The 508,459-nt window shown below is 42.8% G+C and overlaps 7 protein-coding genes across 57 annotated transcripts; 3 read left to right on the top strand and 4 right to left on the bottom strand.

Annotated features, from left to right (window-relative positions):
- Nucleotides 1–21,394: 21,394 nt before the first annotated feature.
- Nucleotides 21,395–55,098, bottom strand: FHIP2A (FHF complex subunit HOOK interacting protein 2A). 3 transcript variants are annotated; one of them, XM_082052494.1, is made up of 18 exons: nucleotides 54,384–55,098; nucleotides 47,641–47,719; nucleotides 45,555–45,724; nucleotides 43,335–43,439; nucleotides 42,868–42,990; nucleotides 40,353–40,391; nucleotides 38,301–38,594; nucleotides 37,282–37,478; nucleotides 36,001–36,115; nucleotides 35,819–35,895; nucleotides 35,520–35,712; nucleotides 34,125–34,294; nucleotides 33,102–33,245; nucleotides 31,300–31,390; nucleotides 29,524–29,667; nucleotides 26,717–26,857; nucleotides 25,545–25,648; nucleotides 21,395–25,448 (listed from the first exon to the last, which is right to left on the bottom strand). In XM_082052494.1, exons 1-18 carry the CDS (start codon nucleotides 54,426–54,428, stop codon nucleotides 25,343–25,345), a joined length of 2,337 nt encoding a protein of 778 aa, XP_081908620.1. In that variant the 5' UTR covers nucleotides 54,429–55,098; the 3' UTR covers nucleotides 21,395–25,342. The 3 variants fall into 3 exon arrangements, with proteins under 3 accessions (XP_081908620.1, XP_081908621.1, XP_081908622.1); XM_082052495.1 differs by lacking the exon at nucleotides 40,353–40,391 and having other exon boundaries at nucleotides 54,384–55,097; XM_082052496.1 differs by lacking the exons at nucleotides 47,641–47,719; nucleotides 54,384–55,098 and having other exon boundaries at nucleotides 43,335–43,429; nucleotides 45,555–45,608.
- A 9-nt stretch (nucleotides 55,099–55,107) lies between these two features.
- ABLIM1 (actin binding LIM protein 1) lies at nucleotides 55,108–265,504 on the top strand (the record flags this gene model as incomplete). Of its 27 annotated transcripts, none has more annotated exons than XM_082052514.1 (24): nucleotides 55,108–55,424; nucleotides 55,840–55,978; nucleotides 56,581–56,647; nucleotides 158,365–158,499; nucleotides 174,058–174,241; nucleotides 176,541–176,650; nucleotides 190,774–190,900; nucleotides 192,067–192,160; nucleotides 215,082–215,169; nucleotides 219,638–219,696; nucleotides 222,136–222,198; nucleotides 224,593–224,640; nucleotides 228,826–228,903; nucleotides 231,585–231,740; nucleotides 236,403–236,438; nucleotides 237,682–237,811; nucleotides 247,359–247,463; nucleotides 249,943–249,990; nucleotides 252,317–252,463; nucleotides 254,450–254,541; nucleotides 254,663–254,759; nucleotides 255,335–255,396; nucleotides 255,710–255,770; nucleotides 256,717–260,880. In XM_082052514.1, 20 exons carry the CDS (start codon nucleotides 174,135–174,137, stop codon nucleotides 256,752–256,754), a joined length of 1,746 nt encoding a protein of 581 aa, XP_081908640.1. In that variant the 3' UTR covers nucleotides 256,755–260,880. The 27 variants fall into 27 exon arrangements, with proteins under 27 accessions (XP_081908640.1, XP_081908639.1, XP_081908637.1 ...); XM_082052516.1 differs by lacking the exons at nucleotides 55,108–55,424; nucleotides 55,840–55,978; nucleotides 56,581–56,647 and adding exons at nucleotides 126,811–126,896; nucleotides 260,931–261,011; nucleotides 262,262–265,504 and having other exon boundaries at nucleotides 255,710–255,793; nucleotides 257,984–258,058; XM_082052513.1 differs by lacking the exons at nucleotides 55,108–55,424; nucleotides 55,840–55,978; nucleotides 56,581–56,647 and adding exons at nucleotides 58,497–58,622; nucleotides 166,323–166,354.
- Nucleotides 265,505–265,917: 413 nt separating this feature from the next.
- AFAP1L2 (actin filament associated protein 1 like 2) lies at nucleotides 265,918–354,014 on the top strand. Of its 21 annotated transcripts, none has more exons than XM_082052481.1 (28): nucleotides 265,951–266,031; nucleotides 266,640–266,711; nucleotides 269,372–270,421; nucleotides 271,065–271,119; nucleotides 275,167–275,346; nucleotides 276,657–276,695; nucleotides 278,149–278,231; nucleotides 278,764–278,831; nucleotides 280,815–280,879; nucleotides 326,620–326,748; nucleotides 327,272–327,349; nucleotides 331,745–331,836; nucleotides 336,156–336,246; nucleotides 339,339–339,422; nucleotides 341,843–342,048; nucleotides 342,626–342,805; nucleotides 343,376–343,465; nucleotides 344,215–344,299; nucleotides 345,481–345,585; nucleotides 346,253–346,464; nucleotides 348,163–348,308; nucleotides 348,671–348,782; nucleotides 349,723–349,962; nucleotides 350,046–350,223; nucleotides 350,481–350,648; nucleotides 350,918–351,099; nucleotides 351,693–351,815; nucleotides 352,186–354,014. In XM_082052481.1, exons 3-28 carry the CDS (start codon nucleotides 270,326–270,328, stop codon nucleotides 352,210–352,212), a joined length of 3,114 nt encoding a protein of 1,037 aa, XP_081908607.1. In that variant the 5' UTR covers nucleotides 265,951–266,031; nucleotides 266,640–266,711; nucleotides 269,372–270,325; the 3' UTR covers nucleotides 352,213–354,014. The 21 variants fall into 21 exon arrangements, with proteins under 21 accessions (XP_081908610.1, XP_081908607.1, XP_081908615.1 ...); XM_082052489.1 differs by lacking the exon at nucleotides 265,951–266,031 and adding an exon at nucleotides 272,334–272,396 and having other exon boundaries at nucleotides 266,621–266,711; nucleotides 269,372–269,482; XM_082052488.1 differs by lacking the exon at nucleotides 265,951–266,031 and adding an exon at nucleotides 272,334–272,396 and having other exon boundaries at nucleotides 269,372–269,530.
- Nucleotides 354,015–358,677: 4,663 nt separating this feature from the next.
- On the bottom strand, nucleotides 358,678–383,711 carry VWA2 (von Willebrand factor A domain containing 2). The gene is made up of 14 exons (XM_082052844.1): nucleotides 383,672–383,711; nucleotides 377,661–377,719; nucleotides 376,969–377,043; nucleotides 374,860–374,993; nucleotides 372,839–372,948; nucleotides 367,951–368,145; nucleotides 367,457–367,587; nucleotides 366,635–366,767; nucleotides 364,812–364,867; nucleotides 364,311–364,418; nucleotides 362,728–363,309; nucleotides 361,844–362,395; nucleotides 359,784–359,906; nucleotides 358,678–359,077 (listed from the first exon to the last, which is right to left on the bottom strand). Exons 2-14 carry the CDS (start codon nucleotides 377,707–377,709, stop codon nucleotides 358,944–358,946), a joined length of 2,382 nt encoding a protein of 793 aa, XP_081908970.1. The 5' UTR covers nucleotides 377,710–377,719; nucleotides 383,672–383,711; the 3' UTR covers nucleotides 358,678–358,943.
- Nucleotides 383,712–386,313: 2,602 nt separating this feature from the next.
- Nucleotides 386,314–409,431, bottom strand: TDRD1 (tudor domain containing 1; the record flags this gene model as incomplete). Its single annotated transcript, XM_082054202.1, has 25 exons — nucleotides 386,314–387,190; nucleotides 388,652–388,698; nucleotides 388,877–389,098; nucleotides 389,541–389,708; nucleotides 390,863–390,973; nucleotides 391,187–391,303; nucleotides 391,744–391,848; nucleotides 393,128–393,298; nucleotides 393,487–393,597; nucleotides 394,598–394,720; nucleotides 396,023–396,271; nucleotides 396,909–397,079; nucleotides 397,883–397,990; nucleotides 399,165–399,341; nucleotides 399,754–399,837; nucleotides 401,465–401,633; nucleotides 402,032–402,178; nucleotides 402,824–403,006; nucleotides 403,362–403,466; nucleotides 404,700–404,760; nucleotides 405,939–406,044; nucleotides 406,459–406,606; nucleotides 406,818–406,888; nucleotides 408,274–408,374; nucleotides 409,181–409,431. The coding sequence occupies 25 exons, from the start codon at nucleotides 409,429–409,431 to the stop codon at nucleotides 387,098–387,100; spliced, it is 3,399 nt and encodes a 1,132-aa protein (XP_081910328.1). The 3' UTR covers nucleotides 386,314–387,097.
- A 6,630-nt stretch (nucleotides 409,432–416,061) lies between these two features.
- On the top strand, nucleotides 416,062–452,452 carry CCDC186 (coiled-coil domain containing 186). Of its 2 annotated transcripts, XM_082053964.1 has the most exons (16): nucleotides 416,062–416,158; nucleotides 430,147–430,822; nucleotides 433,254–433,380; nucleotides 435,764–435,892; nucleotides 436,794–437,006; nucleotides 437,745–437,864; nucleotides 438,489–438,593; nucleotides 438,934–439,032; nucleotides 439,765–439,851; nucleotides 440,661–440,803; nucleotides 443,393–443,648; nucleotides 444,263–444,452; nucleotides 445,457–445,537; nucleotides 446,579–446,789; nucleotides 447,828–448,047; nucleotides 448,461–452,452. In XM_082053964.1, exons 2-16 carry the CDS (start codon nucleotides 430,161–430,163, stop codon nucleotides 448,542–448,544), a joined length of 2,727 nt encoding a protein of 908 aa, XP_081910090.1. In that variant the 5' UTR covers nucleotides 416,062–416,158; nucleotides 430,147–430,160; the 3' UTR covers nucleotides 448,545–452,452. The 2 variants fall into 2 exon arrangements, with proteins under 2 accessions (XP_081910090.1, XP_081910091.1); XM_082053965.1 differs by lacking the exon at nucleotides 448,461–452,452 and having other exon boundaries at nucleotides 446,579–446,800; nucleotides 447,838–448,036.
- Nucleotides 452,453–468,807: 16,355 nt separating this feature from the next.
- Nucleotides 468,808–481,452, bottom strand: ADRB1 (adrenoceptor beta 1). Of its 2 annotated transcripts, XM_082053640.1 has the most exons (3): nucleotides 480,093–481,452; nucleotides 470,256–470,310; nucleotides 468,808–468,880 (listed from the first exon to the last, which is right to left on the bottom strand). In XM_082053640.1, exons 1-3 carry the CDS (start codon nucleotides 481,449–481,451, stop codon nucleotides 468,843–468,845), a joined length of 1,452 nt encoding a protein of 483 aa, XP_081909766.1. In that variant the 5' UTR covers nucleotide 481,452; the 3' UTR covers nucleotides 468,808–468,842. The 2 variants fall into 2 exon arrangements, with proteins under 2 accessions (XP_081909766.1, XP_081909767.1); XM_082053641.1 differs by lacking the exons at nucleotides 468,808–468,880; nucleotides 470,256–470,310 and adding an exon at nucleotides 476,047–477,280.
- Between the last annotated feature and the right edge of the window lie 27,007 nt (nucleotides 481,453–508,459).

Below are 508,459 nucleotides of genomic sequence, written 5' to 3'. Positions count from 1 at the left end.
AGTTAAAAGAAGCACAGAGGCAAATGTTCACTGGACCTTAGTGTCTTGGAGTTACAGTCCAAAATGTAACAATTTCTTAAAAGCTCTGGTCTACCATATGTTCATAAGAAGAAAGAAATAATATCTCTCCTCGTACTGAAGAAGGGCTGTCCAGAACTGCTACGAAGGGCAATGGCTGAGCTCAGGTTCTTCCTGCCAAGAAGAGCGGGAACATCAGTGGATGACCACCCACCAGACATGACCTCAATAGCAAATCTCTCATCTAACTGGAGACATCCCCACAAGAGTCAGACCACACACAGGCACAGACTGGTTTTTCTCAACCTAACACTAACCTGACAGTTTTCTCCAAGCCACCTTTTTTATTTTATTCCCTGGAAACATTCAGTTCTTTTGGCTTTAACTCTCAAAGACACAATCCCCATATTGATCTTCCTACTGATTGCTCACCCCTTGCAGCTGCTCCTGAATACCTATGTAGCTTAACACCACTTTTGCTATGAGAGGCTTGTAAACATCACCAGCCCAAGCAAATACCTGTGCTAAGAAGCTGAAAGCTGTGGGTTTGCCCTCCTTTGCCCTAGGAATGAAGCTGGAGGTGGAGAGGTGTTTGCTGTGTGCCCTGGCCAGAGGTGTCAGTGACCATTCCGTGTGTTTTGCCTGGAAGATAACCTGCTGGCACGAGAACAACCATAGCACGCCCCCTCCACCCTCTTTTATGGGCAGAATCTCACCCTAAATAAGCACAAGTAGCCACAGATTTGTTCCAATTAATTCAGAAGTGCAGGCAAAAAGCAGCCATGGCCCACGGGCCGGGGCTGCCGATTGCATTGCTAACGAGAACTCCCGAATCAATAATCACCCAGCTCCAGGCAGTGAAGTACATTTCTAATGCACATTGTAATACTGTTGACAGAAATTGTTCCATTTGCTGTAAAGTATTCAACTTTTAATTGTTTAGGCTTTGGAATCTGTAAAGATGCTAACTGCCAACTGTAAGATTAAGCTTACAGTGTCTTAGTTTTATAAAGTTGCACTTGAAATTGCAGAGAGAAGAAAGACTTTGATTTTACAGATACCTTGTTAAAAATAAAGAGAGCAAAAAGAAATGATGAGTGTTCTGCTTTTTTATTTTGGGCTGCGATCAATAAAATGGCATTCCATATTTACCTTGTCTGCCTGAATTCAGTAGTAAATATTTTGACCAGCACACAGACCTGGGTCAATATTCCACCCCATCTGGGTTATCCCATCCCATATCTTGATCATGGATAATGAATGACCCTCAGAGGAGGCTATATTTTTGCACATCACATCTGAAGTCCTGTACTTTTCTTCGAAGCAAGAAAGTAAAGTGGAGTTGAGCATTTGTCAGTTTTCTGACGTTTCTTGCAGGTTTTCATGTGTTTGTATCATTCTTTCATTGGCTGTTCATCTTCTGGGATTTGTAAAGATAGATAGATAGATGTAAAAGGAGAAAGTTTGATTTTTATAGTAATCACTATGGAGAAAAGATATTGAGAAGTTTATTCAGAAATATTTTTGCTTAGTAAGGAGACTATTTGCTAGAACTACAAATCTGATGTCACCTAGGAAGTCAGTCTGGATTTTTCCACTTTTAACTGATTTAATTTAAGTTGAACTTCTGTTTAAACTGCTTGATGAGGAAAGGAATTACTATTTGTGCTATCCTGGTTCGCATGCCACTTCCAAAAGGAACATCGGTACATCCAATCTCAAATGTCAAAGATAAAATAAACTAAAATAAAGAATTTTGCCCTGTGTTAGACATTGAAAACCCCTTCCTGGAAAGCTGAAAAAAAAGGCCAAAGTATTTTTTCTTTTAGCTTAGAAGTTCACTTTGAAGCAGTATTTGCTTATACAGCTGAATAGCCTGATCCCAGGGGTGCTATCTGCTGAAGTCAGTGAGAGGTAAAGGATGCTCAGCATCATGCCCTGATTGCTAACTTGGCTTGTAGGTTTGCTCTGTGTGCTGCTAAGAAGCCAGTTTACAGCAATCGTCCTGTGCTGTAATAAAATCATGGGAGGCTGTGGTGGCTGAGGCTACCAGTGTATAAATGTAGCTTTGAAAAGGGCACTAAATGGATGTACCACGGCAATGATATTTTGGCAAATGATAATCAAGAGGTGACCAGGGATGTGCGAAAGTTGATCTGCTTGAGTTACTGCTTCAATAAAGATACTCCGCTTGAGTATTCTCTTGGTTCAAGCCCTTTTGTTCATAGGAGGTCATTAAGTTACTTTGTTTCTGGAGTATATTTATTACTTGTAAATCCAGTGCAGTCTATTTAGTCTTTCTTGATGCTTCTTTGTGAAACATTAATGAGAAGCTCACGCACACAGTCATAGAATTTGCCTGATTACTCCATTCATATTTAATGAGCTTGCTGCTTACACTTCAGAGTAACAACAGAAATTAGATAACGCAATACTTTAGTCCTGGAGTGCCCCTATATTTGACTCTAAATTATTCATTTTACTGGCTGAGGGCAAGAGAGCTGTTGTAACCCTAAATTTATCTAAATCCTACATTGTCTAGTTTGTGCCTCTGTTGTTATTCCCACTTTAAAAAAATAACTCATTTTTACTGAAACTCGGAACATCCAGTTTTTATCTGTGGCAGATTTATCATCATTGTCTGCAGAAGTACCGTGGTCAGCTAAAAACAAAGGTAATTTAGTTGGACTTCAGCCGTATATACAAAATGTGAGCCCTGCAATCGAGTAAGACTGGGAAGATCTGTTTTGTTAGAGTAGTGATTGTATTTTCAAGCTAAGACAGTGTTTTTTTAAAATCTGTCAATTAGACAGGAACACAGATATTAACCAGCTGCACTCCCACATTTTTAGATTTTTATGGTTTCATTCTGTAAACTAAGTGTCTCCTTCATATGGCTTCTATCTGGAAACACACTATCAATATAATATTTTTGGGGCCTTTAAAGTAAATGAAACTTGTAAGGTAAAAGGTCTACTCTAAGCCTAGGTGGCCCTTCAAGCAGAGTTTAAAGTTATATCTTAAATGTTGGTGGACTCATAATCTATTTACCGAAACAGACAGAATCTTTCATACCTTCAGATTCATTGCTGGGAACGTCCCTTTCTTAAAGGTTATATCTGGAAACAGGACCACGACATACAGCTCAGTTCAGGTGTATTTCAGGTTTCATAGAGCAGCTCACTGAAGACTTGCATCCTCCTATCTGATCTTCTAGTAGAGATCCCCTGTTCATAAACCACTTCTGCGTTCAAATCTTTCATGGATTACGTGCACATGCCCAGCATCAAACTGGATCAGGCACCCAGGGCAATGGCTCTAATGGTTATAATGGGCTAACCAGCTGTCTGACAACATGGGGCAAAGCCAGGCTCACTGGGAGGTGTCAGTGAAATAACCACCGCCTTCCAAAGCATCTCAGGGGAAAATACAGATGAAAGAGAAAGAGGGGTGTAACTATATTGCACATAAGCAAGAGGAACCCAGAAGCAGTGCAGCTGCCTCCCATTTTTCCTCGTTGTCTGTGCTGTGGAATGAAATGACCCCACTGTGGAAAGCCCTGATCCAGATGAGTGGCAGCACAAAAACTTGTCACTCATCTGCACACCTCAACTTGACCAAACAACCTAGTCTAAACCACCAAAATGAGAAAATAGCATAGAAAATGCTGTTACACTGTTCCTAAAATACAGTAAGTTCCCATTAAAAGTTTGGAACCTCTTTGTACTCGTTGCATTTCAGGTGACGTGCATGGTAATGCATTATTATCATCACCTGTTATTAAGAAATAAAGTAACACATGTAGGAGTCGAAGGCATTTTACCGCATCTCGAGCGGTGTCTCAGTGGAACGCTCACAGAGACAGATTGCATATCCTGACAGCACTCCAAAAGGGAAAAAAACAACTTTGGGAAGGCAACACAATCTACATTTTGTAGAGTTGAGCCAACAGACAGATGGCAGGAACTAAACGTCCTTAAAAAAAATCCCATGGCCGGGGCCGTCCTGGCATCAGTCTGATACTCTGCCAAACTGAGAGCCCTGATGAATGAACTACAAGGAGCTTATGGTTGTTTCAGTCCAAAAGAGCTTAAGGGGGAAAGAGTTGGAATGGATGAACTGCTGCAAATGATGGCAACTCAGAAAGTTAGTATGGGAATCTGCCCATTCAATACTGGCCGTGGGAGAGAGGCACTTTAAAAGAAATCTGTGATTTTGTAGTCAAATTAAGAAGTTATTTTTCAGCAATAGCAGAACAGTTATTGTAACTGCTCCACAGCCAGCAGATCCAGCTGCTGGAAACTTACTTCTTGTGTGGAAAACAAGGGCAAGGCTTTCCCCCACTTAAATCCTCAAAAATAAAGCTTAAATTAGATTTGTCTGGGCCACGGCAGAGGCAGATCGATGGAACAGCAGCCTCTCTGCTCTTCCCTCACCGGGGCTGTGTGCACAGCACACACTGCTGGGCAGGTACCAGCCGTGCAGCTCCCTCAGCCACCCACATTCCTTGTGCCATAGCAGAGTAAAATGATTCCTCTTTCAGATAAATCCCATTCAATAACATCTTAGCTTTCCCCTGTGTTTTGGAGAGCAGGAAATACCAGCTGGGGGACGAATGAAACCTAGAATAGCAGCTTGTATTAGACAAGACTTGCAAGACTTTTCCCTCATTCTTTTAAGTACAGCGTAATGGTTCAGTCAACTTAAAGAGGAACTGCTTTCTTCTTCAGAAGCATTCATCCAGATTTAGCTTCAAAGTCCAATTGTTGTAACACTGAAAACTGTGGTTTTCATGACATTCAGCACCACAGTACACTTGCTTTTCCCCAGAAAGCTTTGCATTGTCTGACCAGCATAAAACGACAGCGGAGCCTGACCAGATGCTCTCAGAAAGATGTTTGCGTGTCAGAGAGTCACCATCATGTCTCCAAAATCAGCTTTGCTTTGTGCCTGGGGTCGGCAGCTGAAGCAACAGCCTTGTATGATGCTGGTAGGCCCAGCTTCAGTTCATAGGCTCGTAAATGCTTCTGAAAAATCTTCTGAGCTCGTTTCAGAGGTTCCATGGGGCAAGGAACAGACAGAAAGGCTGACCTTCCCTCAGAAGCCCTTCCCTCAAAGGCTGGAGTTGGCAACGTCTCCCTCTCCTAATTAATATTTCCATCTGTCGTCCCATTGAATGATGAGGGTGAAAACATGCCTGGGGGAAGGCTGGCCATGCAGCTATTCTTGGTTTTCCCTCTATCATTGCTGTCCAAAGAGAAGGAGACATCCCGGCTGGTTACAGGCAGGCAGGAGGGGCTGCAAACGCTTATAAACCCCTGAGCTGATTAAACTTGCTTTGATCATCACAGTAATTCTGCATCAAAGGTGCTGTGTGGCAAATCACTGCATTGCACAGATCGCTGCACTGGAACCATTCCTGGGTGAATGTTTTTCTCCCCAAAATCTGCAAAGGGGTTCTTTGTTGCACGGTAAATAGTGAGAGATCGAAGCAAACTATTTGAGGAGGGAACAGGCCGCAGGGTCTTCTCCTTTCTGCCGGGTCCAGCCTTATACAGCCCGTCCTGCCTCAGGGAGCAAAGAGGACACTCACACAGCCATTTTTCTACTTTCTGGTTTTGATTGCTTCTTGCCTGCGGACCCAGGCCTTTGCCGTTCTATTTACCCTTCCCAGAAGTGCACTTAGCGATAAATGGAAGATACAAATTCAAGCATTCACTCTGGGGAAAAAGTAGGTTACAATAAATAATGGTCACAGGTTAAGTCATCCAGGTATTGTATGTGCTCTTAATGGATATCAGAGAAAAAATATGCCATAATGCTTGCAAATAACTTCATTTTTTTCCCAACAACGTCCATTTTAAATTATATCTCATGAGAGACTTCAGCTATTTTCTTCACTTTCAAAGGCAGCTTCCCTCTCTTTTTCTGGCTCTGAAGTAGAGAGCTGAATTCAAACTGCAGAGAAATTTGTTAGAAGATGCCTGGAGGTATATGTGGCACAAAGACAGAAATTTCATCTTATTTTCTGGCTGTTCTGAACTGATTGTGGGGATTAATGATTTATCACTTTTTAAAGAACTCCTTGGAGCTACATGGTCTCAAATCAGATAAAGTATATACCATTCCCTGACCAGGCACCTGTCAATTTAGGTTTAGCCTTTAATGAGGCCACTTCTAGTTTTACAAAGATTTGACTTCAAGGAAAGTTTCTTGAGAGTTATCAGTGTTCATCAGTTTTCCAAAACCTGACTGATATTTCTTCTGAGAGGCCTGATAGCCTGGATTTTTATTCAAGAAGAAAGGAGAAATAGCAGAAATTTACCTTTCTGCTGAGAACAATCCGATACCACCCTCTGTCCCGGGTGAATCCCTTGAACAGCATGTAGGGCTCGAGGTGGCTTCTGGCACAAGGGCAAAGTTTGCCTTGGGGAGCGTCACAGTCATATTTCATCCTGCCCTCAGGATCCGTGTAGGTCACCAGCAGGCACAGAGAAAGCAGCAGCCCCCTCATCGAACTAACATCTGTTCAAGTTCACTGCAAGCTTACTTATCTCTGCAAAAAGGGAGTGAAGGATTGCTCAGAAGCAGAAATACACACCACTGGTCCATAGACAAGTCTTTAAGAGGTCAATACGGATGTTTCTGAAAACGCACCAGACACGATGTGGCTCAGTGACATGAAATCTGATTATTGACCCACTTGTAACAAAGTCAATGGGAGTCATCTTGTTGAAAGCATGTTTGGACTAGATACTTGTCTGATTCATGTCCTTATTTATCTGAATCCAAAGTGGGTTTTGTTGTTTGAGGTAAAAAAAAGAAACCAAGCAATTCATTCACATATACAATAAAAAGGAATCCACACACGGTCAGAATTCTGCCAAATGCAAGGCAGGTCCAGAGAAAAATGACATTGTAAACCACTTTGTAGCTTAAAAGAAAATAAGCTGGGCGTACAACAAGGTAGGAACCATCTGCTTGGCTTCAGTGGGAATTTCCCCAGAGTAATCATTGCAGGGGTGGATAGATCATGAAACAGAGGAATTTTTTCTCCTCTCATAATTAAATTTACTGGGTTTCTGCAGAACAGTTCCTGGCATGGAGTATGACATGTATATGTAATTCCTTATCATTGTGAGGCTACATAATTACAGTGATAAACAAGCCCATTTAGTTTAGCAGAGTCTGACATTTCGTCTGATTGACAGAACTTCATTTGCTACACATCGTCAGTCCATTTTTTGTCGCCATGTCAGATTTCCCGTTCAGCCACTGCCTTTCCCTTCCCACAGCATCCAAAATAAATATCTGTTTGATGTAGTACCGGATTTCTCTGGAAGCTGAAATTTGAAGGGGAGACCATATTCGCTTCATTCTTCTTCATAACATTCAGACTAAGCTGTTGCCCTTTACGTGGGTCTCCTGTAAAGCTGGGAGCAGAGAACATGAATCAAGGAGGCAGAGGTCTAAATGACCTTGTAATAAATTAATATTGTCCTCTGACTCCATGCTTTTGGACCTGCACCATAAATTCTTGATCAGGATGTAAATTCAGAGCTACTCTTAGTTTGCTTCTGCTGCGCTATCTGGAATTAATATTGAAGGTAGTGATTCACTTCTAATGCAATTGGAGTTAAATATTGCTGTCAATCTAAGTACATTTAATTAAGTAATATTTACAGAGCAATCGGATGTTCTGAGAATTACAATATAGTGACCTGGAATTCTTCAAGTCTTCTTTTTCTTCATTTCCTATGTCAATACTTTATTTCGTGTTTCAGCTTCTTTCGCACTGGTAATTTCACAGTGTGTCACAACCTCACAGTTGACCTTTAGAGGACAAGAAAGTGGGACCACTGTGTTGGTTCTGTTATGTTTCCCTTGCAGTTTCAAACAATACATATTAGATTTACATTTTCTATGTGAAATGAAGTCAGTCTCAAGAGTTACATAATGTCAGAAGAAACAATTTGTTGAATCTTTTTGAATACGCTAAGCTTTATTTTTCCAGTTCCCACGCTAAGTGGAAAAGGCCAAAAGATGAAAAAATAATTGTCCAGCATCGTCTGTACTATTAATTAAAACTTAATAAATTACATGTAAAACCAAAGATGAATAGTTTATCTCCAAGCAGTGTGCTAGACAAAGAAAAGCCATATTCTGGCCATATTTTCTCAAGATAGATCAAGTAAAGAAACTAACTCCCACAAAGAAGTTTGAAATTATGTTGATTCTATATGATAAATATAGGTGTGAGTTTCCAGAGAGAGGCAGACAGAGAAAAAAATATGAATAAGGAAATATTGTTATAACAGGCTTTCATTGTATCTTTTGCAATGTTTGACTGACTTTCTAATGTCCTGTTTAGCAGTATCGTTCTTCATAATCAGAAACAGAAGGAACAAACTATCAATGAGCAAAGCAATCGAATCAGCATTTTCTTTCATACAGGGGTGAGCAGTGTTCAATATCAGACCCAGATGGAGACACTGGTCAATCAATGAAACCAGGCTCTTCAAGGGAAGGGCAGGAGCTTGTTCCGTTGATTGTGTCTGGACTCAAATTTTGGTCATTCTGTCTGCTGAACAGCTGGATGTTTCCTGATCTCTAATGTCTTACACTAAATGTACTAGCGAGCTTTTCTAAAATGCTCCACGCTCCAGCAGCAACGTGTCTCATGTCCAGATTCTGACAGCGTTTTTCCTTCCAGGAACCCCAGGAGGGATTTTGTCTCCTGGCTGCAGGGCTGAGCTGCACTGGGACTGGCTGAGCTCTCAAGGGCACGAGAGGAACCCAGGAGCCCTCAGACGAACCCAGAACTTGAGATTTTACTCTATTTCCCTTTCTCCAGGAAACCTGCTTGTCGCACATTTAGAAAACATAAATGTTAGATGAAGTTATGCTGGACTGTGAATAACCTTCTTATTTACAAGGCAGTCCTACAGTTTGAATCCATCCACCCATGGAAAGAATTCCCATGTTGGCAGGTACCGTAACTCACACAGCTTGAGTGGTTTAAAGGTACTTTTGTGTCCATAATATTTGGGCCCAATGTGACTTTTAGGGAGTGCATAGCTGCATGGTTTAGCCCACAGTCTTCAGTAGTTTCACAAGTTCTTTATCAATCTTTATAAACATGATATTTAGCACTACAGGCTACTTCAGAGGACGGGCATTCCAGCTTCCATTAAAATTAAGCAGAACAAAGATGTTCTCATCTTCTCAGCACAGCTGAAAGCTCAGGCTGACCATCCTGTTGTGCTACAGTTCTGCAGGATGTGGCAGATGATGCCTGGGAACCAGGGCTGGTGAGGAGCAGATGCATCATCCCCTTCTGCTTCCTCTGCTCTGGGGACAGATAAGCTGGGGGGACATGGAGGGACAGCAGCCTCTTGAACCAGCGCAGCAGAAATCCCCAGGGCACTCTGAATCTGTGTTTTGGATCATTAGGGTAGAGTGTTACAGTTTTTCTATAATGTGTATTTTGAGACAGATACCAGTTCCAGTGAAGCGTTGTCTATGAAATAGTCTGCTAGAAAAGGGTCAAACTACTGATGTGCCAATTACCATTATAAACCACTGCTGGCGAGTGTCCACGCAGCCAGGCGGAACGTGGCTCACACAAACCCGTGCAATTACCATAAAACAGTCACATATACATCGGGCTGGACTTAATGGCTGCAGAAGTGCCTGGCAATGAACAGGGTTTGCAGCCTTTGACTGATGATGAACTGGATGTGTAAGTTTTAATTAGCCAGTGACAAGACAGAATGATAAGAACTGTTTTACTGGTGCAAAGTAAATACTTGCTCTCCTGCTTCCTCTATCCCTGAAATTTATGGATGTGTCCACATTGGAGAGCCAAGGAGGCAGACACTGGGGGAGTGAGGAAGAGGCTTTTGCAACCTGACCCCTCAGGAGGAATAGCTGCAGCAAAGCCTTTTATGCCGGCACATTTTTCTGAAATATTTATGCCCCATCATCCGCTGTTGTTTACCTCATGGTCTCCTCTCCCTGCTCACCCCGAGCTGCCTTAGCAGACAGCCTCCACTATTTAGAAAGCACATAGAAAACAACAACAACAACAAAATTAGGAGTCTGAAATCAGAGAAAAAACATTTTTGGCACACACTGAAGCATTCACTAAGAGAGCTGTGGAGAATTAAGCTGGCAGGCAGATAGGGCTGGAGAGGAGACCCGCGGGCGGCCCAGCAGCATCACGCAGGCCTGTGAAGGGCAGTTCCCCTCGCTCCGGGCAGCCTGACTGCTGGGGATTTTAGGTGAGAACTGCTTTTCAGAACCAGTCATTAACCAGCCAGAGGTTGGTTGGTTGTTTCACCCAGTCTGTGCTGGATGTTTTCCCCTCGCCTGCTTGCAGAACAGGCAACTGCAGCCTCGGCAGCAGCTGCAGCAGCCGCCTGCAGCGCGGACAAAGGGAAAAGCCTCAGAGCAAGCGGCAGAAAGGGGGTTAGTGCTGAAAGGTGCGAGGGGAAGCAGCGCTTTTATAGACAGCTTTCTTATAGACTCCCGTATATTTACTTTGTAACAGCTCAGAAGCAGATGACGCCGCTTTGCATCATTTTCAGTGAAGAGGGAGATAAATTCCCTCTCTTCATGCTCGCTCCTCTGACCTCTGTAATCACTGTAGCAGGGGAGCCCAAAGAAAGTCAATATGGAGAAAAACCTCTTGGATCCTGATATCAGTCCAGCTGCCTTCCTGAGGTCATAGATTTAGCTGAGAACAGCAGATTTGCCCTTTTCAACAGTTTTGCAAGATGAGGGGCTTTTGCTGTGGGATTTTTGCCTTCCTTTGGTCAGTTGTTGTGCCTTTTTTACTGTGTCTAGATCCAGGCTACCTGAAGGTAACGATGGTTGTGCCAGTGATTTTAGTGTAATAAGTATTTGATCTTGAAATACACTGAGTTCACAGGCCAATAATATTTTGTACATCTGCTCTGAATCCAGACAGCCAGAGGACCGAAGGGACATTTCCCCGCTGCAAACAGATCTGCTGAAAAGCGAGAAATAGATCTTGATTTAAAGAGATCCACCATTGCTGATTGTGTGACACAGAAAGGGAATGGAAGGAGAATCATGATCAAACACACTTTATTGACTTTATTCCTTCCTTAACTAACAGGTGAAGTTCTGAAAATGTGCACAGTAGACATTTTATGGAATATGAAAGCAAGCGCTGAATTGCAATCCTCAAATCACCAACTCAGAGCCCTCAGAATTTATTTTTTTATCCATTTCTTCCACTATAATTTCCAGGCTGGAGCTCTAGCCATTAATAGCAGCTACATCATTACACTGCAGTGACACTTCAGCAGCACCCTCATCCATTTCAGTCATTGATCCACTAATGTGCGCCGGATGAAAAAGGAAAAGGTCCAGCTCATCCATCCTCCCCCTCCTTTCTCCTCCTCTCACCAGGTGGCAACCACTCACCCTTTGCTTTCAATCCCTATCAGATTTCAGATGCTCAGTGTTAATTGTCTCAGTACAAGGACTGACCCCGGACAGTGAAACTAAAATTAAAGTAGCAGGGCCACAAAAGTGGGTGTAAAAGCTGCCGAAGTGAAGGGATCTGCAGCTGCTTCCCTTGGCCCCAGTGTGCTGCCAGCGCTGGATGGGGTAAGTTAGAGCTGGAGCCATAAAGCACACTTGGCAGGGTTGGATACTTTCTGGAATATGAAGCCAAACCAGGGAAAGAGTGGGAGAAAGGTTAAAGAAATTAGACAATAAGATCAAACATACAGCAACGTGCTGCTGCAGGAATGGTACCTGAAGTATTATAGCATGAGTATTATAGCCTCAACTGCATAAGTAATTCTGTGATTCCAGTTGCATATGAAGCAAAAAAATATCCTTCCTATGGACATCTGTGATTAATCCATATTGCAACTCTGTGTTTAGGTGGTTTTCTGAGTTGCAAAGATACTGAACTGAATGATACCTGGTAGCTTGTTGGGGTTTTCCAATCTAACATATAGGCACATTCTTGCTTTCCCTTTTCACTCTTCACTTGGTACATCTGTTCTTTTGTTCTGCTTTTCCTTATCTTTATATTGCTCATTTTGGGGATCAAAGGATAAAGGAAATAAAAATCCTGTCAGTTTTCAAAGGTCCACACAGCAGCAGATAATTGGTTTCAAATCAAGCCCAGAGTGTCTTTGATCTCCAAAGCCCTTGCAAAGAACATTTTACTAAGACACAAGTATATGTGGTCGGTAGCTCTACCAGGAGATCTAATTTTGAAAGTCTGCAATTACCTGTGCAGTGGCACTTATAAAGATGAGAGGGACTGATAACAATGCTGGGGTTTTACACCGTCTTCCATCAAACTTGCATTAATGAGCTGTAACTACACCCTTCTGAAGAGACACGTTCAGTAATATTTCTCTAACGCTGCAGTACCAGAGTTGATGGGTCAAGGGACAGAAAACAGCTTCTTCCAGCCCCCCAGCCCACGGCTCAGCCATGTCACCAGCCCCCCGTGCCGCCCCTTCCTGTTCTTCCTGGTGAAGCCAAATTTAGGTCAAGAAAGGTTCTCCTTCCCCTCTACTCTGCCCTGGTGAGACCACACCTGGAATATTGTGTCCAGTTCTGGGCCCCTCAGTTCCAGAAGGACAGGGAGCTGCTGGAGAGAGTCCAGCACAGGGCAACAAAGATGCTGAAGGGAGTGGAGCATCTCCCGTGTGAGGAAAGGCTGAGGGAGCTGGGGCTCTGGAGCTTGGAGGAGACTGGGGGCTGACCTCATGAATGTTTACAGATATATAAAGGGTGAGTGTCACAAGGATGGAGCCAGGCTCTTCTCGGTGACAACCAGTGATAGGACAAGGGGTAATGGGTACAAACTGGAACACAAAAGGTTCCACTTAAATTTGAGAAGAAATTTCTTCTCAGTGAGGGTGCCAGAGCCTGGAACAGGCTGCCCAGGGGGGTTGTGGAGTCTCCTACTCTGCAGACATTCAAACCCACCCGGACACCTTCCTGTGTAACCTCATCTGGGTGTTCCTGCTCTGGGAGGGGGATTGGACTGGATGAGCTTTCGAGGTCCCTTCCAATCCCTGACATTCTGGGATTCTGTGAAATTTGCTGCCTGAACCCACCCTCGTTCGTGTTTCCATCTCCATGCAGCAGTTTATAACCTTTGGCTGTGCTAGTTGAACTCTTTGGGCTGTGTTGCCATGAAATGAAATGTTATTGTTTATATATAACTTTCAGCAAGAACAAAACATGATGCCTGGCAGCTAAGGATAGAAAATTTTTTAAACCAGCTTTACCACTAGAGGAACTGTAATGTGAAACTCTACCCTTGTTCATCTTTGTAAGCAGTTAATCTTTTCTGTCACTTGGAACCTTAATGCCCTTCACTTTACCTTCCTTCCCTTGTTCACTAAATGTCCTTCTTTTCTCTTTCCGCCCATGCTTAATCCCACCAAAACATATGAAAAATCAAAGTGTGGTTATGCTAGAAAAACATGATACACTCAGGGTGAAATGACTGATCTTGAGTTTATAGGAATCTCTTTCTCCTTCTCCTCCTTCTCCTCCTCCTTCCCCTTCTTTTTCCTCTTCTTCCTCTTCTTCTTCTTCAGAATTGTTTTGTGCAATCTGGAGAGGCACAAGTGCACAAGACACACAGGTATATACTTATGTATGCATACCAAAATCTTTAACTGACTCTGCTACTTTAAATAAACAGTATACATTAATTTAGCTTAAAATAGGACTACTGTCAAGCTCCTACCCTAGAGCAACTACCAATTGCACTGTCAAAATCACTCTCTGTGGTTCTGAATAGGTTTCTTAATGAAAGAGCAACATTAGCTCTTTAGAACATTTTGTCCCTGAAGGATGCAGCAGCAGCCACTGAATGATTTCTGGCTCAGACGTGCTTATAAATGGTAGGAAACATAATGGTGTAAAACGTATCAGCTCCCTGGAAATGCTTCCTAACAGTGATTTGGGGAACCAAGAGACAAATGGATACTGAGAATGGCACCCACTGATGAGCACTTTGCTTCCCACATGCACACTGACCCCCTTAAGAATAAATATGGTGTGGGTATGTTGTCACTGAAACAATTCAATAAACAGAGGATGAAATTATTTGGGACCCAATCCAAAGGAAAATATGTTCTGGTAAAATTAAATTTTAATGTTCGCTGTTTGCTGTATTAAGTAATGATGAGCATCCGAATGAAGTTCTGTGCTTCTATTTTTGCAGTCTGGTCATACTGACTGTTACAGTGGTAATTTTTTATTCTGGTTAAACCTGAAGGCAGTAGCAGAGTAGAATTTGACTTGAGTAGAGATGTCTACATTCAAACCAAAGACAAAGAGCTCTTGTTATAAAATGTTTTGGTTGGAGGCAGGGCTCAGGTGTTCTCTTGTGTCTTTAATACGCATGTTATGGTTGCACTCAGCTAAAAGCTCCAAACTGGGGCTGCAGCACCATTTAAATGTTGAAGAATTATATTAACCACCAGCCTTGTGCACATCCCCAGTCCTGGTTCCAGACAGATTTCAGGTCAAATGTCGCTGTTCTCATGCAGGAAAAACCCACAAGCAGCTTTTCCACAGAATGGAGGGTTTCAGGATCAAGAACAACAGTAAAATAGATGTTATTTTTCATCAGAAGACAGAAGTATCTGTCCCTGCTTTGTCAGAATCTTCTCCTTGGCAGCAAGAGAATGAATTTTTCCTGGTGTGATTGATCCTGTCATTTGCTCTCTTTCTTTTTGTAGTTCTAAAATGTATTTGTCACTGTTTTGCCCCACAATTTGTTAAAAGGCAGAGAGGAAACACACCTTATATATGAATCCAATAATTTATTACAAGTATAGTTGAAACCCTTGCAGTCTGTTCCAAGAGCCACTATCAGCCCAGATCTAATTATTACAGAAAGAAGCTGCTTTGATTGAGCATGAAAAATTTAAATGCCAATAGCAAACCAGTTAAAATGGCTTTTCCTATGTCCTGCCCCATTTCCTGGCATCACGGCCCCTTCCCCTGCTCCCTGGGGCTCTGTGGTTGGTGCTGGGGTTGCTGCAGCCCCAGGAGGACTGTGATGCTCACACTGATGGTTTTGTCATCCTGACCCTAAGATCCACTTGGGTTTATTTTAATATGTTTCCTAACCTGTTTTACACCTTTCCTCTTCACACATTGTTCTGCAGCTCTGTGTCACATCTGAATTTGCTATGTACAGCCCCTTTTAAGTATGCTAGATACTATTTCTTTGTTATCCCTAGAAGCGGTTTTGTCCAGGACTGTGTGTTTTTACTGGGCTGTGTGTGAGTCCATCGCCGTGGGGTGTCCAGTGCCAAGCCCGTGCCCCACCACTCCTCACCCCATATCAGTATTTCTCTGCTCTGATGCTCCCAAGGCCTCGGCCATCGTACCAGCCCCATATTTATTTCTCTGTACTGCATCATGACATTAGTGTAAAACCACAGCAGTACCATTGCAATGATAACCAAGGTAAAACAAACCAGGCACAGCCACCTGATCAGAGGAAAAATAGCTGATACAGCCAAATCAAATTAAAACAAAGCTGCAGGCAGGTCAATAGAAGTTCAGACAAAGGAAGCCTGTCGCCTCAGGCCTGAGGCCTTGCAAACTCAGCACAAAACCTGTGGCCTGTTACAAGCAATGGCAATATGATATAACAGGGCTACACGGCTGCATTATTATGTTATTCTATCTATTATTATGCTATTTTATCATTTGGTTCCCATCCAACTCAGATACTGCTAATGCCCAGCTTCGTCGCCCAAAGTAGGGAGCTGCAGGTACAGGGATCAGCCCAACATCAAGAGTTTGCTGTTCACCTGCCTTAATGAAAAACAACTCATTAAATACTACATGCAGGATTGATGCCTCCTTGCCTATGTTCATAAAATTTCAGGGAGCCACTGGATAAATGGTACTGAATTAATATAAACCTATAAATAGGTCAATCAGGTGGAATCTTCAGCTGCTGGTATAGTTGAGTTACACAATTATACTGACCTTGCTCATGACGATGCAAGTTTCCTTTACTGAATTTCGGTTTCAACCCAGAGATCTTTACCTGGCATCTGGGTCAGCTGGCTCTTGTTTTCTACTGAAGTAACAAACCACGAGGCCAATGTTGAAGCGATATCAGCAATATCTTCAGGGTTTCTGATAGTTGTTCATAGAGCTGCTGAGCATGAAAAGTTTCCACAGAAAACTGAGTCAAAACTAAGAAGCCAAACCCCTTCTGCCGAACATTTTAATACCTGAAAAGATGAAAAGATGAATTGCATCTATATGGCCTGTACTTAAAAAAGTTAAATGAAGCCTGTATATGTAATTCCTCTGTGATAGCTTTATCTATTAATAAAGTAACTCATTCAGCTGTCACATGGAATAAAAATGTATTTGTCACTCAAACCCACCAACCCAACAAAATTGCTCAGATGACTCAGCACCACCTTGGTGTGTGGATAGGAAGCAAGCTGCTTAAAAATAACTAAACAATTAGCAGGACAAGACACAGTGATCAAGGGTAAAAGGTAATATGTTCCTTGAAATGGCACCACTGGCCATTTCAGCACATGCTGGCTGGAATTATTTGCATCACATTATTTACAGTTCCCACACCTTTGCTTCTTTCTGAAATACAATGAAACAAACAAATAAACAAAGGATAAGTATTTATACCATAATCCCAAACTATCCATCATAATGTACTGCCCCTTTCTAGCTCAGAACCTGTGGTACTGTCCCACTGGTTGAACAGATCACTTTTCATCAGATCAAGGCATTTATTTATTCATTGTTCAGTTTGGTTGATATTTAGAAACAAAAAAGAAACCCTATTTTAGAAAACTGGCAATTAGAATTATGTTAGTAGATCAAATTGACATTTGGAATTAATTATAAAAGGGGAAAAAAGGGTTTGTGCTCACTTTTGATCTTTTAGAATGTAAAAATCAGGCCTGATATATCCAGTTTCCTGCATATTTGCCATATTGGAAACATCAAGCTTTATTGTGATTTGTTGGTCAATATTAAACCAACTCCTTATTTAATGGTCCACGCTGAGATCACGGCTCCAGGGAAGCAGACATTTACTATATAGAGCATGAATCTGCTCACACAATTTTGATGCGTGATTTACCCAGTATTACTTTTCCTAAATTTCAGCAAAAAGTCAGGGAACAGCAGAATTCTAAGCTGTTCATGCGAGGTCTTATTTACCAACAGCAAAGCTGTCTTCTGGCATACAGCTGTGAGAGGGGAACACTTCAGATAGCACTGGCCTAAATGTCTATCTTATATGATCCTGACAAGTTTTTGCCTGTGTAAGCAAGGCCGAGAGATTTTGGTGACTGAATTTTGATTTCAAATTCTTCAAGCTTCCATTCTGTAGGAATTTATGTTAGGTTATTTGAACAAAGAACCATCAGAACAATACAATTCTGAGCAATCAGAAACATGAAATATAGGAGGTATATATTTCCTATATATAGGAAATAATTTTCCTGTCCTTGGCTTACGCTTTACTTCTGTGGCCACACTGTAAGTTCCTCTCTGCGGGTTACAAACTATTGCGCTTCCCTTGGTCCAAGACACCAGTTGTCCCCCACCTGCCTGAGTGTCTGTCTTTTAAACACGACCAAGCTATGCAGTTTTATTCAGGCATCGTAAGAAACTCATGAAACCAGTTTTTTTCTTCTCTGATAGTTTTCATTCCTGTTTTCCTTCTGAAAGACATAAAACTTCATCAGAAATGCCAAATTGAATTTGTGAAGCAGTGTGGGGGACTATGGTGGGTCCGTGGATTCCCTGACGGAGGGCATGGGGACAGAAATTAGCCTTGAAGATATGAAGGCCTACCCGTGAGAAAGATGGGAGTAAAGGAGTATCCGGAGATGTTAAGGATGTAGCCGTGAGAGAGAAGGGGGTAAAAGAGTAACATCAATGATAGCAAAATAGCCAATGAGATGTTACTGCTGTAACTTGTAACCAATAGTGAAGAGACACATGAACTGGTAAAACTGTATAAAAATGCACTTGTGGCAATAAATGGCATCTACTACTTTCATCCTGGAAGAACTTGGTCTATGTCGTTTGTCTGCCTCAACCACGACAAAGCAGACAGTGCTCGACTTCGTACCATTTCTAATGATGGCAAAATTCCCACTGATTTTGGGGTGCTTGGGTTTTAATTCTAGTTCCACATTTGCTGTGTAGACAGGGTTTCCCACACAGATCGTGCAGCTGGAGCTGGGTGGAGAGAAGCAGCTCAGCTTCTGTCTGTATGGTCCCCAACACTCCCTGCCTGCTGCGCTGCACAAACTGCTGATGGCACAACCCCCAAGGTGAACGACAAGACTAGAAACATTTTCAGGGGTTTGAAAGGATGGAATTAATAAGGCAGGAGAACGTGAGTCTCAAAGGGAGGATAAACAAGACAAAGATTTCTTTCTTTCACAAGAAGCTGAAAGGAAAATTGGCTGGGAATACACAGAGTGTTGATGGACATCCTGCTAACGATTAAAATAGGAGCCTCTAAAAACATTAGGAAATAAAAATTAACGACCCAGATTAAGAAATATGAGTTGACAGGTGCTTCCTGAGGAAGCGGAGATGAGGGAAGCAGAAGTGGGTTTCTCAAGTGAGGGCTAATGACGATGCAGAGAACAGGTGGTTTGCTCCTTGCATCCCAGGCAGCTCAGCATGGAGGATCCTGCCCCGCTCAGCAGCTGCACCGCCCACTGCTGGAATGGGGGTCGCTTCTGCAAACAGGTTGTTATGGAAGCGAGTCGTATTTTGGGAGGCTGAACATTGCTTTTCTCAGATTGCAGTAACTTTCCCCATTTATAGGAGACGCTCAGGTGGATCAGCTATCTCACTGCTTTCTTGCAGAACAAATACAAATTATTCAGGAGCCATTAATTAGCTGGGAGACTGAGGATGTAAATGCATGTTTACTTAATCTCCTCACAGACAGGTTGGTTTCCTCTTGAAACATTCAATGTTTTGTCCAGTTTGGTCTTTAAAGTGTGAGGTTACAGCCTCCTTCCATTCCTCCTGGTCTAGCAGCATTCATGGCCAGAAGTTTTCACTGACATGGAATACCAGCTTTCCTCAAAGACATTACTTCATTCTTAATTGCATTCTGATAGATTAGGCTCCGTAATTTCTTGAGTCTTGATGCTTAAGGCTTTCAAATCTTTTTATTGGGAAGTAATGTTCTTCTAACCCTAAGCCATAATTGCACTATGCTAAACTTAGTTACCTCTGTTGCCCTCCTCGCTTAAAACAGTTTAATATCTTTGGTTTTCTGCAGAACTTCCTGTGGTCACTTCAGAATACGGTGAGGTTCACCTTTTTTGAAAATGAAAGTTGTGAAGAACATGCTTTTCCTCGTGCTCCTACAGCCCAGCGCTGCAATGGGATCCTTCCTTTCACATTCTCCTATTTTTCAGTACGTAAAATGTCTTTCCAGAGGGAGGGGACACACACAAATCTCTACAGAGTTACGATGAGCAGAAAGGTAAAGCCAGATGTATCTACTTCATCAAAGTTAGAAGACATGGACAAAGTTGTCAGTTCCACAGCACTATTCTAGCAGGTTTTATACCACCAGCAGGGATTTGATGAAAAATAGTTCAGAATATATATCCTAGTAAGATCAATTTAAATAGCCTGGTGAGAGACCATGTTCCAAGATGCTTCTTTTTATCCTCATGGATCTGACTCCAAAGACAATGCCAGCAACTGGTCCAAAAATTTAACTGTACACATTTTGTTTCTTTTTTGGCATTCCCAAGAATCTTGTGACACCTGAAAACTTTAATCCACCACATGCTCTTTGCTTGAGTCCCAAATTGCTCTTCAGTTCTCTTTCTTATCCTTCAGAGGGAGCCTCAGCTGATAAAGGATGTCCCGGGAACATGGGGGTTTAGGCTGAAAGGGCTCATGCGAGTTCTGACAGATTCACTTCTCTGAGCGTTATTATTATTGTACTTTAATCCAATTAGATCACATACCAAACTGGCAAAATCCTTAAGGCTTCAACAGCATTGGTTCTGCTAATATCTGAAGGTTAACAAATTCGGTAGGTCCTGCACTACTTGTATCTACATTGAGAGCTTTGACTGAGAATCTGTAAAATGAGTTAACAAATATGAAGTAGAGACCACACACTGATAATACTCTGGTCTTTTTCCGGTAGAACGTAGAGCCCCAAAATCTTGCGTCAGAATGCAATTGCCATAAGATTATCATGCTTCAATAATCCAGCCATTTCGAAGATATAAAAGTAAGAGAAAAGTACAAGAAGATACAAAATGTGCAATTTTGATACATCTTCCTCACTGCTTGAGGAAGCAAGAAGTCCCTAAATCTCAAAATGCCTCAAGCAAGGCACAGCAAATAAATGATCTGGGGTGGGAGATGACAATCTCTGAGACCCAAGAGGAGGAGGGAAAGATGCTGAGAGCTGTTAAAAAAGCTGTCAAGTGTATCATCTTGCTGTAGCTCTCTTGTAAAAGATGCAAGAGCACTTGCAGCTGCTAAATACTGAGAAGGAGAAACAGCTTAACATCCAAGTGGAGCCCTCAGAGGGGATCTTACAGTGCAATGAGATTTTTGAAAAGCTGAGGAAAACTTCAAGGACATCAAAACTAGATGAGATACTAAGAAAAGATACCCAACAAATACAATTTTAAAGTATATAAAAACATATGTATAAAAGCATTCCTCAAAGGGCCTGAAGGAAGAAACGATGCTTACTCACGTACATGACATTTCTATCCAATTCAATAAAGTCATGTTGTGACTGACACACTCAGCGCTCAAATGCAACAGAAAACCAAGGTCTTGACGAGCTGCAGCCTTGACAGATAACAGGGTTTTCGGGAAGATCAGACGTGAATCTGTGTTAGGGTGACTCAAGCCTGGCCATTTCCTTTTGCTCCCACTGTTGACGGGCCAGAAGGAGCTGATTCACTCCCAGCCCCACCGTGTGCTGCAGCACCGTACAGGAATGAGGTTTATCCCAGCAGATGCTGCAGTGACAGACTCACAAGAAATGAAAGGACTTGAGGATCAAAGGCATGATGGAAAATGTTAACACATTTTCTGTCTCAAGGTCATCCATACAAAACCTATTATGGATTCTGTAATAACAGAAGCAGTGGCTTCATTGAAATTAATTTATTTTGAGAATATCCCTTTTAATCCTCCATGCATTTTTTTGCACAAAAAGTTGGAATTTATCACAACCTCCTTCATAAAACTTATTATTGTACGTCTGGTAATGTGGCTGTTTCAACAATTCCTCATTGGAAATCCGAAACCCGCGAAACCTTGGCAACACGCTCAGTAAGTGACCTACACAAAGTTTAATAGAAAAATTTTACTGAATATCCTCTGTTTAATGTAAACAAGGCAGGAGGCAAAACAAGGATATAGATTTTATATAGTTACACTATTTTACAGGGCACAGAAAGTACTGAGGATCATGGTTTGAAAACCTTGCATGATACGCAATAGCAGATATGGATTTTCCATGTAGCCCCAAGTCTATGACATAATCCTTCCATTTTACCCAGCACTTCGGTTTAGTATTTCTTTCAGCAAGACGAATAGCACTAGTAAAACGTCATTTGTGAAATTACCCAGCAGGTTATGGTAGAAATTACCATGCATTTACAAAGCCATTCCATGATTACTTGTGCCCTGTAAAATCAAGTGCAACAATCCTTACACTAATCGTAGTGTAAGTAAGCTCGGGATTCTGGTCCTTATATATATATGTATATATATACATAGGTGATGTACAACCAGACTCAAGCTGTGTATCAAATCACAGCTTTTATATTGCACAGACAAATACATAGTAAGAACATTACACAGACAGGATCTGATTACCAGGAATATTACAATCATATGAGAAACTAAGGACAAACTTGTTCTACCAGAGTTAGCACATGGCTTATTACAAAATTTTCTATATTGGAGTCTAAATCAAATACATACTGTAAATGGAAAAGAAGTAAAAAATGTGTCTATTTACACACATGTGCATCAGGGTTAAAATGTGGTTTGGATCTGCTTTTTGAAATTAAAAAAATACTCTAGTATTACCTCTCAAGTATTTCAATCTAATACTAATGGCCGTATTCTCTAAGGTGATAAGCACTTGCATTTCCCACTGACATCTGCGGGACATGCACATGCTGTGAACTTCAGGCCATGTCTTTTCTTCGGGTCCGTTTCTGGGTAATAAATAACCACATACAAACACGCACACAGAAACAAAATGGGCACCTCAATGACATGCATAGATTGGAAAGGTGAAAACATGGACCTGAACTAACTTCTAACCTTTTTTTTTTTTTTTGAAAAAAAGTGCATGAAAAATATCACCACAAAAAATAATTAAACGAGTTGCATCTCTGAGGGAAGATTAAATCACTTTTACAAAAATAAAGGTCATTGTCATCATGTACGGTAATTAAGGGCTTGTAGGCAGCACTCACAAAAGCCATTTAGGCCAAAACAACTTGGATTGCTTCACTTCCATCAGGATGGGCCCATGTCTTATCAACTAAATAACATTTAGTTTGCAAGAACATCAGCAGTGTTGCTGGAGACTGAACAATAATATGCTGAATTTAAGAGTGTTTATAACTCTATCTACCTATTTTTTCTCATGGACAAGCATGAAGAAATTATGTTTCCAGCTCAGTAGACTGTTTTGCATTAAATGGCATAGAGGTTGCAGCAGTCCTTCCAGCAGCTGATTGATACAACTCCTCAGTGTCATGAGCTCAGGTATCACTGAAAACAACAACAAAAGCCGTGATGTTACTGCTTTCATTTGGGAACAGGCATCTCTTGAACGGCTTTATAAATTGTTATATTACTTGGAGTTCTTTTGCACATTTCGTTTAATATTTCTCTCACTTTTGTTTATAGTAATAGTATCACTTCCAGTTTCCACTGAAATTGAGACATTAGAAGTATTCTGGAACATACACTTTACAAAAATAAATAATAAAGATAGAAAAATTTGAGCAAAAAGTAATGAAACTCAAGCAAAAGCAACAAAGACCCAAATTCAGGAAAGCATCAACATTTGTGCTCAACAGCTTAACTTTGTTCATGTAAGAAATTGTGATTTAGGAATAAAATTATTGAAATGAAGCTTAGGTTTAACTGCTTTGCTGAACTTGGACCTTATTTATAATAAATGTATGTATTCAACATCCTCTGCATAGACATTTACATGTTCTAAACCATGTGTACATTAACAAAGCTTCTAATATGGACTGACTGCAATACATATCACTAAAAATTATTTGCTACTTTCAAGTTACGTTTCTGAAGAACAAAAATGAAGGAAGTGTCACTTTTTAATCTTTATCCTACTATGCTACTTTGACCTGAAAACACTTTGGGGCTAAATTTCGCAAAAAAAGGAGGTGAGGAAGTAAAACACGCTTTTGTTTGCCAGATAAACGCAACGCTTTGTACAAAAGCCTCCCAGTATAGGGAGCCAGTGAATACAAGATTTACCTGCCAGAATATTTCCCTGGTTCCAGAACTGCTCTCTCCAGCTGAACCTGTGCTGGAAGCTTTTACAGCAGGACCCTTTTCACTGCTGTGATAGGAATAAATGTACCCCATTAACTGTGACACTGTTTTAATTAACCTGCTAACTTAAAAGGCTTCTCAACATCCAGGTTCCATAAATATTATAAAAAAAATAGAACCCTCAAAGGCATGGATTCAGAGCAGAAACTGTTTCATGTAAATCCAGAAAAATTCTAGTGACCAAGTCAATTAGTCCCTATTGGTGTATGAGCAATCACATCTGAAATGGGCATTAGCGGTGCAAATGGGATGGTAGGAAAGACAAACGAGTACAATATAAACACAAGGAGCTCAACTCCACCTTGCCTGCCTACGCTATGACATTTATAGGAGGGGAAAGGGGGACCACACACCTGTGTGGAGAGCAGGACAGGCCTCTCATCCAAGTCCCTCAGTGTCACCTGAAGGTTAAAGCCCGGACGCCTGAACGTGCGGTGCAGAGGTGGCACTGGGGAAGCGCAGGCTGCAGCACCCTTCATGCTGGAGAAATAGAAGCAAAGCACTCTGAAGTCCAAACATTTGCAATGCAAACACCTGCCCTGGCTGATAGTATTCATATTGAAAAAGATTCACTGAGAGACATTTCTGCGTCCCAGCACTAGGAAAAGAAGGTGTAAATTTTGGTCCTATATATGGTATCAATGCTTTAACTGAATTGGCATCAGTCAATCTTTTGCTGAGCACTACTGCAATGGTTAGATAAGCAATCAAAACATTTCAAAAAATGACAGAATGTTTATGCTGCCAGTTTTCAAGGCACAAAAGATTCTTAAGCCAATTCAGGCTAAATATAAATTTAAAAGAAATTAAGAATACTGTTTCAACAACAACTACTAATGACCTACAATTAACTTCCCTGTAAAGGTGACATGAGCCAAAGCAACTGGAGTTCACGGGCAGAAACCTAAAGCAAATCTAGTTACGCAGATGACCTGAAGAGCAATCACTTGGAATGACACAGACAAACATACCAGAAACACATACACTTCAGATATATTTGTTATGGTTGTGATGCTGAATCAGGATTAATTCCATTAGTATTGATTTTATACTGATGTATCTCCTGGAGTATTCCATTGGGGAATTAGTCTCAGAGTTGTCCTTAAGATTCACCAAAACAAATATGATCCCTCATTAATATATCCCACTGTTTATGGATTGGTGGATTTTTTTAACCTCTTCATTTTTAATAACATACATTGCAACTATAGTTGTGATTTCCTTTCCTTTATCCAACTGAAAAGAAAAAGAATTAAGACATAAAAATGTTAGAAAATTAATTTGCTTTTTAGAAGTAACATGGTCACAAAAAGCAAATTGGCGTGTGTGAGCCCCAGAACATACAAAAGACTCAACTCTCTAAACATTGTCATTATAACAGAATAACCAAGGTCTGATGTCTGTGGTTCTTCATGCAGCTTTTGCAGCTCTTCACACAGTGGCTAGAAATGCTAAGTATTGGTTTATCCCCAAACGCCTTCCATCATATTCTAGGTCCATCTGAATCCCTCTCTATTGCGATGTCAGCACCTGGTGGGAGTAACTTCTCTTCCAATTCTGCCAAATGTCAACCGACACTTTGCCAGGAGGCATCACCTCCTTTTCTCTGGGTGTTGTCAACAGTCTGAAACAGGCTGGGTGCTTTTACAGCCTGGCTACTCATCAAGGCTGCTCATGGTGTAGACGAGGCATGATACTTCACAAAGGCAATGGCTGCCAGCTCTTTGCAGAATTCTTCCAGCACAATCACGCCCTCTAGTAACGTCATGTGGTCAATGCTGAGAAAGAGAAAAAAAAAAATCAGCAGAGAATCAAGACTGGCACACAGAAAAACCAGCCGTGAGTCTTGGAGAATATGCAGTGTATTTACTCACATGGGCCCTTCTGGCTCCAGGCCCAAAAGGCGTTTTCTGACCAGCAGAAGTTTGGGAGTGAAATCTGGGATGCGCTGGATTCTAACCATGAGGTCCCCAACGACCTGTGAAGCATAACGTCATCAATACACAAAGTTAACACCTTCGAAGTGTGCTCGGTAGCAAGGAGAACTGGCAGCCTCCAGTGCCCAGGATGCAGAGCCACGTCAGCATCCTCACAGGCTCACAAAACAACATGCAGAGTATCTGCTCTGCCCCAAAAAAGGGTAAGTGGGTGCAGAAAGTAAAGAGATCCAAATGGGCAGGAACTCTTGAGCCTTACTAGCTGTTGCCACAAACGGTATGACTTATTTTAATTATGCCAACAATTAATTTCTCTTAGTAAATGTTGATGTAGGCAATTGACCAGTAAATTCCTGGGTTTCGGGAAAGCACAAAGGGAGAAAGTGAAGATTATATTTTGAAATGGGGAGGACTGCTGGGAAAAAGGGAGGTAAGCCCTCCATTAGTACTGGGCAAGGACCATTAATAGGCTTCCGACCAGCTTAATAACAGCTGGTGCGTGGGGCAGGGAAGGGATCTCTGACTGAGAAGCCGCAGTGTGACAGGCACCCAGCCAGCACTTCTAGGATGCAGCTCTGGCAGGAAGAGATGGAATCCGAGAGGGAAAAGAAGGAAAGGGACTTTTGAAAAATCCAGGACTTCAGCATCAAAACCAGAGAGAAAAATAGGATGAACAGAGATACACATCACAGCACAGAATACTCAGGAGAGTCCTTTGCCTGTGCGTGAACCTGGTGCAAACCAGCACTTGGCCTGTTCTTACAGCACTACCTGACATTGCCTGCAAGTGACAATGATGTGACCGAATCCAGTTTAAAGCAACGTCATTGCCAGAGGGGTGATTTTGCATATACACAATGAAACTAAGCAAACGAACAACTTTCAAGACACGCAGAATGAAAATAAACGCTGAGAAATACATTTTCCAATGGTTTTGGTAGAAAATCCATAATTCCGATGTTCAAATTAAGAGCATAAGTATCTATGTTCAGTGATAAGCCATTCGCCAACTTAAACATTCGCCAGCAGCAACCACCACTGACTACAAAGTTAGTAAATACATCACTGCTGTACAGCCATATGTAAATATTAACTGTGTGTTTACTCACCCTGACAATGACAGAGAAGAGAGACCTGCAGCCAGACGCCAGGTTTACATAAGGATCCAAAAGGTATTCATGTATATGAGGATGGGGAAATAAGGACAGTTTGGACAACACTGACGTAACTTGTAAATTTACATCATAGGGCTGCAAAGAAAGGAAACACAGGGCTCAGTTGCTTCATGCTGGCTTCCTTTCATCAAGCCAGTGTTTATTTAACTACCAGAACCTTATGCACATGGATATGAATATATAAAGATAAAAAGTTAGATTAGAAGACAAGCCCCAAACCTCTGCTTTCCACAACAGGACTGATGTGAATATGAAAATTAGTCATTAAATGCTATTATCTCCGTAACTGCTACAACCACTTGAACCTCTTGCACACTTGTTTACTGTAGGATAAGTCCTCTTCCTGTAAGACATATCTTCAGCTCAGTAACTAAACAAATAGCACAAAATCAGCCTAGATTAAACATCTGCTTGCTTCTGCTGTATAACTGTGAAGTGTATGAGCTCAGGAAATTGAGACACACAAATCCATGTTTACAGCTAATGTGGCATTTCTCTCCACCTTTCCTACTTGCTTTTTTCTTGGAGAGAACCATTGCAGAAGGCCTGGTCATCTTGTGGCAGCATCCTATGGGAGATGAGATAGTCCTGAGAAGGCAGCATGAAATTCTGAGCTTCTTCTCTACCTCCTTCCCTAACCAACCACATGGGAGAGGCAACACTCAGATGCTGGAAGACGCTAATCAGTCATAAGGAAAAAAACACTACCTAACTTTCTAGGAAAAAAATAGTGACTAGCTTAAAGGATTTTACTATTCTACTGAGAAACTAATTTCCATAAAAGCAAGTATTTTCACCATAGCTTGTGTTCCGAGTACTTTTTTTTTCCATCTTTGATTTTCTCATCACAGTGAAAACAAGCTGACATTTTAACTCAGCCCCAAGCTTGCAAACTAGTGGAATTTCCTTCTATCTATTCAGTGGTGGAACAGATGACGTTGACAAGAGATGGACAGACATTCCCCTTGTACACACCTATGCGGTTCTGAAGATGTTACCGACACCCAGATGGTTTAACTTAATCTTGTTTGTTTCACCTGAAGTGGATTACAGGGCCTTCACTTGATCCCTCTGACTGCACACCAGCAGTAACATCCTCAGTGGCATAATCACATCTAGAAGAGGATGATTTCTTGGCCTCAAATTATCATCTTAATGCTCAAAAGTTAGCATCCTGATGAAGAATCAGAGAACAGATTCTTCCCTTTTCCAGACTGCAAGATTTGGAAGAATTCAGCTTCAGATTAAGACAGATACATTTAGATCGGTCTACATGTCTTTAAGCTCACATTAGCCTACTCAACAAAGATCTGACACTTCATACACTTGCCTACACGCAACTATCTCATGTTATCTCAGGCTCTCAAGAGCATCTGCTGGTCTCTTGATGGTTCCACAGAGGGTGGATCCTGCAAGGTCTCTGTTGTAACTACAAGCTTGTGGGAATATCTTGAGCACCACAAAAATGGCAACAGATAGCTCAGGCAACTGAGTCAAGCTTTCAGTCAACAGAGTCAAGGAAGCTGAGATGGTGATTCATTTCACAGTAAAACAGATTTGCTTTTCAGTCTAACAGCTCCAGAGATAGCCGGGGCTGTTCTGACAAAATTTCCACTGACTAGAGGTGGGCATCTAACTAATATTTAGGTACCTCACTCCTGAATTCATCACCACACAAAGGGAGTTGTCTTACAGATCTTATGAAGTGAAAGCACATATTTCTCCCAGTCAGTAGCGGTTACTTCTGCACTTGGTATTCCAGCAATAGATTCATTCCAATCTAACCAATGAAGCTCTCAGACCCTGGACCGGAGATGTTAGAGGTAATAGAGATCACTACATTTTGAGTTATTGTGGAAAAGTTACTCTGCAGACAGAGACACAAATTCCTTCCATAAATCCATTCCACTGTCTACCTAGCTGAACTGTAGAAGGTTTTTAAAGTTGTCTGAGTCAGTCAATTCATTAGGAAGCTTTGAAGCCATGAGCATTATTTGGTTTTCACAAGAAGAGAAGGAAAGCAACTAGTAACACGTGCTGCATTGTTCAGACAGATTGCTGTCGTGATTTGAACTAATTGAGAGCATTAAGGAAAGCTGCTTCTTCACATAGAGCTTTTATTTCTGTCCATATGTCAGCAGACCCAGTTAGACAGCCTTATATCAGATAACATCCTAAAAAATTCTCTGTAACTAAAAAGGTTTAAAACCAGCAAAATTTGCAGTTCAGAAAATTCTTACAAAATTCTTATGAAACATTCAGCTCCATAGAAGTGACACTGAAGTTCACTGAAATGTTGCACTAAGGAGCTGTACAATATGTTATTTGCTGAAAAATGTAGATGGTTTCTCAGTGTAAATGCCAGAAAATGAAGCAGAACCAGTGATGCTAGTACTGAAGGATTCCTCAGATACTATCTTATCTTCATCTTTTATCTTAAAGATACTATTTTCTTACTCATCAATTTAAATGATATTTCTGGTCAAGAAAACATGTGGTACACAAAAAGGTGGCTAACAAAGAGAGTTTTTGTTCTCTGCTTTTGTTAAATAATACTGATCACTGTAACATCCTGCAATCTACAGAGACCTGCTACCAAGGACTTGGGACATCACACAATAATATTCATATGATGCTCAATGGACATCTGAGTGATGAGAATACATGGGACCTTATGGAGATTAGTTCTTTAGCAGTGATGAAGGCATCAGAAATGGAATTCATAACCTGCTTTTTCTTACCTGATCAAGAATTCTGCCCATTCTTTCAAACAGGACTTTCAAGAAGTGTCCTTCAAAAAAGGGTGCTTCTAAATTGCACTTTTCCAAAGATGTGGGATATCCAGGCCACTCCCACCGTAAACAGACGACACAATAATCCCGGAACTAAAAAGAGTAGTGAAGAAAAGAGACTCAAACCTCCATGGAAACAATTTAATTTCCTTTTAATAGTCCATACACCTTAAAACCATAATCTGTAGCTAAATAATAAATCTAAGTTCAAAAAGAAATGTCACTCTAATGTAAACACTATCCGTTTCTACGCAGGCACCTCATTTTCTTCTTGACATTCATGCTATTAGGGTAGTTTCAGAAACAATGAATGGAGAACAAGAATTGCATTCGTATACATTCTTTTTCTCAGTCCATCACCCCACTTTCACTGTATTATGTGTAGTTTATCTCACTATCCAATTGATACTGCTCCCTAATTCCCAGGAGACAAAAGGCAGGTGTATCTGCAGGAGATCCAAATGAAAACTATGTCAGGGCTTTCTCTCCCCTCTCTGTTTCCTATCACTCAAACCAGACTTTCTCAGCCTCTGCCTCTGGTTTGCTGTGGGCTGCCTGATGTCTCACTTTCCAGGAATTACACCTTGAAAGGAGCACAGGTTAGAGCAGTGAAAATACAGAACCCAGGAACAAACAGTAGCAAAAGAGAGACAAAACAGACCCAGAAATTCTGCACTGCATGTACATTACCTACTTGTGTAGGCTTCCAGGAATAGAAATATGGAAGCAGAACAGCTATTTGGATGTAATAGTAGCAATAGGCTGCTATTCTTAGGGGGGAAATATTTTAAGAGTAGCCATATCATTGTCAGGAACTGACAGAAACCAATTCTGTTCTCTAATAACTCCCAGAATACTCTTTTTCCCAAGGCACGAAAGAAATACAAAGATGATATGTGTTTTCTGGCATCCAAGAATAGAACACGGGAATTTTACATCAACCTTTGTCTCCCTATTTTCTATTTTCTTTCTCCTAAGACTACAGATAAAATTATATAATGAGTACTGAAATTCAAGCTTCCCACCTTAAACTGCTGATATTGTAAGTCAGAGGTTATGGAATATTTATGGAATATAATAGTGCCTACTAAATATAGCTATCTCAGTTACTCTACTCCTTTGCATTATTTTTATTTTAGAAGATTCACAGGGCTTCAATAAGAAAGCTGCAAATATACGGTTATTGTCCTTTGACCAAGGAAACTTTAGATTGTTTGTAAAAACAAAACCTGCATTTATTTCAAAACTAAAAATCAAACACCTTTCTCTACCTACCAACACTCCCAACTTCAAACGTGAACGCCTTAGGCTGCGCATTCCCTGTGATGAGCCTTTATTTTTTAAGTCCCAGATTGCATAACTACTATGCAGCATTTTATTTTCCCTTTAGTCCTTTCAAACAGCTTGGCAGGCGATTCTCCAAGAGAATGCAGATAAATGCAAAAGCAAATTAAGAATCTATCTGCAGTTCAGACAGAATTCTGAACGTATTTGTTATATGAATATTAATGCATTTAATCTCATCCATCATTCCCACTGGAGTAATACAAGGTGGATTCACCGCCAAAAGATCTCCACAGGTAAATTTTCATTAGAAAATAAAAATTGAATTTTCCTATCTTCCATTACCAAAAGATGCATTTAGTAGGACTATTTATAGAACTGTTTGTATATACTTATAGCATTTCAACTTCTCAAGGACTCAGGAAGACTTCACTGACTTACTTGTCTGTGGGCATCTCTGAGGTAAGTGTCATAACCTGTACCCTCCACGTGGTACGATGACTTAGCTTCATCAGGTACAAGACAGAGGAAACTAAACAGAAAATAAGTACATTAATGAATATCTACAATCCACAGAGCACCAGATCAATACTTGCTCACCATTCGTAACAGTGTACACAATACCGAATTGTCTGGCCAATTAATCCACAGATTCTACCGTAACTTTATGTGAAGAGCAGAGAATACATAATCTATTTAAGTGCATCTGTTCTAACTACTGCTCATAATAACAAGATATATACTTCAGAACTTCCATATCTAGCACTAGAGGTAAAAATCTCAGTGGAAACATTTTCTGAGAATTAGCAGACAGAATGGAGATGAACAGGAATATTTATAACCAGGTCAAGTATTTGCTAAAGGTCACACTCAATCTTACTACAATACATAGAAAATCTACTGGGGAATAAAAGAGAAGGTGAATTGCAGTTAAAATTCCTCTTAACGTACTGCACAGGCAGTTTTATTTACCATAGTTTGTTCTGGTAAAAAAAAAACATCTAGGAACATAAATATTTGCCTATAAATGTCCCAGTTACACATAACTTTGCCTTTACCAGGTATGTAGTGCAAAAACTCTACGTCCTTATTACTTCAATAATATCAGACCTAAAAAGTATCAGGAAATTCTGAATTTTATGAGAGAGGAACTGTCTTCAAACAATAAAGCCCTAAAATTTCTGGACAGCAAAATAAAACTCAGTCTTTGGGCTCTGTTTCTAAATTCCAGCTTTCTCCACACCCCAGGAACTGCTGGAAGCTCCCGAAATATTTATATGCAGAAATATGTAATAGGTGACTTTTTGTATGGAGTTCATCTTATCTGACAAAATACAAATTTGCAAAGCACTGCAAATCCTGAAAACATTTCTGTTCACTGAGGGAGATGACACGGGGTGAATTTAGGAGACTGTTCTTTGCATCTTTGCTCCAAACCATGTCCACCATAACTATATATAGCAGTACCAGGGGAAAAGGGCAAGAAGCGACAATGCCATCTTCTGCTGCCTGCCCTCAGGTTCCTTGCTTCCTTTGCCTAACACCTTCGATTATTTCTGGATAAGTAGATAGGTCAGCACTGAAATACCAGTGCTGCTTTGCTACCGCGTACTAACAGAGCAAACAGTGTTTGTCCTAATATTAGTCACTAAGAGAATTACATCACTAAGTTGCTTAGAGCAGAGCCGCTCCTCTTGGCAATATCCAATTTGCAGGACGTGCAACATGCACAGAGGTGTGTTACAGGTGACAGAGATGCCTCTTGATTTTCAGGGGAACAGAAGGTTATCTCTAGAACGGCAATTATTTACTTTTATATATGGGTTTAAGAAAGATTAGGAAGTTTGAGGGCTTTTTTCCCCTAAAACATTTATGGCAAGACTCCCCATACTTCTCCAGGAAAGTAAAGTCCTGTAACAGCAGATTAAACATAGCATTTTTTTTTTTTGAGAAAAGAAAGTTTTATAATCAATGAGGCTTTCACCATTAATTCTGAGCATTCAACTACACTATTAGCTATAAAGTTCTTCCTTTTTTCTCTTTAATGTTGAATTATTTTTACTCATTGTAAGCTCTTATCTTTCAGGAGTCGCTTGCTGATAAAATGCCACATAATTTCCTTCTGTGGAGTCATTTTACCAGCTGGCACAGAATAACACCAATTACAGAGTACATTTAATTTGCACAGTATGTGCAGACACCCACACATTCAGACATTTCTTTAAGTGTTTGTTTCAACTTACCTATTTACAATTTTATGAACTTCAGTCTTCCCATCATTTCTTGGATGTTCTGGACTGGCAGGTGGAGAAGCACTGAGCCACTCCTGAGTTGACAACGTGTTGTCTGGAGACAGATCAGTAAATAACGGATCTTCCTCTAGGTCTCTGTAAGATTATAGTAGACAAAAACATAATCATTCACAGAATGTTATGGAAGGTATGTAAATCTCTGGGTCAAAAGGCATGCTTTCTATTTTTCTTCTCTGAGCAACTGGGATGTTTTCCAGAACACTATCATATGCACATCTTTTTACCTAAATCATATGCAGAGACACCAACCTTTACAGATACCCAACAAACTTCATTTTGAAGAAAATCCTAACTTCTTGATCTGAACAACATATTGTAGTAGAGATTTTTGACTCCTAGAAGATCACTGCATTATATCACTTAAACTCACATTTTTTACATGACAGAGAGTTACACTCCAGGAAACCTTAACATTATTTTATATAACTCAGAAATATCTAAATGAAGATGCCTAAAATAGCTGGTGTGACTAGTCCTTACCCCTCCATCAGTAAAAAAAAAGGAGTTACAAGAGTCACATAGGGTCTTTAAAAAGATTTTATGTAAAGTGTCCCAGAAAAGTTCTTCCATCAAAAAATTATTCCAGAACATAAATATAAGCAAGAAACCCAAGTGACTGACTTCCAGGAATGATCTTATTGAAAATAATACAAATATGTATAGACTTATGCTAGGTAGAGGCCTAAGTAAATTGATACATGAAGACCTTTGGGTGCCTATTGTTCAGGAAAGAGGCTTTTGATAATTTTAGCTTGCTGTTACAGTTCTATCTATTTCCATAAGTTGCTGATATAATAATTTCTGTATTACTTTATGTATATGGATTAATACATAGAGCAAAGTGCTATCTGTGCTCAACTTTCTTTCAATTACTGAAAAAAGCCAACTGTTTTCTTCTAAAAATAAGGATCCAAGTTAGCTGTTGTGAACACTTCCCTTAAAAAAGAAACTTACACTGCTCCTGCAATCTGTCCATTCTCTACCACGTCTTTATCTTCTTGACAGAGAGGCTTGTATTCCATATAGTTTCTTTCTTCTAAATTTCTCAGAACCAAATTATAAAGAATGTGCTCATTGGGTTTTTGCAAAAGGTGCTCAAACATTCGTAAAGTCATTATGCTGATCTGCAACATAAAAAGTGAAAATTCAGTAAGTGGAGGCACTGCTGCCTTATACTTTTTACCTTATATCTGGTTTGCACATCCTAGAATATCGCAATTACTTATTAACATTATGGAGGGAAGCAAAAATCCTAAGAGAAATGGGGAAATCGTTATGCTGAATGTGGTATAAACATGGATGAAGAGTTCACACACATTTGAAAATCCATATGTGGATGTACTGTTTTCCTGTAAAACAAAAATTGTTCCAAAATCTGCCAAAAGAACAATACAAAGAACATTCAGAGAACTTACAACTTAGCTTTCCATATTACAACGAGATCCATGCTGGAAGATGGTTATTGTTGTGCCAGTGAGACACAGAACATGACTGAATGTTAGTAATAAATACCCAGAATAAAATAAAGTAATACTGGGATACTGTGACTAGAACTACAGGCTAAGATTTTTACATGGAGATATAATGTAGGTTTTTAAAAATCGACTGACTTTAAGTAATACAGAGACGGTTTTTAAAGATGATTTTAGAGTGCTTAGCTTTGCAAAGATCAACTAATTTATAAACAGAATTGATTTTGATGGGGTGAGCAGGTAAGCACACTGAAAAAAATGGATGTGTGAAGGCATAGATCTGTATTTCAGGCAAACTTGATTTGATTTGAAAAAGCAGAGTGTGGAGGTTGTTTCATGGAAAAAATGAAACAACCACCTCCTGAGGAGGGATTTTACTCAAGTCAGTTATTTTAACAATGTCCACTGTGTGTAAAGGGCTTGAAGTTACTATATTCCCTTTCAGTTAGCATTGTGTGTATTCTCTGATCACACTTACTTTATATAATAGAAGTTTTTAACTATACCTTATATGATAACACGACAGAATTGACACAACACGGAAAATAAGTGTGACGGAACATATAACAAAGCGCAAATTAAAACGCACTTACAGAAATTGATTTTCCTCTATCTTATCGATAAGCCAGCCCAACTACATATGCATAGGGGCAAGCAAATTTAGCAAAGAATCTTTATTGGTGGGAACAATGTGCTAGCTGGAAAAAACAGTGTCATTTTCTAAAGGGAATTTGCAGGGCTGGCAGTCAGAACTCTTTTCCTTGGCAAAACAAGTTAGCTGACACAAAGATGAGAAGACCCCACAATGACGTTTTTACAGCCTCTGTGCAAGACAGAACTGACCAGCAGACATTATTATGTTGTAACCACTTCTCACCTCGTCAGAAATATGATCACAGTGCTCAATTAATCTGTGTCGCAATGGATGTCTGTTGATGTCTGTCAAAGTTTCTGGCTCTCTGTGTTCTCCAAGTATAAAATAAACTATTTCCTGCAGCAGTACATCTGAATTCACTTGACGAACAATGCGATGTAATAGTGCAGTCGATGTGAGGATTCCAATCTCTGAACTGCACAAAAAGTTTCATGTCAGATATGCAGTGGATTTCAGCTGAAAAAAAAAAAATCAGCTTGATTCCGATTCTGTTCTGCTGTGTCTTGCAGGATGCTACTCACGTTTGCATCAGCTGGGGTTCCAAAACATCAATGAAAAATCGTTCCCGCATAGCTTTTGCCATAGCAACAGCCGCAGTCTGAAACAAAAGTACAAAATGGTGTGTCTCAAATGAAAAAGCTAAGAAACAACTGGAACTACTTATTTGCTGAATATATTTGTATCGTCGGTAAAAATTTCAAACCTTTTGTGCTTCTTTGATGAGTTGATCACAGTAGTCAAACCATGAAAGAAACGAAATCAACGCTCTTTTCCCTGGAAAAGCAGATGCATCTTCTTTGTGGCTATAGGAATCCAAACTAGACAACACAGGGAAAAAAACTTAGTCTGTAAGTAACAGAAAAATCTTGGACTTTACTTCTATTAAACTTAACAGAAAAAGTAAAGATCTACTTGCAATGAAGTGAACATGAAAAAAGCTTTTCTGACAGTGTCTACTCATCTGGCAGTGCTATCATCACACAGGTTTTCAGTGGAACGCTAAAGGACACACAATATAGACAGCAGAATAATTCTGGTTAAGCATTTCTTGAGTCAGAAGGGAAAACTGATCACCTAATCTGTTCTTCCAGGAAACAAAGACCACAGAAACTGAATCAGTAACTCCTGTAGTCAGAGAACCATAAAATGAAGGCAATTTTTCTTCTCTACTCTGTAAACAACCTCAATCAAGTCCACCACAGCCCCACAGTGTATACCTGAACTAGATTGCACCTTTCAGAAAAACACGTGTATCTCAATTTAAAGGCTATACGGAATAACAAATTCACCATTTTCTTTGCTAAAGCAGTCCAACAGCTATTTATACCACCGTTTAAAGTTGGTTTGTCCCTTCTATCTTCAAACTCCAACCACGGGAAACTTTGGTAGTTGTTTTGCATATACCTACTTTTTGCCTCACTACTGATATATCAGGAACAATTCATAATAATGAAGGCAGAGTAGGAAAGAGAAGTGTTTTGAGAATCTGCCATGCAAGCAGTTAGGCTAGCAGGCATGTATTTTTTACTTCATGCCAGTAAGTTATGCAGTTACTCTTTCCTTCTTCGTTTTTACTGCAAAAATTTTGCAACAACAGCCTGTTATCAAATATACTCTTCCTGTCCCCTGCAGCAGCTTATGGTGCTGTGTACAGTTTATGTTTCCTAAATCCTAAACATCCGAACAAGAAAATATTTTGTACCTGATACTGCAGCTACACCACCACAAATTGTTAATGTAATTCAGTGGAAAAAACTGCCCCTTGAGGAATCTCTGCAAGGGACTGGCAGCCAAACCTGGCCCTGTGTCAGAAATCACACGTACCAAAGTCGTACCTTTACTCTGCAGCTGGGATCCCAGCTCTGCTCTTGAGACTTTAGCATGGGGATGTGAGTATTTTATACATCTTATCTACCTACAGAAAATTAGTTTCAGGGAGAGGTATAGTCACCTTGGGTATTAAATACAAAAATAAAATTCTTACCCCCAGTTAATTGCCTCCACTGTTTCAATGTCTAGGGGATCCAGTGACTGAGGCAGGGCTTTGTAGAGAGTGGCCAGCCTGTCTGTCAACAATTCACATAAACAAGTGCTTTGAGTCAGGCACTTGGCAGCTGCTGGTTCTGGCAAACTCACCAAAAGCATGAGACCCTCACAGGCCTTCACTGCTATCCGGCCATCCTGGCAGAAGGCATGGAAGAATTAATCAGAGGGTGAAAAAAGCTCACTTGAAACCAAGAAGCAAATGTCTCCCAAATAAAACCTCTCCATCCCCCCAAGGAAGTGAATGCATTTATTTTTGTTGCCTTTTCAGTCATTAAAACTTAATTCTACTGAATTAAGTAAAACTGCAACCTTCAGGTTGACAGAACTAGTGCTGTAGGTCAGCTTAAGACCAAAATATTAGACGATGTAAACTATCACTTAACAATAATGAGGTACATCATCAGGTTCAGTTTTCTGCTCTCAACAACGCTGTAGCGATTACAGGCTTACCCAACCCTTCTCTGAGTTTTCTGAAAGAACCCGAGTATGAATTCAAGGGTGGAGCTGGGTAAGACATACAGCAGTTGTTTTTAAAAGAAATCAAACCACCCCAGATAGCCCAGTGCCTTTACAAAAAAAGTGGGTTTGGTTAAATCAGTACAACTGAAAACATTTTTTTAAATATTCCCTTGTGGTATATTTAACCTAATAATTGTCCTATGCAGCCTGTCTGGGAAACATGCAGCATCCTATAAAATTTGCTCAAAAAACACCTATATTATCATCAACAAACTTAATATTAATTTTCTCAAATAGTATTTTTACTATAATCTGAACTGGCAAACAAAATTGCCAATTTACAAAATCTGCCTGCAACACAAACCTCGTTTTGCTTTTGATAGTTGAAGTACAGTGTGTACATACATGTATATTCACTTCTTCTGCCCACTTAACACAGCACCCAAACTATTTCATTTTACTACATTAAACGGAGAAAAAAAACACCCAACAACTCACGGGACTTTTAGTGAGGTTTAGTAGAGAATTCACTAAATTATAGTCTTGATTTGGACAAGCAGTGGAGGACTCGGGTGATGATGTGACATTTAGATCATCCAGACTGAGCGAGAGATCATCTGCCTGTTGCAGGAGGTCGTCGTCCTTCTCCATCTGCTCCGCTCCAGCAGCAGCGGGTATTTCTTCAGGCTGAACAGTCTGTCCTGTGTCTGTTGTGAAAGAGTCTTGGCCTTTGAGCATGTCTTCTGTGATCACACCTGCTGATTCCTTGGAAGCCATTGCTTTTAACTTGCTCTGCAAAGCATTGTTGTTGCAATTACACAGTTGAAATTACTGTTTATTCTGAAACATAAATTTACTAAAGGCAAATTTTTGACACCAGCATTTGGAGCAGGTCTCTACAAGGCTGGATGCCATAACCACGTAGAACGTAATGGGTTGTGGGAGCGTAGGGGTTTTTAAACTTAGAACATTTTTTAATCTGCTTATATTTCTCTTAAGCCTTGTACCATTCTGCTTCAAGCACCATTTACAAAGAGATGACATCTTTTTCTGCCCACCAATGCAGGCACATATTCACTTGCTTTGCCTACTATTTGATAGAGGTTTTTCATTTCCATTTCATTCACCTTTAGACTTCAGCACACACTATAAAACTTTCCTTCCTAGGTCAAGGCCTCAAATTCATCTAACATCTGAAACACTACTTCCAGTTGGCGTCATACAACTAAACGCATTCTAAACTTCTTGAGATTTTATCTTAACAGCAAAGGGAAAAAAGCCCCAACTTTAATGACAGCAGAGTACTCTCAAGTGTGTTTCTCATTAAGAAAAAACTCCATAGATTAAATGGAGAGAAGATACCAGAATTTAGCATTGAGCACTGAATACTACAAGAGACCACAAAGAACCTTCTCAGAAGCTACAAAGCATCTCTACTTAGCCTGAAAGAAAGCAACCACCCTGTCTTCCCATAAATCTGTCTTCACAGAAAAAGACATTTAAATTTGTGCTCTGTGATACCAAGAAGCAGCTCAGAGGAAGGCAAGAATTCAGTGTTCTTCTGGCATAAGCACGAGTGAATAATACTTTATTAGAACCATAAATTAGACTTCAGCACAAGACATTTTTTCAAGTGAGTATAGTAGTGAGATAATAAATCCAAATGGTTTCCCTTCTCTACGACAACACCAAAATTATTACAAATATATCTCAAGCATTAATAATTTAAAAGAGTAACCATTTGGGGTTAATGGCGTTTAGTACATACAAACCAGCAGGGACATCACGATCTCAGGCAGCAAACTAGAGAATTGCTGTGAATTCTTGCTTGACTGACGTGCATTCATTGTGGAGAATTTGTACAGAATGTTGCGATACACTCACAGAACCAATTCCCTGGAGAGGCAAGCCACTGGTAAAAGCAGCACACCACATGCTATAAAATAAGTATGATTTTTGACTATACTAGAAAAAGCACTCCTTCAACATATATATATGTATCTATTTTTACAGCGTGAAATGCATAATGCTGCCAAGCAACCAGAATGTGTCTGTCTGATCCATGCTTGTCTATCCCTAAATCTTTTAAAGTCCTCCAGCATCCTCTCATATATTTTATCAGTACACAGGAATATCTGAATCACAACGATGAGCCTTGACCATAAAGCAGAACTAAAGGCTGGAACCGCATTTCACTCCTGGATTATACACTGTTGCTGGCACTACTCAAGTAGCAGGCAGGGTTGCCAAAGAGAAAAGCTACTTTTTTTCAAAAATTAGAAAATCCTTTGTTTTACACCAGCCTATTACTTCATGTCTGCACTCTTCTGCCATTCGAAAGGCTGTTGTTTGTTTAGCTAAGGTATCACTGAGAAGACTTAACATATAGAAATGTATAAATGCCTTTTAGAAATTTGTCCATAGCTCATTGCTCTTCCACTGGCAGGTGACACAAAGTGGTCTGTACATTGAACAACACACAGGCAGAGTTTTTGCGTGTATTTAAGCTTCTATTGCCTAATCATGCAATTCTGCAGCTTAGCTGCTCACCTGCCTCCTGTAAAGGTGCAAAACAGGATCCTGAATGACCTAACAGAAAAGGTGACATAAAACACATAGTCAATGCTCTCTAGACGAAGTACTTCTCTAATTGAATTCCACACCAACAGAGAGAGGACAGCATTAAGATACATTTTTATATTTTCATGATATGTACCTATCAGAGTTTCAAAATCTGTGGCGGATGATGTTGTGTTTAAGTTCAGGTAGATTTAAAAAGAATTCTGTGAAAAAATGAAGTGCTATCACAGCTAACGAGAATCTCTACTTAATTCATGGTGAGAAATATAAAGCTGGTGATTTGTAGTAATGAAAGTAGAAGCGAACAGTAAAACTACTGTTCAGTTTATGAAATGCAAGTACAACTTTTTAACAGACACTATATTAGAACTTGTTTAATGTCTCAAGAGCAGAAACAGAAACACAGAGAACCAAGTGTCCTTTTGCATGGAACCAGTTGCAAGGAGAATCCTCCTGTAAGATGGGATGAGATGGGGCAAACGAGTAAGGAAAACCACGAGTTAACAAGTTCAGCATAAAATAATGACTGAAATAGAGGTGATAAGTCAAATATTCTTATGTATGTTCTTTCTACGCAAAACCACGGAAAACTCGGTCTAAAGAAAAGAATAAATTAAAGCCAAAATAAAATTAGTATACTGATTTTAAAGATTCCTCCAGTGTTTATTTCCACAACAAAAGTAACTTGCCGAAGAGATACAGTTAGGCCATATAGCCTTATTGGTTATGCAATATAGGTGAAAGAGCTTACTAAAATATAAACAGCACTCTATCAACAAACTATTTGATACAGAAATGATATGAACAAAGGAAATAAAGAGTTTGTACATACTCCGCTTTTTATGTTCATAAAATACTGTAGAAACTGATCAGGAAAAGTCAAAGAAGGAAGCAAAACTGGCAGATACAAACAGACTGCTTTGGAGAGACCTATCTGCATTTCAGTGTATAAAGTGCTGGGAGATTTGAGAGACAAATGCCATTTAATTCTGTAAATTTACCCTTTCGTGCATTTGAAGGTCAAAAACAACAACAGCACCTCGAAGAGGCATACATATGAACAACCAGAATATTCTGGTCTAATATAGGAGAACTCTGCACCCCAAATACCTTATCTGGAAACAACTATCAGATGTTGTGAAGACGTGTGCCTTAGGCTATGACATTTAGAGTAATGTTGTGAAGGAAACAGGAGCTACAAGAAATGTTCTTCAGCTTGCCTGAACTCTATCACCAGCATTTTGTGAAACTAGAGATTTCTTTAAAATTTGGAATCATGTTTTTCCATGTCTGATTTTTAATACTGTAATCTTGCTATTTTGGGGAAGAACACTGATGTCTAACAAAACACTTGAGGTTCTTTTATGATTGAGGTTCTCAGGACGGACTTCAAGGGCATTATTTGAGTATAGGAGTAATTCAGAGGGTTCTTTTCAAGCCATACAACTTACAAAAATGACAGTGAAAGTAATCCTGGTTTGGACTTCTACCATACTCTGAGTGTAAAATACCTAGAAGTTTGCTTCGGAGTGCTTCTCGTGTTCGAACACTAACTTTTCAATCCTTACACCATTTCCACTGCTTGTGCAACTACAGTGGATACAATGGCAATCAGGGTGCTATTTAATTAAGGTAAAAATAAACTCAAGATGGATTCTTTACCTTATAAGTGATATCCATATACTCAGTGGAAAATAATGTATCTTTGTGGTTTAGCAGCCTCTGCTGTTACAGATCTTGTTTGTGGAAAGCTTCTAAAATATTCCTGGAGGACACTGTATCTACTTCTTTTCACCATAGGAAACATCAAAGTGGGAGCAGGAGGCTTTTATAAATTAAACTTTTATATGCTCCTTCTACAAGGGAACAGAAAGTCAGTCTAGAAATTATTTCTCCTCCCACTCTGATTTCATCAATGTCACATATTAAGTTCAAAGAGGGAGTAAAGATTTTTGGCTTTCTTACAGCCAGTAAATAATGTCATGTTGTAGATTGTGAGCTGGCACTGCAGCTACACCATATGCGCCGCTGCCAAATAAGGGCCCAATCCTGCAGAACACTTTGCAACTTGCAGGGTTCCAATGCCTCATGCAATATGTCCCTTAGCCTTTATTGGGCTGAAGACAAAACAACATCAGAAATCCAAAGTCTCCCTCACCCAATGTTCTACACCACGATTCATATCCCTACTCCAAAAGTCCTTTCACTACAAAGGACAAGGACGTCAGGCAGATATATTTGTGAGCTCTGAATGAAATTCTAGTAAAAATAACCAGATGTATCGAGTCTCTGGAAGAAAAACAAACAAACCAAAACACCCCCAACCCAACCAAACACCCCCCACACACCTGTTTTCTATCTTGCAGAAAAAACTCACAGAGTGAATGAAAACTCAGTTACGAAGCACAATGTGATACCTCTGGTTCTCTATTAGATTTTGTCTGTGACACTGTAAATACACCTGGAAGTGACTGATTTGATTTACCTCAAGGAAGAAGTTGACCAGGTATGGATCCTGTTTCAGCTTTGCACATACTATACACAGAAACTGAATTTCTTCATTTTCTGTTGGTGTTGCCAGGACTTCACCACACAGTCTGATTAATTTCTGTCACATAAAGAAAAGTGAACAATCAGAGAGCAAGTTATAGCTTTTTCTGGGAATGACAGACTGAATTATTTTTCTGTGTACATACTACAAAGATTTACGATCATTGACTTGAACATTTGCTCTAGATTTCAATTGCTATGAACAAGATTTCTTTATTACTTATAACTTGCATTGCAGGGGCAGTTCAAGGCTTTAATCGTCAATATGTTAAAACTGATACTGCTCTCGAGCAGTTTCTTTAACTCACTTGACAATGGAAGAATTAAAGATACTATTAGATACAGCAGAATAAGAGAAACCTGTCATGCAAAAACACAGTTTACTTAAAATGTGAACAGTACCTGCACTGGTCTATGCACATTTATGTGGGGAAGAAGAGGTTGCCGTATTCTTCCAAGAAGTTTTGTATAAAAAGCCAAAACTTGCTGTTTCATTCCTGGAGGACACTGAAACAAAACCAGATTAACAATAACAAAAATACAACAAGTGCAGAGAGAAACATAGATGCAAATTTGTCACTCAAAATGGCTAAAGAAACAGCAATAATTTATCTGAAAGTATTTTTTTAAATATCATCATCTGTTAACATATTCCTTTTATCAATATGGACAGAAATCAACAAAAAAAAAGTTGCATCTCATTACTGTTTTCTTTTTCAGATTATTCATACTTTCAGTTAATTGCTCTAGTGCAGACTTCTACTGGTCTTTCCAGGAAATATTCCCTATCAATACAGTGCTAAGGGGAAATCAACTGAATTAATTGGCTACAGATCAGCTGTCTTTTGCAGTACTGTGCCACAATATCCGGCAATTCAGTGAGTCAGCACGCGCAAATATACAATAATAAACTATAAACATCTTAATGTCTACAAAAGCTTTTTAAATTCATGTGCAATTAACCTTAACAGATAAAGTGTTTATAAATGCACAGATGTTCCAGGACAAGAGAAAGCTGTTGTTTTCCCTGAGATTCAGCAGAATATAAATCATAAATAAACCTCATTCTACTGTCCCTCATGCATATCACATGAAAGTACTTCTTTATCTCCAGGAGATCTGATGGCTCATGGTCCTTTATGTACCTTTGTTTCTAGCTAAATCCCTCCTGACTCTAATGTGTTCTGCCATGTTAAAAAATGCTGTTATTCCATAGGTTAATTTTAAACCACATCATTTCCCTCATCTGGTTCACTGCACAGGTGAATGGAGCATTGGTGGCAAGAGCCAGCAATGGCAGCTGCCCGACCTGGTTCTCCTTCCAAGGTAATTATCCTTAGATAGTTCATCCCTAATTGTCACTCAGTTGTCAAGCAATCCATTGAAAAGAACGGCCAACTGTGTACCATCAGGGTGCACCTACAATCATGTAGTAAGTCTAAGTGGTTGCTGTGAAAGGATATTATTCATTTTGCAACAGATCTTTGCAACATCTTGCAAGCACTGAACTGTGTGTTTACTTCAGATGTATCAACTCACAAGCGGTAAAGGATAAAGACAGGCTGTACAAGGATTGGTTGTGCAGGCGTATTTGCATGAGTGCAAAATGACTTCTCTCAACTCTTAGAAACATATTACTAATTACCCACTTCACATATGTCACCATTTCATCTCAGTTCCTTGGCAAAGTTTATAGATTATTGAAGGAGCTGTATTTCTGAGCAAGTATTTTCAATTCATCAGGTATCTCAGCCTGATTGTAGGACAGCTGGTAGAGCAACAGAAATCGTAGAGCTCGCATCCTTCCAGAGCAAGGAACAATCCAGTCTCAGACAGCTAGTACCCTGCATTGTCTACATATGTAAAATCCAGCAGATTAAAAACTCACAACCTGTAAAAGACTGACTGAGAATCAAACAACAGAGAGCTCCATTTATACTTGGAACAGAATATACCATGATTTCTAACTGCATCTGTATCATGATACAAAAAGTTCTAGCACAAGGGCTGCCAAGCTATTTCACCCCATGATCCCACCAGCCCCACACATTTGAGCTCTTAAGTCTGCCAAGACACACACCAACAAGAATGCACCAAGACTACAAAGCTAATTTCCCATGTACCACAAAGCAGACCTGAGAAGAACCAGACAACACTGCCAAGGGCTGCACTCATACCAAAAACTCAGCTGTGAAAGCTGTCTGGGGATCAGCTTAAATTAATGTTTTCTGACATAGAAGTCTTTCTGAGCAGCAACTAATCACATTTAGAAAAATTAAACAAAATTAGTATTTAATACACCACTTTTCATCCAAGAATCTCCCAACACTGAACAAATGACAGGGAGGGACTGTCTTGTAGAAGCCACGAAAATTCTAGACTAAAAAAAATGTTTCATCTCCTTCTGGCTTCACAGTCAATATTAACAGTGGTGAGTAATGAATCTCAGAGCTCTGCCTTAGCATCTCTCTGGTTGTCTCACTCTTGTAATAGTGTCAGTAACATAAGCAAACAGCTCTTTGCTAGAGTTCAGTGTCCCACACTACCACCTACTGTAGAACTTCAGTCCCTATTACAATCGAGAGCTGACACAAAAGATAATCTCTGCTGAGAAGTACGTACATCAGCTTTTCCTAGTGTGTAGAGTGTCTCCAAAATCTTGTGATGTAGCAAATATTCCATACATGGTCCTGTTTCTCCTGATTCCCTCTCATTTTCTTCTTGAACTAGAATATCCAACATTTGTTCCAGGTGAGAAGGAATGTTGGTATCAGTCACAGGAGCTTTGTCATCTAAATAGAAGAGACGAGCAATTAAGAATGATTAAAATACTGTCCTCTCTTTTCTTAAGTTCAGTTCCAAATTTAAGATTCAAAACCACGACCACTCATTTGAAGAATCTTTTATATAGTATGTAAGTTTTTCAACATGTCTTAAATCAAATTTTCAGAACCGTATCTGGAAATGTAAACTGGAATATGCACCGGGTAGATATTTAACCTTGCCATGGGGAAAAGATGAAATGCCAAATTTCAAAACGTGTTAATTACACAGTCAAAAAGGAAAACTTTTGAAACCAGAAACCAAGCTTAGGGAGAGAAATGTTCAACTCCCAATTTTCCAGCTAGTATCCACCCTGTCCTGATAACTTCCTCTTACTCCTCACATGGAAATTCTGACATCTATAAACAGCCTCTAACATCAGCTCAATTTGCAGCTGAGCAGTTCCTTTACAAACTAGATAATAAATAGTTTTTCTAATGTTAACAACAAAGAAAACCCAAACTCTATGCTGCTTATTTTTCAAAAGTTTATATATTTGTCTTTTATACTTTCTGCATTAAGATAGCATTCTGTCAAACTTGATGCAGGAAAGGGTAATACTCTGATTTCTTTACACCAAAGTCATGGAACTGTCATGGATTTATGCCACTGGCAGTGGGAGCTGGCACTAACATGTTGTAGTGCACGTCCTCACATGGAGATTTTCCATCTTATTTTTTTCAGCGACATACTACTTGAAATATAGCCCACTAGGGAAATGGTTACTACTTCTTATGCAATAACCTAAAAATAACTGTCACTTGCATGCAAATGGCAACAAGATCACAAAGGAAAACTGCCATGTCAGAGCGATTTTGATCTCTACCACAACCTTCAGTTAGCCTGGAGTGTTTTGCTTGAGTTTCCTGGGCATAATTCTGCTCCCACTGCAGAGGACAGAAGTACATCCACTGGGTGGAAAAGTATTTTCCACCAGACTTTTGAAAGTCTGGGAGAGAGGTCAGCTTTTATTCCGCACCACATAATCGCAGGTATCGGTTTTCTCCTGCCACGCTGTCATTTCTACCTTGGGAAACATCACATAGCGTTCCGAAAGATGGGTGTTTAGAACCAAGGGTCGAGTTTCAGCTTCTAGGAGTAAATATTGATCTAAACAACATCACCAGGCCCAGACACAAATACAGATTCAATAGCTATGCTAGCAGAAATGCAGAACTTGAGGAAAGCACGGTAACATTCACTTTTAAAACTTAATAGTTTAATAACAAGGACTAAGAATTAAAAATCTAAATGTTGTGTAACTGTTGTAGGAAACCATGGAAAAGTTTAAGAAAAGCAACTAAAGCCATATTTAATCAGAATACCCATTTTTTAGAAGAGCAAAGTAAGGGCTGGATAAGTTTTAACAAAATGTATTCTAAACCTTCTCATCAATTCACTTTTCAGAGCTATGTTATCAAAACATCTTTCATGGCAACAAGACACTAAAGAAAATACACTTAATACTGAGCACACAGAGTTCAGATGGTCTGGTAAAATCTATGACCACAAAATAACTTTTGTTAAAATCTTGGAAAGAAGAAGAAAATCCCTGATGCAAAATAATAAAAAGGTCAACAGCAGAAATTACATTTCTGTAGTTGTCTGTTCAGATTAAATGGAATATGTGAAGACAGAAATTGGGTCAGATGTGAAAAGGTACAATTCTCTACAGGGTCCTCAGAAAAGACCTTCCCTCAATCATTTTTTAACTTACTTTTTAAGGGTACACAATATTTTTAATTACTAATAATTATTGTTGGCATTTTGAGAAGAGACAAGACTCATTTTAGTATTCCTTAATCTTTACTTTTTAACAACACTGAAATTGGGAACTCTAGTTTTCACAATAAAGAGACAAAACCAGAATGTTTTCTTCTTTTACCTGATGTCTCTATGTAGTAATGAGTGATTGCTTTCCAGTGGTAAACAAAATCTTCTTGTAATGGAAGGGAAGGTGCGAGCTATAGGGAAAAAAAATAACAAACGAAAACCAGTTAGGAATGAAATAAACATATTTCCTTAGAGATTAAATTGAATTTTATTTTATACTTGGAAGTAAACCGCTGCAGACTAGTGCTACAATTCTTACTCTATGCTCTTTTACCTTTAACAAGGACAACATACATTATTCATGGCAAAAGCCCCATGTCATATTGCCTAGACTGTGAACATCAGTAATAATCTCTGTGATGTCTCTATGATCAGACAATCTATTTGAAGCAACAAAAGCAATCGCTCATACAGCAAAGCAACAATAGAAACGTAGGTTAGAATTGTTTAGCTCTCAGTTTTGTCCTGTCGAAAAAAACATGTTCTTTTACATTTGCTCTTGGAGCCATCATCCCTTCCTGTACACTCTGTTCTCCTCTCTCCCTCTGCTCCCTCAAAAATACTGAACAGCTGCTTCATATAGTTTTTGCCATGCCTTTTACTCCTGCTAACCACAACTTTTTAAAGAACTTTCTTTCTTTTTTTTCACATCAGGCTGATTGCCACAGCTTGACTGGTTGTTCCTTTTTTAAACAAATACACTTCTTATTTCCCTTCAGAACCTACACATAGCACATTCTGAACTCCTTTAGTGTCTCCTCGTAGGACCTAAAAAGTGTTGAGTTGCCTCAGCTCTTGTACAAACAGAAGCACATAGTTCAGACATCTGTATAATCTTCACTGGGTACTGCTGGTCTCCGAAAAAGCCTTGGAAGTTCTCCACATCAGCCTTTTATTTTACTTGAATTTAATGACAATAAAATTTATCTTGGCAAAGACATAAAGCTGAGTATGAACAGAGTGCCCTGCTGTGACAAGAAAGCGGAATGCTAATTGTTAACAACCCTTTGCATATAGAACTTTGAAATGTAAGACTTTAAAAAGGTAGCGATAAGTATCTACACCTGCATCCTGTGTGGAAATGTGTCCTTACAAACAGCAATGAGGAAATCAAGCTGACATTGCCTATCCATTCCCTGACAGCCTGTGGGCTCATTAAGTCTTCCATATTTCCAGGGCTGGGCAGTGACAGCAGCACTTCAGCTACCACAGAAGAAATATCAGGACACCGCGCACTGGACAAAACTAGTTTATTTTACTAAGTTATTGAAATTCAGAAGAAAACCTGAACAAATTGAAGACTGAGCACATGATATTTTGTATCATGCTCCATATATCACACTTGCTGCTGTAGATGTGTATTTCAAGCAATGTAATGATCATTTTGCATCTTTCTGTAATAAAACTATACCTAAGACTCAATGCGGGCTGATGAATGGCACAGAGATCACTTTTGAGGAATACCAGGTCTTTTAGACCACTCTACTTCCAAAGTAATACATAATAGATAACATTAAAGATGTATCCTTGACTGATGTGATTTTCCTCTCTGCTGCTTCTAGCCTCATCTGCCTCGAGATGAATTTAGTGCCTCTGAGCAGTGCCAGGAAAAGGATTTCACTTCTCAGCACTGTCAATAATTTATCCACCACAGAGAGAACTGTGCATACAGACATTCTCCCTCCCAACAAACGCCTCCAGGGACTCCTCTCAGAGGTGAAAAGGTAACTCAGGGACAGGTCCTGCCATTTTTAATTAAAATATTCAGTGATTTCAGAGTCTTCTCTGTCAAGGACTGCAAGACAGAGTTACCAAACAGAGATACCATTAGTGTACGCGTGCACCTGTGCTTGTGTGTACACGTTCACCTATTGGGAACATTCAGTTGACCCTGACGCCAATTGGACCTGGTGATACAGAGCTGTGGCAGCTTCGCTTACATTGAGCTACCAGACTCAACAACTCCTAAAGATACAGAAAAATTGTATTTCTTTACTTGTTCAGTTAAAGTCTTGCCACCCCCAAATTCCTCTTCCCACTGCAGATGCACCTAGATGGACATCTGCTTTTTACAGCACAGCTGTTCTCAGAATATTTAACAGAGATGTAACTCCAGCAATGATATGTATCATTCTGAGAGAGGAATCCTACTGACACAAAAAACACCCTATCCTCTTAACTGAGTAGTTATTCAGACACAAAATCAAGGTACAAACCAAGACTAAGGTACCAGCTTATACACAAACAAAGCCCAGCACTGGAAAATATTAGAAAAATGTAAGGTCCCGAACACTTGGTTGACATGCTTTAACCCTACTAGGACAGGTAATTCTAGGATGAAGGTGTAGTTTCTATTTTAGGATGAATTATTAACTACCAGCTGAAAAGAAATATGTCACAGTTGCCAACTGAATAATCACTCTTTTTAAAAGTGCACATAACTGTGAAGGCCATTAATTCCTGCTATTTGTCTAATTCGAAAGAATTACCTTGAAAATGCAGTTATTTCTCACAGTTATATTAATTCATTTTGATGTAATTATGCATGTTCTTACTAATTTTGAACTATCAGTTCCTAATCTCAAAGTGAAGTTTTCCTCCTTTGGGGAAAAAAACCAAACATCTTAAAGACTGCAGCGTAGGTGTTGGTATATCAAATAGCCAAAACTCACTGAACACTCCTAAAAACCAGCCCATTTGAGCAGACATTGATTAGCTCTTCCATCTGGTCCCCAGCTCCAGCAGTCCAGCTCCTGGGACTGAGAGAGTGTTCTCATTTACGAGCTAAATTTAACACATGCTGCCTTATCATTCTGGTGACAATACGTTACTAATGATCAAACCCAGAAAAAGTGCTGTTCTCAGGAGAACTATCGATCTTTGACCAGAACTACAGTCTGCTCATTACAAAATCTGTCCAAAATACAATTCCACGTAGTTTTCAGAAGTATATAGAATTTGTGTTTAGGTAGGAGATAATTTCAAGAGCAAAGAAACCTATAAATATTCAGTATTTAACAGCAATTCCTTGTGCATTTAAAAATTATTGTCCTATTTTTCACATATGCTTTTCAGAAGTGCAATTCACTACAAAAAGAACGGAAACAACCAAAGCTGTTGATAGCCTGCAATATCTTTTGGACTAGTCCATAAAGTAAAGAAAACACTGTATAAAAGAATAACAGGTACTGTCTGGTCAGAAAAAGAAAGCAGAAATGAAGAGTCCATACACAGTCCCCTGACTAAAACAAGGAAAACTGCAGCAGTCGCTTGATTTTTTTCTTCAGTCCTACTACTTTACTAGTGTGAAGTTTTGCCCCGAGGGAAATCTGAAAAAAGACTAATGCTTGAACGTTTACTTTATTTCTTCAGCTGGGGAATGAACAGAGTTTATAATGGTCACTGCTTTCAAGTATAAAATTAAGACTGCACATGCTTGCAAGCCATGTATTAAATTTTGCCATCATAATTTGTTAATAGCAGCACAATATCAAAGCAATCGGTAATGGAAGGTCATTACATCTAGTAAAGTGGTTTCAAGAAGAATAAATCTTGTTCTGAGCAGTTATGCAGTTAATGATTTTGGACTAGTACCTGTAGCAAGTGACTCAGTTTCTTTCAAAGCTCAGCTTTGCCTCAAAACATGAACAGAAAAGAAACTACATATGAGCATTTTAAGGTGCCAGTGTAAGAGATACAGTGGACTAACAGGTTGGTAGAGAGGGGTCCCAAAAACGTGCAACAGACACCAAAATCTAAATTCACTCCCAGATACTGAGACAGTGACAGAATAATCTTGTTTGACAGCAAATTGCAAAATTCAAAACAAAAACAATCATATTTTTCCTGCTCAAGGTAGACAGCTCAAAAACATCCTTTTGAGTTCACTGTTAAGATGAAACATCTCGTGACAGCCCAAATCAAACACAAACAGAAGTCCTTTGAAGACTGAGTGACCACTTTACAGACAAGCTATTTTGTCTAGGGAAATATGAGTGAAGAGCACAAGATAAGAGAAAAAAAGAAGTCTAACTTGCTGCTTTGTTATTGTGCACTACATTTTGTACATTCCTGAGAATGTGGCACTCCTGGAATACATCTAGGATAAAAGTATATCAGAAATGCATGGCAAAAAGCAAACATCTTGGAGACAAGTTGTATATAAACTGTCACAGATTCATTAAGATTAACCTCATAAAATACTCCCATGTGTATTAGACCATCAACCTTTGGAACTCCTCGTCATAGTTCAGAGAGGTGGCATATTGAGGGGAAGATAATGATTATCTAGTAACACAGGAACTATTATTATTTAAAAACATCTCTCAGTCTGCAGGCCCAGAGGCAGGACAGGAACATTTTTATAAGTGACATGCAGGAGAAAGGAGAGGGGAGATCCAACCATCCTGATTTAAAGTCATCCTCCCAGTGAAAGCCAAGCCTAGGCACTTGGATTGTATTTAAGTGTCCAGCTCAGCTGAAACCTGTTCAGCTGCAGCTGAATTCCTCTGGGATGTAGAAACCTAAAATCTTTGAGAATTTATATCTTAGTTACCAGTTATGTTGTTAATATTGAGGGTTGAAACAGGGTCCACTTGAGGTTGCATGAGCTATACTTGCTCCACTCCAAAATCTCTAGGGGTTCTGAAAACAGCAGGCAGCATCATGATGGACTTCTCTAATATTTAGAATTTACACCAATTTTCAGATTTACGCCATCATTTTCAGAGTAGAAATGCTCAATAGCCCGCATACTTCAGTTAAAGAGAGAATGAAACTATGATCTGAAGTCACATACAGCCCCCAAACTGGTTAAAAGTTTCTATTTCTCAGTTCTGTACTTGAATTACTAGATCAAACTTCACAGCTGAAGAAACATTCTTAACATGCTCTTGCTTTTGTGATTCCATGCTTCTTTCCTAGCATGTGGTGCTTGGTATTTGTCACAACCCTGCAAATGCAATTTAGTGCAGTATTTTTTATAAGGAGATCCATCACAGTGGTGTTAGCAGGGTAAGGCAATTCTAAAAGGGACACCAGAGTTGAATAAGGATATACAGCATATTGTTTGATAGCTGTCACTTGCAGAGTGATGTTATCAAACTCTATTTCTCTTTGAGTTTTTTTTATCACCATTCTTAATAAAGATCATCTAGTCCCTACTAACTGTACTTTTCCCCTTTTTCATTCAACTAATTCTCATTCATTTTTCCAAGTTTTTTATGGATCTCAAATAAATGAAGGGGGGGTGTGTTTGTTTGTTGGGTTTGTTTTGTACACATCACTAATCCAAATGTTCTTCTAGGAATAACTTTTATTAGCTATCTTGGATCGGTAAGCCTAAAAGAATAACTTCTCCTTCACTCCTGCATTTCTTGGTCATCCACTCTTATTCAAAAATGTGGCACATCTCACTATAGCAAGATTTCTTTAGTTAGGCAACCACTAATTTCTGTTTCTCCTCCAGGGAAAGCACTGTCTATTGAAGGCATTCATATGTGGTCATTACTTAAAAGACTTATTTCCAATTGCCACTTTACCACTAAGAGAGGAAACTAGGAACCTGCAATTAATTAATACATGCTTAACTTTAAACCCTGAACAGTCCCGCTAAAGACTGCAGAACCACAGGCAGAAATAATTCAAGCGTATGCTCAAGTATATGCAGCATCAAAGCACACATTGATGCACAAAGGGTGCCCCTCACATGAGGCAGGATTTGCCATGCAAGCTCTTTTTTCAACCATTTGAACCGTTTCCCTTCAACACTTTCCGCCTTCCCTGCCAGCACTATTCCACCACCAGTTTTTAGCACCTAACCAAAGATACGCCTCTTCTAACTCAGTCTCACAGGCACCCTGGCTTACTGAGAAAGGTGCTGAATGCCCAGACATTACCACCAGGACCCACCTCACCGAAAAGCAAACAAAAATAAATCGTGTAGAGGGTAAACAGGCAATAAATAAGCAGGCAGCTGGACGCGGCCTAGGGAAATGGCAGCAGCGTCAGAACCAAGCCCTGGTGCTTCCCTGTCCCCAGGGCAGCCCTGGGCTCAGAAGCGTGAGGCTCTGTGATGAAACCTGACCGAACACACACAACCCCAGGTCCTCTCGGCTTCCCCTTCCACCCCACCCAAATTAAAAAAAAAAAAAAAAAAAAAGAAACCGGGATGAAAACATGGGTTTGGAAGAGACCAAACCACACAAAAGCACCAGAGACAGCGACAGCCATTGTCTGCTGCCCACGACAAGAAGAAAATGCCCATTAGCCTGCTGAATTCACCCCCTTTCTCAGTAGCCGTGCAGCAGGCGCCCAGCACGGCCGGGCCGGGGCCGCCCTCAGGCCCCGCGCAGCCTCCGGGCCTGCTCGGAAGAGCTCTGCCGGGACAGCCCCGGGCTGCTCCCGCCGGGCCGGCCGCAGAGCCCCGGCTGCAGCCGCTCCCTCCCTCCCGGCAGCCGCGGCCCGCGCTGGGGCAGCTCGCTCCCTTGGCGGGCACCGCTCGGGGCCGCCGCTGGCCGCGGCCTGTGCGGGCAGCTCGGCCTCCGCCGCCCTTCCCCGCGGCACGGGCGAGCCGGGATCGGCGGGGCCGCGGCTGCCGGCGGATACGCCACTCGGCAAGGCCCCTGGCCCCGGCAGCGAGCCCCGGGGGAGGCGGCAGGCCCGCGGCACCGCGCTTAGGGACCGGGCCGGGCCGGGCCGCCCGCTCCGCGCCGCTGCTCCCCGCGGGGCCCGCTCGGCGGCTGGGCCCGAATCGCATCCCCGGCGCGGCGTGGCCGGGCCCGCCGGCCGCCTTACCGCCTCCACGGCGTGCTGCAGGATGGAGGTGAACTTGGAGAACATCCTGTCCCGCGACTGCAGCAGCCGCTGCCGGGAGGACCGCGAGAGCTCCTCGATCCGCCGCCGCCGCTCCAGGGTGAGGGCTGCATGCGGGGGCCTGGCCGCGGGGATCGGGCGGGCGGCCGCCGGCTCTGCCTCTCGCTGGCCGGCGGACACCGTGGCACTGACTCCGCCGGGCTGCGGCGCCGGCTGCCGAGGCTCCGGGTGTCCGCCCCGCCGCGGCCTGCAGGGGCCGCCACCCTCCGTACGCACCCACCGCCCCGCGGGGAGGTGCCGGCCCAGCCCGCCTAATCTGCCCGGCGCCGCCTGGCCCGGGGCCCGGGTCCTGGGAAGCCTGGAACGCTGTCCTCCCGCCCGGGCGGTGACGCCGCTCGCCGTGCCCCCGGCATTGCCGCTCGCACCGGGCCGCTTGTGCCGGGGCTGCCCAGAGCAGGGACCCTGTGCCGGATCCCCAGTGTGGGGCGCAGCCCGGGCTGCCCCAAGCCGCTCCCCGGCTCTGCGGGCAGCTCCCGGGAAGGGGCGCCCGGCGCTGCGGGGTGAGGCTCCGAGCGGGGCTGTGTGTCTGCACAGGCCGCTCTGCTCCGTGCGGGCGGGACAGCTCGGCCTCCCCGCGCTCCTGGCACGGGCAGCTGGGGAGCGGGCCCGGCGGGAGTGCCTGTCTGGCTGCTTGCTGGGACACTTGGGATGTGTCACCGTCTGCAGGGACTGCGCGGTCCTCAGGGACACGTTGACATACCTGGCTTTCCACAGAGCAGCGATAAAGGCGGTGAACTCAGAAAGTCAGTGACATGTTGCTGCTGGCCTGGTCCTGGCTGTGTCCCTGGGGCTCACAGGGAACCACAGCGTGACAGGGCTTGTGGCTGTGCATATGTTACCTGTTTCACTGCTGGTTCTTCCCCCACAACTTTGAAAGGAAACTAAGGGGGATTTACTTCACCTCCAAGCCTAAGAGAAAAAAATCATCCCTGCCAATTTTGCCATGCTGCAGGGAAAGCAGAGGTGAGGTGAGCTGAGCAGAGGTTGAGGATGTGGCTCGTGGGCGCTGTGATGTTTTAAGAACAGCTGCCATTCGTGGGATAGTGTTTGGACGCTGCGCAAATGGATGTTGGGGAACAGGATTGATTCGGCACTGGGGGAGCAGAGTGAAACGTTAAGGATGTGACAGCAGTATGGGAAATGGAAAGAATCTGTTGTACTTAATGGAGAAAAACTTCGTAATTAATTTTTGGAGATGAATGAACATCTGGGAGCAAGGAGAGACACATGAATCAAAAGACAGGACAAAGCTACTATTTAACTGCTGTGTTTTAAATCGCATCATCTAGGAAGTCTGACTATGACTGTTGATCCTATGATGAAGTCTTACTAATGATTCTGCTGTACTGACTGTTGTTACTACCCCTGTGCTTTGCAGGCTTGAAGAGCCACAGTCCAAGTACCGTATGGAAGTAAATGCCAGTTGTATGTCGACACCTTTGCTGAAGTTGCTAAGGAGCAGAGCTAGCTATTTCCTTCTCAAAATCCAGACATATCAAATAACATAAATGTATAAGGTAATTATGGTTTTGTATTTGTTTTGGGGTTTTGTGTTTGTTTTTTATTTTTTAATCTGCTTGTTGTGGGTTCTTGAAGTTATGTTCTATAGATGTTCTTAGGAAATGTAAATTTGCTATGTGGGTGGTCATATGATGAAACATGTACCATCTCTGCATTTATGTAATTATTAACTGGACGGATGCTACATTTGGAAGGTGCCTATCTTCTACGATTTAACTTTAAAAGTTCTGTTAGGCTTTTTAAGTGCTCTAGGAGGCAAACCCTTCTTCAGGTGAATTTAAGTGTTGTCTACTATAGTTTTGCAATGCATCAGGAGTATTATTCATATTTATGTATATTTTTATATGTAAATACTTGTATTTATTTTTATTTACGATAGTATTTTTATACTGTAAGTACAGTTCAGGAGCTACATTCAGCCTGTTTATATGGTTCATATTGAAGGTTTGTATTGATTTCAGTAAAAAACCACAAGCAAGCTGTACGTTTGAATGCAAATATGTTGTCAGCAATGGGCTGAGTAGCGGCACAGCTTTTCTGCTATCAATGTGAGGGTGTTTACCACGTTAATGGGCACCTTCCCATTCTCTCACCATAGATACCATTTTGGAGCCTGCATAATTTCTGAAGAAAATGTGGATTTAAGGCATGTGTGCTTGATTAAGGTATCCAAGAGAACATGGTAATTTAAAATGCTCTTTGCAATCCATTTGTTTTTGCAAAAATGCCTTTTGGGTGTGCCTGGGCCTCTTCATCTCTGTGCAGTGGAATGCATAAAGAAACAGTAAGATATCATGAAGATATAAAAGGAGACAGTTTTATAACAGTGAGAATATTCCTAAGCATACTTCACAATTTATTAAATCATAAGTCGCCTCCTCACAGATGGTGAGGTAAAGCTTTTCTAGTACTTAAGGGCCTCTTATTATTCTAAGAGTGCCTGATGTATATAAAAGCACTTTTTTAATACGGAACATTTCATTGTGATTTGAATTCATCTTTTGGTTGTAAAAGTGACTTCTAATTAAGACTTCTCAATATGAAATGCCTTGCAGTAAAGGAAACAAAGAAAATACCACAATTATATTATTATTCCTAAGCTTATTAAACAAATTGAGTCTCTGCAAATAACCCTACATTTACTTACTAATATACTGATCTTGATTTTGTAGCCGTACTGCAGAATCCAGTTGGTGGTGCTTGTACATGTTGAAAGTTGTAGATTTTCTTTTAATACTCTTTTAAGGTAATCTCAAGTGTATGAACGTATTTCTCACAGCTAGGATTTAATAGATAAATACCAGCAGCCCATTAATGAAGATCTCTGGGAACCAATGGAAAAATTATTTCACCAGTTTCAGTGCAAAAGAACTGAGCTGAGGTTACGTTCTGCGTGGATAATTCCTGTTCTCATTGGAGGTGATGCAGCTGGAGGTGACTCAGTTATGGACAGGCTACCAATGTCATATGCAACAGTACATTTTCACCTGCTCGTGCTTGATGTTGTTTCCACTGAAATAAACACAAACATTACTCCTTATATTAATACTCTTGAGAGCAGAGCTCTGCTGGTTTTGTTTGGGTTTTTTGGTGAGGTATTTCCTTTTTTTGGGGTGGCGCATGCAGTGAATGTTTCACTTCAATGTGAGTTAAGACAGCTTGAAAGTGAGGCTGTTTTAATTGATAGAGCTTTTGGGAACTAACTTTTCTCCTTGCAAATTAATGAAATTGTCTAGATTAAATCAATTTAGATGGAGTGAGACAGTGAGATAATGTGCTAGCCTTTCTATCTGAAAATCTCTCTGCTATGTAGATTGATGGCACCAGGCCAGTCCCTAATGGATGTATTTGTCTGCATTACAGAAAAACTTCTTGCAGTCTGGACTTTTGCTTTAGAAAGGGTGAGAATTTGGAAGATACATTTTTGTACTCTAGAATGAAAACCTGCTAATACAGCTATGCATAACAACTATTTATATTCTGCACAGGAATTTATTGTGTTTATAATGACCAGATTGACATCTATGTTTTCAGTGACTACTTGGATGAAATAAAGAAGGAAGTGTTAGTGGCTCAGCATGATCTCTGCTTTTGAGGAGGGCTAAAGAGACATGTAAAATCATCTTAATACCTTTCTGATTCTGGGCTTTATTAATAGAAAGTGAGCATTCTGTGCATCGGATACCGAAGAGCACACAGTGGGATTGAAGACCAAACAATGCTTCTCCCAAATTTAATCAGTGTCTCATATGTGGTATCGTATGTGCTTCTTTTTACTGCCATTTTCTGTCATGAATTTTCTGGTTGTCTGTGCTCTCAGCTGTGTGCAGCGCCTCCCTCCTTGCTGGTTGTCTAGTAGCACTATGTAATCAGCTTATGCAGTATTTCTTTAAATCCCATTTTCAGGTACTTCCTGGTCTGTGCATCCTGCTCCACATCTGCACATCTGTTCCTTCTGTAGAGACATTCGTCCTCTGATGGGTTACAAACTTCTGAGTCATTAATTTATTGTCTAATTGCTTACCTGTCACATCTGCAAGTGTCTTTTTATGCCATCACTCATTGCTACTGTGGAAGACACAACACTGAACTGGATGGACTAATATGCATTCCCAGCAGGATATTTCATCTGTACTTCAGGTACACTGTCCATACTACCCTGCTTTAGCATATATAATGGGTTGTAAAGGAGAACAGGAGGAGGTCAGAAGTACATATTGTCAGTGAAATGAGCTATTTATTTTCCAAAGACATCATGTTTCCCTCAAATGTTTCTATTCCATTGGAAGTGTTATAATCCAAGCTTTCCTCTATAAGTAAATATATTAATGTTCTTGCATATGGTATCTGCAAGTGTTAGCATATAATAAGTTATTGAAACCAGATAAAATACTCTCAAATATGGTCACTGAGATTTTAGCCAATTTCACTGAAGTCTGCAGGTTAGCAGGACCACAACTTTACTTGTTTCTGTGGTAGCAGAGGCTTGAAGCAAAGAGATTAAGGATAAACATCTGGGTTTATGCTATATTGACACTGCAAGAGTCTCAGTGTGGGATAAATAGACATAAAACTGTATTTTGCCCCAAAATCTTGGAAAAAAAAATTGAGTGGTCCAGCTGCTATACATTGGGTCCCTCAATTATTTGTCTGTGTATCTGCAGAGAGGGAATTCTAGCAACCGGAATCTGAATGTATTTCTGTGGATAATTTTCGTGCTTAGCCTTGACTCTTCTAAGAGATTTCAAAGTCATTTTCAGATCAGCTCTGACTGCATTATTTGTTTTCTAATACATGATAAGATTTCATTGTTACTTACATCTTTGGATTTAGGGGTATAATCTGTTAATGCCTAAAATGTCATCACATAATCTGTTTAATCGTCAGCAAAAGCTGATCCTGGTAGTCAATATGTGTTATGCAAAATAGTTCAGGCACACTACTACTGTGCAAGTATAGAAACTTTCAGATCTCTCTTTTGCAGTTCTCCACAATTAAAATTAGGGTTTTGACAGTTTCCTTTCATATTTCTTTGTCCTGAGACATAACTGAAATCTTTCATGGTGTCTGAGAATAAATTTTGGTATTGTAAAATGTCTTAATTTTGAAGCAAATGTATAAAATATTTATGATGCAAGGTATTCAGTAGGGGCTTCATTATTAATTTTAAATTATTGATAGCACAATTGTCTAGAAAGGCCCAAATACTAATGTTCACTGTCCATACAGTTACATGACAAATGTCCAGTGATGTTCTTCAGTATTTTGTTACACCAGGAAGGTGACCATTAACTCCTGTGAATTCCATTCATGGCTTCTTGGTAGGAAGCTGCTCTCACTTGCAGATGACACAGATGACCTCATTTCATCTGTAAGCCACAAAGCAGCAAGAGAGAATCCCCCATAGCTATTTTTGGGAAAAAATAACCGTATGTATCCTATGTAGAATGAATCAGTATACCAACTAGTCATGGTACCTCTGGGGTTAACTGCTGTGTGTTACTTGGCTTGTAAAAGCTTTGGTTGCTACACATGACAGCCCATCATCTTAGCAGTTCACTTGTCCCACTTGGTTCTCAAATGATGTTATTTGAAGCTACAGGACTGGTTTGATTTCACTAAGACATTGACTTACCCCTGTGGCTATCATATCCCACATGACATTTGCGTCTTTGCAACAGCTAAACCCCAGTGAATTTAGGAAAGGTCTTGTATTCAAAGACTGGCCCTTCTTGACAACTGACTGAATTTTTGTGTAGTTCCCAAAGAGGTGAGAGTGACCATGTACATCACCATTGCATTATTTTACCTGTGGATGAGGGTAGAGGGAGCCATCTGAACACTTCCAATTAGAATTTCATGCTTGGAAGCTGTACTCTGAGCCAAACTGCATTTCCAGAAAATGTACAACTAGATCCTTTGTAATTCTTTCTGAGTCATCAGCCCTGCAGAAACGAGCGTCTGCACTTGGATGAAGCCCCTAAGGAACTGAGCTGGAGGCACTACTGGCAAGCAAAGAAAATGAAGTCTGTAGCAGATCTGGGATCATCCAGAAATGTTTTTGTTGCTTGTCCCTTTTTTTTTTTTGCCTCAGGCTGCTTTGGACTAGGTTGACATTCAGTCCTCACGTTGTGAAATGCTGAAGTAAGCAGCCCTGTGTTTGTAATACGCCTAATTTAATGGAACCTGTTCCTGATTAGATCTTGGAGTGGTGCTGTAAGGCACGGTCCTTGATTCCTGCCTGGCAGATCACCTGCTAGGAGAAGTATTTCCATCCATTTATTTTCTCTGCTTTTGTGTTCAGAAGCTGTTCTCCCCACTCTGTAGGTCTCTGGGAATTCCCAGGTGGTGTCATATCCAGCTGTTATTTGTACCTGGGGTGTATGACTGCTGCACCAGACACGTGCAGTCTGCATTTCCTTCGCCCTTTCTGGCAGTGATAACCAGGCAGCCGTAAGCCAATTGTTATATTTGGCGTTACGGGTACAGCATACGTCAAAATTCTGTGTTCAGGCATAGAAATCTTGTACCAGCACTATGCAGTTTCCATGAGCTGTTGCAAAACAATTCATCCCGGCGGTAGATCATAGCCCGCAGAGGGCAGCCTGCCCTCGTGTTTTACGCCAGCGATGTGCTCAGCTGGAGAACTCAGTCATCTGCTGGCATCTCTGTCTATCAGCGTGACTTGCTGTGAAGTAAACAACTGAATGTTGCAGAGAATGAACATCAGCCCTAAAATCCAACAGATTCAAAAGGGGACCAAAAAGGAAAAAAAATTGCTTGACTAAATTAAACCTCCTGGTATTTTTTTTTTTTAAAACATATAGAAAGAAAAAATTGCATGAGAAAACTCAGCTAGACCTGAGGTTTAAATGTCTCACATGCACAACAGATAAGTTTGTTGGTAAATGTCAACAGTCAAGAGAAGGAAAATATCCACAATATGTGTACCTGACTGTACTGGACAAGACTAACAGGATAAAAGCATTTTTCCTTTTTTCCAAATTTCTTCGGGAATCTTTCAAGATTCCAAGTTACTGTTAGCATGACTGTAAGACACTGACTTTGGCTGCTTGGCCCATGTTCTTTCACAAGTATGTCCTGAGTCCTTGTGAAACAGTCACCAGAATTTCAAGCAGATTTTGTCTAAGAGGTTGTGTCTACACACAGGCACGTGCCTTAGCTGTCAAACTGGTGAGTGACAGGTTTGGGACTAGGGGTTGCTGCCTGGACTGACTATGACAAGAAACAAGGCATTCAGTTCCTGAAGAAGAGCCAGTACTTTGTGTCTCTCAGCTCAAATTGTGTCCACCAGCTAATTAAGTAATGATCTTGATGTGCTCTGAAGGGAGGCCTGTCCACTTCTATCCTTCTCAGCCAGAGGGCCCTGCAATGCAGTGTTCAGAGGAGAAAATAATTGTAAAGAAAATAGCATTTGAGGAACTAAGACAGCATCAGTAGTGTTTGTTTTTCAGAAGTATGGGAAGGAACCTAAGTATCTGTTATGATCAGATGTCAAGTTACTCACTGATGCACTTTCACATCGATTTAGATAATTAAGTTTGTTGGTCCCAAGCTTTCTATCCCATATAAGCATGACTGTTCACAGGAGAACATATACGCTTCTTAGAGTTCATCTTACTGTAATTGCAACTACAGGTGGATTTTCGCTTCTGATTCCTAAAACTTTCTCCATGTGTATGAGTGCAGAGAGATTTTGACTATGATTTATTAATAATCTTTGCTATTTTTGGTATTTTATTCATAAACACCTTTGCTAATGTGAAGTTTGACGAAGGAAGTATCTGTCACGTTTTACGTTGATAGCATGGTGAGTTGTGGTCCAAAAGCTACTGAAAAGCAAAGTGGGAGATTCTCACCCACATTGCTGTGCAGATCATGAGTGGGACAATGTATTGGCTTAAGAGTTCAGTAAAAATGATTAATGTTTTCACATTTCAAACTTACGAATCCAGCCTTCAGTGCCTTATCTGGACATTATAATTCTTCTAAGAGTTTTTTATATATATACATAGTGGCTAAGTGACAGCAAGGTATGCTGCACAGGGAATACAGTCCAATATTTAGGATACTTTCCTTTAAAGATGCAGTTTCTGTTCTTTGCTCTGACATAGATTTCCTCTGTGACGCTGGACAACATACTTCGCTACTCAAGGGCATTTAGACATCTGAAAATACCAACAGGGGATTTGAAAACACCTGCTGTTTGGTAAAATATATTAATCTGTTTGGTGTCTCTAAAAAATCCCAAGGTGCTTGTTTGCATCTCTTAAAGCACAAATACCTTTAAAAGATGGTGTTAGTGGATTTTATTTTCCCACTATCTGAGTTTGAAGCCTAGTCTGTCTGTATAGTCAGTAAGAAAATGTAGGAGGTAGGATCCTGCTTCCCAGTTGACTAATTCAGAAGCCTCAGGTAGGTGCCTGAAATAAACCAGCGTCAATCACTGCTCCTTAATGGACTTTTAAAGTAGTCAGGAAATGGCTCGGTCAATCAAACAGCTCAACAGCTTGCTGCTGCTCAAAAGGATCATCTCTTTTCCTTCTAATGGTTCCTCATCACCCCTTCCTGGCTGTGCAGTTCTGCACTAGCTTTCTGTCAGCACCGCTGTTTATCTGAGCCTCTGGTTTCTTTCTCTGTTCTTCAGTATCCTTATCTGGCAGAAAGCAAACCCAGGGCAAGAAAGTGAGCAGCTTTTTGCTAATGAATGAGCCTTGAGGGTCAGACCAGTGGTGATGGTGCTGCAGTGAGAGGAGCAGGAGCAGGGCTGGAGTAAGAAAAGAGGGAGCACACAGGAGGGTATGTGGCCGTCCCTTGCAGAAGCAGCAGTGAACTCTTGGGTTGGCTTGTCCATCTTACCTGACTCAACATCTTTTGTCTAAGTATCTGAGGTCTTCATCTGTAAAACAGTAATAATGATGTCTCGGTTATTCTCTGTACCTCCCTTTTTTGCCTTCTTCAGCTCCCTTCCACGTTGGCAGCATTTGAGACAGCAACTGCAGGAGCTGATTCAGCTGCACATGTGCAGTTTGCCTGACTGGTACTTGTAGCTAGTAAAGACACATCTTCCAGAAATGGTAACTGTTGAGTTCCCACTGCAGATTTTCTCCTTCATTTAATTTAACTTATTCTAATATTTGTGCTAATTTCCACAGAACTTGTAGGGTTGTAGAACTCTTTCTGAATCATACCTTTTAATCAACTTGAATTGAAATTCTCCATATCCAAATCTGAAAATTCTTGAAGGGAACTTGATGGACAGACAGAAAAATAGAATTCTATCAGCCTCAATTCCAGCAGAAATGCAGCTAAAAGCTCTTTTTAATAAATGAGTGCAGTATCTGATCCATTTTAGCATTCTCTAACATGTCTGTTGAACTTCTCTGCCTTAGAAACTTTACACAATAAATGGAATAAAGTCTTTGTGTTCTATAGAAACCCAAGTTACAAATGTCTTTCCCTTCCTACTTCCTAGCAGTATAAAGAAAGGAAGTTCTTAATTAAAAAGCTAATTTCTGCGTGTTCCTGAGCCTTTCTTTTTTAAAGCCACCTCTTAAGTGCCACATGGGAGAACCCTTGATAGTGCTACTTAGAAACTCACTGAAGGAAGTGCATAGGAAATGACTCAATTAAAAATACAAAATGCTGTCATACTGCGTTGACTGAGGAAAACCTTCACTTTTTTCACAAGAAGGAAAACTTGAGTTGTTTGCGAGTGGAAAATTCTACTCATTTCAGAAAAGAAGATGGAAAGGAAATGTTTTTCAAGTGGGTGTCAGATCACCAAGTGAGGATAATGCCATAGGAGTTGGGAAGGAGAGGAAGAACTTAAGATTTATTTCATTCCTGTTGCAGGATTCAGAAACATTTGCAATGGGCAAGAAAACAGAACAACATGAGTACGATTGAACCGAAGGGTGGGAGACACTGAGGTAATCCACGGCAAATAGAGCTGGATGCGACTATAAGTCATTGCTGTGTGCGAGCACGGACACAGTAGAGAAACAGACATATCTATTCATTTCTTGTGCATTTATCACCTGAGGAAAAGGCATGTGTGTGCTGTCCGTTCTGCTGCCACTTCCCTGCTTTCTTACACATACACACTCCCTACTCGGGGGTGATGGGGAAGGTGAGCAGCATAAAGCACTGCCAGGGGATCCTCTGATGGAGCAGATTCACTGGCCGGGCTGCACTTCCAATAGCAGTGGGAACACCTGTTACTAGCACCCATCTCGGCTCTGCAGACACGCAGTGATGCGATTTTTGCCACCTCTCTTACATTTGAATATTTTGGTAATTAGTTATTTTGATGGAAAATTTGTGTAGGCTTCATGCTAGTATGAAGATGTATAGTGTATGGTAGAGCAGCGTGGAGGAGTGTGATTCAGTCTCTCCTGTCACTTAGGTTGTGTGCTGGCTCCTCACTGAACATCACAGATTGCGCTTTCTGTTTCTTAGTTCATTGTTGCTCTTTCTGGAATTGATAAGAGTCAGCTCTAATGTTTTAATTTCACTATTCTGATGTGGCCTTCTAACCTGTTGTTCTTGACGAACTGGATCATTGTTTTGCTTAACTCTTGCCAGCATCTAATAAATGGGTGGCATAGGGGTTTTCTTTTTAGTGTGGCTTGGGAGTTATTTGGCTTTATTAGATGGGAGGCTCAGCTACCGTGGGGAGGGGTGTCCGCTAGCTGCTGATGGTCTTCTTTGGTGCTTTGCAGTTGGTTGCTTTTATTAAAGTGCTTGGAGGAAGCTGAGTCCTCTTTTCTGTATGTTAATGCCAAAATTTAAGGCAACATTGCTATAATTTTTATGTTTATATCCTATTCACATACAGAAATGCATGTGTATACTTGCTCTGCTCTGTTGCTGTTCCGTGGGTGAATTTCAAGTTGTGCCACAGACTTCAGTGTCACATCATAAACGAGCTGCATTGCTGTCGAGCAGCACTGGCAGTGATTTCAGAAGAATACCCGCCTACCCGAGCACTTTAAGGAGCACAAGGTCTGGCGGTGCTTTTTCCAGCCGTGCTTTTGCTGCCGGTGCGGCTCTCCCCCCGCGCATCCCCGCCCGGACCGCACCCCCGCCGAGCGACATTTCCCGGTTGCCGAACCAGCAGCGACCATCGCCGTGTTCCGCGCCCCCCCCCGCTCCCGCCGCGCAGTCACGCCTCAGGGGAGCCGCCGCGGCCCCGCACCCACGGACACCGGCACCCACGGACACCGGCGCCCACGCATCCCCGCCCCGCAGGGAGGCCCCCGGCGCCGCCCCGCAGCGCGGCGGGCAGGGAGGGAGCGCGGCGGCGGCGCGGACCCGCCCGGCCCGGCCCAGCCCAGCGCCGCCGCCCCCCGCATCGGCCGCCGCGGAGGGCGCAGGGCGGCGCGGTCCCTGCGCTGTCGCCGCCGCGGCTCCTCGCCCGGCTGAGCCATGTCTGCCAGAGGTGGGTCTGTGCCGCCCCGGGCTCCGCGTCCCTGCGAGCGGCTGGGGCGCGGGCGGAGGAACCGCGCTTGACCTTGGGCGCCTGATCGTGCTGCAATGCCTGGCTCGCTGCGCTTGGGCGGAGGTTGCGCGGGCGATTTCGGAGCAGAGGGAGGCGAGGAGGTTCCCCCCCCACACCGGCCGTGTCCTCCCCGGTGCCATTGTGCAGCTCGGCTGGGGCTGCGGAGCGGGCTGGGCGCCGCAGAGCATCCTCCGGGCAGGGCGCCCCCGCACCTGCCGGGCGAGGCGTGGGGACCCGCTGCGCCTCTTCCCAGCGCCCGGAGCGACGGGGGGCAGCGGTGGTGGTGCGGCGGTTTGGTGCGTTTTAGATGGTGATGGGAGCGTATGTATGCAGAGAAAGGAATATGGTGGTGTGGGGGAGGTTTGGGGTCAGAACTCGGTGGTTATTACTACTTAGGAAATACTAACTGGTTGGTGCTGGTGTGTCTGCTGAGCGCTGCTGAGGCATCTGGTTTGTTCTGTCGTTTGTAAAGCAAGAGATCCCTTCAGGGTGTGGTGCTAAATCCAATCGGCAGATTATACCTCTGGTGGTGGACATTTGCATCCAGCTTGAAATTAATATTTTGAAGTTTTACTCCAAATTTGCATTTGTTTTAATAATGGCCTAAACTTGAATAGCTTTTGTCCTGTGCATGAATTGGTGCGTAGGCTCTGACGGTGCATTTGGGAAATTTTGGGCTGGAGATGAACAGATTGACTGCAGATCCTGCCTCTTCCCAAACTTCTGCTTCCGATTTGAGAAACTGATGCAGGTGTGGCCCTAGACTGGTGCTTTCATTTTGTGATGTTTTTAATTTTCTTTTTATTATAGTTAGTAGCAATTAAAGAGCTGGAGGCATAAAGTTAAGCATTTTCTGAACGTTGTCATAACAAAGCAGAAATACTTGTAAGCATCTCTTTTTTTTTCCCCCGAAGGAAGAGAGAAAATTACCTGCACAATAATGACAAGTCAAAACACCCCTGAGTTATCTCCAAATTGAAAAAATACTTTGTCAAAATTATGTATTACAAATTAACAAACTCCTGAATATAGGGATACATTTTTTTAATCCCTTTATTTTTCTGCATCTATTAAATAGTGCTCAGCATGTACCAGCTCTTTCATTTGCTTGGATTCCTGCTGCCATCCAGATGAGCTTCACGCACATGGAAGGCATCGGGCGACTGCTGAAAGGTTGTCAGCATTTTGTGGTTAGGACCATATTCCTAAAGCATCACACCCATTTCAGATATAAATAATAAATGGTGTTAGAGCAGCATCCTTCTTCATGGCACAGTGTTATCCTTGCTTTAGGAAAGAAATGGACCATATCGGTCTCCAAAGAATCAATTGCTGGAAGAACAATATTAGCCTCGGTGCTGTGCTAAGGCTGCATTAGTACTTGTGGGGAAAACCCAGCAAAGCTTTATAACATGTTGTCTTCAAAGGGGTACCTGGATTTGAGGAAGCGACAGAGAAACTTTGCCATTTCAGCTCTGCAGATGACTCCCCACAACAGTACTGTACAGAATGGGAAGCCAGGGAACGTTTCCACTGGCCATATTCCCTTTTCCTCCCCCCCACCATCCCTCGTTCCTATTCATCTGCACAACACATGATGTTTGATGCCTGCTAAATTCTGCTGGAGAGCTGCCTGGAGAAGAAGGGTGAATTCTTTCTCAGCCTCTCCCCTGCCATCTATTTTTTTCAGAGTAATTAATTGTTGAGAGAGAGAGAATGAGAGAGAGTCTGTAGGACTTCAGGGAAGTGGTGAATAAGATTCATAAAATAGATTAAGATATTAATTTCTATCAATATATGCTTTAACAAATGTACCTACTTGGAAAATAAGCATGTCTGTGCAAGTAAGTAGTGTTATTCAGTACTGACCAAAGGCTATTTGTGTATAAAGCAGTATATACCATTGTTACTAATAACCATTTTAAACATTATTGCTGTTAAAAATCTTACATATGAACTTACTTTTACACACTTACGTGGTATGATGGGTCTTAATGAGGTTACTCACAAGAACATAACTCAAATAAGAAATGAGTCAGTATGGGCTTAGGGCTTTGTTCAAATGTCAGATAGGAGCCCTTTGCTTCATGAAGGCAGATTACCTCATGCATATGCAGTCTTATTAAAACCACTGTATCATTGGGGTTTGCATGCTCAGCGAATATTGATTGTTAATATTTTATGTTGTGTTAGCTGTCCGAAAGGTGGTCGTTATTATTCTGAATGCATCAGGCACTTGGAGCTGTCTGCTTGTTGATTACATACCAAACATAACAAGAATAGCAAATGAGTTAAACATTCACCTGTGCCGTTTTTATTATTAAACTGCAGAAGATATTCAAGGGGTAGTAGAAAACCCACAATATTCTCAGTGTTCAATCTGTGCAGCTCTCTATTCATCTCTTTTGCTCCAGGAGGCAGCATGGTCTAGTGAACTGACTGCGAGAGATGACAGAAGAAACTCCTGAAATCCAGCAGTACCTCTGTACTTTTGGAACGTTCCTTTTAACTCTTCTGCTCTAGTTCCCTGTTGTTATTCAACCAAAACTACCCATATAGTCAATGACACTATGACAGATTGTAAGTCAATACATAAAGTATAACTGATAACACAAATTCATATAATTTTGCTTCAAGTGGAACTCTGAATGAGGAGTTTTACGCTTCTCTATTTGTAAAATACAAAAAAATGGTAGCTAATTTTTTCATAGGGGCTGCTGTGAGGACCAATGGCTCACCTGTGCTTTAAGATGAATTTTCTGAAATTATTCTTCGTTTTCTTCCACCCTTCACAGAGGAGGTAGTTGCAGTCCCTCAAGCCTGCCACTCACCCCTTGCTGTTACAGAAGTGTAAGGTCTCTAACGTTCTTCCACCGCTTCCCTCCTAGTACAGCTCTAGCAGATGTTTTGACCACATGCCAGATGCAAGAGCGTCGACGAGTATTCCCAGAAGCTTGAAGAAATAATCATTTTGGAAATCTTGTGACTTGATTGAACTGGGAGCCGAAACGAACTTTGAAAATCCCTTTTCACTTCCCTGTCGAGCTGGAGCCTTTCCCAGGGCTCTCAGGCCGGGCTCCGCAGCCTGTTGGGATCCGTGCAGAGCTGCTCTTGACGTCAGTCGGGCTTTTCAGTTTTGCAGATTGCAAAAAGCTTCATATTCTGCTTTCAGCTGCTGTTAAGTAGTTGCTGTTAGGACTCAAACATGACTGAATTTGGGTGTTGGAGGAAGCCTTATAAGATTGTTGCTTACCTAAGGGCTTGTTTGCAAAGAGCTGTAAATCCCCTGGATGAAAGACATTTTTCTAAAGCCAAGTATAACTGTGACCTACTTGTGCATGTTATCTCAAACTGCTTAAAAACTGTCAAAACTACTTGTTATCATGAAGGTCTACGTTAATGGAAAAATGGCTATTTTTAACTATTACAATCTTCAGTTATGCTAGAGCAAACAGGCCCAAATGGTAGTGTTTGCTATGGCCCAGTAGGAAGATCTTTGCTAAATTTCTAAATGTTGAAAGAATTAGCGTGAGCTGTATTTAGTCTAGTAGGCAACTTATTCAGGAAAAAGAAGGCATGTGAAATAGGACGTTTATCAATAGTGATGTCTTTTTAGGCTTTTTTTGTGCCATAACAAAAATCACTGCATTTTGACAGAAGCCAGTGTTAAGGAAATATTATTGCTGTCTAATATTAGCAAGTTGTACTGTGTCACTCTGTTGCTGCAAGTGTGGGTGTTATAGAGAAGGTAATTACATTTTTAAGCCTACTCAATAGTGAAAGTAGTAGAATTGTTTAGCTTAAGAATTTATTTTATAATACAATCTTTGTCTTTTCCTATTTGGTTTTCTAACAAATGTAGATCAAACCCTTCTCATTCCAGACAAATAAATCACCTTAGCACTGGTGTGAGGGAGGTTTTCTCCTCATTTTACAGGTGAGACAAGAAGTGAAATGATTATTCCAAATATGTGTAAAGACTTATGTTTTTTTTTTCTCTAGTTACTTCTTATAGGGCTTGAACCTCAATTTAGTGGCTTAAGTAGCTCAGAGCACCTGGATTGTCACTGCAAGTTGTACTTGTCTGTACATGAGAATCAGTAGCTGCAGCCAAATCTTTAGGCCTGGTAGAGCTTTTGTTTTGATGAGGAAGAAGAAAATGTTACTGAAATGCACAATTTAATCAGTAGTATCTCTTTTAAGCTGCTCCTTTTTAAGTTTTGTCTCTCGTCCCATCTTTTTTCCCCCTCAACAAAGCTTCGTCTGTGCTGTTTAACTTTTGTGATTAATGAAAATTAGTCCTGAATGCATGGAAAAAGTTGCATAGACTAATGGCAACAACAAGAGGAAACTGGGACAATGAGGTAGAATCTATTTTAGATGCATGGCTTTGAAAGGAATTGCACAGAAGGAAAATAAGCATCAGCTTATGGATGGAAAAGCCAGCAAAATTGCTTTTAGTGAAGAACACCAGAACCTCATGTGTTTTGCAGTCTCTGAAAACAATCTTTTGGGGATTTTTTTTTCTTTAATAGATTCAGATTGAATATTTTGAATTATTTTTAATCTAATCTGTTAGTAAAATGAAAACCACACATGGTTAGTTCATGTGACTGGTGTAGTATTTCTTAGGTTTGCAGTGTAAAGGCAGAAGCACACAGTGGAAAGCAGACTTTGGTTGATAAGTTCCATGACCAGCAAGTAGCCCCTTATTTTTTTATCATATGCCGTTTAGGTACAATGGTTTTATAATTAGGTGTTGTTCTTCATTAAAACCCAAAGAAAACTCTTAGACCTTACACAGAAATAGGAGAAAAAACCTCTGTGAGATGCACATTTTTTAAATGCTCAGCCCTTATTGTGGCATGTTTTCAGAACTTAATTTTTAGAAGCTCATACTCAAATTAGAGTCTCAATACTGTAAACATTATTGAGCATTACATTCTGTATGTTTACCAGTACCATATGGTATGTAGGGAAATCTTTAATTTGTAAACAAGGCTTCAGCGAGGTACACCTGTGATGGAGGAGACTTACGTTCTCCTTTTCCCATTTGTAAGTCAGAATTAGCGCTTGGGTGAGTCAGTTTGTTCCATGTAAACCATGAAACACAGGCACATCCACAACACCATGCCTGCTGTTCATGTGCATGCATTGAGTTAAAGTCAGGGTGGTGCTGATGGTGCGGAGCATTAGCGAGGGCTGAATGGGAGCTCCCTGACTACCTGCCTAGTTTCTTGTGTGGATTTTGCAGCATATGGTGACTTCAGTGCTGTGGCGAATGGTTTGCTGTGGCCCATCTCAGCAAACTCAGCTGTGGTGGTGACTGTGGTGAGATGACATAGCCTTGGAGTTACTTGGCCATGGCCAGAAAAGATTGCATGCACTTCACACTTGGTGAAAATGATTAATTTGTTCATCTAAGATCTATGTTTTTGAAGTGGAAGGAGGACTTGTTGTCATCATTTTAAAAAAGACTGATTGTAAAAAGGTATGATGAGCCAGAGTGTTTTGTGACACCAGGATGTTCTCTGCCTTCAGAGAAGGGGTGCTGGGATCCCTGCTGTGCTGGGGGGTGCCTGAGAGACATGGGAGAGATGCTGTGACCAAGGGGCGCTCTGGGAACGCATGAAATAGGAAACATCCAAAGAGAATGTTCTCTAAAGTGAGGCTATTTTGTTCTCTAAAGTAAGGTTATTTTCTTCCCCTGTGGGATATTTGCAGTTTCAACTTACAGGGGGGTGAGAGAAGAAACGTGCAAGTCAGTCAGCAGATTGTGAGGTTCTGACTCCGTGAAGCCCTTAGACCTGTGCTTAGCTCTTTTTGGAGCGTGCTGAGAAGTGTGGTACATGTTGCTGTTGACTGATGAAGCCAACAGGGTCTTTTTGTGTTTCACGGGCATAGACATTTTCTTGGTGACTTACCGGCATGGTGCTTAGTAGTGATCCTTCTGGAGACAGTTAGAGAAGTGAGCCGTCTTATCACAGGGGACTTTCCGAGCACATCACGATAAGAAGTTTTGGTTCACTCCTTCCTTACTAATAAAGATGGTTTATTTTGTTTCTGGAACTGCACAAACAATTCGTGTATTGTCATAGAGATGGGCACGTTTTAATCCAAAGTGCAAAGCTGAAACAGTTTTTGTAACATTTTTTTAGTACATGCCATTCCCTTTGCTATCCATGAAACCTCAACTTAGTTGTTTCTAATGTGCCCTCATTTTAACTACTCTTTCCTCCAATGTAAGTCCTGTATGAGTAAGGACTGTGGGATTTCACTCAGTAAAAGCATTCTGCTTTAATTACTGTTATTATAAACTTGATTTTGTTTCTATCACATCAGGCTCGCATGAGGCATCTTTGATCAAAAGAGAAGTCGGGAAAACTGCTGTTCAAATTATGGTTTCTTTTCAACCAGTGATGAAAGCTTTCAGTTTATTTTTGGCATCAGAAAGTCTGCCTTTCTCTGGTCTCCCACTTCTGTTAACCTGTGTTTGTGGAAGATTTGGCTTCAATAAAGACTGTGAAAGGTGAATGAGTTTCATAGAATTAGAATGCAAAAGAAGAGATGGATTTAGGACTTGCTGTTTCACTGAGGATAATAGTAAGTACCTTGTTCAGTGGAACAGGGATATAGTTGAGCCTATGGTCAATAGACAGTGTGTAAATCAATGGTTTTCTTGGAGTGAGAACCAAAAGAAAACCCGTTTTTTTTCTTGAACGGAAGAACACCTGAGTGAAGCACAAATCTAAGCACCTTTAAAATTAGGTTTAGTTGCACAAGGAATTATGCAGAGTATTACCCATCATGAAGCGATCTTTTATGCCTATTAATGAAAGCTGACATTATGTAAGTATACTAATTTTCTCTGCCGAGGACTTTCTTTATCCCAGTCAGAAGGATGTGTACACGCATGAACAGGCTGTACTAAGGTGTGTGTGAATGTCCCTGTTCCGTAAAAAGAAACCTGTAGATGTCTTCAGTGGTTTCTGATGAGCAGAGCTGTAAGACCTATTACCTTTCGCTGGAGTTGTGCCCAGTTTGATTGGTTTTAATCTTAGTTTCACCTCTTCTCATGAATATCCTCATGCATATGAATGTAGGTGCATGAGACAGGATTTGAATGCATCTATGGCTTTCTGCTGTGTACTTTTCTCTTGTATTGTCCTAGGAAGCCAATAAAACAATTAAATGATAATCAAACAATCAATTAAAAACCTGTGGCATATGTAAATAAGAACAAAGCTTATTGCAAGAAGACAATATTATTATATAATATGTGGTTATCCAAAACTATTTATTCTACCTTATGAGCTGGAGATAATCCCAAAATTATCCAGTCCAGACTTTGATCTAATAAAACTTTGATCACTGCTGAACTGACAGCTGCTGTAAAAAGCCTATGTCATATTTCTCTCTTAGTAACACTGGCTAAATCCAAAATAACTGAAAAAAGAATGTGACGATTGCAGCTTAGGGATGCTTGCTGACTTGACCTGAAGTAATCTCTGTCCAAAAATGTCTGTAAATATTTTTTCTGGTTTCCGTTGCCAGATGTTTTGATATTTGAGATGAATAACAAAAACGTTTTGTGTACTTGGATGTGTAATCCACATTTGGAGGCCAGTGTTTCAGAGAAAGAGGCTCTGATTAACTGATTATGTTCATATATAATACGATCAATTTACAATAAAATTATGATGCCATTATCTTGCTTTCTATCTTTCTGAAAATGTCATTTACAATTTAAAAAATGTAAGTGGCTAATGTCTGTGACTGTATTCTAGTTACCACAGTGATACCATGTTTCTTTCCATACTTGCAACATAGTAAATGTTTTCCTATACATGTTTGTGTAGGAAACACAGCTTGTGATGCTCTTCCCTGTGGCTGGACAGTGGCAATTTTTTCTAGGTTTAATATTTTAAAACTTAAAGAAGAATTAAACAACAAAAAAAAGAGCCACTTAACCTTTTATTCCTCATAATTTGAGGTTTTTTAAAATAGCAGAATTGTAAGGGTTAACAGAGCTGACTTGTAAAGTTTCTTTGGAACTGTTGGATTTCTACCCATAATGCATTCAGTAAGGAGAAGCTGAAAACTTAGACTCAAATGGTGGTTGATTTTATGATCTTTAATGTACTTTGTATATCTAGATGTACCATGACCTCAGTCCCTACATAACGTGGGGGTTTTTCAAATCTGTGCGGCAGGGATGTTGAGAGGTTCGTGTCAGGTTTGGTACCGTGTTTCAAGAGTGAGGTGCCATGGAAGGGCCACATCTTGTTCTTCCTTCCACCAGGCTCTGTGGCTTTTTCTGCCCGGTTTGTGGTGGGGCAGAAGTTAAGCAGGGCAAGATTCGACCTCTCCCCTCTTTCGCTGTGTGTTCTCCTGCTGTCTGGCTCCCTGCTTAATGTAGATTATCTGCAGATGGAAAGTTTTCTTTAATAACACTGGTCTTGTCTTTTGGGCAGTAAATCCTATTATGCTAAACATGTTCAAAATTTAGGTTTGGGAGATTTTCCGGACTTTTTGCGATAGCGGTTTCCCTCTCTGTCCTGCTTTTGTGGATACCGGGAGTTCTCATTTTTCCTTTCTGCCAGGCACACAGGCCAAGCAGACCGGTGCTAGAAGATGCACTTTATTCTCTGTCCATTGTTGCCACTGCGTATTTATCAAAAGCAAAAAGCCTGCGTGCCTGAAGGGGGATTAAGAATCCTACCATCTTGCTATTTATGATGCTCAGGAGGTATTTTTAGCAAAGGTTGTTGGCGCTGCTGCCCGAGGGGCAGGTCAGGAGGCAGCCAGCCGAAACTAATGGGTGCTGTGGCTGGGCCTGCAGGGAAGGGCTGATCCCCGCAAAGATCCCTTTGGTGGTTTTGTGCGTGCGTATGAATGTGTATGTGTACACAGAAACAGATTTGGAGTCTGTGTATAGAAAGCAACTAAAGAAACTATAATCACCTGTGCTCACTGCAGCCATTTGAAAGAGGGGAGGAGATTAATTCATTCTCTGTTCCACACTATTTGCCTTTCTGAAAGATCATTAGAGTTACGTGAAATGTTTTTTATATGATACTCAGTTTCCATAGCTGAACCCTCCCTCCAAATATACAGGTCCAGCAAGAACTGTGTGTTACTAATACAGATTATGACTCAGTTTTCTGAGGAAGCAAGGTCAAGATTAAGCCTTGTTCTGCCCTTGTTAAATTTGCTTCCTACACTTTCCTCTGGAGACAAGTCACGAGAGCAGTGGGTGAAGGAGATGGTGAGTAAGAGCTGGAGAGAGTGGAATAGAATAGAAGGGCACCTGAGAACAGTGAGCAAAAGAGACAGATTTGAAGAAAAGTGAGGGCAGAGAGTGTCCCTGGAAATCCTTCTTCCAGCTCTTACAGAGACGGAACTGACACAGACCAGAACTGGCCCTGAAACTGAATAGATCAGAAGAGATGGGAGTAGAGAACGTTTGGAGAGTTACAATAAGTGTCCCGATGTCAAAAAGCTTTTTGTTTTGATTTCTTTGTTTTTGGGACGCTCCGAGTGGCCCAGCAGTCAGTCCAGGAGAGCACTGGAACAACTGTCCTTACACTTGCTGCAAATATTTTTGTGATTTTCTGAAGGGAGTGGAGGAAAGTGTTGGTTTGAAATTGCCGTAGGTAAAACTGAGCTGCCTAAAACCTCTGAACGCTTCACAGACTCATGTGGGAGCTGGTGCTCTGCCAGCTCTGATTTTTAAGCAATTAGGTTTCTCTCCCAGCCTGATGAAGTTCTGCTTCTTTATCTATATCACACAGCATAGAGCCTGGGAAGGGAGGGGGGAACACACGTGCAAGCATATGACTTTTCAGGGGAAAAATATAAAATGAAGTTTGGTGCCATGTTTCCGTGTTTATGTAGCAAAGGACTGATCTTCATGGAGATGAACATCTCCAGCCCGGCTGTGTTTCCATCCTGCCGAGTTACAGTCTGTGTTGCTACTTGAGAGTACAATCTGCTGTTTTCCTTGAATACACTGTTAATTCTTTTCTGCTAATGCTTTCTTTGCACTGCAAGTTGAAGTTTCACACAGAAGTATTAAGAGATTTCCTAGGACAATTAGGAAACCCCATCAGCTGGGGAATGTAAAGGAACTAGAAAGCATAATACTGACAGAAGTCTTATGTTAACTCTTTGGGAATGGATTAATTATGAGATCAGCTATGATATCCTCTTGATTTCTGACTTATCTAAAGAACACCACAGATGCAGCCAGAACTGATCAAAAGTGTTTTCATGAATACAACAACTAGTTTTTCTATTTACAAAATTCACTTAATGTAAGTGAAATTGGAGAGACAGAAGGAATAACAGGATGAGAAAATAAATTCCACAGGAATCATCATTGCTGCCTAAACACTAGTAATGCTATTAAGTTCCAAACTTAACAGTTTTAGTCAGAATATATCTTCCTTCATGCTGGCGGGAAAGCTCAGTTTACTTAGTGTGTTCTCATTTTCTTATTCCAGCAATAAATGCTATGTCAAAAATGCAGCCAATGGATCATAGAAGAGTTAGAGTCTCTGAGATTTTTCCAAGTTCTAGGGTAAAAAAATGATGTCTTGACACCAATATGGGGAGGGTTGGTCAGTTTAAAATGCATGTTAGTGTTGCCTGCTCAGAATTTCTTTCAAGTGCATAGTTCTTAGTAAAGAATTAATTGATGTTTCTTCCCCAGTCTGTATTGCAGGAAAAATACTCATCATGGATTGATGAGTTCTTTAATCCTATTAAGTTTCTTTTTCTACCCTACCCTCCTTAATTTCTATATGCAAAATAACCCACTAGGAAATCTTTAATTTGGCTTTTCATTCTGTCAAACATTATTTACTGCTAATATTTATGGGTTCTGTAAGCACGCTACTCTTAATGCTTCATCTTGGGAGTGCAAATGTTTAGCATCAAGTTCATTTTTCACTGGGAACTAGAAGTTAAAAGCCTTTCAAAAATGGCTATTTTCCTGTTTTGTATGTCTTGAAAATGTCAGGCAGTACTGTTGGTTACACTTGAGCACAATATTCTGCAGAATCAGAGGGTGAGAGCGACACAGCGATTTGATCTTTCCTAAGTGCTTCAAAAAATAATCAGCATGCCTTTTATTTCTGATCTACTTCTTGGCTGAATGGCTTTGCTCATTTTATGGACAAAGAATACATTGACAAAAAGGCTTTTTTAGTAGCGGAGCTCTTTGAAGACAAGTTGTCCCTCTGCTGTTGTGTGAATCTGGAATAACTGTGGAGGCCAGCAGAGTAATTCCAGATTTGTGCTGATCAGAGAGATGAATTGGTCAGATTTTTGGTGAGGATATGAAGTAAAGGAAGACATTGAATAGAGGATGGGTGATAGAGACAGTTCATCCTACCTTGGAAAAGCGACAGAGCTCGTTCGAGTCCCTTCACCATTAGTATTTTGTAACACAGGGTTCTGTGTTATGGGACATATGGGTTTATTCAGCTGCGTTCTGCCTGAAACCCTATTTTGGAGACTTGCTTTAATTTTTTTTTCATGTTCGTTTGTATATGACAGCACTACAGAGAACCTCAACAATACATTGGTATTTAGAAATGTAGTTGATAATGAAGATAGTCATACTTTAGCATGTGTAAAAGAGAGTTAATTGTATATGCAGTGATTCTTAAGCGGAGGTGAATAAGTATTCCCCCTCATTTGAAAGCACAAAAGTAGGCATTGTGGTCTTTGGGAGATTGTTCATCCTGGCAGTTACAAGAGTCTGGGTAAAATCTGTATTTCATCCACAATCTGCTTTACCTGATCTAGATAACATGCTATCCTAGAAGGAAGGTGTGAAAATTACTTTTAGCTGTTTCTAGAGTGTTGTGACTGAAGTCAGATGTAGGTTAGTGCAGAGAAGTTATATAAAACTCTTAATGAGTTCTGTATATTAATCAAAATATTGGTGTCCCTTCCTCTTTCTCTCCCTTCCTCCCTCCAGGGCTAAACCCTGCTCTGAACTGAGCACCTCTGTTGAATTCTCTTGCCATCCTGGCAGCCACATTGGAAAACTGCTGGAAACATGAGGAACTTCACAAATTGTATATGCATGTATATAGATGTTTTTATTCAGTTATTCATGATCAGCTGCTGCTGATCATGATTTCTGGTGAGCCGAACCACACACAAGTATCCTTTTTTTTGCCTAGTGCACAGTTTGCTTTCTAGTCATTCCTTATCTTCTCCAAAGAAAGTGCAGTACCTGGATATAGTTGTTATTTAGTTTTAATACCTCTTTGTTATAACTAGTGTGCCAGTAGGAGCATGGAGGTCTGACCCCTGATGTAGAGCATGGTGGCTTTCTGTTCTGGAGGACATAAACACTGTCAGCACCATGAAGAGAGCTGAGACATTGTTCAGTAGCCAGGGGCAGAGATTTATTGCATGTTTTAGTTACCTTTGCATCTTTTCATTACCTTTTACAAGGTAAACACCCTGTAAAAGAGAGCTGCAGAAGGGAAGGCAGCATGTTGCGTTATGTTTCATTATGTTTTCTGATGCTGAATTCATATTAATTTCTTCTGCATGTTTGTTGGTTTGTTTGTTTGTTTGTTTTTAAGCAGAGATTTGGCAATGGGTGTTTTTCGATGTATTTGATGTTTGGCCATCTGGAGCTGAACAGAGCTTTAGTCACACACGTTAGCTGTGTTAAGTGGAGCAGTGTAGGATACAGGGCCCAGATTCAATTCTGAAGTAAGCACAGTGGAATTAGCAAACTTACACCAGGACTGGAGCGGGTCTTACAGGTGGCCATTTGCTATGCGGTTTACCGAGAAATTTCATCTTGTTTTCTCATCTCTGGGGGAACTTGATGTGAAAATGCTCGGGATGCTCGGGGTAAATTGCTGGATAAGTAAATGGAAACCCGTCAAATAATTTCCACCACTTTGTTTCTATCCAAGTTAAATAATAAGTACTTCTCTCCTGGTAAAGCTTTGTAGGGAATTTGGGACCTGCTAATGGCCCAGAGCTCATGCTTACAGAACCTATACTTTTGGGCTGCATTTAGGGTGCATCGTATTCCTGAGGTATCTCCCCAGGCCCTGCATTGCTGGAGCTTTCTGCCCCAACTTTTCCAGAAGGGATGGCTCCAAAAGCAGAAGAAAGTGAATACAGCGTTATTAGGTGGTTGAATGATTTACTGTTGGTTTGTGTGTTGACTTTGTGTACAGTGTACAGGGGATGGTATTAGATTCAGTGGACAAGTTTCCTCATGTAACAGGATCTCTATTTCCTTGAAAATGAGGCTGTCAACACCCTTCTGGGTAACCAAATGTATATTCTGCAAACATTATTGCTGGTGATGTTTCTGCAGTCCGTGATTGTGATGTCCATCTTCCTTCTGGATCACATGAACAGCTCATAACTGTTTCTCCTACCCCCGTAACAAGGCACCAATGGGCCTGTGTCTCCAATCGGCTGACTTTAAAAGACGCTTGTATTCTGTGTTTCAGGTTTATCTCTGTGAGGAAGAATATTACTTTCATGTCACTTTCCCTCTACTTGTAAGTTGGCCTTGTAAATGTTTTGTTAGTACCAAAAGGAGATCATCGTGGTTTCTTGAAGGGAGGTATCAAGGCCGAGCCTAGTTAGGCTGGAGGTGGTGCCATATACAGGAGCATGAACTATATTTCTGTCGCTGAAATCCAGGTATGCAGGAAACAAAGCCTTATGTTGCTCCTGTCTACAGATCAGAGATGTGATTGTAACTTGCCATAGGACATGACATAACAGCTTTAATTGAGATAGTTTGGGTAACAGTACAAGGGAAGTCACAGCGGCCCAAGGTTTAGGAAAGAACCTGTATGTTTTGATGAATAGGCTGAGTTGAAATTCATATCACTGTGATTAATTGTTAGTTGGGTATGGCGACTGCTGCTGTGGTTAGGCTTTTCATGTGGTTTTAGGCAAGTCCCTGAGATTCATTTCAGAATGTCTCTACCTGTTTTGGTTGCATTCTTGCAAACTTCTATCTAGTGTGCTGCCCAGCCTGTCACTAAGTTTTTTTTCTGTGTGTGGCACAGCTGGACAGAATGAAAACCAGCAGGATAATAAATGTATGTAGCTTCAGGTGTTTATTTTGTAAACAGGTAGTCTAGCTAACAGCTAAGGACTTCTATTGCTCTTGGACTTTGGTTTCTCGGCTGCAGACAGCTGCTCACAAACAGCTGTGTTGCTCCATTTTTACAAAGCTTTGAGGATTAATGATTTTAATGGACAATACAGTAGAGGAACTTCGCTAAATCAGTTCTCCCTCATTTTGGTGCTCATGCTCTTTAATAATTAAAATTATTGCCCATAGTGGTTTTCTGCCTTTCCTGATGTCCAGAAGAGCAGTTCTAGACCTGACACAAGTGCTTGTATTCTTGTGCAGATGAGCCAAGGGCTGAGCCTAAACCGCTGCCATACAGAGGGTCAGGAGCTGCAGAACAACTTCCCTTCAACAGTCTTTAGGAAGATTGTAGGAGGTGATCTGTGAAACCACCTCACCTGGATTTTCAGGTTTGGTATAGAAGAAATGGTTAAGTGGTGCAAATTGTGGGAAATGGAGTATCATACAGCCCAGATACGGAATCACTCGGTGAGAAAACGCACTAGTGCTACTGTTAGTGAAGTTCATTGTAAAGTATCTGGTTAGCGGACATTTCCTGAGATTTAAATGCACCACCATGAATTTTATTTCTGAAGGTCAGACTGGCTGATGGTAGATAGATGCCTTAAAATCAGTGGATGGTGGAATGAGAATACTTTGAGGCAGCAGTCATGGGACCCGCTTTGAGCAGGACCTCTCACCATCACAGCCATCAGCCGTCACCTGTAAGGTGGTCTTTTCCTTCAAGTGCAAACTGTCATGCCAATCTGGTGAACAGAACTGCCTGTTGAGGACATGGGGCCAATGAGGTGGCTCAAGGCCTTGCCTGGCAACATTTACTCTCATGGTCCAAACTCAGACTGCAGTTTGTAGTGTGAAGTCACCTGCATCACTAGATTTTTGGGATTTTGTTTTGGAAGCATTGGTTACTTAGGTCTGTCCACTTCCTGAATTTGTGGTTTGCTAAGCAAGGATGTAACTTAAAAGAGTTGAGTCTTTATAGCAAGTTGCTGTTGTTAGTATGTTTAAGAAGGTTCAGAGCATGGCAATCAGGAAGTTTTGTGTCTGTGTTACCACTGATGTCATTCAGAGCTGGCCCTAATTCTGTGATGCTCCACTGCTAAGTACAGGCCAACTCGGGCTTTCCTCAGTGCTGCAGCTTCTCTCCTACTCTGTGATTCAACACACCGGGTGTCTGTGGTTGGTGTGATCTATGATGGCAGGTGCAGGTCGAGATATAGGAGAGGATATATAAGATGAGGCTGTTACAGTGAAGGAGGTTAGAAAGCACAGATGATGGCATAACCTAGTAATGCTGTGTTGGTCCTTCCCTGTCATCTCCAGCACACTAAGCGTGTCTCCCGTTACCTAATCCACAGCGGTGCTGTCTCATTTGTGCAAGAAGAACGTTAATGATATTTCAAATAGGCTTAAGTAGGATTTAAGTGTCATGCAGATGTGGGCTAATCTTTTGCATGGGGTTGTAGTCAGCTTTTTATGCAAATGCATAGTTGGCCTTTTTGCACAGATGTAGATAGGTACGAAAATGAACAGGTTTGAATTACAAATACGAGTTCTTTGAAGTCCACTTGGTAACCCAGAGAGTGTCTCAGTATCTCTAACGCACTGTCCTGAAAAGATAGAAGAGACATTTACTACAGCATTTCATAATGCAAATCTATTTCTAGTTATGTGTCTTGTGATGATCAGGGAAAAAGAAAAGTGTTGTTTTTTTTAATTTGAACAGGGTAAGTTAAAAGACAAAATCGACTTTCTCCAGCTTAACTGCATTAAAAGAAAATACAATTGGAAAAAATATCTGTAACTGTATATTTTATGTTACCTGCCCAGTCATAAATTGATATACCAGATGATCAACTTGAAGAGGAAGAAGTCCAGAATAACTTACAACCAGAGGCTTGTATCAAAGCCACACTAGGGAACAGAATAGAGCAGGTTTAAAGCTGTATTTGGATGACCTTCAAATCCCATCTGCAGATTTTGTTTTAGCTTCAAGTTTCAAATGTCAGCTGCAAGTAGATCATTGCATCAGAAACAGTTCGGCAATAAAAGATCAAGGATATCCTCTCTTTGCATTTGTTTTAGAGGAGACAGAACTGTGTTGCCTCCTCGGGAACTGCTGTCTGTGGGTAGACTGATGTCTCTGGACAGAATTGGGAGATGTTGCACACTGGCACTGGGTTGATGTATTAATCAGGGGTGAAAACTGGAATACCTCCACTAGGTAAAACAAAAGCACTAAAAATCCTCTATGTTAACATATTATAACGTACTGCTTTCGTCTGGTATTCAGGTTTTATGTCATGAGGCGTGAATATCCGTGGCTAAGAGCTGTAAAGATTTAGAGAGTGTGGATGTTGGGGAAAGACAGCCAAAACAATACCAGGGTATACTCAAGTATATTTAGCCAGTATTATAATCTCTTACCTCCTTGAGCTACAAAATTTACCAACAAATCCAAAAGGCAGGCTGAAGGGAGAAATCTCCATCCCCTGTTTTAGTTGTGGGCTTCCCTCTTGTGCTTCCGTTGCTTATATGAAAGAAATCGGGATACAGGGGAAGTACATGCAAGACATTGTTATTTTAGAAGCAAAACATTAGGTCAGAGGTTTCTGTCAGCCAGGATGGCCCTTGAGTCCAGTAAAAGCATTTGAGCCTTAGCTGCCTCCAAGAGGCATTTGGCAGAACTGGAGGGTTGCTCAGAGAATGAAGAAGCTGCTCTGAAGTGCTGTGAAAGCTTCAGGAGCTTTAATTGTTGCCACTGATGTCATTGAAGCCTGATTCCCACTGGAACTTCCTTTGTGTTAATTATGGTCCTGAGCATGATAACTTGGCAAACGCAGCTGCAGCGTTGCTGTTGCATCAGTTAATTAATCAGCAGGCTGGGCTGGAGGGAAGTTGTGTTTCTTTGCTTGTTATAAACAGCTGTAGAGAAGTGGAAAGGTTTTGACGCCTGGAAGTCCCTTTTCAGCCGTGTTACAGTGTGAGGGCTGCAGGGTCCTAACACTAGTGTGCAGATCTCATATGGCCATGTTTTCAAAAGCATTGGTGGTGCTTTTTATCAAAAAGGAAATATAAAACACATTGAATCTACAAAAGCAGCTCATCTTTGACTCCTTAATACAGCTATAAGAACAGGCTTTATGAATAAAATTAATCCAGCTTTAATAACTTTTTAAAATAACTTTCACACGTAAAGAAGATCATATTAGGAATGAATTGAAGATATGCAGAGTGGTTTTCCTAGGCAAATGTAGAGGGATTATTTCTGGGATGGCTTTGGGAATAGCTTGCTTGCTGTGGTGATGCTGATTTCCCTGTAGGGTTGTTAGTGTTCCCTTAGTGCCTCTTGCTGACCTGCTGCTTGAAGCAATGCAAACATCTGAAGAACACCGCTCGTAGGATTCCCAAGCAAAGCCTCAGCTGTAAGAACATGGCCTTTGAAGTGACCTCTGTCAGTCCGTCCCTGCAATGCTCTGACCCTCTCTTTATCTGGTCCTGTTAATCATAAGGAATATTTATGGAATTTGATGTGTGAAGTGCAAGCTGTAGCAGCTGAATGTTGTTTCAGCTAAACTTTGAAGCTGATGAGATGGCATGTATTTACATTGCTGAACTGGGTCACTCCTTTTCTTTGTGAAATTTGATTCTGAACATGCTTGGGAGCCGAAATAACACTTTTCTAACACCGTTATTTGGTTCTTTAGGCAGATAAAAGCCTCAAGCTGCTTTGTGTAACATGCCTCACAGATCCTCTTGTTGGCTTTTTCTAAGGCAAAAATAACTTCCAGAAATGTCAATAGAGGTGAGAAATGATTATTTTGGAGCTCGTAAATTAAGCTAACTGCACTGAAGATATGTTCTTTTTATGTGGTGATGTGAAACAGTGATAAATATGACATATTCATAGTGATATTCTACAATCTGTAATTATGTTCTTCCTCATTCGTTAATTAACTGATTTCCATGGCATTCTTGCTGGGAGGGGAGGGCTGTGTTTTATTAGCAAGGCAGAATTTGGTTTTGTGTCCAGTGGGCTGCATTGCTTGCCCTGGGGAGCACCTGAGTCTGGAATGACCTTTAAGGTCATTTAAATCTGTTAAAGCCATTTTTTCCCTCCATTTTTAAAACTGTAGAGATTCCCTTTAACACTAATTGTTTTGAGTTGACTTATCCAACGCAAATATTTAGTTTGGGAAAGACTTTTTTTCCTTTGAGGAAACTGGCACTAGTACATTGACACATGACTAAGGTGACATGGACTGTGTCTGGCCTGCATCGTTACTGAGGCATAAAAAGTCATCCCAAAAGAAAGATGACAAGGCTGATAAATTAATATTCATAAGTACTTGTTAATTGGAGAGGAAGCTTTGATGATTTAGCGTGGAAGAGATGCTTATCTTTTGGGTGACTACTGATAGATAGATGAATCTTGCTCTAAAAAAAATGCTTTATACTATTAGATTTGCAGTGGAAAGCCCAGCAAGGCTGGGTGAGTGATGGGCATTGTACGAAGTACCATTTACACACTGTGAAAGATCAGTGCCCGGGGACTTGTTAATCTAAACAGACAGCAGAAACAGCGAAACTGTTTGTAGCCTTTATTTATCTACTTATTTATTAATAAAACTAGCTATGCAAAGCTTTTATTTTAATAATTTGGACTCTGGTAAGTTGTTGTAAAGGAGCTGGACTGACAGGCAAATTGACGAGAGTTCATCAGAGAAGCACAAATAGACAGAGCTCATCAAATGGATTAACCATGACATGTATTATAGGTACATGTAAGATGTTGAAAAATGAGTGACAGATCCTGAATCAAGTTAATAAAATTCACTTTGCATGGCAGAGTAGTGGATTCTTCATTGCAGATCAAGGGAGACGTGCCATTGTGTTGGGAGCGCTTTAGAGCAGAGGTGTGTGCTGGTGTTGTGCTGCGTTGGGAAGGTGTGACAGAGACTTTAATATCTCTGGCACATTTTTAACTTTAGCTATTACAGCCTGGTACACAGATCATCTATGTAAAAATGGCCTTTTAAATCTATTTCTTTACTTTATTCAGCCCAGAACGTTGAAATAAAGCTTTACCTTACATGATTTTAGCTCTAATGTACCTACTGATCTTTAGCAGAGCACTAAGAATCACCAGATTTAGAACATCGGTTTTAAATATATTTTCCACAAAAACTGAAAGGTAAAACTGATGCATGGAGGACATTTGCCACCCTCAGGTGGTGGCCACTAATTTAGGTCACTTCTGAGTGTAAGTGCTGGGGTTGTCAAGTTTAAATATGACTTATCCCCCAGCAGATCGGGCAGAGGAAGGTGCTTCAGACCTGAGTGCTTTTGGATATCAGTTGAGGAGATTACTGGGGTACAGCAACATAAGAATAATGAGGATCCACAGTGTGCACACACACACACTCACAAGAAACAAAACCAGAGGCCTCTCACTCCAGGGCACCCACAAGAAAATAATCACTCGCCTGGGTGAGGTGAGGGCTCACACTTGTCCGGGTTTGACAAGGACTCATTCAAGGATATATCCAGTAAATAACCACTCAAACAAGGAGGTGAGATGTTCTCAGTCCCAGGAAGTCTCCTTAGACACGTCCCAGTCTAAGGGGAGGGCTCCAGTTCACAGATCTGCTGCTCCGAGAAGACCACTCAAAAGGGGACCCCATTTCATAGCCTGGTCAGATCTGGCTGTGGGCATTACAACATGGTCCAGAAGCTTCTCAGCTTCTCTGGGCACCTCCTTTGTTGAGGGTCCTGTCAGCTGACTGAGGGTCCCACCCCTCCTGCTGCCCCAGCTGGGGGAGGTGAAGTCCCCCTGTCCTGGGGCAGGGGAGGATGTGACTGTCAGCACCTTGGTCCCACCCTGGGTGTGTATGTGGGGACAGGCACAGTGAGGCACAAAAGGTGCTAAAGAGCCATCAACTGCCCCATTGACGGCTCCCTGCAACTGCCACACCTGGGGATAAAATGGGTTTGAAAGAGAGAAAGGTGGAATGACATATAGTGACTGTCAGACATTCGTATGTCCAAAGGAACTTGCTGCCTGTAATTCAGTTTCTGAACTCTTCTGGAGCTGTGTCTGCAGCTCTTTTGGAGGCGGCCTAGACCTGGAGCAGGTCAGCTTTGGTCCACACATCGTAGCATTGTGATTGCCCCGTGTAGCCCCCCGGCACACCTCCATTGCTGTGGAATTACAGGCTTCACCTGTAAAAGAAACAGGCAAGTCAGTTCTTCTAGCAAGAAGCTGATTTTATTTCACATTGTAGTAGGTATAAGGAGCAAATTTAGGCTCTACAGATCTTTGCACAGTGTTTCACAAGTTCAGTTCAGTCTTGGGGTCTGGAATCTATATCCCAGCTATTTTTTTTCAGTTGTGCTCCCACTCTGACTCTCCCAGTTCCTTTAATCACTTGTCATGTCCCCTGGCAAAGGGGATCGGTGTCCCAAAGTTGGAGTATTTTTCTAGAGCATCTGTGTTTCTTCCCAGTTGCCCCCGAAGAGTCAGGGCTGAGCAGTCTGCCTGTCCGGGCTGGTACCCTCACCCGTTCCCTCAGTTGTGACATTGCACATGTGGCCAGAGAAGAGCATAAGGTGAACCTAAAATGAAAAACTAACACTTTGCTGGACTTCCCTGCCCTTTACCGACTGAGTTGGGCTTTCTTGTGCTGAAATAGATCTGATATACCAGGTAGTGTCATACTGAAGCAATAGGGTGGGGAGGGTATCAAGGTATTTGCATCTCTGTTGCTTTAGTGGTATTTCTTTTCCTTGTTATATTTCCTTTTTCCTGTTACTGTACTTCAGTGTAATAAAAGCAGCTGGTCTTCAAACAGAAGAGAATTTTTTTCAACGTTTCAGTAAATAGTTTAAAATAATTACAGGTTTTATTTGGGTGTATGTGCATCCTGTTTCCACCGCTTGTGGCAGGGAACAGTGTGAGAGGGGTTGTTGAAATCACTTATTGCTTTCTCTGTTGTCAGTGTGAGCTGGTGGCCTGCTGGGATCCTTTCTCCTGTGCCCCTGGTTCGGTGGTATGAGAGGGAAGCAAGCAGTATTTTTTTGGATCTCTCAGTTTGTTAAACCCCCTGGCAGGGATGGTTTGTATCCCTTTTCTCTGACTTGCAGCCATTTGACGGTAACTTGTTCTTTCATTCCTCTCAGCGGTGCAGTCTGGAAATCTCCAACTGATTTGTTCTGTTTTCCTGCCAATGTGCAATTTCAGTGGCAGTAAGGGAGCAGGTCCCTCCTTGTTTTGGGTAGGGAAACTTAAGCTGCAAGACAGTTTCACAGCAATACGTTACATAATACTGCGCAAAGCAAAAAGTAATTAATGTGGAGGTGGAAAAGATATCCCTGCTACTCAGTGCAAAGTCGGCTTGCCTTTCCGACAAAGATAGTTACCTCCTACCTCTTCATTTCCATGAGACACTCCCTCAGAATCCCAAAGATAAAGGAAAAAAAATTGGAAAATTGTCTTTAATCTTTAGCAGAATCTGGCAATACACACAGAAGGTTGAGGCAAGGTGATTCTGTCGCCTCAGCTGCTTACTATTTGGAAACAGCAAGGAAATAAGTGAAAAAAGACCCAGTGCCCCCTCCTCAAGGCTGCAGAATTCCAGAGTTTTCAGCAGACCAGCCATATTCTCATCTCATGCTGCACTGGAGAAAATCTGAATAACACAGGGAAACTAATTAATTTTCCCAGTATGGCTTAAATCACAGTGTGGTGGTGTATGGAATTTAGGAAAACTTCAGTCTAACTGCAGTAACTATCGAGTAACTTATTGCAGAGTCTGAAGAGGTGAAGCTCTCCTGAAGATGTTCCCTGCCCCAGAAATGACAGGACTGCTCAGTTTTATCTGTTATACCCTTCATAAAGATTTGTTTTGCAGCAGTCTCAAGTTATATGAGGGTATGATAACAAGAACAGAATCTGGCTAAACCTCCTAACTGGTGCTCATCTGATTTAGACAATGTATAATCATAGATTAAAAATACCCTGAGCTTGGTTACATACTAAAAATACTGTTCAAAGTTCTTAGCAGCTGTTAATAGAAATAGTTTACTATTGGCTAGGAGGTACAGTAAAAGCTGAAAATATAAAGAATGGGTTTCTTTTTTTCTCTTAAATATTCATTATGACTTGAATACTCTGTGTTCAGATCAGTATCTGTCAAGCACTTGCTCAGGCTGTTTATAAGGACTGAAGTCACAAGTCAAAGCGGATAGGGAATGTGGCATATAAAAAGTACTGTTCATTTCTGTTGATCGGTGATGCAGGTTTTCCTGCAGTATTTTGCAGTTGTGATTACTTCATTTTAAGCTGGAGAGAGTTCAGAAAAAGGAGATTAACATGATCTAAGCTGGAAACACATGATGAAAGACTAAACCCCCCTGGGATTATCTTTTTAGGCTCCATTCTTTATCCCTTTTCCGTGTCATATCAGTAGCTAAAATTACAAATGGTACAGAAGAGAGAGATAAGGACCATCCATTTTCTTTCTTCTTAACAAAAATATCGGGGTACTCAGTTAAATACAAATCATGGCAAACCTGTAGAGGGAAAAAATGAGAGAGCTTGGTTAGACTTTGAAACTCATTGCAACAGGCTTGTGTTAAAATCAATAAATTAATGAAATGTACAAATAAATGGAGTCAGTGAGACTAATTTATCCAAATTCCTAGTTGTACTGAAACTAGAAGATTATTGATTCTGAAGTCCTGGGTGTAAGGTGAGGGGGTTATACTTCACAGTATCATAAGAGCATTGTGAGACTGAAGAAAGTAAGGGAAAGTGCTATATGTCAATATTGTATTTTTTTTAGAGTTAAGAACATGTGCCAACAAGCAGTTTTTAGATGCCTGTACCAGGCCTGGGCATGGCAGCTCTGCTTCTACCGCTGGCCAGATCTGAGCCGCGTTTCTTTCCTGAAATAAAGCCCCAGAGATGTGGTTGATCAGGCCAGTACGTTTCATGCGATTGCCAGTCCATATTCTCCCCTTGAGTCTTCATATCAGCTTCCTCTGTGGAAACCTGAGAACTATGTAATTGTCTGCATTGCAAGAAATTCAGTCCGAGGAGTGTGTTTATCTGCAGAAATACTTTGTGTCCTTTTAAAAATCCAAGGAATTGTCAGTAGAGTGTTAACATCACAGTGCTTCTTCTTGTCTGAAGAATTCTGCATATCCATTGTTCTTCTTTTTAAAGTTTGAGGCTTTGCTTTTCATTGTAAGAACTTACTTTAAAATCACAGAATCACAGAGTCACAGAATCCCAGAATGTCAGGGATTGGAAGGGACCTCGAAAGCTCATCCAGTCCAATCCCCCTCCCAGAGCAGGAACACCCAGATGAGGTTACACAGGAAGGTGTCCAGGCGGGTTTTGAATGTCTGCAGAGAAGGAGACTCCACAACCCCCCTGGGCAGCCTGGGCCAGTGTCTGTCACCCTCACTGAGAAGAAGTTTCTTCTCAAATTTAAGTGGAACCTTTTGTGTTCCAATTTGTACCCATCACCCCTTGTCCTATCATTGGTTGTCACCGAGAAGAGCCTGGCTCCATCCTCCTGACACTCACCCTTTATATATCTGTAAACATTAATAAGGTCAGCCCTCAGTCTCCTCCAAGCTAAAGAGCCCCAGCTCCCTCAGCCTTTCCTCATAAGGGAGATGCTCCGCTCCCTTAATCATCTTTGTTGCCAGAAAAGCTATATATTATGTATTTATATAGTATTTACTTTTATTTTGAACAGGTTTTTTTCTTCTGTGATTGTTCCCCCAAGACCAAATTAGTGTGTGTATTCTGTAAATATTGCTTTTACAAAATTTTGGCCTTATGACACATCTTCTAGAATGTGTTATGCTCTTCACAGGTATGCATGTTCTGAGTGTAAATCCTATTCACTGGTAGGCATCCTAAAATCTCCTCAGTTGCCAACCCTCCACATTCACTAAAATAAACTGTATTTTGTGGAAGTCTTGGCAAAAAGTGCGTTTTGTATACAGTAAAAACAGATGATGGCAAGCATAGCAATCACCATATTGCTCAGTCAGTGGTTTTGAGGTATTCTGACAGAGCAGCGGCATTAATCATGTTACCACCTTCAAATTACATTCACCTTCTGCCTGTGGAAAAGATGCTTCTGTTTGCAGAGCATAGATGTGCAGTGAGTATGTGTGGATGTAAATGTGGCACTTTGCATCGATATCTGAACATGCTGTTAGGTGCTGTACAGCTCTGGAGGCTGCTGCATTTGCCCAGTGGTTTTGTTGTCCCAAAACCAGGGTTCTGTGCAAAAATAAAGAGTATAGCACACAGAGATGAGATATTATTACAGAGTTGCACAAGCCAGGATGGTGGAATAAAGCTAGCATGCCAGCAAGGAAAGTAACGGCCATTGTATACAAGATCTTATCACTACTTTTACACCCCAAAGAGTCATTTACATATTGTTTACGTATTCATTTTAGCGTATAATGAGCAACGGTCATCTAGAGGACACTTTATCCAACAGTCTCGAGATATGTGTTAAAGCAAGACTCAACTAACTGTGTGGGCTTCAAAATGTCTAAAGCTGCAAGGCCAGTAGTCTTGGTAGTTTATGATTAAGTGTTTTGCAAGTCACTCATTGTCAGACTGACCTGAAACTGAGAGGATTTACATATCTTTAGAGTAGCAATTGCACACGGGGTTTGTGAATTCTTCAGTCCCCCTTCAGAGCAATGGGGAGGGTGCGCTCCCAGAGCCCTGCAACCTGTGTCTCCAAGGATTAGGACGCTGGGCAAGCCCACCTTGGGTAGTTGCTGGTACTTTGAGGGAGAACGCTGCTTCATTCTGTTAGTACCGTTTAAGAATTTTCTAAAACTTAGTTTTAGAAACTTAGTTTTAGCTACAGATTTTTACCTGTGATAATTTTTGCATCCTGTGTCAAACAATGGATGTTGTTAATGCCGGAGGTGGAATGAACAGGCTTGGAAATGGTGACTTACCTTTGATTTTGGAAGTAACTTTTAGGAATCTAAGGGGCCTAGAATTACAGAAACATAAAGCAGACATACATTTTCCATTATCTCTTGGCCTTTGTGTAACAGAAGGGAGAATGGAATAATGTTTTTTTCAGGACTATTTCTGATGCAGAATTATTTATATATTCTTTTCATTCTTCTTCTCTAAACACTGTCTAGTGTTCTGCAGGGTTTTTTTTTGTTTGTTGTTGTTTTATTATATAGAAATTATAAGTATGGTTAGATTGCCATACTGTTTTATTTACATATTTATTTCTATTTTTTAATGTATTTATTTACAGTTAGATTGCCATATTGTTTAGCACAGGGAAAGCTGCCTTTAGTGGCAGATAACACCAAAAAATGACTTCCCTGCTAGCAAAACGTTGTTAAGATTTGGGGGACTTTTCAAATAATTAGTTAGGTTTGTAGTTCTCTCTGGAATTCATTTGAGTGAAAGAGTATTGATGTTACTTCTGCCATTTGTATCTATTTCTTCTGATGGCAGTTTGAGTGGAAGTTTCATGGTAGATACACCTCGTTACAAGTAGCTGCCATTACCTGAGTGTTCTGCATAAGTGTTATCTAAAGTGTATTACATTAGGTGATCAATAATATCTGTTCCTATTTTAAAAAATATTGAGATTCTGTTTTTTAAACCATTGTGTTTTATTTCACGTTCAAATGAGAGTAGGAAGATTACCTTCTTTAATTTTGCAGCTGCATGCAAATGAATAGTATTTCCTTCACCAGTTTTAAAAGGGATTTGGCAGAATGCAGACTGGACAGTAGCTGCATGAGCAGGTGACAGATGAGACTGACATTAGGAAGATATTTTAGGTTTTTAGGTATTTTTTAATAGGTATAAGTGCCTCGTGGCACTTATGTTCTCTTTATTTTTGGCATCTGAGTAATCATCAAAGTCATAAATGAAATAGATCTAATTTTTTCTGGAGTCTTTACAACATGAACTCCATAGCTGTACAAAATTTATGAGAAAAAAACAAACAAACAACATTTTCTGTTTTAAAGAGGGTAACATTCCCCCAGTGTTTTTTTAACTGTAGCTGTGGTATTATTTTTCCATTTTGAAAGTTCAAAAGCCTGGAAGTTGGGAAAATTGTGTGTCGAACAATTTTCTTTTTGTTTTGGAAGCTATACTGTGTTACTGAGTTTATAAACCAACCAACAAACAAACAAGCACAAAACCAAACAACCCCTCAACAAACAAACACCAAAACCAAACAACCCCTCAACAAACAAACACCAAAACCAAACAGAAAGAGACAACACTTTACTATACAGTTAAGTTTTTAAAAGTCACAGAGGCAGCCAAGGTAAAACCTTACAATTCATATCGGAGAAACAGTGCATAGATAGGCAAATAGATGGGGTCAGCTAAGGAATGGAAAACAGAAAGATTTAGGAATATTCCCCTGCCTCTTGGCTGTCTGGTTAAATTAGGCAGATATTGCTTATGTGTCTGTAGTGCCTCATGTTATTTTATCTTGTCTAGAAAATTCACCTGATGAGTGAAGATGTACAGGTTTAATGGCAGATTTATAAGACTTTTCTTTCTACCATTAATAGTCCCTTGCTCTTGCCCCATAGAGTCCCCAGAATGCCTGTGACAGGGAGGAGGCTTAGACATTTGTCGGAGTCACTTCATTTCAGAACAGCTGGCTTGCCATTGCTGATGACTCTGACTTCTCTCTCTCATTTTCAAAATCTAAATAATCGGTGTCTTTTAATTAAAAGAAATGCAACTCACTTTAATGCTAGCGAAGCATACAGCTGCTGTAAAGTGTCTGCCACTAATATATTTAAAGTAGTATAGCATGGGGTTGAAAGCCTGTGTGTATTTCTCCAAAGATTTTGGGGTATTTTGCAGGATTTAGATATTAATATTGAAAGCTGCTTTGGACAAATTTGGGTACTCCGGTATTTGGATACCACAGTGCTGGTGCTACATGACAATGTAAGAAAGTAGAAAATAGAGCAGCACTTTACAAATAAAAGAGCTGGAGTACCAAAGAGTTTAAGTGAATACTTGCAAATCATATTTATGTGCATCTTTTTTCCTTGAATTTTGATTTAATGGAAATGGAATGGTGGGAGTGGATCTTTTCTGTCCCTTAAATAAACTTTGAAAAACACTTGGCTAATTTTTTTAGGATACCTACTAAATCTGGGTACCATAGTTTCTGGGTGCCTATTTCAGATAGTTAGAATTTGATTTTTGAGAAGTGATGCACAGACCGCCTTAATCAGGCAAAGGAAGAGATTCAATAGTTTTCCTGGAAATTCTGTTTTCCATTCCTGTTGGCATCCCTGTCTTGTTCCTTTATCACACCGCATTGCCTGTTTTAAGCAGTATCAGGGACGGCCTCAAAAATATGAATATGATATTATATTTGATGTGCTCTCCAGGCAGGCTTCTCATCCAGTCCTATATAAACATTCATTTACAGAAAGAAAATAATTTAAACCAAATGCTTTAAAGAAGAGTGGACTATTTATCTGGATCTGTCAACCTTAGTTTCTAAATAAATAATTCCTATTCAACTGAAACTGTCTCTCAGAAATAGCCTGAGATGAATCTGTACCCATGAATAGCGTTACTTATAAGCTCTACCTGAACAATTGCTGAATACTGATAATGTGAAAGGAGGGGCAACACCACATATTTTCCTTATGCAGATACACCTGGCAGTCTCCTTTTTGCCCATGAAGGTGCTAAGTACAAATGAGTTTGAATTTGAAACTGATAATAGCAGCAGTGCTAAGGAGAGCTTTTAGAATTTGAGACTTGCTAGCAAATTACTGATGCAACAAAGTGGAGGAAAAAAAGCTTACCATTTTCTCTTGAGGCCTCATCATGGCAAGTAGCATTTTAGTTTCCCCGGGTTTGCGTCTTTCCTTCCTTGTTTAGTCTTTTCAAGAGGCGAAAGTTACGATGAAGTACTGGAGCACCAAGAGCAGTCAGTCTGGAAGCAGTACTGCTAACCGGGCTTGCCAGGATTTTCATTTTTAGCTCTCACCATGAAATTTCCATGAGTAAGGAATATGACTGATGCTTGGCCTATCTATTATACTGGTGTTGGATTTTTGACAATTATACTTTCAAAGTTTTAAAGATGTTTGTCTTCTGTTCTCGGTGGATCTTTCAAATCATGCTGCTCATCACCACATTGCTTCTCATGCCATTTTTGTCATGTGAGGCAGTGTCAGATGTGACTCATCCTTGAAGGAGTTTGGTTGAAGGCGAAAGGGTCGGTGGCTGCACCTCTGCGAGGTTCTGTGTGTCAGGGCTGGGAGGGCACGGCCGCGTGTCTGAGTGTTCATGGGGAAGGTGCTGCTGGATTCCTCGTCAAATCAAGATTACGACACTCAAGTTCCTGAAACCACCTCAGCAATCCCAGATCAAATTTTAATGACATCGTTATTTTTTGTTTTCCTAATCCACACATAACTGCTTGCTGCATTTTTACATTTCACTGAATAGTTTACTTTATGGATATGAAAGGCTCTGGTTACTTGATTATGGTACTTTCCACTTCTTGTCTCAGTGTTGCATGAAATGGTTGTATTCCCCCTAAGAGACAGCTTCTAGCCTTAAGCATTACAGTTTGCTGATTCAGTTATCGCATGTGCTAGTTTGTTCCCTGTACAAGTCATCCCATGCAAGACTGTCTCATAGAACTTGTCTTCATTAGGCTATAGGTTTAAATGCATGCAGGTAGGACACTTAGCAAAGTCACCTTTGTTCTTAGCTTGTGTCACCTCTGCTTTTTCTCTCTCATCTATCTTAAGAGGGTTTTTTTTTTTTGTCTTGGAGAGGATAGGGATAGCTGCATGTTTCTGACAACCAGTATTTGAGCTATTTAATTCTAGGACAAAATGTAGACAGAGAGTAAAGCAATGAGAAAAAGTTGTTCATGGTTAAAAGAAACTCTTTCAATCATACCGTGAAGTTCATTGGCTTCAAACAGTCTGCTCTGCTCTCAGGGCATGGATTTTACCCTCAAGCAGTTCTGTCCTGCTGCTGTATTTGTAAATCCTATCCCACAGGTTCTCTGGCTGTGAAACCCCCTCCTGCTCACTGACCTGGGAGTTTGGTGTATCAGCCTACTTCATATTCCACTAAAGGTTGTACAGTTCTTTGAATTCTCTGGGACAAACAGTGCTACGTGTGTAACTCAGAGGTTACTCAGTGGATGGATGGCATATAGTCTGTAAAAAGCATAAAGTTTGGTATCTTTCTCCTTTGTCTCCTGAGGGTTACATAAGAGCTTTCAGGAAACCTTCAACTGAAGAAGACAAAAGCACTCTTAAGGATTTATAGGTTTTTGCAGTTTCAGTGTTAGACCTAAGGCAAGTAAAACCAGCCATTATTTTCCAGTGCACACAGTTGTGAGAGAAACAAATGATATTGCTCGAGATTCCTCAGAACGTCTGACAGAGATGGGGTTTAAGCTCAGACATCTTGGATGCCATTTCAGGCCTTCAGTTACCACCTTCTTGTTGCTCTTCCCTGCCTCCCTCTCGCTGTCTTTCCGCTCAGACTTGGGTACCGGTAATAGTGGAACTTCCACAACAGTGCAGAGTGAAGTATCGCTAGAGACAAAGAGAGAGAATCATTATCACCCCCTCGTGCTTCACTACACACACTCGGGCATGCATGCATGCTTGCAAACCCGTAGTAATTTAAATAGGTGGCAACATAAGGACAAATTCTCCAGGATTTATGCTATGTCAAGTTTCACGGACAGTACAGCTCAGCTTCTGGCATCCCAAAGTTTTACACTCCTATGAATTTCAAAGTAACTGGTGAAGCCTTCAGTTAACACACTACCACTGGGCTGATTTTCTTCAGAAAGTCAATGTCACACAGATTTGATCAGTAGAATACTGCACAAGTTTTCCAGTGCTCACTGCTTTACAGAATCATCGGGGTTAAATGCAGATTCTTGACACATAGAAGGAAGCTACTCTTCCAATTAGGCAAAAAGGTTGTATGACTAATTTTGTTCTTGTAGTAATGCTATAAGAGAGTAGAAGATGACTTGAAAATCGTGATCCTAGGGAAGATGTGTTATTTGAGAAAGTGGGCAATACTGCTTACAGCTTGTTGCGCAAAATATTAGGAAGATGCTTGGCAAGCAGCATGAGCTTCTTCTCAGCTTGTTTTGCCTCCCATCTGTCTGCTTGACTTTGTTCCACTCTGCAAATGTAACTTCCTTGCATTGTCAATTGGTGAAAGGGTGTTGTTTGAAGGAAATGGTTCATAAAAACTTCATTAAAGGTTTCGGGGGAAATGGCAAGAGTGGTAAATCTGTCAAAACAGGTTATTCCTGTCCCCTAATGAGGCAGCTGGCAACCCTGGTTATAAGGAAAAGTCTCAGTGTTCAGCGACTGCTACCTGATCTTTGAGCCTGTTTCCAGCTCTGAAGACTTCTGTAAAACACAGGCTGTTTTGGTACATTTGCTTTGAGCTCCTTCTGTGGTCCCTATATGGTCTGCGCTCGAGGAGAACCCGAGGGCTGTCAAGCGCAGCTCAAGTCGCAGTTGGCATCATCAGCCCCGATTGCCTTTGGAGTGAGGCCTGACAGATGCGTCATTTGCTTTTGCTGCTTTTTCTGATGTAGCAATGTATCACTTTCAGTTAGTACTGAGATATTTTTGCTCTATCCAGAACAGTGAATTTTATAGCCATGATTATTTTTGTGTTAGAAACAAGATTGTAACAGCCTTGTGTGAGAACATGTTGTGTTATGTGGGGTTTAGAGTGTAATGACCAGGGAGATAACGCAGGGAAGTTTGTTTCTTTCCATTTGTTCGCTTGCCTAATAGTTTTACGTAGTCTGATGGAGAGACATAGGAACAGTTAATTCAAATTAAATAAAGAAGTGAATTCAGAGTTGAAGGGGCTCTGATCTTAATTTATTCTTGTAATGAGCTAACTGAAATTGATAAAGGTCATTCTTATTCAGGAACGAGAGTGCCCGCAAAAGTAGTTTCTGTAATCTATTTCAAAAGTTAATTTGAATGAATTTTCAGAAGTGTCCACAGGCAGAAAACCCGTTACAGTCTGTGTATGATGACTGGAAGCACTCAAAAATAAATCTACCTGGCTCTGTGTCCTCAGTGCCGCCACAGGTAATGATTATAAAGAGGGAGACTGCAGTGACCCCGCGGGCTGCAGGCAGCGCGGTGTTACACCCCAGGGCCGTGTCCCCACGTCCCTCCTCTGTGAAACCGTTGCCTCGAGCTGGCATCAGGGATTAAGGACTCCTTCAAATCTCATAAATTTTACCCAGCTCCTACTCCCAGTGCATTAATTTACATTTGCTTTACCTTGGCTCTGGTATACGCCACCTTCACCCAAAGCTGAGAGAGCAAGTCTTAAACACTTTTTCCAACACTTAAGCCAGAATGACTCTGTGGTTCAGCTGCTGGGTGAGACTAATGCCAGGTTCCCTGAGGAACAAATGCACCACCTGGCCAAGGAGCTCCAGTTGTCTGGCCCTGTGCCTTGCAGGCTTCCTTGTACTGCCAAACATTGCCAGTTAGTCCCAGCGTGTAATTTTTTGTTGTTGCTGCTGTTTTTATTAGTGACTCAGCCAAGATTGTTTTGAAAAAAACCCTTTTAAATTCAGGAAGGCTGTGAAAAAGGAGGAAAGGCTGAATGCATGGGAACTGCTCCGAGCTGTTTGTAATGTTCCCTCTGTAAATTAAAGCTGGAATATCACTCTTGTGCTCTGCCTGTGCCACTCTGCCACATGAAAAAATTGCTTGAGAGTATTCTGAGACTCTTTTCTCTGGTGCTCAGAGTAGGATGTTTGTTTGAACGTCTCTTCAGATTCGGGGCCCTGTCATACGCTATTATGAAATGACTGTGCTGGTCACAGGCACTAGTTCAGTAGCCCAGGATATCCCTTCCACGCTCAGAGCTGCCTAGAAAAGGCCTCTGCTTTTATGGGGGTAATTCTAAGGGATGTGCAGAGATGCTTTTTATCTTCTCTCTTCTCAGATGCCAAGTGCATTGACTTCCTACGAGTCACAGTCCCTGGATACTGAATTGATTGTTTCCACAGTAGTCCTGCTGTGGAATATGACAGTAATGAGATACTCTGCAATGAGAAGGTGTGTTAGGATCACAAAGAGCTCATCTCCTTTGTGATAGCCACTACCAAGCCATAAAATACTCTGATACCTTAAAGCCTTGCTTGTGAAGCTGGAGCTACACTGGGCTAAAAACTGAGCTCATGCATAGGTTTATATATGGAAGCTGTCCTGGAGCTTAAGTCAGCGCAGGCTGTGCTGTTGCTAATGAAGTTGTGTTGGTGGCTGCAGTGCTGGGACGGGCAGATGTCCAGGCTGGGGAACCAACACCTCTCCCTTCCTCACATTGACCAGAGCAGGTGCGGCTCCTGTAGGTCATTCTCAACCTATTCTGAGGGCAGCTAAATCTTCTCCCATGTGGTTCAAAGGTGGAGGCATTCGTCCTCCATTCTGGAATATTAATAGACAGTGTCATCTCAGAACACAGTGCTGGTTTTTGTAGTCCTCTGGTGGGGCAACCAGGGACGCAACCTGGAGGTCACTTGGGCTGGCAACAGTGGAACCTTGTTTGTGCAGCCCTAGTTTGTGAGTCTCTGAGCATTTGTTTGCAGAGACCTCACTGGTGCACTGTGTAATGGGCTTACACAAGGAAAGAAGTTTAGGTGGGAATTCATTTAAGGAAAGATTTGGAGCCATCTTCCCCAAGAGTAGTTTTTTCCTTAAACAGATTTTTTTTCTCCTGAGCTGCAAACAAGAGTTGTCACTACAGGCAGGTCTGGAACATGCATTTCAGCTACTTTTAAATAAGCATCTCTATTATTTAGTTCTAGCACAGAACATTTAATTATCTCTCTAAGGCACTGGAGCCATTTAAAATATTTCCAAGGCACTTCCAGCTCATCTTCCATCAGGTTGCCTTACACTAGTTATATTCATAGTATGCATTTAAATTTATGAGGTGCATTTAGATTTGGTGTGTGTGTTTGTGTCAGAAAGGAGCAGCTGTTCTGGTATGGCAGAGTTGAGTAGGAAGCAGTGCCTTCTAGATATCCAGGATTTTTCATCTGCTTTAACTGCATTATACACTAGAGTTGGGATTTTTAATTATTTTTAAACAATTTCAGCAGGACAGAAACACTTAAGCATTTTTTTTTTTCTGATTTTAGTGTGGTTTTACCCAAAAGTAACACCATTTGCACTGAGGAGCAGTGTTTTTAATTTCTGACAGTGTGAGCGGAATGCATATCAGGACATAGGTACTGCTGATTATTCCCAGGATTAGATTTTTTTAGTTTCTTACGTGATCATAATTAAAGAGCAACAATAATGACTTTCTCTGATGACCCAGCTCATTTGTCTAGTTTGGAAGCTGCTTGTACTCTCAAATTTGCTAAAACTGACTTTCTGGAAAATGAGACTGTCATTCTAGATTTCCAGGAATTACTGCTTTGCAAATTAATTGATGTTAATAATGAAGAATATGCCTCACTAGGAAGTGAGGTGGGGAATTGGTGTGATCAGATCAATTGGAGATTTTAAAATACAATTGGATAAGGTATTCTACTGCCTCTTGAATAGGGTGTAGGTGGCCTGGAGATAAGGAAGATTATATCTGGTATCTTTTGTTACAAAAGGCCTGCTTTTGAATTTTGAGCCTAAAACTCAATACAGCATTTAAGGGTTTCTGTTTGTTTGTTTTGAAATGGATGGATAACACCATAGTTTATTTTAGTATTTTAGATTGATGAAAAGAGAATAGTAATTGTAAATTTAGTCCAGAGATCACCAGGAAAATTTTCTTGGCACGGCAAAAGCATGAGAACTGTCCAAAATGCATCTTTAAGTACACAATAAAATTAAGCCTAGCAATGAGCCAGTATTTAAGATTAAAAATAGCATTCAATCTGAAGCTGAAAATAGTTCTGAGCTGGAAAAATTAGTGACACTATAATAAAGCTATCTGGAAACTGAGCTGCTGAGAATATGTGATCCATGTAAAGGTGTCTATGTAAAAAGGACAAATGCTTGGAGTGGAACAAAGGCTTTGTGTTTCCAGTGTAGGTGTCTGTAAGGTATGTGTTATCCAGCCTTTCAAATCTCTCATCAGAGACATGTAGTCTAGATGGGATTTCTTTTGAACTGCCTTTTTTTGGCAACACAGTTGACCTTGAGTTGGGCTTCTGATTCCCTTTAGTGTACATAAACAACCTGCTAAAAGGCCAAACGATTTGTTGGGTGGTGGTTTTCTTTTCACATTTGATTTGTCATGGAACAAATGTGAAACTCATGATAAAAATCAGTAGAATTAGTGTGTGGGTGTCATCAGCATACATAAATTGCTGACTAGGTGCTCAGTTAAATGCCAGCTAAATCTCATTGGCTTGTGTTAGTTTTTGTTCATAAAATCATTCCATGGGTTCTCAGATGCCAAAGGGTGAATTGTTTTCTGATTTATCTGGGGTGCATGGCTAACAGCTCAGTCTTTAAATAGAAGAAACAGACCACATAACACGAAAATGAGGTGTTAAAAGGCCTGGGTGGTATCCCTTTAGTGAATATAACAGGAAAAATGGACAAATGGAGTAAATTGTTACTAGTAATCCATAGGAAAGGGAGGAATTCCGAGGTGTTTATTGTTTCCATTTAGGATGGATGTGTATGAACATCGTGGGCTTCTGAGATAGTGAAACAGCTTTTCTTAGCACTAACAACTGTGAAATTTCACCTAGTGGCGATCACGCTTTAACCTGTTTTGTCTGGACTTCAGTGTGTAGCAGGAGTGCAGCTTTGAACTCGAGTGCACTCACTGTTCTCCAAGCCAGCACATAAAAATTTGATCTCCCATCATATATTTGTAGTCAAACTGGGGTTATGGACCAAATGGGTGGACTACAGGGTTTGTGAAAACCTGACTAGACCTTCAGGCTCAAAGTGTCGGTGTTTTGAAGTCCAACTGTCTGTGCCAAGCAATGTGCCTCAGGGCCTGCTGCTGGAGTTACTGCTGTTCAACATCTTGATGAGGGCCCCGGGTTGTGGGACAGAATGTCTCCTTAGCATGTTCACAAGTGACACCAGGTCAGTGCACTGGAAGGAGAGCAGGGCTGCCATTCAGAGGGACTTAAGCAGTCTGGAAGAACGGGCCGGCAGGGAGCTTGAGATGTTTGGCAAAGATAAATGTGGCCTCGCATGCTGGATGAAACAGCTGAAGGAGCTGGCTTTGTGTAGGCCTGGGCAAGAGAAGGCCAAAGGCTGATACCATTGCTGGCTTCAACTATTCACAGAATGACAGAATCACAGAATGACAGAATCACAGAATGTCAGGGGTTGGAAGGGACCTCAAAAGATCATCTAGTCCGATCCCCCTGCCGGAGCAGGAACACCCAGATGAGGTTACACAGGAAGGTGTCCAGGTGGGTTTGAATGTCTGCAGAGAAGGAGACTCCACAACCCGCCTGGGCAGCCTGTTCCAGTGTTCTGTTACCTTCACTGAGAAGAAGTTTCCTCTCATATTTAAGTGGAACGTCCTGTGTTCCAGTTTGTACCCGTTGCCCCTTGTCCTATCATTGGTTGTCACCGAGAAAAGCCTGGCTCCATCCTTGTCGTACCTGAATGGGTCCATGTTTTCTCTATAGCCCTCTTCCCCAACTCTCCTTGGTGCACAATGAAAGGGTGCAAGACAGCAGTCATAAATTGCATCAGGAGATATTCCAGCTAAATAGAAAGGGTTTTTTTGGTTGGCTGATTGGCTGGTTGGTTGGTTGGTTGGTTGGTTTGTTTGTTTGTTTTTCCCACAGTGAGTGTGTCTGAGCCCTTGATAATATGGGCTAGAGAGGGTAAGCAAGCTGGAGATTTTCAGAAGTTGATGGAAAAAGGCCCCGAGCAACTTGATTTGGTTTTGAAAGTAGCCCTGCTTTGGGCAGAAGGTTGGACTAGAGATCTCCAGAGGTCCCTTCCAGCCTGATTTATTCTCTTGCTTCTCTTTTAAGACTCAGGGATTCTGATGGCAGCAGAATGTGGGGCTCCTGCCCTTAAGCAATCCAATCTGCCATCTGCAAGGGGTAGGCACAGGCTGTACTTTTCTTAGGCTGAAATCTTTTTATCCTTACTCATATCTTAAGGGACAATAAGGATATCAGCGGAGCAAAAGCCATAAGGAAGAATCTGACACCGGAGGAGTTTCAGCATTCACATAAGAAATGATCTCCTTCTCCACCCCACAAGCATTGCTCTTGTCAGGGCTCTTGCTTTTAAACTCTCTTCTCCTGATGGTGAATGACCTGACAAATGAGTGATGGTCAATGTGAATTTCTGTATCTTCAGTCTCTTCTCCCATGTGTAAGTCCTGGTCAGAATTCCTCTTACTTTAGCAGAAAATTTGGGCAGAATGGAGAAAGAAGTTGCACTTGGATGAGCTTTCTGTACTCCTGTCGAGGGTTTAGATTGTGGGGTGACAAACCCTGGCAGGTGTATTGTTAACCCCCTCTCCCCCCCGCTTTCCCCTTTTTGCCCCTTCCTTCCCCCCCCTTCCCACTCAGGACAGGCGATCGGGAGGGAAAGAAGGACAGAGAGAAGAGAGTTGGAAAAATCAAAAATGTTTTACTAATGCTACTAATAAGAATAGAGAAAATAATACAAAATATACAAAACCAATCTTGAAAGTCTCAGCAACTGCAGAGCCAGCACCCAAAGTCCTGGACTGGACTCTGCAGCCAACCGGAGCTGGATTCAGTCTCTCACTAGGCCTCAGTTCGCAGGGACGACTCGCAAGGTCCTCTCCTAATGTCGGCCATAAGCAAAAGGGACGAAAAGGGATGAGATCCTCGTGATCTCTCACTTTTATATGAAATATTCACGTGAATGGAATGTTACACACAGTTGATCAGTTTCTTGGTCACCTCTTTACCGTTGCCCCTCTTGCGAGATGTCCATCCATGTTTATCAATAAGTTTGCATTCCATTGCTATGTTTACCAAAACATGTATCTGGTTCTCCAGGAAAATGCAGCTAATATGAAGCTTTAGCTGACAGGCAAATTCACTAAAAGAGAAACTTGTTTTTTAACAAAACCAGGACAACTCCTAGAGTGTGGTTTATAATGTAATGTGGAACTACTGGTTAGATGTAGCAGGTAGCAGCGGATGTGGTTCTCATTTTCTGTCCTTTGAAAACAGAGACTAAGTGAATAAACAGAAACGCTGGTTCTGCGAGGCATCTCTTACGCATTTTAACTAGAAGCAAATGCCATTGCCCTACTTCTAAATAAAACTTGCAGATATAAAATCATGTGAATGTCAGTTTAAAGAAGGATATATCTCCCTTTCACTATCAATTTTAATCCTGCATGTTTCTGACTGTTTAACTTTCTTTACTGCTTATTTGTTAGATAAACAGAGTGCAGATACTCCTGAGGTCTGTTATGCTAGCACTTTTTTTTTTTTCTGCTTACTGTAACAAAATACGAACAACAACAAAACCAAGACCCAAACATTATTTATTCAGGTTCTCTAGTGTTTAACATCCTGATATTCCCAGTGAGGCTATTGACCAGACAGGTTTTGAATTTGAGGTTGTAAAAACCCCATTTTGTTTACGTTTCTATATCACCTTTTTTAATTCTTGTGATAAGAAAGAAATTTTCTCGGTCTAGAGTCACATCTCATATGTAGGAATTTCAGTAGTAATAAAATTTTAATGAAAGCATTTTTTATACAGTCCAAAAGGCTGTGATAAAAATTGCCTTGCAGCAACAAAAAAAGAGCTATAAGGCATCATTTGAATTCTTCCAGTATTCTTGCGTATCAACTGTGCTTTATACTTAAAGCACATGGAGGACTATAAAAGCCTTTAACTCTTTCAGATTTGCCTCTTTTAGCACATTTTTGAGCCTTGGTCTTCAGATATATTGGTGATTTATCTACATAATAGTTATCATATTGAGACAGTTATTTTTTTTAGTTGGACTATATTGTTCATTTGTTCTCATTTTTAATATTCCCATCAGGCACATCCATACTTCAAACAAACAAACAAAACTGAAAAACTGTCTTGTGGGTTCCTGCCTAGACTTCTGAGTCCTCTGTCTGGCTTTCCTACTGATCTGTGGTGTGCAAATTTAGATTAATTAATTCCTTTCTATGTCCTAATTTTGTCTCCTGTCCAGTGGTTCTCTCACCTGTTCAGATTTTAATTGGTACAGGAATGTTACTGTGTTTGTTACAGGTCTCAGCCCAGCACTGTTTTGCCCTCTGTAGAAGCCTGTAGGCTTTATTAAAATAAGAATGAAAATGGCTGCACTTCTTGTTTTCTCCTGAAACAATATTGTGGTTTTTCTGGAAATGGAGACAGAATTTAACCATTGTTTTTTTACTCTGGTTACAGAATGATGCTTCTGACCCAACTTGAGCTACCAGAACAGCTTAACGCAAGAGTGACTGATAAGAGATTTATTTTTCTTTGACATGGTAATACAAAACAGGGCAAATGAAACATGGACAAATTTGTAAGCTTGAATATTTATTCTTGAGAAATTACTAATAAAGGTGGAAGATATTACAGTGCGTACACACGTAATTGTCCACCTTACACGTGTTGTAAGGTGGACAAGAGAAACATAGGGGGCTGCTAATCAAGTATACTGGTGACACACATTTGGGAGGTGTATTCGGTGTCAAATGGGGATTAGTGCATTGTACAGCAGGGTTCAGGGCAAATTGTTGGAGTAGGTTGAAATTCAGTTTTACTAAGTAAGAGACGTTTATGTGCTTGGGGACTAAGAAGGATTTTTGCTGTACAGAAGGAGTTTTTTTTGGGGGGAATGACTGTAGAGAAGAACATTTATGCCTTGTTTGATGGCAAGATGGTGGTGGGTAGGGCTCTAAACAAGGATGTGTTGCTTCAGCCTAATAAAAGAGAAAATATACCTGTCAGGACGTACATCCAAAATTATATGACACTTGTGAAGGGGGAAGAACCATTTTAACTAGTGGATGATGTCACCAGAAAAAGGTTTATGAACATCCCATTAACAAATGTCATATAGGAGCTAGAAGAAAATTAATCTCCACACCGGCCTGCCAGTGGAACTTGTGAGTGTTCCATGTTTTAAGTTGGAAATTGATAAGGTTCTGTAAGGAGCTGGGTGGTGTAATAGCCTGTGACTGCTGACAGTGGAACATGATACACTGAGAAGTTGTATCTATTCCTTCCATCTGGATATGATATTTTTCTACGCAGTGCCACACAGAAATTTCTTATAAAAAAGAACAGTGAAGTCTTCCCTTTAGAGATTGCATTATCATTTTCTTTCAATTCTTGCAAAGGATGGAATATCAGAAAGACACTGGTAAATTAAATCAACTTCCGCTTTAAAGAGCCCCACCAGGTGATGTGTGAATCTGGCTGCTGGGAACGGGCACGGCCTCAGGAGCCCAGAACACAGAGCATCGCTCACGTCCTGCTGTGTCACACCACACACTGTTCCGAGCTGCCAGCCAGGTGTGATGGCTTGGACTGAAAATCCGGACACAGATAATGCCGCTTGTATTAAGGCTGAGGAAGAACATTTGCATTCCTGACTTCTGCCTATCACTGTTTATGCTGTGAGCTAGGAAATCCCACAGTTTTATGCAGGTTTTAATAGAGAAAATTGTTACTACATCCCTGTTTTTCCGTGTCTCTTTGCAGAGCATAAACAGAACATATGAAGAAGTTTCCCCTGACATGAAAGAAAAAAAGTGGCATTGTTTAAAGTGTCTTCTTTTTTAAAAAAATACTGTTGTGTTTGCAATGACATACCCTGAATGTAGTATTTTGCATTTCTGGTTGTTTAAGCTTGCTGTAGCAAACATTCACATGGGCAAGATGCATACGTGAACATCAGTATGTTTTCTTTCATGTACAGCGCTTACAGGCCTAGGCTTTAATTTAGTATAATAGAGACCAACATTTTTATTTCTGACAATCTTTACAACTATTGCTCACGGTGAATGAATCCTTCAGCCAGGACTTTCAGTTAGGACTTAGCTCACTTGTTTGAGGGTTAATAGTCTTCCTTGAAAAAATCAAGGATGTAAATATTATCCTGCTACTGACAGAATCGAAATATTTTTCTTTTCCCTGAGAATCGTTTGGCAAGCGTATCATAGTTGCAACCAACTTGTATCAAAATCAGCACCGTTCAAAAAGATCTGTTGTAAATTTTTTAAAGGCAATGACTGAAACAAGGGATCGGGATTTCAGTATGTAGTACAGCGTTTAGTAACTCGCCAAAGATGAAGGAAAAAAGATGGCAAGAAATTAAGATTCAGATTGTCAGTGGATGTAAACTGATCCCTCCACTAACATCGTCATTCTCAAAGAGAGAGTTGGTATTTTTTGTGAGGTTTTTTTAGTATCAAGGAGCAAAATCAACCATAACTAGCTGAGTATCTGGCCCAAAGTTATTTATTGTAAAGATCTGTTAAATGCCAGCCTTGGATCTCACTAAAATTTACTCCTTAAGCTTAACACACTTTCCTTCTGAAAGGTAAAGCACTTGCTTAACCAACAAGTTGCCAATAAAAAATAGAATTATGGAAAAGTTAATTAATGAGGTGGTTTTAATAGGCTCTGTTTTATTTCTTGGCAACAGAAAGTATATGATAGTCGAGTGTCTGCCAAATGTTTTATCTCCCTGTTATCCATTTGTGATCCATTGCCTGGCGCCTGAATTAAAAGCAATTGGTATCAGCGAGTTCCCAAGCTGCCTTCGAGAGCGGAAAGGCAGAGAGAGGCTGCACGTTATTGTAGCTTCGCAAACACTTCGCTTAGCTTAAGGAAAGACAAGGCTGTTAAGTAAATCTTTAAATGAAGTGTAATGGGACACTGCCTTTTTAGTCTGAGAAACTATTTAAAGCTCAGTGTATCACAACTGGAATATTTGCATTTCTTGCAAGTGTACATTGAAATCCCAGGAGAATTGACTCAGTCTCCTTCCTTCCTGCATAGAGATGTTGGAGAGCGTGGAATTTACTCCTGCTCTTTGCCTTCTGATAATGATTGTAAGGACACGGACGCCTGGGCTTTTTCATCAGGGCTGTCACTAGCTCAGTGTGGGACTTCAGAAAACCATTTGGTGTCTATATGGGAGGAAATTTGAATGCTATCTGCCTGGATTTAGATCTCTAAAAACAAAGAGTTTGTATTCCTGCAGATGTTAAGTCTTCTTTCAGGTTATTTTGTTGGAAAAAATGGGCCTCTGTTTGCTTACCTGTAAAACTGAGTGGTGTCGAGAGACATGATAAAATATTCTAAAATCTTTGTGCAGAGAAAGCACGTAGAGAACGATTATTTTATTTTAAGTGGTTGGTTTGTTTGCTTTTTATTTTTTCTTGAGGACATAGCAATTTTGGTCTCAACCAGATCAAATCAGCAGGTTTAAAAGCAAAAAAAGCTATTGTGGATGTGTTTCTTCATATAGCACTGGAATACAGGATGGAGTTCACTGCTTCAGAGTATAAAGCAATGAAGAGGAGAGAGACATTCTGAAAGGAATATCAGAGACAGGTGTATTGGCAGCTGTTAAACACTGATCTGGAGACAATCATCTCCAGCTAAACCACCATTTTGCTGTAATGTGAGAGAGAATCTAGAAGGACCACTCAATATTTGCCCTGGTTCATCTTTTTTTCCTCCCTTAAGCACTTCCTCTTGACTACTAGCAGAGGCATTGCAGGTTTTAGATCTTTATTTATGCCTTACCTAATTAAAATACTGTACAAGTTAATGAATGTTTTTAAAGCAGTGAGATCATCAAATGAAATGGATATGCAAGAATTTCAAATGATGTCTGAAGGGGAAGGAAAGGTCTTTATCTAACTACAGAGATTCAGTGTTCTGCCATTGGCCAAAGCTTTCTCATAATGAATTTATCCACAGGCTGCTGCCCTGGATTCTAGACGTGTCTGGGTACTGGTAGTTCTGTATTAATACAGTCTCCTTTTAAAACTGTGTGACAGTTTACAAAATGCTCTGGGATATACTAGGATGAAAAGCGCATAAATACATGTAAAATGCTCTAATTAAGATGCAATTAGCAATGCACAAGAAAGAAGTGTTTGCCTGGCTACACTTTATGTCTATAAAGTTTCATTTTCTGGAGCACAGAATACTTGGCATATCACTTGTTCTAAGCAGTTGCACTTGAAAATAATTGCTGTGTAAAAGCTCTGAGGAGGTTATTGTAAATTGGTTTCTGCTGTGAGACAGAGGCATTGGAAGTGATGGAATAATTTCACAGGATGAGGAAATAATTCCGGAGGAGTCACCACTGGAAGCTGTAAATGAGCAGCAGAATCGCTATTCCAGCAGTCAGGAGTCTCAGCCCGGACTGGCAGGTGAGGGGAACTGCTGAAGGAACGAGCAAGAGTCAGGTTGGGCTTTTCCTCCGGTGATCTGTTGGTTCTGCTGCTGTCGCTTTGGAACCAGCTCTGGTGAAAAGGTTCTGGCACCGCGGGAACTGTCTAGGGACATTTTCTCTTATGTGAGACTTGGGGTGAGACGAAATAAGGAGATAAGCTATGAAGGAACAGGGTAAGTTCATTTCCTTTGATAAGAGCTTATTGGTTTCGTTAAAGTCTCTGTCTTTTTTTTTTTTTTTCTATTGTGGTTTTGTTTTGTTTTAAATAAATAACGTTCAACAGAAAGTAGAATTGTTAGGCCATTGGGTTGGGATGCACAAAACCTAGACTCAGTTTCTAAGCTGGGCACAGAGTTTTGTGGTTCTGGACAGATCACTTAGTTTGCCTGGTGTTTTCTTCATGGGAAGAATGTCTCAACAAGGATAAAATCTTCCAGGGTGCAGGCTGAGCTAATACAGTCTAATGTGTCTAGGAAGAACTGCTTTTGAAATCTGAAGGAGAAATTGTGATGCCTTGTGTGTCTCCCACTGGGCACGACAGGAACCTGCTGCCTCCTGAATCCCGAGGCTGTCTGAAGCAGCCAATAACGTTCTTGATCAGTAGGTTTTCAGATAGCAGATAGTTTGTAATTGTGGCTGCTTCTGTTTGGGTTACATGAAGTCTAGAGGAAAAGAAAAGAGGCAATAAAAGAAAATCAAAATCACACAAATGAATTCTTAAATTTAAGAAGTGTCAGATTGTTGGTCTGTGTAGTGGAGTCACAGAAAACAGTGTTGTCTTGCTGTTCTTCTGGCACCAGCGTGGCTCTGCATATCCCTTGCAGCATGGGGATTGATTATTCTCAGTCACTTTGTAGGAATTACAATAGGCCTGAGAACTGTGTAGGATGGAATAAGCTAAATCCGATAAAATTGCTGGAGAACTAATAGCCAGCAAGTCTCTGCTGAGCTTTAATAGCCAACAAAAACATCTCTCTGCTGAGCATAATAGACTGCAATGTTTCAAAGTCTAGTCACTTGGCGAGATTATGTGGTTTTTTTCATGGGAACAACATAAAATGTTTATGGCAGCACACTGGCAGATTTCAAATGCCGCAGAATTTCTGGAGGTTAGACCTTCAGCATTGGGAAACGTGTACAGAAATTACTGAGATGAGACTCAGGACTAGTACAATGTGTGGGAAGTGATCGCTTCTCACGTCGTGTACTAAACTACTAGCTATGGTCAGTTAATTTAACATAAATGAAAATCAACATATAATCAATTGTGTTGCAGAGGTGACGTGTATGTGCCTACAGAGCTATACAAAAGACAAGTTAATACGTGTCTCGAATATAGCATCTAAAGCTATAGCTACTAATAATAGCTAGTGTGAGCGTGATGACTTGTACAGTATGTAGATGTATATTGAATCATTCTCATCTTCCTTCTCTTTCATCTCTTCAGCTAAACAAAAAAGATATAAATGTGGTTACCTGCAGAAGTCACACTGGGGGAAACTCCAGGAATTTGTCTCTCAATGAGGACAGGAAAACTTATTTCTGGACCCACAGAACTTCTCTTCACCATTGTACCTGAGCTGGATACACAATACACAGTCGTATCTAGGAGCAGAGGAACTAAAATAAATAAATGCTGGTGGTCAGCATTTCGTAGGAATGTAGTGCTTTAATTTTTTTGTCTGTAGAATAGGAATAATTGTATCTGCTTACCACATCAGAGTGGCAGTAACGGTAATTAAAGTGTGGAGTGCTGCGATTATTAAAAAGAAGAGCAGGGGTGGAGAGAAAGCAGCATTTCTGATGAGCTAATAGTTTTCAGTCAGGCACGTTAAAAGTCCAAGCGGAGTGAACGCCCTGTCCTGCACTCCACTTAATTTGGCAGCAAATGAAATGTGTAAAGCCAGAGGAGCAGAACGCCAGACTGAGAATAAAGGCAGAGAAACCAGATTCTGTGCCTGTGTTTACATTTGTCTGTGCGTCTGCATGAGTGTGTATTTTTAACAAGCTGGCTGAGAAGATGACAATTCATTGCGGGGAAAATGAAGTCAAGAGTTCAGGAAATTCAGGATTTAGTGTTTGAAGCAGGGGATGAAACGTAGTTGGCCAAAATTTGGTTGGACTTAGCAGTTCCCACCCAGGAAGCCGAAAGTTTTTGTGTGTTTCTGGCATCTTTTCATGCATGTTTAGAGGAGAAAAAGCATTTTTTTGTCTTCTAAAGTGAAATCTTAGGGATAAAATGTGATTTGTGTTACGGCAGCATCTCTCAATCCATAGTAAAGTACAGAGTACAGTAAGTGTGCTCCAGGGAGGGCTTCGGGCTGCAAATTGTCAGTGTCTGCACCTTGTGTTTGGCTGCTGTTCAGTCTCATTTCCTAGGACATGAGGGTTATACAAGTGCTGTATCAGTCTTCCCTCCCTCCTCCTTTCAGGGAAACAGAACTTAAAGATACTAAACAGTCATTGGGGTACAGGAGAAAGATGAGAGTGAAAGGAGTGTGTGGTTTAGGAGGTATGGGTAGAAATTGAAGATGTTGGAGCAGTTATGGAAGACAGCTTAAGGGTCTGTGCATGGATTTAAAGGACATGGAGAGGAACTGGGAAAGCAGACAAATGGCAAGGAACTGAGAGTATTTCTGGGAATGGTATTGCCAAGAGGATGTTACGTGGAGACAGAACAAATCCGATGGGTGTTGAGGATGTTGCACGCAAATCTGACAGAGAAAAACGATTCATTAATTCAGCTGCTCATGGAACAGTTTGTCTCTGGATCTGTACAACTGCGTAGAAGGAAATGCCTGGAAGTCTACACTTAGAGTTGGCCTAATTGCCTCTGTCTGGGTGGGACGTTGTGGGAGCCTAGAGAAGATGCCCAGGGCTTTTACTTTCCCTGCTGTGTGTAAGGAAAGTGATAACAGTGTTTCTTCGATCCCCATCTTCCACAGGCTCTTACCTTTTTGTTTAGGTGCAATATACCTGCAAATGAAAAGCAGTGGAGTAGAGATGAGACAGAGCGAAAGAGAAAGAAAACAGTCTCAGGACAAAATTGAGTCAACCTTTGGGGCTGGTTAGGGTCCCTCCATATGGAAAAGAAAGTTACCAATCATATCAGCTGCTCTGAGATGGTCAACACATGGAAACATGTCACTGAAAGGCAACACACCATGGTCCTGATGACTCATGGACTATCTAGAGGAAAATAGTCACTCTTCCTTTAAACTGTTTGGGAACACGGACACACCTGCTTTGCTCAGGCCACTCCCTTAGTCCTGTTCAACCCAGGAAATACGAGGAGTAAAGCCACAGAATGAGAAGGATCTCTGCTGTTCCTCCAGCTTGTCATCTGTCCTCCGAAAGGCTGTAGCTTTTGAGGTCCAGGAACATTACTGCCTGAGAGCCCAAATGGAAGTAGAAATACATCAGAGCTCCGCAAACGGCAAAGGTTCGTCCTGAGCTACAGCTCTGCTATTGAAATCTCTATTGATAATGTCATAGGTTAAACCATCCATAGGACATTAGTTCTTGGGTTTACAGAAGAAAACCAGGCTGAGCAAGTTCTGCTGAATTCACATTGGGATGTTTGTTGCTAGAGCAATTTATTTTAGTTTGTTTTTCCTTTACTGATTTAATGGTTAAACTTCTCAGTCTGTTGTATTCTGTGAACAGTGAACTTTGTGACAGGGCTGACCAGTGTGTGCATGTAGCCATGTGTCTGTCCCCCGGACTGGATTTTTTAATATAATGAGCAGAGCACAACTCAGTGCAATTAAAACCAGGCTTGTTATCCATGTGTATTTTTGTGAGAGGTACCTCACTGCTCCGTTTTGCAGTTTCTTGGTAAAGATGATGCTATTGCTGTGGGGCAGGTTCTGTACAAAGAGCTTTCAAAGTTTTGTAATGGAAGGTGGCACAAAAGGTCAGAGTATTATTAATTAATGCTTTGAATGAAAAGCTGATAACTGATCTGGTTTAGGGTGCTGTTGAGGGCAGCTTTCTTTGGAACGTAACCTGAGGAAACGTTGTACAAAGTGTGACTTAGTGACCGGGCACACCTACAAGTCCTGGCTGTCCTGCCACCGTGTGTCACCGCTGTTTGCCGGCAGCCACCACTGCCACCGAGCAGCCCTTGTTCCCTGAGCAAACGTGCTGCAGGTGTGACCACACAGCACACAGTCCCAACATGCAGCGACCCGCACGGAGCTACCAGGAGGTGTGAGTCAAAGCGCTTCGCTTCTCAACACCAAAAGCATGCTCAGCACAGTTTTGGTGGTAAGTTACAACAAAGTAGATACTCTTTGAATCCAAGAGGCGTGCACATCTTAGTTTGCTTAGTAAACATTTCTCTCTTTTTATACCACAGTCTTCTGAAAAGGTGGGCGAAGAGGCATAAATATAAAAAGATATATTTAGCTTTCTCTGTCACTCAAGGGTGTGTAGTTGTTTTCTCTGTTATGTCTTGGCAGATTAAAAAACCTTTAGGGTATCCCTTTGACTTCAGGGGTTAGAACTGGAAGAAGTAAAGTCTTATTTTTTCTTTATATTGTCTAATCCAATATTTGTCACTTAAAAATAATGTCTCCCACAGATATCATCTGTCTTTATGGGTCTGGAGCTTAAAAAAAGGTGCAGGTAGACATGTTAAAGAACTCTGTATTTATCTTCATGAAAAGTATCAATTTACCTTAAAAAAAGCCTACAACCCCAACTTTCTACCTACTGTTCATAACAACAACAAAAAAATACTTTTTCCATTGCTAATTAGTCTTTTAGGCCACACAACCCAATGTTGAACTAGATATAACCGTTCTGTTTCTGTTGTTTCTCCCAACGTGTGCTGAATTAAGTGTGCAAATTTCTTCTTTTTCCCTCCTTATTTCTTTACTATTTATTTTTAAAGTACTATTTGGGGTTTATTATGTCCATATAAATTTATCTCCTCAGAAGTACAATACAATAGCATTTGGTTAAATTGTTGCAATGTGGTAAACTACTATATCCTTATGTGAGAGGAGAGGCTGAGGGAGCTGGGGTTGTTTAGTCTGGAGAAGAGGAGGCTTAGAGGTGAGCTCAGCACTCTCTATAACTACCTGAAGGGAAGTTGTAGCCAGGTGGGGATTGGTCTCTTCTCCCAGGCAGTCAGCAATAGGACAAGGGGGCATGGGCTTCAACTCTGCCAGGGGAAATTTAGGCTGGATATTAGAAAGAAATTCTTTACAGAGAGAGTGGTCAGGCATTGGAATGGCTGCCCAGGGAGGTGCTGGACTCACCGTCCCTGGAGGTTTTTAAACTGAGATTGGCCATGGCACTTAGTGCCATGATCTAATAAACGGACTAGAGTTGGACCAGGGGTTGGACTCGATCATCTCTGAGGTCTTTTCCAACCCCGTCGATTCTGTGATTCTGTGAACATACTGACCAAATTAACATTTGTCTAAGTCCTGTGTGGGTTCATTACAGTGAGGTTGTGCTGAATACCTGGTTCTTCACCTCCTGGCCAGATAGACTGAGAACTGGGGAGGTCCTGCTTATATATCTCTGCCTGCTTTGGCCAGTGCAGGTAACCTCGTCTGTGGCTGTGAAAACCTCTTCTCACTGGTGCGTCCTGTGAGATGAACACATGTAATTTCATTAAAGCGGGTAATGGGAACAGATTGTTTTATTTTTCTTTAGTTTTTAAACACTTTCACATGCTGGCTTTCACATTCTAGAAAAATGATCCACTGGTTCTTTCTGCCGGTTGTCTATTTCGGATTGCAAGGCCTGACCTTATTCTGATGATAATCCGGTAAGCAGCTGGAGAACTGAAATCTTGTACTTCTCCAGAATCAATTAATTGATTCTAGGAAAAGTACTGGAAGGGTTTGGATTCCAAATAAATCATGAATGTGGGGAAAAAACTCAATAACAAAACAATCAGAAAACCAGTATAAAATAATGCATTATCTTGTAGTTCATTCATACTTAAAAAGGAAATAACAGGAAGCTGCCAGCTAGTTTCAATCTGAAATATGCACAACATATGTTTATAACATAAGGTTCACTACTGATAAGTCCTGTGATGGTCAGCACCTGTTTTAACTGATTCATCTGAAAATATTGCTTTATGCTGCTAGAAGTAATTCATCAATCAATTTTTATTAGCACAGCCTGACAGGTTGGCTGGCTTGCCTACTTGCTTTAATTCTTGTTGCTGTTTTTGCTGTTGTTTTGCTGTTCTCCATTGCAGAACTATTCTTAAATCGTACCAGGGCAAAACTGCTACCAAAAAACCAAAGATGGGTAGAGAGTGTTAATGCCAGAAGCGATGCTGAAGCTGATCTGCATGGGAAAGGGAGGTTTTTTTTGTCATTGATTTGTGTCAGTGCTAAATCTGTATATTAAACAAGTACCACAGTGGTAATATCAAGACAAATAAAATAAAACTAAACTTTGCTTTAGACTGAGGGAGTGTTTACACTTAAATCCACAAATGAACAAAACTCCTGGTTTGCACTAGTAGTTCTTTGCACTCTGCATAAACTGCAGAATCAGTTCCTGTTGTGGAGAAACTGTCTAGACGCAAAATTTTATGTACCCATCTGGACTTTACATCATGTTTTAGTTACAGTTTGTTTAAAAATAATTTTAAACCTACACTTCCATTTAAAGTTCACCTGCTGGAAAAACTCCTTTTGTTAGCAGCCCATGATGCACACGGCCTTAACTGGCAAAACCAAATAACCTCGGGAGACGGAATTTGGTCAAGCAGTGGCACGATAAGATCAAGAAATTCTTGCTGAAGAAATGCTGCTGTAGATCATTGTTGCAAATATAATATGGTAAATATCAATCAAGCGGTTGGCAAAGTGGTCTTAGATTCCTTGTAGCTATTCCATTTGACTCATTCACCATTCCTATGTTTATGATACCACTGAAACTATTATTCCCAGTATTGTAAGACCTTATTTCCTACCTTCTGTTCCAAAATTGTAGCTTGCTAGGTACTGAATGCCCTCTGCTTCCCCTGCAGGATCAAGACTCTTGATGTAGCACTACCTTTGAATAACTCTCATAGGATTTGATGGGCACAGCTTCACAATGTTGTACATATCAGGGAAATACCACGAGATAAGGCCACTAGTGTGCTGAGTGACGGTGGAAAGGAACAATCCCAGCTGTACCTGTTGTCAGGTCAAGGACGTGTTTGTTGAGGAAAATAACCAAGCAAAATGAGACCCTGAGGTACCCAGAATGGTCAAATTCTCAGATTATCAAATACTAGTAGTTAGATGATGCCATATATGTAATTTCCTGTCATGAATAAATTAAAACAAATTCCAAATCCTTTGTCTGCCCCATCAATTGTATTTTCAGATGTGTCCAGGCCTCATTTTTGCCTGTACACAACACGGTCCCTGTGTGAGAAGTGAGCTGCTCGTGGAGTCATAGTTTTGCTTATCTGATGGTTTGTGGGTCTTTAACGTGGCTGTGGATGGCCGGGGTGAATGCGGCTGAGGCACTGGGAGATAGCGCCGACCGCCAGGGGAAGGCTTCAGCAGCGCCGTAGGATTCATTTAATTACAAAACAAAGAGTAGCCAACACAGCGTATTTAAACCTGCTTTTAGTAGGAATGTTGGCAGCGGATGAACTGGCCTGATGTCATTTCTGGCATCCTGTATCTTGCTGCCATACTTTCCACTATATAGAAAGGTAACCTCCTATTCTTAGTTTTGACAGACGTTGACAAAAAGTTTGTGCCGGCTTCTGGTAGGTGCTTAAATTAGTCCTTGTAGTATGAAAAAGGAATCTCTTTCAGGGCTTTGCTGAAGTTAGGAGAGGGCACTGTGAGTGCAATAGTTGTTCTGTTGGAGTCACACCATGCTCCAGCGGTGGCTGTGATGCTGGAGACCTTGAGAGTGTGATGCAGTAAGAGAAACACTTAATTCTTCTAATGATCACCTGTGCTGGTTCTACAACTACAGGAGAAGATCCACTGTTAGGAGAGAATGGGGAATGTTAAACTAAGATGTTCAAGAAGTCCTGCAGTGGCCTAGGGAAACCTTTATTCTGCTATAATTATTTGTTCAACATTTGAATAAAGTTGCTGTGCATATTTCTGTAATCACGTGACTTGTCAGAAGAGAGAGAATAACAATATCCACTTGATTTTAATACAAAACAAGTGGAGTGGTGCTTTCTTTGGTGTCATGCTTGTAACACATCGCTCTTTATACAGGTACAAGAAATAAATGTGAGGGTTGAGAGAACACTGAGCTTTCAACTTTCATCTCTTTGCTTCCCAACTTATTCCTGTCTCAGTTACTATGAAGTCTACATTGAGAAGGGAATGTTACAAAGTTTCTTCTCTCAGCTGGAAGAAAAACTTTGAAGTTCAAGAAAAGAAAAGAAAAATGTCTGATTAAAGGAATTACATTTATCTTGAAAGTCTTTGCTCACTTGAAGCTACCTTTGTGATTGTCTGAAAGCAAAATTAATATGAAACACAATAGGGAGCTATTTTAATGTACCATCTCCAGCTCTTCAGACCTTTAGCCAATATAATTTAGTTGTGGTTTGTTTGGTTTTTATTTGTTTTGATTGTTGTTCTTTCCAGGCTATTACAGGCTTAACTGTTACACAGTAATGACCACAAGTAAACAGAAGAATATTAAAAATGTTAAATGCTTTTCCACAGTACTTATTTGCTTCTCAAATATCTGAATAAAAGATATACCTAAACATTGCTGAGTAGGAAAAACAAAACAAAACTAAACCAAACCATTTTGTTACTGAATATCTGAAGGGCTGCCGGCTTCTGCCAGGATCCTTTTTGCTAATTATTCCCTAGAGTGACTGAAGAGTCTCTTTAACTTCAAGCACAGTGCACAGCCCCACTGAAGTCGTGGGGTTATTTGTAAACGTTGAGGTAGGCAAGCACTGGGATTGTGCTGTTGAGTCAGTTCAATCATACAGAGTCTTACACTGACCTCTGAGTAGTAAAACCATTGCCATACAGCTCACTTATTTAGCAGGGAGAGCTCAAAGTGGGCTCATCCAGGCTGTTGTTTTTCTAGAAGAAAGTGGTTGACTCGTACTCAAATAGCAGAGAGTAAGAAAAGTGTGTATGAGACTTGTGCGCTCACAAGTTACCAGCATTCGGTTGCCCTTCTGCTTCCCTGTGGGTCTCCTGGAAGGAGTTCTTGGCCTGGTTATGGCTCAGGCCCTTCCCTCCTCTGGAGCCTGGACCAAACTGCTGCGGATTTGGCTGGGGGTGACTGGGGGATCGAGTGCATCTGCCACACGTGGCAGCCCAGAGAGAACTGAGCCAGCCAATGGGACTCCTTTCCGCAACACCCTCATAGACGCCTGGACCAAGGAGCATGGCATTCAGTAGGTCTGTGACATCCCCATCATGCACCAGCTGCTGGGAAAATGGAGCGCTGCAATGGACTGTTAAAGACTATGCTCAGAGCAATGGGTGCTGGAACTTATAGAAACTGGGACTGAAATTTGGAACAGCCAGGTGCCCAGAGCTAGCCTGTGCCTCCCAGAGTCCTGGAGGTGCAGCATTTTTATATTTATATTTCATATAGCTCTCACTATATCCTACCCACAAAATTGCATCAGTTGTCAGCAATTACAGTTGTTTTTTTCCTGCTGTAAGTAAAAAGGCTTGGTTTTGCTGTAGGAATACGTGGTGCAGTGTTCTTGACATTACGGATCAATAGATTTGCCTTGTGCTGCCAGGAAATGAAATGCTGAACCACCTCATCTTGTAATAATGCAATAGATGGATCCATTAATGCACACACTGTATTTTTATGTCTGAAAATAGTTGAGGACAGAGATTTTTTTTTTTTCCTGTGGCTAGTCTGAAATAAACATTAGAATTGATAAAGTAAGGTGAATAGCCTTTGGTTGAGTCATGCCTTTTGTCATAACTGTGTAACTGTGCACTCCTCTAGTCACAGCAACTGGAGTAACAGAGATTTGGCTTGTTTGGGGCAGAATAGATAAAAATGGAGTTTTCAGATGAGAGAAGAGGGTACAGAGTTAGTTATGTTCGCCTTATCTGGTAACATGATTCTCCAGGGGAAACGAGCACTTTTAGTGTTAAATAAGGGCTGCAATCTGTTGGAAAATCATTAAGAAATACAGTAATGAAGTTGGAAGGTAATTAAGATCAAGGAGAAGCACTCAGCTATGCTTTACATGACCTCTTTTTTTATTGCTAACTAGTTACTCCCTAGTGTGGTCTGTAGTACTTCTATAGTTCCCGTTATCACAAAATCTGAAAACTTCAGTCTTTAATGTACCAATTGTTACAATTCCCGTGTGAGGGGGGAAAGTGATACGGGAAATGCACTAAAAGAGATTAAGGGGATGGCTCAGAGATGAACAAGTCTGTGGGAGAGCAGCGGCTGCAGGTTTCTCAAATCCCAGGTTAGCATTCCAGCCCTTCAGTCTTAATTTCTTTCTATTAATCTCAGTATTTATTAATTATTTGAATAGTTGATTATGGAAGCAGATACCTTGGTAGCTGTGATGGCATTAAATACTAAAAATGGATTTCAGCAAATGATTTTGCTGCTTATTTAAATGTGGTGGAATGGGATCTCCGTAGGCTGTTCTGGATATGGCAGTAACTCATCTGGGTGCTGGTGACATTCTTAACAGCACTTGTGTTAGTGCAGCATCATCCCGGAGGCCTTTGGTCATTAACAGGAAAATAAATCAGCATCGCAGGTGCAGTGCCATAGGAACTGCACGTTATTTCTGGGTTCCTTTGGCAGATTGAGGTCCAGTTCTGCATGCATGAATGTTCAGCTGAGTGTCTCCAAAGGCACTGCCTGTTTTCTGTCACAGGTTGGGGATTTAGTTGTCTGTCTCTGCTTTAGCTTTAAACCTGGTAGAAGAAATCATTTTTAAAATGAAACTGGATAACCTTCAAAGATACCAGGTTCCTGCAGAAGGCAAAAAAAAATAATTTGAGAAATCTTTCTTAAAAAGGTTCCAATTGGTGAGTTTGGGAAGTACAAGGAAAGTAAAAGTTATTGTTTGTTGTTTTCCGGTTTCACAGAACAGTGATGTCGACAGAGTTAGTATTTTGTTTTATGTCAGCGAACTCAAAGTTCTACAGACAGTTTTGTTCCTTGCTTTTAGATAAGCTTAATAGATCAACTCTTAAAAACAATTTCTGTTTATTTATTTGCAGTATTCTTGGTGGAAGTGGATTATCCGATATAGAAACAATGTAATTATGAAATGGATTCAAACCATTTCACTCCCAGTGGTTGTACATGTGATCCCTGATAGTAGCCGATACCTGATGCTTGAAAGGAATGTTTTAAGGCTTCCAGAGGTAGTAGACAGTACTTTGCCACCTGACATTGTTCCCCACCCCCCCATCATTTAAATATTTCATTTGGTGATTGATTTTTCTGTGTATTATTTCAGCCCGGCTAATAAAAGCACATGATGGTAAATGGCTGGTGCTGCTCTCTCTTTTGTCCAAGAAGAAGATGATTAGATATAATCTCAAGCTTATTGTTTAGATATTTTTGTTTGTTTAATGTTTATCTTCACTGAAGGGTACACTTGGTGGATACGGGGGCTTAGGGAAGTGAGTCAGGTTCGGTTGCTGAACATACAGCAAAGGGAACAGCATTCCCAAGAGCTCGTGCTGCTGCCTGCCCAGCAAAGCTGCTCTTTTGTTATCAAGGGCTCATGTGCCATGAAGTTATCAGCCATGGTTGATAACAGGAAGCTGAGCACAATGCTTTAATTCAGCTGGAAGATTTTGCAAATGTCATCAGTTGGGAAAGGAAATTGTCACCATGTGGTCTTAGTTAAGCCTGAGATCGAAATGTAGTTGTGTTTTTTGTTGGGTGCAAACTGTAACAGAAGAATAAAGGGCAAAGCAATGTTTCGTGTGTGTTTTGGAATGAACACCAAGGAGAAATCAATGCATAAAATAACATTTGCTTTCTTATTTCTGAATTAGTTTAACCAGATAGTTTGTGTGTGCAAATCTTGGTGTAGCCATATAAAGATGAGATCGAATTTGCAGCACACAACCTCAGGAGATCCCCAGATGGCTTTTCAAAGAGTTAATATTTGATGTAGTGGAAGATGATACAAATGTCCTATTCAGACTTGAGCTTGCTGCTATCCTTTCACAGACCTCATGGACTGGACAGACTTTGAAACAGATCTTTAATGCTGCTTTTTGCATGTGTGTGCTGCAGAAACAGGTGTTTTGGGTGGAGTTGGGCGGATGATTAGTTAACTGTCAGGTCTAATAGCAGTCAAGACAAAATTTTGACTTGACAACTTGATAACAAGCCTATCTGGGAGACTCGTGCTTAATTGGGTTGCTCAGCTGAGTTATAACACAAATCATTTTACCTTTGATATCAATTTCAGTTAGCCCTTTTCAGTAAGCCACTGTTTTTTTCCAGTATAGAGATGCCCTGGGGCTTTGTGGTCTTGATGTTCCTCCTGCCACAGGCAGTAGTATAGCTTACCTTATAGAACCTTGTATGGGCTGAAAGCAGTAAACTAACTTGGTAGAGACCTGTGGACTGTAAAATTCATGTCTATGTGGATCCTTCACAGCCCATAGCACGATAAACAATGTGAATGCCTTATGCTTTTATAGACAATAAACTGTTTAAGTAATATTAAATGTTAATAACTAGGCTTCTCCATCTGTTGTAAAATTTACATCTAGATGTACTAGTACAGATCTCTTTTTAAATTGTCTACCTAGTAGTAACAATGCTCAGTGTGGACATCAGCAGTCATTATATGATCTCTACTAAATATTCTTTCATGAGTGGATGTGATCTTAATGAGGAAGCAGCAAGCGTTAAGTGAATGGAAGAAAAAACAGGTGTGGTGGACCAGGAACATATTTGTTTATGAGGAACACCTGTTCTTCATTGGTAACGCTCACCTGAGTCAGAGAGTACAGCCAAAGCCGTTCTGCAAGTATTGAGCTGAACAGGTGTCACTGATTGTGTGATTTGTAGTGGATTTGTGGTTGTTAATGCTCTTTCTCCCCTGGTCAGTCTGGCAATGCTCTGGTCTCTGGAGAGAGGAACAGATGCAGGTATGTGTGGCTGCTGCAGCTGGCCCAGAGCAGGATTGCTGGGCCGGTTCTTGGGTATTTCTTCTCAGCCAAGATGACCAAGATGAGATGAGCTTCACCTGCAGTGAGGGAGCTGAGAAAATACCCTTTGCCTGGTGCTCCTGGCTGTGGTGCCTTTGTTTGAAATACATCATCCTAGAAAGTGCCAGAAAATATCTTAGTACTTGGGCTCTTTTCTTGTTTGTTTTTAGTCCCCAGAAGATCTATAGCATTGAGAAGTGGTGCATGGCAATATAGGATGAACTAGTGGTGCTGTTACAGTAGTGGATGTGTTTGCTTGCCGGAGTATATCGTAATGCATTTCTCTATATGGTAATTCTGTTTCTGGGTTTGAGCTGGCTAATTTAAATGTCTTAGTGATCTCGGAGCATAATGCCACCAATAGTTCCACTTGTGCAGCAAAAGAATGGATTTTGTTGCCATTTGAAAATATATTCTGTAAACCATTGGAATATAATAAGCTGCGATACTTTTAAAGGACTATACCATGATTACTTCAAAAGCCACAAAGCAGCTTTGCGCTACCGGTTTTTAAAGCTCAGCAAGTTTTATGTAGTACCTGAATTATTAATGGAGATGAATTGGGAGAGGAAGCTCCGTTGGCTTCTCAGTCTCAAGCGAGGAGGAGCTGGGTGACTCTGCAGGGAGAGGCAGCTCCTCCTGGAGCCATGAGCCAGCAGGTCCTGGGTGAGGAACCCCCCAGCAACAGTGGCTTGTGTTACTATGCCCAGAAGATGACGGCCTGTTTTGGACATTTAGGTAAAGAAATTCAAGATGTGCATGTGGATTTTTTTTTTTATCTCTGTTATGTGATGAAGTGTTTCCTCAAGTTCACAGTAAATAGCTGAGCGTTTTGTACATCACCCTGTGGTCTTGAGTAAGTAAATTGCGTGTGTCTAAAGGGAAAAAGCTGCACGTGTGAACTAATTTCACCACAAGGAGAAAGCTTTTTTTTCTTTTTTTGTTTGTGTGTGTGTGAATTTGAATGTTAGAATTATTTTTTTACTCTCTCTTTTGCTCTTTTAATTATTTTATTGGTTGGATAACTATACTTCTTGGTATAAATAGACATAATGCTTGCTCATTTTTCATTTCTGTGAAGAATGTTTTTAATTTTAATATATTTTTATTTTCCTCTCCTTACTCTCAACATCTTTGACAATTCACACATGGGAGAAGAAAATTATCCTGTTGCCTTGGATAGATGCGTGAAACATCAGTTGGGGCCATTTACCTGTGCAGTAAACCTGTTACTGTCTGACATGGCATCAGGGAAAAGGAACATTTGATTTTGTTTTACATTGTTTTCTGTGTCTGTATTTTGATTTTTCCTTGCACCTACATTTTGCTGAAGTAGCAGGACAGAGTTCAAGTTCTTTTTTTTTTTTTTTTTTGGTTGGCATTTTTGTTGCTTTCAATGCAAGAATAAAGTTGCAGTGAAATGTGTTTGCAGGCAGTTTAATTCTGATGGCAGAAGCAATTAAAGGCAGCATTAGTGCACTACACATTTCTGCCTTTTATTTAGCTGAAGGGCCAGTTTAATCCTGAGTGTTGTTCAGGAGGATAGAAAGATGTTTCTTCTTCTATGATTTTAGCCTTTGGTGTCTAATTTTTGCTTTTATTCAACACCTGCTATTCTGTTGTTCAATTTGCTTGTGGATTGCTTTCAAATTTTTTTTTGGTTCTTCTGTTCCAGTAACATTAGTACAGAAGCTTCTATTCCAGGCTGCATATGAAGCGTATATGTATTTTTCTCATCGGGATAGCCAATGAGTTTGGTAAATTCAGAAGGAATTGAGCAGGAAATGATCTTGAGATGGCTGAAAATATTGAGAAATAAAATATTTATAGAGTTGGTAAGGAGATAAAATATTTAAAGTAGCTAGTCTGCCTAATTCCTGTCTCATAGCCAGTCCCTTGTGGGAACGGTCAGTCTGGAAAGCGCCCATACCTCAAACTGTGCTCTCTGAAGCCTCCAGCCCCCAGCACTGAGTGCTTGGACTCGGTACGGCTCTGAGTTGGCACTCATCTGGAAATATTCTGCTACTTGGCAAATGCTGAGGAAATTTCCTCAACGCTGCTTCTGGGTTGGGCGCCTTGGATTCCTGAGAATGTGTTTCAAGAAGCATAAGGACAGGGTTGTGGCCTTGTGTTTTCTGCCTTTTTCTCATCTCTTCAGCAAGAACATTAGAAATCAATCTTTCCCACTTAATCGAGTGCTTGACTTAAGCGGCAGGAGATTGCCACTGTCTTTTTGATTCTGGCTATGGTGAAATGCTGATGCTTGGTAACTGCGTGTTGTACAGGGCTGTTTGTCCTTTACCTTGGACACCAGGATCTGACCCTCGGAGCCAAATGCTCCAAACAACCCTTTGTCTGGCTTGGGAGCTGTTGTGATGCTTTCTGGTCTTGTTTTGCTCACTTCTACTTCTTACCCTCTTTTATATTGCATATTAACACAATAGAGGCTGTCAAAGACATACTCCATACTTAAAAACCACAAAAAAATCATATTGCTTTGTGTTATAAGCTTCAGCTGGTATGTGGCCTTAGAGATTGTAGTTATCAGACAATAGCAGCAACAGTCAGGGTTGGAAAGGGGCATCATTAGAATGGTCTCTCCTATTTTTAATTAAGCAGGATGCTTCTCCAGTGGCATGTTAGGGTCACAAAATGCTTGTCTAAACAGAGCTGTTCCCATGGTCCCCCACTGATCCCACGTCTTGCTGGCGGGAGGAGTCTGGATTACGTTTTGCTGTTTGAAATAACATCAGACCCTTCTCCAGCGGTCACGGACTGGCTGCTGCCATAGTGGAGATGCTGTGGGGAAGGGGCACGGACCTCCGCTGCCCCCCAAGCTCAAGCTGGGATTGCAAATGTTGGAACAGTTAAACAAGTTACTGCACAGCTCACCTTTCTGCTTTCTGAGGATTCTGAGTTAGTGTCAGGGCAATGTGTACTTTTTACCTCGCCTACCTCCAAGGGTAAAGTCCACCTTGATGTGTTGGAGAGATGGGATGGTTGGCACTGCTGTCGTCAGATGTCAACATCCGTCACTGATTATCCAGCAACAAATAGATATTCCTATGCTAAGCTGAGAGATAGCTGTGTTAAGAGTGCAGCAGCCCTCTCCTATGAGTCATCCCTCTGCTTTAGGCACGGAATGGTGATCCACCTTCAGCTGAAGTGGCGGAAGCTTTAGGAGTTTGAGATGATCTGTCTTTTCCACCAACTGGCAGTAGTGTGCAGGTCAGTAGGTTGTGAAATCTGGGAGAGAGTGAAAAATTGCCACAAAGCTTCATTTCCTAGGGGGAACACTTGAAATACAGCCTTTGCTGTATTCCTGATCTGATAGAAGATACGCTAAGGCAGCACTCAAATTGCTGTTTTATTGAGCCACAGCTCTTTCTCAAATATACGTTAGCATCACCCCATTAAATTTAGTATGGTGGTGCTGATTTATTCCAGCCTTGACCCACTATGTCTGTGACTGGTTACAAACCCAGCACAATGGCTGTTGAAGGGGAACTGTGATTTCAGGCTTATTTTCAAGATAACATAGAAGTCTTGCTACTTGACAAATAAAAAGCAAAGGATCTTATAGGAGTCGTGTAGTACTAGATGATCAAAATCTTGATTTGTGAGATGATATTTTCTCTTTAAAATAGTAAATAAAGCAGTCTTCCCTTCCAAGCCTGCCTCCATCTATAGATAGTACTTGAAATCTGGGTTTCAAGGGAACAATTTAATGACAGTTTCTCTCTGTGCTCAGTAAGCCTGTTAGTGTTTTTTGCACCTTCTAATTTAGCAAAGGCGTAACTGGAAGCCGTGCAATTATTACAGCAGGTCATTTTGCAGCTGTAGCAAACTCCTCTGTGTTAAGGGGAACTGAAACCTGGGCCAGACACAGTCTGCACAGTTTGGGAGTTTGGCTGAACCTGAACTTTTCTCTGAGTGGGTCCTGGTCTGAGGTCCACCTGTAACTTTCTCTTGCAGATGATGCATGTGGTTTTCTTTTTTCTTTTTCTTTTTTTTTTCTTTTCTCTCTTTTGCTTTGGAATTTCCTGTGACTTTCCAGTGCCCCGTTGATCATTAACTCTGCCTTTACCCAGGGAGAAATATTCATTAGATGATTAGATTAGCAAGTCACTGGAATTGGATTAATGTAAATACTTCTTGTAAGTGAAGCAGGAAGTATCTGCGGTATCTGCAAAGCTTCTGCTGTCAGCTACACAGGAAAGCGGAGAGGAAGAGCACAAGCAAGCCAACCCTTAATAGTTAGGGGAAAGCTTAAGGGCTTTTGTTTGGAATAGGCAGTGAAAGCTGCAGAAGGAATTCTCCAAAGAAATCTGCTTATGAAGCAGTGCTACCAGCCCTCGTACATTCCTCAAAAAGAAGGACCAACACGTTCTACCTTTCCTGTAAGCTTTTTGCCGTAGCACATGCACGACCTGGCACGGAACAGGGGCACGGTAGATTATGTGCACAGATGTGCATTTGTAGCTTATCATGATGACTCTTCCATAATAAGATTTTTGACACAGCAAGGTTTTTTGATTTTAAACTAATCCTCTTATATACCTCAGTTACGTTCTTTCTCTTGTCCTGAATATTAATCTGATTTTCAGATACTCTTTATGGTTTTGCTTCTGATTTTTGCATTCCCAGGGATGAGTTGCAACTGATTACAATAGTTGTAGATGGCAGTCACCTGACCAAGCATACTGACATAATCTCTTGAAGATAATCACTAAAAATATATCTTCCTTAATCTCCTTTGCTGGATAAGAGAAAAAGAGAAGGATTGGTAAGGGCAGTGTGCCGTGAGTAGTAGACTGACTACAAGCACCACAAGTTGCTTTCTGAATAGAAATGCCGTCTTTCCCCATCTTAAACAGCTTTGGGAAGCTGTGTGGATCAAGTAAAACTGAAGAATTGGTGCTGGAAAAGGTGAAATTCCGAAATTCAGTCAAAAGGATGTCCATAATTGAGGATGGGGATATTGCAGAGGTCTTGTATCTCATTCCGAAGCAGAGCTTGCTGAAGCAACTGCCCTACTTGAATCCTGATGACTACTACTTATGTGAGCGGTTATTCGACACTCCTGAGGATCTGGGTAAGTGAGGACTGGCATCGCATCTTGGATTTTAGTTGGCGAATAGGCTAAATTACTGCACAGCCTGTTTTTTGCGTAGCGGCAATATACTTTATGACAGCAAGTGTATTCAGGTGTGGAGAAATATTTTATCACTGACAGGAGGGAAAGAAGAATAAAAAGCCAAATTGGAATCTCAGTAGTCAAAAGCTGTTTGGATATAGGTGCAGCTTTCTCTGTGTGGCTGTCCTGGGACAGAGGAGGCTTTAATGTGCAGAACTAGCCAAGCTAGAAAAATGCCTTTGAAAGCACAACATCTTGTAGTGGTGTGTTCCAGAGCTTCCTCTGGGTTTTATGGAACTATATTCCCTTTTGTTTGTTTTAAACCTATTGCCAAGTAGCTCCATTTGAAGCTTCCTCATTTTTGAATTGGAATAGGTGACTAAAAGTCTTTCTGTGTTCACCTTCATGTTGTCACTTGTGAGTTTTTTAGAATTCTGTTGTATCTTTTATCGAGGTACCTCGTGTTCCAAGATAAGCAGTCATAATTTATTTAGATGCATTTTGTGCAAGACCCAGTGCCTTTGATTATCCTTTTTACCTTTATTTTGTAAATTCTACTCTAACCCTTGAAAAATCGTGTAATAGAGCTGTATTCAGCATGTAGCATAATGTGGGTGTGTGTACAGAGACATAACAATATTCTCTGTTCCTCCCAGTAGTTCCTAAAATTCAGTTTGTGTTTTTCATCAATATTGAGCACTGGCTTATTCCTTCCTAGAGCTATCAGTGGTGGGAAGACTTAGATCTAGAATTCATCAGCTTAATTTATTTGTTACAATCCATTAAAAAAAAAAGTTTCCTGGAAACTCCGATCTATGAAATTGGCTGTAAATGTTAATATGAAGTTTTCAGATATATTTCAAAGGTATTGTCTTTTAGGTCTTACTATATGGACCTCAGTTTTGATAACCCAAACTAGTTATGTGCTGGAGTTTTGCCTGTACTTGGCAGATAAGAAAACTGCTACATACTTGTCACTCTGCTCTTCAAAATGTTAATACTGAGTGATTGAATACAGTAGACAAGTATTTTTAAAAGATCTGCTTTCAAGTTTGTCATTTTGTCAGTGTCAGATAACATCTTTTCCTCTGTGCAAACAGCTTTTTGCTAGTCAACTCTGTACCAAATGAACTTCACACTGCAAGGGTAATACTGGCCAAACCCCAGCTGCTGGTTTGGATAGTTACTGCTCCTGAGTGATCGGTTATTTTAAAACTACAATTTTAATTAAGGTGTTGCTAAAACATGGGGCAAATATGTAATATGGCTGTGAACCAGAAAATGCAGGTATCATTCTACTTTGCCACCCCCTGCCCGGTGTTTCACGTTGCTAATCTGGAGAAAACTTCTGCCATTTAGGCACTTCGATAAATCACAATTCAAGATAGAAAATTAATTGAATGAACAGTGATTAGCTATATGATCAATCCATGTAGGCCTCCAAAGAAATTCGTTGCCATTGTAGCCAGCTGGGAGCCACCTTTTCACACAGGTACGATTTTCTTTTAATTTGTATGGGACTTCAATGAATCTAGAAACCTGCAATTTTGCATTTCTTCACTCATTTGTAAGCGAACACAAAGCTAGTGGGACAGGCTCTGATTAGCGTTATGCTGCAATAGGTGATGCAAATAACCACTGGGGCTGTTTTTTCCTTTCATCCTACAGTTTGGGTGCTACTGTGCAATAGGATGGCTGTTGTGGTCCTGCTTTCCAGTGCTGTGAATAATGCTATCTGAAAGGCTGCAAGGTGTCTCAGCTTTACTTAAATTAAAACAATTGCAATCAGACTCTCACCTACTTAGAGCAAAAGTAGTGGAATGATACTGAAAATGACCTGGTTGTAAAAGCTGTATGTGACTTTAAGATGCAAAACGCATGAGTCTGTCTCTTAAGCCATGTGCCTGCTTGGGGATTATGGTGCCTCAAGTACTAGGAGATTTAGCAGTTTATATACTCTGCTGAAAGACAGTTTCCTGTCTGTATTTGGCTTTACAAACAGAGATTAGAAATTGTGCTGTTCAAGGCATTTGGAGAATCACTAAATGTTTTCCTTGCTGCTCATAAGTGGAGTCATAACCATCAGGAAGGGTTCATATTTTAGGTTTTTGGAAGGTCTTGAATTATCAACAAGTACAGAGCTATTTAGGATACAGGAAAGTGAGTCTTTTGGGTCTCCTCGATTTAACCTGCAACTTGCTTTTACTTAGCACTTGTGTTATAAAATTCCATCCTCTTCATTAGGAGATTGGTGGAGGTTAAATAGTGGTATGATACTGACAGTCAAAAGTACTCTAAAAATCGAAGAAAACTTTAAAAAGAGTTCAGAAGAGTCTTTGAATCACTGAAAGGACCCTCATTCTGCATTTCCCTGAGTTTGGCCAAGGACTGCTGCAAGGCGGTTTGCTGCAACCAAGTCTGGCTTAGCCTAGAAGGCCTGGGTCAGCACGTGGCTTTGATCCTCTGTAGGCCAGACTCGGATGCTAAGAATTCTGTGGAAAAATGTCTGATATTTAGAACGAGCAAGAGTTCAAAGTTGGTTGCAAAAAAGCAGTGGAAATTTAAAGAGCAGGTTGGCTTGGAACTGTGTGATGTTGCTTCTTGTATGAGATACTGTCATCTGTCACTCGTGCAGATGACACCTGGTACACCCCTCCAAACTGGTGACTCTGGATGTGGCAGCGGGATACACCTGAGGGAAAGGAGCTCTATACCGTATTACCTAACCGACCTCATGTGTGAGTTCAGTAACTATTTATGTAACAGTCTTAATTTAAAGCAGCGCTTGTGAGAATGGCTGCTTGTGTTGGATCAGTCAGATGTAAAGGAAGACAAAAAGAACCTGAGAGGATGAGAAAGGCATGGGGGGACTCCAGAGAGCATGAGAACAGCTCAGTGGTAAAACCAGGGAGCAGGCTGGACTGGTGCAGGAAAATATATGGAGAACTGGGAGCCTGTGAGAAATGGGGGTCTGGGGAAAAAAAGGCCTGATTTCTACATGTGTGTGTTTGGGGGGAAGTGTCCAGGATGTCAACATGGTGATTGGGGGGAAGACACAGAGGTGGGGTGTTCTTGAGAGGAATGGGCTTGACAGGTTTTAAACCAGACATCCAATTCTAAAATACTAGCTGCAGCGTAAGCATTTCTGTCTTTGCCTACCGTTTAACATCTAAGTTCCCACACATCAGCTGGCTGGTATCAGTGGGGTTTTCTTGTTGTGTTATGGCAAGAAAGCTGGAGCTCAGGAGATGAGCAAGTGAAGTTTTGTGCACCATTGTCATTTTATGGTCTTAGTACCCAGCCCAAAACCACCCTGAAGGCTGCAGTTTCTTTACCACCAGTCCGCATCATTACCTGGGCAGAAAGAAGGAAGGCGCAGGGGGGGGAAGAGTATATTGTAATCTTTGGTCTTACCTGCTAATGGTGTTCACAGTAGCTCTCCCCAGAATGTGTACTTAATGTGACCTACAGTCGTAGGATTTTAATGGTGCTGTGTGAACTTGTCAGGTGTCCAAAGCTCAGCAATCCTGAAAGTGGCAGGTGGTGATGTGACAGAGAAAAATCCAGGTTCTGTTGGCATTGTAGCAGGTGGTTCCCTTTAGATGCTGGGAGGTGCTGTACAGACTGCTCATGTACTTCAGATAAGGTAGTTTTTGATAGCTTTTCAAATGGATTCCTTCAAGTGAGCGCTCTCTCCTAGCCTCAGTCCTTATATAATTTTCTTTTTTTATGATGCTGACTTATATGATTATATGATTGAACAGGGAGCATGCTTTTAAAGTTTGTAGTAATCCAGGTTTGGGAGTATTATATGATTCTGAATTCAGACACTGTCCTGCAGAAGAATAGTCCTGACAAGTCAGCTAGATGATTTGAAATTGTGCAGTTGAATTCTGGTGAATAGCAGTGTGAAGTGTTTGACTTGTACAGGTGAGGAATGGAAAATAACTAACATGACTCCAGAAAAATACATGCAGGTTAATTATACTTCTCACACTGTAAATATAGATCGACTATATAACACTGCTGCAAAAAAGCCATTCTTTTTCTGGGTTGTGTCAGCTGGAGATATGAACAGCAAGGGAGAGAATTGTTCTGTTCCTGTTGCTGAAAAGGACTCTGCTTGATACTGTCTTTAGGTTTGGACATTGCATTTTGAGAAAGATACTGATAAACTGGAAGCAATCTAGTTAAAGGCAATGTGAATAGTATTAAGAAAAAAAAAAAAAAAAGACTTGTGAGAAAAGATGAATAGAATTAGGTTTGCTGAATCTAGGAGAGCGGAGATAAGTGAGGGATTTAGTCAGTCTTCAGACAAATGGGGAGTTGTCAAATGGAGATGTGTTCTGTATTGTCCTGAGAAGCATAGAAAGAGATTAGGTGCATTTGCAGCAGGGAAGATCCAGTTTGTATAATGGGAAGTCACTTTCTGGATACGGAGGCAGAGAAGCGGTGGAACAGTTTGCCTGAGGATGTTGTACAATCTTTTTGGAGGGTTTTAAGAATCTCACAAATGATCTAGGTGCTTGAGCCTACCCAGCTCATATGTGATTTTTTGAGTCTTCCAGACTCTTTTTCTGTGGTTACAGATCACTGTCAGCTAAGGACCTGGTTGAGTGCACTGACATTTGCTTATTTTTTTATTTTTGTCTTTAAGAAGTACATGGCCCTAGTGTCTTCAGATTTGGGGAAGCTGGATTTCTCTCTCCTTGAAGTCCCATTTTTTTGGGGACAGCCTTGCAGTGTTAAAGTAGAAGTTTCTAGGCATATTGTGCCTCATGGACCAAGCAAGTCATCGAACCTGGGTATCACCCTGGGAGCAGCCTCCCTCTCCACGGTGCTTTTCAGCACCTCTGGGAATTGCCGGCAAACACTGGGGTCCAGCATAAGGATCACGCATCCCTGACAAAGACCATCAAAGAGTGAGAAACCTCCCTTTTATGCTTGCTGCAATGTCTGGGTATTACACTGTTGTTAATAAGTTTGCAAACTTCCCACAGGTGAAAGTTCTCCCTCTCCCTCCTCCTCTCTCTCTTGCTGATACTGGAGAAATTGCTTTCTTCTCTGCCCTTTGCTGCAGTAACAGTGCTGATGTGGCTTTGATCCTGCAGTGATTGCATCCGTTGAAGTTGTAGTTGCTTATTTCATCAGCTTTACCAGGACAGGATAGTTTTTCTCTGCTCACCTATTGGATCTTAAACACAAGCAGATGTTTTTCCTTGTGTTACTGCAGGGTTCACAGAGTGGCTGCAGTGAACAAAGTTCACCTGGTGCAGTTGCTTCAGCTTCAGCATTCTAGGGACAAATAGACTTGTGAAAAATACTGAGTAGTAGGTTTGTGTTTGAGTAAGAAATACAGCTGAAACAGCTTCTCTGTGTTAGGCCATAAAAATCATTGCTTCTGTAAATATGCACAGTTTTATATATATATATGTATTTAGAAGAAAAAGTGATCAATTAGGACCAGTTCTTCATCCTCTGGCCATTTGCAATATCTCCACTCCAACTTAATCACTGTCACATTTTACGTCAAGTATTTGAACATTCAGTGTCTTAACCCTTGGCTTCCTGTTTTGGGTTTAATTTGCTGTGGGATAAATTGCTGCTGGTGTTCAAGATCAATCCAAGCTAATTTGCTTAGTAGTACATCAGTGGTTTAGCACTAATCTGCATTAACATAGCACGATTTAGAGCAACTGCATTTACCTCTGTAGGTCTCGCTGTTCCCTCTCCACCAAAATTCTTTGTTATCTATTATCCAATAAACAAGAACAAAACTGCAGTTCCTACTGTTATTAGATGCTAGAGCTAAATCAGCTTTAAGTAGAAAGAAATAATGAGAGTTTTGTGGTTTGCTTCCTCTGTGGCTATATACGTAGGCAACAGCAGCAGTGAGAAGATGGTTAAGGGGAGCTGAAGCAAAGATGTCCCTTGGTCTGTGACTCAGTAGCACTGAGGGCAGCTCGGACTGGAAAGACCCGCTGTATTGTGGCTACACATCCCCTGCCGTTGTTTACAGGGAGTCCTGCTTTTGTTCTGTATCTGATTGAAACTTCCTCCCTGTGTCTGTTATTTGCAGTTGTATAACTTTGGTATTTTAATTAAACAACCCGGAGAGAAAAGCGGTCCCCTTCCTGGGCAGGGCTGAAGCAGGACGGTAGATGTGGCTTTACCCTCCTCTGCTTCAGATGGCAAGAGCGGCCTCTCTTCTGCCAGAACACGGACATCCCAGGTGACCACAGCCTCTTGCGGACAGGAAAGATACAGGTGAATCTGGAATGGAAGCTGCTTTCAAGCTGAAGAAGTTCTAGCCTTTCTACTAGTGGTAAAATACTGGTGCCACTGGAATGGGGAAAAGAGAAATGTGTATTGCTATTTCTTCTCCTCTGAAAGCCGTTCTCTGGGCCTGCTCTGCTTATCCTAAAGGTGAAATAGCAGGAACACTTCAGAGCAGAGAGAAGGGCATAGGAAATGGCCACCCTCACTCACTGCAGCTTTGACTTTGGAGCATGGAGGGAGTAGAAGAGAAGGAGCTTGGTATACATCCTCTTCCCTTGCTTCATCCACTCCCATATGTCCCTCATGTAGAATCACAGAATGAATCAGAAGGGTTTGGGTTGGAAGGGACCTTAAAGATCATCTAGTTCCAATCCCCCCGCCATGGGCAGGGACACCTTCCACTAGACCAGGTTGCTCAAAGCCCCGTCCAGCCTGGTCTTGGACACTGCCAGGGATGGGGCATCCGCAGCTTCTCTGGGCAGCCTGTTCCAGGGCCTCACCACCCTAATGGGGAAGAATTTCTTCCTTATATCTCATCTAAATCTACCCTCTTTCAGCTTAAAGCCATTACCCCTTGTCGTATCACTACATGCCCTTGTAAAAAGTCCCTCTCCAGCTTTCTTGTAGGTCCCTTTGGGTACTGGAAGGCTGCTATGTACTGTTTGATGAGAGGATGAATGATGTTATAATTGCTGTTGGCTCCTTTTCTTCCTTCATGCCTGAGAGATGGGGATATCACTAAGTAGACTTTTGTATACAGGGACCTTAGAGGTACCTTTTAGTTTGAGAGACTGGCAGATGTTTGGTAGACCTCTGAGGGCTTTTTGTGAGTAAAATGGAAATAGCTGAGGGGAGCAGAAGGGAAGAAAGGGAAGCAGGAATGCTCTTCACCCAGGTGAAGCTGAGAGAGAAAGACAAAAACATTGGAATGGGAGTTTGTGAGCAGTTTTTGCATAATCTTGCTTTTGATTTTTTCAGTTTTCAGTTATTTTCCTGTAAGGAGCAGGTCTTTATGGTGGGATGCAGAAACATTATGGCACCAGGGAATGTTTATCACTGTTCTGTTACCCTGTGAATTAGACAGTGGAGCTGTCAGTGCAGTTTCCATGTAAATCATAGCATCATTAAACTGTAAAATGCAAAAATACAAACCCAACTAGCTTATCAGTATACGCAGATACTTGGAGGATTAAGTATTGTTTATTTTTTAAGTTTGCAAACTCTCCTTTAAAATATGTGACCCTTTTCTTTGAAGCAGAGGCAATAAGGCATCTGGTTTGGTGTAACTAACTGTGACCAAACCCTCTTATGGAGCAGCAGCAAAATAATTTCTGTAGTTACCTTTCAAAAAATCTGGTTGGTGGAGATGTACGAATCGGTTTACCTACTCTGTTTGGAATATCAATTTGCTGTGTGTCAGCTTAATAATTTTATGATGACCCTACTATTGAAACAGCAACAAGTAATTTAAAAGACAGCTTCAAAGATAGACGTTTCTGCATACTGAAGCAAGTGACCTCCCCAGCCAGCAGGTAAAATCAAAGAGCCACTAGTAGGAAAGCTTCAGAAGCTGATGTGAGGTGATATAAAGTCTATTTGTTGTAAACGCTTGTTGGAATATATTATTACACTACGTAGCCAAGTTGTATCCACTTCGAAAGCATATTTTTATCTTTCAGGTCCTTTTTGGTTCATTTGGTAGGGCAGTGGGCTGGGAAATAGCTGTTGGGAGTGAAATACATTTGCAATACAGTTTTAGGTGCCTTTTAAAAAAACTTTTTTTGGATTTCTATGTGTAGTTTAATATGGAATAAAAAGAGAATATGTCACTTGGCACAGTGAAAATTGGTTAGTCCAGTTTAAATGTGAGGGTGGTATATATCCAGTGCCCACGTGATGGGTTGCCTCATCTTAGGGGACCAGGAATTTTCGTTGTCACCTGCTTTGCTGCGGGTTGTGTTGCCGAGGCACACGCTGAAGGTTAATGCCTAATGAGCTGATCTGTCACGTCTCTCGAGGCTGCGAGACAAAGAACTTGTTTATTTGCTCTGCAAATTAACTGATTGGCAGGAAGCTGCTTCAGTCTGGTATTTCATGGACCTCTCATAGAGAAGCTCTTTAGACTGGGGAGTCTGCTGCATTCCTGCTGGTTTCACTGAGGCAAGAACTCCCAAGACAGGCTGTGCGGGTTATTCTGCAGCGTTAATCCAATTCTGAGGTGGATTATCAATATCAAATCTCCTTAATTTTAGGCATGCACAGTAAAGCGTGACACTTGCACATATGCTTTCCTGTTGGAGATTCCCACCTTCCTGCAAGTTATTTGCAGTTTTTAGCAGTAATTGTGCTTATGGTCAGTAATAGCTGCTGACAGTATTCTCTGCCTAAACCTTGCAAAACCTGCAAGACCTGGGCACAGCAAGTGAGAAACGGAGCAGTTTGCTGCTTTTTTGTTACATGCAGTGGAACAGCCCCTATCCTAAGCCAGAATAAAAGTCCTGTCTGGCCTTGTAGCCTGTGGCCTATGGTAGGTACCTAGGGAAGAATGCAAGTATGTGTCAAGTAAACAGCGATCCCTGTTTTGCAATAAACAGCACATAACCGTATCTTACTTTCTTCATGCTACTCATGGTTTTTGAAATCTTGCACTACGTGTCTCCCTCCAGGTCTAGTCTCAACACAGAAGTATCCTTATCCATTTAGTATCTCCTTCTAGACAAGTAACTTCTGATCATACTTGTCACCTTTCTATAACTTCCATACTTCTGTTACATCCTTGGTACTGTTGTAAACTTTGGCAAGTTGCTTTTATCAGCAATAGTACTAGTTGTAATCATGATTTGGCTAGATGATTTTACTTTATAGCAGGTGAACAGGGATGATTTTATACAGTAGTTTAAAAAAGTACTGAGTTTTAACCCACTGTCACTACAGCATATTGCTGTACTGTATCTTGGTTTGGCATCACCTATGTGTGCATAGTGTAAAAGTTCACACAGGTGTTAAGAAAACTTGATCTCCTTTCTAAGAATTAGCAATAGCATAAGAACTTTGGAAGCCAGTTGTTGTATCAATAGTATCAGTGTGTGTTCAGGGGTAAAGGTACAAACCTACAGTAAGAAGATGACCCGTCACTGAGCTTTGTATATTTTGGGGACCACTGCAAAGGCATATAATGTAACCAACTTTTCTCATCTGTTTCTAAAGATGATCTGGAGGCTTCAGGTGTTTTTTACATAAATGTGTGTTATAGACTTCTTAATGTTTGGAGCAAAGCCACCTATCCTTGTTTCCTTATTTTGTTTTGCAATAAATTACACATTACTCTTACTGGTTTATCTGTATTTTGCAGACCATTACTGTTACACAGAATAGCAGGCTACTAAGAAAATTTTGCTTGTGAGAACCTCAAAAAATGAAATTTTAAGAAATCCAGACCTCTTAATACATCAAAACCCAATAGATGTTTTATTCCTGAGAAGTCTAATTTAAATGGCTCTATTAAAAAAAATACTAATATCAGAATGAATGCATTATGTATTTTGCTGAATCAGCTGATGTATTTGGTAAATTTTAATTTTATTTACTCTTAAAGAACAATGATACAGGACTGTAGACACCATTATTACAGACTGTCTTCAAACCAGCATGACATAGTCTGCAAAGAAAAACCCAGCATAGCAGAAAAGTTGTGGGTAGGATCTAAGCATCAGGCATTATTTGCTTGAGGATCAGTCTTATCTGTAAGGTAATGCGATTATCCCAAGACATAGGGTTTCAGGACCATAGCATGTCTTAAGAAAGAAGGATATTATTGCTCTCTGGTGGGTGTGTGGACCCTCCTCTAGACTGTTTAAGACTTGTGACGGGGCAGCACAGAGGGTCTGAGGTGAGATCGGGCTGCGGGGTCGTCGTTGCTCCTTCATGTTCTGCTGGTTCCACACAGGGCAGTGTGGTGAGGAGATGGGCTTGAGGAGAGGTTGGCAGCCTAAAGTCCATTGCACAAGCTGCAGTATGAAGCCATTACAGAGCAAAAACTGTGTGGAGGGTATGGAAAGGCTATAGGATGAAATAACTGCCATAAAGGAGCTTCCCCTGCCGCTTGCCTGCAGGTTGGGAAGACGAGCAGAGTTACTGCGCGCACTGTAAGAGCCTGGAGAGGCACAGGAGCAGCACATGCAAGAACAGCCTGACTCAACACCTCATGTCTGTCTACAGGAGCAAACACCCAGCTCTTCACACCTCCTGTGGGGGACAGTTTTGTGAAGTACAGGCTGAATTCTGCTCAGCAGTGTGTCTGGGTGAATCTGAATCTCCACCAATGTTACCAGCTTTGCCTGAGTCGGTTCCCTGCCTGCTACAGTCCTTGAGCAGCACCACTGCTTGAGCTGTCCTCCAAAGATGGACAATCTGCCAGTTGTCCTAATGTCTGAGGGAGAGATGTCAGAGGAATAGCTTGCTGGAGCAGGGTATGTTCAAGGGGAACAGAAGCCAGGAAATACTTAATTGTACAGCTTTTGAGGATGCTAAAACTGGAAACTGTTGTGTCTCCATCAGGGCACTGGGACCACCGCTGGGTCACAGGTCTTTTGCAAGAAATCTCATGTTGGCATTATTGGTTTGACTCTGAGCAGGCACAGTTGAGTCAGGGTAACAATTAGAGTGGGTCACCTTGTCTTTAAGGGCATGAGAGAATGGTGTTTCCTTCCTTGAGAAGGGAGTATTTTGCAAAATGCCATAATCAAGACGTTATAGAAGCGATGGCTCTCAGTTGACCTGGGTTGTACGGTGGTTAAGCTGTGGAAGCCTCTAGCAGGATTTCTTGTCAAAACTGTTTGTGCCAGGCTGTTTGCCAGAGGCAAGGACATTAAACAGAGGGTATTTTTCTGGATATTATTTAATAGAACAACTTCTCCCCTTTTCTGCTTGCTAGCAGACTGTTCCCCTCATTGTTTGATGAAAAAGAGATATTTGTCAGTTTTGAAGAAACTGTATAAAAACTGTGCACTGATACTTCTAAGCCATGATCTCATCTATGAAGAATGAGTACAAGATAAAAATATGAAAGCCAGCTTTTAAAATGAGAATAACAAATCTTAAATCATGGCTAAACTGCTTAGTATCTTACATGTGCTTTTCAACATTATCAAGGTACAAGAAAAAGCAAAACAAACTGGTTTAACTCTTTCTCAGTATGGCTCTCATGCCTTTTGCTGAATGCACAGGGTATTTTTCACCAGAAAATAACAGCAACATAAGCATGTTTTTTACCTATCGTATACTCATGGTGACTCTTCCATCTATACTCCGTTCAAGGGAGACTCTAATTTATACAATGCAAAAGGTTAGTTAAAGAAAAAAGTTTATTTTGCTTTCCTTTGAAATATGCACCTCGAAATAACAATAAATACTAGGGGTTTGTTTCTAAAATTGCTATCTCTTTTTCATCTCCAGTTTAGGATATCTGAGTAGATTCTGAACTGTATGGCAGGATAAATTTTAGTCTTAAGGCTTAAAACAATGAGATAAAAATCAAAAATCCTGGTGTAAAAAGATTTTATTTCCAATACCAATGTCTGCTCTTTATATCTCTACTCAGGAGTAAATTAAATTTGACTCTTAAATCTCCAGTATAATTTCTTGCAGTCTGTATTTTTAAATAATTTTTGTGCACAATCTGTAGTCCAACATTGTGGTTTTCTGTGGCTGAACAACGTGAGGAAAGGCTTCTGCTCAGGGTGAGATGAGATAGAGCAGCGCTAATCTCTAGCACATGTGAAAAATGGAGGTAATGAACTCAGAGAACACCAAGTCCAGATACCGGCGGGCGGCTTCTGTGTCAGCAGCTGCCGGCACAAAGACTGGATGATAATCATTGCGAGTGTTCTGAGGGTGTCTGCGGATCCCAGGAAGGGGTTAACAGTGCCCATAGACCCTGCTCCGCACATCAGATCAAATATTTATGAATGAAGGTCTGATGTGCCCCTTTCAGGGGGCTGTCCCCTGACTGTTTACAAAATACGGGTTGAAAAAGAACACAGCCAGGTTGAGTTACAACCTGACATCTCGAATGTGTCAGAAATGTGACATAATGGATTGTGCCCCAGCGTTGGTGGGGTTCAGCCCGGCTCCCCGCTGGAGCCTCCAGTGTTATTAATAGTAACACAGTGAGTCATAGAAGCAGGAATGTCAGACTGCCTGGGCTGTGCTTCTCCTACACGTTAGACTGCTAACAATAGAAAGCCAGCCTAGATTTGTTAGAATAGAATAACTATTTTTTTCCATGCATGTGCCTGAATCTCTGCCTCTCTCTCTTAGTTATTTATTTATCAAAGAACGGCACTGAATAACAGAGATCTTTTGGGTGAGGCAGATTGGCTTGTTTAATTTCTTTCTGTTGTTCTGGGTGGCATTTATACAAAACATTTGGAATTTATTGACTGCAAATATTTTTAACACTGTGTCTGTGCTCTGTTTTTTTTTCCAGCAGGTATCAGCCATCTGCTGCTCTGTCTGGCTGATGCCTACAGCTTGTTTCTTTACATTAATTTCTCTCTCCCTACATATAGTAGCATTAAGAAGGAATTCCATTGTGGAGGTGTGAGCTTCAGTTAAAGTCCAGCTCTCGAGTCTGGGCTGAACATAGCCCATGCTTTAGGACATAGTATAAATGTAATTGCACCTCCATTGTGTAACCTAAAGCACATTTGCACTGGGTTTGGCTCAAGCTGAAGCTGTAGCCCAATGAATCTGCCTATAATCTATCCCGGAATATCTTCACATTTGACGTTGTTCTCTATTACTGAGGTCACTGTGATCTTTGGCAAGTCAATTCGTGTTCCTTTGTAATTTTCTCTGCCTCTAAGCCACCAATACTAAAATTTACTCTCCAAGCAAAATTATGATGGGGTAGGTTTGTATTGGTGAAGTCACTGTTAGCTACCTAAAATGAGGAATGAAGTAAGTTATAAATAAGGAAAAAGTGGCTAATAATAGTAGTGACAGAGGTTCCCCAAAATCTTGATACTGGCAGTATTTATGTATTAAAAATTGTACACATTAAGTGTTTTTTAATGGGCATTCAGGGTTTTGATTAATCATATCTCCGAGCTCTTCTTCATAACTTTGAATAAAACTATGCTTAGAAAAGCTTTGTTTCTCACCTCTGACCTGTATCATCTAGTAGAAAACAGAAATATTCTGAAGCTTACTCGATGATGAGACTCGACAGTATTGTGAAGGGCTGTTTGCTTTGTTGTTTAACATCAGTTTACTGACCAGTCCTTTCTCAGGTAGAGTTTAGTGCCTGGAAAACCATGACTTGGAAGGTCAGTGGTGCTTTGCCTTGTTGGGGGGTGAAATTCCCCTGTGAGTGCTGCCATTTCAGTGCACAAACTCTCCTCTCAGTTCAGTGAGTACTTATGGCAGTGAGTACGTATGGCCGTCATCTCAAGAGGAATAGTGCAAGAGGAGTTGTAGTTTACAATTATTTGGTGTTTCAGAATGTAGTGCTTATCTTGACTCATAGCAAAAATCTCATCTCTGGTACTTAGTCCCTGGCTCTGCTTCTAAACCCGGGTGCTCACCGAGTGGTGACAGTTCTCATTTCGATCATCTTTATTGTTACTTCAAGGCAGTGAGTAGAGTCAGTATTCTCAGTTTGTGCAGATTCTGTGTTACTCTCTTCTGTGCTGTGGTCAGAAGGCATTGAGAGACTATTAGCATGTTTTGTGCTCTAGTAATGGGCATTTGGTAACAGCTCTAAAGTAAAACCAGGAGCGGATAAGCAGTGCTCACTATAGAAAAGTCACCGTGCCCAGCCTGCCTCAGCACTTGTTCATCTTGGGTTTCCCCTCTTGATCCTGGCTCAGCTTGAGTAAATAGAATAATAGGAAGCTCATAGATAGCACTTTATGTTTCTGTGTGTGTTTGAACAGCTCTCGTGTTCTCTCTCGCATCTCCTCACTTGCGGATTTTCGCAGATTGCCTTGCCAGCCCCGCTCGGGAGGGCAGAGGAATGCAAGGTGGTGTCAGGGGCTGGGAACTGGGACGGTGGAATTCGGCGGTTGTTCCGCGGCAGCAGCTGGGGCTGGTTGTTCAGCACAAGGGGCAGAGTCCACAGGCAGGGCAGGAGCTGCCATTAGACCACAGGGGAAGAAGGTGAGAGGCACGAGAAGGAAAGACAGTGACAAGCTGAGCAGATCTTGTGGGAAATCTGACCGAGGAATATAATTATCTGGAATAAGCTGCCTCTTTTTTATTTTTATTTGTATTATTTTAAATCCATCTCAGCTACACACTGCTGGAAAAGAGACTGTGTTTAAATTACTTCAGCTAATTCTTGCTGCTTCCACTACGAAGAAAATTTGTTTGCCATGGTGAAAGAAAAAGGTAATTATGTTTATTGATAGACTGGAGTAGAAACAACATAACGTGCCAGCCATAATCACCTGAGGTTTAAACCTTCACATTTAAAATGAATCATGCTTTGATTGACACTTGCTGTTTTGCTTTCTGTAAAAGTGATGTGCCAAAACCTGCAGTGGATTGCACTGATTATCTTTGTACCTGTTTTAATAAGGGTAGAATCTGGAACACACCTAATTTAGAGTGTTTGCACAGCTGGGATCCTTCTATGTGTACGTGTAATTTTTTTTCATGTCATTTAACCCAGCTTTGCTGTTGACTGTTTTTCACCTCTGTTTGCTGCAGTTCAAAGAGCTTTGGCCACCAAAGCAGTTAGCTTAAAATTTTAAAGACAAACATTGCTATATTTAGTAAGGCTGAATTGAGAGGGTGTTATTTTACCTTTTAATGAAAAAATGGATTATGTGAGATTTTGCATACTGTTTGAATTTTGCAGCTGTAAATTAGAGATCGGTTTCAGTTCCCTATAAATAATGTTTTAAGCCTCCTACTGAAGCATTTACTAGTCAAAGAATTTAGAAATGGTCGTGGGGTCTTTCCCTGCAGTATTAGTGGTCTGCGTGATTTATTGCATTGTGAAGATGTGAATTATGTTCTGAATTGTATTTGAGTAGTGGATTGGATGTGATTTTGGAGCATGATGTTATCACAGACTTAATCTCTTTCTGTGAAGAGGAGGATCTGTGTTCTTCTGAGGACTCTGTAGAAGATAACGTGGGATAAATTCAAACTAGGGAAGAAACAGATGTAAAAAGTCGTGATGTGGAGCAAGAGTGAGCGGTTTTTCAACTCTAAACACCCACATTAAGGTTCTTTTTAATGCTGTGAATGAAATAAATGGAGTGAATTTAGCTTCATAGATGTTTAAATGGAAGAGAGCAGGACAAATGAATGCCTCGTTAGCCTGTCGTAGTATGTCAGATGTATCAAGAGAGTTATAGTCATAACCATTATACAGCCTACCCATATTTTTTCTTGATGAAAAGCAGTGGCCTAGCATAAATAGTATTGACTACATAGCAGATTTGAGATCTATTGCTTCAGATTTACAGGATCATTTTTATTATGTCAGTTGTGAACTGTTGACCTGCTACCAGGATCAGAAAGCCATGTGAGAGATGATTTAAGTGGCAGTTTCACCCCAAATCCTTGAAACCGCAGGTTTCAGAATAATTTGAATCAACTATGCCACTCCTCATAAAAGTGTAGTATCATTCAACTTAGCATAATTGTTGCCTATTTTCTAAGATACGCTTTTAAATTAGGCTGCTGATTTACTTGGACTGTACATAAAATGTGTCACCTTTTTAGCTGTGTGTTCAGTTTTGATCCTTTGGTGTGTCCGTGCTCCCTGCCCAGCTGATGCTCAGTTTGCTGGGTGCCCTGTGTGACATGGGGCTCTACCTCAGCAGTACTCTGTAAGTACCATTTCAGCATCCTACACCATGAAAGGTGTCATATACCTGCAATAAAATTAAAACAAACCTGTTGTTTCTATAAAAAACACATGGGAGAAAACCTCCTATAATACTGGGGAAAAATTGACAATAAATGGTTGAAAAAGTGCAAAAGACCTGTGTTCAAATTGCTTCCTTTCCCCCTTCCCACAAAGTTTAATACATTATTTACAATGATTACTAATATTGATGCTGAATATAACTTTTTCCCCTGTTCACACAGATAATAGACTAAAATAACTAAATGCTGTCTTTAATTTTGTGGTACAGTTACTGATATTTTGTACCTCATGGCTGCAGAGTTATCTCTTTAGTATTTTTCTGCCTTATTACTTTCAAATAATATCTCCAGATATTTTTTTTTATTTATTTTGTTTCTTCCTTGCCTTTTTTTGTCCTTTTTATTTATTTTTCCCCCTCTGCTTTAGTCAGAAGGTCGGGAGTTATTGCTGCTTTAGCTGCCCCAAACACGGCTCTCTGCAGTGATGCTCTTGCGAAGTGCAGCAGGTTCCCTCCCCCTCAGCCGGGGCTTCAATTGCTGTTTGAACAAGCTGCAGATGCGTTCAGGCCGGTCTCGGTTCATAAACATGTTAACTGGGCACTAGAGGGGCTGGTTTCAGCTAGAAAAATACAATTCCAATTCACTGAAGTGCGAAATGGTTAGTAACAGTTTTTAGCAAATTAGCATGCTTCATTATGCTCATATTGTTGGAAGATTTCGGTGTCTGCCTGGTTGGTTCATACACAAAAAAAATCCTGAGGCCAGGGTGTTTTCTGCTGACACCAAACGGCGCTTCCTAAATTATGTCTGACTGATATCACATTTTCATGTCTCTGACCGTGTACTTATCTATTCCCAATTATGAGCCCGTATTATCTTGTTCCTCAGCTATGTTATTGCCACTGCGTTGCATCCAAGGGCAACTTTCTCTCTTTATATCCTTAAACAGAAAGAAAGTTTAGATGTGCACGTGCATGTCTCATTAGTCTCTTCTGCAATTTAAAACCCATATTGAATAATCGATGCTATTAGTGCTTTGCTGTTGAGGTCCGTGTATGAATTGTGAGCCTGGTAGCCATGTTGCTGGGTGATAAGTGTTGTATCTTCTTTTTTACCTCCGCTAGTTCACGTAAGCTGAGGATTTAGCCCTGATTCTTGATTCCTTGACCAGTTGATAAAAAGGTGGTCCAGCATTCACCTGCTAATCTGTGAAAACATACTAGGAGTCAGCTTTGAACCTGATGAGATCTTGGGTTGGGTCATGCCTGGCCAAACCTGTGGATTGGTATCTCTTCGTGCCAAACTTCTCCATGCTCAGAAGGATAAGAGAAGAGGAAGGGTTGAATTTATTTTGGATTAAGGAAGCAGGTACAGAGGCTTTATGATTTCCATTCTTCACACACTGATTCTGTTGGAGGGTACGTGCTGGCACCTACCGAGTACCAAGGTGCAGTAAACTAGATGGTGTTTCCCTGTTCTCACTGTCTCTGGGTGTTCAGTTGGTGCTGGTTTTCCTAGTAAGCAACACAGAAAATGAAGTTTACCAAAAAGTTAACAGCATTTCCTGTATATTTTGACCTATGGTCTAGTTCAGTCTTGCGGAGCAATTTAGTTCTCTGCTGGTTTTATTTCATGCTTTCAGTAGAGCAAGATACTGATACCCTGTAAGGTTATGACCAAGAGGGCTGGTTTTGCGCTTGTAGTAGCTCCAGTCTTGTCTGCTCTTCCATTCGTGTATCCCGAGAGCTGTGAGTCTCCAAAGCAGCTTTTAGTCTAACTTTTCCTTTTGTTGTAAATGGAACTGCTTTAGATGGGGTTATTCCCCAAAAGCATGCAAATGTTACCTGTGTGTTAATTTGAAGGTGTTCTTGATCTGGAACACTGTCTGTCCAGTGCTCTATTTGCAGTCTCAACATTTATTCCCAATGTGAATCAAGAAAATGTTGAATAATGGACTTTGAGCCCTGACGCTGTCTCAGTGTCATGGTTGTTAATGAAACGTAGTCTTGATCTGAACTCATGACTTTGGAACTTTTAACCCTGAGTGACCTGGGAAAGTCTCCAAGTTTGTTGCTTTTGGAGCACATGACAAGATTACGCAATGCACGTTGACAGGGGCAGGACTGGGGTGTTCTATTTTCTTTTTGCTTCAGTTTACCTAGCTTTAAATTTAGTTCTGCTTGACGGTTTGCTTTTGGGGCTGGACATTTAGGGTTTTGTTTTGTTTAAGTCAATGTGCTAACTTGTACAAGCAACAGAAAAGGCATTTTATAAATATGCAGAGTAGTAGATGTTAAAACATACTCCTGTAGTTGAAGTACTAAACTACAGAACAGTTCTGTGTTAGAGACTTGTAAGGTGACCTTGGGGAAGTAATTTGATCTCTCCTTGTGTTAATCTGTAAAATGAGGATAAGAACATTCCTTTTGTCTGCCTTGATTATTTGAATCAAGTCTTTGAAGCAGAGAGTTCCTTTTACTTTGTTTCACAGCTATGACAAGGAAATCTTAGTCTTGGGATTTAACTGCTTCCATTTCTAAAACAACCCCAACAAAATCCAGTGGTATGTGAATATCTTCTCAATTATCTTATTACTTTTTAAAGACAAAACAACTTGAAAGGAATTACATTTATACTGGAAAATTTGTGGTGTTGCTTGCTCTGTACTTTCTCTTTCTAAATGCATTTTTAATATTAGGTTTCAAGTTGTGGTTCTGGTGTGCAGTATTCATACTGAGAGAAACAAAAATAACCCAAGAGATGCCCGCTCAGGCACTGCGTGTTCGGTAGAGGTTTTATGTTTTTGTGTGTTGTTTTTTTTTTAAATAGGACTTAGTTCACATGAGGGTACGAATATTCATATCCGAAGAGCTGGGCAAGCACAGCGTGCAGTCCTGCCGTGCCTGAAGGCTTCTCTGTTTCCCTGTAGTGAAATTCCATACATTCCTTGCATCCCAGCTTCATGTAGGAGCCAGCTCTCTGAAGTTACGATGGCAGCTACTTTATAGTGAGAAATGGGAGAACTTCTGCTGTTGATCTCACTGGAGAGGAGGGCTTAGTGGTTTTTGTCATTGAATTTGAGGCCACAGAGTTCATGGGTTCAGCCATGGGCAGAGGCAGTTAAACAGTGAGTGGTGAGGGCCAAAAACCAGGTTTGAGTAGGGGAGGCTCAATCAATGTAATTTATTGGCAATGAACAAACTTTTAATTTCTGATTTGGGTGTTGAAAATAAAAGCAAGCAAACACACAGAGAAACATGTGCTTCTTCCCTTAGCCCTGCTTTGGTGTCTCTCCTGCACTGGCATTATCTCCTGTGTTTCCTCCGTTTTTCCGCATCCTTGCGGCTCTGGCATCTCTCCTCTGTCTCCTGCCGAGTGTCTGTCCCTTCAAATATTTACTGCCCTTTTTAATGTACGTGTTTTTGCAGAGGTGCTATGTGCTCCTCTGGTTCTGTTTTGATGTGCAACGGGTCCATTTTGTCCATTGCTGAGATGGCTGGAAGCAGCTGTGACCAGCACAGTGTGGTCCGTGACCACTTCCCACACCAGTCACCACTGCAGCACCCTCACTGCCCAACCCTGCTGGTTACAGAATCATTGAATTTTATGTTGAATACAAGTGAGTGCACTGCGAACTATATGGTTCGTTTTCTTGGAGGAGAATCTGAAAGGCAAGGCTTTTAAAGATAGAGTCTTGGCATAGTGAAATTGTGCATGTTTAAAAGATAGGGCAAAGAGAGATTTTTTTTTCCAGAGGGGAGTTAGGAAGATTGGTAGGAAAGTACTTGCAAGTTAGGGTGATAATTTGGCCTGCTACTGTAGGAAAGTCGATTCTTTTTGTGGAAAAATTAATGCGTACCGGGGGAAAAGACGACCAAGTTCGACTAATCAAAATGCGCTGTGTCCTTTGGGTGGGAGAAACCAGAGAAGAGGATTTCATTGTTTCTGGGGGCAATCCATAACTAATTTAAAAAGGATTATTTATAACAGAGTTGGTTTTGCACCTAGAGAACAGTGAGCATCCCCAAAAGGATGATTAATCCTTGCCTTCGGTGAGCCTGGATAGCTTTCAGGCTCACTAGGGATCTGGCTGAGGAGAACTCTTAGGCATTGTCTTAAGCTTGTTCTGTTCAGCAGAGTATCTTGTTGAGTCTAATTGAATCACTGGGATTTAAAGCTCAGTAACTGCTCCAGTGTTGTCTCAAAGTTGGACTCCATTTTTAGAGGCTTTGTGATATTTCTGCAGCGAAGTTGTGTGTTTTATTAATAGCGGTTGTTTTGTGGTGTTAGCTGCATTGAGATAAATAATACTGGCTTACCAAAATGCTATAAACCCAGAAATGACAGATGCCTGTGTAGCTTAGTCGTGTATGTTACCTGTTATTATATTCCATATGGACATGAAAACAGAAGGAAGAAAGTGGAGGAGTCTCCTCAAAACTGCAAAGTGAGGAGCAAGTGCTAAAATAAGGGTCAAACTGAGCAATGCCAGCTTTTCACAAGTGAAATGTTGCATTTATGCAATATGAAAGCCTAATAGGCAGTGTCAACAGGAGAGCTCTCCAATTCCCAGTGCTGTTAGCACCAGTTCAGTCTCACAGATGTTACTATGATCTGCATGGCAGCATTGTGGAACTTTGTCTTAGTTCAGGATCTGGTGCAGCAGCAGGATCTTAAACTGATACCAAAATAAAGAAGTGATCCAAATATAAATGCAGCCTTGCAGAACGGTCAGGGTTATCTTTTATTACTGCTCGGTCAAACAAGAGTCAATAAGTGGCCTGAACGGCTTGTTTGTTCGAAGAATCAGTTGCATTTGCACTTTTTTTCTTTTTTAATTCTTCAAAGGCACCTCAGAACAAGATTTGATGGATTTGAAGAGTGTCTGCTTGCTGTTCTGTACATGAAGTGCTAGCCAGAGGAACAGGCTGTATTCAGGGGTACTGTATCAGTCATTAGTGCTTTCTTTATGATAGTCCATTTACCAAATAGTGTTCGAAGCTGACAGACTTCCAGAAATAATAGACATCAAGGAATTGACTTCTACACTGCAATTTTTCGTGAGGTCTGGATGCCAAGATGACCAGCTAAGCCCAGGGCAGGTTTCTGAAATATCAGGTTTACCAGCTCTGTACGTGGCAAACCATCCTGCGAGTCAGGAGCCATGTGAAGGGTTATGTTGCTCATTAACGTGCCTGTCTAGTTTTAGTCTGAGCTCAGTCAGAAGAAGACATGCTAAGTGTGGGGACAGAGCTTCCCCGGTTCAAAAGCACTGCTTGAGGACAGGTCTCTGCCGGGGTCTTCCACAAAACCCTTGGTGAGATTGCTGCTGGTACCTGAGGAGAGACTTTACTACAGATTCTGTTCGGAAAGATCCTTAAGACAGGCCTGTTTCTGTGCAGGCTTTCCCTTATTTTTCATACACGCATCAAACTGCAGCCGTGATACATCGCTATGAAGATACCAAAAGATATCTGGGAGACCACTGTCTGAAGTATGTCAGTGGTTCTCCTCAGGTTATCTCAGGGTAAACAGTGGGAGAATTGGTGTTTAAAATTAGCATTTTTATATTGACTTGCCTCAAAAGGGAATTTAGTTCCTTTTACTGTATTGAAATGCTTTTGGCAGCCTCAAAAAAGGAAGCACAGGGGAACTCTGAGTGTGTTGCTGCTGACTAAAATCCCCATGTGGGCTGCTGTTAAGGTAGCTAAGACGCCTTTTTGACATTTCAGTGCTATTATGGGTAACCAGCGCTCATCAGTAAGCCAGAATTTCTGTGCTGTCTGGAAAAAGCAATTGCCTTTTCTGCTAATTTCAGCAACTTGCTTTCGTGCAGCCTTGAGCATCCTTGAGGATTTGCAGTGAATGGTTTGACACTTCTGTTTATTTATTCATCGTTTTGAGTAAGATTTTGATACGGATATCAAGTGATGTGTATGAGATGGTTGCTCAGACTACTCTTAGGAGCTCTTGAGTTTCTAAGTACCCCTCTCCTGTGTTAGAAACAAAACAAAACAAGCCCTAAATACTCTTTGAAATAGTGGCTGGATCTTCTTGTGTATGGCAGGTGTGTTGAAGGAATAACTCAAAATTATTTTACTACTTACAAGGCTGATAAGGAGTTTCTACATGTTAGACTTTCAGATGTGATGTATTAGCAATGATCCTCCAACCTTTCAGTAAGGAGTTCTGAAAGATTGATTATCTAGAAATACTGTCCCTCGGTAAGTTGGTTGTGCAAGCAAATGCAGAGGACTTGTGTGTGTGTGATGCAGATCACTAGGGGCATTCTCAGAATATGAGATAAAACAATCAGGGTTCGTTATCCTTTTATCAACCAATTTGTATTATGATCCATTTTGGGAAAAGTTACTCTGTACTAATGTAGAAATATGGCAGAGTAAATTCACTTTGCTTCGTCCCTTTGGGTTGCTAACTGCTAATCAGTAATCCATCTGTTAACCATCGTGTTGAGTAATGAAGTTTTTGATTCAAAGAGTGGCTTAGCTTAGTCAACATTTGTTTCAACATCATCTGTTTCACAGCACATCTTAGCTTGATGCGTGCTTCGTTGTAACACTAGTGTCCTTTCATTACTGAAAACAGTTTTAAAACTGTTTATTGCTTTCCCTGTTTGAGCTTAAAACAACTCCTGATCATACTCAGTTAGCAAGCTGTTCCTGATTCTGCTTTGAAAGGATTAAAGCTTTTCTTAAACAGTAATAGTCATATAAGATATTGCACGTAACAAACATAAATTGAATGATTTTGTCAAGTTGTTTTGTTTTCTGCAGTAGAGATGATTCTATAGAATGTGCTGTTGTTCACCTGCCAAGTGACCAAAGGCAAACACGCGTGGACAGACATGGTGGAAGTTGTTGCTCAGCAAATGAAGGACAGTGCTGCTGCTGCTGCTTCAGAGAATGGCAGGTCCTTCTAAATAGGCTTTGATGCTTTTCTACTGAGAACAGCATCAATGGTACTGCTGCGTTTTAACTGGATCGGGAGCTGAGTTGGCAATGAGGTGTGTTCGTACCTGACAAAAGAAAGTGCTCAGGCCTCTGGTGGGTTTGAAGCAAGAGTAGAATATCCCAAGTGCCTACGCAGTCAGGCATAACCACCCACTGAAAAACAGTGAGATTTATGCTTTGTCACTGTAAAACTGAAAATTGTATGCCAAAGCTACAGAAGATCAGAATCTGTGGTGTAATCTTCACTGAGTCCAGATAAGGTTATAACCATGTAAATGCAACCGAATTTTCTTAGTCTCTCAATCACTATCAAAATCGTGGCAAACTGGATCCGTCAAGCACACGTATTTTAATCACAGAACAACCACAGGTCTATTCTAGCACAGAGACTTTTTGTGTATCTTGTAGAAGATGGTCACTTTTCAGACAGGATGGAGCAGGTGCAGGTGTTAAATACTTCCCTTAATTCTGAACCATTCAGATGCTTAAATCTTCGTAAGGCTGAGACCTTGGGCCCGGGTCTTGCAGGCTGGTCAGCGGGGAATTCTTTGCTGTATGAAAACTCTAGATAAAAGAAGAGGGTTGGGAGAAGGATAGGGAACATCAGGCAGAATACAGAGAAGCATGTTTGTAGCTGTGTTCTGAAACTTTAAAACAAATGTGGGTTTTTTCTCCTGCTGTGTTTTAAAGCTCATCATTTCCTAGCCTTTCTACATGTATGTATGCAGGTGGCACAAAGCTGCTTAATTTTCTTTGTAAATAACATAGGAGTATTCACACTTTGATTTCAAGTTACAGTTCTTAATATTTTAGGTTATTACCTGACACTTGACTCTGTAATCATTTACTGCATTCTTCTACCTGCATCAGCTCCATCCTTGTGGCGTGCATGCTTACAAATATCTAGGAAAGTCCTTAAATACTGGCTTGCTTATTTAAAAATAGTATATGTTTCATATCTTCTTTTAAAAATTTGATTTCTGGTTTTGAAATCTCTGTGCTCTATTTTAATGTAAATTAAGTGTTTGATATCTTTACTTACAATGTTTTCTCGACTGCCTTTCTTATGAGCTACCCTAGCCTGTCATCCTAGTTTAACAGTTTTCCCTTGTTAATGTCCATATAACTTGTTTTTCCTTTTAAAGATGTTATTTCTCAAGATAGCAACGCACCCTGTTTCTGGGCTGGGCTCGTGCCTTGTCCTCTGAGCATTTTGTGGAAATCTTTTAGTTGTTACAGTACCTGCCAAAGGGTGTGGGGGGATGTGGAGAGAATTGATACAAATCTGTTAATTACTCTGAGTCAGCCTCACATCTGGCTGTGAGAGGCTGTTTGAGGGTAGATGGCTCTGGTGTACTTTATTCTAGCTGAAGAACTGAGAAGCGTATATTATGGTGATAATTGAATAGGATACGTAAGAGAAGTGTCAGTTTTCCTTAGGACTCCACTTTGTTAAAGAAGTACAGAATAAAACCAGAGACAAAGACCCAGGATATTAGTCGTGGTTTCTGGATCTAAACCAGAACAGATGCGGGCTGTGCTATTCATCTTTATGTGGCTTTCTCACGTCATCCAGCCTTCTTTCCTGCGGTGTCCTACTTGCTAAGCTTTAACTTCCATCCCATGAACACCCCAAAGAAGGGAGTGTGAGCAGCTGGGGTGCTCTCACCTGTGTGTATGTGCCATGTGTCACTTGCTTTTGCAGTGCCAAAGGAGATGCTGTCCGGCAGCATTCTCATGGCTGCTGGGGTCCCGTTTGCATCTGCTGGTTTCAGCAGCAGGCTGATTGTAAGGGAGAAATAACAATGCTTACCTGGAAAATATCAGTAAACGTGTAAAAACTATGGCAAATACCTACAAGTTTAAGATTTTTCCCTGTCTTTTTTTAAAAATAGCTACTCTGGTTATATGTGGATAGCAAAAATAGTTTTAAGATGAATTGGCACTCAGTAGGAGTGATACAGATAAATTGACAAGGAGAGTTTTTAAACTATTCTTCAGCTATGATTTGAATGGCTACAGTCTAGGGTTTTGCCTTAGGCTTTTTCGTACATGTGTGGGCATGCAGCTGACTAGTATCTCTCTATGGGAGTGCCTCTTTTTAGGATATCCTGGAATTCCTCAAGATCTCTGCCTGATACCTGTGGCTGCTTTATCTGTCCCTGACAGCTGGAGGTTTGATTTCAGTCTCAGTCGCTGTTTGGTCACCTTAGCTGATAGGATTCTTATAGATTGAAGATTCAAGAACTGAGGCTGCAGATAAGGAAAACAACACTGCGTTTTTCATCCCTTCTTTTTGGTGGCTATTTCAGTAACTCCTCAAGGCTTCACTGTGCTGAGATTTTACAAAAGAGCAATGCCTTGGGTAGTGTACGGACTATAGACAGACAGGCTTTACAAACCAGAGGTTACAGGCATTCACCTCTGCGAGAAAACACAAAGGATGGGAGAAAATTACTTTTTCTCCTTTCTTTACAAAGGGAGCATGGAGAAGAAGTGATAAGCCAGGTCTGGTTCTTTAACTTGGTTCTCAGGTGTCCCTCTTGCACCTTTCATCCAGGAATAGCTTTGTCACAGCTGCTGTCCTGGTCCCAGTGCCCGCCAGCCGCCCGCTGTCCTGTCCCCAGCAAGCGGCCGCCCAGCTGCAGGTACAGGACAGTCACTTGACAGTGTCCAATTGTAAAAACCTTCATGTTTTGAGCTTCAAATCCTGTACATTAATTTAAGAAAAGTTCTCCAAAGCCATATCAGGTATTTTGGAGAGAGAAGGCAGGGAGTGCTGCTGCCCGAAGGAAGATTTGCTTACGTTTCGTGCCTTGGCAGTCTCTAGTACAGTCATTTTACCTTCATCCCTGGAAGCAGAAAGGAATGGGGAAATTTAAAGCGTGCTAGCACAAAAACACACAATAGTTTAATGCCATTGAATTCTTGCTTTATTTTTCCATCTTAATAGTTCTGGTTTTGGCCAAAAAAACACAGCAGCCAATTGAAAGTTAGCATTTCAGAGCGTGCTGTCTGTATTAGGCCACTCTTCAAGATCTGAAGGACACAGCTGTGAAATCCTGAGTGTCCCCTTGCCTATGCTGCTGTGGGCACAGCACGTTCTCCATGCTGTGCAAAAGTGCCCCCAGGTTGTGGAGCTACACGTCACCGAAATTGTATATCCTAGCATGAGGTTTGAAGTTACACCTGCTACGGCATGGTTGGAGTTGGCTGAGTGTAACTCCAAGTTTATCCGTGAAGGTAGGCGTGCAAGTGAGAAAACTACAGAAATTCCCTTTTAAAAGGAGGAGAGCTTATATCCTCCTCGTGATTAAATTTAGAGGAAGCTGCTTTTTCCTTCAATCTAGAGCAGAACGGAACCCAGCCTCTCTTGCTGTGATCTCTGCTTTGCAGCATACGCAGGGCAAGGCGTTTCCCAGAAGCTTCTTTCTGAATTCCAGGACGAAGCTGAGTGTTCTGCGGCTCGCAGCGGAGACATGGAGTCTCGCCAGCAGGAATCTGCAGCTAAGAGTCACTTAGCTTCAACCTTTGCTTTCCCAACAGTTCTGTGTTCAGGGAGAGGATCATCAATAAGGGAGGCTGCAGTATTTATTTTCCTGTTTTTCTTTTATTCAACAACCGTTACTGTTCAGGTAGTTGCTGTAATTTCTGGTTCAGAAGGGTTTGGTGTGAGTATTGCGGTCCTTTTTCTAGCTGAGGCAGCAAAACATGTAATAGGTGTTAAACTTTTGTACAATGAGCTGCTCTACGTAAAGAAGCATTGACAGGACAGTTTTGAACTTTGCACAGCAATTTATTTTCTTCATTTTGCCCAGAAGGTGCTTTAGGTTTCTCATATGAACACTGGGTTGTTATTGGTCTTTTCTCTCCCTTTTTCTTTTTAGTTGTTTCTTTGCAGATCTGGGATTGAGATGCTTTGATAAAATGCAGTAATGAGTATTCTCAAGCTGGTAGAGTTGCTTTGAATTTACATCAATATAGTGCAGTTGCAAAATGCAATGAAATTGCGTGCTTCACAATGGAACATTAGGTATGACAAAAATCATGGTGATATGTCTATGGAGTGATGTTAGCACAAAGCAATACTCCAATGACAAAGATTATATTCCTCATAGAAGAAGGTACTATTGATTCCCCCTGCAATAAACAATGTAAGCCTGACTTCACAGTTCTCCCAGTCAATAAATTGGATATTAAATAGGACATTGATTTGTCTTATTGGAAACCCAGATGAGCTAAAGAAAGCATTAATTAATCATTAATTATTCAGTTTAAGCTGGTCTTGTAAGCAAGAGTGGAAGTCTCAGCCTAGCTGTTCTTGAAAAGCTGTTCTTCTATACATGACTCCCCTTTACATATCTCATGTATGTTCATTAATTTAAAAAAAGCATCTTTAGGCAGTACTCAATAGCATTGGAAGTTAAAACTGATATAAAGCAACCAGAAACTTTGGAAAAAGGTTTATTGATGATCTCTTGTAATTGGTCTCTGTACAATTGTGAAGACTGTGACAGCTGTGCTTCTATAGGTACTGTAGTTTTCATAGGTACTCTTAAAAAGGAATAAAAATAAGACTAAAGATGCAAGTAAATTGTTGCAGCTGTTTGATATGTATGCGTGCTTCCAGCATCCCGTTGTTCAAGTGTAGACAGTTCACTAGTTTAACTACAGTTGGTTTAAAAAAACAGTTCACTTAGTAGCCTGGGTACTTGGATGGAATGACATTTGAAACAAGATCTATTGTGTTAGGAGGTGTTTGCACCTTGCTGAGGTGAGCTACACCAATACATTGTGTTTAGTGTTACACAAAAAGATCCATGCACCTTGTTATACAGGTTAAGCTAGACTGGTATGATCACATCTTGACTTAATCTGGCATGATTTGTATGTGGACCAGTATCATTTCACCGCAATATACTGGAACTGGTAAATACTTGACTTGTGTTTATATTATGTTACCCTCACAGTACATATGTATTTTATGATAGGACGACAATTGTGAGCCCCGATGCTGAACCAAGAATTTGTTGCTCTGGCAGCATCACTCCCTCAAAAAGCTGTTGATTTATGTTCTTTTAATTTTGAAGGTAGTTGTGATAATATATTTGGATTTGAAACTTTAATAAAGGCAACGCAGCTCCTCAAGTTAGTTTTGGTCCACTCACGCGCTTTCCAATGAATGCTCCTTCCAGAAATACGGCAGATGTGGAACATGTAGCCCATCAGGATTGAATTACTGTCTTAGGTACTTGTGTGACTCCTTCCATCGCAGTGCCTGGGAGCCTGGTCCTCTGTGTTCCCTCTCAGCAGCGTGAGGCTGACAGTGCTGTTACACCTGATTTACGGTCAGGGACACTCAAGACACAGAGAAAAACGTTCAGATAACCTGTCAGCTTAAAATCAGGTTACAGGCTCAGAGACTGAGCTGGACTTCATCGTCTGGCTTTAGTCCTTTAGAGCTAAGGGTATGCCATCCCAAGAGCCCAGAGATTGTGGAGCAGGGGTTGGAACCTGGGTTATCCAGATCCTAAATTATGTCACTAATTATACTGTGTGGAGTCTGTTATTGGTTTAGTCACGATACAGAGCTGCCTTATTGCACCATTGCTGTTGGTGCACGATGCCTGAGGATCTGTCCTCTAGTGTGCAGCTGATGTGGGGAGTGTTGGTGCAGGCAGAGCCTAAAAAATTACTTTCTCAAGATATGAAATCCCTGTAAGCAAATGAGCCTAATCCAGAATTTTCAGACCCAAAGCAGTGCACAGTTTACATGTCCAGTAGGCTGGCTGGACTTCAGTCAAAAACATTTAAATAAACTGCTTGTAAAGGTATTTCTTTTCCTTTAATTTCCCATTCTGTCCTCACTGGTATCCATAAAGAGTCAGCTTTGCCACTGAGAAGCCTCGTGTGTATTGCAGATATCCAAAGGAAAAAGCTTGCAAGCAATTCCTTGCAGAATAACGAGTCAGCTACTTAGTCTTGACCTACAATGCCAAATTGAAGCCAGTGAGACAAGCACCATAATTAGCTTCAGTTAAGAGTTCAGTCTGGAAAGAGCAGAATTTGTATTCATTTAAATGGCTTTAAAGGCAGAACTGGAAAGAACTTGCATCTTTGGACCAGACTTGAAAACATTTGTTTGCTCTGTAGTAAAGAGCAAGAACTTGGGTTTCAGATCAAGAACGGAAGATCTGGAACCTGGCATGCAGAATATGTTAGTGTCTTCCACCTGCGAGTTTGAGAGAGCAGAATGTTGCAGGTACAGATTTCACGCTTCACCGTTTAAGTCCTAAGAGAATGTTTGCCCAGATCCTTGATCCAGTTCCTCACTGAGCAACTTTAAAAACTCTATTACCTTTTCTTCAGCTGGCATCAGGCCCATCTCAGGCTGCCTGGATCAGAGAGGGGATTTTCCTCGTAATAGTTTAATTTGCTACTGCTTGTCTCTTCTTTCTTTCTCATTGCATAAACAGTGTGTTTCCTTGGTTACAAGTTAATAGTTAATAGTCCTGTTTGGAAGAAAAGTAACTTCCACTCCAGAAATATGATGGCATTGCAGACTATTAGATGAGGTTCACTCAAGTCAAGGCATTCACTGTGCTCTTATTTAAATGGAGCTGCTAATTGAAATACTGGTTCCTGTTGCCAGCTGCATTCTGTTCACCAGTATGGACTGAATAACTGCTCAAGGGAGATTATTGCAATGAAAATACCTCAAGCTTGAGTAGAAAAATTCAACTATTTTCTTTGAAGACTGCAGTATGTGGGGGGTGAAGAATCAAACAGCAGCTGCCCTATTAATTTGGCTAGACTTGCAGCAGAAATTGCTTGGGATATTTGTAATCCTCTATTCCTGTTCTGTAATCACATATTAGGCTTTTCTATCATTAATCTTGTATTGATATAATGCAGAATTTCTTCACTAAGGCATTTATAGAGGACAGTATAATATAGAAGAACTTCATTAAGTGATGGGGCTTTTTCCCTTGAAGTTCATTGAGGAAGGGAAGGAAACTGATGCAGTAAATCTGAACAAGGCAACTGTTACGTTGCTGAATATGCAGTAACCTGAAAAAGAATGTAATCCTGGCTGGGTAGATGTCAGGAATTGATCAGGAAAGGAAAAGATCTGCAGCAAACACCAAGATAAAAATAATAAAGATGATTCCCAGTGACAGTGAGAATGGTGTAGGTGTAACAGCACTCAGTCCTTTGCAGGACAGGAATGGCATAAAGACAGATACGTTTTCTCTGAAACATTCTGACGAGCATCACTAGTTTGAGAACAGTATTACAAGGCGGACAACTTTCTACTGCTAGAATGGGATATGGGAGGGAGATTTCAAGGAACATCGTTTTGTTTGGGAACATTCTGGGTAACGCTTTCCATTTCAAACAGTACAGTTGAGACTCAATCTTGCTCCAGCTTATACCTCTGGGTTTCTGTTGGGGCCCCAGGCTGCCACAGGACACATCTGAAGAACAAGTTAAACATTTTTTTTACAGAAGCCAAATGGGTAGCAATAAAACTTTTATTACAACAATGAAATACACAATAAAGCTGACACAAACCTTTCCTGTTCTTCTCTAAGCTCTGCTGTGGGGCAGCTGATCAATTACCAGTACCTGGAATTTTGTCTCCCTGACTATATTGCAGATGCTTTGATTATTTCTGTTTATTCATAATATTTCTAATCTGCATGCGGAGAGACACTTTTGCTAGAAACAAATAACGCTGGCTTCTTTTCAGATGTGCTTTCCGTGTTTTAGGTATGTGCTGTAGCAAAATGGAGATGATTGTAGTTTCTATTTAATATGGTCATTTGCATGCAAACTCAGGCTGGGTGGTTCATCTGGTTTCCCAAAACATGATTTGGAATTGCATTCTGTTCATTCTTTTTGCTTGGATTGTATTATTTCTTGGTTTAAAATAGCTCAGTTCTTGTTGCCTTGTGTGCTCATTGAATGGTTTGCACACACTCAGGTTCTTGGAAAGGAAAGCTCAGGCATTCTGAAACACTTTGTGGCACTGAAACTGTGGAGGGAATTTTTCCTCATCTTTCCATGGCAGCCTCTGTGGGAAGAGGTGGTAGTTGATGTGAATGGCTTAAGTTACTGGTTTAGGAAAAGATTATATTTTAAAAAAATGGTGGTGACTTTTTAGATGAGCTTAATATGTGAATGGATACATTTATTTTGTGATTATGTGTCTGAGAACACAAATATAAGTACAGGAGAAAATATTATTTTTTTGTCTGAGTTTAACATCATCTGTTGTTGTTTTACAGTGGCCCATCCTCAGGAGCCTCACCACCCCTCCGAAAAGCCCGTCATCCACTGCCATAAATGTGGGGAGCCCTGTAAAGGTGAAGTGCTTCGTGTTCAGGCCAGGCACTTTCACATCAAATGCTTCACCTGCAAAGGTAAGACCTTGATATCCAGCTGTTAGAAATGAGTCAGTTTGTGCAAATGTACCTTGAACCAGTGGTGAGATGTCACACTTCCTGCGATCGGCCGATTACAGGATATTCTCATTGCTTAGTAGCTGAAGAATTTGTGCGTGGAGAGGTTAAAGAATGGGGTGAAATGGCTGAATCACACACATACAAGCAGCAAAGTGATCAGTTCCACACAGCACAAATTCAACATGCAAACATCTACAATTTAACTGAAAAGGAAGATTATATGAGACATTTTATTGGGGGACGGGAGAATAAATTTGCCACTGCTAGAAGACTCAAAATAGCACATTCTGCTCTGAATATGTGTTCATTCTTTTTCTTTTCTACTGTTCATTGAGCACAAACTACACAATAGATAATTATACCTGAAAGAGATGAAAAAAAGCCTTAGTTCTTATTAATATTATTTTCAATTTTATTTACTTTGTACAGTTCTACGTAGACAGTTTCTCATCTTTCCCAAATAGTGAGTTTGGCTGTAATTAGACTCTGGTTGCTTTGGTGATGTGTGTGTTTGTGTGTGTTTTCCTGTTTATTTGAGAAACAGTGGGACTACACTAAACATCCAAGATGAAGTGCTTTATGGATAGCTGCAAAACATAGGAAGAGAAAGTATAGTCCTAGCTATACAGAAATCCAGTATAAATAGTTGACTTGGTTTAAAATATGTTGTATGTTTAAAATATGTTGTATGTATTTCCTGTTATATCCATATATGGGGTGAGGGTATGTTTAGATTGTATAGTGTGATGAGGTGAAAATGAATATGACATAAGAATGCTTAAGAAAATTCAGTCTTCTCGTAGTTTTGCGCTAAGTGCTTTTTCAAGGATTTGGATAAATCTGGATTTTTGGACCATTAATAGCAACCACTGCCTTTCATTAGGAATAGTTATGAAAATTATGGTCCTTTTAACTGAATAGATTGCTGAAAATAAGTATGTTCATTCAAAAAAACCCACCAAAAAGCACCTAATGGGCACTGACATCTGAGAGAAACACGCAGGGAGGTCACTGAGGAGCACGTGCTGGGGAGAGGGGCAGCTCAGCCCCCCGTTTTAGGAGAGGTGCTTCAGTGAGTGAGCATTGCAGAGGGTCGTTACAGAATGGAAAGGAGCGGGAGCCAAAGGACGTGTGCAGCAGCTGTGCTCACGCTGTCACCCCCAGAAAAAGCTGAGCTGGACCTTTTAAGCTGAATGGCCAAAAAAATGTTCTTAACTTACTTTGCTTGTGGTTGGGTTTTGACTAAGTTCTAGAAATAGTATGTGCACACTGTATATGTGTGCATAATATATATTTGTGTGTATAAGTGTATACACACACCCGCTGGGGCCTCCCTTTAGCTGGGCCTCCAGTCTGTGGGCTGGGTCCCCTCTTCTGCTGTGTGGGGCTCCAGCTCTCTCTGGGTCTCCACTCTCTGGGCTGGGGTTCTCTGGGCACCCAACACTTTGGGCGGCCCCAGCTCTCTAGGTCTCCACCTCCACGGGACCTTATCCCCTGAGCCTCCCACTGCTTCAGATGTCCCTGTGCGAGCCTCCCTCCCTTTCTGGCTCCCCCTCACTTGGTCTCCCATGATTTTCAGTCTCACTGACTTTCTGGGCCTCCCTCTCCACAGGCTGGGATTTTCTGGGACTCCCACTTTTATGGTGCCCTCCCCTTTCTTAGAGCCTCTTTTGCTTGGGGGCTCCGCTTGTAAGCCCCCTGCTCACTCTGAGGTTCATCGACTCTCTTGTTCTCAGCCTCTGAGGGCTTTGCATCTCCGATCCTCCCAGTTGTCTGAGAGGCCTCCAACAGTCTTGGCCTCCCCCAAGTCTATACAAGCCTCTGCTGTGTGCGCTTCCCACCTTTTATTGCCTTCCCGTGCCTTCAGACGTCCCGCTCTTTTTGGGCTCTCCCTGGTCCCCCCACACACACTCTTCCACTGTGTGAGTCTCCCCTCCATTCTCTGTGCCTCTCCCTTCCTTTTGGCCTCATAATCTTAAGGACCTCCATGGTGTGAGCCTCTCCCTCTAACCTGCCCTGCCCATCACTGGGCCTCTGCTTTGAGCCTTGCCATCAGGTGTAAGTACCTCCGTGTTTCTATATTTGTATTAGTACCTCCGTGTTTCTATATTTGTATTTATACCTCCCTGAAAGCTGTCAGGAAGCTGCATGGCAGGCTCTCTGTGACCACAACAAGGGCTTGCTGTGGCTTTTTGTAAAAAAGAGGTTTAATGGAGCATTAAGTAATTGTAAAACTACTCTTTGTGAAGTCATCACCTTTGAAGATGGGTGTTCTGAAGCAGGAGGCAATCCTGACTCCTCCGTATGGTTTCTGTTTAGGGAACAACAATACAGAGTTGGCTAAATTAAGTAACACTCTCCACAGTACATAGGATGAAAGGTTAAACTATGGAGAAATATATCGGCCCATGTGGAACAAGGGAAGGGTTGTTCCTGCATAACCAGCGTCTACTGCATTCAGTCCTAGCATAGCACAGTGTAAATACAGTGCAAGAGTTTTGGGCTGATGGTGAACTTGAAGAAAGGTGCTGGAGTAATATAGAGTACCTAAAAGAGAGTAGCAGAATAGACTTTTGCTTCCCTTACACCTAAGTTATCTTTTCTGAAAGTGCATGTCTAGCACATATGCTGCAGATCCAGACTTTGAAAAGTTCCTCAAGCCCAGTCTCTGAGTTTGTTATATTTTCATGTTCCACATGCGACTGGAATAGAACAGCAGTGTGATTATGATAACTCTGTTCTTCTGCTTCATAAATAGATGGGATATAGCAGAACTTAGAAATATTTATTTTCCTATGTTGCTAAAGGTTTTTTTTTAAAGTCACTTGAGTTATTTGCGTGCTAAAAAATGAACAGCTAGAATCTAAGAAATTCCGTGTGTCTGTTACCTGCAGGTTTTAGTTAAATACAGCTAGGTAGCTCAAAAAATAAGCTTCACTTTCTTCTGGATGTTGATGTTTTCCATTTGCGTCGAACTGCAATGGTATCAGCCCATCATGGGCGGCAGAGAGGAGCACTGTCTGCACCATTCCTGAAACTCTTGGGGTAATGCATATGCCTCTCTGTAGTAGAGCTGCTCTATTTCAAGCAGTACTTGATGTCGTGTAATGCCAAAGCAGTTCAAAACCAGCAACATGTGGTTTCTTTTACTGTTCCTGCCCATAGTGAGTAGTGGTCTCAGTGTACAGCAGACCCTGAATTAGGGTATTTCCAGCAGCAGCCCCTTTGAGTCACGAAGAAGAATGGTAATTCAGACCAGGCAGAAAGCGGTATGGCAAGTACCCTCCTGATAGGCAAAGGACAGGGGTAGCAGAGCTTTGGAATTGTTCTCCTGCTGAATGCGCTAGATTAATCTTGCCATTTCTCCTTTCACTTGTGTTTTAGTTACTTACACACTGCTTTTGTGCTTTAACTGTTCTGTTGCAAGGCTGGGTTTACTAGGATACTTTTTGTTTTCTTCCCTAGGGCAATATCTAAACTCATTGTGGCTTCTGTTCATGGATATAATTACAAGCTGATGACAGTTTGATATTCTGTAATATTATTGGCCTCATGACTGCTTGCATGAAGATCACCAGAGAAGGGAGATCTATAGAAATCTCTCTGATGGAAATGAAACTATGATTTTTATCAGTAGTTTGTTAAGGAAATTGTAAGCTTGTAGAAGGTGACTGGTTGCGTGTGTTTACCTATTGTTTAGGAGAAAGGGGTGAGCGTGGCTTCTACCTGTTTGTAGTATTTGCACATCCCAGTTTGAACTGAGAGAGCAGTGCTGAATCTTTAGAGACTTTTCTCTTGCTGTTCGTCCAGTTTGTGCCTTATTAGTTGGGTTTACCAGCAAGTAAATGTCATCCTTTTTGTGTTCATTTGTCTTGCACTGAGAGGAGGGAAAGGAGGGTGTGTGAGATGTTACTCCAAGTCCTATTTTGAATCTTCTACCTGCTTGTTTATTCTTGGTCTCTCATATTTAAGCGAATGCACGCTTTTGTTTAAACCATATAGTTATTTACTAATATTGCACGTTGTCTGACCATATGGTTCGTACAAGCGGAACACAGCTGTTTGAGTAAGCATTTTTTTTCCTCTTAGTCTAATGGGTTTTTAATTTGACGTGAGTATGACTCTACAGGAACTAGAGCTAGACCCCCTCAGCATATAGCGTGTGACGTTAGCCAGAGGAGATACTGGGATACTCCTGATACTGGGACCAGAATGTGCCTGTCATCCAAGGCACCTGTAGATGCAGCTTTTTCCTTCCAGTTTAACAAAGCTTGTTCTTGAGCCTTCAACTCATACATCTACGGCATGTAAGACTTCAACAAGCACATACTTGTCTGAGTGCTGTTGTACCTGCTGAAAATGCCCATAGGATTAGTCTTAGAGTCTAGTGAAGTTGTGGAAAAAAAAATATCTATTTCCTTGTAAAGCCATCACGCTAGTTGTGTAGTAGCAGAGTTTCAGTGTGAACCTGTTCTTATTTTTGCTCTGTATGTGATTCCTATTTTTATTTTTTTTTTTTTTTGTCATTGTCATCCATGCTCTCAACTTTGTGTTTACATCGGACTGTATTTGATATGATCGTAACCCCACTTCCCCAGGTTGTGTCAGAGACGCACAGGCACTCCATGTGTATGGTGGCTGCTGCGCTGCAGGGACATGGTGACTTACTCTTCCGTGCTGAAGCAGCCAGCGCAGGACATGCTTGTGTGTCATGTTACATGATCACACAATTGGCTTCTCCTGTAGTTTGGTGCTCTGTCCATCTCTGGAATCTTTCTCAGAAGAGAGTAACCGACTCCTAATAAAGATGACAAGTAAAACCTCCATCGATTGACGTGTGCCCATACCCCTGATAAGATGCAGCTAGCCGCATCCCTGCCTGTGGAGAACCAAATGCATACAGCTGGTTTGTCCTATCTGCCTGGCGAGGCCGGATAGTTCTATTTGTGGTTCCAGATAAGAGCTGATAAAAAAAAAAAAGAGCTGAAAATGGCATGGCCTGTCCCCCAGAAGGTGAGGGCTGCCAGCCCCCCGATAGGCAAAGAATCTGCGGCAGTCGGCAGCTGACTCAGAGCGGCGTTAACAGGGGCTGATGGACGGGGCAGGGACAGGGGACGTTCAGGAGCGCAGCCCCAGGAGCTCTATTCAGAGCGGTGGTCTTTGGCTGGTTTATTGCAAACTTGCTTCCCTTGTGAAGGAATTACACTGTTGTGTGTTACAGGTGCAAGTTTAATTGGATTCTACATTATCTCCTGTTGTAATAAATAAGTCTTAATTTCTGTTTTTCCAGGAGTACACTATTTTAACCACACCAAATTGTTAATGGTTACAAGGCAATGGAAGCAGCAGGCTGAGAGGAGGGCGGGTTCGATGAGGCGGTTGGAGGGAGAAAAGACCAAGCTGGATAACTCATTGTTTTACTTTTTGTCTTTAATAGCATTAACACTAACAAGAATGAATTAGTAGCTTACAAAAAGTAAGAAGTTTTTCTTGTAAGCATCTGTGTACATGAATAATTTTCTGGAAAAACTAAGACTGTTCACTGCAATGGCTGTTACATATGTAAATATGTGTCAGATCAAGCCCTGAATTATGATGTGCACGAGCAGAGATCTGAATATCTCAAATTGTCATCTGATACAAATGATAATTTTCTATTATTGTCAGTTGATTGTTCATTTTACCCTATTGCATGTACTAGGAGAGGAAACTTTGAGGCTTGCAAAATTGCTATAAATAAGACTTTATTATTAAGCCTATGATTCATCTTCTGGGTTAGAGGGAAATGGTGGTTTCAGTACAGTGTATTGCTCAACAGAACAAGCTTTAAGCTTTCATAGTAACAATATAAAAGTTTATGTAGCTTGGTACATGTAGAGATTTGTTGCATTAATTTAACAAGGTAATGTAGAATTTGTGGTAGGAGTTTTTTAAAAAGTAGACAGTGTCCCTGTTCTTGATGTCAAATAGGAATAGGAAAACATAGTGTAGCTTCCATATAGTAGCCTAAACCAAAACAAAACCCACAAGAAAAAACTACCTCATAAATAAGCAGTCCTGCCATGAGAATATGGATGGTGTCTTAAGGTTTTCTACTCCTCACTATGTGGCATATATGTCTGTCATTTGATTAGGTTATGCCAGGTGGAAATGTTTCACTGTGTATGAATGTTTTACATGCCGTAGCAATATCAGATATCAAAACTAAATTACTAGCTAATATTCTTACTAATTATAAGGCCAAAGCCAAGTCTTGGCATACAGGAAGCATTCCACAAACCCGGACTATCCCACAGAGATAGTATCCCTTCTATTAAAACACTGCTCTAAGTGAGCATAAAGGAGCTTCTTAATTATGGAACAAATATGCTGATTTTCCTCTTTTGAGTTAGATGTCTTTCAAGCTTATTTAGGAAAGCCCATATCAATGTGTACTTCTAGAATCCTTTGTGGTATGTGTAGGTTCCAGGCACGTGTCTATTTCTTTTACGTGATGACTTCTGCAAGGCTACATTATCTGTAGTTCAATGTGCTTGACTGGGAAGAGGGAGGCTTCCTAAGTTTAGATTTTGGGATGCTCTGTGATCTTTGACTTTGAACCGGATCTTCCTCCCGTGAAGGATGGGGTAGAAGTTGGGGTCATGTAAGCAGACACTGTATCAACAGGCTGGAATGTGTTTTAAATCATTACTTCTTTGACCTTTGGTCTGTCATCAGATTCCTTCTGTGGCGGCAGGAGGAGGCTGTAAACTGGCTGCTGGGTAGTCCATGCTATTAATAGTTCAGTGTCAGGGGATGGAAAGTTTAAATATGAGGACGTTCTTGTGATAGATACCCAGTGCAGTGTTTGAAAAGACCCCTGCGTTTCCACAAACACTTCTGAAACAGAGACTGATCTATGGACATGGTAACGTTAACTGGTGGATAGAGCATGCTCCTTCCTGAGCACTGGGAAATTATATGAGGTCCCTTGAAGCTCTGAATCACTGAGCCAAAGAGCCTGCTTTATATAAAAGCTCTCCAGGCTTGTAATTCTCTTTCAATACACCACCATTCTGCTTGCCAGATTGTGAACTCCCCTTTTCAGCTTGGTTATTGAAACAGCCTTTACGATTATTAAGTCTTTTGATTTTTCTCGAGAGTGTTTGTATTTTCATTTTTTTTCCTAAACCTGAGTGTGTTGGCTTTCATGTAAAGAAAAGCGCATTTCTAGTCATTAAAACACAAAACATTGGTAAATATGAGCCTGAAATGCTCTAACAGCAGAATACAAATACAAGGGACAATGTTACAATATCCTGGTTTGGATGGTCAAGACTTGGGGGATCTGATTCGAGATATTGAAGGATTATGCCCCTGCATCCTTTCTCCGTGATAGAAAGTCCCACGGAAGGGAATGAGGAAGTGAAGATTTTAAGGGTGAAAATGAGAAGTACTTGCCGCTGAAGAGATTAGTACACAAATCAAGTGAAAAAATGAAAAGAGGGGCACACTGTTGTCTGTGTGCACAGAGAGGCCTAATGAGAGACGTGGAGAACATGTAAAAGGACAGGAAATCAGGTTTGAATGGTTTAGAAAATCCAGGGAGCACTGGGATTCTGCTGCTCCTGGGAAGCTAATGGAGGTTAAAATTTCTCTCATGAGAGGAAATGGGATTCAGCTGTGAACTCATGTGTTCAGGTAGTCTGATAGGAGAGCACGCCTTGGTGTAGCTGTAGTTGCCATTTCTACATTTGCAGAGCTCAGCTGCTGTGTCCTGAAGCCTGTTCTTTTTCTTGCAGTGATTCCTGTTGATATTTCACCTCAGGTTCAGGTAAGGGCCTGGGAACTTTGCTGCAAGACAGGCTGTAAGATCTTTCTTATGAAGAGAGACTGAGAGCTGGGTCTGTTCAGCCTGGAGAAGAGAAGCTGAGGGGGGATCTCGTAAGTGTTTATAAATATCTCCAGGGTGGGTGTCGAGAAGATGGACCAGACTCCTTTCAGTGGTGCCCAGTGACAGGATGAGGGGCAGCAGGCACAGACTGAAGCACAGGAGGTTCCATCTGAATATGAGGAGAAAATTATTTCCTTTGAGGTGCCAGAGCCCTGGACCAGGCTGCCCAGAGAGGTTGTGGAGTCTCCTTCTCTGGAGACATTCAAACCCACCTGGACACATTCCTGTGTGATCTGCTCTGGTGAACCTGCTTTAACAGGTGGGTTGGACTGGATGATCTCCAGAGGTCCTTCCAACCCCAACCATTCTGTGGTTTTTCCAGAAGACCCAAACCCTCCCAGACATACAGGCGGCAGGGAGAGCTCTGCCTTCTTAATGGCAGCAGCCTTTGGGATGGCAATAGGCTGTTTTGGGTGCGCAGCAGGTAATAAACTATATCCAACCCCTTGGCAGTGAAAGCCACTGCTCACCCTCAACACTTGTGGGAAAGAGTCTCTATAAGAATTCCCGAGGAGCCCTTGCTCCCTGTTGAAGAGGCACCGTGGCTGAGGTGACTATGGGCACTGGCAGTAGGGTTCAAACTGGACCCGTAGGTCTGTGTCACGCTGCTCTGTCATCGGACCCTTTCCTGCCCTTGTGCTTGTTTTCAATAGCAATATCCTCTTTTATTTGGGTCTTCTTTTCCAAGTTATTTTTTCTATTTTCACATAAAACACGGAATTGTTAATTTTGCTTTAGATGTTGACACGAAAAAAAATCCCAAGCAGTTTCATCCCATTCTAAAGTGGATCCTTGTTTTGCTCGTGGGGTTTTAATGCTATGAATAGCAATCAGTTGACACTGATCTTAGTGTAGTTGGAATTGAAGTCTCTTTCAGTGACCAAACATTTGACAGGAAATGAAATTAATTGCACTACTTGGCTGTTATTGATGAATGCTGACAGATGTCATGTCAGATTTTAATAAGCTACTGGATCCCTTTGAAAGTAGAGGGCCAGCAGGATGCTTTACAGGTGCTTGATGAGTGCGGCAGAGCATCGTTATAAGAATATGGAAAGTCACTTGGGTTTGTTGTCATGTGTCCTTCATTTGCCTGGCTTGTTCCATAAGTCTGGATGAGGCAGATTTGTTTTTTTCTATTCTTAATCCTTGGTTTGCTTATTTATAATCTTTTTTGGAGCGATCTCTCATCTAGATAGTTACAGCCAAGCTATACCAGGCTAAACTTTGACATTTTTCCACTGATTGCATTTTCTTCAAGGTTCATTTCCCACAGACCCATAAATGACTTTGATCTCCACCTAGTGCTTAGTTTAATGTGAAAGGTGTTTTAAATGGTTGAATGATTCCTGGCCTTGTTTCCATCCTGGTGCACAAAACATGGATATTCTATTTGGGAAGCTGTCACATTGCTGCATTATGTATGGCTGTTGTTTATTTGCTCTTGAGCTCAGGTACTAGCTACTGTCTGTTAAGTTGCTAGAAAGACTGAAATATATGCATGTCAGATGCAGACAGGAAAGTTTTCACCGTGCAGTATTGTTTGTATCTCAGGTGCTTAAAGAGAAAACCAAAGAAAAATGACGTTGTAGGACTAAAGGCAGTGTCATGGCATTGATTGGGAAGTTAAGTTAAAACTCTGAGCATAGAGGATTCACTCAAGTTCCCCACTGGGAATTCCCTGTGTGACAATGCCAGTGGCACTCAGGAGTCGTGCAGGCGGGATATTTGAAATGGAGGGTGAAGGTTTTTCAAGGGAAGATGAGAAGGTCCTGGCTGGAGGTGAACACACGCTTCTGCTGGACATCCCAGGCCAGTTTAACGGAGAAGAGGAGAAATGGAGTCTCACGTTTTGCACAGGAGATGTTTTAGTTGCTAAACCCTTCTACCAGCTGGTGACTAGATAATGAAGCAGATTTTAACATCACCTGTATTTGTTCCATGTATATAAAGCTTTTTTGACTTCCCAGCGTTGTTTATAAAGTCAATCTGTTAAAATGAGAAGAGATTCCACAACCACTGAGAGTACAGCACACCGTTCCAAACAGCTTAAATCAAAATGCATCTCTCATCAGCGTGTGGCAAAAAAACCCCAACCTGCTGTGACAGGAGTGTGACAAACAGTTATCAGGATCTCTGTTGCAGCTTTTGCAAAAAGCTTTATGCAATTTCTTAATGGTGCCTTTTAATCTTCCTGCAGTGCTGCAGCGTGGCTTCTGAGATTTACCATTCTCATGTGGTCTTCTGATGGTACTTTGAACATTCATTCTTTAAATGACTTAAGGAACCGGAGGTTATGCCATCAAGAGGAGTGCTGATAAGAGGAAAAGGAAGGCAGAGAGAGACTTAGTTCATTTGAAATGTGGAAACTTTAAACTTTAATAAGAACATGAGGCTTGCTTTCATCAATACTGGATTTGTTAAACTCTCAGGCAGAGAAAAAAAAGAAAAGGGGACTTTTTCCTGTGTATTTGTTTAGATGTAGATGATAAATGGAAACATTGCCAAATTCCTTTCTACCTTCCAACAAGAAATCCATTATGTCCTAAGAGGTAAATGTTGTATGAATATTTCCCACTTGAGAACAGCACCATTATTCTATGAAGCTTAGAAATACAAGGCAGAAATAAAACCCCAACAGGAAATTGAATTTGCACCTTATTTAATGCACAGTGACAAAGCAGATCATTAGAGTGTTCCTAATGAATACCATTCACTTCTGCAAACTGAGAGCCCATGCTCATAGAGTCTCCTTGTGTGGGTTTGTTTCTTCAGTGTTGAAACAATTTTTCCTTAACATCAACATGGAGTTATTTTACTAAGGGCCTGTTTTTTCAGCTCTCACTGACAATACCCTTATGGAAACCCTACATAATGCTCAATAGGATCAAATCTACTTCCGTTCACTTAGAAAAAATCGCATCTCTTCATTTTCATCATACCTGTTAAAGCTTGGAAGTGACTCAGCTTAAGAATGATCCCAGTCCCTTGGAAATAGAATCACAGAATGTTAGGGATTGAAGGGACCTCAAAAGCTCATCCAGTCCAATCCCCCTGCTGGAACAGGAACACCCAGATGAGGTTACACAGAAAAGATTATGTTGTTGAAGATAATGGTTCTTTTTTACTTAAATAAAAATGCTGATTTTTTTCCCCCCGCCCCCAATGCTTCTGGTACCTCAGGGGATAGAAATGCTTCCCAGTGTCTCCTGTTTCAGAAGGGAGGTTCTGGTCCTGTAAAACATAATTTCTTCCACCGTATCAAGCAGGAAAGGTCTTGGGGAAATGTTATTCTCCTGTAGAACTGCTTCCATGTGATGGATGTTTAGGGAATACCTCTCACTTGCTTTCTCAAGCATGATTTGTACATCACTATTGGCTCCACTAATTAATAATTTTGAAGTGTGTGGGTTTTTTTTTTTCCATCAGCGTAGGAAAAAACCCCAAAAGAACATTCAGTTCTTCCTATTAACTGTCATCATTTTGGTGTTCATTTTTATTTGATGACTTGATATTTGTATCACAGCTGGTTTCTCTTCATTGCCTCTGCTGTTTGTGCACATTGAACGATGCTGGGCAGATGGTCTTTCTTTTTAATAAAAACAATCACAACTGGTCCATCTTTTCTGTGGCATTTCTACAGTGGTCATAAACGTGTGTGCCGAGGCAGTGTGTTTAAGCTTGAGGGGATTTGTTGTCAGAACCATGACTTCTGCACAGTCGTAAAAAGAAAACAGAAAAACAAAAAAGCTGTTTAAATCCATTCCTTGTTTGAACAGCACACTGCACACCAAGTGTGGATCCAGTCATGTTCATTCCTTCCCATTGGATCTCTGACTCCCAGTGAGAGCAGCTGGAACAGTGTTCTTCCGACCACGGATGTTAACGGCCTGCCCGTGGAGCTTAAAGCTGGGATTAGTGATGGGAACACAATTGTCCACAAAAATCCGTTGTGACGTGGGGTTGCCAGGACTTGTCTTAAATTCTTGCAGATTGGTGCGTGCTTCCTGCTGTGAGAAGGCCAAAAATGATGGAGCTGCTGGTGGTTTAAGCAGTTCTGGCTGTGCCTGAATTCATGACTTGCCTGTATCAGAGAATTAACTCATTCTGAGTTATTGACAAAGAGAGACTGGGTGGACAGGAGACTTCATAAAGAAAAGGGCAATACAGGGAGCTTCTTTTAAATAATAGTAATTACTGTATTTACAAGACTTGCCAAATAATTTTATTTCCCATTTTTGTCACTGGGCTTGAATCTCTGTGGCCGTGCAAAAGGGCTAGATCTTAATAACTGTGAGTGCATGAGCCCTTTAGGGTTTGCATGGAGTTTGCAGTGGTTTTTTTGCAAGCAATGATCTACCAAAGACCTCTGTATGATATGTTGAAGCTGGATTTTCAGAAGAAACTAGAACTGAGTTTGCATTGAAAATTACTTTTGATTATCCTACCTTATTAGATTCATTGCTTGGGCAGGCCGGGAGAGCCGTCGTGACTGAATTTTTCAAAAGGTGACTCATCGGTAGACCTGGGGGCCATAGTACCGAACCAGAGAGTTCATATATGCAGCTTTGGAGGCAGATCCAGCAGCATGCTCAGTGCCTTCAGCTTGAAGCTGAAATATATGGCCTCAAGTTACGCCAGAGAATGTTCAGATCGGATATTAGGAAAAGGAAAGGGTTGTGAAGCACTGGAACAGGCTGCCCAGGGCAGTGGTGGAGTCACCATCCCTGGAGGGGTTTTAAAGATGTGTAGATGAGGCTCTTAGGGACGTGGTCTAGTGCTAGAGTTAGGTTATGGTTGGAATTAATGATCTTGAGGGTCCCTTCCAACCAAAATGGTTCTATGATTTCTATATATTGATTTGAACATTACAGCTTCAAGTTAAATTACAGACTAAAGGAGGTTAGGAGGAAACTTTCACATAGACATGTGAGTACTCCAGAGCTCTTTATGAAATGTAGCAGCTTCTGAAGTATCTACTATTGACCACTCCATGACAATACTCCAGTTTATACACCATAAACCCAGGATCTAACAGTCTGAATACTGAAATAATCCCTAACAACTTTTAAGCATTAAAATAGGATTCTCAGTTACTCCATGATTTAATCGTAAGGATCCACCAAAGGTAACTTAGAAAAGCAAACCTATTGTAAGTTCCCTGTTTCCCCAAAAATAAGACAGAGTCTTATATTAATTTTCACTCCAGAAGATGCCTTTTTTACATGTATAGCTGTCTGGACACTATTTAAATTGTCTTTTTTTTATGAACTGTAGCTAGAACTTTTTTTTTTTGGAGTAGTGCTTATATTTTGAGCATCCTCAAAAATATTGAAAAATCATGCTGTGGCTTATTTGTGGGGTGGATCTTATTTTCGGGGAAAACAGGGTAGGCTTGGGTTTCACCTCTGGGCATGCAGTAGAAAATGCCCAGATGGTCCCCAGCCCAGGAAGAGTCTAATGTGATGTGGTCTAGAGGCCACAGTATTTTCTGCATAATAGTTGTGTGATATTGCACCATTAGTTTGAAAATAATATTTTAAACAAAGTGGAAATCAAAAGGAAAAAGTGGAAGGAGGTGTACCTGAAAACCAGCTTAACGCATTTTGCAGCATTGTACTAGAGCCTTAACAATAGTTCTCTGTAATTCTCCGAAGTTACTCATTATTCAGTTTTGACTGCTTGTGGATTTAATGCCACTGTGAAATGTAATTTGTTTGTACATGAGATATTCACAGTGTTCTATGCAGAAATGTGAAACCGAAGAATGCTGGCACTGAAACTGCTTCAATTCTAAGCTGCATTTTAGTGCTTTCTGTTTATTGTTATTCTATTAATTATTGGTACAGTAACACTCCTTAGACCTCTGAGCCTTGGCAACAGGCACACATGGAGGATTTGCAATTCCTGCCCCAAACACCTTGTGATTTTGATTTTCAAAGCAGGTAGCGAAGAGGAGAGAATTAATGTCGTGCACAACATCATGCTTGGAGTTTGTGGTGGAGAGATTACTTGATCCCAGTTTTCCTGATAATCTTTTCTATATTTCATATTTTAATTTTTCAAGGACTCTGTAGCTGCAGGGACCTAGAATGCTGGTTATTCATTTTCCCTTAATAATCAGAATTTCTGACATTTGATATTTTGATATTGGATCTGAATGTACTTGGATGGTATGAAGAGGAATGAGATGGAATTGCTTGCAGAGTTAACCTAGCATCCTAGACCACTGTGAACACTAGTTTCTCTTACTGAATTACACAGACACAGCAATATACAGAGGAGCAGTAGGAGTGGCCTGGGAGGGTCCTATATCTATTTGTTTAAGAATTCATCTAGCAGCTCCTGCTTATGCCTTCCCACTGAGGTGAATAAAGAGGAGTTTTAAAAGCTCGCATGAAACAAGTAATGGTTTTGGTGCTACTGTGGGACAGCAGTAGGTTCAAGTCCTTTGTCCAACCCAAGCAGAAATGCCCATGTAACACTGTGAACGTTCCCTTAAAGCAAAACAGGCACCTGATTGTGATGTGTTTTGGTTTGGGCAAATAAGCATCTAACAGTGAAAAACTGCCAAGTCACGGGAGTCCTTGATGGGTCCTTTGCCTTTTTACTGATAAAATGATTTTTCCCAATAACGTTGTACATGGTCACAAGTCTATATCCAGATATTAGAGTTGTTTCTCTAGTCCATGAAGTACAGGGAATTTAGTATGTAAAAGACACAAGACCAGTGCAGATGAGGCACTCAAAGGTAATAGTAGCTCTTGGAACATGAATTTGTTCAGAAAACAGATGGGGAAAACTCTTTATTCCTAGTTGCTTTATTCAGTATCCAATATACTATTACATAGTTTGGCTTCATATATCATGAAGTGTATATAGTGGAGATGTGGCTTGATTTTTTAATGCTTGATCGTCTCTTCACTGCAGCTTTCTCCCAGTATTTATGTCTAAATTATAGCTGTAAAAGCAACCTGAACATTTCAAAGATCATACTTTTTAGAGCAAAATGGAAAGTATTAATGCAGCAACGGTGGAGCAGCTCAGTCTTATCTGGGGACTGGAGGAGTTACTCTGAACCATACAACATTTCTAAAATATTCATTGTTTCAAAAAGATGCAACACCTTGTAAATTTCTTAAAATAAAGCACATGCTTGCAGGAAAAAATGTATGCTGGTGTATAAAATAGTAAAATCTGACCTATTTATGGAATCAGATCTTTTCTGCTCACCTCCAGGTCCAGAAGTGAAAGCAAGATTGTATTGGTACAAATAACTGATAACATGATTAACTGGATGACTGGAGGTAACTGAGGTCTTGGTGAGGACCAAGCACCTGAAAGTTGTTATTATGTAGATTCCTCCAAGAAAAGTCTTTATTACAGGCTCTCCTGTACCTAGAGAATACCAGCCCTCTCCTGGGATGCCAAAGCATGTAGTGACAGGAGGAGAAAGCAAAAATGTGGTAGAAGTGAGTAAGACCACCAAGGTCATCTCATCTGTTGGCAGCAGACTGTTGCTAACGTCCTTAGTTAGGTGTATTTTCTCTGATCTATCTGTGTGTGGGTTTTTTCTCTTCCAGTGTGTGGCTGTGACTTGGCACAAGGAGGCTTTTTCATTAAGAATGGGGAGTATCTCTGCACCCTGGATTACCAGCGCATGTATGGGACCCGCTGCAACGGTTGTGGGGACTTCGTGGAAGGCGAAGTAGTGACAGCTCTGGGAAAGACTTACCATCCAAGCTGCTTTGCCTGTACTGTTTGCAAGTAAGTCATCTCTTTGAACTAACGTGGCATGAACCTAGCACGAGGAAAACAGGGAGAAAGGTGTTGCCATGAGACACAAGTCTCAAGACATATTTCTATTGGGGAAGCACTTGGCTGTAAAAAAAACCTGCTGCAAGTCTGACTTTGAGGGTCTTCAAAATACCACTCGCTTATTTGGGCGACACAGCTTCTCTGTTACATATTGTTCCCGGTTCTTAGAAAGTTACCCTCACATATGAAAGAATTAAATATCAGGCTTACAGGTTGAGATAACGGACGTGGGTTGATTCAGGCGATCAGCCCAGCTTGATGGGAGAAACGAGGCAAAACAAAGTTCTGGATGCTACAACAGACAAGTAATTTGGGCTATAAGAACTGTTAAACAATTGAAAATGTACTGGAGCTTCATTTTCGTATCATGTAAGAACACATGGCTTTGGGACAACTGTGATCCTCCTCTTCCCAAATGCTATTTCTTGTCCCCAGTAAGAGACCAGTCTTCAGTTCTACAGGGAATAAAAAGTAGTTGGCTAAGGCTGTGTGGATGGGACAGAAGGTGGCATTTTTAACTTGTACTTTTGTTTTAACTCTCATTAAGATGTTCATATAGAATTTAGGAAGTTACTGAGTAAATCTTCCATGTTCTCTCATAACCTGCTTATTTGAGCAGTTCTATACTTGAAAATTTCAGCTGAGCTTTGCAGCCTAAACTCAGCCCAAAGTCCCCATGGATAGCTGGCTCTAGGCACTGGGACCATGCTAGAATTTAGGCTGTCTTAGCATGTACCTTATTGCTATGGTGATCAATAAAATATTTTGGATACACCAGGGGAAATAAACCTTCTGTAGGTTTTTATAGTAATGGCACATTTTTATAGTAGTAAAAACAATCTTGTAGACATAATAGGAAAGTAAAGTGATGTTATGGTGCCATGGTGGTTCTACAGAAAGCCACCTGTGTTATGTGTGTACTTACTAAGCAGGAATGAAGATGATAATCCAGTGGTTAATTTCTGCAGTTCTGAGCCCTACAGGTAAAACAGAACTTTTTTTCAATAAGTTTCAGCGTAATGCCCGAGGGGCACGTAAGGAGCATCTGATAGCAATGCAGGTAGAATTAAACGAGAGGGAGGAGCAAAAAAGACAGAGCCTGTTCCTTCATCTGAAACTTAATGCAGGAGGATGACATGAACAAGAAAGGCAAGAATCTCCATTCTGGGATAGTACCTTGTTGGAGATCCCGTCATATGATGTGTCTGGTTGTTAGTGTGGCAGACTTGCCGGGTGCTACCCTGATCTTTCACAGTTCTCTCTGACGAGTAGTTTAAGAACTTTTTTCTATAGCCTGGTATGTTTTTCAAGATCTTTTGTATTGAAAGTATTTTGATCATTTTTCAATTTGATTTTAAACAGTGTGTGAATATCTTGCACGTCAGTAATCATATGATTTGTATGTTCCAGTTTTATTTCCCAAGAACAGTGTGAAAGTAGGTGACACAGTATGAAACATGACATTAATTTTCTGTACATTGACTTCCATCAATCTTTTTATGTTGAATGAACAGAAGATGAGTCATTGTAATAGATTCATGAAATGCAGTATTGCTGCTGGTTTATTTATGGCCCACTTAGGAATGGCAGTGGAAAGGAAACTAGAACAATGCCTTAAACATTTTATTTTGTGGAAACAAGCAGATGTTCATTTGTCAAGCACAGATTTGGAGCGAGGTGTGGTGTAGGAGGGTCTTACTAAAGATTTGGAGTTACTGGACCTTCTCATTTTAGTGAAATGCTCATACAAAATGTTGTTCATCCTCTGTTTTACACACCAAATAAGAGTTAACAGCAATGTCATGTATTTCATTGCTGAGTACAGATGAGTGTATTTATGAGTGACTAGTTCCACATTCCTTCACTGGCATCAAGACCAGTTCTGATTCTTCCTTTGAGTTCTTTTCTGTACCATTTGCTACTCACAGCATCATGCTGAGACCATCATAAATGTAGCTGTTGTGTCTTAAAAGGATTTCACTGTCCCTACTCTTTAGATAAAGTATGTCTGATAACTTTTTTAAACCAAAATACAAGGCAAGCGTAACCTCTGCTCTGCTTGCATCCATGGAGTGGGTTGCTTCCAGTGTCTGGCTTTGCCAAGGCCACATTGCAGAAACTATTTGGCCTGAGTTTGTGTAAAATATTGATTGCACTGCGGGCAGGCAGCAAAATCAAGGCATAGGGAACAGAGGAAAATTTCTGGCATAACCTTTGCTAAAATACATTTTTCTCTTTAACTCTCCAGGCGTCCGTTTCCACCAGGCGATCGAGTTACCTTTAATGGAAGGGACTGTCTGTGTCAGATGTGTGCTCAGCCCATGTGCTCCAGTCCAAAAGAACTGTCTTCCTCCAGCAGTAAGTATGAAATCTGCCTTCTGAAGCCTCTCCCTTTCCCAGGCTGATCAACATTTGGTTCGAAGTAATTTAACGTGATATATTGGCTTTTTTTGCTTTTCTTCACCTTTAGAAATGTGGGCTCTCTCTGGGAATCATATTTGTTTTTTTCTTTATTTTTTTGTCTTCATGAGAAGTGACACACATTTCAATATGAACACACAACTTTTCCCTAATGACTGGATTTTAAAAGGGATGATTTTTTTTTTAGGTACTGGAAAGGTACTTGATGGAATCTGAGGTTTCAGAGTTGATAAGTTCATTTTTTTTTTCATGTATAATTGCACAGGTTTAAGTATTCAAAAGCGGAGAAAGAGGAAATTAATTTTCTTCTACTATTTAGCAGTTTAATTAAATTATCCCTTAAAGGAATGTTGCTAGTATTATGCCTCCAGTGGACTGATACAGTTATACTGTGATCAGAACTTCAGGAAACAATTATAAAAAAGGGAGAAAGCAAGTTAAAGGGAAAGAGAATGAAGAAAGGTTTGGGATGGAAATTAATTTGCTGTTGGGTTTTAATGTTTTTAGAAGATAATTTGTAAATTACCAGTATTAATCTGCCTCTAGTAGTTCACTTTTTAAATTTTGGGAGATTTCTGTTTCGTTCTCTGACTGCTGGATTGTATTCAGCATTCTAATCTGTAACGATTTACCGAGTATAGTTCTATAATTCAAAATAGCTGCACTTTTCCTTGTGACACTGGGTAGTTTTCCACTAACGCTGGGATTCTGAAGTGCAACGTGAAGGCAAAGTTGGATAATGTTTGTGCCCAGTGGATGGGTTGACTGAATCTCAGGTTATCTGATTTGCCTGAGAACGTGTAATCAGACACTTACAAAAGAGAAAATGAGAGACTTTTTTTGCTATGATGCTTTTCTGTCTGTTAAGTGATAGGTTTCCACTGTAACTGTAGATTTGGGGCTTGAAAATGCGCAGGCCTAATCAGTTAAGGAAGAATTTAGGAACCTGAAAAAAGCATTACAGGACTTACAAACCAAAATAGAAATGTATAAGGTACTTCAGGCACCCAGAGGATCCTTCTGAGACAAAAGAATGATGTGGAAATTGTATGTGAGTTACTGATATTTGGGAGGTATAATTGGCAAGGAACTGCAAGGGGCCCTTGGGCAGGAGCGATGTTCTTTTTCTAGGCCTGTCACAATCACCAGTTCCCAAACAACTGGTGTTCAGCGTACAACTATCTGGATCACAATACATCTGGTTCTCAAAACGTGGCACACTTGTCCAGCAGTGTGGCCGCTTCCCGGTTCCGTGACTTCAGGTGCCAAAATTGCCCATTGCAAATGATGGAGTTGAGGCGTCTGATGGTGAGCGAGCATTAGAGCTGGAGAGTCATTTTCTGACAGCTGGAGTCTCTGCTTGAATTGCTTCTTGGGCTCTACGCTGCAGCCATTGGGAGCAAGGAATACAAAACAATCTTCCCTGCTACTTGTGATATTATTATTATTATTATTATTATTATTATTATTATTATTATTATTATTATTATTATTAATGTCCTGCCAGGCAAACTGCCTCACCAATACACACAGCAAGAGATCTCCAGCTCTTAACAGTTTAGAGTGCGCTGCTTCGAAATCTGCAAGTACCTGCCACTGTGCATCTTGTTCCTTTAGGAAGAAAGACCTGTAGGAAGATATAGTATAGAGTTTCTCGTCATTTTAGAGCAAAACTTGCCAAACCAAGACAAAAGTGAGACCAGCATGTGTTTATAAGTTCAGAAAAACTAAATTAAAAGAGTACTAATGAAGCATCCTCTGTCTTCAGAGATATGCCAGCTGCTGCTTTGGCTTTGTCCAAAAGTTGACTTGGATACAGAGAAGTCTTTCTTGCTGGCACTGGAGAGTAAATTTTAATTAGTGTAAGCTGTTCCAGATTGCTTTCTTGTCCTCCTGCTGGCTGAATCAGACACATCAATTTTTTTGAATGCTTTGCCCTTTTCTGAAAGGATTTTTTTTTTAATGCAAGTTCTTTTAGAAGAGAATCTTATTCCTACTATGCATCTATTTTATATCCTGCATTGTTTCCAGTTTCCTCTGATTACTTCCAAGTAGATTACTAGGGGAGGCTTTCCTTAAAATAAGGGAAGTTGAAAGTGAGGAAATGCAATAGACTGCAAGTATATCAGGTTTGTTTGGCTTATGTAATATAAAAGGAAGCCTTCTGGCCACTAGAATGTCTGCATTAATGCTGACATGCAGTTTTCTGATGTCTGTTACTTCACATAAAAGAAAGGCTTATTGACAGCTTTTCTCGGGTGATTTCAAGGAAAATCAAATGTCTCTACATACAGGGGTTAACATCTTGAATAACATGAACCTGAACGTGGTTATGCTCTTATGGTGCACACCGATGAAAATCAGAAGGAAAAGGACTGGATAATTAATTTTCCTTTTTTTGTTTAATGTTATTTGGGTCCATGGTACTTATTTACCTTATTTGTATTAATAATATATTTATTTTACTGCACATATACTACCTGGAATATTTATAGCTATTTTCTTGAAGAATCATTTCAGTGACTCCTTTCGAATTCTAATTTTCTGAGACAATCTTTTTCATTATACAGGTTCTACAGAGTAATGATAATTCTTAATATAGTCCACCCTATTTATTAGACACTGCTAGATGCATACAATGCCAGTAGCTTTGGGATTTTCATTCATTCATTTTATTCGGCAGGAAATTTAACACCAAATACCTGCAGACAGCTTTGCAGGAAAGTAAAGGGGTGGTGTTCTTTTTTGTTATTGTTTTATTTGGTATGACAGGTTGATAAATGAAATGTGATCTGTAAAGCAAAGTGACTGGGATGGATGTGGAGCAGCACGGCAGCAGGGGACAACTGGACAGCACCGACTAAGGGTGTGATGCTGATGGCTGTTCATGGTTTTCAAGGTTCTGCCAAAGGCAGGAAGTTATTTTCTTTTGCTCCCAATAAAGAAGTATCAATAGTTCTAAGTCAGGTATCCTGGTAACTACTATTTCTGTTTTAAGCAGTGTCTTTTGTATATAACATCATTGTTACCTATCTTCAGCTCTTTCTATTTTCTGTTGTGTTCTATTGTGTTCTAGCTTCATGCTAACACACCTGTCGTTGTTATGGTCCATATTGTCTTTCCAGAGAAGCATTTGTGCAGGAATCTGTTATTTCTAAACTATACACAGAACTGCAACTCGGCTGTTTGGCAACGGGTACTGTGCTTACCCTCCCTCCCCCCATTTTTACATTCTTGTAATTAAGACCTCCCCTATTGTATCTCTGTTGCATAGATGACAGCCTCATTTCACCAGCCCTCAGCATTTTGTATCACATATTCAGTGGGATGTTTCTGAAGGCCACCTTGAAAAATCTTCATATTATATGGTTTTTGGTTTTGTTTGTGTTGATTTTGGTTTGGTTTGGTTTTTTCCCCCTAATTTCTTACTGTAATTTCGGGTAAAAAAGAGTTAAAGCCAAAGTTAAACTTCTGAGTCTTTTGTCATCATTGTCATTGTTGTTATTTTGTAGTTTGTGGATTCATGGTTTATTGTTTCCATGTTGTAATAGGAGGGATTATCTAGTGGTTAATTCCCTTGGACCTGGGAATTTTGAGTGTACCTTTCTGGTCTTTTTACACATGTTTTATGTATCAGGATAAATTTGAATGGTTGGTTCTCTACCAGCAAAATGAAAAAATAGCACTGCCCTAGCTTACTAATATGTTGTGGTTACACTCGAATTGAAGATGATGTGGTGCTTAGATGATGCAGTACTGAGTACTGTGATACTGCCCGAGTCCTACCTATTAATGCTAAAGGGATAAAAATTAGAAAATGTGTGTGGTTTTAACTTGTGTAAGGAGAAATAAAGAACCTAAAGTCTGCCTAAAGCTTTGCTCTTCATCCACATTGGGGTTAGATACCTTTGAAAGAGTAGCGTGAGCTTTATAATACGTGTTTGAAATTCTGCGGAGACTGTGTGTCTTTGAACACAGTTTAACACATTTCCCTCTTTCTTAAACATAGATTATTCCCTTAGGCATTCCACTTCACTATTTCCATGGTAAAGCATTTCAGTAATCAGAATGTTATTTCTCTACCTGAGACTGAGCCCTTTGTCTGTTAGTTCCTTGGCTGGGTGCTGGTAAGGAAGTTTTAGTTATTTCTGATTACCTTTTTGCTGAAAGGTTGGATTATTTGAGTGATGTGCATGAACTAATTAAGAAATTGCATTTCAAGTGAAAAGCGGGCTTTCTACATGGTTAGGAAAAAGCTCCTTATCCAAAGGAAACGGAAGCATTACCATCACCTAGCAAGAACCTTCATTTGAAAAATTAATCTTTTAAAATGATGGTGGAGATTTTAAGTTTCCTTTTTTTTTCAGTGAAATATATTCTTGTTCTCTATATGCGGAGATACCCAGTGATGATGCGATTTGGAATGAAGGATGAAGAAGTTAAGTCAGCTCCCTTTTCTTTGTAAAGTCTCTCCTTGTGACTTAAGGGCATCCCCGCACAGCCAGGATGTGGAGCAGGGTTTTCAGATCGGCCAGTGTTACATGTGCATAAATAATCTTTGGGGCAGCTGTTCCCCGACCAGCCGGCGTCCACGAGGAGGTTTCACAATACTGTTTTGTATGTTTGTCCTTGTCTGGTTTGCACATTATGTTCTGGTTCAGAGAATGTAAGTTCTCTGGGACAAATGCTTTCATGCCTATCAGTCAGATCCTGCCACACAAATGGGGATCTTAGCTCTATTGTGATATAAATAATAAGCTTAATGCTTAATGAACTTATGGGAGAAAGATATCTTTGTTAATTATTCAATAGCCTTATCTCTTCCAATAAGATGCAGCAAAGCTCCCAGCAAATATCTGAAACTTCCAACGAGGTTTCTGGTAATGCTGAAGTGGAGCGGAGCCAACATACCTTACGGCAGGCAGGAAAAAATGGGGGTCAACATTTGCCTCACTGCCCAGAAAGTGGGGGGAAACGGTGAAGCATCCGAATGGAGAAGCAAATCTGCTTTGTAGCCATCCTTTAAAGACTATCTAATTCTTAACGCAGTTTTATATTTGGGACGTAACCGTCCTTTTATTAGATCAAGATACAGCTGTTTGTTGCCAGTGTTCTGAGCTGAAGCTTAGGCATCACAAACTTCTGCATTAGAATTTAGCTGAGTGGATGAAATGGATGCAAAATTCCCTTTAATCATAGTTTTTGTGAATAGTCTGCAGGTAGGACTTGTAAATACTTAGCCCCATTTGACTCAATTTTCATTATTTTGGTCTTTAGCCCTTTTTCCTGAGCTGTTTGAAAACTCCTTCAAGTCCATAGGTAAGACTTCAAAAGCGAAGGGCAATAGTTGGCTGGCTATTTGTTAGCAAGCTATCTGCAGTGTTTTTTTGGCTTTAAAAGGGTATTAGGCAACATGCCACACATGATTTTGAGCTCGTTCTTAGGGAATATCCTACAATTTCACGCAATATGTCAAAGCTACATAGTAAATATAGGTATTGTACAAATGCAGATAGGCTTTAGAGCAAGACACTGAGCCCAGTTTTGCCTTATGGGATACACACAGTATCCATAAACAGTGAATGCCCTGGGGAACTTAGGCTCAACAATTTTGGTTTTGAACATGCATTTTAAAAATAAAGCTTAAAAAATTCTTTGTATGATTTTGAACCTTAAAGGTTTAATATTATTTTGTGCCATAACACACAGATTTTTCTGGTTTCATGGTTCCTGGTTTATGTCCTAAGAATACAGAAACACTCATTTCTGTGGCATTCAAGCTCGCACACCTATGTTCAGGTACTGGAGATTCAGTTGAGGATTTTGGGGACCTAAGGGGCTCATTTAGTCCCATATTTCCTTCTTTGGTTTGCCATAGAATCAGGACATACCACAGACATCATTGTGGATTGATTTCAAACACTGATTTAAATCACTGATTTTAATCATGGTTTACGTGAGAACCTTGGAAACCTTGATTAGAATAATGGATCATAACCTTGTTTTACATTTAGATTTTTAATTACGAAAGGCTAATTGATGAGCTTGAGGATACCCCATATTTATACACATTTAATTAAACTGATATAGCTCTGCATAAATTAATCATATTCTTTAACATCTATATTTTGTTCACTAACGACTGTTTTTGCTCATCATTTATGTCAAGCTCTATTTGAATGGAAATTGAAATGCAATTAGAATGTATAAAATAGCATTGTGGGTTTTTTTTAATTTCAGAAAACTACCTGAAATGTGTTAAACACATCAAAAAGGTAAATTCATTACAATTTATTTTAATTCTGGGACAGCTGATTTGTCAAGGATATGTAGCTTATAAAACTGTTTACTTTGGATCATAATGTCCTTAAGGATTTTAAAAGTGGCAGAACTTACAGTATGTGAATTTATTCAAAGGTAGGAAAAGGAGAGCAAGTTTATTGTTTATTCTCTGTGTTTTCAGACCTCATCTGAATATTTTAAATTTAAAATGCTGGTTTTAAGTGAAATCCTTTTGTTTGTTTGTTTTTTTATATATATATATATATATAAAAATACTGATATGTACATATATCAGTATTTAATTCCCCTTTAATCTAGGGCAACTACATTTATGGCTTAATATATTGAGCATACAGTGGTTCTAGTGTTTTACCCTGCCCCTGCTTTTAAGAATAAAATAAGCAAATCAACATGCATGAAATGGTGCAAACCCAAGCACAGTTCCTTTCTGGCAAAAACCATTAGATTACACCTTGATACATCCTTCCCATGATACTGACCCGCTTTTGTGATTACTTCAAGGAGATTTACTCTTTTGAAGAATTTTGCAATTTTTGAGGTGTTTTCGTAATTTGAATTGTTTTCTTGGATTCATTATAGTCCTCACTTCTGTTTCCTAACAGTGGCTAAATTACTTGAGTAGCCTTCCTTTACTCAAATGGGTATTTTCATTGCTTTTTTTATAGTAAGTTGCCTTGGATGATCCTCAGGAGGAATATGAAGTGTTGTTATTGACTGACTTTGGGGTGATAGAGACAGGGCAGGAGCTGTATAGAGAATACAGTTGTTCCAAGGCAGGAAGTTTCTGAATTACGAGTCTTCTATTGAAACATATCCCTTCACAAAAATACTGTTTTTCAGGAAGGTATTTTCAGTCCAGTTTACCCTTTTGTTTTTATTTTCCATTCTTTTGTGTTACATGTAAATTAGGCAAAACCAACTGTAAATAGACTATAGGAGTGTATTGGTTTTTACTTCTCTAAGCGTAAGCCCATCTTGAACTTGGAATCAAAATAGGTCCATGTCCTTAGCTTTTGCCAGAGAGCTACTCATCAAAAGGTAATTCCAAAGAACATTCTGGGGGAAGTGCAAGGAATTGCTCAGGAAAACACAACCGAAGGCGATCCCTGGAAGATAAGAGGAATTGTCACGTTCAGCAAGCCTGCCAGATAGTACATCAGGACTCAGAGGTCACTTTAAAGGAATATGAAAAATTAATTAGTTTTTAGCTAGGTCTTTAATTGCTGTGACTTGTCATGGCATAAAAACCTTCCTAAAAGTTGCCGTATCTTTCATTCCTGTTGTCAGAGGTTGTACCCTGTTGGAATTGCTTGCTTTCCAAGAGTAACAGTTGAAAATCACCCAAAATAGTCTGCAGATGAAGAGACACAATGTGCTTTCCATGAGCTGGGTATTAAACAGTGAAGCTCGTTTGTGAACCGAGCAATTCAGTAGTGGTACTGCGAGATGGAATGGTGAATTTGAACTTGATTGGAACTCAGAACTGAAGTGCGGTAAAAGAAATAACAGGGTAAAGAGGAGTCTCAGCTTAGATATACCTGGCTGTGGTTTATCCATCAGAGTAGTTTTACAGCTGGGGGTGCTAAGCTAGAAAACAAAACCAAACAACCAACCCAGCCTTTATCTTTCATTTATGGGACAATTCAAACTCTTCTCTTAAATAGTGTGTAGCGTGTCTGCTGTTTCTTCCTCTTCCTATTTCATTCAGCCTTTGGTTTTGAGTTCAGGTACCTGTGTGAAAGATGGGCTTGAAGACAACACTGAGGCTGATCTTATGGAAAAAGGCCTCATTGGTTGTATGTTGCTTGCAAGGACAATTTGCAGGAGTAACAGGTTAAAAGATCAGTTGCTTTGGCTTCCTTTGGGAAAGAGGTGTAGAAAGATGTGGGAAGAAGGGAAATACTGTTTCCTTTTCCTGTGTAGAACATGAACACAAATACTTACCTCAAAACAGAGGGGAAAAATAAAAACTCCTTTGATAAAATAATGTCATATTAACTAACTAGATTTGGAGAAGAGCATTCATCTTTGCAAATCAATTTAAATTACATTAGATGATGCAAGAGCTATTTACAGTAACGATATATCCAAGATGTATGTTAAGCAGTTTCTTAAAAAGGCGGGTCAATGTTAGGCACTCGTAGGCGGTTAACAGGGACCTGTGTTGTAAGCAAATAATGCCAGTTCATGCCATTATGATTTCTTTACATATTTAATCAACTAAAATAGTTTTATTTCCTTAAGTATTTATTTCGAAAATGTCCGTTTTCCCCAACTTGCCGTTTATAATAAACTGTGGCAGCTATACTCCCCTTCCCATGGGGAACTGACTTCCCTCCATTGTATGTACCCGGCCTCTTATTGTTAGGTTTCAGGAGTACAAGGCTGCCCGCATGGGTTTGTTTTGCCTTTAGCAAAAGGGCAATAGTCCATTTTGTTCAGACAAACATTTCCCATCCTTAAACTGGCAAAGAGGAAGGGTCTGGCAGCAGATTTCTTTGCAAAATTGAGTTACACACTCAGACCTGAATCCTGGATGTAAAATTCCCAATGCTGCACGTCCTTCTCTGACTCGCAGAACTCATCGCTGCCCCGATGATCAAATGGTTGTGCTTTAGTCTTTGGAAGCGTTTATTGTATTGTAAATAGACAGAGTGAGGTTGTATTTTTAGCTTTGACAGAAATATCCTGATGATCTGGAAAAGCCTGTGTGATATCATCAAAACATTTAACTTTAAAACAGAGCTTTGAAAGGCATTGGCTGATCTGTGCTTAAAGGGTGACTGAGGAAAAACTCTGATCTTCATAACTCTATGCGAACTTTAAACTGTGCAACCTTCAAATTGCCACAGGAGAATTACTGGGATGCAGGTTGTTTTTCAGGGTTGCTGAGAGTTATTTACAATTAGAGATTTCTTGGCCTTGACTCCAGTGATATTTGCCTTTTCCTTCACTTCCAAATCACTGTTCCTCATAGCTTGCTCTTTAGGTCCAGCTGTGTTTGACAATGTATTTCTGTGTAAGTGCAATGAAAACCTGTTTGCTGATGGTGATAATAATAATGCCCCTCATTCTGCCCTGCTTTACCTGTTTCAGGGCAGAAGCCTGCTGGTGCTGTCTTTATAAAACTACTTTATCTGTGTTTTATAGTAAGGGGAACAGTAACAAAAGGAGTATAAAATGTGACTCACAGGGGTTGTGGCAGCTTCAGACTTTATCTAGACATGTGCTACTAATGGCCATCAGGATTGAGAGGAACTTTTTGGTGACTTAATTATGGATCATTAAGTCAGACTGCAATTAACTCTGCTCACTGAGCAGAGTTAACATGCTCGTGTAAAACTGTCCCTGCACGTGACTTTGCATAAGCATGTTCATTAGGACTAAAGCAGGGAGAGGTGATTTCCCTTTCTTCAGTTACATGGGTTGAGCAGAGAATGTGAGGTAAATGTATATTTGCTGGTGAATTTTCAAAGCGATGGAAACGGGAGCGGGTGATGCCGTACGCAGTGTGCTCAGGGTTAATCCAGCTGTATCGCCTGTGCGGGGATGGGGGCTCCTGCTATTGGCTGAGCGCAGGGGAGGGAGGCAAAGGAAGAAAATCCACCACTTAATTTAGGCAGTGACGAATGGGTTGCTGTGCAGGATGTGTCACTCCTGGGTGTCTGGGGTGATGCAGACGCTAAAAAGGGAAACACATTTTCTCCTCATATCTTTACAAGCAAGGTGTCATGGGTGGCAGCTCACCCTGGGCTGCATCTATTTGTGAGGCTACTTAAAGTGCTTGAGGGGTGGAGGTGTTAATCATCCATAATATTATCATGCTGTGCTATTTTCCCTTGTCCTGCCCCCCCCCCCCCACTTTTCCCTGCTTTTGGGCTGGCTGACTCCACATTACAGCCCTTTTGATCAGGCATTGGTATTTGCTTTTGTATCTGGACACATCAAATATGACACCCTTCTGGACTATTTTCTTCCAGAGCTGTAGCTTAAATACGTTAGGATATATCTTCAGACTGAGCAGGCCTAGCCAGGGTATGTGAAAGACACAACAGGTATGTTTAAGCATCTCTGACAGGGAATCATGTAAGAAGCTTTTGCTTGGCTAAAAAATGGTGCTGTCAGCTAATGCTGTTATGAGAGCAATTTCAATTTTATACAATGTCTGAGCAAGTGGATGTTGCCTGTAGAAGCTGCAGCTGTTGGCGTCACAAGCAGCCCAGGGAGGCTCCACCGTGATCTGGGTAACTACATGTCCAGTGCTCTCAGATACAATCCTTTTCCCCTGCTTAGGATGAATTTGGGGGAATACATTATCTTACTGACATTCCCGGATAACCTTATTCCAGTTGGGTCCTTATTGAGGTCGTACTGCAGTGTTTTGATTGCGAGATGGCTGTCATACAGCTGAAGATTCTGGTCATGGACACAAAACATATGAACAGTGTTACTTCCTATTTCTTCTGAGAATCAGTGCTGTCATCCTTTAGCTCAAACCTAATTGCACCTAATAGTGTTTTTCGTGGTATGCTTTTCTTTAGATCGTAAGTGCATATAGGAATGGCACCGCTCACTCTGCACTTTAACCAGTACACTGCACTTTCTCCTGTTCGTTATCCTGGCACAGCTGAACGTGTGGATGTGCAAGGAATGGGAGTAGGGAGGAATCTGGGTTATAAGACACAAAAAAACCTCAAGGTCAAGGGTTCCAGTCTGTCAGACCCAGGTATGAAGCTGGAGAGAAATGTGGTGGGAACCATTGCACAAAGTTTCAAGAAGCGTTGTCAGATTTTTTAGTACAATTCAGCTCTGGCCTGTGGTTGTGGACCACTCTGTCACACCTCATGGCCCTTTTATGTGCAGTGTGTGCTGGTTAGAGGTAAGGCCCATGCAGATTGTGCTTAGTGTGGTAGTGAGATCCTGCCTGCATATGCTGTGTGCTGCTGACATTCAGCCAGAGGCTTTAATGTCTCTCATGCAGGCCTGAGATCATAAATGGCTTTTATTTGTAGAATTTGGCTGAACAAATAGTCTTTTTTTAGCTCAGCCCGGCCTTATTTGCTTTCTATTTTAAGAGATAATGATAATTGCTTGCTTTTCATGTATATACCCAACCATTTTGCCAGAGTTAAAATCAGGTTTAGTTAAAAGCCATCTCAGCCTAAGATGACAGTACTGGGCTATTAGCTTACTTTGATTCCAGACATAAAACATATCTGTGATATTAGCAGAATGGAAATAATGATGTTAATTTACTCTTGCAAAACACTTCAAGGAGTCTAGAAAGAGTAAGTAAATGTCATTGTTGCTATAGAATAGGAAAAGCATGTTATCAACCCCTTGTATCACACATGAGCACAAGAATAAGCACAGCAACACCACTTTTGGCTTACGAAGAAGCAACTAAATAGGTAGGGATACTTCATGGATTGCTGCTTCCTCCAAAGAGGTGGTTTTGGCACCAATAAAGATACTGGACTAGGTAGACCTTTTGTGTAAAGTGATTTTTCTATTCTGACTGCTTCAGGAATTCAATTAGAAACAAAATACCTGCGAAGCATAGAAGTTAGAAGCATATCTGAGAAATTTCAGCTTCACAGAAGCAGATTTTTTGAGGGATTAATGTAACAGGGAATGTGTCCCGGTTTGGCAGGACAGCAGGTCAGGAATGTGGAAGCTGGCACACCAGGGAAGGCAGCAGTGCTGGGAACCTGAGGAGTGGGTGCTGTTTAGAACTGCAGTTCAGCACCCACTGAGACTGGAGGAAAGATCCCATTTGTTGCCACACTTGGGAGGCAAATCGCAAGGTTTCATATTTAGCATAAGAAAAATAGGCTGGAAGTGACCTCGAGAGGTGATGTAGTATCCTCCCAAAACCGAAGGCAAGATCAGGGTACCAAAGCCACCCTGGCAGATCTTTGCTTCTCCCCTCCTCAGCCTCATGCTGGGAATTCTGGAGCCTCCTTGGTGACCTTGTCCAGCCTTTGCTGTCGATACAGAGTGGCATGGAGCCTTGAGCTGGCACTGAAGAGCAGAGGGATCCATTACATGGTGTCAGTCCTTGTCATTTTATCATTTCAATTTGCAACATTTGTCCTCTAGAGTAAAGTCCTGGTATTAGGTCATCTCAGGGTTGTTTTTCAAGTCCAAGTCGTGTCAACAGCTTGTGACTTGCATTTTATCACAAGGTACCATGGGGCTTAGCCCCCCCCCCCCCCCCCCTTTTTTTTTTCCAAGGGGTTTGAGAAGAGTAATGCTGACAGAAGGAGGGACAGGCTGCAAATGGTGACATGGATAGCAGGAATACACAGAATTTATAATATTTGGGCCTCTCTTGGCCCGTTATCCAGCAAACAAAAGTCAAGCTTTCTAGTGTCAAAGGGAGTGACTCTCATTATCAGTTGTGATAATAAGCTTGGACTTGCCCTTTTGCAAAGTGCGGGGTAGCCTGGGCTGCAAAGCCATGAGGAGATGAAGCTTTTCAGGCTGTATCTGTTCTCTCAGCTTGAGCAGTGCAGCCAGGACAAGCTTTTCCCCAGGATGAGCTGAGCTCTAAGTGCCAAGATCTCTCTGTTCCTCTTGGTCTCTGTTGCTTTTTGTTGACGTTTCAGTCACGTGGAGGGGATGTTACATTCGCCAAAGAAACACAGAGTTTGGGGATAATAAAATATGGAAAATGCTTTGTTCCAGGCTGTCTCCTCTGTGGCTCGTGTGTGTGCCTCAGCTGATGGGCATTCCCTTTCCGCTTCACTGCTCTTCCAGGCCTTCCCTCCCCTCGGTCCCTCTGTCCCCCCGGGCTGGGCACAGAACTGCAGCACAACCCTGGCAGCTCAGCGCTCTCTGCCACATCAGTCTCTTCAGATCTTACCATGTGCTGAATTGCCTCTTACCAGGAAATTTCTCCTGAGTATTTTAGGTTTGAATGGGGAGGAATGGGAGCTTGGGGCCGAGCCAAAGATTTGTGATGTGACATGAGACATTGTGGCATCCTCTGGCACAGAGGGCGTTCAGTGCTCCTGGCTTCAGGTTTGCGTTCTGCCATCAAAGAGCCTTTCAGAATCGCGGTGAAAAGCGAGTGTCAACTGCTAAGATAGTACCAAGATCCCTGAGCGAGAGTCCTTGTGCCCGTTAGAGACCATGAAAACTACAGTTTCCCACGGCTGCAGGTGGAAGACAATCTGCCCTGCCATGCAGCCTTGGCTGCTGTCACCCTGCTGTCACCCTGCTGTCACCCTTGCCTTGGGCCCTCCCTGAAAAAAGGTCTGTCCCCCTGGTGCCGGCTGGGCTGTGTCACCGCCCTGTGCTGGGTGGACACGCTGGGCTCTGCTGCCACCCGACGGGGACATGCGGATGGTGCTCGCTGGGGTCTCCTTGTTCAGCTTCGTCTCAGCAGTCAAGTTCTCGATAAAAGCAAAATGAGAAAGAACAGCGATTGCTTTAGAAGGTGGGAACTTCTTGCAGTGATGATTTTTGTAGCTTGTTTGTAACAAAATGTGAAGTTTGTATGGAGCTTGTCTGGCAGTCTTTGAGTCATAAACAGTATAAAAGACAAAGGAGGTCTTCTCCCTCTGCTACTGAATATATCTATAGTGACAAAGATTGAATCTGAGAATTGTTTGAGGAAGGAAGACAAACATAAATCTGCACTACTATATAATTCTCCCCTATGGTCATCAAGGATTGCAATGGGTGGCTGGTTAATGAGAGTTAATGAACCAAGTAACTGACAACAAATGCATTTGTTTGTTTATTTGCAGATTGTGCTGGTTGTGGAAGAGACATAAAAAATGGCCAAGCATTGCTAGCTCTGGATAAGCAGTGGCACCTCGGGTGCTTTAAGTGCAAGGCCTGCGGGAAGGTCCTAACCGGGGAATACATCAGCAAGTAAGTAACCTCTGTGTCTCTTCTGCACTCTTGGCATGAGCTCTGGTTGCCAACGGAGAAGAGTTTGCAGCAAAGTACACCTTTCAAAATCCAGTTTTGACCATCTTTCCATATACGCCAAAATCTTTGTTCCCAGTGAAAGCTGAGTTGGGAAAGGAAACTGAACTGAAAAGTGTAACTGAAAGGTGTGTTTAATGATATTACTCTATATTTAAGACCAATATATGATAGACGGGGGTGTATGTTTCCACAAAGGATTAGGTGAATTGGTGCATGTTTTCTGTATTAGCCACATAAAGCTTTGTGACATTTTGTTCTCCAACATGTAATTTTGAGGCTAAAAAGTAGAAAGCTATCCATTGCTTGCCTTTGCTAGAGAATAGAGTAAACGCAATGATGTGATTGATCTGATGCTGTGTTTCACATTTCCATGTAAGAAACTAATGAAGAGGTTTTTGAGTGGAAGGAACTATAGAGGAAGTGAATGGGGACAAATGGTGTAATGATGAAACAGAGGGAATGAAGATGCAACTTCTGTTTCCCCTTTAAGCATATGACAATGAAAAAAACTAGAAAAACAATGTATGTTTCACAAACATGTCATTAATGGGTGTATAATATTTAATAAAAAGTAGCATCTGTAATTTCTCAGAAGTTTAGTGTCTGAGAAATACTCCTAAGCTGACTAGTGTTTCCACTTTTACTATATATATATGTTCCTTTTCATACTAAAAGACTAAATAACTTTATACTTAAAGGTAACTGATTATACTCTTGCAGACTACCAAAGACTTTTGCTGAACTAAACAAAAACTACCTGCCTATGGTAAAGATGTGATCTCCTCTCATCCCACTCTCATTCCACTGATTCCCTAGAGTTGCACCACCTGTAGGTGAAGAGAGTCTGTTCTAAAGAATGAGATTTACTTCAGTGGTTTCTACTGGATGCTTTTTCTTGATGGGAATTTAAAGAATAATCCTAAGAGGCACTAATGAGAATATGATGTTTTTTTTTTCCTTCTACTACAAAATATTCCCCTTTAATTCCCTCCATTTGCCTATTGCTGTGTGTAAGAGTTCCAGACTGAAGACAAGTGAAGAGTATAAGTCATGCTGTAACCCATTTATTAAACCATGATTTGTAATTTGTGGATTTTTGTTTTCAGAGATGGTATTCCTTATTGTGAAAAGGACTATCAAGTTCTTTTTGGAGTCAAATGCGAAGCATGTCACCAGTTCATTACTGGGAAAGTCCTAGAGGTAGGTGTTATGTCCTCATGCAACTGCAGAGAATACAAAAATTCTCATGTGAAAGTTCTGCTGATTTTTAGAGCAAAGGTTCTAATTTTCAGAAATATTTTCAGTGTTTTAGCTTTGCACTCATCAGGAAAAGTATGTTATAGGGAATTAATTGCACTGCTTTCTATAGATCTGTGGTTTCTATGTTTCTCTTTTAATGGTGATCTGCTAAGTCTACTGCACTGCTTGTTCTGCGCTAGATCTGACATATTTGCAGAGGTAATTTATGTATTAGAATCACCTTTGGCAACTGCAAGTTTGCCAAAACTTAGGGCATGAGATTTCTCTCTCAAATGAGGCCACATGATCTGAATGATGCTGAGAAGGTGAGAGAGAGAAATATGCTGGAGAGGTAAGTTATATGATCAGAAACAAGAAGGCGGAAAAATCTGAAGCATCTCTTTTGTTGGCTCTTAGTTGGAGTCCTCAGCATTACCATTGAAATCGGCCAAAACTTTATAGATGTATCTCTTGTCAGTACTGATCTCCATCTCCCATGGCTTTGATGAGTCCTCTTTGAGCTGGAATCCTTGAACTCTGCATGGATTACTCTGTGCCATCACTGAAATGTTTAGGGGGCAAAAATGCGGAGGACCTTCCTTGTCACACTATCACGGAGATAATGAGAAGCAAAGCTGTTATCTCCTTTCCCTGTAGGAAACTCTGTTTAATAGAAAGAACCTAAGCTTTGAGCTCAGGTCTGGAGCTGGGCTGTATGGCTTGACTCCGGATTTAGTGGTTTTTTTAATAGTCCACTTTCCTTGTAATAAATAAATAAATATAAATAAACCATAATAAAGTTTGTGGAAGAAATGGAGCACCACGAAGAAATTCAGGTACAGGTGCATTTTGTGAAGAAGAAACTGCAGGTACTCTATGTTTTACAGTGAATAACAGAAAATAAATGTGAACGTGTTATAAAAATCAGCTGGAATTTGCTAGTAAATGTGTATTACTGGTTCTGGTTTTAGTGTCATGTCTGCTACAGATAAGACTGTGTCAGCCCTCATATGAGAAGTTTTAGGTTTGATGTAAAGTGGTGACAACTTGTGGTTTTAGTTCTGGAGGTTTCTCTGGTTGAGTGTTCAGAATATTAACCAGATGGTAACCACCAGTTGAGGGACTCGGAACGTGTGTGGACACCTGGTGCATTTGTCACTGCATCTACTGGGAGTGCGGTTTTTAATGAGCCACGCTCTTAGTCTGCCTCCTTTGCAATGTGTATCTAATTCCTTCGGAGACCCACGTAGATAATTAGTGAGAACAGTCTGAGTTTTCACTTGAGTAGAAATGCTCTGTCTCTCACTTTAATCTAGTGGACTGCTACCATCTGCTTATCAATTCCTGTCTAAGTGATGAGTTTTCCAGTTTAGTACTGTGTATTGGTGATACCAGAGTTGCATTCCAGTGTGGGAAGCACTGCAGGAGAGAAGGAATTGGATTTGTGAGACTGGGAAGCGTAAAATAATTCTAAAAATATTTTAGATGCACATGATAAGTGCTCTAACCTGCAAATAATGTAACCTATTCAGCGGCATGGAGAAGAAAATTATAAACCAGGAGGTTATTGGAGTCTGTGGAGAGCTTGGGAATAAATGAACTGTTCCTATGTGGAGCCTGTTGTGTAGTGGATGTGAATATAGCAAGGTTGCACTCGGGTCACTTGTCCTAGCATCATTGAGAAAGAAACCTGGCTTTTTGAAAGGATCATAAACTTTATCTTTTCAGAACTGAATCACAGAATCACAGAATAGTTGGGGTTGAAGGGACCTCTGTTGATCATCCAGTCCAACCCACCTGCTAAAGCAGGTTCACCAGAGCAGATCACACAGGGTCGTGTCCAGGCGGGTTTGAATGTCTCCAGAGAAGGAGACTCCACAACCTCTCTGGGCAGCCTGTTCCAGGGCTCTGGCACCTCACAGGAAGAAGTTTCTCCTCATATTCAGGTGGAACCTCCTGTGTTTCAGTCTGTGTCCGTTGTTCCTCATCCTGTCACTGGGCACCACTGAAAGGAGTCTGGTCCATCCTCTTGACACCCACCGTGGAGATATTTATAAAAATTGATGAGATCCCCTCTCAGCTTCTCCAGGCTGAACAGACCCAGCTCTCTCAGTCTTTCTTCATGAGAAAGGTGCTCTAGGTCCCTCATCATCTGTGTAACCAAATTTATTGGCACTAAGCACAGATTAGTTTAATTGAACTAGAATTTAGCTGTCCATCACCATCTGGCCTGAAATTCAGGTTATTGAAGACATTGTGTCCTGGGCAGAAACTTGATGCAGTTGTTTTGGCCCTAAGTCTGGTTTCTCACTCCATAATTCTTACTCTTTGGATGACTGTTTATAATTAGAGGAAGAGACAACATTTTGCTGAAGCAATGAAACATGCCCAGCCTCTTGCAAGGATCTACCTGTTCTAAGAATCAAAATAAGATAAAAAAGAGAGAGATTTTTCTGCCCCTGCAGAATCAGAATGGGCTGATGAATTAGAAACAGACCCTTTGGATGGTTTTGTCAATACAAGGAAATATTAAGCATGCTAAGTTCTGGGTAAGACTAGAAGTTTTGCTTGAATATTTGCGGTTCTCGTTGATTATCAGAGGCACAACCCATAATAATACAGTAGATGGCAGCACTAGTTCTCAATACGTAACTAAGACCAACTTCTTGTAAAGCCTGTAGTTGAATTACTTATATGGTGCAACTCTGTCCTGATCTGTTTAAATGCCATTTAAAGGCTGAGTGCTATCTGAAAGGTACAGACTGGACAAGTCCTTAGAAACGTTCACCAAAAAATTAGTATTAATACTGTGTAGTCAGGGAGGCTGTTCAGACATTGGCTGAACTGCATTTCGGTATATATTAGCAGTCCAGATAGTCCATGTTTTAGTGTTCTCCAGGTATCATCTGCAGATGCAGAGAGACATTACAGCAGCTTCTGTCATTAGGTGGTGCTTGAGAAGAGCAGAAGGTACAGGTGAGCAGCAAACATTCAATAATCAGAGCAATTTATCAGAACCGTGGGTTAGTTTCTTGGCACATCCTTGAACCTGTTACGCTGTCAGAGATGAACAGTTCCAAAGGTACAGTATTTAATGCCCCTAAATTAGAGTAAAGGAATGAATAAGTCAAAACCTAAGATGAGAAAATGTGTCAGCATGTGTGTTCCGTTTGGGCAGGAAAGGTAGTCTGAAGGATGGGGTCAGAGCATGACAGAAATCCACTGGTAGTAACAGAGATGAGAGATCAGAAGCAGCCACAGAGCCATGGAAGGTGATTCCCAGCACAAGATGCCACAGGTCAGGGAGGGCTGCAGATCTGTCTGAGGTAGGAAAATTAACCATTTCCTTGTCTTGTACAGGAAATCACCCATAACCTCTCAGTACACCTGAAGTTTTAACTTAAATAAAGCTCAAGATTCTCACAGGAGGATTACTGTCTTCTGTTTTCTTTGGCAATGTTTCTTTGGCAAATGTGGGTGTTTTTGATGATTTGTATCATGCAAGTTGTCTCTTGTCCTGCTCCCTCTCTTGGGAAGGAAACCACGTTTTTGGTGTAAAGTAGCACAATTACAGGAACTGAGTAGGTAGAGGTTATGGCATCACTGACCAGCCCAAGTTATACCTACTAACATCTGGTAGGAAAAAAAAATCACTGATCACTATATTCCTTTTTATTTGTCAATAAAATAATTTGTTATGTCAGGAGCAGAGGACACTGTTTCATCATCTCCAGCTAAAGAAATGATTAGAAGAGACTGGAGGGAGGTATGTAGTACATTGTCTACAAAGCCTTCCCTCTAATGGGTCAGAAGTGATTAGCAGCATGCCATTGTAGTTCTGCTTTATTTTCTGCTTGTTCTTATTACATCCCTGCTTTTGGTTCACAGAGGATGGTGACATCTATTTTTCCAGTAAAATATATATATTTTTTTTTTAATTTAAAGAGAAAATGAGATTCCTTGCAATATTGCCAGCTTACAGATTCTGCTCAGGTTTGTCCCTCAGTGTGGCTCTGCTCAGTTCAGAAATGCATTACGAGAAGAACAGTACTTATTTTGCTAATATCCACATATCATAGATCATAGATTTAACACCTTTCAGTAGCCATGAAAACATGCAAGAAAAATACCATGTGCATTTAAGGCATCTCAGATAATTTCTCCTGTGTTATTTGGCATATAACTTTCTGTGACAAATAATCACAGATGATAGATGAGTGCATGCCAATACAAAAATGTGATAAGTATCCAATATGAAATAGATACTGCAACTTTCTTGAGCATATTGGATCCTTTAATACTTGAGTATTTCAGGGAATGTTGTCAAGGCAACACCGATCCGTATTCTTTCTTTTGGTTTCTCAAACAGAATCTTTATTTGTGAAAAATTACTAATTTCCCATTAATTCTGTTGCAAAATGTTTTTATGAGGCAATAACAGTGTAGAGAGAGCAAGGACTTTCACATAGACTTTGTACTCAGCTATCTTTCATAGCTCAAGGCTTGCCTATTGAAAGATGCCCATCTGATCCTAATCCTGCAGATTTCTGTGTAGACATGTGTAAGTCCACAAATTTATTTAAACTTTAGCACATATTTAGGTATTTGAAAGATACTGGCCTAAATAATTTTTGGTGTGTTTATTATATACAATATAACTATTCCTCCAGGGCTTAATTCAAACTGTGTTATATGAATGAGAAGCTTTCTGTTGACTTCAGAGAACGGTGGATCATGCTTACATCCATGTATTTCATCTTGGCTTATCTGAAGAGTTTTACAAAGATTTTAAGTAGTATTCTTTTACTTCTGCAGAAAGAAGACAGCAGGGCAGAAACATGCAGATATTTTGCATGAAATCATACTGAAAGTTTGAGAATAAGATTCGGGTCTTACAATTTTAACTTTTTACTTGTACTGATATGAGCAGGATCTGATCTCATGATCTAGAGATAGAAATGTATGCATCTGCTATCAAATCCCTCAACCATCTTGCTATTTTACCCATTATTTTTCCAATATCATTTGCTTACTATTCATTTGCAAATAAGAAGTCACTGTGTGATTTCCCCTGGCTGTGCGTAGCTCGAATTCCTGTTGTCCTGGCTGCCCTGTGTGTGTTTCCATGCTCTGCTGACACTTGTACCCACCTTGGGAGCAGTGGCGATTCGCCACTCGAACAGATGGAGCTGGAAAGAGAAATGCCAGGGCACCAGAAGGCTCCCTTGGCTTCAGCCTGCAAGGTCAACTTCTAAATGTGTTTTTGATTTTGTTATTTACGCTGAGCTTCCCCCGGTTTTAAAGAGGAGTAGTAGTTTAAGATGTGGTGTTTAATGTGAAGGAGGTTTAGTTCTCGTAGATACTTTAATGCGTCAGAATTTTAAGGTGTCTTATCAGTGCTGCAGCTAACTCTGAAATATGTCAATTCTGAGGCACCTTGACTTCTGAAGTTAGACATAAATAATTATTGGGAGGAAAAAAACACAAACAAACAGCAAAAGCCGCTGTGGTTGTGTAAGGAAACCGTGTCCATATTTTAAGAGGCAAAGAATGGGAGCCAGAGGAACCTGCAAGTTTCTTCAAGTATTGTTTTCAGAGCTAGATTTAGAAACCTGTGCTCTGAGGGGTTCAGGGAAGTTTCTGCCAATTCTTTACATGTGAATGAGTCTGTTCTAAATAAATAAATAATACATAAATGACAGAACAACGTCGCTGTTTCCCATATGAACTGTAAATTATTTATTCGAACAATAGGTGTTTATATTGTTCAAGGATGTGCCTTCAGCCAACGCTTACCCATGCAAGCAACTTTGCTCATGTGGTTATCAGTGTTCAGATGCTTCAGCTGATTGGCTTTCAGGGAAACTTGGTAACCTACATGTTTTGAAGTAATTTATTTTAAGAAGATTTAGGGTCACAGCTCATGTGAAAACGTCACCCTTCTCTGCAAAGATCCATCTAGCACAGAGTTCAGTTTGGTACTTTGGTACATTCATGCGTCTGGTCCTGTGTTCTTATAGCAGTATGCTTTATAGATTGAGGAACCATGTAGAGAATCTCTTAAAACAGAGATTTAGTTCAATTCCATTCAGAAACGTTAAATGAAAGGCTAACATACCATCTTCTGATGAACGATATATTTAGCAAGGTTGTTTTCATAGTAGTTATGCAGGAAGTATCACAAAATGTCATTTACTGGATTTTAATGATGCAACCTATACTGGTAATACGGGTTGGAACAAAGTAAAATTTTAAACACTTCTGTAAATGAAGCAATTGATGGAGTGAACAAAGACTGATGATATGATGGATCCAAATGGGCTTGAGTTTTGGTGGTATGTTAAAGTTGTAGTAAAATAATATCCCTGAAGAATGTATTACCATTCTTTTTTCATAGCACTAGGCTGGTTTGGATGGCTTACAGCCTTGGGAGAGACTTTGTTCTCAGCCAGTATGTCCCAGTCGCCACTGTCATCTTCAGACACTATCAAAATGTGTGGGGAAAAGGCAAATGAGAAGCAGCAGTGGAGTTCAGTGCATGCTTTGTTAGCTCTGTGATTTGCTTTATGTTTCATTTTACTGCTGTTAACAGTAAGTGAGGAAACATGAACATGTTGCCTGAATGTCCCAGGTAAATTGTAAGGAAAAACAGAAGCACATGCTGTGATTGTTTGTCCAACAGGTATATCCTGCAGACCACAGGACATTTTTGATTGTGGAAAATACCTGTTGAGAGCTCAGATAGGGTCAGATAGAGATCAGATAGGGTCAGTGCACAGGACCCACTGTAAATTAATCAGATTTTCTCAGAGTATGTCTGAAGCATTATCCCACCCAAAATGTGCAAATAGGATCAAGGGATACATGCACTGGTGTGGCAAGCGACCCCAGCACTCTGCCTGCATTTATCTGCATTGGACTAGAATATAACCTCAGTGTAACTAAGTGTGTCTGACAAAACTAGACTGACACCCAGGAGGCTGTATAAATTCTTCAGGAGCTCTGCAAGTAATATTTAATAACATCCAAAGAAAGAGAGCACTAATTTCACACTCGGCAGACGCCTCTCCCCAAGGGCAAAACGCTCCGAGTTATATCAACGTCAAGTGATGAGAAATGGTCCTGCCCTGCCTGGGCCGGTGTTCTTCCCCCTTTTCCTTTTTCAGAATGGGTTGGCCGAGCTGCTGCTGAGTGAGTTTAATGTGCAGGGAAGGAGGATTTTGCTGCTTTTGGAGGGTGTGTGCGGGAGCGGGAGGCGCAGGGTGCGCGCGGTCCCGGGCGCTTCGCTGGGAACAGGAACCGTCCCCCATCGCTCCAGGTCCTGCTGCAGACAGGAGCCGGCCGGTCGGGCCGAGGACGGGATGGACTCACACTAAGAACGATCATCAGAAGGTAAAGCCCTTCCTGTGAGACTAGATCTGAACTGGACGGGGTCCTGGCTTTCCTTTGGCGGGGAGAAGGGGTGCAGCTTTGTGACTGAATAGCTTGCCAGTGGTCCCAGAACAGGGCGCTGGTACTTCTGTTCCTGTGCACCAGAAAGATTTTTGGAAGGCTGCGTGTAATTCTGTGTTTCAGCAGAAGAGAGTGCAGCTCACATGTTTTTAAGCTGCCACAAAGAGGGGAGAATGGCACAGAGCTTGGGCTGCTTCTGATTGCAGCTGATTGCTGATGTATCAAGGAACAATATGATTCTTTACCTTGAATAATTCTTCATATAGCTTGTTGGCTCTTTTGATCACTTCTGGAGATTTGTTGCATAAAGTCAGAGGTTGTTTCCAGTTTCCCAGTCTTTGTCCCGAGAAACATGTTTTATCAGTAACCTAGAATGCTTTTTTTTTTTTTCCTTGTAATATAGGGTTTGTTTGTGTAAAAATGGGGAAATGAGAAGTTTAATAATAACTCGGGATATGGGTAAATGGTTCAGGCAGGTCGTGTAGCTGAGTAGGAGCAGAAATTTAATTTAATTTAGACTGTCCTTCTCTGATGAAATATATACTAGTGTAATTGCCTAGAACACCACACCATGCACGGGGCAAAAAACTGGAATAAATATACTTCCAGAAAACTAACTTAAATTGCTTCACGTAGAAATCTTTCTAACAGGATTTAGGTGATTTCTTCCCTCCCACGCATCTCAAAAGAATTAATTTGGCAAGAGAAATGTATATCTGTAGTTGAGAAAGACTTGATATATAAAGATGACAAAGGGTATCTGAAGTTGACAGAGCCCCAACAGGAGTTTGGTTGCTATGGGAGCATAATCACAAGGCATTAACTTCTCAGCAGTGGTTTGGAAACCATCCTTCAGTCAATTTGAACATCAATAGGAAGGGGAAGGATGTTAAGAGGGTGTAGGGATGGTGAATAAGAAAAGCAAGTTGTAGCAAGTAATTTGAAAAAATACCAATTAAAGCTTCCTTATTGCCACAAAGGGATTTGTGAAATCTTGCAGGTGCTTATAAAAATATGACTTATTTGTCTAAATTGCTTTCTTGAGTACAGTATTGCTGATTTGGATCTATATTTCCTAGCACAGCAACTTTACTTTTTACCTTTTTGATTTGGTTAAATATTCTCCAGTGTATTTCTTGCACTAAATATTACTGAAAGACTTTAGTGGGCTGAACAAAGTACTTCAAAATTATATTTCAGTAGAGGAATTTATATTAGTATAAAGTTTCTTGCCAGCAACAGCAGCCTTTGTGATATCTAGCCATTGCATATATTCCAGTAACACACAACAGGTGCGTAAAACAAGTAGCTTTTTCATATCTCAGGGTGCACATAACACAAACCAGTTTTTAGTATGAGCATAACTTATCTGGATGACTTAATTTTTCTTGCTATGTAGCTGTACTAAGAATTCAGTTGCATGGTTGTCACTGCAGGACACATCTTGTTCTCCTTTTGGAACACTCTGCTTTAGGGAAAACAAGTCTCTCTTTTTATTTTGGAGCTCCCATTGCTGCTTCTGTTCATCTTTTAAACCCTTGCAGTGTGTTAGTGCTGCCTGCACAGTCACCCACAACAGAGATACAAAATTCATCATGATCCCTGCACCAAAGTAGTTCCAGTGTCACCATCTGGCTGTCAGCGGGATGTAGTGACAGGGGAATGTGAGGCTCTGTGTGGCAATACCAAGTTATTTCAGCCGGTTACTTTTTGTTACTACTGGACTAAGATCACAGGAGAAAATGGATTAAGTGGTGATTCTTTTTTTTTCTTTTTCAGGATTGTGATATTTCATTTTTAAGTCCTGCTATCAGTGGGGATTTTGCTGCTGACTTCTAGAAGAGCAGGATAGGATTTAAACCTGTCCCCTGTAAAAAGTCATTGTTGGGAAGAATGTAGCAATAACAGGTTTGAAACTTGAGAAGCGGGGAAGAGCCTGTTGGGGCAAGTCTGTAGCTGTCACCTGTTTGTAACCTGGGTGGTGTGCTTTGTGTTCGCTCTATGAGGGCTCCGTCCTCTCCCTCATGTGTCTGCTTCATCAGGCTGCTTTCCTGGGGGCTGGGGGAGCACAAAATGAAAGAAAAACAAAACCATGACTGAAAGATATGTCTAAAATCTCTAGGGACTTTGAAACCCACAAAATTAACACCTGTCTTTACTGAGCAGGTGCTTTACAGGTGAAGAAATATGATACACCTGGGTATTTTGTGGGTGATTAAGTGTTTGAAATGACCACCTGGAGCACAAAATGGGTAGATTTTAATCACATGGTCATGCTACATTAGGAGATCATAGAGGTCTGATAGTTCTTTGGATAGATACCTGGGAAATATGACATTTATTACAAGCCTTTTTCTTTCTAAGATGGAAAAATAGCACAAAGCAAGAAATGTACCTTTTAATCACCAACAACAGAGATGCTCTGGCATTTAAACTGTCTGTGAAAACTATCTTGGGATGCTTTGGGGTTTGCAGAGATTTCTGAAATGAGCATCGCAAATCATTTCAGTATGAGTCAAAATGTTAAGAAATTGACTTTTACATATAGGGTTCAGAGACGGATATTTTTTAGTGTATACAGATGGATCTTCTGTTGCTTTGAATTCTGTAAAGTGCTTGCATCTTGGCTGGCAAATGATTTTTCCTAATAATAAGGAGACTAAGAACTGAGACAGAAAAAGACTTTAGGCAGACTTAGCTCAGCAGCCCCAGGAACTGCTGATGTTGAGGCAGCAATCAGGGACTCCCTGTACTCAGTTGAAAACTGAGTGGCAGTGAACGATGTTAGGTGTCCCCTCCTGCTTCATGTCCATCACCTCCTTCCTCTTCACTACTGTAGTAATATCACAGAATCACAGAATCAACTGGGTTGGAAAAGACCTCAGAGATCATCAAGTCCAACCCCTGGTCCAACTCTAGTCCGTTTACTAGTTCATGGCACTAAGTGCCATGTCCAGTCTCAGTTTAAAAACCTCTAGGGACGGTGAGTCCACCACCTCCCTGGGCAGCCATTCCAATGCCTGACCACTCTCTCTGTAAAGAATTTCTTTCTAATATCCAGCCTAAATTTCCCCTGGCAGAGTTTAAGCCCATGCCCCCTTGTCCTATTGCTAACTGCAATATGTTGTATTATGGTCATTTTGTTGGAACCATCTTCCTGTGGTAACTAGAAATCTTGAGTTTATGCGGAGCTGAAGAAAACAAGGTAGGGAGTAAAATTCCTGTGTCTTGGCTCTGACAAATAGAATCTGATGCCATGTTCATGCCAGCCAGGATTCAAAGGTACACTCGCATAGTTTTGCACCTGTAATTGGAAATCACAGGTATCGGCAGTGAGAATACTGAAAAGCAGAACAGAAAAAATTGACTTTGCCAAAAATAAAAAGCTTTGCTTTGCGCAGAGTACATGTTGGTAATCTGACATGTGTTCAAGGTTATTCTATTTGAAAAAGAGACAACTATTTCTCTGCATTAACTATCTGCTGGTTACCTCGATGTCCATTGATACGTCAATTTTAAATTTAGTGTAACGAACACTTTGGCGAGAAATACAAAACAGGGATTCCTGAGAAATGTCTGGATGTAGGAAAATTCAGGCTCATAGTTATGTATTGGTGACTCTGGAGATAAGAGCAATGAGACTGAGAAGAAAAATAGGCGAAGAAAATCTATCCTTTCCCTAGATTGTCATCTGTTGCTTATTGTGACCCCTAGCTGGAAGAGATTTCCAAAGGCAGCAGGTAGCTTTGCAGTTAATCAAGGATAAAAACTATTCTGTAGACTTTTTAAAGCAGTATCATATGAGAATAGTTGGAATGACAGTGACTTTTAGGATCAGTTTGCTACAAGAGCAGGCTCTACTCACTAAAAGAAGAATATTCCCTGCTCAATTCACTCCTAACATGTTTTCCTATTAGAACAATCTGTGAGTCTGCCAGGTAAAAATTAGTACATATTGAGTGCTTTGTGTCTGCCTTGTTTCTTGCAGGCTACTTTTATTTTAGATTCTCTGGTTATTTTCTACAGATGTACTGTGTGTGATCTCATGCTTAGTTTCTTTCCCCCTCCTTTGGCCTTCGCAACTTTTATTTCTCTGTTCCTGGGACACTCCCTCTGAACTGAATGCAGGCATCAGAACGGAGAGCGGGCTTTGCTAAACCACACGCCAAAGCTTGCCTGAAACAGCCTTTTGACCGAAAACTGGAAAGACAGTTTTGTGTTGGGCGAACAAGAAAATCAGCTACAGTTATTTGGATCTAGTGGTATGTTATGGGGAGGTGCAGCAGGGCTGGGAGTCTGAGAATTTGAGTTCTGTGCTTGGCTCTGCTACAAGCATTTGTTTGGATCCAAGGTGAGTTGTTTTGTCTCCCAAGCTCTCACTTGCTTCATCGGTTACATAGTGGTTTGCACTTGCTCACTGAATAGGTTAATGTGAGTTGTGCCTGGTGCCACACTGACCTGTTTTCTCAACCTTCCCCATAGTGCAGACCCCATTTTGGTGCTGGACCCTCCGGGTCAGTGACAATTCCCGCGCTGATGCAGCACACCCAGCCCCAGAACTTCTCCTGGTGTTGCACTTGAAGTGTCTCTCCGAACCACAAGCCACATCTACAACATTTCCCTTCCAGCCACCTGCTCTACCAGGGGCTAAGACAGCTCTCCGTGAACTCATTTAACTAGTGGGAGTTTTTCCTGGTATAACCTTAGACTCTAATAGTTCTACTGAATGGTCCAAAACTGGGTTCCCTAGGAGCATCTTGCTGCATGTGTAAAAGCTTCTCTCTATGTAAAGCCCATTGAAATGGATCTTAAGGTCAAAGGTACTGTTAAAATAATCTTGCGTGACCTTCTCTTTTCAAAATCATAGAGCTTTTCCCTAGAAATCAAATGAGAGCTTACGCAGCCTTGTCATGAGGACTGCAGAGTGATTGTAAGGCCACAAATTTCCCCTCTTGCTGCTTAAATTACCTTTACTTTTTAGAAACTTTACCTCATTTTGAGGTTGAATATGTCCAACTTTAGCTTTTGGATGTTACCATAGTTTTTTTCAATGGGATTGAAAAGCTTTCTGGGAAATTAGTAGTGATGTTGTCAAACCACCTCTCAGTTGCTGTTGTCTACAATGTGACCCTCGGTCTCACAGGGCTCTGCTTTCTTTGCAGCCAAGTTATTCTTGACTATTAAAATGTACTTGTGTTTAGCTAGCTTTAAACAAGCCTTGTCTTTGATTCATCTGCAGATTTACCAGGAAGGGTTTTATATTCTGGTTTTACATTCTTATCTTGGCCCATGCAGTGGGCAGGAGGAAGGACTGGCTGGGGTGTCTGGCTCAGCAGAGCCTCCCCTGCTAACACACCCATCTGTCAGAGCCGCCTGGCCCTGGCTTTCTTAACACTCTTGAGTACAAATTATTCAACTCTCCGAATTTGTAAACGTTGACTCATGGCAAACACTATTCAAAAAAGTCTTGCTCCATAAACAGCATCAAACAGCAAAAGTGTATCTTTCCTTGTTGTCAAATACAGACCTGAAAGATATACCTTCTGAATATTCCTGCCTTTTCTGTGTCATCTTTCATTGTTTTTCATTTACAGCTCACAAGGGACCTTTGCTTGATATGTCACTTTAAAATTTTTTTTAAAATATATTTTTTGTTGTCAAGCTTTAATGAAGACTCTTATTGTCTTTAGACATATTCTTTGGTCACTTTAGCTTTCTTAATGACTTAGTTGTTGCCTTGGGTTTTTTTTGGTTAACAGTATCTTAGCTCTTTTCAGTTCAGTTGATTTTCTGTGCCTCGGGCATACGGACCATGATCACTTCTTTTGTTTGTATTTTAGAATACAGAATTTGGGACGTTCAGTAGGATGTCTTAAAAATTCCTGGGTTCATCCTTTTATGGTTATTTCAAGATCTAGGAACATGTTCCTTTAAAACTGCACATGCACATATATATGTGTGAACATATAACACTGCTCTTTATTTCTGTCTATAAATGCAATCAAATCATGATCAGAATGGAAATAATTGCTAACTTTTGAATTGGAAATAACTTTTTAATATCAGGATGAGGTCTGTATTTATTGCCTGCTGTCACGTGCGAGGCGTTCTGATTTATGAAATAATGTTGTTGTTTTTTTTAAGATACAAAGGAGGTTTGTTACTGACTTTTCTAGTTGAACTTAAGCAGGTTGAAGTCAGCTATAGTTCTACTGACTGAGAAAGTTATTTCTAAGTAAAGAAACTAGTAATATCTCCGTCTTCCAAGGTACATCCCATTGCTTTGGCGATACTGTTGCAGCACTTGCAAATACAACTTCATTTACCATGATCTGCTGATGCCTGTACAGCAAACTCTGTTATTAGAAGTTCAGCCGGGGGACAGGTCAAGGGAGCAACAGTCACTTCATGCAGAGAGTTAAACAGAGAAATGTGGTTTTGTTTCACTCTTGTGCTCACTTATTCCTGACAGCTCAGCTGTCCTGTTATCACCTAACGAAGGGAAACATGGAGATCACTTGGAAAGTGGGACTTTCCTGGTGTTACGGAAGATTGCATGCGGTGCGTGTCCGGTACACAACGCACTCACAGGGCTCCGTGCCGCCCCTCGCCTTGGGCCGTGTAACCAGCGCTCAAGCCAGGCTCAGGGCTTGGCTTTGCTTTGCTCTCAGCAGGCTGGGAGCTGTGCCTGGAATGGGTTTGTCCTCTTGCTGCAGAGACTGATCGCTCGGCTCAGCAGACCTGTGCTGCCGTCTTGGTGGTCAGTAGAGGTGTTTTACTGGCTGGTTAAGACAAAGTTATAGTCATGCCAGTATTACCAGGCTGTTTGAAATGGCCCTTGGCACTTTGGTGAAATTACTGTAAAGCAGCTTTGCTGGTTGATTCTGATTCCAAACTAATCCAGCAGTATGAATGTGGGTGTAATCATGGCCTTTAGGTGAAGTATCTTTTCATGTCAAAAACTCATGCTGGACAAAGTGCATACAAGATAAAACCCTAAGATTACAGACAATATATTATAGAAAATCCACACCTGTACTTATGAACTGGACCTTTTCCAGCATTGTTAAGACAAGAGGAGGGTTTTGCATCAGGCCTTGCCAAATACTTGCTGTTAAGTTCAAAATTAAAAACAGTCTGGTTTAAAAGAAAATTGAATGGCAGATGCTGGATTTTGCCCTCATATGTACCTAATATAAGGGAAATGAAGCCAGTGAATTCACAGATTTGTTTTGTAATTAGATTAGAATTAAAGTATGTAGAAAATCCTGTGAATTCACTTAGCTCTTCACTACAAAACAGAACATGCACCTAAAGAAAACACTGCATGCGTCCAATAGTTACCTTTTTTTTTTTTTTCAGAATATACACATTATCTTAATAAAATTTAGTACATATATTTCCTCTGGATTGTTTCTGATTAGCTATATGTTCACTCACTGGGATTAGGTTTCTCTGTGCATAAATGTAACCCAGGATCTGAACAGAGATGCTGTAGAAAACCTGGCAATAGGCAATAAAGCTGCGTCTGCTATTGCTTTGCTCCTCTGTACCACCCAAAGTATTCTAGCTGGCCACTTTGGGCTACTGTGGCTACATTTCTTAGTTGAGTGGAATTACCTTCTTTATGGTACCATCTTCTTGATGTTAAACATTTAGATAATAGAAGTTCATAACTTTGGTCCTGCCGGTAGCAATAGGTGGATTTGCCCCATGAAGACAGAATGAGTAGCTCCCACAAGGCCTGTAGTCAGTAGTTCAGCATTTCATGTGTGTGTGCAGCTCGTTCAACACTGGGATTGCGGCGAAGCGAGAACTCCAGCCAGAGCTGGCGGTGCAGAAACAAGTGACCACAGAGATGTTACTGAAGTCAGGTCCCGTTTATATTCAGCTGTTACTTCATACCAGCAGAGCAGTTGCACAACTGGGGATCCAGCCTCAATTGTTACTCACATGTTTGCTGTAAGGAAAAATTATATTCCAAGAAGCTGATTAGTTGCTGCTAACAGCAATGCAATTATGAGTATAGGAGTATTATATGCTGACAGAATTAACACTGATAAGTTACACAGTTTATTATAGTCCATCTGCTAAGGAATATACTTGCATGACATTGGTAGTCACTGCTGGGATGCTGCTAAGTATTTCTGCCTAAAAATCAGAAACCAGGTGTGATTTAACAGTGCAAGTGTTGGTAGCAGCAGGACAGCTGCAGTTTGGGCTTACCCAAGGCAGCCCAGCAGGCGCTGGAGGTGTCTGAGGGTCTTCCATGGCTCTTGCATACGTGTTGTTGTCCAGATTTACAGTCTCAGCCTCACGCTCCATTTCCCGCTGTCCCCCCATGGGGTCTCTGGTGTCCTGGGAGCTGCCGGTGAGCTCAGCCGCCCGCTGCTCCGGCTGCTGCTATTGAGGTGCTGTGACAGTCATGTTAAAAACAGCTTTAGAAAGGCCTGGTTTTAAAGATACATATCAAACAAGGACTTGTCCGGCTAGAATTTTTTCAGCATTTAAATTGTATTATGCTTTCCTTCCTTTGGTACTAACAGAAAATTATGGTCGATTCTGAAGTTGTTTGGAAGCAGAGGAGCTGTGCTTTTATTTTTGTATATGAGCACAGATATTTGTAGTGGCTTGCTAAACAGATAAGAGCCTGGGAAAAATGGGTGGACAGTCTGGGTCAGGATGTTATTAAAGGCAAATTTTGGTCTTTGTAGCGTTTATGCTGTTCCAGCCGCTTGTGAAGCCTGCAGAGAAGGAACAATGGAATTTGATGTTATACCAAACATCAAACAGGGTTGAAGGTTCTGTGACCTCTGCAAGTAATTAAAATAAAGCTTCACTGGAAAATGGTAGGCTGCTGCCACAGTTCCTGTTTTACAATTCACAGCATTCCTTAAGGGGTTTTAAGAAATGAGTCCAAGTTATTTTTTGTGCTGCTTCTCAGGCCTCCTTAAGAGAGTTAAAAAATCAGGTCATTCTCCTCAGAGTTATGGTAGAACTAAATATTTCATTAGGCTTATCCATCAAATGGGCCCATTATACCTGTTCATAAAAAATTAAAAAAAAAAAAAAGGAGGGAGCTAAATGTACTTTGCTACTCTGTAGCAGTTTTTCTGGTATTTAAATAATGTTAGAAAAATAAAGCTTTGTATATGTTTAATAGCTGTTTGTCAGGTGGCTGCTAAGGTATGTTTGAATGGAGAGGGAGTGAGTGCAGCTGTGCAAATGTAACACCACAAATATGCACTTAATTGTGTCCTTTGGCCGGCAGAAGATGTCTGCTGGTAATCAGTTGTTCTCCAGCAGACCCACTGGCATGGGAGCTCTCCTGGCGGGATTCTTGTTGTTGTTCTCTCTGGCTCTTGTTCACTGTTGTTCTGGAAGGAAGGACACAACCGAAGGCATGAGTAATAGGAAATCTTAAGCTCTCACATTCCCCAAAGAGGAAAACATTTATTTAATCAGACTAGAGCTCTACAAGCACTCAGAGAATAAAAGTCGTGTGAGAAGTGGGGACAGAAGGGATGGATTTGGAAAATGCAGTTCTGGGCTTGTGAACGGCTTTTACTGTGGGGTTAAAGCCGTGTGTGCTCAGTGCAGGTACTTCTTCTTAGTAGCTGCCAGGTTGGAATCATTCCCGCAGTACCTACTGACATCAGCTAAGGAGGATTTGTATTTTCCAGCTGAAGTTATTGAAGAGAATAGTGTGCTGGAAGAAGGCTGAAAATTGATAGCTGGTGATCTATGAAATATTTGGTCTGTCATTATTAACTATTATTGTAGGTCACGGTATTGTTCTAATACATAATAGAGCTTGTACTTCTGCTAGTGTTACTTGGGACATGTTGCTTGTACCATACACACATCAAGGTCCCCAGTGAAGCCCATCATCTGTGAATCCTGACAACCGAACCTCCAACCATCATTCCTAGGCCTTAGAGGAGCAGTGATTACATGGTTTTAGTCGCGGGACTGGTCATGAGGGATACATTTCTGTAATGGTTTTCCTTGGTAGTGTTTCTCTAAGGTATTTTATGAAGGGCATTGAATTTTTATTTAACCTTCTTTTTAGATCAGGAAACTGAAGTGTAGTGTTCCTAAAAACTTGGTTCCTGTGTAAGTCCTTAAATTACCAGAATAAAGAAAACCTTAGTACTGTGCATGTTAAACCTTGTTTTCTATACATGAATATGCATATAATGTACATATTGTGCGTAGTAGATATATTTCATAATATATAGAAAATAAATAGCATGCATATATCGCTGGTCAATCATGAATCAGTGAGACTTACAGAACCATGGAAACCTGTTCAAAATTAACATACATATATTTGCATTTATAATGATACTTATACCTTTGGCTATGTTTCTTCATTCTGCAATTCTAAGGCTCTGGAGTATGCTAAATGAGTATATACTACTGCTTTTTTTTAACCTAAATTTTTCTGTCTACTGTGTTCAAATGGCATTTAATCTGAGAACTCTTTCAGATTTGTCAGTGTGGGTAGAAGACAAATAGGAAAGTCAGAAGAGATTGTATATTGTTATAAATGGATAACTGATGTTCCTTGCTTCTAGTGCAAATGCAAGTGCCAGTTGATTTAACAAAGAGTTTATAAGCAGTGACAGTAACACGTAGGTTTAATATTTCATTTGACAAGAAACTTTGCTGCCAATTCATTCAATTCCATTCAAGAGTTTGTATGCAAAGTGATAGTAATGATGTTCAATATTGTTTTGGTTGGTTTTAGCACTTCTAGCTGAGAAAAACTAAGGTATTTTCAGCAATGAATTCAGCTTAGTTTAGTAACTAAACTTAGTTTAGTGACAGTCCTTTAAGGTATGTGTCCTGGTTTGCGCTGGTGGTTTGTATCGTCCTGAAGACCTCAACTGAAGCAGCAATAATTCAGAAGGGATCAGAAGCAATATGATGGATCAAAACCTAGTGGCCGCATAGCTGTTTTTTGAACAAGGAAGAGACGTGTTGCTGCTGGCAGGGTGCAGGGTGCTGCTTGAGAAGTCCTTGTGTAGCAAAGGTAACTGTGAGGGATTGCTGGATATGAGGTGAAGGGGTAAGGAGAGCCAGGCATGGTGGGAAGTGACTTTAACCCTCTTGCACCTCGGCTGAAGGATGATCGTGGCAAATGTGCACTGATTTAATGCTGTGTGTTACACCCAGCAGGACTGAGATACAAGCCCTACAGTCCCCAGCACAGCAGCATAAGGTTACAAGAAGCTGCACGTTGACCATACTGAATGATGGTTTAGTGGCCTAAGAACTGAGCAAGACCCGATATTTGGAAAGTGTGAATATTTCATCCCCTTCTAGATCCAAAAGGTTTTCCTGTTACTTTGCAAATTTTTAGCAACCGTTTTTCTCAGATGGTTACAGCAAGGTTAGTCTTGTTGAGATGCAAATTGTTTTCCAGCGACTACCCACTGAAGAAAGGTTTCCATTCCCAAGTTGTAGAAACATTACTGAGGCGGAAAGCACATGAAGGTGGTTGGGAAGTGTTCAACAACCACTGCAGCTGCTGTGGTGTGTAACTGTCCCCCAAAACCTCTCCAGTGTGCGATGTGTCCGTGCATCCACTTAGAAAACGTGTGTTATCTGGGGTGTGGTGTTCATTCATCATCGCTCACACTAGGCTGAAATGTGGCCAGTTGTTTCAGCCCTGGAGAAAGATCTGATCAACTTGAAATTGGTCTCTTTGGCTGTTTTGAGGAAACATGTGTACATCATTTAAACTGTATTCTCTTGACAGTAGCATGTCAGAAGTTTTTCCAGGAAAAAAGTCTTCAGAGATGCCACAGGCCTACACATAATATTATGATGAATTCTGGATTTGTTTCCCCTATAAAGGACAAGGGGCAATGGGATCAAGCTGGAACACAAGAGGTTCCACTTAAATTTGAGAAGAAACTTCTTCTCAGTGAGGGTGACAGAGCACTGGAACAGGCTGCCCAGGGAAGTGGTGGAGTCTCCTTCTCTGGAGACATTCAAAACCCGCCTGGACATGTTCCTGGGCGACCTCACCTAGGCATTCCTGCTCCAGCAGGGGGATTGGACTAGATGATCTTTTGAGGTCCCTTCCAATCCCAAACATACTGTGATACTGTGATAAATAGCCTGGCTTTTAAAAACATGTAAACTGCTTACAGCAATTAACAGACAAGTGCTTGAATCCAGGTGCCCTTTTCTAAAGGAACCTTAAGAAAAACTTTGTGATGAGGAGAAAAAAAAAAGTGGAATGTTTATTGGATGATCAGGGCAAGTGGAAGACTTATTAATATTAGCATTAGATGGACCAGATACAGACCCCTTTAGGATCAAGCTGGTAGAAGCAACTGACCAAAGTTATTGTGAATTAATAGCAAAACGAGGAACAGGACACTCAGAAGCCTGGGGTAGGACCACCAGGGTAGTTACACAAAACCCAGAGGATCGGCAGCTTTTGCTTATGACGATGAAGTGCAGCATTTGATTAAATGTGGCTTTCTTGTTCCTAAACAAAACAAACAAACAGAACCAATCCAACAAACAAAACCAAACAGAAACCTCAAAAAAAAATCCAACCCAAAACCACTTGAAAGGCCAGACTTGAAGAACAGAAGCTGGAACTGTACAGGTGTGAATCTGTGATTTGCTTTGTCCACATGCTGTGGTCCTCTCACAATGTAGATATCTCTGCTGGATCCTAACTACCCTTCTTAAAACCACCTTGCCTTAGCTGAGCGTTGAAGTGCTTGGTAAGGAATGATTTCTTTATAAAACCTGTCTTGTCTGATAATACTTATACACAAAGGTTTCCATCCTTCATGCGTGGGAATTTAGTAAAGCATCTCACAGGACACAATCCCACCTCAGGTGGGATATCTCAGAGGTTAAATAATAATCACAGGCTCTGTACTCTTTCCAGTTCAGATTATGTAGCTACTTAGCTACCCTAATGAATACCTTTTGAGGAGCTATGAATTCTATTTTGGAAAAATCCACATGCCTACTGAAAATCTGAGCTCTGTTAAGCAGCAGCATAGTTATGCTGCAGAGATATTCTTTAGCTGGATGAGACAGGCTCAGCCCAGAAAAGATTCCTGGTTTAATACTTCAAATCTATTTTTCAATTACTCTCTTCCTGTTTGGAGAAGATCCTTTCTGGCAGTGATTCATCCTTCTTAGGAAATTTTATATCTCATTACCTGGGAGTGGTTCCCAGGACATCAGATTTGCCATTATGTTTGAATCAAGTACATCTGAAATCACTTGTGACAAGCAGCTCCATGGGCCCCACTCTGCTGAAGAACTTCAAGAATGCTCAAAAGCTGGGATTTCTGTTGTTGTTGTTGAATACAGATAAAATTGCTGTTTCTCTGTATGTAGTGTTTGCGTCAGGCAGAAAGTGCAGAAAAGGATGTTGGCTTCTGCTGGGTGCTGAGCTGTCTGAGATCTACCTTTGAACCCTGGTCAGTTGACAGTCCTAAGCCGCATATATCTACAAGTAGCTGTTCTTTGTATGTCTGCACTCAAGGTCAGAGTAGCTGTGCTTTGGTGCTGGCATTATGTTTCAGCTACATTCACAGTTTCTTCGTTTTCTTAAATTCCAGTCTTGAATGGAACTGATGGGACACCTCAGAGAGTTAGTAATTGTGAGAGTTAAAGAGGACAACCAGTAATGAAAATGATACAAAGACCATTAACTGTGTTTTTCCTTTTCAGTTCAATATTGGTTTTGTTGCTGCAAGTCAAGCATCAGTTGTATGTTTCCTCCCTCGTTAGCTTTTCTTCCTCGAACAGACATATCTTGTAGTGACCTTTTATTCTCCCTTTTACTATAGTCCCTTTTTTTGCCTGACAGGTCTAAATCTGCTGTGCAAAAAATACTAAATCGCATTAGTCTCCCTGTTTGGTGCCCTCTAAGAAGCAAGAATCAACAGCAAAGGCAGGATCTGAGTAAGAGGAGTGCAGAGTGAATGTATCAGTAAATTAGCAGCACACTGCATCTCTTCTCTGGCCTTGTGTTGCTGAAAGTTCTGGGTGGGAACTGTTCTTTGTGGTAATGAAAGATAAATGTTTATATCCACAAATGCCACTGTCTCTGTGAACAGCCGCCTTTCCCAACCACCCCTAAAATCTAACCTGGGTACTACACTGCTAAGGCAGGAACAAATGAGAACATGAAAATTAAATGGTGCAACGTTCCCTGTAGAAGGACAGGGTGGTCGATCTGGTTGTCTGGTATTTGTTAGGTACTTTAATCCATATACTTCATCATCTCATATAAATGCTTTTAATTATTAAACCTGTATAACCAATGTCAAATGTGAACCAAAAATATGTTGGTTTTAGTCTCAATAGACATAAGGAAAGGTTGAATTCAGTAATTTTACAATCTTGAGTACAATGAAGTAGGATTTTATGACATTTTTCAAGTCAGCTACAGGGTAAACAGATGTTTGCATGCAACATCTCAGTGGATGGGAATATTTTGTGAAAAAGGATTTGAGGTTCACTTGTCTGAAAAGACACATAAAATTTTAAAGACTTTTTAGAATTCATTACTTGCCATTTTTAAGGGTCATTTTCTAGGAACAGTTATTTTTTTTATTGAAAAAGCCTGATATGGACATTGCATGCTTCATATCTGATAAGAGGAAGTGAATACAATGGTCATTTTGGTCTCCTAAGGAGAAGAAATCACATTAATATCTGTGCCTTGATTTTTTCCTGTCTTGACAGGTCTGAAATCTGATCAGATTTGTTTATTATGAGTATCAATGTATTTAAGAGATGAATGGCTCAGTGGATTTGGGTAACAGCATCTAGAGTATTTAGCATCTTTACATCAGTAGTTTGAATTCAACTCATGCTGTCTGTGCTAGTATATCTTCTGAATTGAGTTGGTGGTCCCAGAAGTGTCTTTAGACACTTAATGCCCATATCAGCAGTGTTGGGAAGAAGGCCAAGGAACAGAATGGCAGGATGAAAACTGTTGTTCATTGTCTAAATTCACCCATAACAATGGGGCGATTGAGAAAATACATGTTGTTTGACAAAATGAGAAGGCAGCAGGTTTACAGAAATATCTAACTGCAGTGTGACATCCATCACCTTGGACTGTTAGATGGAGATTTAAAAAGGTGTTGGGTAAATCATGGACAATAGATAGTGATATAGCCTCTAGCCAGGAAATCTTTAAAGCACTGATCACCTGAATGGGGAGCTGTGAAGAGGAAAGGCTGTTCTTTGTTGTCTTGTTTCTTACAGCCTTCTACCCCAAGTAATCACTGCTGGGTCCCTGTTGAAGACAAGAGACTGGGCTAGGTAGACTGGACTAAGAAAAATGGCAGTGGTCTGTCAGCAACTAGTGAGTGCTCAAAAAGCGATGCAATGCATTGATCCTTCCTTTTCCTTTTTTATTTTTGTTCAGGCAGGTGACAAGCATTATCATCCGAGCTGTGCACGATGCAGCAGGTGCAACCAAATGTTCACAGAAGGAGAAGAAATGTATCTGCAAGGTAAGGGTGATTCCATTCCAAAACAAGGCGACCAGACTTGGTCATTTTTCTGTCACAGACCTCAGGACTTTACAAACTGTAAACATAGGCAAGGAGGACTTCATAGCCATCCTGTCTTCATTACAGTGTTCTCAGACTTTTGAGACCCTTTTACCCTCATGGGTGTTCCTAATGGAGGCTTTGCTGAGGCTGACTGTGTTCTCAAAAGCTGTGTAGCAAAAGTGAAATTGATTGGGCTGCCTCTGAGTTTGGCGTCTCACAGATAGCGTAGCCCACAGATTGATATATGGGATACCAGACTGAATTCTGCTGATCAGTTTCTCTGCTCTTCTGGACCACACTCCAAACTGTAAAAGGCAATAGAAAAACTTCCAAAGACTGCAGCGAGCTTGTTTTGAGTCATGCAGATCTCATTCCTCATGTGCACTGGCAGATAGTCTCCTCCCGTTCGTAATCATATTTGCTTGCCTTGCCCACTTCCCTTTTAGCTGGTTACATCTCTCTTTTTCTTCCCTTGCTTATCTCCTCTTTCTTATTAACAGTCTCACACTCCAAGGTATTGCCAAACATGTTTTATTCGTGATCTTTCCATATAAAAAAAGAGCATGCCCTTTGACTGAAAAATATCCTTGATCTGAATTCCACCTACTCTCCCAGAAGGTAGCACATTAACTATTAAGCTACAGTTATTTTTATTACTTGCTGTAGTATTAATTAATGTTAGTAGAAAGATGTATAATACACATTTATGCAAGCTGGAAATCAAAGTGAAAAAGGCAGATATATTATTGAGATTTTGTATTTTGTGCTTATGTTAGAAAACTTGCTTGCTATACCTGAAAGGACTGTAAAAGAATAAGAAAAAATTATGAGGGTGTGGTTGCAGCCATCTCTTGAAATCCTGAGGAGAGATTCCTTCTGGAGAAATTCCAAAATAAGATGCTATCCTTAAGGAATTCCTTTGAAGCAGACCTGTGTTATTTTGTAGTTTGACCTCCCTACTAGTCAGTCTCTGTCATATCTCACTGACCTTATACCTGAGTCGTCTTATTCCAGCTCTGCACAGAACTCTGCAGTGCGGGAGCAAGAGAGGCTGAGGGAGGGCTGGGCAGGGAGTGCTGCTTTGGGGTGGCAAACTGGAAAGACTAATCTGAAAGCAGCAGTTACAGCATCTGACAACTGGTAATCTTTATTTTCCTCACATTGTAGTGTGATAAAGTACAGGCAAAGTTCAAGGTGAACATCAGTTCATCCGTTGCTGTTATTAATAACAGCTGCTTGCAACTGATGCTGTTTGTACCAGTCTGGCAGAGGGCTGGAGTTCATGTCGATGGGGCAGGCTGTGGTGGAGACTTCTGCAGATCCAAATAAGACAGAAACCATTGCTTCTACTTAAACAAAGCTAGATTTTGTCCTGGCCAAGTTCAGGTAAGAGCGGAGAGGAACCTGGCTCCTTGATCTGCCATCATTCTCTTCCTGGCTGTATTTCCCCTTCTGAACTAGTGTTCTTCATGCTCACCCTGGCTCAGAGAAGGAGCAGCCCAAGTTGCATTGCTTTATTGTCCACAAGCTGTTTTCTGACTAAATAATGTTATTGCTGAGTGTGCTCCAGACTGTCCTGCCAAAGCTTTCCCTGCTGAATTCAGCATGCTTTAAGTGTAAGGGACCTAAAAGCCCTTCCTGTGCAAAGCTCTCAGCTGAAGTGTATATCCTCACTCCATCCAAATGGGTTTACTCTAGGGCGCAGAAATAAAAATACAACACTACAGCACTGAAGCTAGAATCAAAATCACATTATTGATAAAAGATATGAAAATAGGCAGCTTCCTTCTCACTTCTAATTGTCCTCTCCACAGGACATGAAAGCACTGTGCTGGGACTGCTTTGTATAATAGAGGAGCCCGACAGGTTTATGGTAGCTACTGGTATGGGAAACCTGCAAAAGGAAAACATGGAAGAACAAGCTGTCAATTTTGGGGCTTTCTATGTTAAGGATGGTTTGAGTAATGCTAGCAGAAGCCCTCTGGCTTTACCCTGCTCCAACACAGGAAAATGAAAATGAAGCAGCGTCAAAAACTTTCTCTTTTCCCATTGACTTTCTAGTAATATATTACTGTATGGAGCACCTCAGAAGACTCTGGCTGAGCTAGGCTGTTGATTAGCATTTAGAAGGATGCTTTATGTGATTCTCACACAGGCTTTCATCCTTATTCAATGTGTAGATAATAGCCCGAGTTACTGTTTTTCAGAGAGCTGTGTGTTGAAACAATGGTACATGCAAAGTAAAAAGCTGAATCAATGAACATGTTGCTTGGTGTCTGCCAAGTGAGCAAACAAACATATGTTAAGAATGGGAATAACCACAATTTGCTGAACCGTTTCCGGTGGGAAATAGAGCGGCGATGCAGCTTGAGAATTTACACTGTTCTAAACATTTCAAAACACATTGACATATTTGGATGAATAAAATCGACACGTTGTAGGTGTCTCAGAGTTCAAGATAGTGAAGAAAATGTGCATTTTACTTCTTCAGCCTGCTCTATGTGATTTGAGTTTTTTAATTTCACATATTTCAAACCTCTTATTTTGTGAAAAAAAACCCAACCAACCAAACAACAAACTCAGAATCCTTAGCTCAGTTTCACCATGAAAACGACATCCGGACTCCCTTATGTTTCTTTTTCACTTTCAACAGTTCCAGCATTCTTCTGGGGTGTCTTTAAGGTTGTGCCAGTTTGTACCAAATACTGCCTGAAAACTTTTTCTTTCGTGGCGATGGTTTAATAGAAAATAAATGGAGGTACAGAGGAACAGAGATCACTTTTCTCGGGGTCACACAGGAAGCTCACAGCTGAGTTGGAGAACTGAACCTAAACCTTCTGAGTTTATCAGCCTTATAATAAACATGAGTTCCCTTCCTCCTGAGTGCCTGGATCTGTCTGCCCTCCTAAGCCAATGCATGGGGCGTCCTTCTCTCCTGATATCGTGGGCCCTGCGGGGTCCTGGCTCTGAGGGTGCTGTTTGTTGATGGAGAAGGCTGGCGGTACGTTTCTCCCTGGTGTCTGATCGTCTCTCCCTGCCAAACGCACAGTTTCTTCTTCCTCGGCTTAGACTCAAAGCCAAATGTCTGGGACCCGTGACCCAAAGTCACAGCGTTCTCTCCAGTCTCCTGATGATGATTATACGGTGTGCTGCTGGGAAGTGAAACCATTCCTGCTGGTCTGTACTTCTGTACCGAGCCATGTAAGGGCTCGTTAGAACAAAATTTCCGGGGGTGGGCCTGGCCTGTACCCCTCCTGGGCTCTGAGGGTGTGGTTTCCTCTGACTACACTTGAGCTAACAGTCACCAGCAGGAGACCTGGACTTTGCTCTGTTTGGTTTCTTTGTGGACAAAGTGAAGAGGTGACGTTCCCCCCTGCAGACAGACAAAGCTCTGTGGTGACTGGAATGAAGTCTGAATTTGACCGAAGCTGCAGTCAGTGTTAAAATTCGGCATTAGCTTCTGCTCCGTTTCCCACTGGCTGATACCTGCCAGCAGCTTCCCAGCAGTGACCACAGTTGACACTCTGCTCCGAGGGAGAGCTGGAATGGGGTGGAAGTGCTCATTGACCCTGACACCGCTCAACCCTTGGGGACAACTGGATATTTCCTTGTTTTACCGCATAAGAAAGAAGCCCATGTTTAGGGACACAAACAGCAAAGACCTTGCCGCCTTAGCAGGATGTGTAGCTGGAATATGCCACATGGAAATGCCGGTGCAGAGCAAGGGGTAGAAATGACGTGTGTGCCAATGGCAAGTATGGAACACCATGGTCTACAGAGAGGCTCTTTTATGTGCTGCTTTGTAGCACCGGCATCATACCGGCCTCTCTAGCTTAGTGCAGTGGGTGAGACACAGCCCTGGCTTTGCTGCATCATGAGTTTTCTAGTTTTGCTTTTCCTGTTCCATTTTGCAGAATTGCAGGGAGAGGTGATCAAAATAGTAGTTTACAGTAACTGAACATGACACGTATTGCTCAAGGAAGTCAGAGGACTTTCCAAGTATTAATGCATTTATAATCAGAACTTCCTTTTTATATGTAGGGTGTAAGGGCAGAACGGATCAGGTAACTATGGCCCAGTTATTTTTCTCTTACCCTTTGTCCTGCTCAGAGAAACCCTCTGTCTTTCAATTCCTCCAGCTGGTGCTTGCTGATGTGCTGCTTGAGATTATTTGAGTTTTAATTAAGAATGTGTGCAAAGTGATTTGACAGCCTCAGCAAGAGACTGCTGTAGATAGGCCAAGGATTTGAATATTTTCTTGTTTCACTTGTATTTCCCATGAGCTAGAATTGAATGTGAATTACTTGCATAGGTCATACAGATTCACCGTCTGATGCAATGAAGGGATTCTCTTTAATAACTGACCTGTCATGACTGGAAGTTATCTGCTTTGCTCTGAATAAAGATGTTTTTTTACCTCCCTCAGGTTCCACTGTTTGGCATCCCGACTGTAAGCAATCCACTAAGACTGAAGAGAAGCTACGGGTAAGCTGAATTCGTGTCAGACACACGAAATATTTTGCCCCCAGAGTAACTGAATGTTGTATTTAAAAGAGTGACCTCTCCCATGTTTTTTCTGCCTAGCTGTCACTACCCTGGCAGAATAAACAGTGGAGGCACTTTAGAGGTATTGCTCTGGTTTTTAGGCTTAACCACCTTCACGTACCTGTCTCCGTGCAGTGCCTTAAAGATAGTATTACTTATTGACACACAGACATGGTGAAGCCACTAAAACACTTCATTTCGTATCTCAGTTATTGAGAGAGAGACTCACTTCATTTCATGTCTCAATTACTGTGAGACTCCTAAGGAGAAAATTTGAACAGGGCAAATGCTACAGTATATTTTAGTATTTTTGCACATCTGTATGATTGCTCTATGGTTATCCCCTGTTGTGCATGGTTATTTACAACAGCTAGACAATATGGAAACTTCATCCTTTGCCATCCAAATAAACCCCAGCTTAAGTGATCCTATTTTGAATGCCAAGAAGAGCCGTACTTACCCTTGGAGTCACTTCAGCGTATCCAGACAAATTTTCTGGGTCAGGTCCTTGATGGGAATAATGCTGCGCTGCTAGATGCTGGAGCCTGCCTTTTTGCATGCACCAGGCAATTTTAAGCCCATATTCACCCATTCATCTTCTGGACAATTTACTCTTTTTGATGTCTCAGCTGGTCTTTGAACTTTGATATTTTTTCTTGATATGAATATTAGAGACTGTATATGAATAAAATGTCTTTTGACAAGGAAACTAAGAGGTACTGGCATGGAGATACATAGCATATCATGTGGGTTGTGTTCTCTGTGTGGCTCATTGTACAGGAAGCCACGTCCTCTAGAATTTGTGCAGGTGCAGTGGTCTGTAAAACATCCCCAGCAGAGAATTTACTACGATCATAGGTGATGTCCAGATAAATTCTTTTTGAGCACAGTTCATGTTAGTGTGGGCTGTACCGATAATACAGAAGTATAATTGGCCCTAGATGGGGATGGGATCTAGCACAGCCAAACATCACTGTAGGTACCATCCAGCATTTGCCACATTGTTCTATCCTGACTTTCCATAAGAAAATGCAAAACTGTGCTGGACTGGATTTTTGAGTGTAGGACAGTGTTTTGGCCCTGCCTAAATGTCAGAATGCTTGTGCTTTGTAGTGAATGGTTGGGGTACAAATACCTCCCTTTCACTTGGAACCAGGAGTCTTATCAAAGCACTCCTGACTGCATTGCGGCCCTTATCAACCTTCTCCAGCTGACCTGGCTTTCCATTCCCTGTGGAAATGGCCAAAGTCGTCTTCCAGCATTTTCCTTTTCTTCCATCACACAATCAAGCATGTCAGTCTTCTTCCCCCTCACCTAATTTTAATTAAACTGAGTAAAGTAAATTAATTCATCCACTTGCAAGGCTTTGCCTAAGTGAGTTCTTGCAGGAAAATGAAGTGAAGCTAATGAATGCATGTTAATTGAACATCCGAGAAATGCTATGGCACAGCTATCCAAGGTCGCCCTACTCCTGAATGAGAGCTTCTATGCAGAGGTTTAGTATGTCTTTAAAAGGCGTTGACAAATGTGCTGTACTAAAACTAGCTGGAGAGATGGAGAATTTTGAACTTCAACTGGACAACACAGGTAGTCTCTATACACTCCATTGTAAAGTCAGACACATTTTAAAATCAGTTTGAGTTCACTTCGATGGCTTTGACATGTTTCTTTCTTCTGACTCAAATGAAGGCAGCATCGAACAGGTAGGTACCAAACCCAAGAAACTAGGAACTATGTACTGTTTGAATATGTCATCAGTAAATTACAAACTGTGTTTTGACTTCCATTTTTTTTTATGGCATACGTTTAGACCTGATCTGGTTTGTGAGTTGACAAATAGAGCCCCTTGCAGGGACAGGCCTGGATTTTCTCATGGTTCTGCAAAAAACCAGTGAGATGTCCTCTGCTCTGCTGGGTTTTCTTTCCCTATAGAGCAAAACAAAACAAAAAGCACTTTTATCATTGAAGTCACTTTAGACGTTTTCAGCAAGTTCTGTTTTCCTTCAGTAACTGAATTGTGGAATAAACTAATCAGCAGTCTAGCTGGTCAGGATCTGAGAAGGGAGTTCATAAAAACACCGGTTGCTTTAGATCTTCCTCCCACTGGATATTCGTGGAGGATTACAAAGCCAAAACAAGCAGAAAATAAAGCAACCATATGTATGTTAAAAAATATACATTGCTTAGGACTTTTTACAACTGTCTGGTGGTTCATCATTCTACAGGGATTAATAAGTAGCATAGATATTATAACGCAGAGATTATTATCTAGCAAGAAGGTATTAGTAACTTGATTTAAAAAAAGCTTAACCACTGGGCTGGAGAAACTGCTTTCCTTTTCACTCTTTTTTTTTTTTTCCCTTTTGTGTTTCATGACAGCATTCCTCATCTGAATTCTTTTATCCAAAGAGTCTGGTTCTGCGCAGGCCACGCTCTGCAGAGGTTTGCTGTTGTGTTTTCATAGTGTTGATAATGGCCTTCTTTACTGAGAAGATTCTTCATTCTTGTCACTTGCTGCGCTTGCTACTACTACTGCCACACAGCTTTCCTGTTATCACTTACCACCCTGGGCACTGACGCTGTATTTTGCATCATGTGGTGCAGTGTTGTTTGTTAATGCTCACATTTATTTTTATTTTGTTTAATGAAATTATTATTATTATTATTATTATTATTATTATTATTATTATTATTATTATTATTATTATTATTATTATTATTTAGAATCAGGTGAGTTTTATGGGGCTGTAGTATTGTTCTTCCAGTATTACAGAAAGTTTTTCTTCTATAAAAAACAGACTGCAAATACGAAGCAAATGAAAATGGTGAAAAACATCTGACTTTAAAATGACAGTTGAAAATAAATAGCTTTTCGTGAACAATGGCTCATGCTTTTTAGAAAAAAAAAAAAGTTATCAGTTAAATCAGGTTCTTCTTTACATGTATTGACCAGCTACATATGAATACTTTAGTTGAGAAAATACATACAGAGTTCTGGGTTTGAACATGTTCCATGCCCAGGAGTATTTGCCTCACTCTAATCTGAGGCACATCCATGTTGGAGTTGGGAGGTCCTCCCTGTCCTCTTGACTCTGGGCCATCTTTCTCCCTTCAGACTTCCTTGAGCTTGCTTTGCACCTACAAACACCACCCACCTCCACTTCTTCTCCTTCAGGGCAGAGCTAATTTATTAGTTGTGTTTGCTGGGGGAGCCGTGTGGCTGCACCGCATGCGGGCACACCTGAGGGAGCCTTCACCTGAGAACCAAGGATGTACTGGGACCCACCTGGTACAGACTGGTGCTTGGCAGATGGGCTGATCAAGTCCGTGCCACTGGATTTCCATTGTGTCTGCTCGTGCTGCCTTCACGTCTCTAATTGCAAAGTAGACGTCGTATTGTGAGCCGGGGCAGGGTATTGGTGTCGGATGCGGTCTGCAGGTTGGTGTTCCGTGGTTGAATCCATTGCTGTGATCCAGTGGGGTAAATGCAAGCCCCGTGCCAGTTTTCCAGCACAGGATTGTCAGCAGTTAATGTAGGGTGTTGCAACTCATTAACCACTCTCTTGTTAGCTACAGAAATACATATCAGGAAAACACAGCTATAAAGTTGTGTTATCAGTGCTCCTGAGGAGGGCAATGTGTCTGCAGTCCTAGGCTTTGTGGAATCGAGCGTTGGAGTCTGAGAACAGCAAACTGAGGGACCGTTTCACCCATCTTTTAGGCCAGTGTAGTGGGTTTTTTTTCATTCAGCTTAGCATGTGCTGGTCTGAGTTTACAGTGCTGAAATCCAGGAGCTTTCGGATTAAAAAAACAAATCCTGTCCAATGTATTAGAAAAATACGCAAGGCCAATTAGGAGCAGCCCCGTCAAAATAGAGGTATGTTCTTTTTCTTGTGTTGTAGACTGTGTAGGATACAAATAAGCTTAGGGTCAGATGAATATTCCTCTTGTGTAAATTTGGTCAGTATTAAATTCTCTTTAGATTTATATGCTTATTATATGAAGTGTATTTCAAGGCAGATTTTGGCTTCAGGTGTTCTTCAGAGTAGCCACAAAGATACTGGCATTGCTCTTGCTACAAATATGGGCCAAAGGCTTGAATCTCAATTAAACTTATACATTGAAAATTGTAGGGTGAAATCCTGTGAATTCTCTGAGAAGTTTGGTGTTGAATTCAGTATGTTCTAGACTTTCCACTTTATTTTCTTCTGCTTTTCACTGACTCTTGGCGAAGGATATGTTCACATGAGTAATCTTGTCAAAGCTTGGTAGCAACGTGCCTTCAATTATTATGTGCTGGAAATTAATTATTTTCTCTGACCTTTGTGTCTAGAAAGAAAAATTAGTTGTAACCTATTAATATGTGTCTGTGTGAGTTTGAACTAAACCTGTTCACTAGTTTTGCCTTGATGCATACATAACATAGATTTTTTTTTTAGACTGAAATAATAAGTGCATGCATTTGAAGGAAACACTCCAGTAAGGAGAGGGTACAGCTTAACACTGAGGTGCTTTGTTGGTCTAGTACACGGCCATTGTGAATTACTGAAATCCATAGGAAGCTAGTGTTTAATCAACCCTGGTTCCAAGTCATGAATATCTGTAAAACCATGTTGCTGATGAAGCAGGTACTCGGAGTAGCAAGTGTTGGGCTGAGAAAGCCAAATCCTTTGCTATTGCAAAATTGTGTCTGCCTAGTAGAATAAATTGCATACTAATTGTCTATTAGTTTACTTATAAACATACTTCACTTAAAATAGCTTCTGAGGTTTGGAGAATTTGCTTAAGCTATAATGTTAAATGTTATTAAGTGAAAACATATTCATTCTTCTGCAGCTACTATCACCGCCTTGCATAATGAACTCTATCAAAAAACTAAGGCAGGTACTGTAAACCATGCTGACGATGCCTTTGTTAAACAACAGTGCATCCATTTGGCCAGATGTTCTTGGTGCCTGCACTTGTAAGTTTTCATAGAGCATGATTCTGAACATCTGTACTTGAGAAAGCTGGAGCCACCACATTGTAGCAGCATCGGAATGATGTGAATGGCTCCAGTTTTGTTTTGTTTTGTTTTTTAGAAGTTGTTTATTTAGATGATGTGCCATGCATGATGACATGACAAACTGAGGTAAATGCAGATGAACATCGTAAGCTTTGCAGTCAATATTAAAATAACAAGTGAATCAATGTGGGGCATATGCATGGGTGATATGATAACTGAGCACTGAAATTCGCAGTGAACCTGACAGGATGAGCATGACAGTGTTATCTCTGCCAGTCTGCAAATGAAGTTGGTAAAGAACTTTTGTATTGAAGACAAATGCATGGAATGAAGAACAAAAACATGAAAATACGAAGTCTGTGATAAAGTGGGAAATACTGAGAAGTCTTGCAGGTTATACTTTAGATGCTTTGTGATCTGATTCTTTCCTTTGGCTCCTTTAATGACATGCATGATTTTCTAGTGACTGAATTTCTATTGATTTTTTTTTTTTTTTTTTCATATGCTTCATAGACTTCCTGTATCTGGTACAGACATCCCATATTGATATATTTACCACTGTTACATCCATCTGTGTGGAAGAGGAAACAAACAAAATAAAAGACTCTTCTACTGTCAGAAAATGTGGAGAAAGGCCATGCACCACAAGAAAAGATTAGTTGTAGTTCTTCACAGAAATTTGCTTTAAGTTTCTCTGCACAAAAGTGGCTTTGTGAAAAGCTCCATTTGAATTCTTCAAGAACAACCATATAAAGAGTGTTCCCAATCTGTTTGTAGAAGGAGCAAAGTAGCTTTACTTGTTTTGTCAGTGGTAGTGTAGAAGAAGTGTGACAGGACTATCGTGATGGAAGGAAATACCTCTGAATTAACGCATTCATATTAAAGGGGGTTTCCTCTAATTTCTTTACCCATCTCTTCCAATAATGTGTGCAAGAAATGCCTACATGAAATCTCCACTGAAGGTTAAAGGTTAAATCAGAGATAGCTGCTATTCCTGTTTCACCTGTGCTCTGATCAGCTGTCCTCTAAAGTGAATTTACACCCCATTGGAGGTCAAGTTCTCTATTGATGTAACCGCAGTGTGTTTCTTGCCTCCTGTTTGAGATATGAAGTCACAACAGCATCAGGGATGCTAATGAAGGTGTAATGTGTAATCTAATAAAAGCTGTGCCCCATCACAGATTTTCAGTCAGGAGCTGTTTATTATTGATCTGTTAGGAGAGGAGCCAACCATAGCAACTAAAAGGATGCCAGAGGAAAAGCTTGTATCAGGGAATCTTTAGCATAGATTTGTTAAGGCGCAAGCAGCACAAATGTTTTTAAGTGCAATGCAATTGTTTTTAGGGGAAAGTGCAAAGCTGTGACCGATTCCAGACCATATGGGAGCAGCAGAGTAGGAAATAGCCATCTGCCATGGGAACAGCCTGTGTAATTCAAAACAAGAAACAGGGCAAAGTGAGGCAGGAAGGGTGAGAGTAGATGTACAAATGCTCTTTTTAATGCACTGACTTCAGGGGTATGTTATCAACTTAAACAAAATATAGGACGGGGAGCGAAAAGAGGAGCCACAGAGTTGCAGGCCTGCTTGGATGGAGCTCCTGAGGAGGGGAGCGGTGTGTGCTCAGGCAGGCCTGGCGGGATGGGGAGGCCCAGGGAATGTGGAGCCGGGTAAAACTGATGTATGCAAGAAGAATTACCGAAAATAGAAAACTGGTTTTAAAGGGTGTTGGATCTGGCTCATGGCTGTGTTAATGGGATGATAATGAGGAAAATGGAGCAAAAACTCAGTGAGGAAATTATGAGCAGGTGCTACAACTTGTCAGTCGAACAGCTCCTGTGCTTCAGGGTTAAGAGCACCTAAGGAAGTTGTTAGCAGGATGTGGCTAAAACTGTATCTTCTCAAGGTGTCTATTTAATAAATTCACTGAAGTGATAAATACTAGTAAACTTTCCTTTGCTGAAAAGGTTTTTAGCAGCGAGACTAAGACATGAGACTAAGGAGATGGATTGTGGGCTGAGAATTTCTTGTTTTCTGCAGTGGTTATAAAAGATCCAGAGTGAAGAGCAGCCGAGGGGGCCAGCCAGGTGGGAAGAAGCCGTAACGGCCTCTAACACTTGTTTTCCTACAGCAGGGAGAATTGAGCAGACAAAACTCTTTAAGTATTGTCTGCCAAAAGCCAGAGGTAACAGAGACACCCCTAACAGTACCTCAAATGCTTGATACTGTTCCCTATGTTGTAATGAAAACAATTGTTTTCCATAGCAACTGCAGCAACATATTACATGTGTCTCCACTCAAACAGACAGTGGTATAAAATGGCAGAGTGGAAGGGGCAATAAAGTGTTTCTCAACAACAGCCAGATTTTTCCAGATTAATTCTTGTAACATTTCCATGAAACAAGTGATTGTTGTTGGGTTTTTTGCTTTGATTGTATCATGGGAGGAGGTTAAGGGCAGCTGAGAAATTTCTGTTCCCTTTTGGAATGTAGGAATTTGCAGCTACAGAGAGAAAAGGAAAGAAGCACATGAGGGTCCAGCTGAGAAAGTGTTCTCAGACATGCTCTGTGGAGGATCTGTGACTCTGTCAGTCCATGGCCACATCTGCTCTCTGTTTGATCTGAATCTTCACATTTTTTGGTGGAACATGTTCAAAGTCTTTTGTCCCTCTGGCCTTCCCCGAATGTGGTGATCTCATTTGTACAGATGAAGTCAGAGGAAGCCTGCTTGTATGATCCACAACTACTCTTCAGCATTTTTTGTACGGATGGTTCCAATAGCTTTCCTGGCTATGAAATAAAAGGTAGAAAGACTCTGAAGTTGGTTGAAGGATCCTTTTGGGAAATGTGTGCTGAGAGATAAGAAAGGTCCAGTAGCCTTCTTGTGTTCACTCCAGATATTTCCTAAGAAAAATCAGCAAGCCAGGCTGTCAAGCCTTGTTTCTCTTCAGTGAGTGCCTGAAAGTCCCTTAGTTCAATGTCAGAAGCTGATGAGGTAAGGACTATTTACCAAGATTTAATTTTCAGTGACTTTGAGCTGTCCCACTGCACTGGTGTCATTGGAGTCAACTGCTGATCCATCGCATTGTGATGGGATTTTGCTTGCTGGAGTCAATTAGGGAACAAAAATTGTTCATAATTTCTCAGTTGCCAGTGGGTATCGTTGACTACCTTTGTGTGTCTGCTGTGTGCCAAGCTTAGGGGTAATTGCCACAGTAGCCTGGGTGACTTTTGATCAAACAGATATTTTTTCAAATGCATCAGGTTTTCTGGATCCCCACATCTCAGTGATAAGTCATTATGTCTGCTCTCACAAAACCTCCCTCAGGGTATCAGTGTCTGTTTAGTCCTGATGAAATGCTAGAAAATCAGCTAAATGTTTAACAGCGCTCGCTCTGTAGGGCTGTGACTGTTTAATGGATTTCAGTTTGCAGAGCGTTGTCCTTAAACTTCAGGACTTTTGCAGTGTGGGGAATCATGACATTTCAGTTTGGCGTTCATGTTGCATCTAGATTGTGCTGCAGATGTAGGAACAGCCCCAAGCCGAGTAATTCTGGTCCTTCTACGTAGAGGGGCTGAATTCAGTTCTCTATTCATAATGGAAATCCAGTGGTTGAACATCTGGAAAGTGATAACGTGTGTGCTCTGCGCCTCTCAACAGTTTGTCTGCTGAACTGCTGATACCTCTAGCTGTTTGTGAACTAACGTTTTGATAGAATGACCAGCAGGACTATCCTGGATTGTACTTTGTATGGCTCCTTGCAGTGTCTCTGGCAGGTGTTGTTTGGTTTTGTTCATTCTTGTTGTCAGTCTTTTACACCGTATGGTTTAGCAAACCTCCTTGCACTCTCACAGCACTCCTTCCCCTACCAAAACAAAATAAAAATTTAAAAAAAGCCCACCTGCCTCACAAGTTTGTGAAATTTGCCAGAATGCTTGCATTTGTGTTGATGTTTTTTCCTGAATTCACTTAATTTCAAGATATATGCAGATTTCTTCACTTAAAACCAAAATTACTGATGTTAATGGCTTCAGGTTGCTCTGAAAAGTTACTTTTTGTTTTTCAGCCTACAAGAACATCATCAGAAAGCATCTATTCCAGACCAGGTTCCAGTATACCAGGCTCTCCAGGCCACACTATCTATGTAAGTATTTCTTCTGGCAAATAAACTGCTGATCCCTTGCACGTGACGTACTCCATACTGAAATAAATCACTTTTATACTGGTGCTAATGCCTTCATTCTAGTGGTTAAATTGTTAAAATTCTCACCATAACAGATGTAGTTTTTATAATTACAGAATTTCAAGAACAGGATAGGCCTTTTCTAGGTCACATTTCGCTTAGAAAGGTAACAGTAAATCTCTTGAAGTCACTTGGTGATGTGAAGAGATACAGAAGGCGGAGAGGCCATTTGCCATAGGGGTTATGTGGGGAGATCTGTGCACCTCGATGTGCAGTTCTGGAGAGATTTGCTGTCTGCACTTGGAGGACACGGGGAGGATGGTCAGCCTGGGTCATTCAACACCTTCCATTTCAGAAGTCAGATGTTTTGGCTGTGGACCGTAAGGTGGTTTTTATTTGAGAACAAAACCAATATTAAGCATCCTTCTATTACTAAACTGACAGTGCCGAAAATGCAAAGTTATTGACAGACTGTTTTCTTTGTGACTACCTGAGATGTAGAGTTTAATATGATTCCTTCAGTAATCGAGCCTCCTCTTTCATTATTTTAGAGGATCTCTTTTCACCTCCTGGCCTCATTATTGATGCCTTTTGAGCTCATAAGATCTTAGAAATTAAAAGTGGAAATACATCAGCAGAAGATCAGCCCAAATTTTTCGAAGGAATAATGTTTTTCTCCTCTTTTATTATCCAGGCATTTCAATGTTGGAAATGTCAGTACCTTTTTTTTCCTAGGCAGAGAAGTCCATAGGGTGAGAAAAGTCATCTTTTGTGGCTGTCCCAATCTGATTCTAAGGAGCAAGAATATTAACTCAAATGTACTTGGGTGAATAACAGAACAGCTCAGCCTTCGCAAAGTTGCTGTATTTACATACGTATAGCTTATACCTCCAAAAACTCCTTTCCATTCAAAAGTCCTGTTCCTTGAAAGACCATATAACATTTGCCATCATATGAGACGTGCTCTTGGATGACATGCACAAAATCAAGGGCAGAATTGGAAGGTACCAGCTAAGAAAGAAAATCCCAGGAAGACAAGATAGTGAGAGAAAGTTCATTATGATTTTACTGATAACCTTGAAATCATAAGTGCAGGGTAATCCACAGAAATTTATCAGGTACATGTATAATAATGCAGAAAAATTACCCAAATCACAAATTTCATCTGCTGAGTTTAATACTAGTTCTTCAACATTTCAACAACAACAAGGAAAATTAGCTGATGTATTAAAAGTGTTCACACCACAGGTAGCAAAACACAGAGCGTGTCCTGCAGAATTGCCATTCTACTGGTAATATGGACTTTGTGAACTGTAGCTTATAAAACTTAACTGCTGCCTAATATCACAGTCTGTAGGGCAACGTGGTGGCCTAGACTGGAGGTCTACAAAAATACCTATGGTAATTTATATTGGATTAAGAATATCCAGGCATATTCACAGCTCATTAACAGACTGTGGTAAAAATATTACAGAAGTAACATACATTAATGTATCTACATATTTTAAGGGTTCAATTGGCTTAAGGTATTTTGTTATGTGTAGTAAGTCAAAACTATAAACAGATTTGAGGCTATTTTTAGAAAGTGAACTATTTCAAACCTTTCTTCTCTATCAAAAACTGTTTTGTATTGTTTCTAATTTTTGGCATTGCTTAAGAACCACCGAGACCAGAGGTAGTTAGGAGAGCTTGTGAAAGCAAATGCACTTAAATCTGAAAATACTGCGTGCTAGTACTCAGGAATAATGGAACTAAACGTGAGTAGAAACAGATGAGCCTCATTTCCTTGTGCGGCCTACTATGAATAAATAAAATGTCTTGTGGAAGATTTGAAAACCAGTTTGAAAATGCCCTTTAGTTTTCATCATCAAGTGTATTTTTGTAAGAAGGTATTGTTTTTTTTTAAAATAAGTCATCTTCTAAGTAACAAAATCTATTGCCTATCTAAACTATATGTAAGGCCCCTTTCTGGCTCCTTCTCATGGGTTCAGCTGCCTTTGGAATGGATTTCCTACTTCCATTTTTTAACTAGTTAAGAGTTCCTTGCAGTTTTGGTGGAAAACTAGTCAACGTTAGTACTATGTAGCATGCAGTTAGTAAGCAACATGTGCCTTAGTCAGAAGCTTGGGAGTTTTGATACCCAGTCCTGACAAATGGTCCTGCTTGCCTTTTATTTCCTTGTAATAAGTTGTATTTCCTCTTGTGTCCACAGTTTTAAGTTGCCTTTCTGTCTGTGCTCTTCTGCATGGAATCCTCTCAACCTCTGTAATCTGCAAACTAAATCAATGTTATTGTACATTTTACATATGGGAAAACAGGAGCAGAAAGGTGAAAATACTTGCCTGAGGCCACGAGTCCTTTGCAGAGCTGAAGTTTCCAGCTCACTACTGGGGTTGAGAAACTTTTGTATTAGATCTATATATGCCACGTTCTTTCTTTCCTAAACTGAGAAAACACTGTGTGCTTTTTTAGGAGGCCAACTGGAGAAGAACAAGAAGCAATCTCTTCACATGTAGAGTGCCAAAAAGAGTTATCTGTAGCAACAGTGTGACAACAAATACACAAAAAATCATAAATTGTGTAAAACAGAAATTACCAGTGCATTTGTGTAAGTTAATTTATCTTCTGTCTTTGACCTTCAGGCAAAAGTAGACAATGAAATCCTTGATTACAAGGATTTAGCAGCCATTCCCAAAGTCAAGGCCATTTATGACATTGAACGTCCAGACCTAATTACTTATGAGCCATTCTACACTTCCGCCTACGAGGACAGACAGGAGAGACAGAGTCTTGGAGAGGTAATGAACCCACGAGCAACTCATGCTGCTGTGTGCTTTATTCAGAGCCTGCTTCGCTTCTGTCCTCTTTTGAAAGTTTCTAATTGACACTCCTTGCTATTGCTGCTGCTGCTGTTCAAAGTGCTTTTTGTCTGTTTGATCTGGGTTTAACGGGAACAATCACGACGGTGCCTCGTGTGCGAAACTGCACAATTAAACACGCTGTTAAACACCGACATTAACGCCGGCAGAGGAGTGGTGGGGGAGGCTTGCAGGATGGCTGTGTGTGCGTCCTCATAACTCATGATATCCTGGGCTTTGGGTACAGCAAAGCCCAGAACATGAGGCAAAAGCCAACCTGGCATGCTGTACAGCAACCCTATTCACAACAGAATATGGGGAATACCATGATGTTCTACAGCACTGAAAGGGTTAAGAGCAACAGAATGCTTTTCTTCATGTATATTGAGGGGAAATAGATTTCTGGAGCACTTTGCTAGACATCCTGGATAAAATCTGAACTGGGTCAGGATGAAGTGCTCTGCCACCTGGGAAATCAGGTTGTGTTATAGAAATAGCTGCCTCACATTTTAAGCTGCTGACATTTAGTAAGGATTCTTGTATCCTGCAACGACAGAAAAAAAAAATATCTAATGCATTCTCTTAAATTTGTATTTAAAGATATCTTTCAGGTTGTAGGGTCCCCCAGTTCATCAAGTGAACTTCCATAGCTGCAATTACTATTTACATGGTTCCAGTGCAGATCGTGAAGCAGATTTTGTCATGTAATGCCATCTGATTGTGAATCAGACTTGCAGAATGCAAATTCAGATGGACATGGAAATGAATTTGCTTCCTTGCAATCTCAGTGACTTTACTGGCTGTAACTGAATTGAGTATGAAGATGAACTGAGGAAGAAGGAAGGACAGTAAGTCATTCAGGCACCAGTGCTCTGAAGATGCCCAGTGACTAATGATCTGCTCTCTTAGCAACAGATCAGACCTGCCTCAGTTTTTCTACTTTGTTCTTTAATGTTTTATAGGGTTGGTATTTTAAATTGTAACGAGTCGGAATTCAGGAGACTGTTCCGGAGTAATGAGTAAGATAAGAGATTAAAACTTCAAAATATTACAGAATTTCCCCCTTCAAATTTATGTTGGTAGTGAATCCAAATTTTTGTTGCTGGTGAATCTAGCTGACGTCTAGTTCAAAACCACTGTGAGATGTGTTGGTGACCTCTGACCAGCTCCAACAGGCCTGACCCATTCCATGAAACCCTCTACAAAGTCTCTTGTTGTTAACAGAGGAGGAACTTATCTCAGAGAAGGTGAACTATTTGTTAATCCTTAAAGGGAAGCTTCTCACTGACAAAGTGGAATGGTGGAAGCTGTCCGCCATCAATGCTTGTTCTGGGGATAAGCAAAAGCCTTTGGGGGTTTTCTTACCCCATAAGTTCACCAGAATTAAATCCACTTAATTTCTGGTGACTACAGAAATTTGTTCTGGAAACAGAAGCGCTCCCATCTTCTTTTCAGAGGATCTGGGGTTTCCACCCAATGCTACTGCTGATTTCTGTCACCTTGGGCAAGTTACCTCACCTCTTTGTACCTGTTTCCCTTCCCTTGCCCTAATGAGAACACAAGACTATCAGGGTGATCTCTATGTTGTGGAAATCGAGTGACACCTCAGTATTGGTACATCATGCATCAGTCACTGTCATATTTAAAAAGCAAAGGTGACGTTAAGTCATGGCAGGGGTTTGCATGATTTAACCTGCATTCCCTTTGCAAAGTGTGTGTATGTGGTGGTGTTAAATAAATGGGGATGTGGAGTTTGTATGCTAGAAATGCCCTTCACCATGATTTAAAAGAGAAAAAAAGGCCAAACTCAGCTAAGAAAGATTTCTGGGTGTACAAGGGAGATTTGCAAGAGCCACCAAAGCTAACCTAGTAGTGGAGACAAACCTTAATTACAGGGAGCGAGCTACAAGAAAACGATGTATTTTAGTCATAGAAAGTGAGAAAACGCAGCATGAGACTTTCTTCTTTATTGCAATGGAAAGGAAATCCGTTGAGAAGTTTCTCGCTCGTAATCTCGTTTTTTTTCTGGAAGTCTGTGAGGAAAAACGTTTTCTCAGAGCACCATCTAGTGGCTCCAGGCATCCGAGTTACAGACCCACCAGCAGTTAGTGGGGAGGAGAAAGGGATCTCATGAAGGGATGGTTTAGTTTCTAATGTAAAAGAGATGAAAAGATACAAAATAAGATCTGTAAATAAATTTTCTGCTACTGAGATTGACATTTAATGTAGTTATCGCGTTTCCATAAACCATCAGGTTCTTCGTGTCCTGTAACTTCTGCCCTGCCAGCAGCAACCTTATTAACACTGAAATGGTCTTTTCTCAGCTCTGCCTTTTGCTGCATAAATATTGAGAGAAGCAGGCATTTTACCTGCATGTCCTTTGTTTCTATATTCTGTCTGTTGAAAGAATTGAATGTTTGTAACAGCTTTTAGTAAACAAGCTGTCCTAAAATGAGAAAAGTGTTTTTTCTAATGTGATAGATGTGCTTCAAAATGGAGCAGGCACCCTACCAGCTACTTCAATAAAAAGACAGTTAAAGTGAGGTCGGTGCAAGATGCTGGAACTTGTGTTGTGAAATGACACCTGTAAAAGTTTGCAGAAATTTCCCAGAACACAAAATTACCTGTACAACTATAGGTATTAAAGCAGCCTCGTAGATCTCAAACTGATAGAGCATTCAGCCTGTTGTAGTGAGTAGAAGTCATTTCTCTGTATTTCTTCTGAAGTCATCACTCTCTATTTCTACTGACATACTATTCTGGAACTGAGCTGTTTCTTTTCAGTCAGCTATGCAGTGCATCTCAAACTGACTAGTGTAGGCTTATGTGATAGCCCAGATTTAAAATACCTCAATAAACCCCAAAGAACCAAGCATTCCTTGGCAGACTCGGAGTCTGAGCTGCGGCGGTTCACCTGTGCGTGGTAGAACAGCAAGCTGGCTGCAGAGTGTGGTTTCACCTCCCAAAAGTAACACGATGATGTCAGATAGTGAAGGAATAAAAGTACATGACAGGTTGGTCATGGATTCTGCATATTACTTTTTGGGATGCCTTCCCAGTCTTAGATTCTTCTGACAACCTTTGACAGCTGTCATTACCTGAGCAGCTAGACAACCGCAGCACATTATGGAAATTTGCTTATTTACAGTGATACATAAATTACTAATAGAAAAACATGGGAATGCACATCACAACATGCGCTTTTTTTCATTCATATTGGAAGTTTTAGATTGTTTTTGTGGAGAATGATGCTGCAAAGCGCTGTGTGCGATATGTTTCACGTAGAGCAAAGTTTTTATGACTGCTGCTGTTAGATCTCTAATGAAACGGTGCTTTGCTGTATAGAGCTTGGCAGTTATAAGGATTAGGAAAACAAGAATGTAAAGGACTTTCAGGGCTTTGATGGAAAGTAGTGAAAGCAGTCTTTAAAAAGCTTTATGGGACCTTGCTGGAAAGGAGATGTTCTGTACCCAAATAAAAAATGTTACTCCTTTGTTTGGACACCAGCAGTGTCACCAGCTCCATGAGAGTTAATGATCTCTCAGTGCCGAATGTATAGCTGGATGTTTATGACCAGAAATCCTGCCTGTGTTTTACACTGCTGCTGTTGTACATTATTGTCACAGTTAGACCAGAATCAGCAGGTTTGCTTCTGAGACATTATCTTAATAGCTGTATCATTCTGCAGTAATTGTGGTCTTATTTAAAAGCATAATCTCTTGCCCAGTTTATTATGGCAATTAAATAATATTGAAGTTTAGTGCCTGAAGAAAATAATTAAATCCTGATTTTCCAGCTTCAAATTGCCTTGTGATTAAAGGCCACGTAGCTGGTAATTAAACATAGCCTTTATTCTTGTTCATACCATCCATCAGCGTATGCCTGATCTTATGCTTCATTTCTAAAGGTATTTCTTGCCTCAGTTTCCCTATCCTCTTAATACTTTTCATAATATTCTGCATATTTCTGCCTACTGGCCTTTGCACAGTTCTTTCAATCTACACGCTTGTAATTCCTGTCTGTCCTCCTTACATAACCGTGGAACAGCACAGAGGCTTAAAGGAGATCGTATCAAAGAGCCGTTGATGACAGCTCCGTACTCCTTTGCATGGGTATGAAATGGAAGGCCTTGGGGGGAAAGCACATTTTTGCCAGAGTACGTGTGTTGGAGGAAAGACATGCTTCTTCCTGGAAGTTATTCTGTATTTCTGATGCCATACAAAGCTCTGAGTTAAGTTTATTTACTTTTGATTTCCACTTTAAAGTTTTCTTCATAATAGGCATGGTTATTAAATTAATAACCCTTTCTGATTTTGATCTTTACAGCTATGTTTTAATTACCACGATGATTAGATGGCTGAGAGATCATGTTGCATGGTATTTGACTGAATTAATCACACTTCTAAAGATTCTCCCAGAAACTTTAATTGCTTCAGTAATTTATGGACCAGTTCCCAAGCAACGTGGAAAACGCAAGTTCCAGTGCTGCAATGGCCTCAGTAATTTGTGCTCTGCCATTTTACATTACCCTGTTCCGTGTGTTTGCAACGATGTTAGCATATGCAATGATGTTTTGGTAACCTTATTTTTATGTCTTTGCAGTCTCCAAGGACATTGTCACCTACCCCTTCTGCAGAAGTAAGTTTGGTGGCACTTTTGGGGGCAGTATCTTACTGTGATTAGAATTGTTCGCTTCAGCAAATGCAGGTGTTGATTTTATTATCAGTCTCATCCGTCTCTGTTTGCCACATAGATGTGTTTTCTAAATATTGAAACTTAACAAAAATTAACTCTAAAAAGAAAACATGAAGTTCTTACTGACAGGTTGTACAAAAAGTGAAGCTGCCGCTCCTTCCCATTTGTTGTCTGTAAAGCGGAGTTGTTTGCCCAGCAGACGTCACTTGTTGTACGTTTGTCCTTCTTGTGGCACAGGTGAACTCACATCTCAGGAGCTGGATGATTTCCGTGAGCTAAAATGCTGCTCTAAGCATCTGAACATAAGCTGTGTTTGCCGCTAAAATATTCACTCTTCTGTCTTGGAAAAAAGTGTCACTATGGTTTGGTTTCGTTTTGCTTTTCCCAAGGAGTTAATTTGGACATCACAATAATGTGAAGCATTTGGGTAGTAATTTGTCAGGATATAGCAGATGCCATTGCAGAAATATTATCATTTCAGGGGTGGGAAATGTTGCTTATTTGCAATGAAAAAGTTGTGGTGATTGCTATGTGCTAAAAACAGTGACTACAGAATTTCTTGTAAATCTTCATGCATTAATATCAGTCCTGTCCCTTTTGCCCTGGATTGGTGTTCTTTGTGGTGTTGGGAGTGTTTGGTTTTGGGGGGGTTTGTGTGGTTTTTTTATTGACTTTTTTTTTCCCAGGAAACCAAGTAAATTGAATTTTGCCATACAATGAGGTGTCATGTTTTCAGATACAAGGGGAATCTAATCTGGAAACTAAATACCTTTTGATGTATCTAGTCAAGAGACATGGTAAATGGAGCCACAGAGAGCTCTGTGCTGCACCCTTGAATCCTTGCTGGTCTCCCCGTTTGCCAGCTGAAGGCTCATGGATCTCGTGCGGGACACATCTGCTCTGAATTGCAGATTCCTTTACGGAGTCACGGGAATGTGGGCAAATCTAAGATTATATGGAATTTAATAGAAATTACAGGTGGAGCTGGAACCTTCCAGACTGAACTCTGACCCAGGCTACTAAAATGGATTGGAGTCTTGGAGATCGTTAGAGAACAATAATAATGAAGCAGGTTGGAAGCTTAAGGGATGTTGTTATTTCAGTAGCTTCTCTCTTCAGATCTATGAACATGCTGCTAACGTGTGATGTGCATTTACATTTATTAGTGAATGCTTCTATTCTGCAGGGCTATCAAGATGTTCGGGATCGTATGATTCACAGGTCGACTAGTCAGGGCTCCATTAATTCTCCAGTGTACAGTCGTCATAGCTACACACCCACCATGTCACGTTCCCCTCAGCATTTCCACAGACCTGGTAAGGGCAACTGCATTGCAAGTAGATGTAAAACTATTATTTCTTTATTACATCACTTAGTAGCACAGCAAAGCGCTTGTTTCTCTTAGCAGTGAAAATTTAGGATTGAAAAATTATTGCATATTTTAAGTTCGCATTTTCTACCTGGTTTTTTGTTCTTGATCGATGCAGTTTTTTAGCACTAGGCTGATGCGTGTTTCTTGCATCATAAATATGGATCGTGTGGTTTTGTTTCTGATTAATTATTTTTAAAATCTTTGTATGTTTATGAAAGGGAACAAAAATTTGCAACAGTGAATCACAAACTTCGTTCTGGAGTTTGGAAAAAGTATCACCCATTGGAAACAGAAGTTACGGCTTCACTATTACAGAAGTCAGTAATGTAGGATTCCTGCCTCCTGAAAAAACAATTCATTTAAAGCTAGGTGCAGCCATAGAGTCTCAGATTCGGCAGCAAAACCCTCAGATATTCCAAATTGCATGTGATTTTTTTTAAATGTAAACTCATGGTTGACAAGGTAGATTTCTTAATTACAGTTGCCTGGGAACATTTGAAAAACACAAACTTCGTTTACTGGTTTAGCAGTGCTGTACAAGTTCTATGTATAGAAAATGTACAGGTCATTCAGGTTCCCAGTGCATTCAGAATTACTGGTCATTTATATTAAAGCAAGATATGAAAATGATCAGTTCATCCACACCCAAATTGCATAAAAAATACGTCTCTAAATGCTATTCATTGAATACTTTTCAAGACTGATGTTATTGTTTATGATAATGAATTAATCTTCGTGATCTGTTTTTAAATTGTGATACAATCGTGCAGTTACATCTTCCTTGGCGATTACAGCTGAACAGTTGAGATGCCAAAAGCCCATCTAGAATGGGAGCTGCACTTTTAAAATTAAAGATTTATAATAGAGCCACCACTGTGGAACTTGAATGCTGTAGCCATTTCCTAGTGATGATGGGCTGAAAGCAGCTAATTGTGTCTGTCAGTGAATGCCTTATTTAAAAGGCCCAAGGGAGGTGGGACAGAAGCAAATTGTGTCTGATACTTAGTGTTGGCAGCGTGACTCTGTTTTAAGATGATGTTAGAGCTGAAACTGAAAGAGACCTAAAAGCGTGAAAAAGCTGCAAACTTCTGTCTTTTGATTCTGGCAGTTCTGGGGAGATTTTTCCATTTGTATCAGTTGTATCAGGGATATGAACAAATCCAGGCCCTGTTCCAGACTTGACTGTGATTGAGTTTCACTGGCTGTGTTCAGTCAGGGACCTTCCCCAGACTCAGTCTCTGTTTGTGTAACTCCTGTGATGGGTGGATGGGCTCAAGACAGAGTTTGGATCCAAATGTCAAATCTTCAGATTTTGCAGCCTGAGGGATTTTCTGAGAATATACTTGTTCAAACTTATCTCTGTTCTGATGATCTCAGCTTTGGCTTACCTGTTTCTGTTTCTTATATGACAGACACAGAAGTAATTCTGTAGAATTTATCATTTTGATCTTTACTACCCTGCTTTGGGGTAGTTGTTAATGCTACTTCATAATTTTCCTACGGTAGTTATGCATGTTGAATAATAGCAAGTGTGTATTTACCATTTTTCTCCTAATGGCACTTCTCATATTATTTGCAAGAATAATTTTTCTCTGAATAAACCCAGTGGACCCAGATAACTTCTCTTTAGCTCCCAGATAGTCCTTGAGAGAGAAGTGAACCACTGTGTTGATGTTGTCAGCATAAGGTTCTTCAGAAATTGGAGTGCTACAAGTTTTGAGAAAGTTTGCAGCCTTTTCCTCCTGCGGTGCCAGAGCCGAGGTTGGCAGCATTTTTGGAATGTCTTAAAACAATAGCAAACAGCTTGCATGCCTCTGGACTGACGTTTTTTGGTCAGGCACTTTTCAAAACAGCTGCTTTCTTAACTAATAGAGCATTAGTGTTTGTGATGTTGGCATGCTGGTAGCAGGCTACTTTTCGGTAAAAAGGCATAGATCAGAAGCTCGTTAAGCCAATAAATGTTATGCTAAATTAGCGATGCAGTTCAAATCTGAGCCTCTCTTCTAATACTTCCTGTAATTTTGTCCAACATTTATTAACCCTCTGGTACATCTTTAACCTTTTTTTTTTTCTCCTTCCTTCTTTCCAGAATCCTAATTGTTCAATGCCTTTTATTTTCTTCCTTTGAGGCCTCCTTCCCTGCCTTTCTCTTATCGTTTTTCTTTGTTTTCATTTTGTCCTGCCCCCCGACTCCCTGCTGCCGCAGAGCTGCTCCCGCCTGCTGTGCAGCGGTTGTCACACCTGCGCACGAGCAGTCCCAGCTCTGCCCACCATGACTCCCGCCCCAACTCCCCCTTCCGACACCACTTCATTCCCCATGTCAAAGGTAAGGAGCCAGGTCTCCCCAGCGAGTACCCCCCAGCCTGGAGATTTATTAGCGTTCCATCAAAGCTAATAAGGTGTATCTCCGGGAGGCGGTCGTTGGCTGTGTAGCTGAGCATGCCTCGAAATGTGCCGTTGCACTTAAAATTACGTTAGAATAGACATAATGTCCTTTTTTTCGGAGGAAATATGTCATTTCTAAGGGCCCTAGTTGGAGAGTCATCAAGCAATTACCTATCAGAAATATACAGCGAAGCGTTATCATCTACTAGTTAGAACCTATATGTGTGTAATTTAGCTTCTTTCTAAAGCAGTACATAACAATCACAACAGCAGTTAGCATATTGAATTTAATTGTTATTTCCACGTTCTTAAAACATGCATTTAAAAACTGACTACAAATATCACCTGGATGAGAGCAAGGTGATCAAAAATATGGAGAAGGAAGGAAGGAAAAAAGATTTTATAAAGATCAGTGGTAACAAGGAAGTTAATAATCATTAATCATGCTGGCAATAATCAGTGCCCAACAAAGTAAAATTAAAATCCCTGGGCCTCTCCTCAATTAGTGAGGATCGGCAGGCTCTGCTGAAGGTGGTAGAGCTGCAGAGATCTACACTACCTGAGGACCTGGTCATTTCTCTCTCTTTTTTTCCAATCTGTTATTTTCCATAGTTTGATTTGGCAGGAGGGTTGTTCTTATGTTATGTCCCTTCAAGCAGCTCATTCAGCTCAATAAGCTTTTAGTTTTGTTTCTCGCTTTCTGGGAATGTGGTTTTACTTTTATTTCTGTTGGAGCACTCTGGCTGTGCCATCTCTTCTGTTGGGGGAGAAGGTCATAGCTTTTATCACCTACAAGAGCTCAAAAAGAGGCAGTTGACTAAGTTGAACATAGATTCTATACTGGAACCACTGATTAATGTAGATAAGCACAAATGGGAGATAATAAAAAAGAGTTGCAAAGGAGTTGTTGCCATGATCTTTCAAGAAATGCTAATAGATTGCAATGTTACAGCTCTTCTAGCATTCAGATCACCATTACTAATTTCACTCTTAGATGATTTTTATTAATATGCACTTTCAACTTTCCTATCATGTCACTATAAAAAAAAAAAAAAATCTCACTTCAAACTTAAAAGATTGGGACCCTTAAAAATAGATACGCTGCTCATTTCAGCATGCAGTTAATTCATAATCCTTGCAATTTCAACATTTCTTTGCTGTAAATCCAAATTAATGCTCACACTCTTTCAAGGGGCGTTTTCATTCTTTTTCTGTTGAGAAAATCGCTTCTTCAACAGATAAAGCAGAAGAACTATTGGAAATCCATGCCTGTTGTTTTCAGGTTTCAAATAATTACCTGGCCTATAGATTGGGTGTGTATGTCAGTTATCGCTACGAAAGGCCAAGTGGGATAACAAGCGCTGTAGACAGGGGGTTGTGTGTGGTTCTTACCAGATATGGCACACAGGACATCGTAAGAATCTATGATTTTCTGAAAATTTTATATTAAGGTCTTAGGCCTGGACAGGCCTACAACTTGTAACTCAACAAAGCTCCTGAAAGCCCCAGTTCATATCACTGTGGCAGTGCCCACCGTCCGAGGATGTGGGACATTTAAGAAGGGGCAAGTAGCATGTACCCACATCTTGTAATCCACATGGCTGAATTGAACAAGTAGTCTTTTAATAGCTGGTTGAGAATAAGAAGCACCTTCTTAAGGTGACCTCTCTTAATGTGGTGGGAATATCCCCACGGTTTTCGTTTCTTTTTGATAAGTCCAGAGTCCCAGCAGGATGGGTGACGTGAGGAACACTGAAGAGGCTTCAGGGAAGGACCATCAAATAATTCCAAATCTCATAGTGAAAAAAATTATGGCTGTTAATATATTAGTACTATTAAATGGATCTGTTCAGTGTCTGGGTACCTGTGTGGTGACGGAAGTTTCTTCCGTATAACAGGCAAAGATACAATAAGTTTCTATGTTACACTTAAATGAGATAAAAATCATCGTTATTTCCCTGACTTGTTTAAGATGAAGATAAATAGCTATTGAAACAGCTTAGGAAAAGTTTTTGTCTTCCTATTACTACAAAATATCGAAAGGTACAAAAAGTCAAAAGGCCTGAAGACCTTTGTAATTTTTCGGGCGTGTTACGTGATCAACCAAGTGCTCACAAAACAGAAGACAAGCAAATGTTCATAATATTCCCTAAGTCAGAGCAAGCTCTGGCTTGTCCTATGAAAGGAATAGGATGGAAGATAATTTCTGATCAGATATACTCTGATAATACACATACTGTATATATACATATATGTAATAATAGTAGGCATGCACTTAAAGACAAGATGATAGGGACTAGTAATATTTTTATTAAATAAACGTCTCTACTATTACAGCACTTATCTCTTCCTATGAGAACACTTACACATAATATAGCTTGCCCAGTACCTAGTTTGGGGCGGGTGGCGTTCAACGTTTAAGTAGCGTTAAGTGAAGTCCAGTTGCACTATGTGGTATGTGCTCTTCGCTAGTTCATGTTCATAAATGGATGTTTTGTTATCAACTGGTGAGGTTGATCTCGGTTTCCCACATGGTTCTTCGTTTGCCCTCACAAACCACATGTATCCAAGCAGCCACTTTTTACATCTGTGCAGCAGAAAAGAGAGATTAGTCTGGCACTGGCTGCACCTAATGCAACTCCCAATATTCTTACCCGTAGGGATTTGTCTTGGGTATTCTAACTGTCTGTTTTCAAAGTTTAAAGAACTGCATTATTTTACCCTTGAGAATGGCATTTTTATGTTTACCAGGGAATTAGACCCTTGTGAGTATATCTGCAATGAGAATTGTAGCACTGTGGTAGTTAAATGGATGTGATAGATAAATTTGCAGTGATTCAAAGAAGAGGCATCATGATCTCGGTTGTACTTGGTCAGCCTTTCTCAAAGCCACTTTTACTTTTAGCAGGAAGACCAAATTGGTATAAGTTTGTGAGAAGGATTTCATAAAGATATAGTTTTTTTTTCTTTAGGTAAAGGAGCATAATTTTCATATATCATTATGATAATGGAAGTGGCATGTGACATGTTATGTCTGTGTTATTTCAAGCTGGAAAAGTAGATATTTAGACCAGTTTCAGTGTGGTTTCATACAGCATCATGTTTAAACAAGCATAATGCTCAGGCCTTGTGGACAAGTCCAAACGAAAAGAACTTTAAGGAGTGAGGAGATTAAATATGCCTTAGAAAGTCTTAGAGTTTGTTAATGTCACACATCTTCTAAACAAGCTGGAAGAGGGTGTAATGTGCATCAGCTTGGGCTTAATTTAATCTCATTTGGAGTCTTCATTGAATTTGGTCTTGTCTCAATAAAGTACTGTATTTGCTATGAAAGAATCAAAACAAGTCTATGAATGAAAGAAACCCTGACCCTACTGAAATCAGAGACAAAAGTCTCATTGAGAGCCAGGATTTCATCTCACATGCCTAGAATTTTTCAGAGGCATTCGAGAGTATTGCAAAGCCCCTGTAAGATTTCCATGTAACAAAAAAAAAGTTCAGAAGTAATGTGCATTCCTCTGCTCACAGACCCTTCCCATAAGGAACCTACCCACCTTCAGAGTGAGTTTTGGCTGTGGTTTTCACAGGTTCACGCTTTCCTTCCCTGAGGCAGGCCTCTGAAATCCAATGCTCTCTGTGTGATAACAATTTTCAGGGTTTTGTGGATGCAGCTGTTAGCTGTGCTCTGGAAAACAGCCGTGCTTTGGCTGCTTCGTGGCTTTCAGTTTTGAGCTACATATCTGGATAAGATGATGAATTCTAGTTTGACAAAACCTGAGTGGGACTTAGGGTATCAGGTGTTGTTGAGCTCTTTTTTCCCATGTCTGTCCAGAAGTAGAGTGACAAATTAACAGAAGACTCTGTGTTGGTTGCGTATGGGTTTTTCTGGCCTGATTCTGTAGACTTAGCTTGTGAATCCCACAGTGAGCCCAGTGGTGAACACATCGGAAGGCAGCAGGAACCTGCATTACCCTGTGCTGTGTATAGGCAAGCAGTTATATTCCTGACTGCCAGGGGAACCTGCTCAACAAATCGAGCTGTAGGAAATGGGAACTGCCTGATGGAGCACACAGAACGAAAGAATAAAGGCCTCTGAATTTCGTTTCTGAGGCTGCTGTGCTCCAGTGATTGATTTTTATATTAAATTTACTCTGTTATCTCTTGACATCCCCCACTTGCCTACACACACATGCAGGTTTGACTTCATGCCAGGTGTGTGGGAGCTAGTTTCTCCTCCAGTGTTGGTGACCTGGAGTACTCTTGTTGCTTTGTGGAGTTATCACTAGTTACGGCATATCTGAGATAATATGAGAGACTTTCCTGTGCAGGCGCAGCAAGGAACCCAAATTCAGAGCGTGCACAGCCCCTACTTTGATGCGAAGCCACAAGCAGCCCCTGGGAGGCAGGGACAGGCAGGCAGCTCTGCTTTCACGTGTGCGTATGCACGTCCCACAGATGCTGGCATTGCTTTCAGAAATTGTGGGTTACTTTACAGCAGCATCTGAAGCACTTAAGCCTTGTTGTTAGAGTGGGCTCATCCAGGATGATCTAATGAGAGTGTAAGTAGATGTGCTGTTCCCTCCTGCAGCGGTTGGAGGTAATGAGGCTGCCGTCCTCGGAAGTGTAAAGGAGAGCGGTTTGTCAGTACTAGTAGGAGTCATTAGGAATAGAGAGGCTGCACAGGAACCCCAGGAAATACAAACCAACAGAGACATCTGTAAAGCCGGATGATACCACGCTGTCTGCTTTTTACCCTACACATTATACACCATTACCAGATCTCTGTAAACAAATTACCTGTGTACCAGGTACAGGATTAGCCAGCATACATTTATGGATGCGAGCATACTTAGTTGTGTCTAGTTGAGATGAAGAGCGAGGCGTAAGAAGGGTTTCTTCCCTGTATTTGTAGTGTTGGTGACAGAGGTATTACAAGTTAAACATGTCCACATTTTGATTACCAGTTCCCAACAGGTAAAAGGTGCTTATGACTCTTCTGTTAAGACAGTCCACAGGTTAATAAATCCCTTCTGATTCTTCTCTTTCATTGAATATGCTAATTGCCAATGGAAGCAGAAAGGCAGAATGACTTGTCTCTTTAAAGGTTACAGATGTTAGAATTAATTATATCTTGAGGCCATCTCAATACTGGTTTGTTTTTTTTTCCCCTATAAAACAATGACTTTGATGAAAAGTGACTCGTCATTTCTCGATAGAAACGAAAGATATCAGTAAAATCAGCTTAACGAAGTTAGGTGTTTCAACATCATAGTATTCCAAAGGCTGGACAAGTAGAACACAACATTGGAATTGCCAAGTAAAGGACCATAGTTTGAGATATAACAATGTTATTTAAAATAATTGTTCATACTGCTTTTCAGAGTTAGTAAACCTAGCACTTACTGTTACCTGGCCAGAAGCTGAGCATCGCTGTGCCCAGAACATAAAACCACCACCAACTCATATTGTTGAAAGAACATCATGTTTGAGGGATATCATGTACATTAAGTCATTCAGGGCGGAAATATCCAAGTGGTAAATACAGAATTTTGCACATGCATTCTTCTGGACAAATTTTGCACGGCCGTGCTCCCTGAACTGTGCATATATTTTTTTAAACCACGTATGTGCAGATGGGTTGACTTGTATACTGGTAGAGGCCTCTGTGGCACGTCTCTCTTAGTGAGGTTTGTAAAGAGCACTTTTTTTCCTCCCTTCTGGTGCCTTTTAGTTCGGCAGGTGACCATTCAAGTGAAAGGGGAAACATTGTGTAAAGAAAACTTCCTTTCCCACCCACCCGCCACCACCCAATATATAAATAAGAACTGTGCTGAGTCCAAGATTTTGAGTCCCCTAACAGGACACAGGAAACCTGCAGCTGAAAGGAGGCCTGCAGTTTCTTCTTTGTCCATTTCTCAACCCCTCTCTTTTTTCTTATTCTCACTTTGTTAATCAGCTTTTCTAGATTTTTTTTTTTTAAGCCCTTTTTCATACCTGAAAGATGGAAGGGGGGTGATGGTCCCCAGCTTTTCACTGTTGTAGTCAAGCACACCCATGTAAAATGAGTGCTTACATGGATGGATTTTTTCTGGGCGAGTTTGCACTAGTGTGAAGAATGGCACGAAGCAGAAGGCAGCAACATTATTTTATGGTACACACACAGTCATGTGTTTGGATAACTGGCTAAGTCTTGGTGCTTAGGGACCAGCTCTCTTGCCCTGACAGACACGGGAACTTTCAGGGCCATAGGACTCCTGTGGTGAGTTGTTAGGAGGCAAAGAAATAGTCCTAGTAAGAGCAATCCTACAAATGGAACAAACCGCATGCACAAAATGGAACTTAAGTTTTTAGACATTAGATTCAGATTTGCTGAATCAGTAGTGGTGCAGTATTGTCACCAGAGCCAGATTTGACATTGACAGAGATTTGAGGTACAACCAATGATGCAGGTGCATCCACCAAGTGGGCTACATTGCTTTACAAATTATTTTGCTATATCAAAAATTTCCTACCACAGAACTAAACCAGTGAAAGAGTGTGTATAGAACAGTTATGCCTTTTGATATGGCCCAAGTGACCTAACAGCTATTTTCCATCTCTAGCTTCTGAATGCTTTTGGTTTAGGGAACTGTAGTAACTGCCAGCATCTGCTTCTGTCTGCTTGGGAGTTGGTTTCATTTTGGGTTTGCATATCAACTACTATGCTCTGTGCCTGCAAATTTAACTCCAAATAGCAGTCTCTGTACTAAATCATTGCCAAGTAACCTTCCATTCTTCTTTTCCACGCTGCCCATCTAATCACAGCTGCGAGCGCACAGCTCCTGCCTGCATGCCGTCAGAATGAGTCTGAGCTGCTCAAACCTCAACTCCAGCCTGAACATGAATTTTTGTCTCTGCAGGAATATCAGGAGAAAAAAAAGTCACGAGGGCTACCAGTTCTTGTTATTGTTTGTATTTTTGGTTCAACTTCTTTTCTCCCTGGAGGTTTTGATTCCACTGATTTGTTTTGTTCTGTTTGGGTTTGATTGGGCTTGCTTTTTGTTTTTTTTTTTTTTTTTAATTGCTCTCCCTCTTCTCATTTTGTTTTCTCCATTCTTTCATTGGAGGCAATGAGCCGTCCAGCGGTCGGAACTCCCCTGTCCCCTATCGGCCCGACAGCCGCCCTCTCACTCCAACTTATGCTCAGGCCCCTAAACATTTCCATGTTCCAGGTAGGAGCTGGCACTGTATGTGTCTCGGTGTCCTGTCACAGTGTAGAATGTAGCCTTTGTAACTTCTGTCTTGTCTCCATCGTTTCATGCTGTTTACCATGGGGTGTACCCACAGGGTTTGGAACTGCCTGCTCCTGGGCTTGCTGAGAGGAGCAGTGAGTTAAGAAATGAAGGGGATTAGTTGGGATTTTTGTTTTCAGGGTGTTGATGGCCTATGAGCTGGTTATGAGCTATGTAGGGCTTGATATTTCTTGTGGTTGCACCAGCTGAGCACCGGCGTAACTCTGCTGACTTTGGAGGAGTGGGTTTTGATTCACAGTGACACGCAGAAAAGAGTTGACCAGTGAGCCATTACATATGTTCTTCGCTCAATTGTTGTGACTTGTTTCAGTCCTCAACTAAGTAGTTCTAGTTTAGCGTTCCCTTTTTTTCCAAAGCAGGTGAGGATGTTTCTTCTTGGGGAGGTTTAGGTTGGACATGAGGAAAAGGTTCTTCACCCGAGGGTGCTGGAGCACTGGAACAGGCTCCCCAGGGAGGTGTCACGTCCCCAGACCTGACAGTGTTCAAGAAGAGACTGGACAATGTCCTCAGACACATGGTGTGAACTGTGGAGCTGTCATACGCAGGGACAGGAGTTGGACTCGATCCTTGTGGGTCCCTTCCAACTCAGGACATTCTATGATTTTACTTGTGTTATGCAATGGCTTGGTGTCCTCAGAGAGACTTGCAGATCCGCAGGGGTTTGTATGCCTCAGCAGTCTCTGTTTTGAAGCGAGCTGTGCAGTTCTTCCAGCCTCGGAGAAACTCATCTGTCTTGGATTTTGACGAGATGAGACTGGTGTGTCCCTAGCATTGGCGACATGCATCTCCTGACTGCACCAGTGCCACCTGAAAGCCTTCTTATGTCCAGTTATTCTTCAGGTCCCCTTCAGTCATGTATCCCTTCGCGCTGCCAGAGGTCACTGCCCTTCCTCCTTCCCTCAGATCTGGCAGATAAACTGTTTGTGGGAACTTATTTTTCAGTCAGCGTGACCTGGGCCTGGCTCAGGTATGCCGGTTTAACTGCTTAAGCTAACCTGGCTCACCGTGACTTGCGTAAGCTGTAGCACACTTGCATGAGTAGCCCTGAGTCCCAGTGTGGAGCGTGGTGGCACAGCTGTCCTCTTGAGCGGGCACAGCGCAGCCACAACCTGCATTCCTGTCCTCCTTAGAGCCCTCTGCGGTAGATGTGCGCAAAAGCCCTGCATGACTACCCTTGAAGTGTTTGTACTTATTTGCTGGTCAAGTAGCCGTACCAGATCACTAACAAGAACCAAATACCTCAGCGTCATGGTGCGCAATGAATTTGCCTGTTGAGTGAAGGATGGAGAGGCCTGCAGATTTCTAGGGTTAGCTTTCCGTCATGCCAAAGGCTGAGTTGTGTGCTGTAGCGCTTTAATTGGATCTGCGATACACAGCATGTATTTCTACAATGCTTTTTCATCTTTCATTCTAATGTAACGGAAAACTTTTTTTACAGGCAGTATCAAGTAGCAAAGTAGGTTTCTGATGTTAATTTTCCAGTTCCCAGTGTTTCGTTTTGGTCTTCCAAAAAGATTTTGACAGATTTTGCACTGTAGCACTAGTTTTGGATTAGCTTTTGTATTTGTAGGTGTCCTCAAAACATGAAGTGCTGGTTTGGGTGGGGAGGTAGTTTAGACCGAACTAGTTCCTGTCTTAGATAATTATTTGTAAAAATATGGTATCTTTTGGACATGCTGTAGATTTACTGCATTAGAGTTCCAGGAAGTGTTTTTATTGAGATTTACATTGATAATGTGCAATGTGGTGGGTCTTACATTAAAAAATTACCAAAAAAAAAAAATAAAATAGAATCTATCCTTGTGGTTTGAGAATTAGCAGTGTATCAGTTAATAGTGCATAAAGCATCCCTTTAACCCACAGAGGTGTAGCTATTGTTGACTGTTTAAAACTGTGTCAGGCAGCTATGTTGTCCTCTGGGTTTTGAAGTGATGGTAGCTCACTGCATTCTCCTCTGCTCAATCCAGCCAGTCAGTTGGAAAGAAAATTGAGCCAACATGAATGAAGCACAATTTTCCGCAGAAGTTATTTGGGGTGGTTTTCCCCAAATGGCTTGTGTCTTCACCATTGAAATGTGTTGCCTGTTCGCATCTCCTCTCTTTTATCCCACTGACAATCTTCTGAAAGTTTAAGATGTTCATAACTAACTTGGATGCATCCACATGTTACAGAATCAGCTCCAAAGGACTTCATGCCACATGTCTTTGACCTTCCACTTATTTTTGTGTTTTCTTTTCTTTAAATAATCTGATTTTGTGTAATGCTAGAAATAGCTTTCTGGCTTTTTCTTGTGCTACATCCTTGATTTGGTCTGTCTATTGTTTTAGTGTTGGAATTACCTTTATCTACAACTGAAGTGGTTTTCATATTCCCATGTTTCTGTTTCTTGATTTCACAGATCAAGGTGTCAACATTTACAGAAAACCACCCATCTACAAACAACATGGTAAATGATCTTTCACTTTTTATGTCAAAAGTGGAGTGTCAACTGAATTAAAAGGCATGCAGACTAGTGAAAAGCATTCAGTTCTTACTTTGTAAGCATAAAGAATTAGTAGTCCAAGCTTGAAGCAGCTGGTTTTGCATGTCCTGCTGAGTGACTACATTTTAAAGCATGTTGTTTCATTTGAATCATATGGTTTACATCTTGGCTATGTTGATATTAATGGCAAAAATTGCCATTAACTGGAATTTTGCTGTCTCTTTAGCGTTATGATGCCTTCCTCTATTTCACTTCTTTAAGTTTATGTTTTCAGAATTGAGGTACTGATCATGTTAAAATGGAATAACAGCAGACTGTTCTCTGACAGGGGCTTCATGGGATATCCTTATTCTATACACAGTACAACAATTATTTCAACAGCAAAGGTGGAGATGTTATGATCAGACTGAAATTCCAAATGTACCTGTGGCTTTAAGAATCTTCAATTATTGATGATAATACAGATGACATGTCACTGAGAGGACTGATTTGACTCTCGAGCCCTGCGGTACAGCTCAGTGCGCTGTACTTGTTTCCCCAGGTGTTTGGATTCCGGGTTGGACAGCAGTGCTACTGCTCTGATCTTTTTTGGTGTAGATGTTGTTATGGTGACTCTGAACTGACGCCAATGGTAGGATCCCACTGCCCCACCAGTCCTGAGCACTGCTGAGCACGGTCCCAGTTGGAATGGAGAGTGTTCACGTGTTCACTCCTCCCTTCTGCTGTCAATAGAAAACTTGGAGTAGGAGATGGTTTGGGTGTAACGTGGTGAAAGACGGATGACTCCACTTTTTAAAGACTTTGAGTTTGCATCTCTTTGCACACCCCTTGTCCAAAGAAATATCTTTGGGGTTAAGCAGCAGATCCGCAGGACTGCAGGGTGTAGGTGAACAGTTGGCCAAGAACCAGTGAGCTGAGATGATCAGCAAAGCCTGGGAAGTCAATTCTGTAGTCAGGAGTGCGCATTGCAAATAGAACTGCTGTGGTTTTACATCAGGGTTTTTTCCTCTTTCTTTTTTAAGTTTCAAACCATATGCTCATTTTGGAAAAAGTCTTAACGTTATTTTTGTTTTGCTTTTATGGTTTTAATGTATCTCCTCACCTCCCATTAACATGTGAATGTTTAACCACTGACATCACCAATTCTAATACGTAAGTACTGTTTGAAGTCATGCTTTTGTAAACTCTGACCAGCTTCCTCCATATCTGCAATTATGCCTAGGGCTTCCCAATCATAAAGTGCCCAGAATTCCTAATGGTATCCAATACCAATGTTCCTAAACTACCCGGAATGTGTTGGATGAGCAACACAGTGCTTCACTTCATGAACAGATGTCTTTCTGTTTAAAGGAAACAAAAAATATATATATGTATATTTATAGAGGGGGCAAAAACCTCCGGAATCCTTGTTTCTCATATGATAGCTTCATATAAGAGAGAGGGTGATTTGAGCTAATAATTTGCAGATAAAAGGTAGTTAAGGCTGAGTTTAATGTAAACTGCATCCTATTGGAATTTTTTTAATATCAAGAAGTGAAAGCCATAATGCAAGTGAAAGCCATAATGCACATCTCACATGCTTTTAAGAGACTTTGGCTTAGACTGAAATCTGAAGTGGATGCTCCACTACTGAGATATTTTATTGATGAGGTTCATTTCATTGCAAGTGCCTTTCCCTGCCAAGCTGATCTGAATGGAGTTTACTATTTATTAATAAACTCACATCTGCTTGTATTACTACTGCATGCTTATAAGCAAGGGCATGCAGCAGACAAAAAATTCCACTCGCTAAATAAACATATTTGTTTCAGATTTCTTTTTGCAGCTTTTCACAGAAACACAGGAAATAATTAGCATCAGTAGAGTTAAAATTAGTGCTGTTCCTCTGAACTATTTGTTTTCTTGCCCTAGAGGGAAGACAGATCAGTACATAAATCTGGCTTCATCTTCACTGATAATCAGCTGTCCTTAAGAGATGCTGGCAAATACTGTTAGATTGAATTTTCTCACTCTTGCCTTATCATTCTAACACTGTGCAATCCTAGTAAAATGCAAAGCTGATTTGGGGTTATTTTGGGGTTGGGGAAGAGGGAGGAGAGGAAGATTTGATTCCAATCTCTTGGCAAGAGAAAGACATTACTTTGCTTCAAATTGCAATTAGAAAAGCAAAACATGAGCATGTTTGCTTTTGAATATAACTTCTTGTAAAGTATAAAATGTTGCCAAAATAAGGAAGACCTTTATACTGATGCAAGTTATGACATAGCTAAGTTCCCTGATTGCCATCTAGATGCAGCTGCTTTGGCAGCACAGAGCAAGTCCTCCGAGGATATCATCAAGTCCTCCAAGTTCCCAGCAGCTCACGCACCAGCACCCAACGAGATCCCAAAGATTGAGACGGACCACTGGCCAGGTCCTCCCTCCCTTGCGGCCATAGGTATGCAAAAAAAATGATACAAGCAATGCGGCTTAAAAGGTACTGGTAACCAAAGCAGATTAATACTGGAGCTGTAGAAATGGGGAGTGATTGTGTCCACTCCAGGTGTTTGCACAAAGTGCAGTTCTCTGGTGAGACCTCATGTCTGTGAATTTAAAACTATTGAATCAAGTTGAGTAGAAGAGGTTTTGCTTAAAAAATGTGGTGTGACACACAAGCCTGACTTCTTTCAGTTATTGTCTATTTAATCTTTTAGTCCTAATCTAATAGCAAATATTCCACAGAAAATATGATTGCTTCCAACCACATGGCTGTTTTCATGGCGAGAAGCAATGACTGATGTGGAACTGTAAATGGACTAAAAAATTCTTGATTTTCAGAGTTATTCTTTCTACAGACTTTGTAGTTTCCTTCTGTGTTGTTGCACTACAGGTATCTTTTATTTAAATCATGTCCATGATCATTTTTAATTTTTGTTTTGCATTTTTCTTTTTCCTCTATTAATTTTTATTGACCCCCATAGCATAAAATAAGCTATCTAGCCTGGTTCATTTATGAAGTCATGTCTGAAACACTGAAGGTGTTACCTGTTCCAGGCTTCTGTGGATGAGAGAGGATGGTTTTCAACGCAATGGGGTTTTCACAGAAGTAGTGGGAGAGATCAGTGACCAACTAAAGGGGCTGCATATGCAGTGGCAATTTTTTGAACTTGTCTTTTATATAGGATTTCAACCTGACAAACATTAAAGTCACAGTGATAACATCTACATACTTGAAAGTCTCCAGACAATGCTTGTTATAACTACAGCATCGTTATACCCCATGTCTGAGGTGGAGCCTTTGTGTGGAATTTTGGCTCTCAGCTCAGTCTCTAGGCAGTGAATGACAACTTTTAAATATCTCTAGTGAAACTGCTTTGTATATTGGCTATCAGGTGGTTTTGTTATACCTGAGAAACTAAACAGGACTGTTTGGAAACTATAAAGATAAAAATGTGCTCGTGGACATATTTTATTGAGAAATAAAAAGGCATCACACAAGATTAATCGCTAAAAGCAAACCCACAAGCCCCAGGTTTTTCAGCTGCTTGTCTGACTTTCTGAGGGTGATATTTTGCTTACAGAGCTAGAATGAGCTCAACTGTCAAAAAATGGAGTATTACTGGTATTGCAGTGACAAGTCTCACAAAAGCCTGAGACACCAAACAAAATAATAAATAATTTAAACACAGTTGCAAAATTTAGTTTTCATTCAAATAAAACATTGAGTTTCTCTAGCACAGGGTTGGTGAATAACTATATCAGGAAAAAATACAGCTTGCAGCAATGTCACATTCTGTGTATTCATGCAAGTGTCCTGGTGTCCAAATTGGACTATTTCTTAATGATATTCAAGAAAATAATGATTATTCAAAACCAGTACAGAACTAAAATGTAGGACACCTCTTAGTTAATTTCAGCTTTTCCCAATGGATCAAATCAGTTTGCTTCATTTTAGACTAAAAATAATGCCTTCCTTATTCCAGATATGAGTGTCCATTTAGCAGATTAGTGTAATTTAGTTTTCCATTTGAAATGTTAATTCAGATTTGCTTTTCTGAGTCTAGATAAAAGTATAAATGTAAATTAGATTTTAAGTTTTGAGCCACTGGTACAGTTACTGGTGCCGTTAAACCCCATGTTTCCAGAAATAGCAATCTGAGCTCGTTTTTGTCTGTTACATTGATTCATGGCTTCCGTATCCAGGACTTGCTTGGTTTGGAACTCGTGTTAATTCTATAAGAAGCCTGATAGCCACAGGGCAGGCTATCCAAGAGAGTTTCATTAAGAGTGAGTTTCGAAAAGGTCTTTTGAATCTGCCAGAAAATACTGCTTTGTTTGTTCAGTAAATCAAACTGACCAGGACTTTGAAGTAGCATTGAAACGTTCAAGTTGCGGTTGCACTGATACACCAAGTTCTGTCTGTGCTGTGGTTTTCTGGAAGCAGGAGCCGACATGAGGCGCAGATCCAGCGGCAGGGAGGAAGATGATGAGGAGCTACAGCGGCGCCGGCAGCTGCAGGAGGAGCAGCTCATGAAGGTGGTTATGAGCTTGTCTTCGTGCTGGTTCTGAACAGCATCCAAAAAGTGCCCCTTTGCTTTCTGTAAGCAATTTCTACTGATGCCTTGGCTTTATTTTTTTCTTTAATTGCCATTTATAGCTCAACTCTGGTCTGGGACAACTGATACTCAAAGAAGAGATGGAAAAGGAGAGTCGCGATAGGTCAGCCCTTTCTGCCAGTCGATACGATTCTCCAGGTAATTCATGTAGGCAATAAAGCTAATAATGAACAGTGTATAGTGAGCACCACGTATACACGTATCAGGCAGTCTCCCAGAAGAGAAGCCACTGGGAAGACAGCTTAATAAGTGAATTGTGGTGTTCTCCTCTCAAAGAGTGGCCTAATTCATTAGCTGGTTTTGGTGAGGGGAGGAGTGTTGGGGTTGTTTTTTAATTAGAAGAAATATAAGGTTGATGATTTTTCAAGCAATTTTGAGGAGAGAGATTTTCTAATGGAGATGAGGAGTGAGGTAAAATATTCACTGAGTGGTACATCACACACATGCTAATAGGCTGGGTTATTAAATTGCAATAACACATTTTGCTTAAACTGGTGGTTCCTGTCACTGTTTAGTCTCTCCTTCCAGGGACAGAAATCAGCAATGTTTACTAGAGGGGCTGCATATTCCAAACGCAACCAGTCGGCTGACATTTTGTTTGAGTGTATTCTTTTAACTGGGTTTTTTGTGCTAGTTGATTCCTCAAATGTTCTCATTTTTGAGTTTCCATGGGATTTTTCCATTAAAAGATTTTTCCCTTCCTCATTCAACAGCACATTCTTCAGCCTCCAAAACCTCCTCTCTGCCTGGCTATGGAAAAAATGGACTTCATAGGGTAAGGAGATGCTGATTTTGAGAAGCAAAAAGGTGGCTTTAATTATCCATGGTATTTATTTCCTTATTAACTGTATTGGACTTTCAGTTTGATCAAACTTGCTTGTAAGGCCATCTGAAGTCAGTCAAAACCAAATTTCCCTTCCCACAAACTACGTTGTTAAAGAGGCAAGAAAGCAATGGAAGAAACATTGTGAAAATTGAGGCGGGGGTCGGGGGGGAAGGCTTGAAGCAAGTTATTACTCCCCATATACCAACCTGCTTGTGAAGTCATAAACTGAATTTATGTGCGTGTCCCTCTTTTCCTGTTACAGCCGGTGTCTACGGATTTTGGTCAGTACAACAGCTATGGGGATGTGAGTGGTGGTGTTAGAGGTAAGGCTGAGGAGCCTTTTTACGTGCCACTTCGGTAGTGAACGTGTTTGATCGGTTCTGCTGTTTTACTTTAAGGCTGTGGATGTGGTTACTTTGTATTTCCTCGGTACATTTTAACTTCCTCTGGGAAACTCAACAATTAACTCAAACTCCACCAATACCTATTAAAAAGTTGGGGTTTATTTTGCTGTGTGGAGCTGATCCTTGTTTATACCAAAGAACTGCTTTAGAGTTGGTGCAAATGGAAGGCAGGTTATGTGTATATTGTAAGGAATATGTACTGGTTCTGTTTCGGTGTTTTCTTCCTCTGAAAATCACGTTGCACAGTCTGAAGGAATGTGCCACAGTGAAGAAAGGAGGGTGGTATCTTCTAATAGTTGTTGCTGCTCATTTATTTTCTTTATGCCTTTGAGCTCTGATTTCAGTCATTGCCTAATAAATATTGATGATATTTATGAAACTTTGAGAGTTAATGTTTTGTAGTGGTTTGAGCTGAAAGTCCAGTTATCTCCAAAGTGATATTGATCCCAATGATCTTAGATACCCTACAACTGGACATCTTCTGTTGGTGCTTGTGTCTCCTCTGTAGACTCTGGAGTAATCTAGATGGCTACCTGGTGGCAGAAGTTAGGTGAAGGGATTCCTGCTCTACACATTTGAATTTTAGTTGGCTATTTATTCACTTGATTGTGGTTTTGTGTCTCTTAATATTTCCAAAGTGACTTGATTTTCCTGAATGAGAATGTTGCTCAAAATGAAAAGGACTGCAATGTTTGGAGTGTTTGACACTTTACAAGTCCAAAAGCAGGAAGGTTACTGGCCTTAGAGAATGGGGTGGGATTTTGAAAAGATCGGGCAGACCAGAAGATACAAGGGTTATCTGACAGATTGTAATTGCTGTTCTTCCACACTCTGAAGCTGATGAGATTTCTCTTTTTCTTTTCAGATTTCCAGGTAGAGTACAGGTTTTCATCAATCAACTGACAACAGAACTAAAAGCATCTACTTCCTTGTTGAAGTTTGAATTCCTGCTACAGGGAAGGGTTTCTTAAGACAATAGCTTTGATTTTCCTGCATGCTTAAGCATAGTCATCAATGTAGACTTTTATCAACGAAAAACAGGCACAGCCTCAGATTCCTCCTTGTTACCTCCCCAGAGCTGGGGTGAGACAGCTCACACCAGCTCTGTGATTTGCTTTGAAAAATCTACTGGCTGTTGTACATGAGTTATCTATAATAGTCCTCCTGGGACAGCTGAGGGTGGATTTATTTCCCCTCTCTCTATCACTGACATTTAGAAAGTCTCTTCTGGAGGCAATTTTCTCCCATACCAGGAGCCTTGAACTTCTCATTTTAACCCTGGCGTTTGCTCTCCAGACATGATGGCTGGTCGGTAGTTTTCTACAGTGCTGCCATCGCAGATGAGCCAGTAAGAGGTGTGCTTGCAAATGTAAACACTGTTACTCCAAATCCTGTCTGCAGGGTTTTTTTCTAGAATGGCTTGAGTCTGGTTGGCTCCTCAGCACAATCACAGTATGAAATCGCAATCTAAGACAGAGTTTAATTACTTGGATACTTTTGTTATTGTTGTATCAAAATCATGATTATTGGAAAGAGAATAAGATTATGGGAGGAAAGAGGAGTTATCCATGTATTTTACTCAAAACATGATTTCATTAGGAACAGTACCTCTGTCAAAACAGCACCTTTTTACCCTATCCCTGTTTGTGTTCATAGTAAGAATTTCCTGTTATAAAGATAAAAAACAAAACTAACAATCCCTGAGCTGATACAGTAAGTGAGAGGAAGGAAAGCCCAGAGGTGGAGGAGTGCTTTTTGTGCTGTTGGGTGGGATCTGAATTAATGCTTCTGCATATTTGTCCAGAGGAGAACCCTGTGTAGCCCCTGGGGTGGGAAAGGGCCCACCACTCTCTTGGGGTCCCCATGGCCACCTGGGGAGTGACATTGGTCACCTCGGCAGGGAGCTGTCACCAGCCTGAGCAGTGTCAGAGGCTGTGATGGCAGTGAGGATGGAAGGATGCCTCTGCATGCCTCAGAGAAGCGGTAAACTTGTGAGCTATAGAATAAGACTAAATATTAAGACTTGAAGGAAGTATCAGGGCCAGTTCACCTTTGTTGTCACCACTGCTCGAGTGCCTTTTCCCTCTGTGTGTGTAACCTCTGTGTCTGATGTATACCTGTATCCGATGCAGTCCCTTCCGGATGGTCATGTCCCTGGAATGAGAATGGACAGAGGAGTATCTATGCCTAACATGTTGGAGCCAAAGGCAAGTGCAGATGTTATTCACTTTCCTTCAAGACAGTGAAGATTTGACTGTGAAATGCAGATAAAATGTGGGAAATGTCTTAGTTCTATTGTTTCTCTTTACCTTTCCCTGCTCCTTATGTGCCAAACCTCTCCCTTTGTTCTGGACTTTGCCCGTCCCAGGTGTTAGTGCTCAGGCAGGCTGAGAATTTTCCAGAGACAAAACAAAGATACTGAAGATGCTCAACAGCAAGTTCTGTGTCAAGCTTCCACTAGCCAAAACAGCAGGGCAAACTCAATGGGGAAGCCTCAGATCTGTCAGGTTGGAAAAGTGATGCAGATTATTGTGGCTCACAACACACTGTTGAGGCTGTCTTGATTTAAAAATCAATGAAATACATGGATCTTTGTTTCAAATTGGAAGTTAGATACTTACAGGTCTGTCTGGATCTGTCCTTAGCTCTCAGCACTATTAGTCTGACACCTTTCAATAGGGTTGAGTTCTCTAGATGAGAAATTCTTCGGGACATTTATTGGGAAAAAAGATAGAATGTCAGCTATATATAAGATATAAATTATAATGCTTTCGCAGCTAGGACTAGAGCTGCCTGAGTCAAAAATGAAAATAATATATAGACGGGGATTCAACCAGGGCTGTGTTTTAAATCTTGCAACTTTCTCTGTTGCTGGTGAACCTTCCAAGAAATCATGATTTTGCCAAAGTTACAAGGGTCAGTATTTCTGCAGTTAAGTGAGAAGCTCGTTTTGCAAACCAGATTATACTTGTGCTTCCGAGTCACCTCCAGACAAACTGTACAAGGCAATAATCCTGGCTTTATAAGCTGAGACCGCAGTGCAATGTATATTAACAAGTGTTTTTATATATTATATAAATAAGACCTTGGGGACGTCCCCAACTCCTGAGATACTACTTTTTATTCCAAATAATTTCTCTTTCAGTGCAATAGACATTGTTACAGCCACTGCTGCTGTTGATGCACCCAGGGATTTGGAATGTTATTTTGGGTGACAAATTCTGTCGGGATTATTAGTGATAAAATTGATGGGAATTTTCATGAGATAGTAGGTCACTTTCTGTTGATGTCTATAAAGACCCTTGTGTGAATTGGCAGTATTTTTATTCACATGAGTGGTCTGACATCTACTTAAACTTGGTAAAGTAAAAGGAACAAACTCAAAGTCAGCATGGAACACGTGAAAAGTGAAAATTAATAAGAATGACAAAATCTTACTGAATGGTTCTTCAGAAAGGACAGAATTTGTGCATCCTGGCAGCCCAGATTGAGACATGCCTTGTTGTGAATACCTAAATGTAAAATGTACTTCTGACCGTAGATCTTGACTTCAACTCCGCCTGTTTAAATATGAAAAGTTACATTTAAGTTTCCTACAATGCTGTATATGGTAGCCAGTATCAAACATAAACAATGTAATTCAAATATAGACTTAATTGTACAATTGTGACAATGTCAGAATCTCCTGAGAATCATAACTTACAATTGGTATGTAAGCACACATTATTTAGATTATTATCGCTTACAATAAACTCAGTGGTGTGTTCACTGGTGCCTGAATCTTATTTTATTTCTAAAAAGTTCATTGAGATAATTGTTGACAATGGAATGAACTTAATTGCCTGATTCTGCATGGAGACTGATTAGCTTGACTTTCTTCTGATGTTAAAATAATTGGATTAATAGCATTTGATAATACTTCAGCTGTTTTTCCAGGAGAGTTTTGGTGGTCTCACTCTTGTTCTCAGTGGGCAAGTAAAACAAGATCCATAAATAACAGAAAAGGCTGAGCCAGTCGCCACTGAAGTCTGCAGAAAAACTTCATTGGCTTCAGTAGGAGTTGGGTGAGAACCTCCCTGGAGCGCTCCCTTCCTGCTCGGCAGAGACAAGCCATGAGAAGGGCTATAGAGAGGCTCTGTCAGATGGAACATGAGCTCTCCACAGTCATTCCAGGCATTTATGGAAGTACCTGCCCAAGGGAAAAATCCTAAACCAGAGTTTTATTTGCCAGAGACGATTCCAGAAACTGATTTTAAGGCCCATGGTTTTCTGAAATCCTTTCTAAGCGGCATTGTTTCTGTTGGACTAAACTGGTTTGAGACCCACTGACAGTAAACATTTTACTAAATCATTTATGCATTCAGGAATTGATTATTGGTCGATAACTGATTTGTATAAGTTTGCAATGTAAAGGGAAAGCAAGGGGAACATTAATGGGAGATGTGCTGGACACATACTCTTCTGAAATAGATGAAAGCATGTAGGACAAATATGTCTACAAAAGTGTGTATTTTGCACAGCCAGTAAGCACAGTGGGCAGTTGTTTGAATTCTTTAACTATCCAAAAAGGCAAGGAAAATCATGTGATGCATTTTGATTAATGCAGTGGCCCCCACTAATCAGTGTCTTGCGTATTCAGAGTTTGCTGCTTTTTCTGATGAAATTTCATGTGGTTCCTTTTTAAAAATCCACTAAGTGTCTGTTTCTTTAGAGCTGTCCACACTTTGGCAACCAATGAATGCCAAATATATTTACCTTAATAAACTCTTAAGTTTATACATTAGTGGATGAGAAGGTATATTGACTAGAGAGGCCTGTCTGACCAAAGTCAGCTGTATTATATGCACCATTAAAATCCATGGGGCAGGTAGGTACACAGTGGCAGTTTGATACTAACCAAGTTTTGCTGTGTCCAGACTGGCTTGCCTTTCATGCAACTTTAGGGGGGAAAAAGTGCTGTGATTTCCTTTGAAAAAGAAACCAAATGTTTGTGTAGTGATGAAAATGAGACACGTTGTGTTCTTTTTGCCTTAGAATGTAAATAAATCTCTTTTTCCCCCTTTTATACATTGTTAACAGATTTTTCCATATGAAATGCTCATGGTGACCAACAGAGGGCGAAATAAAATACTAAAAGATGTAGACAGAACCAGGCTTGAGGTAAGAGAAGCAAGTTCCTAAATGCTCTTTCCTGCTGAAGTTGTTTGTTGTTGCACACTTGAAAGCTGAAAACACTGAAGTCTGGGTCCTTGTTAGGCTGGGGAGATTATTCAGCACGGAGCAGGGAAGGAGGAGTCAGAGGAAGCAGCTGCTTCTCCATGAAGGGTGCTGGGCCAGGAGTCCCATATCTCTGTCTCTCTGCTCCTCGACTGAGCCTCTCACAACCCCCTTATGTTTTCAAGCAATTAATTGTATACTTGTAAATCAGTAAAAACGCCAAAATCGGTGGTTTTCTAGTCATAAGATCCGTAAAGGAATGGAGATCAATACTTTGTTTGGTCTTGGATCACTTCTTAGTGAAGAGTCACTGTCAGCCATCCTTGAGGATCCAAAGCCTAACTTTCTTTAACTCATCCACGAGTCCTGTGAGTTGGCTGAGGATTTAAATCTCTGCCAACAAATCAAAATTGTTTAGAACTTTGTGGATTAGAAAGATTTCAGCAGCCCAGTGGAAGGCTGGGAATATTTAAGTCATTTGCAGTTAGTTCATTTTCTGGATGGAAAGGGCCTCAGAAATTTGTTTAAGTAACCATTAATGCACATTTTTAGACTAGTAGATATGCGATTGATAATTAAATTCAATGTTGTGTTACATTAGTGCCACAGGTAGACACTTTCCCCATCCAGTGCTCTCTAAAGCAGCTGAACGAGAAGTAACCTGTGCACAGGACAGCACCAAGAAAATGTTCCCTACTGACAGTAGGGTAATGTGCTGGACGGTCAGTCTGGCCAGGCATCATCTCCAAACTTCAAATGTAGCATGTCAACCTGCAGCCTTTCTGCAAAGCTCTCCTGCAACTCAGAGTCTGTTTGAACTCCCATATGTGAGTGAGGGGACAAGCTACAGCCTGGGGCAGGGCGTGCAGGAGCTGGCTTGGTTCCCTGGTCTGTCACTGCTTGTTGGGTGACTTCAGATAAATCATTCTTATGTCTCTTGCTTATTCAGCAACTGAAATAGTTCTCCTGATTTCCTTTGTAAACTTCTCAGACTTAACAAGTTGCAAAATGTTATCGATTCATTGAACACCCCAGTTCATGAGGACTCGAATCAGTGTATTGCCAAAGCATTTTTACTTCTTGCAATGGCTCTTACACGGTGACATGAAATACCTAAGGCCCTCCTGTCTCCTCTTGTGTCTCTTTGGCTTTGACTGACCATTGCCTTTTCTCCTTTTTTTGTTTTTTTAAAGCGTCACTTAGCACCTGAAGTTTTTCAAGAAATCTTTGGCATGACGATACAGGAGTTTGACAAGTTACCTCTCTGGAGACGCAACGACATGAAGAAAAAAGCAAAACTCTTTTAATCTCCCTTTAAACAAACCAACAAAAAATGATGCACAGGATATTGTATCATACAGTCCAAACTATTTGGAAGCAACTACTTATCCACCAAAAAGGGAAAAATTGCATAGTGGCACCTCTGTACACAGCAATTGAACAAGATGAACATGTGCTCTCCTGGAACACAGGGAGAAAATATCTGGGCTCAGAAACAACAACGATAGTTTTCAGAGGTGTCAGCCTGTGACATGATATTATACAAGATAGGAAACTGTTCTCTTCTTCTCCCTCAATGATATTCCCTTTACTTCTCTCCACAATACGATGGACTTTATTGCTAGAGCCAGGAAGTGCCCTTAGGATGCCTTTTAGACTAAAGTAGTTGTAACCACTCCAAAAACTGGAAAAGAATATATATATATATATATATAAAAATATATATATATGTATGTGTGTGCGCACATGTATTTATATCTATCCATCTCTCTATGTGTGTATGTGTATATATGTGTATATATATATGGAGAAGGAGGATTGGTAGATGCTCTGTAGCGAAGGAGAAGCCCTTTGTAATGTATCCACGTGGTCACATTAAGTCTTTCACACAAGTTTCTTAATTGGCACTCTTTTGAGATGGCATCTTCTTCATGTGACACAATCTGCAGACGTGGGCACCCTGCTCACGTTCAGTGCACACCAGTTGAATTTCTGGAAAATGGACTCCTTGTACTTGTATATATTTGCTAGGTTATAGGAAGTGAATTGCTGTGTCTGTTGTCAGTCTTCCCCCTTCCACGCTTTCTGCTTGAATTAATAAGGCTGGAGCTTAACCAGTCATTTGAATAATTTAATATCACTTAAGTAATGGGAATGATGGAGAAGAATCAGTTTTCTTGTAATTTAGTCCAGGAGATGGGTGGATGGGAGTGACGGAGTGAGAAAATGCTTTTTTTAAGCGTGCCCTGGTTCGCACCCAGAGATTTCGGAGCAGCCTCCCTGCTGGCGACGACTAGTACAGCTCGTCAGGCTGCAGTGGGGTCGTAGGATTTACATCAGCAGGGAGGATGGCTCTCTGCAAGCTAACACACAAGTTCATCCCTCTGTGGGAGGAATGTTTATGAATTAAAAGGTACCATCAAGGTGCCATGCTCTGCCAATTGAGGCTTTTTGATTAAATTGCAGTTGCTGTTGTCAATATGGCACAGTGCATGGGGCCAAGCACTCTTTTTAGTTAATGTAGTTTTTCACTTGTGCTTGGAAAAGAGGGCACAGACTTTTTTTTTTTCCCCTCTCTTGAAGCTTCAAAGCTCCAGCCTTGGTTATTTTTATTTCCCTTTGTGCCTGACTTGGTTTGTGAAGACAGAGTAATCATGCAAGACAGTTTCTGAGCTGCATTGAACTCCTTATTGCTTTCAGTCTTCTTCCAATATGCTGCAGCTTAAAAAACTGCCTGTATATACCTTAACTGCTTCTGGGCAAGTCCTATACAGAGGAGGACATGAGCACCAAAGTCACTGAACGAATGCATTGTGGCTGCAAGGTCAGCTTTTTCTCTTCTCGGTGCTTAATTGCCAATGCGTGCTGCACTAATGAGCCTGTCTCCTCATACGGGAGAGGGGCATTTAGGTTCTGTGTCTATCAAATATCGAGGCTTCGTTTTTAATGCAGAAACTTTTGGCACTGGAGACATCAGAACCTTTGTATTTTCTGTTAAATGAGACATTGGTGTAAAAATCGGAAAGTCGAGAAGGGGAAACAGTCCTGGGTAGTTGTGAGATTCAGTATCACTGTGTTGAGTTCTCTGTATCACCAAATAGCATTTCACCGTGAAATGTGCAGGACAGCCCAAATCCTGCCTCTTCTTTGCTGGTTCAGGAAGTCCTGTTGCAACAGGTCGCTGTGGTTCCTTTGATAAAATCTGAGGTGAAGATGTTATGTATGAGTCAGTATGAGAGACAGATACAAGGGGTCAGCACCTGCTCCACGTCCCCAGAGCGAAGGGGAGGGTGAGTCGGTGGGACAAGCTGGAGAATGTGCTGCAGATCTGGCACCACAGTCCCCACTGAACACAAGCCCTTGGTGACACTGTGACACACACAATTGTGAGTGAACTCTCTGGACTTACTGAGATTGCAGCAAGGATCAATTCAACATCTTTTACTTAATTTTTCAGAACAAGCATCTGAAAGGATTCTAGAGAAATGCTGAGAAGTAAATGGGAGCTTTAGGGGCACTGGCAGTTTGAGATGCGTTTTTGGGTGACTGCTGAAACCAAATCCATACGAGGAAAGAACAGCAATGTTTCACGCTCGCAGGCTTTGGGAATGCTGGAGTCTCAGAAATTCAGGGTTTTTCACTTGCAAGGTGTGGCTTAACTTTGAGATGGATGTTAGAGTTTTTATGCATCTAAAGTATTAAAATTCTCCAACTTTTGCCAGCCTGCATCCTATAAATGACACTGTGCTGCTGCCTCTCAAACATAGTGAGCATTATGGTTCTTTTAGCCCAAGTCACCTTGCCAGTAAACCTTTCTGACCTGATGACTTGCTCTCTCAAGGATGTGAGCTGCCAGTCTGCATTTTTCTGTCCCCATCTCTAGATTACTATTGAACTTCTCACAGCATATATGAATACACTACCCAGTGTATTGAAAAGTGACTACGGTTGTTTTCTCTCTTTTCCCTCCTCTCAAAAAACAAAACCAAAACCCAACCCTGTCACCTCGCCTGTGAAGAATGACAGGGTCATTTGTATCTGCCTCACCAACTTAGAATTTAAAGCTGCAATTGCAGCTTGGGAAGGAGTGAAGAGAAGCCCAGCTTAGATGCTGCAGAAATACTTACTTTCTAACTGGATTTTTCAGCCAAGGCTGATTCACATCTTGCTGGAGTGGAGCACAATCAGTGAGTTCACAGCCCTCTGCTTTATTTTTAATACTGCTTTACTTCTGATTGAGAACCTGAAGGGTTTTCTGAACTTTAATTTCATGCCTATAGTTAATTCCTCTTAAATATCCCAACCACCTACATGTAGACACGCCCCGGGAGATGGTGTGTCCATAAGAACGGCGCTGCAGCCAGCTGTGGGGTGTACGTGTGTTTTCTGCAGTGGCCTGTTAGCGATTGTCACTGCAACATTTTCTGTTCTTTCATCTGGCCTTCCCACCTAATAAAAACAGAAATGTAGCCCCAGGGAAGATTTTCTTTGTAAGCAATGAATCATTTTCCTTTTATCAATCGAGTAGGATTTTCTTGGGCAGTTCTTTGCAATTCCCCTCTTCAACATTCCCTTGAGATATGTCATGCGTTGGACTAGATGGTTTCTAAAGGTCCCTTTCAACTGAAACCATTCTATGATTTTATGCATATGCCTTAAGTATAATAGATACTTATGTTCTTCTAGCTCCTGCAAGCATTTGAGCTTCTGATAAAGTCCCATCAAACTCAGAACTCAGTGCTGTCTAAAGAACATCATTGCCAAGAGGACTGAAAACTGATTGCTTTTGTCTTGTTTTCTTCTTTAGGAGTGATGCGAGAGCAAAGACCTGTCAAACCATTCATTTGGGGTGACATTGCAAAATAACCACAGGTGTGCAAAATGGGATTATGTGCACATGCAGGTTCTCAGTCACAGGTGCACGTGTAGCACACACACTCCCCATTTGGAGTTGAGATACAATGTGAGTAGTCAACCTGGAATTTCCAAATAGCGCATAGTGTTGAATAGACAGTTGTCACCAAGTAACAAAGGTTGTCACAAATGTGCTCGTGTCTGTGGGGCTTGTGGATAACCAGTTCTGTGATAAATCGAGTGTGCAAAAAGCAGGGTCTGTTTCCCATGTGAAGTGACAGGTTGGCCACAGGTAATATCATTTAAAAGGCCTCCTCAGGCGTATATGAGCATTTGCAGCACCCATCCCTAGCAGTGCTCAGATGGGTGATATGCTGTGCAGTAGTCTTTGTATTAACAGGGAATCCAGAGATCTGACTTAGTGGGTTTTATGCCCCTTCCAGATACTGGTCTGATAATTTCCATGAGAACAAGCAGAGAACTGTTCGGTGTTACAGAGTGAACAGCTGGCCATACCCTCTATACCGGTGCCTTAACTCAGTGTAAGATCCAGCCTACTGTGAGTCAGAAATTAAAATAAGTATGTTGAATTGAATGTGTTGTTCATCATCTCTGAAGATAGTAGAATTAAGCCAACCTGAAGAGTAGATTTGGAAATCATTAAACTGTTCACTATTTCTCAGTGAAGCAATGTGATCTACTGTCACCCCGGTTTAGGAACCTGAATGTAGCATCTCAACTGCCAGTGTCCTGTCCCAAACCTGCTAAACTTTCTGTACAACTGGAAAAGTAAGTTCTTGTGGAGTTTGCTCACAGAATTTCTTATTTTTTTTTCTCTTTAGTTGTTTGTTATTATCTCATGCTGGTGTCATTTAAGACAGGTTTTAGTGGCATCTCAGAAACACACTTGTTTTCACTTTCATTAGTAGCCTTTCACTAAATATGGCTTGTGATGCGTTGTGGACATAGCTGCAGTGTGCCGTGAAAGGTTAGACTAGTAAAACAATAAGTTTCTTCCTGGCTGCATGTGGGACAAGGTAGTTCTGTGGCTCCAGTGGTGGTTTTACTTCTGTCAAGACAGGTGTCGTCTCTCCTCACAAAGCCCTGTAGTCCTACACCTGTGGGCCTCGCACTGATGCTGCCCCTTCCCCATTGCAATTTGGAAATCCTTCCTCAGCCGTGCAGTTCAGACGTCCTGCTGTTCAGGGGACATCACTAGGACTCTCTTTTGTAAGAGTTTGTTATGCTGAAATGAGGCATATTTTTAAGTGAAAACCCTTCCTACAAGCCATGATCTTCCTGGTGTATTTATGCCATGTCAGGTTATATTGATGGATGGAGAAGGCTTTGGTTCTGGGAAGGAGGAGAGCTGGTGTAAGCTTGATTTCTCCAGGGTTTGCCAGGATAGTGTTTAGCAGATTTAAAAGAAAACACAGGTATGAGTCTGTGGTACCTATTTCAGACTGTGGGGAAGCCAAGTTTGAAGCCCATACAGATTATGAGCATCTATGCTGAAATAAATTTTATGAAGATATTACAACAAGTGACAGAAAAATTAACCCTTGAAACACTAAGACTATGAACATCCTTTAAATTCAGCATGGAACCACTTATCTTGGTTACCTCCTGTCTTAGGAGGAGATCTCGGCATATTTGGGAAGTATCCTGGTTAGAGTAGACCAAATGGAAACCAGCCTTTCTCCCACTCATTCACTGCTTGCCTTTGGAATGTATTTGTGGATGTCCACATCCTGTAAGTTACCTATGGCTGTAAAAAACACCAGTCAGTGCTAATGATGATGCAATAAGAAAATCAACTAATCTGTCCTGAAATGCCAGTCGTCTTTCCCTGTCAGAGAGATGCTTGGGGCTTGGCTCCAGACCTCCCTTTCCTATTGGGTTAGCCCCAGGTCATGGTTCAGTTTGTGCCCTGTCAAACTTTTTGGCCCTGTCAACACACCTGCTGGAGTCCAGCATAGTCTTCAGGGTAGATGCAAGGCAAGGGCTGGTCTTGACAAGACGTGGTATGTTTTTACCCCATTGCTGTGTAATGAGGAGCTAGAGAGAGCTACTGAGCACTGTGATCGTAGTACAATGCACCTTTTCTCTTTCAATGTGAAAACACCCTTATTGCTGTGGGTTGCAGGACTGCTCTGGCTGGTGAGTTTTGCTTTGTGATTCCTCCCACACACCTTTTCTGTGCTTAAGAAAATAAGAAACAGCAAAGAAAATCCATCACAATGCAAAGATAGAGAGTTTTTAGTCAGACAGCTCTGCTGGCAGGAGCAATGCGTTGCTCGTATTTGGCAGGGAGAGAATATTATTAATTTTAATGTAAGCATCAGTGCAGGAAGTGGGAATGTAATTGGCCATTAATGTTGTTTGCCTGTATGCAAAATGAATTATTTGTTGCCCAAAGGGCTTCTAACAGGGAAATAGATTTCTGTTAATGATTTGCTAAAAAATGCTTGTCCGTGTGAGGAGGCAATACTTCCATGTGCATTGTGGTCTTTCTTTTGAGGTAAAAAGAGAAGACTGAAGGCAAACAGGATCACCAGAGTTAATACCAGTGTTGCTCCCAGGACTTGCAAAGCTGAGGCCTGCAAGACCTCTCTCCCAGCCTTTAGGCAGTGAAGCATTTCAGGCAGCAGAAGCAGCTATGGGAACCCCAGCAGTGCCTTACCAGGCTGAGTCTCTAGCTCCCTCAGGCGCTTTGACAGGTCCCTCTGGACACTGGCCTGGGCTTTTGTCACTGAACACCTTTCAGAAAGCGTTTCCCACCCCCAGATGCACAACCGCTGAAGTCAGTGGAGCCTCTCGCTGACATCTGCACACTCTGGAACAGGCTCTTTCTCGTCTGGCGAGACCAGGAAAGTCCTTTACTGCCATGTCCGCTCGCAGCAGCGAGCTCAGCGTGTCATTACTGCGTCAGTCCTGTCCTAGCAGTGTGGCTTGGTCGTTGCTGACAACTCTTCCTGTGAGGGGGCCTTACAGTTGGGGGCTTCTTGTTTTTTTAAAGCTTGGGAAACTGAAACTAATTTTTCAAAGGCATATTTTCCTTTAAATCAGTAGATTTTGGCAATAGAATTTTTTATTATTTCGTTTTTTCTTTTCTCCTCCCTCCACATGTTTCAAACCAGCGTTTTAGGGAGGTGTCCCTGTGTTTTCCATTCATCTGTGAGACAGCTCTCTTTCTGAGTCTCTGTAAAAGTGAATCAATGTCTTGTCTGTACAGTAAGTCTGCTTGTATGCATAATGAAAAGTTGAGCTGGGTTGCTGTTCTATACAATTAGTCTTTCCACTGTCATACTGCAAACAGCACATATTGCACTCCTGTGCCACTGTAATCTGCATCACTGTTGTACTCAAGTTGATGAATAAAGTTTGGAGCTTTATTCTTAATCACTGGATTAATGTTGTTTCTTCTTTTTTTTTTTTCCATCTTGCAGAGTTATATCAAAATGCTCTTACAAAACAGGATGAGAGGGAGAGGTGAGGCTTGAATGACCAGAGCAAGACAGAGAAACAGTTGCACAGCTTCAGTGAAATAATGGCAAAAGGTCTGAAAATAGACACAAGCCTTTCTGTAACTGAGTCACTAGAAACAGGTATTCACAGTAACCACACAGAAGTGTTAATTTTGTGTGGTCAATTTGTGGTTTAAAAGGACCTGAGATATCAGCAAGGTCAACTAGGTCTTGCTGTTACAACAGGTTCACAGTCTAAATGGTTTCCTTTCTTTATCCTTGCAAGTTCAGCTAAAATTTTAGACCCTGACTTGAAAAGATATTTATGTGTCTTTGTATTTAAAGTTAGGTGTGTGCTTAATTACCTGGAGTTACAGCTGCCCAGCCTCGGTCTGGTTGTAGAAGACAGGGGACGATGCCATTCAAGGCAATAGGGCTATAAAACACCTCAGAATGTGCAGAACACTCAGGTCTGTAGCAGAATGAAGCAAACTGCACCTCAGAGGAATCTGTAGCAATTCCTCTCATTGCCTCAGATGAAAGATTGTCAAGTGACTTCATTCATTATTGTGTCTAGATATCCACTGGAAAAGAAGCTACTCACACACAGCTCTCTAGGTGACCTGCCAAACATCTTCACTGAGTTAATATGAACTTCCTGCGGTTATGAGACCTGGAGCCTCATTAGGATTGGCCTCTGGGCTTGTTTGTTAAAGGGGAGGGGTGGATGGTGATGTTGCTATTTGAAGTGATAGCACAGGGGATCAATCCTAAAAAAATCTCAAAGGGCGTGGGAAAGAATCCTCCTTCAGCCATTGATCACCTGAGCTGCAGCCCTGTGTTCAGGGGCAGGAGCGATGCAGCATGTGTTCTGCACAGCATCCTTGAGCCTACAGAAAGCCCCTGCAGCACCCAGATCTGTGCCCTGCGGAGAACATGTTCCACATCTTCTCTTCCACTCCTCAGCCCTCTAAGACTCATCCCTGCCCTTGCGCTGCCTTGATATTCTACACAGGTTCTCTTACAATGAAGGTAAAGGTTCCCCCAGTGTTTCACTTCGACGTACTCTGTTGGGTATTGTTAATGACTGAGTCTCAGATGAGGTAGGTGGGAGCTCAGGTTCCTGCTTGGAAAGCAAGAGGTGGGGAATTTAACACCACCAGTAAGTTAGCCTTTAGCAAAGTTCATATCTGCCCCATTCACTTCCAAGGCCATGCCTGGATTTTTATTGTGTTGTATTTGTGCTGGAACTCTTACAAGAAAAACTGTTCTCTGGACAAATCCATCACAGCAACCTGGTGGCAGTTAGATGCTTCTTTTCTTTGGATGGCTTACTCCAGAGATTGCATTTTTACTATAGGTTGGGCAAAATCAAATAAAAAATCAGAAAATCAGATTCATTTATTACAAGTGCTGGAAGTTTGACTCAGTGAAGGGCAGAAGCACCACTTCAGCAAAGTAAAACTGTGTAAATGTAGGGGGTTTTGTTGTCTGTATTGCTGCAATGCCTAACTGGAATAGCTCTAATTCTGAACTGAACGATTTGTACGTATGGGGTAGAGATGACCCTTGCTTTGAACATTTAATGGGCAATTTTCCACAGCAATGTAGGCCCATGGACTTCAGCAGATCGGCGCATGTGTTCCAGTATCCCTCATTTTTCTGTTTCCTCCAGGTTTGTAGACATTTCCTGCCCGGCCACTTCACAGCCCTCAGAGCTGTCAGACCAGGTATGAACAAGGGCATAGTAACCCATTTTCTATTCTCTTTTTTTTGTTATTGTTTTTTTAGGACCAGCACTGAGAAACCTCATTTTTTTTAGGAAACTGTAGCCTCTTGTGAGCAAAACTCAGCTGGCAGCACCTGGTGCTGTGCAGGCCACCGATGGGAAGTGCGGGGCAAACCTGAGCCAGAGAAGAGTTAGGAAGACACAGGGACATTTTTAAATGTCTGCTTCTTTGCCTGAAAGGCAAACATAGAGTCTAAGACAGACTTTTGTGCAAAAAGTTTTGCGCTGCTCGTTTTGCTTTCCACTGGACAACCAGAGGTCAGGGTGATGTTTCCTCACTGCTCTGCAGGGCAGGACCCGACTCCCCGCATGCAGCCCCCAAGTGCTTCCATGGTAGGTGGTCCCTGGGCATCTGTCTGCTGTAGCCTCCCTGGGCATCTCCACCGGGTTAGGGACTAAGGAGAAGTTGTCCCATTACAGCCTTCCCCAGCCCAGAGCAGTGGGGAATATCATAGCTGTCAATCTTCCCCTACGCAGTGAGACAGTGCCAGCCAGCCTAAGCCCATTTTTAATTTCCCTACAGTTAAATACGCAAGCCCAGTGAAATCTAAGTCCAGGGTTTCTTTTATTTTTTAATTGTCAGACCATTTTTCTTTGCTCCCCTCCTCCCCACAAATAATGTGAGGTTTATGACCCCTGAGTAATGGCTGTGGAATGCACTGCATCCTACAGCCATAGCAAGGCATCTGGCAATGGGAATCTTCACAGTATGTCAAAAATACACAGATAATACCACTGTAAATAGCTCAGATCAAAACAAGTCAAATGTCAATGCTAATTTGCTGTCAAGTTTATAGCCCAAGACCACTTCCTCCTGCAAAAAGAGAAACTCAGTTCCCAAGTGTGACTTGCTCTACTGTCAGAAGCAGCTTGTTCCTCACCAAAAATCTCCCCAAACTCTGAATGAACAAGAGTGTTGGGGTTTTTTTTCCCCCCTTTTTATTTTTCTGTAGCTTTTGTGCCTGTCTGCTGCTGAGTCTGAGGCTGGGAAATGAAACTTCAGTTTTGCCTGCCATTTTTCTATTGTAAAAAAGGACCCTTGGGAGAGATATTTACTGTTTTCTATGGCTCAGTCGGAGGGCGAGAGAGGAGAGTTGTTCCAGGAGTTCCCATTACAAAGCATTTTTTCACATAGGCTCACTTTTATTTTTTAAGGACTGGGAGATTAAAGAGCCGGCAGCACTGGAGCAGGAAGTTTGCTGTACGTCCAAAGGTCAGGTGGGTCTCAGACAGCCACTGCTTCCAGCTCTCTTTTATATACACACTGCAGATTAAAATGTACATCCCGGGCTGGATGTAGTCTTGGTAGTGATGGGGGGCCCAAGGGTTCTGGGGGGGAAAGGAAGAGAAGGGGAGCAGGAAAACGACACAGCGCAGCCTCTCCTCAGGCTGTGATTTCATAAGACAAAGCACTGGGCGGCTGTTCAGCAAGCATAAGGTATTCCCACGCCCCCACAGCTTTTTCCTGCCATCAGATATGTCAGCATGACTGCTTGTGGGGTCGCTCACAGTGACATTCGGGAACTGATCCTGCCTAAGAAAACATTTTTTACTTTATATTTTGTTGCATAGAGTTGGGGTTTTTTTGTTTTGTTTTGTTTTTTTATTTCCCGTCGTCGTCTTTTGAAATGGAGTCAGTTCCCTGCTTTGATTTAAGCAGTGGCCTCACAAAGCAGTTGTGTTGGCATGAAAATTGGAGTGGGCACAAGTGGATGATGGAGTCCGAAGAAAGAGTTAGAGCCGAACACATTAAACTGCTAGGGATTTTGCACACTTTCTGTGTGCAAATCGAAATCACAGTCTCGAGTCCATGGCAGAGCGGGTAGGTGGTGGCCTTCCTGTAGTTCCTTCAAGCCCAGCAGTACCATCACACCTAAGTAGTCAATTAAGAAGGGTATAATTGTATGGGTGTTGGGGTGGAGGGAGAAAGGGTTGAGCTCCAAGACCTGTACAGTCTGCACTAGATTGGTGTCCAGAACCAAAGACAGGGTAGAGCCTCTGCTAGACACCTGTGCCTTGGTGTCTTTGCTAAAATTGGGGCAATATTCTTTGGACATAAGTCTGGAGAAGACAAGTCTCTGCAGAGTAGAGCCCTTCTTAGTGAAATTCCCAGTCTTCATAGCTGGCAAGAGTAAGGGGCTGGATGTAAATAAATTGTGTCTCCCTGGGCAGCCCAAGGAAGGAACATCGAATGGCAAGTCAGGTTTGGAAGGAGCAGACTGACTTGGAGGCTGACTTTGCTGTTGGAGGTCTCTGCTCTTGGGAGTAAATCCATTATCTATTTCCCAATATTTGGGCTATCCCAGCCCCCACAGCACCAGGTACTGGGGAGCTGATGGTAGAACCAACCCTCTCTTCAGGACTATGCTAGAGGGAAACAGAGTCAGCCCCTTGGCTGACTCTTCTGGACTTGGGTCAGATGCTGCAGACAATACCAAACGCAGCTTAGCCCACACAAGGAATTCATCGACAGAAGATCTGAGGACTTTATGTGACAATAAGTGTTTGTGGTGAAACAGAAGGCAAGCTAATAATCGGAACAGGTTTCACAATGAATGAACTGCTGCTGAGAAATGCCTACTTTACAGCCTTGATACCATGCTGGATGTTAAATGACTGCCAGGAGCAAACTGTGGTATCTCAGTTAGCTCTTACCCTAATTATCATTTACAGAGGAGTCCCAGCTAAATGAATGAGGACTGCAATATGAAGGACTTAAGTAAGATTTATTGATGTGACTACATAAATAATTCCCCTTGAAATGGTCCATTTAAAAGCACAGATATTGTGGGAGAAGAAAAGCCAGTGATTGATATTTTGAATCATTTAAAAGTGTGTTTTATTTGCATGTTTTGGCTTTTGCTTTTCGCTCTACCTGCCCCCTTTCCAGAAAAAAAAAAAAGGTTTAGTCCTCTCACTGGCCGGGTTTGTGAAACAATAGTAGGTAATTGAAGACAAACTTCTGCTGAGGCCAATAAACATCTACATCAGGGGTGTCAAACTCATAAATAAATAGCTACTCCTACATTTATACAGTCCTAAAATTACATTCGGCCCTCTGAAGGCAACGACGAGGCGGATGCATCCCCCGGTGTAAATGAGTTAGACAGGCCTGATCTAAATGGTCTGCCGCGGTGCTCAGGCAGCCCCAAGCACACCGTTTGGGTGCTCTGATGTTGCTCTGAGCTCTTGGCAGTCAAGGTTTGTTTTTTCCACAACTAATTGTTCGGTTTCCTGAAAAGCACGTTTGTGCTCTTTGTCCCTTGGGAGCAATCCCAGCAGAGGACCCTCCAGAGAATTTTCCTGTGTTCTGCCAGTTCGAGCGGTGATGGAGTTACCAACAGACAGATCAGCCATGTGAGCAGGGGAAAAGCTAGCTGAAAAACTGGCCCTGTGAGGAAAAAATGAAGAGCTTTTAGTCCTATCAGCAAGCCCATCGGCCTAGACATGCAGCCAGCCTGTCGCTAGTGCTGACATAGGGGAAGGGGTGGGGGAAGTCACTGCCATTCAGCGGCAGCATGTTTTTAAATAATTTGAGAACACCTCTAGCAGTGCGAGTCCATAGACAGGTCAGTTGAAGTCACAGCTGCTGCCATCCTGCCGGGCAGCCCTGTCCCTTCCCACTCCCGCCAAGGACCATGGCAGCCATGATGGCACGGGGCCCTGAGCCACCATGGCTGGGGGCACATGGGGGACTCTGCCCATGCTCCTTTCCCATGGTGACAGCACTGCTGAGCCACCTGGGTCTTCAAAGGAACTTGTAAAACACTCTTTGAAGACCGGAGTCAAGAATGGTCCTTCAGGAAAACATCTCCATAGAGACTACCTTGGCCTCATAAGGGCTCGTGCTGCCCAAAGGATCCCTGTCTGTTGCTGCTGCCCTCATTCTGCTCTTGCCTCTGGAATCACCTCCCTTGAGGGGAGACATTCCTGTGTCTCCCTTTTCTCCACAAACCCCGCTCCTCTTATCTTGTCTATCCTCAATCAGATTATTCAACATGGATGAACACGTCCATTGCTCTGCTTTATCTTTGCCTGGCAGGCTCCTCGCAGCCCGTGTCTGCTCCCACAGGCTTGGCCCTGCCTCACCACAGTTCTGTCAAAGCAGAATTAACCCCTCTACAGCTGCTAGCATTCAACTTAGCCTTCTCCTCATGGGGACGCACAGGTGAGTTCACCCAAAATTAACTAAACTAAATCTACTAATCAATGCCCCTCTGGGCATTTTCAGCCTAAATTAAAATGTCTTTAGTCAGATTAGCTCACTGTGTGGAATGGAGCAAACTTAAACTAAAGACACTTAAATTCGGGAGGTTTGGTAAGATCTTCTGCAGGTCTCATGGGAGATCTTAAAGCCACTGCCACTCACCAGCTCACCACTGCTCCTCTGCTGTGTGACACCATGATAAGCTGCAGCTTATCACACCTGAGGGTGTGATCGCTGTGTGTGACCCTGGGCAGGTGATTTTAAGCAACCTCCCTTGGTGGTTGAACTGTGGTAGCTTTCTGCTGAGAATGAAGTGCTGCAACAACAATAGTATTTGGTGGGTGGTCAATGAGGAGCTGGGGAGTGAGCAGAACTGCTACTGACCAGGTTCCTGGACAAGATCTCTTGACATGACATGACTTCAGTACTGAGAACTGCCCATTAGCAAAAACCTCCCCCTGTAGCAGGAACACGTGTCTGTATCTGTCTGTGGAGAGGTCCAGAAAAGTGTGGTCCAAGCTGGACTAGATGCACTTGTGCAGTCGCCTCCCACCCCACATGGTCTGTTGTGGCTCCCTGGGGATGGGCAGATGATGGCTTGGATGTACAGGGCCCTCAGGCACTGCACATCACTCTTTGCTCCTGCCACTTGTGTGTGAGGTGACGCACACTGTCGCCTATCTTAGCTGGTGGTGACCCTAGTGGCCTGTGCCCCTGGGCGACTCTCCCAGTTGCTCCCCGGCTCCGAAAAACCCATTTCTGGGCACCTGGCCTGCAGTGTGAAACAGCCTTTGTGTGATATTTTGTCAGCTACAGATAATTGAAAAAGGCCTACATAAAGTCCTGATTGTGTCACAGAACAGGCTCTTCAGTCATCCATCTTCCTATTAAACTTGTGAATTTCAGCTACTCAGCCCTGTTGGAGTTATTTTCCCCTTCCCCTCCTTCTTCTTTTAAGCTTCTATTTATATTCTCTCAGTTGTCTCTGCCAGAAGATCTCATGTGGATACATTAGGCCTTTTCAAAAGGAAAGTTGGATTACAGCGATTTTTCTCCCCGTAGGACACAACAGCTTCATCATTCATAACAGAGCAATACACTATAACTTCATTATAGATGGCATGAAGCTGGCCTATTTAAACAGAATACTTAATGATAGTCTGGAAGGCAGGGGAAACTCAGCTCCACTGGTCTACATGGGAAAAGGGAAACTGTTTTTTGATATTTACTGAGGCAGACTTCTTGATTCTTAATTAAATCTCTTTTCACAGAAAATAAAAGAAAAAACATGGATGATTCGACTGACATGGGTGAGATCTGTTACCTGGTAGTTACTTCTACTTTGGCAGGTAGTCTGACATACCCTAATGTCTAATATTAATAGCAGACACAGGGGCTGGGGAGGAAACTTGAACTCCTCTGTAGTTTTAGCCTCCACTGAAACAAATTGCAGCTTTTGGTGCTCTCACATATGGACCACAGGTTCTCATTCTTTTCCCTTTCCCACTTCAGCAGCACTGACCACAGAAGTGTGCTCTGCTTATTGACTTTGGCCGAGTAGAAGTGGTTTAGGCCTAATGAAAGAGCTGTGGACTGAAAAAACCTCATTTTTGGAAAAATGCCAGAATAAATAGCTTTCTGTGAGCTCACAGTTGACATCAGACCACAGTTTGCAGTGATGATGGGGGAGACTTAACAAAAATCCCAATGAAAATGTAGCAAGACATAAAAATTAATGTTTTCCCATATTTTGATAAAACTAGTTTTTCTTCTCGCCTGTTTTAGTGGTGCTGAAAGGTGCCAAAAGTTCAGCTCTGTCAAGGCAAGTCCTCTAGTGACAGCTTGATAGTCCACACAGGGTTTTTTGTACCAGCCTGCGAGAGATTTTGATCAATATTGGTTTACTGGTAAAATCTGTAAGTCTGGATGAAGCTTCTAATATGTGTTTAGCTGAAAGCCACGATTTCCTATCCAGTCTCCTCAAAAACGTGGACTGTGGTTAGTTATGTATCAGAAATCTGTATCAGAACTCTTAGGAAGCTGATAGCCAGGTCCTGTGGCACCTGTGTTACATGCCAAAATATTGATACCTGCTGAGGTCAGATGTTTTGAGCATCCCCATGTGGAGTTCAGAGGGACGGGGAAGAAAGAATGCTTTTTTACTTCTTTAACTGGTATTGAACACTGTCGAAGGAAAACTGAGGGGCTTCTCTGGAGCACTGAGATGGTCTGAAGTGGAAAATAAGTATAAGGAAGAAATGGTTCTAGGAGGAACAAATGCCCTGGCTGTTGAGCACACTGTCTGGTCAGCATGTCTCATACTTCGGCCAGAAGAAGGTACTCTATCTATGGGGGAAAGAAAACAATTCAAGCTATTAGAGCTCTCTGTAATTTGGTCTAGAAGCAGTTTGGACTCAACAGCTGAAAAGGAAATGTCAAAGAATGGGAAGCCAAGAGAAGCTCATCAAAAAGACATCTGGTCCTGCTGTCCTCAATGGGAAATCCCCCCCTCCCTCCAGCCACCCTCTTCCCAGCCACGCTCTTTTAAAACAGTTAATGTCTGAGAGAATCCAAAACATTGCTGGAATGTATCAGCGATGAAGCTTTTGTATAGCTGAGCAGCTGAACAGCTCTGGTTTTGTTTGTGTTAGGGCTGATTGTCTTGCCTTTCATTGGTGAAAGTCAGAAATGGCTGAACAGAAGTCAGTGGAACAACTAAGGCCAGTCTAAGCTGGGAGGAGAATTTGATCGTATCTTTTACAGCCAGAATCATGAAGCACTTTACAGGGAAGCAAGAAGACCTCAAAAGGGCCACCCATAATCAGGATACTTGCAGATCTTGTAAGGTGAAAGACTGATGTCCTGTTCTCCAACAGAGTACTCACTCCTGTTCCACCAAGCAGCTCTCTTGCAACAACCATGCTATCGCAGACAGTGACCCATCTGCCTCTCTCTTTCTTCTGGTCCTTTCTTCACTGACTGAGCCCTGGGAGGCTCCCAGTGCCTTCCTGGAACCAAGGCACTAGTCTGGTCAATAACTTTCACAGATTTTGACTCATGCTTAAACCAATGAAAAAGCAAGTCAAATGCAACTGAAGAGAAGTCATAACAAAGATTTAAACAAATATTAAAACATTAAAGACTTTGCGGATGCAAAAGGTTAAGTGTAACAGCAATAATATTAATGAAGCAATGTACACCTGCTCAGTGTCAATACTTGGGGGGAAAAAAAAGAAAAAAGAAAATAATTTAGTGTCAACAGTGGATAAAAGGATCAGGACCATGCTTCTGCACAAGGTATTTACCCAATCATTATAATTGTTTATAGAGTTTGTTTAGGCTTCTAAATTTATACTTGATTCCTTCTTTGTTTCATAGGAAGCAAAAGAGCTAAAATTACAGGATTACGGCCAGAGAAGAAGAATTACATTGGTTGAAAGCCAAAGGTGATAATCTCTCTAGCGGTCTGACTGTCTCTTAATACAGCATGAGTTTGCAGGGAAAACAACATGAAAACATGTAATCTATAGTATGATACTCTGCACTGAAGGATAGGATGTCAGCCACATAAAAAAAATCTTGAGCAGGATGAGCTTGGCCCTCGAGGCTTGTCACACCTGAGTCATCACTAGTAATATGCAGGATAAAAGCAGGGAATACATGGGTACACAGGTAGATGCCTGCTATTTTATTGGCTTCAAGAAGCTTCACCAGAAAAACCAGTACTCAAGTATTTGTTCTAGTTGAGCATAGTGGCAAACATTTAGACCAGCACCAACAGTGGGGTTATTAATTCCTTGCACTAAGCAGGCTCTGAGTATTTCAGGGATAATTTCCCCAAACTCCAGAACACAACAGCCTGTTTGAAAAAGAATATCCCAAAGTATTTTAGGTACTTCCTACTGCAAGAGGAAGGGGACAAACAGGAAGAACTTGTATTCCTCTGGTGTTAGTATTCATCCCATTGTCACCTGCCCAGCAATTGCCACGGGCCTAACCAGCAGTCCTGGGATTCCAGAGCATCCTTATCATGGCAGGGGAGGGGAAAGAAGAGACAAGCGGGGCATGTAAAGGCTCTGGGACCTGAAGACAGGAATCACGGGTATCTGATGTCTTGATCTTTAAAATCATCTTTAATTAGTTTGTTTAACTGGTATTATCCTTAATTAGTCTTTCTGAGTTCAGAATGACTACCCACCAGCTTCAAGATACAGGCACACTTCAATAAGTTTGCAAGATTGGGGCCTAGCCTGCTAGATTCTGAAAGCTAGAGCCAAGAAGTAGCTGGAAAGAGCTCTAAGAAAAGTATTCTGACGTACCTAGATATATTTATCTAAACTGTTTTTTCTTTAGTCATTGAAGACTGCTATCTGCTTGTTGGATCTGATGGTTCAGGCGTTTGGCTTGGCTGTCTTTTTGTGAGGTAGCTATGTACTGGCAAGAGACAAGAAGTGCTCCAGCTTCAGCTTCCTTGAGCGGCAGTAGCCCTTTATCTAAACTTGCTTTCATATGGAAAGTTTCCATGTGGCAGAAGTCACTTTCCAGTTCCACCAGACACACAGACCCTCTGTGAGGTGTCACCACTGTCAGGCACAGCCTGGGAGGGTGGGGGACAGGAGGGACACGCAGGGATCTGATAGGTGGCAGGACAGTGCCCTTCCAGCCTGGCTGCTTACTTCCCTTGTGAGCCTAAAGAACCTGCTTACGGCTATTTTCAGAAAATGTAGGGAGGGCCATATGACTGAGGTTTGGAGTGTTTTTCTACATGCACAGCACTACCATTTCCCAAGGCTGCCTTGGACCATAGATGTCAATGGTCTGTGGGCTGACAGGTCCAAAAATTGGGAAGTACGGATTCTGTGAGCCTCTTGTTGGCTTTGTCCAACTGCCCTCTCCTTGCTGACACCATGACCCTGCTGTCTCACAGAAACAATAACGCTCTCCCTACCATCAGACAGACATGTGGAAATTACCGTTTTTAACTACTCCAGGCTTTTTAAATGTGGGTTGGTGGCCAAGAGCTCAGCTTGCAGAGCAGAGTCAATGTGCAAGGGGTTGCGTGGTTTGGGGAATCCACCTGTCATTCCCAGAGCTCTCTGCAAGAAAAGGTTCACTTCCATTGCAGGCCACACCACTGTCTTCCTGCCCACACTTCAAAACTTAAACTAGGCACAAGCTCCCTTTTGCCCAGACCCCAAAGCCTGTGAGTTCTGTGAGGGTCAAGGCAGTGAGACGAGGATTAATCTCAGAAAAATGTGACTTTAATGTAGCCCTGGTGTGACCCTCATCCTTCAGTGGAAGGAAGACTAGGTCTGCACACAGCCAGCCAGTCCATATGGCTCTGGTATAGGATGCAGAGCTGATTTCTGGTTTCTTATTTTTCAGGTCACAGTTGACTTTCTAGTTAATGGTTTCATCTCTTTCCACAGGAACAGCAGAGCTGCCCATCCAGGTCAGATCTTGCCTCTCCTCTTGCCAGAAGGCTGTGTAACAGGCAGGTATGGCTTTATTGTCCTCACGTTGGTGGCTTAACTTCAATTCTCAAGAGAAAACTTCCTCTGTGTACCTTGTCTATTGTGACTTTGGATGTTCTCAGTATTGATAGACACATTGAATTCCTATGGTGTCTCAAAAATATTGGCCTTGGGAACAGGCTGTCATCTGTGTCTTATATTGAGAACAGACTGGATCTCCACTTCTCTGTTGGTTATTATTTGTGCATTTTGGGTATGGTGGCTCTGTCTGTGGTGTTGGAAGTCAGGCATGAAAAATATTATGGGAACCCAAGGACAGGGACATCTTCCTGTGGTATCTGCTCTATCCAGGAGGCAGCTCCCACCAGGAAGCCTCGCTGAAGCCACTGGAGAGTGCAAACTCACTGGCTCCAGGTTACAGACAACAGCTGCTGCGGGAAGGTGGACGGAGAACCCGTCTTTCCAGCCCACCAGTGCAGAGCAGGACAGGAGGTGGGTTGCAGGCTGCCTCCTGCCTGGGGTCATAGCCCTGGGAGCCCCCTGGACACACGCAGCTCTCGCAGGATGGCCAAGGCTTTTCTCTGAATGTGCCCGGAGCCCCACTGCAGCCAGAGCAGACACCGTCCTGAACACAGGGAGCAGCCAGGGCACCCCCGCCCCGGGCAGAGTGCCGGGGAGCAGCAAGGGGCCCCAGCAGCCCAGGCACCCTCCTTCTGTCACCGACCCCAACCCTGCTCTTTTCCCAGGCGATCGGCAGCCCGAGGGGATCCACACCGATGGGGAGGGTCCGCGCCGTGCGGGACAAGGTGCGGGACCGATCCCCAGATCCCCATCCCAGAGCCAGGTCCCCCTTCCCCATCCTGGAGCCCCGATCCCGGCCAGCTCCGCGGCTCCGGGGCGGGGCGGGCGGGGCGGGGCGGCCCGGGCCGGTCGGGGGATCCGGCGCCGCCGGAATAAGAGGCTATCGGAGAGCGGTGGCGGAGCGGGGGCAGCGCTGTGTCCCGGAGCGCCTGGGGAGCTGGCGGGCTGCGGCCCCTCGCTGGACCTCCCCATGGATAAATACAAAGGTGGGTTAGGACCCCACGCGTGTCCGTGCCCCGCGGCAGCCCCGCACGGGGACTGCTGCCCTTCCCGCCGGGGGGACGTCGGGTCCTGCGGGGTGGTGTTGGTGGGGAAGGATCTTTGGGGGTGACAGATCCGCTGACACGGGGCCGCCGCGGCTTTCTGTCCCCACGCGTGGGAAAGCGGGGTGGCGGCGGGCTGGGGGCGAGCTCCAAAGGCGATGGTGTTTCCCGGGAGTTGGGCCGGGGTCAGCTCCCGGAGAAGGGGGTCCCCGCGAGTGGGGTCGAGCTCAGTTCCGAGGGGTGGGGGGTTTGTCCCGCGAGGGTCGGGGTCCAGCTGCGGAGAGGAGGAGACCAGCAAGTGGGGACGGGATCCAGCTCCCGTGGGAGGCGACCTCCGGCAGTGGGGCCAGGGATCGCGGTCCCCGCGAGTGGGGCCGGGCGGCGGGAGCGCGGCTGCCGGCGGGCGGCGCCGGGGCAGGAGCGGGCAGCGCAGCCGGGTTGCCGCACAGCAGCCTCGGTCGGGGATGCGAAGTCCCCGTGTACCTGCCCCGGGCTCTGGGTAACAAGAGAGGGAGGAGCGGGGAGATCTCGTTTTATATTATACCATCTGCGGATCGGGACCTTTTTTGCCACCTAAAAGCGGCCTCTTGTTTCGTTTTCTGTAGCCACTGAATTTGGCTCATGTTGCCTGTTCTGTCTTTTTTCGTAAATTGCCCATCTGCATGGACTTCCCACTCTTGCCGACTTAGCAGACACGACATTGAGTGTTCTGTTTTCTAACTGCAAATAGGTTTGGTGGTTAGGGAGAGGGCAGGTGAGCAGCCTCCTTGCTTTCTCTCTGGCAGATCTCCTCGGGCTGGTGGTCACCCACGGCCCATTTATTTCCCTGCAATCAATGGCTCTGGCGCTTCCTGTGTGATGCTATTTGGTCATTATCACTGAGAACGGCTCGTCTCAGAGCTGTAGTGCTGTGGGCAGCTCTTGGAAACTTCTCAGACTTCAGTTCTCCTTGCCAGCTGAGGAGGGAGGAGACAGGGTGAGGTGCCTTGGCATGGGACACTCAGACGTGTGGATACTCTGTGATTTCTGCTCCTGTTAGCATGTAAAAGTTCCCTCTGGAGTAGGCAGATCTAGCACTTAGGTAGCACAGAATAAGTCTGCAGTAAATTTTACCTGTGGAGAGGAAATGTGGCTCTCCTTGTAACTCTGTCCTTCTTATGGAGCTTGAACATTTAAGCACAGAGCTTGGTATTAGACCTGTGTTTCTGCCTGATTACATTTGGACTTGTTACTTTCAAACCGGCAAGGTTTGGTTAGGACTCAGCAGATGCCTTCAAGCTAATAGCCCTTCTTCCCTAATCCTTCTTTCACGGGGACTTTATATGTCAAGGTATTGTATTGTGTGAAGTTAATTTTTGCCAGGACTGTGTATTTTTTTGGCTATGCAAGTACTTTAGTATTCTGACATGTCTGGCACTGTGCTGTCTGTTGCATTTTGATCTGTTTCTTCCTTACAATTGATACTTTGCAGGCCTGATAAGCACAATAGTAACATACTGTAAAAGTGATGTTAAAGATTATATTACAAGTCAAACATTGTGTGGTCTTTTTTTTTTTCCTGGCAGGGTCTGTACAATTCCATTCAGTTCCAGTAGCAAAGCAGTAGATTCATTAAGATTCAGCTATGTTTTGTATATTGTCTTTTTAAATATGCACACTGCTCCCTCAGAGCAGCGGGGATGTGTTCTGCACATGTGTAATGAATAGCAAGTGCAACTGATTGCAGAGCCTTGCCAGTCCTTTTTGTGTTGCTGGTAATGAATGTGCACGCGTGGGAGCGGTTGTGCGTTAATGAGGGTAGGAGGCATCTCCAGCTCTGCAGGGCAGCTGCAGGTGATGGCAATAGCTCATTTAGTGGGTGGGAGGTGTCCCCAGCATGATGGGGTGGCTGGAGTCACCTGGGGCTGGTGTGGCAGGTGGGGGAGGGAAGGGCTGGGGGAGAATGTGTGGGAGTTGGGAGCCCTGAGGAGCAGGTGGAGAAGGCAGGCAAGTTGTTACTAATAAGCACAGGGGACATGTGCCTGTTCTGGTGGGGATATCTTGTTGCTGGTATGGGGAAACTTCATCCTTGATGCTAGCCAGGCAGAGTGCTTGTGCAGGGAAATCCTGTAATGATGGAGATGGATGGGCTCAAAGAGCTCTGAGTGATGAACTGGTGTTCTGGGGAGAAGAACTTGACTACAAGATCTTTCCTGTTGCTTGAGAAATGAAGGTTGCAATCATCAGCAAACAACAGCACTTCTTTCCTTTCAAACACAGGCAGGGATGTGCTTTAATCTGAACTCCAACCTGCCACGCACAAGCGGTGTCCCTCCTGGAATCCACAGGAATCTCATCAGGTGGGGTGTGAGCCTGGGGCTGGTAGCTGGCAGGGTGGCACCCATGGAGCGGGAAGAGCTCAGGCTGTTGGACTTGCATGGTGGGAAGTGAAGGAGGGATTGTGAAACTCTCCTGGGAGTGGGTTTCCTTTCCCAGCCTCTGCAAATGGGGTTGCAAGGCCAGCTGCATAGGGAGACGTTGCCTCTTGACTCTTGTTAGGCTGTTAAAGCTCTGAAGGATGATCTCGATGTGTGGCAGGAGTTTTCTTTTGCCAGGCTGCAGTAAAGAGTGTCTACCATTGGTGAAGATGCTGTTTGAAAATCCACCTTCTCCTTGTGATTCAAGAAGTATGTGTGAAGTATAAAAGGCAACCGACCCAAAAGGAAGACTGGCAGAGGGCAGGTGTGAGTTAGGGTGGTCACTGTACCCACAGCTATGTAGTGACAAGGACAGAGCTGTCTTGCTCTTCCTCTGTTCCCTGCTCTTTTCCCTCCTTCCCATGTTTTTTGCCTCTGGAAATATGTACAACTGACCCATCTTGTGATCCCTGTTACAGCGGCACTATGGCTCCTTGCCTGCTGCTTCCCGGGCTTGTCAGACGTGGCTGGCTGGTCTGTGACCAGCCATCTCCAAACCCTGGTGGGGAAGAGGTGCTCAATGCCATGCTACTGATGAGGGGTGTGTTGCTGGCAACCTGACTTATCTGTCATCCCCATCAAGTCCTCCCAGACCAGCCCCTTGTCACAGCAGTCATGGGTCATTCCCCTGTGATGCAGCCCCATGCATGGAGTCTAAAATGTCAAGTGATGTGAGCCTTGAGAGGTTTCTGAGATTATTATTGTATTTTTTATGTGTTAGAGCTCTGTAATGGAAGCTGGAGTGACTTGCAGCCCAGTTCTTCAAAGAAAGGTGTTTGGCATTCTTGTTTCACTGTCTCTGTTGAGCAAAGACACAAGCTTTGTGTTTGTTATCTGAGGGTCTCCCAGGGCATTGGTGGTGTTTGCCGTGCTCCCCTAAGGAGACGAGCATTGTTTGACTATGGAGGAGAGGTTGTCTTCTTAACAGAAGCCAACAGTTTTGTGTTGATAAGGATTAAAATGATGACTTGGTAGAAAGACAAGGTGTTTCCTTGCTAGTTAACGTGTTTTAACTGGGAGGGGATAGGGGTGTGGGTCTGTTTGGGACTTCGGCACGTGTTCTTAACAAGGTCTTGCAAATACAAGGAGATATGCTTGGGATTAAACCACAAAGTGGAGACAGGAATGAAAGATGCAAGGCCTGGTAAGACCCTTCATAAACTCTTGTTAATCAGTATCAGAAATTGATTGATTCATATTAACATGATCTAGGCTTCATACAAAGATATGTGGTTTCTCCTCAGCTGATAATCAGCACAGCAGTTGTGTTTAGCTAATTGCCTTGGTGTGATTTGCAACTGGAGAAAACAGGGTAATGTGCTGCCCTGTACCAAATCCAATACAGTTTTCATCTGCTGGGCTGAGCCATCTTTTAAATGCAGATGAAAATTAATGTCCTGTGTGACCTCGTAACATATACAGTAACTCTCACATATGTGAGAGTGACCTTGCTTGGTTTTGGAGAATGGTACAGTTTATGGGGAACAGGCAGCAGGAGGGCAGAGTCATTTACTCGGCGGGGGTTCAGGAGATGAAACCTTTTTCCATGACTGAAACCACAGCCTGTCTCAATTATATATCTACCATGTACATCCTGCCAAGCCATCCTACGCATTGTCACCTGTGCCAGTATAATATTTCTGTCTGTCCTAGCACAGCTGCATTTCTTGCATGAACAGGGCACCTGAGGATGCTCTGAGCTGTATTGGATGCACACAAGCGCCTCCAGTGCTCCCCAGGCCAGGCCAGGCTCATTGCAGATGGGCATGAAGCTGTAGGGATGCTGATTTCAGCCCCATTTGATGGGGCTTGAGGTGTGCTTGCATTTGCCAGGCCTGGGGGTGCTCCTTTTGCTACCTCCGAAATGGTCACTGGTGCTTGCTCTGTCTCCTGAGAGTAAGGGGCAGGGATCCATACAGTGAAGGGTGGTGGGGGCAGCACCCCTGTAGCCCTGCCACTCCGGGGTCTGTGTCTCATCTGTGTCACTACTGACATTACCAGGAGCCTGCTCCTAGAGACAGCAGAGCTCAAAAACTCTGAGCCTTTGCACATCTGCCTTTGGAGTGGTCTTGGCAAGGCTCAAGCCATCACTTTTTTCTTGTGGTGTTGACTTATGTCAGGCAAGTCCTGTTCCCGTTCCTCCACACACCTTCACCTCTCCCCACAGCAGGCTCTGTGCACCGCTGGGGACCGGAGATACCATGTCAATAAGGTGGTTGTTCAAGGGTTTTCACTGATCGCTTTCATTGAACACCCACAGTCCAGGAACACAGGGAGTGTCTATGCAAAAATGCTGCTTTATTTAGTAGCATGGCTAGTTCTTTCAGCTCCCAGCAGCGGTGATGGATGGGGGGCACGCAGGCAACTGGGCAGCCCATGTCACCCGGGCTCTGTGGGGCTAGACACCAAAGCAGCACAGGCTTTTAAATCTGAATTCTGGACACCTTCTCAACTGCATACTTACTCCGCGGTGTTTCCATCTCAACGTACAGCATACGTGAAGGATTGACCATATCCCTTAAAATCTTATGGCAAATCCAGGGCCTGAGCCCCAAGCTCCCTAACCAGTGGCCAATGCCTTCCTCACAAAACCATCCTGCCTGGGCCAGGGAAATTAGGGATGCTGTTCTCTTAAAGTTCCTGTGAACTCTAATTTGCTGTACCCTCTGGGAAGGCACCAGTCATCTAAGGCACGGAAGTGCCTCTTCAGGCAATAGCAACTGGAGAGTCCAGAACTGTGGGGGACATCTTGGGAAACCAAAAATCAGGGCTGCACCTGTGATTAAAGATGATGCAGAGAACATGCACCTAGGATACAGGTGTTCCTCTCTGAAACTGCCTGGCTGAAGCTCAGGTCCAGACCAGCAGGTAGGTTGGGATCCTGCAGTCCCACAGCCAGTTCGACGACCTGTGTGTTGTTGTTTACTTCATCTTGGAAGTTGAGTCATTTGTGCATTTCTCTCGGATCAGCAGACAAGACAGACTGGTCCAGTCTGTGCTGCAGACTGTCAGCACAGCTCTGTGGGGCAGAGATGGGTCTGACATGGCCTTGCCCCGAGGAGCTGCTGGTGCAGGTGCCGGCACAGCCAGTTTCTGGGCTGGAACCGCTTATTTGGCTCTGGTTTTGGGGTGGATAGGGAAGTGTCATTGAACCGGCAAGTTCCCTGGCAGTACCTGGAAGAAGGTGTTTCCATGGTAAGAGCTATGCTGCAATTTGGAGAAGAGGGGTTAAATTTGGGAGCTTCTTGCTCTGTGCTACACTGCATGGTAAGACCTTGTGTGAACTGGACGAATTACTGTAAAGGTTCACAAAAGAAAAATCTGTTTAGAAGTATTCAGTAGGAAGACACCGATCTCCCAGCACCTAAAATTCTGATTTAAAAAAAAAAAAACAAAACAAAAAAAAAACAACCAAAAAAAACACTACTCGAATCCAGGGTACAGAGCTTTAGGAGGAAAAATGCCTCCAAAACAAACACAAGTTGCTAAGGCTGGCTAGAAGAGCTGGGCCCTTTGAGAAGCTGCAGTGAAGCAGGGCTGCGGCTGTGCCTTTTCACGCCTCTTCTGCAGGGCTGAGCGTTTGCTCTGAATCCAGCTTCCCGCTCCAGCCACAGCTGAAGGAGAGAGCAACCAGGGCCAAAACCCTCGAGAGTGGTTAAACTTCCAGCTGCTGGGCCAGGATGGGCACGAGAGCAGCTGTTGCTGAAGGAGGCGGGAGCGTGGTAATTCCTGCAGCCAGGGAAGGTTTGGTTTTCCATGGCCAGGGCAGCAGTGGGACCAGCTGCGGCAGCGCGGGATCTGCGGTGTGACAGGGTGCTGCAGGGGGAGGGCTGGGAACTGCACTGGTTTGGTCTAAAGTTCAAAAGAAGAGGGTCAGGACTCACTAAAACACTTTTTTTTTTTTTCTTCCTTTTTCTTTCTCCCCCACTGACCTATTGCCTTCTTCGTGGGCAAAATTCCATAGAAAGCACATCTGAGGATGGTTTGGTGTATGGCAACATTGTCTTTGGTTATAAACAGCTCTGTCTGGAAGTAAATATCTCAGAATTATGGGATCAGACTGAACCTCCCACATAACATATGGACTTGGCCACTTGCAATTTAATAAAAGCCAGTATTTTCCCCCCTTGGGTGGACTGTGCTCTGTCTTGCATAAAGATTTTTCTGATGTCTTTTTTCTTTTTTTTTCTTTTGGATCTGCTTAGGATAAAAATGTAGTGCAAGGCTTAGAAAAAGCCTGGGAAATAAGGATCCACAAGCCTTAGCTGGCAGTTCAGCCTGTGGGCTTCTTATTTCTGAGTGTAGGAATCTCCTCCTGAGATAATCTGGAGCAGTAACTGCCCCCAGCATAGGGGTGTGCATGTGTTTTTTCACTTGCTTTTGTAACTTGGGGGATTGAATCATTTAAAAAATGTATCTTTAGACTCCCAGTCTCTCTAATACTTAATGCATTGAGGCTTTCCAGAGTCAGCACCGAGTTTGGGGCGTAGAGGTGGGCAGCTAAGCACTTGGGATGCTTTTTGAGGAAGTTTGCATAACGCTTTGGCAGCAGCGCTTTGAAACAGGGAAGTCTGAGCCAGGACGTTCTTGCAGTTCACGCTCAAGTTGTGGCTTGAGCCCTTCCCTCTTGGACTGAGTTAGATGGGGAGTCTTGGGCTGCTGCAAGGCAGGGAATCTCCTTCCCGGAGCCTGCGTGTGCTCCGAGGCAGGTGGCGAGGGGAAGCGTGTGTGCCGGCTCCTGTGGGCTGAGATAAGGTATCTCCAAAGGAATCTCTGATCCCAAGTCACTCTGCAGATCTCATCACTGCAAAGTATGACAATTATTAAGGCTTGGGAAGAAAGAGCTGGCTCTCAGAGAACGTGAGTTGCACAAGGTTTTGCGATGTCACTAGTGGCTTTAGCTGAAAGTCCCTCCACAAGTGTGTGTGAAATGTGGAGATTTCTTCTGCTGAGGAATGCAACCGAGCCAGCTGCAGCCCCACGGCCTTCCAGTAGCGCCACTGATTTGTCATTTCTGTGGAATAAGCCAGTGCATGTGTCTGGTCAGTCCCACTGCCAAACAGCTCTGACTTCTGGTGGTCCCACTGTGAATGAGGCTAAATCAGTACTAACGCAAAGATACTCTTTGGTGTCTGCTGGTTACAGGGATGCGGTCGTAGCAGTTAGGTGGCCACCACTTGTGATAGTGAAATTTGGGCTGCTTTTAAAAGCAGAGATGTGGCAAGCTGGGATTTCTGAAGCGGCTTGTGACAGCTGGAGGCCATCTGGCCCATCCATCCCATCAACAACTTCATCCCTGCTGCTTGGCTGGGGAGCATGTCCTGTCGTCTTTATTTCAATCTGGTGTCTTCAAGGATATTTTGCATTTCATTGCAACCTCTAAAAATCTTTCTTCTAATCTTGAGTGGTGGCAAGTTCTGCTCTTTTTATTGTCATACTGTTCAGACTTCTCCATTGCCCTGGGATATATAGAATCAGACAGATAGCTGTGATTGTAATGTACAGTTCCACATCTGCTATAGGATTGCCTGAGCTTGGCAGCTGCTGAAGTATGATAAAGCCTTGCTGGAGAAGAGAACTGCTCGGACTAATTGGTCTCAATCTGCAAAGCTGCTGAGATCTTTCTACCTCGCTGTAGTCAGCTGGGCTGAGCGGTGGGATGTGCACCATCTCATCTAACCGCAGCCAGGTTTTTGGTCCCTGTTAGGGACGTGTGCATGTGCTTGTGGGTGAAGTTATCTCTTTTTGCTAAGACAAGTTGTGCATGAAGCCATATGAACCAGGTTTGAGTGGAGGTGTGATGCTAAGGCAGGCAGGCGATCCTGGCCACTGCCTGTGGGCCAGGAGCCATCTCCCCAAGCCTGAGGGCACAGAAGAGCAGGCTGCATGCTGACCCGGGTGGCTCTCAGTCATCTGCTGCTGCAGGGGTCTCAAGTCTGCGGGCAGCACGGTGGCTACGTGCTTTTTCTCCTGACATTTTTGTGCACTGTGTGGGAGGCTTGCCTCATCTGGGGCATGTTGCAGCTGCTGCCTGGGGCTGTAAGTGGAACCAGTGCTGGGGCTGCAGGCACTTTTGGAGTTCAGCAACCTCACCTGTCTCATTGAAAGATGGTCACAAGTACCGCAGAGCCATGCAAAGTCACCAGCAAATTGTGCGTGTGACTTCTTTGGGTGGTTTTGGTTTCCTCCCACCCCGGTATTTGTGCTCCACGCTTAGTTCTGTCTTGTTTCCTGACTAGTGGAGTCATAGACGAATGTGGTTCTTGGTGATGCTCAGCCTGCATGCAGTTGTGGTGTCTCTAAAAGCCAGTGACCTCTGGAAAAAGTCGTCTCTGAAGAGCAACTTCTTGCGTGCTCTGCCTCCTTCACCCCACCAGTTCATCTCACAACACCTCTTTTGGCTGGTCTATGAGAAAGCTGTGGGAAATGTGAGGTTTAACTTCTCATGATGGTCATAATCAAGTGTTACGGGATTCTGTCTATAATTTAACTAACTGTAACATTGCAGGGTTAATAGTACAATCCCACTTCCATACACCAAGCATGCACGTCGCTTTTCTGCTGACAAGGATCTGTCTTGCTGCAGGACTGGGGCTGGGTGGGCTAAGGAGCAACCCAAATGCTCTCTGACGTTTGCAGTGAAGATGTGCTCACCTTAATACAAAACCAAAAGGTCGCATTTCTTCTTGCTCATAGAAAATAGAAGTCAGCTACTGAACCATTTAGCAAAGCAACACTCGTAAATGATTTACTCTTGACTTATGCATGGTATTATTTTATATAAACACAAGTTCTTATTAGTGCTTCAACTTTATCCCATCTTTTCCAGTCATATTGTAGGATACATACACATATATCCATGCACAGGGTCTTTCAACTTTCTCTAACAAGCTATGCTAGCTGATATTATCTAGTTGCCTAGATGCTCTGTCAGTTTAATTTGCTGCAACTAGAGCTTTGAAGTTTTTCCTCTAGTGAGATGATACTTCTTGAAAATTCGTTTGTCTTGCAGGTGCTGAAAGGAATTATTGGCTTGTTTGGTACTGATTGTCCTAATGCAATACTGTACAGACCCTGTAACTGATTAAAGCATGTCAGAAACCTGTCAACACTCACAAGCATGGCTTGGCATATATCTGAGTCCGGGTAAACTCTAAGGCCCGGTTCTAGGAAAATTCCTCAGTTTTGTAAATCAACCTTGAAGTGTATTTATTATGTTAACCTATGATCTTGATTTCTGGCATATTGGCTTGTAATTCTGTCTCTGATCCTGATTCACAGCTGTAGAGACACTACTAATGTGGTCTGTCATCTGAGTGCTTGGAAAATGGTAACTAGTCACACTTTCAGCTCAACAGGCTCTTGATTTAATCACCTCTATCTGCCAAAATACCAATCAAGTCTGTGTGAATGTGTTAGACCGGCTTATCCTGAGCCATCAGAAACTGGTGATGTATGAAGCAGAACAGACCTGGGCAAGAATGTAGTTGCTTTACGCCCGTGTCTGTTAGCAGTCTGAACTAGTTAACTGCAGCGAACCTAGTTTTCAGATCAGGTTGTTCAAACAGATGCTCTTTTTGAGTGTCTATTTCTGGAAATAGAAGTGGGAGTTGGTGGGGTGAGGAGAAGCGAAGTGGCAATCAAAATTCCTATACATTATGCTAAAGGCTGATTTCCCACGTCTGGCTGAGAAGAGAAACAAATGCTTTCTAGACCCAGGAGGCTCAGCATTCTCCAAAACAGGGTGATTTATTTTTAATTCTGATAGTTCACTGGAGCTCTTAAACCGAAAGAGCAATGACAGTTTTATTATACTGCTCGGAAGTGAATGCAGTGAGCTTTGCCAATGCCCCGCTGGAGAGCCTGGGGTGCTGCAGGAAGGGGGTGCAGGCAGCCGGGCATCCCCACCGCCTGGAGCCCCCAGCCTGGGCACAGCCAGGGTGCTGGGGCAGCACCGCGGGCAAGTGTGACCCTGCCGGACATCTGTATTAAATGGCACGGGATTTAACTTTCACGGTGCTTTGGACCGGCTACGTCAGCCTTCCTTCAATTCTTTGGCTTAAATAATGACATCCTCCTAAGGTTATGCGCTATTGTTTTTTGTTTGTTTGTGTTTTTTTTTTTTCTTCTGTACATTTTTTTAAATTTATTTGTTGCTGCCATCATTTCAGCTATGGTGAGTCTTTTATTCTTGTGGTGTTCAGCTGCAAATCCCACAGGAATGTCAAAGCCACGGGGACCAACAGGAGCACAGCCAGAATGATACTTGTGTGAGAGGGTTTGAAAATCACATGTAGGGTGTCCTATCAGTGCTGTGCATGTAATGAAGTGGAGCATCCTTGCAGCTAACGCAGGCAGTTTAGTGTCTCTTTGAAACAAGTGTTACTCCAAAACCAGGATAAGAACCATGGACTGTCGTGTCCCACTTCTAGATCACATGTTCTTACATCAGTTGGCTCCTTGGTGTCTCTGTTAAGAAGTGGGTAGGTCTGGAAGATACTCCAGTTCTTTCTTTAAGGTATTCTTACAGTGTTTAATTCTGGTCAGATAACCACACACTGACACTCCTGATTAGCTACAAAATCTTTTCAGTCTGCTTTTGTTCCCATGCTGGACTGAAGTTTTTTTTGGAAATGCTCTGTTTTCAGCATATGTTCTCGTTTTTCCTGATAAACATGAATGTCTGTTGGCCCACATTTGGAGGAGGTGGGAAGGGCCAAATTCATTCCTGGTGTCACTCCAGCATAGTCAGTGGGCTGACCACAAGGATCAAACTGGATCTAAGACTTATATTATGTTTACCACAAGCTCTACCAATTTTTATTGATAACATAACCATGTTTCTGGTGCAATTGATAAAAGATGCCTTTGACATGCCAGGAAATCTAACTTTAACATAACAAAAGCTGACTTCTGATAGAGGAGGAATGTAGAGCTGGCAAATCCTTCACCGAACAGAAATGCCAATGGTTCTGGGTGCTAATAGCACAGACACAGCTGACCTTTGCTCCAGACGTAATTATTTGGACTGTGAAAGATGAGGAGTCTCTACCACACTAGAGACACGCTGTATGAAAATGCAGCCAAATCATCTGTGGAGATCTCAGCAAGGGCTGAGGAGCAGATAGAGGAGCCTGCACCGTAGCACAGACCCCTCTGTCCATGACATCTTCAGCTTCTCTGATGCTCTGGGCTGAAGCCTCTTCAGCTGCCGATGAAATGGTGCTCCTGAGAGTGTTTGCTAATCTCAGATTCTGGGTTGGAATTTCAAGTTTTCTTTCAGCCCTTGATGATACAATTGTCTTCTCTCATTCATACGTTCACTTTTTGTCTGTTATTCACAAATGTGCAGGATTGCTCTGCTATAGTAAAGCAAGAAGGAAATAATATATTCTGTTTGAATATGGAAAGGGAGCTGGTGTTTAGCAGAGACAGAGCTGGTTTCTAGATGAAAGAGTCAAATGCCAAACTGTTTTGTTTCAATTTGAGCAAGAGAGGCTTTGATCTACAGGAGATGACTCAGTCAGTAGCAGGGAACAATTCTTTATAGTGAGTTTAGAAATAAAACCTGAAGATTTAGGCTATGATGGCTTTGACACGTCAGTCATAGTGTATATTATGTGAAAATGAAAAACATAACATCTGAAATAAAGTGTGAAGGCTTTTCTGAAAGAAAAAACACACTTCTGATGTTGGTTGCCAAGAGTTTTCCTGAAGCCAGAAAGGACTGGAGATGGGAAGATCAGTCCAATTGAGATGGGAATAAAGAGCAACGTGGACAAACCAAGACGGGGAGAGACTTCTTGTAGCACAGCTCAAGCCAGAGGTGGGGCCTGGATGAAAATTTGGGTCTGCTGGCCCCAGGTTGGGCTCCATAATCTGTGTATGCTGCCTCTTTTTCACCCTGACCCGATGTGTCCCCTTTGTCACTGCTCTCAGCACTCTGGATGCGAAGGCAGATGTGGTCAGACCCCGCTCGGCCGTAGAGTTGGCTCCGGTTGCGTGGAGCAGGCATGGCCAACTTCTCGCTACTGAGCTGCTTTTATTTGGAGCCAGGTGTCCGGACCCGGGTCGCTGCAGCTGTGTTCCGTGGCACTGCCGCTGACCCCGCAAGCGCAGCTGGACCCGGGCTGGCTCCCTGCGCTGGCCGCAGCACATGCGGACGGTGAGCTGTGCGAGTCGGTTGCCGTGCTGTGTGGCCAGGAGCCTGGGGATGTGGTGAAACGCATCTGGCTCAACGCAGTAAGCTGTTCGCAGTTCTCGGTATGAAAGTGTCACTGCTGTTCGTTATTTCTGCAGCTTTATTCTACATCTAGCCACCAGCCTACACTTTGTTCTGTGCTACTGTCCTCTATAGGGTAAGAACAAATAGGTATGTACCTGGAGAGAGCTTCAGAGAGCGTTTCTTTATTCTTTTTGGTGGCTGCGTGCAGTAGGTGATGGAGACTTCTTTGGCATAGTCACTTTGTGAAATCTCCTGTTATCTAACAGCTTATTTGTGCTGAGAAGGATGGCCCAGCCCTCAGCCTTACAATCCCACCTCCTTGCCTGCACCATCTCTGGTGTTCACCCTCCTTCTCACTCTACCAGCAGAGTATCGCTAGTTTTTTGCCAGATTATTTTTCTGCTGGCTTGGCTCGCTGACAGACTGGGCAGCAGTGGGAGCGGAGCAGTGTGCTGGGCAGAGGGACCAGGCCATTGGGTAGCAAAGCACTGTCAAGTGGGCTCCCTCGGGATGTCAAGGATGTGCAGGTCCTCCAGAGGTGCCTGGCAGCAGGGACTGACCTGGTCTGTGTTGTAGACCTGGTCACAGGATTTGTTACGAAATAGAAGTCTGATTAGGTGGCCCAAGCTATTGCTGGTATAGAGGTGATGAAATCGGAGAGGACACATGCCTGTGTAGCCTCATCTAAGTGTTCCTGCTCTGGCAGGGGAATTGGACTGGATGATCTTTTGAGTTCCCTTCCAATCCCTAACATTCTGTGAATAAATCCTTTTGGTCATCTAGTTTACCCCATGTTCCAGAAACAATGCGCTTCTGGTGTTTTCCCTATTTAAATGTGGAGTATTCCCAAACTTGCCTCAGTTCTCTTGGGGTTTATTCCATGGTCCCATTACTTTTATGGATATGATGTATAAAGTCATTGTATTATTAGTATTGGATATGTATAATGGTAGAGTAAGATAATTTTCTTTCTTGGCATGGGGGAGGAGGGGAACAAAACCAAACCAACAAAAAACCCACAACATTTTCAATGGTGCTAAAGAACAGCCAGTGCTGTGATACGAAAATTGGAGAAAGTATTTCTGTAGCAGGGGGCGCGCTGAGGATGCAGCGATCCACACTGCGTGCTGTCACCGAGTCAAAACCGTCCTGGCTGTCACAGGTGTCACGGCCAGCCTGTGCTCGGCAGGCAGCGGCTGTCCTCCTGTAATGTCACCGTGCATCTGGTCAGGCTCCTGCAGGTGTGAGTGCAGAGTTTGTGCTTGGAGGTGGTTCAGAAGCTCAACGCTTGCAAACAGAAAATGGAGAGTGTGTGTTTGGAGGGAAGGAAGGTCCTCACTGGTGCTGAGCTGGCTGCAGGGACACCCGTGCTGGGGACAGGAGGGCTCTGTGCTCAGAGCAGCTGGTGGGGAAGGGGCTGGGGCAGCCCTGCCCTGTGTGAGGGCCTGGCCTCTGGCTGGTGTGGAGCAGGGCTGATGGATTGCAGCCCTTGCTCACGGACAAAGGAACAGGGTCACAGGTGCTTTCACCCTGGGGGTGTGTGGGAGGGAGATGGCGCCGCCTGTCCGTCCCACAGCACAGGGGGCTGAGAGCTCCCAGATGTCACCAAATCCTTCTCTTCCTCTTCCAGCTTCCCTTTGTACATACTGTTATCATGGCCTGTTTTGCCGATGCATTTCCAGGAACTACCACTGTTTTCCAAGTCCTGCAGAGACAGAAGAGAGGTTCTTTCTGTGAAGGATTGAGAAGCAGATGGTTGCTTTTTTCTTTATTTTTTTATTTTTTAAACAGTCTTACAGTGACAGAGGCTCCCCTGCCACAGAGAAGGCTTCTTCAGCCCAAGAATTGTTCTTTTAGATTGTCTTCCCCTAAATCCCATTCACTTCAATAGAATGTTGGGCCAACACTGAACTCAGAGCAGGTCACTTAGGGATTTGTCCTGTCAGGTCTTGAAAACCTCTGAGGACAGAGCTGCCACAACAAATTTTCATGGAGCAATTTTTTTTCCCCTGTATCCAGTTGGCACCTTCCCGTTTCAATTTATGTCCACTTCTTGTTCTTCCACTGTGCACCTCTCCAGAGAGCCAGGCTCTGTCTTCTCATTAGTGTCCTCTCAGGTGTTGGAAGGCAGCTCTTGGTCACACAGACCTTTTCTTCTTCCAGCTGTGCCAGCCGTGCTCGGACGCCACTCGTGTCCTCCTGCTTCCAGTCTCAACTCCTTAGTGCCAGGGGCTGGGTGCTGCTCGTGCAGTTGTGGGCACTGTAGCATTTCCTACAACTATCGCCGGTTACTTACTGGGGCAAAGTGCTGATTTGTCAAAAAATCTGAGCCTTGCTCTGCCAGGAACTGTACTCATTGCCTGCGCCTGGACTTTTGAAATTTGGGAGGTAGGTGTGAATATAGATAGAGAAGGAGGATGGGAAGAGACGCATTAAGTGACTTTAGCCTGTTCTCTGGCTAGTATTCTCAGATGGGATCAGCATTGCAATTGATCTTTTAAACCTTAATCTACAGAAGAGCTGAAGTACTTTGATTCACTTCAAGTATGTGAATAGCTCCACTGGCTCTGGTAGAGGCTTGCAAGGTTTCTTGGATAAAGGTGGAAAATAAATTCAATGAAGCTAGAAGGGAAAAGAAAGGCTACTGCAGGGATGTGAAGGGGATTATGTTTGATTGTGTCAATGGAGATAAAAGCAGAATTAAACTGACTATGAAATACAAGCAAATGAGAGGCTGATGGACTGAAAACATGTCGCAGTTCTGGCTAATCCCACGTAAACACCCAGCAGTAAGTAGTCTGGCAGTACAGGTGTATACCTAGTTTCTGGTGGTGCTTCTGATATTCACATGCTTCAGTTTACTCCTGTCTTGAGTGCATAGAACTGCCTTTACTATAAAGAGTATTGTGAAAATTAATAGCTTTACTCAGTGGTACTATATGAAAGGAAAAACGTTTTCTTGTGAGTAGCACCAGTAATGTGTATGTTGGCAAAGAGATTAGAAATGTGGGCTCCAGTCTTCCAGGAATCAGCCAAAAGGTTTTAACCCGAGATGTTACTGAGTGTTCTCTGAGCGAAGCCACTGGGAGCTCGAGGTACTTTTACTTCTTGACAGAAACAGTCCACTCGATAGAGTGGACACACATGGTGAGAGTATCAATCTATGAAAATAACCTTTGCAATCAGTTGGGTTTTTCGTACAACTTCAGTTATCTTAAAATTGATGTTTATGAGTTACAAATAGCAGTAAATATACCTGAAAACTTGGGTGCCATAATTTGTCAACTACTCTTAATGTATGTTGAAACAAAATGTCACCTCAGTCCAGGATTGGTGGCAATCCTCAAAGCTATAGATGTGTCCAGTACTGCAGTATAGTCATGGAGGTCTCTTAGATGGAAGGAAATTGATGTGATAAACATATCAGAAGACCAAAACAAGACTGTAGAAATTTCTGCTTGCAGTGAAGACCATCATTTTTAAGTATAGGACAAAGAGATAATAAATAATGAATCCAGCAGGGAACAAGAAAATGATGTAGCAACTGCAAAAGATCCAAACATATGGAAAATTCAATTCTGTGGAGAATTAAGTCACTGTTATGTAATGAGGATCAATGGAAATGAGCTGATGTCAGTATTGGACTGGCTTAATGCATGGATGGAAAATTGTGTCCTGTCAGAGACCTGTTAATAGGAGTGAAAGCTCCATTCACGCTGCATTTCCATTAACTGTTGCACTTTTTTTTTCTTTTTTTCTTTTTAACCTGGGAGGGGCCTGATCCAAACCCAGCAGAAGTAAACAGGGTTTCTGCTAACCCGAAACTGATTTGGGATCTGAATCTTAAAGTTCTGTAGCAGAAGGCCATCAGTAAGAGCCTGTGATGAACATCCACCTTGTACTGGTTGTTTGAGGTGAAACTTCTTCCCTTTCTTTCCATCTGTCTGAGCCTTTTGCACTACAGGTTACCTGCTCATCCCTCCCGCTAGGACTGCAGTGGCCAAGAAGCCTTGGGAAGCCCCTGCCCAGGTAGGGGTTTCCTTCCCAAACCCCTGTCTGCAGACTGGAAGGGACCGTACCAGGCACCAGGAGGGCAGGGGTGTCCTCAGTGCCCAGGGTGTGGAGACTCCAGCAGCATTGCATGATGATAGTGTTGCAAAAGTCCCCAAAGACCTTCTAGCTTTCTTCTGGTGCGACTCTGATCTCGTGAGAGAGGATATGTGGTGGGGAAGGGATGCAGAGCAGCAGAAAGGCCCCTGCAGCTGCACGAGGTGTCCTGGAGGAGCGTGTGCAGCCACGGCACCTCGGAGGGTCCGGTGCTTGGTTTTCTGTTGTGATGGGGCTTGGTGGCAGCAGTGGTCTTGGAGCTTGTCCCTGGAAAAAAAGCCATCGTTAGCTTGGCAGCTGTGCAGGAAACACCAGAGCGTGCTCTTTGGGGTGAGGACATTCTAGCTGATGTTACTGGAGGGTTGTCCTTGAGACAGTGGGGCAACAATGCGTAGTCCTAGACATGCACGTGTCTGCTCTGGCTCGTGTGAGGGATTTGGCAGCACAGAATTGCACTGTGCCCCAGGGACTCCCTTCTGCTTGGGTTCAGCACAACTTAGAGCAGTTGCCCTTTAGTCACTGGTGGCTGGGCACTTTGCTGGCCATGAGAATCCAGCCGAGTACCTTTGCTGCTGGAGCCAGGAAGAGGTTTTGGGAGTTTCTAGGGTATGGTAGTTTTGTGTTTTGGTTTGGTTCTTTTTCTGGTTTGTGAGTGAGGATAATGGGGAGGACACAGCATGGAATAGTTCAGTGAGAAGTCCACGCTCTGAGTACCTTGGACACTGAGACAGGACACTGCACTGTGACTTACTGAAGGTGTGTTTTAGTGATGACCATCAGCCATATTAACTAGGACGGATCTTCTGGTGGGAAGCAATGGGCTTCTGGAGAGACTCTTCCCCATGTGAAATAGATTTGATATTTTGGAGTGTTGCTGTGTAAGAAAACATGCTTCTGAATCAACAAATTAGGGAAAGATATCAGCTATTAAATGTTGGTGAATGGAGCTGTTGCATGAAGTGAGTGTGGGGGTGGCTTCGAATTAACAGGGATGCCAGAGAGTAATGAGGGAAAAAGGGGTGGGGTGGTCCAACCTTCAACAGTTTCCAGTCCGGTGTGAGCCTGAAGGGAGTGGGCGAAGTGGGTGTGGGGTCTCCATGGGTGTTGTCACGGGAGAGGATCTGAGTTGCTAAACACCTCACACCCACTGGAAAGGGAGCTGTCGTGAATGCCCTTAGCTCTTCTGCTTGCTCTGTGCCTGCTCCGATAGTCAACCCACCTTCTGAGCCAATCACCTGGCCAACCTGGTAGGGGAGAGAGAAAAAAAGAAAAACAAATTAAAAAAACCCAACCGAACAAAAACGACCCACCAAAACCCTTTTGTTGCTGTGTGTATCTTCCACTGAATTAGAGTTGATAGGGTTTTGTGCAGGGGATAATAGATGTCATTGCAAGTGCAAGGGAAAGCTGAAACTATGAAGCCAAAGGCAGGGAAAAGGAAGAGGAAAGAGGAGCACGGGGGTCTCGTTAGCTCTTTGGGTTCTTTGTTTGGAAGGTTTCTGGGTCTTCGAAAGAACCTTGATGTTTCCCAAAGTGAACTCACAGGTAGGATATGGAGGGGGCTATGACATGAAGAGAGCAAACATACTTATCTTCAGTTCCTTAGGCATTTCTTCTCCATTTCTAGGAAGCCTGTTCAGCTTAACTCACGAAACATTTTCTGCACTATGGAATAATCACTCTTAAAATGGTGCTAGAGAGGTGAAGACACCCTTGGCTTTGTGAGCAATGTTAAAGTGATTGCGTCTACTTCCTGCCCTGCAACTATGGAGATCCATTGAAAGTTGGCCAATGTCTTTCCTGAGAAACAGCTGCTCAGAAATTTGGGAGGAAAAATATTTGATTCCTCGCATTCTGGCGGATTTGAGGCTCACCAGCTGGTGGAGAAGCCTGCCAAGGCTCCGTGCTGTTGTGGAAATGTACAGTAACTGGGCATAAGTAGCTCTAAGCCATTTTTGGACTGAAGTGTGAAAATGTCTTAATGCTGGGAAGCTGTTGAATGTCTTTTTCAAACTAGAAATAAATCAGAAGGGAATTGCTCTGTCTTTGCCAACAAATAAACTCATTCTGGGGAATTTACTCTCCCTGTTTCCACAGCACCTCTGGATTCTGCCTGTTGGCTGGAGCTGTCCAAGGCCCTCATGCTGTTAATGTCCCTGTTTGAAATGCGATATTCAGCCTAAAAACCCAGTTCTTGAATTGGATTTTTTTGACTGGTTGCATCCAAAATTTGTGTTATTTCAATCTAAGGACCAAATTCTCACTATATTGAGGAAAGCCTCCCATTGACTTCAAGGAAATTAGACTCTAGCTCTAGCAGGCTGGGTTAAACAAGGAGAGGCAGATGATATCTGTCAAAATGACTTTTCTCCAGCAAATGCAGTTTCTGACAGTGTTTTTTGTTGTTTTGTTTATTTTTATTTTTTATTTTCACCCTGAATAAACTATTCTGATTTGCTTTTCTGAACTCTCTTCCCAACCACAGCATGGAGAAAACTTTATATGAAGTATTTTGTTTGACTGCTGTAAAGCAAGTATTTTGTTTGCTGTGAATTGAAGAGAAATATGTTTGCACCAGTCTTACAGCCTGTCTCTGAATGGAAAACTGGATGTTTTCTGGCTTAGGATGCAGTGGAGGTGCTCAGCCATGGGGACAGCCTGGTCCAGCTCAGATGTGTGCCCAGGTTGGGATGTTGTGGTCCAAGGGGGTGGGCTTGTAGATAAGTAAAGAACTGGCTGGATTTGGGGGCTGAAGAAGAAAAAGGTTGTGGTTTGTACTGTAACTGAACTCCTGCCTTGAGGGTGTGTGGGGAGGGCCCTTGTCTGCAGAGAATGGTTGAAGGCTGCGTATTTAGGTATTTTGTGAGAGTTCTGCATACACATCCTATCTGGCCAAAGCTGCTCTCACTTGTGGCCAGGAGCTGCTTCTATGTGGCTTTTACAATGGGATAAAGATTGTGGGTGCTGCCAGTGTAGTGAGGGTTCTCCAGGTAGTCTTCCTCCCTCTGGTGGGAACAGGCCAGTCTACTTGTAGCAACCCTGTCCTGTGGTGAAACGCAAATCAAGATGTCTTCACCTATTATTCACATGGTGTGAACTTTGGGGCTGTCATATGCAAGGGCACGAGTTGGACTCTATGATACTTGTGGGTCCCTTCCAACTCAGGACATTCTATGATTTTAATGTCGGGTGAATTTTTCTCTTGGGATGTTCAGGCTGCGAGATGCTGAGAGCTCCAGACTTTTAGAAAGCAGCATCAACCTATTTGTATGATTTTTGTATACGCTCTACAAAATTTCTGAACACGATGTTCTTCTAACCCTGTGAAAAGGAAGGCCAAGAGAGAAAGTGTGTTGCACTGGTGGGAGGCCTTCAGATGCTGCCAAAATGGTGTGATGTAACTTGACGCAGTGCCAATGTTTGTGCTGTAAACTGAATGCAGGTGAATGCTGATTAAAATGAGCCCACACAATATCTATCTACTGTGTCTGTTGTTTGGTTTAAGGTAACATCTAGAAATACAGGTGAGGGAGCTAGATTCTGTCTGTCTGGTGATATATGAGTGTTCTTATCTCTGTAGTTTCATCCTGAAACAGAAACACAAACAACCCACAGATATGCAATGTTACTCACTCTAACTATATAAAGAAGCCCAGACGCACCTCACTACTTATGTTTAGGTTTTGACGAGCAGACAGCTTGGGAAAATGTTGACTTTATTTATTACACCCTATCATCTTACAGTCTGGATGTGTGTAAAACTCTGATAACTGGCTTGGTGGCTGAGGGGAGAGCCATGGATGTTTATTGATTTTTTTTATTAAAGCTTTCGACAGTTTCCCGTAACATCCTCCTAGGCAAACTGATAAAGTACAAGCTAGAGAAGTGGATGGTGAGGTGAGGTGAAAACTGGTTCAACTGCCATGCTAAGTGGGTTTTTGGCTGGAGATATGAAATCCAGCCAGAGGCCAGTCCCTTGTGGTGTGCCCCAGGGGTTGGTACTGGGGACAGTATTGTTCAACATCTTCATTAGTGACCTAGCTGAGGGGGCAGGGTGTCCTCTGCAGTTTTGTAGATAACACGAAACTGAGAGGAGTGGTTGATTCACCACATGGTTGTGCTGCTGTTAGGAAGGACCTTACCTGCCTGGTGGAATGAGCCAACAGGGGAAAGAAAGATGGGCAAAGTCCTGCCCTTGGGGAGGAATAACCCTGGGCACCCGTACACGCTGAGGCCAACCAGCTGGAAAGCAGCTTTGCACAAAAAAAAAAACCTAAAACCAAAAACCAAAACAAAACACCAAACAAACCACAAAAAAACAAACACTTGGGGGTTCTGGTGGCCACCAAATTGAACATGAGCCAGCAATGTGCCCTGGTGACAAGGGGCCAACAGCCTCTGGGGCTGTGTTAGGCAGAGTGTTGCCAGCAGGTCAAGGGAGGTGCTTTTTTCCTCCCCGCTTTGTCCCTGGCGAGACACATGAGCAATGCTGGCTCCAGTGCTGGCCTCCCTGGTATGAGAAAGAAGTGAACATACTGGTGCTGGTTCAGGAAAGGGCTGTGAGGATGATGAAGGGATTGGAGCATCTGTCACAAGAGGGGACGCTGAGAGAGCTGGGACTGTACAGCCTGGAGAAGAGCCTGTTCAGGGGGATCTCATCCATATGTATAAATGCCCAGTGGGAGGACTAAAGGAGATAGACAGGTGCTACCTGGTGAAAGGACAAGAGGCAATGGGCACAAACTGGAATGCAGAAACTGGAACAAGTTTCTCCAAGTAATGTGCTGCAGCTGACCCAGCTCCAAGCAGGAGCCTGGATTAGACAGTCTCCAGAGGTGCCTGCCCACCTCCCCCATGGGAGCAGTGAAACCTCTCAGTTGTCAGTGCAGTCCTTTGAAAGGATTTCTTTAATTGCTGAGAAAACTGGGATGGAGCATGCATCACTCCAGCCCTAGCAGCTGCTAGTGCCAGGTACTCCCTTGGTAACAGAGGAGGAACTTTTAAACAAAAGAGCATGCAAGCCATCCTACAATACTTCTCCATAGAGGCACAATCTGTATCAGTCAAGGGAGTTTTAGCTTCCTGGAGCAGGGCCGATGCTCCCACAGCACAGCTGCATGGATGAACACCCATCCCATCACACTGGATCTACTTTTGGCACACTCCAGGTAGCTGTGAACTTGTGGCTCTTTAGCTATTCTACAGACAAAAATCTCAAGTGTTGACAGTGTACTGTCAAGGCTGGAAAAAGAGCTTTTCTGTGCTAATGGATTTACTGCCTCCCAGATTTCCTTGAAGCACTGCTAAATGTGTCATGCAGAAAGGTGGTTCATCAGCAGTTCTGTTTGGCTGGAGGGAAAATGCTCGTTTATTTGGTTGGTTCAGCATGAAGTCTCCCTTGACAGGTCAGTCACTTCCCAGGTGCTCCCAAGCCACTGTTTGCTGTTCCTTTGCCGTGAACGAAAGGTGAGCTCCCACCCTGCCCAGCCGTGGTTGATGTGGGTAGAGCTGCTGGCCTGGTTGACCTCTAGCCCAGCCAAGTGAGGTGCTCACCGTGTCAGTCCTTGCCTGCCCTCTGTTTTCAGAGGTTTGGAAGTGTCTCTGGGATGTTCCTCATCAGAGGATCTGGCACATCCAGTCTCCTACACATACTGGAGTTCAGCTGGGCAGGAGGGACTTTTAGTGGAAAGGCACATCTGTTACTCCTTAAGTGTGACCACTGTCAAGGTTTCCATCCCTCCAGCAGAGCAATTCTTAGCCAAAGGCTTGCTAATCTCTGATTTTTCAGGAGGAGAGGGAAAGGGAGTAAGTCTTCAGGATAACGGATTCTTTTTTTAACTGAAGAGATTAGTTTTGTTTTAAATTACAGTATATTGAGTCAGTGTCTTTGACACCCACAGCTGTGTTGGTGGAAAGCTGCTGGAGGGCTTGGTCAGGCAGGATCCCACGTGTCTACTGGAGCTTTGTGCAGGATGTACCTTGCAAGGAGCCTCACGCAGCCGCTCGCAGAGGGTGCTGCATGGCCCTGGTGCTTGACTTTGCTTCTCCGCTGGGAGCGTTCCTGTCGGAGAGCATGAGTCTGCCCAGCAAAACAAATGACATTGTTTTCACATGGTGTAAAACCGCTCCCTCCACCTTCCCCGGCACCGCTGCCTTTATCCCGGCTGTAAATCCTGAGGGGAAGCAGCGGGCTGAGTCATCTGGCGCTGCGAGTGTATTTACAAAATAGAAAGGCTGGAACACTGCAGAGGCTGGGGGAGAAACCAGTGCACAAAAGATCTTGGCCAGAGATGGTGGGTTCCCCCACACACTCCTTTCCTGTCCTTGGGTTTGGTTACCAACACAGATCACCAGGTTTCAGCTGTGAGGTGGTCGGTAGGAACCGGTTCAAGAAAACTATTTTGGCATCAAACTGCTGGGCTAAATTTCCTTGCTTCTTCCTTGAAAATCCTTACATGTGAGCTCAAGGCAGGGATGGAATGGAAAAAGGCTTGCACGGGGAAGGGCTTTGAAGATTTGTGATGCTTGCAGCCAAGATAAGAGGGTTGGCTGAGTTCACCCCACAGCACCCAAGGTGATGGGGAGGTGTCTGTGTAGCTCTCACCATTTCCTCTGCTCCTTGCATTAGCTGCAGCCTGCAGCAATCTAACTTTGCTCTTGCTCACACAAGGGTAGGCGAGAGGGAGTGCTGGGGCTGTTTTGTAGTGGGTTAGCCTGGTTGTTCTGCACCCTCCTTGTGTTCCCTCCTGTCCCTTTTCCTTCTGGGATAATGAAGTTGGAGCAGGGCAGTTTGGGTTAATCTGCTGGGTCTCTCCTTCCTCTGCCTGTTTCAGCAGCTGGTCTCCTCTTAATGAGCAAAGTTGCCTGGGGATGCCATTTACCTAGGGGAGGCAGCTCAGCCTGCACTGTTGCATTGATTTCTTGTGGAATCTGCATGTCCAGGCTCACTTGTGGGTGCTGTTATCTCTTTCCATGCTTTCCCTGAAAAAGCTGCTTTTCTGCAGAACAGCTGTGTCTGCAAGCATCCCCCTTCCTGGAAGGGACAGGATGAAATGGCTTGTGGTCCTGTTAGACTATGAAGTGGAGGAGGAGCAGTACAGTGGAGCAGGATTGCTCCTTTCCTCTCCATGTATCACACCCACACTACGAGAACAGGGAGTTTGCTGAAGCAAATGGGCAGGAAACAGGAACTGAATAAAGGAAAGGGTTCCTTTATGAGCGTGACCTGTGGGACACGCTACTCGGGCCAAGAGTCCCTGCTATTAGCTTAACTTTTCAAAGGGCTTACTCACTGGATGTAACCCAAATCAAAGCAGTAAGTCAGCATCGTGCCTTGTGGCTAAGCAAAATCAACCTGCATGCTTGCAAGAGATACAAAGCAAGTATGTCATTAGTAACTTGGGCTGGGGTGGGGGCTGTACAGCCACTGATGTTAGACAGTGTGGTCTTACAGGCAAAACCTGGAAAACCTGGCCCTTGGCAAGGCAGTGCACCCGAGGGTGGGAGAAGACCTGTGTAAGGTGCACTGGCAGTATCTCTCTCAGTAAAAACTCCACTGTCCCATCTGGTCAGGGTCGTGTGTCATGCTGAGACACAAAACTTGCTATGTTGAGACCCCAAAACACAGACCTGAGCCCTGCTGGCTGTTTTGCAGGTGGGCTGCTGCTGCAGTGGATCTGCTCCAGCGTGGAGGACCAGGTACCATGTATCGATTTGAGCATGCTGGCCCAACCACTGCTGCATTCCTTGGGCTCGCCAGGGTCTTGGTCTGGAATTTCAGGCCAGCAGATTTCTGTTTGTTTGTTTAATAATGTTTTATTAATTTATTTCTAATTGTATATAGTTCTTGTCGTTGCTCAGGCTGTGTCTTTCAGCTATCTTGAAATGAAAATACATGTTTGTCTTCCAGCACCTTGGGAGCCAAGGGAAGCCTTAGCCAGAGCCAAGATGTAACGTGGCAGTACAAACACTAATATCTGATCTTGCCCCAGATTTGTAATTAAGAGATGATGATTTTCCCAAGGTTACCAGAAGGACACGAGCCTACAGGATCCAGTTGTCTGGCTGCCATAACGCTAAACCTGTTCCTATGGCAATGAGCTGGTTGCTGTTGGGTTTTGTGCTGATTTCAGGATTCTTTTTGTTTTTAATGAGTTCTGCAACGTATCTACTTCCTGACGCAGCCAGGATCTCAGAACAATTTCTCGGCACTACAGCATCCCGTAAAGGCCGCAGGCAGTGCCAGGCGCTCTGCAGGGACATCGTGAGAAGCAGCCCTTTCCCAGGGGTCCCTCAGTCCAGATGCCACCACAGAGGTGAAGGGGGCCAGGGGGGCTGTGCTGGGGCTGCTGCTCTGTCATTTTTTTCTCATAGTATTTTTGTCAGAGGAATGCACCTCCTGACCCGCTGCCTCGGAGAGCGAGGTGCTGGGAAGGGGGGTCCCAGCCCTGCTCCAGCTGCAACTCACCAAGCTGTTCCTATTTTGGGAACAGCTGGGTGTTTCTAGGTCCCCTGGGTGTGCACTGCATTTGCCTTCTCGCCTTTGTTAATGCTCCTTGGACAGTAATGACGACCTGGAAACCAGTCATAATTTATGATTTTTTTTCTTTTATTATATGAGCAAGAGGCAAAATGCCTCATGCTTAGCCTTCTCACCTTTTTGGAGAAGGGGTGTCTTTCTGAGTGGGAAGCAGCAGGGAGGACTGTGTTGGTGCTGGTACCAGCCAGTTTTGTCACCTGGGTGCTGCTCCCAGGCCACACTTAGTGTAGCAAGGGAAAGAAAAGATATTTTTCTCCTATCAAAAATTCGAGCCCTGCTCCTACTGGAAGGTAAAATGTGTTAGGAATGAGCACAGCATACATTTCAGGAGCTCTTCTCCTCTCTGCTCACTGGGATGCTTCAGGTTTTAAGCTGACTGCCAGTTCTGAAAGCACAGGTGTGCTCCTGCCTGCTTTACTGCTGCTTTACAGCCTGAGCACAGGCTCAGATCCCATCACAAATTTGCTTTAAAGTGAGTTGTGTGCGCAAGGGATGGAGTTACCCACATGCTTGACTTGAACCAGGGCCATAAATAGGCCGGACACAACAGTACAGTATTTTGTAAATGTTTGCCTTTCTGAGTTGCTAAAAGATGGGATTTATTTGTCATGGATTAAAGGAAATATATGAGTTTAACACAGCCTTCAGATCACCCACCTACTGTACCTGGTACGTACTTTGCTTCTGGTGACATGCAAGTCTAATCACTGTGCTGAGTGGGAGTAGCTGCAGGGATAGCTCCCTTGGGGGTCTTCAGTGAGATGAAGTCCCCAAATCCTTCCTTCGTGGTGTGACCGCAGCAGTGTGTCCTAAGCTCCCTGTTTCCCTCTTTTTGTGGGCATCCTGAAAAACTTTTGTTCAGCACATCTCCCATCTGAGGTCCTTCTGGAAACCAGATGTGCCAGCTCAGCAAGACATCCTGCCTAAATATTTTCAAACAGAAGTTTAGGGATGTCTTGTGACTCTTGGTTCAAGAGTTGTTTGTTTTTCAACATTAGTTTTTCGTTTTGTGGCTTATCCCTCTGCAGAGGCCAGATCCTGATCTGACACTTACCAGTTGGACCAGAAGCAGCTCATACTGAGTTGGGTGGCATGAAGGGGAGGTTGGAGCAGACCCCTTGTCCACAGGTTCTTGTGAAAGGTGGCTGAGAATGCAGCTGCTGTTTCCTAACCCAAACATTAGCATGGGGCAAGCTCCTTGCAGAAGCTGCTGGGTCTCACCATGGTAAGGTGTGCTTGCTGGAACTGTGGTTGGCAGTGGGAGAAGGGAAGGAAGCAAGCAGTTTAGGACATCAGTGGGGATTTTCCTTCTGTAGTGAGAAAAATAAGACTGTGGAAGTACTTCTGAGTAATTTCTGAGACGAGCTGTGACATGCAGGAAGAGGCATGAGGGTTCCTGGCTGCAGTGCCAGTGGGGTTCCTCACTGTGCATTAAATTGGGCTTCCCTGCAGGATGCTGCGCTAGGATGCAGGCTGGCATGGCCAGTGCGGACCCCTCTGTCAGAGGACCTCTGTGGGAGATAACTTAAATTTCCTAGCTTCTCCTGTCACTGGGAGGGTGAGGGATTACCAGTAACACAGCTGGAGTTTATAGGCCAAATTTATTGGTAATTCTCAGCTGCTGTGGGCTTTTGTGTTACTGCAAAAGGGCTATTAACCTAGTCTTCTAGTGTAGTTAAGTGGGACCTATAAGGGTTTTGTAGCACCACCCTGGGATGAAGTTGTTGGAGCTGCCCTGATGAATCAGACCCAGGGGAACTCCACTGGCATCAAAAAGGCTGATCCTGGTATCCTCTTCCACTTACAACAAGTAGAAGGTTAGGGGGTTTTGTGTGTGGTTTGTTTGAGGGATGGTTTGTTTGTTTTTTGGTTGTGTTGTGGGTTTGTTGGTTGGTTTGTTGTTGTTTGTTTGCTTGTTTGTTTTTTCCACAAAATCCTGACCAATCAGGAACTTGCTGGTTTATTTTTATTTTTTTCTAAGCAAAGCTGCATATAAATATTTTTCATGAAAGTTTCTCAGGTCCTGGCTGGTATTTCAGATCATAAACAGCCTTTGTGGTGATGGTACTGCCCAGAAAACCTGGGCCTAAACCTCATAGATCATTGCCTCTATCCTGGGGGGATCCTACACTATGGAACAGTAGTAGCATGTATACACGTATATGTAGGGGAGCGACTTAAATGGGAGAAAATGGGAGACACCAGCTCCAGAGGAACTGGTGTTTGTTGTGCAGAGGAGCTGCCCATGATTCTGTACCATCTCAGCTCAGTTTTGGTCCTCAATCCCTCCCATCCCAGAGGAGAGCCCCAGTAGCCCAGCGGGGTTATTGGCTATTGAAGGGTGGTGAATTCTGTCTTCTAAAAATCAAATAAAATTCCAAAGTTTGGGCTTTCCATCAAATGTGGAGTGGTTTGTGGTTTCCCATTTCAATGAAATACAGCTTGCATTTGCTTCACTTTCATCTTGGTTTTTCTCTGGTATTTTGGGATCCCCAGAATCAGTCATCTGGATCTGACATGAACTGGGGAATTTCTGCACTGTGTCTGTTTGTGCCTGCATAAAACTGGAGTTTTCTGACCATCCTTCTCATTTGTACTAAAATTAAACCCTTTTTGTCAGGCTCAGTGGGGCTGTATAGATCTATACCAGATGAAGACACAGCTCAGGTAGATACCTGTAGTGATTGCACAGCAATAATGTGATCTTTATGCACACTGAGCACTTGTGTGCTCTCAAAGGAATACTCCTTTTATAAGTAACCCAATTTATTCCAACTCCAACCTTCCAACTTCCAGTGCAAGTCCAGAGGTCCAGGTAGACCTGCCCAGCCTGTTGAGCTGATGTAGTTGAGGAACACTCGTTTCCATTCAGAAGCTGTGGAGGTGAGCATGGGGAGCAGTGCATCCAGTTGCCTTTGATTCATGGCCCAAACCACACGTGGCTGCTTGCATATGGGTCAGGCTGATGGTACCACTGCTACCACTTCACAGTTTGCTCCAGGAGGTATCTCTGCTTCCATAGCAAGATGCCTTTGCCTGTCTGCCACTAAGTCCTGAAATGTCGCACCCTTAATATACCTTATCATTATGAGTCCTTGTTCAGTAGTGGTTGCATTTGTACAAAGATAGTTCTGTTTCCCTCAAAATTGTGTCAGGAGCTTGTGAAAGCCCTATGAGACCCATGGGGATAAGTGACATAGGGTGAAAGCTTTCATTCCTTTGAGATGACAGTTGGATCCACAAGCCTGAAGCAGATGGGATCCAACACAGCTTGAACTAAATCCACAAGGAGCATTTGAATGCTGGGACAATTTTCAGTAAATACTTTGTGTTATGACATCCTGTGAGCTTCCTCAGAGTGTTACTGGAAGCCTGTTTAAGCTTGCCAAACTTCCAGCAAGATTTTTTTCGCACACTTGACAGATAAGCAACTCAAGTACCTTAACCGCAGTGCCCCACTGAGCTGGGAGCAGGGCGGTCCGGAGGGACCAGCTTCACCAGCTGCTGCTGCTCCAGCTCATTCCTCCAGCCTGACTCACCACATCTCACCTGCACCTGGTGAGACAACACAAGCCCTGTTTGCCTTCAGAGGGCTGTTGACTCAATTTACTTGTCTCCGTCACTGTCTGGATATGAACCATTGAGTAAAAGGGTCTCTGCTGCAGGAGGAAGGGTCAAGAAAATGGGCATTAATCCTTTCAGGTAGGGAACAAATGATGGGAAGGAATGGCTCTGGTGGAACACCAACTTTGGCTTCACTCCAGAGCTGCAAATCTTTTGGCCTTGGGTTTTACTGAAGACATCTAGCTTTGGCTCTTGCTTTTTCAGAAGCGTTGAGACCTCCTGGTGAAAAGGAGCTACATGTTGTTTGTTGTGAGCTGCTTCAGCTTGCTGAGGAAAACCGGAGCAAATGTCTCTGCTGGTTTGAGATATGCTTTTTGCTGTTGCAGCCATGTGTTTGTATGAATCCTCAATTCAAAACCTTCTGTGGCATAGCAGAGATCTAAGAGCAGCAGAAATTCAGCAATGATCCTTGGTGACTGGAAACCACCAAGCTTTGCGTTCAGTTTGATCATCACACCTTTCCAGCTGGAGCAGTGCTCCTGACCTGACAGGTAACTCACCATTGAGTGAACACCAGTGCTCACAGGCCCTGTAAGCCCTCGAGGCTTTTGCATCAAAAAAGAAACCCCAAAAAAACCCTCGTGATGAGGGAAGATAAACTGAGCCACATATAAACCAGTCCTCTAAGAAACGTCTTATCTCAAGTAAGAGAGAAATGGGAGCAGGAAGCATCTGGTTTTTGGTGGTGGCATCTTTCTCACGTTTTCAACAATTGCAAGGGTTTTCTGTAAAAATGTTTTGAGACAGATATTCATGAAACTGCATTTTTAATGCAGGCTAGGGAGCACTGTGAAAGCTAAATAAACTTTTTTGGCAGCACTTCGTCTTTCTTAGCCTAGTGTACTTGCTCAATCTGTGTCCCTTTTAAATTCTAATGACTTCCTTGGGCACCACAAACACTCTGGCCTTGTCACTTCTCCTTTTGATGTTTCCTCCTCATAATGCAGCCTTTTCTGAAGTGCTCCTGCTGTCAGTCAGCTAACTGGTCTAAAACACTGCCCTGTTTCAAAATAACTTAATTCCTTTCCAGTTATTAGTACAAAGAATGGCTTTCCTGTTACTGGCTGCTGACTCGTGTGAGAAAGGTAACGTGTCAGCCAGGAGAGCAAGTTCCTGCAGCCACCTAAAATAAGGCGGAAAAATTGAAAAGTAAGATGACTGAGGTGGGAAGCAGAGGTCCAGGTGCAGTGAGGTGTGTTAACAGAAAAATGTCTCAATTAAGCTAGGGTTGAACATCAGTCAGTGCTGGGTGTGAATCTTCACCGAAGCTTAGGGCATCAGCCCCATTGCTGAAGTGTTGTGCTTTGACCTAAAAGGCTGCCTGTGACGGTGACTTTTGAAGAAGGTACATTTCTGAAAAATCTCTGAAGTATTTAACTGCACAGTAGCCGCCATTCCCAGGAACAATTTATCAAGTGTTGCAAAAGGTGAGTGTGCAGTTTGGCCCAGAGACACCGAAGCTAGCAGAGAGGCAAAGCTCACGAGCACCATGCTGCTCCACAACGCTGTTTCCAGGACTGGGTGCCACACTGTGTGAGCACGCTGGCCTGCTCAGGGCAAGATGGAGGTGCTCCAACATTGAGGGGTATAAGCTGTTACATGTATTTTTTTGGCTGACCTTTCTTCCCGCTCCCTCCTTTATCCCCGTACATCTGCCAGCGCCTAGCTAGAGGTAGACTGGCTGGTCCTCAGTGAGGTGTCTTGGCCTGTATCGGGGATTTCACTTGTCTTCTGCTGCTTTATACCAACATGAAACACTCAAATACCCTTCTGAGATGATACCTGGAGGCAGGCATACAGAAGATGTGAGTAAGACATGCTGGAGTGTTGCCTCCAAAGAACTCTGGATGAGAATGGATAATCATGGGTAGGGAAAGTGCAATGAAGTCCTTGTTGCTGAGAGGTTCCTATAGATCAAATTTCTCTTATACAACTTAGAAACAGTTTCCTGTGCTCTCCTTGCCTGCCTGGAGGGGGAATTTGTAGGAACGTAAGTTGGCATGTCCCACCTGGAAATTTCAGACAGATTTTATTCAAAATGGGGAGGAAATTTAGATCATACATTTCTTGAATGCAATGGAAGACTGAGGAGTTTGGCTTCAGCAGCCCTTGAGAGCCTGGCAGCTCCTGGGCCTGTGGTTTTTGGTCTGCGTTTCATGCAGAGCATGACCTGCTCAGCAGCTTACCCACACATGTCCCTACCGAAGACCAAGATGGAGCTGATCCCTGCTCCCTGTCCTTTCCATCTGGCTACCAGGACAAGCACTTTTTCCCCTTGGATAGCTTTTCATGCTGCCGAGTGTCAGGAGGCAGTGACTGTGGGCAGGCGGCAAACTCCTATTGGTGCCAGTGTGAGAGAAATTACTGCCCTGGGGAGGCTGCCTGACAGAAACCTTGTATTGGAGGCAAACCTGAGATTATGCTTGTTTTTCTTTTAACTGAAGTTGAGTGATGAAGCACTAGGCACAATAAGTAGAAGTTTTTCAGTGAACCAGAAAGAGACACCTGGCGATTACATCCCAACTGCTGTTTGAGGTGGGGCTCCCTGGGTGGGAAAGCCCATGCTTCTTCTCCTCTGTAGTAATGTAAGTGAATGGAGCAGCCTCCAGAGAAGACATTCAAATCCATGCAGTCAGGGGAGGAATCTGAATCTACCTCCCCACCTCAGAGGTAAGCTCAAGAGCCAACTGCCCTGATTTTGAGGATCCAGCCTCCTCCTGACACCTTTTTGGGTTTGGTTTGGTTTGTTTTTTCCCTGAAACAAATAAGTGAAATCAAAATTACTTTTACTTTATCTCATAAAAATAATCACATTTTAAAAATTGCTTTCAGTGAATTCTGCAACAAAATATGCCTAGCCCTAAAAATAGGGAGTATTTTCCTAGTCGTTTGTCCTTATTTTCCTTCACCTGCCTGTCTGCTTCTTAGAAAGCCTAGGCAAACAGATAGCAATAAACCAAAATTACAACAAACCGAATAGAAGTGATCCTCATGTTTTTCCTAACCTGAGAAGATTGAGAGACTCTGTGGCTTTGTGCTCCCTGGCTTTGCCTTTGGGGCTGGAGCTCAAGTGCAGAATTAGTGGCAGGGAAGTCAAAAGGTCTAGTGGATGTTTGTAGTGGCAGCCTATGGTTCCTCCCTAAGCCATATCCAAGATGTACTGCTTCCTGAACAGGTAGGCAAAGCAACACCTCTGCCATCTCTTTTTCTCTGGGCTGTCAGCAAGTTGAACAGCCAGCGGTTTCAGTACCTTCTCTGCAAAACTAGAAGGCTGCTGAGTTGGCTGGGGCTGGCTGTTCCTTACCAGATAGCCGGCAGTCATGGGGATGTGCATCTCTTCATGCCTGTGAGTACTAGAAAACTATCTGGAGGGCACTTCCTGCTTGCAAGATGTTAATCATGTCCTCGACTGAATTGTGGCCAGTGCTGGAGGCAGAACCATGGACTAGCCAGGCTGCACTTAGCAGTGAGTAAACAGAGTTCCTTCAAGTTATTACTTTCATTAAAAGCTATTAATTTATTAGTGCCAACGCTTAACTGTGTTATGTTCCCCTTTTGGATGGTGAACACAGCAATGTGGTTTTGAGCAAGGGCAGCGTGGCCTGTCCTGGCCACAGGGAGCTGGGCATGAGCCGTGGATCCCAAACCACTGCTGCCTGCTCATTCTGTTCCCTTGGTCACGTACGTGCTTCCAAATAACCTGGGTGGGAAGGGATCCTCAGTTCCTGAGGATGACATAAGTGTTCATTAGCATGTACTGCTGAGAAAAGAGAAATTGCAGGCTGCAAGGATGACTCCAAAGTCTGTTAAGAGGGAGATGAAAGAGTCAAATGTGGGTTTAGAAAAGCTCCAAGGAAGCTGAATTCGCTGGAAGGGTTTGGACTCATTCATCAGCAGTTTCTTGTCACAGATTTTCTGCTGAAATGGTAAATGAAAATAATGATCTAACTCTTAAATCTGTGATAGGATTAGTGATACCTTCGGCATATTCATGTAATGGGTTTCAGGGATTTAATTTAGAGTATTGTTCCCGGTCTGGAGAACTGGCTCTCATTCATGTAAACAAAGTGCAAGACAGACAAAGTAAGAAAATCTTTTTTATCCGGTAAATGGTTGTTTTGCTGGTTTGAGAGCTGTCTTTCATTTCCCATGCCTCACAGTCAGGGCAGAAAGGGAGAACTTTTCTGATTCACGTGGAAAAGAAAGAAACACTAGTCTTTATGCTGGTTCTCTGGTGCCTCAGCCCCCATGGGCTCCTGCGAGGCCCTGCTGGGGAAGAAGGCAGAGGTGTGATGTGGTTGTCTTGACCTGAGCCTTCACTTTCCCACCTGTGCATCTCTGAGTTTGATTTGCTGCTGCTTGGTGATGAGACACCAAGCCCAGGGTGCAGGTGGTGGCTTGTCCTGTGACCCTAATAGTAACACAAGGTTTATTTTTCAGTCATGGCAGCTCTGTCGGTGCTTGCCTCCACCATACCAAGAGATTTCCCTATGCAGCAAAGTAGCTGTGGGCAGAGGGACAGTGTAGATGTGGTGCTTAGGGACATGGTTTAGTGGTGGACTTGGCAGTTCTAGGTTAACGGGTAGACCGGATGATCTTAAAGGTCTTTTCCAACCTAAATGATTCTATGATTCTATGACGGATCCATCACCTGTCAAACCATTAGGTAGGTCACTGTAGAAGTCGCTTATCTCGGTACGTAATTGTCCATTGTTTCTCTGATCTCTGCTCCATGAGCCTGACCATTGCACCCTATGGGACCTGGATCCATAGAGACAGAAATGGGAGCTCCTGTTGTACCTCCTCATGCAGTGGTGTGCAGCTCCAGCAGGCTCCATGGCATTGGCATTCTGACCCTTTGTCTTCGCTGGTTCCACACTGGTTTGCATATTGCTGTCACTTACCCAGTATGCTCCTGGCTTCTAACAAGTGTTGTATCACCATTTTGCCCCCAAATATTGTCAGCTCTGTTTTAGCAGAACATTTTTCTTTCACACAGTGAATGGGACCTGTGTTGGAAGAGTAGTGTGCATGCAGCCCTTGCCAAAATTGGGTGGCATGGGAGAAGCTCTTACCTGTGTGTGACACTTGTTTTCCCCAAGGCAGCCAATACTTGGTTTGATTGTTGGACAGAGAGGCTTTACTAAGGAAATGTATTTGGGATTTTCTTGAGCAACGTGGGGATTAATAACAGATGCCAAACGGTACCAAAAACTTGAACTGCATTGGAAAACCTGTTGAGTGATGAAAGTGATATTTGGGTGTGAAGCAAGGCAGAGCCTCTGTTTCTCTGGAATGTTGCTGCAGCATTAGGACAACACTGGTGTTTCCCCACGGGGCCCATGTGTCTCAAAACGGCTCACGTGGTGCCCAGCTGCTTTGGTAATCCATAGCAAACAGGGGAGCTGCCTGCTCCTCACAGGCTGCTCTTCCACCCTGACTTCAGTGAAATGTCATGTTGGAGGTGTGGGAGAGGAATAAAGGTGGAATATCATGAATGTAAGAGCAGGTATACCCAGTCTTGTCCTCAGGTCGCCCTCCCTGTGCATGTGGGAGGAAGCTGTGGCATCCTGTGGTGGTAGATGTTGCAGACCTGCTGGGAGATACCGAGCACTGGTGACTCATAGCAGGAGAGGGCTTGTAATTTGACCTCTGAAGTATTGTGTAGTCATTCCTAAACCTTCCCTTTCCATGCCTCTTAACCCTAAACTGAAGTTTAGTAAATATTGGTTTTCTTTGAATCCTGTTGCTAGAGGGCAAGCTTTGGACCTTGGTGACATCTGTAGACTGCAGGGAGGGAGGTGGGGAAGAGAGGAGTGTTGTTTTGGGTTTTTTTTGGGTAAATTTGCCTGCTGATGGTCATACACTGAGATTCCAGAGAAAATCTCAGGTTTGCACATTGTTGCATCAATACTGGTCAGCACCTCAGCCATGTGCTCCCACCCAATGCTTAGGCTCCCAGGTTATACCAAAGAGGATGCATAAGGACTCTGTGCAATGTTTGGACAAGGGATTGAGCAACATTATTAAGAAAGAAATCTAGCAATCAATAACGATGCTTCTGTAGGCTCTGCCAGCCTACCCTGATATACTTCAGGATACTTTTAAAACCTGTTTTTCCCCTGCACTAGTGCAATAGCCTGGTGTAGCCATTCTGGTTTCCAGCTGTAGCAATGGAGGCCCAGCCCTGGCTGGTGTGGCTGAGGAGCCCCTGCTGCAGAGGAAAGGGCGAGGAGAAGACTGGGCTCCAGGGCTGCGTGTCTGTCATTCTCTCTGACCCCTGAGCTCCTGCTTTTGCTTTCTCAAACATAATTGCTTTCCCCTTGTGTTTCTATTGTTCGTTGGAGAAATGATGCCATTAAATCAACAGAGAATTGTGGGAAAATACTTTGATGTGAGGCCTTCAGAGGGCGTGTGCATGTGTATGTATGTGTGCATGTCCTCTCTTAGAGAAAACAAAACAACAAACCCCCCTGTGTATCTGGCAGCTTCCTTTAATTTGTGTCTTGCCTGCAAGAAAGAAATCCATCTCCAAATGTTTTTGGCAGTTAACCTCCTTTATTTGTATTGAAGTGGTACAAACTGCAGGGTGTTGCTCCAGGGCTGTCAGTCACCGTCATTGTGAATGGTTAATCTTGTGTAGGACTTCGCATTTTCCCAGTTGCTGTTTTGGGAATACAGTACCTCAGGCTTCCTTTTTCCCTGGGGAACAGGGGCCCTGTGGCCGCAGGCTGTGGCAGACATTAGGGCAGCAGCAGGCCTGCTGTTCTGCTGCTATTCTGTGCTGCAGAGAGGGATGGAGATGTGCTTTCCTCTAGATGTAGCCATGCAGAGTGATGAACAAGGAGGATACAAAGTTTGCAACAGCATTTTTACTACAATCATAGGATCATAGAATAGTTTGGGTTAAAGAGACCCTCAAAGGTCATCTAGTCCACCCCCCATGAAATGGGCAGGGACATATTCAACTAGATCAGGTTGCTCAGAGCCTCATCCAGCCTGGCCTTGGGATGTCTCCAGGGATGGGGCATCTACCACCTCTCTGGGTAACTTGTTCCAGTGTTTCACTAACCTCATTGTAAAAAATTTCTTCCTCATGTCTAGCCTTGAATCTCTCGCCTTCTAGTTTAAAAAACATCACCCCTTGTCCTATCATAACATGCCTTGCTGAAAAGTCTGTCCTCATCTTCCTTATAGGCTCCTTTTAAGTACTGAAAGAGGGCAATAAGGTCTCCCCGGAGCCTTCTCTTCTCCAGGATGAACAACCTCAACTCTCTCAGCCTGTCCTCACAGCAGAACAGTTCCAGCCCTCTCACCTTGGTAACCACATCTGGCCCCTCTCCAACAGATCCATGTCTGTCCTGTGCTGAGGGCTCCAGAGCTGGATGCAGGACATCAGATAGGGTCTCACCAGAGCAGAGGGGCAGAATAACCTCCCTCGACCTGCTGGCCACGCACCTTTTCATGCAGCCCAAGATACAGTTTGCCTCATGGGCTGTAAGCACACGTTGATGGCTCATGTCAAATCTTTCATCCACCAGTACCCCCAAGTCTTTCTCAGCAGGGCTACTCTCAATCCCTTCATCCCCAGCCTGTATTGATACTGGTGGTTGCCCTGACCCAGGTGCAAGACCTTGCACTTGGCCTTGTTGAACCTCTTGAGGTTCACATGGGCCCACTTCTCAAGCTCATGCAGGTCCCTCTGGATGGCATCCAGAACCTCAGGCATGTCAACTGCACCACTCAGCTTGCTGGTCATCAACTGCATAGTGATGGAGAGGAGAGCAAAGCTTCACAAGACAGAAAAAAGAAAAGGAACAAACAAACAAACAAATAAAACCCCACAAACCAAGCAAACACAACAACAACAAAAAACCCCAGACAAACCAACCCAAATGAAATAACCCCAAACAAACAAATAACCTATCTTAGCTGAAAACTGAAGGAGTAAGGGGAAAAAACAGCAGAAAGGACTGTGGGGGGAGAAGGGAATCAATGGTGGCAGCTTTAGAGGAAATTGTGTTTCTCTCTGTCACACCACTGTAGGATTCAACTCTGGGGCTTGGCAGCAAACACGAGCCCTGCTTTGTAAGGATTGTTGGGATTGTTTTCTTCCCTGCTAGGAAGGAAACGTGCTAGCACCTGCTTTTGGGGATATTCACCTTAGAAAGGGGACGCTTTAAAATCCTGCACTCCCTGACTTGGTCTAGTTTTTTCTAGTTGTCAGTTATCTTGATTTGGTTTGATCCTTACTTGCCCTCTTGGGCTACTGCACCAGTGCAGTGCAGTTTCTTTAGTTGTTTCCCCCCGATGTTTTCCTAGCTCAGCTCTGCCCCAGCAGGAGTTACCGTCTTACGCAAGCGATGTGTGACCTGGTCCCCTGCATGCTGAGGATGCAGCACTTCTCACAGAGAGGGTCTGATCAACCCCCAATGCGATCAAATCCAGGTCCCAGCTCAGTCTTCCATGGCACTTTGTGATATGTCTTCAGTTGCTGATGTTCTGCTGAGCGCAGACCTGCAGTCCGTACCCTAATAAAACTTTGGGGATCTTCTGAGTTTGGGCACTCTGCTAATATAATGTGCTACAAGATGAAGAGGTACTGGCTTTTTTCAGATGTGTCTGACAAATCTGTTTGCCAGTGTGAGACCTCCAGTGACTCACCAGTTGATCTGTCATGGGAAGACTGAGACCCTTTGCAAAAGCCGTCACTGCATTGCCCCTGGAGCTTCATGCATATACCCTCTATTGCATATAATAAAGCAATATGGCACTAAAATACAAGAATGCTCAGTAAAAACTCCTTATGACACAGTAAATTTAATGTTTTCCTTCTCTTGTCTCTCCCCTTTTTTTCTTAATTTTTCTTGGATGCTGTTTCCCACCTTCCAGCGGACGGAAGAGAAGTCTGTTGTTTGCTCAGCTAACTGAAAAAAAGCTTTGTGTGCATTTTCTGCTGCCGTTTTGTTAAAGTTCAGAGTTCTTAGGTTAGAGCTGCTGCTTCTCAATACGAGTCTTGTTCAAACTTCCAGAGCAGCCCACGCAGAGCTGCTTGGGTTCATCTGCACAGTTCACAGCCCACAGCCGACAAGACTCATTGTTTGCCTCTCTCCTTCCATGATTCATACTTTGCAACAAAGAGGAGCCTAATGCTCCCAACATGGGTGTGAAGCCAGGCCATACTGGATTTTAGGTACATCAATAGCAGTCTGGGTGTTTTTTTTCCGTTCTTCCTTGTGAGCGCTCATTATGTCTGAAAATCAGACAGCTTTGTGATAGTGGTCATAAGTGGCTGACACTTGTCTGGCTTAATAAGGAAAACATTGTAGGAGTTCTCCAATTGTATAGCTTTCTTGTTTTGAGGAATTTTAGCTTGTCTCGGGTTTGTGAATTTTTGCCTTCTATTTTGTTTAATCCAGCAGTGGTTCTCCAATGAGAAAGTTCACTGGTTATTGGAAGCTTGGTGGGGTTTTTTGTGGGGTGTTTTTTTGGTTGGTTTTTGGTTGGGGTGTGTGTGTGGGGGGTGTTGTTTTTATTTTTCTTGCCTTTTATAAACACAGTACTTCTTATTTTGCTGTAGGGACATTTCTCTCTCTCTCTCTTTTTTTTCCCACAAATCAAAAAATCATATAATAGTTGGGGTTGGAAGGGACCTTCAAAGGTCACATAGTCCCATCCCTCTGTAATGAGCAGGGACATCTTCAACTAGATCAGGTTGTTCAGAGCCCTCTCTGTATTTATATATATTTATAATTATTTTTCCATTAAAAAATTGAGAAGTTTCAACTGGCCAACACTGGGTTGAGCTTTTTATTCTTTTCCCTTGAAAATCTAGGAGGAAGGCTGGCCAGTCATTGCAGGTGCAGTGTGGGAGCTGAAGCCTGGTTTCTGATGATTAAAACCAAGCTGGTAAACTTTAGTCCACACTTGTCTGCTTTTTTCCCTGCTCATCAAACTGCATGAATGCTGGTGGGGTTTCAGTGTAGTGGGGATGTATTTCAGAGGAGTAGCCTTCTGGGGTTCAACAGAGGTGTTGCTTTGTCCTGGCTCTGTCTTTGGGCGAGCCCTTCGCCACGTGTCTTCCTTGCATCATGATACCCGCATGTGCCAAAGCCAGCGGCATCCAGAGCAAGGCAGAGGAGCCGTAACCCCTGCAGAAGGGCCACAGTGTTGCTGTAGCCTTTTCTCTCCTGCTCCTCTGCAAGACCCTGAAAGCAGCAGGATGAGGAGGGTCGGTTTGCCTGAGGAAGGATCTGCTTTGCTGCTTTGGAAGGCAGCCCTGCCTTGGGGGTCATCCAGCTGTTACAGCTGTCACCATCCACACATCTGGCTTTCCTCACAGCTGGGGAGAATGGCCTTCTCTGGCTGTCATCCTGGGTGACTTTTCCCTCTTGCAAAGGCCGACTGTTACTGTAAGGCTCCAAATGAGCCAAGGAGGGCTGGGCTGGGTCCTCCTGCTCTGCTGACAGCATTCGCTATTCAGTGGCCTGAATACTGCCTCTATACCCGCCTGTCCTCTCTGCGTGCCCATCAGCTGCCCTATTGATTTTATGCAAGGAAGGAAAAAAGAAACCAGGGCAAGAAAGGAACTTCTTTCTGCCAAAGCAGCCCCTGGGGAATCCCAGTGCTGCCAGACGGGGCTGGTCAGTGGGAAATGGGGACTGAAAGGCCACCGTGGGATGTCCTGTATGGGGGAGGCTCTCCAGGGGTGTGTGAGCACCTTGAGGTGCCCCTTGGGAGCCCCCTTGCTCCTGCAGCATGACACTTGCATGAATCATCACTCTTTTTATCAGTTTCACTATCTCTGGACTTTCCAAGGTGGTTGGACCAAAAATCTTGGCACACCACGAGCTGCAGGTATTTACCGGGTGCCAGAATCAATGCTGTTTGCCAGCAGCTTAGCCCAACCCCTTCTAGGAGGGGTGAAGCCAAAAGTACCAAACCAAGATCCTGCTTTCTGCTGGAGGGTGGGCAATCTCCCAGCGCTTCGGGATCCAAGGAACGTTGGTTTGGGAGTGAGATCAGCAGGCTGGGACACGGGAGAGCTCAGTTGTGCTCCTGATCTGCTGGAGGATATGCCCGTATCTTTGGACAAATCACTTAATCTCTCTATGCCTTAGTTTCCTGGTAGCAAATGATACTCCTTATCTTCCACCTCTCATCTCAGTAGAGGAAAGAGTTTTTTGTTTTAGTATGTATCTTATTGCAGTCCTTTGTCCGGTGGCTGGGGCCCCTCTACCTTGATAAAATAAATAATTAAATTTAGATTGAGTGATCTAATATAATCCTGCCCAGTGGTTACTAAAACACTTGAATGAAAGTTCATTCTGAGCCTGTCTTTCCATTTCCTCATAAGGCCAAGACATGAAGTAATTAGATGTAGACATAGGTTGTTATTGTAGCACAATGACAAAGATCAGTGGTTATTGGTAGGAATGGCTTTTATAATCTAGTTTAATGGTCATTTACCTTTCAGTGACCTTGGTGTCAGGCAAAATTGGCAGCTCTTCTACAAGGAATGTGCTTCCTCAATGGGGGCTTTGCAAACTGCTGCATTTTTTGGCTCTGGCTTCACGTGAACTAGGATAGACACTGCTGCAATGCAAGAGACTTTCTGTCTGCAAAGAAAGGCCATAGACTGCTGCCAAAAAAAGCCCTTTTCAGTCCCGTCCTACTGCCACTGAATTGCCGTTGAAACAGATCAGTCATGTTTCAAGCAATTTTTTGCTTATTACTGCAACCATAGTTGCAACCTTCAAACAGAGAGAGGCCGGTGTGGTCAGAGGGCTGCCCAGGAGTTTCTGTAAAAAGGGTTGCATTGTCTTGGAATAAAAGGAGGAATAACATTTCTCATCCTCGATTGAAGTGCGTACAAGAGAAGCTGGTAATTCTGATTGGAACTCGCGCCCTGTAAGTCCTTATTACAGCAGTAAAGATGCTACATTTTTATACGCTTTAAAGTTCAGTCCTTTCAGTGATGATCATCCACTCACCGCAGATGCAAAACAGTCAAGTTTTCTTTTGACTACGGTCATAGAATCATAGAATGTCCTGAGTTGGAAGGGACCCACAAGGATCATCGAGTCCAACTGACGTCCCTGCACAGGACAAGCCCAAAATTCACACCATGTGTCTGAGGTGTACGATGCTCCTACACCTCCCTCTATTGCATGTTGCAAAATCCTTATGGGTTTTATCCAGTGACTGGTGCCTGTGGCGATGGGGAGGAGCAGCATGATATGAGGTGTGCTGTGACATCTAATGGTATCCCATCTGTGGCCATGCTTTCTAAGGAGATGGAGTAGGTCATCTCCTGGGGCTTAAGATGACTGGATTCAGTAGAGATATTCACAGTGACCTTGGCTACCTCTCTTAACTCTTCTGGGCCAATCTCAACCTTAGAGGTTGTCTCCCGTTTTCCACAAAGTAGGCTGAATTTTTGCAAGTGCTGTGGAGGTATTAATTTGAGATGGTGCCTGAAAGATTACTTGAGTCATGTTGTACTTGGAGTTTCATGAAGAAGTGCTATGAGAACTGAGAAGAGCAATGAAGCTGTGGAAGGAGGTTTCTCAAAAGCATCTGTGACAGTTGCACTGCCTTGTGACTCAGGATTCTTATCTACTTCTGATCTCTCATCCTGCTGTTTACAGGCATTTGATTTTGCAAACGCATTCCTTGCACCTGTAATTATTGCCCTGCAGAGCGAGGCTAGCTACAGGAATCATCTCTTTACGTGCTCTCATTTCTAAACTGCTAAGATAAGGAGAGCAAAACAATGATGCTTGGAGGAAGAGCCGTTTGTTTCAGGCTGCTCTGGATAATCACCAGCCTGGTTTTGCCATAAGCATGTTCGATACATCATCACCACAGCATGGTAGGTCTTTAGATGAGATCAAGCAGTGGTTTCTAGCATTCAGTTCCTGAGATGGTTTGATGTATATGGGCTCTCAACTGTTTTTAGTCCTGTTCGCCTGCTGGGACCTGCTGCGATTCTTGCTTCCACAGAGATTCTTATAGACCCCCATTGTATTCATTCTTCTTACTTCTCACATTCATCACTCTGATAAGTGTTAACTTGTTTTCCCTCTGATATAAGACAATGAGTGGTCTCATTCATTTGAAAGGTGGTTTATTTTTGCAGGTATCAGGTTTGGATTGGGAAAGTCCAGCTGAGATCAAAGAGATACTTGCATAGGAGGAGCAATGGTTTATATGCTGCCTCTTGCTGAAGAAGAGCAAAATTAATCTCTCTTGATCCCTGAAGTCTGAACCCATTGAAGTCTAACAGAGTCTTTCCACCAGCTTCTGTGGCCCCAGGATCATGTTCTAAATGAGTTGCTTTGAGTCACTAGAAGCCTGATTTCAGCTTTGGTGGGCTGGAAAATGTAACCTACTGTATGGACTGTGCTATTCATAAGCGTGCAGCCCTGTGTGTATGCTAGTTGTGGATGCCTGCGAGAAGAATAAAGTCATTTTCTGCAGTTGTGGGGGTGGAGGAGGGAATTGGAATTACAGTCCTTCCCTGCAATCCTGGTATCGTGACATCCACACAGGCAGCTGTTGGGAGCTGACCCGTTTCTGAAGCTTCAAATTAAGGTTAGGTATTTTTGGTGCTGTTTCTTCTGGTATCATCCCTGACACATAAATGCCCCGTCTACCAGGCCTGACCAGCAGTAACTGACCTCAGTTTAAATTTTCTGAACTGGGCCACTGAAGCAGATGGGCAAGTGTAGCAAGGCTGTGATTTAGCGCAGTAGAGGTTCCTTAAGCTTAGAATCAGCAGCATCCTGGAAACTTGAGAGAAGCCAGTTATGAATGTGTTTGACACCAAACACTCACAGTTCATTGTTTAATTATATCGGTGGCATCTAATATTGTAAAAAAATACTACCTGTTTTCTTACAGTTTATGAAAAAAAGCTATTGTTTCTTGAAGTGATTCTTGCCTTCCCTGGGTTGCTGTGCATTGTAGCTGGGCAAAACAGCAGCTAGCAAAAACATTCAAGTCAACACAGCATGATGAAGGTATTTTCCATACCCTACTGGTCCTAAATCAGACCCAAAGGGAATTAACTTGGAGTAGACAGTATAAGACGAAGTGTGAAAACTGCCAGTTGGTAGTCTCATCTAGAGCCATTACTGACTGATCTGGAGTCATTAAAGAGTTTTACAGTCAAGCTAGTGAAGATTAATACAGCTTGAGAGCAGCAACATGTTTTTCAATTAATAGTTAGCAACATAAACCTTTGCAGTGTAAATTATGCTTTATTTATAAATCCTCTAACATATATTCAGCTGAGGAAGGGTCATCTCATGGCTAAAGATGGGGAAATAAAAAGGTGGTGGCTCTTTCCTGGTCTTATACAAATGTTCTTTGTGATCTTGGGGGCGGTAGCACTGAAACTAGGTGTGCTTCAGAGGCTTTGCCCTATGAAACCAAAATATTAACGCTTTCTGAGTTCAGTGGTGCCTTCTGTGACTCACGTGGGTACTATGGGCACATGCAGCATGGAAGTGCCAGAAGTAAAGGGGATGGAGCATTGCTCCAGTTAAATTGTCTCTATGTCACACTCTTTGGTGCTGTGCTGAGGAGTCACAGCCTGGTTTGCAGCTCGGCAGTGGCAATTCCCAGCTTTGCTGCCCATCTCCCCCATGGCTCCTCAGCTCCGGGGAGCGATGGAGTTGGGAAGCGGAGGAGTCTCCAAAGAGGAGGAACGGCCTCAGCTGGGTTTTCCGTGCTTTTCCCACACACCATCATTCTTGCGTAGCACTTCCTCCCTCCACATAATACTCTGTTATTTCCTCCCTGGAACAGACTCAGGCCACTGCTGCTAATTAGCCCACGATGAACTTTAACATGAACAAAAGCAAGCAATTAAATGCCTGTTGCTTCAGTGTGAGCCCTGTCAGAGAAGAGACTTGTTGGTGGCAGAGCTGAGTAGCACCTCCTCAGAAGGAAAACAGACCCATTAGCCTGGCTGAGCCATCGGTGCTGGGGACTGGTGTGTCTGGGTGGCTCGTTGTGGGTGTACAGGGATATCTTCAGCATGGCAGGTTTTCCTGAGGCTGGCTGAGATGCCTTGAGTCTTCAGTGCCATGTGATACAAAGATCTCTGTGGTGACCACCCAAACCAGACAGCTTAAGAAGCTACTGAACTATGAATTAGGTATATGCTTGGTTTTTTGGTGAGTTTTTTTTTGTTGTTGTTTTATATGTGTGTCTTTTTTGGGTGACGCACATGAAGGTTTTTAAATCATTACAGACAGAGAAATCAGGAGGAGGCTTGGAAAGAACAACAAGAGATAAGAGAGTCTTTGCTAGATCCAAATCCAGATGACATTTGAATGATGTTTGCAGGAACTCAAGATTCAGGTGTTGCTAGCTGCTTTTGAGTAATCTCAGCCCTAATGCTCAAATTCCCTCCAGGCTTTTCCTTACTCAAGCAAACACTCCTAAAGGAAGAAGAACAGATATTTACATGGGATTTTACTGGTGTCTGAACAGACTAAGGCAAGTTGGAGCCTTTTTTGTGGGACCCACTTTCTTTTCAAAACTAGAGGAAGGGTTCAAGCTGGAAAACTATGAATTATTTCTGGTCAGAAAAAAAGCAGAAGATCTTGGAAAATTCAGAATGAATGCGTGTCCTCTTTTGAAAAGCCAACAGTTGTCTCTGTTGCTGTTGTAGCTCTCCAGCAGCTGCTCACAGAACTTGAAGATTTTCTGAGGATACTGGACAAGGAGAACTTGAGCAGCACTGCTCTTGTGAAGAAGAGCTTCCTTTCCGACCTTCTGCGGGTCTACACCAAGTCCAGCGGTACGGGCAAGGGAAACCGAGGACAGGGTGGTGGGGTCCCGTGGGAACTGCTGCAGGGTCTTGAAGCAACATTTTCTTGGAGGCTGGTGGGAAGGGGAGACATGAAAATTAGAAGGAGAAAATAAGATTATTTTTGCAGTGACCTCTAATTGTTTATGTAAAATTACTATACTTATGTGTCCAGCTTTACAAGCAAAGGATTCCCAAGATTCCTGATACTTTCTGTTTTCCTTATTAAACCTTAAGTTTATTTAATCCACTTTGTAAGATACACAGGATGTACTGTTTGGCCAAGTTAATGTTTAAGGAGAAATTTTAACTTATGGAATTTCCTGACTAGAAAGCATTTAATTTTTCTGCTTTTTATTAGTGCTTGGGGTTTTTTTCTGCACATTGCCTCAACCAACATGCTCTCCCCAAAATGTGCTCAGCAGAGACACTTTTGACATCTGTCTTTGTGGAAAAACTTAGCAACGTGAAAGCAATGGGTGCGTAAAGAGTTCGCTCTTCCCTTTGGTTGCAGGTGGCGATGAGGAATATATTTATATGAACAAAGTGACCATCCACAAGCAGCAGGGTGACCAGGAGAAACAAGACAAAGGTAAGGAGCTGAAGATTAATGGCTGATCCATATCTAACAGGGTGATGAAGGCACACATGGTTAGAGCTTTGCTTTACTGGCAGCTCTGAGGACTGAGGCAGCTGATGGTCTGGAAGGACTGCCATTTTCATTACATTCCTTTGGAAATCATGGTCCTTGCCAACACTGTGAGGTTATTCCTGGAAGTAGCACTTTGGAGGGCGTTATTTTGGGATAAAAATGTTGCCTTCTAAGGCTTGCAGCTCCAGTGCCTGAAATATTTAAGGCAGCCCGTATGTTTCCTTTGGCCACAAAACAAGCCACTTCACCTCTTTGAGACCTTGAAAGCGTGTGTCTTCTCTAGTGTGTCGCTCTGCACTAGCCCAGAGGGTCTGAGCATCACAACCTCGCGAGGCGAGTTCCCGAGCACGCCCTTGCCACCTGTAGGGGCACAGCACCTTCATCTCCCCAGGGACACGAGAGTTCTGCGGTGTATGAGCCAAGAAATTAAACCGAGATAAAACATTCATTTCCAATTTAGATTTCCCGGGTTTTGAACCTGTAGTGTGGCGAAGAACATAATTATCTAAAAACGTCCTTGCTTTTTGAAGTTCATCACAAAGGCTCTGTTGATAGTTGCATGGAGTGAGATTATTACTGACACACATCTCCTTAATGCACACGTAGTCAGATGCTGACCCTATCACAAAGTTTCCAAACCTAGTAGACGAGAGAAGAGGACACGTCAGTGCAGCCTGCTGTTGACATGCTGGTCCTGCGATAGTTGGGACAGCTCCACTTCCAGAGTTGTTTGGTTTGGTTTTACCCAGACAGGGCCTTCTGGGTGATGCTGTGATGCTCCACAACAGGATTGCACAGCCTCCCAGTAGCTCCTGGCAGCTGAGCAGCAACAAAAACATCTCTTTATATAAGTTATTTATTTAAGGCTTGCCCTGATACACTATGCTGAAACACAGGGGCAAATTTCAAACCATTTATTTTTAGAGTTGGTTCTTTTATTTCAGATTTTTCCCTATCAAGGCCATAAGCCGACCCACTCAGTTGCTCTCTGTGGGACCCAGAGCTTCACTCGTTCACTGTTTTCCACAACCTCCCTATTCCAAGTAAAACTTCTGAGTTATTTGGAAATGGTGAAGTCAGTGAGACACACGTATGGGACCTCAGCCACAGCTGCAGCTGGGTGTACAGCCCTGATCCTGCCTTTGACTGCACGGAGGGCTCGGTGCCTGCCTGGTCAGTGGTGGGACATGCAGGTTTGGGTTTAGCAGATGGAGGGGGCTGTAGTACCCACTGATGCTAGGGGGTGTGATTGGGATCCCCCAGGGATTATGCAGCTCCCTTCACCCCTTTTATGCCCTGCAGCTCTGTGCATTTCCTTTCACCAAAATCCTTCGGCGGGATGTGGTGACCACACTTTTGTGGCTGAGGTCAATGGGACCTCTTATGCCCTGCAGAGTTTCTTCACCACTGTAGCTGTGCTTGGGCGTGCTCTAGCAGCACAGGGTGAAATGCTTTCTGAAGCAATAATACATCAGCTCCAAAAATCCCCCCTCCAAACCTTAGAACATGCTATTTCTGCAAAAAACATATTTTACTCACTATTTCCAATTCCGTCAGCAATGATTTAAGCTGAACAGTGTGCTGCTTTTGGCCTTTTTATGGCGCAGAAATGGAATCCACTGTAGTGAGTGATGAAGGCACCATCATTTACTTGATCTCATATACTTGAGAAACACAGAGAGTCTCTGCCCTGCAAGTCCATGGGGCTCTTCACTGAGCCAAATGCCATCTGCCCCTGGCAGTCAGCACAGAAGGACCGAGGTGCAGGAGTCTGGGAGGTGGAACTGATGCACAGTGCAGGGCTCCTGGTGGTCACTACAGTCTTCTTAGCCCATGTTCCAGGAGGGATTCCCTTTTACAAATAACAGAGAGCACAGATAAACAACAGTTCGCACAGCTGTGAATTTCAGCAGGCTTTTTGCCTGCTTTTTCTTCTTCCTCTCTTCTGAATTCTCTCCAAGTTCCAGGTTTTAGAGAGACATCTTTATCAGAAGACACCTGCAAAGTGGTAATGCTTATCTAGGAAAAAAATACTCTTTCTGTCCCACCCCAATAAGGAAACAGTCTGTGATTTGTGGTGCTGATGTGTGTAGCAGGAGAAGAAAGGGGTGTGTACAGCACACACTGTGTGGGCTCTCCATACAGGAATCCTGCATTAGGTGCTTGTGCCCATATGCTGGACACAGCAACAGCTGCCCTCTGCAACCTCAGAACAGAAAACCCTGTAACATCTCCTAGCAGTCTTGTCAGGATGAAGGTTAAAGCGGTGGTTCTTCCATCACAGAGCCTGAAAATCAAAGCTCTCTCCCATCCTGCTCTGTTCCTCAGCTGGAGTAGGTAGGCAGGTTTCCAGCAGGGTGAGGACCGAAGCTGTGGTCTCCATCCTGCGCTCCAAAGTTGGTGGGAGGAGGAGGAACCGCTGGTACAGAAACCAAACAGCATTTTCCGGGCATGGTGGGGTGCAGTGAGGTGATTGCTAGGTTTGTTGGAGAGTCGAGAACAGATGGCCACTGTTTGCAAAGGGTTTGGCAGTGGTTTTTGCTGCTGCAATGATTTCTTTTCTATGGAGCTGAACATGGGAGGTTCTGCCTGACACAAGAGGATGCAAGTTGGCCTGTTTCTCTCCACTAAAAGGCCCCTGTGTGGACAACTGTGAGTGCAGAGATAATCCCTTTTTGGAGAGTAGCCCACTGTGGCTTTAGGAAGTCTCAACCTTGTTTCTGGTGTTGCCCAAAACATCAATGGCCTCAGCAGCTGCTGTTGATGGAAGGTGTCTGCCCTGAGAGTGCAATCTCCATGGTCCTTTACAGAAAAGGACAACCCACAGGAGCAGCCTGTAGATATGACTCTGGCAATATAATCATGAGCTGTTTCAGTGGGTGCATCTCCCCATTATCAGTCTTAGGCTCCCCTGCTTTACTCTGTTTGAACCTTACATGACATCCAGCAGCCCTACTTGCAGGGTGCAAAGAGCTGATTGGGGTCTTGGTGTCTATTTATCTATGGGTCTCCGTGTCTTCCTGACTTACAGAAGTTAGCTAGTGTTGGTGACCAGGAGACCTGCATCACAGGGAGCAATTTGTCACAAGAGACGCGTTTTGGGCTCTTGTGCCATTAGGCCAGGAGCGGTCTGCAGCCTGGCAGGGCAGAGCTGTCATCGTGGTTTCCAAGCCCCAGACGTGAACAAAGTAATGTGGTTTCCAGCTTCTATTTTTAAGGCCCAGAAATATGCAGCAAAGTTCCTGCCCATGTCTTCTGAGTGCAGCACTAACTGCTACTGGGCATTGCACGATGCCTTGGTGGTTTGTGTGTGTGCCTGAGGAATATGGCTGGAGCATCAGCAGGTGACTAAGGGAGCTGGAACATCAACTCATTGCAGATTTTGCACCTAATTCCCTTGCTTAATTTACTGGACTTGCAATATCTGGATTTCTTGGCCTCATTTCTCCTAGAGTATTTGGCAAGAGACACTCTGTAAAAGGGGACTTCCCCTCTGCACAGAATAATGCCTTCAAAGCCCTTCATTTTTCAGCCATTTGTGCCCTTCTCCCACTTGTTCCTGAGCATTGCTGCATTACACTGTCTTGGAGGTCGTGGGATTTGGGCACTTGTCTGAGGCCACCCAGGAGTTCTGTGGTGGGGAAAGAGGGACTGGACACAAGTGTTCTGAGCCTTCGACATACCCTCCAGCTACTGAATCACTCTGCATTCATCTGCTTGGAAAATCTGACTTTCCAGAGGCAGACACAGATTGCCTGGAGCAGTTCTGCTGCCATATGCCCTTTCACATGGTTGGCCTGGGCTGCTTCAAGAGCATCTCTTCCTTCAACAGCAATTAAATTACTGTTCTTGGCTGTCTTTGATAAAGCATCCTGCAGCCCAGCTAGGCAGCAACCTTTGCAGTTGGATCTGGGAACTGGGTGGTATTAGCTCCAGTTTTCTGGAAAAGCAGCAGAGGCAGGGACAGTCACTGTTGTATCTGCTCACAGCAGCAGGGATCACTGCTAGCAAGGACTAAAGTGCTGTGGATTTCCAGATCCCGTGTAGTATCTGCCCAAGCTGCTTCTCAAGACCCTTTAAAGTTTCAGCAGTGGGGTTGAACTTCACAGTTTTCCTTCCAGAGGGAAAAACATACCCAAAAAGCAGAGGCCAGTTCTTCTGCTGGGTCTCCAAGTGCCACATTCCTGGGTATGGCCTGAAATGACATGGTGGCCCTGCAGTGCTGCCTGTAATTGTCACTTTGCTTCCTACTGAAATAGCACCTCGCTGTTCCTGCACAGCGCTTTGCTGGGAAATGCCACATGCCATCAATATGATTGTATTTGTGCATTGCAGGGCTGGATCGGAGAAACTCCTTGACCAATGGAGACTCAGGACTGCATTCGTCCCCTCCTCAGAAGAGCCTGCCGGACCTCCCCCCTCCCAAGGTAGGTTTTGGAAATCCTTTGCTTTTCACTGCCTAGCCCTCAGTCTGGGGATCTGAACCCCTGGAGGCTTCTCTTTTGTTACATACTATGCAGCACGGCTAAATGGAGTGACCTCTGCCTGTCTATGTTAGTGAGGCAAGTAGTCCAGGTGAGCTTTATTTAAAAAATAATAATGATAAAATGAAGATTCAACTACGGACTCCCCAGTGTAGGAGTTTCCAGCTGTACATTTGGTCCTTGCGAACGCTGCAGGTCAGTGTGTGGCTGGTGTGGGCACTGTGGCTGTCTGGTGGCCCCGGCAGGGTGGCCATGCTATGGGATGGCTGGACATTCATAAACCCCTGCTGTCCCCAAAGCTCATGCACAAGTGGAGCAGGCAGCTGAAGGAGCCTTCGGCTTTCCATGCACGTGCAGGAGAAATGTGTAAAACAGGCTGTATTCCCTGCCAGGGAAGCCTACACACGTCACACGGTAATCCAAGCTCAGAAAAGGAATAGAATTGAGGTTTTCAAAGAAACAAAGGTGAGGTTGGCTCTTAACTGTTGCTTTGGAAATCTCCACCAAGTTGTAAAGCAGCTATGCCCAGGCTGCTGGCATGAGCTTAAAAAAGCCAGAAATCCTTCAGCTGCGGGGTGGTGAGGCGATCCTGGTCAGCACCAGGGTCTTCCTCACTGGCAGAGCCTTGCATGGTTTGGTCATTAGCAGAGAAGATCAGGTTTGCTTCGTGGTGTTGTCTGTGCATTGGGTGACTGTGCCAGGCGTTACACCAGTTGTACAGCCCACAGGTCTGCAAGGAGGAGTTGCCAGCACTGTAGATTTTTTCATAGGGCAGCTATAAATCTGGTCAGGCTCCAGTATAAATGTAGCCAGGGTCCAGTTCAACGCCATCAGCTTTCAGTGGGATTTTGTCTCCATGCCAGCAAGTCAGCCAGACTGTCCTTAAGAGGCACGGGTCATCCTAGAGACCCTGGATGTTGCTGCTCAGTAGCTGATCTGACGTGGGAATTGCTGTAGCTGGGATTTCGGGATGTGAAAGGAAAGGAGGGCAGGGAGTATACATGGGGAGGAGGGGGAGGAGTGGTGCATCCATGGAGGAGGATCTGCTCCTTTCCCAGAAAGGAGGACACAGGGTGAGGCCCCAGGACTTCTGCCCAGGGGGCTCTGTGGCTCAGCTGGAGTTAGCTGGAGGAGCTGGGAAAGCAAGGAGATAGGATGGGATGCTGCCAACAAACCCTCGGACACAGTGCGGTTGCCTGCTGGGAGCTGCTCCAGCCGCTGGGAGCTGCTCCAGCCCCGGGGGGCCCTGCCCACGCAGCGTCTGGGGATTCAGTGCTGGAGCTGGAGTTGCCTGGGAGCAGTGACCAGAGAGGGATTGCTGTTTGGCTTTGGGTTTCTGAAGGCTGGAGGAGGTGGTGGCCGTGGCAGGGAGGTGGACAGGAGCATGGGGGTGCAGTGGAATGAAGGCATGACTGGGGAAGCAGCAGCCGGGTGTCCCCAGGACTTCTGTGCTTGTGCTTGGTGCATCTCAGCTTTCTGATAGGGCAATCAGGAAGCTAAATGAGGGAATTTAAGAAAAAATAGTCTTGGATGTTAGCTGAGATGGGTGCCTAAGCCATCCATCTTCTCCCAGGCCTGTGCTGGGAACTACCTTCTCCCACCTGCTCACCACTGGAGCTGACCTCCCAAGTACCTTCTTGCTGTGGGCATCTCATGTCAGTCGGCTGTTGGCAGCAAAGATACCTGAGATTAGTTCAAGGAGTGGGGCTGAGGAGAACTTTAATGTGGTCCCAGTTAGAGTGTGGAAATTGCGGCTGAGGGGAAATGAACTTTGTGTCTGTGTTTGCTGGTCCTGGCGCAGCAAGAGCCACGGCCACCTGGGCGGTGGAGGAGAGAGCACAGCTCCTCACACGGAAACAGGGAGAATTATATGAGAATATATCTGGTTTAGCTCTGTGGAGTTTTCTGTGGTTTGGCGGTGCCAAGGCTGTGGTGTTGCTCTACATTTGCCTTTGAGGCACAGGAGAAATTTGGTGATAAAGCTCTGTACAGCAGATTGTCCCTGGTATTTACTGACACCAGCAATCAATGGGCAACCCAACAGGGGCAGCCTAGCTGAATCCCACTAATTTATTTGGATTTGTCCCAAGGCAACCTTGAAACAATGAGTCCTGTAAGCTGTGGCTCAGACACTGGTGACCTTTCATCTGTGGTGGCCCTGGCAGCTCTGCTGTTTTCCAGAGCCATCCACTGAGAAGGTCATGCAGCACGGATGCAGATGCCCAAGAAGGTTTTATTTATGTGCTCCATTGTGCCGTAATGCAAGAGGCAAATGTTCTGTGAGGGCCATTCTGGGTTAGGTAATGCAGCATGTACCCTTTGACTTAAGCTAGAGACAAAACAACTCCACGCCTTTAAGGAAAGAGAAGAGGAAAAAAATAGCTTCTGTGGCAGCTGAGGTGCAGTCCCACCTAGTCCCTGTTGGCTCCCATTGTCTGTAGGAAACAAAATGGAGCAATCACTTCCCCTCCACTTTCCCTGACACTTGTGGGATACTGTCAAATAAACCCACAGCATTTCTTTGCGTAGGCAATTTGTGAGCTGGCTGCATGCAGGAGGCCACCACAGATGGCAATTGCACACACATTTCCAGGCCAGGGAAGGGATTAAGTAAAGCTTTGGAGTGGCTGGGTTTGTTTTTCTTTCTTTAATTTAACACATTAAGACAAGTTCCTAAACCTGTAAGTGTCTGGAGGCAAGTGTTTTCCGGCAGTGTGTCCTACCTGGCTCTGGAAAGCAGCTCAGACTCTGTTGACAGCATTTGGCAGACCCACATAGGAAGGAGTTTTCATCCAGAACACTTGAAGTTTGTGAGGTTGGCAGAGCCATGGGCAGCTTGCCCATGTGCGAGCAGAGACACGTGATTTTGGCCGGTGTGGTCAGGGTACCCAGCTCCCACAGGCTCAGCAGCATCCCCCTTCATGGGCAGTTGCTGGCCAGAAAATCTTTTCCCTCAAAGCTTCCTTTCTGCTTCTGGGCAGCAGTACCTGTTGGAATATCCAGTGCAGGGTGCACAGCTTTGAACTTGCATTTTATGATGCTGGCATGACCTCCAAAGGGACTGATCCTGCCCTAGACTGCTCTGCAATGCTGGTGGCGCAGATGGCCCTTCTTCTCCAGTCCACCAGGAGCAATCACATGGGCTGGTGCTCAACAACCATGCATGATCTAAGACCTTCAACACTGCTGTCTCTGCAGAGAGGGACCTGCTCTTCTGCCTGTCCTCCTGGGACGAGTTGTGCTTTAGCCCTGCACACACTGAACCTCCCATCCAGGATTTGCACAGGTGTCCATCAGGAGCCAGTTGGAGGGGTGTGAGCCAGAGCATTCCGTTGTCAGATGACTGGGGGTGGTTTGACCTGGGCGAGGAGAGAGGACACCTCACTGGGGAACAGGGCGATGCTACTTGTTGGATCATGGTGCAAGAGGTGGGGTGCCATGTATTTTGGGCAGAGTACAAGCGGTGTGCTCATCCTACTGTGATCTCTGACTCTGCTGTCTCACATTCAACAGCCATGTGAATTACTTGAAAAGTAAAAAGTTTGTTCTTAGCTTCTCTCTTTATTTTCCCCCCTCCCTCATATTTCTCAAAGATCAAGGCATTGTTTTTCCTGCCAGCCCTTGCTTGTGTTTAGGGAGGGGCTTGGCAGGCACCGCAGGGATTTTCCAACACTTGGACTCTTTTCAAAGGCAGATTTTCCATCAGTGTTGTTCATCCATTTCCTTCATTTTTCGCTCAGAGCACAATTAAATATTCCTGATATAGTTCCTAAAGCAGAGATTTTTAGCTGTTGGTTTGCTGTCAGTCAGAACCTTGGAGATATGACCAGCGACTGCTCAGGTTATGCTCTTCAGTGTCAAACCAGGATTGCGCGAAATGTCTGACCTTCTGGTTCCATGTTGATGTTGGTGCAGCAGGCGGGAGTCCCAGTTCACGATAAGGCAAATGGGTTTGGATTGCTGCTTTTGAGGAAACACACGAGTTGATCTTCCCCGGGCTTCGAACAAAATTTTAAAAAAGAATATTTATGACATAATTATACGGTAGTTTCAAATGACTCCTTTATATTTGAACTAACTGTACTCTGGAATTGTCTGTCTTCCCTGTCATCTCAACCAGTTTGTATTAAAACCCTGGTGTGTGCATCTAAAAGGTGTCATCCACTAGGATGCACTTCAGTGCTAATAAAAAGGATGCCTCTTTGTTTTAAATTATCTGTTTTTACCTTAAATCATGATTCTGTTATTTATTTATTCTGCAGATTCCTGAAACGAAACAACCTCCGGTCCCCAAGATCGAATCCCCAGAGGGCTATTATGAAGAGGCTGAGCCGTATGATGTCTCTGTAAATGGTATATCACAGCTAACTCTCTGGGGCGTTTCGTGTGGGAAATGAAGGACTTGAGGTTTATGAGAATGAGTAAATGAAAGTGCGGGCATTTCTTACAGCTCATGTGATAACTTTGTTTTCTGATGCTGGTCACGCTTGATGTTACAGATCCAGTGCTAGATGGAAAGATTACTTGGGGTTTTTTTTTACTTTCCTGTAGAAATAAGTATTAATAGTATGTCTCGGTTAATGTAACATCACTGTAAAATACTATAAACCATTGTGGGTTCTATCTGTCTTGATGGTTTTCTGGCAGATAGGCTGTACTGAAACACAGGTTTCTACTCAGGAGTGGGTGGTGAAGCTGTGGTGGCTTGCATTCATGTCCTAGTGCTCTAATCATCCCTTTGGGGCTCAAAATCCATGACTCTGTTGGTCTGTTAGAAGTGATAACTGTTTTTATAATTGGCTGTTTATCTAGCTCTGTCTCCTGTGGCAGCTTAACCGTCTGTTAACTTGATTAAAAAGCCACACTTCGTGTGAGGGGACAGTGTGTGGGTTGCCTTTGCGCACGCTCGCTCGCCACTTTGGTTAGCACCTCCCAGCAATGTCCTCAGCAGTGTCACCGGTACCTGTCACCTGTGGGGCCTCCCACTTCGGGGGTAGACTGTCGCATGCAGGCTGAGCTCCCAGATTCTCACTTTTTAAGATATATTCCTGCATCCTTCCTTTGGTGAACATCCTTCATGAGAGATTACCTCCCTCTGATCTAATAGCAGAGCTGATCTTGTCATCACTTTACAATCCATTTAAGCCCAAATGAGACAGATTACATTGCTCTGCTGCAGAAGGGGATCTCTGCTCATCAGCCCTGACTGCAGCGGAGCAGGATGCACTGATGTACACGCTGTGGGGCAGAGCTCAGCGGGGAGAGTCAAGACAAGCAAAGAAGTGAGAGTTAAGGGTAAAAGATTAGGATCTAAACTCTTGGCTGTTGAATCTGAGCTGCTTATGAGAGAAGCTGAGTCCTCTCCAGCCCCAGTGTGCTCCTTGGCACCGCTTGCTGTGTTTGGGGGTTGGTGTATCCGAACAGCCCTCGCTGCCTGTGTGCACCTTGCGCTCCCGGACAAGTTGTAGCTCAGTGTGGGTCGCTGTTCTCACTGAGTCTTCGGGGTTACACTGCTAAACAAAAAAGGGGGATGTAGAAAGATCTTCATTTCCCTGAACCCTCCCGTTTTGACTGCAGCCATTTTACAGTGGTGAATGGGAAGATTACACCCAGCTCAGGTGGGAAAAGGTGCAGGCTCACCATGGCTGGGGTAGAACGTGCCATTTGGTGCAGAGGAGAGGTCCCCCCAGCTCTGCCGTGTGTAGGTGCCAGCTTGGTTTTGCTGACATGCTGTGGGTTGTTTGGCTGAGGGCAGGGCTGTGGTGTGTGGGGTGCAGGGGATTGAAACCCTCTTGAAGCTGGGGCAGCACAGGTCACTGCAGCCTTGTCCCTGCGGGTGTTTCCAGTTGCCTGCACTGTAAGATAAATGGACTCTTTTTTTTCCCTGTTGCACATTGGGAAAGAGGATAATGCACTAAGAGCCATGGCATGTAAAGACATACACCAGATTAGCTGGAGCCTGGCCATGGATCCGTGTGCTGGGAAACACAGGTTAAGTTATCCAGGCAGCTCCATGAACTCATGTTGTGTTCAGAGCCTTGGCTGGCAGGAGCGATAAGCACACACCCAGCTTAAACCTCTGCTTTTCGTTGGTAGCTTACTGCTCAAAGATGCAGTAATGCCCACCATCCACTGAAATCCAGGCCAGTCAGATGCCTAAGGGAGCAAGAGACCCTGTGAGCATGGTCAAAAAAAAAGAGAGAGAAAAAACCCATTTGATGGGGGTGCTGTCAAAACGGGGCAATCTGTGACTGCTACAAATAGCTGTTTGACCAGCAGTCTCAGGCTGTGGAGGGCTTGGGAGAGGCTGAAGCGTAGCATGCCATGCAGCGACAGAAGCTGAGGGTGCTCTGGTTCACGTCAAGAGATCAGGCTCCAAATCCAATGGCATATGGGGGAAACCTGCGGGTCTCAGTCCTGCCTGTTGGTTCCACAAGTACAAAACTGGGCTCCCCATCCCTTTTTCCCCTCTTGCTTTATCAGATGGTAATAGTACCCTGTACCTGTTCTATGTGGAATGATGCTCATTGCCGGTAACTGCTTTGAGACCTTGATGTGACTGCCATTGCTGAAGAGCGGTCTGGACATGCATGGCTTTTCCCTGGCCAAATATGTCAAAACCTGACCCCACTGACACCCCAAGCCCTCTGTGCTCACCCCCTTCTCCCCATAAGCTGGGTAGGGAAGGGGCTGATGGTCCAGGGAGCTGCTGGTGGTGTTTCTGGCAGAATTACAGTGTGAGCCTTGGAAAGCACCCGTGCATCTCCAAACAAATGGGCGGGGTGAAACCTAACAAAAAGAGGAACATCACTAAAATTAGTGGGTGCACTGCCAAGAAAGGACATCAAAGCAAGCCTCCAGATGGGCTGAGGAGATAGAGGATTCGTGCAGCAGCCGAGGTGGGACTGTGAGGCACTGTAACAAACTGTGGGTGAATTAATTAAAATGAAGCAGGCGGGCGAGACCTCTGGGTCTCGGGGTCCCACTTTCATCAGCAGGATTCCCAACTCTCCACTGGGAATGCCTCTGCCTTTCATTTTACAGCTCCGGCAAATGCTGCTGCTTCCCTTTCCTCCTGGGCTGAAATGTGTTAAACTGTCCACATCCTCGGCTGTGTTTGCATAATTGAAGGGTGCGATAAGAAATAGAATGAAAATGCAAGGGGCAACGTGACTGCCAACTGAGCAATAATTATTCCATCTGAAACAGCTCATCAGCCCTGGCTGATTTTAATTACGATGACGGTGGTTCTGTTTTAAAGGGAATTGCCTTTTTTGAGGGGACGGGTTGCAAACATTCCTGTTTGAAGTCTCACTGTACGGTGTGCTCCTCGCAGGCCAAGGGGGGAGCGTGGGGCTGAGCCGACTGACGCCCTTGTTCTTCACATCTGCTTATCTGTGGCTTTCTCTCTTTGTCTCCCTTTCTCTTTCCTTTTGACTGTGCAGGTCTTTTTGGTAGGCTTGCTGCGGCTGGACCCAGGCCAGGGTTGCAGGTTACTGAGGGCGTTATTTATGCCACAATAACGATGGGTATGGCATGCTTTCCAAACCTGAGGTGCTTTCTTTAAAAAACAACAACAGCAACAACAAAACCAAAACAAAACTCAGTTTTAGCAGAGGTGATCAGGTGCCTTCCCCTGGTATCGCACTTTATATGCATGGACGTTAACCACCTCTCCCTTCTCTCTGCCCATGCTTGATGTACACAAGGCGGCATTTTTGTGTGCCTTTCCCCATGCTCAAAATTATAACGAAGAGAACTTCCCTGGTCTTTATTCCCCCAGTTCTGGCCACTGATGTGGAGCTGATATGTGGTAATGCTGGCTGTGTTGACAAGTAGCTGTTCAGCGAATGTTGGAGGTTCTCTGCTCAGGGAGAGACAGCTCTGGGGTATGAGATGGTTGGAGCTTCCTGCATCGTGTTATTGATTTAGCTCCCTGAGTGGCTGTGGGAAGACAAACAGGAAAGCAGAGGTGGATTAGATGAAGACATCCGAGGACATGGCTGCCACTGATGTCACAGCAATGAGAGGATAAAACTGTGCTCTTTGTTGAAAGTGCCAGTAGGTGGAAATGGAGACATGGTACTGAAGTGCCTGAGAATGAATGCACAAGAATGACTTGGGATAGAGTGAACCTTAGCAATGATGACAGTGTTGTCTTGAGTCACCCAAACAAAACTTGTCCCAGTTTCCCAGCTACACACCCTGGAAAACACCTTTCCGTTGTAAGGCCGTAGCAGTGTCACCACACCAGCAATGGCTGCAGCTCTTCAAGCTCATCTCATGAGGCACTTGTGGTTGTGGTTGATGCACAAAAGAGAGGCAAGGGCTCCTGCTGAGAGAAAGGTGGCAGCCTGAGACCTAATGCCTAGGTGAGGGGCACCAGAGACACCCAAAAGGGGCCAGAGGGGCAGTTAGCGACAGCCTCATGTTGCTAAGGAGGAAGGTTTAGAAGATGAAGTTCCCTTAGGCATCCTTCTGCTGCATAAGGAAGGGTCCCTAGCCGTGCAGAGATTCAGCTTCTTGGTATTTCTAGGAATGAGAAACCTCAACACTTTTACTCCATCTGAATTTCTGCCCAGGGTTCCTGTGGACAAGGCTGGCATAGTGATAATGCATTGGGGGGTAATGTTTTCCCATAAAAGATGGACAGTCCAATACATGGAGGGTCTGGAGATGGTAAGCCAGTCGTCTGCTGTCAGCACCATTCAGAGAATTTGAAAGGGAGCATTTGCTTTTTAATAAGTTTGTTTAATTGGTGCAGCTCTGATCACTTGAGGGATGTCATAGAGTGAGATTTGACTGGGGGTAAGGCTATAGCTTTGTTACTGCTTCTCAGTTCCTTTTGTTTTAAGAACAAATAAACCTGACTTAAGAAATGTTCTTCAGTGAAGCTCCTAATGCTTTTTTTTTTCCCTCTTGCTGCTTTTCCTCTTTTTATTTTGCACCAATCTGATAATGTTACTTTCATATGGATATTAAGATCCCATGAGAATCAAAATTAGATTAAATTCTGGTGTGGGAATCTTAATGATATTCCTCTGTGCTGTAGGACAGGAATGCAAAACCCTACACAGATGCTGCCCAAATCTTACCATCTCGCTGTGTGAGCTTACCTGGCAAATAAGAGCCATACTGTAAACACCAGCAGAGCATTGCAAATTCCCCTGCAGTCAGTGGGAACATTTTTGTTGTTTCTGATGAATCTGGTACCAATAACCAGCTGTTCCTATCAGCTGAAAATGCCAATAACCTACAGCACATTAGAGCTGGGTATTGAAAAACCTAACTCATCCTAATAACATAGCAATCCATTTAGGAGTGAACATGAAAAATGTGAATACTGTTATTTACAGCTGCCACTTATGACTTATTTTTGCTGCTGCAACAGTGTAACAACAACAACAGTGCAACAGAGCCCCTTGCTGCCCCTTGGATGCTGAGAGAGACCTGTTAGCCCAGAGAGGGAAAGCAGAATGACATCTCGGATACAATAGATGATTGCTTGCTGCATGGCCTTGCAAATACCATCTTTACTTCTGACATTCAGAGGACAAGGGCTGATTGTAGCATACTGTTGCCTTAAAAATTGTGTTTGGCTTGAAGTGGAAAGTAGTAAAAAGCATCTTTGGAGGGGGGAAAGCAGCAAACATCAGAAAATGTCTAAGGGAATGTTCTCAAATTTGTGGTCAACTGAGAAGTGTCTTTTGAGTGTTTGCTAACTGAGACCATTAGGTACAAAGCGTTGCAATGAGATTAATACTGGGCTAGAAAGAAAAAAAAAATCTGTGAGGGTTATTTTCCTGTTGATTTTCCCCCTGTAGAAGAGCCTCAAAAGACACATCCCTACGCTGGAAGCTTTTGCATGTGTGAGCATGGCTGAGGCAAACAATAGACTCAGAGTTGTCCTAGAAATGTATTTAATGACAGAGCTTTGCTTTTGTTGTAGAAGATGGTGAAGCTGTTAGTAGCTCCTATGAATCTTACGATGAAGAGGAGAGCAGCAAAGGCAAGTCAGCAACCCATCAGTGGCCATCCACGGAGGCCACCATTGAGCTGATGAAGGATGCCCGCATCTGTGCATTCCTGTGGAGAAAGAAGTGGCTGGGACAGTGGGCGAAACAGCTGTGCGTTATCAAGGACACCAGGTTGCTGGTGGGTAGATCATTCACTTCACTCTCTGTATAAAACTACCTGTTTTCATGAGCCGGGGGAGGAAGTGGCACCTCAAGACATGTTAAATAGTTGGCAAAACCAAAGTACCTCTAGAAAGAATGCTTCAGAAACCATGTCCCCAGAGATTTAGGGATCTCATTCCATTTTCAGAAGTGACGTGGGCATGGGGCTGCTGAGGGAGGCACAAAGGCACATTTGTGGCCAAAATCCCAAACTCCCCAAATGCCTAGAGATGCTTTCTGGGGAAATTTTTGAGGTGGTTAAGCAGAAGGGATGCTTATCCCACTGACTAACCACATAGTTGACCCTTCTAGCAGTATCTGTGAGAGGTGTTTCGGACTATTTATGCATGTACATAGATGGATGTGTATCTCTATATGTATAGAAATGTCTTGTGTGTAGTCTGTGTAGACATCTCAGCCTTATAGGACCTTCTTGTCTTCTGCACACTTAATGTGTGGTTGCACTGAGCCACTTCTAGGGTGAGCTCACACCAGCAAGCCAGAGAGAAGTCCCTCCTCAGCTTCTTACCTGCCATCCCGTCTTCCTTCCCCAGTGCTACAAGAGCTCCAAAGACCATAGCCCTCAGCTTGACGTGAATTTGCTGGGCTGCACTGTCATTCACAAGGAAAAGCAAGTGAGGAAGAAAGAGCACAAGCTGAAGATCATCCCCACCAATGCCGACGTCATCGTGCTGGGGCTGCAGAGTAAAGACCAGGCAGAGCAGTGGCTCAGGGTCAGTGCTGCCTTCGGGGCTTGCCCCGCAGCTGCTCCCACGCTTCTACCCTGGCTTTTGCTGGGAGACCGTATCTTATCTCAGTCCTGTCCTTGGATGCTCTGGCTCCCTTCCTCGCTGCAAGCCTGTATACAAGCACACCACTTCCATGTCCTGGGATAGCTTCTTCTTGCAGCTCCCTGCTGCCTCCTGCGCAAGGGAGACTGTGGAAGGACCTCCCAGCTCAGCTGCTGCGGCAGGAGGGAGCCCAACATGAGTTGGCTGAGGACAGGAGGAGAGAAGAGGCCCTTTCCCTGAGATGGCAGCAGAAGGAGCCTTCACAGAACCCTGGGGCAGCAGCGGGGCTGTGAGGCGCCGGGGCTGCCTTTGCTGGCAGGCGCTCCCTGGCTGGCTTGGGTCCAGCAGAGTCTGCTGGCTGCCTGCTGCAACACCAGCAGCGTCCCCAGCGTCCCAGGGAGCCTAAATCATGGGTGTCCCAGCCTGCTGTGGTTTTGCTTGTCCTGGGTGGGGAAGAGGTGTTGATCCCATTACTGCAGCTCTCTCATAGGTGATGGCTTCCCTTCTGCACAGGTCATCCAGGAGACCAGTGGTCTGCTCTGCGAAGGAGGCACTGAAGGCAACCAGTACATTCCAGATTCACTGCGTCTCAGTTACCCAAAGGTACACCTTGTCTCTACAGTGAAAACGAGCACTTAGGCTTTTCCATCTTGTTCTTTTAATAAATAATAGTTGTAGGTGAAGTAATTTTATCTGTGCAAAGACTGATATTAAGGTAACCAGGCCCCTTTTCTGCTGAAAAGTAGTGTTATTGGAACAATCTTAATTTTCCTTTGCAATCTTAATTTTGTTGCCACATCTTTCCCTAAAACTGACTCCGCCATACCAGGCAGAAGCACTATCTCATCCAACAGGGCAGTTGTGCTCACCAAGAGCTTCAGAAGAGATGTAGACCCTTGGACGCCAGGGCTTGGGCCAGTCTCTAGTTTAGGTTTAGGTGACACTTCCCTGAAGTCAGCTTGTTCCAAAACAGTGGGAGGAGAAAGAAACCTTCATGAGTCTCTAGTGGACACCCAAAACGCACCTATTTGTGTGTCTGGCCAGTTCCTCTGCCCATGCCCTCCTGTGGGGACTTGCAAATGCCCCCACTAGCCTGGCTTCAGGGCAGGAGGAGATAGGGTGGCATCAGTGGTGCCACTACATCATCTCAGAGTTGAGCCTAGCTGGATCGGTTCATGTGTCATATCTGCCCATGTTGGGCTCAGAAACAGCAGAGAGGGCACAGGGCAGGAGAAAACCTCTGCAACTGACCTTGTAATTTAGGAGGGTGGAAAAAGACACTTGTGGCAGGTGCCGGCTGGAGGAAAGGGTCATGTGCATCTGCAGAGCTTGTGTCTGGTGCTTGTTGACAGGTGGAGGTATCTGAGAGGTACTCTGCAGCCTCTGAGAGCGGGAGCAGCACGGATGGCCACCCAGAGACAGCGGAGATAAAAGATGGTAAAACTTTACCCTGGGAATGTGGGTGAAACCAGGCCACTGACCCTGCACATGTGGTGAGGGTTTCTGTAGTGTCTCCTGCCACTGCCACCCCAAACTGACCTGATGCAGGGTGACAGCTGCGTGTGTATTCACTGCCTGTTTTTTCCACAATGAAGTGATAGGTGGATTTGGCGTTTCTTTGCAGTTACAGACTTGGGATAGGGCTTGAGAAACCTGGGTGTGATACCTGCCACACCACACAGATCCTGTGTGTCTCTGGGCAAGTCACTTTGTGACAGTTTGAGATGGCATAAATCCAACCTAAGTGACTTTCCTCAGAGGCCTCTGTGGAGAAGCTGGAGTACCTGTGTGAGATACTGAGCTGTCTCCAATGGGAGAGTTACACCTTCACACTAGGGCATCTGACTTTAGGATTTGAGCTCCATTCTACATCTATAAGATGAGTCAGTTAAGTACATTATAAGATGAGATGTTCTGTTAGAAGTGTGGTGGGACCCACCTACATATTGAAGAGAAAGAGAAATCCATGCTGAGGACTTGCTGGGGCCACCCAACAGATGGAGTTCGGCTGCTCAGTCCCTCCACATTAGGATTTCATCATTTCGTTGTGCTACAGAGAAAGAAAATGCCCACTGAAAACATCCAACTTGGTTTCTTACAAGGACTGCCTGATGATTACACAGCCACAGCCATGTTCACACACTGACTGATGTGCTCAGCCACAAAATGCTGAAGAGCCTCTTTGGGCATAAACATTCCCCTCCCCTCTTTTAGAAAGGAAAAGACTTGCAAGCCATACATATTTATGGGTAATGATTTTTAATTCAATTTTTTGTAATGTAAGAAAGCAAAAGGAGGTCGGCACCTGCCCAGCAAGACCTGAGCAAACAGCCTTCCCACAGCTCCTGCAGGGACTAGTGTTTGGTCAGCACTAACCCACGTTTAACACAATATAGATTCAGTGTTTTGGGCACACCACTTAACTGAGATGACTTGTGCTGCTCACTCACCATCTCCCTGGGCTTTGGACTGTTACAGCATATCCCTGAGTCACAGGTTTGCTCTCTGCAAGTGATGTGTGTGCCACAGGGCTGTTGGTTGCAGGACACCCAGCTGGGACAGTGGGCTGTGAGCTGGGAAAGCCCCACATACATCTTTTTCTTTTTCCTTCCTGGTAGTTAAGAAGAAGTGCACAACTGGCCTGAAACTGAGCAACCTGATGAACCTCGGGAGGAAAAAATCCAGCTCCCTGGATAGCCCAGAGAGGTCCCTGGAGACTTCCAGTAAGTAACAGCATGAGTGCCAGCATGAGTGCCTCTGCAGGGACTTGTCTGAGGGCTGGGTCTCGCTGTGCAGGGCAGGATGAGCACCAGGCATCATCCCTTTCAAACGCACACGTGCCAGGCTGTCCTGCTGTGGGAGGCAGGAGGTCGCAGTGTGCTTGGTCTGTGCCAGTAAATTCATGTGGATTGTGGTGCTTCTTACACATGAAGGTGACTGTGTGGCTTACAAGGGCAGGCAACAGCTCACAGGGTGACCCAAGAGGAAAGGCAGGTAATACCAGACATGCACGCAGAGGGCACCTGTGCTGCTTTTGCTGGGCATCAGCCCAGGGTGTGGGAGTCAACAAGGAGAGGGTTGTGTGGGTCAGCTGGTATTCACCACCTGGGAACAGCTTCATCCAACCATCTACAGCCAACTTGCTGCTCCAAACCTAACCTGAATTTCAAGAGTTTTGTTTTGAACAGATTTTTTTACCATTTTCACCCTGTTTTGTATGGATAAGACAATTTGTCTTTTTGATTTTACTCTCTGTTGTTGTCTGTGGTTTTGTGTTGTGCAGTGATCTCAGAACTTACTCATCAGACATCCCTGTGCACACAAACGAGTTTGAATTCCTTTTCCCTGTGGGGTGGAAAATATGCCTAAGTAACCTGTGCTTGCTTGCAGGTTACCTGAACGTGCTAGTGAACAGCCAGTGGAAGTCCCGCTGGTGTCAGGTAAAAGATGGTCACCTCCATTTCTACCAGGACAAGAACCGAAGCAAACTGGCTCAGCAACCCCTGAGTTTGGCAGGTTGTGAAGTTATCCCAGAGCCAAGCCCTGATCATCTCTACTCCTTCCGCATCCTGCACAATGGAGAAGGACGGATCATTCTGGAGGTAGGCTGTATATCTCCAAGCGCTCTCTGCTTTAAGTCATCAGCTTGGGTGTCTTAGTAGGCCTAAATGCCGGTGAGGTCCTCCAGAGGATCCCTCAGTCCAGCAAAACAGAACTAGAAGCGTGGGACTTCGGTTCATCTGCCTGTGGTCACCTAGAAGGTGTCCCACCTAGGTGGGAATCCAGGCTCTGTCTGATGCTGGTGCCTCCAGAGGACCATTCGGCCTTCGTCTTAGGCACTCATCTTAGGATGGGATGAAGGGTCCTCTGGAGGTGCCCATCTCTCTCCACTGACTATAGGATAAGGTTATGCTTGATACATTTCAGGTGGTTAATGTTAGATGAGAGGAGTGCCACTTAGGGTTTTAAGGCTGTGGTTAGGATGAACACAGAACATCTTCTGAAAATGGAGAGTCCCAAAGCCATGGGTCATGCATCCCAAGTAAACCGATCACAGATCTGCCCCTGAAAGTGCAAGTGAATTCATCTCCATCTGTTACTTTCCTTTGCCTGCATCCAGGGCTGTTTATCTCTAATCTTAGTTCTCTCTGACGGCAGCGTGATTATAGTAGGAGGTGGACAATGTGAGCAATTTCCTGTATTTTTCTAGTGGGTGGAATATTTATAGCTAAACAACTGACTTAGAAGACTGCCTGCCATGAAGTTTGAAGGTGTTTTTGTTTAGCTTCTGATTTAGGGCGTGTCTGTGTCTAAGAAATTTTGCCTAATTACAGATGTAAAGAAGAGGTGCTGGGAAAATTTACATTTTGTGAATGGAAGAATCTGTATTTTGTTGGGATGTCAGACTCAATGTACAGGGTGGCTGGCTGGCTTCCCAGGGACTGTAGTCTCTGCTAAGTAAAACAGATTGGAAGCTTAAAATATACCTTCCAGTTTGGGATACAGTTGCCCTGAATTTAACTTTGTGCTCACTGCTCCAGCTCCTCAAATCAAAGCAAAAGATGCAAAGATGGCTGCATCAGCCCACTTCTTCTTGCTTCAGGTAGAAATCCTCCACTCCTGGGAGGTACATGTGGCTTGTTGCTAGAGCTGGCTTCAAGGCACCATATTTAACTCTTAATTTTGCAGAATGTCAGCCTATTCACTGCAGCTGGGAATTTGGTACTGACCATGTTATGGCAAGGGGCACTTTTTGAATTTCTTCTCTGATCCCACTGTAAACTCTCCCCAGTGCAAACAGCCGTGGAAGAGGTTTGGGCTCTGGCTTAAGGAACTCGCAGGCTCTCTCGTGTGCTCCGGTCTCCCTGCACATAGGTGTTTGGCAATCCCATTGCTGCACTCTGCTGGTGCAAAACAAAACCCGCACATTCTCCTCGCCAAAGCCGGCTCCCCACCAGCATCTCCAGCCATGGAGACTGACTTCTCTTGCTCTTGTAGGCAACCGAGTTGATAATTGTAAGGAAAATGCAGATTGAGTAGAAATTTTAGGAAGGAGTTAAGCAAAGAGCTGCATTCATACATCTTCCAAATTTGCGAATCAGTCCATACACAGAACGGTACTTCTTTCTTCTTTTACTGTGGTCTCAGGTTTAATACAAACACTTGGCCGTTGATCTGTCCTCGTGCAAGCCCAGAGGACTGCCAGCATAGCGCTCTACCTGAGGCTAAGTCAGCAGTAGCCTGGGGAGTGCAGAGGAATTGCTGTTCCAACCTGTACTGTCTCTCTGCTCACCTTGTAGGCAAAGTCCTCAGAGGAAATGGGCCACTGGCTGGGCCTCCTCTTGTCAGAATCAGGTTCAAAAACGGACCCGGAGGAATTTACCTACGATTACGTGGATGCTGACCGGGTTTCCTGCATTGTGAGCGCCGCAAAGAACTCCTTCTTGTACGTCGGGGTAACGTGCGGGGCTGCAGGGACTGGTGGAGGGGGAAGCAGCTGGGCTGGTGGGTCCCTCCACTTGTGAGAGGGTGTCTGTCGCGGGGTTGGGGCTGCACTCACGTCTGCGACTTGGTCGCTTTCTTTGAAAGCACAGTGTGGGACAGAAGAGCGCTTGTTGTTGTTCTGCGGTGACATATCTAACCTGAGCCACAGCTGCCATGGGGTTGGTGGCATGTGCCCGGGTGGCCTTTGCAGTGGCAGGTTGGTGGGGTGGGCTTGGCCACAGGCATGCCCCAAAAACTCAGCGTGGTGCGGCCACACAGCAAGACCGATCTCGCCTGATGGGATGTCCTGATGCCTGTTCACAGCTTAATGCAGAGGAAGTACTCTGAGCCCAACGCCTACATCGACAACCTGCCGAAGGGCAGGATGCAGCAGGATGAGCTGTACGACGACGTGGATCTGCCAGACCTGCCTGCGGTAAGGTGCCCAGCACTGCAGCGAGCTCTGCAGAGATCATGGGCAAACATCTGACGGGGGGAGCCTCCAGCAGTGAAGGGGGAGGGTTTTCAAACTGCAGCAAAGAGGGAAATCCAGGTTTTTGCAAGGGGGCAGAAGTGGGTGCTGGAGAGGAGTCGCTGAGGGACAGGAGAGTGGCTTTCAGCAGGGTGCTGTAGCGATCCTCAGGCAGCTGGGATGAAACCCCACAGTTTCCATCAGCAAAAAGCATGGATCATTTGAAGATAGTGGATTCTTTGGAAGCCAGTCTGTCAAAATTCCTCTTGATATCTGTGAGGGCAAGTCCTGTGTGTAAGGGTGTTGGTCTCTTCTCCCAAGTAGCAAGTAATAGGATGAGAGGAAATGGCCTCAAGCTGTGCCAGGGAAGGTTCAGATTGGATATTAAGAAACATTTCCTCACAGAAAGGGTTGTGAAGCAGTGGAACAGGCTGCCTAGGGAAACTGTGGAGTCACCATCCCTGGAGGTGTTTAAAAGGCATATAGATGAGGTTTTTAGGGACATGGCTTAGTGCCAGAGTTAGGTTATGGTTGGACTCAATGATCTCAAGGGTCTTTTCCAACCAAAATGATCATATGACAAGAATGACAGGCTATGTTGGGGAACAGGGATATCACCCTGCAAAAGGCAAAGGATCTGCCAGGGGCTGCTAGAAGTACAACAGTGATCCTTGGGTGAGGCTGCTGCTACCATTGGAAAGATTTGGTGAAGGACAGTAGGAGGGGACTTTCCATGAGTACACCAAAAAGCCCTGTAAGAAATGACTTTATTCCTTTAGCGCACTTGAAGATTTATGGCAAATACTCCAGCTTGCCTGTGATGCTGTTGCTGCTCTGCAGTGAGACGCTGTAGGTCTGACTGCAGTAGATGGTCCCTTTTCAGGGGAACTTTCTCCTCTTGCAGGAAGAAGTACCCAAGAGTGAGAGCAAATCAGAAGGGGATCAAGACAGAGTGTACCTGGATCTCACCCCAGTGAAGTCTTTCTTACACTGTGCTGGCAAGAAGTCATGCCAACCTTCACCCCTCAGCTCACCATCTTTAGAAAGGGCTGCCAACAGGCCTGCAGCAGAGAGCACAGCCGCGACAGCCCTCGTGGCTAAGGAAACCGAGCCCCGCAGTAAGGCGATGGAGACCTTGGAGCAGGTAGTGTCCTGAGCCAGGGGGCCAGGCTTCATCAGTGGGCAACATCCTCCCGCCACATCATCCCACCTTGTTTCCCCCTCTAGAAAAACCCAGAGAAGCCAGAGCCTGATGAAGTGCTGCCACGGACACCCGCTGTCAAAATCCAGACGCAGCAGCAGAACATCGCTTTCCCCCAGCCAGCCCCCGAGCTGCCGCCAGGCTCAGTGACAGCGGGCAGTCCCCAGCTGCTGCCCGCGCACCGGCCCAAGATGCCGCTGCCAGGTGAGCAGGTGCCATCTGGGGTAGGGACATGACGCAAGGTTGTGCTCCAGGCATTGAGTTTTCCCTGTGGTTCAGCTTGCCCCTACTATACCATAGCTTCACAGTGTCCAAGGGGCTGATGCGTCTCCTGGTTGATGACTTTCCAAGCCCTCATTCATTTAGTTTCTAAGCACCTGGAAAGGTGTGTTTTGTTTTGTTTTTTCCCCTCCTGCTTTTTTCCCCTGGCTGAGCTTGTTTTTGGTGGGTTGTGTTTGCAGCAGCAGCAGTGGAAACCAAGCTGGGCAAGAACAGGACAGAGGCAGAGGTGAAGCGGTTTACAGAGGAGAAGGAGCGGCTGGAGAAGGAGAAGGATGAAATCCGGGCTCAGCTCACCCAGCTGCGCAAGGAGAGGCGGGAGCTGAAGGAAATGCTCATAGGCAGCACAGGTAGAGCGGGGCAAGGGGTGACGTGTGCAAATGAGCCAAACTGGGACCACAGGGAGGGAGAAGGCAACAAACCTCACCCACCTGGGTTCACAAGCGGCAAGGGGGGAAGACGTGGTGCTTTGAGCCGAACCATGTAGCTCAAATTGCACTCTAGAGCAAGAACTTGTTCTGTTGCACTCCCTGTTGGGGCAAAATATAAGGAAAATGTACATTACATGGTCCCTGCTCCCCTCATGAGTTCCTGGCTGGCATCATTACTCCTTTCACAGACAAGAGCCTGGACCAGAGGCTGAAGGAGATAGAAGAAGAGTGCAAAAGGAAGGAGAGCCGGAGGGTGGACCTGGAGCTGAGCCTGGTGGAGGTGAAGGAGAACCTGAAGAAGGCAGAATCCGGCCCAGTGACACTGGGCACTGCTGTGGACACCACACACCTGGAGAACGCAGCCCCCCGGGTATGTGGGGACACCCCCAGGCTGCACAGCAGCATCCCAGCAGCTGGGATGTTGCACAGTCTCAGCCTGCTTAATATTATAAGGAATAACAATATTGTATTATTATAATACATAACCTCATATATATTTATAGACTAGATTTATATATTTATGTTGATTATAATAATATAAATGTAATAAGAATTAGGTAACAGCAGCACTGGGGAAGGGAAAGGGAGCTGAGGTGCGAGTGAGCAGCTGTATTTCCCTGTAGATGCTTGAGCAACAGGGCCATGCAGCTCTGACTCCAGCTTCATCTGCGCTCAGCTGAGCTATGGGCAGTTTTTGGGGGAAGATTCAGGCATCTAGATTCCTTCCTGGGAACCTGGTTCCAATGAAATGTAGTGCCTGAGCCCTGCTCTGTACTAGTTCTTGAGTCCTCATACCACATGGCACATCCTGATGTTGGTTCAAAATCAGTGTGAAACTGAAAAATGCCTCTCAGTGCAAGTGGGCTGTGACTGTTGAGCTTTTCTAGATGGTGGTGAAAGGCAGCAATCTCTCTCAGCAGTCTGAAGTAATCACAATTTCTATTATTTTTGTTGTGGATTCAGGCAAAAAGCAGCAGCCCAGCGAACAGCGCAGAGAACTCACCAGTTAATTCAGCAACGGCTTTAAAAAACCGGCCTTTATCAGTCATGGTGACGGGGAAAGGAACAGTCCTACAAAAAGCTAAGGTAACACACCTATTGGGACAGGATTAAATCCATCTGGGACAGATGCTGCTTTCCCCTCCTGCAGTGGAGCAGAGCAGCTGTGGTGGGATGGCGGTGTGGTGGGTCTCACATCCCAGTCTGGGATGGACCCATGACCGAGCACCACTCAGAGCAGGCCAGCCTGGTTTTCATCTGGGTCTTTTCACCTGGGCTTGCCCTGGCTGTGATTTAAATGAATAAATGTGTGTATTGCTTATAAGAGAGACATCCTTGGCCTGCCCTGTAGCCAAAAACACTCAGTTACCAGATACTAGGGTTGATCCTGTGCACATTACAGCTACTGTGATTTGCCAGATTTGCCTTTGACTAATTTACTTTTATTTCATGGCAGGAATGGGAGAAGAAAGGAGCTAGTTAGAACCATGTTTTTCAGAGATGGACTAAAGACTGGAATTGCCATGCATGGCCAAGGGGATTCAACCATCTGTAGGTGGAGGCTGGGTGTGCAAACACAACCACACACCAAGCTCCTCCTCCACATCGCGCCAACTGCTCAGATGCAGCAACGGAGTCAACAGCTGCCAACAGGAATTATCCCAAATGATCTTGCTCCTTCCAGACAAGTCCCAATCACGTAGCTAAAACAATAACAACCAGTGGCAATCTTTGCATCAAATTCCTAACCCAGTCGATGTAAACAAGAACGTTACTGTACATAGGGGTGTTTTGTGTATTTCTACTCTGAAGGTTTATCAATGAGTTATTAAGGTTTCTTATTAGCTACAGTAGTGTGTTCAGAAGGGGCCTCCACTATTCTTTATTCCCTGGTGCTTTTCAACCTGTCATGGCAAGTTGCAGTCAACTAAAGTCTCACCTGTCTTGCTGCCAGTCATCACTCAGCTGCATTTTTTCCAACCTTCAGTTGAGGGAGATACCCACGTGTGAGCAATGCTTGAGACATGTATGAGAAGCACACAGCAGCCTGTCCAGGGGATTTTTAATCAGTGTCCTGATGGATCTCAACACATGTGCTTGTTCCTACCAGCCTCCTGCAGATTTTTCCAGCATACTGAGGAAGATCCCTGCTCACCTTCTCATGCTGTAAGTTGTGTTACAGACCAAGAGCTCTGGGCAAAGAAGATCTGCCAAGCAGATTCAGTTAATTTTCTTGACGATCTCATCTACTTCACCTGAGGAGTTTGTTCTGGGGGGAAAAAAAAACCCAACACATCACATTTGAATGGTTATTAATAATTTGTCAAAGGCTGATGGTCCTTCAGCCCTGGGGCCCAGGCTCAGCAGCTGAGCTGACTGTGCCAGGGCTGTTTTCCAACCCTGCAAAGCTAAAGCAGTGCTGGTCCCCTGGCTGGGTTGTTCCTGGGGTCCTGCAGCTGCACCAGTGAGCTTCAGCCAGAGCCAAGGTAAACACAGGCAAAACCTTGTACGTTCCTAACCTGTGAAAACCTCTGACAGACCTGAGGCGACCTCAGGCTTGTGGTGGCACTGTGGGGAGTGAGGATGTCCTACTGAGGCGCTCTGGGCTTGCTTGCCACCACCACAGGGCTGGGGGGCAACAGAGTGCTCAGTCAGGGTATCCTGGAGGTAAGAAAAGCGTCCTCGCTCCTGTTTTCACTTTGAAAGTCTCTGCTGCAGAGCAAATGGAGGAATTCGCTAATGCCAGGCCTCAGGAGTTCATCGGCCCCAGCGCTCAGGCCCGTCCCTGTGCAAGGTTTGCACATAGAAAAAACTCGTGCAAATAAACCACTGAACCATCTGCCTCAGAACCCAAGCAGCTTTCCTCTCAAGCACAGCAAGGCCACGGACACTGTGACACTTTTGTTTTGACCCATGATGAGCTGGCAGGAGATCCCCACTACACCCTAAGTCTCTGTGTAGTACCATGCCCTCACCATCCACCCTGCTGTCGTCCTCCAGAAGTTGTCCAGACATTTCACAGTGGTACTGAGACAGCGATGGACGAGAGCAGCTCTGCTTTCCCACCACAGCCCAGTCAGCTTCAGTGGTCCTGCTGGGATGTCTCCATCAAGGGATGGTAAACTAGGCAAGTCCTGAGCAACACCCGTTCCCCAGACAAAAAGCATTAAACAATGTCTCTGTGTCCCCATTGTTTTCCTAACTCAAGGCATTTCCTTTGTTGTAACTGTGACCTATAAAGTGGCGCTTTAGAGGGTTTTATAATAAAATGTTGAGTATATTGTGCGACCGGTGTTTTTTTTTTCTTTGCAGATGTGGCTTGTCCCTACTCCCCAGTAGATTTCAAGCCTATCAAACCCCTGTTAGTTACTACAAAGTCCCTTAGCTATACAGTCTACAACTGCAATGGACTATATTTTAAGTGATTTAGTCCTCTGTGGTGACTGCACAATCAACCAAAAAAATTTGCAGACAGCTAACCCACCGAAAAATAGCAATAACCCAGACAATTTGCGTGGATACATGGAACAGGCTCCTACCTGCATCTCAGTAGCATGGTCCTTTTGCACAAAGCAGAGAAAAATGCATCCACTGCCTTCCTCTGGCCACTAGATAGCAACGGTGTGCCAGGCTTGGTGCCTCCTGCAGTCACTGAAGGGAAAACCAGAATGAGGTTTAGCTGGAAAGGAAGGAAAAAAAATTAGTAAAATAGGTAGGTGAGGCCAATCTTTACAGAACAGACACCAAACCAGGTAAGTTTCTGAAGCGCTTTTGGTGGCTGTACCACCACCAGCTCTGCTCCCACAGAAAGCTTGGCAAGGCACCGTATCTGAAGCACAAAATATCGCATTGAGGACACTGGGTCAAAGACATGGCTGTGTGAGGAGACAGAGCTGCTAGGGAAGGAAAACACACCATTTAATGCTTATTGTTATTGCTTCATTACTTTTTTCCCATTTTAATTCTCACCTGTGCACGATGCAGCCAGGCCACCATAGTGCCCACATTGTGTCACAAGCAGCAGCCCATACTCTTCTAGAAGGAAATTTGCTGCTACAAACCATTTGTCTTAGCAACTTTCTCACCTTAGTACCTCCAGTTCTTGCTTGGGATTCATAGAGCAACCCTCCAATAGCTACTGAGAGATCCCACCAGCCTACCTAACACATCCAGAGAGCTACTAGGAACTGGTTTTCAACCACAACACAAGTGCCAGATTTGGAAAAAAAATATATACACACATATCTATATCTATCGATCCATCCATATATCTTACTGGTGTAGAAGTTGGCCTGAAAATTTATATAAGTTGTCTGGGGGTATAAATGAAATTAATTTATTTGTACTGAAAAGAATAAGATTGCAGGCTTCTAGCAAGTTGACAAAGCTGGCTGGCTTTAAGGAGAGCATCAGCAGACACGGTGCCAACGCTGCAGGACCTTACACAGGCTGTCCCTGGGTGTTGGTGCCCAGGGAGGGTGGCACAGTGGGGTCCACATCCCAGCTCCCCCAATGCAGCCTTTACAGTAGAGGCACCAAATGCATTTGGTCATCACAAGCAAGCACGATTTTCCTTGCTGAGGGAAGGTAAGACTAAAGGAGGTGAAATTCATGGCACTTACTTAAATCCCAGTTTCTTACAGGAGAAAGTGGCTCTCCCCTGAAGTCAGCACACCGCCCGCGACCAGCCAGGGTTCATCCAGCAATCCTATGGAGCGAGAGGAAATCACAGCTGTTAGGAACAGCTCAGACACCTAAAAAATACCTGGCACAGACCCCGTCCCCTGTGCTCCCCTGATGCCAGACAGGATTAGCGCTGGCTTCGCAGGGACCCCAGCTCCAGGGTGGCTGTGCCAGGCACCAACATTGACCCAGCCTCAAGGGAACGAGCGCCCATCAGGTTAGTTCTCATTAAGTATTTCTGATTAAACCACTGCAAGTCTGTGAGAGTGAATTTAATACGGGATCATGTCAGAGAGCCAAGTCACACTGTTTAAATTGAAATTTGCAAGAGGAAAGGCCTAGAAATTAGCCAGGACCTTCAACTCAAATGTTTAATTAAAAAGCAACAAAAAATACACCACACCCAAAAAGAAAAGAGCTCCAACAACTGCTCAGTAATGTCCTGCTTGCCTATGGGATCAGCAGGTCTCTCCAAGACCATCCCACACATCCTGATCCTGTTACCCGCTTGGCTCTCCCCAGCTCCTCCCAACACCCCGATAGCTCCTTACCTTGCAAAGTGCTTTGTCCTATACAAAAGGAGGGCTGGTGGGTGCTGACGCAGCAGGTCTGAGCAACCATCCAAGGCTTCAGCGACCAGCTACATTTAGGAGGAAGGTCACAGTCACGGCACACAGGGATCCCTGTGGCATTTTTGGGCACAGAGACCTTGGCCGGATACACCCAGAGGCTCAGGGTTGGGTTTTAGGAAGCAGCTTTCCTGAAACTCCTCCGTGAGTTTCAAACTGATGCACAGGGCTAGATGTATCTCATCCAGCATGAGATTTCAGTCTGCATTTCCTGAATCACACTTAGAGATTTGCCTATCTGTGTTTAAAACCAACAGGATGGTACAAATGCAGGGTTTCCCCCAACTCAGGAGCCTCAGCATCCCTCACTCCAGTAAAGCCCACACACTCTAAAAATGTAATTACTAGCTACATAATAAAATAAAAAGAACCTGCAAAGATAATAGCCAAACCACATTTGCCACAAGTTAAAGTGCTCAACAGCACTGTACAAACTATCCTGCAGGCAGAGAAACAAGGAAAAGGCTTAAACATCTGCACAAGGCTGGGAAAGCACATCCCAGCTCCACAACCGTGTGCCCGACACAGTAAATACGCTTCAGTTTGAGAGGGAAGACCGATCCTGCAGAGGACAAGTGCCCGAGAGGAGTGAATGAACGATGCTGTTAGATAAACTACAACAGAGAAGCCTCCAGGGAGCTGCAAACCCAACGACATAATGGGACAGCGAGGGTAAGAAATGGCCATATTTGACTCTCCACACAACAGAGGATGTGCAGGAAGGCTGGGGAGAGTTTTCAGAGCAGGCTGGTTGGAACCCAGCCAGCTCCACGGATGGTTCCGCACCATAAAAATACAAACCACGTCTCCAGATGTCGGCTCTGAGTCTGATCTAGCCCATTCTCCCTAAACAAGAGACAACTGACAGTTTTAGAGCAGAGGCAATGCCTAGCTGCAGCCATGCCTAAGTAACGTTAACAGATTAGCTTCTCCGTCTATCCCAAATGTCAGCTCTTCAACTAAGCCTCTGTCTTGCTGTGCCTTACGACACCATCTACTAAAGTGGCAGTGAAAAGAAAGAAGAAAGTCTCCTCTTTCTCCCAGCCTGGCTTCTCCCAAGAGGTACAATAGCGCTGCTCCTGTCTCAGTGCCAGCTTTAGGCCATTCTTTTGACAACGAACCTGTGGAGTAATTTGTGTCTCTCTTTGTGCATCTAATGTTACTATTCAAACATGGGGCCAGGACATCTGCATGAGGGGATTTTTCTTCTTCTGAGAACAACAGATGCTATTTTCACAAGCACTGTCAGTCACTGTTGCTGTCTCTGCCCCAGCCCTGTCCAGAGCTGCTCCTGCTCCCCCCAGGTGATGGACACCATGGGAAAGGCAGCAGAGAACAACCCAACAGTGTGAACCACAGCCCCTGGGGGAGCAATTATGTAAATTTTACAGCTCCATGGGCAAATTGATCTAGTGATCCAGTGAGAATGATGCTCTGAAGGATGCAGGCATGTAGCCAGACTGTCTTTGGAGACACATGCGAACCATCACGGCCCACCAGCTTGTGCTGCAGAGACCGCTGCTGCGCTGGGGACGAGATCAATTAAAGCGACGAGGGGAGGCAGAAATGCCATTCAGCTCATCCAGCTGGGTTCAGGACAGGACAAGTATGCTGTTCTCATCAGCCAGCTCCAAAAGAAGAGCGAAGCAACATGGCAATGCTCAGAGCAATAGAAACAGCACCAAAAAGAAAAGGTGAGACTTGACCTGGAATGGGCGAGAAAGAAAGAATAAGAGAAAAGCATTCACTTGCAAAGGAGAGAGCAAAGCAGTGGCCAGCAGGAGGATAAAGAAAAGGAAAATGGAAAAAATGGGGGAAAAGGGAAAAAAATGGGGGTAAAAGAAAGGGGGGGAAAGAAAAGGGGTGAAAATAAAGGTGGGAAAAGGGGAAAGGAAAGTATCTATGAGATCTGGGAGGAGAAGTCCAAGCCTTTTCCTCCTCTAACCTGCACGTTGCCTGCACTTGCACGAAGCTGCTCAGAACGTTGTCCCAGTCCTGTCCCCTCCAGGTCACTGTGGCTGGCAGATAACAGCGAGGCTGGGAGGGCAAGAAAGGAGTTAAGCCTGAAAGCAGATAGACCAAGGTCCAAAGACCAGCAGGATGGTACAAACCATGGCTCCATCCAGGACCTACAACAGACCAGACCTTTATTTGGAAATGGCTGGGGGATTGCCCTTACCTGGTGTGTTTACAGCACAGGTAACTGGATTTGACCTGGGCCAAATCTAGAAGAAAAAATAGCCAATGCACCTACCAAGAACAACAACAGACACCGACCGCCACAGCTCTGCTTCAGACCTGAAATCTCTTGCAAAACCAATCCTTTTCAAACTTCTCCTTATCAAAAATATGTGACTACAAAATGCCCAGGAAGCTAAAAAGCATATTCAATCACTCCAAATAAATTAAGAGAAGAAAGCAGCATGGACAACTTACAAAACAGAACAGAGACTCATAATGAGTTCTCCTTCCTCTTCCTTGTATTTCCCTTTCTGTGTGTAACAACCATTCACTCCAGCACCTGGCTCCCAGTGCATGATCTATGTTATCCCCCTTCAGCAGGAGCTCCAGAATTGCTCAGATTTGTACATATTTTTAGATTAACTCAAAGATCTCTCAAGAACTCCATTTAAAAAAAATCCAGAATAAGAATCCAGATGAGGAAATACAAAATGCCAATAATAAATACTTGAACACAAATATTTACTTAGATTAAAAAAGAACGAGAGCACTTGGGAAGCCCAGTTTGTGCAATACAGGAACAGGGAACAGCCTCAGCGCAGCCCCTGTGCGGGAGCAGCTCAATCCCTGCCAAGGGCAGCGGTGGCTTTGGTGACTTGCTGGATTGTGCCTGCGAGTGGCAGCGAGTGTTCCCAGATGGGGAACTGGAGCACTCAGCACATCAGTGTCTCTGATCCACACGTCCTCTGGTGTGCCGGGAGGCTCTGGAGAAGTGCTGCAAACCACCGGTACTCCGCTGCGCATGGGAGTGAACGGGAAGGACTGGGGATCTTGGAGAATCACCGCGGAGCACTCCTGTTGCAGAAGAGAAACACAGGCATGGGATAAGGGCTTTAGGACCAACGCATAAGCTCATGCTCAGTCCATTAAAATACAAGAAGCATCCTCTTGGCCTTAGTGGACAGAGGTTGGAGAGAACTCCTAGGCCCAAAGCACAGCACTGCGGGGAAAAAACTACTTAATTGGGAACTTCCCACTATGGGCACAGGACCATGTCCAGGGAGCCAGAGGCTCATCACCTCCTGGCCATTGCTCCCCTGATGAAGAGGCAAAGGGGAAGCTTTTGCACCACAGAAAGCAATGGAAGTGATAAGGGGTTGCACTTCAACAGAAACAGCTCCCTCCCATTGTAAGGGAGCCAGAGCTTTCAACCTCAGGAATCAAAGAGGGTTTGTTTCTTCTAGTAGGGCTCTTGAAAAATGGGGAACAAACACAGTAGAAGACAACTACCCAAAATATTAGAATTTCAGGGGGTGCCCTCACGGTGAGCTCACTTAGTGAATGTGTAAAACAGGACACAGCTTCTTCAGAGATGCCCTTGTTCCCCTCGGCAGCCCAAACCTCTCCACTTTCCATGTGAGAGAGGCCATATCAGCACAAACACCCGGCCACCAAACACCTGTCTGAGAGTTACAGCCACATTTCTACTCAAGGGCAAAGTGGAGATGCGGGATCCGTCCAGGGGTGCTGGGCAGAACAGATAACATCTGCTGATCCTTACTGCTCTCACAGTGGGGTCCTTCCCAGCCGTGGCACTCGCAGCGGTAGCTCCCAGACCCCAGGATGCACACGCCCTGGTTCATGCACGGGTTGGGTTTGCACAGGCTCACGGGGCTTTTTGCTTCTGCAACAAACACAAGCAGAACAGAAGGCTCAGGGACATCTACAGAGTGTTGACAGCCAGGACCTATGTCCATGGGGAATGCTGCAAAAATAACAGCAACCATATCCCAGACATCAGAAAATGCCGTCTAGGGATGGGAAAACCACATTAACACGGCAGAGGGTGCAAGCATACCACCCTGTCTTGACACAGAGGACAAGCCCTTCTGTGTTTAACGTGGAGAAGAGGAAGAAGAATGGCTTTGCTAAATGTTCTGATCTGGAGGCTAATTTCCTAATAAAGCTTAAAAGATTGACATCATGCTAGGCTGAATGGCAAAGAAAAGCAAAACAGACCATTCTCAGCCTGGAGGAGGCTAAGAGGAGACCTCATGGCGCTTACAGCTTCCTCACAAGGGGAGAAGAAGGGGCAGGCACCGAACTCTTCTCTTTAGCAACCAGTGACAGAACCCGAGGGAATGGCAGGAAGATGTGCCAGGAGAGGTTTATGGGGTCTTGGAGTAGAAGACTGAATGAAGGGTTTATATCTTTACATCGCTCTTGGTCCCAGCCTATATAGTACGAACAGCGATTACCTGCACATGAAATGAAAGCAGCTATTCAGTCTCAGGAAATGGTATGTTATTACCCTGACTCACTGAACCTTGCTGGCTCTTCCCCTTCATCTCTGGCGTTGTAGTTAATTTCATGGTACAGTACATTGTTTTTATAATAACACAGCTGAAAATACCACTGCAATAGGAGCACATTGGAAAGCTCCAGGTAGAATCCGTCTGCAGGGCCTGCCAGGAGACCGGCTTCTCACCCTGACGAGACCGCGCTGTAAGTTCTTCCTGACCCTGAAGGAGCCACGGGCATGCCCAGAGATGAAAAGGACCGTTAATCATGTGTTGCACTGCTCAACGTGCTGCTTCATTTGATCTTACAAGTGGGTTAAAACATAACAAGACCCGATTCCTAGATGTTAAACTCAGAATATTTTGGATGAGAAACAAGGCACAGCATTTTAAAACAGCGAGAGAGTAGCTGGTGCAGCAAGGAACCAGAAGCACCTTCCCCACCACCACCACCTGCAAACCAGGGCCGCTGTCCCTTCTGAAAAGCTCATTTCCACCATGCACAGGCACTCACACTCAGCATGCAAATGTTTCAAACTTGAATTCTGAGGCAGTTTTTTCCCAACCAGAGACTGGCGTGCAGAACTCAAGTTTTTCAAGGAAGTGAACCTTTTGTTTAGCACAAACGTGATCTTTTACACAAATATTTGAAAATTCTTCTCTCTTGAATGCTCTGGAGACAAGAGTTTGATTCCACACACAAAATCAATCGTGCTGTCTGAAGGCCCCAATTTGACAGTCTGCAGGTTTCAAATTGGACAGATTCTGAATTTAGGATGAAATCCTGTGCAACACAAAATCTTAAGAGCTTATATGAAAACTGCAGTAGCGGAACACAAAGGAGGAACAAGGGTGACGAGGCTGAAACAGAGGTTTCAGACTCACCACTTTGCAGATGCCTGGGCACAAAGCTGCTGAAGGACACAGCACAGACCTCACTCAGGGACCAGCACTGTTGCCTGCAGAAATATGCCCCCTTCAGCTCCCCCAGCAGCACTGTAATGCACAGCAAATTCTACAGGTTTAAACATCAGAAACAGAGTAAACTTCTTTTCCTTTCAGGTAAGGCAGAACCTAGACCTGTCAGGGCTGGAAAGAGCCAGTCACACTAAGCCTTGTCTCACCTACTGGACAGAATCTTTGGAAAGTTGATTCCTATTCCTATAGGATTAATTTGACAGTCACCAGATCTATGCCATAGCTTCCCCATCTGTAAAATGTAAAAGGTAATATCAAGCTCCCTTGGTAAAGCATCAGAAAACCTATGATAACAACGGCTGGTGGCACCAGCATAACGAGTAAGGACGGGATGTTCTCTCACCTTCACAGATTCTTTCGATGATAAGGTCTTGGTAATACTGCAGGTCTTCATAGGAGGACATATGGATCAGGTAGCTGGGAGACCTAGCAACCCTCAGCAGCGTGTTCCTCTGTGCATCCCCAATGACAACCACAAACACCAAGATCCCATTGTCCCTCAGCTGCTGTGCTGGGGCAGCTGCATCCTCTATGCTGCCTCCATTTGTGAGCACCACCACCACCTTGTTGACACCAGGTCTCGCTCCTTTCTGCACTGTCATCACGTCACCATAAACATGCAGCAAGGCCCTGCCAGCCGAGGCTGAGTCCCCAAGGAAGGGCGCTCGGTCGATGGCTTGGAGGACAGCTGAATTGCTTGTGTGGGTGTCCAAAGCGAACACGGTGTGAGCTTTGCTACCATAGATCACAAGGGCAATTTGGGTGACATCCCGGTTGATGCTGAAGTGCGAACAGCTGCTCCTGACAAAGCCTCTCAGCCGCACAAAATTCTCCAGGCCAACTCCAGCCGAGGCATCCACTGCAAACGCCAAATCAAGAGACTGCGCCTGGCAGCCTGGATAAAGGAGTGCAAACACATTATTTTCTATAATATAGTACATATGGACTCCTTTCTGACAAAAAAAAAAAAAAAGCAGGGGGAAAATGGTAGGCAGAATTAATCACTCTTGATCAATGACTGTGGAGAGTGATCTATGACCCTTCCACACCAATAGATGGAGATCCATCATAAACAGCAGTGATGGAAGGTTAGCCCCTAAATCTATGACTGACGCAAACAAAACAAGGACGTTCATCTTTCCGTCCTTCCCACCTCCTCACTGGAGTTCAGCAGACCTCCTCATGGGCTGACAAACTCACCCCTCAATGCTCATATCACAGTCTTACCTTCAGGATTGTCCACACTGCAGATTCTTCTCTGCAGCTCTGGGATCCTGTTGAACAGGTCCTGGGGGTCCAAATAAGCAATTGTCCGCTTTGGATTGCCAGTCACCTCAGTCAGCTCTGCTCTCATGAAGCTGCTGCCTACAGCAATCAAGAAGAGACCTTGGTCCCCTGCATACTTAGCAGCTTCTGCCACTGGATCCTGGGACTTGGAGTCAGTGAGCAAGACAACAACATGTGGGAGCTCATCCTGCACGTCTGCAAAGACCGGGGCACTCCTAAAACCGTGCTGTGCAATGTACTGCAGGGCTCTGCCTGTCAGGGTTCTTCCTCCGCTGAAATTCAAAGTATCAATGCTCTTCATGAGACTGAATGCATCCTTGTATTGGCCCACTTCAATGGGTATCATGACAGTGTTATTGTACTGGGCCACTCCCACATTCATTGGCGAGTCCTGGCCCATGACTGCTTGGAGGAACCTCTTGAGGAACGCCTTGTAGCGCAGGAACCCTTCCAGCGTGACCCCTGCCGAGCTGTCCACCAGGAAAAGGAGATCCACACTGCACTCAAGGCTCAGCTTCGGTGCTGAAAAGGGAGACAGCAATTTATCATATGCGTGGCAACAAGACAAGCATGCTGGGCACCTCTGCCGGGGTCTGCTGGAAGCCCTGTGGTGTGGAGAAGGGACATCGTGTCCAGTAACTCAAATAGTTTGCCAGATGTGGCATGAGCTGGAGAACAACTGTGCCAGGACTGCGCTTCATTTTGGTTGGATGCCACATAAGCCTTTAGAGACAGGAAACACCTATGGGAGTCTGGGGAGATTCATGATGGCAAATTTCAAACAAAAAATGTAATGTCCAGTCTTAGCACTCTGTGGAAAACACTCTGAGTTTTAATATCTCATATACTGGAGAAAGGAGAGAGTCTTCAGCACTAGACCCTCATCTGTAACACCTTGAGACACTTTAAAGGGGAAGTCTTGATTCTGGGGAAAGTAAGTACAAAGCATTTTCTGAAGATCAGGACCTTCTTGGGTTTCTTACATTGAACTGCCAAAATCAGAAGTCCCTCCTGGGCCCACGTGTGCAGGGAAGGGACCAACAGACATACCTGTGTGTCTCTCCCAGTCATAACCAGCATGAGAGAATCATAGAACAGTTTGGCTTGGAAGGGACCTTCAAAGGTCATCTAGTCCAAGCCCCCTGCAATGAGCAGGGACATATTCAACTAGATCAAATTGCTCAGAGCCCCGTCCAGCCTGGCCTTCAACGTTTCCAGAGACAGGGCATCCACCACCTCTCTGGGCAACCTGGGCCAGTATTTTACCACCCTCACTGTAAAAAATTTCTTCCTCATGTCTAGCCTGAATCTCCCCTCTTTTGGTTTAAAATCATTACCCCTTGTCCAATTATAACGGGCCCTGCTAGAAAGTCTGTCCCCATCTGAGAACACTCAGCCTGTCTCCTGGAGAAAAACCCCAAATCTGCAGCCAAACCCCAGTCATCTCAGTGGCTGCACAAGGGGCACCGCAAAGGCAGGACACAGCCCAGGAGGAAGGAGGGAGAGAGCAGCTCCACACCTACCGCAGTGGCTGTCTCCTCCGTAGCCCAGCGGGCAGAGGCAGTGGTACTTGTCCAGTCCATCTGGGACACACGTGCCCCCGTTCCGGCACGGCTGGGAGTCACAGGGGTCTAAACAAGAGCAGGGAAGGGAAAGATGGGGAGTCAGCAGGGAGCCTGCCCCGTCCCGTCCTGTGCCAGCGTGAGCATCGCCTTCAGTGGAAAAGGAGCCAAACCTCCACCCCTCTTAGAATCACAGAATCGTTTTGGCTGGAAGAGACCCTCAAGAATGAGTCCAACCATAACCTAAATCTAGCACTAAACCATGTCCCTAAGAACCTCATCTCTGGCCGTAAACACCCATGAGACAAAAAGAAGGGGACATGACACAACTTCTTGCTAAGGATCACAATATCTCACTCAGAACAAAATTTTTACAAGCGAGAGCAGAAAACCATGTTTTTGTTCTTTAGTTATTACCCTCCCTGCTTTGTAAATAAAATTCTGAAAAAGGCTAAGTCCTACCTGAGCATACAGTTCGGAAGCATCTGGATGGGTGTTTTATCAAGACTCTCTTCCATCTGAAACAGAAGGAATAAAACTTACCATGAATTTAAAGATTAACAAGGTGTCTTCAAATTCGACCTTACTGTGTTTTAAATGGAACAAATTTTCCTTTGAAAATGCAAGTTTTCAAAACAAGTATTTCAAAAGAAAGTGTCCATTCTGAGTGGGGTTGCAAAAGAAAAAATATAATTGAATCAAATCTACTCTTTGATTTTTGAATTCTACCTTCTACATTTAAAGATTATGAATGTATTTTTGAAGCTTAAATTATTATTTCTTTTAATTGCTACAGAGGAGATGTTAAACTTTTTGCTCTAAGCTGCAATGAAAATAGAATTTTATAGTGATGAGAATTTCTTATTCAATATTAATTCTGGCATCTAACTTATCCCATTGTAAGAGCTAGTGGACAAGCAAGGTTTAGATGGGGAAGAAATCCCCAGTTCTCAGCTGAGCCTTCCACTGGGATTTTTCAACTGTCTCCATCATTTCCTTGCCCTAAGGTGGCATGAAAAAACCAAAACAACACCATAGAGCAAGAGTGTATATTTGCCACACATAAGAAGGCAGCTAACCTTGGTTCCTGACAGTGAGAGGATTTCTGCTTTAAACTTGCATCCCTGTTAATCAGGTTTTTCTTTATCCAATACCTGCGGCTTCACCATGCCACTAATCTTCCAGTGCTCTGCATTAGGGCTGCTCAAACTCACTGAGACTGGGGCCAAAACCTCTCTTTTGGGATGCTGTAAGCAAACCAAGAGCCTCACTGCTTTCTCATGTTGGCTCGAGGTACAATATATATCTGGAAAGGCTCCCAGCCATTAGGACACCTCTGAAATTGTCCATACAATCACCCCCCAGCACATCTATGCAGCAGGACATCAATGCACAGCCCAGATCTGGGGTGGCTTTCCAACATTAGTGTGACTGCCTGATACTCAAACAAACACATGAAGCACCTCTTCAAAGGAAAAACAACCCCCGCTACCAATTTCTGTACAACATCACTTTCACTCGGCTCTTTTTATCAGTAAAGAGAGCATGAAGCTGCCTTTCCCTTCACGGCTCATTTTTAAAGCATTCCTCCCACTGTATCGACTGCAGGGACAATATTATTTGAAGGACCTGACATGCTTTATGGGTTTTCATTTCCAGTCTCCTCTCCCCGGGCAAGAGGACATTTCCCTCCTGTGGCTCACTGCCATCGACCCGACAACGCAGCTCTTTGTGCGCCGCCTGGTTTTGACACTGTCATGCTACGACTTGGGGGTATTTTCTGCCAGTGAATGGAGCCTCTCCATAGGAAAGCCCTTCCCAAGCCCCCAGCCAAGCAAAGGAAAAGGGGCTTCTCTGGAAACGTGGACAAAAACAGAACCAGCACCAACACAGGGAGTCAAGTCTAGAAACCCTCTGCAAAACAGCAGGTACAGAGATGTAAACTTCAAAGCATCTTGGCTCAACAGGTAGGAAACCACACTGGTTTTGGCTCGGATAAAGTTAATGCAGAGTTAATGCCAATTCCATTTATAATATTTTTAGTGCTCTTGGGCAAATCATCTTCTGCTTCTCTGTCTCAGTCCCTCCTTTTACCCTTTACTTCCCAGGTCAGGCAGTGGTCAGAGCAGGGAGAGCCTGTTCCTGGGCACAGAAACCATGCTTGCATTAGTCTTCTTAGGGATCTTCATCACAGTAAAGAGTCATTGTGAGATAAAAGCCTCTCGCTGTATCTCTTGTATCCCCTCTGCCCTGCTCACTTTTAAAGATGAGGGTGCGCAGCTCACCTGTAGAAAGGGCACAGCGATGCACGCACTGCATTTGGCTGCTTCGAGCCTTTCCAACACACGTAATTTCCAGCCAGCTCCTTCACAGTCTCCAGGGTCCTGCGTTCGCAAGGGTGGGACTCAACTTTGCAGCCTGTAGCCAACAACAAATCCAAACTAGGATCAAGTGCCTGAAGACACAAAGTCTGTGTGGGAATGGAACATCACTTTGAAATGGATTAGTTTTCCTCATCTACCTGCAAACAGCATATAAGGCAGTGCTTCCAAGAGCCCTCCATGAGGGTCCTAGAAGACAAATTTTCTGTCAACAAGCTCACCAGCCTACCCTACTTTCTGAGGTGCTTGCTCTCCAGCCTCCTTTGCTTTGCTATAAAACTCACAATTCAGGGTTCAGCAATGACTTTTCAACCCCTCTGGTGCCTTCATCATTCACATATTTGATTTTCTTCTACCTCTGGACCAGTCTAGTTCTATCTTTTCTACCTCTTGCAATCCCTTGGTGGCCTCCCCTTATCACACAGTCAAGTCCATCAGAAGAGTTACTACAACTGTGTTGATCCCTCTGTCTCCCATGACATGAGCAAGGACCAATATCGCCATTTTCAGAGGCGAATTGAGACACAGAAATATTATAGGATCCTGCAGCTTGCAAGTGTTCGAAGATGTAGGTGGCAAGTTTGCCCTCCACTTCGGGCACAAGAAGCAGATGACCTTGAAGTGCAACACCTGCTAATTCCCTGGTAGGCTTTCTCACACCGCCTCATCTTTTCTCACTGAGCGACACACTCAAAGCACAGGAGATGGAGCCAGGACAGGGGTTACCTAGAGCGCTGGCGCTGCAGACAGAGCCGGTCAGGGTGCTGTACAGGCCATTGGCAGCATCATTGGCATCTCCAGCAAAGAGCACGTGCTGCTCGGTGGGCTCACTGGCCAGCATGTGCAGCTCTTCCCACCTGCCAAGCAACAGAGGGGTTCAACCGCTTAGTCATCCCCAAAGAACTGGGTATCCAAACAAACCCTGTGCAGCAAACAGCCAACGCAAAACCATGACACCCCTCAAACAGTGTTCAAGATCTTGGTGTGTTTATTCTCAGGCAGCGGCATAGCTCCACTTAGTGGAAGAGCTTCCTTCACCCGCTCTGGTCCTCCTGTACACCAACCACCAAATTAGTGTTTACTCCAAAATTATGCTACTCTCCAAATTCTGCTTTTCTCTTTCCAAAATTCATATCTAGCAGAAGACCATGCCAGACTCGCTAGGACCTGCCATTTGTCTAGCTGGGCCTCCATTTCCAGCTGTGTAGAAATTTTCCTACCTTGGAAACTTGATTCCCACTGCAAAAACCATGATGTGTCTCTCCTTCACCTGCATTGCAGGCATTGCAGTGCTGTCCTGGGACTTTCCATCCGAAATGATGATCATGACTTCAGGGACACTTGAGTTTCTGCCACCAGGGAACCCTTTGCGTATAATATACTTCAGAGCCCGACCTATCTCTGTGCTCCCACCTCTAGAAAGAAAGGAGATAAAAATCAGAAAAGCAGAAATCAAAGCTCTTCTCCTGTTATTGAATTTACCATCTTATTTTCAAATTTCCACCCTCTGGTAGTGGGGAGCTTAGTACATTTCTGCCTGTTGCCACAGAACACATCCACAGAGTTGTCTAATCCTGTCATTCTTAATCTCTTCCTACCCATAGACCCCATCCACCCTTCCTTATCTCCAACCCAGAGCATTCTCCACTAGAGCGTTCCTACAACTGAAGCAGGAATCACAGCTCTCAGATACCTATTTCCAGCTTTGACAAATGTCTCAAACGCTTCTGTTTTTCCATCTGAAAACTGTGCTCACTTCTTTAAGAGTTGTGTGGAAAAGCTGCTTAACAACAACCTCTTGCACAGTTCAAGTGGGCAAAATGGACAAAGACCAGCATCTCAATGTGGTTTTCTTTCTTCCTCTTGACACGCCAATGTCCTATACCTTCTTGGCACATATCATCCCTTTTCTTCCATGGGACCTTCTGCTGTTCTCGGACCAGGAGCCAAGGCATGGACCTCCGTGTCCCACCTTGTAACTGAGAGTCTGCAGTCCAGCAGTGCACAGAGAGTCCGTGCCTTTTCCTTCCTGCCTGATCTGCAGGTTAATTTGATTCTCTACAAAAAGCCATTTGTCCATCCTGTAGCAAAGCTCCTGGAAGTACAAATGCTGAAAGCTTCTTAGTGTATACCTGGAAACTCGGAAGGACTGAAAACACGGCACGCTTTTTTTTTCAGGGATTCACCAGTACATTTTATGCTGGGAAAGTAAACATTCAGAAAAGCCACTTGATGCTCCAGTTGTCTAAATTCATGCTAAACTCAATTAAAAGCAATACCCTCATACTGCTCACTAGCACTGCTGGTATGACAAGGTAGGTGCACCAGCCACTGACGTTCACACAAGCTGTGCCCCTCACTTCTCATTTTGGAGACAGGAGCCAGCTACCTCAATATTTTGGCAGCCCTTGAATTCTGCCCTGGAGAATGAAATGTTTCCAAGGTAGAAAACAACTAGTTCAATATTCAGCAATCCTCCCAGTAGCAAGGTATTAAACTGACATGAGGACTTGGATGCCAAAGGGGGCGTATTCCATTAGTGACATAAATCAGCAGGTAAGACGGGCTGCTGTCAGGTGTTGGGGATGGCAGACCAAGCCTTGGAGCTGTGCAATAACTCCCAAAGAAAAGCAGCAAGGAGAATTAGCTACAGCTTGCCAGGGAACAGCTTCACTCAAAGATGCTTTAGAAATCCTGAGACTCATTTCTTACAAGATTATTAAAAAATGAGATTTGCTGAATACTGGACACCTCTTTAACCTGAAAACTTGCCTGCCCTGCTGAGCCCATAGACACTGGAGCTGGGTGGTTGAGAGGTGTCCTGCACATCAGCACAGAGTCCCGGGGGGGGACACGAGAGGTCAGGTCCCTCTGGCAGATGAGTGCACCCAAGACAAGAGCTGCTCGGTGCAGGCAGGAAGGGTTGTTGCCAGTGTCCACACAGTGCCACCGTCCCTTTGGTGATGGCATACTGGATGTGAACTGGGAAGGAGCCCCTCATTGCAGAGGGTGCTGAAAATACAGCAGAAGGGGATAAAAAGAGGAGTGCTATCCATACACAAGGGTCTAGGAGGGGAAGGACAAGATGTGGTTGTTTTTTCTGGGCTGCACATTTACTCTAGTTGTTATTTCAGTGGTTCTTGCTAGTGAGCTCTGTGAGGCAGGGACTGTCCTCTGCTTTCAAGACTTCAAATGACTGTTATTGATGTATACATAAGATTGGGCTCCATGTTCCACTTACCATGAAATGTCATCAAACATGATATATAAAATGATAATCTCTGTCATGCTGAGGCAGGAATGATTACATTATGAGTCAAACACCGAAAATTTTACTAAAAGCCATGGGTAACCTAACAGAGACCGTGGAGGGGAGGCAAGAGGTCTCTCACTTCTGTCTTGCAGAGTGAGGTTTGGTGGACTGTGCAGCTGGGTCCTGGCTGCCACAACTCCCCATCTGCCTCCCACACTCAGACTTTGGCCACCCGGGCACCCAGCCCCTGCTGACACCCACCAGACACAACCAGCTGAAGCTTCACACCAACCACCCGTGTTCCCCACTCAATCATCGCCAGGCTATGACCTTGCTGCAACACAACACAGCGGGCAAAAGCCTTTCTTCCACTGTAAAAACTGAGGGCAACCTGCACTGCAAGTTCTTCAGCTGTTGTAGCCAGCTTTGATCCCTGCGTATAGCACATCGTCTCTTTTTGTTGTTGGAGGGTGAAACATCAGCTTATTTCAGAGGGGTAAATCCTGCATGGACACGCGTCTCTTTCTTTCTTGGTAGTCCTCCACCTGCACAACGTGAGAGTTCTCTAATGTGCCATCCCTGGCTGGATGTTTGACACCAGAGAGAGCCCAGCTTTGCCAGGAACACGCTCCAGACCTGTTGATAATTAAGCCACCAGATCAGAGGAGACATTTCCAGCTGTCGAAGGACCTGTCTTGTAAATCACTTCCTACGATTGCCTTTTAGGGCTGCTTTTATTTCTATCCAGAGTAAGCAAGGCGAATCCAACCACAAGTGTTACTGTTTCCTTAGAGGCATCATGTTCTCCTTCAGCTCTGTTGACACAAATATGTGCCGTTTTCCTTTCTGAACATCTTTCCTTTGTTTTAACACTCGATTTGCTTGCTCTAGAAAAGCATTTGACCATGCCCAAGTTCATTCTTTTCTGGCTATCCTCTGATTTTCACATAAACTTGTTACTTCAGTACCTCCTAGGCCCTTTTCTTTAGAACTTCATTCTTTAGGTGCTCCCTCCTCAGCACTCCACCATTCCAAAGCACACTCAATGACCATGTGTTCACTGCATGTCCAACTCTGCCTTTTCCTGACCAGCTGTCAGTAGCTGTCAGACACTTCAGTGAAAAGTGATGTGCATGAGGGAAAATACATTGTGCAGTCAGTTTGACGACTAAATCTTGATGAACTCAGTAAGCTGTGCCCGTGTGAATCCTAAGGATTCAAAAAAAAAAGTTAATAAACTCTACACCAAAGCTCATTAAATTCAGTTTCTTATCAATTTGCATTTGGAGGTTTGCTGGTTTTTGACACAGCAAATATGAGTTTAAGGCATTATTACTCCAATAAGGATTTTCTGAAGCCAAAGGAGTTACGGACTTTATCTGCTGCCTTTCCTCAGGAACAGCACTAAGAGGTTTTTCTCCTGTAACCAGCCATTGACTTGCATGAAAGAAATTAATAAGAAATTTCGCTTCCCAGATTACCCTGAAAATTGGTTGAAACTGGTCAACGAACTCAAAAGCTATTTGGACAGAATTCACAAAGAGAGACCAGCAGTGTCTGAATAAATCACAAAAGCTTCACTCCAGTCCAATACCGCTGCCTTTTGAGCACTCTCACCTCCACACCAGAGCACAGGGCTGAAGCTGGGAAACGTCTCACTGGCCAAAGTCTCATCAGAAACACATCAAGGAGCCTCTCAACCGAGACGTCGAACACCCCGTTTTTTTCAGAAGCCAACTGGAATCCATCCCTATTTTATCTATTTTGAAAATGTCGGCTTTTCATTTAAACAAGATGAAACAGCCGAGCACAAGGGCATTATTTCTGTTTGATCTGTCAGCGTCCAAGTGCTGTCATCAAGGAGCTTCAGTGCCAGACACCAAACACCGCTTCACTTTCTCTGCTCTCACAGACTTTTAACCAACAGCCAAAGAGCAGGAATGTCTCTTGCATTCTGCTAAGTTTTTCCTATAACATTACACAAGAGGTTTTCTTGAGTTGATAAACTTATCGAAAGCAACACAGCAAAACCCAGTCACCTGATCTTGCTTGAAAAAAATCAAGTGATCACATCTACTTGTGATGTGCACATCAAGCTGAGAGCAGCAGACATAGACGAGAAACGCCAAGCTAACCTTTAGCCCTAATGAGGCTCAGCTAACAAACGAGCAGATACCCGCAGGCCATACAGATACCTCTTCTCTCATCAAAACAAGTGTTATTTTGCAGTAGCTGTCAGATTCTTTGCAGACCTAAATATATTTCTTGGAGATGAAAAGTTTGGATGTTGAGAGGTTCTAAGGAGAGTGTTTCTTTGGGCTTCTGTCTCCGTTTCCTGAGGTCGTGGGAAGACATCCAAGTCTTAACACTCAGGAAGAACAAAGGTTTCCGTCTGAAAACCTGATCTTCTTGAATTCAGCAGACAGATAGGTACAGATATCAAAATTCATTGCTACCTCACAGGACAAAGGAAATTGTAACCACCAAAAAATGAAGATGCACACTGTCCTGCTCTGCTCAGCCACGTGGGAACACCACACTTGCTTTTCCCTGGAAGGATCTAACCCACCTATGGCACAAATGGTCAGAAAAAATGGCCAGGATGGTCATGGAAAACTCTCCCTTATTTACCACGTTATAGCAGGACACTGAAAACTTTCTCCCTCATCAGCTTTCACTGAGGTTGCATGTTTTTAGCAGACCGTGGATTACGGACCACAGACTGTTCATCCACCGCCTGCCTGGGGGCACCAGGCTGGGGTATGCACAGCAGAGGTGAGAAGTCTGCACCTCAAAAAACAGTCCAGGGATCATTCATAGCCCAGAAAAAGAGAAAAGCTGTAAAATAAGCTGACCTGAACACAATCCTCCTGATTCGCTCTTTCACTTCTTGTTTGGTTAGGTACAAATCCAGTGGGAATTCAAGGTGGGGAGTTGAGCTAAACTGTATCATTCCCACGCGGACCTAAAAGAAAAGGTTAAAGGTTGTGAAAGGTGCCTGTGAGACTTCTACCGTTTTGATCAGTTTACAGATTTGGGAGCACTATACTGGACCAAGACAAACACTGCTTTGCATGTTGAGCCATTGGCAGTCAAAACGAACTTCAAAAAAAGAGAAAAAGAGCATAAACCACAGCACTACCTATACAGACTATAAGCAAAGCAAAAAAAGTTCACGTGCAAACAACAGGAGCCGCTGCTGCAGTTGTGGGCAGCTCAAGATCTATATTTATCCATTCAGAGCAGCTAGTAGCCTCAAGGACAGTAAGTTTATAAATAACACCTTTTATACCAAGCCTTTTATACACTGTGCAGGCAACCTTCCCATTACCAAAAGCAGCTCCCTCTGGCACTGAGCACAGTAGGTAACACAAAGCAATTATTTTTCCACTACCTCCTCTGAAACCATTTTCTATAGTTGAAAATGCCTGAAAAGTGCAAACAAACTAAAATGTCTGTTTGGGGCAATACATCCAGAATATTTCACAGAAGCCTTACAAGACGTTTTATGGAACTTGACAACTTCAAAGGTGAAAAGGCTACCAATTTTCAGTCCGGTCTACATGCGGATTAAGAGAAAGAGCGGAGGAAGGATGGTATCTAGAAAAACCAAACCAAACCAAACCCACACAACCCAGCAAATCTGTAAATATTAAAGGTTCAAATACTTTTGCCTAAGCCTATGTTGCAGTTGGTTCCTAGATTAAAGTCTCTACCTGGTGTCTATTTAGTACGAGCCACAAAGGGAACATCCATTTAACCTGAGCCAGCCAGCACCTCTCAAAGCCTCGCACACACTGTTTATCTCCTCACGATCACTGCCCAAGCTGCGGAAAGCTGCCCGCGCTGTACGGCTGCAACCTGACATCTGAAGGGTGAAATATTTATCAGGTGAGAAAATGATGGAGGGGAATGGTGATTTCAGCTTCCAAAGGACCCTGCAACAGGGGCAGAACAGCAGCGTTAGATTTTAGGACCTGGAGCAGTGGTAGCAGTTGGTCTGGACGAGGATTTTGGGTACATGTCTAAGCATCCCTGATGTGGGAACCAGGAGAAAACACAAGTCCTGTCTCTGTTCCCGGGCTGCCAGACCTCTCTGAAGAACCACACATGGACCAGGGGTCCTCAAAGCCACAGCACCCCCAGACCCACCCTCTGTCCTGCCTCAGGTTCCTGTTCCTGCTACACAGAGACCTCACGTCTGTCACATCCAGCAGCCCCAGCTGGCCAGTCCTCTGCTGAGCACCAGCACTGAAGTGCTCTGCACCACTAGCAGGTAGGGAGTGCAACGACATTTTGGAGACCTACAGCAGCATACAGATCCCCAACTGCCTTGGTACGTGGCTGGTGCCTTGCAACGAACTCCCTTCCTTCTGCCCTTTTGGCTTATTTTAGAATAGAGACCTTTGAGGAGAAGCAGAGCAAGCAGACTGTATCATTTACATCTGTACAGAAAGGTGATCAACTTGTCAGAGACTAATTCTGCAGCTTTCCAGGGAAAAACAACAAAAAGATCCGACCATTTTAAACCATAAGCATCCAAACTTAAATAAAACTTGGTAAAAAAAAAAAAAAATCATAAACTTTACCTTGAAAGATTATTGAATATTTTATTCTATTTATATTCTTATCCAATTCTATATATATTCTATTATGCCTTTTCTCAAGACCAAATGGAACTTCTTAAAATATGTGAAAAATCAATTAATGTTCTCTAACCACACTGCTTCACAAAGCTCCACTGCATCTTTCTGAATAAATACCCTAGCCCCATGCTGGCTGCTAGGTTGAATTTTGCAATTCCACTCAGCATGTTATCACTGGCCTTTTCACACATTGTCAACCTGTTTGAAACTGAGACATTCTTGACACTCACCCTGTCTGGATGGATGTCCAAGGCATCACAGAGCTTGCCTGCAAAGTGCTTAGATCTTTCAAAGCTTCCTTTACCAATGCTGTAGGAGCCGTCCAAGAGGAAAAGGACATCTAAGGAAGCCGAGCACTGCATCACTAGGAGAAAAACATACACACTGCGAAACTGCACTTTATTAGTGTCATTTTCTGGGAGCAGACAGTCAACAGCAGAAAGCCCAGACAAACAGACTTGCTAAGGACAGATTGGGGCAGTCGGGCATTCCCAACCCAAAGCCCTCCTGCACCCCTGCTCTGCACAAGCGTCAGCCCGGCCCGCACAGGCTGCAAGACTTTGACCCGAGATTTGGGGTCCCCAGCCTGGCTTTAGCAGCTCAGTGAAACCACAAGAACAACTCAGCGAGCCGACGCAGCGACACCATTAACCGCGGAGCGAGCGGCCGCGCCGACAGGACCTGTGGCCTCTCCCACCCCAGGGCATGGACACGAATCCTGAGGTGTTTGCAGAGCAAACAGAGTCCCACAGAGCCAGATGTGCTTCATCTGCAGCACATTTTTCAAGACACACTCTTATTTTTCTAAACACAGACTCTCTGAACAGCTCCGAGGCACTGACAGAAACGCTCTTCACAAAAATCCGCCTTTTATCCCATCTTCAGAGATGTGTCCTTGTATCACCCCGCCTGCATGAACACGACTGCTTCCAAGTTCCTGAGGCGCTTATGCTGCAGTGAAAGCCCGTAATTTCACTGGCAAAAAAAAAAATAGGCAGTCTGCAGGCTCTGGAGAGACATTTTCAAAGCATTTACAGAGACATTTTAAAGTCACGTCTGCAGCATTTACCAGAACCAGCCTGAAGGGAAACCAAATCCACAAGCTCAATGCAGGGAGCAAGCACACCAACCTTTTCAGAGCCCTTCTGGCCCATGCCTTTTCTCTATCCCCATTATTATCACCATCTTTTTATTATCACTACTTTTTTTCCAAATCATTCCTGCTAGCAAAAACCTGAATTTATAATTAGGGTTTTCTACCACCAGATTATGAGGGATTGAAAGTTGTAAAGCATTCCCTTCTGGGTCACTGGTTCTCAAACAGGGCAGCCAGCCCTGGCCTGGAGCAGCGCGGTGGGGATGAGCTGGAGCACAGCCCTGCCAGCACCATCCCGGCTCATCAGCCTTGTCCTCACTGCTCATCTGAACGTGGAGATGCAACAACCCAGCTGCCTGCCCAAGCATTCACAGAGAAAAATGCCATGCCCCCATCCCACCATGGGTTGGGATGGAGAAATGGTCTTCGGGTCGTTCTGGAGTTCAGTGGTACGAGGAGTGGGGAATCTCCATGTTGCAGCTGCACTGGTGCACGGCCACGGCAGAGACCTGTGAGCAGGGTGTCTGCAGCCCACTAAAGGGCTCTCGGTGATGCGCATCGGTGAGAAATGCCCAAATACAGCACACCAGGGTGCAAAGTCTGAGCTGTAACATGGTGCTATGGGATGGGGCTGCAGGGTATGCCTGGCATAGGAAAAACACTAATATATCACTTGACAGACAAACAAAAGTACATAAAGGCTAGCAGGAGAATATAATACAGTCTATAAGTAACTGATTGCATGTATATCATGAGAGCTGTGGGTGACCATGGTCTGCTGGCCAGCCAGAGCCCAGTCATCCCTGCTCACAGCATCGTGGCTGGTGCTGGCTTCACAGCCTGATTAAATGAGCCACATGAGAGGTCTGGTCATGAATCAAGTCTGTAATTAAACACAGCTCCTTGAATCAGGATTGCTTGAAACAGCCTCTGAAGGAACCGTCAGGAACACCAGCCAGTTGGCAAATAGCCAGTTTTGGGCAAAACAGAGTAGGTCAGCATCCCAGAAGAGCTGATACCACCAAGGGGAAAAGACGGGCTAGTGCAGAAGCTGCCACAACGCTGTGCTTGTCAGAGCATTGCTGGGGACTTTACGGACTGAATGGGGTCCAAAAAATAACATAAATAAATAATAATTTAAAAAAAACACACCAAAAAACCCAGCACTGACACACAAACACCACAGCAAGAAAAAAAAGGAATTCAAAAAACAAAAAAGGCTTGCTTTAAAAAACGAACTTACGCTGGCCAGCAGCTGAGATCTTGCTGATCATCTCCTGGTCAGTATGAATTTCTTGAATACCCAACACCAGCAAAACTGTGGGATCAAACAGATAATCAACCATCGACACTAGAAATTGACTTAAAAAAAAAGGCACGCAGGCTTGAAACTATAGCACCTATAGCAGCAAAACCACTGTTTTGCTGTATAGCCTTCACACTTGCAGAAGATAACTTAGTGACACAGCACAGTGTCAGACAGGATCTACGGGAGGAAATTCCTTCTACCCAGGACACAGAGCAGGAGCAAGGCCAAGGACGCGACTCCAGCACACGGGAGGACGGTCCCTCTGCTCACTGCGTGCAGGGACACAGAGCAAGAACGAGAGCTAGGCCAGGCTTAGGCTTCAAAGATTACCAAATAATTGCACTGGAGAAATTGATGAACTTTATGTCATCGTAACATCAGCTTTTCCCATATCAATTAGACACTTCATGTAAAAATCAGTCACGTGTCTGAATTACCAGAAAAGCTGTTTCTCCAGGTATTATTTTCTCCCCTTCTGTGTGAATCTACGTTTCACAGGGTTATCCATAAAACTCCCAAAGAGGCACCAATTTGGCTCTCATTCCTCAGAATGAAGAACTCCAGACCGAGACAGGGAAGCATCCAAGACAGAAACCACTGATGCAAAATGACAATGTTCCACATACCTTGGGGAAGCAGGAAAATGCAGACGGACTCAAATGACAAGAGGTTCATGGTGACAAATCTGAAAAGAAAAAAAAAAGGAGAGGAATATTAATTTAATTTCTAAAGTGGGTTTCTCTACCTGCAGCTGATCATCTCCATACCGGGTGTCATGTGTGATGAGTTCAGAAACGTTCAGTGTGAGAGACAAAAGCAACTCCTCCCCTGGGGAGAAGGGTGGGAAACAGATAGAAGGAAAAAAAAATGAAAATGAGGGGATGAGAGAAAATAAAGTCTCCCTGTGTACTCATCTCCTTTTCAACCAAAAGCAGAGAAAACAAGTTTTGCAGGGGAGGGAGGGACTGCTCAACCTCCCCTCCTCACTGCCCCTCCACAGCCACCCAGAATCAACTCTGGTCCCTTACTGCACCTCTTCGCTCTCACTGCACCTCCCTCTCAAAGCCGAGTCTCACTGGGCCCCTGCTGCTCCTGGGGAGCTGGTGGAGATCCAGACACAGCTCCTCAGGGGCTCCCCCAGGACAGGGCAGAGCCACGTCCCCCCGGCCCCACCATCACTCGGGGTCCAGCTGAGACGTCCCCGCTGTGCAGCACAGCAGAGGGGACCTGTCCCACACCTCGGTCAGCGCTGCTGCCCGTCCTCATCATGGGTCTTCAACAACACTCAACCACAGGCTCTTTCATGCCTTACATTTGCTGAGGACCGGCTTTCTGGGGAGGCGTTTTCTATGAGTAAGTGTCCAGCAAAGTAAATTTTCTGCTCATTTTTCCTTTGAAATTAAAAAGGCTGCTGTCACATCATAAGAGGACTTCAGTGACACTTCCAAGCACGCCCAAATTTAAACCAAGCGTGTCTGGTAGAGGCCTTGGCTTTCTGTTTAAGTCACATATATTTATTTTTCCTCCAGATTAAAAGCACAGAGCAAATCTGACCAGATTTAGGCTGGGACTCTGCCTCTCTCATTGCAAAAGCAGATTTCCATCACGCAGCTCAAGACAAATAAGTGCATTTCTTGATAACCAGTTCTATTAACCTATTGTTTTCCCAAGCAAATAGAGAAGACTTTTTCTCAGGAAAGACTTTCTTTGCAGCAAATGATTATTTAATCATTTGCTGGGAAGAACCAATACTTGTTAGTGATGTCACCAGAACAGGTTTCTTCCCATCACGCCAGATGCCAATTCTTTGGAAGTGTAATCTGGCAAACCTGACGCATCAGGGCAGCAGGGGTCACAAACAGGTTACCAGGGTGTCCCACAGGACCCGCACTGCCTGTCCCCATCCAACCAGCCACTGCTGTCACCCTTGGACACATCTCTGCACGCTGGCTCCTGCAAGAGGACACACTAGTCAGAGGAAGGAGCCCAGCAGTGCCTTATTACAGAATCACAGAATGTCAGGGATTGGAAGGGACCTCGAAAGCTCATCCAGTGCAATCCCCCCGCCAGAGCAGGAACACCCCGATGAGGTTACACAGGAAGGTGTCCGGGTGGGTTTGAATGTCTGCAGAGTAGGAGACTCCACAACCCCCCTGGGCAGCCTGTTCCAGTGTCTGTCACCCTCACTGAGAAGAAGTTTCCTCTCAAATTTAAGTGGAACCTTTTGTGTTCCAGTTTGAACCCATTGAACCATTGTTTGACCTTGGATTTAATGTTCAGTGAGGAGGCGAGATGCCTGCAGTTTTCAATTTTTTGAGACTGGGTGTCAGCGTCCCTGTGTCCCGTAGGTGGGAAGACCCTACCAACACACAGGGGTACCCTCAGGGACATGAAAAACTTTAAAGCCCAGGACATAAGCCAAGTTTTAAGCAACAGAAACTTCTCACCTAGGCAGTCTCTTCAGAAGAATGGGCAAGACACCTGAAGTTTTGTACCAGAGCATCATCAGTCTCTGACCCTTCCTCTGCCAACGGAACCTCTGGGCCCCATCCCAGACAAGCTTGGACAGGCCAAGGGCCCGTTAAACCCATGCAGCTGCCTGCACCTCACAGCAGACAAGGCAAGATACCTGTAAAAAGCTCATGCTCAGTTACCCACACACATCCAAAAGGGAGATGGGATTTAGTAAGTGTCAAAGGGATTATAGACACAATAACGCTGTGTCTTGCAGTTCTTTACCGAGCTCCAGGTGCTTCACCAGCCCCACCCTTCAACGCGTCCTCTCAACACCCCCAACCAGACTGCACTGTCAAATTAACAGATCCGCAGATTGCTTAAGCAAAGGGAGAAAACACAGGACACGATTTCATCAAGGAAGCCCTTGTGTCCCTCAGCAGCTTCAAGCCCTGGGACATGCCAAGGAGGTAAGGTCATCCTTTTGCCATAGCCCCAGGACAGGCTTTCTAGGAGCTAATTCCAGAGCACACAATACCCAAAGGAGGACAAGTCTCTGCTTGCCACCAGATATGACAGGTGTGGGGAGATTTCAGGCTGTTTTCATATAAAACACAGACAGCTCGAGATGTTTTTACAATTCAGTCTTATCTTGGGCTTAAATCAACTCACTTGCAGGATGAATTCTTTGCCTTTCAGCCCAGTTAGACTCCCAGCAGCAGGAATTGAAAGAAAACCTTCATCATCACCCACTGCTCATCACCATTAGCCCAGGATTAGCAGCAACCAAGCAACTTCAGACAGCAGCTTTGCTGCGGGATGGGGTGGTATGTGAAGGACCTTTTCATTTTATCTCCCTGTTCATCAAGAAAGGGAATTAAAAAAAAAAAATGTCTGCATTAGTACTGGGTCAATTTTATATATATATATGTATATTTTAATCACACTCAGTCAAAACTCCCATTTTTTTGTACCCAGATTGTCACTTGGCCACATAAATATGATGATGACTTATGTAAAGCTAAGAGTGTAACCATGAATACCTCATTTGGAGGAGTGAGACAGGAGAGGGGAGAGGTAGAGTAGAGGAGGGAAATATCTTCTTGACAAGCATCTTCCCAACATGTTTTTCACCATCTGCAAAACATCTGAGCTTGTTTGTTCTTACTAATGAGATAGAACCAAACTGGACCTGAAAGCACAGAGTGAACTCAACACCAGTGGCCACTGTAGTCACCTGGATGCGGACGCAGGTCCAGCAGCACAGCTGTGCCTACAACGGGCCAAGCGTCTGGGTGAGAGGGGATCCAAAAAATACTGTGGGCTGGTGGCTCTGTAAGAAAGGGAAACAGGCTTGCAGTACCTTGCAAAACTTGCCTGGCATGAAACACCACGACGAGATGCTATCGTGTGTATAACCATACAAACACATCCCATTTCTACAGACAGTTATCAGAACAGTTAGCATCATGTACACCGCCTTGGGGCAAATGTTACGCCTCTATTGAGACAAGAAGAAAGATACTTAAAAGTACTATTCAGTTGCTTTAATTCATTAGCACCTCTTCTCATCTCAGAGACCTGGCTTGCAACAAAACCTACATTTTCCATAGTAAATTTTACTTTCATTGCTTGCCCAGGTTTGGAGGCAGTGGGACACCTCTACTGGGAACTCCAGGCATCTCCTCTGCCCACTTGAAACTGAAGGGGAGGAAGATGACAGGGGAATGTTGAACTTCTCCTTAAAGCAAACATCACAATTTTCAGCCTAAAACTTTCAACATTTTTCCTCTCCAAGTGATAAACAAGATTAAATTTCCGTAAGATATTCTGCAAAACCAGCTTGTTTATTCCACCCCCCTAGTTCTGCAGCAGACAACAGTTCTGACAGGCGCTTTTCCCTCATGCAATGAGGGTTCCTGTACATAAAAAGACTTTGATCTTGCAGCAGTGCTTACATGGGGTACTGTCAAAATCAACACATTGCAGACCAGGTCCTGTTCGACCCATGAGTTACAGAACAAGAGACACTTTCCTGACCCAAGAGCTTGTGCTAAGCTTAACTGTGTAGTTTGTCCTGACAGAAGCGCTCACGCTACTGCCTTTGCCTGTGGCTAGAACAGCGGGAGTGTTCCCATTAACATCTCCTCTTGTTTCATCCTTTGCTGGGTGCCACACGCCAGACCACCCAGCGCCTGCCTCAGCACCGCGAGCGGGCAGCTAGTGCAACGCTGGGAAGAAATGCTCTGTGAAAAAGGGTACAATGATCTGCACACACCAACGCCAGCACAGGGAAATAAATCAGCAAAAAATATAATTACATTTAAGTTATGAAAGAATACAGATAACTTGGCCACCCAGCCTGCTAAGAACTGCTAATTCAAGGCTACGGGTTCTGGTGCAACTACTGTAACTGTCCCCTGTCACCCCTCGCCACCCTGAGCTCTGTGAATTTGGGAGGGCTGCAGCTGGGTGCCTGGCTCAGGTCCTCACCTGCATTGCCTTGTACCAGCCAGAAACATCCACACCGAGGTGGATCAACCATGGATCTACCTGCACTGCAAGCTGGTGCGGATGGTTCCCAAAGAACAAGGTGGGAGGGGATCCCGCTCCCTGCTCCCTTGCAGCAGGCAGCTTTGTGCACATCAGCAAGATGACACCTCTGCTTTATTCCTTAGATGTACCAGCACACCATACTGATGCATTTGTCCAAAAGCTTCCCAGAAGAAAGACCATAGGTTTGTTACCTCGTCTCACAAGATAGAATGGGAGCTCCCTGCCTGTGGCAGAAGCAAACCACCGGCCAAAGACCATCGAGCTGGTTGTTAATGAAGCCAGGCCTCAAACCGCAGGAACCTGCTTGCTGGCTTAGAAGGACAAACCTCACAATACCACAAGCAGGAATAAGGACTTAAAGATTGCAACGACAAGCCTTCCCCTTGAGGAAACAAACTTCTAGTCTGTCTTTCCCCAACACCCAAGACTGCAGAAGAGGAGGAATTCCACCTTGGTAAGCCAGTTGGTTGCATGTGTTTTCAGGACAGAGGTCTGCAGGCCTTTCCTAAAGGTGCTTTAGAAAGTGAGAATCTTCCACACGATTTTTCTGCAGAACTGGGGTAAAGTTAAAATAGATGTTTTTCTAAGTCATTTAATCTACTTATTCCTCTTAGACTCTTCCCAGAAAATCTGGACACCTTCAGGAACACAAAGTGAAGATGATGTGGTTAACTACGCCAGCACAGCGCACAAGGCATGGGTCAGAACACACACAGCCTCTCTGAAGAAAGTGGGGAAACGTGGTTATATGTGGGGACTTATCTCTGATGATGCCTTGTCTTCTTTACACAAAATAAGCAAATGGGAAGCAAGTTAGCAGAAGCCTCCATAAGATAATTTTCACAATTTCCAGGTCACATTTTAACGCCTGTTCACATTTTCCCCGCTACCTCCCTGTTTTATTTCCCTTCCAGGCCACTGGGTAAGGATATTCGTTCCTCTTTAACATACATGGAAACCAAGGTGCAGAGACACAAAGTGACTTGCTCACAGGTGCATGAGTTTATAGCACAGCTGGGAACCCTTAGACCACATCAGGAAAAGCCACTGTTGCCAGGTACTCAAAGCCAGGAGCTACTCTCATTTCTTAAATGAAGTGCAAGTGGCTGGGCATATTATAGATACCATTCCAGGCCCTTCAGCCCCTGCTTGATCGAGTTGCCTTTGTGTCTTTCTGCAGAAAGGTTTTCACTCAGGACGTGAGACACAACCTGTCTGAAAGCCTGCCCTGGCAAGTTCAGCTCTTTCCCCTGGCTGCACACCAAGACTGCTAGAAACAAGTCAATTAAAGCATTACAGCATGGGCTAGGGCTGGTTTCCTAGGTGGTGGGGGTTTTTTGTTACTTTAATAACCAAAACCCCCTTTACTGAGTATAGGAGCAAAGCTTATGCTCCCAGTAGCACCGCAGGCAAGACACAGCAGCTGGGGCTCAGCCTGCCCCTCTTGCCAGGTCTTCCGACCTGGGACGAGGCGCCGGCAGAGCAACGGGGCTCTTGGGAGCCCTCCACCATCACACGGGCTCCACGATGCCCGCCGCACCAGCGCTGTCCCGCCGCCCCCGGAGGAACCAGGAGAGATTCACGGCCGCCGGGCTGAGACCCCCCGACCCGCGCCGGCAACACTCACCCGGGCACAACCAGCTCCTCGTCCCGCTCGGCAGCACCGCCCCGGCCCGCCCATGTGCTCGCCCGGGCTCCGCGGCCCCGGCCCGCCCGCCCCCGCCGGGCTGCGGCTGCGAGGGGGCGGCCGCCGGGGGAGGAGCGGGGCGCCGCGGCTCCGGCCCCGCGGGGCAGCTCCGAGCTCCTCTGCTGTCCCCCCAGCCCCCGAGCTGGGGTGTGCAATGTCATCGACTGAAAAAGGAGGGCAAAGAAACAACAAACAGCGGCTTGAGTCGCGTTGTACCTTTTCCCTGCAAGACGCGGCGTTGTGTGGTCCCTGCGCACCTGATGGGTTTGTGAGCAGCCTCATTCACACCTGGAGTTATAGCGTTCAGCTGCAAGAGCCTCTCCTCATCATCACATCCTGCCCTTTGCAATCAGGATTTAGAGGAAAAAAAAAACAACCCAAAACCTCTATGCGACATCTAAGAGTCACAGCGCTGTAACTGCTCATCCAATAGACCAAGCACAGCAGATGTCAGCACCCCGGGACAGGCAGAAATAAAACCACAGACTGCAGGTTACCTTGCGCCAACAGCCATAAAGTAACTTACTTCATGAGACCGAAAGTGCCATATTCAAACCTGCTACACCTAGAGGAATAATTGACAGCCAATTTTAAAAATAATGTTTTTTTTTTATTATTTTTACACCTGAAGATGTGCAACTGTAGAAGCAGAAAATAACTCTACAAGTGCGTTAACTTCATGTATTTTGGAATTCTAAATAGCTACATTTTTAAGAATAAACTGGAATTTAAGTTAGTAATAAAATTGTACTGAAACTGTACTGTACTGAAGTAGCAGATCCCATTCCTAGATCAGCTTTCCTTATTCTGCTCTTCACTTCTCTCCAGCGGGACACGCGGTGCCCCCCGTGCTCACCCTGTGAACAGTCCTGAAAGCTGAGCAATGCAGGAACTCACAGCAAGGACAGACACAAGATGAGCCGCAGCACCCAAACCTCGCTCAGGGTTGAGCTGTTCTCTCTCCTGCAAAGCTGTGACTCCAGGGAAAGGACAGGTCATCGGGCTACATTCCACCCCACCACGCACTTGCCACCAAAAAGCAGCTTCCACAATAAAAGCCAAGGAGGAAAGCAACACCAGAGCAATTGATTTTAAATACACAGGCACTACAGGGTGGTCCAGCTCTGGGGAGAACATTAATTCCAAAAAACATTGTACTGTCTGGACCTGACAGGCTTCACCAGCCTCCAGCACCTATTAAGTATTGGTAAATGCAAAAGAGTGAGCACTTCCAGTTAAAGAATGCTTTGCACATCTCTTCCCACACAAAATTAAACGCAATCCGTAACTTTGTAGTCTGTGCAGACAAAACACTCCTTGCATCTGCTTCACAGTATGTGAAGTTAGGAATGGAACACAACACCAAGTGCTGAATAGTAAATAAATACAAGATTTCAGCCAAACCTGGTCAAAGTACACTCTAGTTCCCACAATAGCGATTCATAAATCAAAACGATCTTTTAAGGATTAAAAAACCCTGTTGGTTTTCAGTGTTAGATAATTTTTGTTATATCTATACTCCTTCCCCCTCAGAAGTTCTATGTTATTCTAGAGTTCCAGTTCACTTTTTTTCCTCTCTTCTCCAGAGAGGAATTAAGATTATTTTATTTACCAGGAGCATTGATCTTAAAGTTTGTTTCATATAATACCCTTTGCTCAGACACATGGAAATTTACTTCAAGTTAGACTCTATACTAGCATTTAGAATCATATAATCCATAGCTGATAGTTTATCAGTTCAAAGAACAGATTTCAATTGCAGATTAAAAGTAGCAGAGAAAAAAAAAAAAAAAAGAGGAACCCAGGGTTACATCAAGAAGTCCAAGAGGTTTTCACATCTCTTGCTTCATTTGTCTCTACATCAACGTTCCCAAAGATTTCATCTGAAATTAAGGAGTGAACTATGTTGCTGAACCACGTGCAGTCTCTTCTCCTTTCCTTCCCGTCTAGAGGGATTATTGCCGGATACCTTTGTGCTGCACCACACGTGCATCTCCCAGGGAAACACCAACCACCGCTTTCCAGGGGTTTTTGCCTGCGCAGAACAAGCCAAGTTTCACTTTTCCTTTCTCCTGCTTATGAAGTGCAGACAAAGGGATTGCTTTTGACTACCGCAAAGTCACCTTCTGAAATGCAATGACTAGTTGCCAGGAGAGATGGTATGTGGAAAAGTGAACATGAAAGTTGTGAGGACTAAAGCATCAGCAGGTTGTGCTGCATGTGGTCAAATGCTTGTGAAAGTCGCATTTGTCCCAGGAAGTCAAAGGACCCTCGAGACACAATCCTGGTCCAGAATTCTGAAGACCCAAGTGCGTTTGTCTAACTGTTAGCTGCTGCAAGAATATGATGCAACAAAAAATAAGAGACAAGAAAAAAAATCTGAGGCAATTTAAGTGTAATAAACCATTAAGGCAAACAAAAACATTTCACTTTCACAAGTTTAATCTCAAGATCCTTCCAATTTGCACAAAGCCCAAACTTAAAATGTATACTTTAAGTGGACAAAGAAGCTGACCCTGAAGTTTAAATAAGCAAATGTCTACTGTGCTCTATGAACAATAATTAGGCATCCCTAAGTAACATCGCCACTGGATTAGTCAGAAATGACAATCAGGTATCAACTACGTTTTAGAGAAATACTGAAAATCCGTTAATTTGAGTCAGTATTTTTGTCATATCCCAGAATAGGACTTTTCTATTATGATGTGAAAAAACTTGATGGGGTAGAAATCCTGACAACGCAGCTACAGGCAAAACAGCTGTCATACAGTTACTTCAAAATGATATTCACAGATGCATATTACACACCATGTTAGTTAATAAACATGTAAATGTTTATTGATTTTAGACAGAACTACCTATATGCAGTTCAAGACAAGATTCAGCCTTTACTGATACTTAAACCAAATCTATGAAGAACAATCTTAATTCCTGGTCTGAAGTTGGACTCAAGTTGAAAGCAGACTAATCCAGGTCAGATACAGTTTTTCGCGTAAAAGCAAGGGTACCAAAGTTGAAGTAAACTTTACAATCATTTCAAATATAAGTTTGTAGAACAGACTCACAATGCAACAGCCATCCCGTTAAGTTATGTGCATTCAACAGCAAAATAAAAGCAAAAAAAACTTAGCAGCACATGGTGGTATAAAACAAAAACAGAACATAAATTTTAGCCTGCAGCTTTGAAATCCTTCAAGTTACATACGGATTTCAGAACAATCCAAGCATACAAATAAATACATGTACTTAAACAGCAGAATTTCTACAAAGCAACTATTTTTTAAGCTGATGAATACACTTGCTCTTCCAAAAAAGGAACTGCAGCAACCTGGTATACGTAGAAATGAAACGGCACGTGTCAGAGACTTAGTGCTCCAAGAGGTTTTTCATTTCAGCAAATCCATCTGGATTCCCATACTTGTTTAAAAGGAAGAGTAGGATCTGTTCATGCTTTTTAAGCTGTGGAATAAGCAGACAGAATTAGACATGTAGAATCCTTTTATTTTTTAATTGCTGATTTCATATTGGGGTAGATCCTAAACCTACAAGCTCAGCTAAATTCCATATTAGTTCAATGAATACACAGTTCCTTGCTGTAAAATCTTCTGAAGGGGAAAAAGCCAGCACAATTGTAGCTGACTTCCCCCTGCTCCCTACCCTCCCCTCCCTTTTTTTTCCTGAAGCAGCAGCTTTCTCAAACCAAACTGATGAAATATTCTGATTAGGACTGAGATCAGGATCTTATATTTGGTTATTCACACATGTCTATTTCCTGGTATTTTCAGGTATATTGCAATCTTCTGTCTTCTCTTTGTCTGCCATGAGACAGTGAACCAAACTTACCCAAGTAAGGAAGAATAACAGAAAACAGACAGTGACCAAGCTGAAGTTAGAAGACATAAGGTAGGTCAAGCTGTAAAATCAAAGAGATAGGGAGGGGAAGGGCAAAGAAGGTTCAACAGCCCACAGTGCGACAGATGAATCAATTACACTGAGGGACAGCACAGTTTTCCCGCCTTTCTGCCACTAACTCCTGGTAACTACACCTACCCTGAAGCAGCCAAGGTCTAAATGACCTTGAACAGAAATGCTCTTTTCCTACCTCCAAAATAGCATAGTGCATGTTTTTGGAGAGGAGTCAGCCTGAACCACCCTTGAAAGGTGTTTCTGTCTTTAAAATTAAAAATTTTGGTCATTCTTCTGACAAAGACCCTCACTTTGAGAAAGGCTGATGCATCTTTTCTAGTATACTTTAAGTTACTTTTAGTAAAGTTCTAACTTTTCATAAATAGTCTAAGTAAAAATAAATTAGAAAACTTAAAACCAGAAAGCTTTCAAAAATTACAGGAATATGCCATATCTGTAAGTGACTTTTTTTTTTTTTTTCAAAAGAAAAATCCCAAACTTTCAACTGGCAAACACTTACAAATTCCAGCGTTCTACTGAACTCAATGCCAGCCCTTGCTCTGTGACTGAAACCGTGGCACATACTAATATTAATCTCTGCTACCCAAAATGCACATTGATAAGGAACTCCTTACGTGTGCAGCTGTGTGCCAAGTTGCATCCACAGCAAAGCACAGCCATATTACTGAAAAAAAATCCAGCTGCCCTTTCTCCAAATTACACACTTAATGCAAAACATCACAACTACCTATATATATATATACCTATATACCTATATATAACTATAACAAACAACAGTAACAATCCTGAGCCTGCATACACAGGCTAATGAAGCTTCAGGGTGCTCTAATTATTACCACATATAAAACAAACTGAGAAGCACTGGGATATTCACTTTGCGTATCTTCAATGTTTCAGTTAGCTACTATCTCCCTACTCCATTTGCTTCCCACGAAGTGTTTCTTTTAAATTCTGGAAACAAAAATTTTGCATAGTGCTTTGACTGAATCTTACTTGCATTTTTAATTCTGTGCAGCAGCATTTGGTCTCACCTCCATCACCTACAATAAATAAAGCAAGTGAATGAGTAAAATACACACAGCCACTGCTTCCCTAATTAAAGAAGTGATGTGTGGAATTCTCTAAGATTTTTGGAAGGAAAGTCACTTAGGCATGCCACATGCGCATACGTCTTCAAATTAATTTTACGTTAAGAAGTAATTAAGTGAAAGTAAGTACCTTGATGTTCAGTACTAAAGCTTTCAGCCCTGCAGGATTTGGCCAAACCTTCCATTACCAGTTTGTGAGCTACATTCAGACAACCATTTTCATTAAGTTTTTCCACTGTTACTGAATTGACATTTCCGTTAATCCCTTTCACTGTAATTGTAACATATTGATTCAATAACAGTTCTTTTAACTTGTCCAATAACAATGGAGACCACTCAGCTTTCTCTATTCCTGCAAAAAAATAGAGTACAATCAAGTTTGTTCTATAAATAATTCCTTTATGATATGACTTGAACCTTACAAATAGTACTATCACTGTTTTACAAAATATTATTTTAAATTTTCCTAATATAAATAGCTTATTCTGCAGATAAATGATTAAAAACATACTTTCTAAAACAGCTTTTGCAGTATTAACTAGGACACCATTTTAGCAGATCATCATGTTGTTTGTCAGTATTAAGAAACGAACACTCGTCAGGACAGATACAGATTTATAATGTTCAGGAAAACAACCAGTCAGGGTTTTTGGAGGGGTGTGGATCTTTGATTTGTTGGTTCAGTATTTTTGGTTTGGTTTTGGCTTTTTGGTGTGTGTGTTTAGTTTTTTTGGTTTTGTTTTTGTTTGTATGTTTGCGTTTTGGTTTTTGTGTGTGTGGTTTTTTGCGTTTACCTGCAAGTGAACATGTAATTGTCTGAAAAGGCAGCTTTAAGTAGGATTCAGTGATGGGCAGCACCTTTGAAAAGGGTAAAATTTCTGTCTTCCCATAGTCTGCATATAGTACTTGCACTAGAGACTCAGAAAGTTTTAGAACAAGAGCTCTGTACCAATGGCCATCACCTGAAAAGAATGGGATAAGAAGAATCACACGTGAAATACTATCTTACAAACACAGCTTATCCCGAGAACAAGAATCTGTATAGTTTTCCAGGATTTTTAAAAATATGCTGGTATATCCAAAAGGCTACTTGACAAGAAGCAAGCCCCTAGAATAAGCAAATAGTTTCTGATTTCTATATTTATAAAGATTTAAGTGTTGCTTTCAGACTTCTGCTCAAATTATACAGATTTTTACTAAAATATTTTAAAACTGTTTTACGGCTGTCCGCAGACTGTATTTGTAGCTCCTTACCCTTGTTTTCCAATGCATATTCCCTCCCAAAATACAACCAAAATTAAAAAGTAAAAAAAAAAAAAAAAAAAATCCTTTTTCCTCAATTATGCTGAAGAGCCAAAACCAACAAAAAAAGTGGAAGTTAAAGTGTCAAACACTTAAGCATACTCTTGTGGTCTGGCTAGTACTTCTGTTAATTCATCTATCCTGTTTTCTATGAGCTGTTGTCTAGCACCCAAATTCACTTTCAGTACTTCAACAGATCTGCAACAATCCGCATGCAGTCAACATTTATGAGTCAATGCTAGTTTATTTTTAAAATATTGAACTAATATAGCAGCAGAGAATCCCCTCTTATGAAAGACTAAGAAAATAAAGTAAGTTCCCTCACTGTTAAGGAGTACTTTTAACTTGAACAGCAGTTCAGTCAGCGTGGGCAGCTTGCCAGGCTAACAAGGCAGAACCATCAGTTGTCACAGGCAGTGTCACCACTGCACGCTCACACAAAGCAACGCCACCACCACCCAGGCACCCCCAACCAGAAGGAGGTCTGTATGGATGCAAGTGCACCATTGCTCTGCCATGAATTTCATGCCCCTGTGACTCAGGACAGCACAAATTTCAGCTTAAACTGTAATTAGCTGTTCTTTCCTCTTAAAGCTCAATAGATTTTGCAGGGCACATCCTATTCCTTATTTTCTCTCCTGAAGTGTCAGTGGTTTCTTTGCCCTAAAGATGCAGCCAAGCTACCCTTTATAACAGAATTAAGAGATCTGTAAGTAAAGTCCTTTGTGTTTTTCTTTTTCCCTTTTTCTAAAGCAAAAATGAAAGTCGTGTTTTACACTGGTCAAGGAAACGTAAGAATGAACAATCGCCTTGCCTGAAAACAGGGCACAACAGGCTTCTCCCAGCTGTGGTCTGAAGGGCTTGGTCTTATGAGACTGGCAATAGCTTTCTATTTCAACCAACTGCTGATGTAGCTTCTCTTGATCTACAGAAAAAAGACATTTGGTAGCTAACCACATTTGGGTATCACGAAGAGCACACTTAAGCTCCCCCACTCCCACCTTTGTACTTTTTAACATTTTTCTACTCTCAGAGCTACATTTCCATGAAATTCAGTTCACTATAGCCATACATTTTAATAACTAGTTTGCAACAGGACTTCTTATTGGTATTAAGAACAGTAAACACTTCTTCTTACCTTTAACTTGAGCTGGTACAGCATAGAACAAGTCGGGGCTTACAACTTCGGTTACACAGACGCATACAGATTCACCTATAGCAAATTCAATCGACTTCCAGTGTCCACATGAGGTTTCTAATAGAAATAGCAAGAAAATGCAGTGTAGCGCTTTCCTCCAAGCACATTAGTATTTTAAGTTACTATTACAGAGTATCTTTTTGAATTTTACAGACAACTGCACGTCTTTACTTCAAGAAGGGGAAACCATAAAAAGCCTCAGAAAAATAAGATGTTGGAAAGTAAATGTGAAAAGTTCAAGTCATAGCAAATTTCTAACTCTACTATCAAATACTCAAATAAAATTCATTTAAGACAAACCCAGTGATTTTTATCCATCTCTTCTTGTCTATAATGCCACCTGCAGGGCAGCTTGTGTTTAACTGTAAAAGCTGACAACATAATCAAAACTATGCAAGTTTATTAACGTGAACTATAGTTAAACAGCAAGATCACGATTACAGACCGGAATAGTGAAAATTCTTGTTCAATCTGAAAGTTAACATTCATTTAATTACCTTTTTTGTCAACAGACGTGTTTGGAAAGTTATTTGTATCTTCTAGAACTTCCTTCACAGCCAATTTTTCAGAGGTTAATATCTCATTGATCACTTTTGGATGACCTGTGGAATTGTCAATAAGCTCGACACCTGCGCCATTGCTGGAAAGGGAGGTTACTCTGGCTTGAAGCTTTACCCCTGCAGTGTACATGTGAAATCTTGCTGTGGCTTCTGGAAGCCATTTGCTGTCACCAGGCTTTATACCTAGGAAGTAGGAGAACTGCTCGAAACATCTCCATAAGTAACTGTTTTCAGCATTATATTTTCCTTTAAAAAAAAAGCTTTTTTAAAAAAAAAAAAATTAAAGCACTACTTGAAATACCAAAGCTACTTTTACTACCTCAGCGATACACATTGTACTTCATCCCGTTCACTTGTCTCCCTTTTCCTCCTTTCTTCTAAAAGAACACATTTGCTCAAGACTCCCAAGGCTTTTTTTCTACATTATTCTGCCAAGTAAATCCTTGTGCCTTAGCAAGAACAACACTGTTGAGGCTGTTTATTAATTAGTTTAATATAACCTTTTTATCAAAGGAGCAGAAAAAAAAATGTTTTAAAAAAAACAACACAAACCACGGTAGAAGACACCTTGACAAAATGTGGTTTTGAGCTTTTTGCTTTTGCCCCAGTTTTTATTTTTAAAACAAGCAGACTACATTAGAAAGAATAATTCTGTAGAATTTTGAGTGATTTGCTGTGGAAAATGAAGGGGCAGAGAACTGGCAGAAGACTAAGAAACAGCAGTATGGTGTCCAACTCTGCAGGAATCAAATGAAACACCCCTACAGAGACAGGACAACTTCCTTCATAGAAAGAGATGAGCTCCTTTGCCTGCAAAACTTTCAAGAAATTATTAAGTTGCACAAAAGCACATTTACTCCTAGCAAGGTGGCAACAAAAAGCTAGTAAGCACTACAGATGAAGCAGAACTAAACAGCAAGTTCCCTTTGACTGGCAAATCCGTAAGCAATGTGGACGCATCCCTATACAATTTACTCTAAGTGAACCTGCTTCAGCAGGTGGGTCAGACTAGATCTCCAACCCCAACCGTTCTGTGATTCTGTAACCTCCATGCATGTGGTTCCACAAGCAGAGTCAGGAGCTCAGGGAAGAGCCACCATTTTTCTGTTAAATGCAAGTCTGCTTTGTCACAAGGCTAAAACAACAGCTCCCACAATTTCCAGAGGCTGGAAGCAACACTGACATTTATTATAAAAACAAAACAACAAAATGCAAACCAGTGCTCTGTGAAGTACACCCTGTCATCATCTCCTTCCCCCAAAGCGGCAAGTATCTAAATGCAAAAGGTCTTTTAAGAGAAAGAATCCATATGAAGATCCACCTGAGAGCCAGCATTTAATTCCTTGAAACGGAAGTTTTAGGAATGAGGATGAGATCTGCCGTATTTTATCCAATGGTACTTCCTCAACGTTTCCATAGTCCACAAAACACACTTTAACAGTTCCATCTGAAGTAACGTTTTGCACCAAAGCACGGTACCAGTTGCCATCAGCTAATTAAAGAAAAAGTAATTACTTCACACATTTAGTAAGTTTACCAGCATTTATTTTTTAGTAAATAAATCCAATTCTTTGCTACCTTCTGCCAAGGCAAATTATCAGCTATCTTCTTTTTTTTTTTTTCTTTATGTTCACATATGTTCACTGTAAAAACAATAAAATATTTTGATCTGTTACTTACTGGGGAAAAACGCACAGCAAGGTTCTCCGTTCTCAGGCTTAAAATTATTCGGTGGTGTTTTCTGACAGTATTCAGACAATGATTTGTTAAGTGAGGTTAGAGCATGTAACTCTGAAAATTATGAAGAAAGAAAGAAAGAAAGAAAGAAAAGGACGAGATCAACAAAATAAACTGACCTGAACTTTATCAATACTGTTCACTTATAAAAGATTTTATGTGAGTTTTCTGTGAATTTCAGAATTCAAGTAAAAAAAAAACCACCTGTTGACACTGAGTTAGCTATTTAATTTACTAGACAGTGTTATTAGCAGGAAGAGGTGAGACAGCTGATACTTACTGACAAATTAGTTCAGTACCACAGCAAAATGACCAGTAATTCTTCCCACTAATCTAACAAGCAGCCTTCACTCCAAAATATAAAGTGTATTTTACAGCCATGACAGATCATGGGATCTCACCCTGCTTACTTGTTTGTTTTTAAATATCAAGTCCTTTAGGCTTTTCTATAAAAGGACTTTTAGAGAGGAATTCAATCATGTTTTAAAGGTGATAAGCCATGAAGAATCTATACTATCCTTAGATAAGTCAAGGAATAAACTTCCCTCATTTTTTAAGATCTGCCCTATATTTTTAATCTGAATGCATTTAGCTTCCACTTCCAGCCACTGAATTTCACCATGTTTTCTAGTAAGTTAAAAAGGCAGCGGCTATCAGAAGTCTTTACACATGCAGCAGAGGAACGTGATTATTTTCCTGAGTTTATTGAGGGGAAGTCAAGTTTCAAAAGCTTTGTTTTCTCATTTTCATGTAATTTTATCTCTTTTGGATCTTTGTAAGTTTTTATATGGTAGCTCTTTTCACTTTTCTCTACATTCTTAGATTAAGTTTTATTCAATTGGTTACCTTCAACATTTTCAGATTTCAGTCTCAGAGTCACTACATACCATGATCCAATTCCTTCATCATTCCACTTGTGTTCTTAGATACAAAAACTCAGAGATAAGCCTTGGCACTCCAAGCTCACTTGAAACAGTAATGCATTACAACTATAATAAATGTCAAATCAGGAAGCAAAGAAACTTGCAGAAAGGAAAAACCTGAATAAACTTACCACTCTTATTTGAAATCTGACAGTAGAACTCTCCAGGATTGTACAGCGTACACACTACAACATCTACTGTTTGTTTAAGAGTTAATTTACTCCACTTGCAAATTCTTTTGTTTGTTGTGTCCTCTAGAGAGGAAAGAACAGGCAAACAGCTGTCAGTGAGAGTACTGGAAATGGTCTAAGAAGGAGAAGCAACAAAAAGATCAATAGAAAGACTGGTTGCAGAAATTTGCACTGTATATTATACTCTAATATCTGAAAGAAGTTCATTATTTTTCCGATTAGTTCTCTAAACCAAAAAATACACGGTTTCTTAATTTTTGGCAAGTTATCTAAGACCTACTGTTACAGCATGCTGGATCCAGCAGTTGCAGATTTAATCACTAAGTTTAAGTAAAACAAACAAGTTAATGAAAATGTATTTTGCAAGTCAACAGAGAAATGTATCTGTTGAAATTCCAATATAAAAGCAGAAGTTTTAAAACACGTGAGACAAAAGTTGATAATCTGTTTAGAACCTCTACACAAAAGCTCCCACTCCATGCAAGAAATTAAAAAGAGTTGAGAAGCAACCAAGAAACTTAAGAAGTACAAAACAGGTCCGGGATGATGGCCATAGACCAGAATGTGTTTGGATACAACCATGAAAGTTACTGTTGATTTGAATTTTATACAGGATTCCTTATCCTTATGAACAAAGATAAAGAATAACCATGTCCTGGCCATGAGCCATCTAGTGAGGAACATCAAAATTAAGGTATTTGGACAGAGCCTTGACAAGAAGACTTCCCCCAGTTTTCAGTACAAATGGATTAGAGGAGAACAGTTTTACCAGACACGGGATAGAAAAGAGGGGCTTAACATGCTTCATATGAGAGAAGCTAGAAATCTCCCCACAACACAGAGAAATCTGACATAGAATTTGCGAATCTCTCAAATTGAATCTTTGGTCACTAAATTCAAAGGTCCTAGAAAATTTGTTTGACTGCAGTAGCCTTTACAGCTTCAAGATTATAACTAAATGGCCTTTTCTGTGTGAGGGCTTAGGTGTAAAACATAAAACAATGAGGATGAATTACTACTTGAGCTAAAAGACAAGGGCACAAGAACAAGCAGGTACTAAATAGTCATATCCTGCTTTGCCTGGAAATTGTAACACTTCTAACCAGAGAAACTGAAATATTAGTATGGTCTTCCAAAAATTGCAACTTTGTTGTTATGTATGCATACACATATATATACATACACACACACAAACACACACACAATTTCCTCATGGCAAAGTTGCCACGGCTGAACTTCAGAGCTGCGAAGATTAGAGTTCATGAGCCAGACTGGAAAGTTCTTACCAGTTAAGAACTTGCGTTCTGTGTACCCACTCCAGTAGAGGTAAATAACGCCAATTCAGCAGGACATGCTCGTACTCACCGTTTGCTTTCTTAACATCACTCATTCCGATTGTTGGCAAGGCCACCCTTGGTTCCTCAGCTTCACAGCCTTTCTCTATGAGACAGCTAGATAGATTTATTACTGGAGTAACTGATGCATCTACAAGCTCCACCACACACCTATAACTGTCTTTATCCACTACTTTTACTGTGAACACTTTGTCTTTCACCAGTTGATTCATAAAAGACATAAGTTTTGAGGTCCAGGTTCCTAAAGATGGCTTTACACCTAAAAGAGTCAGATAGTATGGAAAGGTTGTCAGGACAGTCCAAGTCTCAACAATATGTGGAAAAGTATAGTAACACTGCTTACAACAGAAGATTAAGCATCAGTACTACAAAGTTCATAGTCTAAATAATTGAGTTTGGAATCTTGTTACAAGCATGAGGAGGAGTGGGGACGAGTTACTTTTGTAGTACTTGGATTTAATAAATAATGGTCTACTAGTAGTTTCACTAGATTTGCCCCAAAGGAGTGGGACAGATACAGTTCTGAATTTCAAGATAAAAAATGAAATTTTACTGCAGTGTTAGAACCACAACAGATTTAAGAATTCCACACCTCAGTAGATGACTGCATTTTGCTTAGGAAAAAAAAAAAAAAAGCACATACAAAACCTAAACAGGTGTGTTAATATAAACATGTTTTCCAAACATACAACTGCAGGTCACCAGGTACTTTAGGAAAGATTTGTCATGTTTTGTAGATACGGCCCAACAAACAAGAAATCTGGAAATTCTGGAAATAATGCCTACTGTTATCGCCATCCTCCCCACATTTCAATATAAGATACTAAAGGTGTGATCATTATCTAACTCCACTTATATTGCCCCTATGCAGTTTAAAACAGCTTATCATTTCATACCTGCCAAGGCACATCTTATGGCTTGAGCTGGCAAGCCCATTAATCTTGGAATTATAGGACGAAGTCTAGTTACAGGAAGAACTTCGTAATTGCCATAATCTATATAGCTCACCAAAACAGAATCTTCAGAAACATATTCTGTAACCGCAGCACGATACCAAAGATTGTCTTCTAGAAAGGAAGATACAGATATTCATTGTACTGCTTTTAACTTCTGAGAATAGAATGATTTTTTTGGTTAGACCAATATAGAAATACAATGTAAATCTCAACAGACACCACCAGCATTACAGTTCACACTAACCTTTAAAAAATCCTTATGAATGCAACATCTACTACCATCACTTCTTGCATGAGTTGCACATTGCAAACTCATTCTTTCTGTAAAGAACCCCCGCCTCACAAATACATACTGCAACAAAAAATTGACACTATGTGCATGTAGTGCTTAAGCTCAATACATTTAAACAAACAGCAAACAGTATTTCAGCTGACCACAATGACATGCAATTCAAAGGCCACACAACAGATCTAGTAATTTAAGTATTTTAATTCAATTAAAATATTTGAGAAATAGAAATACAGGCTTACTCAAGTTTACCAAGACATCTGAGGTACTGAGCTGATAGCTCTCCCTAGCCAGGCGCTATCTATATCTATATCTATCTATATAAATACAAAATTTCTTCATGATTTCTTAAAAAGCTCCTTTATACAAAAACAAACCCAGTGTTAAAGACTCTGCTAAATGAAGCGACCACGTTATGGTATTTTTTTAAACTAGTATTTTATAGTTGTCATCATTAGCTATTAACACTTATTTTTAAAAATCACTACAAATGTTACCAACAGCTAAAACCAGACATGAATAATATAAACTCTATATTAAACATTTCTAAATATAATTATTACAAAAACCAAACCAGTTTATAAAGCTACATAAATTAACAGCCATATTTTCACTCCATTTTTACCTGTGAACTGGGCACAGCACACATTTCCAGCAGCAGGATGGAAAGCTGAACTACTGGGAAATTTGCCACAATGTTCATTGAGAGATACTTGAAGCTCAGCAAGTTTACCTGATGTTAAAACACATAGGTTTTGGAGCATACGCCATCATTTAATTATTACAAAAGCACAAAAATCTTAAGTTCAAAGCTCGGAAGAACATCTTGTAGTATAATGGAGATTATTTCACATAATGTTTAACATAATACCAAAACAGCAATGAAACTAGGACTCTTCAATCAGTAAGACTGAAGAGAGTTCTCCCTGGAGTCTAAGGAATCCCAGTGGAGAAGAGGACAGGGATAACCAGTCACAGACTTATTTAACACAGAAACAACTGAAGCCAGCAGGAACTGAAACCAAGCTAGTGAAGGAATGCGGGAAAGAAACCAAGAAGACAGCTCTTCAAACAACAGGCAGGTGTCGAGTGTCACTTCTTGCCGAAGGACACGCTACGCTATGAATTTAAAGGCTGCACAAGTACACAGAAGAGAAATCCACTGTAGGAGATTCACCAGATCACATCCAGCTGCCAAAGCCTTTTTAGCCCCCAAAATACCCACTGGCTCAGGCAGCACTGTGAGGACACATCCTACAAACTTACTCTGCTGTTCCTCCTCCCAAACATCTGTTTATTGCCACTGTTGGAGACACACCAGAAGTCCCTGCAGCCTGGCACTCTGGCCCACTGTCACGTTACTTACGGTCTTCTGTTTTACTGTACCAGAACACACCGAAGCAGGGTTTGGGCACTATTAATCCAGCCTTCTCATATTCAGATATTCTCCCCATACTACGTAACAAAGAAGCTCTGTCCACGCACCCAGTCTATGAGAAAATGTTTCCCTCCACGGTTAAAGCAACAAGGCATCAAAGGAATAAACATAGCAATTACAAAGTCACATTTCTGGAACAGGAGAGAGAACATATTTAACATTAAATATTCGTGGTACAAATTGACTTCAGATTGCTAAAATCCATGCCACACCATCTTTCTACTCTGCGCTCCTCAAACCGCCCACAAATGATCACCTTACAGGTTAGTGAGCGATATTAACAGCTAGAACTGCCCAAAACATCCTCTACACCACTATGGCTTGTAACCAACCGAGGCATGGCCAATTGCTACCAGGATTCATCATTTTGGGTGAAACTACAAGATGAGCAACAGCTCCCTCCAGCCCCTGCTGAAGAGAAAAATGCCAGACCAAGTTTCTTACATCCCGCTTTCAACATGTCACTTACGGGCATTGTGCATCTGCTGACAGAAGAAGTTTTCTGGATTTTCAATGCAGGAAACAACACCAGAGAATACATCTCCGATACACAAGGAGATACAATCGGCAACTGAGTTAGCACAGTGAAGAAATTCTTCGTCTTCAGGTATTTTTTCTTTACTTCCCTTACAATGGTTTTCTGACACTGTACATATAAAAAATAAATTTTAAAAAAGAGGTTGCTGATCAAAAGCTGACTTTGAAATGTGCAACCTTACCAGCCAGGATTAAAACTGCACTAAATTAAATTAAAACATGCTAAAGCAGTTTTGTTTGTTTTTCTTATTCCTGACTCTTTGGATGTTGAAGTCTCCTGTTATATGAAATTAATGCTCATATAATAACCACTAGACAAGTACTTCAGACTATTACAAGCATATGTTCTACTGTCAGTAGTGAACTGAGGGAAGCTCCACTAGCCAGTATTTTAAATAGGAGGCAATGCCAGTGGGCAGCCAGAGTACTTACTACTTTCAGAATACCATACAACATGAGAGCACTTAAAATTCCCCAACTTTTTTCTGTCTCTTAGTAAGAAGTTTGATTTGCTTGCTTACCTCTCAGACAGTCTGTTCCTTTTGCATTACCTCCTGGAGTCAAATAAGACCTCATTTCCAAAGGTACTTTATCTAGGCAGTCTCCTAAAATACAGATGTAAAAAAAGAAAACAATTTACCATGTAGGATAGTCATCATTTAATTTTATTTCAGAACCACCTTCTGAGCCTGACCTATACCCCTATCAAAAGGTGAGGATGCTCTACTTATTTGTTGAGCACTTAATATACTTAGAATGCAAAGTAAAAGCAGTTTCAGAGTAACTCAGCTACTTGAGTTTTCTGAAGACGTTCACAACTTCAAGACTGTTTGACTAAATAAAATGAGCAAAGCAGTAACAACCAACATTTACTCGTACCCACTGAGGACTGTTGGCTGAAAAACTAATTGCAGCTTTTCACACAAGGATTCACAACTTACATCCTTATGAGTATGCCATGAGTTACCAAGATTTACAAAGAAATCTTGGGTTTCTTAGCTGTTACATATACCATTTCTGATATATGAAGCATTATTTCAAGCTTTAAATATAATTATTTTCAACTGAAAACCTGAATGCAGATGTTTAAGTTGCTTATAAGGTCATGGAATAGATGCATGCAAGCTTTCATGAATGCAGCAACATTTTTGTGATCTTCTCTTCAAGAGGCTGACAAGTTATATTGCTTTGCCATTAGTGTGCTGTAAAGCAACCAAATGTGAAATATGCCCAGCACAACCCTCAAACAGTTGAATTTACACAGGTCTAAGGTGAACCATCATGTTACAGATTGCAGGGACTATGACACGAAGATAAGCTTCCTGCACATCAGGGATTTTTGCAAGCCAAGAGGATCAACTATCACTCCATTCAAAATTTCTGTGGGTTGCAAATCAATGAAAATATGCTCTTAGCACTGTATCATCCTTTCTCTGCAGACAGGAAAAACAAAACAAAAAACAACAAAACACCAACAAACAAACAAAATAGCCCTCCAAATCATGACAACAAGCACACAATCAAAGCCAGCACTCTCAGCCCAGCTGAAGATCTAAATTCAGACTCCTCAGAGGTCAAGTGCTCTGCTCACCTCTATCCACTGATGCTCGCTAAGTTAGAAATAGAAATGTGCTCGGAGATCTCCAACTAGATGCAACAATATCTAGTGGTTGCACTTTCTGTGGGATATTTGTTTAGTGAGCACATATGAAATAGAACAAAAGCTGCAAAATTCTGAGTGGAACTAGAAATTGATATGATCATTTTTAAAGAGTTAAAAATGCATGAGATAAAAAGAACACTGTGGTCCCACATTATCATGCCTCTATTAAAACAGAAAAATAAACAAGATAATCCAGAAAACACTGAATTTGTTACAATTCTACTGGAAAAGTAACCTTACTAAAATTTAAGGTCAAACATATAAAGATATTTCAGGTACAGGCATTTTAAAATGACCTCTACATAGAAGAATGAAATCAAAGTAAAACAACAACAACAACAATCAAACAAACCCAAACCAAACCAAAACCCCCAAAACCAACCAACCAAAACACCCACAAAAAACAAACCAATCAAGGGGCAGGTCGTGACAGTGACAAGAGGGAAGACCAATAAAGAAAAAAACTCTCCTCTTTTAAAGGTATTGGGCAAGGGTAGAGGGGAAGGAAAGTGAACATGAAAGCCTTATCAACTATATTTTTCCCCCCCCTCACACTACCAAGTACTTACCAAAATCTAGAAGAACATCTACAGCAAAACTCAACATCATTTCCTCCTGTAATATGTCAACAACAGTTACTGAACAATGCTTTCCCATGAGCTGGGAAGAAAAGCTGGCAATGCCTTCATTCCATCCTTTTTCTTTTGGATCATATTTAGCAAAGGAACACTTAATGGCCTGAAAAGAATTATAATTAGAACAAGAAAGGATAGGGGGTTGTTTGCCCTTTAGAAAAAGCAACTCAAGGCTCTCAAAAATATCATCTTGCATAGAAAAGTTAAAGCTGCTGTTGGAATTTGAAGCACTATCAATTCAATTAACTTCTTCGCAAGAGTTAAGAATTAGGAAATTAAGTTCAAACTGTAAGCCACATTTCCTCCGATTCTCCTACTGTTTATGCTGGGTTAGTAAGTGAAGATTTCAGAAGGTGAACCTTAGTGCAGTATAGCAGATTTTACGCATCACTTTCACTGAACACAAAATACTGTGATAATTACAGTTACAGAGACAGGAGTTAGACTCATTTCAGAACTATTCATTTAAAACACAGCTACTGTTAGGAAAACAGAACTCACACATGGAGGAAACAACAGGTCAATGTCTTTGTGCAGCGCTTTAATCCAGGAGAGTGGAATATTTTCTTCATTTCCATAATCGATATAGAATACTTGTGCTTTCTTTTGCAACATATCCACATCTTTTACCAGGGCTCTATTCCAGGTCTGTGTAGGAATAAATTATAATCTTGGTAAGAACACAACACGTGTTGCTTTACTTCATCAGATTTGTTTATCCAAGGCACTGATCAATTCTGAAGTGACAGAAATGAACACAACTCACTGTAGTGTTGACTGTTGCGAAGATAAAATTATACTCCTATGGATATTGGCTACCACACAGTAGATCAAGACTCTGCTAACAACAAAGGAGGAAAATGGGACGAAATACAGAAAAGGGATGGGAAGGGAAACAGAAACTAGATGTGGCTATAGAAATGCCACCCAAGAAGTCAGGGAAGAAATGAAGAGTAACTTCCTTAAATAAGCAGAGTCATATTCCAAACTGATCTAACTACAGTAGTTTAAATTTGCTAAGAATACACACAGGCTACAAGCAACAGTAACGCAAAAAGCACCTACGGGGCTCAAGTACATAGACACATAGAAGTAAAGTTTCTAGAGGGGGAAAAAATAATAAAAATCAGTACCTTCAATTTGAGTTGCAGATGTTATTAAATTAGTTGCTATTCTACCCCAATAAACTGATCTCTAATTAGCAGCCTTCACTGGTAGAGACATGAAAGCAAAACATGCAAAACACGAAGAGCCCAACATAGAATGGTTATTTTATGGACAATGAGATGTTACCTGATCCGAAGAACACCTTGCAACGCAGACTTCCCCTTTGACAGCAAAATATTGCTCCTGAATAACCGTGTTAGCGTAACAATCTTGCAGTTTCACAGATAGTTTACTGATCTGGTCTAAAACTTTTGGAGAACTCATCTGTATATAAAATTCACTTGGACTCTTGAACTTTGTTACTGTACCCTAAAGAGAAAAGCCATAGATGACACACCAGAACAGCCTACAGTATATTATTCAGGACCACTATTCATTTCAATAAATGCATTTCAGCTTATATCTGATTATGTTATTTTGTTTTGAACCTAGCAGTAACTAATTGCAGGGAATAAAACCAGTGATGTTCACCTTCCCAGAAACAGTGTTCCTCACTTACTCCCCTTGCCTCCACTTGCATTTACTCATCTTTATAAAAATAAAAGAATTTTACATGTGAGCAAAATGAGACAAAGAGCTGAGGTGACATGCAGCTATATACACTTAACAAAGCTTCAAATGCAACCTAACAAAGCATTGTAGGATTCTTCCATAATAAAAGTACCTGTACTTCCATAGCTTTTTTGATCCCTAGAGTCTGGAGATCTGAAAGCATTATTTTCTTGCTGGGCTCTCTTGTCTTGAGGGAATCCACAGATGTTGAATTACCCTAATTAAAACAGCTATAAGTTATGTTTAAACTGGAGTTGTTCAGCTGTAGATCCTTGTAGTAACAAATAAAAAATAACTTTTTATCATTTAAAGTGGCATGTTAAAAAGTGCTTTTGTTGACTTTCAATAAGATGTCTACAGATGTTGTATTACTCTTGAAAATAACTTAAAACATTATCACAGATATACCAAACAGACAATGCAAAACAATTGCTGAGGTCTCACACATTCACCTCCTCCTTTCACACCTATTTTACAGGATAATTCAGCTGTATTTCTTGCTTATGATACTCCCACATATAAGCAGAACTGAATTCCACCTGCTTCCTCGTAGTCTTAACACCACAGAGCAGATTATAACTACTGCTTGAACTGTAGGCAGCCATTTGAAGTCTAAACATTTAGTGTGACCTGCCTAATGCATCAACACCCTAATAACATTAGAAAAAAATCTTTTACACATTGTTAGGGAAAACATCTTACAGTTGGACCAACATACTGCAGCTAATGCACAGTGACTGAGATTATTGTTACAAATGCTAAATTAATTTACTTCCAAAGATCCTGCATTTTCCATAAAAACATATCTCACATTACAACAGCAAAACACATTTGATTGTTCAATATGCAATGTAAGCTTTCTTACTTCCAAGGACTTACTTGTTCGAGATTTAGATGAATGAGGGAAAACCAAAACCTTCTATTATTTCAAAATAAATTTGCTACAAATTATGTATTCATCTTGTACAACCTCTTGGTCTGAAAGTCACTCACTATCAGCTGATCAGTTTTACTAGAACACAGTCACAAGCATGGACAGCAGAAAGTTATCAGGATGAACTAACAGAAGTCCCATGACCCAAAATGAAGCTTCCTTTCTGAATTCCTTCAAAAATTTAAACAGATGAATGAGAAAGCGCAAAGAAGTGTATGACAAAGGAGTTTTCTTCCTAAAATATTTCTCTAGCAACATCACATATGTCTTAATTTTGGGAAAACTTTTCTGAAAAAGATTAAACAAAGCACAAGTTGTCTGCTGGTATTGCCAAGGGCTCTACAAGTAACATATTTTTAAATGTTTCTCCCAGTCACTTTTGACTGGAAGCACTGATCTTTCTACAAGGAGTAAATGATATCTGGAACTCATTCCTTTCCTGTACAGGTCAAAGTAAGCATATTGCAATAAGCTCACAACAGATCCATTTAAGACAGTGAAAATCACATTCTATACCTTAAGACAAACTCCTGTCTCAGTTTTAGCAGGTAACATGCCTCCACCGTTATTACTTACACTGTAATCAAAGAAAAACATGTTAATTTTAAAGAATCAAAGACAGACAAGTAGGATTTGTAACCCCTACTTGCAAATAAAACAAAAAGGCTGTGTTCACAGTATGTGGTTTTTGTCAACCCTTATTCTGCCTTTAGGAAAATGTAGAATGGCAAATATTAGTTCCCTGTCACGAAAAATCTGGTGCGTTTTTCCTCACGCCATCAACAACAAAAAAAAATATTAAATTTTATTCAAATGGAGAAGAAATCTCCTACAGTTGTTGTGGAGTTCTGCTAATGCTGTAATCCAAAGAAAGCCTCAAGAACTACAAAATCAAAAACAAACAAACAGAAACGTTGCTATTTCAATTGAATACATAATGAATATCCAGATATATGTCAGATTATCCCTGATACCACCCCTGTTCAGTTGCTGCAGCAAAACTTATGGAAAAAAAAAAAATCTCTTGTGAACTTTGACTACAAACACCTGGTTGCAGATTCACTGAACTGAGACTATCACTCCTTGCTAGAGATTGTCAGCTCTAATGCTCAGATCGCTCCCCTAAACTGTTCCAAAGCCAGCCAGTCATTTGTACTGTGTCATAACCTAACGGTGCTTACTTTAATCGAAACACATTAGGGACTGATCTCTTGAGCATTTAAACTGGCACGTCCAAAGCAATAATGAGCAGCTCGAGAACGGCCTTGCTGAGACAACTTCTTGTAATTGTAGCTGTGTTCAAAGATAAAATATCTATGAAGTTCACTGAGGCTACAGTTGGATTCAAACGGTGCCTCTTTAGCGCCTGTTAAATGCAACCCATTGGGCATTCTACTGCTGGAAAGCACAGTCTCATTTCTCCTCCCTTCACCATATCATCAGTGGCAATAACAAAGGCATGCAATTAAGCAATATGCTTACTGCATGCTCACACAGTTCTGACACAAGTAAAAACTTTGCTTTTGCCTTAAATCACGTTACAGAATGCCTTAAGAACTTCAACAATATCTTTCCAGTCACGCTTTTAAAGCAGCAGAGATGAGTTTTCTGACAAGTATGAAACAATTTAGTACTAACCTAAGAACAAGCAACACTTTTTACTGTAACAGTGCCTTTACGGGGTCATTAAAGTTGTATTAGGAGGGAAATTGTCCTTCTGTAAAGATTATTTGGCAGAACTTTTAACAAACTTACTTCTGTTTAACTGGCTCACATACAACACTATGTGCTCGCCAGTCTTTCTTCTGACAGTCTGCAGAGCAGTAGTATATTTGCTTGCACTGTGAACACCTGAGGGATCCTTAAAAAAAAAGTGAGAGAAACACCTATATCAGAAGAGACAACAGCTGTTAAGATGCAGACTCCATGTATTACTTAATAACTGCTTTATAAGGTGGTTCCACTACAGTTCTAAGCACATAACAAATAGGTACTTGTCTTCACATGTAGCTATCAGACATTACTGCCCCAGATGTCCCGAATTCCTTCTGTATTTAAGAAGGACAAAGAAAGGACCAAACATTTTTGATTAAGGAGATGCTCTCTTCTGTTTATCCGTTCCAAACCTCCAAGTGTCTTCTGAACAGTCACTATATTTGCATCTGAGAGATAAAAATGCACATTCATTTTAAGACACTTCTAAGCAAACCTCCTTATCTGGTTTCACCAATAAATATACTACTGCATCACAGACTACAGGACAACCGGCACTTACCAAACAGACCACAATGATGGCAAGTCCTCGTTTGAGGGCGTGATACTAATGAATTAAAAAGACTTTTATCACAGCTAATAGAGAAAACATTTTCAGAGGAATATTTCAAGTTCTTTGGCTTCTCATGAATCAAATCAGAATGTGACACCTGTGGAATAAAAATTTTAGGTGATTCTTACCAGAAAGAAGCTGCCCATTGTTTTGAAATATTCTAATGTACAAAAATGTGACCGCCGTCCTGCCCCCATCCCAAAAAAGTCAAAATTTCAAAGTTCTAGAAAGAGCAATATAGGCTGATCATTTCTGCTATCTAGAAATGCTCAGAATATTTGGGGCAATCATAAAGTGCAATAACTCACGGTATTTCCTTTATCAGCTGCAGCTGTCAACAGCAAGTTCCCTCTAATAGTTACACCTTCCGTGGAACTTCCTAGAAGCAGAAGTATTTGCAAAGGGATCTGATTAACAGTGTTAATGCATGCCTGTGTTATGGAGCATTTGCAGGAAAATAAGAAAGCTGTTCTCTGTTCCTACTATTTTGCTACCACATTTGAGCAAATGGAGGTGCTAGGATCATGACACACTCTGGAAGTCACTTCTTATCGCTCTTGATATTACATTTATTCAAACCTATCATCAGTGGAATTATTAAAGCACCAGTTTCACTGCTCTGTGGTTATCACTTGATAGCAGTCCTAATGTCCTCCATCCACAAACTTGTTTCAATTGTTCAGTAGGAAGAAAAAAAAAGTTTACATAATTTCCAATATCCATAGGGCAGAAATTCAGAAGAGGCAATTTTACAAGTTTTTTCAATACTGTTAAACATGTGGTCTATTTTTACACTTATGCATAGTTTTGTCACATCAACAGGTGTTCAGAAACAAAATACTCTGAAACAAGAGATTTTAACTTTCCAACAGATACCTTAATAAGCTCACTGGAAAGACCACAAGGCTTATATCAAACAACTCTTACAAGACAAAAAATCAGCTAAGTATGCATACCATTATTCTAGGAACTATGTTTTTATAAGTGAGTGACTCATTTACCTACAAAAAAATTGGTTCAGTTGTAGATTACATACACCATTCTAAGCTTGTTCCAGTTCAGCAGGCTTATTAGCCCAAGTTTTTCACCAAGCCAACATAAAGCTTACATGGCCTTTTTCCCCCACCTGGAAGCAAGTTGATCTCGTAAACTTTGCCTAAACTAAAACTCTCCCCTAACATAAAATTCCATGAACATGCCAGTCTGAGGATGACTGCATACCAAGCTACCTCAGATCTCTCAGAATGAAGTCTGGGTTTTTTCCTTCCCCCCTCATTTGGAGTAAAAGGGAGTATCCATCGGATATCACTGATGAAGGCAAGAAACATCGCTAAAGGAACTCCAACTCCCACTGCACGGATCTGCACCAACTTCCCTAGTACCCCAACTAGCCTGTTTTTTTTCAATCATCCAACGCATTCAAGCCCACATGAATTTAGGTAATTAGGAGTTGGCTGTATTTATAAGCCATATTCATACTTAAAATGTGTATCAGTAATCGAGCATATACACAATTATGGAAGAACAAAATCAAGATACTTTTGTCAAGCTGTGGGCAAAGTCTCTCTTGCATTGCACTTGTACTGCAGTTGAAACTTTCTGTACTATTTCTACAACTGGCAAAAAACACCCTGTATTGTTTGTTCACAAAATACTGATTTTTTTGATCGATATGTCAGAAATTCAGCGTCAAAACAGAGCTTTACAACAGGAAGTTGGCACCTGTGATTCTGCTGCTTTAACCTTCATCTACAACATTATTACCTTTGTTCTTCAAGTGAAGTGGTTCTGCCATCATGTAAATGTTCACATCAGAGTATGACGAAAGGAGGCTGTGTGATGAAATGCGGCTGTAGGCCAGGTAACTACAAAAGCATGAATTTAATGATTAATTCAGGCAGGCACACAAATTAAATATTGAAATATTTTTAAGTCACGTTCTGCAGTCATACTTAAGCATCAGTTTTGGAAGGTTAATTCTCTACTGTTTCTTTAATTCGCACAGCAAAAAGTAGAATACTTCCTGCATGAAGAACTCAACAACAAACGCTCCAGACTAAAAACAAGCAACAAAAAGCCCTTCATGAGAGGAGAGCACAGAGGAGCAGCTGTCACAACCTGCATGTCAAGCTTGCTGGGCTCACGGGCGACCTGTCTCTCTGGAGAACTTACTCTGGGCTGAACCGCCCCTGTGCTGAAGGATGAGCTGCTCCCATGGGCTCCTCATGGCCGGGAGCTCAACCTCGGCCAAAGGCCCAAAGCCCCTGGACCAGCACCAGAGCCGCTCCCTAAGGGGAAACGACTGGGCCAGGCTCTGCCAAAATGAACTCTTGGCACCTGCTTTCCAAATGCTAACCCTCAATATAATTATTTTAAATATAAAAATACCCTCTTGCTACATTACACCGGAGAAATCAACTTAAATGAGATTGCAAATGAAACTGTCTTCAAATTGACACTGCAACCAACTCAACCAGCAAAGAGCTTTCACGACTGAGCTGTTTTAATTAACTCAGGACAAAACTAAGCGCCCCCACCCCGCAGCCTCCAGCCGGGGCCCAGCCCCGAACTCCAGCCCCCCGCTGCCCGTTCCCGCCGCCCCGAGCCCCTTCCCTCCCTCAGGGCAGCGCTCGCGCCCGGGCGTCCCCGCCAGGCTGGGCTGGCTCCTCACTCGAGGCCCCAGGGCGGCTGCAGACGGAGACCCGGCGCTCGGAGGGGAGAGACGGAGGCCCCGCCGCTCCCGCCGTCGCAGTCGCCCCGCCCCGCGGCGGCCGGAGATGAGGCGGGGCGGGGCACGTGCTGCCCGGCCGCTCGGAGCCCGCGCGCTTTGTGTGTAGTCGGCACCGTGATTGGCGCGTCCTCGTTAGCGCCGCTCGGGTCATGTCGCGGGTCTGGAGCGCCAGGGCTGCCTGGTTTCCACATGGCTAGGTTGTTAGTGCCCTGGCTGAAAACACGTTAGTCACAAAATGTACCACACCCTGTGTGTTGCAAGAGATGTCTTTATTTTTTTTTTTTATTTTTTTTTTTATTTTTTTTTTTACTCAAAAGTATCATTGTTCTTACTCTGGCTTGAAGGAGAGAGGCAGTGAAACATCCATGGATGTGCTAGTAATCACAGAATATCATGCTGGAAGGGACCAAAAGTGTCCAATGTAGGGCAGTCCACCACTTCCCTGGGGAGATTATTCTAATAGCTGATTGTTCCCAGGGTGAAAAATTCCCCTCTTGTGTCCAATCGGAATGTCCCCAGGAATAAATTGTACCCATTACCGCTTCTCTTTTCCATGGGACTCCTTGTAAAAAGCAAGTTTCCATCTTCCTTGTAACCGCCCTTTAAATACTGGAACATAGTGATGAGTCTCCCCAAGCTGCCTTTTCTCAAGGCTCAACAAGCCCAGTCCTCTCAACCTTCCCTCACATGGCAGCTTCCCAGCCCTATGATCATCTTTGTGGCCCTTCTCTGGACCCTCCCCACATCTTTTCTGTGTAACTGGGACCAAAACCGAACACCGTATTCCAGATGTGGCCTCACAAACGCTGAGCAGAGCGAGATAATGACTTTGTCCCTGCCGGCGATGCCCGTGCTGATGCAGTAACCATTCCTTAGCAACCCATGTACTCTACGGGTCTTCGTAATGCAAAAAGATGAAAGAATAATTAAGAGCTACAAAATACCAGCTACAGAGAGCAATGTATAATTCCAGACAAACCTGCAGGTTATAGTCGCATCTCTGGCTGTGCCTGAACAGCCTTGGGCTTCTGCCTTGGGCTGTCAGTGCTTCCCAGCAGCAGGAACACCCGCATCTCGGGACACTTGTTCATAGCGCAGCAGCAGGAAGGGTGTGTAGCTTCTTTCTGTAATTTCTCCAATAAAATGAAAATTATCTCAGGACATCAGTCTGGCAACCTTGTTTCATCTAAATTCAGAAGGCAGCTGGAAGATCTGTGCAAGAATCATGAAATTTGATACGTCAAATTGATACATTTCTATTTTAAAATATTTGAATTTTGCCCTGCCCAGCTTAGGAAGTACATCACTTCATCTCCCATTTCCAATCTATTCTCTGCTTTCATTTCTCCTTTTTCCTCTTTTCTTTCTATACAAGGTTTTTTTCCCCCTTTCTTCTTTTGTTTCCCATTCTCTCTACACTGGAAAACATACTTCATCCTCAACACTGATGCAGTTATGCTACTACTTAGACATGCTCTTGGGCGTTACCAGTGCTGTGCAATTAAACTTTCACCAAACATAAATGAATCTGGTCTATTTTAGTGCCTGCCCTGTTGTGCTTTTTAAAGTGTATAAAATCAGTGATGGATTTTATTCTTACACGTTCTGTGCAGCAGGGAATAATTATCTCTGTTCACAGAGAAGAAACTGAAGCACAGCTATTTTGCCTTAAAGGCATTTGGAGTCTGGCTGTGACAACATTTCAGTCTAAATCTTCAGTGTTTAAGTCTAGGATCCTGTCTGCCAAACTATTGTTCCCTGGTAAGCATTCCCAGAAGAACAGAGAACAAGACATCAAAGGTTTGCTGAGCTTTTTCTGGACGGTTCAGATACTACCTACCAAAGTCAGAAGAAACACTCTTCATGGCTCCAATGAATTTCCAGCCTTCAGATGCAATCTAACTAGAAATTGAGTGTATGGAAGGCTGCTCTGAAAGCAGGAGGGGAAATTAGGTAGGATTAGGTGGGATTTCAGGAAATCCATCTGCCAAATTGCCCAGTGTTTCACATCAGAGGAGGGAGACAGGGAAATTATGATCATACAACCTCCATCACCTCCCTGCACCTTGTTCCCCAGTCTGCAAGATTAGCCCAATAATCCTTGTGTTTAAGAAGCACTGCTCTCAGTGAAGCATTAAGAAATGCTTCTCTATTATTCAGACCTCTCTCGAAAAAAAAGAATTAGACTATCTTTGTAACTTAAAATAACCACATTTCTAGTACATCTGGCTGGCCAGCCATTTTGATCCCCAAGGCCTGCTGAATCAGAACAATGCTGCCAGTTTGAACAGGCTTTTGAAATGACACTAATTAACACTATAGACCGTGCTGGAAATATATTGACACGATGCAATGAAAAGGAAAATCAAGTATCCCATTGGAGACAGAACTTTATCAGCATGTGAACTGGCATGAAGTTTTTTTGCCATTAGAAGTGGCAGAGAATGACTGAGCCAGGGCAAATGTTGTTTTCATTGTTTTTGCATTTTAGATATCAGTCACTGGGGACTTTCAGTGCCTCAGGATACTGTAACAAGAAAGGGCAGGAAATGACAGCAGTAAAATTAATTCTAAAAAGACAAAATAACAGGTCTGGCTGCAGCAGTGGAAAAAGATAAATACGAAGGAGTGTCAAAAGCAGCTGGGGAGAGTGCTGTTAGCATGGAGGCACATCAGGAACAATATCACAGGACCTGCAGGAGGTTGATGTGGCTTGCCTGCAATTTTCAGTAAGAGCTTTGGGCTTGCCTACATGTAGGTTCTGTAATAACTGTACCAGTGTGTCATTAGCTCTAATTTGTAGGATCTAAGTGCCTAGGAAACAGCTGGGACACTGCTGTGCCACATGCTGAACAAAGGACAGTCCAACAACATACAATGAAAATAGGTTTTTTCCAGGTATAACTTACTTGGAGTGCTTGTATAATCACAATCACATGTAGGATTTAACTATACTGTGCATAGATCAGACAAGGCAGTGGTGGTAAGGCCTCAGCACAGGACTGCAGCTTCAGCAGTGCTGCTGTCCCCATGGAGGGATGATGGGGCTCTTGGGCCTTTGTGGATGGTGCTCCCTGAAGACCCTGGCAAACCATGCTCGCATAGAATAAATTAGTTAGACAATGAAAGCAATTCCTAATGAAGAAAATAATAACTCTTTATGTAATCTTGCCATGATGCAAAATGCAGGAATCCAATCAGCCTGCAGTAATTGCATTATAACAGACCAGCTTTCTGACGAATGCAGAGCCAGCCTGGACCCTGCTCCCAGCTCCTCCTCGGCAATGCCACCCAAGACCCTCCAGCGCCAGCGGTGCCAGAGGAGTGTGGGGTGTTCAGCACATCTTCTGTTTCAGCCCGCTTGTTTTCCTTCAAAACTTCTTTAGTTGAAGGAGAAAGCACAGGATTGTAAGCCCATTCAGTGGGCAAAGTTTTAAAAATACTATGTATAATTAACAAATGTCACCTGGAAAGTGAGCAATTACATGAACACTTTTGTTTTTCTTAGATAATAAAGCATGAGCCAAGAGCAGAACGACAACTTTTTGAAAATATGGGCCAAATTCTGCTTCTGCCTCTGCAATGCAGAGCTTTTGTCTGCAGCAGAAGTCTGTTGTGTAGGACTGTCTGTACTTCAGATGATAAGTTCTCTCACTCAGAATTTGCCTTCCTCTGCATTTGTACATGCCAGGTGAGAGCTGTCTGGCTAAGAGTTACAGTAATTCAGTCATTCTTATTATGAATGCAGACAGTTTGGTGAAGGGGCTCTCTTATGTCCTGTCGTTATCATTCCCTAAGTATCTGTGTCTGCCTCCTGGGGATAAGATGCTGTTCAGATGAAAATTTGGCCTAAGCACAGGTATTATAAGAGTCAGATCTGCCTGGGCATCTGTGCTGGGACTAGAGCCATGGGGAATCCAGCTGAGTATGAAAAAATCCTTTTCGTCTGCCTTTAAGGAACAACTCTGCTAACCAGGCTGAATTTTCTTAACTGGATTTCAGTCCTGCTGAAAAAAAATATCTAGAATGACAGGTGAGAAAATCAGCTGAAATTCTGCCAGGTCTGGTGGGACACACTACGCCACACACGATTAACGTACAGCAAAGCAGAAGCATAAATCTTAGGAGGATGGGGGCCAGAATACACTTGTGCCCCTGCAGTTGCCTTTAAATAACTGGAAGAGAAGACCAAATAAAAAGCATTTGGGCACTGAAGTGACTGTGCTACAGGGCAGCCAGGCTGGGGGACTTTACCTCTCAGCTGCAGAACATGAGCAGCAAAGAAGCATTTCTGAAGGCAAAGTTTAGTCTTGGGCTGCACGGCAATTAGCAAGTTGGTGTTGCATGGCACGCTGCTTTCTAAAAATGGACATTTTTTGCTTATCTTTATTCCACATCTGATTTTCATGTATTTTTAGCAATATGAACTGTGCAGCATAATATGAGCAAAGCAAGGACTAGATTTTTGCCTTCAAAATATTATTTGGAGGTTAAAGCTGAGGCCACAAGTTCTTTCTGGAACCTACTTTAGTTTATGCTGTCACATACATAATGTTTTTATAGACATATGCCTTCACCTGACTCCTTCACTGCTTTAGATATTATGATATCGTTTAATTATCTGGAGCACTATATCTTTCCCAAATTAATGAACATGCAAAGATAGTTATTATAGCTCTGAATGGTTTGCAGATTGATGTTCTCTAAGATCCCAGTGTTGTTTTTAAGGATCTGTAAAGAAGATTCAAGGGAACATTTTCTAGGACCCCAAAATTTGCATTTGTAGTTCTGAAATTCCAAATACCCGGAAAGAATAAGTAGAAAAATAACTTGGTCTGAAATAATGCTCCCAATTAATGTTTGTAAGTAAAATTATGCAGCACATTCTACTTTCAGTGTCATCCAAGGTATGAACTGAAGAAATCGTAGCTGGGTTTTATAGGTATAAAGCATATAGGTATGTGTATGATTTTATATAAATGAGCCAAAATAAAGGAGCAATCTGATCTAACATCCAAGTTAGCCCTGTGAGTGGGGGATTAGACTAGATAAGCTCCTGAGGTCCCTTGAAACCCAAATAATTCTTAATTTTAATTTGCTTTTCTATTTTTGTGTTCAAGAAATTCCTGCAGGAAAGATGCCAGTACTTAAATTTAGCTGATCCGCTATAGTCAATGCAACTGTTTTCACTTAACAGCTTGTCTGCTACGGTGTTTTTTCCAATGTATTCTTTATTAAATAAAATATAATGGCATTTATGTAGTGCTCTGGATTCCAAAAAGCTTTGTGTTCCACAGAAAAGTTGCTGCTCCCAGCGCTGAAACATGTGCCCAGTGAATTTTTCAGATTTTTAAAATCCTGTTGTGAAAAATGCAGTTGTGATTCTTGCCAAGATGTTTAATATTTACAGGTATAACCAAATGAGGCACGGACTCTGAACTTGGAAAAGGGAAAGGTGGTTAAGTTCTATGTAAAAAGTTATGAAACTTGTTTAGGAAGTTATATTGATAGAGCAAACTAACATTTTAAGGGTTAAGCAACTATATAATAAGGGCCTACTAGCAAGCTAACATTTTAAACCACATAATTAATATCTAGTTTAGAGCTGTATGTAAATAATTGTGCTAAAAAAAGCAGGACTTCATTAAATGCCGAGATAAGTTTTACAGCACCAGCTGCAACCTTGAGGAGACAAGATAGCCAAGATTTACAGCAAAAAGGGGGCGCCAGTCTGGTTTCAGTCGGTTTGGTAGCTTGGGTTCCAGCCAGTTCCTCCTAATGAGCCAAAGGTAAAAAGTCCACTGTGACGAAGCTGAAGGAGCCTTCATCCAAAGACCCCTAAAGACCCTTCCTCAAATTCACCAAGTGACATTGCGCAGGCGCAACAGGGGAGGGTCAAGGAGGGGAATATGTAAATGGTTATCTGAGACTCATTTTAATAAAAAGCGGGAAAGGTCATGAATATGTATAGACGTTTCTGGGGTCATTATGAATATGTAATACCATACTGTATTTAAGCACACTTCTTATTGTTAAAAGTGTGCGTGTTGGGCGGAGTGAATCCCCCGCGCACCCAGCGCTGTTTTGCTTATGCTCTAATGAACACGTTTTTACGGAATACAAGGAATTGGATTAAATGTTGTTTATCCATAGCAAAAGCGTAAGTTATTTATTTCACTGTCAGAATAAGGAATGAAGTGTTAACTGAAGCTGGACTCTTTATTAGTATCACTGGATTTACAGGGCATGTGGGCACAGAGGTTTTTGACGTTGTGTAGGTTTTGGTTCTGGAAAACTGGATGCTCTTTTCTTAGGGAAGAAGAGATGCTACTAATCATCACGTGTGCACCGATCTTGCCAAAAGAGGAGGTATCTGTGACCTCCCCCAAAAGAGTTGGAGTGAAGAAGGCCTGCGATATGGCAGTTTCTCGGGGCTGCGGTCATGGTTATCACCATGAAATGCCTCACAGGAAATCCCTTGCCCAGAAAGGTTGTAATGTGTGCTTGAATAAGAAGAGGAAAAAAAAAATTCAGATCCTGATTGAAATAATATTTATACACATGTTCTAAATTATCTAATGTGTGAAATTCATTAGCTTCAGTTCCTGGAGCTGTGGGCACCTCCAGCTGTCTCGTTTGGTTGCCTTCAACCCACCCGCGCACTCCTGGTAGGTGTGTGTGGCCGTTCGCCCCGTCGGCCGTTCGGAGCCGCACCACGGGCGCCGCCGGCGCCCCAGCCCGCCTGGGGGCGACTGTCCCCGGCCTCGCCCACTGCGGGCCGGCCCCGCCGCCGCTCCGCCCCGCGCTCCGGGCCCGGAGAACCGCCCGCCGCCGCCATCTTTGTTGATGTGTCAGCTCGCCGGGGCGGCCGCGGGGGTTCTGCCGCCATGGGGGAGCTGCCGCCTTCCTAGCGAGCAGGTGGGGGGCTGCCTTGGGGGGGCCGGTGCGGGGTGTTCGCTGCCGGCGCCCCGCAGGCGCTGCCGGGCTCCCCGAGGGGGCGGCGCGGGGGCATCCGCGGGGTCGGGGCGATGTGATGCGATGCGGTGCGGGGCAGCTCGGCGCTCCCCGGCGGGCTCGGGAGGGGCTGCGGTGCCAATGAGCCGCCTCCCGTGGCGGGCCGGAGTCAGCGGGCGGTGAACCCCGCGGGACGTGTCCGCGTCGGGCTGTCGGGGGCCGCGGGGGCGGAGACAGGGAGGCTTCCCCGCGCGTCCGGCGGCTTCCCCGGGGGTCTGTCTGGGCCGCCGCGGGGGATCCGCGGGTGCAGGTGGGGACACTCGGCTGACAGCGGTCGCGCCGGATCCGTGGGTGAGGCTCAGGTTCCGCGGGGAGGAGAGGGACCGAGTGACCCGAGGTCCGGGGGGTAAAGTCCTGCCTTAGCAGCACCTTCGGAGTCAGGAGCTCCGGGGCCGTGTCTCTGGCTCCTGTGCTGGTTCCTAGTCTCTTTGTTTCTTGACAGCTTTCTTCTCCACGTTGTTAATTAGGTTTCCGTGTTTGGTTGGCTGTGTTCTGGTTTCGCTACGTGGTTAAATAATTCGATAACAAAACCCATCTGCTGTTACACCGGTGTGAAGGTTATTTTCCAGAGCCGGCTGCAGCGTTGCGGTAGGGTACGTGTCCTTGTTTTTGCAGATGGTATTTGCGAAAGCGGCTTGTCCTTCTAGGTTAGAAAGCAGGAGGCTTTACTGCAACTTTAGCAAGGTGATTATGATGTAGGCTTGCTGATTTTTGGCTCTTGTCCTGGAAAACGGTCTGCACAGGTGAGTCTGGTGCAGTGTACTTCCAGTGAGACTCTGTGCGGACCAGGAGAAGACCTTGCGGAATTTAAATCTGCATGTAAGGTTAGAAATAACAGTAGCCTGGCTTTATTGTTGGTTTTCTTTATCTTCTTGTAAAACTGCTTTTCAGAAGTTAACGTATTGCAAGCAGAATATACTGAAAAGCCATCTGACCAGTGTCCCAGTATGTTTTGTTGTATAAGGAAATTGTTGCAGCAGCATGAGCCACAGCTGCATTTTTATATTGATGAGGAAATGTAATTGCTCTAATTACTGTCTGCTATGAATGATTATGTTGCCATTGACTTTATGGGAGATGTTTAAGCTCTAAAAGTATGAGAAGCTGAAATTCTGAATATGTTTCGAGAGACTGTAAATTTGAAATGTCATCAATTTTGTGAAAAACAGTAAACTTGTTCTGTATTGCCGTTCAGTCATCTTTTTCAGAAATTCTTCAATCACCATTTCTTGGCTTAAAACCAATATTTTCAGTTGTTTTAAAAGACTTGACTTGGAGTTGTTGACAGATATTTGTTAGTATTGTGAGGTTCATTATTTCAAAGTATTGAGAAAAGGACTGAAGAACCAAATCTAGAGAAAGATTTCTTTGGTATTAATTAGCAAGCATGTTGCTTATCACTACCCAAGGCTAATATTGAATTTCCTGAAGCTGGCTTTTTAAAGAACTATGGAAAAAAGCAAGTGCTTTTTAGGATTTAATAGTTTTATTATGCAGGACAAATATGTTAAATTAGTAACCTACAACTGCTGTTAACATGTGGGCTCCAGTACTTGACAATATCCTTTACGTAGTTCTGGGCTGGCTTGTTCTGAACTTATTTTCCTGTTGCCAAAAACAATACTGGGAAGCCTTACTGGTAACTCTTCAAGTCATAGCCCTGATGCCTTAAATTGAGGGGAAAAAGAAATCTCATCAGAAACAGTGTCAGAAGAGACGAGTAAATAATGGAATACTGGTTGTTTGGTGTGGTTTTTTTTTAATATAATAATATTGTATATAATACTACCTCTTATATTAATTAGCAAAAGTCAATTTCCTATAGAACTTACAGTTGACTCATTCAGATCCTTAAAGGATTGAAACTTTTTGCTTGCTTGTTTCCAGGATACTGGAGAAACTTCATAGGAAGGTCAGTTTTGAAAACAGCAGAGTGTTACCATCATCATGAGTGGTGTTTTTCAGTATGCAGTGGTCAGGCAGACAGTGATGCTGCAGTTGGAATTTTACAACGGTGTTGCACGTTCTGGAAACAACATTTGAAAGCATCAATTTATGGCAAACATGCTGGCATCTTCAATGCCAAATATGCCAAGGCCCATATCTTACCAATACCATTATGTTACAATTTTGTAAGAAGTTCTCCCAGTGCTCTAACTTTTACAGTGTGAACAAGAGTTATGACTCAGTTGTAGGTGGAAAAGACCCGTCATAGGTCTTGCCTGCTTTGTCCAGGTTGTGAACTTGGTCATAAACTTGGTATCTCTCCCTCCCTTTAAACCTTCTCTGCACGGGTGCTGTTACCAGTGTCGGAATGTGAATGCAGACAGTGTCGTGGCAGTGGTACTGGCCTTGTCATGAGCAGAGTTGAAGGCATGATGCTAAAATCCTGAAAGGTTGTGGTAGCTGTGTAGCTGGTATTGCATCTGTTGGTTAAGGAGAGTCTGGTTTTCTTTGCTTAGAAGAATAAGAGTTGTTCTGTGCTGAAGAAAATCTGCTAACATAAGATCATGAGTCTGTGCATAAACCCTGAAGTATTCAAGTTTCATTTGAAGTTCACAGTAAAAGGATGCTGTTCCTTGAATATTGTTTTCCCCATGAGCTTCCAACCTTGGGACTAGTAAGACAGAAAATAACACTCTCAAGGTGTACCCTATGACTTGTGTTGTGATGGGATCAAATCCAGTCCCACTTGTTAAACCTTAACTGGTGAAGTTTACTTTGGAGTTGTGCTGTACTTGGCTCCATATGTGGAGTTAATATGACCATAATGTTAACCACTTGCATGAGATGGTAGGAAAACTAGTGATGTCTTGAAGGGATTCATACCATATTGCTCAACTGTCTGACTTGTGACATGAACAAAGAGAAGCAAAGATAAAGTTTGAGTAAACCGTGTCTTCTAAAATACTTGACTCATGTTAAAAGAACTGATGGAAATGCTGAGCTTTGCACCATGGCACTGTATGCAATCTGTGTTTATATCATCAGATTGAAAAAGAGAAAAATAATTGAGATAAGTATTAAACTGCTAAAAGCAAGGAAATCCTGAGAGTACCCAGTGTGCCTGTGCACCCTTCCACTCCCCTTCAGGCATGTGCATCAAAGCAGGTCTTTGTGTGAGCTGAATCAGGGCGCTGGGTCAAGTTATGCCTGGGCTGGAGGACTCAGTGTTCCAGCTTCACCACGCATGCTGTGAGTCACAGTTGGCCTGTCTTGGGTTTTACAACAAACAACACAACTGTAAGCAAAAAACAAAACAATCCCAAAACAAACCAAAACAAAACCCCACAAAGTGATTTTAGAGTGTAATCGTATGTACAGCACGTAAGTTGTCCTACAGTTTCATGTCTTACCTGAGTGTCGTAAGTTGGAAATTAAATCTAAATTGAAATGGAGTAGCAGTTGTGTGATTCTAATAGTTGTCTGGTTGTTAATAGTTACTTTAATGCCTTCGTCTTAGGATAATGTGTTCAAGGATAATAGAAAGTACTTATTATTCTATTGTGATTCATCTACAATTATGTTTCTAATAGGATATTTTGTAGCATGATATTTAAAGGAGAGGAATAGTCCTTTGTGGAACAAACGGTTCAGACAAATAAATTATGGCATTCCTAATAAAGGCTATGGCATTTGTGAAGCTTTTTTGTGTGTAACTTCTTTAAGTCTTCCTTTGCTTGCTGGTTACTTCATATGTCTTGCCTTGTTGAGAAAACTCTCAAAATCATTATCATTCTCTTTGGTATTCTTCGGCCAATAAATCCCAATTAACTCTTTGAAATAAAATCTATCTTTAGTGTTACACTGGATTCTATTGCATCTCATATTAGCACTTGAATTCACAATTGAAGACTGGCTAAATCACTTGTACTCTGATTTTTTTGTTGCCCAGGAACCTGCAAGAGGAAAGTGGGTCTGTAACTGGGCTGTTGCAATGGTGCTTATGTGCAGTGTTTGCTTTTGTTGGGTCTTCTGATGAACATCAGAGCTTCATCAAGTAAAGCCTTTTAACTGCTGAAACTTCAGTCATATATCACTTCATGTCACAGATGAGTGAGTTGAAATGTAAGGCAATATAAAAAATATCTCTTTACCGGAGCCTTTAGTCTATAATGCAATGATTGGTGAAAGAGCTAGCAAGTTATTGAAGTATAAATGATAAATGTGGTCTTGTTAAAGTTATGTGTTTGTCTTTGTTTCGTGAGCTTTAGTAGGTGCCTACATGAAGAGAGGTGCTTGTGAGTTGGGATTCTGCTTGAGTGTAATGAACCACTTGTAAAAATCAAGCTGTGGATTGGGATTTAATATTACATGTGCTTAACGTGAGCAAATCCGAGGTAGAGTTGTTTAAATGGTGAAGTACATATTAATTATGCATTTGTATGTATGCTATAGTGTCATATTACTTCTTTTTAAAATTAAAATTGCTGCTGAATCACAATTTCCAAGGGATGAATGTGAACCTGTTGTCTCAGGATAGATTTAGGACATTGCTGATCTTTCTCCATTTTTTAAATAATGTCAGAAAAAAGGCATATTTTGAAACTCAGTATTACTGAATTAAAAGTCAACCCTCAGTTGTTTGGAAAGTAAATGTTAGTTTCCTTCCTAACAAAAAGGGATGAAGTTCCAGCAAGTTGTGTGTTTGCTGGAGAAGGGGAGTTTGTAGCGCTCAGTGCATTTCAGGTCAAGACACAGAACAGTGTCAGACCTGTCATGGAAGTTCCATTTGTAGTTGAGTCCAGGAGAACCATGAATGTCGGTAGATATGTCTGGGTGTGTTGTTGAGAACTTCAATTGATAGTTGGGGGGCTGGAGTAATGGCAAAGTGTACTACAACATGTAAGCGTAAGCGTGAATCTTCAAAGTGTGAGCGTGAATCTTCAAAATAGCTGTAAAATGCATGCGATTTCCTCTTGGAAATTCACATGACTGCATTTTAATTTATTGTTGGGTCATTCCAAAAAAACAATCAAAGTTTTCTTTGACAGCTTTAATTCTATGAGGCTAATATTTTTCATTTTTTAAAAAAGTTGCTCTTCTAGACCCCCCATTTGTAGATTTACCTATAAGTTTGGATTTCTTTAGTAGCCTTTTTGTATGTGTATGTATTGGGGTTTTATTGCTGTTTTTATTATTGGCTCAGCTTTAAAAAGGTATGCAGTTAAGTTTATTATATTTCTGCCTTTAAATATAACACGGCAGTGAACAGACCTCTTGATGTTTGGCAGCTGTTAGAAAGATAGAGTAATGAAAACTGAGGAAACAGTTTTTTAGTATCTGTTTAGACCAGCTACAGTTTCAGGTGCTTTGGTGCTCACTTTGGTGTCCTGAGAACTGCAGGTGGACGAACAGCAAGGTCATCATGGAAGCATCACATTGCTAACTGCTTTAACTGGGGTGTAGGATTTCCTGTTCCTCTCACACCTGGGTTATACAGAGATAAAACCCATAACTTTCTAAATATGCAGGCAAGCTGTACGTCCCCTTTTCTAAATTCAGCTTTGCCAAACACGGAATGATTCGCGTCTGCCTCTGGCACCTCCAGCATCAAAATGAAGTTATTCTTTCCTCCCTCGCTCCCCCAGCGTTGGGATCTGCTAGCAAAAAAAAAGATCTGTGTAAATGCATAAATCAAATGAGTGGGTTTTGGTTGAACTGGAGAAGAGGACATAGAGGAGGAGAGATGTTTGTAAAATAAGTTGGAATCTGATACAGAGAATAGTAGCACAGCACCTGGGATAGACAGCTGGTTATTTGAGTTATGTAGCGCTGGCCCGAGTCTTCTGGCCTAGTACTGAGCAAAATTGCTTTCACTGGGCAGGCTGAGGATGTTAAGAGTAAATTCTTGTTCTGGCCAATCTTCATAAGAATCTGGCCAAAGGACATGCACTGTCCCTTCTCCTGGGAGCTGTCAAGGCAAGCTGCACACTAAACCTGAATTGCATAGTAAATTAAGTTGAATTTAGTTTAGCATGAGTTCAGAAACCAGAACCAATATGGAAGGTTAGTGAGTATTACAGAGGCTTTGAAGAGACTACTGCTTAAGGGTGTTTGCTTAGATTTTTATGATGGATTTTCGGTGGAGCTTATCTTGAGAAGGTGCCATATTGAAAAGCAAAATAAAGAATAATGGCAGCAATTTTGTGAGTTATCACAGTGCAGTTTGAGAAAGAACCATGAAATAAGGATCTCAAATTACAGTGTAAAGAGATCTGCTCTAAAGCAATTTGGAGGGGCTTATTTTCTAGGTAGGTCTTTTCCTGTAAGCATGTGGACTTTGTTTTGAGATACTCAGTGTTTCCTTAGCAAGTTTATGGCACAGACCGAAGTGGTGACGCAAATGCATGAGTCGAGGTGACATCCATGTAAGAGTAGTGGGGACTAGTGTGAATTGGGCTGCTTGTGTTGGTGTCACCAGACTTTTGTGTCACTTGGCTGCTTGCCTGGTCTGGTCACGGCACTTAAGACCATCTGCCCATGAGCCATGGGGTGCTCATCGCTCCGCTGCCTGTCCCCACCTACTCTCTGAAATGTATCACGTCTGTATTGCAGCTGCTGGTCATTTCGAGGCTTTATTACTTGAAGGAAATTTGAGTACTCTGCTGTGACAGATATGCAATGGAACGGGAAAAGGGATGGCTTTGTAAATTTACATTGTACTTTTATTTAAAAATGAGGTTGTTTCATATCCTAGAAAACCTGTCTAGATGCTTTTTACATATCCAGAGGTGAAGAGCATATGTGATCTTTGCTAATGATGAGAATTGTGTTTTCACTGTTTCATGGATTGTGTGTATATCTGTTTGGAGAGGAGACGATTGCCTCTTCATCAATGTCAGGAGCACAGCTATGAGAGAAACACATCCACCTAAAGATGATGCAAACCCCTTTCTTGTTGAAAAGAACTGTCAGAATTGACTGCTACCGGCCATTATATTGTATAATGCATGGTTGAATGTCTGGTGAACTGCATTTATGGTATTAAGTTCCTGTTATTAGTCCCCTTTCAGAAGATTTTGTGCCTCAGAGTTATTCACCTCAATGCTCTTCACTTCCTTTCAAAATCCACCCTTGTTTGAACGTGATTTTGTACATGGACACACCCATGAAGCATTAATCCCTCCTTCCATTTTTTGCCCCTTTCTCTACAGTATGCTTAAGCTTTGTACCTTAAATATATTATTTCCTCTTCTAGCAGTGATTTTCATGTCTTGGGACCTTGGCCATCAGTCTGTTTACTTACAGAACCACCCCAGGCACACACTTCTGACATTCTTTAGTCTGTTTACTTTAAAAGAGCCCCATTGTGATAGTTACTAGGTGACAAAACACGCACTTTCTTTTTTTCACTTACAGTTGGTGAATTCTTCTAGACAGCCACACCTCAGAAAATGCTTCCTATAGCTGTCATTTAGTATGTTTCTTTAGATGTAGTCTCACGTGTATTTAGAAATTGCCTGAAGCAAAGTAATTTCCTCCTTCTCAACTATTTACAACATAAATATTGATAGCTTGGGTCAAGCTATCTTTTTTATGAGATTAAATGCTAGCATTAATAGTGCATCTGCTTAGAAAAGTCTTTTGTAGTCAGGTATTTAAAAGAATCATGCTCGTGGTCCATTGGAAGATTGACAAGGCAGCCAGTTTGAAATGGCATAATATTGAATTAAAACTTACCAGGTTCTTAGTGTGTGGCTGTAATCACAGAATATCAAGCTATGGTGGGAGAGGCTGTGTTCCTAATTAGATCTGTGCAGACAGAGGCAAATAGGGAATTGCTTTCATCACGAATTACCTTCTAGTGGCTGGGAATCAGCAGTGCTGGAAGCGGGGGGAAGATTTTAGGCTGGTGGGGTGGACAACCTGATGGGCAGCCCAGGGGTGAGGGTGTCCGGAGCTTCTGTAACATGTGCATCTGTCCTTTTCAGCAGAGGAAATGGAAGGCTTGACTGTTTGAGAAACTGCTTTTCTCCGTGCTCGGTGAACAGAGTCTCAAGTGAGACTTTACTGTTAAAGAATGCATGGAAAGGAACAACTTTGATATTTCTGTTTTTATTTTATCCCTCCCTCTGTCTTCCATCTTTATTGCCGCATTTTCTTTCACTTTATACTGGATAAGGGGCAGACAGAGGGGAAAGAAAAGGGAAAGGGAGGGAGAAAGGGCTAAAATTTTAATATTAAAATGAGAGGTCTTAGCTGTCTGCTAATACAGAAAAATACAGTGTTCTTAAATTTCCAGACAAAGTTTTCTTCCAGTGAATTGGAACAGCAGAGTTAATGTGGTGATTCAGTGTAGGTATTGCCTGAAGTATTTTTTATTTGTAATATTGTTTCTAGAGTTGTACCTGTAAAAGCTCTCCATTGCTGGCTTGTGTTGTGAGATCTGTGTCTATCAGTATGCTTGGAAGAGCGATGTTAGAAATAGAATAATTAAACTTACTTTGTTACTGCATGTGAAAATAAATTCTCATAACCTAATTTACCAGACTGTGTACCAGTTGTATTAAAATTAGAATTTGAATTTGAACTGGGGGAGCTTTTAAAATTAGTGGCATCTGTCTTCTAGCTGCTGATTGACTTTTTATTTCAGCAGGTAATTGCTATGATTTTAGTCCAGGAACTAAATATTAGTGTCTGATCATATGCTTTCTTATACAGTTATTTTATGTAGCTTAATCTTGGATTAAAAAGCAGTCAAGTGAGTGTTCAAATATTATATCAATGTCTCCTGTGGGAATTCTTTTTTTCATTTCAATGTACAAATTAAGTTTTAAACAAGTACCTAATTACCATAATTTTCATAGCAATGATGTAGTTCTATTATTAGAGTTTTTAATTCCAGAAATGCAACTAACATCATGTAGCATTTTGACATTATACAGGACCGTGTGTGAAGGTTCTTGATGTTCTCCCTAGATAATCAATACTTATGTTGTATCACATACTTCATTGAAGACCTTAAATTAAGGATTGACACGTTTGTTCTTTTTTTTGGTCATTTGATCAGCAGTTAATAGAGGATGTTTCTATTGTGCAAAAAAAAAAGTGAATGATAAAAATACTGTTTCGTTAGTCTTTTCTTTGCCTTACATACCTGTGAGACATTTCTGCATTTAAAAGTCCTCGTATCTTGTATTGGCAGGTTCTCCACTCCCTGCTTTTAATTCCAGGCAGTTGTGCTCTCAGCAGTTAAGCAGATAAACACATCTCAATTACAATAGTATGAGAAATGTTTGCAACCCTTGCCAGTACTGGCCTTTAATGTTTTGTCCTGTGGCTGCAGTTTAACTACTTCTCCAACTTCTAATGTAATATTTAAAATGGACATTGTATGTGCTGATGCAGATTTAAATGTTTTAAAACGTTTTCTAAATGTTTTTGTGAATACCATGAAATAACGAGGAAAATTGTGAATGCTCCTTGCGTCTTTGAAGAACGTATCTGTGATGAGAAAAAGTGTCAGTGTCTGTTTAGAAGAAAAAAAAAGGTGAAGTTTTGTTTCTGAAGGGCACAACTTGTCTATATTCTGCTGTATGTCTGCAGAGAGCTGTTTTGTTTGTGCAGACCGGACCCGTTATTGCGAAGGAAACTCCACCGATCTGCGTTCGAGTTCCTCGTTCTTTGCTACTCGCATCACCAGGTTTTGGATTGATGAGTTTCCACTTGCTTTGCTTTGTATTTCTGCACTGTGGGGAAGCACGGTCCACTGTCTCCTCCACTTTAGAACAAGGGCAGGAAGGTGTGTTAAAGTGTCAGGCTAATTGTGAGCTGTAGAAGGACTGGTCAGACCAGTTGTGTGAGCGCTGGCAGTCCTGTCACAGCAGAGGAGAGTGTTCCGAGGTGACAGAAAGTGTTCCGCATGCCACGCTGGGTGTGTGGCAGCCTCACTAGATGGCTTGTTATTCAAGGTATGTGGGCAAGCTGGGCTGGGCTAATCTCAAAATGCTAATTCCAAGATGAGAAGTTACTACCCTGGGCGTTTTAAGTGGACGTGGCAGCGATTACATCTTCCCGTGTCACAGGGAGCAGAAGGGTCACGGACCCTGAGGGCGAGACAAACATCACACGCAGGGGACCGAGGAGCAAGGCGCTCTTGTCACACTGTTCACATGATGATCAGCCCTGAGGAACGAGCAGAGCAAATGGTTGGAGGTGCGAGCTCAGCAAAACAGCGCGAGAAGGTCGGCCAGTGCTCACCTGGCACTTTGCTGTCACTCAACGTACATTATGCTTGTTTGATGCACAAGCAACGTATCATTACATAAAACAGCTCATCTGCTTGAGTCAGGATTTGCCTTTTTTAGTTGCTTTGCTGCCTTCTGATGGCATCGTAAAAGATACTAAGCTATTCTGTTTTCTTACTGCAGTATTTTGGACAAGAGTGATACCATAACCTTAAAACTCCCCTGATTTTGGAAGAGTCATTGTAAGGATGGGTAGGATAATAAAAGATGGATGTGAAACCTGGAAAGACCTGGAGCTGCTATCGAATATGTATCTGATGTCCAAATATTATCTGAGAGTTGCTGTATTTGTATGTTTGATGCGAAACACTGCAGTCTGTTTCACGTAGCTGCTGCTGGGCTGGCGATGTTGATCATTTTAAGCTACTTTCAAACAAAACCTTTTGCTTACAAAGAAGGATCCCTTTCTTTAGTATGATTTTCTGTCTCTGGCCTTATAAGGGGGTATTTGCTATATTTGGTTGCCTCAGGTAGGCACAACAAACTGGGTATTCAAGAGACATTTGAATATCACGATGAACTTCTGTTGACGGTTGCTCCACTTGATTTCTTTGGATATTTCTGATGTGAAAATAAGTTGTGATCCTATGACAAACAGTTACATTTTATTTCTGTTTAAAATTTAGTAATTAGAACGTGACAGCTAGTACTACCCAGCAGCACTAGGGAAAAAGGAATCTGCTCAGGTCATGAAAAGTTTCAGATAGATGTGGGCAGATAGATCTGAAATCCAGTGTATTTGAATCAGAAAGGCTGTGAACATTCTTAATGTGGTAAATTATATTCTGGGTACCACTGAAAATTAGAGTCGGTCTGCAGGGAACACTGAATCATCATAATTTACTTTTCATGCTTTAACAGATTTGTACAGTCACTATTCAAATTCCCCAAGCATTTGATACAAAACCTACACTTTATGATTAAGTGTGAGATATTATGGATATGAAGTTGGTAGCATTTTATTGCTCTGCAACTAATTGAGTTATGCAAATAATTGTATTTCTGCTTCCACATAGATTAATCTTTCTCTATAATACTAATTCACAGTATTATTTATAGAAGGAACTAACGCAGTAAGATGAAAACTTAGTGTCCTTCACAATGTTCCTTCTTAACAGGGGTGCATTTTTCACCAGTTCCTTTCATATCAAGAGAAATACCATCTGTTTTGCTGACCGGATGGAAGATCTTAGGTGTGGTAACCAAAATGGAAGTTCACACATCCGATTTTACCACTTTTATTGTGGGAGTGGTGAACTGCAGCAGCTGGGCAGTGATGAGCATCTTTGAGGCCATAATACCTGAAACAACTGCACATCTCTTGGGTTTATAACACTTCGGAAAGTACTTCAGAAAAGGCTTAAAATGAGCCAAACCCCCTTCTAATCATTCAGGAGAAAGTGTCAGCAAGAACTTAAACCAGAGTAACTGCTGTGGAAAAAGATTGTACCTCAGCTTTATGTTGAGATGGTCTCTTTCTGCAGCTGAGTGTGTGGATTATGAACTACCCATGACAAGAGGGAACAGATACTAGAAGATGAATTTTTCTTCCCTTTTAACTAACTGATTTGCAGATTATCGTATGGTTATTGACTGTGTTAAATGCACTAGTCTCAAAACACTGGGGTTTTCTTAACAGCTTTTTAATTAAGTAGGAACTAGCGTGTTTTGCTACTATCACACTGAATCGTTTTTCTTGCACTGAATGTGTGTTCTGTTTGCTTGCAGGTTGAGATCATCAGTGGAGGTTGTTGCTTTTGTTTGTTTTATTTTAGAATAACAGTAGTACATTGTGAACTTGCATTTCTAGCAGAAGTTATCAAAAAGTAGATAGGTACCAAAAGAGGAATTATTTGACTGCAGAAACCAAGTGAATGGATTTGTTGGCTCCAGTGTTGACCTCAGCATAAAGCCTTTGAAGCAAAGGGGAATCAGTGTTTTGATTCATATCAGAGAATATCTGTTTGTATAATGGGGAGTCCTTGTAAAAGTTTCATGTTGTGTATAAACTCTTGCATTCTCTGTCTTTATTCTCATTTGTAGCTTTCCTTGCCATTTTCTTTCCGATTCCTATTTATTTGTACTTTAAGGGCTGCAGCATTGAGGGGTTTTCCTTTGAAACCAAAAAGGAAAAGTGGTTTCCTTGTTACTTAAAAATGTATAATTGTCATTTGGAGATTTGTGAGTATTGTCCTGTCATCACATGTTCCTTTTCACACTCTGTTTTCCTTGTGCTTTCTTCTTGTTGATTACCTGGCAGTTGTAGCCCAGCTGTTGGTTTCTTATACTAGTGGTAGGTTTTTTGTTTGATGGTGTTTCCAGGTAGAAACAGCTGGGCTGAGGCTGCTGCTTTTTTCTTTCCTTTTCGAATTTTTATGCCTAATAGTGAAAGGTGATAGTGGTAGCAAATAGCCACAGACCTAATGGGATTCATGCATCTCTCTGTTCTAACAAGGTAAACTCAGCACTAGGTCCTGGTTACAAGGCAGGACTTGAAGGAGAGGAGCCAGGCGGCACAAAGGTTTTCTTCCACGCGGAATCAAAGGGCCTGGAGAACGTAACTGAACAACTCGAATGTGTGAGAGAAAGCCAAACAAATGAGAAAGCAAGTATGAAAACAAAGTTGATGTTGCAAGATGGCAAGGTTACTGCTTCCTTTGAGATGATTGTTGGAATAGCAGAGCTGAATTAATAAGTGAAAAATTTGCCTTCTGTTTGTAAATAGTCTAATTTATCAGGGGATAGGGTTGCATCTAAAAGTTGTGACTGCTGTGATGAATTCCTCCTAGTGCAAATGATAGGATGAGGGCTTCTCATGCTCGCTAGAAATGCCAGCAGCCTTTCCAGACACCTGACCATCTGGGATTCCTGAAAAAGAAGATGCATCATTATAACCAGCTCTTCCATGAGTGTTCTAGCTATTCGGATCTCAGTATGGTGTTCTCCCAGTAGAACACTTTCTATATAGCTTTTCAGCTCCTCGAATGTTTGCCCTGCAAGCTACTTTTTGAGAGAGCAAATCTGCCACAGACCATCTGTGCTCTTCCAGCAGGGGATATTGGTGCTTGAAAGCAGATGGGAAAAGAGAATCTCGGCGCCTTCCTCCCTTTAGGCTGCTGGGTGCACATACATCTCACTGTATGGGTGGTGAGTGAGGATGTGACAGTAAGGAAGGTGAATATTTTGGCTGTGTGAGGGAGTCACCCTGTGTTGTATAAATGAGTAGGTCAAGGCATATTACTGCTTTCAAATGGCGTGTAGGAAAATGAAAGCTGCAAGGCTCTAGATTTTTTTTTTTTTATTGTTCTTTTATGTCTGGGTGTTTTTCAGAGGTGATTACTTGTATTTCTTGTGGATTTAAATATTAGAATTATTAATTCTAAAAAGCTCTGCTTTTTTAAAGTCTTGGCATTTATGTCCCACTGCTTGCTGTTTGCTATCCTTGATTTCTCACCCTCTTTTACAAAAACTTGTACTGGGGCATTTACGTAAAAGTTAGTCTGGAGAATCAAAAAACTCTGCGTAACGCTTATGTGTCTAAATATTTTTTCCCCACTGGATTTTACTTCTCAGTAGCCATTCTTTCCCCTCTCTGTTTCTTTTAATTTTGAATATAATATGTAATGTGAATTCTGTTTCTAGATTTCCAAGGGAAGATGATGGAGGGATATTTAACAGGAATGCAAAGCACACTGGAGCCAGTCAATCTGTCGGACGATGCCTCTTCCCAGCCCCCACATAATGAGAAGTCTGCTAAAACGTCTGGAATGAAGGACTGCTCAAGCATCAGTTGTACTGGAGGTGATGACGCTGTCTCGGGAAGGGAATCGAGGCTTTTGCCCTCAGACCAGGATTCAACAGCGATTGGCATGAGCAGCGATGAGGCCCCGGCAGAAAATGCGGAGCAGCAGCGCGGAGGGTCAGGCTGCTCTGAGAGAAAGGCAGAAGGCTCCACAAAACCCAAACCTTCATCTGGTGAAGAATTTGAACAAGATCCAAAAACTAATCAGACAGAACAGTCGTTAATGGAAATATTACAGGAGCTAAGGGAAGAGTCTGACTTTGGGAAAAACTCTAGTGATAAAATTTACTCGGAAAGCCCTTACGACACAGACTGCACAAAGAAGCTTATTTCCACAATACATCAGACTTCCTCACAGGAGGATTTGCTAAAGGAAATAGAGTCTGAACTCTTATCTGCGGATTTTTCGAAGGAACGAAAATTCCCAAATGGTGTGAGGAAGGGTGAACATGCCTTGGCGGCGTTTGAAAAGTGTGTGCAAGATAAGTACCTGGAGCAAGAACAAACTATAAAAAAGTGAGTATTTGAGTTCGCTGATCACAAATGGAGGTGTGTACTGAGCAATTTTGCTTGTGTGTTGTGTGCAGCTGCATACAACATTTTGCTATGAAACAAGTAGTCTCTTGTGAGTTGTAAGGACAGTTAATGGGCTTTTTAAAATCATGTTCTTTAAGTGAGGAATTATTTTTACTTGTGGTATGTACTTATAAATAAAACTGTGTGCTTAGATCTCTGAATTCTTGTGGAATTTGGCAGGAACTGACGAGCCAACTGTTCAGCAGAATAGCCTGCCAACGTCTAGAATTACTTAAATACTGTAAAAGTAATGGCAATATAAAAATAGTCCACGATTCATTCAGTCTATATGTGTCTTTGGAGAAATGAAGCTTTGTAATTACTTACTCCCACTATGTGCACTTAATTTGTGAGTTTGAAATTGCTTATTTATTTTTCAAGTAGTATTCAGTCTCCTGTCTTAATCTAGCCGAGTTGCTAATTAGTTGAGAGCTATTCTTTGAGTGGAAATGTCATGTATAGATAAACCAAATGTCTTGCCACATTTTATAAGTAGGCATTGGAAATGCAGGGCTTATAAACTTTCCTGTAATAAGCTGGGCTCTATAGTTCTATTAGGCAGTAAATGACATGAGGAATATTGTATTCGTCAAAAGCCAGTTCGTTGCTTGATTTCTGGATTCCCCACATGGTGTTTCATATTCCATTACCACTTTAGAAATGTTTTTTTGCTATCAAAATACACCCTCTAACTTCAAATTTGTTCCTGCTTGAAGAGCTGGAAATGAATGTCCTACTTTTCATGGAAGGCACTCTGATGTGATGGTGTGGGAGAACGTCAAAGGGAGGGAAACCAAGCAGAGAGAGATGCCCAAAAAGCAGAGCAGGGAAAGAATTCTCTTGCCGTTGACCTCTGACAGAAGTAAAAAATGTGAGGAAAGTCGGTTGATGACAGGAAAGCTTTGGAATGCATGGTTAGACATTCAGTAACTACAGAGGAGGAGGAGGAGTGGGACTCTGAGGTGGTGGGTGCGTAGATGGTTTTAAGTCCAGGAGATGGTAAGTTAACAGGTTATTTGGGTTTTACTTGTTTACTGTAAACTCAAAGGCAGGTCAGTGTTTTCAGCCGTGGACCAATTACTTTCTTAGAGACAAATGTTTATATACATATATGTATATATTATGTATACACACAGGAGAGTTTTTATATAAACATATCTTGGGTCTCTATTTTCTTTTGCCAGCTGCTATTCCAGCTGCACCCCTTTGACTCCTGGGGACTCGCCTCAGGAGTATAAAACTGCTGTGGAATATTTTATGTTTGGTCCAAAGGGCATTCTGGGTAGGGTTGATTTTTGTCCCTTGGTTTATGATCAGCAGAATTTCTTGTAACACATTGCTCTGGAAATAACCCAATTTTCTCCTGTGATCAGATCTAAGATATAGAGGTGAACAACAGTTGTGTGAATTGAGAATTTGTCATCCTGGAATATTCATTAATAGATTAACAAAAGAGTTCAGAAGTGCTAAGCTTGCTTTCACTGATAGTTTGCAATTCCTTGTAATTTAGGAGACTAGTTTGTTTAGAGAATTTTTTTTTTTGAAGGATGGTAGCTAAACATGAAAGTATATACGTAAAGAGATATTTTATTATCTTGGTCAGGTAAATGCATGCCTCTCACAAATTAATGCAATTAGTGGCTGAAAATATCCACCATCTAACAGGATCTTCAAACATTTAAATACATTTGAGACTCTGTTCAGTCAGTAATTCTGACAATGTAACTTCTGAGGTTTATGTGTAACTGTTTTCTGTTGCAGTGCTGGAAGGTCAAACTAAATATGTTATTATTGAGGTGTTGACTTCAAACAACGGAGCTGCAAAGGAACAAACTGTTGCTAAAAATTTGAACTTTATAAGGAGTATGAGCATGGATGCTATTGTAGTTACATACCTACTCTGGACTTAGAAAATCAGGGTTCCATTTCTGACCAGGTTGTGAACTTCAAGGGCCGCTCTGAGCAATCCATGAAATGAGAACAATACATTTTTTTTCTGATGTTTGACTGGCAGAGCTCTCGTACTGTCTTACGAGTAGCTCAAAATTGTTAACATTTACAGTTCTATGGTTATATAGAGGAATTAAATATCTCCCATCGTCATGGACAATAACAAACCCCAAATGCTGGAGACAAGCAATTTGCTCACAAGGAAGGTGCTGCTTGCTGGTTTGGAGTTAAGTTTCACATGCACAACATACTTCTGTTTTGTTTTTGTAAAGCTTTTCTGGATTTCATTGGTGTTTCTGGCTGTAACTCCTGATAAAATTTGCAGATCAAAGTAGAAAAAACATGCATCTCAAAATTTAAAACAAACAAACCCAGTACTGGTGTACCTTGCATTTAATTTCATTTTTTTTTTTCTTTACAGATTGATTAAAGAAAATAAAAAACATCAGGAACTGATTTTAGAAATTTGCTCAGAAAAGGACAACTTAAGAGATGAATTGAAAAAACGAACAGAAACAGAAAAGCAGCACCTCAACATTATTAAACAGGTACTGGTAGCAAAGCAGAAGCGCTGGTTAGTGTCTCACCTGTGTACAATGTCACCATTGCCACTGCTTAACAATCATTCTTGGTGGCATAGACGAGAAGGAAGAAGTGCCTGTCCTCATTATCCCAAGCTCTTTAAGAGGATAAATCTACTCTTCAATTCCAAGAAATATTGTTCAATGACTAAAAGCATTTAGTGTCTTTGGATAAACAGACTTTCTAGATTCACATCACTCAGGTGTTGTGTACCTGGAAATTTCTCTTCAAGTCAAGAGGTTCCAGTTTTGTGGGTTGCCATGGTGGGTACGTTATGGGTACCTCGGCTTCCTGCTGGAGACAGTGTAGGTTGAAGGTTTGTTAGACTTTTTTATGGAAGATGGCAACTTCAGTCTTTTATCCTGATAGGATGAATTATTTCTTGGATGTAGACATAAAGGACATCTTATGTGAGTGTTTTATCACGCTCAGTTTCTTAATTTGTCATCTTTATCTTCTGTTGTTAATTACCGCATCCACTAACAGAAGCAGATGGGGGTGTAGTTCCAGTTGTTAAACGTTAACAATGTGTGGAATGTGTATAAAGAGTAGAGAATATTAACTGTGGTCTTGCACGTTATTTTGGTGTTATCACTTACTACATACGGACATTTCCCCAATGAACTGTTAGAACCATGAGAGGCCAGAGAGAGGAACACAGAGCACGTGTTGGTGTGGCCTGGTTTTAGTGTGGGAAGAAAAGGCGTCACATCAGGTGTCACTGCTTGTCTGTTACTGACTTATCTGCCAGTGTTCCTGCAGTTGGTTGGCTTAGCTTTATAAACCGATTACAGCTTAGAAAACTGGTGGGAGATAGCATTTAAAATACTATAGTTTCTGTTCGTCACAGTACTGGTGATGCCACACCAGTTGTCAGGTGTCTGTGTTAATGCCTGCATCTCTTCGCAAAGCAGCGTATCGGGCTTGTGGTGTTACAGAGGAGTGTGTTCCCAAAGATGGAAACTTAGTGTGTCTTTGGGTCTCTTCAAAGAATCTTTAAAATCCATGATGTGATTGAAAATGGATTTGAAAAGTCTTATTTTTAAGCTACAAAGTGGAATTGCATGTGCCTGAATAAATCAACGTAAGCTGCTTTCTTGTTGGCTCTTTTCTGTATTTCTGTGGTAGCACTGTATGATTTCATGAAGCTGTGTCATGCAGCAATTGCTTTAGCGACTTCTGAAAAAAATATTTGTGAGGGAGTTTATTTTGCTTTCTGCTCAGATAAGTAGGATCTGTGCTACATGCTTGCAGATGATATCAGAAAAATACTGGTTTGGAGTATAATACTTCTATGTTGTAGTTGGATAGCACCTGGAGTTGCAAGATACATTGCAGTGAAAAACTTGAGATTTTAAATTTTTGAGTGTTTTAATGTCACAATTTCTGAATTTCTGTTTTCTGGTAGCTTTCAAATAAATGAAAGCTTGGCTTCGTGCACAACTGTAAGCAAGCTCTACATGCATGTTTGCATATGTAACTTTTTTTATATGATTCATTTGGAAAGCTGATCAGGGTTTGATTTATTCATTGTGTTGTAATAGAAATACTTTGTGTTGTTGTCTTCTATGTAGCAGTTTGGAATTGCACAAAAATGTCAGATACTGATGTTGAGATCTTGTACTTTTTTTACAACCCACCCCACTCAGCCCCTAAAAAACAAACCAAAATAACCCTGGTGAATGGGGTTTTCTCTGGAACAAGGGGATGGTCTCTAAGGCACAATTTGAACCACCTTTGGGTGACATTACAGCTTATGCAGCCACCACTTGCTCTTGCTCTAGCGCTACTGCTTCTCGTTCCAGACCCGCACGGCTGCGCGGTGAACGCGCTCTGGGAAGAGTTCCAGCTGGCCATTATTCTTCAGCTGGATCAGGTCTCTGATTTGGTTCACTAGACACCTAAAAAAAGTGCCAGCACAATGACCGAAGCTTATTTTTTTAAATGAATTAGTTCCCAGTGCAGTCCAGTCTGGATGCCCGGCTGCTCTGTGGGCACAGGGATTGCAGGGAGAGGGTGGAAGGTGGAGCAGCTCCAGAGAGCGGCCAGCTCTGCTCTGCCATCTCAGCATTTGCTCTCAGTCTTGTTTTTTGTGTACTAAATTACTGTGCCTCATGTTTTAGTTGGTTTGATGCATCTTCAGTCTCACTGAAGATGAGAATTGACATTTTTCATGCTTGTACTGTAATAAGAAGCTAAATGTTGATATGGCTAGTTGCAGCTTCCCAAGTGTAAAATATGGGTGAATATCTGTTGAAGCATCTAATTTTGTGTGAAATGTTCCTGCCTGTAGAAAACATGATCAAAGTCTTATTTTTCCTATAATTATATCATAACGTTGTCTTTTAGCTGGAAGCGAGAATGGAAGAGCTTAACAAAGAAGTGAAAGCTAGTAAGGACAAACTTGTAACTCAAGATGCAGCAGCCAAAAATGCTATTCAGCAGTTGCATAAAGAGATGGCCTTTCGAATGGAACAGGTAATACGGAAAACCTTGAATTATTGAGTATCATATGAACAAATTTGGTACTTGTAGGAAACATGTATCCTAAGTGGTTAGACCACTAGGTACATTTTCCAAAATGGGAAGTGCTAGTGTGCGGTTTTATATACATTCTTGATAACTGGCATCAGTGAGTTTCTAAATAGCTGTTAACATTCCATAGTACCCGATAACTGTTTTTCTGTGTACATTTATATATATGGAATTGAGCCCTCAGGGAAATCTCATTTTCCTTGCCTGTAAGCTGATCTTGGTTCAAAAGGAGTTAAAAGCTGGCAATGGCTTTTTTCAGACAGGCTATCACAAAATTAATATTTTTCTCCACTCCGGCACAAAGCCCTTATTTTGTCTCATGTGTTACTGAGAGCTGAAATGACTTTTTTTTTCCCCTTCTTAGTATCATATTATGCCAAGTATTTTCTCTATTGTATGAATTCTAAAGCTCAGTGTCTGATTCTTTTTCTATTTGCTGGGTTTGAGGAGATTTGTAAAAATAAGCCACTGAACATAAGGCGCCTAAAAAATAAGCCCCTGGATTGTGCAGTTGGCGTGTGGATGAGGGAAGGCAGAGGGCTAGTACTAAGTATCTGCAAAATTGTTTTGTTACTAAAACCTACCAAATACACTTATTTCCTTCTGAAACAACAAACTATATTCCAATTTATTAATGTATTGATAACTCATTTGAGATGTTTAGCTGTGAAGCTGCAGCCACTTATATAGATATTTACTGTTAGAAGTATGAGTAATTCCAGTACTTAAGTGGGATCTAACTTTAGTCTTCACAAAACTGGGGCTTTTGAGCCCTGAAAATATCTAGTAGTGTCTTTCATTATGAAATACAAGGTTGATTCATTCTGTTTTAATATCTTTCAAGGCAAACAAGAAATGCGAAGAAGCACGCCATGAAAAGGAAACAATGGTGATGAAATACGTCCGAGGGGAGAAGGAGTCGCTTGACCTCCGAAAGGAAAAGGAGATACTTGAGAGAAGAGTGAGAGACGCAAACAAAGAAATAGAAAAGCATACTAATAAAATCAAACAACTTTCTCAGGAAAAGGGAAGATTGCACCAGCTCTATGAAGCCAAGGTACGTTAAGTATTGCTGTGTGATTTGAGTGAATGATTAAAAGCACTATCAGAACAACCTTATCGCTTGTTTGCTGTTGTACTTGGTGAAAGAAACCTGCTTTCATTTGGGTTTGCTTTATAGCTGTGAAAACCCCTTTCCTGCAAGTGAAGGGAAAGAAGTTACCGAGTTCTCATTGCCATCTTTTTGAAGTTCCTTTTAATATTTCTGTGAGCATTGGTTTGTGAAACTTTAGGGTTTTTTTTGACCAAATCAAAGAGACTGCTTGTTGCAGATGACTGGCTGAGGGAATTTCTAACTTGTTTGGATTATTTTTTTTTAAGGCTGTAATAGCATTAAATTATTGCAGGTTTTTTTTCTATTTTACTGTGTTTTCACTCGGTATTTTCTCTTTTGTACTACTAAAAGCTGGTAATAAAGCAAAAGGGTTTTTCAGGCCCAGTTCCAAATACTTACCCTTTTTTTAGAAGCCAGTAAGAGGTTCCCACCAGACTCTTAAAATCATCCAGGTCTCTTTGCGCTGTGCTTCCCAATTCTATTGCACGTGAAAGATCCAAAAATTGATAAATCAGTAGAGTTCAAACTTTGTTTTGGGCTTGAGAAACACAGTTTGGAAATTTGGCTTAATACAGTGGTTTGCAGATAGTGGTATAGAAGGTTACGCCAGCGAGCAGGAGTCTTGTTGTAGAAGAATTGGATGATTTAAATTTATCAATAAAATCTGTACAATCTTCTTAGGATGGGGAAACCACTCGACTCAACAGAGAAATAGAAAAATTGAAAGAAGAAATCAGTTCTCATGTTATCAAAGTAAAATGGGCTCAGAACAAATTGAAAACAGAAATGGATTCGCACAAGGTTAGTGAAGTGGTACTTGTACCGTGACATGGAAACACAGTCAGAGGAATGTGGTTTCTATACTGTTTGGTGTGGTGGTTTGTGTTGTGGGTTTTTTTGTTTAGTTGCTTTTTTGTGTATTTTGGTGGTGGTTTTTTGTTTGGTTTTTGTTTGTTTGTTTTAATATAGTATTAAAATCTGTTTCTAAAGTGTTTTCTGTTCAATTTGAATACTTACAGCAACGGTCAGAATAGTGCTCTTATTGATACAGAAATGGAAATGTTGAAAGGATATGAAGGGAAGATGTGTGTGTGTGAGGAATCTGTTTAATCTGGTGATCAACTTCTAATTTTCTTTTTGTATGAATTAACTGTTGGTTTAGTTTCTATGTGATAGAGTTGAATCCATTATCTGAAAATGTGAATGGCACATAACCAAAAGGTCCTTTAGTTGTGCTTTCAGTGTTGGAACAAAATTGCATAAAGTAATAATTGAATGGGAAGCAAGAGGAAAAATAGTGCTGACTTTTTGTTTTTGTGGCTGTTAGTTCTTTCCAGACTCAAATAGGAAACTTCTAGTATGAGAAATGCTTTTCCCAAATTGAGAGAAATAGGTTTAACCTATCATTTATTTCTGTTTCTGTAGGAAACCAAAGAACGCCTCAAAGATGCAATGACAAAATTAACTGAAGCAAAAGAAGAAGCAGACCAGATAAGGAAAAACTGTCAAGAAATGATAAAAACCTATCAAGTAGGCACATTTTATCATGATGTTAAACTAGTGTTTAGCATCTTAGTCTCCTTTTTCCTCCTTTTCTATCTTAAGCTGTAGTAGGGAAGAATTACCTTGTGTGAGCTTCAAAGCTGAGATGAGTAGTCACTGATTTCCCTACTTGGAAGGTTGTTAAATGAAAGGGAAAATGTTTGTCTTGGTTGGCATGCAGTGTGGGGGCTTTCTTGGCATCTTCAGAATTACTAGATCTGTACCTACAGAAAGGAGACTTAGTGATATGAAAAGCTGTCTGTATGCTCATAAAACCAGAAAGTGGATTGTCAATAAAACTGTACTTCAATATCTTCTGTCCTTTCAGGAGTCAGAAGAAATTAAATCAAATGAATTGGATGCAAAACTCCGAGTAACGAAAGGAGAATTAGAGAAGCAAATTCAGGAGAAGTCTGACCACCTGGAGGTAAATATGTGGTGTGTGGAGACAACACAGCTGGCAACTTAGTGGTTGAGAATGCCATGAGTTTTAAATTTTGAGAATATCATTTTAAGCTGCTTAGAATTTTTGCCAAACATTTTTCTTTTTGGCATAACACTACATCCCAGGTGTCTGCCTCCAAGCCTGATTTTTTGGAGGATGGTTTTAGCCATTACTTTGGATTAACTTTTTAAAAACAAAGTTATGGGAAAAGTATGATATGACAAGGATGAAGTAACTGCTTTTGCATTTATGAACAGGAATGTTGCTACAAATTACAGCACAAATTCATATGATAGGCAGTATTTTGCCAAGTTATATGGCAAGGAGAGACAGGGAGCAGTTTCTGTTCTCTGTAGAGATTTGCTAGCCCGAAAGCTAAATTCTCTAATGATTTAATACCTGCTCACAGCTCATATGTGCTCATGCCATCTTCAGTTTGCCTAGAACTTTCCCTGAGGGCTGTTGTGGCTTAGATTTGTACACCTAAAACCAGACTGTGTAGTCTCACTTTTGTTCTCGGTTCTTCTGAGAATAAAGAAGCTTTTAGGCTTTGCTTTTCGTTTTGAATAAGTAGAACAATCCTTTAGGGTAGCTGTTCTGCCTCAAGCCCTCTCAGCTGTTGTGGTGGCCTGCATTGGCCCAGATCTTTTTGACATCCCAGGCGGTGCCACTGTCGGTTTAGATTTCTCAAGGAGCTTCTCACTCTTTAAAAAGGTGCATCATGCAAAAATAAAAGAACTGGAAGACTTGAAGAGAACATTTAAAGAAGGCATGGATGAGCTTCGAACACTGCGAACAAAGGTAATGTGTGCTGTGTTGGATTGCAGTGGGGCTAAAGGCACAGTGCTGGGTTTTGGAACAAGACTACTACATCTTTTAATTGTATTTTTACTTCTTTTGGAAGAAACTGTGGTTAGGGAGTAGCTGCTGTACTATGAGGGGTATGTAACTGTGGCTCTGGGCAACCTTTCTGAAGGAGCAACAGTGGACCCATAGCAAAACAATGCTTTGTTTCATGGTATAAACCTCATTTGACTGAAAAGTTGTGAGAAACATTTTAGTAAATATCTTATAAATTTAGTAACTTTGGAAAATGAAGAATACTTGTAAACTTTTCCTACCTGTGAAGCTCTTTTTTTGGAGATCATACGTGCAACCTCTGGAAGCAGAATATGCTATCCATAACTTCTGAGTAGTCCATAGATTAGCGTGCCAGTCCCTCTATCCAGGGCAGGGATTGAACTCAATGGGACCTTAAGAACAGAGAGGAGGACAAAATAAAGGACTGGCTTGGTAACTGGGGAAAGGTGGTGTCTTTGGATCTTTGTCCATTAGACTGCTAAGTTTGAGTCTTTGGACAAAACTGATGTTAATCACGCTTGTTTAATTTGATATTATTTTTGCCTTTTTTTTCCTGTTTATTTTTCTGAATGTATTTGATCTGAAATATTTGGAATATTGTTCTACTTGGAATGACCAAAAAAATAACACGGGAGCTTTGTATAACAATCTCTAGACATCACTGGATCAGAATAATCCAACTCTGAAGTTTGAGAGAATAAATAGTTTCTGTTTTTTTTTTTTTTATTTAATTCTTTTTTTCTATTCAGGTAAAGTGTCTAGAGGATGAGCGTTTAAGAACAGAAGATGAGTTATCCAAGTATAAAGAAATCATTAATAGACAGAAAACTGAAATTCAGAATTTGCTGGACAGAGTCAAAACTGTAGATCGTCTGCAGGATCAACACCAGAGGTACAGCTGTGCACTTTGAGAAACAATGTAAAAGATTGTCTTGGTTGTGCAAAGTACTTTTTAATTGAAATAGTTGATGCTTTAAGATGTAATTTGAAGAGTCCCTGTCCTAATTTAAGTGTTTTTCCAATCTAAATCAATATTGCTAGTACCAGAGCCAACCTTGGTGGCCTCTTATAAGATGAGGGGATTGAGACTGATCAGTCTAATTCTTACATCTTTAATTATTAGAACAAGAAGTGCTTGTTCTCTGGTGTGCTCTATAGGAAGTTATGTGGTTTAGGTGTCTGCCCTTCGCTTGTTTTATTGAAAGACTGGGGAAAAGCAACTGAACTGGAAAGGTAGATTGCTTAAAAATTGTGATGGATGAATGCAAGAATGTAACAAAAAGGATTTTGTATGTTTGCCAGATGCTCTATTCAGAGCTAGAAAGCACATGGATTTCTAACGGACTGAAATTCATTCTACTGTGACAGTTTGCTACTTTAAGGGAAGTGAGGGAAGTAATCTCAGAAGAGTTGGATTCGTGGACACATCAGGAGTGTCTGAGCATAATCGTATTTCTATATGGTACATATGGACTAAAATATCTGTCCACTTCACTGATTCTAATGGTGGTGCATAAACAGAGAGAGACAAATGTTGGCTAAGCGGAAACCACCGATGTGTATCCTTCCTGTGCTTTTAAGCAGTTCTTATTTATAATTTAAAAATATTTCAGTGCTTATATGCCTTCCTCAAGGTTTAGACAATGGAGCAGTTTCCATTTGCTGTGTGCTGGTCAGCTGTGTTGCCACCGTGTCATCAGCCTTTCCAGGGAAACTGCAACCTGTGGGAGACAACCAAAGCGTACACTTCGATCAATAGCAGTTATTTTTCACTTGGGATCTTGCCAAATGAATTAAAATAGCCCTGATCACAGTGTGAAATAAGTGTTTTTCCAGTTATCTTTTTGTCTCTGTAACTGAGACATGCTTAAGTATCTGTCTCTCATTCGTATTCCATTTGGATCAATTTTATAAGTATCCTTCCTATACAACACCGATTATCCCTACATCAGGTTTCATGTTGTCTTTTACTTCTCTTTTAGAATGGCTTTATCGTGTTGCCAGTACTCCTTAGAATGTTTGATAAAGTTGTGGAATCTCAAACAGAGATTAAAAACTTGGACCACGAAATTTCTGTTACCATCTATGAAAGAGAAATCCTGAAATCTTGACCTCTGTTTTTCCTTTTGTTGTGTAGAATAAATAAACTTACTGCCTTTCATTTTTTTGGCAGCAAGTGGAAGGATTTTCATCTTAATTCACAAATCTTACGCGTTTTCTTGATGAGGAAAGAATAGAGGAGACAGGTTTCTTTAGCCTATGGAAGAGAAGATGGAAGGGAGAAGTCTTTAAATGCATAGAAGGCTATTACAGCTGGAATGTTCAGCTATCCCTGTTCACTGGAGGAAGAATAAAGTGTTGCAGGAAAGATGTTGGGAAGAACTTTATGGCTAATCTTGACACTGATTACCTCCAGTGTTGCCTGGTCTCCTTCAATGGAGAACTTTAAGGATAAGCTTGAGGTCTCTTTTAGGATGGTCTGAACATTTAGTTTTGGCTGGTTCGACCCTGACCATTAACTAGAAATTTCTCCTGTCGTAATGAAACAACATATTTGGCAACGTAACGTGTAAGCATAGCTGCCTGGCACAGGTTTTGAAGTGGGAGCTACAGGTGAGATATTTTGCAGCATAAATGGCTGGAAAAAAAAAAATCAGTGCTGCAAATTGTTCAGTCTCAAGTCCTCTGAAAGGTGGAATAAGCCTTAAAAGGACTGTAAAGGTAGGGTGCTCTACATGCGATGTTATATTGATGTTATCCTTAAGTAGTGCAATGCTAGCTAACTTCTGTTGTCATTAACCACATGAACTCACCATTTTGGTAGCTGGAGGCATATAATTTATAGTAATGGAGTTCTAGTAGAATTCCGTTACAAAATTATAGTTCATTTTCAGAATTATTAATGATTTGCATTGCCTGAGCCTCACCTCTGCTTGAAGAAACATTTTGATACGGGGTCGTTGGTTTAAAATTAATTGAGCCTCCTGGTAGTTACACTGTCTGACAGGGAATCAAATGTGATATGTGCCCTTGCTTTGTAAAGCTTTAATTTTATTTTTAAATTTAAATACACACACTCCCTGTGGGAGAAGTGAGGGTTTTTCTGTTGATGTTGGAAGGTAAAGCTTTAGAAAGGTGTAGAAAATCCTGTGGCCGAAGAACTAATGCAATGAGTCCCCTTTGAATTGGAGCTGCTCTGCTTGGGTAAGGAGGGTTCAGAAGTCACTAGACTGGTGAACCTCAAAAATTGAGTTAATTCTCCATCTCTTGAAGACAAATCCTCATACAGAATGACCACGTGTCATGAAACAGAATCTGCAAACTCCCTTGGCATTTGAAACTATCCAGTGACTTACAGGTACCTCAGGGTCATTAATTGTTCCTCTGCCTTAATTGGTCTCTACCTGAATGCCTTTATTTCAGTAGGGTTTTGTATCTTTAAGCTGAGGTTATTGCTAATAAAATACAATTGTTTTGACAGAGATGAACAAGAAATCAGTGCTTTAAAGGAAGAAGTAGATGGTTTCAGTTCTCTGATTGCTGATCTTCAGAAGGACATTGAAGGTAGTCGGAAAAGAGAGTCTGAGCTATTGATATTCACTGAAAAATTAACCAGTAAGAATGCACAGCTTCAGTCTGAAAACAATTCCTTACAGAGCCAGGTGGATAAGCTTTCTTACAGCAAAAGAGAGCTCCAGAATCAGCTGGAATGTGTTCAACAGACTAAAGATGATCTGGTGAGTACACTGGGCAGCTTGTCTTTTGCGCTAGGAAGATGTCTCATGCTGTCAAAGATGTGGCACGTGAATCCCACCTTGTGTCTTTACTTAACCGACTGCAATTTGTTATTGAGTTTACCAATTAGACAGAATAATAGCAGCAGGTATGAACACCTCATGTTTCTGGAGGGAAATAAATCCTGAGGTGCATGGCACTGGAATGAGGTGATGTTACCGTGTTGTTCTTTCTGTCTTCTGGAGTACAGAGTTATTCTCTGTGCAACTGTTATTGAAACAATCAAAAAGCTGTAATTTGTGAAATTTATTACTGTAAACTGTTTCTTAGGTTCTGCTTGTACTATGAGATAAGCATAATTTTTAATGAACTTATTGTGTCATGGAAAGTAATGTGACTGTACAGCTCTGCATGGCTCTGTACTGTATCGCATAGATGTTTTGGAGGTAGTTCAGGAGTCTTACTGCACATTAATTCGCAGTGTTTAGCCTAAATAATAAAAGTAACATGTGAATGATTCTCAGGTGGAAAGTGCAGACTTATGGCTATTGAGCATTCAGTATGGTTAGGCTGGAATTTTTTTGTGTATGACTGAAAATAAAACCGCAAATTTCAGGCCACCAGGCTGCAGAAGGAGGAGGATCAACGCAAGCTGGAGGTTGAGACGCTCCAGGCTCAGCTCTCTTCAGAGCAGAAGGAACTAACAGCACTGAAGACCCACGTGGATGAACTGAAAGACGAACTGGCTACCCAGAAGCGCAAACATGCAGCAAACCTGAAAGATCTCACGAAACAGCTTCAGCTAGGTTGAAATTATATTCAGATACAATAAGTCAGCCCCATCTCTAAGCCCCTTCACAGTGTCCAGTGAAGACTGGGGTCCTGTCTCTTCGAGTGCAGCCCCTTCAGGCTCTCCCCATCCCTAGAGATGATGAGAGTGAGTGAGCCAGTTAGATCTTGGGGAAACTGCAGTTAGAGGAAACAAGCTTTGGCATCAATTTTCAGTCCTAAATATAACTTCTGACGTGGGCTTAGATGTAAAATAAAACATGTATTTGTTATCCTGTATGTGACTACTGAAATGTCACTGGATATATATGGGTCCTGGTCTGTGTAGGAGTATATTAAAATTACTAGAAGTTTCCCACTTGCTGGCTATACCAGGAATTGCTGGTGGCAGTTATTTTTTAGTATATTAAACGGAGCGCTTCAGTTTTTAAAGATGGATATGGAGAGATTGATGGCTAATCTTGGCAACAGTTAGAAATCATTAAATACCCAGCAATGCATATGCTCTGAATGCGAATAGATTTGAATATAGTCAAATCTGTTTGAAATTATTTGAAAGAGGAGATCCTGTTGGCGTTGTGCAAGACAAGTTCCGTGTCTCTCTTTGTACGTATGTGAGCAGCTGTTCACTTTCCCGCTGGATCCCCACTGCACGAGTGGTGCTTCTGGCACAACTACTGCACTCAGCTCCCGGTAGCGATACAGTAAAAACCAAATTTAAGTCTTATTGTTCCCAATTAATCGTATGTATGACATCACCCCCTTCAGCTGGCAACTGCTGCAGGGTGTAGGGATCTGGGTGGGTGTTGGGGGCAGAGAGAGGAGAGGGGCTGTTTAATTTAGTGACTTGTTGTGTGTGTGTTTGTTTTCCCCCTGAGATTTTTAGTTGCCACCATTTCTTTCAGTTGTTGAGTTGTAATTTAGTGGTCAGAGAGGAATAAGAATTTTTGTATGTTGTGTAACACTATGATTTTTGGTTTTCAATCTCCTGTTGGTAACCATCTTTTCATTACACTTTCAGCACGGAGGAAATTGGATCAAATGGAAAATGGTAATTATGACAAAGAAGTCAGCAGCATGGGGAGCCGTTCCAGCTCATCAGGTAATATAGCACATAGCAGGGCTACCGAAACAGTCCTTCGGTGTTAATAAGGTTGCCATGGTGTGCTGCTGTGAGCCTTGCTCCTTCTGTGGTTTGTGCATATGCAGTGTGTGGGCAGCCTCCCATTAAAGCCAACAGAATAGCTTTTAAGCACCCAAATGTGCTTGGCTGAATGTAGTTGTAGGTGCTTATTCTTATTACAAGATTAAAGTTTAATATTGGTAACGTTTAAATGTTTTGGTTCTTTTTAAAGCTCTTTTATTTTGTTGCTTTTATGTTTGGAGGAAGCTCAGAGGACTCCAGTTTATAGAGGACCCTCTTAAATGCTGCCAGAGGCAAAACAGAAATGAGCAGTGGCTTCCAACATGGTTTAATTGCACTATCGACAGTTGCAACTGTGCAAATGAGAAATCAATTGACATATTTAGAGGCGTCTGTATACTTGTGTAAAATTCATTACTTTCTACCCAGTTAGAAGTGGTTATCTTTAGCACTGAAAACAACATCTGTTTTCTTCCTCAATATCTTTGTGCTTTAAGTTGGGTTAATTCTGTCAGTGTCCTGTAACCTCACTGTGTAGGAGAGATAAATACTTAGAGCTTGAAATATTTTCTTTCTATTCTTTTAAGTGATCAGTTCTGCAGAGTGTTCATTTATAGAGCTTTTTTCAGTCTGTTCACAGTTTTCATAGTGTTGTAATTTTAGTGGACTCCAAAACAGATATGTTTAAAATCAGCTCAGTCTTGTACAAAATGGTATGAATGAATATGAAGGTAGTTGTGCAGGAGCAAGCATTACTGAATCAAGCACAGTTATGTTGAAGAACTGTCAAGGGGCCTACACGGCTGTTTCAGCATGTATCTTCTAAATGGTATAAGGATTGCTTATATGAAAAACCACTAACATATGTGGGAAACCGACATTCTGAAGGAAATAACCCTAAGCTACTGAAACGTAATGGATGCATCCACTGCACTAATGGAGATGTTTTACCTGGTATAAGAGCAAAAAGAGCTTTTACAAATGCAGATGTGTTGGCAGGGTCCCTTAATGCACGGAGCAGCACCGAGGATCGGTCACCCGAGAACACTGGGTCTGCAGGAGCTGTGGATAGCTTCCCCGAGGTGGACAAGGCCGTCTTGGTTGAAAGAATACTAAGGCTACAGAAGGCACATGCTCGGAAAAATGAGAAGATGGAGTTTATGGAGGATCACATTAAACAACTGGTGGAGGAAATCAGGAAAAAAACAAAGTATGTTCTGAGTTCTGTTTGTATGATTTTTGGTGTTGAGCTGGTGATTTGAACAAGTATTCTGTCTGGATTTTGTGTCAGACAAGTAATTGTCTAAACGAAAATATTTAAAACAATAAAAATATTGCAGTGACCGTAGATCTCAAAGCTGGGATTAGTCTTGGGGTGTTTTCCTCCTTATCTTTCCCCAGCAGGTACAGTAATTTCCTGAGTTGTTTACTACTAAAACTACTAGAATGGTGTGAGTGTTTCTTGGTAGCAATATGGCCATCAGGTGGGTGATTTGAGGTGGACTGCTGCCACCGGCTGACAGGAGAGTCCATTCCCTTTCATGTGCTTAAAAGGGTGCTGATTGTGTTTGTTTTGGAAGGAAAATCTGCGTAATTCTGGATGGCGTCTGGCATGCATAGGAAACATCAGAGCCAAAGGCGGTCAGTATTTAATGTGAGACGAGGTTCCGCTTGCTTGGAAATCTCATCTTACAGGATGATGTCTGGAACTTCACTTAGGAGAGGGAGAAATTGTGACATATGCCTTCTTCTGGAAAGTACAATTGTCTGTTAAGTATGGCCCTTGCTTAATGAGTCTGTACATTTATGCCCATCTGGTAGCGTTTCATAGAACATGATCACAGCTTGTGAAGGCTCTTGAGCAGGGACTGTAATTTTTATCTCATCTGTAGAAAGCTCAAGATTCCCTGTCTGGAGTCTTTCAGCAAAGAAGAGTAGAGAGGGGCATTTTTAAGTTAAGTTTTTTGCTCTAGTAGCGATATTACTTTTTCAAAACACTTCTAAACGTGTAAGCCTTGTGCATCGTGTAGTGACTCCATTTACCAGCATCTCTGATAGCACTTGTGCTATCCCAAGGTTTTCCCCTGACCTAGAAATTGCAGGAATTCATTTTTACTGCATTTTTAGTAATACAGTACTAGTTGAAAATAAAATTACTCTTATGTCAAGAATCTGAAGTTACTTCAGTGTCTGACTCTTCGCTGCCTTGTAATGCTATGACTTTTTAAAACTTTTTGTTTCCCCCCAGAATTATTCAGAGTTACATTTTGCGGGAAGAAGCTGGAACACTGTCATCAGAGGCCTCTGACTTCAACAAAGTCCACTTGAGCAGACGGGGCGGGATTATGGCATCTCTGTACACATCTCACCCCGCAGACAGCGGCCTCACGTTGGAACTCTCCTTAGAGATAAACAGAAAGCTGCAGGCTGTGCTAGAAGATACATTACTGAAAAATATTACGTTGAAAGTGAGTAGCTATGCCAGTTCTTCCACACATTCTTGTGGTTCTGAGATGCGTGCTGTTAAAATCAGGAGGCAGCTCGTTGTGAATCGGTGACGCTGATACCTTTGGGTTCACAGTGATACAACATGATTAAATGTGAACCTCGGGTTTGGGACCCTTCCTGTAATTACCCTTCCCCTTGAATGCTGTACTTTCTACACAGCCTGTAGAATATTAGTATCTTGAGAGCTTTTCATCCTTTATTGAAATTAGCTTGTTTTTTTCCAGCTCTGTTTAAGCATTTGTACTTGTTCTGGATGTTTGAAGGTATCAACCTGCTGACATAAACAGTAATTTTAACATATTAGTGCATTTTGTGCTGATTGACTCATTTTCCTTGTATAACTTACCCTATCCTTTTTTTTCCCCCCCCAAAGGAAAACCTTCAGACTCTAGGAACAGAAATAGAACGGCTTATTAAACACAAGCATGAACTGGAACAGAGAATAAAGCAGACATAACTAAAAACTTTATGGAACAGCCAACATGAAGATGCAGAAAAGGCAGGTGCTACAGACCAGTTTTTCACATTTTTCCTGAAATTCCGTTGCCTGCCAGCACAAGCATCTGGTGTTTTGCATCTATAGCCTTTAACCGTACAGGCTGACTCGTGTGAGAGATCTGCAGGGTTTGGCATCGCCGTGGTTCTGTCTACCCAGTGCCAGCCTGCGGTGCTGCTGGATTTTACTACACACTACATTTATCTAAAACTTTATTTGAAATGACATACAGATACTTTGCAGCGCATACTATGTTTTGAGTGAGTTGCAGTGAGATTTTGATTTCTGCACTGTGTAATTAATCAGTCTTAATGATGGAGCTTGAAAAAATAAAACCAATTATGTCTTAGTTACTGTTGAACATATCCAGTGTTACTGAGCTTTAAGGGTTTTCAGACATTACTTCCTTTCTCTCATATTATTTCTGATACTTAGGTTGATTAATCATTTTGACATAAGCATGGAAAAATGCTTTGTCACAAAATTTTGGGTTTTAAGAGGTGGCCATGAAATTGTGTATATTCTACTTTAGATTAACATTCAAATGGTCAGTTTTTTTCTTCAGAAGAAGTGAAACAACAGTAAAACTAAGGGATTAAGAAGATTTCTGACTCAGTTCTGAGTATGTGTAGTTGAAACATGTCAGTTGAACAAATCCTGTAAACCCTTGATCTTTAGAAGTATGAATCTAAAGAAGTCTGATATGAGATAATTGATTAATAAAGTTCTCCAGCCTTCTGTGTAACTAACAGCATTTAAAAGGTAGGAGTTTTAACTGCTCATTGTTACAAATATACAGGTAGACATCGTGATTGCATCTGTTTTCAGATAATCAGAAAATCTGTTTTCAAAGACAAATGGAAGCTTATTAAGTTTTCTCGTTAACTGTGGCTAGACCAGCTAGTGAAAGTCATGGGAAGAAATGGGAAATACATCTAAATGCGATTTTAAGCTATTGGTTGGACTATGAAAGTGGCACAGAAATCTGTGCAACTCCTTAATTCTACTGTTGTGAAGAATTAGTTGGTCAAAGTGGCATGAACTGAGAATTTTTACTGAGTTCTTCAGTGGCTGAGAGGGTGATGGAGGAAGGGTATCAAGGTGACAAGATTCCACTTAGTCACAACATCATATTCACATTTTATTTCCAGGATAAGTAATTTACAGGATCCGAAATATCTCTACTCCAACAGTAAATGCGTAGATTTATTGCCTTTTGACCAAAAATGAATTGACCAGATCACAGTGTAAATAGATACTTTGGGTTTTTATTAAATACTTGAACTTCCTATTGTGATGCAAAAAGATTCAGTGTACATTTACAATAGCAATGCGTTAGCTATTTTAATTAGAAAGGATCCTTGGGGGTGGGAGGGGGGAATGTGTCTTACCACAGGCACCATTTGCTGCCTCATACACAAAACAAGGGGCCCGAATCCAGCAGCGCACAGGAGGATAATTGCTCAGAGCATCTGGGTGACTTAGGGGAGCGTATTCTGTTTTCACCGAGTCACATGAGCTTTGTAATGAACCAAACTGAGCAAACGGGCCTGATTTGGTTTGAGGAGTTTGATTCAAGACAGTGAGGCTTCCTTTTTACTTTAAAGATGGGCATCTCTGAAAGCCCGTGTGGGATCAAGACCTGGTTTGTGGTCCAGAGAGCTTCAGGAGCCGTGGATGGCAGGTCCCTTCAGTGTCTAAGGATTAAGTATTTCTTTAGAAAGGGAGCGTGGAAACAAATCATTTAAAACCTGACCAAGCATTGTAGAAACTGTGAGCCTTTAATCTGGGTGGGTTTTTATACATATATTTTTGTAATTCCTGAGAGTTATCTGCAGCGTTAGGGAATTTGGAGCAGTCCAGTCATGGAACTACTTCTGCTTTACTGTTGTCTTAAGTGATGTGAAGAGGAAAATACCTGGCTGTGCTGAAACAGGTTTGTCACCAGCTTCCAGGGACTGAACAGGTGGTTGTTCATGGCTGAACTTGACCTGCTGAAAGCAAATGTTCAGAACAATTTGCATGTCAAAACATAGCTTAGCTCTTGTACATTTGTGTTTACACGCTTTAGCTTACAAGATCTCTGGATATTTTCAGGCATTCAGCTGAATGACTCCAGTATTTTAGATACCATGTTAATATTGTAATCATTTAATGTATGTTCTCCAGGTGTACAATGTGAATGAAGGAGAGGTGTGGCGCAGATGGAATAAGTGCAATGACATTGTGGAAATTCTTATTTCTTTTTGGGATGATTGTTCCTCCTTTTAAGTTATTTGAGAAACCCCATTACCTGTCCTCCTGCCCTCCTGGAAATGCTGCTCCCTCTCTGCAGCACTACTAGCTTCCAGACTTTTTTTTCCTTGGTCACGGAGACACACAAAGCAGCCAAAACATCAAATTGTTTATTGTGCACGTTATTTTCATGGACCAAAGTCATCTTCTGCAGGCGTAATATTAAACATACCTGGTAGAGATGAAAATTTCATTCTAGCTTGCACGTTGACAAATGATTCACTCCAGTTAGCCCAGAATGTGAGGAGTACATGGCAGGGTCAGCCAGGAGCTTTGCTTAACAATATTTCTCATTCCTGAGCGGCAGAGGCTGCCAGGACACCTTGTTGCCATGGGGCAGTTTGTCAGGAGCATAATATTGTTGGTGCACGTCACGAGAACGGTTCCTGTGCAAAGGTGTGTTGGGTCAGAGGGTTCACATGGGGGAGCACCCGCTGGTGCAGGGTGGGAGTAAGGCCTGTGTAGAAATCGCGTTTCACTTACCCTTGTTTCAGAAAACTTTACATTGTGAACCTAAGATTGAAAACTGTCTTCAAATAAACTGAATTTTAGAGATAAACTGGTAAACTAATTTTGAAGGCAGCCTGGGGCAGTTAGCTACATCCCTCTCGTTGAAACACAGTGTCCATTTGAGATGTAATTGCCATAGGCTGCTTTGGAAAATTCCAAGCTTGTAGATAGTTGTGCCCTACAGGCTTAAACATCTGTTTCTTAAATACTCAGGGTGCTCTTTTTAATTCAAACATCGCACATCCAGATGTTGTTAGAGGCCCTACAGGAAAGCTGCCTGTGCTTTTCCAGCCTCTGTAAAGTCCAGCACTGTCACAGTCTAAAGCCAGAGCCTCTGAACTGAAGAATACCATTTTATTATGATTTTATAGAAATCATTGGTGTTCTGCTGCATAGAGTTGTGCAATATTTTTCATTTTGGTCTGCAGAAACCAGTGGAAATCAATTTGTTCCTCGATGTATTTTCATCATCTTGTTGCTGGCAAAGTGTGTTGTATCTCCAGCTAATAAAACTGAAGTTACTCTCTTGAAATGTTTTTCATTACAATATTTTGGCTCAGAACTGAAAAATTTTTTAAAAGTTAAAAATTAAATCTCTGGCTTCCACTGAATGGAGTGTAAAGCTGAGTTTCCCACATGTTGCAGAGATTCGAATCTAGAAGGGGGTTCAGAGAACGAGGTCTGTCCAAACGAGCCTCACCCTCCCCACTGTCGGTGGAAATGAGTGTGATGGTCAATGTCAGCAGTAGGTGGCACCAGAAATCAGATTTACTGTGTCTCCACAACCACCTGAAACTGGCACAGGGCAGAAAGCTGCGTTGCAGGGGGAGCTGGGTGACATTTAGAGCTTTTCCAAGATGGATGGGTGTTTCCTTCCCTTTTTTGTGTTATAACCGAAACTATGTTGAATCTTCCAATATATGTATGTATGTTGTCTGTCTAGGCACAGATTGTCTATTGATTTAATTTTGTAGATACCTGTTTCTGTATAAAGTTTTTGAAGAGACCACTATACATTATGTATATATTGCACTTTGAAATAATAAACATACAAATGTGTGAAAGCCTGGTTTGGTCTGTGGTTTGTCCCTTTGCTGATTGATTGCTGCCAAAGCCGGGGACAAGAGGCTGCACACCTTTCGTACTGGACTTCATCTCCTGGGAACGGGTGAGGCTTTTCCACCCAGAGGATGGGTGACGGTGTGTTGTGGGAAGCAGCCTCCTGTAGCCAGTAAACCATCAAGATTTTTGTCAAGATTGGTTCATTTTCTGTGCAGGTTTGCCTTTCCAAAAGAGTGGGTCAAAACCATCTCGGTGGCAGAATGACAATTTCTATAAGTAGGTGAATCTCTTCCAAGTGATCTTACATAGTTTCTTTTGCTAGCTAGACAAATCTTATAATACTAGAATGCTAGTAGAATATGTTTCCAGTTTAAGAATTGCTACCAGAACCTGTTTCTGAGATTTTATTAGAATTGCATGTTACATGCTGTGGGTAGCAAAGTGTTACCTATATGCTGCTGTGACCTTCTGCCATTCCCAGTAAGTGGCCTCTGCTGGTGTCCTATTTTCACCTGTGTCATGTGAATTTGACAAACCTGTTATCCCCATAGCAAGGGCTGGTTCCCTTGGCCACAGCTTCACATTTGGGACATGATTCATTCATTCATTTTTTATTCCCTTGCAGAGACCTAATGTAGTTTGGCTTTTAGCCATAATGTTGTTGCTTAAAAAAAATAAATAAAAAGCAGTGTTGTCAGATTGCTGGCTGTTCATTGTGGCTATGCCCATGTTAAAAATATGGGAATCGTGTTTGTGTGGGCTGTCCCGCCCTTGCAACCTGATTGTAGGGAAAGAACAATGGAAAAAAAAAACAAACATGATGGGGATAATTTACAGAGTTTATTCTAGTATGTCTCTCAGTACTTTAAGTGAGTGAAGGTGTCCTGTTTTCTGTTGAAATTTAATGGTGAACTACCACTAGCTTCCCAGGATCAGGGTGGGATCAGTAAGTTTTCTTGTTACTGTTACTTGAATGACCCTTTGATTTGCAGTTCACCGTTTTTCTCCCAGCCTTTTCCACAGATACAACTGCTGCTGACAGATGTGACCAAAATCAAGATTTATTTGTGCTCCCCAAGTACTTAGCGCTGCTATTTGGAAACAACAGCCTGAAGGTGAACTTCTTCACGTACAAATCTTGGCTTTGGTGGTTATTTGCAAGTAGTCATCTGGTGAACAACTTCCCACCCCATATTACAGATGGGTCTCTATTTCAGGCTGATGGGGCACAACTGTATTTGCAGAGGGCGGGTTCTCACAGCACAGTGGTGTGAAGTACTCAGGCCTGAAGCAAGCTGGTTTAGTACTGGAGCTGTTGGGTAATAAATATATCACCCAATGCCAGCAGTTCACTTCTCTAGCTAACTGTGAAAGAGGAAATCAGCGCTGCTATTTTTCTCACCCTTCCTGCTCTATTTTAAGAGGTTTCTTTTCTTAATAGAGAGGTATGGTTGGGGGTTTGCTTTTGTGGTTTGTTTTTAGACTATTTTGCATTAAACTACAGTGGGTCTCTGCCAGGTTTTGCAAGATTTTTGTATGCATGAATGTAACTTGCAGTATAAGAGTGCTGCTGAGCAACTTGTTCTCATCTGCTGTTCATAAATATGCCATTAGATGTGTTTGTTGCTGTTCTGCACTGGTGGGTGTCTTATAGTCAGGAAATCCTCTGGCCTTCAGGTTTTGTAGGGCTCTTCACCACATGCAGCTGCCCAGCGATCACAGAATTACACAATGGTTGGGGTTGGAATGGACGTCTGGAGATTATTATTATTATGTAGTCCAAGTGTTCAAGCAGCTCCCGACCCACTGCAGGTCACTTTGCCTTTGAGGCAAAGCAAGGAATATCTGTTCGCCCTGGCAACGTCAGGCTGTGACCTGCAACATTTTGGAGGTGGCTACACAGCTTCCACATCCTCCGTGCTGTGGGGACACGTCTCCTCGAGCGAGGCAGGACATCTGGCAGTGAAGCCCCTGCGTGGCTCCAGGTGAACCCTCCCCCAGCATCCACAGCCCCTTGTTTCACTTGGCTGTTATCAGACTTCTAATCAGACATTTCTGGGCTCTAGAAAGATCCAGCTGGTGCCAGTCAGGTGTTTTCCATCAGCGAGGAGTGGCATAGGAAAGCTTCATAAACTGATCTGGTGAAGCGAGCAGCCATCGGTCTGAGTACCAGTGGCCCCAGACCTCATGCTTTGAAGTCCTCGTGGTTTTTCTTGGGCTACGCAATCCTGACACTAAATGCATTGAGATGGGCTGCCGCACTGACACTTCAAAATGTAGGTGCTCCTCTAAACCAGGACCTGACAAAACACAGGTTGGATCAAGTTCCCTTTGCTCCTCAGCAGGTGAAGCCCTTGGAAAAAAGATGTGACTGTTTTGGCAGTGAGCCTGTAACAGGAGGCTTGCAGATTACAATTCTTTTTTACCTGAATTACGTCAAATCATTTCCCTCTCTCAGACTTCCCTTGCAATCTTCTGAGGCTGCTTGTTGATGGTGAAAGACCAGTCAACTATTTCAAACTGATTTGACCTTGCTTGGGTTGGTGGCAGAGACCAGACATTACTGGTAGTGGTCACCTTGTAATGCCAAATCCACTGCAGCGTGTCTCTCATTAAAGAAAATGTTCGGGCAGCCACAAGCCGTGTTGAGGCACAGTGGTGGGTGAGCTGCTTCCCTTCACACTGAAGGAGAGCGTGATTTAGCTTTCCTTGGCTCTGGCGGTGGCTGAAACAATAGGAATGTCCCCAAAGACCAGGACACGCAAGCCAGCAGGGCTTCTCTGGAGGGCAATAAATGGAGGCACTTATGTTTAATTAATTGTGTATCAGAGCAAACACTGGAAAAAAACCCAAACCAACCAAGCAAAGCGGCGAGTTTACCACTGACTGCGGGGGGAGCCTCTGCCAAGAAAGCAGCCTTGGATCGGAGAGCGAGGAAGCGAAGCCCTTCCGAAGGGTGACTCAGAGCAGCCTCGCAGGCTCCTGCGCTGGACTGGGACTCGGAGGAGCCGCTCCTGGCCGGACACCGTCCCTCGTGCTGGCACCTTGCGACCAGCAAGGAGCCCCTCTGCCGGGGTGGTCAGCTGGTCCCTCGTGTATATATAAAGATGAAAAAATCATACGTTTTCCAACATGAGATTGTTCTTTTGGTTTTTCGATCTTCCAGCCACCAGGGATCTGATACATGCAACAGCACAGGGACTTTGAAGGGTCTCCTGTTCCCTTACCGACCTGCCGGCTCATCAGCTCAGCAAAGCCTTCGCTGGGGATGGAGTCAGCTGGAGGAGGTGAGGCAGCACTGGAAAAGGAGCCAGTCTTACCTGGAGAGAGACCAGACCTGGCTGTATTAACTGATGTTGTGAAGATCTGCTTGTCAGGGAGCAAAGAACCCAGCTTGTGCCGTCAGCAAGCTGGAGCAGACCCTGCCTTTCGCCTGTGGGACTTTCATACCTGCAATTTGCCTGTGAAGTGAGGAATTGGGCTGGTCTGTGACACACGGAAGCCAGGTCTGAACAAAGACTTTATTGCTGAGAACATGGTGCTTGCAAAAACAAACAAACAAAAATCCCTGGCTAAGTTTGTTTTTGTGCCCTTGGTGGGTTTCAGAGGAAGGCAAGCGTGGCTTGGGCACCATTAATTACAGTTTTGGAAAACAGGCCAGTCAGGTGTACAAGACCATGGAGAAGAAGCGTGGGGAGCAGCTCCCATGGGTGCTCCCCTGCCCAGCGCTGCCCTCAGCTCAGCCCTCCCCAGCTGCTCCCCCGCCCCTCAGGCTGGCCTGTCTGTAATACACGGAAACAAAGGACAGGGGCTGGGGACTGGCTAGCTGGTGAAAGGCTACGAGATTGGGGAAGAAAAAGAAGCGTTTTCTTTAGAAAGGTCAACCAGGCACAAGGACAAACCCGACTTTTGGTGCACCATGGCCTTGCAACTCTGCAGAACGAACTCGGGCTGCTGCAAGGCCAGGTCTGGAGCACAGCTGACAGCAAGAGCTTAACTTCTCCTTGTTCCACCCCAGGGCATCCAAAATATGCACTTTCGAGTGGATATATATGAAAAAGAAAAAGTCTGGCTCTGTTTGGCAACGTGGCACAGAAATGGCTTGCACAATCATATTTACTTTGGAGGTTCCTTTTGGGAAACATCTGCCTGTGCTGGGCTGTGTGTCGGCTCTGAACTCCCATCAATTTTCACTTCTCGTCTTTCTTCTCTGTGCTCCTGAGCGTTTGCTGCTGCACAGGAGCCAGACACCCAGCCCCTGCCAGACTTCCCTCAGCTTTGTGACCGCTTGTGGACCATTTCCACCAAAGAGCAGGACACAGCAGCAGCACAGAGACTGTCCCCTGAGTCAAACCTTGCATTTCCAGTACTGCTCTCTCAAAGAAAAATCATTAGGCCAATATTTTTCTTGTTTCTTCCTACATCTTACAGCAAGGAGTCATGAGGACAGCATGTTGCTTTCATTCCTAGCTTGCTATTAGGTTCCTGGAGGCCAAATGTTTGTCAAAATGTGGTGGGAAGTATGGCATGCACCACACTTGCCCACGGTGTCATTTCATGTAGTATAAGGACATTTTTAGTCCATGATAAGTACTGAAGGATGAAAATTAAAGGGAAAGAGAAACTGTGTTAGCCATTGGGAACAAGCAAGGAAAGAATTGCAAAATAAGTGCTTTGCAGTTTGGATTTGCCGAGGCGAGCGCAAGGTGCACAAAAGGGGAAACAGAGTGTGCAGCTGCAAGTGTACGCGTCTGCAAAGATGCCCTAACTACGGTGCCAAGAAAATCAAACCTGCAGCCAAGAAAAACAGCGTTAAAATAATGCAATGACATAATCTAAATTCTGCTAGTGGAATCTAAGTTACACGCAGAACAATCAAGGAGGAAAACACTGACAACATTGGCTTGTGTAACAGGGATGTAGACCTCCCAACTGGCAGGCAAGAAAACACAAAAGTAAACACAAGTAAAAACAGTGTTAGAAAGAGGGACTCAACCTTACTGAAAGCATCAGCCAGGCCTGTCCCTGCAGGATGATACTGAAGTAAGAATGAAGACTGCATGCTCAGGTTTGTAAGTTTTTAACTAATTAGTTTAAAATTCACCGCACTCAAATATCCCACCAGAACAGACTCACCTGTTGAGCAGAGCAAGCCAAGAAAGCTGCAGCTCAGCACCAGGACACTACATCTTGCTCAAACAGAAAGCTGGATAAGGACATGATTAGCATTTCTTTTAAAGAAAGAAGGAATACACTTCACCAAGGGCTTGATCTCTGATCAAGAGAGGTCCTACCTGTAACATAAGCACTGGTGGCTGCACTGCGGGTGGGAGACGGGTGCAAACTGTGCTCTCTAAGCTTCTGCTCCATGCCTTTTACAGGCTATGAAAGTTTTGTGGTGCTGCCACTATTTACACTAGCAATCAGTCAGGTTATAGACTAGACATGCAAAAATGCAAATGTAGACCCCCACAAAAATATAAACATCCTGGCTCAGATCCAGCCCTGTATTTTGCTAAAAAACAGTGAACAAAAATGTTTTTGTCAGGGTGTAAAAGGTATTTCATTCATCCGATACCCTTTATTAACAGGATGTGCTTTTGGCGTATCTACTGATGAGCAGCATTTATGATTCATGCTTCACAGCTTCATCTGTATTTTAGACTTTAATATAAGCAACCTGATGCAACCCCTGATAAGCAGGAGAAGGGAAATGCATGCACAATACAAGATGTTCCCATCAAAATCTCAGTTCCTCTTAATGCAAAGAGGACCTACAGGACACAGTGTTGCTAGGGCAAACATCCTATTCAGCAAGCACCTCCTCAAACTGGGAAGGAGAGATCATCTGGTGTTTTAAACCACAGCCCTCAGTTACCATGTCCTCAGAAGTGCCTGAGTGACCACCTGCCCCACCCTGGGACAGGGAAAGTGGCATGTGGCTGCAGGCTCAATTGAGGATGCTCATGCTGGACCCCAGAATGGACCCACGTGCAGGCAGCAACTCAACAGGGAGGCTCTCAGCAAAGACCTTCAGTGTGAGCCTCCAGGCAGGCTCGAACCCACAAACAAGTCACTTCACACCCTGCCCTGCCCTCCTCTTCTCCCCCTAAAATGTCTCTTTGCCTGCAGCTTTGGGACTTGCGGGTCCGTGGGCAAGAAGGTGCTAGCACCCAGAGTCATCAGGCGACAGAAAGTACCCGAGAACAAAAGATTAATTTTAATGTCCCAGCTTTGAGTAAGCTTGGCCGTTAGCTTCAGGAAGTCTTCATCATCTATGCAGAGGAGGAAGCAGATGGAAATCACAGAATTAATTTGATCTGAAGAGATTGTGTTCTGGAAAAATACAGGCGTCAGGCCCCATTACTCAAGGCGGCAGGCATGGGGACAGGACAAGCCACGCGTGCTGTGCAAGCGTGAACATGCTGGATGCAGATCGGTGGCATCAGCTGAACCACACGTTTCCTCAAGTGAAAGGCCCAGGTCAGCTTTGCAGGCAGCTGCAGGGTCCCCCAGCTAGGGGGGCTGGTGACAGGCAGGGGGCCGTCCCTTCCCCACAGCCCTGTCCTGGGAGGACCACTGAGATGAGAAATAACCAGGGGGAAAGGGAGAAGAGGTGGGTCTGGAGGGGCAGTTCTGGACCTCTCCAGGGATGGACATCCCACGTGGGAGCAAAGTCCCACAGGAGTTGCAAGTCTCCCCTTTCCAGTGCCCCGTAGACCACATGTGTGAGCTCGGTAGCTTGCGCTGTGTTTAGCATCACGGGTAGTGATGCAAGCCCCACTTCTACTTCTTTCCATTGCACAGAGAGAGCAAAACCACAAAGTGACAGCTACGGTCACAGCTATAACGACCCAACATGGAGCCAGGGCTCTTTGTGCAGAGGTTGGTGGAGGTCTCAGCAGGCTGCACTGCTTTCCCTTCACTTTGCAATTGATTTTAAAGACAACTGATTTCAAGGATCATTAATTTTGAGCTCTATACCCCATGCTGCAGACACTGGCCCTGGTGGCTTTTTAAAGGTGATGTATCCTACCCCTTTGGCTAAATTTTCTTGTGGGTCCTTGCAGCCAGAAAGCCCACCTGGTCTTATAGCTCACATTTAGGATGTTTGCAGAGGCACTGGAGGGAGCTGCGACCTACCTACGATGGCCAACAGGCTCCTCATTTGAGGCTGCCATCAGGTTGGCAGCTAAAACTACTCTTGCTATGCACTCACTCCTGTGAATGATATTGATGGCTTGGTAGAGGAAGAGTTCATTTGAACTTTCCCATCTCTCCAAAAGTAAGATGCTATGTTTTGTTGCATGACAAGCAGACACAGGACCACTCCATCACGTCTTGGTGTCACCTCCACAAGCTCTGCCCCAGCCATACTGCAGTGCAAACCCAGGGCAGGGTTTGACTTTCGTTCTCAATGCAGAGGAACCCAGAAGCAGCACCTTCTGTGAAATCAGAGCAAGAAAGTGGTCTAAAGGGGGCTGATGTGTCCCACCATGGTTTCAATTATTCTGAGAAGACAGGCCAGTGACCAAGTACCAAAATAGGTGGTTTGATTTCCCCTTGCAAAATGGGAAAAAGGTGCAGATCACAAAGCCTCACAGACCGCAGCAGAGCTGAAGGCAGAAACGTTCCTCCCAGCCCTTGGTGTGGCACCACAATGTGCCCCAGCAGTGCCGCATTTCTACATGGACTCCCAGCTCAGCTCCAAGGCCAAATACTCAGTTGCACATGCAATGGAACCACAAACCTCAGAACAAAGGTAAACACAGCGCACATGTTTAGCACCCTTGTGGGTATGAATAGGCTATGCATTAATTCACACGATCATGCTGATTAGCTTGTAACATGATTTGGGTCATGGCCTGTTGGGCAGCCGTAACTCAGTCTGACTTTCTAGCTCTCCCTTTCCTTGTGTGAGGACCTGCCTTGGTCCATAGCTGCTGTCCCTCCAGCGAGAAGGGGTGTTGCTGTGAGTCTGAGGTAAGTTAGACGAAGAAAATGGGAAGAAAATTCCTCAGTTTAGCCACAAGTTTGGTTTTGCTTGGCAAACTCACATTATTTGAAGTGCCACCTCTGTACTGGCATGGGCAGAGGAGGGAGAAATGGCACTTTTGGCTGTCAGGGCTGAGGCCACCCTTTCTCCTTCTCACCCCAGGTTGTGGTCCCACAAGCATTCAGCGTATGGTAGCCAGCTGATACGGGGTGATGGGGGCTCAGAGAAGGGCTGTGCCAAGAAGCTCAAGTGCCTTTTGCCATTTGGCATGGTTCACCCTGCATGGCGCAGGGTGCGAAGGGGGTTAGCAAGCACAGGCGGCCTCTCAAGCTGCTCTAACCTGCCTCTCTCCCAAAGCAGAAGCATTTGTAAAACGCCATCACTGCTTGAAGTGACCCCACAGGCACTTTCAGATAGTCATCATCATAGTCCTGAAGTAATTGAACAGCTATTGGAACAAGTACATGATAAAAGCCTTTCCACTCCTGTCCCTCCAGCACCACTTTTGGATCTCATGATTTCTTCTGAAATGATTCAGCAGTAGACTCTCAGATAGTCTCCGTCTGGTTAAAAATAGTTGCTTGCCTCATATGGCTTTAGCATGGTACTGTCAACTGTAAAATGTTCCACCTTCCAAAAAAGTAGAGTGAAAAATGAAAGTGAGCTTTCACACATCATTACTCTCCGCAGTTGGACCACCAGAGCTTATTCCAAACCCATCAAAGGAGGAGAGACGAGCTGGGAAGGCATGCAAGAGAGATGCTCGTGTTACTGTCTGGTGCCCCATGGGTTCCCAAGAAGCTTTGCCCCCCGCACAAAAGCAACCAAGCTGATGGTTTACTCCTCTCCCAAGACAAAACACTAGCTCATTTTCAAGAAACATTTACTTGCTGGGTTTCTGGAATGTAAGAAGAGCTTAGTCATTGCAGCTGGATGTCTCCTGATGTCAGTTGGGGGAACATGCTCCAGCAGGGAACCAGTACAGCCCAGTTAGCTGAGCCACATTCCACAGCTAACCCATAACACCGGGGCAGGAGAGCATGAGAGCCCATCAGCCCTCTCAGCTCCCACACTCTGTGGGCTTGTACAGTGTGACTGGCTGGCCTGAACTGAATATGTTTTGGGGGAAAAAAAAAAAAAGGATAATTTGTTTGTGCTAGTGGACAAATGGTGCAGATGGTTTATTACACTTGACTCTTGCTTGAAGAGTGAACGTGTTTGCATTCAGGCCCAGATGCTGGAGGGTGTGAAGTGGGACCCGTGTGCCACAGAGGCATTGCAGGGAGGCGGTAGTGAGGCATGGCAGAGCAATAAATGGAAAGTGCTTCACGTCCAGCCTATATGAGACAGACGGCACTTCTGCAGTGCAGCCAGTCCCCAGTGCTCCTGCCCGAGGGGGGAACCACGGCACAGAGGGAAAGGCTGAGCTACAATTTACCTCACGGCCCCAGACCAGAGGAAAGAGCCACTTGCAGTCACCATCATGGCTTCTCCCATTTGCTCAGCAGCAAACAGCCATGGTGGCGGTCACCTGCTGCCAGTGCCGAAGAACTTTGGAGAAGCCAGAGGAGATGCGGAAGCATCTGTTGCTTTTCACTGAACACTTCAGAGCATCAGAAGCTGCCTTTGGAGGCTGTATGACAAATTGATGGTTAATACCTACGTGAATTCATTTTTTCCCTCAGAGTTGCATTGCTATGCATAACAATCAATCCTCTGCACTTTTCCTCAAGGTGATATGCTAAATTCTGCTCCCTGGGCCATGGCAATCAGCTATTCCTGGAATACGGTCAAGCTGCAGATGGCACCTGTGGAAACTGCAGGGACTCTGCATTGCTGAGCACCATGGTCAAGGCTTGACCAGTATCAGTGGGGCAGGATGGGACCACAGAGTAAGACCTCCCACAAAGACCTAAGCAGGACAAGTGCTGCAGGCTGTCCATGGGCTGCTCTCAGCACCCACCTCTGTCCCCAAGCATCACTCTCTGGTGCTGCTGCTGTATTTATGAGGTCCTGGAGCACACCTATCACGCCAGCACATAGCCTCATAGTGATAACTTCATCATAAGTGTTTACTCTGGGTCACTCTTGGCAAGATGAGGGATGAGCCCAGAAATGAGAAACAAGTGGTTTGAGGAGTGCAGAAAGAGTCCAAGTTTTCTAGCTGTGGATGCCTACTAGCGTGCCAGACCCCAGGAAATATCTGTGTTTATGGGAAGGGACATTTTTCACAGGCCAACAATTTTAATGTGCATCAGGTCTCATGCAATTTTTCTTTCCATTTAAAATTTTACGTATTTTATGTGATAAAGTTTGAAGTGCGGCTTTTGTGCATGAATGACACAGTTTCCACAATATTTTTTCATATGCAGAGACATTTTGATCTCATGGGGCATGAGTCAACTCCTATTTGAGGCCATTGGAGTCCTTCCAGAGACCTTCCCAGAGCCTGGCTAACTGGGCAGCCGAGGCCTGATGTGTTGTAGGTGCGAGCTAGCACGACCTGCTGACGTTCAGGACAGCTCAGAGGAGCGGGTCAATCTAAGAAAACCTAGATCAGGAAATCACACTGATAGCATTCATCATGCTCAGTGCAAAAACTAAGTCTCTGCCTCAGAAATGCACATGCTGCAACACCACAAGCACCACTGGGCAAGCTGGCAGCAGTGGGCATTCAGCCCACCAAGATCCCCAAAATCTGCCCATCTAAAGCAGGGGCCAAGTCCCTTAATCTTAAGGCTGCAGAAATCAGGGTGAGCTACAGGAGTCACTTGGCTGAGCTCCCTGAGTGGGACAAACATGTCCCTGGGTTGCCTGGATTACACAGACCAGGTTCTGCACCCTCAAAAAAGCAGCCCCGCTTCCTGTGAAGATGCCCAAGACTCCCCACACAAGGGTGAGATCCACACAAATTCATACAGGTGCCCATCCAGTATTCATTAATTTTATTCCCCCTTCTTAAGCACTGTTGGAAGAGTAATTTCTTTTTTTTTGGTAGAAGTGAGTTTCAATGGGGAAATGTCAGGTTCCCCAATTCAGCAAAACTCCGGCAATTTGCCTCTGCTCAGAAAGGTGCCCCTGTTCTGCAGGGCCAGCAAGGAAGAGAGCACACCCAGATTCTGGAAAACACGTCAGACCCCAAACGAGCAACGAACAGGTCAGGCCCACAAAGCTACTCACTGAACATCCTCACCGTTTGCATGGCTTGCACACATCTCTATAGCTCTGTTATTGATGAAGAGCTGGCGAGAGGGGTTTGTGCCATGATGCTCAGCACACAGCGTTTCTGCATTTGCCTAGAAAGTGGTCTGCACCATCAGTAAATGTCATTGTGGGGAGGTTGGGAGCAGGGATTCAAAGAGAAAGGTCCAGCAGGTGGTAGCCTCTGCCTGGCTCTGCTGCTGGGGACCTGGGTCTGCTCTGCAGGACGCAGGGATGCAGCCCTGTCCCCAAGGGCAGCTCCTCCATCACCAGGCCTGCTGAGGAAACGGCACATGATTTGGAAATTAATCAAAATATGTTGTGTTTATGAAACAACTCCTAAGAGTTTAAAAAAGGGATTAGCATTGTTTACACACAAGCTGGATGGACTCTAACATGGTGCATGCTCTGTTGTGTCAACTCCTGCACCTGCATGAGATGTTTTAAAAAATCCCGATGAAACGAGGGAACTGAACAACTGAGTGTAATCAGCCCCATCTTGGTGCTCTTGCTAGAGCCACACTGAACATTTTTACTAACAGAGCTGCAGGATGTTATGGAAAACCTTATCTCCAAGGAGCCTCTGTTCGTGTCTGAAGCAAAGGCTGGTGAAAAGCAGGGATGGGACCTGCAAGGGAGCTGGTGTCGGGGTGGCTGGGGTGCAGAGCCCTGCTTCCCCTGGGAAGAGGGGAGCCCTTGGATGGAGTCCAAGCCTGGCAGGGCTGCAGCCTGCAGAGCGCAGGAAGGGCAGAGCAGCAGCTCTGCTAATGCCACCTCCATCCCCTTTCAGTCAAGGAGAAGATGTGGCCGAAGAAGAATGAAGCTGAAGCATGGTTTCTTGTGCTTTACCAACTATCAGAATTACCAAATGTGCTTTTCACAGTGTGCATTGGTTTTCTACCCCACAAAGTTTCTGAACCCCTTCTTAGCAACGTGTTTTCCTCTTTCTCATATCACTTGCAGAATGTCCTGCCTGGATCGTGTTTGCTTGTAGGATGACACCAGGATTCACTCCATAAAAGGTTATTGACCTGGGAAGAGAGAGTTTCTAGAATTTAAGGGCTGGGCAACTTCTTGGAAACTGCCTTATCAGCACGGCTACAAACTGGAGGTTTAACAAGCCTTCCTGAGCTGCACGTCGCTAGTTCCTATTCCTGCAGTTTGGTATTCGTCTCTGTACACATATGCTTATTTTGCAATTTGTTATTTAAAGCAGCTTCAAGCCAAGATTGCCACAAAGCCATTAAACCAAGCTCAATTGCTTTGCTGTTACTGAAATCAGGTGTCAGCTAAGCCCTAAAGCAAACCAGTCAAGGGGAGCAGACGTCTGGGCACAGACACTGTACAGGCTGGTGCCATGAACCTTGCTGTGGAGAAGGGAATTGCTAGGGGTGGGGGAGTGCTCGGTGTTATTATCAGCAGAAGCAAAAGGTGGTAAAATGGAAACAGAGAGGCACTGACTTTGCATAGCAAGGGGTGTCACCAGGGTGCACGCTGGTCTCTAAGAGATGTAGAGGAGGACTGAGAGGGAACGGATGAGTGCAGAACTCCAGTGATTTTAAAGAAAACCTGATGATACATTGAAGTCTTCTGGAGGCATGAGCCCACACTTACACAGGGACAGACTCCCTCTGAAGCTTTGCAGAGTCAGGGGGCCTGGTTCAGTGTAAGCCCCAGGGGGGTCTGTAGTGCCTCAAGCCTTCCCTCTAGAGCAGGTCTGGCAGCCCAGCCCCTTGTCCTCCCTCAGCACCTCCACCAGTTCCTTGGCCCAGACCAGCCTTTGGAGTGATTCCTCCATGTGATGTATGGCCAGGCAGTCTCCATCCCATCAGCGACTGGGGGGCCAGGGAAAGCATCTTTCCAAGAGAGCTGTAGAGACCACGGGCTTTGCATCCCTGTGGTGCACAGTGTAGATCTGAGCGTGGCCCGCAGGAGCCAGCCAGCAAAGCCCTTCAACGCCAACAGCTCAGCCACTCACCCGCTGCCCTGGCCGGGGCAGGCTGCTCAGCAAAGCCAGTGTCTGCCTTGGAAACAAATGTCCACAGAGCCACAGACATGCAACACCCATAACTTCACATCCTGATTTGCTGCTACGACAATCCTGTTTGCTCAGCCTTAGTGACTGAACTGAACCATAACCAAGAAAAACTGCAGGATTATCCTCCAGCACCTGTTCCCATGGAATGGATTATCATAGCTGCCTGCACCAGGTAATGACCCCTGGGTATCACCATGAAAGCAACCTAAGCAACATGGCAACCTACCAGAAGACCTCCCCCTGCTTCTGGATGTGGATGCCCCTTTCCCGAGTAATTTCAGCACAGCAGCTGGAGGCTCCTTGCAAGTGGAGGCCAGTCCATGTGAATACAAGCATCAGAGTTTACAATTTTCTAGCATGCAGACTTGGTCTCCAAATAGCATCGTCTCTTGTTTGGCTGTCTAACAGGGAGGTGGTTTGAGAAGCATGGGCTGCAAGCTGTGAGGCTCACAAGATAGACAGCAGCCTTGAAGCACTTTAAAACAAGTTGGTTTTCCTCCTCATTGTTCCTTGTACTTTTGCTGTTCAAGCTCGGGATCTGACCCACTCACCTCACAACATACCTTACAAGGGCTCTGTTGTGCAGCCTGTGCATCCGCAATGCAATGGCAGCTGATGTAAGAGCTATTTTACTGCAGAATGAAAACGTTTCATTACAGAAAAAAATATCTTCCTCAGAGCTGTTTACATGGGAAAGCAGGAAGACCAGAGAAGGTCCAGAAAGATTTTGGAGGGACTCAGCTGAGCTCCAGTAGATGGAGGTCTTCTGCTTAACCTCACCCTCCAGACATGAAATTTGTCCCACTGTGCCCTTTTGTTTGGCTTGCTTTTGGGATTGCCTTGAACATCACTTTTAGCTGAATTGTCTAAAGGTGCCACAGGGCTTTGCAGTGGTGCCCCAAGGTTCTGCCACCAGTCCTGAAGCCTGAGAAAGAGCCTTTGGAAGACAGAAGAGATGTTCTGGAGGGGAGGAGGAGGTGGCCACCATCTTCACACCAGTAGGCATGATTACAGTGAGGTAGTTTGAGTGTAAAATAGGTCCCGTGTGACATTGGATCCCCAGGGACAGGTCCCTCTGGTCTTGGGCCATTGCACAAGTGTGTGATTCCCTAAAGCAATGCTAACGTGCTGCTGTCCTCACACTGCAGAGGTGTCACGCAGGCCTGGGACCTCAGGCTGTGGCCAAGATGTGTGCTACAGCTGTCCCAGCAGCAGATTAGAAGTCCTGGGCCTCTTCAAGGTAGGGTGTCTCACAGTGGTGGTGACGTTTAGTCCCCCATGAACCTGCAAGGCAAGTCCCTTAATGGTGCAGAGGGTTACTGTGACTGCCCCAAGGCCTCTGTGAAATGACCTAACACCTCTCTCCATCATTCTTCCCAAGGGCATCCTCCCATCCCTTGAGCAGGGGCCTTGGTGAAAAAATCACTGCAGTCACAGATGATTTTTTCTATAGTGGAACGTAACATTTAACTAAACACTGGAACACGGAGACAAACAAAGCAAAAAAATCAAGGAATAATCCTTAGCTTATGATGGTTTTTGCAAAACATTGTCGAAATTAGGTTTTGTTGGAACAAAAAAGTATTTATCATATCTGTCAACACTGGAAAATTATGTTTAAATTAAACTTTATTTTAAACCCTGAAGATGACCCAGAAGTGATATGATATTTATAAATAGCTTATCATACACCACAGTATAAAAAGTACATTTATCCTTTTGGTATTGAGTCAAATTAATTGTTATGTATGAGATGGGAATTAGTTTTACCCTTCTGACTATCAAAACAGAGAAAAACATTAAAAACACTGGGAGAAGAGCAACAACAGCCCACAGGTCAGACTCTGCTGTGAAAAGGACCATAGGAAAATGGTCCCCATTGGAAAAGGCCACTCAATGCTGAAGCTTGTGTAAATTCAAGCCAAGATCAGGTGGTACCAAGCGGCAGAGACCTCTGATACCTGACATTGTGCACAGGATTTCAACCCCTGATGTGCTTAAAAGCTGGTTTCAAGCCAGATCCCCATTTTAACTTGGTTGCACTGTGGATGGGTGGCTCTTTCCAAAGGCTTCACCCTGTTGTTTTTGGCCACAGCTTTGACAGGACAGCAGGACTGCAGACGACTTCTTGTGCCAGCTCAGCTTTGAAGCAACAAACGTCCTGTGGCCCCAATACCAAGCCCTGCAAAGGCTCTTCTGACACAGCTGAATAAGGTATTGTAGAAATTGTGCATAAGAACAACTGTGCAGCTGCTTCAGCCACCCAGGAACCCCCTCAGGCTGCTGATGCCCCCACTGCGAGCTCACCGTGCTCCTTGTGCATCTTGGTGGTTCACGTGCCATGCTCACCAACCAAGGGGTAGAGCCCCTGAAAAGGGTTGCTATGTGAGACCTCAGGCATCCTGACTGTAGTGGTAAAGATGCCTCTGCCAGAGGGTGGCAGCAGCTACCAGAGAGGGGATCAGAAATATTCTCCTTGGATATTTCAATCTTTGAACCTCAGCTAGAGGAGACTGCATTCCTTTATCTGGGCTTCATTAATATCCTATAAAAAAACCACAAATATTCTCCTTTCTTGGGGCCAAGTCAGCATGCTCTGCTCTGGTCATGGCTGTGGCCATAGCCCAGATGGCTACACACATGGGAGATGGAGATGAGGCCATCACTGAGGTGGCAGGGAGCCAAGGAGGTGACCGTGGATAATTTTGCGAAGCTGCCCAGAGAGGGGAGATGGGAAGTTGGTGTAGAAAAGTGAGCTAGGGGTGGTGGGAAGCTCCGAGCAGCAGCAGCCAGGAGCCGAGCGGTGACATGGGGAGATAAGGCTCTTGATGGATGGACCTCAGAAGGTTTGAAGGCTTTTGTTCTGTTTGAATAAGCAGTCAAATATTCACACAGATAAGCTCCAGAAATGCATCTGATCTGAAGCCCTTTGTATCTTAAAAAGTAGGGCTGGAAATAGCACAAGAGAATTCCTTCGGGGCTTCAGTGGCTCCCAGGCTTTCCTTCAGCAGCACCAGGCTGTCCAGACCCACTCATGCAAGAAAACCAGCAGTCTGGACAGCTCTAACAGCCGGACCTTCCCTGAACATCAGGCAGTCGAGTGTGCCCAGGTACCAGCCTTGCAGCCTGGGGGATGGGGTGATGCTCCTTCGCTTGGTCACTCTCTGCACTTTGTCATCTTGGTCCACATAGCTGCTATGGGTGGTTTAAAACATTGTTAAGGAAACGCCCTTGTTCACATTTGTGTATATCTTAACATATCCGCTGTCACAGAGTTTATATAACATTGGCTGGCACCTCTTCACGAGCAGAGTTATGCCCACATCGAGCATCTCGTTGCGTGCAAAGAGCTGCAATAACCTGCTGATGAGCAGCTGCTGAGAGCAAGACCAGACAGCAGCACAGATGATCTTGGCAGACTCCTGCCCTCCTCATGCACCATGCTCAGACCTAGATGAGGGTTGCAGGCAGCACCGAAGACGGCCAGCAATTATCCCTAACTTTAAATTGCAGTGCTTGAATGGAGTGCTTTTGGAGAGTGCATCATTTCCTTGGAAATGAATTATAATGTTGTACTTTACTCCACTGAGTTTCCTTGTACCATAAGTTGTTTAAACAGTTTCTCATTATGCATTTCCCACTCGGACAAAAAACAAACTAGAAAGCCTGAGGCACGAAGGCTGGTAGGAAAACGGAAATCCTGCTCTGGCCATCCAAGTGGGCAGAGAGCAGCTCCCTGACCCTGGGCAGATGCTGGACACAGTGAAGGTTTGGGGCAAGAAGGAGCAGACAGAAGCAGCAGCAATTTCTAGCTCTGCAGAAAATCTTCAGGTGACCTGAACACCTTTCAGGTTCAACTTCAAACAAATACAACTCCTGCTTGATTATGTAGGGCTCCTGTCTGAGCATTCCCCCATTTTTGGATGCTTAGGGAGGAGCCAGGTCCAAACCCACAGGGCAGAGCAGCAGAGGGCTTTCAGCATGGGTGGGATTCCACCTCATCCAGGGTCAACTCATTGCTTCCCCTTCCCCCATGTCCCTCCCCAGGCTTCCCAACTTGCTATTTATATCTTTTCCCTAATGAGACCCCCATCCTCCCCTCAGCTTTAACATCTTCCTTGCCAAGCGGTGTTTGGAGTTTACATGAGAAAGCTGTTTATGTTATATAGCTTTGTAATAGTTTCCTCCTACACCACCTCCCTTCCTTCCCCAATAAAAAGCCCTCTGGCACGCTCGGCTAAGTCCATAAACAAAGGAGGGGTTTGGACATCCATCTAGTTTTTGGTGAATCCAGCGGGGAAATAATGTCTCTCTTGAAGGATGTTAAAGCCTGGGCTCATAATAGTAGGAAACGAGTGTCCACCCTAAGTAAGGAATCACCTACTTGCAACATAAAATAGAGATGTCCATGCAGGAGGCCACAAGTCATCGTTGGACACAGGTTAACCATGGATGTTTTCCTCACTGGTCAGGATGGCTTTGATGTGTTTGCTAAGCTCCGAATAGTTGAAGTTGTGACAAGAGAGTGGGGAAAGGAGAGCACAGAAAGGCAGCAGTGTTTTGAACTCACCTAGGTTGATGAACAGAAGCAGAAGGCAATGCAAATCCACTAGGCTGACTGTTCCCTGCAGAGGAAAAACAGGCGCACAAATCCAATTCATTATTCTCTTATTTAATGCTAAGTAAGTCATTGAACTTTACTACTTGATCTATCCATTTTCTTTAATAGTAGGGCTGGAGGAAATCCTTCTCGTCTCAAAGGGGTTTCAAGTTTCTTGGTGATATCATGTAAAAAGTACTTGGAATGTATGAGTAAAAAATAGCTGCATTTCAAAGGGAGCTAGAGCCATGCAGATAATGATAATTTTTCTCTTCTGAAGCACAGAACCGGAGAGTGGAGGTCCTTGGGAGCTTGGAGCACCATTGTTCTTCTTCCAGGACCTTATCTGGAGACAGGCCCTGTGACAGACTCGGCTAAGGCCACTGAATGGATTATCTGCTCAGAGTGCTAATGGCATGCATTTGACAACATCAACTGTTTAATTTATGAGGTGCCTTGTAACATAAAGGCAAAGAAATCCATACCATGCAAAAGCCCAAGCGCATCCGGTGCAATTAAAAAGTATCTGATCAAAGCCCAGCCTGCTCTGCAACACAACTTTCTTACCTGTGGCTATGTAGAAATGTTCTGTCTTCCTAAAAGGCATCTTAGCAGATTTTGTACAGTGATGGCAATGTTATACAATGAGAAATATATTAATGGAAACTATCCAGCAGGCAAATTATTCCAGCCTTTTTATCATTGCATTCCCTGTTCTCACATGAGCAAAGTGCGCAGGAATAAAAGCAGTTAAACATCACCCACCAGAAGACACGTACGGTGGGGATTACCTACAAGTCACTAACAGCTCAGTGGTGCCCATCAGTGTTGGGATCCACACAGAGACATTGTGCAAACAGAGCCATTCTACCTGGGGAATTATTTTTCCAATGCCTGTGGCTCGTTGCCATGTCACCCTGTTGCAGCTGGGGACAGCTTCGTGCCGTCACCTGGTACCTGAATTGCTCTTTCAGCTCCCTTGGTCCAGATCTCTGCCAAAAGTTGAGGTATCTGTCCCATCCTCTTCAGTCTGGTGTATTTACACAGTGGATAATCAGACTTAAATCGTGTTTTTCTTCTATTGCACAAATCTTTGTACAAAACTGTTTATTTTTCACTTTTCACACGCAATGAGAAGCTTAATAGCTTAGTCATCAAGCTTTTGAATATAATATTCAGCGTTGCTGCTGAAGAGAGGGAAGATTTAGGTGGCAAGTCCTGCTTTTCCAGCATGGTTCAGGCAAAAAGTCATAGAATCATAGAATCATAGAATGCTAGGGATTGGAAGGGACCTCGAAAGCTCATCCAGTCCAATCCCCCTGCCGGAGCAGGAACACCCAGATGAGGCTACACAGGAACATGTCCAGGCGGGTTTTGAATGTCTCCAGAGTAGGAGACTCCACAACCTCCCTGGGCAGCCTGGTCCAGTGCTCCGTTACCCTCACTGAGAAGTTTTTTCTCAAGTTTAAGTGGAACCTCCTATGTTCCAGTTTAAACCCATTACCCCTTGTCCTACCATTGTTTGTCACCAAGAAGAGCCTGGCTCTATCCTCGTGACACTCACCCTTTATATATTTATAAACACTAATAAGGTCACCCCTCAGTCTCCTCCAAACTAAAGAGACCCAGATCCCTCAGTCTTTCCTCATAAGGGAGATGCTCCACTCCCTTAATCATCTTGGTTGCCAGAGGGTTCTGGTCTGGGTCCCAGCTCCTGTAGCATCACCCCCAGACATGAGGTTTGTGATCACAGCGATGGATCCAAACTAGGGCTGCTACCAAAACAGATTATCTCAGCCCTGTCGCTCTGTACATCCCCACACCTCTCATGTCATTACCCATGTGTGTGCAACTTGTGTGGATCAGCTGAAACAAATGTTGTCTGGAAGGGCTGTTTTTCCATCAGATGAGCCCATTGCGGAGGCAGCAGGGCCGGTCTGGGCAATGAGGGGTTGAGGGCCAGGGAGGGTGTGAGTACCAGCTCTGGCTTGGATGGGCTGATGGGAAACACCTGGCAGTGAAACAGGAACAAAACCTCTCCTGCGGATGCTCTTGAGGTGGCCTAGAGAAGTGTTACAATGCCGATTGCTACTGGCAATTACTGCAGCAGCAGCTGCCTTGCACTGAATATTACATCAAAGCCCCCAAAAGCCTGAGTATTTGAGTTGAGCTGATTCATGATCAGATGCTCTTGTGTCAGGATCCAGGATTTTGGGTGCAGTCTAGTTGCACTGGTGTCCTGGTGATGGGAACCTGCCAGGGCACCAGTGATGCTTTGGCTGGGCTGTGGGGTGTGAGCAACAGGTCCCCGCCCATACTGCAGCGAGGGCAGCAGCCTGCCAGGGAATGCATCCCACACCACTCTCCATGTCGTAAGCAAGCTAATTGAGATTTTATTTGACGGCTCCCAAGCGTGTATTTAGGGGCAGAACAGACAAACAAAACATCCCTCGCTGAAGGCGGGCTCTGTGAGCGGGCGAGCCGTGAAACAATGGGAGCCTTGCAGGACGTCTCCCGGTTTACCTGCTCCAGTCCAAGAGGAAGCGCTCCTCCCTCCGCAGCACAATGGTGGGTTGGCGAACCCCATGGGGTGACACAGGCTGGCACACACCTTGGTGTCGCAGGACACCTCTGGGGTGCACTCGTGCAGGTTGAACTCCCCACCAAACGCAGGGAGAAAAGCCTGGAAGGAGGGATGGCTCCCAGCTGCACCCCGGCAGCTCTCCTGGCTCCTGCCCACCCATCACTATGCAGGGGGAAGGTGGGTGTGCTATACACCCAAACAGGAGCAGAGGGAGGGAGGCTGGGGGCACAGTGAGCCATCCCTGGGGACGGATAGCACTTTCCCAGCACCGTAGCTCGCACAGCGTGCCAGCGGCATTTGTAACTCTCACTGGACGGGTCAACAAGGGGCTCTTCATCTACACACGGCAACTTTAACCCAGAACTTCCCTGCTAGGAAACCCTGCCAGAGGCTTGTCTGAATTCCTGCTTCTTAACAAGCACTCTTTAAATTTTGGCCTCAAAGCACTGTTTAAATTTCACCACGTGGCAAATATTTGTCATGAGCCTTCGTGCTGTCCCTGCAATTTTTCCTTACACTGGCCGAGGATTCTGCAGTCCCACTTTGAGGGAGGGCAGCTGACAGCACCTGAGGGGGCTGCAGCACTCGCCTGGCCCTGCAAAATGACTTGTTGGTAGCTGAAATACACCTAGCAGCTGCTGAGATTTTGAGCTCTTCAGTAGCTCTGATTGCCTCTTTGGTGTATACGCTTAAATCTGCCTTTCAAAGCATTGTGCCAACAAGCTTAAAACTGGTTGTCAATATAATTCTGGTGGGAAGAAGTCTAAAGATCATGGCTTTGAGAGAGACGCTGGGCCAGGCATGCAAGGGTACATCACTGCCTAGAGACACACAACAGTGGCTAATGGCTGGAGCACCCAACTAGGAGAAAATCCTCATTTAATCCCATTAAGGACAACAGGATTCAGTGCATTACACAGGATCAGAAGGGAAAAGCACACCACTACATCTGAGATGCGCTGCTAACCAAGGCAACGGCAAAAGCCTGGGTAATCTTCTGTTTTCTTCTCTAGGTTGTGGACCTGGAAATCAGGACTAATTTCCTATTTGTTTGGTGCTTTCACAGCTTGATGCTGCTGGTATTAATAAGTTCAAACATCAGCCTTGGAAGGAATGGGTATGACCCAACCCAGACCATGCCTAACATCTGGCACCATTCACATCTGGATGCAGACTGCTGCCAGGGCACAGACAAAAAAACTTGTGCTGCTGGGTGCTAAAGCCAAACAAGCAATCACCGCCATGAAAAACGTGGGAGCTGAGCATGTGGGAAGACAAAATGGCAGTTTGTGAAGCAAACGTGCGTACCAAGCTGCCAGATTCTGTGAACCAGGAAGCTGATCCCCAGTTTACATAACCAACCCAAACTCTCCTCCATCGGCAGCTCGGCGGGCCCAATGCTGTCGCTGGTGCTTGCAGGAGGGAGCGATGACTCAGGGGAGCAGCAGCTCGCACCAGCACGCCCAGCACAGCACCCCTCACCCCACTGCTGCACCCCTGCACCCGTGCCAAACCCCATGGGGCAGCTCCTCTTGGGACACTGAGGGAGAGGACACTGGCTCTGGGCTGGGGGAAGACTCCAGGTCCTGCAAAACTCAGCATAAGCTTAAGCCCCTTGAAGGGGAAGGGGGGATGCCAGGAGGGAGGCACATTTCCTGGGAGCCATGGATGGGCAGGGAGCTCTGCAGCTTTAAGTTGGCTGAGAAGCTGCTGCTCAGGTTGCTTTAGTCTGCTGCCATTATCCAAAAATAACAAGAAAAACTTTTAGGGATGTTTAGGGCATATTTCAGCTGCCAGTCCCTTGCTGGAATTGTATGGAAACAGTCTTACCTCTCAATCTTCACCTGCGTTTCTATAGTGCATCTGCCTGGTGCATCCCTATCCAAACTGCTTAGACTTTCCCAGTAAGAGGCAACACCTATATCATGGCAAAAATGCCCTGGTTTTTACTGTTTGCAATGACAACTCCAGGTTTGCTTGCCAGCATCACCTTTTTTATTCTTTTCCCATCTCAGTCACTTTTTCAAGTGCAGTTTGACAGCCCGAAGTTACTGAATTGCACGAATAAATCGCCTGCTGTTACCACTGCTGCACCTCGCAGATGGGCAGGAGGACAAGCATCTCAAATAAAACACCTATCGATTTCTTCTGCAAGAAAAATTATTCACAAATATCGTTGGCCTTACATTATATGCGATTGTTTATATAAAGAGAAAGACTCCTTACTTCCTCCTGGGGCGCTGGGAATTTGGCAGGCTCTGAAAGGGAGTCAGCGGTGCAGAAGGGTAATGCTCCTCTGGGGGAGTGTGCTTAATGCTGTTGCAGGAGATCATATTAGTGCTTTTGACACGATCAAACAGAAAGCTCCAGCTGAACAATGAGTTTTTAGGACGAAAAGTGAAATGTTAAGAAGGTGTGTACATCTTGGTGAATTTGCTTCATTTCACTCGTTGATGTGGCGGTAACAGAACTATTTTTAGGTATAATCCTTCAAACAGAACATGACTTCTCCTTTCTGATTAGTACAAAGCTGGCTGCTAGTCAAAGGATAATTATTTCCCAACACATCACCTAACACACACCAGCAAACAAAACACTCATTATTTGAGCTATCCAACATTAATTGTTGTTTAGCAGTTAACATTTTCTTGACAGTTTTGAATAGGACTAATTGCTCCACCTTCATTAGCAGAGGTCATTTACCCTGGTAACAATACTTTTCTGCAGATACTCTCTCGTATACGATTAGATTATCAGGTCAAATTCTGCTCTCAGTGACAATGATGCCTGACCACGTTTGGCCTCAAGAAAGTCTGCTCTTTCAGTTCATAGCTGCACAATTTCCAGCCCTGCAGCTGATATATTACATAAAGGAAGTAAGTGCACTCCACCGGACGGGAAATTACAATAAATTAGGAAAGTGTGCAGCACAAGGAAGGTTTGCAAAATAGCCACTTAAAAGTTATTAATAAAACATTGACTGCAGATAGGGCTTAGGAAAAAAAAAAAGCTGATAAAGAAGTTGTCCTTATGCTTGAAAACATGTGCATACCCAAAATGGAAAGCAGCATTTGCAGGAGAAAGGTGCATGCTGTATTGCAAACACCTGGCTGATGCTGTCAAATGCTGCGTGTGCCATGGGCACAGTTCAGAGCACAATTTTAAGCCACATTTTTTGCGTGCAGTTTTATTTGTTCATCAGTTATTGCTTGGAGCTACAGTCAGATAATGCTGAGGGTCGTGATCCCAAAGTGCAGTGAATTTGCAGGAGTGTTTTTGTGCAGCGCTCACTGGTGGGGAGGTCCTTTGCAGGCACTTCATAGCCCACTGTGTGTCTGGAACACCCATCACTTCCCTGAACACATGGAAAACTGAAGCCAGGCTTCCCACTGATATCTTCCCATCTAAGCACGTGGAGAGGTGCAGCCTGCTTTGCAGAAGTGCTGAGCAAACACCGCTTAGAGCACAGCCGGCGCCTTTGAGGATCGGGCGTCTTGCATGCGGACGTCTCAGCCGCCCTCACCAAATAATTTTGGTCCTGGCAGACACTGGATGTTTTCTCCAAGTGGGTTTTTGTGTTACCTGGGTCTCCCTTTCCTGCAGGCCTGACACTCTTTGCTGTTACTTCCCTGCCCACGTACGTGTGCAGCCGCATGCCTACCACCTATCCTTCTGACTCGCAGCTCCAATTGCTAATCCATGTCTGGTTTTCATCAGAAAAAGAAAAAAAATATTCATCCTGAGTGTTTGACTCATTGCCTCTGGACTATTCCAGCTGCCCCGTAACACTTTTCAGAGTATCCTCCTTTACCGCGGAGAACAGGCTGTTCTGAGCGTGATCCCCGGCAGACCGCTTGCCAGCAGCCTCCCCTTCCTCGCACACGTGCGTGCCACATGTCCCGCTCTGTCTGCACCGCTGCTGTGCCACCGGCTTCTTTACACCGGGCAAGACGGACCGGCCCCTGCCATCCGCGCTGCCGGCTGGGTTGTCTTGGCTGTCTGCGAAGGGGCTCGACGTGCCAGGCTCGACTCCTCCAGCAGGTCATTGACTGGCCAAAACTCAAAGGCAGACACATCCCCACCACTTTGTACACACTGCTGGCCCTGCTGAGGCCAGTGAGCAAAACTCATCCTACCTTTCATCTTCTTCATTTCATTTCACTACACTTGTCCAGGGGAAGCATGACCCAGTGCAGTTATTCAGCAGGGGAAGCTGAGCAAGTTCTGGCCATCAATTTCCTGCCTAAGGACCCTGTGGAGCCAAAACTTTCATCTCTTTTTAAATTCTAAGGACATGAGTATTCAGATGGTTAAAATTAAGTATGTGAACTGATGCAGGAGATGAAGATTATGAATAATGATCGTGATGATGCACGCCTTCCTGTGCACCCTTTTGGTCCTGTTGTCTTTGCTGGAATCACAGACAAAACCAGATTAAAAATAAAAATAAAGAAATCATTCAGTGGTAGAGCCTAATTCACTTAGCACCTGATCTGACATCACCCCGTCATTTTAAGGAGTGCATTTCCCTATTATCAAGGAGACATCGTTAACTGCAGCTCACATAGAACACCAGTAGCACCAATGGAAAAATGTTATTTACTTCCCTGGTCACATTATTTTGTCTTTGCATAAAAAATGTAACTTATTTTCCCCCTGAAAAGTCATCATTAGAAACTGCAAAAGACAAATTCCTTAGTTTTTAACATAAAAAATAAAGAAATGGTTTCCAAAACAAACCATTGGCCACCACCCTAAAGAACTTGCTTTGGGAAGTACTCTTCCTGGGAGCTGATTTCTAATTTGACTATACCGAGCTTAATAAAGCTAAAAACAACTTCACTTTTATTCTGTACTGCCTCTTTGTTGCTCTATCTGCCATGTATTCATCGCAGTAATGAAAAACTTTATGAAATCACAAGGATGCAGCGTGCCTTCATAAAGTGATAAAGGATGACAATCTTTTGGACCAAGGATCCAGTCGGCAGCTCTCCTGCTCACAGCACCTCCTCACCTGGACCAGTACAAACATTGACATTCGCTTATCGTAATCTGGCCCCCAAGGAGTATGTGGCTACTGGCAGCACCCTGAAGCCACACTGCACATGACCGTTAGCTTTATATAAAGTCTGCAAACTAAGGCTGTTTTATTTCCCCCAGTGACAACAGCACAGGTTTCCCCCAATTTCAGCAGTGTTTAAGTCTGTCCCAGAGTCCAATCCTGCTCCAGTTACACCCCAGCCATTCCCTCGGAGTTTATCTCCTTTTCTATAGTAAAAAAGGAACAAAAGCCCGGATTCCTGTGACCGGCTCCCTGGCTGCCACCTCCCCTTACAGGGCATGAGCCTCCTCCTGCTGCTTTTTGGGCAGAGGTCTCCCCAGACCCCCCCGCTCAGCACCAGGACCGCACCCCCCGGGACACCCACCACCCCCCTTGCTCGGGCAGGATCAGACCCGCTGCCGCCACGAGGTGGAATTAATAGCGTGTACGGCATACCGAGATTTCTTTCTATGTGAGCCCGTTTTTAGCTTGCAAATTAAGCATCCTCTGTACTCTCAGATACTCCGGTCTCCTCACTCCCAGCTGTGTACTCCTAATGAAAAAAAAAATTCCAAAAAGGAATAGTTACAGAAAATGAGTGGATTCATTATCAGAGTGGAAACACCTTGCCTTTAGCCATTAATTTTAAGGGAAGTCAGCAGACCTCGGTGCAACAGGAACACAACCTTATTGGGTTTCAAACACGTTTTTTAAAATACTGTGTCAGGAAAAGCCATTAGATAGAGTTGTATTGGTAATCTGAGCCATCTTTGTAGAAAAACAAATGCTGTTCTTCCCATTATAGGTAGGTATTGTTTCAAAACCTATAGAGACACTCTTTGCTTGTGCTGCAATGGTATTTATTGCACATAGACCAATTACTTACACAGTAGTAAATTGCACCAGAGTATAAATACGTTATAAAACGCACACAGAGAGGAAAATGGAAATGACACGCAAGTGCTAAAATAACAGCAGATTCACGTGGACACTTGGAAATAAAAATAAAGTCCCTTAAGATACTTTAATTTATAATACGGATATATTTACAGTACCTTCATAAAATAATATAAAAAGTCACTCTCAATAAAACTATAACAGATCAGAAAAAAACAGAAATCAGTTTCAGGGTTGGTGTTATTCAAACCTCCATTTCATTTTAATTTGCGTGTGTGTACGTGTGTGCAAGTAACATCTTCAAATAACTTTACAACTCTTAGCACTGTGCAAAAACTGGCTTTGATGCCATTTTCAATAAAATGTGCAGTAAATTTTTGTTGTTGCCAGGATTCCCCCACCCAACCCCGTTCATCTGTAATTACAATGAACAATCTGCAGAAGGCTCCTCACTGCCCACCCCTTTTTCATAAAATACTACTTATGGTACGTAAATACGCTGTTTAATATAAACACGGTCGGTTTATTCCCCTGTACAATATGCACAGTTTGAGGTAGAAGTTTCTCAGCCTGACTGCTATTGTCTGGCCGAAAGAGATAAGCACAATAACTCACGGCTTGCCGACGCAGAGGGAAAAAGCACAAGAGTGTGGGTTGGGTTTTTCTACCCCCTTTCAAAATATCCCTGTGCTCCTCATTATTTTTCTCCATCACTGCTCCGTGGAAGAGGGAGCACAGCTACTTCAAGCTTAAAACTCATCCCGTCTCTGGGTCCGTACTCTCCACTGGGAGCACCTGCAGCACAGACCCTGCGCCTCCCCAAAAAACACCCAGGCTGCGGGTGAGGGAATGAACCCCCGGGGTGTCCGACAGCCCCAGGAAGGTGGGGGACAGCTGGGACCCCGGCTGTATCACCTCCACGCTCAGGTTCAACCAGCAGCACGGTCCTGGGACAACTCACCCAAGGGACGGGCGCTGCCGCAGCCCCTTCCGAAAGAGCTTCTCCTAAATATAAGCTGGCTATCTTTGGGACAGGCTGTTTATTTTCTTTGTTCTCCCGTCAGTGGGTTTCCTGTTTGCTGTAGTTTCGGATGAGGTATGTCATACACGAGTTCACCTGCTTTTATTCCTAAGTAAACACCCGCTCTCTCCCCGCTAAGCCAGGGATCAGGTTTGCTTAGCATTAGCTTTACCAACAGGCAGCTGCTGGGATTTTTCTCCTCCCATGTGTCTCCCTGTCTGTTCCCCCTGCCCGATGCAGTCCCCCACACCCTCCCCCCTATACCTTGGACTCCGAATCGGATGTTTTGCTATTTCTCTCCTCCAGGCTGGACTCGCTGCCGCCCCGCGTACCCCCGTTGCAGTCAGACCAGGTCCCTCCCAGGCTGCGCTCGGGGGAGCCCACGGTGCTGATGAAGCCCCCCGGCAGGTGGGCCGGGTCCCCGCCGCGCCGACCAGCTTTCCGGGGGCAGCTGAGCAGCCTCTTGAAGGCTTTACGAAAGTCAGGGCTGCGGCAGTAGATGATGGGGTTGAAAGCAGAGTTGGCGTAGCCCAGCCAGTTGAAGAAAACGAAGAGCCAGTCTGGCACCAGGTCCCGGTTGAAGACGTTGACGATGTTCACCAGGAAGAAAGGGAGCCAGCAGAGGGTGAACACCCCCATGATGATGCCCAAAGTCTTGAGGGCTTTCTGCTCCTTCATAGCCATGATCCGGGAGGTCTTCCGCTTGCTGGCTCGGCCATTGCCGAGCATGGGCTGGTGGTGAGGAGGTGGGGGCGGCTGTGGCTGCTCGTGGCTGCCGTAGAACCGGCCCTCGCACCGATCGATCTTCCTGATCTGCTCCTTGGCCTCTCTGTACACCCGGAGGTACACAAAGATCATGATGAGAAGGGGGATGTAGAAAGAAATGATGGACGAGGCGATGGCGTAAGCCCTGTTGGTGACGAAGTCACAGCAGCCCGGGTCCTGGTAGCACTCCAGAGCCTGGGGGTCCTCATCCCGCCACCAATGCATCATGATGGGCAAGAAGGAGACCAGGGCAGAGATGGCCCAGACGGTGCAGATGATGCCCTTGGCCCGACCCTTGGTCATGAGGCTCTGGTAGCGGAAAGGTGAGGTGATGGCCAGGTAGCGGTCGATGGCAATGACGCACAAGGTCTCAATGCTGGCCGTCACGCAGAGCACGTCCAGCGAGGTCCAGCACTCGCAGAGGAAAGATCCCCAGAGCCAGGTGCCCCGCACCACCAGCGTGGCCCCGAAGGGCACCACCAGCAGCCCCATCACCAGGTCAGCGCAGGCCAGCGAGGTGATGAAGAGGTTGGTGAGCGTCTGCAACCGCTGCGTGCGCCCGATGGCCGCGATCACCAGCACGTTCCCCGCCACGATGAGCAGCACCACCAGGACCATCAGCAGGCTCATCCCCACAGCCCACTGCTGCGACAGCAGCTCGGCGGGCAGCTGCCGGCTCCCGGGCGGCGCCGCCGTCACCCCGCTGCCGGCCACCGAGCGGTTTTGGGGGCCGCAGTCGGGCGGCAGCCACCCATCGCCCATGGCTGTGCGGGGCGCTCCGGCCGCCGCCGCGCCGCGGGCTGGAAGGCGGCGCCGCCGCCGCTGCCGCCGCCGCTGCCGCCGGTCCGGGTGCCGCATGGCCCCGCGCCGCTGCCCGCCCGCCCCGCGTCACCGCCCGCAGCCAATCCCCATCGGGGGGCGGGGCCGGCCCGCCCCGCCTGCCGCTGCCTCCTGCCCTGCCCGCTCGGCTGCCCGCATCCCGTCCCGCTACCTGCATCCCGCTCGGCTGCCCGCATCCCGTCCCGCTACCTGCATCCCGCTCGGCTGCCCGCATCCCGTCCCGCTACCTGCATCCCGCTCGGCTGCCCGCATCCCGCCCCGCTGCCCGCATCCCGCCTCACTCCCTGCATCCCGCCCCGCTGCCCGCATCCCGCCCCGCTGCCCGCATCCCGCCTCACTCCCTGCATCCTGCTCCGCTGCCCGCATTCCGCCCCGCTGCCCGCATCCCGCCCCGCTGCCTGCATCCCGCTCCGCTGCCCACATCCCGCCCCGCTACCTGCATCCCGCCCCGCTGCCCGCATCCTGCCCCACTGCCCGCATCCCGCTCTGCTGCCTGCATCCCGCCCCGCTGTCTGCATCCCACCCCGCTGCCTGCATCCCACCCCGCTGGCCGCATCCTGCCCCGCGGGGCTGTGCGCAGTGTGGGCTCCTGCCCGCAGGGTGCATAGCCAGCGACTGCCAGTGCTTGGTGCACCCTCCCACTAGTTGGAATGGGACTTGGGAAAAGGCGGGTTTATACCCCAAAAATATTCACTGCGACCCTGGTTCAAAGCCAGGCTTTGCCACCTCCCTTGCAGCCCCCAGGCAGGTGGCCTCTGCATCCTTGGGAAGACGACATAAGTGCTGGGGGACACATCTCATGCCAGAGATATCTCATACACCTCCATTGCCAGGCACACCTCTGTGAGCTGCTGGAGCAGATGCTTGCCTTCTTTACACCTGGAAAGTGTAAAATACCAAATACCAGCACTGCCACCGTCATTGTCCATTGAAAAACAATGTACACCTCCCACGGGATATCTCTTTCAGGGACAAACCCCACACTCACAGCTCCCTGTCACCAGTGCCTCCTGCCCCAGCCTGGGCACCGCCACAGCCCCCTTGGCTAGAACCCAGTGTAAAACCTTCCGGCTTAAGGGATAGTGCTACCAGCTCCGTGCAGGCTCTGCGGCTGTGGCTTCTCCCCATTGTGAGCCCTCATTGCTTCATCTTTCCCATCCCTGCCAGACCAAGCCACTGCAGGGCTGGGAGGTGGAAGTCTCAGCTCCCATTTCTGCCTTTCCTCTGTTGCATCAGACCGGACTTTTAAAAATGCAGCTGGTAGCTTTTACTCGATCTGGTCAAACCATGCTAAATTTAGGAAATGCTCCAAGTATTAGTACTGTTATTTGGTAATGAGCAATTAAGTATATGAAGCATCCCAGGGTTGTAATGCTCAGATAACAGATTCCGAGCAAATCCCCGCATGGTTCCCATCCACTTCTGTGAAACCTGGTCCTAGGAACCAGTTGGGCTGGATTTTCATTTATTTGTTCAGCCCTGTATTTGGCTCCAAAGCTGGAAGATTACTCTTGGGTGCATTTAACTGTATTACTCCTCTTTTAAACCTCTTAAAATAATGTGAAACAGCTGTTGGGTAAATGAGAGCAAGGTCCCCTCTCTCCTTTTTTCTAATTATCAGCATGTCTTACAGCAGCACCAAAGGTTCCCCACGGCAGTCTGGCAGCAACTGGAAGGCACAGTTATTTTTTTTTTCCCCTATATATATTTATTCTGCTAAGTCTGCTCCACTGTTCCAGCTGGACCATAAAAATCCCTTCCAGGCTTAGACTTGATTTACAAGGTCACAACCTAGGAGTGATTTATTTATTTATTTACACGCTATTTATTTAACCCTGACTAAAGGCCGCACACCAGCACGGACCTGCTGCTTGGCAAACTATTCCCTCGTGTTCCCAGGGACTTTGCTCTGCTGCTCGTCATCTGCTGGACCAAAGTGCGACCCTCTTTGGTAGGAAGGGCGGGAAGCACAGCATCTTCAAGAGCAGAGGGAGACCTTAGGCTGAATGAAAAGCAGAAGGATTGTGTCTGGCAGTATTTGTACTGAACTGGTATCTGTAATCCTGATTCAAAAAAATAATAATCGGAAACCAGGTTAGGAGAGTGGAGCTGTGGGATAGAAACACTTTTTTATTTTCTAAGTATAGCTGCAACACTTAAAGTGAATATAAGCCCTGTGGTTTGTCACTACACCAAAGCCTTCAGAGCTGAGACACTTGGACTAATTTTGTGAACATGCATAGTCCATTTTAACACAAAATCAGCCAGATAAGAATCTGATGGAATCTTAAATACTTTTCCCAAGGTGACACTGACAGTGGGAAGCACTGTTGAGGGAACTATGTAGCTGTTTTGCTTGCTATTCCTGGAGCACTATCCATCTGTCATCTATTTGGATCCATTATTACTATAGTATCTTTATATAGTTAATAAATACCATAACCTAATAAAATGCCAGCTCTTTGCCTATCAGACTGTCCTGTCAGATCTCCAGCTGGAGATCCTCATCCCACCATAAGGAAAAATACGCTTAAAGGTTGGAGAAGTGAAAGAAATTACTAGCAAGAATGCAATAGACCAGAAGACGCATAGTTGTGTGTTGCTTCCCAGTATCCTTGTTGGTTCAACAAGCGTCAATCTGGAATGCCAGATCAGAGCTGGAGCCAGAATGTCTTTGGGAAACAATGCATATCCAAAGGAAAAAAAGCAAATTTACGATTTCTGTACAGAACATCCCTCTGGCCCTTTCAGCACAGACCAGCCAAATAATCATTGTAGGCTTAACCCCTTTCAGAACATCAACTTCTGCAAATCTCCTTTAACGCAAAATTTCCTTTTTAATTTTTATTTTTATTTCAGAGAGCTTCTTAAGACACTTTTAATATAGCTCTTTGTTTGCGTATTATTTAAGGATGTTAGGCCAAGAGAAGAGCTTCCAGAACTGAAATGTTTTTTTCTACATGCTCTCAAGATTGCAGTTTTTAATGAGCAACTAATTTATTTTTTCCTTTGGACATCATTAAAAAAAAATAAAAGCCCAAACTCTCAGTAGTTACCATGACAGATTAGTCTTATAGAGGATAATGGATAGATCTGATGAAAATCAAAATATATTGCATTTGAGGAACCCTGTTGGCATGAGCTGTGAAGCTTCAACATTTCGGACACTGAAGTGTGTTACCGAGGTGTATTTTTAAACTCAGCCCTTTGAGACGCTTTGCACAGCTTCCTGCTCATCTTCTGGCATCTGTCCCCATGCAGAACAGATTGCAAGGTGAGGTTCCTATTTCATGGGCATGCATCCCCACCAGCACTGGGGCAGGATGCTGGGAATGGGGCTGACCCCTTCCTTCGTTGTTGCAGCAGCTAGGGCAGCATTGGGAGCAGAGGATTTGCTGCTGCCAGCTCTGAGTCCTGGAGACAGGCAGGTGACTTGCTGCTGGAGACCATGCCTGGATCTGCAGGGATGCTCTGAGCAACGTGTGCCATGCCTTGGCACTCTTACGTGGCCTATGACGTTGGTTGAAGAGGGAGGATGTTGGCAGAGAGGTGATGAATGTTTAAAGAAGGGTGGTTGGGTTAGCAGATGAGGAGGGTGGAGAGGCAATTTTAGCTTTTTGAAGACATAATTTCTTAGTGTACTTGGAAGAAGAAAATATTGTCAGGGAGGGAGGGAATAATTTAGATTAATACAAGGAAATGTGATGGCAATGTGATGAAAGAGAAAATTTGATATGAATATCTGAAAGAGCTTGTAGGACATCAAATCCATTAGGTTGTCAGGAGTAGCAGTGGATGTCTCATCACACGAGCCTTTATAGTTAGGCTTGACAAGACTCTTATTCTCAACTTTGGATCAGACTGCATCATGTCTAAGATGTGGACGTTTTCAGCTCTTACTTTTGGCTTTAACATGGTTCTTCACCATGTCTCAGCAACTTGGTTCTTGGCAAGTAACCTTCAGTTTTCCTCATGCAAAGAAAAATAAATTTGATCATCTGCACTACTGGGTAATAAGCTGGGTTTAAGGAAGCTTTACTGGAGAAATGAAGTGAAGGAGCAGTTTCTCTGTGGCTGTGAGGCTGGTGTGGATAGAGCAGAAATCTCCTGTGGCCCAGCAGCCTGGATGAGCAGTTCCCTGCCAGGTGCAAGGGGTGGCAGTTCTGATGACTGTGACCCAGAAGGATCTTGTCTTCCTTGTCCAACCTTGGTCCATTCATGCCCTCATTGCAACCAAATGCAGGCACCACTGTTATTAATATAATATCCTCTTAAAATACTGGGTTTTTTTTCTCTTAAGGTATTGCTCAAAGCCAACTGAAATGCCTGGAAGGCCTCCCATTGACTTCAGTGAGCTTCATGTTATTGTAATTCTTTCCCTGGAGAAAAAGCGCTATGTAAAAGCAAATTAAAATGTATTTGATGTCCCTTTTTCTTCCTGCTGTCTTCCTAAATCTCTTTGTAAATTTAGCATACATCTGAGAAACCATTTTGTATTCATTACCTGGACAGTTTGACTGAACTGAAGGAAAGCAGATGAGAAACATCTCTGCAAATCTTCATGTGAAGTGACCAAATTTCACCCTGCCTCTGTTGTCCCAGGAAGAAACTGGCACTTGGCTCTATTCGCACTGGACATTTGTTATTAGAGAAATAGAGACATGATGGAACATTGCCACAAGATCCATGTCTCTTGTTTTTAAAATAAACATCTTGGCTTTGACTTGACATTTATTTTCCATAAATGCCTGGTCTTCAATTTGGCATTTCAGCAACAGTGGGAGGCTGTTATCCTGCGACAACATGCAATTCCATTGACATTATCTCTTGATTACATGTGACAGTGCACCAAACACTGTATGTAGTTGCTTTTAGATAAAAAATGCTACAAAAATATAAAACAAATGTATTAAATAACAAAAACAGCTATACTTTCCAGCCCTATACTGTGCGTGTGACACGGTAATTACATGAGGTAAGCTAGGTAGTAGTGTGTGCTACTTTAGTAAGCACACTCTGAGTTTGACTTTGGGGGTCCAGACTAGTGAATGACTATTAATTCCTGTTGACTGGAAGGCTGTGGTTGATGTGTTGGTTACCATGTACAGGAGCAAGTGTATGAACCTTTTGGAAAGCTCTAACCTAATCCGAACACACAAATAATTCTTGATGCTCTAGAAGACCCTGCCACAGTAATCCAGCCCTTGTTTAGAGCACTTTTTCAACAAGAGACCCTCTTACAAGAATGCTGATTAATTAATTCCCTTCAGTTGATGAAAGAGATACAATGAGTATCTGTCTTTCCACCTCTTTCTCATACACTGAGTAAAAAGATGATGAGGAACAGCCAAGCCAAGGCCTTCTTGCCCCTTGAAATCTGTGTTGTGTTGTTGCTAAAAAGTAAAATCTCAGATAAAGGTGGAGTTTGACCAGTGAGTTCAGGTAGATTCAATCCTCCTAGAATAGACAGAGGACTCTTTTTTCTAGTGCTCTTTAGAAGTTCCCAGATTTTAAAGTTCTCTGACTTCTACTATATGATTGAGGCCAGGTCTCTATTTTTCCTGTATTTCATGAGAATTGTGATGTTTTTTGTAATCCTACCCACAATTTTAAAGAAGTATAGAGCCCTGGGCTGAGGTCTCAGGGAAGTGAATGAGGGGGCTGTTGTGACCCTGGAAAAGTGTCTCTCAGAAAATGGGTTTGGTCTTGCATGTGCAGAAAAGGTTTGAACTGGAAGTAAAACTTCTGGCTTGGACCAGATATACTAATTTGTTACACAGAAGCCTAATACAAAAGGAGTTGCTCTGATCTATGTTAGCTGAAGACCTGGGTCTTTTGTCTATCTAGCTGATAGCTTTCAACATTCCATCCCCCAGCCACACTCCATCCCTCTCAGAGGAGGTCTCTTGTTCGACTTTGAAATATCTGACCCAGGACACTTTGCCATCTGCATGACTGAGACTTGCTGTTGCTGACTGGGCCTGGGACTGATGTCCCAGTTCAAAGAGTGTTTTTACCATTGTGTTAGTATTCACCCTGCAGGAATGAATTATCCTGGGACAAAAACGATGTTCAGATTTTGCTAAGAATGAACCAGGTCTGGTGTTTCTGGAAGCAGTGCGTTCTTTTGCTATTGATGCAATTTTTTGTAAAGTTAATGCCCATAATTATTTGACAGAAGCAATTTATTAACAATCTGGACTAATATTAATCTGGAGCAATAGTAATGTGTTCATTAATCCAGATTATAACTAAGGGTTGTCTTTAAATGCTCAGTTTGCCAGGTCTCACTCTCTGCATAGCCCTACACTTTCTTGACAACCAGATTCCTAGACAGAGGCACTGGCACTGTGAGAAAACCCTGACTAGGGCTGCCTCTTTTTTTAGGCATCATCTATTCGAGAGGAGTCGCGAAACATTTTGCAGCAGGCCATAAAACAGTGGTGGCCAGAACCTTTGTTTATATAGAGAGAATGTGGTCAGAGACCAGAGCAGAGGGGCGATGACTGGGAGTCCTCTGAGGTTTTAGTCTATTCCTGCTTCAACACATACTGGCTGCAAGAAGTTGCTTTATTTCTTCATTGTGAAGTTTACCGCTCTGTAGAATGAAAGTTCCACACTTGAGGAAGAGTAATCTCATATTTTAATTGGAACAAAAGGCCAATTCTTTCACAAGCACCCACTGAGGTGTGGATGTGAGAAGGCCCAGTGTTCTGCTATCAACACACTGGTTAGTGAAGTGTGTAAGTCAGGAAACCATTTCTTTCTCCTTCACATCATGGAGAACTATAGCACATAAACTAGTGTCTGGAACATGCAAAACCACTAATTCAGATGGCTTGGGGTAGAACCAGCATTTTCAGATGTGTGGGAAATCTGTGTATATGTTCTGGATGGCAAAAGACCAACTTGAGCAGCGTGGCTGGGGGTCCAGCTCCAGCTGGCTGTGATGGCGGGTGCATGGCTGAGACTGATTTGGGCAGCCCAGTGTTGTTGGTTAAATGTCTCCAGATGTAGGACTGAGGCTTTGGATTCTGTAAGGACATGGGTTTGGTCTCCCACTGAGAGAAAATATATTCTGCATTTTTTTAAGCAAGAAAAGTCAATCGCAGTTCATGCTAACTTAGGGCAGTACCCTGGGAAAGAGCTCTGAATAGCTGAGACAGTGCTACAACATGTGAAAAAGCTGCATGGTGGCATTAAGAGCACCTTTTGAAGCTTTTGGGGGATGCTGAGTTGCATATTTTGTATTTTGAACCTGTCTTTCAGACAGTTCATAATGTTCAATGACAGGCTTTTTCTAAGTAACGGTCCTCCTAAGTTGCCTTGGTAACTTTTAAGCTAGCTTTGATTTTTTTTTTGGTTAAGAGGAAAAACAAGTCTTGCCTTAGATTTCATAAGCAGTAATCGCTGCCTATTAGCCTCTGTCTGTACTCCTGCATGTCCTCTCAGCTAGCTATCAAATACAAAACACTAACCTGCCACGCCAGAGACTCAGATACTATCTTTACTGTGCATTGAACAGAGCAAAGCTACTGTAAAGTAACAAGGGATGTACCCCTCCAAAAACTGTGGGCATCCTGACTGCTTTTATTTAGCGCAAATAATCACAGGATTAGCTAAAAGAGATGGAAATAGTAGGATGTGTCCGTTCTAGATGGGGGTCTTGCAGATCCAAGTGAGGTTGCCTTGTGTACCATGAGAAAAACCCAATAGCTACATTATCTTAAAAAAATACCCCATGGAAATCTATAGCAACAACTCTGGTCTATTTTATTTTTCTTTCTTTTTTTTTTTTTTTTTCCCTAACCTGTTGCTTTGGACCACTCTGATAATTGTCTTTGATATCTGGCTCTGGAAACTGCTAAAAAATGTTAACATCAGCCTTAGATATAGTCAGTGCATGTCAGTGCATGGAGTGAAAACTGCTGTGGTTCATTTGTCACAGAATAAATGGTTGACTTGCACATATCCTCAGATCTGGGTGAATGAGCCTACTACCAATTAAAGTACTGCCTTGGCTGACTTGCAGACAACTGGACTCCTCTGGCAAGTGGAAAGGAGAAGTCCTGGCATCCTGTTGTACCTACTTCTTTTTAAAGCTCAAAGTAATGCATGAGCTTCTACTAACCTTCTCTTACTGGTTATGAGACACCTTTGCTGGCCATTTCTTGATGGTCCTGGTACTGCTGGTTTGGATTAAGACATCACATATGGAAACTTCTTCTCAGTGAGGGTGATGGAGCACTGGAATAGGCTGCCCAGGGAGGTTGTGGAGTCTCCTTCCCTGGAGACATTCAAAACCCTCCTGGACATGTTCCTGTGTGACCTCATCTAGGCGTTCCTGTTCTGGCAGGGGGATTGGAGTAGACGATCTTCTGAGGTCCCTTCCAATCCCAAACATACTGTGATACTGTGATTTTGCTCTTCAATAGTTGCGGACTGGGGCATGCATTTATTTTTTTTTTTTAATCTATATTAATCTATATTTAATCTATTTTAATCTATATTAATCATGCTGATATAGTGATAAATCACCTCACTGTTCACCATTTTGCTGATCAATTTGTAATAACAAATTGTAATATTCTGGCTCTGCAAGTAACAGTATACTTATGATGGCAAATCCTCTGTTTAGGTACCACCCATCAGGACGTATCTCTTCAGTCTTCATTTAGCACCAGGCACCTGGTACGATACGGTGAAGTGTTGGGCATTCTCCAGTTTCCTGGAGGTAAAGTGGATAAACTTGTGCTCTGTACTTCTGAAACTCTGGCCAGAATTTAAAGCTATTTAACTACATCATTCAATAAAATTATCTTGGTCTTAAAGCACTACTGTAACTAGAAATAGAGCTGAAGTGACCCTGGATCTGGCTTTATTTTCAATGTCTTTCTTTTCACCGTAATTTGTCCTATTTTTTTTTTTTTGAGCTAAATTACTCTCCTATATTTAAAACCCTGTGTTGTGTAGTGTTGGAGCCTGACAACAACCTTATCTGACTATAGTCTGCTCAGAAATTTGCATCTGATTTTCTCTCTCTGTTATGGACTCCATAAAAGCCCAACCAAAAGCCCAGGATCCAGATGTCAGCACAGAGCTGGCAGCTCCAGTCAATCCCTAAACCTTTCCTGACAAGCCATCCTGGGGATACCAAATCACCGAAGATTTCAGGGCTTCTTCATGGCTGGTGGAGCCACAACACTGGAGAAGTAAGAAAGGTAATAATCTTAAGGTCTTAAAACTAAGGAGATGACAGAAGGGAGGCTCTGATGCAGCCTAGTAGTACCAGATCAGATTCCCAGGGATCTGGGGAAGATTGGAGGTTACTTAACCCCTTGCAGGATTAGACCATCACTGACCACCCCACTGAAAACTGAAAAGCCTTCTTGTCAGACTCCTCAAGCTCTAATTACTTTATTTTGTAAAAGATGAGGGAAACAATGTGCAGCACTAGCGATAGTAACCTCCACAGCACGATGCCTCTTCATGGGGATGTCCCAAGTAGAACAAAATGTATTTCTCTTGAAATGACATTGCCTTTGACAACAGTATTTGGCACCTTAACCATTCCACATATTTTTACGCTTAGAAAAAATGCCCAAGTTCTAGAAATTATATGGTTTTGATTAAAAAAGATGGAGAGATGGTCAGTCAGTGTGGGTAAAAGTTGTAGTGACTTCACCCAGTTTTACTGCAGGCATTTAACAGAGCTCTGCCAGTCTTATGCTTCTCCAGTTCTGTTCAGTGTCTGATGAAACAAAGTGATTCCTGAGCCCTATCTCAATTTCCATTTTAAGAGACCTCTGTTCTCCCACTCTTCTTCAATCAGCAAGACATTTAATAATATACAAATACCTCAGTGTGGCTTCAAGCTAAGTTCATTAATGACCAAGTGATATAAATGACACCTGCAAGAAATTCTTTATATTCCTGCTGCTCGTATAAAATGATTTGGGAAAAAGAAAGGGAGATTAACCTTTGTTGTTGGTTTGGTTTTTTTTTTTTTTTTTAAGTTTTCTCTGTTAGCTATTATACTTAATGCATATAGTTTCCTCATATCTATCTGAGTAGCAAAAACTTACACCTGCCAATAAATTTGTAATGCATTAGTAACAATGCCATAATTGCATCTAATAAATACTCTCTCTGCTCTCACCAGGCTTTTGTGAAGCTGAATAGCTGTGAACCACTTTGCAGTCCTCATCTGAAAGCTCTCCTATAGACAGAATAATATTACTATTTTAAATAGCAGAACTGTTATTGAGACAACTTTGTGTTCAAGCTGTTCTTGACAGTAACCACAGGCTACTTACTGCGGCCTCGAAATCTGAAACTGCTAAGCTCATAGTTAGCTTAGCTATTCTCACTCAGCAAACACCTTGTTCCTTATGATTTATTTATCCCTGTATTCTGCAGTCTGTCCAGGAATGAGATTGGGTTTTTTTTACACATTAATCACTCATAATGATTCAAAGAGTTTGTTTATGCAAAGGTATTTCAGGTCACAGGCTCTCTATGAACTCTTTGCCTTCTAATGGCTTTGTGTATTTGCTGTTCACCATGTGCTGTCTACAGAACTCATGGATCACTGCAAACCACATCTTGTGGCATTGCTTTTGCTCTCTGACTGATGATTCCCAAACCCAGGACAGACATTTCTGGAAGGCACAGGAGGGCTCCTGACATGAACTGTAGGGCATATTGCTGTTTCCCAGGGCTCTGCAGCTCTCATTCAACTGTTTCTGGAATTACAGATTCACTTTCACATATTTTTGGAGACTGGGTTGAGCAGCTGGCATTGTTCTCAACTTCTTATTTGGGTTGCTACTAACAGTTGTGGGGTTTGGTGGTTTCAATGAGAATGACTGAATCTGGCATGTAGCAACACATGTGCCTTTCTACAGACCTAAAGGAGGCTAGTTACATCAAAGTTACGAGGGGAAAGCAGAGGGAGAGACAGGTTAAATGACTTTCCCAGTGGCACCCAGAAGGGCTGTTGCAAGGTCAGACTGCAACTCACAACTTCAGCATCTCAGTTGGTGTTTGGTCTGAGATTACTGCCTACCGATTCCACCAAACTTGTTTTTTTTTCTCTTTATACCCATTTCCTGCTCTTATTACTCTTGGCACTGGCTACCATTCCATGAAGAGACATTCTTGTGGGAATAGGACTAAAAGGGTAAGGCCCTTTTTTCTCTCAGTGAAAAGGTCTGATAATCCTGACATGCTGTAAAGTTTCTGTGGAGTGGTGACTGTTATTACACAAGCATCACAGGCAGGAGTCACATGCAAGACATAAAATAATCCCTCCACTCTACTGAAAACAGAGTAGCAAACCTATGCTTGGCAATAGTCTGCTGGCAATGCCCGTGTCTAGATTTGGATGCCAACTTTTAGAAATATATAAGCCTAGTGGCATGATCCCAAAAGCAAGCAGTGAGAACAACCAGAGGCCTTGACACTGTGGCTGGAGTGGAAAGACTGAAAGAACTGGGTTCGTTTACTCCAGAGACATCACTAAAGGGGCACAATGACAGCGTAAAATGTTCCTGCAGAGAAGAGAGGAATAAACTGTTCTCTACTGGATCCAGGACATGAAGGAATGGACAGAAATTGCAGCAAGAGACATTTAAGCTGCAGTGGAGGCAGCTGGACTCCAGCCTGGGCTGCCTGGGGAGGGAGTAACTTTGTGCTCTGAAGTGAGGCCTCCGGGTTAGGATCATCACTGAACTTCAGAGTTTAGACTTCTTCTATATGTAGTAAAGAGAGATGTTAATTCTGGCTGTGCTTTAACTCTCTTTGAAGAAGATTTTATCTCTACATGGACTGGTGAGGGACCCCAGCTTCCTACATTAGCCAATTCACTAAAATGCCTGAATTTAAATGGGATGGATCTGATCCTCACTCTATGTCTCATCGTCAGACCCTGTGGGTTCTACATCACGGTCTCCAGCTTCTGCTTTCATCATTGCTTTTCAGTTTCCTTGCTGCATTCAGCAGTGAATATTCCCCTTTACAGAAGTTCGAACAACCTTAGTATAATGCATATTTCCTGTTCTTCAGGAAGGTTAAAGATTTGTTCACTGCACCAAACTGTTAAATGAATTGCCTTTTGAATATATAAACATTATTCTGAAGGCTCTATCAACTAAACCATTTTTATTCTAAAATAATTGGTAGTGGATAACATTTTACCTAGTGGGTTGTATTCCAAGTAAGTGCTAAAAAGCCAGATAAATGGGAAATAGATTTTAGTCTCAGTTTTCAAAGATCCTTTATAAATATGATTTAAAAAAAAAAGACACCATGGAAACATCCTAATAATCTGACTGTGCTCTTAGGTCATGAGATGTAGCATTAAAATCTACCTATAACTCCATTACTGTGGACTAAGGTAGTACTGGGGAATTGTCTTATGTTAATTAACACCAAACACTGTTTCATAGCAGGGCAAAGATCCCCTCCTGAGAAGAATCATACTGGCCTAAAACTCTTGAGGTAGTACATTTAGAAAAACTGATGTCTATTTTAAATGCTCTTCCTTTTTCTTTTTTATTTTAATCTTACTTTTGCCCTGAGCCTTTGAAGTGTACTTGCTTTGTTTTCCACGTTGTTTGCCTATAAGGAAGTAAAAGATGAGGATCTCCAATGAACGCTCTGCAGCTGAAACTGGGAAAAACGTAATCTTGAAATTTAAAGCTGGAATCAGAAGACTTGCATTGGGAAAGCTGTTGTAGAATGACAGGAGGTCTGTGACATGGCATATACTATACTCATGCTTCCACAGTCCCTGTTAACAGCAGGAATGAATGCTGATGGAATGACTGCAAAGCCTGATGGTGATTCTTGCTTGTCTTCTCAAGGAAGCAAGACTTACAAACTCACATTCTCAGCGATGTGTGTACATACAAGTATTTCCTCCTGTTGGCTAATTTCAGCCAAGGCTGACAGGAGACAAAAGGTCTCTGGTAGAATAAGCCCCTAGAAATGTTGATGGAAAGAGGAGTTGGGTAAAGAGAACCTACTAGTGCCTGCCACCCTTAGGGAAAGGCAGCTGCAGAACTCCTTTCACAGCAAATATCAAACAACCCACACAGAAGAGACCTGTTTGAAATGAAGCTTCCCACAGTTTTAATTTTCACAGGAGTAATTGCTTAAAAGATACTTGGTTGAAGTTATGTCATATAGAAGCTCTGCTGCCACTTACTCCTATAGTCTCCTCAGCCCCCAGTACTTTGAACCCACTTGCTTCCTATTGACAAATTAAAACAAAAGACAAGTTAAAACATCTCCTGGGAATTACATTTCTCTGTTCTGTATTTGTTCTGTACAGCTAGTCTCTATTTCATACTCACTGCAGCTATTGCTACAAATCAGGATTGGCTTTTCTTCTGATTGCCAGCTCAACGAGGTCTACTTGATACCTCATAAAGCTGTATTTTTCTTCCAGCTCTATAAACAGTGAAGCTCCTGGACTCGCCTAGACTGTAGCTACTGTTCTTACACTGCTGTAAAGGCATGAACTGTATCAGAGCACAGCTTGCTCCTGCAGCTGCTTTGGCTCCAGAGGGGTGTTTGTGTCAGTAAACTAATCACACATGACTTGGACAAGAGGCAGGCAGGAGCAGATAAGGGGCTGTTTTTGCAGAGCCCGTTCTTTGTCCATGACCATGTTTTGGTGAATGAAATCATCGCAGTGCAGACAGCAGTGTGACTGAACAGGAAAGGAGCCTGGTTGCCCCTTAGTTAAAATCCCCACTTGGTTATGTGCTCCCAGGCTTGGACAAGCCATTTAACCCTTGTGTGACTTCTTCTCTGAGCAGTAAAGTTTTGTGTAAGAATAGCAGTCTGTTGTCTGGAGGTGGTGAACTATAATACCTTTCAAAATAACATATTTATTAAATAGCTAGGCAAATGGGGAAAAATGCTTTAATTTCCACTTAGGAAAGAGAAGTAAAAAACCTTCCCAGTCATTTCCTTACATGTGTGACAGAAGAAATAGTGCTTTTTTTTTTTTTTTTTGTAGTATAAGATGTATCTATTCAGTATGAGTATTAAGCTAATAACTGCGACATTGCTAGCCCTAGTGCCATGAGTTAGTTAGGGCATAGTGTAGTTCCATTTCAAAAAATATACGCTGTCTCTCTTCCCTAGATACAACACAAATTAAATAGTAGTTTCCTAGCTGAGAAGTTCCCGCATTTGTTACTTTGGTGAGTAAAATGGAGACAGTCTGTCTATGGGTGCTACCCACAACATATCAGCCTGGCTTTCTTCCTTCACAACACAGCCCAGACCCTGCTATGGAATGAGGGTGTCTCCTCTTGTTTCCCTGGATAAACACCATGGCCACTTGTAGCTTGATGTGCCAGGTAAATAACAATCATTTATTCTTGCTGTTTTTATGGGGTGCTCACAGTGGCCATCTGTTTGGCACATGACTGCTTTTGAATGTCTGTGAGAAGAAGGGTGGCCAGGGAGGAAAATTCTTCCATCCACACGGGACCTCCAAGTCCTTGATACTCTGCACAGCCAGCAGAATGATGCATTTCTGAACAGCAGCTGGGAAACAAAAGGAAACTTCAAAGAGAAGAGTCAAAATACCTGGAGAGCTCTTGTGGTCACATTGGGAGGTAAGACCCCAATGATTATGTGCATTATCCAAAGGGAAGCGAGGCGCTTATGAGTGTGGAAATTCTGGTTTCACCACATATGAAAGCTTACCATCAAATGAGAACAGAAATGCCAGGACTCCCTCTCTGATGCCTGGATACAGCAAGAGCCATTTTCCACAGCTGCAGCAGATGAGCTACAATACAGCCAGCTGAGCTTGAAAGCAGGTCTGCCTTTAAAACAGAACCTAGTTTTGAAAATGTGATTGACTGCATGTGTTCTTAATTTCTCGTGAAGATGATTGCAGGAAGGAAGCTCAGGTGAGCTGTGAAAGGAAAGAAAATAAGCACTCTGTGAGAGATACCAGAATTGTCATGCTGTGGAAGAGGACTGCTGTGAACATGGATGGAGAAGAACTTGTGTGAAAGGGAGTGGAGTTAGCAATGTAATGGGATGTATCTTGAAGAATGGCTTTGAACAAGACACCTGAACATATCTAGGCCAGATGAAGAAGGAGGAATATCAAGAAAAAAAATAGCAGAAATCCCCAGTGTTACAAAACAGAACACAAATGTGATGTCACCCTCAAGCAGAAAGGTATGTACAAAATTGCAAGAGCTCTCTGCTTTGAGAGAGAGAGACAACACTGAGACTAGAAGAGACTTACCTATGGATTTATTTTTGTAAAAACAGAAGACCCATGTGGCTGATCCACACAGTTTATTAAATATAGTAGGCTGGCCTCCATGATTCCTTTTTGTTTCATATGTCTTCTCTGCAATGCTTAAAAATATGAATCTTCATCAATTAAACAATGCTGGATGTAAAAACCTTGCTCAAGAACCACATCCAGAAACTGAAGACAGCTGGCTGGATCTGAGCCAGTGGGTTTTGACTTGAAAACAAAGAAAACCCTCCTGTGAACTCAGAGGTCTATTACTATCAGTCTGTCTTTGTTTGAAAAGAGCCACTATCTGCTTCCTTAGGATCAAAGGTAAATAGTTCATGAACACAGGAGAAAAGGAAAAAGGAATCCTCTGGTCAGAGAACTGTACGTTTTGAGGCAGCCTGTTGTCAGGTCATGGCATGGTGTTCACATTGCCACTGGTCTGATTAAACAGGGAAATAAGTTAAAAAAATTAATAAGCTCAGAGTTTTTCATAGGCACTGGCTTCTTGCATCCAGGGTCTTCAGGTTGTGACCACTGGACTTGTACACTGGCACTTCAATTTCCACTCACCCAGCCTGAGTGGGTGGAGAGCACTGTGCCAGAGCTCACACTTGTCTTGTGTGTTTATTGGCACTTCTCTTGAGTTCTCCTGCTTCTCTCCATTTCCCACCTCTTTTACAGTCTCAAGTAATTGGACTGGACTGTATGTTTGATCCAGAGGTGGTTCTTGCATCTTTCCTGGTTGGATGGGTTGAATGTGGCATTGCAACCTTGCAGAAGTTTGCAGATGTTAGGCCAGAGGGGAATAGCTTTCCCTGTACAAGTGGGTGTATGAAGAGAAAGCAGGATGTGTCTGTAGGTCCTTGACTTCTGCCCTTCCTATTTCATCTCCATTTACCCATGGCCTGGGTTCTGGGTAGAGATCTGCATGCTGACACTGTAACCCTCATATTTCATTCCACAGACTGTCATTTACTGTGTAGATTAGATTTTGATTTTCTGGAGAAGCTTTTGCTAATTGAAGAGGATTTTGGATTAGTCCATGAGATCTAGGCTGGACCATGGAATCAGCCTACACAGACCCTTTTCTGTGCCTTGTGGCACTAGAGCACTAGTGTCCATCAATACAGACAGAAAAGTTTGAATCATTTAATTAATAACAGATAATTTGTCTCTACTGCAATTGCATTTCAGACTCTGTGCTGCTTTGCTCCTCAACACAGTGACATCTATCAAGTGTTTATTGCTGTCCTGGTTGCCTTTCTCTCAATGCATTAACTATGGAGAGAAACCCCATTTTTTTTATTACTCATTGTCATGACAACATGTTTGTGCTTTGCTGCTTGTCATTTTATAGCCTCTAAAGCTGAGGAAACAACACTGCTGTACTTCAGCTCTATGAGCCACTTTACTCTCTTGTTCTGCCCTGAGGTCTTTCATGTCAACTTCTGTTTACTTCCCCTTCTCTGGGGAAAACAGGAGGAAGGGGGCAAACAGTTAAATTATGGGATGATGCCAGGATGGACCAAAGTTGCAATGAAGAGAAAACAAGAAGTGACGTTACAGTGATGGAGACAAACCTCCACTGTCTGAGCACTGATATACAGGACAAATCCACCCATCTTCTTCTCACTTTGGATACATAAACGTGACAATATATTTAGGAAATCCACTGGCTCTCAGCCTTCCCTTTGCTGCAAGATGTCACAGCCTGATGGAAGAAGGGACTCCTACTTTCTGAGGCACTTTTTACTTTCTTATCCTCAGTTTCCCTATCTGTAACTAAGGAAGAAATTTTAGACTACTTTTATATGCTATAGATTATTTTTATATATGAGCCATGGATAACATTCCAATGGACAGGGAGTGTTTTCCGATAATGGGATCGTGGCTAACAGTAAATTCTGGCTGCTGTTCTTCTAACCATTAAAGACCTCCTCTAAATTATAGAAAAATGTCAATGATTGTATTAATAAATGTGACAAACTCAATGGGTTTTAAATAGCTTTTCACAGTTTCAACAAGCCTGTCTCAAAATTTCCCTGCAAATGAGAAAGTTAACACCTGGCTGGGAAATTTATTAAAATTGTAAATGTTAATTTGCTTCTAGGTTGATTTGGGTCACTCAGGTTCTGCAAGAAAATTTCACAGAGAGGCTTGACCCAAAACACTGAATTATTTAAAGAATACTTCAATTTCAAGAATATATGAATTGGTGACAATTTTAATGGAAATTATTTTGTTCTTTAGAATACCTCGATTGGATCCTACCTTGATGATGTTCCAGAGTTTTCCAAAGTGGCCTGGTGTAACAGCTCCTGTTACAGAGGTTGTTGGGGTTTTTTTAATTTTTATTTTATTCCCATGTCACCAAGAGAACTGGTGCCACTCCTGGCACTTGTAGTGCCATAGCAAAACCACTTGAAAGTACTACCCTTGGTAAAGTGGTGTTCAAAACATAATTACATGTAATTGGAAATGGAGTTGTCTCTGGGACAAGAATCAACAGCCTTATACTTCCTCCCAAACCAGTCATGCCCATAGAACTGTTTTCTGCACTACTAACACATAACGCAAGGATTTTCGTTACCATGTGACCCGTGAAAGGGGACTGAAAAGCCTTTCAGTCCTTGGTAAATGAAAGGCACCATATAATAAGATTTGGATAATAAGTTGGATGGAGTGTTGTTTCTTTGATCTGATCAAGTGAGGGTATAAATCAGTCACATCTCTGAGTTTCTTAATCTAATTCAGTACCTCAAGCTGCGGGTGCTGTGTTTGGGCAACATCATGGAGTACAGTGTCTGCAGCTGCCCTCACTTCAACACTCGTAATTCCAGGTCGTGTGGCTCGTCAGGGTGACAGACTGGAGTGAGACAGATGGACCTCATCTCCTGGTGAGTTTCTTGCCATCTCTATTTTCTGTGATTCTGTATAAATGACAACAGAGTTCGGGCCAGTACAATTACCCGAGTTTTAATTTCCCCAGCAGGCAGCAAGTTCTGCCCTTCCTGGTTGACAACCTAATTTGTTCCTGTACTCCAGGGACTCAGATATCATCCCAGTGGATGTGTCCAGATCTCTCCAGCTCTGTCCCTTCACTGGGTGAGGCCATTTGGGTGCCAAGACTCACAGATCCTCCCTCTCAGCAGCTGATGTTGCTTTGGCATAAGAGAAAACGAAGTAGCTTAAGCTTGATTTTAATTAAACATTTCCTGCTTTTACAATGAAAGTAGAAAACACATGTGGGTGTCTCCTCACTAAGTATGAAGGACAAAACAATGCTTTATAGGAATGGCAAAGATGTTAAACCCTTCGGCACATCTTGTCCAGTTCACTTTCCTTTGAAGTCAGGCTGGGTTGATTTACTTAGAATGCTTCCCTCCTGTGCATGTCATAGAGTCCTGTAGATGATGAGGAAAAATGAAAACATCCTTAGCAAGCATGCTCTTTCAATCAGAAAGGATTATTCAGAGAAATAGTCGGTTTTCTTGAATTCCTAGCTCGATAAGAAATGATAGTATATGAAATATCATTTAGATTCAGTCTCAGAAAGGGTTATGATATTTTGTTTTCAGTATGAATGGGGAGAATTGATTGTTTTGTACAACTCTCTGTGTACAAGTTATAATGCTTCTACCTGGGCAAAACTATTCATGACTACAAGACACAGCTATTGCTCTACTGCCTTCCTGCCAACTGCCAGTATGTGGAACTACCTCCAAAGGTACCTTTCTGGAGAAAGGAGCTGATTTACAGGGAAATACACAGGGGCAGACAAATAGCAGTCACAGCCTGATTAACTAGATGATCTGGCTCAGTATGACACTTTCTAGTATTGCACGTCTCATGATGTTGTAAGGGACACTTCCATGGAAGTGAAATCTACATTTCCTAGAAGACATGGAGATAGTAGTTGCATCTATTGCTGTTTTGATTTGAGTCCTGTAGCTGAACCCGGACTCCTTGATCATGTGAACTGGTCAGTGCTGTGGGACTGGGTTGGAGTGAGTTGGCCTCTTGACCAGAGGGATCAGCTGGTTGCATTGAAGGTCGGTCAGGGATGTTTTCCTTGGAGTGCTGCCTTCCTCTTTATGTTGTGCAGCCCTTTGAGCAATGAATTAAAATAGAGGCACACTGAGGAAGTGTGTGGAAAACACACTGTTCTCGTGCACCATCCTGTGCAAGCTGTGTGGACGCAACTGGCTGAAACTCCAGTTGGCTCTGAGAACGCAAGCCCAAACTCCAGTACAGCAATCAAAGACATGGCCATGGAAAGTAGGAGAGGAGGGCTCCCCTGCCCCTCCTCCAGGACAGAACCAGCTTTGCCTTTGTCATTCTTGCCTGTTACGCACAGACGTTAATTCACCTATTTTTCAAAATCTCTTGCAATGCAGTTTCTGTGTCATCCTCAAGCAATCTACTGCACTGCTTCCCTACACTTGCAATTAAAAGATTTTTCCTAATGTCTGAGTCACAACTGATGCTCCAGCCCCAAGGTGTTCCCAGCCCGTGTGCCGCAGGGCTGCTCCACCTGCCTCTGCACACCAGGCTCCCACCCTGGGCAGCCCAGCATGCCGCTTGTCTCTTTTGCAAAGGCACAACTTCTACCTCAGCTTCTAATTCAGTTTCCCCCTTTTTCTGCAGATATGTTTGATTATTTCTGCCCTGCTCTAGTCCCTATAGAATTATCTTTCTTCCAGACATTTCTTTTCAAATTTTCCAAGATATATTTGTATTTTACTTTGGTTGCCAAGGCACTTGCAGCCCCTCTCATTTCAGTGGCTTCTGCAAATTTAGCAGGTATAGTCTCTCTTGATGGAATCAGGTCTGAAATCCTCTACATAGAAAAGCTTTGAAACTGGAAGTGAACCTGACATCCAATTTGTCCAGCTTTCCACAACCCAAGAGGCATTGGCTGAAGTTTTTCTTTTAATAGCCTGCATTAGCATCAAGGAATACAGCAACTGCAGCTTGACACAAAGCTACTGTTAGGGATGTTAGCCCTTTCCTAACAAAACATGTATGTCATCAGAAAACAAAGCTTCAGCAAAGCTTTATTAGAGCAGACCAGTGAAGCTCAGGGGATGGAAAGGCTAGCTAAAGGCTTTCAGTGTGTGGCCCTTTTCTTGTCAGTTTGCAGTTTTATTCCAGTGTTCATATTGTGATCTTGGCACAGATAAAAACCCCGTTTGTATGTGATCAGGAAGCAATACTTACTACCTCATTTTTGGACACTGCTGCAGGGAACAAAAATGTATTTCTTTCATTATGCACACAGACAGATGTTTCTGGATAAGGTAGATTATATCCAAATATTAAGGAAATAACTTCCAAGAAGAATTTCTATCTTTCCTGGTATTAATCTTGATTTTTTTGTTTTTAATTCAAAAAGGCTATTTACTATTACTTTGACAAGATTTTGTGAAATGTGCAGCCCTGCACTATCAGTCATGAAGAGTTATTATGGCAGCACAAACCATAATACTATCCATATAACCCATCAATCACGTTTCCCAAAACACCCAATAAAAGAAAGTGGCCGACTATCCACTTCCTGACTGGTTTTACTCAAAACACGCAGAAACTAGATGAGAATTTCTTGAGGTCATGTGAACTGAGTCAATGCGATCCTGACTCCAGATTCATTGCCGTTAAGAGAGATCCATTGCAATTGCAGATGATGATGATATGATGATGGCATTCGTTTCTGTTAAACAACGTGCTGCCCTTTCATTCTTGTTCCCTGGACTCCACTTTCCTTCTTAGTAAGGCAGGTCCAAGGGCAGGGACAAAGACCTGAATTCTCCTATCAGGTTACCTTAATGCCCTGAGGGTCTCCTTGCCAAGTGGCAGAAAAACCTGACTTGGAATAAAAATTGCCAGAGCTCTGTTGATTTCTGTAGACTCAGGATAATTTGTGCCAGCAGAAGTTTTCTCAGGACTCTGAAGAGGAAAGAAACTAGAGGATTACAAGGAAAATTGTACTGGTATTCATGGAAAAGGCTAATCTTGTGTGTGAATATGGTCATGCTCTGGTTAAAGTAATTGCTGGCACTGGAGAGTAGCAGAAGTTCAAGTCTGTCATTGAGAACAATCTGTCCTGGCTCATCTCACGCTGGTTATCAAAAGAGTTGTGGATGAGGGCAAATTGTGCTGACCCACTCGTGTCTGGCAGGTCTGGCTTGTGTGTGATTGTGGTGCTCTGGGGACAGCACTGGAAGGAGCAGTGCAGGAGCCCATTTGGCCTTTTAGAGCATCTTATCTGCACTCTCTTGTTCAGTCTTCTGCAGAAGGCAGCAGCAAGCAGTACAAGGGAGAAGCCAGAAGATAAATGGTGCTTGAAGACAGAGAGACTCTTATCCATCGTTCATCAACGGTTTTAGTGAGGTTGAGCAGCTGAGACTATTAGGAGGTCTTGGGAGGACAATATGAGGGAAGGAGAACTGTTGCAGTATTTGTTAGTGTAGAGCCCTTCTGAGGTCAGAAACCCGCTGGTGTAACACAAACACAGGCAGGGATAGCTACAGCTCCAAATTAAGATGGCAAAACAAAGGGTTAGTAAATGTCCCGAGATAGCCTAAACCCCATCAGAAGTCAGAGGCAGAGCCAGGAAGAGAACTTTTTGAATGATTGATGGTTTTGCTTATTTTTAAAAATTATTAAAATCCCTCCAGCTCCCCACCCCACAAGTTTCTGGATTTTGATGTAAAGAAAACATTTCATTTCAGATTCAGGTGTTGTGGGGTGTTCTGACATCTATTTTCTTGAATAAAGTGGAATGAAATTTCTAAATGAAGAGTCATTTCCAACTGGAAACCAAATGTTCTGGCTGGAGTTGCCAACATGAAAAATTTCAGCTTTCACCATTTATTGTGGTTTGTTATTCATGGATAGTTGAGCACAACTGAGACAAATTCACAAAATGTTTATATTGCTGGCAGGTCTCCTGATGCTTTGCTGAGTCCCACCATAAGGAGCTCCTCCTGCATGTGGTCTGCCAGGACAATTTGCTTTATCTACCAGTCGCCAGTTGGCATGTGCCTTGCCAGTATTATTACCCATGTCCTGTATCAGTTGACATAGTAGCAGCAGAAAACAGGAGCCCCTGTACATCACCTTTTTAGACCTTGGGGTCTCTAGACACTCAGGAAGTATCAGTTCTTTGTGCATATTCAGTAGGTATGGTCACAGTGTGAGCCTGGGCTGTGGTATATAGCCCATGGCAGCCACCTACCCTAGCAATACCACAAATGTTGGGTGCTACTGCATAAAAATGTGCATCCCTAGAGCATTTCAGTCAGGTTGCTGTTATAGTTGAAGCTGATCTGTGTCCAGCTGGAATCTGCAACTCTAGCAACTCCCCAGTTTGCTTGACTGAATCATTCCAGGGGCATCTGCAAGTCAGGCTGCCTGCAGGCTGCTTTATCTATGGCAGTAATTATTCATCAGCCAGTGAATCTCTCCTAGGCATTAGAGAAACATCCAGCTTTCTGGGAAAGAAGAGATTAAACTCTCCGTAGTGCATGTCTTTATTAGCAAGTTCATTCCGTCCTGGTTCTTAAAACCATTTTCATAGATTCATTAGTTTAAGAGAACGTGATCCTTTTTGCCACAGAAATATCAACACAGTGCTAACAGAAGCTTATTAAACTGGATATTTGAGTGGAAAAATATGTTTAGCATCTGTTTGCAGATGCGTGTGGCTTGACAGATATTAAAATGACACAAAACTCCTCGTTCAGACAAATCATAAAGCTATTTATAGCTGTCGGCTTTTTATCTTTTATGTGTTAGCTGTTCATATCTATTTGTAGAATCACATAGTGCACTACAGGACACAGGACTTCGACACAATTGGGAGTTACCATGGTGTCTACAGGGAACAGAACATCAGGATCTGAATTTTGGTATTGTTTTCATTTTGGAACACACACACATGCACACACAAATATTTCCAGTGCCAGTTACTTCCTAGGATGAAAGGATGAGGCTCCCTGGTGTGCCTGGAACACCATCCATTTACAGTAGGAAGGGGTTTGGGCTGTATGATTTACGCTATGCTGCCACGAGCAAGTACCAGTAAGATATCTGGTAAAGAAGGGAATGAAGAAACTTATATGACTTGCAGCAGCTGCAAGAAGATGTAACCAGAGTACATTAAAGCTTGTGTGAAGGTTTCAACAGCTTTGCTGTTGAACCGTGTTCTGTACATGTTCATGGGCTCCTGGGATTTGCATCATAAAAGAATATCAGAAAATTACAAAACAGAAATCTCCATTTCTGCCTAGAGAACACAAAATCCTGAAAATGGGGAAAATGAGTTAACTTTTATCTCTAAAGTTCAAGCTGCTCTCTGTTCAAGAAGAGGAGAAACACAGACTTATGATTTTATGATTTTAAAGTGCTAAAACTTTTTTTTTCTTTTTTCTTTTTTTTTTTTTTTAATGCAGAAGGAACTGAAAACAGAGAGATTTAACCTACAGTGGTGTCCACTGTTGTTTTCCATCTTTGACCATTTTGGGTAGTGACATGAACAAACAGAATTCACTGAAGTCTGGGTTTAAGCTCCTGGCTCGTATTCCCAGGACCATTGCCAGCTTAATGAACTTTGCCCCAGGTTCTGTTCGGAGTTTTTGCCATTGGTTTGACAAAAAGTGAAAGGTATTAATGACCTGATGATTTAGTGCTTTTCATCCAAGATGCCAATGTTACATCATCAAGCTTCCTAAACAAAGGGCCAGATTCTTGGTTGTACTCAAGATGCCTTGCGCACAAGTCAGCGTGTCATGCACAGAACCTGCATGAAGATTGCTGCCATATCCCTCCGAGTTTGTTCCTGTTTGGCAGACCCTGGTTCATCAGTGCTGTCTTTGAACTGTCAGAGCTGCTCCATCTTACATTAGACTTCAATGGCAATAAAAGGCCAGAAACAATTCAGCTGATGAGCGAAAAGAGGCGTGCTGGCCATACAGTTCCTATAGCCTCACATAGAATAGAAACCCTCTTTTAACTCCTACACAGATGGGAGATCATGCTTGCCCTGAAGTGATTGACACCAGGCTGGAGTGTTGTCACAGAAAGACTATGCCTAGCAGTGAGAAACCATGGTTTAGCACAGGAAAATCTAATCCTTGTTCACTGCGCCAATTTAAAAAAATATTGATATTTCTATTAAAACTCATAGAGTTTGGTTAAGAAATTAGGCTCATTTTTTCTCAGCTTTATGGAAAGGATTGTAGGATTGGCTAACCCAAGCAGTAAACAATCTTGAGTTTACTTTTCCTCTGAAATATGCTATATGTAAGCACTCTGAAACTTGATTTCATGGAGAATACCCTGGTCATTTGCCACTTGCTAGAAAAAAATTCTCTATTAACGTATTACCATGAGAGCAAAATTCAGGTTTGTTTCTCTTACAAGGGGTACAGTGATGTTATTTTCACTGCCCAGTCAGGTAAGTACTTGGCTTTCTCCTGAACACTGGGCAGAGCTACTTGGGAAACTGTTTTTATTCCCAGACACACTCCTTGGGTAATATTGCTATAATTCTTAATAATGAAATACTCTCAAAACTTCTCCCAAAACACATGTAACACAGGCAAATCTTACTGTCTGCAATTGTAGATAAAGTTAGGACAGATGGAATTACAGCCTCCTAAACATCTGGAAGCTGCCACCATAAAATCTTGTCCTACCTTGTGAGTCCAAGGCAACAGAACCGGTAATGTTTAGCACTCTATTCAGGTCATCCAAATCAAAGAGCTCTGCAGGAACAGCACCGCTCTTCCTAGGCAGCCGTGGCATTACAATGACCCAGACATTTATTTTTTCCTTTCCTTTAGGATAAAGATGATTCAAAGACATCCTGATGTGCGAGACACAGCTGAGAGAAGTAATGAGCCTTCTGTGCCATATTGTGAGTGGATGCAAGGAAATGGAAATATCTAAAATGGGCAAAAGTTGGTGTGACACAAAGCCCATGTTCCCACAAAGACTTCCAGCAGCTATGGCAAGCACTGGTGTGGTGACATCTCTGTAGAGCCCTGACGCTGTGTCCTGCTGTGGGACATGGCTAGAAAAGGAACTGCTGGGAGCCCTTGATGACAGATCATTGATTTCCTGTTTTTTTTGCCCAGCTTATCTGAACCTTTTGACTCACTTGTGTGGAGAAGAAGGGGAAAAAACAGAGGTGCAACTTGTTATTATATTTTCCCAGCTTTTTTTTTTTCAACTGGCCTGTGATAAAAAAAAAGAAAATCTGTTTCAGCTTAGAATAGCAGAAATGGTATCAGAGAGTTTACAGACAAAAGGAACTATCTGTTTCAGGCACCATTATATTTAGAAGCAATTCATCCTTTACATTTCCTTCAAGCTATCTCACAGCAGTAAGTGGAGGTGTTTCTCCTGTGTAACACATGGAGCAGAGGATGCTGAGACCACGCTGGCCCTAAGTGCCAGGGAGCTGCCCCTGCATCCATGGGCCGGGTGCTTTTACTGGAGCACAACTGTGCTGTTGGTTTGGGAAAAGGAGTGCTCACCAGAAACAAGCAAATATTTAGGAAGGTGGAAAGATAAGGTGTAAAACTGGAACTGGAATAGGACACAGATGCTGACAGATATAGTTACAACAGAGATTTGTAGAGAATGAGACTTTTGTACAGGTCCCAGTGTGCAATGGTGCTGCAGTACATATAGCGCTGTGCGTTGTATGGCAAGGTGAACTGCCTGGGTGTGCCTGTCTTCCTACTACAGACATGGTAAATCTCCATCTTCCAGCACCTTTGCTTCACCTCCCACCTGTGGTCTCGGTAAACAATTTGAGAATGATTTGGAAGGTTCTTCCTATGACAAGTCTTCATAGAGCCCAGAAGAACGGGACCACGAGCCCCAGGTGGAGACTGTCACTGATAACTTAACTTTTCCACCAAATAAAATACAGGGTTTCCAGTTTCTTTGTCAATGAATTACTTCACCTCCAGTCACACTGTCATTTAACATAGAGCACTTTATATAAGCAGAAAAGGGTGTGGTTTTATTAATGAATATATGGGTAGTAAAATTTTCACTAGCACCAAACATTCAAGTCACGAATTCCTCTACAACAATTGGTTTCTTCTACTGGTACCTTAAAGTTGTTTTTCACATAACATTAAACTTTTAATTTCTTTCACAAACACATATTATCCATATCGATGTTTACGTAACACCAGCAACCACAGCTCTTTACAAAGGAGTTTTAAAAAGTTTAAAAAGCAGGACTTGGCAGAGAGATACAGTAGGTAATGTCCAAGTCTACCTATATAGAGGTCCTATGCATGCACATACACATCTGTATTTTCCATTCATGTAGCACTTCCTGTCTAATGCTTAACTTTGCATGGCTCTGTTGTGTTAATGAAGAGTTAATTCCTGGCACCTATTTAGATTAATTAAAAAATGTTAGGACTAACTATTAATAATAACAGGCCTAGAGACATTAAGCAAGATTAGGAAAGGAAGAAGACTTTGAGGTCTGTGTTTCTCTGCAGAAAGGGTATAAACCCTGACTCTTCTACTGCAATTCTAGATCCAAGCACCTGTAAAGAACCATGGATATTCTTTTAGTCTGTGTTTTCCATGGAGGGGAAGTGGTTATCACATTTGTGGTGGGTCTAATGGTTGAGAATTAGCAGCCTTAGTCCACATTTTATTAACTGTGCATTGTTAACCAAGCAAGATGCTTTCAGCATACAAGAAT

This window comes from Streptopelia decaocto (assembly GCF_964273445.1).
Source record: "Streptopelia decaocto genome assembly, chromosome: 5".
In the NCBI taxonomy this organism is placed as follows: domain Eukaryota; kingdom Metazoa; phylum Chordata; class Aves; order Columbiformes; family Columbidae; genus Streptopelia; species Streptopelia decaocto.
Note: the sequence above shows the minus strand (reverse complement) of the source record. Positions and strands in the feature narration are given on the sequence as shown.

What these genes read in the sequence shown, in the direction of transcription:
- FHIP2A (XM_082052494.1), bottom strand. Translation starts at nt 54,428, where the DNA reads ATGTTCTCCAAGTTCACCTCCATCCTGCAGCACGCCGTGGAGGCG. An exon ending in TGCACCTTTACAGGAGGCAG is followed by an intron (nt 38,595 to 40,352) that starts GTGAGCAGCTAA and finishes AATGCTTTGCAG; the next exon opens with AGCAAGTTAAAAGCAATGGC. An exon ending in TCAGAGATGCCCACAGACAA is followed by an intron (nt 29,668 to 31,299) that starts GTAAGTCAGTGA and finishes TACTCTTTTTAG; the next exon opens with TTCCGGGATTATTGTGTCGT.
- AFAP1L2 (XM_082052484.1), top strand. Translation starts at nt 270,326, where the DNA reads ATGTTCCACATCTTCTCTTCCACTCCTCAGCCCTCTAAGACTCATCCC. An exon ending in ACATTGGTTGAAAGCCAAAG is followed by an intron (nt 278,832 to 280,814) that starts GTGATAATCTCT and finishes CTCTTTCCACAG; the next exon opens with GAACAGCAGAGCTGCCCATC. An exon ending in GCCGCAAAGAACTCCTTCTT is followed by an intron (nt 348,309 to 348,670) that starts GTACGTCGGGGT and finishes GCCTGTTCACAG; the next exon opens with CTTAATGCAGAGGAAGTACT.
- VWA2 (XM_082052844.1), bottom strand. Translation starts at nt 377,709, where the DNA reads ATGAACCTCTTGTCATTTGAGTCCGTCTGCATTTTCCTGCTTCCCCAA. An exon ending in GATCTCAGCTGCTGGCCAGC is followed by an intron (nt 374,994 to 376,968) that starts GTAAGTTCGTTT and finishes TTTTTCTCCTAG; the next exon opens with TGATGCAGTGCTCGGCTTCC. An exon ending in CTGCAGCGCCAGCGCTCTAG is followed by an intron (nt 366,768 to 367,456) that starts GTAACCCCTGTC and finishes TGTTGGCTACAG; the next exon opens with GCTGCAAAGTTGAGTCCCAC.
- CCDC186 (XM_082053964.1), top strand. Translation starts at nt 430,161, where the DNA reads ATGATGGAGGGATATTTAACAGGAATGCAAAGCACACTGGAGCCAGTC. An exon ending in CACGAAACAGCTTCAGCTAG is followed by an intron (nt 444,453 to 445,456) that starts GTTGAAATTATA and finishes TTACACTTTCAG; the next exon opens with CACGGAGGAAATTGGATCAA. An exon ending in GAAATCAGGAAAAAAACAAA is followed by an intron (nt 446,790 to 447,827) that starts GTATGTTCTGAG and finishes GTTTCCCCCCAG; the next exon opens with AATTATTCAGAGTTACATTT.
- ADRB1 (XM_082053640.1), bottom strand. Translation starts at nt 481,451, where the DNA reads ATGCGGCACCCGGACCGGCGGCAGCGGCGGCGGCAGCGGCGGCGGCGC. An exon ending in CATCCGATTCGGAGTCCAAG is followed by an intron (nt 470,311 to 480,092) that starts GTATAGGGGGGA and finishes TTTCCTCTGCAG; the next exon opens with GGAACAGTCAGCCTAGTGGA. An exon ending in GCTTCTGTTCATCAACCTAG is followed by an intron (nt 468,881 to 470,255) that starts GTGAGTTCAAAA and finishes AACCACCCATAG; the next exon opens with CAGCTATGTGGACCAAGATG.